This window comes from Camelina sativa, chromosome 11 (genome assembly GCF_030686135.1).
Source record: "Camelina sativa cultivar CO46 ecotype springtype chromosome 11, ASM3068613v1".
NCBI classification, from domain to species: domain Eukaryota; kingdom Viridiplantae; phylum Streptophyta; class Magnoliopsida; order Brassicales; family Brassicaceae; genus Camelina; species Camelina sativa.
This window is the reverse complement of record NC_141890.1, coordinates 878,190-1,419,520: the sequence shown is the minus strand read 5'-3', so window position 1 is coordinate 1,419,520 and position 541,331 is coordinate 878,190. Positions and strand designations below refer to the sequence as shown.

Genomic DNA, 541,331 nt, shown 5'->3' with positions numbered 1-541,331 from the left:
CCACTCCAACCAATAACGGTGAACGTCCAACATGTCAGATTTGCGGAAGGATTGGTCACACAGCAGCCAACTGCTACAATAGGTTCAACAACAACTATCAAGGTGGCGACATGGCTCAAGCTTTCAACTCCCTTTATGTGACTGATGGCAATGAGTGGGTTACAGACTCTGGAGCCACTGCTCACATCACCTCTACACCTACCAATCTTCAATCCGCCTCTTCATACGAAGGCAATGATGTTGTTTTGGTCGGTGATGGAGCCTATCTCCCAATCACTCATCTTGGCTCTGCAACCATCATTACTCCCGCAGGTATAATTCCTCTAAATGAGGTTTTAGTTTGTCCCGAAATGAAAAAGTCACTTTTATCAGTTTCCAAACTCTGTGATGATTATCCTTGTGGAGTATACTTTGATTCTACTAATGTGTATGTGATTGACATAAAAAATCAGAAAGTGGTGGTAAAGGGACCAAGAAGTGATGGTCTTTATGTGTTGAAGAATCAAGAGTTTGCAGCCTACTTCTCTAATCGTCGATGTGCAGCCTCAGAAACCGTTTGGCATCATCGTCTTGGGCATTCAAATTACCAGATTCTTCAACTACTGAGCACCTACAAGGAAATTCTAAGTCAATAAGAGCAGAACCTCTCCCATGTGTGAGCCTTGCCAGATGGGGAAGAACTCTAGATTAAAATTTTTACCTTCTGATTCTCGTGTGTTGCATCCATTAGATCGAATTCATTGTGATTTATGGGGACCTTCACCTACTGTTTTTAATCAAGAATTCAAGTTTTATGCGGTATTTGTTGATGACTACTCTCGTTTTACTTGGTTTTTCCCTTTAAAAGCCAAATCCGAGTTCTTTTCCTCCTTCAAAGCCTTTCAAAAGCAAGTTGAGAATCAATTTGATACAAAAATTAAGTGTTTTCAAAGTGACGGTGGGGGTGAATTCATGAGTACTCAACTCACAACTCACCATCGGGATAATGGGATTGCTCACCGGATATCTTGTCCCTATACCCCTCAGCAAAATGGGGTCGCCGAAAGGAAGCACAGACACATAGTGGAGCTTGGGCTCTCCATGATGTTTCACAGCCACACCCCACTCCATTATTGGGTTGAAGCTTTCTCTAGTGCAGTCTTCATCAGCAATCTCCTTCCCTCAAGCGTTCTTGACAACAAGAGTCCCTTTGAAACTTTGTTCAACAAGAAACCGAATTACTCTATGCTTCGAGTGTTTGGTTCAGCTTGCTACCCTTGCCTTTGCCCTCTAGCTCAACATAAGTTTGAACCGAGATCCCTGAAGTGTGTTTTTATCGGTTACAGTACTCAATACAAAGGTTATCGATGCTTGTTCCCACCAAATGGTCGAGTATTCATATCTAGGAACGTTGTGTTTGATGAAGAATGCCTCCCGTTTCAGCAGCAATATAAGTCCCTTGTCCCAAAATATCAGTCCACTTTCCTAAAAGCTTAGCAAACTGATGTCACAGAGCCTACCTCTCCAGCACAGTCGGCGGTTCCAACCTCTCTTCCTCTCCCTCACTATCCCTCTCCCACATTCTCCACACAAGAAGAAGACGTCATCCCTGCTAATACAAGTGGGACCAATGATGATGGAGAAACTTCCAACACAGAATCTGAGGGGGGAGACAACATTGCAACTGGAGCTGCAGACTTTGCTGTTGACGATGCTGTAGTTGCTTCTCCTACTCCAGTCCTAGAAAATAGCGACAGTGGTGAGGAACCTTACCCTGAAGTACTAGACACTGGCGACAGTGGCGAGGAGTTTCATCCTGTGATACAAGAAAACGATCACCCTATGATAACAAAAGCTAAAGCTGGCATTCACAAACCCAACCCTCGATATGTTCTACTTACCTCCATATTTGCGACTGAAGAACCAAAAACTCTTGAAGCTGCAATGGCACATCCAGGATGGAACCAAGCTGTTCTCGATGAAATAGGGAGAATTCACATGCTTCATACATGGGACTTGGTACCACCAAGTGAAGATATGAACATTCTGCAATCCAAATGGGTCTTCAAAACAAAGTTAAAACCAGATGGTTCAGTAGACAAGCTTAAAGCAAGACTGGTAGCTAAAGGCTTTGAACAAGAAGAAGGTGTTGATTACCTAGAGACTTACACTCTTGTAGTAAGAACAGCAACAATTAGAATTGTTCTAGATGTTGCTAATGCTAAAGGTTGGATCATCAAACAATTAGATGTCTCAAATGCCTTCCTTCATGGAGAACTGCAGGAACCAGTCTTCATGTATCAACCAAATGGATTCATCGATCAGGGAAGACCGACTCACGTTTGTCGTCTCACCAAGGCTCTTTATGGCCTCAAACAAGCCCCCAGAGCTTGGTTTGACACATTCAGTAACTTCTTGATTGATTTTGGTTTTTATTGCAGCAAGTCTGACCCTTCTCTGTTTACATATCGCAAAAATGGGAACTCCTTGGTGTTATTGCTATATGTTGATGACATTCTTCTTACAGGAAGTAACCAAGGCCTTCTCACTGAACTATTGACAGCATTGAACCAACGATTCTCAATGAAAGATCTAGGCCCGCCAAAATACTTCTTTGGCATTGAATTCAAGACACACTCCAATGGCATGTTCCTTCACCAGACCACATATGCTACAGACATTCTTCACCAAGCGGCCATGAGCAACTGCAACTCAATGCCGACTCCACTCCCGCAGCAACTCACACAACTCAACTCAGGATTGTTTGCAGAGCCAACATACTGCAGAAGCTACATTACCTGACCATAACTCGACCAGATATTCAGTTCGCCGTTAACTTTGTTTGTCAACCTATGCACGCTCCAACAGTGTCCGACTTTGGCCTACTCAAACGTATCCTACGGTATCTCAAGGGAACTATCAACATGGGACTACACATACGTCGAGATGCAAACCTATCTCTATCTGCTTACTGTGACAGTGATTGGGGCGGGTGCAAGAACACTAAACGATTAACCTCAGGCTTCTGCACCTTGCTCGGGCCGAATCTTATATCATGGTCAGCAAAACGCCAACAAACGGTGTCCAATTCTTCTACTGAAGCAGAGTATAGAGCCCTTACCGCTGCAGCTCAAGAACTCACCTGGCTTTTCTTTCTACTCAGAGATCTAGGAATCTACCAGTCACATCCTACACTACTGCAATGTGACAACCTGTCTGCAGTCTATCTCAGTGCCAACCCAGCTCTCCACAACCGATCAAAAAGCTTTGACATTGACTATCATTATATAAGAGAACAGGTTGCCCTCGGGTTAATTGAGACAAGACATATCCCAGCTACCTTGATGCTTGCAGATATTTTCACCAAATCATTACCAAAACGAGAGTTCAAACAGCTTCAACACAGACTCGGAGTTGGAAGGTCACCTACCTTGAGTTTGAGGGGGAATGAAAGTATTGAACCGAAGATGGGCCGAATACCAGGAAAGACCCACTACAGAAGAAGACAGAGCTCCCCGTACCTGCAAGAGACGTTAGAACAGAGCAGGCAATGATATTGCACGGAAATAGATTCCAACCACTCTTAACTTTATGTGAAGAATAGATATGCAACTAGCTGTCTGATAAGAACTACGATAGAAAAACCCTAGAGAGGTCTGGACTGTTCTCTAGACCCTATATAACACATTGTAACTATCTTATATAAATTATTGAAACAGAGATTTATAATATCAAAGTTTTCAATCCTTTGTAAGTTCCTTCACACCTGATGTTTTAGAGTCTCTGATTCCTGTTCACAGTATAAGACACGAAAATGTCATTTTCAACTTTTTGACTTCCATGCATTGCCACACACAGAGAGACGGAGACACATGTATCTCATGCATGATGCTATCCACTTGATCAAGATAAAAACAAAGTCACAGTTTTTAGAAAGAGAAGAAGTCCTAACGAGACGGTGAAATGATGCAATCTTTTTACTGTCTTTTTGTTGTGAATAGATAAGAAATCTACAAAAACCAATGAACCCTCTCTTTTCAATGAAACAAGGACTAACAAAAAAAGCAGGGAACAAGGTGTGAGATACATAGAAGAAGAGTATAGTTTTCAGTCAGCTCACCCTGCATATTGAGATGGCTCCACCGAGTCCAAGAGTAGTGGTGAAGGTGGATTTGAATAAGAAACCATGGCAACAGAATCAGCCACTGCATAATAGATGGCATCCTGAGATACCACCAGTAGCAGAGGTTAAGGCTGGTGAGTTTTTCAGGGTGGAAATGATTGATGCAATGGGAGGCGTTGTCAAAGACAATGGCTCTGCGAGCGATATCAAGAACGCAGACCTAACTACTGTAAGTGAGTTTAGTGAGAAAATATGAAAAATCAATGAATATATTATTAAAGAGAAACAACTTTTGGTGATTGTACAGAGTCATCACCTAAGTGGGCCGATTAGGGTTGTGGATGAGGAGGGTGTTGTATCTAAGCCAGGTGATCTTCTTGCTATTGAGATATGCAACTTGGGTCCTTTACCAGGAGATGAATGGGGATATACTGCTTCGTTTGATAGAGATATGCAAACGAGGCTGCCAGGACGATACCAGGAAGAGAAAACGGAGGAAACTGTGACATAAAACCTAAGCAGAGGCTCTAAAATATATCTTCCAGTGTTTGTAGAAGGGGCTAATGTAAGCACCGGTGACATACATTTCTCACAAGGGGATGGTGAGATCTCATTCTCTGGGGCAATCGAGATGAGTGGATTTCTAGAACTAAAGTATATAAATAAGTTTTCTACTATGCATTCTCAGATGTTCTGGGTTTTGTCCAGCGTATTAAACTATTCTGACCCGATACCATTTTGTAACTCGTTAATAGGTGTGAAATCATAAGGAATGGGATGAAGGAGTACCTTACACCAATAAGACCTACCCCTCTCCATGTAAACCCCATCTTTGAGATAGGGCCAGTGGAACCGAGATTCTCAGAGTGGCTGGTCTTTGAGGGTATCAGTGTCGATGAGACCGGAAGACAACATTTACCTAGATGCAACAGTTGCTTACAAACGAGCAGTTCTCAACGCCATAGACTATTACTTCAAATTTGGTTACTCAAAAGAACAGGTACTGGTCTCTGCAGCAGCACTTGTAGAATCTGATCACAAAATAAAAACTTCTAAATTAAAACTAGAACGATAGAAATGATTAAAGAGAATATGGTGTGAACAGGTGTACCTCTTGCTTTCATGTTGTCCATGCGAAGGAAGAATATCTGGGATAGTTGATTCTCCGAATGCCGTTGATACACTAGCAATACCTACGGCCATCTTCGATCAGGTATGAATTGTGTCCATCTGTACTCTACTTAAGTAAAACGCTTGAGTTTGCTCTTTCAACAATTAGTTAACAACTGAAAAATAAGACTGACAACATGATAAATGCTTTTGTATGTTCATGCAGGACATTCGACCAAAGACTCGAAATGTTCCAGTAGGACCTCAGATAGTGAGGAAACCAGACGTACTGAAGTGCACATATGATGGAAAGCTTCCAATTACAAAGAATCAAAGTTCTTCAACACAGCTTCAAGAATAAAATATACAGAGAAGCAACTATCTAGACTGTATAATCAGACATATTTTGAAATAAAGAGCTAAATCCAAACCAAGAAACTCTAGAAACCCGAAGTTAATGAATTGCGTCCTTAATCTCATATACACTATTTTCAGGGTGAATGCATTAGACTCTGTCTCAAAATATCTTACTTTGAATTACAAAAAATACGAAATTAATAAGTCAAATGTAAGACTCCTCCTTCATGAGCTCCACCTCTTTCCGGACATAACAAAGAATCTATTCATAACATAAGTCAACAAAATGTCATTTTCAACTTCTTGTCATCTATGCATTGCCACACAAAGACACAAAGAGACATACGTGTCTTATGGCATATACGAGATGGTGAGAGATGGGATCTTTTACTGTCTTTTAGTTGTGGATAAGGAATCTGCAAAAACCAATGCTTCCTTTTTTTTCATTAAAAGAAAAAACTAATAAGTATATATAAAATATAGAATGTGGGAATAGAGAGAAAATTACTGCACTTATCGGATTTTAATGTTTGATGGCTCCGGCGAGTCCAAGAGTAGTGGTGAAGGTGGATTTGAAGAAGAAACCATGGCAACAGAATCAGCCACTGCATAATAGATGGCATCCTGAGATACCATCAGTTGCTGAGGTCATGGCTGGTGAGTTCTTTAGGGTGGAAATGGTTGATTGGACGGGAGGTGCAGTGAAAGATGATGATTCTGCTGGCGATATTAAGAGCATAGACCTTTCTACTGTAAGGGAGGGGGTTTAGTGAGAAACATGATTACAAACATGAATTGCAAATAGATATAAGTTCTTTTGGTGATTATGCAGGTTCATTACCTGAGTGGACCGATCAAAGTTGTGGATGAGGAAGGTGTTGCAGCCAAGACCGGTGATCTTCTTGCTGTTGACATATGCAACTTGGGTCCTCTTCCAGGAAATGAATGGGGCTTCACTGGTTCGTTTGATAGAGAGAATGGCGGCGGGTTCTTGACTGACCATTTCCCTTGTGCAACCAAAGCTATTTGGTACTTTGAAGGGATTTATGCCTACTCTCCTCAAATTCCTGGTTAGAACATAACATCGTCCTGCTTTTTTTGTCAAGCAGATTAGTAGCAACAACCATGTAGCTTTCCTTGTTATGAGGTGTTTTGTTGACTATTCACATGCTAAATATCTTCACATCACGGCACGGCAGGAGTACGGTTTCCAGGTTTGACACATCCAGGAATCATTGGCACTGCACCATCAAAAGAACTCCTGAGAATTTGGAATGAAAGGGAAAGACATTTAGAAGAAAGTGGTCTCAAATCCCTATCACTATGCGAGGTTGTGCATCAGCGGCCACTGGCAAACCTACCAACAAGTAAAGGATGCCTCCTCGGGAATGTAAGCTACATACCAAAACGATATTTACTGAGGCCATAACAGTGTTTTTTAAGGTGTATACGATGGTACTAACCTCTGAACTCGTGAGGATCCTTACATAATGCTCTTGTAGATTGAAGAGGGAACACCAGAATGGGAAAGGATTTCAAAGGAGGCTGCAAGGACAATACCAGGAAGAGAAAACGGAGGAAACTGTGACATAAAGAACCTAAGCAGAGGCTCTAAAATATATCTTCCAGTGTTTGTAGAAGGGGCTAATCTAAGCACTGGTGACATGCATTTCTCACAAGGTGATGGTGAGATCTCATTCTGCGGAGCCATTGAGATGAGTGGATTTCTAGAACTCAAGTATGTGCATACGTTCCTAATTGTACTTTTCTACCAATTCTCTACTCCATAAGTTTTCTTAAATGTTCTCGTTTTTTTTTTGCAGTGTTTAATAAAAAATTATGACCAAAAACTATTCTGTAACTTATCAATAGGTGTGAAATCATAAGAAACGGGATGCAAGAATACCTTACACCAATGGGACCAACCCCTCTCCATGTAAACCCAATCTTTGAGATAGGGCCAGTGGAACCGAGATTCTCAGAGTGGCTGGTCTTTGAGGGTATCAGTGTCGATGAGAGCGGGAAACAACACTACCTAGATGCAACAGTTGCTTACAAACGAGCAGTTCTCAACGCTATAGATTATCTCTCCAAATTTGGTTACTCAAAAGAACAGGTATACTAATCCCTGCAACTAGAAGTTTCTCCGAGAACCAAACTGATCACAAGCATTAAAACTACCAAGAAATTATGGTTGTGAACAGGTATACCTATTACTCTCATGCTGTCCGTGCGAAGGAAGAATATCTGGGATAGTCGATGCTCCAAATGCCGTTGCTACGCTTGCAATACCCACTGCCATCTTTGATCAGGTTTGACATTACATTACAGGCCTTTGGTTACTGCTTAAGTTGAGAACCGATGCCAAACATCTAATGTTTTTTTGCTTATGTTCATGCAGGATATTCGGCCAAAGACTCGAAAAGTTCCAGCAGGACCTCGCATAGTGAAGAAGAAACCAGATGTTCTGAAGAGCACATACGATGGAAAACTTCCAATTACAAAGAATCCAACTTCTTTTTTTCATCTTAGCTTCTACAAAGAGAAATTACATCTAGAAACTAATAACTAATCTGTATTAATCAAGCATATGCTCTGAATAATAATAATTAAAAAAAAAAAAACCATAACTTTGGTATAATAAATCTACTCAAGAAACCATTAGGCACACCCAAAAGAGTTAACTTTACTTTATATCACACCCTTAGATTTCAAAACTATGATCCAATACATTCCTTGTTCTACCTATATCTTCACTAAACAGGCACTTAGAGATAATAAAGTTTCCAGATTTCCACAGAAATAGATGGAACACGCACGCTCTTAATTCTACCTCTTCTCGTCACTTCCGGAATCAAATGAAGCTTGATAGGCCTGAGCTCTACTTCAAAACACCGACCTGCTGAATCGTGGCAAGAAATATATAGTCGACGAACTGAGAAACCGAAATTTGAAGAACGAAACGTTACTTGCCCAGAATAAAACACGAAAGAGAGAAGACGATAAGGAGAACGAAGCAGCAGCAGTTTTAGGCCCATAAAGCCCAATAGTTTATCACGACACATATGTCTCTTTTCCGGGTAAATTGAATCCTCGGAAATAATTAATTGGATTACTAATTCGTTGATAAATAATACTCCCTAGACCCTAGATTTTATAAAAATTTGATTTTAAAAATACACATATCATCAACATAGTCATTTATGTACGCGTATAATAAAAGTGTAACCCATCCAACATAATCTTTGTTTGTCGATGTTGTTTGTTCAAATCATCAAATGCTTAACTCAGCTGGTTCATTAAGCAGAGACACACACGTATATAATATAGTATATATTAATTAAATGTCTTGGTAATTTGAAGACAAAGTTTATCATATAGTAATAATCAACGATGTAGGATCTAACCCTACATATCAAGATTTGATCAAATGAAGCTAAAACAGGTAATTAATGTTGATTCCGTAAATCTCTCCAACTGTTGAGCCAAGGTTTACTAAACATGGTTACGACATGTAATTTAAAAGAGGCCTAAAGAAGACAAACATTTTCACGAGACTATCGGTACTGAGGTTACTTGTGTCGTCGTCTACATTTATGTTCATGCTCACACACACACACACATGACACATCCATGCGTCGTGTGGGATGTGTATGGAAGATGATATTGATGATTGTGATGATGGAATGGGCTTTGATTTGACAAGACGAGAGTCACGAATTTGAGGAACGATGATATGATATAGAGATATATTATTACTTCAATTTCTCTATCGTCTGTACTCTCAGTAGACATCGCTCCCTGTCTTTCTCTTTTATCATCCGTAGCGGAAGACAAGTCGAAATATATAATATACTAGTATATATCTATTATTATACACAATGCATACTATTTTTTGTGTCTTGGTATTTATAGAAATGCCAGTACAGTCATTTTTCTGAACTATATTTTATAAAATGATACAGACATTTTTAGTGTTTTAGATTCACTGACACTAGAAACTCTAACAATAATTTGACATTATAGCATGATCCACAAATTTTTCATAATCATTCATGATAACTAGATCTATATGATTTCTTTTCTGGACGATATCATTTGAAAACTCCAATGATATGTATTTTTAGACATTGATGCATTTGACTTGTATTACAATTAATTACTATCGCGTTTAAGACAAAATACTATTTTGCAGTACAATAATATGATCTGTGGAATATGAAAACGAGGGAAGCTCCGAGTTAGAGCCAAGAGGCACCGAAACAATAAACCTGCAACTCCAAGCAGAAGTCCCATCTTGTTCCTTTGACTATTTTCTTCTTCTCTCAAATAAGATAAAAATCCTTAACAAAGTCCAATTCACACTTTTATTTATGCACACCTTCTTATGCAAATGTTCTTTTATTATTTTAAACCAAAATGTGCCATGGCCTGGTTGCTTATTTTAGACTAAGAGCATTTGCATTAGCGTATATTTCATCTGTCCTTCATAATAAAATGATTTAATTTAAATCAAAATGTGTGATTATGCGAAGGAACGTTCCTTTAAAGGGGACGTTTATTTGTCCGTCCTTCCTTACCCGTGGCATGCTCTCGGTTGTTTGTGTTGTTTGGGTAGGGGATAGAAAAAAATTGAACCATCGACTTCTATTTTTTATCTCCGACTCTCTCTCTCTTGTTTCTATCTCTCTCGACGGCGACTTGTTTTGCCGGCGAAAGCATCCGAATCGATCTGCGGTATCATCTAGAAGATTATTCGCCGGTATCAATTGAAAGGAGGTTAGTGTTCTACTCGTGTTCGATTTTATGGTTTGCTATATTGTTTCTGGGATTCGAAATTGTTTCTCGATTTAGGGTTCTCGATTTATTAGTCTCTGATTTGTTATTAGAGTTCGATTTAGGGTTATGGGTTTCGATTATTTATCCTGAATTTAATCTCTCGATTTAGGGTTCTGTGATTAGTTTAGGGTTTCGTCGATTTAGGGTTCTGCGATTAGTTTAGGGCTTCGTCTCTGGTTAGGGTTTCGATTATTTTTCCTCTGATTCGGTACGTCTGGTCTTTGATTGTTTAGTCTCTGGTTCGATTGTTCTCGATAATAGTTTTATCTTTGGGTTTACGGTGCAAATGTTGATGATTTTTGTTTAGATTTAGGGTTTTGGATTATGTCTCAGTTTTGGTTCGAATTAGTTTTTTAGATTATGTCTTTGGGGTTAGCTGGATGAGTGTATGAGTTTCTGGCTTTGTCTCTTTGTTATTTTGTTTGGATAATGTTAATTCTTTTATGTTAAACTGACTATACCTTGCATATTGTTTGCTGTTCATGAGTTTCCTCAGCGTCACTTAAAGATAGCAACACATCACGGGAAATCACAGAAGAAGCAGTTGACAATCATTGAGTCAGAGGTAAATTTTTTTTTTTTTAATGCTTTGGTTGTTGATTAGTTGTTCTTTGTATTGGTCTCAATAATTGATTTGGTAAACAAATTTATATGATAGGTTCTTGATCATAAATTGTTTTGGTTGGTGTAGACTTGGTCTCATTCATTGCTTTGCTTGTAATAGTGATCTATTTAAAGAAATCTGTTAAAAGTTATGAGAATATATATTATTAGTGGTGATGATCTCTGCTTATTGTAATCTAACTTAATTGTGATCAAACTTATATATTAAAACCGTAAATATTTTGTCTTAAACCATCTCCTCTATCAATTTAATGGGATACTAGAATGCTTTGTAGTTGTGTATTGGTGTAGTTGTGTACGAGTATGGTTTGTAGTTGTCATAAATTGTGATTAGACTTAGGTTGTTGTAAGTTAGGTCATTATGAATGGTAACTTATTACCTGATATCTTTTCACAATTTAAACACCAAACCCGCCTTCAATCTTTCTCCATCTTCTTCTATCTCTCTTCTTTGTTAAACCAACAACATTTCCGAGTCCTCATCATCTAAAACTCTTCTGCTATGAGTTCTTACAATCCATTCTGTCAGTCCTCTAGTTATTTAGAGCTTCTCAACAGTCAAGGAGAGTCTCTTAACCAAGAAAACTCTCCTTATGAGAGTTTTCCATCACCTGGCGACAATGTTGCTTACGAAGTACCTCCTTACTCGTCTCAAGAATCTCAAGATGTACCTCTTTCTCAAGAGACACCTGCCAGGAAGAACAGGAAGAAATGGAATCCGGCCGATGATAAAATTCTTATCAGTGCGTGGCTGAACACTTCAAAGGACCCGATTATTGCAAATCAACAGAAGGGAGGAAGCTTTTGGCAAAGGGTTAACAAATACTATGCAGAGACTCCTCATGCTCTAGCCAATGGTGAACAAGGGATGAACATAAACTGTAAGCAGAGGTGGTTTAGAATCAATGAGTGCACAAACAAGTTTTGCGGGGATTACGCAGCTGCAGAGAGACTAAACAGTAGTGGACACTCTGAGAACGATGTGGTAAAGATGGCTCATGACATCTACTTCGCTGAACAAAAGACGAAGTTTACAATGGAGCATTGCTGGTGTTTGTTAAGGTTTGAGCAGAAATGGATGAATCTTAACGCTTTTAACAACACTTCAACTTCAGTCAGAACAAAGAGAAAACCTGTTTCAAAGGCAGCTTCACAATCCGAGACAGCTTCACAATCCGAGGCAGCTTCACAATCCGAGACAGCTTCACAATCCGAGTCAACCCACAATGAGCAAGTCTTTGAGGAAAGGCCTCAAGGTATCAAGGCTGCAAAGGCCAGGAGGAACAATTCTCAGGGGAAGGCTCTTGCTGACTATAAGAGCATGTGGGAAGTAAAGAAGGTGGATATGGCTGAAAAGGAGAAGCTACAGAAGCTTGGCATACTAGACACACTTCTCGCCAAACCAGAACCACTTAGTGAAGTTGATCAACTTATCAAGGATAAGATAGTGGCTCAGTATTTCTGAGATTGTTGTTACTTTGTATGATTTTCTTAGTAGCTAAGTTCGAATTTCTGTTTTAGTTCTGATTGTGTCAAACTGTTCTTGTATGATTAATCTATTATCCTTGTGTTTCTGACTGTGTCAATCTATTCTCTATGTGTATATGTTTCATATAAATAAGATGGGCCATGACAACAGCTACTCTCAGCCTGATTCGTCAGACCAAGCTGTGGACAGTGAGATAAAAGCTTTGATTCGGATGGATGAGGCTGAGAGTAGCTTCATGAATGCTGAGGTGACTCAATACCCTCCTCAACCTGAGTTTGAGTTCGGATTCCCGAAGGTATGCTATTGTGGTGGTCAGCCCCTCTTATCTACAAGTTACAACAGATGGTATGGTCAGCCCCTCTTATTTTCATATTGCTATGTTTAACTGATTATTAAGTGATTTGCTAATTATATATGTTAATGCAGGTTCTACACATGTGGGAATGTTGATGATGGAGAGATGCATATTCACAAGTGGTGGGATGAAGCTGTTATGGAGGAGATGAGAGAGATTGGCAGACAATGTGACGTCCTGTCTCAGAAGGTAGATAACCTTCCAATCTCGACTAACTATGAGACAGCGCAGACAATCGACCGGTTAGAGAAGGAAATATTTGAGCTATGGAAGACCAGAAATAGGATTAGAAATGGTTTTGTATTGATGGTTTTGGTATTGATGATTTTTGTATTGATGGTTTTGTATTGCTGGTTTTTGTATTGATGGTTTAGTATTGATGATGGTTGTATTGATGGTTTTGTATTGCTGGTTTTTGTATTGATGGTTTAGTATTGATGATGGTTGTATTGATGGTTTTGTATTGCTTTTGTGGTATCCTTGTTATATGGTTGAAGTCACGGATCATTACTGTGGTAATCACAAGATTTTGTCACAAGCTTTTGTTTTTATTGCTTTTGTCACATTGCTTGAAGTCACGGATCATCACGGATTGAGTAACACAAAATCATTTGCTATATATATGTTTCTCTTGTAACACAAAACCAAACAAATGAGCTAGACAAGATTTCCACTTCTCTTTTTCTTTCTTTCCTCAAGAAGATAACAAGATCTACACTTCTCCTTTTTTTTCTAAATGGCATCTTCATCATACCATTATCACTACCAAAGAGATGGTATGGATGATGATTTTGATGCATATTTTGATAATTATGCTGAAAATTCTAATCTCATTCAAGAACCAACAAAGCCGCACAAACGGATTTTTATCTCAAGAAACCGAGAAGAAGGCCACAATAATCTTTGGAATGATTATTTCAGTGATACTCCAACATACCCGGACTATTTATTTCGGCGACGGTTTCGCATGCACAAGCCATTGTTCATGCGTATTGTGCAACGTCTCTCTACAGAAGTCGAGTATTTCCGTCAATCCCAGGATGCAACCGGTCGGGCTAGTCTGTCACCTATACAAAAATGTACTGCAGCAATTCGCCAATTGGCATATGGTACTGCCGCCGACACAGTAGACGAGTATGTACGAATTGGTGGTTCAACAGCTCGGAAATGTTTGCATGAGTTTACCGCCGCAATAATCCTGTTGTTTGGCGATGAATACCTAAGACGTCCCAGACCAGACGACCTAGAAAGACTACTCTATGAAAATGAAAAACGTGGATTTCCCGGGATGGTTGGGAGCATTGACTGTATGCATTGGGGGTGGAAGAATTGTCCAACAGCTTGGAAAGGGATGTATTCACGATCAACCGGAAAACCTACAATCGTGCTGGAGGCGGTAGCTTTGTACGACCTTTGGATATGGCATGCTTTTTTTGGAGCTCCAGGTACTATGAACGATCTTAATATTCTAGATCGATCAAATGTTTTTGATGACATTCTTAACAGTAAAGCTCCGGAGGTCAACTACTTTGTCAACGGAAGGGAGTACAATTTGGCGTACTATCTCACCGATGGTATTTATCCTAAATGGGCCACTTTTATACAATCTATCTGGCTTCCACAAGGTATGAAAAATTCTTTCTTCTCTAAAAAACAAGAAGCTGTGCGGAAAGATGTTGAGCGTGCATTTGGAGTCTTGCAAGCTAGATTCGCCGTTATTAAAAATCCATCTCGTTTATGGGATAAAAACAAAATAGCAAATGTTATGAGAGCATGCATAATACTCCATAATATGATTGTCGAGGATGAACGAGGAACATACAGTTACCGAAACATTGTTTCTGAATTTCAACACGGAGAAGATGTGGATCAAACATATACCGTCGGTGCCGCCAGCTTGAGTTCAAATATGAGCACAACGATTACTCGTCTTACAGAAATTCGGGATAAAAAAGTCCATGAACGGTTAAAAAAAGATTTGATTGAGCATATTTGGACTAACTTTGGACATCTTCCAGATAATGAAGATTGATTAAAAAAATTCTATGAATTGAATAAAATGTTTGTTTTTATCTTTGATGTTTGTATGGTTTATGTTTTTTATCTTTCATGTTTTAATTGTATATTTTGTTTTTTTTTCAAGTTTTTGTAACTTTTTATTTTTTTAATGTTTTTAATGTCAATGTTATATGTTTTATTTAAATTAAAACTTTAATATGTTTTTATTTATTAATTTAAATAATTAATTTTTTAATTTAATAAATCTATTATTTTCTCCAGGGGACCAACTCTGAGGGATACCAATGCTCGTACTAAACTTTAGAAACTCTCAAAATAAGATTAATATATTTGAAGGACCATAAATTGTCCTTTACCAATGCACATGCTCTAATGGGTTTCTTTTTATGATTATAGCTAGTTTTTACCCCCCTAAATAAAAAGTATAGTTCTATTTCTTATTTCCATTCATTTGAAAAAACAACATACAGAATTTGGAGTAGAAAACATTTTTTATTTGGAGAATCGACTATCCCAGCATGATTTATCCCGAATTTATTTTTAGAACATAATAGAAAGAAAAAAAACGCATATTATCGTTTGTTTTTGAATTACAATTAGCCTGGGAGGGAGCATACAATTAACGGCACAATCTTTCGAGACGCATATTCAATTTTTATTATCGTGTTAATATATTCACAAATGTGGACAATCTGAATATTTTCCAAAATAAAAAGAAATTGAGTAGATAATCACTAGGAGATATTTTAGTGTATATTGGAAAAAGGTTACACAAAGCTCTGATTTTCTTATATAGTAGATCTCTGATTGTTCCTGCCACAAACATCGTGATTCTGTATGAAACGTCATCTCAAGCACTCTTAATTATCGTCCACCATTCCCCCCTATCATAATGCATTCTTACACATACCCTTATATTTACACTTTTATATATTCGTGTGTATATATCTCTATATATATATATTTAATTATAATCCAACATTCAAGATCGTCGTGAAGTAACTCTTATCTGCTGGTAGAAATCGAATCTGGTAATCATACAAAAAAAGTATTTGATTTATCTATCGTATGCTCTTATTTTGGATTGTATTATCTATCCATATAGCCGTATAGTGACATATTTTGAGATATATATGCATGAACCTAAACGGGTATTAGAAATGATGATTCAAAGTTGTTTCAGGGATATAGGATATAGATAGGCAACATGCATATAAGTTTTGGTGATCTCCCCGAGCTTCAAGGCCCGTACCTAATATAAAATATATTATCTTATTTTAAAATTATTTCATAACACAAACAAAAATCTTAAAAGTTCATTTACGTTAGTGTGAAATTAATGTTTGAATTGACACTTCCTTAGTGTCTCTGCCCGGCCGCTTTGTGCCCGCAACATTCACAGCTGGATTTACAGTTTTCCAGCAAAGAGAAGAGATAATACACAAAAAGGACATAATCGTCAAGTAACTCGTATCCGACATAAGTCGGTAAAACAAAAAAAGTTGGTCTGACTTCTGTTGGCTTTGACTGGTCTTAGACTCTTAAGCCTCTCAACTGTTTCGTTTTTTAAACTTCCTTAATTAAGTTGATCTGTTGATGTATTGGTTCTCTCGTGTAGCTAAGCTAAAATAGCTAATTACGCAAAAGTTAAAATTGTTAAGTCTCTAATCTTGATATATGACCATCACATGGTATATTGGATCCCGATGCACTCTTGACTCTACGTACGTTTCCAAGTGGTGTTACTGGACACAAACAAACGAATCCGACGGAACGAACATAACAAGTACATAGCTAACTGAATTCATACAGACTTTACATCATACACAACGTCATACGAACTAGATTAACATGTGAATGATCGGGTAATTAGTAGCGCTAATCTCAGTAATAACCGACATTAATATAATATAAGTATTTTTAAAAAATGATCAAATGACTTGCAGAGGAGAGAGCTAGCGACTAAGCTTTTTCGCATTTTGACATTATATATTTATCAAATTGTTGTTTTAAAATAAAGATTCAGTTTCTTAGGTGAGGAAATAATAATAATCATAACTCTGGAAAGTTCGTAACAAACCGACGTCACTCCTCGAGCCACTCCATCCACTAGTTAAAGTCTAGTCTTATCAATTAGTTAGATTCTGGTTATATATATTTGTGGGTCAACTTGCATGAGAAATAGGCTCTTTTTAGTATATTTTGATTATGGATCTGATTAATAACGTAATCAAATCTGTACCGAAAAGTTGTAAATTGAAGCTATAAACTGTTACGGAATAGTGCAAAGCTATAAAAAAGAGCTGTACATGAAAGCTGTACAAAAAAAGTGAAAGTAAAGTTTTTAATAAAGTTTTTGATAAAGTTTTTATGATTGGTAAAAATTAAAAGATGTACCAGTTGTAAAGCTTTGTTTGTGTTACTAATCAAATCCTATGACTTATTTTTATATTTCCCTAACAAACATATTTTAGTTTAGTCATCAGCAATTTTGATATTTTGTTCACAAGACAAATTGGGGGAATATTATATCTTAGTTACATTGTTTCCTACTTGCAACTATTAGTTTATCGTATAACACATTCGCCCAGTAATTTTGATATTTTGTTCACAAGACAAATTGGGGGAATATTATATCTTAGTTACATTGTTTCCTACTTGCAACTATTAGTTTATCGTATCACACATTCGCCCAGTTTGTATCCGCATAGACTGTATATTGGAACGGAGTTGTGTCTCAGGAGAATTTACATGTTTCTAATAATTTTCTTTTACCAATACGTTCCGTAACAAAATCGGAGTAAACAACATTGAACCTGAAATGGTTAGTACTTAGTAAGCAAGTTTTTGTTGCATTTATGCACTGTTTAAACTCTTAGTGGGTCATGTACTTCCAAATTATATATTCAGGTCCAATTTTGTTTACTAGTGACGGTTGTATCTTAGTAACCACAATGACTAAAATAACATTAACCGCACCGCTTCAAATACTGCAATTTTCCGGACCAATTTTCATTACATATGCTAAAATCCATTATCATATCATATCATATCATATCATCAATCTTTGAGCTTTACTAAACTATAATCACGACACCAAAAGAAACCCTACAAGTACATAGTTAAATAAACAATCGTCTCGCAGAAAATGCTCACTTAAAAGGACATGCTCAATGGACCTATTCTATAAACTGTCAAACGAAACTTAACATATTATCTTGGAATGTCCAAAAACGACATGAAAATATATGTGAATGCGAAATTGTATTGCACTTGTCCTACAATAATAGATGTCCTCTGTCAAATACAAAATAAATGTGTTATAATCAATTAGGGTTAACTATGAATAAACCGTACGAAATATCGAATTAAAATATTAAATACGCAGGGATGGACCGGGTTATAACATATCAAGATCGTCTCGTTTTTGATGTCTTCGAGGAATTTGTCTTATGATTTGTTCGTGATCTTATGATAATTTGTCTAATCGTTACAGATGACCATATTTACAGAAAATATGATACGTGTTGAACTGTGGACAAGTTAATCTTGACCAAAAAGACAATAATTTGTCTGCTAATTACTCGACACTTTTAGTGATACGATGTGGTCCACGGTATATATATGTATAAACGATCCACATCGTTCCTTAAACTATAGTTTAATCATACGGACAACTTAACATAAATAAAGTCTTTCACATAACATAATAAATCATCTAGATAATGTAACCAGAGACAAAATGTATGATATATGTGTATATTCAGATATATTATTATCATATACTGTAAAGTATGGTGAGATGGAAACAAATGCCTGAGATTACGCACCGTTACAATTTGTCTAATTGCAATTATGCTTTATGATAAATGTCATAACGTAAGCACTTTTGTCAAAACCGAAAACGAAAATGATGTAACTAAGTTACCTAAACGACGTAAAGCTTAGAAAATGGTATGCTGTATGAGTAAGACTCTAAACTTCCAATATTGAAATAGAAACCCAAGACAAAAAAAATGCTCTCTTTAACAACTTTCTATAGCTCTTTGCTGAGCTTCAAATTCTATATACCAAGAGACGAATGGATATTTTAAAAAATGGTCGAAGAGACGAATGATAGTAGTCGCAAGTTATGCTGATAAATTATAAATTGCAGTGACCTTTCAAGTAATTTTATGGACTTTTCGTTTTTCAAAAACAAACCCTACTCAAGGCTCCAAATAATAATAAGAATGGAAAAAGGGTCTTATCATTGTTAGTACTTGTTAGAGACATTTATTGTTTAACCCTCTTTTAAAAATCCTCGCCTAGCACCGATTACGCCCCATAAAATTGCTAGGTCCATCTTCTTCGCCTCGATTAATAACTAATTTCCGCCTAGCATCTATTATACCGTCTAATCCGATTAATTCACGCATAATTTTGTATATACCGATTATTTTTAGAGCCAAATATAAATCAAATATATATATTTCTGTTATTTAGACATTTAAATTAAGAGTTTATGATGTTCTACAATAACTAATGTACAAACTTTTAATTAAAATCATTATTTTTTTCTTAATATTACGTTTTTATGTTTTTACCGTAACTTTAAATACAATACTATAGCTTTATATTTTATTTGATATTTTTATTTTCACATAAACATAATTATACATATATTTCGTACTATATATTTTTAATTTATTATTTATTTAATAAAATAACCCAAAAACTAGTTCCCGATTAATCCCTGTTTAATCTCCGATTTTCTTGCTAGGCACTAGGCCGACTCTGACTGTCCGACTAGCGTCTAACGATTTCTAAAACAGGGTTGTTTACTAAATATACAGACCAAATTTCGGCCTAATGCACAAGTACTTGGCAAAAGCCGAAAAAACAACAGTAATAAACCAAATTAACGAATACTCGTTAAACACGTTTATATTGAAGGGATGAAAGGCAGAACCGGAATAAAAAAAGAGTGGCCCATTTGAAGCCATCCTCTTCGTTTATACTAGTATAGTATTGTTTTAACTTTGGGATCTTAATTAAGCTTGTAAACCTTTTTTAAGTTGTTAACAAAAAGATTTCTCTTTATACTTTTAGCTTTAGTAATCTTGTTTGGCCAAACTCTTTCTGAATATATATTTATTGGTGACTATATATATATATATTGAGTATTTTATGTAGCCAACTAAACTATCATCACTATGTTGGTGTCTACTTAAGTGTTTATATGGACCACGATTTTAAAGATATAAATTTACAAAATACATGTTTCAACCAAATAATTATAATCGTTGATAGTTCAACCGATTACACTAAACAAACGTTATGTCATTTTAAGAGAAAGTGGACCAAACCCTGAATTTTTGGGTGCCGATGACGAAAAAAAAAAAAAGCATTGTGAATATGTTACACACCAAATTAAATAGAACAAAGAACAAAGACCGTAATTCGAATGCTACTTAATCCGGCTGTTCACAGTCGGGCAAGGGCAATTCAATCTTACATTCAGTTTTATTTGATACTTATAAATTGGTTTAATCAGATTGTAGGTTCCTAACTACTAGTTAGAATAATGATCCATTGTTGTTGTACACGGCTCAACTAGAGCTCTATGATAAAGCCATCATGAAATTTTTTTAATATTGATTAATTTTTGTAACATATATAATATAGTGCTCGACAATGTCATAATCAGTTCAAAATTAATCACCTACCAACCTGAACTATATGTTATATATTTTGAGGGGCCACGGCAAATGTGCCGTTTATTTTTTCTGCTTATAATTGTTTATTGTTTTGTGCGTATGGTGTTTCTTGCCTAGTTTCCACTTATACATAATCAAATACCAAGTGGAACTATTTATGAAAAATTATTCTTCGAGAAGTATGGTCACGGTATAATGTAATTTGAGGCTTACTATTTCTAAATGACGTCAGTAAAAATCTCTAATTAAATATATCATGACTTTTAAAAATTTAATTATACAGTTGACAAGTTAGAATTATTGTTACCGTCATATTGATATCGCAATGATACATAGTACTAAATTATCTATTATTATATCTAACGATTAAGTGTAATCAACTACAAATATAGCTGACGGTTGATATTTCGGCTTTTTGAGTATTAAATTGAAGTGTAACCCTCAAATTAGTGATTTATAGTGATGATTGATGTTTCACATATAATCACCTCAAAAAGTATGTATGTATATAAATGAATACGTACTTATATGATAATCATTTGTCATATATATCATCATATACTACATGACCAAACTACCCTTAAGAGGAATACGATAGACATGACCTTTAGGAATTTTGTTTTTTTCCTCTAAATGGATTCCTTGGTCTCTTTTAGCCTAATAGTGAGTGTTTTGAACATTGCGGTTATTTTAGTAAGATTTTTTTTAAGGATTCTTTTGAAGAAACTATTTTATATTTTAAAGTGAAATTTTTTTAATTAAACATATTTTAACTTTTTTTTTATAATGTTTACTCTTGTTTTAGAAATCGCTAGGCGCTAGTCGGGCAGTTGGAATGGGCCTAACACCTAGCGAAAAAATCGAAGATTAAACGGGATTAATCGGAGACTAGTTTTTGAGTTATTTTATTAAATTAATAGTAAATTAAAAATATATAGTACTAAATATATATATAATTATGTTTATGTGAAAAGAAAAATATCAAATAAAATATAAAGCTATAGTATTGTCTTTAAAATTACGGTAAAAATATAAAAACGTAATATTAAGAAAATAAATTATGATTTTAATTAAAAGTTTGTACATTAGTTATTGTAAAACATCATAAACTCTTAATTTAAATGTCTAAATAACAAATATATATATATATATACTTGATTTATATTTGGCTCCAAAAATAATCGGTATATACAAAATTATACGGGAATTAATCGGATTAGACGGTATAATCGGATAATCGATGTTAGGCGGGGATTAGTCATTAATCGAAGCGGAGAGAGTGGGTCTAGCGATTTTACGGGGCGTAATTAGTGCTAGGCGGAGATTTTTAAAACAGGGATGTTTACGGTACATTTGTTTTTTCCCTCTTGCAAAACTAGAGCTACTGTATCTATTTTACGCCGATTTAAACATCTGCTAAATTGGTACCTAGACAGTTAATGGAGGAAAAAAATAAAAATATAATTAGGTACTACTCTCTCTTTCCCTCATAGTTTGATGTTTAGGAGTTTTTACATATTTTAATAAAACAATAATTATTGATTTTAACTATATTATTTTTTCTTAGTAAAAATATATTATTTAATTTTAGACTAATAACAATTCAATAATTTAAATGTTTTCAATGATTACTTCTTGAAATTTACAAAATATTGATTTTAATTAATTAAAAATTATAGAAAATTTATCTTTAAAGGACAAAAAAAAATTTTCTAAAACATCCATGTAAGACAGAGGGAGTATTATAGATTGGGTTGAGAGCAAATGATTACTTGGGGTGGTGCAGTGCATCAAAGCTGATGATGTGGAGCTAATAAGTGTGAATTTATGGGCAAAGGAAACTAAAAAAAAAAAAAAAAAAAAAAAAAAAAAAAAAAAAAAAGGAAATCGAAAAGAGATAGAAACCATAATGAGTTAAGGCAGACATAGCCGCCAGTTTCAACTTCTCACTCCCATTTACAACTTCTCCTTTTGGGCAAGTTTTCTACTCCTACTCCATCAAAGCTCGTCTTAATCACCATTACTCTTGCTCATCATTAAGACCTTGAAGCCCACTATTTTCCAAATCTGATTTGGTGGAGGAAAATAATTAAATGCCCTTAATTGTGAGCAATTTAAGAGAATTAACGCTATTTCAGAATTTGCCTAGATAAACATACCATATGTATACACTCTGAAAATTGAAAGTATATGTGAGAAAATTCCAATTTTTAATAATTATGTGTAATTTAGTCCAATAATTAATATGATAGGATCGTGACCTTTGATTAGTACTACACTTACGAATGGACAATAAACTTAAAAGTATGGAAAGAATATTACCGATCTTTTCAACTTCCAATATAGTAAAATGAGATCTACAAGCAAAAGCGTGAGATCGTAGACAAAAAGACACACCAACGTTAATGACTCCGTTCATTTTCTATATACTGTTTGCTTAAATCAAATTTTCTTTCCTTTTTTTTGCTTGATATAATTATCATTTCTTACGAAAATTTATAAACAAAATTGGGAATCATAGGCGTTTGTAAAGGCGTTTAGTGATTTTATCATTATTGTGTATGATATTTGTTACTCTCTCTCATAAAGATTGATGTTTAGAAGTTTTTACACATTTTAAAAAAACAATGATTACTTAGTTTAAATATATTTTTTCTTTTGACTAAAGAGATATTATTTAATTTTAAACCAATAACAATTCAAACTTTTAAATATTTTCAATGATTAATTCTTGAAGTTTACAAAACATCAATCTTTGTAGAAAAAAACAATATCCCAAAACATCAATTTTTATGAAATAAAGGGAGTACCTTTTAATCCCCTCAAAATCACTTGTCAACTAGTATAAGTTAAAATCTAGTTAGATATCTACCTTACCATTGAGAACTAACTAGGAGTAATATTTATATTTTATAAAAAAAAAAGAAAAAAAAAGGGGAGCTTGGGGGAGGGGGGTACTGTAGAAACTATAAATAGGAATAGGATTGAGAAGAAGAAGTTTAAAAACTCTAGTATCAATCATGAACTACTCGCCTTCTCCAAACTTTTAAAACTCATCATAAATATAAAATAAAAACAAAAAAGTAGCCGGAAAAAAGAAGTCTATTTCTCTTTCCTTTTAAATCCAAATCCTATAAACCCTCCCATAGCTTCTCTGTTCTTTATTACTTATAACTCACGCTATATATATATATATATATAGACAGTCTCTCTATAAATGCTTCTCTTTCCTCTCGAATAATCTTTTCCTCACTTCTCTCATTTCCACACTTTTTATCTATCTATATATATATAATTGGGTTAAGCCCTATCTACTTCACTCTGCTTCTCAGTTATATCATCCTTCTCTCTCTCTCTCTCTCTGTTTGCTCTGTTTTTTATTCTCTTCCCTTTATCTTTCTCTCTGTGAAAGGCACAATTATGATGGTGGTGAGAGAGTACGACCCGAGCCGAGACTTAGCCGGCGTTGAGGACGTGGAGCGACGTTGTGAAGTTGGACCAAGCGGCAAGCTTTCTCTTTTCACCGACCTTTTGGGTGACCCGATTTGTAGGATCCGACATTCTCCTTCCTATCTCATGTTGGTAAGACATAACAAAACTTCCTTTTTTTACTTGTGTCTCTTCTTCTTCTTCTTCCTCCTCCTTGTCCGATTCTTAAGCTCAAAAAAAACCTAAAAGAAGAATAACATAGAGCTTCTTAAACTTCTCAAACCTTTGATTTATTCAAAAAAAAAAACCCCATTCCCATATTTGATTAAAGTTCGTTCCTTTTTTAAGTATCGTTTCTGACTCTTGATAAGATCAAAAGACTCACAGTTTATATTTATTACAAACTTTATTATTCAATTATTTTTAACATGATTGTAATAACCCAAAAAAAAAACAAAACATATGATAACGGAAAACAAAAATCAAATTTGTAACAGGTGGCGGAGATGGGTACGGAGAAGAAGGAGATAGTGGGGATGATTAGAGGATGCATCAAAACCGTTACATGTGGCAGAAAACTCGATTTAAAGCATAAATCCCAAAACGACGCCGTCAAGCCTCTCTACACTAAACTCGCTTACGTTTTGGGTCTTCGTGTCTCTCCTTTCCACAGGTACCGTTCCCTTCTTACTAATCACGCAACACTAATCATTATTATACTAATGTCATTAGTTTTTGGTTTATTAATATTGTTGCAGGAGACAAGGGATTGGGTTTAAGCTCGTGAAGATGATGGAGGAATGGTTCAGACAAAACGGTGCTGAGTACTCTTACATAGCTACTGAAAACGACAACCAAGCTTCGGTTAATCTATTCACTGGCAAATGTGGTTACTCCGAGTTCCGTACGCCGTCGATTTTGGTTAATCCGGTTTACGCTCATCGAGTTAATATCTCGCGAAGAGTCACGGTGATCAAATTGGACCCGGTCGATGCTGAGTCGTTGTACCGACTCCGGTTTAGTACAACCGAGTTTTTCCCGCGGGATATTGATTCGGTTCTCAATAACAAACTCTCTCTCGGGACTTTTGTTGCTGTGCCACGTGGAAGCTGTTATGGATCCGGGTCTGGATCATGGCCCGGTTCGGCTAAGTTCCTCGAGTACCCGCCAGAGTCATGGGCCGTGTTGAGCGTGTGGAACTGTAAAGACTCGTTTCGGTTAGAGGTCCGCGGCGCGTCGAGGCTGAGGCGCGTGGTGGCTAAAACGACTCGGGTGGTTGATAAAACGCTCCCGTTTTTGAAACTCCCTTCGATCCCTTGTGTTTTCGAGCCGTTTGGGCTTCACTTCATGTACGGGATCGGAGGGGAAGGCCCACGCGCGGTGAAGATGGTGAGGTCGCTGTGTGCTCACGCGCATAACCTGGCGAAGGAAGGAGGTTGTGGTGTCCTGGCCACGGAGGTAGCCGGAGAAGAGCCGTTGCGGCGAGGGATACCGCATTGGAAAGCGCTTTCGTGCGCCGAGGATCTTTGGTGTGTGAAACGGCTTGGGGAAGACTACAGTGACGGCGTTGTTGGTGACTGGACTAAATCGCCACCTGGCGTTTCTATTTTTGTAGACCCCAGAGAATTTTAAAAGTTTTTTTTTTTTTTTTTTTTTTAAACCCTACAGTTTTCTTAATGTTAAATTAGGGTCTTTAGTTCTAAGTTTGTTATTAGATCTTGATGGTTCTTTTAGTTTTTAGAATTAGTAATCTTTTTTTTTTTTTGCTTTTTGTTTTGTGGGTGTTTAAATTAGTGGTAAGAGGCAATATCTCCTACTTTTGGGTTTGTGTCTTCTTGTCTTGTAAATGGATCTAGCTTTTTAAGATACTTTTTTTCTGGCCAAAAACTAAAACGCCGACCTGATTGTTTTTATTTATTTATGAATAGAGATAATTTTCATGAACGCACTGATTCGTAGAGTGCTGTAATTTGTTCTCTAATTAAAGACTTAAGACGATGATGTGGAGGAAAAGAACTATTATGAAATAGGAGAATAACTGTATACACATTCTCTCTTAAGGGTAAATAAAATAGATATGATATATATATATATATATATATATATTAGTTTAGTTGTTTCTTTTAGGAGGGGGTTTTTGGATCTTAGTACTTTGCTAATTCGAGTTTGATCATATTGATAGAGATATTGGAGAATAGAAACACCTTTTGTGATATCGCCTAGCTAATCTTACGTGTAAATGACATGCATATCAATGTCATGGACCACACTTTTTCTCCAAATATGGTCCTAAAGATGTTCAACTGATAGATTTATATGTTTCTTTTGTTGGTTTGCGGTTGCATGATGAAACCTTTGAATCGGGGTTGAGAACGTGTCCTTGTCCGAAAGAGGTATTTTCGAGTCGAGAGCACCGATCGAGTCAGGGAAAGTTTATACTATAAGGTCCTTTGATCATCACATAATAAGACATGTGGATAACTCCAATCGAGGAGTTATACTTTGTGTGTGTGGATTAGATTTATGTTATAACGATTGGTATATTACATGTTTGTATGTTGACCGTAGGTTTGTTTTTAGTGTCGATAGTTAATTTATGATTACATTTTGTATTTCTTTGGCAATACATAAGTGAAAATGAATGTGTTACTAAACTTATATGTATGTAACAATGAGACGATATCTAGATGAAGTGAGTTCAACTAGTTTAAATGGTGTGGTTTTAATGTTATTGGATTCAACTATATGCCACATCACACATATACTATTAAAAGATATTTTTTTGTTTTAGATTTAGCTCGTAAAAGAAAATCTAATGGGAAATTAGGTTATAGTCTTCACGGAGTTCTCAAGTAGACGATCATGTGAATCTCAACTCTCAAGGATCCTAAAGCACTAGTATTAAAAAAAAGATAGAGAGAGAGAGTTATATCAAAATTTTAAGAATGGTAGTTTCTTCTCGATCAAATCAACGAGATCCGTATAATTTATATTAGACGTGACTCGTGTGAGTCCACAAAAGCACTAGGATAACAACACCTAAAGTGCAAAAACAAAAAAGCAAATGGATGATTAATTAAGTGTGTAAATGGTAACAGTGGTTGGGATGGAGAAATCCATCAGTGTATTAGATTTCTGTATTTTTAGTATGGTCAATAGATCGCAGCGGTCTAACTTTATTTTGTGAATAAAAATGGTCCGCAGTTAGTATGCTGTTGTGGTTTTGTTTCTATTTTTTCTTACCACATTACTACGAAATATAATTGATGAATGATAAATAAAAGACGGTTTAATTTACATATGAATTTGTCCATTCCAACTAATGCAACCATTCATATCCTAAATAGCGTACACATGAATATTTAAATAGCGTTATTTACAAATCTATCGCGAATGAAATAAGTTTTGGTTACGTTCAACTATATATGTTCTTTAAAAATCTACCTAAGATTTGTAACTCTTCGATTAAAGTGACAGATATTATAACACCCATTAAAATCAATCATTATGTGAAATCAGTTTGAAAGATATTCATAATTCATAGAAATGTGGGCGTGTTTCAGTGAGCAACACCCCACGCAAACATCTCATTCTCATCCATCCCCCACAAAAATCCGGGCGTGATATGTATTCGAATGGAATATTCATTATGCGAGTGCGTCCGTAAAGAAAATGATGTAACAACATTAGTGAACCTATATATAAAATATATGTATATTCTTTTTTGTTGTTTTCCAAAACAATATGTATATAGGATAAATTTTTTTAATGAAAAGAAAAGGAAACGACGAAGAAGATTTTCAGCACAATGACGGTGGTAAGTCATTTAAAGTGACATTTTTTTGTCGGTCTAGAATTATGGGTTACTTTAGCATTTTGTCATTTATCCAAATTTTTACGGGTAGCTTCCAAATAATTATAAATTTATAATGTCTGAACCAAAAAAAAAAGGTTTGCTGAATTTTTTTTCTAATGAGATTATTTTAGTTTTTGTTAAGATACTAAGATATATTTTCACCCCAAAAAGAAAAGATATTAAAATATTATTACTGCAATATAATTTTTACTTTTAACGTACTTTTCATTTATTTTATAAATTAAATATCTCGAATATATACAAATTTAATTCAAATTGATGTTAAACGACAATGGAAAAAATAGCTTCGAATGTTAAAAGGCTCGGAGATATGACATACCGACTTGGGCCTTAGTCCATAAATCTCGATACTTGGTTACTTGTCTGTACGCAAGTAACAAAATAACGTCAAAGACTTGCAAAAATTATTATGGTTTCCTAATTTGTAAAATCAACCATTTGTTGTTAATGATCTATTAACAAATTAATTTTCTGAAATTTGTAGCTCGTCACGAGTTTACTTATTAGAAGATGTTTTGTAAAGCAATTTAAAAAAAAAAAAAACTTATTCTGTTATTGTATAATCATAAAACACTATTTTTAAAAATTAAAAGAGAATTTAGATCTAATTTCTCCTTTTTATTATTATTTCAAGAACCTTTTTTTTGGTTTTAAACACTTCCATTTTAAAGTGACAACAAAGCAAAAAATAAAACCATACCTACTAAGGAAGAAAAACATCACAAAGAGAAGAAAATAGTAACATCTGAGAAATTGGATCTAGCAAAGAAAGAAATAAGTTAGTAATTTGGATGAACATTTTAGCACACCTAATTCATCTTTTTTTCTTAGCTTCTTGCTTCTTGCTCCTCCTGGGCTAATGTTTCTTGCTTGTGGAAGAAGAAGACTTAGAGTCATCATTAATAGAACCAGGACTCGAAGTCCCTGAGCTACTCATCATTTCTCCACTTCTCTCTTTACCAGACCAAAGCTTCGAGAACACTCTAGAAACTCCCAATCCTCCTCCTTTCATCAATTTTCCTTTGTTATTGTTGTTCTCCTGTTGATTCTTTGCGAGTTTTAGACTTGCTAATTCACCTCTCAAGGCTTTGATATCCTCTGTGTCCCAACACTCTGTGTCTTCTTGATCAGTAGTGTTCGTCGATCTCGAAGCCGGGATAATCTCTGGCGTGCTGTTCCCTGTAGATGATGATCCGTTGTTGTTGGCTCTTACCTGTTCAAAGAAGAGCACTTGCACCACCACACGCATTGGTAATCTCTCGTTTTGAACAGCGTGTGCGCATGCTTCTGCTGATAGCTTTCTACAGTCCATTAGCCTGCAGATTCTCTTCTTCTCGCTCTTGTTCATCTCCGGATGTTCCTGATAAGAGATCATCATTTCAAGAAAAGAAAAAAACAGAATCTTGATTAGTAACTTGATCAAATCTTGATTTTACACACTGAGTTGGTTCTTTTACCTTAAGGAACATGTCGATTGCGCGATAAACTCCATCATGAGACTGTCTAGGAAAGCTGGAGACCATATCCGCGAGTGAGAGGAACTTCTGAAGAGGCAAACTATCTGAATCCCTAGACTTTTCAGCTAAGTAAACATCGACAAGCTTTGCAACTGATGCTTTAGCGGTTAAATCATCCTCTCTCGGGTCACGTGATTTCAAGAAAACCTCAACTAAGCTGTGCATCAACTCAACATCATAGAGCAAAACATCACCCAAGTTAGCCTCATCTAACCGTTCACCAACTCTGTTCTTTAACCCGGTTACTTCATCACAAAAAAGAAAGATCGAAGCACGTAACAACTTAGTCAAGAAACTCGAAGAGACGCTGCGTTTCTCATCAGGTATCAGCTCAATGATCGAATCAGCTAAAGCTCTGTACTTGGCAAAGTCAGTGATCTGTACAGAACTGTTTTTGCTGAATCCAGGAATCCTTCTAAGCGCATACGCGTGCAACGCTTCTCCGATAACGTCTGCTGAAACGTTCCCTCTAGCTTCGATTGTTGCGACTGCTCGTTTATACAAATCGATATGAAGATCACAAAGATCCTCAACCCACCAGTCTCTAGGAACTGCCTGCGGTTTCCTCAATCCATTATCAAGATTCTTCTTCTTGCTGTAAGTATACGACCATTCGACTTTCGAAGTATCAATCGAAGCTCTTGAGGCGATCGAGTCTAGACAGCGTCCCGTTAGCTTCAACTCTTCAGAGTATGGAGACAGAGCTCTCGTGGTTTGAAGCACGATGATCGAATCTTTCCAGCTTTGGAGTATGCTCGAGTTCAAGAAAACCTCAATCTTGTAAACAAGATTCCCTTTTTCGACGGTTTCATACATTTCAAGAAACTCAGCGGCGCAGCGAGCAGCGACTACGTTGTAAGCGTTTAGAGTAACGGTCATTCCATAACAGAATTTAGCACAGATCTCGAATGAAGCAGGACCACCGGGTATATCTGCTATCTCAATCTCGTCTTCATGATGATGATGAATCTGATCGTCTTCATTTGATGACGATGATGTTGTTGTTGTTGTGATTAGCTTCTGCAACCTTGCGCTTTTCGACAGCAGCGGAAACTGAAAATATCAAAACTGTGATTAGGATACATATATAAGATACACTAAAGATTGAATCTTTTTTTTAAGTGTTGTGTACCTTGTGAAGATAGAATTTGACATCCCCAATGATGACTATAACATCTGTTGCTAAGTCACTTGCTACATACCTTTAAGAACCAGAGATTAACAAAAGTAAACTGTCAGAAAAAACAAACACAAAGATCCATATTGTTGAGATTTTAACAGATCAACTAAGCTGATTTTTTACCAAAAGAACCAAAAAAGAAAGAAAGAAGGTATAAGATTAAGAAACACAAACCTAGCATTGTCTCCTTCGGATTGAAAAGAATCAGGTTTGGATCCAAGTTTCATGAACTTCATGGTGAGAAAACTAATAGAAGAGAGGGATCTCAAGAAAGAAAAGACTTTAAAAAACTGTGTGTGTGTGTGTGTTATCACTCTCCCAAAAAGCTTTCTTGAGTCAGAGACTTAAGGAAACAAATGGTAATGGAGGAGTCTCACATCTCAAAGAGAACATTGAATAAAGAAAAAGAAAAAGATTATAGAAAAGATAAAAAAAAAACTTAGAGATGCACAAAACACCCACTCAAAGCTCGAATTTACTGACAACAGACACACACAGACAGAGATAAACTCTTTTAAAATAATCAAATTCTTTTTTTCTCAGTTTTCAAAGTGCTTCACACATTCACAAACACAGAAACACGTGAAACCCTTTTCTTATTTTTTTTAGAAGTCGACCAGACCAGACCACTGTGTGAAACTTTGTAATTCTTTAGTAGACAAACGAATCCAAAGCTTGTATCTTTTTGTGGTGGTGGTGGTGGTGATTGCAAAAGCGTCGTCGTTTAGTATAGTAGTAGTAACCCTGGCCCCTTGCAAGAATCAAGAAACAAAAAAAAAAACAGAGGAAAAATTGAAGATTGCCACTAATTCAATAGACAAGATGAATCAAATCTGTTTTGGATGTTTGCTAAAGAAAGAATCTAATGAATACAAAACTTGACATTAGTGGCAGAGGAGGTCGTTTATGGTACAAGAGGACCAAAAAAAAAAAAAAAGAGAGTTCTTTTTTTATTTACATCAAGAAGAATCGAATCATTCTTTAAACAAAACCCTAAGATCCTTCAACTGCAAGACTTCAAAATACAAAAAGAATAGCAAAATTGTCTAACCTACGAATTCGAAAAAGTTTCTATAATACCTTCGTAGTCTTCCTCAGACGCCAAGTTCAGTTCTTCTCTCAATCTGATTGAGCCACGCACCACTAGCACAAAAGTCTAATTGCTATATAACCCCTCTTCTTTCTCTCTCTCTCTCTCTCTCTCTCTCTCTCTCTCTCTCTGCGTATGAATAAAAGAAAGAGCCCCACACAAATTGAGCAAAGTATGAGCTGTTGGGTTGGTTCTTTCAACTTTTAAACCCAAGAACGCAAAATGCGCTACACACCAAAAAAACAAAACAGAGAAGCCTTTTTCCTCTCTTCTCGAGTTCAGGTTTGAATGATAAAAGATTCTTCTACCTTTAATTTTTTTTTCTTCTTAAACGATAAAACAGTGACCTTTCGTTATAAAAATCAATACTTTCTTTGAAATCGATAAAAAGAGGAGGAAGGAGCCAAACATTAAACTGAATGAAAGAGAGAGATGGAGACGAAGACGAAGAAGAAGAGAAGTCTTTTTTTTTTTTTGTGTGTGTTGTCTGTAGAAAGAAAAAAAAAAAAAAAAAAAGAAGGGCACGCGAAATCTGACAAAGCACTAACTTGGTGTGCCCCCTTCTCTTCAGACAAACTTACCTTCTTTTCAGGATATGTTTTCTCCTTTCCTTTTCATTATCTCTCTTTTTCCTTTTTTTCTACTCTCTGCTTTTTCTCATCAATCACATTATTATTTTTACTAATTATTTAGCTAAATATGTTAACAATAGTTTAAAATATTTATTTAGAATATAAATCTAACTTTTTTTTTTTTTTGAACTAAAAAATATAAATCTAACTAAAACCAATAATATCTCATATTTTGTTAATCTTACGATACTCGAGAGTAGAGAGGATCATTGTAACAATCTTATTATATTAATCGAGAATTACAAATATAAAACTAATATTAGAATGTGTAAAAAATTAGAATGAAATGCTATTAGAATTATTAAGGGTACTAAAGACAATTAGTCATCTAATTAAATATTAATTAGCATAAAACTAAAAATCAGTGCAACTAAATACCGATATATTTGCACCTGAAATATTTTCTATCATACTCTTTCTCTCCCATTTACACGAAGGTGAAGAAAACAATAAGATGAAAAGCCCCATCACAATCTACATGTAATTATGTTTCGATATTACTAACATATTATCATTAGAAAAAATTTCACATAACTAACATATTTAATTACTGCTAAAAAAGATTCTTAGCGATCAATTCAAACAAAGCATAACCATTGACAACGTACCCACCCGGTAAATAGAAGTAAAATACGGGACAATGATTTATCAGACTCTTCAAGTGGTAGATATAATTTCCACATAACTTGACTTATTTAACTAATTGTAAATGAATCACTCTGTTCATGCCATTTTTAAAATGTAGATGATTCAGAAGATTATGGTGAGCAAGTTTTCGATGATAGTAGTTAAGAAGCATGATCTAAAACAACATTATATAAATTCTGTAAAAAACATTTTTAACATACAAATTTATTATATATAAGCAAACAAAATTTATAATCACAAAAGATTATTAATAACATAAAAACAACAAAAATTATTACCAAAATTTACATCAAATAAAAAGTTTAGCCTTCGGTCTACCGCAAGTTAATACCTATCATTATGAATTTGTGAGTCAATCTAAGTATATTGATAAGCAATTAAAAAAAAGTCAAAAGAGTTTCTAAACCTATTTGGACCTAAACATATGTTTTTATTTTTTGTTGGGTCGTTGCAGAAAATCTTTTTGATTAGATTTACTTCAGTTTAATTTTGTAGATCCTCAAAGATTAATACTAGTTGAGATGCCAAAAGGGTGCGATCGATGCATGTGGCAGCCAATAAGAATCCAATGAATGCAAGCTAGCTTAAAGAAGCTAATTAAGAAGTCGATTCATTGCTCCTTCATCCTTCACATGGTTTTATACATCTCTCACGAATCTATTCACATCATCCAATAGATTTGCCTCTTCTAAGTTAATATTATTTTATTTGTTTTGTTGTCCTTTGATCAGATTCGATTCTACTACTTCTGAAACTTGCAGGCGATTGATAAAGCAAATGTCTCTACGTCATCATCATGGATAGTTGAATGATCAAATTAATTTATGGATCGATCGATCGACGTGTAGTTGTACTATTTTAAGAGTGTTATTAGGAATAAAATCTTGATGATATATTGAGTCTAAGTAAAAACTGTTTTAAGAGTTTTGTAAATAAATTCATAAGGGTTTTCTAAGAAATATTCGTGTGATTATAGCAACCCACATGGCCTAAGATTGCTAGGCAAGTGGCATACATTTCGAATTGCAAAATTAATAAACAAAAAAAATTAGGAACAAGAGCTAATGATGATTCTCTTTTGTGTATTTTTAACTTTTTAGTTGGTTTTAACATTTCTAAATATTTAGTTTTAATCAATATGAAACTCACCTTAATTTACGGCATGCAATATTTTCTAATTAATCAATGTGAACTAATATTATAATTTTATAATTGAATATAAGCGATATACAGTAATTGTTTTCCGGATGCATGTATGTATATATATTCTTACAAGCTTTGATCTCATATAGTATTATCTTCGGATGCGTTTGATATAATTTCTTATAGTAGCAACTAGCAAATGTAATGATTAGAACTAACATAAAATTTTTTATCAGAATTTTCTTTCCCAAAGTATTGAACGTTGTGAAACGATAGGGAAAGTCGAAAGCTACATGTTACCTAATTACAATATGGACGAGTACTCGTGTGATTATGGGAACCACCAAAACGTGGTCCATTCATCCCCCTTTTTAGCCAGCCTTTATCTCTTCTTCTTTTCTCCCCAAATCTCTATATTACTTCGTACCAAATTCTTTAATTCTTATTTTACAAAAGTTGTATGTGATTATCAAATTAAAGTGATCGATCATACTCATGGAATCCATGTAAATCGTTTTCGATAGTCGTCACTCGTTAGTCGTTAGCTTTGTTTTCAACCGAACGATTAAATTGGTACAAGAGCACGTTCATTCATTTGATAAGAAAAATCTATATTTCTTCTTTTATTTTTTTTATTTTTTTCTTTTGTGGTATATATCATTATCAGTATATCACACCACCTGTAATAATAAGAGATTGTAGGTTTACCCCGTTTTATTGTGTTGTCGAGTACATGTGTATCAAAAGTTTAGCTGTCAAACTCCACTTTAATTTCATGCCATGAGTCGAATTCCACGATATTGGTTTAGAGTTCTCTCTGGTCCTATTGATTAAGTTGACATTACAAGAAAAAGTTGTAATTGTATTACTATATAGCATAATTTTGTATTGGAAAGTACTTTAATTTGTTTTCTTTCGATCGTGTGACAATGACAGGATGCATGACAAACAGAGAAAAGTTATGGGATTCCAATATGCAATTTGCATGCTGATAAATAAATTGATGGGAAAGGCAAGGGTAACTACATATATATATATACTGTATAAAATCCAATCAGACCCATAATATCACCAATAACAAAATATCAAAAAAAATATAAAATTTATTGTTGCTTATTTTCAGAAAACCGAAATATGTAATGCTAAGTAAATAAATTTTATATAAAACTTTAAATTTCCTATAAAATTGAAGATTTTTTTCCCCAATACATATTATTTTTTTTTCTTGTTTTTTTTGTAGGCCTGGGCATAAAATCCGTACCCGAATATCCAACCCGGAACCCGACCCGAAAAACCGGGTTCGGGTTGGGTACGGGTTTGCCTATAAAATCCTATTGGATTCTATTTTCTAATACCCGTAGATTTGGGTTAGGATCGGGTAATACCCAGTACCCGTTTGGGTACCCATTAAACCCGAACATATAAACATATTTATAATATTTATCATTATTATAATGCAATTACCCCAAAATTATGATTATAATTTTGAATATTTCATTTAGTTTTATACCTAAATATCAAAAATAATCAAAATATCTAAAATATTTTGTTATGTAAGTCAAAATTTAACTAAATTTATTTAAATTTAACTATATTTTTTCGGGTACCCGGTAATTCGGGTACTAATCGGCTTCTAAAATTTGTAACATAAACCGACCGAACCCGATAGTACACAAACCGAACTGAACCCATATATCTAAAAATACCCAATAATTCTATTTTTCTAAACCCGTTTACCCGAACCCGAACGGGTTACCCGAATGCCCAACCTTAATTTTTTGGACAATTTTTTTTTAATAATATCATTAGATTCCTCTACGGCTCTACCCATAAATTTGCTGACATGAATATAACAGAAAATTATCTGTTTGTATATTTATTTATTTTATAATAAAAAGTAATCCTGATACTAGACGAATCTTCTGGGTGTAACAGAGGCTTAGCTCCTTGGCGGCAACAAGTGTGTGGTATGGTATAAAAAGAGGCAATTTTGAGTTTTTTCCTCAAAATCGAGAAAATTAGAAAAGTGAAATCCCCAAATCGATCTTCGTCGTGTAACTTCGCTCTCGTGAACAGAACAGAGAGATTGTTCTACGATCTACATCGATCTTTCCGTCCTGAAATCTTTTCTTTTTTTTTTTCAGGTAAGATTTGTTATTATCCAATTCCTAAGCTTTCGTATCTTTTTTTTTTTTTTTTTAATTTCGTGGATATAATTTATTAGGGTTTTGAATTCGGTCTTATAAGGGTGAAAAAAAATCTTGAATTGGGATGAATTAGGGTTTAGAGTTAGTGGGTTTGTACTGCAAAGTATTGTTTTGATATTGGTGAGGATTGTGATTGAAGAGTGTTTTTAGGTTTTGCGCACTAAGTGCTCGATGAATTGTCTAAGTCAGGTGTTCCCTTTTCCTTAGAACCGCTTTTTTTTTTTTTTTTTTTTTTTGGAAACAAAAAAACTTTAGTGTCTTGTCCTTGTTGTTTGTTCTCTAACTGTTTGGATTCTTCTCTGTCTCTCTTTAATCTTTTCCTTCTTCTGTGTTTGTTTTTTTTCGTCTTTTGAGATTCATCAAGAGATGCGTTTTTTTTTTTTATGTGTGTGTGTGTGTGTGGCAGTAAAGAGTCCCCTTTTCGAAGTTATTGTTCAACTGTTTATCTGATTCTTGTTTGTTTACACAGTTACTTTTATAGTTAAGCAGTGAGAATTCGAATCCATCTTTACATGTCCAGATTTTTGAATCTATGATCTATTTGTATGAATGATTATGCCTAAATCAGACTGTGGAATAAGACTTGTTTGGTAGAATGGTAGAATGAAACTCTTATGATTGGGGAGATTGTAGTTATAGTTTATCGTGTCGCTGATTGGATTTTACTTTCGATTTAATTCTGTAGAGAGTACCTAAACGATCACGAGATCAAGATCAACGGCATTCTCATTTTGCAAGAGAGTGAAATCATTTGTGAGGATGGACCCCCAACATACCGGTGATTTGTTGAAGTAATTATCATTTATGCAGGCTTCTTTGTTACCCATATAATCTTTGTGTATTTTAGTTACGTGTGTTGTTAACTGAATTCGTTTTTGATTGTCAAAAAGCCATTTGGAGAAGCAAAGTGAATTACTCAAAGAAGCTCATAAGACCATGTCACAAGAACTCCAAACACTCCAGGTATTATGAATTATAAAGAAACACTTTTGATGAGCTTGTTGTCTTGTAATTAAGGATCAGAGATCATTAAACCGGTGAATTTGATATTTTGTTTGCAGGTTGAACATGAGATGATGATGCGTAAACTCTATGAGCTAATGACCACTCATCGTTTAAATCAAAAGGTATGTTCTGTTTACTTTTCGCTAAAAGAGAGATTAGAGGATTGTGTGTTTGTATGCCTTTAAAATCTTGCTTTGATTTTTAGTGTCCTCCTACTGGACGTGGGATATTATTATTTGCATGCCCTCATAAGTATCCGCGTACTGCTTACTAAGCGAACTTGGTTTTGCAGAAAATGGAGGAAACTCAAACTCAAAATGTGTTGGAGGGAAGAGAAACAGTTGAAGATTCTCTATCAACACTAACGATTGGTGATGAAGAAGAACATTGAAGAACTCCACTAGTCAGAATAGACCGGGCCGGTTTGGGCCGGGCTTGAAAGGGAAGATCTTAGTAGGTTCGGAAGAGAGGTTTGTGTTCAGATACTGTATTTTTGAATCTCGGTTCTATTTTTACAAAGAATCTGTAACCTATGTCCATATATGTATAAATATGCAATTTCTGTAATCTAAAAGCGATAAAACAATGTCATAAAGTAACATCAATTGCCTGCAAAAAGAATGGAGATCCTCCTATTTTCTTAGTGCTCAAAACATTCTTCACTAAAAGTTTCCATCTTTTCTCATCTTTCCTGCTCTGTGTCTTCATCCTCTCCTTGAAATTATTGCAAAGAGGGACTTTACACTGTTCCGAGTCTACGCAAATACGGGAATGAAGCTCAAGAAGCTGCCACATTCTCTTGCAGCGGCTGCAACCACCAGGGATTGATCTTAGTTTGCATACCGCTAAATGTTTTAACAGCTGCTCTAAACCGTTGCACGCTTGAAATCCGCAAGAGACATGAGGGGTTTCGATCTTTGTTGGGCCTATTTCTCTGCATCCATCTCTACATATATGAACAAAAGCCTCCATTGCATCATACAACTGTGTGTAAGTCTGTATCTCTTTCTGTTTCCTGTTTCTTTGCTTCACACACTGCAAAAAGACATCATTTGAAACGAAAACTCATCAGAAAACTGTGGAAGTATATGTATCTTTTAGGGTGCAGGAGTTTGGTGTAATTATTACATTAAGCTCGTAAGCGACAGAGCGTAAGAGCTCTTTCTGGAGTCTAGGATGGCTCTCTTTCATTGCTAGCCATCCTTGAGAAGTAGAAACTTCTTCAAAGTTCTTGAGAATCATTCTGTGACATAGAAGACCAAGACGAGGAGCATCACAGAGAAGAGCTAGCTGAAACACATCGATCACATTCTCTTTGTTGAGCAAAAACTTTTCGAATTCTGACTCGCACACTCGTTTCAGATGCGGAACAACGTAGACATGTGACAACACAAGTAGATGCACTGCGAAATCTTCCATATCTTGTTTCTCATAGCTGCAAAAACAGAGGAAAGAGATTAAGTAATGTAATTATAATTATAACCAAAAAAATTTCCACAATTGTTTGGATTAAGGGCAAAAGGTAATTAATTAATTTACCAAGAAGAGTATAAGAATCGAATGAAAACTCGAACAGCGTCGTGTGGAACACCGAGGATTGAGATAGATTTACGATGAGGTCTTCTCTTATCTTGCTTCATCATTCCTTTGATTACATCTGAAGCCATTCCCTGATTACAAGAAATGATAAATCTTAATTAAGATTCAATTAATGATATATATAATTTTTTATAAGTATTTAAGATTAATAAAATGTTTTGTGAGGAACTTACGATGACATTAGAATGTGCGTAGACCAAACCATTATCATCCGTATGAATCAAAACATCAGCTCCATGAGCTTCGTCGAACATACGATCCCATGAATCTCTTGTAGCTTTAGAGACAAAGCTTTGACAACTTGTTCTTCGCGTAAACAGATCCGTTGACTTTAGTACTACTACCGGATAAGGCGGTGGTGATGGTGGTCCTCCTGAAACTTTTTCCGATGAGATGTTCTCCATATATATATCTCAGTTTTTAGAGATCTAAAGAGAAAATGAGGTGAGGTGTTCAGATTTTATTTTTTAAGAGAATTGTGAGTTATAATTGGTTGGAAATCGAAAAAACTGTGAACTGTGTAAAACAGAGAGGATTGTATCAAATAGATAAGTAAGTGCTGATTCATATACACGTCGGACGAACTTTCTTAATCACTCACTTTTTAATTTTATTCTCTATCCATTTTTATTTCCTAGTCTGAATACATTTATATCCAAGTATTTACACAATTAAAATAGGAAAAAGATAATCAAATATTCAAATATTGGCTTATATCCAGATCTATTATTCTTTATTTGATTTAATTATCCACTGATTAAGCTAGTGGTTGGCGACGACGTGTACTTAGAATACAAATATTTACTTTTTTTTTTTTTTAATTCGATAGTTCACATAAGATATGTGGTTGTCATAACATTAGATTGGTAATTCAAAGTTTCAAGCGGTACAAACTAAAGTATAAACGGATAGAATAAACAATAGTATATAAGTGTGGTTAGTATTAAAAACGGATGAGATAGATAGATCATTGATAAATTAATCCACATGACTCTTAAAAATGTATAAAAAATCAACCAAAACGTTAATATTCAAACCGCGTTTCAAATGCCTTGTTTTGGGTTGGTGGACGGTCCAAAGCGGTTCACAAAACAAAACATGGCAAAATTGACAAAAAAATAAATAAGAGATTAATATGTTTTATGGATAATACGTTGAAGATATCGATTTTTTTTCATATAAAAATGTTGCCTCGTTCAACTAGAATATAATTACATGTTGAAGTGAACCGTTCAAACTTCAAATATAAATATATTACGTTATATGTCAGCGCAATTAAATAATCCTAATATAAAATTCGTATAATTTTCGGTTAATATATAAACCCCAAAAAGTGTCAGCTCCTAGTCATGTATTATGTGTATAAAACACATATCCTAATCCCACTAATTACAGAAGGAGTCAGCTAAATAAATCTTGGTCTCGACTATGTTTACATTCTTGTTAGAAAATTATTATTTATTTTTTTGTTATGAAACTATAGTTATTTCATGAATTGATAATATCATCTAGTGGTTTCATTTTTTACTCTTCAGATCAGTTAAAAGTTGAAAACATTAATCCAAGTTTAAGATATATTGTATCACTTTTTCCAAGAATAAATCATTTCATTAGTTTAAAGACTTGTTCAAAGAAAATCCATCCAATTACATAAAATAAAATAATAATGCCATATGAATTTTGAACCATTTTAAAGACCGACCATCATTAGGTAAAAAGACCGTAACATTATGATAGGTAATACTCCTTTTATATTATAAATTAAGAAATAAATACTTTAAAAAAGTTTAACCAATCACAAACAAAACTGCATAATATAAAGTATTAAACTAATCTAAAAGTTATATAGAAACTTGAAAATATCCTATATTATAAAATAAAAAAACTTCTCTAAACATCTTATAAAAAGGAAGGAGTATAAGTTATAATTATATGCTTTTTTTTGTTTCATTTGATGAGATTATGTTGTGAAAAACGTCACCATTGCCTTTTTGCGACAACCGAACAATTTAACATATGATTATACGAAAAGTATGATTAAATATAAATGAAAAGCGGTAATTAAATAACGCAATTATTACTCGCTGACTCATCCCCAAAAAAGGAAAAAAAAATGATAGAGCGCTTTTGAATATAGTAGAGTATATACTTGGTCAGGAGTGTGTGTAAGTTGCTGGCACGTTGACCTCTTCGTATACTTCATGGGGCACTTTCTCTTTTACAAGTGCTGCTAATATGACAAATCAGATAAATTTTTAGTAGAATATATATCAAAATCACATTTTAAATCACTAAATAAACTAAGATAGTTTAACGTAAACAGAAAAAAATATATATATATATACTTTGACCATACAAACAAAAATTGTGAGATTGTATATAGCATGGGAATGGAACCACACAATCACTAAATTGTTTAGCTATGTATCGCTCACACATGGGCCACTCATATGTTAATGGGCCCGTTACAAACGCTTCGATAAAAACATTTGGGTCTCGCCTTACAAAAATCAAACAGAGTTGCAACGATTTAGAATGAGACTGAAGTCTAGTTTGATTAGCTTGAAATCAAAGCTTTCAAGATCAGGCAACAGACTCATCTCCTTCTTCCATTCCCATTTTGGCAATTTCAATACCACACAGTCTTCTTCTTCTAGTTTGTTGTCTTGTCTCTGTTTCCTCAATACTAATAAAGATCAGAGGATGAGCCAGATCAGACCCAGAAGTTCCCCGTGTAACAACAATTTCCTTTGTAGGCCAGTTTTGATCTTAATTTTATTATACAATGCCCAATGCAGCTAGTCTGATCGATGTTGTGAAGCTTCTGCATTCAAGGAAGATGTTTCCTTTGGCTGCGACGCAAAGGAACAAGAAAGCGAGGAAGAGTGAAAGATACATGTCAAAGGAAGATGGTGTGAAATAGGCTTGTAGAAGCGCTTCGAGAACTATGGTTGAAGACTTGATGGACATGGAAGAGCTTCTCTATTATTGGAATAATCTGAATAACCCTATCTTCCTTGATCTTGTTACTAGATTCTATGGAGAGCTCTGCACTGAATTGTTCCCAATGGATGATGAGTGTTAAAAATTGATCAAAATGGGTTTTATGTGTGTTAACTCTGATCTTCTGAATTTGTGATGCAGAGTATATTTCTCTGTGTTCTGTATTTTAGTAAGTTCTGCAACTTCTCCAAGTGACAGCAACTCTTATTTCAAAGCTCTTCCGTGGTCGTTGTCTCCACATCAACCGAATGAGTAAACTTCGCTTACAAAGCATCCACAGTCTTCCATACAGTCGCCGCCATATCTTTTATCGCCGCCATAAGCCTCTTTGATAGAATAAAAGCCCGATACGTTTTAAAAATTAACCGAGTCCCACATCGGATATATAATAAACAGATACTAACCCATAACCCCCTATAAATTAAAAAAAGCTAATCCACTTTTGCTTACAAAGCATCCACACAGTAGTGGGCCTTTCTTGAAGGGCCGACTGTTGAAAAGTACCAATATTTTTTCTAACGTTTTATCCACACAGTATTGGGCTTTCTTGAAGGCCCGACTGTTGGAAAGTACCAATATTTTTTCTAACGTTTTAGCGTTTTTTTTCTTCGGCTTTTTAAGCTTTTCTTTTTTTTTTATACGGATTTTTTACTTTTTTTTTTTTTTTTTGGTTTTGGTTAAGTGTTGAATTTTGAATTTGGGTAAGCAAACCGGATACAACATCCGGTCCATATTCTTTGTGGTCTGTAAGAGGTGTTCTAGGTCCAACATGCGTTACACATAACTTAAATTTAACATTTTTTTTTTTTGAGAATCATACTTTTTTTTTAATTTTTTAAAAAATTTTATATTTATGTTTTTTAACTTTTAAAATTTTTAAGGTTTTTTATGAATATTATTATTATAAATAAATTGTTTTGTCTTCTTTGATATTTTTGTTTAAGGTTTTGCAGATAATATTTCTCTTAAATTTGTATAGTATGATATGATTTCCGGATATATATTTTTTTAAAATAACACAATTAAACTTCTCGTGTAACGATCATCGTCGCATGTACACAAATTTATTCTATTTAAGAATTTTCGCAATTTTTCTGTATGTAATTACCAATTTTTTCGTTCCTCTAACAATTTCTTTTAAACTTTTTACAACAACTGAATAGTTTATTGAAAATTGAATACATATATGTTTTTTTTTGTCAGAAGTCACTACAATTCAAAAAATAAAACGTATGTGTGTATGCATAAGAAGGGCCAATAGAGTTTATGTGTAGGAAATAGTAATTGAGAGAAAATGTAATAAATAATAAAAATAATATGGCAAAGCCTCTTGACTCTTGTTGTTGTTTGTAACAAAATGGGAATTGCTTTCTTGTCTTCTTCATCTACCTTATTATATATTCTAATAAATAATAAATTTATACAACATAAGGGCATACATGTATATAATTCTAATTATTTTCATTTTTCTTGTTAACTGTTATAATTCGATGGCAAGTGTATGGTATGTGTAACAATTAAATGAGCAGTTTCATTATATAAGTTGGAAGGTGACTCTAAAGCGTGAACCAGAAGAGTTCACACGAGTTTCAAGACTTCTTTTATTAATTCGGATAAGCTGTGATGTATGTACATACATACTCTCTTTTTTTTTTTGTGTGTGTTTACTAGCACTTCATCTTATATATATAGTGAATCAAACATGAAAATATTGTCGATAACATTTATGGTTAGTATAATTGCAAACAGTGCACATCTAACACAACGGATATAAATCGGAAGAGTTAGGTGGCTGATAATTTTGTTGTACTCTATTCCTTCAACGAACCATTTTAGCTAGATTGCAATAATATTATGTTATGTTAACATTTTTTTTTTTTTTTGGTCAAAGAGAGAAAATGAGTTTGTGAACGTTTTGTAATATACACAAAGACTTAACCCATTTTATATACTTGTTTTAACTCCGGTCATTTCTACCTCTTTTCAGAAGGCTGGATTGTCCAATAAACACTGACTAGTAACTATACAAAGTAGTTGATTAAAATTTTGTAATTTCCATGATCTATACTTCTTCCTTTATAGAGACTTGTATATTCTCTCGCTGAAACCATGATGCTTCCCACCTAACCCAATACTTGGTAGTTGTTACACTTACACACACGAAAATAAAAATCGAAAAATCGAGAAATGAAAAAAAATTACTTATCCAAGCTGTACCTAAGTTAAGTTATACAAATCGGACACAGGTAAATAGAAATATTTGGTCAAAGTTTGACCATCTTGGAATCGTAAAAAAAAACTTCACCAGTCAAAGGTTCCACTTAGATGGGCACCAAGCCCCAAAGAAACTTAACACATGGCACAGACTATATGGTCAGGGCACAGTAATTATTTATTTTAATTTTTTTTTTTACTCTTTAAGGAAACTTATCTAAGCTAGTAGTGATACGCATGATGTCACATTTTTTATTTATAAAGAAAATGGTTATAGTAGTATATCATAAGGTTTTTGGATTGTTACGAGTTAGGCAGAGGTGGAGCGTCTTCTTCTTCTTCGTTTCTGAGGCAATCCAGCCTTTTCGCACGTGACCGACGCTCGTCCACTGTAGTTATTGTCACGTGCGCCATCATTCCACCATCAATTTTTTTTTTCATATTTCTTCTATATGTATTATCATACAATTGATATCTGATAAGTGTTATGTCTTTTTTGTCCCATAGAGAGCTTCGGGACCTTCTTGTGGAAATAGAGGGACCGAGTTCCTTTGTTTTTTTTGGTAGAGTATGAAATAGACTACTTACTACTAATTCGCCTCGAAAGGAATCATAATAAGTAGATTAGAAAACAATGTCTATAACGTGTGTTAGGTATCCTAGATTTGTTAGTGAGATCATTAAAAATGTGATCAAATTGTATTTGGTTACTAACTCTATTTTTCTTTATAAGTCTTTTTAAGTGTTCACTATGTTCAAATATGACCGTTTCTTTTCTCTCATTTCATACGTAATGTGTAATTTACTAATACTACATTTTATTTCCCACATAATGTTTTTTTTTATGAAATTTGTAAAATAGACCACAAAAGTCTTTTGATTCCTTATCAACAAGGGAATACAATCATAGAAAAGAAGAAAGCACGAGAGAGCAAAAATAACAAAAAAAAAAATTGGACATAGAAATTCGCCAAGTGAGTTGGCTTAACGACCCAAAATTGTTTTTTAAGTTATAAAAAAGAGACTACACAAATTCATCATAATCGTTACTAATTCTGGTAAATCTTTGAAATTACATCACATCTTCCAGATTCAAAGTTCTTAAAATGTATTTTCGAGTTACTGCATGATAAAAAATAATATAAAATGACAAATTAATAGCAGGTGTAAATTAATATTTATTGTTTCGTCTGTTTTGTGAAATCAGTCCCTTTGTCTTGATATACTAATATCTCAGAGATTTTTTTTAACATAATGTAATCATTGTATATATATATATAATATAGATACACATAGAAATGCACAATAATAAAAGTCAGAACTTAAGAAAAAAAAAGGAAACACAAAATAATCTAGAAAAATAAGAATATTACTTGTATCTAGGGGGATAGATCGAACAAATGCTGATACTTCTTCACTAACATACACATAAAAGTTGCAGATTTTGGATCTTGCGTCTTCTTGGTTTTATACCCTTTTCCTTACAACTCTTCTTATAAATATCAATTTAATACTAGTATGAAGAAAATTTTATAATCCTATATAAATACTGAATGTGAATGACTCGGCTCCACAGTCATGCACCAATATTTAAAGAAGTATTTTTGAAAAAAAAGAACAACGAGAGGAAGGGGAAACCTATATGTCAAATAAAGGGGCCAGAAACACATAAAGATGGGAGCCTCCGATGGTTTTGAATATTTATTTTCATTTTTAAGTTTATTTACGACTAAACTTAATTCAAACTAGATTAGTAAAGTGTTATCCGTTTTCTCTTTTTAATCCGACATCTTGTAATAGTATAATTCCACTTGATTCAAACGGGATAATCAGAATATTATGGATTAATGTAATTCTTTTTAGGTTCATAAATTTACACTTCCTAGTCAAACGAAAATAGAAGAAAACTACTTCCTTGATATTATTTTAATCGATTGGAAGGTTTCTTTAACACACAGATTATTTTTTTTTAAAATAAAATTTAGTTAAACATTATTCAACCACTGAAAAAGTAAACTGCAAAATACAAAAACTACAAAACATAAATAATTAATTAGTTTTACATTAAAAAAAAAAATATTATTTAAAATGAAATATATTATTTTTTGGCTAAAGCATCACTTATTTGGATACTGAATAAGTATTAAGGTACATGATTATAAAAAAAAAGGAATCCACAGTAGTACATAATTAAATTTTCTATGGCAAAAATATACAGTAAGTTCTACTTAAGACCATAAAGGGAGATGAAAGGATAGATAGGAACTGTTGTTGGTTTTACGATAATGATACATCGGATCCTGCTTTCAATTATCTTTGTACGCATCAAAACTCATGGTAAGTTTTTTGGAATACGCTTATGGGACCTACGGTTTTTTTTTACAATAAATATACTCATACAGTATGTCTCTCTGTATTTCTTACCTACGTTCCATATGTGTATTAGCATACGTACATCTACTCACACGTATAAATTTTTCATATACATACAAAGTTCGTGTCTCTTAACATCTATAGAGACCCAAATACATACATAGTATTTATGAAACTCTAGAGGACTTTGCAGGTTGGTCAGAGTTGCACATGAATAAGGAGAAGACACAACTCTTTCACGCAGGCTTGAGTCAATTCGAATCCAATGTTTTGTTAAGTTATGGATTCACAGATGGATCTCTGCCTATTAGATATTTGGGTCGACCCCTGATGAGTAGAAAGCTAAAAGTTGCAGAATACGCTCCTCTTATTGAGAAGATTTCAGCTCGATTCAATTCCTGGACTACCAGATCTCTATCATTTGCAGGCAGACTTCAACTGATTGCATCTGTAATTTTTGGAACTATTAACTTTTGGATATCCACCTTCATTCTCCCACTTGGTTGTATTAAGAAAATTGAATCTTTATGTTCAAGTTTTCTCTAGTCTGGTAGTATCGATAAGAGAGGAATGGTGAAAGTGGCTTGGTCTCAAGTCTGCTTGCCAAAAAATGAAGGAGGCCTGGGATTAAGGAGGTTTGCGGAGTGGAATAGAACTCTATGTTTAAGAATGATTTGGCTCATGTTTTCTAACAGTGGCTCTCTCTGGGTTGCCTGGCATAAGCATCACAACTGCAGCAATACAACAAGTTTCTGGAATTTGTCTGAAAAACCCACTGATTCATGGAACTGGAAGTGCCTGCTAAGGCTACGAGGTCTAGCTGAGAGATTTCTCAAATGTAACATTGGTAATGGCAGGCTCGCCAGCTTCTGGTTTGACAATTGGACACCTCTTGGCCCTTTGATCAAAACCATTGGCAGTCACGGCCCTAGAGACCTCATAATTGAGTTAAATGCAAAGGTTTCTGATGCATGCAATTATGAAGGTTCGAAGTTGGCAGATCCGAGATCTGAGCAGACACTGAGCCTTCATGTGCATCTAACCAGTATAGACAAGCCAAGTGATGAGAAAGGTTCAGACAGTTGAATGGATGGTAGATAACAAAGGCTGCAATGGCTTCTCTTCAGCTAAAACTTGGTATGTGCTAAGACCGAGAGCGGCTACAGTCGATTAGTACACTTCTGTTTGGTTCAAAGGGGCCACACCTAAACATGCTTTCTTTATGTCGATTGCAAACCTTGATCGCCTGCCTACAAAAATCAGACTTGAGCGCTGGGGTCTGCAGATCAATACATCATGCACTCTTTGTTTCGCTCATGCTGAAACAAGAGATCATTTGTTGTTGTCGTGTGATTATGCTCTGTTCCTATGGAATGCAGTGAGCAGGAGATTGGAACAGCCACCCATATCTTTTCTTACATGGTCTGATTTAGTCTCTTGGACGAAGGTTAAGAACAACAGGTCGCCACCTATCCTGCGTAAACTGATTGCACAATCAGTATTGTACGCCATCTGGAAACAGCGTAATAACCTGCACCACAATCAGATTCATGTGTTACCATCGATACTTTTCTCTAACACCATCACTGCCAGAATTCTCAACAAGCACTTCAAGAAGCTGATGAGCTTATGGATTTAACGAAGTTAGAACTTTTTCTAATTTGTCCTGTTGCTTTCTTGTTTTATCTTTTTGCTGAGAAACCAACTACACAGGCTGTATAATTTGTATCACCAAACTATTCATATTTATATGATATTTGCAATTTAGCAAAAAAAAAAAAAAACAACATCTACATGAGTTATGCTATTACTAGTCAGAGCCGGCCCAAAGACCAAGCCAATAAAGCAGATGCTTGTGGTCCTATAGAAAATTCTATATTTTATAACCAATTTTCGGTCTTTTTTTCAAAAAAATTGTCTAGTCTAGTGATATCAATCTTATATTGCGTGTATTCTAGCTCGGGTTCGACTCGTACAAGCGTCAAAACAGCCTTTTTATTTTTCTTTATTTGTGGCCTTTAAAATCATAGAGCCGACTCTGTTACTAGCTCATCTAACATGGAAGTCATTTACTCATTACCGCGAATATATATAACTGTAAAGAAAAGAAGAAAAAGATTTACTCAGAGAAGAAAAAATCGAGTAATAAAATTTAAAAAAACTGTAAAATGACCAAGCATTCATTAATAGTGGTAGATATGGAACTAAACTGAAAAAGTTGAGAAGATTTATTTTTAGTGGGAATGGAATGGTGTTTTCCCCACTGATTCCTAGAAAACATTATTGTTAATCACTTCTAGTTTCGGAAACAAATTTGAAGGTCTTTTTGAACTTTATTTTCGTCCATTGGATGATGAGTTTCTAGGTCGCCAATTTAAATGAACTAAACATATAAGTGGAAAATAATTAATAAAAACTAAGAATTCCTCTGTTTTTGAAGTTCACTATTCTGTTTAAATAAAAGTATATATTATATAACTCAAAACCTATTAGAAATAGATTTCCACTTTATCTTAGAAGTTACCACAAAAGCAACAAGGGGAAAGAGAGTACGTGGAATACACTAATGAGAAGTGTTAAGAAGGACGTTGTATTTGGAATGTGGTGTTACTTTCTTCACAGAATTTCAAAGGGGATCATTATTCTTTTGTTAACTAATGATTGATACAAATTCAAGGGATCCTATATAAATCTGATCTCATATATACAAAAAAAAAAAAATTGCATAAGTACAGGTTACAACAATAACAGTATAAGTGAACTGTGAACCTTGTTCATGTTAGAGGTCTAGGATTGTCTCAATAAGTTCGATGGTCAGTAAAAGCAATGATGTTATATCATGTATGAGAGTTTCTAATACACATGTAAGTCTCATTTCCCCAATAGTTCTACGCGCTTGCCATTTGCTGAATCAAATAAAAAGATATATATACCATTTATATATGATATATCATGAGCTACTAGAAAGAAAAAAAACACAATTTTGAATATGTTATCCACGTGACACGAATGGAGTTGTTTATACCTGATCCACAAAAGTTACCCTATAAATAATAACACATTCATATGAACACCTTTCGTATCCCAAACACATTCACGTAAATGCCGTTAACTTATATGTCTATACATACGTTTCTTATTATAATTCTTTAGTATTTAGTTTTATTTTATTTTCGTATTTAGTTTTATTTTTCGTATTTATTTCTATTAATAAGAATTTCCTAAATAGATTTAATTACAACATGGAAATCTCTGAAATTTTTAAACATTTGTTCTGAAAATAATATGTTTAAATAATAAAAAGTCAAACATATACACATATTTACTAACATTAAAATAGATACATCTTATTTTTCTTTTTCTAATAAATTTTTAACACAAAATCTAAAAACCATAAACCAAAATCTAAAATCTAAAAACTAGAAACTAGAATTCAAAAACTACTTAAAAACTTGTAAACATTCATGGCCTAAGATAAACAAGTGATATTAAAAATCATAATTGACTAGCATCAAAAAGTCTTCAAAGACAAGTAACACTACTGGAAAAAAAAAAAGAAAAAAAAAAGAGTAATAATTCCTTTAAAATACGTGATTTATGTGTCGACCCTAATTTTAATTTAAAATGTGATTAATTAGTTTAATACATAGGGGGTTAAATGGTTAATGAAGAAAATAAAACGCAAATACGAGAATTTTAATTTAAATGTAACCGCTAAATAACGCCCCTCTCTCTCTCTCTCTCTCTCTCCCCCACTTATTTTTGGCGGCACCAGACGCGGGAGACTCTCTCTCTCTCTCTCCTTTTCTTTGTTTTTTCGTCACTCTCTTCTAAAATCCCAAATCGAGTTATGGAAAAATCAAATACGAAGATTTAGCTCTCTCTCTCTCTCAAAAAAAAAAAAAAAAAAAAAAAAAAAAATCACTAAATTCACTGCGATAACAGAGCTCTTCTATTAAAGAAAGTTTCCATTTTTATAAATCCCTTTGATGTTGTAGTACGTACACACCACCCGAAGAAGACTAAGACTAGTTCTATCTTCCCCGCCGCCGCCGCCGCCGTCGTCGTCGTTATCATAATCGCCGCCGGCCGTTAAATGGCTGAGCCCAGTGATAGTATCGCTCTCTCTAATCTCCTTCTCTGCCACGAATCGGAGTCTTCTTTAAACTTAGACGAAGAGAGGATTGAGAGATCTGAGCAAGTACCTCACTTTCCTACTACGATCGGTGATGATGAAGATTATGTGGCGGAGCTTGTTCGTAAAGAGAATCGCCGATTCGAAACCGAACCCACTAAAACGTCGTCGTCTTCTTCTTCTTTCGATAGATTGATTGCAATCGATTGGATTCTCACTGTCCGTAATCTCTCACCCAAAACAAACAATCAACAACTTTTTTTTTAAGTGTGTGTGTGTCCTAATTACACTCTTTGTTGTCCTAATTCTCACTTGTTTTGATTTGTTTTTTTCAGACAAGAACAAGATTTGGATTCCAACATCAAACAGCTTACATTGCGATTTCATACTTGGATCTGTTTCTCCATAAAAGATTCATCGGTGTAAGTTCTGTTTTTGGTGATTGATTAATTTTCCCAATCTGATGATGATGATGATCTAAAAGATCGATTTTTTTTTTTTTTTTTTTTCAATTTTAAGTTGCAGAAAGATGAATCATGGGCGATTCGATTGTTATCAGTAGCTTGTTTATCATTAGCTGCTAAGATGGAGGAACGTACTGTTCCTGGTTTATCACAATACCCACAAGATCATGACTTCGTTTTCAAACCCGATGTGATTCGTAAAACTGAATTGTTGATCTTATCGACATTGGATTGGAAGTTGAACTTGATCACTCCTTTTCATTACTTGAACTACTTCCTTGCTACAATCTCTCCGGACAACAACCAATCTGTTTCTAAAGACTTGGTCTTGTTAAGATCCTCTGATTCCCTTCTTGCTCTAACTAAAGGTAGTAGTGTACTAGTGTTGTTATCTAAATTTACCACTCAAGATCAGTTTCCAATCAAAAGCATTTATTGATATCACATTTTTTTTTTGTTTCCATTTGTGTTTGTGATGTTAGAGGTAAGCTTTACGGAGTATCGACAGTTCGCTGTTGCTGCTGCTACTACAATGTTAGCTTCTTCTACTTCATCGGATATTATTAGATTGACGAGAGAAGAAATGGCTAACAAGTTTGGATCCATCTCTTGGTGGACGTCTAACGAGAATGTATAAAAATCTTGTGCTTATTTCCTTTGGATTCAATTGTTTAATGTAAAGATCATAGTCTTAGGGGAATGTGTGTGTGTGTTTTGCAGGAAAATGTATATTTGTGTTATCAGAGAATGCTAGAGATTGAGGACAGGAAACATATGACACCACCGCCGGAAACCTCGGTTCCCCGCGATATACAACCGCCGTCATCAGGAAGTGGCGCTAAACGCCGGTTGTCTTTTGATGATTCTGATCAAACTTCTTCAGCCAAGAGAATGCGTATGCTCTGAACTCTGAAGAGAGTTCTTCTTGGGAGTTTTTGCCTTATATTGATTTGGTTTCTCTTATTTTTTTGGCAACATATTGATTTGGTTTTTATATTCAATCATTTGATTATAGAGGAAAAAAATGGTATGAAGATACAATGGTTATTTCAATTTTTGTGAAGTAACTCATCATATAGGTTCGTTCATATGAGAAGGTCTCTTTGAAGATAGATTTTTGGGGGTAAAATGTGACTATTGAAACAGTAGGGGCTTTTCTGAGAGAATTAAGGAAATATGAGGAGTAAATGTAAATAAAGAAGAGAATTAGAAAGGGGTGAATAGTTTTAGGCCAATAGCTGCAGTGACAGTGATTTGGTTTCATGTTTTTTTTTTTTTTCCATGTGATATATTACAAATTCTTTTCATGGAAATTATCTGTTTTTTTCTTTCTTACATGAAAGTCCTTTTTTTTTTACATCCCTTAAACTTTTTAAAGGGCTCATTCATAGCAAATGACAAAAAATGAAGAAACTCATTAAAAATACATATATTACATATGGTGGTAGATTTGTTTTCTTTATCTTTTATTGACACTTTGAGTCATCTCCAAACTCCAAAGTGAATCCATCTGTATGCTACTTAAACATTTTATGTACATTCCCCAAGTCCTTTGTGATCTTTTTCAAGATATGATGAATAGCTTGTAAAATAAATACATACGAAAAATAAAGAATTATCAACTAAATAAAAACGTATTTCTTGTTTGGAAAAAACATCGTTACTTATATCGTATATAGTACTAACTACAGTTAAAAAAATAGAAACCCAATAATACCTTTTATCATTAAATAATATTAGAAACCAACAACTTGTAGTGGAAGCACTTTGAATCAAATGGTTGGATCTAAAGATAAACCCTAATTTATACAGAATATATAAAACTTTGTTCAAAAAACTGCATGTGATGTTTTTAAGTTTCCGTACTTCTCTACGCGCAAGTCAAAAGGAGCATCGTCGTACTCGTACATATAGATTTTTTTTGTGGGTTGTATAATAAATGTAAAAAATTTCAATGTAATGCAGTTGGAAAATAAAGAAATGTATATGCAAAAAGGACTTAAGAAACAAACCCAACGACGTGTTTAAGTAGGCAACAACTGTCTCATACAATACACAACTTGGGATCCAAAGTTTGGTATCATTAATTAAAAGCTAAAATTCTAAAATGATTAGTAATTACGAATTAAAAGAGTTATTACAAAAAAAAAAAATCTTGCAAATAAAGAAGCAAAATGTACTGACAGAATATAATTAAAAGATAATGTGTGTGTGGCTTTAAGACCAATGTTGTTGTTGCTCTAACTAAGAAATCTGCAACAAACTAAGTAAGCATCAAAGCTTTACTTCACCAAGAACTAGTAAATGCTTCTGAAATTTTTTGTTGCCTATCTTTTCATTGAATATTTGTAGGGTCCCTATTGTTATATTTTCTTCTTATTATCATTGAATCAAACCCATTTTGTTTCTGTTGGGTTTTGTGTAGACATGAGAGAGATTCACGGGTAACACACAATTTTAGTTTACAATTCTCACACTGGTTTGGAGATGGTATAATGATCATAATTCATAACATAAGTAAAATTAATTTTTACTCTATATATTATTACTCGTTTATTTTTTATAAACACTTCTTCACACGATCACGAATCTACCGGTCTAATGGTCACATAAAGATTAAAGTTACCTATATGCCTACATGGGACGAACCTCTTATATTTTAGGCAAATGGCTTTAGTATACTTATTACTTCATAGAGATCTTAAATTTGACGACATTAAAAATTGATTTTTCTTAAAGAAGAGTTTCTCTCCTATTTACTACGGTCTTGAGATTGACAGGCTTTTGAATTGTTTTTATGGAATCAGTTTTGACTGATGAGATATGATGTCAGGAGAAGAGGCTCCCACTAAAAGCCATGACTTCATTTTTGAGATTTTCATTTTTCTGAAGTATCAAAATTACAGTCTGGCTAGCTAACAATTCTGTACCCAAATAATCATTTTCCTTATTTTAGCTTCTTGCTTCCTCTGTTTGTTTTGTTATGTCCTTTTCTGTTTTTTTGCATTTGTCATTCAATAGAGACTTTTTAATTAGATTCCAAAATGAGGAAAAAAAGAGAAGTGTCATTTCAAAGAAAACAGAGAGTTTTTACAAAAATGGAGGAATCAGAAAATCAGATGTTTGTCCTTAATAGCTCCTAATAATAATCAAACTGAAAAGTCAACAATGAAAAAAAAAAACAGAGTAAATTGCAAAAGGCAATAACTTTGTCAAAAGACTTTTAACTTGTTCTAAAACTTGAATCACTGGTTCTACTATAGAGATCTCTTCAAAGAGAGAGAGAGATCAAACGGGAATCGTCTTCAACCCTGCAGCGATTGGCATACCCAAGAAACCTACCAAGATACTGAAGATCCATTGGACTATTGTGAGTGGTGTTGTGCTTGCAAATGTTCCCAAGAACTCAATGATTATGATCTGAAAGAAAACTGTTGCACCGATCACAACCACAAAGACGTAATTGTCCAGTATTCCCTTGAAAACATCGATCTCTTCCATCTCCCGCGAGCTTATCTCGTTGAACACCTGAAATTTTCAAGAACCAAAGACATATGTCAACATACAATCAAGAATCCATCTTTGATACCTCGAGAGTATTCTTATCGTGTTTTCGTTGTTTATTTACCTGACAGAAGACGAAGCAGTTGAAGATAAGAGTGTTTAACATGAGAGTTGAGTCAGGACCTTCGAGACCAAACATGGACTTCCCTTTAGCTTGGAGAATCCAAATGACTATGAACTGATAAACAGCTTGTCCTAAAATGTTCCTCCACATCGCATTGGTGATAAAATTCCCTCTCCTTCCAACGGGTAAACGCTTCATCAGCTCGTCATTTGGTGGCTCTGTAGCTAAAGCAAGAGCTCCAAGTGTGTCCATGATCATGTTCACCCATAGCAACTGAACAGCAGTTAAAGGAGCACTTCCTGAAGATTATTATAAAGAGATGTGTTAACTTAGAAATCAAAAACTATTCTTTTAGATAGATTTGAATTGATATTCTAACTCTCACTCACCGGTTAAGCAAGCTGAAGAGAAGTTAACAACCAGAGCAACAACATTAACCGTAAGCTGAAACTGGACGAACTTCTGGATATTTATGTAAACAGAACGTCCCCATCTAGCTACTGTGACGATCGTGCTGAAATTATCGTCGAGGATAATGACATCTGCGCTCTCTTTCGCCACCTAAAAGGTTATTAGGAAAATAGCATTTTTAGATTCTTGAGCTCTCAAATAATGACATATTACAAACTAATAATACTCACTTCAGTTCCGGCAATTCCCATTGCTAATCCGATATCAGCTTCATGAAGTGCAGGTGCATCGTTTGTTCCATCTCCAGTTACAGCAACAACTTCATCAAACGTTGTCCTTAACTGTTTCACAAGTGTATGTTTATCCATTGGCGAAGAACGAGCCATCACCTGTATAAAAAGAAAAGAAAGGTTTCGTTATATGTTCTTGAAAACTAAACAAAAAAATCATGTTTTTAGTTCAAGAAAGAGTAAGAAGTACCTGAATCTTTGGAATCAGTTCTAGTAACTCTTCTTGATTCTTCTCTCTGAACACTGGACCTTCGATTGCTATACCGTCATCAGTTAAAATGCCACATTCTCTAGCAATTGCTTTCGCGGTGTTAATGTTATCTCCTGTAACCATTCTCACAGTGATTCCAGCACGGCGACAAAGCTCAACAGACTCTTTGACTCCAGGACGAACAGGATCTTTGATTCCTACAATCCCTACGCAAGTAAATCCAGAAGACTGGATAGCTTCATCTGGCGAAAACCCGCCTTCAATATCCATATAAGCAAGGCAAAGCGTGCGGAGAGCTTCATTAGCAAACTCGTTGATTGTAGTATTCAGATACTTGATTGATTCTTCATCAAGCGGAACAACCTCACCGCTCGAGTTTACAACTTTGTCACAAGCAGCTAAAACTATCTCGGAAGCTCCTTTCGTGTGAGCACGCAGTCTTCCTCCCTCAGGAAGCTCAATCACAACTCCCATTCGCTTCTTTGTGGAGTTAAAAGGCTCAACTTTGATCACTTTGTAAGACTTCCTCTCTTCTTGGAACTTGCCTCCAAGAGATAACCCCAACTCCAATATAGCAGTCTCTGTTGGCGTCCCCAAAAGCTCGGCTTTCCCATGTTTGTTGACAACAACTTCACCTCCAGTGTTATTGAAAATGGACTGAATCAACAACTTCACAGCTGATTCCGGGATATCTGATTGCAAGCTAGAACCTTTATTAGCTACATCTTGCACATTCATGCAAATGCAAGACTTCACGACAGTCATGTGATTGGTTGTGAGTGTGCCGGTCTTGTCACTGCAAATGGTCGTTGCAGATCCCATAGTCTCACAAGCTGCTAAATGCCGGACAAGAGCTTTATCGTTCATCATTTTCTTCATCGCAAACGCAAGACTTAGAGTCACAGCTAAAGGCAATCCCTCAGGAACTGCAACCACAACAATTGTCACAGCAATAGCAAAGTATTCCAAGAGCTCCAATGCTTCATCACCAGACCAGATCCAGTGAGTTCCTGTTGAAAGCTTCCTCATAAACATCCCTTGCACCAAAACCGCGAAAGTAACAACCGCAAAGAAAAGACCGATTTTGCCAATGATGGTAGCAACCCCATTGAGTTTCACCTGCAATGGAGTTTCGTCATCCCCTCCTTCCGTCAAAGTCGCCATTAGCTTTCCCCACTGAGTCCTCATCCCAACTGTGGTAATCAGCATCTTACAAGATCCATCTTGCACTTTGGTTCCAGACATAAGGAAAGGGTTCTGTGTATTCACCATCACAGGCTCGCTTTCGCCAGTCAAACTCGATTCATCTATAACCACGGAGAATCCCGAGAGGAAAAGACCATCAGCAGGAACTTGATCTCCAATGGCCAGATGAACAATGTCACCAGGAAGCAAGTCATAGATAGACAGTTTCTGTCTAAACCCGTTCCTTGTCACCTGAACAGTGATCTTCTTCTTCTCCTTATCCAAATCACGGAACTGCAAAGACTGGCGATAATCGCTAGTGGCTGTAACAAAGACAACCAAGAGAATACTAGCCACAATGCCAAGACCATCATGTGAGCCTTTAGGCCATCCTTCAGTAGCTATCCCAACGATCAAAGACACGAAAGCACAAACACCAAGAATCATAAGAGTCATATCCTGAAGAGCTTCCCATACAAACACCCAGAAACCACGCATTTCACTCTCTGCAAACTTGTTGATTCCAAAAAGCTCTTGCCTTTGGGATAACTGAACAGCCTCAGTCGATAGCCCATCTGTGGAAGATGCCTTGAGCTTACCTGCAAGCCCCTCAACTCCACCATGAAACTTCAGCTTCTTAACATCATGACTCTCAACAATAGATCCTAATTCGTCAGCGCATATCTCATAGCCAGCTGCTTTGACTTCTTCAGGGACAGTGTAGTCACTTGGAGAAACACCTACAAAGCCGTTACAACAAAAATTTACATAAACAAACAAAATCGAAACTTTGATGGCAGAAAAAAACTCACTCACCAGAGATAAATTGGAAAGCAGCTTTTGACACGAGAACAGCGATCCTTAATTTCTCCTGTAATTAGAAAGTTTTTAAGATCCTTAATCGCTAGCTAATCTTCTACGACATATGCATCAGGAAAGTGACTTAATCCACCTAAAGTTCCAAACTTTTCAACGAAATCATCAACAAACGAGGACATAGAAGAAAGAGAGACAAAAAAAACCTGGTTGGTGCGGCGCATCGCGGCGGCTTCATAACGTTTAGAGAGATTAGCGGTGAAACGAAACCGTCGTTTAGGGTTCTTGACGACGCCGCAGAGATTACGCCATTTCTCAAGCACTTCCTCTGAAGAATGCTTAGCCTTCACATCGAAATTTTCGTTTAAGTAACTCTCCATCTTCTTCTTCTTTTTCCTCCTCCCTCTTCTTTAATTCTTCTTCCAGCTTCAATGGCTTTTTTTTTCCTTTTTTTCTCCTTTAGGCTCTGTTTTGAATTGCTCTGTTTATTTTTGGTGGAAGAAGAAGAAAAAAAAAGGAAACTTTTTAATTTTATTTTGGTGGGTGAAGAAGAGAAAGCGGAAGCCTTTTAATGGAGGAGCAAAGGTAAAGTTTTTTTAAGATCTGAGTTTTTTGTGCTTATGGATTGACCGAGTCGTTGAGTCCTTTATAACATTGGTATTTGGTAATGTGAGAAGCTGAGTTGACTCGTTTTTTAAATTCGTGTGCCCAACCAAGTTTGTCTATCATCAATCATTTAAACCAAAAAGAAAAAAAGAAAAAAAAAACATTCGATTATAATTCAGAATGTAGTAGTAATGAATAGAAAAAGAACATGCACTACTTTGCATTTATAACGAACGTTAAATCATGAATATGCTTCAAAACATTCATGCAGGCCATGAAGAGTAGTAGTAGTCCATCACAACGCGTTATGTTTATTCTTTTTCGTCAACCGTGCCGCGTTATGATATTATTGTTTTCACACATGTTGAGATTTTGAATATTATTATTATCCTTCTGAATTTGTGAAAGAATGTGGCAGATTTTTGGATCACGAAAACTAAATTACAAAAAGAAAAAAAAAGTATGGTTGATAGAATTTTTTATATATATTGAAGATGTATTTTTAGAATCAACTAGTCTAATATATCTGTGTTTTGTTTTGGAAATGTTAATATAATTTTAAAAAATAAAAGAAACGAAAATAATAAAATATGTAAGCATTAACTGTGACATATATTGCAAGATTTCTCAATGATAAGTACTACTACCTCTCAAAGGTTAATGTTTTAGGATTTTTTTCTTGTTTCACAAATGATGATTTTTTTAGTGTATTTAATGCATTTTTATTCTTAAAATCAAATAACTAATTAATGTTTTTACTTTTATACTCGATCTATATCATAATAGATGATTTTTTAGGATTTTCACCAAAATTATGAAAAATAATAAATGTTGTATTATTATTAATTACTTTTTTATATTCATTTTAATAATCATTTATTCATACTTTTCTCACACTTGTCATTCAAATGCATGTATATATTTAATTATTTATTATAAAAGTAAAAACATTAATTAGTTATTTTATTTTAAGAATAAAATGCATCTAATTCTTTTTATTCTTCCTGTTTTCAACCTCCTGTTTGGTTATCAAATACTTTGTGTAATGATTACAATCTTTCATTAATATAATTCTCTTTTGACGAAAAAAAATACACTAAAAATATTATCATTTGTGATATTAAAAAAATCCTAGAACATCACCTCTTATGATATAGAATGACTAATAAATAATTAAATATAGATATAGATTTTAGTGACAAATGTAAGAAAAATATGAGTAAATAAATATTAAAAGAAATATAAAACAAAATAATTAATAATAATATAATATTTATTATTTTTTAAATCATGGTGAAAATTCTAAAAAAACATATTTCGTAGATTTTGGTTTTTTTGTTTTTGGCTGCTAACGAACGTTGAAATCGGTTTTTTTGACCAAAAGCTGAATATCAGGGAATTTTAGTAATAATAATAAATAGGAGGGCTGTTATATAAATAATGAGAAATACGAGGACAGTTGAAGGAGATTATTGCAAAACCCCGTCCGCCACTTCGGGGGACGCCACGTTGGACCAAGCCCATTGGTTCCTTTCGGACTCAAATTGCTTTATGTCTTTTTATTATTCATTCGTTACCAACTGATTTGCTTATGTATACTTTTCAATTTCATCATCCAAGTTGAAAGAACTAGTGTTTTTGAAATATTGGACTCCAATTGAATCATGAGTTTACCTTGACTCCATTAGAAAGTGACACTTTTTTAAAAAGTTGGTATGCTGGATTTGGGCTTCGCATGGGCTTTAGAAGCATTTTACGGACAGTTTCAGTAGCTCTCGAACTGTATACTTTATTCATCGTCATCTCCATTAGTCAGTGTGACACAAAAACTTCATAGTTAAAATTGAAATTAGGGCTTCTGCGAGAATGATCTGGTATACAGCGCAAAACGGTATCGTTTTACTATGTTATAATTAAGATCATATTTGTACGGCCTATGGGCTTTTAGGGCCTAGCATACTATGGGCTTTGGTATATATTTGCTTCTCTAAAATAATTTTGAGAAAGATAAAAAAAACCTAATCAAAAATGGTGTATCATATGTTGTTATATAGAGTACCACTTATTCATTTCGTTTTAATTCGGTAGATGTTTCGGCTAATGTCATTGCTTCAGCTCTCGGTAAGAATTTGATTAGATCTAGACATCATAATGTACGTTAATGAACTCCAAATCTGTGTGAATTCATGAATAGATTTAAAGCTCACATACTCTTACGTTTAGTATATATATATTCGTGTGATTTTTACACTAAATCATCAAAATTGTGTATGTCGTACAATTTTTTAAAAAACTTTACGCGGTGTCACTTTATGTTGTTATAATGGGAATAGTCATGTCAAAATTATTGTTTTGAGTTATGTTGATTGAGTTGGTTCTAATAATGTGTGATATTTTAACATCATTTGCTCTACATTGTTCCGATGTAGATTATGTAAAATGGTACGAAATTGGTCACCTAAAAGTCTTATATTACTTTTTTTTTAAATGTGATTGATGGGAGACCTACAGGTTCTTTTTTTTTCTTTGTCTATGGCTTATCGAAGAATAATAAACAAATAATTTTAAACCATGTATGTACGAAGTACCAACCGAAAAAGAAAAATTAACGGTTCATGAATCATGAGTCATGAGTCTGGAGCTAAACCATTCTAGATGTTACAGATATATATATATATTCATTAACCATGGATATATAAGAGAAGATGTTTTCTCCAAATATATAATAGTGTAATACTCATGTATGCATAACAAATGTATATTTGATATGTACGTCGGTGTCATGAATAAAACTCAGTGGCACATAAAGCTGATATATATATATAAAAGGTGATTATCGACTATATGTAGATATATATGACAAAAAAAACTAATTCTTCAAAACATAAAAAATGGGATTTTTCCTAGAATGCAAGAACAGATTTCGAGAAATTACATAAGAAACTGATATGCAAAAAGCTCGATAGGTTTCGAAGAAAGGGACAAAGAAGCAGAGCGTGGGGTTCTTTCTAATTATTGTAGAAGCAACTGAAGAGAACGCTTGATCCACCAGAGATGGTGATGACTCATACAAGTATATATATATCTACTGCATTTTACGTCTAGCCTAGGCAATAATGTGGATTTGTTTTGGTCTATTTGATCTGTCCGAAATTACCCTAGAATTTTAGCATATGGCATAGCTAGCATATATCTAAACCTGTCCGAAATTTTGTCACATTTTAAAGTAATGGAGAGAGTTATCTACGGAATTAAAAGTCTTCACTTGATCAATTTATAACTATGCAATATAATTATTTATTTATTTATTAGATAAATTATCATAAAAAGTGAGAAAAAAATAAAATAATGAGTCCTTAAATTTATGGTGGTACGTAGCAATTAAATTATTCCGTTCGAATCCAATTTTGAGACTTTGGGATTTCAAAACGAAATTAAACAATGGCCATGATGACTGATGAGCTCGGGGGTAGACAAGAATGCTTTGTATCGAGACTAACGAGAAAATCATGATGAGCCTATGGCATTAAGTGCCGTTGGTTAATTAGGGGTTCGCATATACATAAACCAATAGACATTTGGATAAAATTGAACACAAACACACATCAAAAAAAGGAAAAGAATCTAAATAAGGGTAGAGAATAATAAGTCCTCCAGGTGGGAAATTCAAAGAGAGGACTATGAAAGGTATATATAGACTGAATACAAAAATGGTATGACTTAGTGGAGATGGTTTTAAAATGAGACAATAGGATTGACGAACAAGAAAACAAAGAAGCACGCCCTAGATTTGTGAGATTAATAATTACACCTTGCTGTATTATACTCTCTCCGTTTTATAATATAGGATGTTTAAAAAATTATTTTTGTTTCATTTGATTGGTTAAACTTTTTAAAAGTAAATATTTCTTAATCTGCATGTTTCTATTAAAACATCCTATATTTTGAAACAGATGGAGAATGGAATGGAATATGACACACTGGTTGGGTTTCTTACGGGTATATGTGAAAAAAAAAATATAGTAATTAATGAGAAAATCTAAAATAGTAAAGAGGTAGAAATGGAGAAGAAGAGAGAAAAGGGAAAATTGGTGGCAGAGAATGGAGAGAGGTTTTAGGAGGCAAAGGCAAATGTGGAGCTTTGATGATGTTGATGCACGCCGTCAGCTTTTCTTCACGCCTGCTCCCACTCACTCACACCTATAAACATTCTCTCTCTCCCCATTTTATGTAGTAGTATATTTTATATAGTTCTATTCACATCTCTCTATATGAACAAATGGACCATGTTATATATGCCATGTATACCTTGTAGTAGGTATTATCCAACTCTTTATGAATTCTTTAATAACTACATCATAGAACGTTCTTAGAAAAACGATAAGTTTGCTCCACCTACAAATTTGTAACTTAATTTCTATTACAGTAAATAAAACATTATGCAAAATATACAAAAATATAGATATTTAAAATATGATTTAAAACCATCTTCACTCAAGTTGTTAAATATTTTTATAGCCCAAAAATAAATCAATAATCTTAAAATACCGTCTATTTATCACACAATTGGTTTTTAATAAAAAATCAGAAACAACCAATAAGATACGATACGTGTCAAATTTTGGTTGGATAATGAGAAAATAGAAAACACAATTTTTTTTCCCATTTTCTTTTTATTTTCTCGCGACTCTCTCTATTTTCTCTTTCGACGGAATCGGTGATTCACACCTCAAATGCATATAAATCAGTCGATTCACTTTGAATCAATTGATTTTTCCGGCTTAAACACGAGAGTTCTTAGTCTCTGACACTAATTTTTGTTCTGACCAGCTCCAATCGATATTCTTCTGGATTTGACGATTCGGATCTCACGGCCATCGATCTCCGAGTGCGATAATGACGACGGATGTGGCTCTGAACATGAACAAGACAATGTGGTATATGCATCTCCTTTTGTCCTCTTCTTGCAAACAATTTATTCATCATATGATTTTTTTAATCTATATTTGTGTCTATGTTCTTTCTTACAATTACACTTCTTTTTTGCAGCTACGTAAAGAAGTGGAGAGGTTACGGTTTTTGATCAAATAATGCCCTCTCGTTCGTTTACTTTTACCTACTTTCTTTGTTCTACTGATTCGTTTTTTGTGTTCATATGACTTTAATTTGTTTTATCTTCATATACTCTCAGGAGATTGATGAGTAGAGATGACGATGGAGTTACATCGACCTTCAGGCACTTAAAAGTCATCTAAAGGATGTCACACACATTGCTTGGAGCAAAAGGTGAGGAGGGTTTTCAATTTTTTAGCGACTTATTCAAACATTTATTGTTTGTGAATCTTTGAGGAGCCTTACTGCTATACCCTTCCAAGTCTTATAACTTACGAAAATGTTGAGTTTTAATTCTTTTATTTCATTGTTCTTGCAATATGTATACTAAGTTCGTTTTTATTTTATTACATTTATTACATAGTTTTTTCATCTTAGTTTCCCCAACATTTAGATACTTGACATAAATCGCACCTTACGATTTTGCAGAAGAGACAAACAGAGATTGAGTGTGATGATTCGAGGAGAAGGACTTTGGTTCCCTGCAAATTCTCTACAAACAAGTACTATAAGACTCGTCAGTGAAACTTGAATCCTTTCTTTGTCAGAATGAAAGATATCAGTTGGGTTCTAAGTTGTAGCTGACTTGGTGTAAAATAGTACGTTGTAGCTTCTGCACAGAGATGTCCTTTAGGTGAAGAGAGGTGTGAATGGGCAGAGCCTTCTCTAGTTCTTACTCCAAAAGGTATGTATATGTAGATTTCAGATTTTTTTGTTTGCTTATGTTTGAATTGCAATCCTTTTCCTTGGTGATTTCATTGGTCATTCAGGTACATTCTTCTCTTTTTATGTTTGTTGTCCCATATGATAATGTACTTGATTTTTGAATTAAGGATTATCTAGTTTGTTGTCATATGTTTTGGCTTTTGGATAATCTAATTTTGTTTTGGTTGAAATTTGCTTGGTCATGTTTGAAAAACAAAATGTGCTAGTGTTTGAAAAAGTGATTTTTAATTAGTAGGTAGTCTAAAGTGACAAAATTTTCAGTTCGGTTTTGTTTTTAATAAAAGGAAAAGAAAACTCTCTCTATGATTGTATTTAACTTTAAACAATGCATTTTGAAAAACTGTATTATACACATACATCATATATGATAAGATATGATGCAACCAATAGTTTATGCTTGCAAATGATAACACAAAAAATGTTTAATTATGTTCAAATTTTAAACTATAAATATTTCAAGTTAATCACACTGTTTGAGTTGTCTACTCTTAGAGATATACTTTAAACACTCATTGCAAATGTTAAAACTGTGTTTAACTATCTTAGAGTTTTTGAGTTGTCTAATCATGAAAAATACACGTTTACAATGTATCTTTCTCGGTCTAAACAAACCTTTAGATCAATATAAACTCTGAACAAGTGTCTTATCTTAACCCTTAACTTAACCCTTTCTCTAATACAACAATAATGAGTTATAGAAACCCTTACAGTTTTCCTCCTCATACTTTTTTGGAACTGTTGAATTCTCAACAGGACTCTAACACTTCTGATAATCATCTTGTTCCTAATTTCACACAAACCTCTCAGCCTATTCAGTTTAGCAACCCATCTGTCCGTGAAGACTGTATTGAGCTTAGTTTAGATGAGAATGAAGAAGAGGGAGATAGAGGAAGTAAGAAGAGGTGGAGTTCCCAGGAGGATGTGAATCTCATAAGTGCCTGGTTAATACTATCAAAGACCCAATAGTGAATGAGCAGAGGGTAGATTGCTTCTGGAAGAGGATTGCAGACTATTTCCAAGCAAGTGAAGGAGCATCCAGTACAATACTAGAGGGGCTATGCAGTGTAAGGCTAAATGGAACAAGATAAACCACCAAGTGAACAAGTTTTTTGGGTGTTACACACAAGCAAGTGTAAGAAAGAAGAGTGGAAAATCTGAAGATGATGTGATGACTGTGGCAAATCAGCTTTACAAGAATGACATGAAGAAGCCATTTACTCTAGGCCATTGTTGGAGGGAACTCAAGCATGATCAGAAATAAAACACTAAAGATTCTAGCTTTTAGACGAGTAAGCTTGATGCAGAAGGATCATACTCATCCGGTTCAACGAATGATGGAGCTGAATAATCTAGCTCTAAGAGGAGTAAGCTTAATCACCCGAGTGTTATAGCTTCCAAGAAGAAAGATAAGAACCTGTAGTGAGTAATGATGGTGAGGATGGTTCTGCGGTTAAGCTAGATAGAAAATAGCCATGAAGGATAAGGAACAAGAGGCTAAACATAGGCAAGGAACAATGAGAGTGATAGACAGTCTCATTAACAAGATTGACCTTACATCAGCTCAAATCACACTCAGAGACAAGCTAACTGAGCAAATATTGACACATATTTAGGTTCTGATTGTATTCTTTGATATATGTTTTGTTCTGTTTAAGCCATAATGTTATAGACTGATTGGTAGGTTTACTTTATTGGTCAGGTCTTGCTGCAAACTGTATTAATTTCACATTTTCACATTGTGTAATGCCTTTGTTCAGGCTTTTGGGTCCAAGAGACATGTGAAGTTGTCTTGTTGTCTAGTGAAGGTGGAGCTACCTTTGTTCCAAGTGACATGTTGAGTCCGTGAATTGGTTGTTGTCTAGTGAAGGTAGATCTACCTTTGTTCCAAGTGACATGTTGAATCTGTGAATTGGTTGTTGTCTAGTGAAGGTGGAGCTGCCTTTGTACCAAGTGACATGTTGAGCCCGTGAATTGGTGTTGTTTTTAGTGTCAAGTAGTAGGTCTTAAATGTTAAGTTTGTATGTCCTAGAGTAAATGTCTTCTTTCCTCTCATTGAATACATATCGTATTCATTCCTCTCATTCTCATCCCTTCTTCCCCTTTTGTAAGACCATAACCTTGTTCAATCTCTCTTTCAGTTGGTAATCGTTTTTTCAGTTTGTAAAGTTGAAATAATCTTAGTAATCCAAAATAAAACTTTTAAAACCCAAAACCAAGAAGCCTTTATCCCACAATAAATTCTCAAAATTTCTATCTTAAAACCCCATAAATTTTTCATCAAGATGTCAAATTGGAGTTCTGATGAAGAAGTTGTTGAATTAGTGGAGGAGAAAGTTGACAGTATAGTGGAGGAGATTCAATACCAGTGCACTCATACGGAAGAGCCACCAACTCCAATATTCAGAAGAGTGCACGTTAATAGAGACCAAGAAGGAGACCACATTCGGTTATGGAACGATTATTTTACTGAGCATCCAACTTACACTCAGGTTATGTTCTACCATTGCTTAGAATGAACAACCCATTGTTCATGCGTATTGTTAATAGTATCGAGAATGGAGTTCCGTACTTCAAACAAAGACAAGATGCAACTGGAGGGCTCGGTCTTTCCGCACTTTAAAAATATACGACAGCTATTCATATGATGGAATACGGATGTGCAGCAGATGCGGTAGACGAATATCTACGGCTCGCTGAAACCACTGCGCACAAATGTCTTGAAGAATCTGTAGAAGAAGTTATAAAACTTTTTGGAGATGAGTACCTCAGAAGGCCTACAGTAGAAGATCTCCAACAATTACTGTATACTGGAAAACATCATGGTTTTCCCGGTGTTTTTCCGGAATGGTAGGGATCATAGATTGTATGCATTGGAAGTGGAAGAATTGTCTCACGACATGGAAAAGACAATATTCACGTGGATCTGAAAAACCGACAATCATATTAGGGGCTATAGCTTCGTAAGATTTATGGATTTGACATACATTTTTTGGATCCCTAGGTACATTAAATGATATCAATGTTTTGGACCGCCCACCATTGTTTGATGATATACTAGATGGTCGAGCTCTGAGAGTTACCTACGTTGTCAATGGACGACAATACAAAATGGCATACTACCTCACTGACGGTATCTATCCCAAATGAGAAGCTTTCTTCCAATCAATTACACTTCCACAGGGTCAAAAATCACAACTCTTCGCTCAATGTCAAGAATAATGCCGAAAAAATGTAGAGCATGCATTTGGAGTCTTGCAAGCTCGATTTGCAATCGTGAAGAATCTCACGCCTTTTTGGGATAAAGAAAAAATAGGCAAGATAATGAGAGCTTGTATCATATTGCATAACATGATAGTGGAAGACGAAAGATATGAATTTAGTTTCTACGATGCATCGGAGTTATATCAGGGATAAGAAAGCGAAACTTCTCATATGGATTTATCGTTTTTTTCATATAGGCCAACGAATCTCACTAATATGATGAGCATTCGAAATGACGTTCGTGATACGAAAATGCATGAACGTCTGAAAAAGATTTGGTTGAGCATATCTGGCAAAAATTTGGTGCCACCCAGCAATAGAACCGAATTCAATTCTTTTCTCTTACCTTGTTTTCTCTACTACAATTTATGTTTGTATTTGTTTTTCGGTTTTGTAAAATATGTTTGATATTTTGTTTTCTTTTTAATGTAGTTAAAGTAATTGAAATAATTATTTTGTTATTTTTGATTATTTAATAATTTATTAGTTGATGTTTTGATTGGTTAGTCATGGTAATAGAAAGACATTTTCTAACTTTTTTCAAGTCTGATGATTTTTAGGATATATATATAAAGAGTCTTTTTATTTTACACCAGTTGAGACAGTACTTGAATTTTTTTGATTTCATGTATTTGGCCTATATATAAACAAACAGCGTATCAAATACGGCTTTTTGAAAAAAAAAAGAAAAGAAATTACGCCAGGTAATAAGTATAGACCATGTACGTCGTTTTCAATTTCTAGGTGTCCAAACTCAAATATTCATATATCGTCGGTATATAGGCATAATGAACATAAGTACGAGAGATGCATTATAAATTTAGAAGAAGAAATAAGAAGGAAGGTTACTCGGGTGGATCGATGTGCAAAAAAGATGGAAAAGCGAAACCCACTAAGGGCATCTTTAGTCGAGCAACGATTAATGTTTCTCTAAAAACTAAAAAAAAATTATTTTTATTATAGATTTTCTTTTTTTATTTATTTTTTAGTATATGTTCCACTCAAAAAAGGACACCTATCTCATTTCTTTAAAGAACCGTTTCTCAAAGTACTATGGCAAGAATCGATTCTCCTTATTTTTCCTTCTCTCTCTTCTTTTTATTATTATTTTACTAAGAGTATTGGTGTGAGTAACCACCGATGGCCATGGTCTAAGCCATTACATGATATCGACTTGTTTATCTTTTTCTTCTTTTACTCATCTTCTTTTGTCACGACTTTTTTTCTACTTAATGAAACTTCCAAAACTATCTTAACTAATACACTCCCATGTAAATTAAAAAGGTCTTCCTTATAACTTACAATCGTTTGTTTATTAGTAGTTTATATAAGCTTCTTGTTAAATTTTGATTAAAACTTACATGTTCCGCAGAAAACAAAAACATGCATAAAGTAGGATCGTTTATGTCCAAATTTTCAGTTATGTTTATAGTAAAAACAAAAGAGAGAGAGAGGGGAAGAATATTGTTCAAAACCGGTTTCTTCTCTCTCTAATTATGGTTTCACTAAACCCAATTAGATTCAAACAGTCTATAAAGTCCAAAAGATAAACATGGGACAACAATTCGATGCAGGAAATCCTCTTTTCATGCTCTTCTTTATTCCCCACATTGTCTTTAAATTAGTAATAAAAACTCACAAATCCACCAAACCCATTTCTCTACAACTCACCTTCATCTAGATTTACCCACTCCCACCGAGAAACAAAAGAGAGAAAGAAAAAATATATATACATATATATATATATACAACACACAACACATGATGCTGATGCAATATACACAACAAAGTATTAAATCTTAGATATTGTGGGTCTCCCCCCTTCTATTCATTTTCTTATTCATTAAAGAAAAAAAAAATATGGATACTCTCTTTAGACTAGTCAGTCTCCAACAACAACAACAATCCGATAGTATCATTACAAATCAATCTTCGTTAAGCAGAACCTCCACCACCACTACCGGCTCTCCACAAACTGCTTATCACTACAACTTTCCACAAAACGACGTCGTCGAAGAATGCTTCAACTTTTTCATGGATGAAGAAGACCTTTCCTCTTCTTCTTCTCACCACAACCATCACCACACCAATCCTAATACTTACTATTCCCCTTTCACTACTCCCACCCAATACCATCCCGCCACGTCATCGACCCCTTCCTCCACCGCCGCGGCCGCAGCCTTAGCCTCGCCGTACTCCTCCTCCGGCCACCACAATGACCCTTCCGCTTTCTCCATCCCTCAGACTCCTCCTTCCTTCGACTTCTCAGCCAATGCCAAGTGGGCTGACTCCGTCCTCCTCGAAGCAGCACGTGCCTTCTCCGACAAGGACACCGCACGTGCGCAACAAATCCTATGGACGCTCAACGAGCTCTCTTCTCCGTACGGAGACACCGAGCAAAAACTTGCTTCTTACTTCCTCCAAGCTCTCTTCAACCGCATGACCGGCTCAGGCGAACGATGCTACCGAACCATGGTAACAGCTGCAGCCACAGAGAAGACTTGCTCCTTCGAGTCAACGCGAAAAACCGTGCTTAAGTTCCAAGAAGTTAGCCCCTGGGCCACGTTTGGACACGTTGCGGCCAACGGAGCAATCTTGGAAGCAGTAGACGGAGAGGCAAAGATCCACATCGTCGACATAAGCTCAACGTTTTGCACTCAATGGCCAACTCTTCTAGAAGCTTTAGCCACAAGGTCAGACGACACGCCTCACCTAAGGCTAACCACAGTAGTCGTAGCCAACAAGTTCGTGAACGATCAAACGGCGTCGCATCGGATGATGAAAGAGATCGGAAACAGAATGGAGAAATTTGCGAGGCTTATGGGAGTTCCTTTTAAATTCAACATTATTCATCACGTCGGAGACTTATCTGAGTTTGATCTCAACGAGCTCGATGTTAAAGAAGACGAGGTCTTGGCCATTAACTGTGTAGGTGCGATGCATGGGATAGCCCCACGTGGAAACCCTAGAGACGCTGTGATATCGAACTTTCGACGGTTAAGGCCGAGGATTGTGACGGTCGTCGAAGAGGAAGCTGATCTTATCGGAGAAGAAGAAGGTGGCTTTGACGATGAGTTCTTGAGAGGGTTTGGAGAATGTTTACGATGGTTTAGGGTTTGCTTCGAGTCGTGGGAAGAGAGTTTTCCGAGGACGAGCAACGAGAGGTTGATGCTAGAACGTGCAGCGGGACGTGCGGTCGTTGATCTTGTGGCTTGTGAGCTGTCGGATTCGACGGAGAGGAGAGAGACGGCGAGGAAGTGGTCGAGGAGGATGAGGAACGGTGGGTTTGGAGCGGTGGGATATAGTGACGAGGTGGCGGATGACGTCAGAGCTTTGTTGAGGAGATATAAAGAAGGTGTTTGGTCGATGGTACAGTGTTCTGATGCCTCCGGAATATTCCTTTGTTGGAGAGATCAGCCGGTGGTTTGGGCTAGTGCGTGGCGGCCAACGTAAAGGATTGTTTATTTTTAATTTTATTTTGGTTTTGATATAAAAACTCGCACGCGCGCTTTTCTTCTTGAGATGGTTTCACACGTGTGGTGATGGTTCATGATGGGTTTTGAGATTATGCATTCGTAATTTGAATTTGGCCTTTGGAATAGGACTAATGAAGTAATTATGATCATTGAGGAGGTATCAAGGTTCATACAATTCGTGATTTTTTTTTTGTTTTATTTTTGGTACTTTTTTTTTAATGTTTTGGAATTAAATTTGTGATTACTCTTGTTTATCCGAAAGAATAGGGTTTTATTTTCCTATATAGTGAATTTATTGTTCTTCGTTTGACGAGAAGCTCAAAACTATAACGTACGTGAGCATATTATGTAAAATAGTTACTGTTACATTGGTTGATCGTCGAACTGGAATTCAAAAGAATATTAGATTATGAATGAATCAGACTAGTAGCGATCACTCTCAAATTCAGCAACAGTTAACACTAATTCAGTAAATATATGATTATCTCATGTTTCTAATTAAAGCATGTTCACTACTTCACTTCATCACGGTTCTTGAATATGACAGCTACTTTGGTTGGGGAATCTCATAGTTGGAATCTCGTGAATGCACCTCTAGTGGCTTGCACGCTTTTGAAATGTATATTAGCAAATTAGACATATTTGTGATCAATTATAATCAATCTTATTAATCTATGCAAATATATAACCTTACCATAGTTTATTTACATGTGATCAAACTTAGAACATTGGAAGTTTGGAATCAATGCAAGTAATTTAGCGTCTTGGCATGGCATCACCACCGTATGTAATGGTTAACTAATTATTTGAAGAACAAAACTAGACGGTGTGATGCGTGGTACTCATTGAATCAAGCAAAAAAGAAAGAAAAAAAAAATCAACTTTTTATACACGAAGATTAACCTCATAACATTATACTTATTCATTTGTCGTTCATGTGAAGTATATACCATTTATATATTTTGCCTTTTTAATAATGCACCTTTCACCTTTTGCTTTGTAAAAGAGATAAAGGGACCAGTCTTTTATTTGATTCACATATATAATATGTAAATACATATATTATGTCTTCAATGGAATACACATGCATATACCTACGAATGTTCATGGCCCCGCTTACCCATCATGTTTTTATTTAGAAAACAGCCCATAAAAAGTAAATAGTTGAAATAAATAGTTAATCCATTGATACCAATAAACGTTTACTACATACTATATAATTGCTTTTTGAGTAATTAATAAAAATAAAAATAAGAAAAAAAGTAGTGGGAACTGCTTTTGAGATATGTGGCTGGTTTCACTACAACTCTTTCTCCCTGCATCTTTTGATGAGGCTTTTTGCCTCCCCCATGTTAATCGGTACGATCTTTAGCTTCGCTTTTTAAGCTAATCTTTTTAGAAATCTATCTTCTTTTGGTCTGTTTTCTTGTTTATAAAGTCATGCAAAAAGCAAATTAGTAAAATAAAAGTCTATTGGTTGGCCCAATTTTGCTTTAACTAGAATCAAAACCTTGTTGGGTCCCCTTGTACCATGACTTGACCATTACTACACACATCTAACTAGAATATGCATAAATTCGTAGAGAATATCTAAATTAATCCTATGAAGTATACAGATTAATAATCTGAGGGTCGTTTTAAACTACTTTGATTTGTTCATAGGAGCCAGCAATAAATTGAATTTTGTAAAAAAAAAAAAAAAAAAACATAATTTATATATAATAAAGATAAATGAGCTTTGTAAAATGATAGAAAGAAATAGCTTGTATATTTAATTTTTATGTCTCTTAATTACAATCATTTTAGGTTCACTGTTCATCACATGTTCATGACTAACAGTGCAATGCAGTGTGTTAAGATAGATACCGAAAATAATATATGTTAAATTATCAGAAATTTAATTCACATAATCTTATGGAAATACGTTAGGGTGTTTGAAGTAGAGATTAGTTTAAATAAGTCGTGTTGAATAGACAGCTACATGAATTAAATCTCTTAACTTATAAGTGGAAAATGTTAATATTATTCTATTATTATTGTTCTCATTATTCCCAACATAATAACTGTATAATAACATTAATATCGAGGGTCCTTGTGAATAATGGCATCTTGTCTACATTATACTATTACATTTGATTATTAAAAATTATCAGTTTAAACGTCAAGTTCAAACAGGAAAATTATGACTTCATTAGCTTTAAACCTTAAAGCAGTCTTTTTAGATTTATACTTTTTTCTGCTTTTACTATTTACTATTGGTTTGGTTTGGTTTGGTTTCCTCTATGGGTCTTTAGCAAATGGGCCTTACGCAGCCCATTCGATTTGACGAGCAAAAAAAAGTAACGGCAAAACGAAGTGAAATTGAACGGACGGCGAAAAACCCTAACAAAAAAACCTTCTCACCGGCGAAAATGCGAGCTCCGATCTCCGGATTTGTCTCCAGATCTCTCGGTTTGCTCCACCGTACGACGTCTCTATCCGCTGGGACTCGTTACCTATGCGCCGTAGCTTCTTCACCCGAGGCTCGGACGCAGAAGCTCGAGCGAATCGCTGACGATTTGCTAAAACTGAACAGGATTGAGCTTTACGATTACTCAATCCTCTTCAGCCATAAGCTAGGTCTAAATCGTTACGGTTCCGCCGTAGCTGTTGCCGGATCTGGTGGTGATGCCGTTGCATCTGCGGAGACCAAGACGGCGGAGAAGACAGCTTTCGATGTGAAGCTTGAGAAATTCGAAACGGCGTCCAAGATTAAAGTGATTAAGGAGATAAGATCGTTCACGGATCTGGGATTGAAAGAAGCTAAGGATTTGGTTGAGAAAGCTCCAGTGGTTTTGAAAAAAGGTATTACTAAAGAAGAAGCTGAGAAGATCATGGAGAAGCTCAAAGCGGTAGGTGCTGTAGTATCTTTGGAATGAAAAGAGCACAAAAACAAAATTATGAGATTCAAAATAAGATGTATTTGAATTGTTCGAAATCAAAACAATCTGAAAGTTTTGAGATTATGAATACTGTTTCTACAAGATGGTTCTGTGATTTGCTTTGCTTCTTGATGATGCTCACTTTGTTTATTATACCCTCAGAACTGAAATGCCACTTCTATCAGGTAGCAACTTCTTCATGTAATACTTTGAATTTCTAGAAAGATTGATTCTTTGTCTTCTGGTCTCTGGTATTATCTCGATTGAACATTCTTGAAACCCTCGTCTCACAAACCAGTCTGCTGTTCGTGTTGTGAGTAGGAATAGTCTTTCTAAAGCGAGAGACGAAGCTCTATGTAATCTGCAGAGATAGGTTGTGTTGTGGCATTGAGGTTCTTCTCTAGCTTGATTTTGCAAACATAACAGAAAATGGTATAGTTTTGAGTTTATTTACCTAACAATTTATCGCCTTGGCCTTGACCGCGACAGTCTGATGCAACTGCTATTGCAGCAACTTCTCCGCATTTGTCTTCAAAGAATGGAAACAAAGCTGCGCAAGCGATGATCTGACCTTCCCTTTCCACAACCACAAACGAATCCAAAGCTCGCAGTAACTGCACTCAAAGGTCAAAACCTTTTAACAGCGTAACCGATGAAACGACAAGACGCAAAAGATCGTAAAGCTATTTTACCTCTTCATCGGTTCTGCGAACCAAAATCCCAGATTCCTCCAAGGGTTTGATTATATGTCTAATACCTGCAAGATCATCCACTTTGGCATCTCGGGTCCCTTCGTAAACATCACTGTGCATAACGGGGAATACAGAATTGTAAGAACGCTAAACCGGGATGATATGCGTGTGAAGACAAAAATAATTCATGTACCTAGCAATCATAGTCCCCATTCCATCTCTTTTAAAAAGCTCCAACAAGAGACTTCCACTTATAGTACCATCCAACAAGTGAACTCTTTTGACTCCACCCTTCATATAAGACAAACAAAACAAAGAGTTTCAGTTTAATGGTGGCAAACAGAAGCAGGACCAAGGTTTTTCAAAAACACTCACTCTGCAGACAAACGCCGCAGCAGCCAATTCAGAAAGGTAACCGTTTAAGCGACTTAGTCTTTCCTCACCACCAATAGCAAAACCTTGCTCACCAGACCACATTCCGTTCCCATTGTCAAATCCAACACCGTTCTGAAAGATCGGAGTGTGGTTTACGTTTCCCCGAAATGCTGCTCTCCCGTTTGGAGGAGAAGTAGTTTTACCGTTGGTGTTGTTAAGAGGTTCAGTGTAAGCAATACTTCCATCTCCAACAGCCTTCACGTAATTTGCAGCAATGTCACTCTGTTGAGCACGTTTTCTAACTAACATATCTGCTTCTTGAAGTGTCAGAAAACGAATAAGATGTCCACTCTCATCAAGAATAGGACCATCCATTATGCAAATAAGCTTATCTGCTCCTATAGCTAAAGCACAAGCTGTAGCAACCTCATAGGTACTGCAGAAGTAAAAAAAAGTTGAGTGAGCAAATTCAATCTATTTAAGGTAAAATGAAGCTTTCTCTCAGAAGAAGGGCGAGCATACTTGCAATTCAATACTTCTCCGGAGCTAGAATGGCCCAAGTTCCTCAACAAAACTACGGAACCACCGTCAAGCCTCTCACAAATCCGATCAACATCTATCTTCTTCACTTCACCTGTCGCTCCAAAATCAACACCATCAACAACACCTTTTCTCTGCCACAACAAGACCCAAGATAATAGTCGGTCATACATAACGGATAAAATAAGACTCAAAGGTCAAATGAACAAGTGGAAAACCTCACTTTGGCTGCAAAGAAGTTACCGGTATCAACCCTGACACCTATATCATGTAAATGACTACGATCACCGTGCCTACGGATATTGCAAATAGAAGGTCCAGGAGATAATTTAGCCTCAAGCATCACTGATATTGCTCCTGCAGCTTCTTTGGCAGCCTGCAAAGATGCTTCATCCGTTACTCTGTAACGTCCCACATATGTAGCCTCGCGTCCTGCAATTCACACACCTTTTAGGCTCGTAGATGCCAAAACAACTAGTTAACACTAGCAATATAGTCTAGAAGAATCTAATATCGTGAGAAAAACTATACAGGCAAGATTCATTTGTTATTATTCTGACCTCTCTCAGACAGAAGGTGGTCGATTTGCTCTTGAGTTCCAGGAACTAGAACAAACCTTATTCCCAGATGATGAAGAAACGCTATGTCCTGCACACAAAATCAAATGACTTCACTTTCTATCCATAATGAGAAGTGAAAACTGAAGCACATTGCAACCAAAGCTCTAAAGCTCTATGATAATATAGAACTCCTAATTCCTAAACCTACGTACAGTACACAGTAACAGGTTATACTCAGACGGATCACAAAGAAAAGTATTGACTTAAAAATATAGAAAACAAAAAACTCTCAGTGAGACAAACAATCGAACACCTTGCGTGCTTCTTTCTCATAATTCAAATTAGAATGCGAGGACGGTACCTTCAAAATGGGATCACAGTAAGAGCCGGAGATGATCTCGCCGGAGATAATAACAACGAATGTGCAGCCACGATGAGCCCAAAGATAAGGCCAAGCTTCACGGAACCAACGCACAAACTCTTTGTCGTCCACCGGATGCTCAGCCTCCACATTCCCGCCTGCACTCACGGCGTAGTCAAACATATTGCATTTCGTCGCCGTTACAGAACTAACCGGTTTAAACAATGGACAGCTGAACCGGAATTGACTAGGGTTTAGCTTATTATTATTATATATCGGCGTGAATGAGGAGAAAAACTTGCTTGTCTGCCGAAATTGGAAAGGTATATAGCAGTTTGAAGAAGTAGACGAACCCACCAGAGCTCCTCGCTCCATCATCATCTCTAGATTTAGGCGGTTGGAGAGAATTCAAATTAATTAAACCGGCAGGTGACGGCGGTTTAAAGTCGGAGACGGCGGCGGTAGTGCCGTTGTGTGCCTTATTATTATTCTTCTTACTTAGATTTGACGGCAGTCTTTGAATGTCTCTGGTTGTGCAGAGCTGTGGAGTCAAAGTTGTTCGGTTCGGTCAATAAATCGAAAGAAAAGTTGGGTAAACCGATTCGGTCTGGGCATTCTATTCCGTACCATGAAACCAATCTCGGTCTGCAATCGTATTGGTAGTTTTTCAAAGTTGCCGACTCAACAAGTGGGCTTTTAAGGATCCCAAGCCCATCTAAGTATGTATGACCATATTAATTTGGTAAGCCTTACAAATGTGGAGAAACAACGCGTGTGTGTTACTTTTTTTTTTGGTATGTTTCACTTTTGTACATTAGTGGTTATGAGTTGTGAAGATTAGTTTCGTCGGCAAGTGAGTTAAGATAAGTGATCACTTTGATTAAAGAGTGTCAAACTACACAAGCGCCACAAGGCCCACAATTTTGGAGTAGGTGACCAAATCGACATAAAACTTGTAAAAGTGGGGGATAGAAGAAAACGAATATCTTCTGCTTATCCGAATAAATTGAAAAATAATATTCCCACAAGATACTCCATTCCTTTTGCAGTAGATTTTTTTGTTTTGTTTTTTATTTATCATGGTGTGATATTGACCGACATGAAATCATTTTTTTTTCTTCAAATATTGTGAACGTATGCATGATTATATAATTGATCTGTATAATTAAGCTTGTTTTATATTGAAAAATCAAAATTGTTTGGGCCGAGTTAAGTATTATATAATGGAAAGCTATACAGTCTTCAAACGGTAAGAAAAAAAGTGAACCAAAATGAGTATTTTGTTCGAACTACTATATTTTTTATTGGTTGGATATTACTAGTTATAGATACTTTTCTTTTTTTTGCTTGAAGACTTAATTTAAAACAGAAACAATAACTGAAATAATCATTTACTAGTCAATGTTTCCAAGTGAAAACTATGCAACAATCCGTCTTTGAAACTCTATTTGACTATAGGCAAATAGCCCAATTACAAATAATTATTTGTTTGTCAATCGAATTTGATGTGTTTTTTTCTTTTTCTTTTTGTTATAAATTTCATCGTACAACAGAAACACTATATAGATAAGGGTTGATTCCGGTATACGACCCCAACTATAGCACTTCTTCAATAAACATCATAGACTATTTACTTCTTTTCTGAATACCGTAAACTATATTTTTCTCCATTAAACATCACAAACTATATATTCTCTTCTAATTACAACATAACGACTCTAAATTATGATTAGACTTAGTAAACCGATAATCACGTTTTAAAAACCACGTTTACATTAAGTGAACCAAAAAAACATAACCCACGATCAGTTTTCTTCTTCTCCATATCAAAGTCCCAAAATCTTAGGGTTCTCTCTTCCTCTCAATTTATCACAGCAACTACTCACTTCTCTTTCTCTCGATTTGCCTGGTACGGTCTCTATCTCCTTTCATAGTTTCTCTCTCTCTCTCTCTCTCGTTAGTCTAGATTTTTTTTTGTCAAAAGCTTAGAGCTGTTACTTTTTCAGTTATCCGATGAACGAAGAAGACATGGATGCGATGCAACACGACACGGAAATGGAAAATATTGATAACAATCTTAGTGAGGAAAACGAAGATGACTGCAAATTAGAAAAAAACAAAAGAGAGGGTAAGAAAAAGAAAAACGACAATGAAGCTGAAGATGATGAAGATGGAGTAGATCGGTTTGAGTTTGAAGTAGAAGATTCAGTAGGAAATTTTGTTGATGAATTGTCTATTGGTCGAAATGAAATTCCAGATAGTTCTGATGAAGAGGAAGATCCGATTGTTTTACGAGATAGAAGAATCCGAAGGAACAGAGTTGATAAACATATATTGTCAATTGTTCTTCAATGGTGTTGAGTTCAAAGAGGTTGTAATTGAGTATGCTTTAAACTCAGGGAATAATGTGGTTCAAGGAAGATGGGAGAAGACAAGGCTTGAATTCAAGTGTGGTGTTGTTGGCAAGTGTAAGTGGAGGGTATATTGCTCTTATGATGACCCCAGAAAAATGTGGATGGTGAAAACGACATATCGAAAGCACAGTTGTACTCCGAATGGGAGATGCATGCTACTTAGAAGTCCGGTTATTGCAAGGCTTTTTATGGACAAGCTAAATTCATGCCTCTAAAAATTCAAAATCACATTAAACATCAATGGAAGTTGATGAGTTCTAGGGGTCAATGTCAGAGCGCAAGGCTGCTAGCTTTAAAGTTGATTGAGAAGGAGTATGAAGAATGATTTGCTCACATTCGTGGCTATGCCAAAGAGATTATCTCTACAAATCCTGGATCAACTGCCATTGTTGAAACTATACCTAACTCTATCAATGAAGATGTTTTCAACCGCTTTTATGTTTGTTTTGAAAGAACACGCACACTTTGGAGAGGTTCTTGTCGACCAATTATCGGGCTTGATGGTACATTCTTGAAGACTGCAGTGAAAGGAGTGTTGTTGGCTGCAATTGGTCATGACGCAAACAATCAGATTTATCCACTTGCTTGGGCTGTGGTACAATCTGAAACTGGGGATAACTGGTTATGGTTCCTCCAGCAACTCAAGGCTGATTTAAAACAAAAAGATGGTGAAGGATTTGTTTTGATTTCTGATAAATCAAGGATACATATCAAAATTTTGATTTCTCTCTCTGTTTTGTCCTTTCTTTCTAACGTAACAACCTATATGTTGTATTTTTTTTTTTTTACTTTCAGGGACTCATCAGTTCAGTGCAAACGGAATTGCCTAAAGCTGAACATAGATTTTGTGTGAAACACATCATTGAGAACTTGAAGAATAAGCATCCACAAAAAGATATGATCAAACCATTAATATGGCAACTAGCTTGGAGCTACAACAAGACTGAGTTTAAAGAGAATCTCAACAAAGTGAAAGAATATAATGTTGACGTCTACGATTCAGTGATGAAAAAGAAACCCGAGACGTGCTCAAGAGCTTTCTTTAAACTTGGAAGCAACTGTGAGGATGTTGATAACAACGCCACAGAATCATTCAACGCATCAATTACAAAAGAAAGGGATAAGGCAATGATTCCAATGTTGGAGACAGTTAGGAGGCAAGCTATGCATCAAATGGTGAAGAGGCATAATAAATCCAAGAATCACGAAGGAAGATTTACAGAGTATGTTGCCAAGATTCTCGCAGAGCAGAAGAAAGATGCAAACAAGTGTGATACAACTCCCTCAACTCATGGAGTATACGAGGTTATGCTTTATGGGAATAAAAATTCGGTGAACACGAAAAGAAGAACATGTACATGTGGTAAATGGCAAATCAGTGGGATTCCATGTGAGCATGCTTATGGAGCAATGATTGATTATGATATGAATGTTGAAGATTATGTATCAGGATTTTTCAGCACTGATTTGTGGCGAGACAATTACGAGCAGTCCATACATCCAATGAGAGGGCCAAGATTCTGGATGACATCTATGTATCGCTTGGTAACAGCACCACCTGAGCCTATACTACCCGGGAAGAAAAAACAAATAGATAGAAGACATATCAAAGGATTAAAGGAAAACACGAGTCACCGAAGAAGAAAACAATAAAAGAAACACTTGGAAGGAAGGGACGCATTATACGTTGTTCGTCTTGTGGTGAAACTGGTCATAATGTAGCTGGGTGTAAAAAATATCCAAAGGAAAAGACAAAGAGACAAAGAACTACTGAGGTATGATCCTTTTCTTTTTCTTTTGTTATTTTTCTGGTTCGTTTGATAATTGTTTGTATTTATTTTTTAGGTCGGGTCATCATCATCTCAAGTACCTGATACAATCTCTCTCACGCAACCATCGCAAACAAGCACCGACATGGTGGTTTATGAGTAAAATTTTTAACGTAGCTATGAGCGTTTCCTTTAGCTTAGTTTCGCAAACATGAATGATACCTTTTGGAGTTTTTGTTATTTTGGTGATAGTTTTTGCTTTTTTGAAACCATCGTTTTATACATCTTAACATTAGATTACTTTAATATTGAAAAAGCAACTTCAGAAATCTTGTTAGCGTTCAAGAAATTTTAATGGAAACATAAACCCTAAGATTTTGGGACTTTGATATGAAAAAGAAGGAGACTAATCTTGGATTCTGTTTTTTTGGTTCACTTAAAGTAAACGTGGTTTTCAAAACGTGATTATCGGTTTACTAAGTCTAGTCATAATTTAGAGTTGCTATGTTGTAATTAGAAGAGAATGTATTGTTTGTGATGTTTAATGGAAAAAAATATAGTTTATGGTGTTCAGAAAAGAGACAAAGAGTCTATGATATTTATCTAATAAGTAGTATAGTTGGGATAGTATACCCTATAGATAAAAATAGAAATAGATATTAAACTATTCGGCCAAAATAAAAATAAAGAAGAAATAAAAGGGTCCTACCAATAAAACAAAACAAAAGCTTCTGGTCCAAACTGTAACATTATTATATATAAAAAAGTAATATCTTCCGTCTTCGTGGCTTCAGAGCTTCCATCGTTCTATTTTTCTTTTTCTTTTTCTTTTTCTTTTCTCGATTTTCATATTACCAAAACAAAGAACTCTCTGTTTCTCACACCCAAAACAAACAAAAAAAACGAAATCTTGAGATCTATTTTGATTGACTTTTTTTTTGTTTTCTCTCTCTTCTTCGTTGTGATTTTAAAGATTTTAGAAGAGATTGAGAAAAAACATTTATTTTTTCTTTTCTCGTCGGCATTGAAGAAGAAGAAGAAGATCCAGGTAACATTAAAAGTCTCACCTTTTTCCCTTGTAGTTTCATTTCATAATTCTTACAGGGTTGGTTTGAGATCGGAAGAACACAATTTAGGTTATAGTTACAAAAACACGATGCTTTAGGTTTTATATATATGAGCTGAATCTGCGCATTAGTATTGTTTTAAAGAACCCCAAGATTTTTAGTCTATATGTGCAAACTTTGTTGAAATTCCCAACTTCTTGGAATTTTTCATCTTTTTTTGTTAAAGATTTAAGATCTGTTTGATTGATATGTTTCTATGATGGGTTTTGGTTTGGATTTGGAGTAGAGAGAACAAATGGGTAGTGAGGCAGAGATCAAGGAACATTTACAGCCCAAAGGTGGTGGCTCATCTGAAACAACGGAGAAGAAACATAATGTGAAAGGGAAGAGGTTATGGCAGAAAGTGAAGTATCAATTGGTTGAGTATCATTCATTGCCTGCTTATTTGAGAGACAATGAGTACATCATTGGTCATTACCGATGCGAATGGCCTATCAAACAGATCCTTCTCAGCATCTTTACCATCCATAACGAGACTTTGAATGTTTGGACGTAAGTGTCTTTTGAATCCCTCCCAAAGCTTCTTCTATCCTTTTTTTTTTAAGGATAAAAGAAACCTTGATTGTGTTGTATTTGCAGGCACTTGATTGGGTTTTTCCTGTTTCTAGCGCTCACCATTTACACAGCAACGAAAGTACCGAGCGTTGTGGATCTTCATTCTCTTCAACACCGTTTACCTGATGTCTTGAGGAAAACTGATCTTCACAAGCTTCACTCTGAGCTCATGTCTCGCCTTCCTTCTAGTCCTTCTAGTTGGCATGTCATGGACCTTCTTTATAACTGTTTGCCTGAACGATTCTCTCATGGCAACTACACCGACATGTGTGTTCTGGTAATAATAATATCACAATCTTTCTCTCTGTTCCCGGTTTCAAAATGTTGTCAAGTTTATATATCTTTTTTTTGTTGTTCTGTATAGCATTCGGTGAGGGAAGATCTTGCAAACATGATAGCTCCTTTGATCTTCCGGCCAATTACAAGATGGCCATTCTATGCATTTCTAGGTGGTGCAATGTTCTGTCTATTAGCAAGCAGCACGTGCCACCTCCTCTCATGTCACTCCGAGCGAGTCTCCTACATAATGCTTAGGCTTGATTACGCTGGAATCGCAGCTCTGATAGCTACTTCTTTCTACCCTCCTGTCTATTACTCCTTCATGTGTGATCCTTTCTTCTGCAACCTCTACTTAGGATTCATTACCATCTTAGGTATCGCCACAGTGCTTGTCTCTCTACTGCCTGTTTTCCAAAGCCCCGAGTTTCGAGTCGTGAGGGCATCTCTGTTTTTTGGAATGGGATTCTCTGGTGCAGCTCCGATTCTGCATAAGCTGATCATCTTTTGGGACCAACCTGAAGCGCTTCACACGACTGGTTATGAGATTTTGATGGGTTTGCTTTACGGGTTAGGAGCTTTGGTTTATGCAACTAGGATTCCAGAGAGATGGATGCCGGGGAAATTCGATATAGCTGGACATAGCCATCAGTTGTTTCATGTTCTGGTGGTTGCTGGTGCGTTCACTCACTATAGAGCTGGGCTTGTGTATCTTAAGTGGAGAGATATTGAAGGATGCTAATAAAAAAGGTGAAGGACGATTAGATTGGAATCTTTGATGTTGTGGATCTTGTTTGTAGCTCTTCATTATATAAAAGTTGGGATTATGTAAAGTCTATGTGTAATCAAATGTTATATTTTTTTTCCTTTGTTAACAAAATGATGAGACATATATATATATATATATATATATATATAGTCTATCTGATTCTAAAATCTTGATTACAAGACAAAGAAAGTAGATTTCATGAAAAAGAATGTTCAAAAAAAGTTGGGAACCGTTAAGGTTGCCAAAGGAAGAAAGAGTAACTTTTAAAGATGATTCCAATCTTGTTTGCAGCATCCTACAATCACTCCTATCGAGATTGGTAAATGTATGTGCGATCTAATAATACTGATCAGGCTAAATTTACCTTCTCTTTTTCTTTTCTAAATTACTCAGTTTCTTGCGTTCAAGTAAGTTCCTCACATGTGTTAATAATTTGATGAGATCAAAACCACAAAATCAAAATCCGAAACCACATCATCAAGTAAATCCATAATTAAAACAAAATAGAGAGAGATAGATAGAGGAGGAGGATACGAGAGTGATTCTTTGTTGCCAAACAAGTACGGAAGAGAACATCTGCGTTTTCATCTTCTTCTTCTTCTTCTTGTTCGTTTCGGATCAGATCAAACGATCTAAGAGAGGTTGTTCTTCTTCTCTTGAATCATTCGACCTCTCAGATCTTTCTTCTTCTTTGAGAGTTTGTGCGATGAATGCAAAAAAAAAAAAAAAAAAACCTAATATCTTCAGTAATAATGTGATCGAATGCTTCCTTCCGTATATCTATAAAAACCCTAATTACTGTAAAAAGGTGGTACAAAATCAATCAAAACAGAGCATTAATTCGAATCTAGGGTTTAAAGGGAGAAAAACAGAGATACGATCGAAAATACATTGATTGAAGAGGTAAGCGAGAGAGATGATCGGCCTACTTCAAATAATGTCTAGACGGATCGAGAAGCAAAGGATTGTTCACGATTGCTTATAATCACAACGGTCACATTAAACATTATTAAAAGGATATTTATTTAATTAAGAGGTATGCTTTTCTTTTGTTTATTTATTTATTTATAATTATGTATCACACAACGGTAACAAATTATTACTGTTTACTGTTTACAACACTCGTCTGTACAGTCACAAACCTACCTGTACTTCAAAAAAAAATCAAAAATATTAAAAACAGCAAAAACAGTTTGACCTGAGCTATGTGTATATAATCAACCCTAACTTTTTTTTTTTTTTTAAGTTGAATTGTGTTAAAGTCAATGTTTGAAGCTTTTTCTTCTTCTTTTTCCAACGAAGAACTAATTATTAGTATTGTTAAAACTGAATATTGTATATATCTCAGAAATTGAGAAAATAATGAAACGTAAAATAGAAATTAAACAAAAAAATGACATGTAAATCTAGAATAGAAGATAAGACCAATGTATAGGGAATATTTAGGGATCATGATTTAGGGAATATTTTCTCCAATGTCTTTTTAAGGCTCTTTTGTCTCAGCGTTTGGCTTCCAGAGCCATGGACAAAGAGAAGCCACCGGTTACGGTTACAGTTACAGAAACGTTACTTTTTCTGATGCTTCCTAATGATTTGCTTTTTAACTGCTTAGCCCGCGTCTCAAGATTGTATTACCCAACTCTTTCCCTAGTTTGCAAGAGATTCCGCTCTCTCCTTGCTTCCCTTGAGCTTTACGAAACCCGAACTCTCTTAGGTTTCACCGAGAGTTGTCTCTATGTGGGTTTACGCTTTTCTCATGAAATCCAGCCACGTTGGTTCACTCTCTCCCGTAGACCAATTCAAGTCACCACTAATCTTAAGCCTACTAGATGGTTCGCTCCATGCTTTGGACCGTTCCTTACGAACAAGGATAAAAAAAAGTCAAGTCACCAAAATCGTTTGGTTTTAGTCCAATCTCGTAATTCTCCTTGTCTGGATAACGGTCTAGCCGCAGTCAGTTGTAATTTCTACCTAGTTAGCGATTCCTCCTCAAAAGTCATGTTCATGGACTGTCGGTCTCACACTTGGCACGAGTCTTCTTCGAGTATGCGGGTGGCACGGTTGAACCCTAAGGTGACTGTTCTTGATGGGAAAATATATGTAGTTGGAGGCACCAGATGTTGCAAATCTTCGGATTGGATTGAGTGTTTCGATCCCAAAACCCATATATGGGAGCATGTGCCAAGCCCTGGAGCGGATATATGCAAGATGAATTATCTATTCAAGAGCTTAGCCCTTGATGGGAAACTTTACATATATGCGGATTTAAGTCGTTTTGTGGTTTACAAGCCCAAGGAAAATAGATGGGATAGACTAGGATTGCAAGATGTACCTTGGGGTGGTTGGGCTCTTCGTCCTTCTTGCGTGATAGATAACGTCTTGTACGGTTATGGATGGTCGAGAAAGCTTCGGTGGTACGATATGGAGGGAAAATGTTTAAGAGATATAAAGGGTTTGAGAAAACTGCCTAAATTGCCTATACCTTATTATAAAGTTAGATTGTTGAATTATGGTGGAAAGATTGCGGTTTGGTGGGAGAAGAACGTGCGTAAAGAGAAGATGATTTGGTGTGTTGAGATTGCGCTCGAAAAGCGAAATAAACATGAGATTTATGGCAAGGTTGAGTGGTGTGATGTTGTGCTTACAGTCCCCATATCATGTGATCTTTTAAATTCATTTGTTGTTACGGTTTGATTTTGATGGATCAACCAAACAATGGTGTACGTCTTATCATTTTATTTTCAATATAGTACAAGTAGTTTCTTAGTTAAATATGTTTTTGTACGTACTGCTTAATGCAGACGTTTGCTTCACGTGAAATAAGTTTCAAACATGATTGCATCTCTCCCTCTCTCTCTGCTCTGTTTAACTCTCTATTAAGTACTCTGTTTTGTTATTTTCTCAAATTTTGCTCTGGTTTCTCCCTTCTAATTAGATAACTCATGTGAGTATTTTAAATATAATTTTACATAATTGCTCTGAGTATTTTTTCCTGTTTTAGAAATCGCTAGACGCTAGTCGGGCGGTCGGTGTAGGTCTAGCGCCTAGCGAGAAAATCGGAGATTAATCAGGGACTAGTTTTAAGGTTATTTTATTAAATTAATAATAAAATACAAATATATAGTATTAAATATATGAATAATTATGTTTATGCTAAAAACAAATATCAAATAAAATATAAAACTATAGTTTCTCTTTAAAATTACAATAAGCACATAAAAACATAATTTTAAAAGAAAATTTAATGATTTTCATTAAAATTTTGTATATTAGTTATTGTAAAACATCATAAACTCTTAATTTAAATGTCTAAATAACAAAAATATATATTTGATTTATATTAGGCTCCAAAAATAATCGGTATATACAAATTAAGCGGAAAGTAATCGGATTAGACACGTTATAATCAAATTAGACGGACATAACTAGATAATCGATGCTAGGCAGAGATTAGTCATTAATTGAGGCAGAGATGGTGGATCTAGCGATTTTGCGAGGTGTAATCGGTGCTAGGCGGGGATTTTTAAAACAAGTGTATTTTTTATATTAGATATTATCAAAACTAATATAATTTAACAATATCCAGTCCCATAAAAAAAATTATATAAAGGAATTGGATGTGATAGAGTTCAACTAGATTTAGGAAATATATGCATACAATATAAAATACTAGATGTTCTGGATTTTGGATCTACGTTTTAGTTAATGTTGGCTGCCACAGCCATGAACAGAGCAAAGCCAACGGTTGCAAATACGATGACCTTTCTAATGCTTCGTGATGACATGCTTTTAAACTGCTTAACCCGTGTCTCGAGATTGTATTATCCTTCTCTTTCCTTAGTTTCCAAGAGATTCCGCTCTCTCCTTACTTCGCTTGAGCTTTACGAAACCCGAATTCTCTTAGGCTGCACCGAGAATTGTCTCTATGTGTGTTTACGGTTCCCTCATGACGAAAACAGAGCATGTTGGTTCACTCTCTGCCAGAGACCGACTCAAATCACTCCTCCTAACCCTACTCCTAGATGGTTCACGCCACTCTTAAGACCATATCAATTCCTAACAATGAAAGAGAAAAAGTGAGTGACAAGAATCTTTTGGTTTCAGTCCCAACACTTAATTCTCCTTATATTAGTCGGTGGGGTGGGGATCTAACCGCAGTTGGTTGTAATATCTACCAACTTGGCAATTATGATCCGTCTAGGGTCATGTTCATGGACTGTCGGAATCACACTTGGCACAAGGCTCCAAGCATGCGGGTGGTTCGATGGTACCCTAATGCGCGTGTTCTTGATAGGAAAATATACATAGCAGGAGGCGTTAAAGATTGTCAGTCCTCAGATTGGATAGAGTGTTTCAATACCAAAACCCAAATATGGGAGCATATGCCAAGCCCTAGTGCAAATTTTGTACAAGAGAATAATCTAATATACAATAGCTTAGCCATTGATGGAAAGCTTTACCTCTTTGGGGTTAGGAGTAATGCGGTTTACAAGACCAAGGAAAACAGATGGGATGAAATAGGATTAAAGGAGAAGGGTTTGAGTTGGGCTAGCAATCTTGATTATTGGGTCATAGATAACATATGGTTCAGTTATAGATGACTAATAAAACGGCTCCAATGGTACGATATTGATAAAGGATCTTGGAAAGATTTAAAGGGTTTGGAGGAACTGACTAAATTACTAAAAGATTGTTACAATAGTCACGTTAAATTAGAGAATTACGGTGGGAATATTGCAGTTTTGTGGGAGAAAGAGGTGCTTGAAGAGAAGATGATTTGGTGTGCTGATATTGCCCTCGAAACGCGTGCAATGAACATGAGATTTATGGTAAGGTCGAGTGGTGTAATGTCGTGCTTACCGTCCCCATAACATGTGAGCTTTTGACATCGTTTATTATTACTGTTTGATGAATCAACCATTACTGTATTGATCTATCTCTTCTCAGTTATGCTCTGTTTTTTGTTTTCTAATTTTTCTTCTAAACACTCTTTTTTGTAATTTTCTTCAAATTAGTATCGCAAATAATTATATGGTATATATCAAACGTTATTCATAATTCTAAAATTATTATATGTATGTATATATATATACATATTATTAAAGCAATTAATATCATAATTATGAGAAAATAACTTAGTATGCTAATAAATCTCAGAAACTAAAATTTCAGGATTTGATTCTATAAAAATAATGATCCAGTCCTTTCCATTGCATAACCTTACTTCAAAGTCTAATACTTTCCATATATGTGTTAAGAGTTATTCTAATTACAAATTTCTTACCATACATAAAGTTTGACTAAATCACCTCATATTTATCCTAATAAACCCTTAATCAGAAAAAGATAATTTCTCATCTTTTCAATTTTTTTTTTTTTTTTTTAATTTGTTCCCTTCATTACCTTCAATGGGAAAATACAGTGGTACAAAGAACAGTGTTATCTTCTTCGCCGGAGCTTTCACGTCTCTTACTCTCATCTGGTCTTACTTCTTATTTTTTTCAGCATCCTCCAATTTCGCGATCACCGGTTTACTTCACGACAAAGAACCGGTTAAAAAATGTTCCGGTTTAGACATGCAATTCGACCCGCCGGAGCCCGGTTTTTACGACGATCCGGATCTAAGCTACTCGATCGAGAGATCAATCACAAACTGGGACGAGAAACGGTACCAATGGATTGAATCACACCCGTCGTTCAAACCCGGTTTAGAAAACCGGATCGTTATGGTAACCGGTTCGCAATCCTCGCCGTGTAAAAACCCAATCGGAGACCATTTGCTTCTCCGGTGCTTCAAAAACAAAGTCGATTACGCTCGGATCCACGGCCACGACATCTTTTACAGCAATGCTTTGCTTCATCAGAAGATGAATTCGTACTGGGCGAAACTTCCGGTGGTTAAAGCGGCGATGCTAGTTCACCCGGAGGCGGAGTGGATTTGGTGGGTTGATTCCGACGCTATTTTCACTGACATGGAATTCAAACCGCCGCTTCACCGTTACCGTCATCATAACCTCGTCGTTCACGGCTGGCCTAATATAATCTACGATACACAGAGTTGGACGGCGTTAAACGCCGGCGTTTTCTTAATCAGAAATTGTCAATGGTCAATGGAGTTCATTGACACGTGGAAGAGTATGGGGCCGGTGAGTCCGGATTACAAAAAGTGGGGTCCGATCCAACGGTCTATTTTCAAAGATAAGTTGTTTCCCCAGTCAGATGATCAGACGGCTCTGATTTATTTGCTGTATAAACACAAAGAGTTGTATTATCCTAAGATATACCTCGAAGCAGAGTATTATTTCCAAGGGTACTGGATTGGTGTAGTCGGAGGTTTCGCTAACGTGACGGAACGGTATCTTGAGATGGAACGACAAGACGACACGTTGCGTAGACGTCACGCTGAGAAAGTGAGCGAGCGGTACGGTGCGTTTAGAGAGGAGCGGTTTTTGAAAGGCGAGTTTGGTGGAAGAGATAGTCGCAGACGCGCGTTTGTAACGCATTTCACGGGATGTCAACCTTGTAGTGGAGACCATAATCCGATTTATCATGGTGACACGTGTTGGAATGGGATGATCAGAGCCCTTAATTTTGCTGATAATCAGGTGATGCGCGTCTATGGTTACGTTCATTCTGATTTGAGTAAGACTTCTCCCCTTCAACCTCTACCGTTCGATTATCCTAATGATCCTTGGTAATTTTTTTTCTTATTATGTTGACTTTATAATATACTTACAGTTATGAACCATCACATCCATGCTCCTTCATAATTATTGATTTGGTGATGTACATATCTAGATTCTAGATATTGGTTATAATATCACAATCATATGAATATAGTATTACATTTTTTTATTATTATGCCAACTATAAGTGAGAAGACTTGGATTAAAACATTAACAATTTCCTTTTCACTTTTTTTTTTTACAACACCCATGCATGAATCATGATGACAAGTATTTTACATTTGGTTGATTCTTGTTTACATAAGAGACCCAAGCTCTCGATTCGTTAATCACACATATATGATATACAACCAAAGATTGTAAATCGAAATCCGGACGTAACCCATGATACATAAAAAAAACAAATTACTGGAGAGCATAAGTATATTTGGCAACACCATAACTCTTACTCCTTGGAAGCTTCTTGTGTTTAGTCCCAAAACTAACCAAAGGACTTGTCTCATCAATTGTCTCAATCTCATGATTGTGATTACCAACAGAGGTTCTCGAACTCTTAGCCTTTCGCAATTTCGGTGGTCCTGGTCCCTGCCATGTATCAAGATTCATATTTCTAGCTGATGCAGCTCTTACAAGCTGAGCCACACGATTATCTTCGGCTCTCGCGGAGTATTGTGAGTGGCTAGCGCTGAAACTTCGCGGAAGAGCACTTACGTGGCAGACCGGCATCCCAAAACCCATGCCGCTGCCAAGAAGATCATCATGGGAAGATAACTGATTCATGCCTCGTACGTACAAGTCCCTCGCTTTCACCAGCATGTTTATGGGAACCTTCATGTACTTGCGTAGCTTCGTCTCCTTTTTCTTGCTCATGTTTATCTTTATCACAAAGTGAGAAGTCAGAAGAGAATCTAAGTGGCTCAACAGTTAACAATGTCTTGCGATTATTTATACACCTTTGAGCTATATATATAAATGTATGTACATACACATTTGAACTATATAGTATACGAGAAAAGGATATTATACTTAAAATAGATAGTCAGATAGAGACAGAGTGAAACCAGCTAAGATTTTTTTTGCTTCATCACTTGCAATAATCAATGACTATTAGTAACGATCATTTAGTCAAACAATATTATCACTATTTGACAAAAAAAAAAAAAAAAAAAAAGATTTATGGCATTTGCGTACGGAGAGATGCATCATTGTATTTCAATGATTAACAGATGGCGAATTTTTTATTTTTTTTGGTTGATTACTATTATATAGCACGAGACGTTGAAAGTTTGGTGGAATCGCTATTAAACAAAAGATAAAAATTTGCTAAATTATGATAACAAAATAAAATTTTGATACTATTAAACGAGGAGCATATATAATTGTAAACAACCTAAATTATGAGACCCATTGCTAAAACAAATTGTAAAGCCAACAGTTGACTTCAAAACTTAAAAGTAGGGGAGGTGAACACACTATCCATGAAATTAATTAAAATACGACTAACGTTTTTTGTAAATTAGAATAAACAAAATTGCAATAAAAGAGTGGCTATTTGGCTAAATCGTGTGCATATCTTAGCAACAATCCACAGCCCAAGAATATGGATATCTAATTAAGGCCATGAATGGTTGCTGGTTTTTAACTGGTTTTTAGATTTTGGTTTTTGATTTTTTTGGTTTTTGATTTTTGATGTAGATTTTATAGTTTTTGCAAAATTTTGAATAGTGACTTCATTAATTTTTAGTTTTTATGTATAATAATTATTTTAAAAATAATAAAATAATTGGTCGTGGCACAAAAAAAAAGGTTTTAGTTTGTTTTAGAATTTAAGAAAATTAGAATAATTATATATTAGAAAAAGAAAAAAAAATCACGTTGAAAAACCCATAAAATGTGGTTTTTAGATTTTATGAACAAATTGCTAAAATCTTCCAAAATCTGGTTTTTCTAAATTCTAGGAAATCTATTTTTCTCATAATTATGAATGGCTTAATAGATTTTATAGAATCTAAAGCCAAAAACTGCGCCAAAATCAGGTACCATTCAAGGCCTAAAGCATTGAAGTTTATCTTAGATGTCTTTATAACCTAAAACTATGTTATGAATATGTATATTTTTGTGTACATATGTAGTTTTGATTGAAGCCATAAATCTTTGCATGTACCAGTGATATATTAAAACTTCATCATGCATTGATAGTGAGCCTTTAATTTTTCAAAGGTTTAATGACTGCTTGCCAAAGGTTAAAACTTAAAAGTCAAACACTAGACGAAGAAGAACCTTTAAAAAAAAAAACTATTTTTAAAAGACAATTATTTATAAATACATATATGGATTGGACCCCAGTAATTGTAATTTGAATGTTATTGAAGACGTTTGATGGGCCTCAGTATTTGTTATATGTACGTCTAGCTGCATTGTTATTAAGAGGCCCTTGTGCTATGGTCCATAATTAACCGAAGAAGTTGATACCATTTTTAATTCAGAAACAGAGCACCAAGTATGGTTGTTTACACACGTTTTCCCCCTTCTAGAAATAAAATAATAGATTACTTGTGTTAGTAAACAAAACAAAAAAAGGAAAACTAATAATAGATTCAGATTCAAATCCGAAGGCTGTTGATAATAATCTTCTCATCATTACAAATAACAAAATAGCACGTGGACGGCTTCTTAATTATAGTATTGGTTAAAGTGATCAGTTTTGTTATAGAATATTCCTTTTAATAGTTCCTACTACGATCAGAAAACTATGAAATCAATAAAATATTTATAGACCACACTCGTTGAAATTTTCCAGTTACTAAGAAATAAAAAAATGAAACAATGTTCTGAAAAGTCAAAACTTTATTCAGAGTCAAAAACCAAAGGCTTGACCCGCGTTGAAAACGTTGCATATCCATCAATATATATCAGAACACTTTTATCTCACACATCCGAAAGAAGTTTCTTGAAGCGATATCTCAATTCTCAAAGTCTCAATGGAAGCAACATCACAGCCATTTTTGTCTCAAAGTTACCTTAACGCTCAAGAAACCGCGACAAAGACAACGAAAAATTACCTAACTTCGCTTCATTCAACCCGAAAACAACCTTCAAAGCCCCTATTAAAGAGGCCTGCAACATCATCATCATCATCCCTTTTGAATCCAATGCATCCTCATGTCTACAGAGTCGAGCCAGTAAACTTCAAAGAGTTGGTTCAGAAGCTAACCGGTGCACCTGAGCACGAGGTTGTGCAGGCTAAACCGCTTAAGAGTTTGGATGATGTAACAAAGCAGAGTTCTTCATCTTCTTGGGGAGATTTTTCATTTCAAAATCCTGCAAATCTTTCCCGATGGTAGTTTATAACATTTTTATGTATTTACTCTTTCAAAATGCGCTTTCTTTGATTGAGAGAGATGCTTGACATTCTTGTACTTTCTTTTGTTTTTTAGCTTTTTAATAAACAAGGAAGATGTAATCAACAAAGAGTTAATTAATCATGTTATATTATGAATTTAACCTGTAACTTGCATAATTATGAAAGGATTCAGCGACTCTATGTTATAAATTTTCACTAATCATATAATTTTCAAACTCGCATTTTCGAATTAATTTTATTATGTTGTAAACCATTCTTCCGCAAGTCTTCCGAGATTAGCGCATCTGTAAATTAAATGAATTTATGCGATCTCACATTTTTTTTTTCCCCAGTTAATTCAACTTTTCCTCACTTATATTCCATTCTACTATATAAATTAAACGAATTATGCCATTTATATTGTGTTTGTAATATATACAAATAATATGTGCGAATAATTTGACACTTTCCGTTACAAGAATAAATTGAATTAATCAATTATCCTATATACACCTGTGTAACATGTGAGAATAATTTGTAATTCACAACAGTTGGAATACTTAACATATAGAGCTAAGGGTTATTTTTCTTCTGTGTATAGATGTAATCAAGATGAGCGGTCAATGCTCTTTTCACCAAGCAATCTTCGTCGTCTTCTTTATCGCAGCTCTCTCCCACCACATCATGTAGTTTTGATTCTATCATTTCCTGAAACACAATATATAAAACATAAATTACAAACGAAGCGCATTTCGTATGAAATTAATTTACATGTATAAGTGTATGTATATATGACTAACCAGACTAAGTGTTTCCGCTAGAGAGGTTGTGAAGGAGGCGAAGTAGGCCGGTTCAGGGCGGGAGGTACACATTTGCATGGCGGCGCAAAGGAGGAGAGCTATCGTGAGCAAAGTAGAGAGATTTTTCATTTTTGTGATTGCAGATTAATTATGGATATTGAAACATCCAATGAGCAAACCACCTTTATATAGAGTCAATATTGGTCAACTGTTTCCCTTAATCTAGTTCTTATTTTAAGAACGAAAAAATTAGAGTGTTTTGTTCTTATCTTTTTCTTTTGTCATTGTTCTTATCTATTTAAAAAAATTTAGATAATTACATAAAGTAAAAAGGAGTAAAAATAACGAGTTTTTATTATTCAAAAAAAATTTAGTGCATAGATTGTTATTTTTGCCCGTATGAATATTTTTGCCACTACTAATGTGTGAGAAAGGAGATTGTGATTGGAGCAAAACCAATTCCCCAAGAAAAATATAACAACATAATAAATAATATTTGGTATGTTTGGTTTATCAAAACCTTTGACCTGTTGACCAAAAAATGTGACAAATTAGTAAAACGTGAGGTAATGTATATAGTCACTGTTTTCTTAGTTTGGGCCAGATATACCAGTTTAAAGGCCCACTAAAAATCAGGGAACACCATTACTTTTTTTATTTTATTATCAACAAATAAGACCAAAAACATGTATAGTTTACAAGTTACAACATGTATATAGTTTACGATTCATGACATTTCAGTGCAACTGTCACATTTGCATCCCCACCACTATATATAATGTTTTAATATCACGAGAAACCAATCGACCATTTAAAGTTGCAAAGCATTTTTTCCAAACTCGTTAGCTAAAAAAGCTACACTCACGTAAACATTTGACCATATGCATGTACACATACGATACACTCCATGTATTGACATTTGTCTATTTGGAGCTACAAGGAGAACCCTAATGACGTACCAAATGACGCCACGCGATAAATCTCAACGAACACTCCACCACGAACATATATAGATTATAAAAAGATACATCTAAAAAGCCATAATTAGTGGATTTCTATCGTTACTTTAATTACATCCATTTACTCATCGTTATACACACACCACACACACAGATATGTGTCAGGACGAACGATACAAGGCGACAAAACCACGAAACATTAATTGGAAAAATATATCGATAAATACCACCAATATGAGACTAAATTATCTTAAAACATCAATCTATATTATTTGTTACAGTCCGAAGCTTTTTTTTTACATTTTTAAATGATTAAATAACATCAAATATTTGCATAGAAACGACAGATTTTGTTAAAGAAGATTTAAAGGAAAAGACTTTTGCATGTTAACATCCATTGCCAAATATAATTTAGCGAACAGTTAGGTTTTTACCAGTTTATAGATTTGTCGTTTTCTTTGAGTGATTCAATAACTTTACATGCGTCAGTTAAATTACGATTAACATAAAAGATATAAGATTTGCCCGAAACTTTTTAATAAAGTTTTCCTCATCGACTTTAACTAAATATTCAAAATTTGTGACCTATCTAAAGTTCAAAACTGTAGCCGTCGACTAAGTAATTTTCCTTTCATAATTATCTATATTTATATGCTATACTTTCCTAATATAGATGGAAAAAATCTAAATGCTGTTGGATTTTCATTAAGTATATTAACTGCATGGATGAATCATCAATTGTACAAGATCCATAATACGCATCAAAAAAACTAATATATGTTTCCTCAAGCAAAGGGAAGTTCGTTAATTAGCATAAGGGTAAAGAATATGTCGTCTTAGACTCTTTGTGATTCGCATCACCATTATTTGAGTTATATATCCAAGAAACTATATAGATGGTAAAGAAAGATTCTATGTACGTATGTCTACAAATATGAAAAGAAGAATTCATGCAATTCTAAAATTTTCAAGAAAAGTTTGATACTATATGAGAATTTTTAATTTAGTTTTTTTTTTGGTATGTACATTGGTCATTATCCGGATTCCACTTTGGTAAGATACATGTGTGAGTTACATACAAATTGTTTTTTATTATATCATTAAAATGTTATAATCTTATAGAGCAGCCGACACTTGTAGGCCAAGTCTTTCGAACTTTTAAGTTTTAACGTACCACTTTATATGTAACTAGTCTACGAAGAGAGTTTTCTTCTTATTAACAACAAAAATGTCATCAATATACTTGATTTGTAGGGAGTTCTAGGCTACGTATATATGTTGGGCAAACCTAAAAGATTTATAAAGTTTAGGAATTAATATTAATTTATATATAATATATTATAATCTGATTATATAACTACGTGTTAAGGTTCAACGAATATTCAAGCTAAAGTTGTGCCATCATTTTTCAAGTAAACTGTTGTGCTTTCCGTCTTTTAAACTTTTTTCATTTCCCATGATGTATGTATTGTATTCCGTAGCCTTTGATACAGTAATGACGTGAAAAAACTTTTTTGATTTATAGACGTTTGTAATTCCACTTTAGAAAATCATAGTATCAAAAATTTTAAAATCGAGTGACCTGTATAAAATTTTAAGCTACAGTATGTATTAATTATAACAACTTCTGCTAATTATCAAACCTTAGAAGATTATCGTAGAAACATAACTTTGTCGTCTCATTTTTGAAACGATTACCTATACTGGTCATAATATAAGTCCATGTCGAAAGCTGGTTCACCAGCCGGGCACAAGCTTGGCTCTTGACCGCTCTGCGATCTGACTTTTTCAGTGATTAACAATAGTAATATTAGGTCCCTCCACTCGAAAACTTTAGTGTACACCCGCACACTAATGTATATTAAAAACATACCATAATATAGACTTAAGATGCACAAATTTGAAATTTCACGTAAGAGTAAAGAGCATATCTATGCGATGAAATATTGATTTAATTAAGATAAAATGAAAATTGGAATCATAGAAAAAGCTAATATGTGGTTTGTCAAACAAAAAAAAAAAAAAAAAAAGCTAATATGTGAAGCTTTTCTTTGGACATTAAAGTTTGATTTCACATGATACCGAACCAAAACATGAGTCTGGATATTTATAAAGCTGCGTGTATATAATAAGTATGAAAATAATCATATATGTCTTTTGTCCTCTCTGCTTTATTTTTATTTTATACGAAATACATGTGGCCGTTGCTCCACATTTTGTTTTTCTGATCATATATAAGCTAACTAAAGGTATAAATTGTGTGATCAATTTAAGAATATTCTATTAGAAATCTATACTCGGGCTTGCATGATTAAATCATAAATGTGTCTAAGCACATATTTTTCGTTCTTATATATCCTCGATTTTTCAGTATTTTTGTTGAATCACCGTAGTCTAAATTTGCTACATATACTTAATGGAAGTAGTATTATTACTTTTTATCTTCAATGTTTCCGTGTAGCAAGCAAGTAATATACTTTATGGTCGTAGGTTAACTTATAGGGTTCTTTACAAAAAGCATTGGTCTCATCTCTCATGCAAAGCACCAGTTTGGTTCAGTTAATTGTAAAGTGTATTTGTTCCTTAGATTCTTTCTTTCTTTCTTTTTTGGTTTTAGTTAATTTACTCCATCTCTCTTCTTTCTTTTTCCCCGACTGAAATGATGATTCTAGTCCCCGTCCAGTGTGTGTCCATCCCGTGTTAAAAAGAATTAGAGAAGACAAATTAATACAATAAAGAAAGATTTTCTTTTTCTTTTTAAAAACGGATAATTAAACAGTGAACATATCTAAAGAAATCAGAAATCTTGAACAAGAACAAGGAACCAGAATCACTCTATTGTGGCTGTCAATATCATAACAAGTATATGTTCACATACCAAATTTACACACAAAAATACTAAGTTGAAGAATATATCATAAACTAAAAACAATGGTATGTTGGTTGGAGAGAATAAATATGAATGATGAATTATGATGCATGAGATCTCAAATGGTCATGGGAACGTGTTCTTAAATGTATATAATATTATGATTTTTGGTTGAATCTTCTATAACAAGCATTTCACGAGAAGATTAGATGAAGAATTCAATTTCAATACGAATGGGTGAACTTTTTCTAGGTGGATAAAGAAATATCTCATGCTTGAATTTTTTTAATATAAAAACGTTTGAAATATGGACTGTTTTCTTCATCACTAAGCTATTACAGACATTTGGTTATATTGAAATTTCAAATATGTGATTTTTTTTTAATTTTTTTTTGGAGTTATATGGACCCAAAACGAGCTATGGTGTCCCACGAAATATTTCCTGCTTTTTAAAAAGTTGGCTCTACAAAATAAAATTTTCAAGTTTTTAATTTTTAAGCCACCATAGTGCAACATGACTCAAAAGCTGTTTATACAGTATAATCTACGGTCGTACAATCGTATTTTAAAATATTACCAAATTACCCCTCTTGGTTTGTCAATAAATATCAGCCTCCAACAATGCAATTCTTCCCTTTTCCCCTCCTAATTTCTCTCATCTCTCTATTAGAAAAAATAAGCAATTATGTTGTCCACTGTACCGGCCTTTTCATTCTCTGAACCGGGTTTGGTTCATCAATTTTCGGGTTTCCAAACCGGGTTCACTCCTTGGGAATGGGACTGCTCTGATCTCTTTTCCGTGGACCAAATGTCTCTTGAACCGGCCGTACCAAGCCCTTGTTATGGTGAATCAGACACCGGTTCCGTCAGAATTAATTTCGGTTCTCATGACTTGAAAACTGGTTCTGACGAATCTTGTCTTGGTTTCGTCAAAACTAGTCCCGGTTTTGACGACACCAACCAATCAGTCGGTCTACCGTGCTCTCAAGGACACGAACCAGACTCGGACGACCCAAAACAATTGACAGCCATCACGTATTCCGGTTCGGGAGAGCAGAACCATAACGGGAAAATATTAACCCAACCGGAGATGACCGAGGAGCGGAAGAGGAAGAGGATGGAATCAAACCGGGAATCAGCGAAACGGTCGAGAATGCGTAAACAGAGCCACATCGATAATTTAAGGAACCAAGTAAACCGTCTTGATTTAGAAAACCGTGAGCTCGGGAACCGGCTCCGGTTAGTATTACACCAGCTTCAACGAGTGAACACGGACAATAACCGGCTCGTAACGGAACAAGAGATTCTCCGGTTGAGATTGTCGAAGATGCGACGGGTTTTGATCATTAGACAACTTCAACAACAGCAACAATGGGAACTTCATAACCGGAGAATGATCATGACTGAACATCATAACCGGAACTTCCTCTTACAAAGATACAACAGAACATATAAAGAAAGAGAAAATAAAAAACAGAGCTTTTTTTTTGTTTGTTGCCGCATCAAGACTAGTTTTGAGTTATCAGTTTGTTGTGTAATGAAAGTAGTCACCATTGTTTCTGTTGTTGTTCTCAGCGATGGGGCTGCTCACGGAGCTGTTGTTAGAAAGTGAACAAAACGTGGACTTTTGCAAAACCCCGGTAGGAGAAGATCCCAGCGTTGGGCTATTCGTTGTGCTGTTTAGTACTTCACCTAGAGGACCTCCTAAGGAGTTTCCCCACGAGATTGGTATCCAAGTATTCACCTTTTTGGCAGCTGGCTCCATCGTTGTTTCCTCGGTTTGGATCGAAAGATCAATCTCGCGGGATAGCCTGAGAGGCGAGAGTGTGGTTTTGTCTTGAGCATTGTTGTTGTTGTTGTTGTGTGAAGAGGAAGGAGACGATGATGATGCTATTGGAATTGACATTGAAAGCTGTGTCCAATCTGATTTCAGCTCTTGAGGCCAAGAGTTGTGATTGTGATTCCCTGAATACTTGTCTTGGTTGCTGCTGAAATCCAAGTACGATGATCCATAGGTCTTTGCGGTATCCGCATTAGGGTTGAGTAGCGAATCAGAGGATATGTGTCCAAACTCAAAAGGGTTATTGTTGTTGTTGTTGTTATTGTTTCTGTGTTTCTGATGAATAACAGGAGATTCCTTGGGTTGTAAGTTGACGGTGGAAGGATATATATGCGGATTTCGAACTCTGTTTTGCAAGAATCAGTGAGTGAGAGAGATATGATCATGAAGAATTAATATGCAATACGTATCAAAAGATATGTTTTTCTCACCTGTTGTTGTTAGGTAGAGACTCATTGATATATTGACCACCTCCAATGACGAGGCTGCAGTTACTATTTGATGCACGCCTGTTACTATTACCAGTGACCACAGGCTGTTGTTGCGGTGTTGTTGTAACCGCTTTGGACGCGGCAGTGGCAGTGGCGGTTTGGCCAGATTGGACTTCCACAGGCTTTCTTGAACGATGACGGCCTCTGTTGATGTGTCGTTCACAGTATTTCTGATCAGGAACAGCGTCTCTTGAGCACCGCCATTTCTTCCCATCTGTTCTACGGCATCTCCCTGGCTCAGGATCCATGTTCCCTCCTGCGAAACCTAGATGGAAAGTTCCCCATCCGACTGCAAACAAACCCATAGATAAACACTCTCGTTAAACCCATTGCAATCAATGTTGCAAAGACTTTTCAACAGATATGGCATTAAAAGAACACACTCATTGACAACAAATCACTAAAAGCACAAATCTTGAAAACCCTCAAGAACAATGTTATGAAGAAGTTAGCACCAAAAATGACATCAAAGACTTGGCTAAAATCTGATTCTTGGATTATGCAACCACACACCACAAAAGACTTGATCAATGATTTGGTTTAAAAAGAAAAGGAGCTTACAAGAACTAGGAGGCAAAGATCCAAAAGGATAAAAAGACTTCTTGATAGAGATGAGGAGACTACTAGGAACAGGGACATTGGCAGTGATATACTTATAGATCAACGCCTGTTGCTCTAACTCAGCCCATTGAGTCAATGTAAAAGGACCTTTAACACTTGTGAAGTTCCCTTGCATGCTCATGTTCATCATCATACCACCAGAACCATATCCTCCTCCTACATTCCACAATACAAAAATGTGTTTTTTTTCAAGAAAACAAAATAAAATTATAAAAAAACCCATTCGACCACCAAATAAAAAGACATTATTATCAGACCTGAGTTTCTAAAGTAGGAAGGTGGAGGAATCTGGTGAAGAAACGGGGAGAGAGAGCTCTTGTTACCATTATCCAAACCGACATATTTAGTGAAATCAAGAGCTTCTGGTTTGTCTGAGAAGCTAAGCATATGTTCTTGCCGGCGAGAATCAGAGGAGGAAAGAGGAGAAGCAGATCTCAACAGAGGAATGCCTTGGTGAGACGGCATCGTTTTGCAGTAAGAAGCAGCAAAAGAAGAAGAAGAAGACAAGTTATCTTCTTCTTTTTCTTCTTCCTCTCTAGTAGTTGTAGTTCGAGCTAGCTTCAAGCTTCGTTGTTGCAAGTAATCATCACCGTTGAATCCGGATCTGTCTTGTTTAGTACCTACTCTGAGTTCTTGTTTCTGACCCGGTGTTTCGTTACTAGTAACCGACCCAAGAATATGAACACCAATATCCATAATAAAGAAGTAGCTAGTGATTAGAAAAAACAAGTAACAAAAAAGTTAGATAATGACTTGAGAGATAGTTGCCATGGGAGGAAGAAAGCTAGAGCCAAAAAAAGCTCAGAAGAGAGAAGAGAGAGAGAGAGACAGAGGGAGAAGAACGAGGCGTAAGTTTTTTTTTTTTTTTTTTTTCTTTTTTTTTTTTTTTTGTTAATAAAGTAGGGATAGAGAGAGATGAAGCTTTGGGAGGAGACAAGAATGGTGTGTACCTAAAAACACAATCCGGATCTCGGACATGTTACAACATATTTATCCTATGCTTTTTCATTATTTATTTTGCTTTTTAGTTTCTTCTTCTTTTGTTTTTATAAAAGTTTCTTTTTTTGCTTTAAAGGTACTACAAACTTAGCTTCCAATTTGTTCCTCATTTTTGTTTTCATTTTAACTTAGTAGTAGTAAAAGTAAAAGTTTTAAATCTATCATTCGTTGAATCAAAGGTTTTGTAAATTATGGTCCCAAACCATTTAATTTAAGTAAGCTATTTTGTGTATTATTTGCAGTATTTGGACATATTCCCCAATTTGTATGCGATTTCTTTATCGGGGTTATTATTTTAGTATTCACTAATTTTCTTTTCTTGTGATATGTTTGCATTTAGGGAAAACTAGCTGTAACGTTGTTACAAATGGGTAGAAACTAGCTGTAAGCCTTGTAACTTTTGACTTATTAGGATTAGTTGTGGTAATGTTCGTAAGATAAATATACAGCAACACATTTATTCATTACAGTCGGTGAGTATATATATTGATACATCTAAAATCGTTGTAATTTTTGTAAAGGTTTGTGTTTTTTTTTTTACCAGAATTTGCAGAAGGAAACAAAGGGGTACACTTTAAGTGAGATTTTGCAATATGTATACGATATTCACGCTTTGAGTGAGGTTTTTAGTCTAGGAAACAAATAATAGAATTGTCCTATTCAAATAATAAATAGTGTTGAGTGGAGTACCAAATATTTATCAAGATTCACGTGGTTCCAATGATATTTTTGGACCATCTCTCTTTAGTCGTCTCCCCGAGGATTCCTTTTAAGTTATACATTGGATGGGCCATTTTTATTCTTGATGATCCTATGTCTTGAGTAAATATTACATCAACGGCTATCATATCGTAACTACAAAGTACTTTGGATGTTATTTTTGCTGGATTTTGTTTTCGTTGCTCATTAATATTGCTAGTTTTGGTGTGCTTATAGTAAGCGTTTTTAATTTATGTTCAACCATAAATTAAGTGACACTAGGATATGAGTTATGTGGAACAATTTATTTCGGATTATACGGCCTTTGGTTTTGGTACATCACCAATTTGTTCTTTAGTCATAAAATCTGACGTTAATTACAACAAAGAGTTTCAAGCAACGTAACGCTGATACGAAACTTTAAACCTTACAAAAAAATCTTTATTGTCAACTGTTTTTAAGCATATGTGTAAGTGTAACGGACCAAAAAATGAGGAATACAGAGACTATTTTAGAATATTGACGTAGCTGATGGAGAAAAAGAGAGAATATAATAACGATGGAAAGAGATAAGACTACCAATACCATCCAACACGAAACGTATATGTTAGTTAAAGCTTTGCGTAAATGTCCTAAGAGGAAACTAACTCACGAAAAGGTCACAAGTGGTGTGCATGCATCGATGATGTAAATAATTACCACTCAAACAAAATTATGTAGTAAAATAAGTCATTTAGTTACCTGATACTGTATTATGCTCCTATATCAACAACACACATACAATGGCCAAACAACGATTTCTCGGGCATTCACTAACCATCTAATTCGATGAAATTATTATCATTTTCATATTTTGCAAGTTTAACGAACTTCATCTCAATGTTTTAAACCATAATTTGAGTTTCATTTGATCATTTGACGGACTAACATGATTACGCACGCTCCAGAAGTTTTCTTTTGACACGCTCCAAATTTTGTATTTTCGTAGTGTACAATTCTGTGAAATTACTAACGAGATTCTTAATCATAGCAAGGTTCTGAAGATTTTACTGTTTGTAATATTAAATGGTTATTAGAAAAAAGTACTTAGCAAAAGTGCATTGTTTTACATAAACTTTTGCGGGCTACTTCTTTTACGTTTCGTAGTCTCCTCTTTCGCATAGGTTTCGACCTATATCCCCTGCTTACAAAACCGATGATAATAAACAAAAAAACTAAAGATGAATGAATAAAACCAATTCACTATGCAACCAAGGCATTTTTGGGAAACGGATGCAGACTTTTTTAATCATAAAATATCCGAATATTTTGATACTTCTTGACGGTCTACAACGTAACAGTGTTTCAAATAATTACACGAAAATGTATTTTATAATAGGTTTCATGGACCCAAAATATATACTTCACGGATTACATGTATTTATGTTTTTCTTTTTTATTTTATTTGAATAAACATGTATTTATATTTTACATTGTTCAAGTATGTACTCATGGATATAATTGTCTATATGACATTCTACAAGTGTCTAATTATGTTAAATATATTTTCACTTATATAATGATTGCATTACACTATACCAAACACATTTTTATTTCCTACGATTATAAAATTCAACATTACTACTACTAGTAAGATTCAAAAATAAGACCGTTATTTTGAACAGCTAATTTCTACTAATACATATCCAAGTGAGAAAATTAGGGTGTCGGTCAAACATATTTATCTCAGCTTCAAATAAACGGTTAAAAACGTGGGAATCATAAATTAAAACCATCATCTCAGTCTACCTTTCGATAACATTTTATTTAATCGCTTAAAAATTCGTTAAAAAAAAAATCGCTTGAAATTAAATTTTATCACGTCCCAATCGTACTTGTATCGCATTAACTACACTAACTACACCAATCATTCGATATAGAAAAGAAATAAGCTTTCGATATCTTTATTAATTAGTTATTGATGCAACAGCATAGTACAGTATTAGAGAGCATGAACTAGAACGACTCAAAAATATATCTTTGTCTTATGCAAATATTATACGTAGCGATATGGACGCGTTTCGTTTTCAGTGACAGTAATAGTATTTTATATCATTAAACTAATTAACTAATATCGGAAAATCATAGTGTAAGCAAGAAGGAGCGTGGTATTGTCAGAACTATATATATAAAAATGGAAATAAAATTCCCTAAGCCAACGAAAAAAAACGTGTAATATATACGAATTTAAATGCTTACAAAAATTAAGAACTGAATGTTGAAAACGTCAACCAAATAATAGCAGCCAGGAAAACCCTACATCGAACAATATGGTTTCGTTCTTCGGCTAAAACTGAAATTGGTTCTGAGTTTTGACATCTCTCAATTATTGGGTCCAGATTGACAAAAATTATATTTTGGTTTCTCTATAAAGGAATGAGAAATAATAATTAGCCAAAAAAGAAACAAAAAACATTGGGAACAAGGAAAAAAATAGTGGGTAAAAAGGTAAATTTGGGTAAGATGTGGTGGAAATTTGGGTAAGTAGTAGTAGGACATTGGGAGGCGTGTGGGAAGATGAGGGACCCATGAGGAGTGTCGACATGATAGGTGAGAGATAAGTAAGTATGATACTACTACTACTATAGGTTCTTTAACTCTTTAGGGGTTAGACTTTTGTTGTTAGATTAGTAGACACCTACCCTTACCTAAGTTGTTTTGTCGTCAAATCCGATTTTAGGACTTTGGTTTTGGTTTAAGTTTTTAGTCAAAGCCTAAAAAGCTCATGCGCTACTCTACTATACATGTGGACTCATCTTATTTAATTCCCTTCTCTTTTTGATTAGGTGTGCCGTGTGCGCATTTATGCCTAGATAAAATAAATATGATTAAATACTCTAATGATAAGATATAAGTATATATGAAGTAATGATATCCGAACTAGGGTTGGGGTATTTTAATTTGGGAGTAATGTTATCCGAATATGTTTTCATATAAGTATAAAAAGTATACATTTAAATTGTATACTGTATGATAATAAATAGAATAATATATCACATGTCATATAGAAACCAAAATCTGTTTGAGCGAAATGTAGTATTTATTAATATGTCGTTAAGTTTATGTCCTACTTTTGAATGGATGACTTGTCATTTGATCAAGTATAGGCATTATTTTTACGAATATTACAATGATGTAGTAAGTGGTTAAACAGCAAAGAAAACAAGAAAACTCTTGTGTTAAAGTTTTCAGTTTAAGACTATTTAATAGTCATATGATTAGTACATTTGGTTTCTAGTAAAATTCCATTTGAATTGTACTTTTGTTTTCGTATAACAGGAAAACAGCTCACATTTTGAGAAACTGAATTAATAAATCTTCAACAGACCATGTACTAATTTTATTTTATATTCAGTTAGTTTGTTTGTTCTGATTTAACCTTTTTATGAAATTTTATAATTAATTGATGGAGTATAAATTTGTAGTCTGACACACAATTCGATTGGAATTGACTAACAAAGTGGTTTTATCACTACACACATTATATACATTTAAAGTTGTGTTATCATCAAGATCAGCATAATGATCACGATCATGGAATCTATTTTTCCAAAATACAACTCAAAGATACTGTAATGCAGGTTTATAATTAAGACATGAAAAAAGGACACTAACGATTCTTGGCGTGGTAAAGGCGAAGCAATTTAGTTGTGTTTGTCGGTAGGAAGCATAGTAGCATAAACATACATGGGTCCAAATCATATCTTCAAAAACGATTATTAGTGTTATTTCCCTTTAAATAACAATTTTTTTTAAAGAGAATTAGACGTAGGGAGACATGGGACACAATAAGACATCAAAGCATGGGCTCCATTCCATAATATTTTTCATATTCTCTCGTTCTCTTTATTATTGTTCTATACCGAATAAACAGTATTAATATGGGTCTCCATTTCAATTTCATCCAGCGTGTCTAGGTTGCACACATTCAACGTACATTGCTCTCTCTTATCGTTCTATTTCACTTATTTTTTAATCTTTTTTTATACTCGTGGCGATAGCTTTATTCATGCACATACTCGACAAGTATCCACGACACGACGATAGGAAAGATCTATAGTGACGTCGTATTATCAAGTGTGTGCAAGAAGAGATCATCCCTTTAAGTAACCGTAAAATAAAATAAAACAATATTTGCAGAATGAATCCTGACTAAAAATCTAGGGTTATTGTCAATCAGATATTCATTGTTATATGTTTTGTTATATTTTAAACTCAAACTATATATATATTTATATTATTTTTTCCCCGCAAAATACATATATTTGTATTTTTTTTTAAATTAGTTCAATTCGAGGCTTAGAAAAAAAACAATCTGAGGTTTCGAAAAGAACAAATGTATGTACCAAATATTTCATGTAAAAGCGACTAAAAACACTAAAGACAAGAAAGGTGGGTGCGTGAGTTCTACTCGCGGCTCTCTCCTCTCTCCTCCTTTCTCTTCTTCTGATCACAACTCCGTGCACCGAGTGAAGGTTCCTCCGGCAATTCCGGCGTTGAAGAGGAACTACTGGTCCATGGCGCTTCATCCATAGTCCATTGCACCTACTGATGAGGTCACCAGATCGAAATCAAGGGAGTTTGTGGCGAGGAGAAGCTTCAGCAGGACAATTCCGGTAAGAGCTCTACTGGCGGCGTGGCTTTGCGGTTAGAAGAAGGTAGTTCTCGGCGAGGAATGAGAAAGATACGGCGGTTAGATCTGAACGGCTGGAGACGCAGGAGGTTTTGTCACGGCCGGTGGTTTGACGGGGGAGGTCTACCGCCGGAAAGGCAAGGCTAAGCCACCGTCGATGGCTGTTTAGATCTACTCCCTACTGCTCTATCTCTATCAGACTGAACCATGGCTTCCGGATTGTTAGATCGGTTTCTTCTTCCTTCTCTTCACAACTCTACGGTGGCGGGATGGTGATGGTCCTGTGTCACTTTCTCTGTTTGACTCCCGTCTTCCTGGCTCGCCGGTGGTCCTGGGCCGACGAGTATCCGCAACTTCGTGGGAAGGCGGCTGCACTAAGGTTCTCCTTTGCAGATTAGGGTTTCTGGCTCATACCGGTTAGCTACCGGTTTAGTTTGATATATTTGGGTTAATTTTGGTCTTTGTTATCTGGTTTGGTTTGTTGTAATCGGACTGGGCTCTAAGGAGATAATTGTATGGGTGTATTCCGGAAATAGCCCATTAGACATATATGTTTATAAATTGAAAGCCTTTTAACAAAAAAAATATTTCATGTAAAAGCAGCTCGCGAAACTAGATCCACTAAAGGCTGCCTTTCAAAATCAAGGCCCAATAAGTTAAATGGGTACCAAATACTTCATGACCAAATTCCAAAATGGGCTTTTAGTATGCGTCTTACAGCATTTATCAGCTTTTTAACGTTTTCTCAAAAGCCGAAATTTATATGATAGATTGCAAAACGTTCGTTGAAATTTTTTCGCAGAAGTTATTGTAAGTTTGTAACAATAACAAGTAAATAACATTGCCAAACTTGGATGCACTTGGTAAAAGATGCAACCGGTAATTTATGGATATGAAAACTATTTTTTTCTCAGAGTCGTACTGTGATTTTAATTTTCTTTAAAAATAACAATTTTATAGGAAATTCATCGTTGTAATTAATTTATTTAACCCCACACGCAAAAAACTTTCTATATATATGAACCATAAATATGGATGCAGAATTTGAAGACCAGGTCTGTTTCTGGATAGAATTTAACAAATGATCCAACCTGTCCATCATAAATCAAATTATTGACTAAAATTTTTAACTTATCAATAACGCAGAATAGAAAATAAATCAATAAAAATTTGGATGGCTGTCATATTCAGTACATTCCGATTCAAACTATTGGCTATTTTTCTTTTGTTTTTATTACAATTAAAATAAAATATAAAGGGTAAAACCAGACACAAAGCCCTCTCTTTTGTCTCATTCTTATTGCTTTTTTCATGAAAAGCCAAAGCCAATATACAGTGTAAAGAAAAACTTAAGAAAAAATATATATATATATATATATTTTGAAGACAATTCAAAGGGGATCTTGCAGAGGTCATGAGAGGCATGTATCAGTAAAAGAGGCACCTTCCTAATTTACTAGTATTTTGGAGTTTTCTTCTACACATGTATGATTCATTTTTGTTATTGTAACCATAATATCGGATATATTAACACTGGAGAACGTACGGAAACCCGAATCAAAATGTTTATACTTAGAATGGATGATTTATAATTATATACTTAATAGACGTTATAAATATAATCAAAGCTGGTTTTGAACCTAGAAAGACTATAAACTGTCTAAAATTGCATAGTTATAAAACAAAAGATTATTGCTACAGAAATTAAATCGATTATTCTATATTTATACTTATTTACCGTTGAATATATATATATATATATGAAGTATATGAAATAGTGGTCCGAGGTAGATTATTTACTAGTACTAAACAAATCTTAATCCAATTAAAACAAATTTTTGGTTAGAGGTGACTGTCTTGGTCTTAGGAGTTTTTTTTTTTTTTGGACAAAGGTCTTAGGAGTATATAGGCTCAGGATTTCAACGCTGGCTTTGAGAAAAGAAAAATATCTAAATCTTTTAAATGTGTTTCATGTGTAACTAACTAGTTATCTAAAATTAGGAAACATATGACGATGAGAGACCTAAATTTTATGGGTTATATAAGAAAAAGTCAATACTGTAGTAAAATGTTTAAATCTTGGATCTACAAAAAGAAATCTTGAAACCCGGTATAGAGTTGAAGATCATACTATATAGATTGTTGCTTTGCAGTTTGCATGGCTTTTCTCCATTAGTTGGATATTTCTTTTTTGTTATAAATGATTTGGTTACCCTTTAGACAAAGGAGAGCGACTTCGTTAGCTTTATATATCCTCAGTGCCTTTTTGTCAATTTTTGCGTAAGAATATCTAACTAGTAAATTTTATTTTTAAGAAAATAAGAATCTCTGACTAAAGAGTTCCTTTCCAACGAAGACAAAAATTTGTTAAAATAAAAAAATTTAAATTAAAATAATGAATGCTTTTCAACGGGATGGAATAGCTATGACCTTTTTGCATGTACAGTATACGTAGGTGGCTTTATAGAGAAATACTCCTGTTTTTTTCTTACTATTTTTAATAATAATAGTATTTAATGTGAATGAATCTAATAGACTGATAGGAATAAATTGGTGTGTAGTGTATAGTATACCAGTAGAGATGAGATGACGCCAAAGGATGGATCCAATCCATGGTTAATGGATATGCAGAATAAAGAGAGAATGACATAAGGATTCAGATGTGACGTGACATATTGGCCTCGATTACTTGGACTATGACATTTCAGACCTACCATTTTTTTTTTTTTTTTTTTTTTTTTTACAAATTTGATTAATTTATCCCCCAAAAAATCTGAATATAATAATAACTAAAATAAACATATAATTATATCAACATATTTTGTTTTTAGGTTAATCAAATACTATAATTTATCAACAATAGACTTAATTTTTTCTTTGTAATGAGAATGTTCCGTATTTCACGTTTGTTTAATTATGGTATCATGTTTTGTTGCCGTCATATAGGTTGTTAAGCTATTCTTTACTAGTGGTTTCACTTTCACCAGTAGTCCAGTAGTAAGTAGCCGAGCTACTAAAAAGTCTAACAAAGCATTACAGGTTTTGACATTAGTGTTGTGCAGACAGCTAGTAATCAGTTTTAGTTGAATCAATTAAATAACAATCCAGAGATTAGATTAGACCGGATATAAAAATAAAAGAGAGAGTTAAATCAATTGAATCAGTCCTTTGTAGTACAGTATTGTTTTGTAATTTTGAAAAAAGATAAAAATTATATACAATATGGGAAAAGGCCCAATGGGCTATTTATTTTTGTTCTTTAATTTTTTTTTTTTTTTTGATTCAAGCATGCGAATCGCAGCAAATTAAAGAAAAAAGAAGAAAGAAAAGAAAAAAGAGGGAGAGAGAGAGAGAGGGACATGCTCTGTTAAGTGGTCGCTGTCTTCACTCTCTAATCTTCCCCTCTGTGTTATTTTTGTTGGCAGTTGAAATTTTTGCTCTCTCTTCTCTCTGCCTCTGCCTCTCTCTGCATGCAAAATCTAATTTTAGATTTCGTGTTGGATTCTCTCTTCTTTAAATTCCCCAATCTACCCCTCTCATCAAACGTCAACGTTAGTCTCTCTCTCACGTACAAAAAAATTTATATTTATTGATATAAGATTTATTGTGAATTTTAATGATTTGTCTATTATTGTGTTTCTCCTTTCTCTTTCACCATACATGCAAAATCTCCTGCATTTCTGTCTCGTTCGGGTAATTATGTTCAATATTAGTGGTCCTAATTCCCCCCCCCCTCCAATTTCTCAAATTATATCCTTTAGTGTTGTTGAACCAAAAATATATGTACATGTGTGTGTGTGTTTTAAGTTCAATAACTACTAAGTACTCACATTTGATTTATTTCGATATTTTGAATTTGGCGTTATTCATATCAATGAATTTTAAGCATTAATATATATACGCTGACATTACCAACCAAATGTTTCTGCTTTTATGGATAGTTCTATATGTTGCACTTGCTTATAGATACTAGATAAAACTGGTTTATTATTCATTTAAAACCCCGTAACCAAAACACACACACAAAAAAAAAGTGGACCACAATTGGCAGATCCCTCGTTTTGTTTTTGCTTTTGGTTAACAACTAGATCATTAAGATTCTGATATACTAAATGTTTATAAATACGAAATCTTTACTAATTTATAAACATTTTTTAAAACTATATATAATAAGTCGAGTTTGTTCAGTGTTCACTGTTCAGGAATAATCTCGTGTAGTCCTACTTGAACAAGAGGTCGATATACATTAACACGTGAATTTTTGGACGACCGTACAATCAAAGATATGGTATTGATCTTATACAAATTCGAGCAAGAGAATAGAATCCTAGATAAGGATGAAATCTAAGATATACATGTACAACTACAAGAGTCGAATATATATATTTCACTCACATATATAAATTTCAATTAAGTTTTAATATTCAAGACAGTTTAATTCTTTATTTTTATGGTCCCCATATTTATAGATTCGCCTAAGGTGATTCAATTTTCTGATTTCGTATCATTTATGAGAAATTGATATATGTAATTATATTTATAAAAAATCATTGAGATAATGCCATTATGTGTTAATTACCAAAATAAGACTGTAACGGACCGTTATAGAATAATAACGTTGTGTTGTTAAACCTATGTTAAGCGCCATTGCAATTAAAACATTCACCGCCCATGTAAATCATCAAGAGATTATTATTATTTTGCTTTTTTTTTTTGTGAACACCTTCAAGAGATTATGTTAATCTTACAAATTTCTTCTTCATTAGGGGTTTACAGTAAATGTTTAGAACAAAAATCTTGTATACGTTGTAGGGATAGAAATGTCACGTCAGCATGAAGCCAAGGACTCGTCTCTGACCTAAAGATATCTACAGCTGCTTCGCCTGTGAGTAGAGAGAAGAAATTGAATGATGATGAGAGATCTCATCAAGGCGTTTCACGTTTGCGTTCTTGTCGCGATTTTGGCGGTTGTTGACTTTTTCTATTATGTCGTTGTTTGACTAATTGTCAAGCTTTCTAATCAAGAAAACTATATTTCAAAAAACAAAATTAAGAAAAAAAAGGAAAAAAAAAACTATTCTCGAAAAGACATAAATAAAACTGGAGATTAAAAATGGTCTATATGTTTGGTGGAATTTATAATCATTACCAAAATCAAAGGAACGAGAGAGGGACCTCTTCGTGCATATGATTTCCCTCCTAAACAACTGCTCCCACTATCCTTTTTTACTTCCAACAAAATCATTCACACGAGATAATCTGTCTCGTGATCACTTTCATGCAAAATTAAACTTAATCTTTGGTAATGTTTGTCAAAATTATTGCTGGTTTTTTGGTGATACTATATGTACACATCGACAATCTTATCAATCATTGATCTCCTATTATACTTGCACCGCATAATCTTATCAAGAAACAGTGATTTTGTATTCTTAGTTGATCGTTATATATGTACTTATGTAATATCTTATCGAGAAACATGTAAGTTTTTTCGAAGAATATATAATAATAGAACAGCCGAAAATACAAAATAGAGTTGGCACTTCAGCATTATATTACCTTCTAGTCGAAGGAAATTTTGTTATGATATGCCTCGTGGGGAAAGAAAAATAATCAAGCCTAATATGCTCATTTAAAGGATATTTTAATGCTTTAATCATCAAGATAAAAGTTTGTTGCTTTTAAAGGTTACCACCGCTTAATTCATCATTAGGAGAATATTAACTTTGATCGAAATTCCCAAATACCCTCTTTACCCAAAAAGAATTTTAAATTAAAAAAAATCGAATGGAATTTAATCGTAAAATCGGTTAACCATATAGTTTTCCTTGGTGAACAAAATAACCTAATTTACACATTTATATACCTCCTCGATAAAAATTGTTATACAAGTCTTGATTTTAGTTTAAATTTCCTCTGCTGCGTGCTTGCAGGTATTTGACCAGCGACTATACATTGAAAGCAAAATATCCAGCAGGGATGAGAGAGCATGGTTCATCCCACATTCAATATCTTTGTGTTCGTTATTTTTGAAAAGAAATTTCTAACAGAGAAAAAAACATTTCCTGCTCTAATGGGAATATAATTGCAAAATCATATATATTTTTTTGTCCTCCTGTCTTGAAAATTTACCATATTTCAAAACTAATATTGATCAATTTTACTAAAATTAGTTCCAATTAAATAACTGCAAAAAAAAAAAAAAGAAGAGATTTAAGTCAAAGTAATTAAAGATGGATGGGTGGTTTCTTCAGCAAAACGGCGCCGTAGAGATGTCTTATCCTACATTACAGCTGGTTGTGGCAGACATCATAGGGCCTACGTATATTTGAGCTTTACTGTACGTAAAGCTTTAACATATCTAGTTAGTTCTCACTGTACAAACAACAAAATCTGATTCATAACATATAATATATAAATACGAATATCATACGTTACGTATTGATAGCCTTTTCGCAAATTTCTAAACTAATCTATTAAGTATCTACCGTGAACAACAAAATAGTTTTGTAATCTTATCCCAAACCAAAATCTTTGAGTCGACTCGTGCATTGGGATCTAGTTCCTTCTTTTCACCCAAAAGAATCTCCTTACATCGACCGGTTAACGTAATTAGCACCACGTAATTATAATTTGTTGCTGAAGGTACAAACATGTCACATATATAGAGACAGCATCGTTTACACAAATAATGTGAGATGTATTTGCAAATCAAATATAAATACGAGCAGCGACCCACTTGGTTTAATATTTTTGGAAGATAACGAAATAAAAAGATGAATTCAAAGGATACAGAGCTATATATGTCGGGTCATTTAGAGCCGTGACCAAAAGTTTCGCTGTAATTTCTACGGTCGGTCATGAGAAATTTTGGACTTTTCTTATGGACTTCTGTATAGTTTTTGTCGGACTTTAGATCTGTATTCGTATCTCTCTTTCTTTTTATTCTAATAGTGAAACGTAAATTCACGATAAGAAAGACGTCTTTTATTTATATGTTTTAAATTTAATGTTATTGATTTTGGAAATGAGTCATACACAATGTTAAAGTTTAATGGTATCCAATTTAGAAAATGTTTGGAGAGTGCGTTCGAATGTCCTACCACCATATTGTACCAACTCGTATGGGTTTGTTATCTAGTAGTATATATATAGGTCTTTTTTTTCAGTGTCTTTATAATTTAACAACTCTAGCTTATTTTATAAATCTAAGATAAGTATCTCGAATTTTCTGATGTTTGAAACCCAAGATCTTTAAATGCTAAAGAATCTTGAATTAATGAGTTTATGGGTTAAATGATAGCTGAAAAAGTTATAAATGATTGCAATAGAATGGCATAACCATATCAATTACAATGAAAAAAAACAATATGTGGTAAAATCAAAACGTTAGAAGCAAACTCCTCAAGTGATAAATTTAAATATGCATAATTAATCACTAAAAGTTTCACTATATTTTTCTAGGGATAATTTGTTTCTCTTATAATCTCTTATCCCTATATAAGTAAACGAGAAGTACAAAATTGAATTCGGGTCGGGTCAAAAATATAAAAAAAATCCAAAATTAACAGTTGGATACTTGCAAATCGGATTATTTGTTGGGTATGGATATAAACCCGAAAATCAAAAACAATAACTAATTTTAAGGAATTAAATTTTAGACAATAATAATGAGCTAATATTTAGGAAAACCGTTTAATATTATTACCATAAAAATCATGTTATTAAATTCAAAATTGTATATATAATGTAAACATATTTAATTTGGTTATATTATTTGAGATATCTATGGAAACGAGATAATCGAAATTTATATTACCAAATCATCATTTATTTCAGATTTTTAGAATTTTCTAAACAAAACTGTGCTTATAAATTCAAATTACTACATATGGGAAAACACTTAATACTTAATATTACACATATATTCTAATTTTTTTTCTTAATTATAGCCGATGATAATAAATATGGCTTGCTCACAAAGATGGTTTTGATTCGAAATCAAAACTAACCTAATTATCTATGACCTCTATATATACTTCATCCGTTTCAAAATATAGGATGTTTTTTTAACTAAAACACGCAGATTAAGAAGTTTTTACTTTTAACAAGTTCAATCAATCAAAAACAATACTGCATAATATAAAATACTAAACTAATTTAAAAGTTGTATAGAAACTTGAAAACATCCTATATTATAAAACAAAAAATTTCTCTTAAACATCATATATTTTGAAACGGATGGAGTATAATTTTATTAGCAAACTATATATCACACATCTCCATTGTTTCTGATGAAAACCTTTGTACAGAACATCTCATTGTCAAGCCAAACAAATGCGTCATTGTTTATTTTCTGTTATAGGAACATTCATATTTCATGTCGTTTGTTTGTGAGTATACGAATTATGTAATCTGTTTTGTAGCTTATTCTCAAAAACGCAAACATATAATGATTGCCTGTTCAAGAAATTATGCTTTAATTTTTTGCCTAATTTTTTTTGTATGGTTTGTATTCGCATTTTAACTTTGTGCCACCATTTTATTATTTATCTTTTTTTTTTTCACATCCATTTTATTACTGATCTAAATCATATATATTTGAATAAAAAATTGGCAAACATGAATGACAACTGATATTATATTTTTCCATTCAACATCATATACAAGAGGAGATAATCAATACGTTCCATACGTATCAAAACGCTTGGCAAGCATGAATTCCAACTGATATTATATTTTTCTATAGTTTTTTTTTTCTTTAGCTTTTTTGTTTTTGTCTTTGACCATCTAAAGTCATGTATTAAACACATTCTTTATTTTTCTACATGTTTTGCCAGAAAAAAAAACAGTATTCCAATCGCAATCACTTATTAATCATAATATTTTGTATTAAAATTTGAAAACTATACGGTTTACGGAATCATTTAAAGTAAAAAAAATTACCTCATTTGGATTACATAATATATTATAGGCTTTGTAACAATACTTTAAGAACAAAGAATGACCAAATATATATAATACTACATTATTAAAAAATGATCTGAAAATATAAGTTGATATATTTTTTGGATTGAAAATTCTGTTGTATTATAATCATGTGTTATAAGGATTTACAATATCTATAATATCCTAAAAATTTACTTCACAATGTCATATTGTCAAAAAGTTAATCAGTTCTAACAATCTTATATATATACATATAGGATTTAGAATATAGGATTCTCTTTTACAAAAATGCACGGGTTGGTTTGCAAAACTCACAATAATATGGTAGAGTTTTTATTAATTGTTTACATATTTAAGTTAGGAATGATTTTTTTATGAATGCAATTTTTTACGGGTCCGTCAAAATATATTGTGAGTGTGTATCTTTTGCAAATGCTTATTTTTATGCATACAATTCTTTTAGTGGATTGGTCCATTAAAATATACATTGTGATGAGTGTGTATTTCTTACAAATATATATATACAAATCCAATATTTTACGAGTTGTTTTATAAAAAAGTATAATGTGATTATCTATTTTTTACGAATTGGTTTTGTCAAATATAAAATGTAAATGTGTATTATTATAAATGTATATTTTTATACTAATATAATTTTTTAGGGGTTGGTCCATAAAATATATGTTATGAATGTGTATTTTTACAAATGCAATATTCTATAATTTCTACTACAAATCATATTTAAATATATAAATATTTTCCCGCGCCCTTTAGGGCAGATGTAATTTGTAAAGAGATCTAGAACTGTTATATCTTACGAAAAAAGAAATTGTTCTCATTCAGATAATTTAATAATTTTATCTACTATCAAATCAACCAAAGTGTGTTTTTGCTGTCATTAGTTGTAATGTAACTCGTCACATAGCCATATAGTTTTTTAAGTTTGAAATGTTTCCAAAGACTTTACAAAAAACAATACTTATAATAAAAAAGTAATGTGGAATTTGTAGGGCTAAAAGCGAAAAATAAAAAAAATAGAAATAAAACAAAAATAAAAGTAAAGAAACGTCTTTCTCAATAAGAACACAGATCCCAACGGATTCAAACAGCAAAATTGTGCTTTGCTCTTCTTCTCTTATAATATCCTCTCTCGAAAACCCTCTCTACTACTACTATATCCTGAAGCCCACTTCCTTTGCTTTCTCTTCCGTTACAAAGAAAAAACAAAACTTTGAAAAAAAAATGGTGTGTTCGTTGTGTATCCAATGATTGGGTTTTAGCTTACTACTTCGAGAGATTATAAAAACAGAAAAAAAGAGAAAGAGAGCGAAGTTATATTATAGAAAGAAGAGAGAACATGAAGTCTTTTTTGTGATAATGATGAGAATAATCATAGCAATACGACTAATTTGTTAGGGTTCTCATTGTCTTCGAATATGATGAAAATGGGAGGAAGAGGAGGTGGAGAAGCTATCTACTCATCTACAACTTCGTCAGCTGCAACTTCTTCTTCTTCTGTTCCACCGCAGCTTGTCGTTGGTGATAACAGTAACAACTACGGTGTTTGCTATGGATCTAACTCAACTGGTGAAATTTATTCTCACATGTCTGTGATGCCACTCAGATCTGACGGTTCTCTTTGCTTAATGGAAGCTCTCAACAGATCTTCTCACTCAAGCCATCATCAAGGTTAGTAGTAATGTTCTTTTATTTTACTTAAGTGTTGATGTTTGTGTCTTGTTTGATGGGAACATGTTTGGTTTTAAGGATTTATTTATTTTTAACTAAGGACATTTCTGGTTTTTTTTTTTTTTTTTTAGATTCATCTCCAAAGATGGAGGATTTCTTTGGGACCCATCATCATAACAACACAAGTCACAAAGAAGCCATGGATCTTAGCTTAGATAGTTTATTCTACAACACCACTCATGAGCCAAACACAGCTACAAACTTTCAAGAGTTCTTTAGCTTCCCTCAAACCAGAAACCACCATGAGGGAGAAACAAGAAATTACGAAAATGACCCTGGTTTGACTCATGGAGGGTCTTTTAATGTAGGGGTATATGGGGAATTTCAACAGTCACTGAGCTTATCCATGAGTCCTGGGTCACAATCTAGTTGCATCACTGGCTCTCACCACCACCACCAGAACCAACAAAACCACCACCAGATCTCTGAAGCTCTTGTTGATACCAGTGTTGGGTTCGAGTCGACGACAATGGCGGTTGCCTCGAAGAAGAGGGGACAAGAGGAAGTTGTAGTTGTTGGTCAGAAACCCATTGTTCATAGAAAATCTATTGATACCTTTGGACAACGAACTTCTCAATACCGAGGCGTTACAAGGTCTTTTTTTAATATTTTTATAATAATAAATTTATTTGACTTTGGTTAGTAATGTTTTCATGTACTTATATTCGATGGTTTTAATCGTGTTATACAGACACAGATGGACTGGTAGATATGAAGCTCATCTATGGGACAATAGTTTCAAGAAAGAAGGTCACAGCAGAAAAGGAAGACAAGGTTTATAGTGCTTTTTTATTTTTATTATAATATAATTATTTTTAAGGTAAAGATGGAAACATTTTATAAGATTTTATTATCTAACGTATTACTGACATTTTTTTTTTTCTTTCTCTATGTGTGATTATGATTCGATGATCTTCATCTCAGTTTATCTTGGTAAGTACAACACTTCAATCTTCATGGATTCATTATTTCCCCCCTCAAATTTCTCGGGAAAATAATGATGGATTTTGACTGCTTTTTGTTTTGTTTTGTTTGATTGAATCTTTTTTTAGGAGGTTATGATATGGAGGAGAAAGCTGCTCGAGCATATGATCTTGCTGCACTCAAGTACTGGGGTCCCTCTACTCACACCAATTTCTCTGTAAATCATTTTTTTGCTCTTCCTTTTAATTCTTTTTTCCCCCTTACTTCGTGTTATCTCTTTGACTTTGATGTATTTTTAATTTTAAAATACGTTAATTTTTTTTAAAAGGTGGAGAATTATCAGAAAGAGATTGATGACATGAAGAACATGACTAGACAAGAATATGTTGCGCATTTGAGAAGGAAGAGCAGTGGTTTCTCTAGGGGTGCTTCTATCTACAGAGGAGTCACTAGGTCTTTTACATTACCTTTATTTAAACTTTATAATATATAGATTATTAAGTTCCTTGAAATAATTTTGACTTTGTGTGTCTCTTATTATAGACATCACCAGCATGGAAGGTGGCAAGCTCGGATTGGTAGAGTTGCCGGAAACAAAGATCTCTACCTCGGAACTTTTGGTAATACATACTTGCCGAAGATTTTGATTGATAACATATACTTTTTATATTGCTTGTGTCTCACGGGATCTTTTTGACTCTATTAGGAACTCAAGAAGAAGCTGCAGAAGCCTACGATGTAGCAGCAATAAAGTTCCGTGGCACAAACGCTGTGACTAACTTTGATATCACGAGGTACGATGTTGAGCGCATAATGTCTAGTAACACACTTCTGTCTGGAGAGTTGGCTCGAAGGAACAACAACAGTGTTGTCGTCTGCAACAATGATGACCAAACCGCTCTAACCGCTGTTTTGGACGGTGGTTCTAAAGCGAGCAGTCCCGAGAGAGTTTTGAGTTTTCCGGCCATATTTGCGTTGCCTCAAGTTGGTCCGAAGATGTTCGGAGCAAACGTTGTCGGGAATATGAGTCCTTGGTCTTCAAACCCTAACGCTGAGCTTAAGACCGTTGCTCTTAGTTTGCCTCAGATGCCTGTTTTCGCTGCTTGGGCTGATTCTTGATTGAATCTAAATGACTAACTCTGGTTTCCTTGGTTTAGTTTGCCAAATGTTTCGGTTTATCTCCGGTTTTACCCGGTTTGGATTAAAATTCGGTTTAGTTTCATCGGTCGGTATAAATAGTATTTGCTTAGGAGCGGTATATGTTTCTTTTGAGTAGTATTCATGTGAAACAGAATGAATCTCTCTATAACATATGATTTTAATGAAACTCCTTTGCTACTCCTTCGCCTTTCTTTACACATATTCATACGTTGGAACGACATGAAATGATTATTACTTAATATAAACTATGCGAGAACTAATATGGTTATTCAGGAAACACGAACATATTAAGTAAATGATTATGATGGCTTTGATAGTTTTGGCAATTGATTAGAATGTTAATAATCTCTATAAAGGATATGGTAAAGAAAATATATAAAGGGAATGTGCATGGAGTTGAAATGACCCATAACTAATAATTAGGTTTCTTGTCACTTTATTTTTTTTTTATGTATGCCTTTGATACATTGTTCTTTTAAGTACACGGAAATAATAATAAGATGAATGGTAAAATATGAAATGTCTCTCCAATAATGCGATTTTGCTTTATTGACCATATCGTGCCACAACAATCCAACATACCTTCACCACCTCATTTCTAAATTCTCTCCTTTTGTCTCTTTTTCACACCCCACCGTATCAGCTTTTCCCTAAAGTTTCACCATAAATTTAAAATATTCCCTCCATCCATGATATTTAGGGAACATTTAAAAAAATATATATTTTACATTTTAAACTTTGGAGAATTTATTGCTTGGAAACTTTTTTAAGAACCACTTACTATGAAATAAATTATGGGGCAGCAAAATTACTGTTACCCCATACGTGAGGTAAATGAAGTAAGTTAGAGCGAGTAGTTCAAAGTTGAAACCTTTGATTTTAATTTTCTGAACAGTGTGTCATTCGCACGTGTTTTTCCAGTTTCTCAGACGTGTGGATGCGTTTGGTGCACCAACTCGGACGCTAAGGTTATCCCCAACCCAGGGTTCTAAGAAGAGCTTTAGTGAAAAAGGAAAAAAATAAATAAATAAGAATAAAAAAAAATGTAAGAGAGATTTTAATATTGCATACTCAATTATGGTTTAAGAGCTCGTATGTGTCGAATGTTCGTTGGCTGGACAAAAAAATAGAAGAACCAAAAAAACATTTGTTTCTCCGACCAAAAAAAAAACATTTGTTCGACGATTACAATTTTTTCTCTCTCGATCTCTTTCTCTCTCGATCTCTTTCTCTCTCGATCTCTCTCTCGCTGTTTCTCTCTCAATCGAAGGCCATTCTTGACAAAAGGAAGGAGAAGGATATGTTACAGCTATGGAATCAGAGGCGAATGTGGAGAAGAAAGAGGAAGCGGAAGGGATTTAATCTCGGAGGCGAATCAGATGATATTGATTTGAGTTTGGAGTGGAGTCATTCAGATGAGGTTGAAGCAATTGGAAGCAAGGGTAAGTTTCTATGTGTAGTAGGTTGAATTCGCGAATAGTTAGTAGGGATTTGGGTTTATTCGATTTTGTTCGTAAAGTTGGGATTAGGGTTGGTTGTACTCATTTCTTTGTTTCTGAATTTGTACTTTGGTTCATTTGATTCTTACCTCTTGGAGGATGCTTTGCTGGTCGGTGATGGTTCTGATGGATCGTTTTCTTCTCTGCCCTACATCTTCAGGTAGTGTTCTTTCTCTTAACCAATTTTTTCTGTCTTTCTATATAAGTGAAATTAAATACCTTTGTCTCTTTGATGCAGGCAGTCGAGGTACAAGGATTAATGTGTGGGAGGGTTTGAAGAGAGAAACATCAGGTTACTAACTGGTCTCTTGCCCTATATCTCTGTTGCTTTCTCATGTTCCATCGTATTTGTGATGTGTTTTTCAGATTCTCTGGATGTGTTTTATTGTGTGTTCTTTTGCTTGGATAGGTTTTGGTTATTCTTTTGAATGTGTTTCTTGCAGTTTAAAACTGTTTTGGTTCACTATCATGTTGTGTTGTCTTAATCCGACAAGGTGAGACAACCTTGTTTATAAATGTTTTGGTTTAAAACTGTTTTGGTTTACTATCATGTTGCAGTAATTGGCTTCTCTTGTGTTTGTTGATCTTGTGTATGTGGTTTGGTGTTTGTAATCAGCTTCAGCTCTATTAAAGTTTGGCCATGTTTATAAAGCAAGAGAGAAATTGGCTTCTCTTGTGTTGATTTGATGTCTTTCTTCTTGTTGGGTTGTGAGAATTTTAGGTGTTGTGTTGTGTTGTGTTGTGTTGTTGTCATTGATAGTTTCGTTTGTGACACTTAAACACAAATGTTTGGTAGGTAGTTGTAATAGTTAAACACTTATTGTGAATGGTTTAGTGAATCGTTTTACAACATGATTCTGTTCTTATAACATGGTTCTGTTCTTATAACATAGTTCTGTTCTTATAACATGTTCTGTTCTGTTTTTAATTCTTATCTCATGTGTTGTTTGCTTATCCTCGGCAGGTTTACGTTCTGCTTTTCCCGTAAACCTTGTGATCTCACGTCGGCACAAGATAACGAAACTGGTTTGTGGTTCTGCTCTTCCCGTGAACCTGCAGTTGTCACGTCGGCACAAGAGAACATAAGTCTTTGTGTTTTTCCTTCCCGTGAACACGTTTTGTGTTTTTCTTTCCACAATTGTTGTTCAATATACTTGTATATATAGCAAACTAGAATCAACTACTCTTGATTGTAAGCACTCTCATATTCAGTCTGCTTTATTCTCAAGTTTCAAATATTTTCTCATCCAAACTCACTCTCAAACAAGTACAGGTTTTGTTTTTATCTCACCAAACCACAAACTTTCTTACGATTTTAAACCACAAATTTTTGGAGATACAAGTCTATAAAACGATTGTTCGGACTTACCAAACACTCACCAATTCACTCTCTATCTTATCAAACACTCTATATCTTTTATTTCACTTTTCTTCTAAAATGGCATCTTCTTCACACAATAATTTTGATGACACCATTGATGAATGCTTAAATCAAGTTTGTGACCAAATTTCCAATCAAGTTTGGCAATCTCTTCTCACGCCACCTGTTCAACATCAACAACCACCCAAACCAATTTTGTTTGGTTGAGAATATTTGGGCAAAATTTGGAGAATACGATTAAGCATTTCCTTTTTTTATGAATTTTACATCTTTTTTATTATGTTTTAATGTTTTTCTATGTTTAAAATTTTATGAAATACAATAATTTTATAAACATATATGACTTATTTAAATTTTTTATTTTTAAAAAATAATAATAAATTAAGAGACTCAAAAATAAGAACCCACCATTGAAGGAAAAACTTTTAATTAACAAACGCAAAATTCTTAATCATCTCAAACTATAAAATATATGAATAAACCATTTAAGAGCCCCTAAAATATATCTTCATTGGGGTTGCCCTAAAAAAAGTTTATTGGGCCGTGGACAAGTTTAATTACAAATTTAAAATTTGGGCCACGATTGTCTTATAAACTCCACGTAACGTTTAGCAGTTTTGGACTTTTGGACAATATGATTCGAGTTGGGATATTTTTTTGGAAGTTTGTAGGGTTCGAAACATTTTAGTCCACACAGAGTCATATTGTTGGGGGATTTTGATATATTTCGAATCGAATTAAATGGCACATTAACTGCTTCGAAAATGTGACTTTTGTTTGTTTTACGAACGAACTATATGAAGACTATATGCTTCCACGTTTGATTACTATTGTTGTCACATGGGGTCATCGATAGATTTTGACACCAAACTGTGTGAAACTGATCTTATTAGACAAAATGGTAATTAACGATTGGGATGATTCTTAAACTTCCTTAGTTTGAGAATACTATATTTTTTTTAATTAGTTCTGTTACTAAGATTTTGTTTTGTTATGTAGTTTAGCTATTTTTTTTCAGGTTAAGAGTTTTACTAATATATTTAATTAATTGGTCCTTCAACAAAACGAGAAATATGAGAACAAGACACGTTACTTGGTTTCACAACCACAATTTCTCTTATTTTTGTGTACCTTCAAAGAAAATTTATAATTCATCAAAATCGTCTCTTTAAGCCTTTAGAAACCATATCAACGCATCGTTTCGTTATATAAAAAAAAAAAAAAAAAAAAAAAAAAAACCCACACCGGCATTGGCCGCTTGAGAGCGGCGGCGGAGGAGAATGGAAGCGCCGTCGATTGTCGTCGATCACTTGTTTCTGACAACGTTGTTTGCCTCACTATTCGCGTCTCTGTTTCTTTATCTCTTCTCGCAGCAACGCCGGAGCAGAGAGAATTTGAAACGTAGCGAGAGAACTCAGAGCAGAATCGATGAAACCCTAACGGTAAAATCTGGGGATGGTGTTGGTGTTGATATCATCATTGTTGGTGCTGGTGTCGCCGGTGCTGCCCTCGCTCATACCCTCGGAAAGGTTTGATCTTTTTTTATTCGTTGGGATGATTTTGGTAATGTCTTTTAGTTCAGAAATTGTTTATTCATTATTGAATTGTTGTTTGAATCTTGTTGAATTGTTTATTAGTTTCTCGTCGTGTAGCTTAATCAAATTCTTGCAACACAAGATATTAGGTTTCCCAAAGATGTGATTTTTTTTTTCTTTTCTTCTATGAAAAAAGTTTCAAACTTTCGTGTGGCATTCACAAAATCCTCGTGATCCTTATTAATTTACGGGTGAATGGGGTTTTTGCTTGTTGCGGTTTTGGTGGTTTCTGGTTGCGTCACGGAATCGAAGTTAAGTTCTTTTTTGGCGTTTGTGTGTGTGTGTAGGAAGGAAGAAGAGTTCACGTTATAGAAAGAGACTTAACAGAACCTGATCGAATTGTCGGTGAATTGCTTCAACCTGGTGGTTACTTGAAGTTAATCGAACTCGGGCTTGAAGGTAAAAAAAAAACTGAATCTACCAATAAATAAAGATCATATCTTTTTGTTTGGATTAGTTATCTTTATCTGACTTGTGTGTGGTTGTTGTAGATTGTGTGAAGGAGATAGATGCGCAGAGAGTTCTTGGTTATGCTCTCTTCAAAGATGGGAAACACACTAAACTCTCTTACCCTTTGGATCAGTTTGATTCGGATGTTGCGGGTCGTAGCTTTCACAATGGGAGATTTGTGCAGAGGATGCGTGAGAAAGCTTCAACACTTCCCAAGTAACAATTTATTGATCTTTTTTGATGCATTTTGAAAGCACACACATCTGTTACTTTCTTATTGTTGTGAATTTGATTTGAGTTGTTGATGCTTGATCTCAGTGTTCGAATGGAGCAAGGAACTGTAACATCGTTGGTCGAAGAAAACGGAATAATCAAAGGTGTTCAATACAAAACCAAAGATGGCCAAGAGCTTAAATCTTTTGCTCCTCTCACCATTGTATGTGATGGTTGTTTCTCCAACTTGCGTCGCTCTCTCTGCAAACCTAAGGTCTGTAACATTGTTGTTTAAGTTTCGATTTCATCATTTGGTATTGGTTTCAGATTGAATAGTTTTCTCTTGATTTGCTCTGTTTTTGTGGTACTAACAACACTCTCTAATCAGGTGGAGGTGCCATCGAACTTCGTAGGTCTCGTCTTGGAGAATTGCGAACTCCCGTTTCCAAATCATGGACACGTCGTTCTTGGTGATCCCTCACCTATTTTGTTCTATCCAATCAGCAGCTCAGAAGTCCGTTGCTTGGTCGACGTACCCGGTTCAAAACTTCCTTCACTCGCAAGCGGCGAGATGGCTACTTATCTCAAAACAATGGTCGCACCGCAGGTACCGCCTCAGATCCGTGACGCTTTCATTTCCGCGGTCGAAAAAGGTAATATAAGAACAATGCCGAACCGAAGCATGCCTGCCGACCCTATTCCTACACCAGGAGCTCTACTTCTAGGTGATGCGTTCAACATGCGTCATCCTCTTACTGGAGGTGGTATGACTGTTGCTTTGTCTGATATAGTTATCCTACGCAACCTACTGCACCCGCTCACGAACTTAACCGACAAAGAATCCTTATCCAAATACATTGAATCATTCTACACGTTGCGTAAACCGGTTGCTTCGACCATCAATACGCTCGCGGGAGCTCTTTATAAAGTCTTTTTGGCATCTCCTGATGATGCTAGAAGCGAAATGCGTCGAGCTTGTTTTGATTATCTTAGCCTTGGAGGGGTGTGTTCGTCTGGACCAGTGGCTTTGCTCTCTGGTTTGAACCCTCGACCTATGAGCCTTGTTCTTCATTTCTTCGCTGTTGCGATTTTTGGGGTTGGTCGTTTGCTTGTACCTCTCCCTTCTGTTAAACGTTTATGGCTCGGAGCTAGACTAATCTCGGTACGTTCTCGTTTCTTGAAACACTAGTTTTTATATCTATGTTAAAAATGTTGAATGTTTTTGCTTGTGTTGTGAAACAGAGTGCTTCAGGAATTATATTTCCAATAATAAAAGCAGAAGGTGTGAGGCAAATGTTCTTCCCTCGAACTATTCCTGCCATTTACAGAGCTCCTCCTGCTCCTTCTTCTCCTCAATGATGGTTGAACCATAAACTCTGCTCCGAAGATTTCTCCAAGTGTAAGAATAGCTTATTTGCTGTTACGGTTTGAATGAACCGGGTGGTTTGATTTGGTCTTTACGAACTTTTGGTTTGAAATGTGTATCCATCCGCTTAAACAAAATCATCAAGTAAATAAGTATTAAGTACAGTATCTTTGTTAATTGTTATAGAAACAACGCAACGTACAAATTACATTTGATATTTTTGCATGTTGCTCTTACTCATAAAAACACAAAATAACAGTTAAGCGGCCCAAGTGTCGTATACGTTGAAGTCCATATTCAGATTTTTTTTTTTGTTATCCAACGCCAAAAAACAAGTTTGTTTGTTGGGGCCTGTAACTAACATTGATGGCCTTTGCGTTGGCATGATCGGGATCCTTCCCAAGTGAAATGATGTATTCTACTAAAAGTTTGAATTTGACAGTCCATTTTGATCTATCTTTATTTACCTATTAACAAACTAGAAAATGACATAATAGATAGATTTGTCAATCACCTTCAACTAAGAAACAAGAGGGAATGGGCGATTTATACGTTTAAGGAGTGGAGCCACAATATTAGCCCAAATCTAAATGCCACAAACCTAACATCCTCATTGTGATGTTGCATCTCTTTATTACCATCATCATATTGTAATTGTATAGCCTTCCTAGGGGCGGAGTTAGATTGTTTTCTTTTAGCTTTTTGGGTTAATGTTGTTATATATAATCTTTTTTACTGAGTGTTATTTTTTCTTTTTCGTTTTACCTTTTAGTGAGTGTTTCCAAAAATTACACGTGCAATAGTAGTCATTATTGACACAAATAAAGATATATAATTTGGGAAGACTTTGTAATTTGATTTCAGACAGAGAACGGAAGAAAAAAGTACAAATTAACTTTGGTTATTTTATGTAAGTTGATTAAAAATATGATAATGTTAGAGACATCGGTTTCAATTCTGGCACTCCCATACACAAATAAGCCCCCACGCACGCACACGCACACGCACACGCACCTACGTAACGTCTCCACTCTCCACCATAAATTAAACTCTCTTTCCCCCAACTATTTCATCACACATTGCTGTACACCATTAATATCTTTGTTGACATTTTAAACTTCATCGTCCAGTCAATTTAATTCTCTATGTCCCAATTTGATATATGTCCTCCATGGCAAAGTTTCCATTTTAGCAATACGTACAGATCATCGTAGAGAAATTAAGTTACTCAAGTTAATATTGTTCTTTTTTGAGAAACAGCTTCATAGCTAGATTTTGTTTAAGTAACAACAGATTACGAGTTTTAGTAATTTTATGTATGTATAGCCTGAATGACAAGACGTTATAATATATGCTTTTGACTTTAAAACTTGTATTAGATCATATGGATAATATACGGATAAAGTTGACGACACAATATATGTACGTACGTAACTTTCATTGACTTCGACAATATAGGTATAGTCATAGACCAAGTATGCAACTTGTTGTTAACAACACACAAGAAGGACACATCAACGCCTAATTAATCACTACACAAACATGTAAGCTTCCAAGAAATCACGGTTTTATTTGTGAATCATTATCATTCCGTGTACAATTTGCGTGTTTCATTTCCTCCAACTTGTACGGACATTAAATAACTCAACTTTAAACCCTCACATGTTTAGTTTCTTTTGGACAATACGATCACTCAATAATTCAAATCTAAAATAAATCTCGAGACCTAATTAATAGTTCAAGAATAAATATGTAATTCTCTAGGATTTGTAGTTCTGATCATATTTACAATGGGGGGAAAATAAAATGCGTCTAATAGAAATGGATTTTTGACTTCAACCAAAACAATGACCATTTTTATTCAACGTTACCAATTACTATTGTCATAAGAGTCAAATGTACGACATATATAATTGGATAACATTTGAATTTTTTGTCACAATGAAAAGATATCGAGCTGGTTTTTGTTTTTATTTAGAAAGGAGGAAGAGACAAAAGAAGTAATGTAAAGTTGAAGGTGGATGGGATGAAGAAGGGGTCCTACGATATGGAGGAGGTGAAGCAAACTGGTCCATAGAGTGTCTCTCCTAGGAATTTCTTGAGGATCGGAGCAACGTGAAACGTCACGTTAGTTGTCACTCAATTTGAATCGTACCCAGATAGATTGTTAAAATAATAATTCTTGTATACATTGGTAATACTATAAAACCCACTCCATGGAAATTCACATCGTGCCTATTAATTTTGTATAAAATTTGTAGACACAAAATGATATATGACACTGTGGGACATATATGCGTTTGGGCTTTCACGTGCTCATTCTCTTACATCCTTGATCATTCTCACTCTAAAATCAATTTCTTAAACAAGTACATTTTTGTTGCTAACAATTTCTATCAAAATCGCTACACTAATAAACTCTAGTTTGAGTACTATGAAATATGTCATTTGCACAAAAACCTATCCCCGCAGATCACTAACACATTCAAAATTTATGAGTCATTTAACTTTATATTTGTTTGTTCGTTTTCTGCTCTAAAAAAAAACATTAAAAAAAAATCTAACACAATCTTTAAATTGTGGAAAATGGAGATCATCTCAATGACTACTTTTTAATTTATAATTAATTTATAATCCTCGATCATCTGCTCTAATATATGCTTTGGGATTTGCACTCCTTTTGGAATTATACATCAGCTTGTCTTTTACTTGGCGTTGTTAAGCTTAAAGGTCACAAAGTGCATCAAAGAATCAGATCAAAGCAAGGTCGTGTCGGAAGATATACATATGGACCCATTTTTGTTGCATCTCAAGAAAATATAAGGACCCTATTATAATCCTTCGGTGTTCCTTTGTTAATTCTGGTCGAGCTTTTGTTATTTACTACTATGTCCACGCATAATAAAATATATCAAAACTGGTTAATTTAAAGAAGAAAGGAAAAAATATACATACTATAGTGATTTGGTTTGAAAAATCATACAGTGTCTCAAGCTGACGAATATTGTCTGGCAAGCTATTAATCCTGACCATGGTTTGACTGAATCGACCTATAAATCAATGAATATCACACTAAACATACATATATTTGGTAATTTCGGTCGTTCAAATCGTACAAGAGCATTGAATAACATAGTCAAAAGTTTGTCGCCAAATAACTATTAAAAATCTATAAATCATGAACGTCAAAAAGTGAGAGAACGAAGCAACTCTGAAAATTCGTATCGGAAAAGTTGAGAACAAGAGAAAAAATAAATAGAGGACTTCCACTTCCAGCTACTTGATAGATATTAGTGTTTACATTAAACAAGAAGTATTAGGCGGACAAAAATATACATACATATACATACCTCTCTCTCTATATGGTAACTAAAATAACTTCTCATACGTATTTATTACAAAGCTTTCGGAAAAGTCAGGTGACTCTGAGCTGTTTCTCACATATATTCCCTTTATCTTTATACTGTATGTATATTGTTTACTTACTTTTTCGTTCGTGTAAGGTTTTTTAATCCATGAAAATAGTAGTCTTTTTTCGGAAAAGAATAATATACTCGCTAAGAAAGAATAACCATAAGAAGTTAGCCCACTTTGATGTTTTGGTCAAAAATGAATAAAATTTTATGTTTAGTGTCAAAAATGTATTAAAACTACGACGAAAACTTTTGGAGAAAGATTTCTATAAGTTTATGAATTCTTCATATAACTGATGTTATATCGTTTTTTAATAGATTATATATGAAAATGTAATAAAATAAAATAAAGGTGCTTTTATACTATCTTGAATCGGTTCATATTTCATAAGGTGTGGTGATCACAATGAATGCTTACAATGGGACGCTCATTCATTAATCAGGGAGCTATAAACTAAGGGCGCGTTTACTGAACGGCCGGTTTAGTAAGTTGTTGAACAATAATAATTGTTGTTCATTTGTATACTATTTCTCATTATTATTTTTAACATTTTACCAGGTGGCAATCGTTGAGCCGACATGTGTTTAAAGTTTAAACTGAAAAAACATGTTGTTAGTTTATGTGATTCGGTATCATAAAATGGATACATTTTCCAAGTTTGGGAAATACAAATTGAGAATGAGAAATGAAAGAATGAGTATGAATTTCACACCTCAAAAAAAAAAAAAGTTAATTAATTATTGGTTCGATGTCAACCAGTATTTTTATTTTGCCTAAAATAGGTACTTAAGAATTAATATTTTTGAGTGAGTGGTCATCATTATGCAGAAAGAAAAAAAAACACGAATTGGACTTGGTAATGTTATGTTCCGACACGTTTCCGGCGAGAACTAACTATTTCCTTCGTTCAAAGATTTCATCTCTTCCTTGTTCCCATTAGTTTATTAAAACGTTTTATACACGTCATCAAGCATATGGTAATATAATTTGGTTAGAGATTTTTTTTTCTTCGAATAAAGTTAATGAAAATCTTATTTTGGAGTTAGCTGTTTCATTTTTTTCATACGATTATACCTTTGATAAATAAATAGATAATGTATACTGGGGCGTATTAACATGATCGCGTGCGGGGATGTGTTAAAATCCAAAATTTTGGTATATAAATCAAATTTTCTTCCAACTGATTTTTTTAAATTGAAATAATTTTTGTAAGATTTTTTTTCTAAACTCATGTTCTAAGAAGTTGACACATAGACACTCTTCTTTTTGACATTTATTATTTTTAAAATTAAATTTTATAATTATTTGTTTTTGTTAATTTCAACTATAATAAAACAAAAATCAAACTCAGATACACTATTATTTATCTTTTATTGATTTATATTAAAAATGTATATGAGTATCTTATTCCAGCATTTTGTGTTAAATATCAAATTTAAATAATTTAAAGTTCATATATTGTAAAACATTGTAATTTGGGTTGGGAAGAGTATGAGAAGAATCCTTACGACGATATCAAGAACCCAGACGGCATTATCCAAATGGATCTCGCAGAAAATCAGGTAATTATATAATTATACTAATCATTAAATAAATACATTCGATAATGTACACAGTATCAAGTAAGTATATATATCTTACGCTCTTACTTGTCTATCTTGCAGTTATCTTTCGATCTCATTGAGTCATGGCTTGCTAAGAACCCGGACGCAGCAAATTTCCAAAAAGAAGGCCAATCTATTTTTCGGGAGTTAGCTTATTTTCAAGATTATTATGGCCTTCCTCCATTCAAGAATGTAAGATTATCCGGACCCGAAATATTATTGAAAACGATCAGACAATTATTGTCATGTTTAGTGATTATTAAATTTTATAATTATTTGTTTTTGTTAACTTCAACTATAATAAAACAAAAAATCAAACTCAAATACACTATTATTCATCTTGTATTGATTTATATTAACAATGTATATGAGTGATTTTATTCCAGCATTTTGTGTTAAAAAATCAAACTTTAATAATTTAAAATTCATATATTATAAAACATTGTAATTTAAATTCATATATTGTTCTACTTATATTTTCAAACTTAATAATAACCCAAAAATTCAAACATCTAAAATGCATGATATCATAATCAATGCCAATATATTAGATTTATTGCTAAAATGATTAAAAAAAATCTAAGACAGTTTAAGAAATACATACCCTTATGGTCCAATATAACCGTTCACATTCTTACATATATATTTAATATGAAAAAATAAATTAACAAAAAAATAAGCAAAATCTATATAAAATGTAAACAAAACATAAGTAAAATATATATATATATTTTTTTTTGGGACAAAAAGTAAAATACTTTCATGTATACAAAATAGAATAGTAAATGTAACAACTCACTCAACGCCTGAGCTACCACCTAGTTTCTAATATTTCTTAGTATCGTGATTTATGTATAAACTAAACATACTACGGTAAGCAATTATTAATTTACAATCAAAAAAATTAACAACACACAAAACGATTTTTAGAACTTTTATCATGCCAACTCATCTTTTCACTATTGTCCAAAAATCGTATAAAGAAAAATGTCGAAACAGGGAAGTTAGTTCTACATGGAGTTAATTGTGTTGCTAATACTCTTACTCAGAGAATACTATTAGGTGATAGAGAAATGAAAATACAGCCGACACAGTTCTACAACATGTTTAGATGATCGAGCAGCGTGGTGGACCAACATTACAATTAACGCGATCCAAAGAGTCCCCAATTGTAACAATGACAACGATTTCACTATTCCATTTTTCCAATCTTACTTATTATTTTTGTTTTATTGCGGATATAGTTTTAGTTAGTATATATATTTTTTGGTAAACAATTAGTTAGTATTTTTTTTCTTAATTATATCTCTGTGGGTCGCATTATATCCCATTTACATGGAGATTTCCTGTCGGTATGGGCATCTCATTACTGTTCCTCCCTTTATACTACTCAATATTTTTATTTACTAACCTAAATAATAATAATAATAATATTATCAGACAGTGATAAGTAAAATAACTTTGAACTCACGTTATCCAAAACTCCTCAAGCTCGATCATAAGCTCTTGAAGTTGAGCTCATCTGAGAGTGTTTGAGGGTCGGTGTGGACGGAAACGCGTGAATTGATTAATATTCTTAATTAATTAAATACAAAATAATTGAATTAAATAATCCAATATCTGACTGGTCAAATTCCTGTCGTGGGCTAGCATGAAAACTATATAAACACCCACACATGCCTAGAGACCTCTCGATCTTAGCTTACCTACAAACATCACTCACAAACCAATCAAACACAACACCTTTTATTCTCTCTCAAAATCTTGATTTTCATATCAATTTTCTCTCTCTCTCTTGCTCGACTTTGTACACCTACTCTCATCTCTGCCTAAAGCTAAATTAAATAAAATGGGTATCTTGTCAAAGAAAGCTACTTGTAACACTCATGGCCAAGATTCTTCTTATTTTTTGGGTTGGGAAGAGTACGAGAAGAATCCTTACGACGAGATCAAGAACCCAGACGGCATTATCCAAATGGGTCTCGCAGAAAATCAGGTAATTATATATTTACACTAATCATTAAATGAATACATTCGATAATGTATATAGTATCAAGTACATATATCTTACGCTCCTACTTGTCTATCTTGCAGTTATCTTTCGATCTAATTGAGTCATGGCTTGCTAAGAACCCGGACGCAGCAAATTTCCAAAGAGAAGGCCAATCTATTTTTCGGGAGTTAGCTCTTTTTCAAGATTATCATGGCCTTCCTTCATTCAAGAATGTAAGATTATCCGGACCCCAAATATTATTGAAAACGATCAGACAATTATTATCATGTTTAGTGATAGTTTTCTAAACCGGATTGTTTTGTCTTAAATATTTCCAGGCTATGGCAGATTTCATGACGGAAAATATTTCCAGGCTAGAGGAAACCGAGTTTCTTTCGATCCAAACAAGCTTGTCCTCACCGCTGGTGCTACTCCGGCTAACGAAACACTCATGTTCTGTCTCGCTGATCGTGGAGATGCTTTTTTGATCCCTACGCCATATTATCCAGGGTTAGTTAACTTTTTTGTCAAACCTGCTTCATTGACAAGTAACAAAAAAAACTTACGCTAACTAATATATACCTTTTTCTTTTTTTTTTTGCCAAATGCAGATTTGACAGGGATTTGAAATGGAGAACCGAAGCTGAGATTGTGCCGATCCAGTGTACTAGTGCAAACGGATTCCGCATCACAAAATCTGCACTTGAAGAAGCCTACGAGCAAGCCCAAAAGCTTAACCTAAAAGTGAAAGGAGTCCTTATAACCAACCCATCTAACCCGTTGGGTACTACAACTACCCGAACCGAACTAAACCATCTTTTGGACTTCATCTCACGTAAGAAGATACATTTGATAAGTGATGAGATCTACTCGGGTACCGTTTTTGCTTCTCCCGGATTCATTAGCGTAATGGAAGTTCTCAAAGACAGAAAGCTAGAAAACACCGATGTCTTTAACCGTGTCCACATCGTGTACAGTTTGTCTAAAGATCTAGGCCTACCTGGTTTTCGCGTTGGCGTGATTTACTCCAACGATGACATTGTTGTCTCTGCAGCGACAAAAATGTCCAGTTTCGGTCTAATCTCTTCCCAAACACAATACCTCTTGTCCGCATTATTATCCGACAAAAACTTCACCAAAAACTACCTCGAAGAGAACCAGATCCGTCTCAAGAACCGACACAAGAAGCTTGTATCGGGTCTAGAGGCAGTTGGGATCGATTGTCTCAAGAGCAACGCCGGACTCTTCTGTTGGGTCGACATGAGACACCTATTGAAATCAAACACGTTCGAAGCTGAGATTGAACTATGGAAAAAGATCGTTTATGAGGTAAAGCTCAATATCTCTCCTGGTTCTTCGTGCCATTGCAACGAACCGGGTTGGTTTAGGGTTTGTTTCGCGAATATGAGCGAAGATACATTAAAGGTTGCGTTGGATAGATTGAAGGAGTTCGTTGATGGACCGTCGTCTACTACAAGAAGTCAAAGTGAACATCTAAGGCTAAAGAATTTAAGGAAGATGAAAGTCTCTAATTGGGTTTTCCGGCTATCGTTTCACGACCGTGAACCCGAGGAACGATAGTCTGGTTTTTTCTTTTTAAAAAATTTAAGTGTAATAAGTGTATGCTTTTTGTCATTATTTAAGGGTGATTGTTCGTCAAATAGAAATCTTTTCTTTTAATCAGAATTTTCTGTTTTAAGGGGGAAAAAGTTCACTCAGTCCGTACGTGAAAACGGATAATGCAGTGTAGCTTTTTAATGTAGTATAACGTATTTTCACTTTATAATGATCTTTCAAAAAAACTTGTTTGTCAATATCTTTGTTTCAAATTTACGTCAAAAAGGTGCTACGTGTGATTTGCCGGCGACATTTCTGGTTGAGAAGCCTTAATTTGGGTCCGGCCAATAAATCCGCAGCCCGCTCATTAGTTATTATGTAAAATTAATTATAACCTACTTCTTAGCACTATAGTAGTAATAGACTATGTTCACATTTGTTAATCCTTTTGAAACAACTAGGGGAATTCCTTTATTACTCTAGTTGACAAAAGAGATAAATTGGTGCATTTAATAATGATTTTCTAATTGCTTTAATTGGTTTCGAAGTGATCGATTTCGTTTAAATGACTTGTAAGTCAACGAAACCTACCATTGAAGTCAAAAGATGAACCCAACTTATACACTCACAGCCACGTTAACATATCTACACAGGCAGGTGTTGGCGATTTGTTTTTATCGTGTAAATTGGAAATTATTTCCAATAATAAACGGTCGATTCATAAAGAAATTAAGAAAGATGAATTAAATGTGAATTATCAAAATTAGGAGAGGAATAATATATTATTTGGAAGTAATCCAAAGTATAGAGCATTCACATTTTCATTTTATTAATCTTTAAACTTAAAAGTTAACATTAGCAGGTTAACTTAAAGTGTTCCAGTAAATGTTTGGTGGCACCAATAAGACCAACCTCAACTAACTACTTTCTCTAATTAATCAGAAACTAAATCTCTGCCCTGATGTTAGAGTCATATATTTTATATAATTTCAACAGTTATTTAATTGGGTCTAACGTCATTGGCGTGTACTTTACATGAGTCATGTGTGTATTGAGCTAGCGTGGGAATTAATATATTTGGTATAAAGGGGTGAAAAACTTATAAACGACTTGTGGACTAGTCTATTCTGCTGTTTTAAAAATCCCCGCTTAGCACCGATTATGTCCCGCAAAATCACTAGACTCATCCTCTTTACCTTGATTAATGACTAATTCCCGCCTAACATCGATTATCCGATTATACCGTCCAATCCGATTATTTCCCGTTTAATTTTGTATATACCAATTATTTTTGAAACCAAATATAAATCAAATATATATATTTTTGTTATTTAGATACTGAATTTAAGAATTTATGATGTTTTACAATAATTAATGTACAAATTATTAATTAAAATCATAATTTTTAAAAAAAATTATGTTTTTACCGTCATTTTAAAGATAATACTATAGTTTTATATTTTATTTGATATTTTTTTTCTTCACATAAATAGAATTATACATATATTTAGTACTATATATCTTATTTTATTATTAATTTAATAGAATAATCCTAAAACTAATCCCCGATTAATTCCATTTAATCTCTAATTTTCTCGCTAGGCGCTAGGTCTATCCCATCCGTCCGACTAGTGCCTAACGATTTCTAAAACAGGGATCTAGTCTATCTAATCAACATGGAAAATTAAAAAATAAATATTTTTTCTTTTCAATTCACATGACTGTTCCTAACTTCCTAGTTAAATAGGAAAATAATACCTGAGCAATTGGTGAATATTAGGTTATACCATATATAAGTGATCCTACAAAGGAAATTCTAAATATTAGTTTTTAACATCCCCATATTTATATAATCGTTATGACTCCAACGGTAAATAATGCAAAGAGCCAAATAAAAATGAAATTAATAAAAGTTGGATGTCTTCAAGAGGTAGTTGTCAAATGTCAAAGTGTCATGTGGGTTGCACATGGCAAAAGAAACACAGAGAACATCTGCTGAGATTTTCTGATTGGTCAGTTCGCAAATATATTCCACCATTATATAAATATTCGACGGACCAACCTTATATAAATGTTTGTCGTATACTTCTCATTGGTGTTGCTATGTTATGTTCGTGTCCATCTACGCATCCGGGGGCCACATGACCATGGGCCTTGTTTGCTGCCACGTTTCTTCAAGTTACGAATGTATACGAAATTACGAATGTTTTTTTTTTTTTTTTCTTTCTTTGTTTTTTACGAATGTTACTGTTTTTTCCAAAGAGGTTTGACGATTTTAATATTTCATCTTCCATCTTCGTATTGTATTGTATATATATTTTGGCAAACCCTTGTATACTAATGAAAACAGGCACAAGAGCTTATTCCAGGAAACTACAGACGGTTGTAAACAAAAGGCCGAAAGCAATTGTTGTCTTCAAAATTATCCAACCTCGAAAGGCCGAAAGCAATTGTTGTCTCCAACACAAAAGTTTACCTTTATTCATCTTTTCAAATAAAGATTCGATCTTCTTTCTTGGTGAATATGATGACCATCATTTTTAGGATTTTCTCGTTTTTTATTCTTTCATTCTCATCAACATCTAATAATTTGCCATATGTGATGTGGCATACAATAGTAGTATTTTCCCGTTGATCTACCCAGAGAACGTAACGCTTATACAGTTTTACTTATTTGGTAAAGCCAGCGAATGAGCCTAGCGGATGAGACTATAGTCTCTCAGTCTCAGTTTCCCACATCGTAAACAAACATTATAAAAGAAACAACGATGGGCCAATGGAGAAGTGTTAAGCCTTAAAAGCCCATGAAATATATAAATAGCCTTCACTATGACGAAGTTAGAGCCTTTTTATAAACTTCTTTTGTCTGCGATTAAACTTTACCCATTTCGTTTATAAACTTTTAAATCCAAAAGGTTTTAATGGTACATTACATATTTACATACACAGATACACAGATACACTGATACACGTAGGTCTATATTTTGTGGGTGTGACCAAGTCGATGCGCAAGTTGCTATATGCGGAAAGAAGTAAGCGAAACCAGAAGCATGTGATAGTTTAATTTGTCTTCTTTGGCGATAAAAGCAAATTGGTGGAAAAATTGTAATTGATTAGTTGGGTATACGTCCATTTCAAGCATTGCATCATCATTGTTCACACTTCATGCACTTAAATCACATGTATGTTTCATGGGAATTTATGTGTACTTTTGTAACAAAACGATATATGGACAGAAAGTATACATGGTGGAAAACATCATCTAAGAGAAATTTATATATAGCAACTGATAATAACCTGGACATAATTTATTCGTAAGTAAGATTATGTTCTTCGTTTTGGTCTTTAGTCCGGAAAAAAATTATTGGGCCAAAGCCTAAACCTTATGAGATAACCCAACAATATTCGACTTAACAAACCAATTAGCTCGAGTATTTTATTTTAATTTACTTTAATATCCAACCAAATGGTACATAAATCTGTTAAAAAAAAAAAAAAAAAAAAAATCTGTTACCGACAAAGATCATAAATTGTAGTAGCCTAGTAGGCGTTAGTGTAACGACAGTAAGTAAACATTTAACAAATTATTAAAAGTGATAAGGATTTGACTTTGGTTACAAACTACACAATATGATGACGAGCTAAACTAGCGTTCATATGAAAATTATAAAATTTACATATTTATGTTTTAGATCCAACGACTCCCCAAATAAAGTTTGAAAACTATGTGTTGACTTTGGGGATACGCATAATACATTAGTCACACTATTGTTTCACAACGAGATTTTATCAAAGTCTCCTTTTCTTTCGTTTGTGGTCAACTACTTTTTGACTTTATGGTATGTTATGATTTTCTATTGGTTTCCTGCTCACTACTACACATACGCAAAATGTTAGTATCATGATTTTTTTTTGGGGTCAAAACAAGTATTATGATTGAAGCTAACATAAGTTACATAACAACGCCAAATACTATAATTCATGGAGTTATTATTATTTAATACATCAAAACTATCAATATTAGTTATGAATGTCGTCTAACACGTCTATGATTAACTAGACTAATAATGAACATCTTTGCAAAATTATTTGTGATCCTTAATTATTAGGTCTGATTTCTGATGTTTAACTCCAAGTCCTAGGATTCCCATTCTTTCAGCATCACCTTGAGCTCTTTATTATGACTTACGAGAGCATAAAGGCACCTTTTCGCATAAATAATGACCAATTGTTAAGTGAAATTAAACATTAAAAATTAAGAAATATAATAAAACGGTCCTATCATTTATTCAAAGCAATAAACTTTCTGTAATACACTTCTAGGGTTTTGGTTCTTTTACGCCTTCAATAATTAAGAGATAACACACACACACACACAAAAAAAAAAAAAAAAAAAAACATGATCCAACCTAAGTACGTTGGCATCATACATGTATCTAATAAAGATCTAATATAATAAAAATCATCTACTCAATATCGTATAGAGGATAATCAACGAAGGAGCTAATATTATGATCCAAGCAGTTGTTGTTCAGCATCTCGGTTCCATGAAGCCCGATTGCTTGTGTGTTGTTTTTGTTGGCTATCTCATTGAATAACTCATCTTGGAGATTCTCAAACCCGGTCATAAAGAACATATCGTGTTGATCACTTTGATTGACGGAGTAGTTGGACATCTGCAAAGAGGAATTAATACCGGTGCTACTACTACTACTCATGGAGTTCAATGATGGGGATGAATGATGATGATGATATGATGAAGCAGCTGCGTCAGGATCAATATCAAACAAAACCTTGTTTGGTTCCCAAGAAAATGATTCCAATATCGGATTCTTGATCATGCTTGGTTCTTCCATGGCGAAGGATGTTATTGATGGATCAACCACCTGATCATATAATGTTTGGTTCGATTTAGTGTTCTCGTCATGAAATATTGGGATCTGGTTTTGACTCGATGATGATGATGATGTTGTTCCACGCTCGAATTTGACATTGAGTTGTTGATGAAATGCCTTTTCTTGCTTGCTCAATAGCTTCTTCTTCAGCCTCGTGTTCCAATAGTTTTTGATATCATTGTCTGTTCTTCCCGGTAGTTGTGAAGCAATAATAGACCACCTTCATCAACAAAATTTTAAAATAAAAAATTTAAAATAACATATTATAGTGATAAGAAGGAAATTTTTTAAATAATAAACCTGCTCCCAATAGTAATGTAAAGGCTGCAGATGATGTAATCTTCTTCATCGGTGAAGCCTCCATGCTTCAAGTTAGGCCTCAAGTAATTAAGCCATCTCAAACGACAACTCTTCCCGCACCTCTTAATCCCTTTCATCAATATGTAAAATTCTTAGTATTATATGTTAAAACTATATATAGAGCAATCTATATATTATATGAAAATATAAATCTAACAAATGAATTTGAAAGGATACCAATTCTCTGAGGGAGGGAAATCCAATTGTTGCCGGTGCCGTGTTTTTCGATGTAAGACTTAAGCACGGCGTCTTCCTCCGGCGACCATGGCCCTTTCTTCACCGCCGTCTTGTCGCAGCACGGTGCTCTTCCCATTATCTTTTTGATCTTTCACTTTAAATTTTTTGGTTATATTGTTTATTTCCCTTCCTCTCAATCTTGTTCTCTAGGTATTCTATCTTCTATAGTCTCTCTCTATCTATATGTTATATATAAGAAATTTAGCTTAGTGAACAATGATGATGACAAGTACGTATATGTCTGTATATCTACCATGTAGACTATATATACGGTGAGAAAAAGGCATGATATCATCAGTAGAAGAATCAGTCTCCTAACATTCAAAATAAATATGAATATGACTAAGATATATTTTAATGATGCAAATTTTACAAAAGTAATAATATTTTATAAATAGTTCGAGGGAGGAAATATAATAAAGATGACAGCAAATGGTTTTGCTGTTTTTCCGTGTGGTTCATTCAGCTTATAGGAATTTGTCCAAAACCTATTCATCTATTTTGGACCACGTTTCTTTTTTTTTCCACAAACTAAATTTTATTAATTTAGCAAATGTCTTACATAACGCTTCCAGTAACCAAATTAGTTTTTCTATCGAGTTAACATAATACACATTATCAATACATCCATGTTTAGCTAATGCATGTGCTATACTATTACATTCTCGTTTTGCAAATTGAAAAGCAATTTGTCGTAATCGTGAACCCCACATAGTAATATCTTTCAAAAGATTTCGTATCGAAGCGTTGGTCTTTTGGCCATTTACAAGATTTATTAAAACTGCACAATCTCCTTCAAAGACTATTGATTGATAGCCTCTGATCCAAGCTTGTTGTAGAGATATTAGTAGACTTTTTGTTTCTGTTTCTAGAGATGATCCTGCAAAAGAAAGTTTTGATGCACCCCAAACCAAAGGTTCTCCTTGATGGTTCCTGAATATTCAACCTCATGTTCCTTGTTTTGTCCCATCATTATATCCTGTGTCAAAGTTGCATTTAATAAACGGTTGTAGCGGTGGTGTCCATGTGTTTGCAATTGTGATATTGTTGTGTTGTGCCTCCTTCAGATGTATTGTTTTAATCCATTCATTTGTTTCTGATTTTGCCATTAGAACTGTCTTGCTTGCACTTTCACGGTAATTATTGAAAACTACATTGTTTTTTGCCTTTCATATGCGCCATAAGAGTGAGAAAGGTAGTAGAGAATCAAAATTATTTGATGTTTGAGATGATAGAGTTATGATTCCAGAGATGATCTCTTCTACAGTAGTTGGTAATTGGTTGATATTGAGGAGAGATGTGTTGGACATACGCCATATCATAACAATAAAAGGACATGAGAATAACGCATGGTGATCTGTTTCATCTGTTTTGTTGCATCTTTGGCATATAGGACTGATATCCATACGTTTTGTGCGTAAGCGTGTAGTAACAGGCAACGTTCTCGTGACAATGCGCCAAAGAAAATGTTTGATTTTTGGTAAAATATTCAACTTCCATATTTTGTTTTTAAGCTCCACCGATCCATATGGTCGAAGAATTATTTCACCAGGGTCAAAAGGATAGTGTGTGAGGAACCAGTAGCCTGTTTTAACAGTGTATTCACCTGATTGAGAATAATTCCAAATAAGTTCATCTTTGTCTTTTATTTGAGATAAATGTATGTTTTGGACTATGGCATGCTCTGTTTCTGGGATGATAGAGAATAGTTTTTGATGATCCCACATACGAATGTGACCAGTTGTGGAAATGAGATTTTCTAGGGGTAATGAGGCGTGAGGAATTAGTGTTTGAATTGGTCTAGGAGGATTAGAGTCAATAACATTGTTTACACCAAGTCGTATACTAGCTCTATCCCCTACAACATAGCGAGTGCCCTTTTTAAGAAGGTCTAATCCAATTAAAATTGATGACCATCCATATGATTGGTTTTTCCTTGCATTAGCATCCATGATAGAGTCATTTTTGTAATATCTGTTTTTCATCACTCGAGCAAAGAGAGAGTTGGGATATTGGATTAATCTCCATGCTTGTTTAGCTAGTAGGACATCATTGAATTTTGCTAGATCTTTGAACCCCAATCCTCCTTCCTTTTTTGAAATTTGTAGTTTCTTCCAAGCTATCCATGGGATTCCTCTTTGGTTTAATGATTTTTCCCACCAAAAATTCATTAAAAGTGATTCTATCTCTGAAGTGATACCTAATGGTAATTTAAAGCATGACATAGCATAAACAGGCATGGATAAAGCAACTGATTTTAGCATGATCTCTTTTCCTGTTGGTGATAATTTACTTGCAGTCCATCCACAAGTTTGTTTTTTTACTCTATCAACAATGTATTCAAACATCTCCTTCTTCTTTCAACCAAACTGTTCTGGTAAGCCGAGATACTTACCTCCTCCTCCATGATTTGGGATATCTAGAGTTGTCATTAACCGAGATTGTGTTGTCCCATAAACTCTGCTTCCAAATGTTATCATTGATTTTGAAGTATTTATTTTCTGACCAGAATAGTATTCGTAGACATCAAAAATATCTTTTAGAGCTTGGCAATTTTTCCTATTAGCTTTGCAGAAGAAAAGATAGTCATCTGCAAATTGTAAATGCGTGATGCTTGGAGCACCATTACCAATTCGTATTCCTTGAATATCACCTTCTTGTTCCCTTGATGTGATTAGGTGACTTAGAATGTCTGAACAAAGAATAAATAAATAGGGAGATAAAGGATCTCCCTGTCTAATGCCCCGCATTGGTTTAATATGCCCGTATGGTGATTCGTTAATAAGAACCGAGTAGTTAACAAAGGTGAAATCCGCCATGATCCAACCTATCCACCGATCACAGAAGCCAAAAAGCTTCAATACTGTTTCGATGAAATTCCATTCTATTCGGTCATATGCTTTTGTGACATCTGTTTTCACCGCCATGTAGGTTTGAGATACTCGTTTACGGACTTTTAATGAATGCATTATCTCATGTGCTATCATGAAATTGTCTTGGATAATTCGGCAAGGGATAAAAGCTGCCTGTGAATCTGAAACAATATCATTCAGGTGTGGTTTAAGTCGTTGGACTAAGCATTTTGATACTATCTTGTAGAGAAACATTGCATAATGCTATAGGTCGGTAGTCTGTAAGAGTTTGCGGATTTTCAATCTTTGGAATCATGCATATGTTGGTATGATTTATGCTAGGCTTCATTATAGAGTTTTCAAAGAAATTTCTAACTTCTTGAATGATTTGAGGACCAACTGTTGTCCAACAACTCTTATAGAATCTTGCTGTTAATCTATCTGGACCTGGAGCTTTGTCATCACCAATCGAACAAACAGCTTGATATATTTCCTCATTTGTAAAAACTCTTGTTAAAGTATCATTTGCATCATCCGATACTCTTGGAGCAAAACCCGCGAACTCTGTAGGTGAAACATGGTGAACAGAAGTTGTGTATATGTTTGTGAAGAAATATTCGGCATGGTCTCCTATTTCTTTTTCTCCTTGGTGAGTGATCCCTTGGTCATCATTGATAGAGTTAATCCAATTCTTAGCAAATCTTGTCTTAGCACAAGCATGGAAAAAACTGGTGTTGCGATCTCCGGAAGTCATCCACTGGTTTCTGCTTAGTTGTTTCCAATGTGTTTCCTCATCAACATAGGCTTTAGTAGAGCGTCTTGGAGGTCAGGAATTGTTTGTCGTATAGCTGGGATTAAACTCTCCATGGCATAGTTTAGTTTTTCTTGAAAAGACACAATTCTTTGTTCTGAGTTTAAACGATTTGTTCGTTTTAAACTTGTCATTGCCTGCCTGCAATTTTTAATGCGTTGGTTGATTGGTATATCCATAGAATCTGAATCCGAAAACCATCCATTCTTAACCGTTTTTTGAAAGTTTGTAACGTCAATCAATCGTTTATCAAACTGGAATGACCAATGTTTGTGTCGTGTGAGATCTTTTAGGTCCAAGAGAATCGGTTTATGATCAGAGTGGAGTTCGAGATTCCTTTCAACAATGCAGAAGCAGCAGAGGAGTTGATGGTCCTGAATCAACTTCGCACAAAGAATCAGCGAACAACTTCGGTAGGTTCGTGTTCTGTTCACAAAGGATTCGACGGAGGCGTGGGGGCCCCGGTACTCCCAATAGATCCAATATGAAGATCCTCTCATGGAATTGTCAAGGGATTGGACCACAACTAACTACTTCTCGTTTAAAAAACTATGTTTTAGTACTAAGTGTGATATCTTATTCCTATCTGAAACTCTCAATCAAACTGATGTAATAACTAAACTTAAGTGTGACTTAGGATTTTCTAACGTTATTATTTAGCCCCCTCAAGGTAGGAGTGGTGGCTTAGCCTTGTTTTGGAATGACAATGTATATGTCTCCTTGATTTCTAAAGATGAGAGACTCATTGATGTTTCAATTATCTTTAATAAAAATATATTTTATTTGTGTTGTGTGTATGGCCATCCCAATCCTAGTGAAAGACATGAGCTATGGGATCGGTTAGAACAACTGTCACATACACGACATACGCCATGGATACTAATTGGTGATTTTAATGAGATAACTTCCAACAGGAAAAAACTAGGAGGTCCATTGCGTGAAGAATGAACTTTCCAGAACTTTTGATACATGATATCTATATGTGATCTTCAAGATATACATTCTAAAGGTAATCCATTCTCATGGGTTGGAGAACGACACTCTCACACAATCCAATACTGTTTTGATAGAGCTATGGTTAATTCTGCTCGTGATGCAAGCTTTCCGAATGCAGAGAATTACTTTTTGGACTACGTTTCATTATGTAATTATAGATTATATTGGAACCATCATATATAATCTTCTAGATGGAAAAGCAAATGGCTGACAGCTGACTTGACCTGAGAAACTGAGATTCCGAGAATTAGTCCTAAAATTTTGAAAAAAAATAAAAATTACATTCTTTATTCCAGTTTACAAAAAGTAACACAAGAAGAAAATAAAATACGAGCAAATAGAGAAAAAATGTTTTAATGAAAACCCCTTTTTCAACACGCTAACGAGGAATCGGTCTTCTTGGTACGATCGACGATCGAGTACAAATATTTTAACGTCAGTTTAAATTTGTATATAAAATATGTTTGAGACTTTCAGTTATGTGTTAAACCTTTGCCCAAAAAACCAAAAAAAATTATGTGTTAAACCCACAAAAGAGTGTTCATTATTATCCTTAATACTATAATTAAATCAAGCACTCTCATACTTATAAAACTATATTCTTTTAGCAATTGTTAAAATAAAATAAAAGAGATTTCCAATTGCAAATTAACCGATTTTTGGAATCCGAAAAACGAAATTATTATCAATTTGATTATGTCTACTGTCTACATATGAAAAAAAATGAATAAGACAAAATAAGCAGGTTAAACTTTTGAATTGTTGACTTCATTATTTAAACTCTTTTTACTAGTCCACGAGACAATTTTTGGATAAGGTCTTTAAGACCATATCAATACTTTTATTTATAGATTAATTTAACGATTGATAAAGAATGTTCGTTTGGTTTTTCGAAAATTAAAAGTAGACAAGTGTTATGTGAAAGATAATATCGTTGACAAAAAGATCTCTTACAATTTTTAGCTGTCGAAAAAGCCTTTAAAGTCACGGTCTATTTAAAAGCCCAGCCCATATTAGTATACGCAGGTCCATTTATGAGCCCAAAAAGGCGATACCTTACGCGCCTAGATAAAGCAATTAATTAACAGTTGCCATACACTGTTATTTACACAAAAAGACTAAAAATATTCGTAACGAATAATTCGATAAGGCAATGTATGCCATATACGTAGAAACTTCAATGCACCGATTTAATACATATACGCAAATATATATGATGAATTATCCTCGTTTCCATATTTGTTACAATTTTAGATTCATTTTTCTTTATCTTCTTCGATTTTTATCTTGGTAGATAATTATCATTCCCTTCAAAGACAATATTTTGTAATTAATTCTCCTTCTCAATTTAATTCTCCCTTTCTCTCTCGCTCCCTTATATATAAAACGATAGTTTTGCCTTGTCTCCATATCACTTACAATCGTTTTAACTCTCTCTACAGAAACTAATCTCCTTTTTACTATTGTTTGAGATGGCCCAAATGACAATGAACGTCGAAGCTAACGTGACGGTGACCCCTGATGGTGGGAAAAGGGCTTACGTCACTTTCCTTGCCGGAAACAAAGACTACTGGATGGGTGTGGTTGGTCTAGCCAAAGGACTTCGCAAGGTGAAATCGGCTTATCCTCTTGTTGTGGCGATTCTTCCTGACGTGCCTGAAGAACACCGTCAAATCCTAGTGGCTCAAGGATGCATTATCCGTGAGATCGAACCGGTCTATCCGCCGGAAAACAAAGCCGGTTATTCCATGGCGTATTATGTTATCAACTACTCCAAGCTTCGTATTTGGGAGGTAAAAATCTTACTTATTATTACGTCTCGAATAATACTTGTAAGAAAATGTTTTTGCCATATATATATTACTAACGACTTATAAACATATATATGCTATATGCAGTTTGTTGAGTATGAGAAGATGATATATCTAGATGGGGACATACAAGTGTTCAGAAACATCGATCATCTGTTCGATACTCCTCGTGGCTACTTGTATGCTGTCAAAGATTGCTTTTGCGAGGTGTCTTGGACCAAAAGTCCTCAATACAAGATCGGTTACTGCCAACAGTCGCCTGAAAAAGTGACATGGCCTGTCGAAAGCCTCGGTGCTCCACCTCCGGTATATTTCAATGCCGGTATGTTGGTTTTTGAACCAAATCTTGTCACTTACGAAGATCTTCTTCGTGTTGTTCAACTCACTATCCCAACTTTGTTTGCTGAACAGGTCCGATTTTTTTCTTTATTTTTTTCATTATTTGATTTGAGTTTCTAATACTATACAATTCTAATATAAATTTATTTTTTTTTGGTAGGATTTTCTGAATATGTACTTCAAAGACATTTACAAACCAATCCCTTCGACCTACAACCTCGTATTGGCTATGCTTTGGCGTCATCCAGAACACGTTGACCTTGACCAAATCTGTGTTGTTCATTATTGTGCTAATGTAAGTTTTATTTTTTTTCTTTACGTATTTGTAAAAATATATTCCTAGTTATTAAATTTGTATATTTATATTCTATTTAATAGGGTTCGAAGCCTTGGAAATACGATGAGACTGAAGAACATATGGAGCGAGAGGACATCAAAATGTTGGTAAAAAAATGGTGGGAGATTTATGAAGATTCGAGTTTAGATTACAAGAACTTTGGCGAGAGTGAGTCTAAGCTGAATCAGACCGCTGCACCATTGGCTTCCAAGGACCCTGCTGGCGATGTGCTAACGAACCTTGCCCCCTCGGCCGCATAACCAAATCTTTTTATGTGGAGGCGCTATAATCTATATCTACGCAAATTCTTTTTTGTTTCTTTTTTGGTTTTTTAAGGGTTAGCTATATATAATTTTATCATAATTATATAGCAACCTCGTTTAAGTTTTTATGTTTTGAGTTTAGAGTGGTGGTCTTGTGTTTTTGTTTTGACTTTTTTTTTTGTCAATGTCGGCCTTGACCACCCTTTATCTCTCTTATTTATAATCAATAATAAGAATGCTCTTTTGGCTTTCATTCTCTTCTATTCGTTCCTTTCTTTTTTTAAAAACTGCATAATATACACATCCAGTATAAAAATAAGTTTGGTATAAGTGATAATGTGTATAAATTAACAATCGATGTAATATTGAACAAGTTTTTGACTTTTTGTTTTGGTTAAACGGAAAGAATGACTAAGAACACCAATGCATAAAAACCGCAGTAAATATGATATTTCTATTGCTTCTAGAGAATAAAGTAATGACTCTTTTCTTGATACTTATAATATTACTATTAGCAAGTTACCCGATTCATTAAAATCTCACTATTAATGAATTTGGATCAAAGTAATATATATGTTAAATAAAGAAATCGAGTTTATACGGTAGTTTGTTGCAAAAGCCTTTAAGGAATTTCCTAAAGTTCATGCGAATTTCCTAAATAACATGATCTTAACTCTTAAGGACATTTTCTTTTAATTAATTTCATTTAAGCTGGAATATTTCCGATTCTGAAACTAACCGTTCCCTACCAATATGGTAAGAAAATAATAACTAAGAGAGATTATTCATATCTTAAATTTTAAGGATCCGTCAAAAATGTAAATCTATTTATGAGTCGCGCTCCCTCCGTTATCCAATTTTAGATTTTATATGGAAACTATATATATCTCATAAGGTCATAATATCAATTAGCATATTTTGCAACCTCATACGATTCTGCCAAATATTCAAACTGCAAACTTCTCGACCAAATTTTTGACAACTAACTTTTGAAATCTCGTTATTTGATTTAATATTTACCTGGGCCGCACTTATGCCCATGGGCCTCGTAGTGCAGCCTTTAGCAAGTAAAATAATTTCCACCAATTACCCCTTTTTTAAAAAAAAACCCTGATAATAGTTGTAGATTTTCTAACAATACGGCCTTTAACTAAACTAACCATTTCACATTTAAGTCATAAAACAAATCTCCGAAACTCCTAAATCTTAACAAATGACGCCAGGAAAAAATTATTTGAGTAGCAAAATTTTTAAAAAAAGAAAGAAAAAACTGCAACAAAAATATGATAGTGACCGTTATTTCAAAAGATGAGAAAATAAATCAACGTCACGCGAGTCAGGTCAGGACCCCAGATATCTTCGAGATCTTTCACTGCGAAAAGACAAAACTGCACTATGAGTTTCTGAAGCATATGGTCCCCTGCTCACCTTGGGGGCATTTTTGTCATCTCAACGCTGCAAAGTTCCTCTTCCTCCTAATCATCATCAGATATTATTGCTTTATCTGTTGGGCTTTGTCGTTTCATTATTTTTCAATTTCTTTATAAATTTTAATAACCACACAAATGCAGATTAATGTAATTATAACCACGTATCAACCAAAAAAAGAGTAATAAAACCACGTATTTAACTAGTAACAAACATAAAAGTTTCAGAGTGTTATATACAAACAATATTTTGACTACGAGTACTTTTTATCTTAATTTCATGAAAATTATTTCCAAATAACAAATACTTTAAAAAAAATAATTAGTTTGCAAATAATAACTTTTCCTAAAACAGATTAAAACATTTAAATACATGAGGAAAAAAAAAAAAGAGTTGTTTAATCATATATGTGAGGGGACCTATGTAAGACTTGACGAACAAAAATTGTGATACCTAACTAAAATGGTAAGACCTCACAATGATGATAATAGACTATTACAAGGACGAAGACACGAAGAGACACACCGACTTTATTTGGCCGACTCGATAGCGAAAAGAAAGGTCATCGTTTCTCTTTCCTCGCCTTTTCTAACTTTCTTTTCTCACAACTTCACACACACTATATATATATACGTATCTGTTTGGATACAAAGATTGCATCATGGCTTGCGTTTACAAGTCTTAGTCCCCATAGTCACTAATCCACTAACGTGACTCACTCTTTTCCCTAAATGTATGTATGTGTGTATTTTGAACCCCAACAATTTCAAAATCTTATACGTTTAACTGAATAATTGATTTCGAACCAACTTTTAGAAGTGTAGAATATTAGTTTTTTTCTTTCTTTCTTTCTTTCGAATCAGCCTAATGTAGGAATTAGGATACCCCATTAGGTAAGAGAAAAGACAATGAATCATTGTTATGTGCAGTCAGTGTGATGTTTTATATGTGTGTAATAATATTATTGTCATCATATTGTGAGATACATATGAAATTTTGGAAATTTTCTTAAATGACGTTTCGCTGAAAATAAACCATGTAAAACCTAAAAGAATGTCGGAGTCTTAAAAAAACGAATGTAAGGAGTTTTGTATTCTGGTCACATTTCCTTGCATATATATATATTCGTAAGAGTAGACTTTTGTTGTCAAAGGCTCAATGATTCGTGTCTTTACAAAGTCAAGATCTCGATGTGATTGGAAGAATATTTACTTATATATTCCTATTAATCTTGCAGTTTTCTTTATCCTATGAATTAATGTGATTAGTCATTTAAATAATAAAATTCCCTTTCTTTTTCCCCAATATGGTTCAATTATTCGAGCCCGTTTACATTATCGGGTAATATTCGTTACGTGCTTTTTAGTTTCGAACCTGCGAATAGTTTGATAATTCAATTCCTCATAAAAAGACAAGAATAATCTGTTTTAGATGCTTTATTTTAATCAGAAATGAAAACTAAACTAATTAAGAAAAGAGTAGTTGTATGGTTTATAAAGTTCATTTAGCGTGCAAACTATGATATAATAACACGAATATAGTATGAATATGATATAGCCTTTAATTAATTAGCACACGCTTATGACATGATATACAGTTAGAATCAATTTCGTTCGATCGATGATAATCTTCTTAATATGTATAATAACAATATAATATTCTTTTTGACATCCTACAAAAATCATTATAGAAAAAAAAAATCCATCCCTAATTCCAATAATTTCGGCATATAATTCTCAAGTGTATATATTCTTGATTAACTTAGATTAAAACTAGATCGTCAATTTTGGTGGCTTTCTTAAAAACCTTAACAGACGGCTCCTTTTTTGTGTGTGTCCATTATTATTACCCGAAATTGAGTGGAAATTTGAAATGGGATTATAACAAATAAAGAAGCATCATCCATGATTTGACTTATGCATAGTTTATATATAATGAAAAAGGAAAAAAAAAAACAAAAAAGAAAAGGAACAAAATAAAAGACATGAAAAGCAACATGTCTGGTTGGCCGTAGAGCCGGAGATATGACAAAAAAAAGGATCAGACAATTCTTCTATCATTCATCCAACTTAGTCCCTCTTTTACTATACATAATTATTATTTTCCAAAATATAAAATAATTTTCTTTTTGATTAAAACTTCTCCCTTTTTTTTTCTTGGGATAAAACTTCCCACTGGCTTTTCGATATGTTTAACCAAGTCAGAAGTTTATGACATGTTTCCCACGCTTTTAACGAAATAATACGTTTATACCATATAGTTGTATTCATTTTTATATATTTATAACTCATTTCTCAGTTTTCATATTTCATTTTACTGAAAATATGGAAAGTATGCGCAAGTTTTTATAAAAACTATTCAGTGGTATATATTTAATTACTTTTCAAAAAAAAAATTGGTTTACATATCTGATCAATGTTTATTTAGTCAACAACTCTTATGAATATTTAACAAATCATGAACCTGATGGTATCATGTACTATCTTCTATGTCACATAATTTTTTAAAATATGTGAATCCTTAAATATAAAAGGTCATCGACTTAGTTTCCATCAAACAAATGGTTCTACAAAATCAGAACGATATCAATCTAACTGAACAAAACCCAAACTACTAACACATGTAGTTGACATTTTCTTAATACACAAATATTAAATTAGTTAAAAAGGATAAAAAGACAAAAAAAAAAGAACCAAATTAAACCGGATCAAACCCAATAAATAAAAATAAATGTACTAAATAATGTGTGGGGTGGGGGTGGGGGCTGAATCGGAATTAGACACTCTTATCATACCAAATCATTGAAGGGACCTACATGTCTGGAACTGACACGTGTCGGACCTAACAGACAATGATACTGTTTTGCAAGTTTCGTATAATTGGTTTCTTTCTTGTGTCGTGTGTGGATAAGTCTGTGTGTGTGTGAGAGAGATGATCGCATGATGGATGGATGGTGCCTAAGTGTTGATGACATTAGAACCACCACTTTTTTTTTCTTTTTTAATTTTCTTCCCCTAATCTTTTTTTTCCTACCATCTAATCTATATTCCAATTTTCTTATTACTACTTTTGTTCTTCACCGCACCAATTATACGACTTTTTTATTTATTTATCAATATGTATTTTGGTTGTGGATGAGGTTGTTTTGTTTTCTATCGATGGATTAGTAGTCTAAACCTAATTTTTTAATCGTCTTCCAATCATCTAAACCATCCCAAAAGGTACTACGAGTTGGGGTCACACCGTTATTTTAGATTATTTTTTTATAATATGGACATCTTTTTTACCCTTTTGTCTTTATTCTTACCCTCTTTTTCACGCATTTTTTATTGGTTTTAATTTCCCCCACCCTTTTCAGAAGTCAATGTTTATCTTTATTCCGTGTCATTTTTTTAAAAAACCGTGTTATTATGGACTTAAAATGCCGACATATTCTTTATAAGAAAAAAAAAACTGGTATCTACAAAAGTTTGGTAAGTATATTACTGTCATTGTACTACCATATTTTTTTTTTATCATCCCAAACAAAATATCTGGCTGCTACGTACCACATGTTTCAGTAACGATTATGGTAATCACACCAAGACTGCTTATTCATCAAGAAAAATCTAGTAAAATCTTGTCTTTGATTCTGACCTTCTTCCACGCTCTATCTTTTTGTCATGTAATGTGATTATTTTGATATGATTACGCGTCATGGAACACACGCTCCAGAAAACTATAAATTGTGATAATATTTAAAATTCCATAACAATAAATAACACAAACCCAAAAAATTATCATGAACGTCTCTGGTTACTGGAAGATCGCCTAAATGACTGATTATTTAAATTATCAGATCAATAATTACTAGTATTTTGTCTTCTCGTTCGTGCTTTGAGTTTGAATAGTCTAGATATCGGGTCTTTATTGAAAATAACTTGATTTAGTCATGACTCATGATTTTTCCAGTGTTGACGCTCGAGTCTTAAATACAACACTAGGACTATGCAACTATTAAATTATACTACATGAAATTGTAAATGACATGTGTCGTCTCGTCGTGTTCACACCTTTCCCCTTAGGAGACTGGTCTTGCCGTCGGGGACCAAAAAGAAATACAATATATAATTATGTATATAATAATCTAAATTATTTTCAAAGTTTGCAGTTTGTCAGATGGTTAAATGTAATCGTAGATTGGAATCACATATCTGTATCTTCGCCACACATTCTCAGAACTATGTACTGTATGTTCTAAAGTTTCAATTATTTTTGTTCCAAACGACAAAATTGACCCTTTAAATAAAGTCAGAAAGATTTTTTTTTGTAATTGGCGAATGCAATCTTTTTAGTCAAAAGACACCAGCAAAAATTATACTTCAGGAAATTGCAGTTCTAACTTCTGATGCATTGACGATTCTAGCTTGATCTAGCAAATTGTCGGATTATTCGGATATTAGTCTACACCGATCAAAGTAAACCAAACTAACTGTGTAGTAAAAGCGATTTTAACAAAATTGTGACTTTGTCCACTTCTCCTTCGCAGCCACGCTTATATTAATTTGTACAATATGGGTAACCTAACTTTGTTGGAAAGTGCCAAAGCCAATAAAACGTGCCACGTCGACCTTTCTAGTTAAGTCCCTCAACAATCTTTATTATTTCTGTTTGACGAATCATATGCCACCACCGGCATGAATGATTATCAATCTTCTTGTTCCACCCGTTTCTATTTTCATACCATTGACAATATTTGATGTAAAATAATATAACTCAATGTACAAGGATTCCGTCGTTAACAATGAATTCAGTTTTTTGTTCTAGCTATTTTCTATTTTTAAAAAATGTAAAAATAGAGACACGATATCTATCGTGTAAAAATTTTATGCGATCGCGTGAATTTTTTAGTTCATGACATTTTTGTCTGTTCGCAAGTTATCTCATACTTATGCATTTTCTACTTAAATGTTAATTAATAAAAACATATTATTAATAAAAATGCGGTGCAAATAAAATAGTTAGAAATCATTGAATGAGTAAGTCCCAACACAATCTGGCCAGATCAAGAGAACTGAACCTAAAACAAGAAAGTGGAGATCACAATCCTTAACCCAAATAATAATATATACAAGAACGCAGAATATAAAAAGAAGTTAGAAGAGATTATTTAAAAAAAAAAAAAAAAACCAATGTGTAGTGTGAGGAGGTTGAAGATTGGTAGGCAAGCTGACATGTTACCCATATCTGCCTTCCTCAAGCAAAGCATGGAGTGATAGACAATTCATGTGGTCTCTTATTTAAAGTCCCCTCTTAATCACTTCTCTAATTACTAGTACTGCCTTACTTTTTTTTCTTCTTCTCTGTCTCTTAACTATATTGACACTATGTTGGAATAGAGAGCAAATAGAGCTAAATTAAAAATTAAAATCTACCTCTTAATAAGGTCGTAAAGATATAATTTGATTATTAACTAAAACCATTTTTTTTTTGTACAAAAAAAAACTAAAACTGTTTTTTTTGAAGAAGGTCTTCAGTTCAGTTCAATTAATTATGTTTCGGGGTATATTACACGAATATCTGCACTTGAGTGAATAATTTTACAAAATATTTATCGGAGAACATATCAACTTTGAAGGTGGGCATGGGAGGATATAGAATCGTTTCATCATGTGCTGTAATTGTAACTTTTTGTTGTTGTTGTTGTAATTATAACAAATACTTAAAACAATGTATTAATGGTATTTAAAAAAAAACGTTTATGAGGAAAATGAAAAATATCAATCCGGATATAAGAGTCAAGTAACTGGCCAGTGGCCACCGAAAATCAAAAGTTTTGGAGATTCAATTTTTTATATTTTTATATTACATTTATTTTAATTATAATATATTAGTATTGCATTTTTCCGTTAAATTATATAAAGATGACCGGATTTCGCTACCTTTGATTTTTTTTTTTGGTTTACAGAAACCAATATAATTTTTAAATCACATCAATCATTTGTGACAAAATAAGTATTCTCTCCGTTTCAAAATATAAGATGTTTTAACTAAATCACACAGATTAACAAGTCTTTACTTTTAACAAGTTCAACCAATCAGAAATAATACTGCATAATATAAAATACTAAACTAATCTATAAGTTGCATAGAAACTTGAAACAAAAAACTTTTCTAAAATATCTTATATTTTGAACGGAGAAAGTATATTCTAAAAGGGAATAAATTTGAATACAATAGATAATTAGATATTATTGAAAAAAAAAGATTGAAGTGGGAAGAATAGTTGCAAGTGGGGTGCTCATTTGGTCAACCTTTGTAAGTGAGAAAATTAAAAGGAGAGAGAATTTGTGCCATCATAATTTCCCACATTCTTTTTTTTTTTCAAAAATTCTATTGAAAAAAATATAAGCAAAAATAAATCCAATCCTTTGATTAATTCTAATTATTAGCCACCCACCCACCCATCAAAAAAATAAAATATATATTTTTTAAAATGCCTCTCTTCTCCTTCTTAAGAAGAAGGCTCTTGGTTTCATTTCGTCCCATAATCTTCCAAACTTCACCAAAATAAATTCTCAAGAAAAATAAAAACTTTTTTTTTCCTCTTCATAGTAATACTTCTCAAGATCTTAAAGATTTGATTAATAAGAAGAATCAAATACGAAGATCAAATTCTTTTATCTTCAAATGGGTTTTGATGATTCATGCAACACAGGTCTTGTTCTTGGTTTAAGCCTCTCACCAGCGTCTAATAATTACAATCATGCCATCAAGAAAGCTTCCGCCACCGTGGACCACCGTTTCATCAGGCTCGATCCGTCGTTGACTCTAAGCCTATCCGGTGAGAGTTACAAGACCAAAACTGTTGCCGGCGCCGGAGACCAGATTTGCCGGCAGACTTCTTCTCACAGCGGAATCTCATCTTTCTCGAGCGGAAGGGTAAAGAGAGAGAGAGAAATCTGCGGTGGAGACGGCGAAGAAGAGGCGGAGGAGACGACGGAGAGAGTAGTGTGTTCGAGAGTGAGTGATGATCATGAAGATGAAGAAGGTGTTAGTGCTCGTAAAAAGCTTAGACTCACTAAACAACAATCTGCTCTTCTTGAAGATAGCTTCAAACTTCATAGCACCCTTAATCCCGTAAGATATTATTACTAGTTTATTATTTCCTTAATTAATCTCTTCTTATTTACGTTAAATATAATCATACCCTTATTTAATTTTCTATGAAATTCACAGAAGCAAAAACAAACCCTTGCGAGACAGCTAAATCTAAGGCCTAGACAAGTTGAAGTATGGTTTCAAAACAGGAGAGCTAGGTAAAATTTAATTTATTAATTTATTAAATTTTATAATATCATATACTGTATTTCTTTCTTTCTTTTTTTGGTTCTTAATTAATTTTGTTTTGGATAAATTTGAATTTGGACAGGACAAAACTAAAGCAAACAGAAGTGGATTGTGAGTTTTTGAAGAAATGTTGTGAGACTCTAACGGATGAGAATAGAAGGCTTCAAAAGGAGCTTCAAGATCTTAAGGCTTTAAAACTGGCTCAACCGTTTTACATGCATATGCCGGCGGCAACTTTGACGATGTGCCCTTCTTGTGAGAGACTTGGCGGTGGTGGAGGTACCGGAGGAGCCGGCGGAGGTACGGCAGCGGTTGATGGAGAAACGGGGAAAGGAGCTTTCTCCATCGTCACAAAGCCTCGTTTCTATAACCCTTTCACTAATCCTTCTGCAGCTTGTTAGTTACTTATTAATTAATTTTTTTTTTTGGGGGGTTTTTTTTTCTTAAATCAAATTACGAATTAGTTAGAAAGTAAAGTCCCGGGAAAAAATATTACGTTGAAATTGGGGGAAAAGGGGGTATATAGTCTTTATATTTAAAGACTCTTCAACGATTCCACTTTATTTTTCGGTGGGATTGTTGGTTGATGAAGAAAAAAAAATAGTTTGTAATTATAAGCTTTAAATTTGTAGCGGAAATAGAAGAAGATATTAGGACTTACTAATCCATCTTCTTTTGTTTGTTTTTCTTTCTTTCCTGCAAATATGTATTATGGTAGTATAATTTTGCCTGTAAAAACATAAATATATATATATATATATAAGTTTCGTACAACTTTGCAATGCTTTATTACGTCTCCTTAACAAATGATTGTTCATTCATGCGACTATAATATTAATTTATAAATTTCCTATCGTCAAATAATCAATATGGGTCATTTTCAGGAAAAAAAAGATATTAATAATAATTCAATATGGTTTCTAATTTCAGTTCACACTAAAAACGACGTAAACAACTAAACACTGCTTCCTTATTTTATTGATTTTTTAAATGTTCCTATGGATATTGATTCTACTAACAGGACGATTCGTGTATATATTTGTAAAAGTATCCACTAAAACTTTATAGTTTCAGAGTTTCTGCACTTTGATTAGCTAAAAATCTCCAATATTCTTCACTTATCGTTCATCTAAATGAGACACTGGTGCCAACTTGGTTTTGTTTTCAACCGTCGAACCCAAAAATGGAAATATAATTGACTGAAATATATTTCCCACCAATATAGAAAACACTTATAAGTATAACTAGATAGATGGAGAGAATCTCAAAACTTTAAGAAGGTAAAAGGGATCATCCGGTAAAGCCAAACGATCGATTTCATATTAAATCGATTTTTGAAAAAAAAAACACATTTATTATTTGGCTTCAGATAAATCGATTATTTATTAATTTGTTTTTGTGTCTAGAGGTGGAAAACCAAACAAAACTGAAAAATCATCTGATGGGTGTGAATGATTTTAAGTGAGAGAGATAAAGGGTGTGGGGCTAAGAGGTTAGCTCACGTGTATTGATACATCTCCTTAAACCATTTCAATTTTATCCAAAAAAACAATTATAATCTAAAATTAAAAAAAATCTTAAACTATACTATAACACTGCCAAATTAGAAGAGCCAATACACGTAAAGCAAAAACGTGTTCACATATGTAGTCAAATATCATCCATAAAATAACACGATAAAAAAAACAAAAATATCATCATCGAATTACAAAGCTTCATCGCAAAGAAAAGAGTTGTATTTAATGTAGATACGTTTTGTGGAATTATAACATGTAAATAAATAAATGTTCGTGAAGATTTGAAGCAGTGACCAGTGAGATGCTCTCTATCTTTAAGGGGTAAGGTGGGACATGCTTCACGTGATTTTTCTCTTCATTTTTTCTTCTCACGACCATGTAGTAGTCGAGATATATGGATTTTAATTAATTAGTGTATGACTCTTCATGTTATTTACCTAGATTTACTATACACGTATATTCAGTGTTTTAAATGAATACATGAAAACGAGACGTATTTATTAACATATTTATGAAGATGACAGCTAGAAATATTCATAAAGTAAATTACGTGATTCACGAACACACACATACACATAACTCAACCTATTCATGAATCTTGCAATTTCAACACGTACATGCACACCATATTGAGTACTGTACAATTTAATTTTAAATTATGTTATTTTTACTCGGACCGTTTTAAGTTTCAATTAAATAATTCTCGTATGTATAGTACATTTAATAGAAGCTGATATTGATCGTGACTGACATTTAATAGAATCATTGAACTTTTCTAGGCTGTGAGTTAAAAGGACGTCGAAGTCTCCAAGATATGGCGTTGAGATTGATCTCCACAAGTAATATGTATGCATGTTTTCATCTAAACTAAAAAAAAAAAAAAAAAAAAAGTGTTTGCTCGAGAAAAATAAAATAAAAATAGTGAAAATAATCGTATGAAGAATGTAATGCATGCGTGATGATGGGGGACGGGTGAGCTGACGAGAGAGTCCACAAGAAAATCATAAGATCGGTGACCCTGAAATTATGGTGGTGGACCATTTAATGATGAGATGACTTTCCGGGGAAATCGGTGACTATCTCGTAAACTCAATTCTTATTTTACGGAATCATTCCCCTTATATTTTCTTTTTTTCCTGTAATAGTTTTTTTTTTCTTTTTTCTTCCCTTTTAATAATTTGATTACTACAGTTTTGATCCAAATATAAGCTTACCACAGTAGTGAAGTGTGTTTTTTTTTTACTTATACCGCATGTGTACTTATATATGTTTTCGTCTACAATTTACATGCATAATGACGAGTAGATTTCATAATTGGATCAACTAAATAATATTATTTTACTAGTAGAAGCATTTGACGAGTAACATAAAATATTTAATGTTCACTTGTGAAAATATATATACGTGGTCATTTTGTCAAAATAATCGCTCCTTCAAGCGAGAACAGAAGAATTTATATTAGGCAGGCAAGATTCTGATGAGACGTACTAAATCGGCGGCAATCGATTAGAAAAATAATTTGTATACATTATTTATAAATATTGGTGTATACTAGTAGTAAGATTAGTACGATTCCATATCATTATTGATTATTTAATTATGTATGTGACTAATTATGTGAGGTTGTTTCCTTTAATGATTGATAGATTTGCTTTACGTGTGCACGAACATAATTAGTGTATTAAGAACAGCGAAAGACATGTGTCAGTTGCTGGTTAAATTGTCGGTTTGTCGAATTCTTGTTCCCGACTTTTCATTTTAAAATATAGGGCTATTTTTTAATCACTAACCATGAATTTGGTAGAACACTCCAAAAGCGATTTTTTTTTTATTTCTCGAATGTGTTAATTCGGTTCCTAAATTTGATTTTAAAAACAAAAACAAATTATGTCATAGCTAATCTTTATACGCGTTGTCTACCAATATCAATATAATACTAGTGTACACACCGCATTGCTTTTGTAATTTACTGTAGAGTCTGTAATCAATCACTTAATTTGGTTTAGTCTACAATCTAGTAGTATATGTAACTAGTGGTGGCCTTCTGCGATTGTACATACAGTTTTTTAAATCGGTCCAGAACTGCTTAGTGATATGCACATATCATTTGAGCGCAAGAAATTTTATATTTCTGTATTCCATATATATATATACGAGATTAGCCAATTAAAAGGTAACTTAACACCTAAATTAGGTTAATAAGAGGCATAAAGCTTTTAAGCTAACCATCATCGGTTGCTCAACACGTCTTGAGACACACCTTTGTGCGTGTTACTAATAAAAGGTTGGTAGATAAGCTTGAATATATTTTAATTAGCTCTCTTTTTACTTCCCGAAAATTAACTCTAAAAATACTACTTATCATACAAACAGCTAGAATAACCGATTATGACTTGTAGTATCATTTTTTCAAGGTGCAATTAAGGAAATATCTAAATCATGATTTTTATTTGTTGGACCATACACTACTGTTTTTTTGGCCTTCGTCATTTAGTCATCTGAGATATAGTCATGCGACGGTTTGTAAATTATTTTTGGAGTTTTGTGCTAGGTATATTCATGTTTAAAAAAAAAAAATTATTTTAGTATGTTATAAAGGTCTTTATCCCAAATTTGTAACATAACACATACTAATCTATATTTCGCACCCGCTGATTATTATTCCCAATATATGAATTTATCTGTAATTAATTATATAGTGATCCAAGGATGTTTTTTCATCTGTTGTACTAACGAGGAAAAAAGTGTGTTATAACTTATAACTATGTAAAATAGACCATATATTATCGGGTTAATCTATCAACATAGATGAGGAAAAAAAAAATTACCAGCATAGATAGAGGAACTTTTTTAACCAAACAAAAAATAGATAAAGGAACTTGTCTACGAGCGTCTTGATATATTATGTGATGTAGTGTTATTGTCGACGAAATGGGTCTAAATTTTTCAATAATAGAGGTAGAAAAATGGGACTATTGAATAATAAATGGAACATAGCAGGATTTACTAGATGCGGCTCATAGCCTTTCGGAACATGTAGTAATATCTTTAGTTACGAAAAGCAATATATAAATGGTAGTGTATGCCCATTTTCCTTCACTTGTCATGTACCATATTAAAGAACTTTGAACCCTTTCTAGTAATTGATTGATGCATATAATATGGAGAACCATGTGATTTTGCTTCCCCTCCTCCGGACTTTTTGTCAATTATATACACGTTCTGTAGCTTTTTGTTGTTTTCTTTTTTAAAAGATATACATTAATTTTGGTATACAATAAATATATATAACATATCAAAGACAATTGTTAAGTTGGACATAATTTATTTTCAAAAAAAATCATTTTGAGCCATTAGTAAGATCAAAAGTTCAAATATTAAAGTTTTTTTTTTAATAGGTTCACAAACAGATTCCAACGTCAAGTATATACAAACTTACATATCAAAGATGGATTTGTAATAGATAATTTAGATGATCGTTTCATGTGACAAAATCTCCAAATAACACGCGGGTCTCATGAGTTACATTTTGCGTCGCATCACATTGCTCTTTGTAGTCATGGTCAAAGCAATTTTTCCTTTAGTAATAATCTAATTGACACATGTGGAACATTCTCCTTTTGATTCAAGACACATGTGGATGTTCCTCTAAATAATCTTTTTTTTGTCATCTGATGTTATTAGTTAAACTTGAAAGGATAGAATACTATCTTTTCACATGCATACTTACATAGTTATAGAAGATACGTCTAAATTTTAACTAACGAAACTTGAAGTACAAAACAGCTACATATAATTAAAATATCTAAAAATCCTTTCCCGAAACAAAAGCTTTTGATGTATACCACAAAATCTCAATAATTGATAACGAAATGGATTATCGGTGTTGTTGATCTGTATCAGGAAGTTATATCATAAGTTTGTTCTTTCTTTTTTGTTTGCTATCATGCATGATGTTAGATGTAGTTGATGACGATGTTATAAGGACTGAGGATAACATTTTTTTTACATAAAATGTGACTTTTTAAGTATAAGAACCCTCTAAATTGCTTTTATTTTGTTCAATTTTACTTTCCACTTCTGTCAAATGCAAGTCAATTTTCCCAAGTGAGAAAATAATACTCAACCTAACAACCCTCACATCTGTTTTCAAAGAATAATTATAGTCACATATATAAGAATTTCAAAATTTTAAGAGTAGTTTAGTTATCACGAAAGTTTTAATATAATATATTATTTATTATAGTTTTACTACAAACATGACGATGATAGTGAAGATAAAGTAAATTTCATATCACGTTTAATTTTGCATAAATTGTTTTGTTTAGTAGCTTTTGGTGATGAGGGTAAAATTATTATAAACAAAATATTCGAAGGATTATCTTAGGATGGCTCTAGAGATTTGTTTTTGATTTGAGATAGATAATATTTAGAAGAAAAGCAAAAAAAAAAAAAAAAAAAACTTTTTGTAAAAGAAAGAAAGAAAGAGACGGTGAAGGACAAGGTTTTCACAAATTTAAATTTGTCTCGACTTTAAAAATACAGTAATGAGCTGTTGCAATATAGTAGTCTGTGCTACATCAAAATACATTCATCAGTTCATCACTTTTCATTTCCTTATCGCTATTTACTAAAGAAAATACTATTCTTTTTTGGTATAAACATATATAATAATAAAAGGTAGAAACAGCCAAACAACAGGTCAATGTGGAAGTTTCAAGTTGTATATAAAAGAAAATAAAAAGCATTTCGATTACTCATCACTCATCAATTCGTTCCCAGAAAGTTACAAATTTGGACCATTCCAATTATCTCTAATGGACCCCTGTAATCTTTTTTTTTTAAAATTTATTTATCATATTTGCTGATTTGTCCCATCCATTACTTAACCTTTTAATCAAATAAAACGCTGTTTAAAAAAAAAAAACGCTGTTTTGTAGCCACTCATGAATCCCGTGCTGGACCTCACCCTGATCATAAAACCTTTAGTTACCATCATCACACTCATCATCTTTTGCCATCTGCATCATTGGCTTTGCTTATCCCTGCCATCAATATCAACAAAAAATTAGACTTGTTTGAAACTTTACGGAATATTCCATATTTGCTCATAACTTAGATTTGGTTTTACAAATTCAGACTACGGTTAACTACAAAAATAATAACTTAAAAAAATACGTATTTTATTAACAGGTGTGACGGATCTAACCTAGTTCGATCGGTTGATCCTAATTTCAGTTGATCTGATAGGTAACGACTAACGAGTATATAAAATAAAAGCATATTATTGCCCCAAGGCCCAATACAGTACTGTGAAGAGAAGACGAGAAGACTAGGCCCATTATAATGATACTAGTTTCTAGAAGGTGTCCACAAACCCTATCAAGAAGACCGTTAGAAAGTTTTTTTTTTTACCGTTAGAAAGTTTTGTGTTAGAGGAAAAGATAACACTTATTAACAAAAATTTAATTAATTAAATTGAACAAAATCGAATCTAGACCAGTATCGAATATCGATCATCGAACTAATATAATACTGGTTTATTTTTCTTATCTGTCCAATTAAATTGCGTGTTTTCTTTAAACTGAATTGTTGCGATTTGCGAACCGAACCAAAAAAAAAAACATAATACTCCAACAAACAAACTTGGTGGTCACACGATAATAAACCAATGGAATACAAGACATGATGGAAACAAAGTAAAATTCAAAGATATAGATACATAAGAACACTTGATCACAATCAGATCGATTGTGGAACCACTTTGTCTTGCTCTTGCTTTTTAAATGTGTGTTGAATTTGGATCATATTCCAGCGGAGCATTCTGGGGGAGGAACATGAAAGCGAGACTTATCAGTGCAATAATCATAGACCATATGGTTCACTCGAACCCATCTATATCCTCGAGCTTCCGCCGGGCTCAACGTGTGGTATGCACTGCCTTCCCACCAGTTCATCGGATTAGCAGGACAATTCGCTGGTCCTGGAACCGGACATCCTTCGATATCAAAATCTTTGTAGTAAGCATAAAATGGTGCTCCCGACCAATTGATTTTCTCTATTCCTCCGCGTGTCGCCCAATCATCAGCTTCCCACAACGTGGAATATATACTCATTGGTTGGAATCTCGGGTATGGTACTTTCCTTGCCTCGTTGTTCTTATAAACCCTAATGGGCACCTTGTCTACGTAGAACCTACACACCCCCACATATTGGACGATTAGAAAATTAATATTACTTTTGCATATTTTATTGCAACAAAGAGAACCATGCATATCTTTGATATAATTTTTTTTTTCTACATAATAAGTTATGGCTAATGGATTCTAAAAATGTGGGACCTTCATATGTTCAAATGATGAATGCCTCCTCCAAAACAAATATGCTGTCTCTTTCATTCTCTTATTTCATGGTCCACGGGCCGACAAAATATTAAACCAATCATGTCTTTCGTGAAAATAATAAAAAGATAAGAATATTTAAAACGAATCGATCTTCTACAACAAAATTATTGGTTAATTTTACACACCTTCTAATAATTAGATAAAGTTAGGAGAATTTGGTTGTATATGTATCTGTACGTGTATATATATACATAATAATGTGACTTACACAATACGGAGGTGGTTCCATGAAATGGCGTATTCGTGGAAATCACGAGAAGGGTCGAACCAAAGGTTAACTCTTTGCTCTCTATCACCTTTACCATGAGCAAAGACATTGGTTTGCACGGTGTAAGGTTGCCCACTTCGGTTTCCTAGAAACTCGAAATCCAGCTCGTCTCTTACAGAATCCGTATCGGAATTCATCTGCACAATTGATCATATGCATATAGTGTGATATGTTATAACCAAAAATAATTCTTAAAATGAAACAAACATGAGAGATAGTATATATATATATATATATATATATATATATATGTGGTTACATAGAAGGCAGCGACAGTTCCGGCCGAATCACCCGGGAGGAGTTTGATTTTCATGCTCACGTGGCCGAACAAGTATTGCTTCTTGGAAGCGAATCCACATCCTATAACCATTGTTGGCCAAAATAGTAAAAAGAAGATAAAAAATCGAAAGTAAAAATCTATATTATGTTCCAATTCCAATATAATAACTATTGCATATATAATATGTAAGAACCTGAGCTAGGGTCCAATTTGAGCTGGATAGCTCTTCCTCCATCGATTTGGGTGATATGACCATCGGACCATGTAATCCTAAAGTCATCCTCAAATTTAGCCGGTCTACTCAAAACCGGCCGGTACAACAATGCTGCAAATAAGCATACGCTTATCATAAAGAAAACATATCTTGAAGAGGAGAGTGACTCAACCATTGTTGCTATGTAACTTAAGATGATGAGTTTGTTTTGAAATTAGAAAGAACGAAGTCATATTTATATACAGTCATAGAGACGCATGCAGGCAAATGTTTATGTACAATTATTGAGGAAGGTCTCATTTAGAGCTCAGCTTTTCAGTACAGCTAATCACTGATTGATCGTCTCAATATTTTTGGACCTACCACTTTTCTATTATTGTTGTTACTATTATGTTTTAAATTCACTGAATATGTCTTGTTCTCTTTCCCAAATTATACTGTTATTCCACTCTCTCTCTTTTTTTTTCTTCTAGAATTTAATTTTCGTTCTTGCACACTGTTTGGTAATAACTAATCACATTATTATCAAAGAAGAATTTACAATAACTATGAAAGAAAAGAAAAAGAAAAAACATTCCAATTTATTGTGATAAAAGTTGGTAATATTATTTCTTGACTCTCAATGCTTGAGGCAGAGCAATTACCCAATAGGAGCGTAAAACTGAGAGGAGCGGTGCGATCTAATTCGGCCACGTGTCATCATTGCACGATCGTATCTTTGGATTCTTCATTTTTTTTTTTTTTTTTTTTGTCACACGATCGTATCTTAGATTATAATTGGTGTTTTCTTTCATTTTTAATTTTCCAAAATAAATTTATTTTTTCCTATCCTCCATCAAATTGAACAGAGACACTAGTTTCATGTTACAGACTTACGGATAATTTAATTCATCGACAAGTGAAATGGCAACTTCTGCGTGTTTATTTTTATTGTGACACAAGAAAAATAATTTTGGTTGCTTGAATGATAGTGGATGTGAAGTATTTATGATTGTTTTTGTTTGTTTTTAAAGTCTTTATATGATTGTGCATGAACATTCTAATATATATATATATATATATATGAAAATACATGAAAGTTGTTAAATGTGGAGAGGCGTTAGAGTAGGGATGTGTCTATGTCGTGCTCGTTGCAATGTTGATATCCACATCTTTATTCTCATATAATTCATATAATTTCTTACTCGGTATTAATTAGCCCGAGCCATCATTAAAAAAAAAAGATTATGGCAATTGGTACTCTAGTTTCAAGAACCTCAATCCAATTCATCCGTTTGTGGGAAAAGTACATTTCGATTGGCTAGTTCAGTACTCTGAGCACACATCAACTATGTGTCTATGTTTCGAAATATTAAACCCATATACAGTATGTATAATATATTAGTATGATTTTTTGGTTATTTTGTGTTGATGCAATATTTGGTATGTTATGTATACCCTGTGAAATTTTTGCATGAAATTTTTGCATAAAATACACCCTGTGAAATTTTTGCATGAAAACGATAGTTATCAAAACAATCAAGTCTAATAAATTTAGAAGGACACACTACATTGGACAAAGCCACATGGAATTATAAGAACTTTGGATAAGAAATTGACGGACTCCATAATATTTCATGCAGCAAAACTCGATTAACTCAAAATTAATGTCATGTCTTTGAATTATTCTACTTTTTTTTGCATTATATTGATTTAATATGCTACCCAACTTTTCCCTTTACCACTCTTTTCTTTTGTCGTACTTGTTCAAAATAGTAACATAGCACGACCGACAATAAATTGATTTACGCTGTATCGTAATAAAACTACTATTCTGCATGATAACAAAAAAAAAACACTAGTAGTTCTCTAAATGTCAATATTCTGCAATGATTAGTTTTTAAAACGGCTGGAAATTTACACAAAATTGAGGATTTACGGTATAAGCCTATTTCTTGTTTACTGTAAAAATTGAATAAATTTCATTGTGTGATCGTATATAAATAACTATTATGCAACTACTGAACCTAATGGATTTATAGAAATTGAGAGTATTCCCACGATAGGTTTTCTTCGTCTTAATTATGGTCCATGATTTTTGTAACTAGTGGGTCTCTCACAAACACATCCATTGTTTGTTTCTTTCCGTGTTTATTCAGACCAAACACTCTGGATTGAGCACGCAGAGGATTTTTTGAACCCAGCGATAGGCGATTTCTACTTTAATACAATCTCTCTATACACGTTCCTTCATCACTCCCGCCATATCATGATATACAATAATAATAGTTGTATCCAAAACCTACTATATAAATTTGTTTAATTTGAACAAAAAAAACATAGTAAACGTTGCAAACAAAGACTCTCCTAAATATACATGCATATTTCGAAAATTCGAACAGAAGCTCGCATGAGTTTGAAGCTCTTACCACACTAGTCAAATCCGCGGTCATCTCAACTCTCTCTTCAAGATCCATGGGTCTGGACAAGATAGGCTTTCTCGGATCTGGGCCTTTTTAGGCATGATAGGCTTTCTTGCATCTGGGCCTTCTTCGACTTAATTAATACCACAATCATGGGCCATGTTTGGTTTGCCCAACACCAAACAGAAGCATATACAGTATTATGATGACTCGATCCTTTAATAACTAAAAAAGTATATTAACGTGAAATAATTATGTCTAGTGCGTAATCCTCGAATAATAACCAAAAGCCAATCTTCACGTATAGTAAAAGAAAGAAATATTAAACAGCGGTTATCTGGACATAGCCATTTGAGAGAGCATATAATTGTTTTAATCATTGGAAAAAGAAATTGGGAAGAGTGAGTGAGTGAGCGAAACGTGTTGACAGACAAAGTTGTAGCTAAAGAAGGAATTATAATAATAGTAGTAACACTATTTATTTATTTTATATAATAAAACTTTTTGGTTAGAAGAATACGAAAAGGCAAAGAGGCACGGTATTGGTCGGTCAGGTGATGTAGGGTCCCCCTCTTCCACTGCTCCAGTCAGTCTTATTACCACAAGAAACCGCAGAAACCACAACTCAACGAAACAAAACAAAAAAAGCAAACTCAATTTCTTTTTTTACAAAATATAATTCTTACAGACAGATAAAAGTATATATATATATATATATATATTTTACAAAACAGCTGTGAATATGATGAAAACTAAATCCCTTTATTTATTTTTTATTTTTAGTGTATTGTTACTATTGTATTATGTTTTTTTTTTAAAATAAAACTGAAAAGATTAATTAACCTATTTTCTTAGGTTTCTTTTTAATGTGGCTCTCTTATGAATTTAACATTAAACTTGTATAAAACTGTTGTATTTGCGTTAAAATTAATTACTCAATCCTGCTGTTTTGTACCTACGTAATTTCCTTTTCACCTGATTCTTGTTTTTATTCGACTCTTGTAGTCTTGTAACTTGTAAGACACATACGTATCAATCAATAGAGATACCTGACTACCTTTAATTATACATCATAGATTTATTTCCAAATACATTAATTTATGGAGGTCCCGACATATTTTTTTTGTTTCTTTCTTTTTATTCAAATACTGACCCTTTATTTTTGTAGTAGTGTTAATACATAATTACATACTGTATCTTTGATGATGTGATGATACAACAAAAACAAAATAAAGATTTATTTTTTTGGACAAGCAAACAAAATAAAGATATAACAGAAAATTTATGTCTTATCCTTAAGTTTAATTTAGTTGTCGTTTTAAATGTTTTATCCACTTGTGTTTTAATGTCTTGACCAATCAAGTATATTAATAAAGATATAACAGCAAATTTATTAATTTTGTTAATTTGTTTGAGATAATCTAAAACAACAAATAAAAAAAACGAAGTATTACATACCGAAATCGATCATAAGAGACGGTACGTGTCCCTTTTTAATTGGCCCAAGAGAATAATAGAAAAGGGAATAAAATTTTTTTTTGCCGACGAACGATTAACATCTTTCTCTCTTTCTCTCTTTCTCTTTATCTCTTTCTCTCTTTCTCTACCGATCAATTTCTCTCTTTCTCTCCCGATCAAAGGCTCGATCCGACAAAGGAAGATTTGCTTTAATCGGAGGTTATAGAATCAGTGAAGTCCATGGTCGGAGGCGATTTGAATCGGCAGAGATCTTATCGGAGGCGACTGTAGCGGTGGCGATTTGAATCGTCATGGAGATTAAACCGGTGGCGATTTGAAGGAGTAGGCGATTCAATCGGAAGAGATAGGATGAATTCGAATGAGAGGGTAAGTTTATCAGGGCATTTGTATGATTAGCTAAACTGTTAGGTTGATTTGATTTTGGTTGCTAGATATTAGGGTTGTTTGATGTTTGTTCGAGAAATTAGGGTTCTTGGTGTGTTCTTCGATCTGCTTTAAACGGATTAGGGTTTTTAGTGTTATTGTTTTTCAATTTGGTCTGTTTGTGTTTAGTTTTTGGTGGGTTTGTGTTTCTTAACCGATTGATAAGTGATGGTTTAAAGGGATTAGGGTTCTTGAGAACCATGTGATCCGATTTGCTCTGCTTGTGTTTAGTTAATGGTGTGTTTGTGTTTTTTAACCGATTGATAAGTGATGGTTTAAATAGATTAGGGTTCTTGAGAACCATGTGATCCGATTTGTTCTGCTTGTGTTTAGTTTATGGTGTGTTTGTGTTTTTTAACTGATTGATAAGTGATGGTTTAAAGAGATGTTTAGACATTATTGTTCTTGTTCTATTTTGTGTTAAAGAGATTTTGGTTGTAGTATTATCCACTCATTGTGTTTGGTTGTCTTTGTTTGATATTCATTGTAATTTACTTATTAACGAAATTGTGATATATGTCTCTCTTTTGTATTGAGGTTAAATGGGACAAAAATGAGATCGATGGATTGATGAGTGTAGAGTGTGCTTCGGCCATGGAGGAAGGTAATTATCATCCTCTTCTTTCTTCATTTATTTGATGCTAGTTAAAGTATAAGAGTGAGTCATTGATGTTAAAGGTTTTGTTTGTTGGTTGTGAGCAATGTTTTTAGTACTTGTTAGTGTAGGTATTAGTCTAGTCAGTCATTGATGTTAAAGGTTTTAATTGATATTTGTTTGTGATAAATGTGTTTAGTACTTGTTAGTGTAGGTATTAGTCTAGTCAGTCATTGATGTTATTGTTTAATGTGTGGTTGTTGTAGTTTACTAGTTTTGATTTAATTAGTTGTAAAGTAAAAAAATCACAAACCTTAAAAATTTCGGATCCTTCCTCTTCATAGTAAAAAACACCAAAACACCAACACAACCAACAAACACAATACTATATGGATTCTGATGACTACATGAATCCATATCATCCCACCTCTAGCTATTTGAATCTCTTACAAAGCCAACTTGAAACACAAAACCTCCAAGGTAGTCCTTCACTAAGTCCATGTTCTGAAACTCCATCTGAACCTGCATCACTGCAAGAAAACCGCAAAACAAGGCATGCATGGATACCAGCTGATGATATCATGCTTGTCTCTGCTTGGCTCAACACGAGCAAGGATCCGGTGACTTCGAATCAACAAAGACGTGGTGCCTTTTGGGGAAGGATTGCGGATTACCTTGCAAAGTGTCCAAATGCTGCAGGTCGGCCAAAGAGGGATGCGAGTCATTGTAAGCAGAGGTGGGGGAGGATAAATGACTTGGTGTGCAAGTTTGTTGGTTGTTATGAGACTGTGACAAGAGAGAAGAGTAGTGGACAGAATGAAGATGACGTGATGAAGTTGGCACACCAAATATACTTTGATGATCAAGGACATCGGTTTACCTTGGAGCATGCTTGGAGAGACTTAAGGTACGATCAAAAGTGGTGTGCATCCACTTGTACTAAGGACAATGGAGTGAAGAGGGGAAGGGTGTGTGTTGATGGGTCTGAACAGGATGCACATCCGGTAAATGATTTTGATGGATCATAGCCCCGTCCTCAAGGTGTTAAGGCTGCAAAGGGAAAGTTCAAAAAAACCTCTAACACCCAACCGATTGATGTCCAAGAAGATGGAAAAGCTTACTTGGAGTTTCAGCTGGATCGGGTGTCGAAGATGTAAGAGATGAAGCAGAAGGACTTCGACCTGAAAGAGAAGGAGTTTGCTATGAAAAAAGAGCATATGAAGCATGTGATGCTTGGAAACCTGATTGCCAAAAAAGATTCACTAACTGAATCAGAAAAAGCTCTTAAGGAGAAGCTAATTGATGACATGATGTCATCAGGTTGAATGAACTATGTTTAAGTTTGTTTCCTTGTGTTTTTTGTAATCGAATGAACTATGATTAAGTTTTTTTCCTTGTGTTTTTTGTAATCGAATGAACTATGTTTAAGTTTTTTTCCTTGTGTTTTTTGTAATCGAATGAACTATGATTAAGTTTTTTTCCTTGTGTTTTTTGTAATCGAATGAACTATGTTTAAGTTTTTTTCCTTGTGTTTTTTATGTAATATGAATCAGTTTCACTTTATTATTGTTGCGGTTTGTTTGTGTAATGGTCTTTATGTTAAGTTAAAATCAGTTTCACTTTATTCTTGTTTTGGTTTGTTTTTGTAATGGCCTTTATGTTAAGTTAAAATCAGTTTCACTTTATTCTTGTTTCGGTTTGTTTGTGTAATGGTCTTTATGTTAAGTTAAAATCAGTTTCACTTTATTCTTGTTTCGGTTTATTTGTGTAATGGTCTTTATGTTAAGTTAAAATCAGTTTCACTTTATTCTTGTTTGTGTTAACTTTGTTTCATTATTATACTTGTCTAGCAGGTACAAAACGATGACCCGTGACACATAACGAAGAAGGTAGATAAGATGATGTTCACATAAAGAAGAAGGTAGATTCGTATGATCTTTAGCAAAGATGACCTGTGACACATAAAAGAAGAAGGTGGCTTCGAAGATGTGGACATAATTGTAGAAGTACATTTTCACTTTTGAATATTGTTGTACTTTCACCACATTATTGTTGTACTTTCAATGTTTGTACCACATGTTTTCTTATCATTTTACAACCACATGTAATGTCCAAAATTTTCTATATAATGTCCAAAATTTTCCAAAGCCACCACAACAAATATTCACACCAAACCTCCTCCTCTAAATTGTAAACACCAAAACTCCTTTTCTCAATTTCCAAACTCTCTAAACATGGCATCTTCTTCCCATAATGATGATGTTGATGACATACTTGATGAATGTTTTAATCAAACATGCGATCAAATCACCAATCATGTATGGCAAAATCTTCTTACTCCACCAATCCAAAGTCAACCACCACCTAAACCAAGAAAAAAACGAATTCACATTGAAAGAAATCGAGAAGTCAGTCATGACCACTTGTGGAATGATTATTTCAGTGAAGATGCTACTTACACTCCAAACATTTTCCGTCGCCGTTTTAGAATGAACTAGCCATTATTCATTCGTATTTTGGATAAGCTCACAAATAAAGTTTCCTATTTTCAACAAAGAAGAGATGCTACCGGAAGGTTGGGTCTGTCTACATTGCAAAAGTGTACAGCAGCAATTCGTATGATGGCATATGGTTATGCAGCTGATGCGTGGGACGAATACCTCCGACTTTCTGAATGTGTGGCGCTAGCATGCTTGGACAATTTTATAGATTCAATCGTAAATTTATTTGGAGATGAGTACTTGAGAAGACCCACACCAGCAGATCTTCAAAGACTACTCGACATTGGCGAGTATCGCGGATTTCCTGGCATGATAGGAAGCATCGATTGCATGCATTGGGAATGGAAGAATTGTCCCACCGCATGGAAAGGTCAATACACCCGCGGATCTGGAAAGCCCACTATCGTTTTAGAGGCGGTGGCTTCATATGATCTCTGGATCTGGTATGCTTTCTTTGGACTACCAGGTACATTAAACGATATCAATGTTCTTGACCGATCTTCAGTCTTTGATGATATTTTGCATGGTCGAGCTCCTAAAGTTAAATACAGTGTCAACGGACATGATTATAAATTGGCTTACTATATGACGAATGATATATATCCAAAATGGTCTACTTTTATCCAATCTATTCCACTGCCACAAACTCCAAAAGCATCTTTATTTGAGAGACAACAAGAAGTTGTGCGTAAAGATGTAGAGCGTGCTTTTGGAGTTTTGCAGGCTCGATTTGCCATAGTCAAAAACTCGGCTCTTATTTGGGATAAAGTAAAAATTGGGAAAATAATGAGAGCGTGTATCATACTGCACAATATGATAGTAGAGGACGAACGAGATGGGTACACTCTTTTTGATAAAACTGAGTTCGCACAAATGGAGTCAAGTAGAGGTTCAGAAGTTGACTACACGCTTCCAACACCGAGGCCTTTATGTGTCGTTACTATGCTCAATAATCGAAAGGATGTCCGTGATCGAGAAAAACAACAACGCTTGGAAGATGATTTGGTTGAGAATATTTGGGCAAAATTTGGAGCAAATCACTATTAAAATTAATCCTTTTCTCCTTTTAAGAATTGCACTTCTTTTGTAATATGTATTAATGTTTTTATTATGTTTTGTATGCTTCAAAATTAATTAAAATGCAATATTTTCTAATTTTATAAAATTTTAAATGTTTATACATTTATATCACTTCTATTCTATTTTAAATTTTTAAATTTATAAAAATAAGAGACCCAAAATTAGAATCTACCAATAAATGAGAAATTTTTATCTAAGAGACTATAGGTTTTTATATTTAAAACAATACACAATTAATTCATAAAAAATTTTAATAACTCCCCGTATAAAGACTACCGATATTTAGGCACTAAGTTATATCCGTGCGTGTAGTATTCTTTTATGAAAAAAATCCATTTAGCCCTTCAGAGGGGTAGTCATTTTCCTTTTTCTTCTTTACTTACAAAACTTCCTCTACATACATCAACCACGCAGCAGAGATAGTGTGAGTGAAAGAGATAGAGAGAGAGACTAGAGGAGAGAGAAAGTCTAATTGTTTCTTCTGTAAACTGCAAGCCGATCTTGTCTCTGAAAATGGTGTTGTGGAGCAGCAACAACATGTCAAGCTTTCTACTGATTTTGCTGATTCTTAATTCGACCCATTTCAGTCTTATGGCTAATGGTAAGGATGGGGTCAATGTCACGTACGTTTCCCTATTATTAAAACTTTAAACTTCATATCATAATCTTTAATTCTTTCTTTTACTTCTTATGACAATTTTCAGGTAGACCAGAGCCTAACTCGGTCGACATCACCAAGGTACTTTTTTCTCCTACAAATTCCTCTGTTTTGTTTTTTGTTTTTTGGCTCTAATAAACAAGATTCGATTTGGGTTTTTAAAAAAGTGCTATAATTTGGAACAGAGAGAAGGAGTTCAAGATGAGAAGATGATGATGATGATGAGAGGTCTAATAGGATCAAGACCACCAAGATGTGAGAGGGTGAGATGTCGTTCTTGTGGTCATTGTGAAGCAATTCAAGTTCCTACAAATCCTCAAACAAAGCTTCACTCTCCTTTTACTTCTTCTTCTTCTTCTTCCTCTGAGATGATTCATCTTGATTACACCAGAGGAGACGATAGTACTAATTACAAACCCATGAGCTGGAAATGCAAATGTGGTAATTCTATCTACAACCCTTGATGAATTTTTCTCTATAATATATATATATATATATATATATATTTTGGGATTCAAATTCTATATTAATCTCTGTGTACATATTTATATTTTTAGTCGTTTTCTTTTTTTTTTTGGTCAAAGATATTTGAGTTGTAATCTTCTGATTTTATGATAAGTCTATGTTACTGATTATGATATTAATTGTTGTTTAGGAGTATCATAGTGTAGTTAACATTCAAATAAATTTAAAGAAAAACAGAGATGAATGAATAATTGCTTTATCCAAAACGATTTGTTATAAATTTTTACTAATCGTGAAAGTAAAAATCTTTTAGATAATGTTTTACACGCATCGTAAACAGAACGCACGGAAACCTATTTTCAAGACGATTCTGACAAATACCAATTTTATGGATGAAAGTTACATCACACACGTACGTATGCATCTACTCTTTCTTTATACACATATAAATATGAGATTTATGTAATGTATGAAAATATTATTTGCTGGTTTAATAGAGAGACAAAGATACCTTTGATACACCAATGATAAATCCATTAGCCCGATAGATAAAAAAAAAAATTCAGCCCCTTTGCTGTCGTTTCGTCGAACGTCGCCGTTTTATTTATTTATATACGATTTAATTAATTAGTGACCGCTGGTGATTTACTGTGTCCTAGTACTTGTTTCAGTAGAGTTCTCTCACTGAAATTTATTAGTTATATTTATATTTATATGTTAAAACAGCAAGAAATATCAAAACCTAAGCTGTACTACTTTGATTTGATGATCTATATTGTACCTATTTATATATACTGACATACCATATTGTATTACGTCCCAGTTCAATATAATTGTTATATTTTAAAGAAACAATTAAAACTCAGATCTGAAACTGCAACCAAGAAACTTAAAAAAATAAAACACTTTTGACTTGACTCGGGGTTAAAAGGAAAAAAACTAGTATACATTAGACTGTACATGTAGACTATATATGTTGTGTTACCCAAATAATGATAGCATAGCAATCAAGTCATCAAGATGTCTACTTAAAAAGCCAATGATCAATTTCTACTTAAAGCATGTTTAACATTTGGAATATAATTTTTTGTCGAAATTAATATGAGAGTTGACAAAGCCTATTCATAAAGAAAAATTGAAGCGTTGATGGGATTGAACATATATGGAAAAGAAAGATGAAGAAGGGAAGTGACAAAACAAAAGAGAGAAGATGTGTCTTTGTTTGTGTGGGGTTTACTAATTTCACAAATCAAGCAAAGCAAACAGTCTTGATTCTCTACACTGTTCTTCCTTTGAATGACTTTACTTCCCCTCCCCCCCCCCATTTTTTGTTTGTTTTGTTTTCATTTGTTACATAATAATAATGCAACTCCAATATATATATATAGTTGAATTTAAAGAAAATTTATACATTTGGAATTTGGTGGAGGGAGACTCAAGTGTCAATCAAAGTCGGTACACTGCCACCATGCCACTGCTTGAACCAATCTTCTGAACGCCAACCTCGCTCCATATATTTTATATAAATGTCTTCTAAATGATTCACTATATTTTTAACTATACGCATAATGCTATTATCCAAAGGTCGATGGTAAATCCTGTTATACTATGTATGAGACCCAACTCCAAAAACTTGTTATAAGTTTTTTTCTTTGGTAACATTTATGAATAAATTCTAGTTGGTAACGTGATCAAATAGTATATACCTAACACTTTGCACGTAATGATTCTCAATTAGGCTTCGTTCGATCAGCTAGAGTCGCAAAATCGTAGTTAAAAATGAGTGTTTTGTTATAAAATCGTTTTGATTTTACTATCTCATAGGTGGATAAATTAATCATGTTTAGTCCTTCACTAAAACTTCTTTAATAACCGATACTTTGGTTTTGTGATAATTTTTTTTGTGTCATTAAAATATTTTAATAAATGTGGACCGACAGATCTCAAAATGCTAACTCTCTATAAAAAGTTTTAAAACTTGGGAAAATGCATTTTGTTAGGAGACGATTGATTGCACATTGTCGCACGATGGAGAAAACCATTAAAAGCAAAGTGACAAAATGAAAAGACTCAAAATAAGAAACAACAAACAAGGAAGGAAAATGAGAGTTCCAAAGCAAGAAAAAAAAAATACCTTGGCCATTCCGAACCCTTTTTGTTTCTGCTTCTTACCGTTTTACTTAACTGTTCCCGATCTCTTCCCTGTTGCATCACTTCCTTGGAACTATGGAAGTAATTTTGAAAAGAAAAATATGTATTGGAGAGAAATCGTTAAAGCACAGAGTTGACAAGGTACAGTCACGTGGAGGCATTTTGGACATATATATGCATGATCTCTTTCTCTGTTTCAATGATCTACTTGACGTCCCCAATTGCTCCATACCTCATTCATTGTTCTTGTACGACACTGGACTTTGTTCATAATAGTATATGAGGTGGTTGATATATTCTTATATCATTTCTCAAAAAGAAATATATGTTTAATCGTCAACCATATCACATCATTACATAATAGCTAGACACATTTTCAAGTGTAGTTTTACAACAATACAAAATATAGTTTAAATATTGATATTTGTTTGAAACCAAAAAAAAAACTGATAATTTGTATTCTTATATTTAAAATAGTACAGACTACAGAGAATAGTTATTTTCAAAATAGTTGAAGACAAAACTTACGGGGACAAAAAGTGGAGGGGATTCCAATGGTCCAATAGTGGATATGAATATTCACACGCAAAAAGCTAACACATCTCAAAAGATTTTTTTTTTTTTTTTTTTTTTGTCAACATCTCAAATGCTTTATGCAACAATATTTAAATTAATTGTCAAGTCTACGTCATTAATTTAGTGGATACTTTCTACGTGGTATGTTATACATGTAACATACTCAATATACCATAAGTGACACTTGGAATTTATGGTATAACCACCAACACGACACTTGTACCATTATACCATGCTTCATGCATCAAACTGATCATGTCCTGATGTCCAACAAGATGATCATGTCTATCTACAATTATAAGTATGAGAAGTACGTGGTACTGGATTAAGTACGTACACGGGATGGGAATTTTGAAAGAGAGCTATGATGGGTTCTTAAATTCGTCGAAAGCTTACAATAGATAAAGCAAAGAAAGCCTGCATGCCTCCTCAAGTACGTACTATAATAACACTAATTAAGATATCAAAATCATTAAGGCTATATATATAGGAAATCCATTTTAAATATTTTTTTTTGGTCTAATGTTGGAGATCTGTTTTATGATTATACTAGAATTAGTCGGATAATTAATACGTATATAGCATAAAAATACAATTCGAAGGTGAAGTTAAACATAGAAGAAATAATTGAATAAAATTAATGCACCAGTATAAAAAACTGTACCTTTTGCGTGGGTGAAGGAATTAGGTCTACCGTTAGGGCACTTTCACGGGGACCATTCTTGCCTTAACCAAGAAGACTCCATTGCGACCAAACGTCAATGCGGGGTGAAAACTTGCAGTGTGTGCAATCCGGATCCGGCCGGTCTGGTCCAATAATTAATGGGTAGGGTTTAGAAGTCTATTTAATCTGTATATATTAATTAAACAAACTGTCACCACCTCACATTAAAATAAGTAGGGTAGTACTCCCGTTAGAGCAAGATTATTGCACATACTCGACCAAGGATGAGAACAAAAAATAAAATAAAAAAATGACAAAAAGGTGGAGAGAAGAGAATTCTTATAGACACTGAATCTGCCACATGTTTTCATATTTTCATATGGTTGGTTGTATAAATTAAAAAATAATAAAATAATTTAATTCAATTAAAATATTATTAATTATTTTTGTTGACACCCCAAATGGTGGTATCTGCAATAAGTATGCTCTTACGCCGTCCCAAGGAGGATTTTATGTACTTTTATTTTATTTTATTTTTTTGTATAATTTTAATGATTGTGTGTATGTTTTTTTTTTTCGTTTTATTATGTGTTGTTTTGTATGTTTGTGTTAGATTAGAAATTCATTATATATTTAGCATCTTATTTGTGAATGATTCATTTTGCGTTTTTTATTTGCTGTATTTGTTTTTTTTTTATTGATGTTTTTTTAAAATATGTCAATTAACGTATACTATGTACTTGGTTTGGAAGTGCTTTTGTTTTGTTTTTTTTTTCAGACAATGACTGTTGTTTGTGGAACAAAATTAATTATCGTTACGGGTATTTTTTTACAATAGTTGTTGTGAGAAGTTGAGATTGCCTTTTTCAGACAATATATATATATATATATATATATATTTGTTTTTTTGTTAGTATTCGTGGTAATGAAAACCAAAAAAAAAAAAAAGATTTACTGTTCTTCAGTGTCTTTTCTCAAGAGTTTACTTCAATCCCTTCACTATCTTACCAAACCAAATCAAGTTCATGACACTCAATGCAATCGGTACAACGAAAACCAGTAGATAACCGAATGTATGCATCTGTACCACCTGCCCACACACACACAAAACGGGTATAGATCATTAACTCGTAATCTCTATAATTAAACCACTACAACAACCAAAAAACACAGAGTAATGCCTATTTTTTTTCCTAAAGACTACTCTGTTTGGTTTGCAAATTGGTTCGGTCTGGAAAGAACTAAACCGAACTCTTGGTTACCTGATCATAGTGTATGTAGACATGGTAAATCATGTAGACGAACAGAAGAATTCTTGCTGTCTGCAATCAAAACATGAAGTTGAGGACTTGAATCCAAGACATTTTATGAATTTACAACGAATTGAAAAAGGGTTTTTAAAAAAAACTACTCACCAACCAAGCAAAGAAAACAGCAACTCCATTAATAAGATAAGATTTAGATCGCTTCAAACCAGCAACGTCAAGGTACCATCTAAGGTTAATCTCTGGTGTAGTCAATTCAGAGATTAAATCCATGTATGTTTAAAGCTGAGCCTCTCGAGAGAAGAGAGAATACGCTACTGCTGTTCCAGATAAACAGTGATGGAAAATCTGAAAAAGATCAAGAATTGTCAAGTAACTGAAACCAATGGAGGAACACAACACCGAAGCTTTATTAATTGTTGTCTGACTTACATATTCTGATCCTCCTAAAGAAGGGTATAACCAAAAGATCATTGCGAGATCCGCAAGAAAGTAACCAACTGATACCTATGCGCAAACACATCACAACAAAAGTATCAGATAGGTTGATCGATCAATGTTCATGAGTAGATATGAAAAAAAGATCTAAACTTACTCCTAAACTAAAGTTGGAAAGAGGAGAGCTACGAAACACCACAAGGTTAAAGTCTTGATGGCTTATTTGGTCAGAAAACATATCAGAGAAGAACACAAAGTAGAATGCCATGAGTGAGATAAAGATCGCATGGACTGTAGATATCCCCCTGCCATGTTTTACATTACAAGCCAAAGTGATAAGATACAAAGCTTAACATATAAAAAAGGCAATATATTTGTATAATCACCTGTTGTTCCATTCAATTCTCTTTATTTCTGTGAGAGCTGAGTATGATTTGATATGAATTGAGCTGAATATTTCCGTAAGATCATATACCTATTATCAAAAAAGAGCCATAAGCTAAAATGTTTATAAAAACAGAATAAAAAAAAAGAAGTGAAGTGGCGCAAAAATTACCAATTTGCAGAGAAAGATTCCGGCAAGAACAGAAAGTGTATGGAAGATATGGATATGCTAATAAATTGAAAAGAAAACATTCACATTACCAAATCAAAAAAAAAAAAAAGCTTACACGAACAGAATCACACATATGTAAAGAAAACAACATATTGTGTTTTATTGTATTGATATCAAGATACACAAAAAGATGTAACCATTAAAAATAGAAAAAATCACACATATGTAAATTTTCCGTGGCGATTTACAATTTCCATATCAGTCAATAAATATTTCAAAATTTTCGAGCCATTGGACAATGATGGGACTTAGGCCTGCGACTTCAGTTTCTTTCGGGTTTTCGGTTTCGGTTTTTCGGTTATTTTGGAAATTGAAAATTGTTCCAAATTGAACCGACTAAGATTTCGGTTCGGTTCAGTTCAGAATCGGTTATTTCGGTTCGGAGGTTCGGTTCATAATTGAGTTGTTAAAAAAAAAAACTTTTTTTCAACTGAAAAGCGGTGGATCGACATCCCGACGGCCAGTTCTGAATGGTGGAGGTCGTAAGATTGATCTGAAAGGCGAAAATGATGATGATGATGATTATAAAGATGATAAATCGAAAAAAAGAAGAAGATGATTATAGTGATAAATCGAAGAAAGAGAAAATAACAGTGATGGATTGAAGAAGATTAGAAGAAGATGATGATGAATCGAAGAGTGAAAAGAAGATAATGGTGATGAATTGAAATAGAAGGAGAAGGAAAGAACAAGAAAAATAAGAATTATTTGTTTGCCTACAAGAAAAAAAAGAATCGATAAAGATATGAAAAAGAAGGGAAGAACGACGGCTGGAGACAATATTAGATTAGGGCTTTTATTAATTCGGTTAATCGTTCGGTTCCAGCGAACCGAACCGAAAATTTCGGTTAACCGACCAAAATTAAAATCATTTTGGTCGGTTATGTCAATTAATTTAAACCAAACCGATTTGCCCAAATCTCGGTTCAGTTCGGTTCGGACAAATCGGTTCGGTTCTAATTCCCAGACCTAATGGAACTCATGCAAAAAGTGGAAAATCTTACAATATATACAAATTCTAACTAAAAAAAACCTCATATGAATAAATATTTCAAAATTGATTAGAATGTTTTATCGGCAACTAGAACCGACGTCGTTTCCAAGTCAATGGAGGAGCAAAAGAAAAAAGAAAAAAAAAAGGCCACGTACGGCGTCGTGTTGAAGTCATCATCTGAGACTTGCAACGTCGGCGTTTTGAAGTCAGCGAAAAAGTAAAAGAAGTTTCAGAACGAAGTCGTTTTGAAGTCATCTGCTCAAGTTAAAACTATTCCCAAGTCAAAGGTTTGCGTAATTTGTTTGTGATCAAAGAAAGCGTTGCACGATTTTTTTTCTTTAGTGGCAAAGTTTGCGAGATCCAAGAACTCTCTCTTCTGTGTTCACATTTCTCTTTTCTTTATCTTTCAATCTCACAAAGTTTGTATTTTTCTCATCCAACTCCTCAATCTTTTCCAGGTATTTTTTTTTTGTTTTTTAATAATTTGTACTGAATCAGCTTCTTGAGGTATTTAGGGTTTTATCGATTTCATCTGATTTCTAGTTTTGTTCTTCCGATGAATTTTGGTTTTGTTTTTAGGGAATATAAATTAGGTTGCTTTTTGGAAGTAACGAAGTTAGAAAAGAATGGTGAGAACACCAAGAAGAGGGCAGAGATCAAAGGGGATTAAAGTGAAGCACTGTATTCAATTGACTCTGTTGCTTAGTGTTGGAATATGGCTGATTTATCAGATGAAGCATTCTCATGAGAAGAAATCTGAGTTTGTTGAGAGGTCTAAGATTCTTGATGTTGTTGTTGATGATGATAACAAAGTTGTTAAGCTTGGAAGGAAAGATCTTCTTAACCCTAGAGTAGTTGATGAGACGACGAATGTGAAGGATGAAGTTGAAGAAGATGAAGAAGGGAGCAGCAAGAATGTTGATGAGATTGTAGATAGGGAGGAGGAAAGAGGCGAGGATAAAGCAGTGGTAGAAGGGAATAATAACGAGAAGGAAACCGAAGGTACCGGGAACGAGGATGATTCAAACAATGGAGATAGTGAGAAGAAGGTTGTTGTTGATGAGAGTGAAGAAGCTAGAGAGATGAATTACAAGGGAGATGATGCGTCCAGCGAGGTATTGCATGGGACGACGAGTGAGGAGAAGAGCAATGAAAAGGTTGTTGTTGAGGAAGAGGGTAAGTCTAACGCTACTGAGAGTGTTAGTTTCCATGAAGATGAGTCAGGTCCAAAGACTGGTGTGTTGGATGGTTCTGTTATTAAACAAGTTTCTTCCAACACAACTGAGAATGGGGAGACTGGTAGTGATGATGGTGAGCAGCAAGAGACAAAGAGTGAGTCTGAGTCAAAGACTGGTGAGAAGTCAGAAGGTGAGAAGGGTTTTTCTGATTCGAACGGTGAATTGCCTGATGAGACTAACCAGTCAACTTCCAATGCAACTGAGAATTCAGAAACTTCTGGGAGTGATGAGTCGGGATCAAGTGGGAATTCCACTGGTTATCAACAGACGAAGAACGAAGAAGATGACAAGGAAAAGGTAGAATCTTCTGAACACTCATATGTAGAGGAAAGCAAGATCAATGAATCCGAGAAGAAGGAGAAAGAAGAGTCTTCGTCCCAAGAGGAAGAACCCAAGAAAAGTGAGAAAGTAGAGTCTTCATCTCAAGAGGAGAATGAAACCAAAGAAGCTGTAAAACAAAAACAGGGGAAAGAAGAGTCGTCATCTCAAGAGGAAAGCAAAGAGGAACAACCTGAGAAAAAGGTGCAAGAAGAGTCTTCATCTCAAGAGGAAAGCAAAGAGGAACAACCTGAGAAAAAGGAGAAGGAAGAGTCTTTCTCTCAAGAGGAGAATGCAATCAAAGAAACAGTGAAACAGGAGAAAGAAGAGTCTTTAGAGAAGAATGAAATCAAAGAAACTGTGAAACAAGAGAAAGAAGAGTCTTCAGTATCAACGGAAAAGGAAAACACCAACAGTGAGAAGAAAACTGAACAGGTGGAATCTACTGATTCTTCAAACACACAGGAAAAGAGTGACGAACAAAAAACTGATGAAAGCAAGAGTGAATCCAGCAATGGAAGTGGCAACTCAGATTCTGATAAAAAGGAAACAGAGGATGATACTGCAAAAACAGAGTCACAGAAAGAGGAAAACAACAAGAATGCCGAAACAGAGGAAATACATAACCATCAAGAACAGACCAATGAATCCGGCAAAGGAAGTGGCAACTCAGATTCTGATAAAAAGGAAACAGAGAATGATGCTGCAAAAACAGAGTCAGAGAAAGAGGAAAACAACAAAAATGGCAAAACAGAGGAAATCCATAACCATCAAGAACAGACCAAGTCCACTTTGGATGATAGTCTGCCTCAACCTAAGTAAGGATGCTCGAACTGATCTAGAAACTCTTTCTGAAGCGAGCAACGGATAATCCAGCAACAAAGTTGCTGCTCTGTGATGATGTTTCTTAAAGAAGTGAAGTTGTTATGTATTGTATTATCCATATTCTATACTTTCCAGTTTTCACCATATGACGGGTCTTAAGTCCCAATCAGTAGTATTGAGTTTTCGATAGTTATCAATACATATCTAGTTCTGCCTCAGTCTCTCTCACTCTATTATCATCAAAAAGTTTTCTCTTTTTTTTTTTTTTTTTTTTTTTTTTATTGAGAATGAATCACAAGAGATTTGAAGGACATAAGGCTTGGATAATATACCAAGCAGAGTATAAATTCTTATTCCCAACAAAAGCAACGAGACTGAAGTAGCAAATCGTTGACAAACAAACGTTAAAGAACAAATACGGTAAATCATTTAGCCTTTCAAATAAACCAAAGAAGACGTCATTGTGTACACGCAAGACTCAGTGCCCATCATTGTGCTTCACCTCAAACAGACCATCTGGACCTGAGAATGGCAAAAATAGAAAGCATGGATTCAGAAACCAAACAGTTGCGGATTTGGAAAAAACAAAGTTACAAATAACTCATTGATGATCTCTCTTATGGTATGTGGTTTTTAGGAGAACCCATGATTAAAAAAAAAAAATAGACATTCTATGTGAGAGCTAAAACCGCATCATCAAAGCTGCAGATCACAAACATAAAACAGTAAAGAGGCACACATACCCCAAGGAAACTCCTTGTTGCGGATGTGCATATACGGATAGGCCTGCAAGAAGGAAACAACAAGAGAAAAGTTATAGCAGTAATCAGTGAAGACTTAAAAATTCTTCAAATCAGAGAAGTTAAAAGGCGTAAAATCCAAAGGAGGGGGCTTACAGGAGGGTCTTCACCGTGATGATGGCCCTGGGATAAAACATAGGCGGCTAGAGCAGTGCAACTAGCAATACCCAAATACGTTATCTTCTCCCACTTCGCTGCTTCATCTGTACCAAATTTTTTGGATAAAATCAATTGATCTACAGAATTCATTCAAAAATCAACAGAGCTGGCTAGGTATCCGAATTGGTTCCCAAACAAGAGATTTCATTCCCAAAAAAAAAAAAAAAAATCATATGAATCTTAATCAGCTCAGAGCATATCAATCAACAAAAAATCGCAATCGAGGGTGACCTAATTCTAAATCAAAACACAGAGATCCTAGATCGAATCGAAATGGTAAAAGAGGGACAGCGAGAGAGAGAGAGAGAGAGAGAGAGAGAGAGGGGAGACAAATTACAAGCATCGTCATGGCCGGCGGAAGAGGAGAAGCTTCGTTTAGGAGCGACGGATGTCTTGGGAGTTACGCGGATCGCTGCTCGGGAAAGAGCTGAACGTACAATCGCCGTAGCCATATTATTCTCCGGGATCTTCTTCTTCTTCCTTCGTGTTGCGACTTTGAGACTATTGTGGAAGAGATGTGAAAAAAAGGGTTATGTTTATGTCACTCAACTCTGAATCAGGAGGAGGACCCGTTGTTGAATCTGAAACTAAAACCCGTTATTAATGGGCCTTTTCTACATTGGGCTATTTTTAGCCCATCGATGTTTCCTTTTGTTTTTAACATCAACAATTGCTAAGAAAGTAATTTGTAAACTATATACTAAAATCCATGTTTACAAAATTTTATATGATTAATTCTAAACTGATTCCAACGTTTCAATAAATTTATATATAATTTTAAGAGAACAAAAAAGAATAGAAACAAAAATTACATTTGACGTGTTTATTTTATTTTCTCATTGCCACTTTCTGTTTCTTAATTTGAACAAATGAGTGAGAGTATATATAGCTCAAGACTTCATATAATCTTAAAAGGGAACAAAAGAAAGAAAAAAAAAACACAATCATCATCATTAGCTTTCGGTATCTTGTTGGTCGCCACCGCGGCAGGCAGCAAGGAAGAGAGATCCGGCAGCAGATCCACCGTGAGAATGTTCAATGACGACGTGATCTGATAACTCGTCACCGAGCATTTCCCAAACGCTGCTATGAAGATAGTTTCTAAAGACTCTGTAATGATCGTACAATCCTCCTTCAACTATCACAATGCTCATCTTTTTCTCTAACCTTCCCAGCTTCTTTATCATCCCAACTATTCCTGCTCCCGCCAAACGAGCAGCTCGTTCCGCTACTACATCACACACTTCAACCGCCACTTCCCTTGCCGCAAGAGTTGAATCCATTATCTATGTAAGGTTCACATACACAAGATTCAACAAGTTCTTGATTTTAACACAAACGCTTGTACTCTACTAGTTTTTGGTAAATATTGCATTAAAGAATTTGATTAAACAACTAAAATATGTTACGTTTTAGATGTAAATGCAAACGCAAAAAGATGATCAAAATTTATAACTTGAAAAGCAAATGATGAGTCTTACCCCAAAAACTTCCTTGAGCTTTCTGTTCACAATCTCTCGTTCTTCGGAAATATCTTGATGCATCGCAGCCATGTCTGGGGGCCTGATTTAAGCTCGAAAATTTTCGCCATGGGAATGAATACTTAGAAAAATGTAAGGAATAAAGAAGACAGTAAACGTACCATAAAATGTAAGGAATGGTTAGTTTTGGAGACAATGCATTTCCAAAGAGAGCAGTTTCTTCAGACATTCTTAGCAACACTCTTCTCACTATCTCCCCTAAGTATCCTCCGGACACCATCTTCTCAAACACCTTAAAACAGAGGAAAAAACCAAAATTCTCAAAAAAAACACAAAACAATGAATTTGTCCTAAAATAACCTCAGAGATATGAATTCTTACTTGGTTTCCGGGATTCAAGCTTTCCGCGTCAAGAGAAGTATCAAACTCGGTTGTAGGAAGATGACAAGATTTGAAATCTCCCCATTCTGTGCTAACAACCTACAATCTTATCATGTACAAAACCACTTGATATCATAACTTCATGAAAGCTTTATTGTAACGATATTGGATCAATGTGTCGAAAACTCTAAAGTATCTTAACATACGATTTCTTGTGGCTGGGGTATCGCAGGTTTCCACATCGAAACCTCTTGAGCTTGCTCAATGTAGGCAGCGTTAGTTCCCATACCTAATGATACTGCAGCCACAGTGTCCTTGTGATAGTACCTTCCTCCAGCCAACTCTCCTACAGTGTTATCCACCTGATCACAAAAGCAACAAGATACTCAATTAGAGATTGTTATAATTATAAAGTCTAATTAAACTTCATCTCGGATCATCTTTAGACTCCCTTACCAGCGCTGTGTTCATCCGAATATTCAGACCATGGCTCTCCAGTGATTCATTCATACCATTCACCAACTCCTTCAGAACTTTATTATCATCATCATCTGCTAAACTCTTCCTTTGTATCGCCAATATTGAACCTGATCCAATCTGGTCAACAGAGCGAGTCAATGTAAACCCGAGATTCTTCACTTCCTCTGTTTCTTCACCAGGGTTCATCGCAAGAAATTTAACAAGCTCTAATGATATGAAATCGCACAACTCCTGAATCCACAAAAAAAAAACTTAAAACTTTAAGTAAACCTAACGTGTAATCCAAGATGTGTTTCTATATAATTCATACCTTGAAAGAACCGTTTAAAACATCGTCAGGGATCGGAATCTCTTGCTTATGTACATCGGAAATAGGCTCTTCATTACCTCGTAAACTCCCACGTAACAGTAAAAGTTCCTTGCCTCTCAAGTTAACTCCATAGTGTACCCCTTTCTCATCACTACAAATCATTATATCGTTTAGTAATTGTAATCTAATGATACTCTCTGTTGCAAAACAGAGGATTCTGATGACTTACCCGGAAGGGAGAGAACCGGCGAATGAAACGAGCATGTTAAGGGAACCGCAAAAGAGAGGCGGTCATGTCAGCGACCAAGGCGTCCGCCACCACCCATAGCTTAGAGACCGGCGTGGCGCATTCTCTAGCAAATTTCCTTAAAATCCTTTGCGTTTGTTTCCGCCGTCGCTCCTTCGTCCGAATCCACCGGCTCATTAGTACAGCCGCTGCAACCCCTGTAACCGTTGCAGCCGTCACGGCCATAACCACCTCTTTTCTTGTCATTGTTTTTACAAGTTTAACTATTCCTGATCTCTGATTCAACACAGTAACAATCTCAAAAAAATAAGATGCGTTTTATGTTGTTGTTAGCTTGTTTTGCGTATCAAGTTTGAATCATTCAACCTTTTCTTTTTATTCTTTAAATCGGATAATTCGGTTTAAGGAAAATATCCTTTTTTGTTTGTCAATAACTTTAATTTCTTTTTGTTATCACTTATCAGTATTTAACTCGTATTGATTAGTTAAATACTGTAAAAAAACAAAATTTATAGTTTAATAATTTCAAATTGATTTCATTAGCCCAACTAAAAACTCTTCATAGTATAATCAAACCAGCAATATATACAATAGAGAGATGAATCAGTCGTAACCATGTGAGTGCTGTGTAACCCATATATATGTATAAATAAACCTCAAGGGAAGCGAGCTAGACTTAAGTACTTGAGGATATCTTCACTAGGTCGCCATTGTACCCATCTGAAACATATTTGCGCTAGCAATAAAAAAGCGTTTGTACAATTTGAGGTAGTTGTATACTGCTTTTGTCATTCGTATCATTAATACTAGCTGGCTTTTCCATAAACAAAGAACACACAAGTTGCCCAATCGTGTCGAGAAATTAATGAGTTAATGACTACAAATTAGGGTTAGGGGGTCTAGTGATGCACACGTGACATCACGTGAATAGCGCAGCTCACATGGTGTGCCAAGGGCGATTCCTGTGATTGGTCGTGTGCTTGTTCCTTATAATTTGGATGCTTCGAGGCGAGTGGGTCTTTTCAATTGAAAGACACTCGCTTATAAAAAAAAAGTATACTTTGAAAGACCAAAAAAAAAAAAACTATCTGTAAATTGAGACAGAGAGGAAAATAATTTTAAAATTTTACTGGAATGTGAATGTAGTGTCATAAAAACATAATTTTCAATTTTATAAAAATATTAAATAGTCTATGATTTTGACCATGCACGTTAATTATATATGGCTTCACTTGAGATTGTATTATTTTATTGTTTAAAGGTGATGCAAAGAGCAAAGTGACCCGATATCACATTTGATAATATACTGAATTTGGAAAATTCCCACGTTTTTATAGTTTCATTTTTGTATATGCCAAAAATAGAACTTCCCCAGTTTTCAACTCAATAATGGAAAAGGATCGGGTTAGCATATGTATTATATATAGAGCGAGTCGTCATCTCATATCGTGTGGATGTCGACTTTTGGATTATATATTGTGCATTTGAAAGCAACAAGAGTCACATGAAGCAGCTGATTCCTTCTTCTTTTTCTAATAGAATATTTATGTTAATCATCCAGAAGTAGCTGATTTTTCTCATTAGCTTAATTAACATCGCAACTGTTTACTCTTTTTTTTTACAGTTTATTGCAATTGATTAGCTACTAAAATTTCCGTTTTGTGACGTGAAAACAATGATGAATTAGTGGATTTTTCTTTTTGTTAATTATGATTTGTGATAACATACAAATATGTTTAGTAAACATCTAACTGCATATGTATAACTAAATTTGTGATAACCACTTCTGCAAAGACCATTATCTACCAAACCATACGCCTAAATTGGACGGCCGTATGCTAAGAGGCATTGAGAATCTCGAGATATTATAGAGAATTGATCAACCCAATCAAACTCATTACATAAATATATATATAACTATACTTTAATATTTTCTATTTATGCAACCAATATTACCACCAATAGGCATGCAAAGTAACTCTTAACAACATTGATGTTACGTAATTTTTTATATATTATGATGTGACGTAATTTCTTTCTAATACTGTTTTGTGGTATTGCGATCTAGACATGCCGTCCAAAAAAATCATATGACAATCAGGACAAATCTTGACGGTCGTCATACAATGTTCTTGTTTGTTTTTGTTATCGTATTAGCCAGAGTACTTTGTCATAATTTTACTAGTTTTTAAATGTTCACATCAGCTATTAAAAAGGTATGTTCTTACTCAAAGTCATTGCATTTGACAGATCATATAATGTATTACTTGTTCATTTAAAAAGAAAACTATAATGAGAACTGACAGAAAAATAGTTAGTTATACATATTGCCGTTGGATTATTTGGACTCAACAAAGACAAATCCGAACTCGGCAGAGTTTATAATTGGTTTTACATTGGTATTGTAATCAAAAATATACTAAACTATATTTTAACCCGTCGTACACCGCGTGCATATAATTTTTATTACTATTTATATTTTATATTGTATTTGTTTGTTAAATATTGAATGTATTTCATAAAGGAATTACTAAATTTTCCGACTGTTTGTGCGGCTAAATGCAAAGCTGGCCCTTGACACAGGTAGGTAAAGCACATGCTTGTGACCTCCAAATAAGATAGTCAATATTAGATCATTTTTCCTAAAAACTGGTAAAAAGGTAGGATATTAGTACCATCAATGGTTCAAATCTTTTCTAGTCTTCTCGGTGTTTTTCAAGTTTTTTTAAAAAAATATTGATGTATAATTGGTCCCACAAAAAAAAAATGGGCTTGTGGCCTTAATATTTTCAGAGAAAGCTCTGGTTAATGTTTATATTAATTTTTTAACCCGCAATATAGTTCATTAGACCATCTCCAATGTGTTACTCTATTTTTTCCTCTAAAATAGAGCAACTCTAAAATAAAGCATTGTTTTCCTCCCATGTATTATCTATTTTAGAGGTGAAAATAGAGTTAGTGTAAAAAAATAGAGGTGAAAATAGAGTTACTCTATAAAGAGCAATCATATCATTTTCTCTATTTTAGAGGAAAATATAGAGTAGGGTTGAAGCAAATGTTGCTCTATAATAGAGTTTTGACTCTAAAATAGAGTGGGGTTGGAGATGCCCTTACCATTTGTTTGTTATCTTTCGTTTGTTTTGTTTAGTGTTTGATATTCTATTTTGATTGTTAATTATTATAACAGAAAATAAGGGATCTAAATACATAGTAAGTCATTTATAAATGATTAAGTCACGTTTTTCTTAATGATTTAGTTATTTTACATAATCTTAGTTAAATCAACTTAATTTTTATATGTCAAATATTCTAATATTAATAGTGTTGACAAATAATAAAATGAGGATTTAACCCGTGTTGGCACAAATTTAATGATATTTTATTAATTCCAACATGTTCTCTTTATAACCCATCTACTATATAGCCATATTATATAGTATTTTAAAAAAAACTAATTTTACATATTTGTAATATTTTAATTTTTTATTAAGTTTATATATATTAATTATAATTCTTAAATAAATGTGAATCGAAGTTCTTCTTATGTTAAAAATCAAAACTCACAGGTTTTGAAAAATAATATAGAAATCAAATTATTGTTTTATTTGTTTGCAAATGATTCATAGATAGAATATCTTTAATACAAAATAGAAAATATGATTAAATATATCATAGTTTTTGTTTTTGTATTTATTCTGCTGTATTTTTTTGGTTGGAATGATTTGTAAAATATTTAGGAAACAAAATCTGAAGTAATGTTATTTTTGGAAAAATTTTAGAGATTAATGTTATAAATAAAATTTTAAATAAATAAAACTAAAAGAACATAACACAAAATATACTTTAAAAATATTAATATATATTAAAATAATAATATCCCACGTTTGTAATTAGAATTTAATAAACTTCTTTGTATGTATTTGGTAACCCGGTTCTTAAGGAACTTGCCCGTTATATATATATTTATTTTCCTTTTTCCTCTCTCATAAGACATAAATAAATTAAAATAAATGGGAAAGTTGATCAAAACTTAAATCAGGACTTATCCATCCACAAATGACGAAACAGAGAATAGGTGCGTTGTCAACGGGAAACACTTAGGTTTTGATACCCACCCAAATACCATGTAACACGTGAAGGATGAACTGAGAAGAACAGTGCCAAAGTCCTTGACCTTTTTTTTTTTTCGACTGAATGATTCCATATATTTAATAGTACTAAGAGTTTCTTACAATATACATCCTCCAAAGTTAAATCCCACCCAAAAATTAAGGATCTTAGACAATCAACAGCTAAACAAGAGAGTCCAAAAAGACATTACATATGAGTAATGAAACTCTCTTTAAGTGAAAAGCTCATGCAACCAAAAAAGATGCCCAGCTGCTACATATGATTGTAAACGAGTCTCATTAGTAATGCTTTGAGCAATCAGGAATGCTCCTTTGTTAGCGCTTCTATTCTCTTTTTGAAGTTTCCAAAAAGGTATGGACTTTAAGGACAACTGCAGTAATTTAGAGTGAAATTTGAAAGATGACCAAGCTTCAGGTCTTTGTATGGCCTGCAATAAGTCTGAAGACTCCATTGCTTGTATAACCCGCCTAATCTTTAGATTTTTGAGACTTTCAAGAACCCAAAGCCAACATTCCAATTCTGTCTTCAGTTTTGAATCCATTCTACTAAAAGCTTTCCTAGAGTGGAGCAAAACCATACCTTTGTAATTTTTGAGTACCCATGACGCTCCTCCAAGATTCTTATCTCTATCCCATGAATAGACAAAGTTGCATTTAAGCCATGATCTCTCAGGTGGTCGCCAAGGAGGTTTTGACAATAAGTCTTGAGAGACTTCTCTTTGAACTTCTTCCTCTTCAATTATCTGAGCTAGGAACCATTGTGCTGTATCCTCCTTTATCTTATCGATCATGTGAGGAATCTGAGAAGTCCAACCTTCGAAGACTAAATTGTTTTGATTTTTCCAAAGATTCCAAAGTATCCAAGGCATTGTACGCCTCACATTTCCTTCACCATTGGCCTTCTTAGCTAGCATCAAGACATAGTGAAGATTCAGATAGAGAGAGTTAATATTAAACCCCGATTCTGGAGAGGGTGTATCCGAAAGAGCCCAAATCTGTCGAGCTAAAGGACAGATGAACAACAAATGGTTTATTGATTCTCCCTCCATTCCACAAATTTGGCATCTCATGTCTAGATGGATTCCTCTTGTCTTAAGTCTTTCAGTCACAGGGAGTGCTCCACTGATTGTCTTCCACATGAAAATTTTGAGCTTGGTTGGGGTTAGAGATTCCCAGATTTTCTCTTTTATAACATTTAAGGAAGGTTGCCTATCAGCCTCAAGAATAGCCTCTGCATTACGTTCCTGAACTGCCAGCCAATAACCTGAACGGACTGAGTATTCTCCACTCTTATTGTGTTGCCAACATTTATAATCATGAGAAGAAACCACTGGATTTATCTTGCGAATTAAAGCGATGTCCCTAGGGTAAAAAAACTCATGTAGAGAAGGAAGAATCCACCTTTTTGTTAACGGATCTATTAGGCTTTCTACCGTAAGCTCCAGGTCGACTAGGATATTCTTCATAAGAGGGGCTCGCATTTGGCCATCAAGAAGCCATTGTCCTGTCCAGACATTTGTAGAAGCTCCATTCCCAATACAATGTCTTAATCCTTTGACTAACAACTCTCTACCAAAAAGAATACTCCTCCAAGCAAAAGATGGTCTGGGGCCTAAAGAAGCATTAAGAAAACCATCATCAGGAAAGTATCTACTCTTCATGAAGAGGGAGAAGAGACAATTCGGCTTGTGGAGGAGCCTCCAAGCTTGCTTTGCCGACAAAGCTTGGTTGAAAGCTTCAATATCTTTAAATCCCAAACCTCCCTGAGCCTTAGAAAGACAAAGCTTATTCCAAGAGACCCAATGAATTTTCGGCTGATTCTCCATATTATTCCACCAGAAATCAGACATAGCACTTGACAGGGTAGAGCACGTTGACTTTGGCAATCTGAAGCAGGACATAGCGTAGATTGGCATAGCCATCACCACTGATTTGATCAAAATCTCCTTCCCTCCTTGAGACAAGGATCTAGCAAACCATCCCGAAAGCGGTGCTTCATTCTTTCATGTATGTAGGCTAACATATCTGCTTTGGATCCACTGAAGCACTCCGGTAATCTTAGGTAAGTTCCTGCTCCCCCTTCATTGGAGATATTCAGCTTGATTCTTATAAGGTCCTTAACTCTCTCATCCACCTTTGCTCCGAAAGTAATAGACGACTTGGCTAGATTGATGGTTTTGGCCAGTTGCTCGACCATAACTTTGCAGAATCTATAGGAGAGCTTCACATTGATTCTCATCTGCCCGACAAACAAATAAGCTGTCATCTGCGAATAATAAGTGGTTAATCGAGGGTCCTTCCATTGTGAACTGTAGACCAGATATTCGACCTTCTAGTTCAGATTTATTCAGAAGGTGTGTTAATCTTTCAGTACATAAATCGAAAAGAAAAGGGGACAGAGGGTCCCTTTGTCGCAATCCTCGTTCTGGAGTTATCATTCCAAAAGCTTGACCATTGATTAAGACGGTGTAGGAGACTGTTGTGACACACTCCATTACCCAGCTAATCCATATCGGATGGAATCCCATCGCTACTAGCAGAGCCTTCAGATAGCTCCACTCCACTCTATCGAATGTTTTCGACATATCTGTTTTTACAGCCATATAATGCTTTGAAGTTTCCTCATCCGTTCTCAAACTGTGAACAACCTCATGCGCAATGATGATGTTTTCTGATATAAATCTCTCCGGAACAAAAGCCGATTGGTTTGGAGAGATTATATCAGGAAGCAGAGGCTTAAGCCTCACAACCATAATCTTTGAAATGATTTTGTACATCACTGAGCAGAGACTGATTGGTCTTAAATCCGACATAGAAGACGCGTTTACCTTCTTGGGGATAAGACAAAGTTGAGTAAAGTTCCATTCTTTGTCAAAAGAACCATCTTTGAAGAAACTGAGAACCTCCTTAGTAATCTGCTCACCCACCATATTCCAGTATTTTTGAAAGAACAAGCCAGTCATTCCATCTGCTCCAGGCGCCCTTGAGGGACTGATTGAAAAAACTGTTTGTCTAACTTCCTCTTTTGTAACCTCGGTTATAAGAGAATTATTCATTCTTGCATTCACTTTGGGAACAAAGTCTTGAAAGAGCTGGAGATCCGATTCCATAGGGTAAGAAGATGCAAAGAGATTCTGGAAATATTGAGTAGCCACATCTCCTTTGGATGCTTCTGATTTTCTGAGTCATTCCAGCTTCATCAATAAGTTTGACTAAAGCATTCTTTGATCTATCTGCTTTGACCGAGCTATGGAAATATTTAGTGTTCTTGTCCCCCGAATGTAACCATTGCTTCCTTGATTTCTGCGTCCAATGACTCTCCTCTTCTCTATGAGCAACTACCATATCTCTCCTTAAAGTCGCCATTCTTGAAAAAGAAGGTTGAGTGGATGCATGCTCAGCTTCAATTTCCTCTTGGATCTTGGTGATCTTTACCTGAGAGTTAGTAGTATTATCTCTTTTCCACTTACTGAGAGCCCTTCGATACCTTCTTAATCTTTCTGAGACTCGTTGTCCAAAAAAAGAGGAGGAGGCTGACCAAGCCCTCTCAATTGATTCTTTAACCATCGGTTTATGCAAAAAACGCTTACCAAAGCGAAAAGAGCCTCTATACCTTTTCTGGGAAGAGACTAAAGAGACCAAGACCGGTGAGTGATCAAAGTATTTTTTTTCTAAGAAAGCTTGATTAGCCGCTGGAAACATCTTTAGCTATTCTTTGTTTCCAAAGCATCGACCCAGCTTGCACTGAATCCAAAGATCCCCTCTTCTTCCTCCCCAAGTAAAACTATTACAGTACTAGACAGCTCCGACATTTCGCAGATTCTCAGCATTTCTGCAAAATCCACAAAAGATGCCTCACTTCTATTAGGTCCTCCTAACTTCTCTCCATTGTGGAGGATCTCATTGAAATCTCCTATCATACACCAGCTCTCCTTCCCTGGAATCCCAATCCTATTCAGTCGTTCCCAAACCCTATTTCTGAGGCTGCTATTGGGGTTTCCATAAACACATGAAAGGAAGAAAGTTGCACCACCAAAGTTTACCTTCAGGTCCAAAACATTCTTATCAACAAACAGGAAGTCGATCTCTATATTCTTCTTCCAAAATAAAGCCAGACCTCCACACTTCCCTACAGGATTCGCCGTATATACATGATCATATCCTAGCCAACATTGAATATCTACAACCACATCTCTTATGTTCATAGTCTCCATTAAAAACAAAATCTCAGGGAAATGTTTTTTACGCATTTCCAAGAGACGCTGAACTGTCAAATCTTGAGACCGCCCCAATCCTTGACAGTTCCAGCTCAGGATGCTCATTAGATATTGGACGGTCCCTCATTTAGGACCACTTCTTGTTTTTTGCGCCTTGCGACTTTTTGACCTTCCTGAGTATTTATGTCTCCTTTCCTTTTCTCCATATAACCAGTTTGTAGACCAATTTTCAGAGGGACCTCTCCCTCCACCAGTTGAGGAGCTGGAGATTTTGGCTTTCGCCTACTGACATAGGGTCTTTTCCTACCCCATCCTCTTTTAGACTGTGTCCCGGAAGGGCTGGCCTCATTGAAACCAACCGCATAAGCCGTTGGAAAAGTCTGAAGATCACTCTAGGACAAGGAGTAGTCTACTAGATGCATCCCTTCGGAAAATTTCATAGTATCCTGCCTTTGCACTCTATTCCTTTCCGCTTGAAAAGCCCCTGCCATCAACTTATCTCCTTCCGCCAAACTCGGAGTAGCTGACGAAGACATCTCAGAGGAATCAAAGCTGAAGGCAAGGCCTTTCCCTCTGTTGAAATCCAATGAGATAATGGGAGCCGGTTCCAGACGAAGAACAGTTTTCTGAGCGATCGGATCTTTTTCTACTTCAGCCACAGATTTCTTAACTTTCTCGACTTTAAGAGCTTTGTCTTCTTCTGAAGCTAGACTCAAATACTGCCGCATCCCATCTAGAACATCTGGAGCAATTCTTGGCCTTCCTAAAAGAGGGTGTATACCAACCTGGTCCTCTCTCAAAACCCCAAAAAGGGGATCATCCTCCTTGATAATCAACTCAGGTTTGGCTTTTTCAACCTTTTTCCCCATCTTCCTATTGATAATCTGATCTTGGATTTGTTTAAGAATCAAGGGACAGTTATCATCAATATGAGTGAGTCTTTGACAGTTGTAGCATCTTTTCTGAACTCTCTCATAGAAGAAAAAGACAGTGGTTGACAAACCCCAGGCAGATTAATAATCTTTGATTTTCTCAGAGGTTTTGAGACGTCGAATCTTACCTTAACCCGGACGAAATCCTTATTCTGAGGCTGAAGAGGATTGAAAACAACTTCAAGGACTTGTCCCACCAATTCACCAAGAAGGGTGATTGCTTCCTTTGTGTAGTAATTAATGGGTATATTTCTGATTTGGATCCAGAGAGTTACAAATTGAAGCGAATCAGGAGGAGGATTGGCAGACCATCTTTCCATTACTAAACCCCACTGATCGTAAGATTGGAACCCCTTCTCTAAAACTTCAATCAGGTCATGCTCATACGCGAATATGAACTGAAATCTTTCCTTCGATAAAGCCACTCCACGGACTCTTCCTACCTTTTGCCATTTCCTTGGCATGTTTAAGATCAGGCTGGACATATTCTGACATTTAGGGTTCAGAAGCCTTCCAATTAAACTCAACCTATTCTGCTCTCCGGAACTGAACTGAGGAAGATCAGGCATAACAAACGGGACCTCCGCTTCCTCCAGTGACATAGCGGTCATAGCTTTATCCATCGCTGCCGACATTCTAACTAGATCTATCTGAGATTTGGAGAACTTCAACTTTTATCAAACTCCAAGAACGAGAAGATAACTACAAGACGAAGGGCTTTGTCTTATCTATACACTACCCGCAGAAACGAAAGATCTGGGAAATCTGATAGAAATGAAGAACAAACCCTAGCCGAGCAGAGAGATTTTACCCAAATAAGATGAAAACAAGAGAAAACGGTGAGTTTCGAACAAAGGAAAAATGTTTTTTCCAGACAAAATTCTATTTCTATAAATTGAGATACTCTATCAGAAAAAGAGAGTACTAAGCCCAAATGACGGAATTCTTTTTATCTGTTCCAAATTCTTGACGTTGCCAAAGTCTTTGACTACTATTGCAACTTTGTATATATTTCCATATATATTTTGAACATCTTTTCCCCTATAGATTTATGTCCAGCAGATCAATATATTCTTCCGTATGTATTAATCAGAGTTTTTTTTTTTTTGTTGATTAGAAAGATTTGTTGTTGATTAAATATATATATATATATATAATTTCACGAAAAAAGAGTTAGAATACTATTAATCAGAGATTTTTTAAAAGATATATATATATATATATATATATATATATATATATATTCACTTAATTGGATCAATATACATTTTTTGTCAACAATCCTACTATACATTAATACATGTGCATATTTATGTGTATATATATATATAATATAATTATATTGGTATTTATAATCCACGATTTGGACGTTTTGCAACAAGATAAACAGGTATTTATGTATATATTATTCCTTTTTTAAGTTCAGGTATATAATATTTTTATTACAACTGAAAGGAGGACAAGGATAGTTATCCACTTTCTAATTCACGAATCACGATTTGTCCTAATTATACGGGAGGAAAGACTTGGTCGTCCTGTCGCATTCCACGACTTATCATGTTATTAATCAAGAATTAGTAAATTGATTTTTCTTGTATATCACTTTGATTAAATATTTTTGTTCCTTTATTTTGTATGTAATTAAGATTTACATATGTTCATTGCTAATATAATAACAGATCCTTTAACCTTTAACTAATCACAAAATAAGCGTTTTAGTTTGACATCGATGTTTCACGTAAAAATAATTAACGTAACATTGACTTACACAAACGAAAGTGCTTTACATCTTTAGAAATTCAATATATGAATACAAAAAAAGGGGGAAAAGTAAGTGAAATAGAGACGACAAATTCCATCAATCATACAACTTATCAATGTTTAAACGAACAACTTCATGGAATAAAAACACTTATGATTAATTCTTCTATATGTTCAACTAGATCTCCTAACGTATAAGCATGAAACTTTGAAACAATCACATGAACTTCGATAAAGCAGACCTCAAGCTCTTTACAACATCCGTGAGTGTCATGTCGAAATCACTCTCCTTCTGCAAATAAACATTAAGAGATGTTGATCTAGAAGTAATAACAAGTTCTTTGTTTATTTGTGCGTGTGCATAGAGACATACCGTAGCTACAATGGTGATGTCAAGAGTTGGTCCAAATGGCAATACACTTGAATTAGTTATTATTAAGGAACGAAATTTCTCAATCTCAGCCATAATCTTGGCAATATGGACTTTTTGCTTCGCGCAAAGGATCTTGATTAAAACATCTTTATCCGAGAATCTTACTTCGATCTCCGGCAGATCCAAGCCCTTAAATCCATCTTCACATGAAGAAGAAGAAGATGACTGATTATTATCGTCCAAGACCAGCTTAGACTTCTTCACAAGAACCATTGATTCCAATTTTCTCTCTTTCTTCTGTTCTTCCAACTCTCCCACTTTTTCTTGGAGATACTTTATATGTTTTAGTGCATCTCCCAACACAGAAGCCCACTACACGAAAACACGGCGTTTGGGACTACTTTTTGTGACTGAATTTATAGTCGCAAACTTTTGTGACTACTTTGTGACACTTTTGCCACGGACTAACGATGACGAATACAATGGACGTAAAACAGTCACAAATTTACGGCGATTAACTGTAGTCGCTAACTCGTTGCTATTATGCGACTACTTTGGGACATTTTATCGAGAAAAAATAGAGCGTCGCAAAATAATCGCAATTTATGACAAACTATAAACTGAAGATTAAGTCAGTAAAGTTAGTCGCAAAGCTGTCTTTAAATCACGACGTATTTGCCACTTTTGTTTTGCTTTTAATTTTATTGTCACAAATCAGTCGGTGACTATGTCGGTAAAAAACGTGGTAAATGTGGTAGTGTGGATTTGTACTGAACTTTTGTGACCCTTTTTTGAGTCTCTATTACGTGGTAAAACAGTGACAAATGCGTCGTTATTTGCGACACATCCGTTCGTTGTTGCAAAAGAGTCGCAAAGCAGTCACTTATTGATGTCGGCAAAAAACGTGATAAATGTTTCAGTTTGCGTTTGTATTGAGCTGTTTCGAGCTTTAATTTGTCTCAATTATGTAGTTTTTAGTTACAAAGGAGTCCTTATTTGCGACTGTTTTTACTGGAGTCGCAAAGTAGTCGCAAAATTTATACTATATATAACGCATCACTCTCACCATTCCATTCATATCACTCTCATTCATTTCTAAGTAGAGAGACGGAATAAAAAAAAAGTAGTGAAAAAAAGATTTTTTTTTTTTTTTAGAAGAGAAGAAAAAAAAAGAGAGAAAGAAGATTTGTTTTTTTAGAAGAAAAGAAAAAAAAAAGCTATGTGGAATTCATCTCGAGAGTGGATGTATAATCGGATCGATGGAAGAACAAATAATATCTCTAAAGAATTTTTGGCGGGAGTTGAGCAGTTCATGAATTTCGCAAACAGCCAGCCTATGGCACAAAACAGTGGAGGTAGGTTTTACTGTCCTTGCGTAAAATGTCAGAACGATGTTATTTTGCATGGTACGACAATATCTAATCATTTGCATAGTAAAGGATTTATGCCAAATTATTATGTATGGTCTGAACATGGTGAAGATTATGACGTGCTAGGGGTAGGAACTAGTAGTCATTATCCTAATACAAATTATACTAGTACTAGTAGTCAGCATGGTAGTCAACCTGGTAGTCAGCCAATAGGATTTGAGGGAAATGTATATGCTGAGATGGTGAATGATGCATTTCATGGTACCACGCCTTTTAATGAGTATCATGAGTATGAAAGTGGATATGATCATGGATATGATCATATCCATGAAGAACCCATTGAAGAGGCGAAACGGTTCTATGACATGTTAGATGCTGCAAATAGTCCACTTTATGATGGATGTCATGAAGGTCATTCGCAACTATCATTGGCGTCTAGGTTCATAAACATCAAGGTTGATAATAATTTGTCTGAGGCATGCATGGACGATTGGGCTGAATTGTTTACGGAGGTTTTACCAGAGGGTAATCAAGCTACTGGTTCATACTACGAGACAGAGAATTTAGTTCGAAAGATAGGATTGCCATACCATACAATTGATGTATGTATAGAGAATTGTATGATATTTTGGAAAGAAGATGGGAATTTGGAGCATTGCAAGTTCTGTGGGAAGCCAAGGTACAAAAGTAGTGGGGGTAGAACTAGAATACCCTTCAGTCGTATGTGGTATCTACCTATTGCAGATAGATTGAAGAGGATGTACCAATCAGAGAAGACCGCATCATCAATGAGATGGCATGCTGAGCATGATTCAGAAGATGGAGTAATGTGTCATCCATCTGATGCGCCTGAATGGAAGAATTTCCAACATTTACATCCCACATTTGCGCAAAAGCCACGAAACGTTTACCTTGGGTTATGTACAGATGGTTGTAATCCATTTGGGGTCTCCAAAAATCATACTTTGTGGCCTGTGATCTTAACTCCATACAACCTACCTCCGGATATGTGCATGAACAGCGAGTATTTATTTCTTACGATTCTGAACTCCGGACCAAACCACCCACGAGCCAGCCTTGATGTTTTCCTCCAACCATTAATCGATGAGTTAAAGGAGTTATGGTATAATGGGGTTGAGGCTTATAATATCTCACTAAATCAAAATTTCAACATGAAAGTTGTTCTTATGTGGACAATAAGCGATTTTCCAGCATACGGTATGTTGTCGGGATGGACGACACATGGAAGATTAGCATGTCCAATTTGTATGGATGACACTGGTGCTTTTCAATTACCAGCTGGGAGGAAAACATGTTGGTTTGACTGTCATAGGAGATTTCTTCCTACAAGTCATCCGATGCGGAAGAATAAAAAGGACTTTCTGAAGGGAAAAGATTCATTGAATGACGAGCCACCAGCATCTCTGAGTAGTCAAGCTATCTATGAGCGTATAAGGAAAGCCAAAGCACCTAAAACATCTATTTGCGGTGGGAATGGTCACGAAAAGAAAGTTAAAGGCTACGGAAGATGGCATAATTGGCATAAAGAAAGCATATTATGGCAGTTACCGTACTGGGTCGATCTGAATTTAAGGCACAACCTGGATTTGATGCACGTCGAGAAAAATGTCTTTGATAACTTGATGTACACCACTATGAATGTAAAAGATAGATCGAAAGACAACGTGCAGTCAAGATTGGATATTGCAAGATTTTGTTCCCGGCAAGATTTACATCTAGATGCTCAAGGGAGAGCCCCATTCCCTATTTGGAGATTGAAAACCAAAGCGAAAGAGGCTTTATTAAAATGGGTAAAAGAAGATGTTAGATTCCCAGACGGATATGTCGCAGATTTAGCTAGCTGTGCTGACATGAAAAATGGAAAGTTTTCGGGAATGAAGAGTCATGACTGCCATGTGTTTATGGAACGATTGCTTCCGTTCATATTTGCAGAGCTTTTACCGCGTAATGTCCACCTGGCGATTTCAGGTATATAAATTAAACATTTAATTTGGTTTAGTTGTTGATATTATATTTATATGTAACAACATAACATGTTATAACTTTGTAGGGATTGGAGCATTTTTCCGCGACCTATGTAGTAGAACATTGGAGCAATCCCGCCTCGAAATTCTGAAGGATAATATTGTCATGATCTTGTGTAATTTGGAGAAAATCTTCCCTCCTTCATTCTTTGATGTAATGGAGCACCTCCCTATTCACCTACCTTATGAAGCACAACTTGGTGGTCCTGTGCAATATAGGTGGATGTATCCTTTCGAAAGGTTTTTTTAACGTTTAAAAGGGAAAGCGAAGAACAAAAGATATCCAGTTGGCTCAATAGTTCAATCCTACTTGAATGATGAGATATCTTATTTCTCAGAACACTATTTCGCTTCACACATTTCTACAACAAGGAGAAGAAGGTAAAACTTCAAATATGATTATTGAATTTTTCTATCAACTTCTAAAATTGTGAAAAGGTTTTACAAAATAAACTTTAACAGGTTAATTCGGCATGAAGAAGGTGAAGTACCTGTATATCCTATACAAGTACCAGATATATTCACTCAAGTTGGTCGTCCAGGCGGAAAAAGTAGTGAATTTTGGTTAACTGAAAAAGATTATAAATGTGCACACGCATATGTTCTGCGCAATTGTGATTATTTCCAGCAACATGAGAGGTATTTTTGATTTACCAAGTATATTTATAACCATATGTTCTTAGGTAAACTTTAAAATATTTACTTTTTGTTGATAAAATACAGATTGTTGGAGGCGCAAATTCGATATGAATATCCAAAACTATCTGATGAAGATGTTAGGTCGAAAAGAGAAGAAGATTTCCATGAATGGATTAAGCAATATGTATGTTTTACTATCCACCAATTAATTATATCAACATGATAAATATTGTGATCTAAAATTTTGTATATATATTTGGCACAGGTGCGTGGTGGTTTTGAAAGTTTTCCTCCATGGGTCCATGAAATCGTGGACGGTCCTGAAAATAAAGTTAAGTCTTGGCCTATATATTTTACAAGAGGTTATCTGTTTCACACAAAAGCTCACGGTCTCACTAAAAAAACAATGAATTATGAGGTATGTGTCCGAGGACAAACTTATTCCAATTCATCTGGCGAGGACGATTTTTACGGGACCATTGAAAATATCATAGAGCTTACCTATCCAGGATTTTTGAATTTACGGGTCACACTTTTCTATTGTGAATGGTATGACTCTACAATTGACAAAGGCACTCGAATACGCGATGGAGGCATTGTTGACGTGTTGTCATCAAGGAGATACCGACATTATGAACCGTTTATATTAGGTAATGTTCTATTTTAAATATATATTTATAGATATATATATACATCTAATTGAGAACCATTTTTTATGTGTAGGTTCTCAAGCTGATCAAGTTTGTTATCTTTCATATCCTCACACTAAACGACCTCGAAAACTTTGGCTCAACGTTCTGAAAGTTAATCCAAGGCATGCTGTACAAGGGAACTTAAAACAAAAGGAGGTTGTTATATTGCAGCAAACAGTTGATGATGGAATGACAGATTCAATAGAGGAGATCATAGTTGACAGTTTCGTAGATGGTAATCAGCCTAATGAAGAACTTGATTTTGAGATCAACGATGCTGAACAAGAAGACGAATTTCGTGGCAACTACTCGTCGTCGTCTTCGTCTTCAGATGAGGATGAAGATCAAGAAGATGAAAATGAGGAATATGAATAATTTTCATGTTTATTATTTGTGTATTTGTAATTTTATTGAAATCGCAAACACTAGTGTTATTATAATTTTATTGAAATTTCGATGATGTTTTCTCTCTAATTTTATCAATATTTTATAGTCAGAAAAACGTCATAAATTGAGACTATAGTGCGACTGTTATGTTTTGTCTAATATTTTTTTGGTTAAAAAATCTTAACACAAAATTAGACTAATATTTTATTGTCACAAAGACGTCACAAATTGAGACTATATTGTGACTGAACTTATATTTTGCGACTGTTTTGTCACTAAAGTGATTGTGCATCTGTTTCTGTCAGTCGCAATAGAGTCTTAAAGTACAACGGTTTAGCGAGTATCTTACATTAATTTTAGAATTTTACAAATTTGAGTACAAAAAATGTCAACTTATACATTTCTACTTATATGTGACATCTAATATTTACTAAATTTCTATAATCACATAAATAAAACACCAAATTAGACAATTATGTTTATATCCTCCAACACATGTATTAGGGTTACATGTGTTTAATTAAGTTAGAGTAGTGAAGGTTGTATATATTTACAAAAACATATAAAAATTATTATGTTTGATATTTTATCAAAACTAAACTCTTAAATGAGAGTATACATGATCAAAGGGTCATGTCTAATATGTTTTTGGTTATAAAATCTTAACACAAAATTAGACTAATATTTTATTGTCACAAAGACGTCACAAATTGAGACTATATTGTGACTGAACTTATATTTTGCGACTGTTTTGTCACTAAAGTGATTGTGCATCTGTTTCTGTCAGTCGCAATAGAGTCTTAAAGTACAACGGTTTAGCGAGTATCTTACATTAATTTTAGAATTTTACAAATTTGAGTACAAAAAATGTCAACTTATACATTTCTACTTATATGTGACATCTAATATTTACTAAATTTCTATAATCACATAAATAAAACACCAAATTAGACAATTATGTTTATATCCTCCAACACATGTATTAGGGTTACATGTGTTTAATTAAGTTAGAGTAGTGAAGGTTGTATATATTTACAAAAACATATAAAAATTATTATGTTTGATATTTTATCAAAACTAAACTCTTAAATGAGAGTATACATGATCAAAGGGTCATGTCTAATATGTTTTTGGTTATAAAATCTTAACACAAAATTATACTAATATTTTATTGTCACAAAGACGTCACAAATTGAGACTATATTGTGACTGAACTTATATTTTGCGACTGTTTTGTCACTAAAGTGATTGTGCATCTGTTTCTGTCAGTCGCAATAGAGTCTTAAAGTACAACGGTTTAGCGAGTATCTTACATTAATTTTAGAATTTTACAAATTTGAGTACAAAAAATATCAACTTATACATTTCTACTTATATGTGACATCTAATATTTACTAAATTTCTATAATCACATAAATAAAACACCAAATTAGACAATTATGTTTATATCCTCCAACACATGTATTAGAATTACATGTGTTTAATTAAGTTAAAGTAGTGAAGGTTGTATATATTTACAAAAACATATAAAAATTATTATGTTTGATATTTTATCAAAACTAAACTCTTAAATGAGAGTATACATGATCAAAGGGTCATGTCTAATATGTTTTTGGTTATAAAATCTTAACACAAAATTATACTAATATTTTATTGTCACAAAGACGTCACAAATTGAGACTATATTGTGACTGAACTTATATTTTGCGACTGTTTTGTCACTATTTAGATTGTGCATGTCAACAAATTGAGACGTGTAGGTGTCTGGGTTTATAATTTGCGACTGTTCTGCCACTAAGTATAGTTTTTGTTTAATGTTTACGACAGTCACAAAGTAGTCTTAAAGTACCACTACTTTCTTACGGATTAAAATTTCCCCAAATTTTAGTGAAAATTATTAGCGGTAATTATTCCCCCGAGTTTAATTATTCCCCCCCCCATCAAATTGAACACTCTTAGTAACACTCTTAGTAAATATCGAAACCCTCATAATTTCCCGAAACCCTCTTTTTTCTTTTCTCTCTGTCTTTTCGTTTTCTAATCTACTGAAATTCCGACTTCTTCTCCGACTTCTTCTCCGACTTCTGTTCCGATGAAATCCGGCGGTGGTGGTCGTGGATCTGGCGGTGGTGGTCGTAGATCTGGCGGTGGTGGTCATGGATCTGGCGGCGTTGCGAGACGAAGTAGAGATGTCGCTTCGTCGTCTCACTCCTCTAACCCTTCCTCTCACAACGAAAATTCTTCACACTCCCAACAATCTCAACCGTCGCTTCCATCTCGGTATACGCAAGCATCATTTCCCCAGTATCCTCGAGAAGCTTCTCCTCAGCCACAACAACCAGGCTTTCAACAACAGCTCCACTCCCAGATGCAGCAGCCACCACCACCGCATGCTCATGTTCCGGTGTATCAACAGGTGGCTCCTCAGAATCCGGGATACAACCAGCCGCTTCACAATGGTGGATATCAACCACCGCTTCACCATCCGGCTTATCCACCGCCGCTTCAGGATCTGGGGTTTCTGCCGCCGAATCCTCAGAATCCGGTGTATCAACCGCTGGCTCCTCCGAATCAAGGATTCCAACCGCCGCCGCCTCCGAATCAGGACGGTCAAGAGCATCCACCACCGGCTCAGAATCAAGACTTCCAACAGCAACTGGATGAGTTGCTTGCACTTCCTGGTCGACACCATCTCCCGATATTGAGTCCGCATCCCATCCCCGACACTCAAAGCATATGGTAAAATATTTTTTTCTTTTATTTTATCATTTGATTATTATTTTGATAAATAAGTAAAATATTTATCATTTGATTATCATTTTATCATTTGGTAAAATATTTTTTTCTTTTATTTTATAATTTGATTATCGCATTGCTCCCATTTGAATAACGCTTTGTGTGTTGTGTTATCGTTTAGATAAAATAAGTAGATTATTGTTTGGTTCAGTTTCTTATTGTTTTCAAAGTTTGGTTCGTTTTCTTAGTTGTTTTCAAAGTTTCTAAATTGTTTTCAAAGTTTGTTGTGTTGTGTTGTATTGTGTTGTGAAGTTTAGTTCAATTTCCATTAGATTATTGTGTTGTGATCCATTCGCTTATGTTTGATGGCTTATATTTTATAACTTAACACTCTCATATTTATGTAACAGGTTTGGACGAGACAAAGGAAAGCTATCTCGTGTTATTTCTGGGATTTTAAGGAGAAAGTTCGATGGTCCATACTTCAGCTGGAAGGTTACGCCATTACACATACGGGAGAGATATTTTAGATCCTTTACGGTAATGAGTTTCTTTTTAGACACAGTTTCTTTTTTTACTAAACTAAGTCAATGAGTTTGTCTTTTGTTTACTTACTTGACACTTACTTTACATTGTTGTACTGTGTAGAGGAAATACAATTGGGATGTTGCGATTACTGAGCTTGTGAGAGAAGGATTTGTGAAGATAGCGAAAAACAGAATGAAAGGAATTGTAAGTCAAGCAAAGACGTATGATGAGCCACCGATTTGGATCAATCCTACACTTTGGAAACAAATGTGGGAGCATTGGGACACACCTGAAGCTAAGGAGAAGAGCTCTAATGCATCCCAAGCCCGTAATTCTGATCGTGACGGTCTTGGAATCCACAAACATCTATCCAGCCAGAAATCTTACTTGCGAATTCAACAAGAGTTGGTAAATGCTCTAAACTAACTCTAATTATTTCATTTAAATATTTCAGTATCCACAATTAACATTTTTCTATCCATTGTAGGAAGAAAAGTTGGGACGTCCTGTCTCGCTTGGAGAGGTGTTTGTCGCAACACATACAAAGGCAGATGGAAGTTTTTATTCAGAAGGCCAAACAAGTTGTGGAGACATATGAGAAGAACATAGAGGAGGTAATGTCTCAAATGGAGTCTGATGTTACAGACCACTCCTCGCCAGATTCTCCTCATGCAACCCTCCTCCCCATTCAAGAAAAAGATGACATTTTCTTAAAGGTAATTTCCAGTACAATTGTCTTTGTTGTGCCTATCATAATTGTCTTATTTTGCTAAGCTAAGTATCTGATTTTGATTGATGCTTAAGAATCCTTGATATTGATATACTTTTGATTGATGCTTGAGAATACTCGATGTTGATTATCTGGGTTTGTGTGATATTTCTATCTGGGTTTGTGTGATATTTCTGTTTGTTATGTTTGTTTTGTGAATGATCATCTCTTCTTTTGTCTTAGTGTACTGTAACGAATGCCAAGGGAACCCCCTTTGGACTTGGAAGTCTCTCGGAGATAATCACCAAAGGGAAAAGAAAGGCTACTTATCCAAGCTCTAGTCCAGATTCGCTGTTAGAGATTCAAGAACAACTCCAGGTTGCTCGTCGTAAGCTCGCTGATCAAGATGAAGAAAATGCTCGACGTGCCAGAGAAGATGCTAGACGTGATGAGGAGCAACGTGACGCTCAAAACCGCATTGCAACCTTGGAGATGCTCGTATCCTACTTGAAGACTAGTGATCCGGGGGTTGCAGAATTCTTGTCTACTCAACCACCAGCCAATGCGCCATTAACCACAGCAGCACCAGCAACCAACATCACTCCAGCCACTGCGACCAATGTCAACCAACCTGCAACAACCACTTCAGGAGCTAGTTCACCATCTACTTCACCTGCGACTGCACCAACCACTTCACCTTTGTCAGTATCATCCTCTCATGCTTAACAAACTAATTCTATCTCTTTTAAGCCTCTATAACTATTTTTTGGATTGTGTAGTAGTGTTTCTAGATCCTTAGCCTAAAACTATTTTCTGTATATGATCGTTGAATGATTTGTATGTTTTTTGTTAAGATCATTCAAATCAGGATTTTAATTTAAATTCAGGTTTTTTTTTTCAAAATTTATTGTATACTGTCCCAAATTACTAGGTATATTTTCACTGATTTGCGACCATTTATAATTTAAATAAACACAAACAAAGTACCAAATTTGTTGTGTATATGTCAAGATTTTGGGACTAAAAAAACTTAGTCTTCAGTCCGTCACAAACAATTCTGACTCCTTTGCGACTATCTTGTGACTAAACAGCGACTATTTTAGGACCAAAATTCAGATTTTTAAAGTTTACTGTGGTATTAAGTCAGTCTTCCAAACGTAGCTAATTTGTGACTACCATGTCGTCTGAAAGAAGTCGTCTATTACGACTGCCAAAGCGAGTCACTATACTGTCGTTAATTACGACGGTATATTCCGGTCTGTCCGTAGTCGCCAATTACGACTGCGCCAGTGAGTCACTATAGAGTCGTTCATTACGACGGTACGTTTCGGTCTGTCCGTAGTCGCTAATTAACGACCATAACCCTTGTCTCCAATGCGTCGCAAATAAGGGACTGGTTTGCGACCAAAACAATTTGCGACCAAATATTTGCGACCAAATATAACAGTCCTTCAATAGTTGCACATACCGACTTAGCGACTGATTTGAGACGATTCCAGTAGTCCCAAACGCCGTGTTTTCGTGTAGTGGCCTTGTCCATCTACACACACAAGTTACACATATGTGGATTCAAGAAAATGTTACTTTCTACGATAAATCAAAGGAGATTAGAGGTTGTATGTGTACCTTTTTAAGGCCAGGAACTAGAGCGGAAAGAGCTACAAATCTTTGAGTAAGCTTCTCTCTGCGTTTTCTTTCGGCGATTATGTGATCTTGAGCATTGGATTGGCTTCTAGGCAAAGGTTGAGTCCTCTTGGCCCCTTTTTGAATAATCGGCTCACTGTTCCGGTGTGGTGGCACTTCAGCCTCTACTTTGGGGCTAAAGATTGAGTTGGGAGAGTACTCATGATCCATAACATTTGAACCAGCATTTCCAAAAGAGAGAATTCTTGAGGAAGGCTGGTGATGAAGATGAGGCTTTGAATTAGGAGGAAGAGAAGAAGAATGTGGCGGTGGCAATTGTGGTAATATGTAAGTAGTCTTGAGGATCTTTGATGGTTTCATTTCGATCAAATCATCATCATAAGAAGGATCAATGTTAGTCGGAAAAGAGTGTGGAAGGGTGTATTGAGCTTCATGGACCTCTCCCACTATTGAGTTCATGTGAAATTGTTGAACAATGCTATTTTCTTCTATTTCCTGTATATATCATCACAAAAAAAATAAAAAAGTGAAAAAGACAGTACCAGATGAGTAGATGACAATATAGTATATGATTGAGATCGAAAAATATACACACATATAAGTTTATATGTGTATATACATACCTGGTCAGAGAACCATCTTGTGGATAACATGTTCATCGCTGTTGCTTCTTTTTTTTTTTTTTTTTTTTGTGCGCAAATGATGAAGTTGCTTCTTATAATCTGATAATGGTTAAACTAAGCAAAAGGATAGTGAATAATTTGTACAAGAAATTGTATTTAACCAAAATCAAATTAAAGAAGGTAAACGGGTAAATCTGGAGTATGTAGTAGGGTTGTTCATATACATGATTTGACATATACAACCCAAGATCAAGAAACTTTATTAGTAAGTTGTAATTTATGTTTCTTGAATTCTAAAGAAATCTTATATATTGGTGTAGCCCTAGAAAATCCAGAGAAGATTTGTACCCAAAGAAAGGAAAAAATTGGAGAAAGTTGGAACTGAACTCACCTTCTTCTTGGAAAGAGAGAGAGAGAGAGAGAGAGAGAGAGAGAGAGAGAGAGAGAGAGAGAGAGAGATTGGGATTTGTGTGTGAGAATAGTCGAATGTATATATATATATATGGACACACAAGTATGGAGTAATTTATACGTGTGAAAAGCAACAAGCCAATAACTCTACTACATATAAAATTTAGTCTCAAGAGTAATAATATTCCATTTTCTCCCAGTTTTTGGTGTCAAAACTAATAATGCATAGATATTTTTAGTATTTGTCAATATATGATATATCACGTATGCTAAGCAGGTCAATAACAACGGCATCAGTACGTAGTGATATATATACACAAAATATCGATAATTCATAATTCGTCGTCTGAGACCATTTAAGAAGAAAAAAAAATGGCTCAACTGGGTTGAATATATACAATTTTAACATAACTAATAACAAATCATCGATTTGGTTGATTTCAATTTATCTAACTAACCAATGAATGTAACCTTCTTTTTTGATAAAAACATAAAACAAAAATTATTATCTATCGGAAATAAAAATCATATATCATACTATATAGTATAGTGACGTCGTCACTATATCACCACATAAATACAAACATGGACGCAAAGTGTATGCTGTTAAAATGAATTAAAAAAAAAAAGAAGAAACTACAAAGAACGAGAGAAGGCATTAGTAAAAAAACCTTCATGATTCATTTTCCTTTTTTCAAACATGTTTTAGTTTTAGAGAAATTTTCAAAAATAGTCAAGAGGACAAGGAAACTTTCCATAATGAAATGGTGGGTCCAAGAATATAGTCTATAAGTTTATAAACCAATGTTTGTTAGTTTTATACTTTTGTTATGTATAAAACAAAAGATCTCCCGAAGATTTTATGGTATTTATTTTAATGGTATCGGTTAGGCCATTGTTAGGACATTTAAATATTTCCATTTGGTTTGTTTTTCAAAAAGAGTGAAGAAAATTTTAGACGCAATTAAGGAAGCAAGGTTAATTTTCAAGGTAATATCAATATGATTGAATTGATTGGTGTAAAGCGTTAAACTAATATTTGTATCAATATCATCACCAAGACTGTCTATGCTGCAGATAAGACGCGATGGGTGTATAAATTAAACCTCAAAACATCTATATTTAAAAATGTCATTAATATCTACGACACTCAAAATAATTCAAAATAATTTGACACTAAGGTAATTTCTTAGTTCGACACTTTCGTGGGCGGTGGTGGGACTCATGTGCCTTGTGTCTTGTGCAAACGTGCTGTTCTGAATATAGTAAAAACCTACTAAAAAGGTTAGCACTCATGTAAATGAAATTCAAGATGATCAATCAAAACTATTGAACTTCATAGAAATCCTAAAGGTAGGCAAACAAAACGCACGTGGGCTATTATAATCTAATACTAATTGAAATAAAAGCCAGTTCACTTACAGCTAATCTCTCTTTTTTCCTCCACTACTACGACGCCCCATGATAGAAGCATCTCGGCTCCTGCAAACAAAATTTAGTAGTATTTGCATAAACTTTAATATAATAATTAGTATTATTCCTTTTCAAAAGCTCCAAGTACAATAGACATGATTAGGAGGACGCAGATGAGAGCCAGGAGATTCATTTTGTGAACTAGTATACCATGAACTAGATTCAGATTCAGTTCATTGTTTTTGTTTTGTTCAATGTAAAGCCCTTTCAGCCATTACCAAACCAACTGTACTTTGGCCGATTAAGAAAATAAAAATTAATATTTACTGTTCTACATAAACAAATTTATACACTAATTTATACTATTATTCTTTTGAAAGCTCCACGTGCATTATAATAGATTAGGGTAAAATTTAAATGAATATCTCAAGATCTAAAATACTGAATACTTATATATAATTTCCTCGATCCGTATCATTGGTTAACGCGAGAGCATAATTAATTAGTTTTGAAGTCAAAACCCTAATTGAAACAAAAGAGAACAAACAGATACAAACAAATTGGTAGTATAGAATCCAACAGAGAAACCTTTATTATAAGCTGTTGGCATATGTCATGTAATTAAGAAACCTTCTAGTGACACTAATTGACATTTTTCTATTATTTTCTTTCTCTGGAGTTACATGTTGGTTGATGGATTTAAAGCATATATTGACCTTATAATTGATGGATTCGCTGTAGATTTGCTATGGATTTGATAACACTGTTTCATCCTAATCCTAACTCTTTTGACCTAATCAAACTTGAAGTCATGAACCAAACGAAGACTTGAAAACTCTGTTATAGCATTCAACAGAGTCGATAACCAGGGGGGAAATCATACCAAAGCGATTGGTTTAGAAGGCAATGCCACTGCCAAATAAAGAAAACAGAAAACTCTTTCTTGCGTAGAACTCTATATTTAATCTGATTATTAACAGCATCGGAGGAAAAAAAAAAGTAATTTTGAGCTCACTTCAATGGTGTTTCTTTAGAGGCAATGGGTTCCACTTCCATCTGAGACCTTGAGAGTTCCATACAAACCTTTCTCTGTTTTACAATGTGTTGTCTAGGATTTAGATGTCACTGTCTTTCTGAGAAAGGACCAAAGCTGCAAACAGAATTTTGGTAAAAACAGAGTCAGATTAATAAGACAAAACAAAACCAGACAATACAACTTAGTGACTATGAGGTTGGGGCAACAGTAGTGAGATTCCGCTTAGCATCTTCTTTCCTGGAAGATAACTTGTCAATTTGTCATAGCAAGTGCGTGCCTACAATTGTCAAAAGATGTTAATTCAAATAGGTGTAATTCATTAACATAATAAAAACATGGTTAAAGATACACAACAAGCAATGTCAAAAATAAATCGATCTGCTTTAGGAAAACCTACAAAATTAGGGTTTTAAATTCAACATCTTTGCTCTGTATTCCGAGTAATCTGAGTCCGTGGATATAAGCAAAGGATATTTGAAAACCAGATATGCAGAGTTTTGATATTGGTTACGTGACTTGTGTAAGAAGAAGCTTTATGAAAAGAAGGTTAGTGTAGTCTTTTGGATCTTGTTCATCAAAGAGGGTGACTTTGGTTCTTATCTTGAACCTTGGGCCTCTCTAGAATAACAGTAGAGAAGAGACAAATCATACATCCACCAAGTCTAATACAAAGGAGCTATGCAGAGCACAATGTTCGATAAACAGATTTAAGGGTTTGATAATTGCCAGATACATGAGTCATCAAATCATAACGCATTTATTTTTTATTTTTGTAGACTGTAGTAGTAGATAGATGACTTAAGTTTTGCTCTGGAATTTTTTTCCCCAAACGGAAGTGAGAAATCATGGAAACTTAAAAACCAAAGACAGTAAAAAAAAAAAAAAAAGGAAACTTTGAAACCCAAACGGTCAAAACAATTAATAAGTAAATTATATTAAAAAAGGAAACTTTGATGAAACCCTAAGTCTATAAATATATGGATTAGTCACTCGCGTCTCTTCTATTTTTCTGATCGTGTTTTTAGTAACACCTGATCACCAAACCAGAGAAATCAATCACATGCTCTGTTTTTTTTCAAGCATTCTCTTCTTCTTTGATTCCTTCTTCCTCTGCTTCTCTTTCGTCTTTGGCTCCAACGCTTTATTATTCTCTTGTGAGTTGTGTGCCGTTTTGCTCTTTCTTCGCTAACAAGAACCGATGATCCCTTCGTTTACAAAATCTCTCTTCTTCGCCAACGAGAAATCGTCGTCTACGATCACGTCGAACGGGATCATAATTACCAGCGATCTCTTCTTCTTCGGTTCGTCGTGACGTCTGTGGTGTCTAAGAAAGTCTATGAAGAATATACTGAGGAGGTGCGTCCTACATCGTCGACGGAGATGAGACTAAACAGACGCACGATTGATTGTGAAGGTGGGTGGATCTGCGAGTGTCTACGTTTGCCCATGACGGTTTAGCGATCCATGTTCAAAGCCCAACAACAACTCTCCCGGCCCATTAAAAGCAAGGTCAGTTTCTCTCTCTCTTTTTCAATTTAGAAAATTAATAAGTTTTAAAAATTTTAAAAACCTTTAACTTTTTTTCTTGCTGATTTTTAAAGTTTTTGTTTTAATTTTTTTGAAAAAATCTTTTTTACTGTTTTAATAGTAGAAACTTGAATAATAAATTTACAATATAATGTGGAAACTAACCAATATAAATTTATATTGTAGATATAATGTAAACAATATAAACAATATAATGTAGAAATTTACAATATAAATTTATATTGTAGATTTTGCATTGAAGTTTCTAATTTTTTAAAAAAAAAAATATATATATATATATATATATTTAAGTTTTTTTCATTTAAAAAAAAAGTCTTCTTTTAAATTAAATTTTCTTGCTTAAATAATAGTAAATTGTATAATGAATGTAATGAGTTATACCAACAACAAGATTGTGAAGATGGATGGATCTGCGAGTGTCTACGTTTGCCCGGTGGTGGAGACTAGCGATCCATGTTCAAAGCCCAACAACAACTTTCCCAGCCTATTAAAATCAAGGTCAGTTTCTTTCTCTCTTTTTTTAATTTAGAAAATTAATAAGTTTTTAAATTTTAAAAGCCTTTTAACTTTTTTTCTTGCTGATTTTCAAAGTTTTTGTTTTATTTTTTTTTTTAAAAAAAAAAACCTTTTTACTGTTTTAATAGTAGAAACTTGAATAATAAATTTACAATATAATGTGAGAACTAACCGGATTTTGAATCCTGTCATTTGACCTAGTCAGTTGATCGTTAGAGATTTCATAAATTCAACTTGTTTTTGCATTGTTGGGTAGATTTTGCATTTAAGTTTCTAATATCTTTTAAAATATATTCTTTCATGGATTTAAAAAAAAAAATCATTTTAAAAGCTCTTCTTTTAAAATCAATTTTTCTTGCTTTAAAATTTTCGTGATTTTAAATAATAGTAAATTGTATAATAAATAATAGTAAATTTAATGAGTTATAGTAAACAACAAGATTGTGAAGATGGAGATGAGTCGGATGACCAAAAAGACGCAAAATTGTGAAGGTGGATGGATCTGCGGGTGTCTATGTTTGCCCGTGACGCTGGTGGAAATTAGTGATCCATGTTCAAAGACCGATGATTTCTTGCGAGTTTTGATGTCCGTTTTTCTTTTATTACTTGGAGAATTAACATAATAAATGATGATAGATAATACATAACAGGGTAATCAAATTACATATATATTATGGTAAATTATATTCATATATCTCCACCACAATTTGAAATTTCTTTTTTTTCAAGACCACTTCATATCAAATTTTCTATTCTCTTTGACACAACAAAAACACAAGTTTCATTTATTCTTCATAACAATAGTTTTCTCGTTCTTTTCGATTTCTAGAAGATGGGACCAGCGGCGAGAATCTCCTCAGTGAGCTTACCATCCACACCCATCTTATGGTTAGCAAAAACCTCGAAGTTCTTCTTGAACAGACCTCCCAGTTTCACCAATGTTTCCTTGTGTGCCTTCTTATCCGACCACTGCATTTTTTCATAAATCCCAAAATCAACAAATATGTATGGTTCATCATCATGACATCATCACTTACTTGACCATTACTATTGAATATTAGAGATTTGCAGAAACTTACGGCGTTGATAGGGTCCAAGATGTCTGATGGTATACCTTCGATCTCAGTTGGGATTTCAAATCCAAAGATTTCGGTTTTCTTGTAGTTTGCCTTCAACAGGCTTCCCGAATGGATTGCATCAATGATCTTCCTAGTGTATGCCAGCTTGATTCTGTTTCCAACACCATAGCTGCAAAAAGAAAACGTAAACAGGTCATGTTTTATATCCTACAAACACGCGCAACCAGGCAGTTTTGTATTATGTCTCGGTTTCTATACCTGCCACCAGACCAACCAGTGTTCACGAGCCAAGCAGTAGCACCTTGTGACTTCATCTTCTCAGCTAACATAGCTGCATACTTTGTTGGATGCAACATTATGAAAGCTGCACCAAAGCAAGCTGAGAATGTTGCTGTTGGCTCCTTAATGCCGTCCTCTGTGCCAGCAACCTATATATATGTTGCACAACTTTGCTTTAAGGTTTCTATAAAGACTAATCCAAAGGAAAAATAGAGACTTTTCTTTGGTTCATACCAGAGCAGTGTAGCCACTGATAAAGTGGTACATGGTTTGTGCCAGATTCAGCTTGCTCACTGGTGGGAGAACACCAAAGGCATCACAAGCCAGAAGTATCACATTTTTCGGGTGTGGACCAACACAAGGTATTTTCGCATTCGGAATGAACTCAATCGGGTACGCAGCACGTGTGTTCTCTGCAACCAAGGAGAACGGACTATGAACATTCTGTTTATGGTAGGGAAGAAGAGAGACCAAAAGAAATAACAATTCTTTTTTACCTGTAACAGATTTATCAGTGTAATCCACTTCTCTCGTGTGCTCATCAAACACAACATTTTCCAAAACTGCAACGCAATGAAAACCTTAAAGTTAATATCAACTGCTTTGACTTCTTTTCTCTCAAGAAAATTCATCTTTCTACCTGTTCCAAACTTGATGGCGTTCCAGATATCAGGCTCCTTCTCCCTCGAAAGATCAACACATTTAGCATAGCATCCACCCTCAATGTTCGAAACACCAGTCTCAGTCCAACAATGCTCATCATCTCCAATCAGATACCTGTTGTGATCCGTAGACAACGTCGTCTTTCCGGTACCTAAACTCAACATATATAGAAAACACATAATAAAAAAGTCATCAATCTCAATTCACAACAAAGAGGCAAGCAGTTTTTCTAGTCAGTTCATGTCGTATCAAAAGATGGGTTTTGGTTATAACATAATCAGATAACTAATTTACTATACCTGAAAGTCCAAAGAAGAGAGCAACATCTCCATCTTTTCCCATGTTGCAACCAGAATGAAGGGAGAGAATCCGACGCTTAGGCATAAGGTAATGCATAACACTGAAAAGACCCTTCTTCATTTCCCCGGCATACTGAGTGCCAAGAATAACCATTTCCCTCCTAGCCAGATTAAGGTCCACGCTAGTAGACGAAGTCATGTAATGAGTGTAACGGTTACACGGAAACTGTCCAGCATTGTATATAGTAAAGTCCGGAGTACCAAAGCTCTCAAGCTCCTCCTGAGTTGGTCGAATACACCTGCCAGCCCACACTCAACAAGTTACCAATTTTGTTGGCTAATTTGGTACAATAATTGTGATATACAAGGACACTTTTTTACTTACATGTTGTGCATAAACAGTGAATGGTAAGCTCTAGCTGAGACAATCCTAACTTTGATTCTGTTCTCCGGATCCCAGTTCAAGTACTGATCATTTACAAAGACCTAAAATAAAACCAAAACAAAAACATCAAATTCATATTGTAACTTAGATCCAAGTTGTACACTGACTAAAGTTTTCAAATTTATACCTTATCCAAGGAGTTCAAGTAATCAACAGCTCTTTCTCTGTTCACCATGAACGTATGCTCATCCATCTCAATGTTCGGCGAACCCCTAATACAAAAATCAAAAACCAAATCAGTAAACAAATTAAAACATAGTATATAATAAACCCCAGAAACAATCGAAATCGAGATAAGGAATACTCACTTTCCCCACCAAAGCTCATCCTCAGTAGTAGCATCTCTAACAACACGCTTATCCCTTGGAGCACGACCAGTCTTAGCACCAGAAAGCGTCGCCAAAGCTCCATTAGAAGTGATAAACGAACCTTTCTCATACTTGATCGCTTGCTCGTAAAGCTCTACAAACCAAAAACAACAACAACAACAAATCAGAAACCAATCTAATCAAGTTTGGGTTTTTTTTTATTAAAAAACAAAATCACCTGCAGGGGAAAGGTTGTAGAGGACGTGTGTAAACTTCAAGGAGCTATCACTAACGGCACCAGTAGCCGGAGAGAAAATAGAATGATGTTGGCCGTGAGCGTACGCCGGAGTAGTTGAACCGTCGGCCTTCTTCTCCGCCGGATCTCCTCTCACCACCTTTGGTCCTGACTCTCTCGTTAACGACGCTAACGATGCACTGTTTTTGTTTAATCACATCCCAACATTATTATATTATTTTCCACGTGTCATTTTATTCCACGTGTTATGTCCATTTAAATTATTAATTTGTCCAAAAAATTAATGATATTGCAGAATTAAAGGAAGAAAGAAAGTGTAATTCATAATTTCCCAAGTTTAGTGTATGTCACGTTTGAAATATTTAATATATACTTAGCTAAATTACTAAAACTTGTAGCAGACATATATATTTCTATATTACGTGTGAAATAATCTTATACTATGTATGTGAATGATGATGTTATGTTATATGGAACCTGATAGATTGAAGCTGAATCTTCTGGCGCTCCTCCTCGGAAACAGCGGCGAAAGCGGCGGCGCCTCCTTGGTTGATCGGTGTGGTAGGAGCAGAACGTTTCTTTTGTAACGAATGAAGCTCATCAATGGTCGATACATTCACCGTCGGACCACTATCGTCATGGCATACTCCTCCGTTACCTCTCTTTGCTGCTCCGGTCGTTATCTTCGGCATCACTGGTCCTTTCGGGAAACTAAATCCTCCGTCACCGTTTGTAGCATTTCCGTTACCGCCTGACATCTTTTTTCACCGTTTCCTGTAATTATTACCACCACAACACGAAAACAGAGTTATACGCAAAGTTCATCGTGATCATTTCACTAGAGATATTGAAATCATCGACGACGCTTAATATTTACCGGACAGAGAGAGAGAGAGAGAGAGAGATCAAGAAACAAGAAGACTGAGAAAGAGATTAATGATCGGAGGAGAAGATCATTTAAAGGGATGCCTGATGATACAAAACAAAAACGATGCGAAGAATGTGAAGAGAAGAAGGCAGAGTTCGTGGGGTTTTTAAAGGTTAGAGATTTTTTAAACCATGGTTAGTATTTAACCGGAGAGCTTTAACCATGGTTAAGATCTATATCTATCTTTCCTAGGAGGAACCTCACTTTTTTTTATGTATTTTTTTCTCTATTAACATCATAACCGCAGGTCTGATAAAAGATGACTATACCATTTAAGATATGTCCCCACACGATAATGTAAAATAATTTATTTTGTAAATTTTTGTATTTTTGTAAGAACATATTTCTGTGTTTTTTTTTTGTTTGTTTGAAAAACTCGATAGCTCGGCTACGTACGGCTATGGTATGAAATTCAACTTTTAATTTTGAGAAATCAAGGATAAGATTTGACTTTTTTTAACTAGTATTAAAGCAAATTAATTAAATTATATAAATTAGTTCAGATGGGAAATAAATTCTTAAGAAAAATAAACGAAAGAAATCAAGTGTGTAGTGTGAGCCAACTTGCGTTTTTTTATATTCAACTTGATATCGGTGAGTTTGCAAAATGGTAAATGATTTTTACGATTTTGACCATCGACGTCTCAATCATGTACCGGTGAGTTGCATAATGGTAAAATCATTTTCGCAAGTGCCATATAAATCAAGATGTTTGACGGTGATCAAACTTTACTACAAATTTACTTTTGTTCGGTGATCAAACTTTATTACAAATTTACTTTTCCTTTTACTAATTGTTACTATGTGTTTATTATTGAAAAAAAATTTGCTGATCAAAACAGTTTTAACATTTATGGAAGATGTGTATGTACCACTTGTGAAGGAGTTTTTTTTTTTTGAAATGCGTTTGATCGTTTAGGCATATCGAAAAAGATAGACATAGAGCTCCGATTTTATTTTAGGAGATGGGCACGCATCTCAAAGCAAGTGGATTCGTGAGAGGACACGCAAGGAAGGAAGTTGAACATATATATCATACCCACAGACACGTACGTATACTAATTTATACTACTAATAATCAAGTACTACACACAACCCACCATATTACTGTATGAATCAGGAAATTACAACAATGGAACGTTACGAACATGAACATGATGATTGTTATATATATTCACACAATTACAAGTACGTACCTTCTTCACGTGTTGTTTCAGAATTAATTGTTTATGTTCATCACTTGATTTTTGTAATTGGTTTATCAATAATTAGATGGATACAAGTGACCAGCTTTCTGAGCGCAAAAGCGAGGGAGAATAATTTTATCAGAGACTCTGCAATTTGCATGCAAGCATGGGTGCAGGATAATGAAGACAACAATAACAAAACTAACGTGTAAGTGTGTAACAATAATTATAAAAAGAAAACTGAGGCAAGAATCTACGGTTCAAAATCTTGATATGATTAAGAAGGTGCACAAGTCATAAAGCACCACGTACTATATCAATCCATCATGCACAAAGTCTCACGGGATTTGCAATTTGATCACAAATTAAAGATGTGTTTATTACAACTCATTCAAACATGTATGTATATCTTATAAATTCACCGGACTCATTTTTTTGGGTTTAAATCTGAGTGTTATATTTTAGATCAAAATTCGAATTTTTTAGTATTCTGTCCTTTTTTATAATAATATTTTTTAATTAACAAGCAATTGACAATATTAGCCCTATATAAACTGAAAATTAATTTTATCTAACTTTAAAAGTCCGGACCCTATCGGCTGATTGACTTTAATTATGATTGGTTTAAGAGTTTCGAAAAATCAAAGAAGCAAAAATTAAAGTCTTTCGTTGAAGTTTAGCTTATTTTGGAATAAGAGTTTTTTTTTTTTTTTTTTTGTTGGAGAAAAAAGTCTTTACGTTGGCACATATATTATCGCGATGGAGAGAGATCACCACTCACGGGAGAGAGTACCCATGAAAATTTCATGACAATGTCAATATATTTTTGGGTTGTCGGTCTAGGCCGTGACTGATAGATGTTCACATCAATGACCCAAATTCCAAAAAGATGAATTAATTTGTGTTTATTAACTAACCAAAACAATCTCTCTATCGTTTTTTCTTAGTAGTATAAATACTAATTTCTCTGACCACGAATAAATCATATCATCGTTTCAACCATTTTTTAGATATTAAGATCATACGATTTCTATCGGATAAACCATTTTAAAACAAAACACTATCTCTTCTTAAAAATGGAAGCCAACACTGTATATTAAACATGTGCAAGGGAGTGTACTTCGAAATTTACTTTTTGAAAGTTCATTGGTTCTTACTCTTATTAATTGCGTACGTAGTTACATTCCCATTACAGATTCCAATTTTGTCTCTTTGTGGGGGAGGCCGATTCACTCTTCTCTCTTTTTCTTTTCTCGGATATCTCAATTTTCACAGTTCACTTCACAAAGATAGTTTTCTACTGACGTCATAATTGAAACGCACTATTCGTTTATGTGCGGGTTGCTCCTACTTTAGTATATATAAAAAAAACAATCACGCGAGTTTATATAGAGTCTGCGTGTGTATATATATATATACACATATATATATATATATATATATATATCAAAATATATGATTTGATAATAGCAAAAGAATAGTATATGATTTTCTAATTTTGTCTAATTATATAGATTTTAACACAAATTTTTTCCATGTTAGATTTCTAAATTATATGAAAAGTTTTGTGGTTCCTACATACTACTTTGCTATTTAAATGGTTTGATAAAACATTACTATACACACTTTTAATAAGTGTTAATAGCGATATTTATAAACTAAACGAAAATTCAAAACCAATCGGTTATTAAATACGAATTTCAAGTCCCTATCACGAAAGTTGCAATTATCATTTGAATTGGACGTTTTTGTAAATTATTATTATGTTGGTCCATCAGCTTTTGGACTTATTTGTAAACCAAAGCATTGGATCTCAGTTTTGACTATAATTGGGCCTTTAAAGTAGATAATGGGCTTTAAGTTCAGAAGACCCCAAATATCACAAAGAGCTGGAAATCGTCTGTAGTAAACTCCACACAACATTTTTACCAATCCAACGGCTGAGATTAGTTCTTTCACAATTAACACGTGATGGTTTCTCCGTGATTGGTAAGGATAATAATAATCTCTGAAAGAGTGTGTGTGATGAGAAGGAAGAAAGTAAGAAAATAAAGAACCCAAAAAAAAAAAAAAAGACAAGAAAATCACGAAATCTGTTTTTTTTTTTTTTTTCCTCTTTTGTTCATCGGTTCGTGTTTTAATTTGATTCACCTACTTCATCTTCTTCTTTACCTCTCTCTTGATTTCAGGTACGATTCACTTGTTTTGTTTGTGTATTGTAATAATAATAATAGTCTTTGTTTCATTTTCTGGATTTCGTTTTTGTTCTGTCTTTGATAGATTGAAAACTGCTCAAGATCTTTGATTTATGGAATTTGTTTTTGTCTGATCTGTTTATTCTAGAATCAATCGTAACTCTTTGGTATGATTCTTCCTTCCTTCAATTGAGTTGAATACATAAATAAAAAAACGTAACTTTGGATCCTCTGTTTTTTGAAGTTATGGATTCTTAAGATTTGATCGATCTTTTAATGTATTGGTTTGATTTTGAATCACTTTTAGAAACTTTTGAGATCTGTAGTCTTTGATGCTTTGCTTACTCACATTCATTTATATAAGAAAGTGTCTATTTTTGGTTGATACTGAGGTATTGACTTTGAGGATTTCACCAATGTCTCTCAGGTTTGTTTATTCTTATTTCGAGTGATTTGATTATCTGATAATGGAGCTAAAGAGCATTAAGGATGCGTTTGATCGTGTTGCCACCAAGCAGAAACTCTCTTATAGCAAAACCAATGAGATTGTTCACTTGCTGTCTCAAGAAATCGACAAGGCCCTGAGTGTAATAAAGGAGACACCGTCTGATGATACTGTGCTTGATCATAGATCTATTATCTCTGATGTGAAGAGAGTGTTTGTGGAGATTTCTCCAATCACTCAACTTGAAGCTGCTGAGAAAGAACTACACGTGGCTCTCACCAAGTACCCCAAGGTTCTCGAGAAGCAACTGAATCCAGACATATCAAAGGCTTACAGAAACAACGCAGAGTTCGATTCTCACATCGTAAACCAGATCATCGCCAACTTTTTCTACCGTCAAGGGATGTTCGACATCGGTGACTGTTTCGTTGCTGAAACTGGCGACGAATGTTCCACAAGACAATCTTTTGTGGAAATGTATCAGATATTAGAAGCTATGAAGAGACGAGATCTTGAACCAGCTCTTAACTGGGCATTTTTAAACTCGGACAAGCTAAAGCAGGCAAGGTCTGATCTCGAGATGAAGCTACATAGTCTACACTTTTTGGAGATAGCACAAGGGAAAAACTCCAAAGAAGCTATCAACTACGCGAGAAAACATATCGCCACATTTGCTGATAGCTGCCTACCTGAGATCCAGAAGCTCATGTGTTCTCTTTTATGGAACAGGAAACTCGATAAGTCACCCTACTCCGAGTTTCTCTCCCCAGCTCTATGGAACAACGCAGTCAAAGAGCTGACACGGCAGTACTGCAACCTAGTAGGTGAATCATCTGAAAGCGCGGTGAGTATAACTTTAGCAGCGGGTACACAAACGTTACCAGTACTATTGAAATACATGAACGTGATGGCGAACAAGAAGCTTGATTGGCAAAACATGGAACAACTTCCTGTAGATGCACAACTGTCAGAGGAGTTTCAGTTCCATTCGGTGTTTGTCTGTCCAGTATCTAAGGAACAGTCAAGTGATGAGAATCCTCCAATGATGATGTCTTGTGGACATGTGCTTTGCAAGCAGACGATCAACAAAATGTCAAAGAATGGCTCTAAGTCTTCTTTCAAGTGTCCTTATTGCCCGACTGATGTCGACATCTCAAGGTGCAGGCAGTTGCACTTTTAATACGAAAAGCTCGGGGGGTAAAAAATGTATGACCGGTAAAACAGGAACCAAAGTTCTGAATCGGTGTCAAAATGTAACCTTTTGTTATGTTTCTTTTCAGCAAGTTTTTTTTAAAGATGGGGGCTTTTGTGTACAAAGATGGGGAGGTTTTAGATGATTGGACATCCCATAAGAATGTGTTTTATTTTTTTTGTGTTGCTGTTTGTTTGTTAAAACTTTCTGAATATAGAAATTCTTTTAAATTGCAAAACTAGTTTAGAAGTTTTGTTATTATACACTTTGATCACGTTTACTACACATATGTCCAAAGTATATTTTGTAACTGGAATCACATCCAATAATAGATAAAAGCCTACATCAAACAAATCACAGAAACAGGGTCTCTTCTAATTTACACATCATCATCACACCAATTTGTTTTTTACTATTTTTTAAAAAAATTATTGATTGTAATTTTATATTTAATTTATTATTAGTCGGTTATAAAATAAGTAGTATTTATCAAAACAATTATATTTACTGGCATTGCATCCTCCGTATTTGCCTCTTTCGATTTGCAGGACTTTAGTACTTCTTCAGCTGTACGTATTAGAGAGCCTTCGACATTTTACAAATTGGAGTTTAATTATCTCAGCTTCCAGTTTTTAGAATATGTGCCTGAGGCTGAAGGGGACGGGGAGCTATTAGGAATATAGTTCAAATGTATATCATTCTTTATTGGGTTTTAGTGGAGAGAGCACATATCCAGATTAAACGTACCAAAAACAATGGAGCACTAATCTAAATATTTCCACTTCACTTTGACCAATTGACTAGAGTTGTTAATGGGGAACATAATTGTGAAATTATATAATGGGGAACATAACAGAGGCACAAAAAAGTAGCAATAAAAGAGAAAATGAACAATCATCATGAGTTTTTTATTCAATGTACAAAGTACATGAGACAAAAGCAAATCCCATTTCCGCCGTAACAAAAAAAATTAGAGTTATTATTGGCAAGTTAAATTAATTTATTTTTATATTTTGGAAACTATAATGGAGAGCTAGCACCTACCACTTTTTCTAAAAATTGACCCTACTACAGAGTTGTACATACAAAACTGATTTCCATAATACTCAAAAGAAATGGAAATTTAATTTCCATAAAATTTTCATTTATCATATACCTTTGTATTTTTTCTTTGTATCACACCATTACAAAACTTAAGTAAAAAAAAGAAGAAGAAAAAAAGGGTAGAAACAGCAAAACTACATAAACAGAAAGAAACTAAAATCTAGCATTTTCGAATCCATGGAGGTCACTAACTCTATTCATATGCTTCCTCATGATCGCCACTTTAGCCAATCTCTCAGCCGCTCTCCACGCTGACGTCGGCGTAAGCGGCTCACTCTTCTGAACCACCGGCTCTGGACTCTTCACCGCCACGTGTCTACCTCTCAATCGGTTTAATTCTGCCAGCTCAGCTTCCAAACCACGTAAGCTCGCCTCACTCGAGCTCAAACCGTATTGCACCAACAAGGTTCTTGCTGACGTCAGCATCCGCTCAGCCCCGGAGTGATCATTGACTTCGATCAGCCGCCGTGACTCGGCTAAGGCTCGTGTGCTGACGTGGAGATTTCGTAGTCTTGCGATGTTCGAGTTAGACGATGATCTGACGGCGATGGGACGTGGTATCGTAAGCACTCGATCTTCACAGTTTTTGATCTCCCGAGTCGTAGGATCGACGTGGCGAGATCGGACGGTCATGATTCTCTGTGACCTACTACTACTAGACGGATGAGATTTGAGTTCTACCAACACTTGTCTTTCTTCATCGCAGTACATGTCACCCAACCGAATCAACCCGGATCCAAGCCAAACAGGTCGACCCGTTAGTGAATAAACTGAAGTCACCTCTCCTTGACCCGACCCGGAAACTAATCCGAGGTTTAAAGTAAGATCCTGAACAGACAAACTCAACAGACTCTTAATCCGTTTAGCAAACACGTCATCATGATTACACGCGACGAGCCACAGAGTGTGCGTCGGGATTTCCAAGTGAGAGAAACGCGTGGACTTCACAAAATCTTGCTGGGCTAATTGGGCCTGATGGTGGGCTTTACGGTCCGTTAACACGAAGATGGTGGTGAAGAGATTTTTCTGCCGGCGATCTTCGATCACTTTAGCCGCTTTCTTAACCGCATCGTTAACGCTCATCCCGTCGCCGTCGCCGGAGATTTCGTCGACGATTCTTCTAGCTAATCTCCTCCCGTTAGCCGTCATTCTCCGCAACGGAGACAGTCGTTTCGAGCTCGACGAGAACGAGACCATCGACAAACGATCCGTTTCCCGTAGAGACGAGATCACGAGCCTCATCGCTCGCTTCACCGTCTCTATCCTCCCTCCGCTGACGTCTAACACCGTTACTAAATCCACCGGAGATCTACGCGCCGTCGTCGGTAACGTCGGAGATTTGATTTTCATCAGAACAGAGTAAGTCTCGTAACCTCTCCCAGCCGCCACAACTGCAGCTTCTGAAGACAGCTTAACGTCCACGTGTCCATTAACGGAATCCGTCTTCGTCGTTAACGGTGACGGCGTGTTAACGTAAAACCCTTTGAATTCTCCGTTATCTTCGTCGTCGTCGTCTTCGTTCTCGTCTGATTCCGGTATGGTGTTGAAACCACCGGTACGAGAGATTGGAGACGAAACCAGAGGCTCGTCGTCGTTGTAGACTCGTAAGGACTTGTTGGTGGTGGGTTTTGATTCTCGGATCCTGGAGTCGGATTCGGATCCTGATTTCGGGGATTTGTGAGTAGTAGCAGTAGTGTTGAGCTCGTGGAGAGGGGAAGAGAGAAACAGAGGAGGGAGAAGTGAGGTATCTCTCCAGGAGGCACCACAAACAGGGCAGTCGGAGAGTAGATTCCGATCACCGGTGCGTGAAGCTACGCAAGGGAAATGAAACGTGTGAGAACACTCCGCCGTGAAAATCGCAGTTCCTCTTCCTGCTTTAGCTGTTTGTAAGCAAATCCCACATTTGCTGCTTATGCTACTGCTCTGTTTCATTAATAACACAAGCAAACGTAAAAATGTTAACTTTTGAGTTTCAAAATAAATAAAAATCTCATTTTTGGATTCGTACTTTGGTGAAACAGAGTTTAGATTTGAGGAGAGAGAAGCTCGCCGGAGATTTAGGTGAGGAAGGTGTAGAAGAATAAGAAGAAGATACGCTGAGAAGAGAGAGAGGGCTTCTGTTTCTAGTAGGAGTAACGTCACCGGAAGTTCTGCATAGAAGCTTGGGACTAGCGGGAAGAGACGGTGAAGAAGGAGTAGTAGTGACACCGGCTGTAGCAGACCAACGAAGGCTAGAAGGAGAGGTTACTAAATCGGGACGGGTATCGGACCTTGGGGTAGACGGGTTAGAGAAAAACCCGAATCTTGAAGTTGATGTTTTTTGCCGATTAAGTGAACCTTCATCATCTTTCTTTTTATGTATGGAGCTCCAAAACGTTCTTTTCAAACCGTTGATCATCTTCTTCTTCTTCTTCTTTGTAGTGATGAGTACAACAAAATTTGTTTTCTGAGAGAAGGAAACGAAAAAGTTTTTGAGATTTTAATGTAAAGAAGACACTATAGAGATTGGGGTGGGGAGAATGATAAAGAAGAAGCAGGAGAAAATGGTGGGGTTTTGAGTTTTTATTAAATTAAAAAGTGGACTCCTTTTTGTTTATTTCACAATTAAAGTTGTCATTGTGAAGATTGATTATTGGGATTATCAAGATTTTTTTTTTTTTTTTCTGAAGAAAAAATAAAAATTAGACCAAAAATAAAAAATAACATCTAAAATAGCTGTAAAATTGTTTGGCTTTTGGTCTATAGACTGAATCGAGTAGATCATCCTACGAGTCTACGAATGGAGTAATTTTTTTTTTTTTTTTGCCTTTAATTAACTCAAGCTCCGAATCATTGGTGTAGCTTGATACAGTCATACTATTTATTATTGTTATTGAACATGAGATTTTAGATAGTAGATGTAATTAATTTTATCACGCAGTCAAAATACATAGGTGAAAATCTTTTTTTATATATGGTTGAAATTGAATGTGGTTAGTTAAAAAGATAAGGAAACATAATAAATGAACAAAAGTGAATGGAGAAGAAGATGATCTCTTTATTCAGAGAGACGCCCAAACAAAAACAGCTAGCAGCAGCCCCTATTACTGAGTATGTATGTAGTACATACACTACTGACTACTCTGCTTCAATTCTTTTAGGTGTGCTGAGTCGGTCCATTTTTATCTCTATGCTTCTCTTTTTTATTTAATGCTTCTCATTCGCTTTATCTCCCTCTCTTTCTTACACATGTTTTTATATCACAGCTTTTGAACGTACATGGCATGCACTGATTCACACATATATGTGTGTTTGGATGCTTCACGTGTATATGTTGTCGTCTCTATTATGTCAAAGTTTTCATTCAAACAGCTCTGGTTTAAAGCACCTCTACCAAGATTAATCATATTATTATTTTTCTTTTAATAAATAAGATCAATCTTTATATTTGCCAAAAATATCACTAATATTATATTATCTTGACGAGTTGAATAATGTGGTTAAAATATATATATGAGGGTTTGGAGGTATCTAAACAATTTAGGACATAACAAAAAGATACTGACATACGACTGTTAAGACGACTTAGGACTAAATTTTTATCTTAGTATTCTAATTATTGTAAGTGTACAATTAACTTCGCACATTCCCCATGTTTCAGAAGATTTTGGTTGTTTCTTTCTGCTCTTCCATGTGCCGCACCGAAAACATATATACTACAAAACTGTGTTACGAAGAAGTGACAATTTACGCGTATAATATATAGTTTTGTTTATGTTTTAGAGCTTATTAACTACAATTACTATATGGATACTGGTAATTTGTATATAGGAGAGCAGGTCTGTTTACGTGATTATAATGATTAAAATAAAACACCAAATTACTTAACATGAACCATTTTATGTAACTGTATATATAGTTTCATTTGTTGTAGGTAATTTTATTCAAAGTGTTTGAATATTAGACTTATATGTTGGTATCAAGAGACAATGAACCAGCACAACACCGTCCAAAAAACTTGAATTAAAATTAGTGGAAACATATAATAATTGAATTCACAACGACACGTATAGTTATTTTATCACAGCTACAAGTTCCAACAACTATTTTCATTATCAATCTTTTTAAAAAATTAGGGAATAATCACATTCGACAAAAGGATAAATCTCATGGAATAATAATAGACGAGGTAAATTATGATAATTAGTTTATTACAATAACCCATCTTATTACAATAAATAAATTTTTAACATATTAGTTGAGATCAACAAATCGAAGGCGTCTAGGCGAGCCGCACCAGTGGGCAGTACGCAGACATGTTTATAAATTAACTTTATCAACTCTTAGTTAGCTTAATTAAGGTCCTCTATACTAAATTCACTATACGACACCATCTCACATAAAACCAAATCGTAGGTCATTCTCGAGAAGTGTACTCATTCAGTCATTTGTGTTTAATCGTTGGCACTCGTTTTATTTATAAAATAAAAATAGAATAAAATACGAAAAATCTAAGCTAAAGGCATCGAGGTCACTTATTTGTTATCTTGGTCAAGAATTGAGATCGGACTCTATGAAAAGAGTAGCCACCTAAAATTTCACACATATACATAGTTTTATTAAAATCTTAATTATCGCGTCTCATGTGGTGTGGTTGAGTGTAAGATTTACTCATTCAGATTTTATCAAGACCCACCATACTTTGAAAATAATTTAACCTGCTGTTGAATATAACATAATGGACCACTTAAACACTAATGTTCCTGAAATAACTTGATGCCAAAAATATCGGCCTAATCCATTCTTTTGGTCGGGCTTGATTATATCTAAAAAAACTTCGATCCTAATTAACAGTGTACTTCGATTTGTAAAAGAAATAAAACAAGTGGAAGCAATGCGGCACGTGACATGCATGAGAACTTGAGAAGGGTCCAAGATACTAAATATGGGATTATGGAGACGACTCCACCTATCGACGAAACCTTCTACCTGGACCAGTTTCTTTCATTACTGTACTTAATGATCGTTTTATCACTCTTAATTCGAAACCTGAAAAGGATTGCATGCTATATCAAGTGTTCACATTACTTAGACTGCTTCATGTATAGTGTCTCAATTATAGAGAAACAACAAGTATATAATATGATTTCTCCGATTACCGTTGACCAATTCTTATATTTACTTTTATAAATTTCGTTTATATGATCATCAATTAACCAAAATACTTGGATCGAATTTTATGGTGTTTTAATTTAGAATATATTAATTATATCAGCCTTGACTAAACAAAGAAAACAAGACCACAACGATTTGGTTGATTTGTTTGTGTGATCAGTCATAACCAATTAACCATCATCTTATAAATTAATTAAGAGCTGATTTTAGATTTTTCAGTTATTAATGAGATTTTGTGAACCATTATGTAGAGACCAAGATTGAGTCGCGTGGTATTAAAAAAAATCAGATAATGGTCATCAAGTATTTAATTTGTGGATTTGAGCAAAACAATCATCGAACTATTGAATTTTTTCAAAAAGAGACTTTAAATTCGTGAATCTTACTACTAGGATCAAGCAAGATCTAATACTTAATACATACATATCATAACAAATTATATACATATATCATATCCCAATGCGTAATTTATTTATTGTTGTAGGGTTAGCCATAATTAAACACTACACATGTAACCAAGCAAAGAGCCCACCGGGGGACATGTTTGCCCTAATTTACTTGGACATTTTGTGTTTTAAAATGTAATTTTTGTTGGCTAATAAAAATATCTGATAATCGTATTTTATCTCGAAAACTCTTACTTGAATTTTTTAGTTGACACATGAAAAGTGAGGATAGAGAGTTCATCACCTTGTGGACCAAACCATTTAGCTTAAACTTAAAGTTTACATGCTCATTCTAAAACTTTCACGGTTAATATATAAGTTAAAAATTTGGTGAACATCATAATCACCATATGTTGACCTAACCAGTAACCATATATAATCATCCATATAAAATAGCCCTGGAGGTTCGGTTTATTCAGTTTTTCGGTTTGTTCGGATTTCTAAAATTCTGCCAAACTAAACCGAATAAAATTTCGGTTCGGTTCGGTTCGGTTTTTCGTTTCGGTTATAGGGTAAAAAATCAATTCCGAACTAAACCGAATTAATTCGAACCGAATTAGACCAAGATAAAGATAAAAGGCTCAATTTAACAGCTTTTACAGTTACAAAACCAATAGCTAATGGGCCGAACCCAATACAAACCCAGGTCCAAATAAAATTACAGACCCAAGTCCACTAAAAAAATTAGGGCTATGGACACTCGCCGCCGCTACTCTCTTCCAAGCGATGAGATCGGGAATGGCGATGGTGACAATTGTAGTCTTCCCCGTAAAGAAATATGAGCCAACGATCTTTCTCCTACCATCATCAAATTCACATGCAATACAAATCTATCATTTTAAACTGAGAAAATAGGAAAGAAAAAAAGTGAAAACAGATTAGATCTGAAGACTCACCAGTAAATCTAGTGGTAAGTTAGATGATAAGAAGGCTGGTAAAGGGGAATCCAGTGAAAAACGCAGACCATGGATCGATGTCGAGTGAGAAATGATGTTGCGGCGGAGGAGAAGATGATAGAAAGACGTGATGAAGAAGAAGTGAAGAAAATATATGAAGAAAGGAGAAGAAGGCGAAGGAGAAAGAAGAATTAGAGAAGAAGATAACTCTATCGTAAGACAAAAAAAACTAGGAACAAAAGTCGATTTAGGGTTTTTGTCCTTTTATATGGTGTCTCTATAAACCGAGAAAACCGATCGGTATGGTCCGCCGAACCGAACCGAACCGAACCGAACCGTAAACCGAACTACAATTATAATTTCGCCGATCGGTTCTCATCTAATAACTGGGCATGAACCGAAACCGAAAAAAACGGTTCTTTCGGTTCGGTTCTTTCAGTTTGAACCGTTTGCCCAGGGCAGATAAGAATGTATATGTTATACGTACGAATTAAAGTTAATATTATAAATTTATTTGCTGTCGGTATGCTGAAGTTGAGAGAATGATTTGTAATGAGTAATGATGAATGTATGGAGACTATTTTGTATGTATATATTTAAATACAAATTTACCAAAAGACATACCTTAAGTAAGGTTAAGAAAAGGTTTCGGGAGACATAAGCATATGATGGTTAGGACCGATACATGTTAAATCCAAGTTGACAAAATAAATACATTAATGTATTATTTAAAATCGTACGAATTAAAGTCCGTTGTAGCCTTGTTGGTATAACACATTAAATTAATAATTTTGTATTATTTAAAGTCGTAAAAATTTTAAAACAAAAAAAAAGATTAAAACAAGACTTTTTGAAATGAAAAAAAATTTTAAAATCAAAATATATTTTTTAATAAAAAATTAGAAACCAAAATCTACGTAACAATACAAAAACAAGTTGAATTTATGAAATTTACAATGATCAATTAACTAAACTAAATGATATGATTTAAAATTAGATTAGTTCTTATGTCGTATTGTAAATTTATTATCCAAATTTCTATTATTAAAACCTGTAAAAAAATTAAAATAAAAAATAAAACTAAAACTTTGAAAATCAGCAAGAAATAAGTTAAAATTTATTTATTTTATTTATTTTTTTTGTTAACAAAAAAATTAGCTCAAAAGAGCCGATTGGAAGAAAAATTGTTTACAAACAAAACATGATGCGGAGATAAGCGCGCTTGGCGTACGAAAAAATCCGCTTTAACATTTGCATTACGAGGAATATGACATAAAGAAAAAGAAGAAAACTCCTTTCAATCCGTTTTGATTCCATCCAAATATGTTGCAAAGGCCGGCCAGTCATGAGGGGAAGACACCATCTTCACCAGATCCAAGCTGTCCGTAAAGAAAACCACATCTCGAAAGTCGTGGCCAATCATACACCGCATCGCCCAGCTGAAAGCTTCCACTTCTGCATGTAACAGGGATAGACTACGCCGATAATTGGTAGCGCCTAGAAAAGGTGACGATCCTTGCATAGAAGTACAAAACCATCCTGCACATGCAAAAGCATCAATCTCTTTCCAAGAGCCATCTACAAAGCATCGATAAACGGAGTAAACCAGTGAAAGGGGATAACTACCCCCTTGTAACCGAGAGGTAGGAACTACAGAGGAGGGGATAGCCTCCTCACCCTCGTCTTCCACCTGTGCTTAGAGCCAAGAGGACGCTTCCCCTTGCGCTACTCGCACAATGTCATCCGGGCGTTCTGTCTGATTCTCAAACACACAGGCATTCTGCGCTTTCCAGATATACCACATTAGCCAAGGGAAAACCTCTATTTGGGAACCCGGATTCGTAGAACCCAAAAATGATCCACATTAGCATAAATAGATTCCGTCGGAAAGTGTTGGGACCCCACAAGTACATTGGCCAAAGCCCATGCCTGACGGGCTGGCGGACACACAAAAATAGGATGATTAACAGTCTCCACATCCGCCCCACACCTCATGCATCCGACATCACAATCTATGTCCCGTCGTCTCAAATTAACAGACACCGAAATACTACCCGTTAACACTTGCCACATGAAATGTTTAATTTTTGGTGGACAGTGAACCCGCCAAACCCGAGCAAGAAGAGGGGTAACACACCCAAGAGCCTGGAAAGTGTTAGGAATACCCAGACGTGCCGTTTCATACCCTGACTTAACCGTATATTTACCAGATTTTGTAAAGTGCCACCCTAAGGAGAGTTAAAATTTATTAAAATTTAAAAACTTATTAATTTTCTTTTTTTTTTTAAAAGAGAGTGAAAGAAACTGACCTTGATTTTTAATGGGCTGGGAAAGTTGTTGGTTGGCTTTGAACATGGATCACTAATCTCCACCACTGCCACGGGCAAACGTAGACACACGCAGATCCATCCACCTTCACAATCGTGCGTGCTCTTTGGTCATCTGACTCATCTCCGTCGACGTTGTAGCAAAAGTTGTTCAATTATACTAATGGACTCATCCCCTAGCAAAAGTTGTCAAACCAAACCCAATACGAGGATTCTTCTTGCTTCCTCGACCGCTTCTTTTCCTAGGATGAATATCACATTTCTGAACTTTCTGATGAATTCAACACTTCTTAGTTCTTATGCCTCTCTTGTCGTAGCAAGATTTTTACGCTGAGATCGTTGTTCAATTGCCTTTTCTTCTTAAGGCTCACTCAAAAATTAAATATTATCCCATGATTCATATATCCTCTACGGGAACTTCTTCGTTTAAACCCCTTCTCTTGACAGCACACGAAGTTATTTTCTGTAGGTGATTCTGAATCTCCGCGTGAAATCGATATATCGTCAACTTTTAACAAATCCCTAACACACCTTATCTTGTTTCTTCAACTTTCACATAACATGTGAATAAACCCGATCTCACTGCTCATTCTACCCTCGCCACAAATCCAGGATCATACCCGAAACAAGAACAAATCTCTATCGAGCACCGCTTTGATACCAATTGAAAACGCATATTTGTGGCTAAGTATAGTTAGGATCTACTTTGTGTTTGTATGAGCATAAAGTAAATAGCACACAAACTTTGTTAACGGGGTTTGGTTTTTCCTACATTCCCGGGATCTAGTCCAGAACAAATTCACTAGAACAAGATAGCAATTACAACTGCATATGATACAAACACTACTATGCCTATCATTCTTTTCTAGATGAATACCATCAAAAGATCTCTCTATCTTGTTGATGGGGCAACACCACACATCTTGTGTGCATCTCTCGAAACTACCTTGAAGCGCGCAAGTCTTCATGAAGCGCCTTCTCGGTATTTCTATCAATTGCCCAACCCCTAGGGTTAGCAACTTTCCTATTATACAACAAATAGGAATTGGGAGATTAACAATTGTACAACCCCTAGGATTGACAATTTTCCTATTATACAACAAATAGGAAAGTTTCTCTCCATGATCTCATCTTGAATCTTCCATTCAAGATGTTCATCCAGCTCAACAACCGCCACTTGACTTGTCCAAGTCGGCCTTAAGCTTCTGTACTCAAACTCTTCAATTCAGCTTCTTGTACTACTTCCTGTTTTAACGTCGGACTAGTACAAGAACTACTTCAGACGTTTGATACATCCTCTGATATATCTAACTGCAAGGTTCTTGATTCAACATCTTATCTTTTCTGCTTTGTGTTAATCACTGTGTCAGTACGATCACCAAGTACTACTTAAGCTCTGCTCTACTTAATCATTGTGTCTGTTCTACTTCATCTCCTGTGTTAGTTCCGTCAATTCTCTTTTTCTGAACTGTTGCACCACCATTATGACATCTATGATGTATCTCTGTATCCATGTCTCATCCATTACAGCCACTTAATAGAGATTTCACCACATGTTCTAAACCTTATAAAACTTCATTCAACACAACATTTTCAAAGACGATGAAGAGCAACGGCACAAAAGAGAAGCAGAGGAAGAAGGAATCGAAGAAGAGAATGCTTAAAAGAAGCAGAGGAAGAAGGAATCGAAGAAGAGAATGCTTAAAAGAAAAACAGAGCATGTGCTTGATTTCTCTGGTTTGTGATGATGATAATGATTGATGATCAGATTGATACTAAAACATGATTAGACAAAAGAGTAAAGACGCGAGAGACTATTCATATATTTCTAGACTTAGGGTTTCATCAAAGTTTCTTTTTTTCTTTTTTGTTTTTTTTTTGTTTACAAGTTTCCATTATTTCTCAGATAAAAGTCCAGAGCAAAACTTTGATGACTTGATGACTCATGTATTTGAAAATTATTACACCGATGGTTCTGTTTATCGAACACTGTGCTCTGCCTTGCTCCTTTGTATTATACATATTTGGTGTTTGTATGATTTGTCTCTTTTCTACTCTTATTAATTTCCTCTAAACTAAATGGCTTATTATTTTACTGTTCTTAAACACTTGAATTGCAGATGACATTGCCAAAAGAAGAGAACTTGCAGAGTAGGGACCCTTTTGCAACAACAACCTATGGTATTACTCTTTACTACTACCATCAACAGCAACAGTTTCTTATTGAATTGCCCCACAACCAATCAGAATTCTCAACAGAGCAATCTCAAGCTGGGGACTCAAGTAGTCAGTACTCACAATCTCAGCAACTAGAACAAGTCCAAATACTCATCTTCAGAGCCAAGAAGAAGAACAAAACAACATCACAATATCACCTTCTAACACAGTAGTTGCAAGGACAGTGAAGAGGCGCTCAAAACCAAACATGATCTCCTTCAGTTTTGTTACTTTTGAACCCTCTTAAGTCTTAATGAGAGAGAGACTCTTGCAGGTGCTTTACAACAAAAAGAAGAGGAATTAAGTGAATGCGAGGGTTAAAGTATGCATCTTTGCTGCTGGAGCAAAAGCAAAACGAGGTTAATATGGTTTAACGAATGTGAAACAATTAAAACTATTGGAACCAGAGAAACAACTTGATAGATGATACAAAAAACAAGAAAGGAAGAGGCAAGTTCAGAGATGCCTGAGCGAAAACGAAAATTAAAAGATAAACATTTCTACTTGAACGAGTTTAGCAATCTTGGCGAATATTTGACTGGACAAACGTGAAACAATTAAACAACTTGATAGATAAAATAAATAAATAAAAAGAAAGAGGCAAGTTTCAGAGAGTGACAGAAACAGAATACAAACTTTGTAACGATCTAAGAAATTATCTACGGTCATGACAGCGTTAGACCACTCGATATTGCCCCAAATCTCAAGATGATCTCCCTTGATGACGTCCCAGAAGAGCCCAATGTTCCCACCAAAGTTGATCAGTCTGGCCCCGGGATATATATCTTCCAACTCGTGGATTGTACCACCAAAGTTGTACATCACTCTCTCCCACCGATCAAGCAACAGCTGACCAAAGTGGACCACTCTGGAACGAAAGAGAGTCTCGTTGAGAGAGCCCAAACCCTTGACCTCTTTTGTATCCATCATAATCCCCTCTCGCCCAGGCCAATACAACTCATCCTGCTCACAGAAAAATATAGTCCCGTCGTTAGTAAGAAAGTAAATCCTATTAATCAATTCAATCATACACCAATCCCTTCGGCTTCTCGACACTTGACCACGATTGCCTCTTCCCCAATAACCTTTGCTTGGCGAGTAGAAATAGGTTCTGTGATTTCCATCAACTACGTAAATCTTTTGATCCATCACCACACTGTCGTGTATATTCTTATTGCCTCCCTTCATTAGCGGCAAGGGCAACGGCGGCAAAAAACTCCAAGTTTGAGTCTTTGGGTCGAATACCTCTCCCCACGTGTTTGGGTTAAAAACATCGCAGCCTCCTATCACGTAAATCTTCCCGTCTACGACTCTAGCAGCCGCGTTAGCTCGAGCCACCCCCATGGAATAAGGGACGTGGCTCCACGTGTGAGTCCGACAATCCAAGAGCCAGACATCAGAAGTGCGCGTCTTCTCCTTAAAAGATCCACCGATTACATATATAAACCAACCCAGCACCACCACGGAGGATGCTTCCGGAGGCTGAGAGGGGAGCGAAGGTATCGGCATCAAAACAGAGGCGTCTAGGGTTTCTCTACGGCGGAGTATAAACCAGCGTGGCTTTGGGTCAGGAGGAGGGGTTCGTAGGCATATGTAGACGTATGTTTCGGTGAGACCCATCAGCGATCGGGTCTTGTAGATCTCAGGCGAAGCCACTAGAGAGCGATAACTCTTGCACACAATAGATAACGTCGCGTGATCCAACCTCGAGACTCGAGGCTCGAGCCATGCAGCTCATAACCAAATCATCTGGCAACCACGACCACGGAGACGCCTCCTCCTCCTCTTTGCTCTTCTTATGTGGTGGCTCTTCAAATTTGAACATCGGACACTCAGGTTGACTTTTTGGATTTTTGTTTCGGTTTCAGTTTGTGTTTCTCAGAAGACAACATAAACTTTGGTTTTTTTCTTTTCTTTATATAGGCAAAAACAATCTCCTTCTTCAAATACAATTAAAAATTCTTAAAATATAACATCCAAAACCTCTTAGGGTATATAAGATTGATATTTTACTTATTAATTATATTTAATATTATTAATTAGTTATATGTTTGTAACATATTATTAATAACAAAATTTTAACTACTCCCATAATACAACATATTTGTATAAAATTAAGCATAAAAATCTAATACTTAATTACTCTAATACTAATTTAAAATAATATTAATACATACTTTTAAATAACGCATAATAGAAATTGTATTTTTATACTTGAAAATAATAATATCTGATTGTATTTTTTATCTTGGAAACTCTTAATTGAATTTTTGAGTTGACACATGAAAACTAATCTGATGATAGAGAGTTCTTCACCTTGTGGACTTGCTTTCACAAATTGCAAATGTTGTAAACCAAACCATTTAGCTTAATCTAATTGCAAGTTAAACTCTCTATTTTAAAAACTTAGGGGGATCTATTCAATTAACGATTTTAGAGGATTTGGTGTGATATTTTAAAGTATTAACGATTTGAGTGAGTTTTTAAAGTATTTTGAATGATTTGTTATATTTTTGATTTATAAAAATTGTGATTTCATGAGATTATTGTTAAAATTCGAGTGATTTGTGAGATTTTAAAATGAAAATGAAAAATTGGATTCAACATTTCTAAAAAGTTTTTTTCTCACGTACAGGAACAATTCAAATTTCTACTATTGAAAACTGTAAAGAAGATTTTTTAAAAATTAAAGCAAAAACTTTGAAAATTTGCAAGAAAAAAAAAATTAAAAACTTATTAATTTTTTTTTTTTTTTAAGAAAGTGAAGAAATTGACCTTGTTATTAATGAGCCGGGGAAAGTTGTTGTTGGGCTTTGAACATGGATCGCTAATTTCCACAACCGTCACGGTCAAACATAGACACCCATAGATCCATCCACCTTCGCAATCTTGCGTCTCTTGGGTCATCTGACTCATCTCCATCGTTACAATCTTGTTGTTGGTATAACTCATTAAATTTATTATACAATTTACTATTACTTAAAATCATTAAAAAAAAATTAAAGCAAGCAAAAATAATTTTAAAGAAGACTTTTTTAAAATGAAAAAACTTTTAAAATATATGAAACTTGAATACAAAATCTACATAGCAAGCCAAAACAAATTGAATTTATGGAATCTCTAACGATCAATTAACTAGGTCAAATGATAGAATCCAAAATCCGGTTAGTTCTTAAATCGTATTGTAAATTTATTATTCAAGTTTCTACTATTAAAATAGTAAAAAAGATTTTTTAAAAAATTAAAACAAAAAACTTTGTAATTCAGCAAGAAAAAAAAGTTAAAGGTTTTTATAATTTTAAAACTTCTTAATTTTCTAAATTGAAAAAGAGAGAGAGAGAAACTGACATTGTTTTTAATGGGCTGGGAAAGTTGTTGTTAGGCTTTGAACATGGATCGCTAATCTCCACCCACCTTCATAGGATCTATCGACGATGACCTCCTCAGTATTTTTCATAGACTTTCTTATGTAATTGTGTGAATCTCCGTGAATGGAGAGCTATGCATTCATCATATATTTATAGTGATACAAGAGATAACATCGTATCTCAGCTAAAGATATGGGATATACACAAATATAAGATACACCTATATCTACGCTAACACCCCGCGCAGCCAGAGCTGGAGGTTTCCGAACACTCAGGCTGGACCAAAAATCTTGAAATAATGTAGTAGACAGCCCTTTGGTGAAGATGCCGGCATACTGGAGGGTTGAAGGAACATGAAACACCTTAATGTAACCAAGAGCAACACGTTCGTGGACAAAATGAATGTCAATCTCCACATGCTTGGTTCGTTGATGCTGAACGGGATTATAGGCAAGGTAAACAGCACTAACATTGTCACAAAACACAAGAGAAGTTTTGGGAACCGGAACCTTCATTTCCACAAACAAGTTGCGAAGCCACCCCAGTTCAGCAACAACATTAGCCACTCCTCTGTACTCGGCCTCAGCACTGGACCGGGAGACCGTATGTTGACGTTTCGCCGACCAAGAAATAAGATTGGGACCGATAAACACGCAGTAACCAGACGTAGAACGACGGGTGGATGGACAGCCGGCCCAATCTGCATCGGAGTAAGCAACCATAGCTGTAGGAGAGGACCTGTAGAGTTGTAGTCTGTGCGAAATAGTGCCCTTTATGTAGCGTAGAATGCGTTTCAATGCATTGAAGTGAACCTCACGCGGGTCATGCATAAAGAGACACTTGCTGAACATCATACAAGATGTCCGGACGGGTGAATGTAAGATACTGCAAGACTCCGATACATAGTAGGATCCTTAACCGGAGGACTGTCGGAGTTAACTTCGGCAAGCTTTGGCTTGGTATCAACCGAAGTAAGGCAGGGGTTACACTCCGTCATGTTTGCGCGATGAAGGATATCCGCCGCATAGTTCTGTTGATGGAGGAACATACCTTTGTCATTCCGGACGATGGAAATGCCGAGAAAATGATGAAGGGGTCCTAGATCAGTCATGGAAAAAGTAGAAACAAGGCCGAAATGATCTCATTGAGAAGTGTCTGCGACGAGGCTGTGAGTCCAATATCATCAACATAGAGTAACAGGTAAGCAATGTCCTTTCCATGAGGACAAATGAACAAGGATGAATCCAAGAAACTTTGATAGAACCCAAACTTCGTAGCAAAAGCAGAGAACCAAGTGTACCAAGCTCGCGGGGATTGTTTAAGGCCGTAGAGAGAACGCCATAAGAGGCACACATGATCTGGCTTGCTACTGTCTTTAAATCTCGGCGGTTGATGCTTGTACACCTTTTCTTTGAGGTCACTATGGAGGAACTCATTCCTGACGTCGAGCTGACGGAGAGGCCAATCATATGATGTAGCCACATGGAGGACTGCATGTATGGTAGCTGGGTTGACCACCAGACTAAACCTCTCATCACAATCAAGACCGGGAAGCTGCAACTTGCCGTTAGCAACCAGTCGGGCCTTATAGCGAGACAACTGGCCATTGGAGTCAAATGTATGCCTGTATAACCACATAGAGCGAATGATATTAGTGTTCTTGGGTCGTGGTACAAGCCACCACGTCCCCGTTTTAATAAGAGCACTATATTCCTCTCCCATTGCTGGATTCCAATTTGGATCCTTAGCCGCTTGTATATGGTTTAAGGGTAAAGGAGAGACAGAAGAGGTGTGGAGACAGAGCCTATTGATCGGTTTGACAATGCCTGCTTTGCCGCGTGTTATCATCGGATGAGATGGAGCAGGTTCAGAAGGTTGTGCAACCGTAGTTGGTGGTGCAACGGGCGTAGGAGTCACTGTGGTAGGTGGTAAAGCCGGGGAAAGTGGAGGTGGTCGAGAGATAGGTGGCATTGGAACAAAGATCTCCTCTGGTGGTTTCGGAGCTGGCGTATGAGCGAAATTCTCGAAGAACACAACATGTCGTGAGAGTATAATCTTTCTGGAGTGTATGTCAAGGCAATGAAACCCTCGGTGATCAGAAGGATAACCGAGAAAGACACATGCGGTAGATCGTGGTGACAGCTTATGTGTGGTGGTAGCGAGGAGGTTGGGATAACAAAGAGAGCCAAAAACACGAAGGTGGTCATATCGCGGCTTCTTGTTGAATAGGCGTGTGAACGGGACTTCGTTGTTGACGGCAGTGGGTGGTAAGAGGTTCAGTATGCGTGCGGCTGTGTGAAGAGCCTCCACCTAATAAGTGAGTGGCAAGTGAGCCTGAACTAGGAGAGTGCGAATCAAGTTGTTGAGGTGCGCAAGATCCGCTCTGCTTTACCATTCTGTTGAGAGGTGTGCGAACAGGAGAACTTGAAGCTGGTACCGGTGGTAGCAAAGTAATCATGGAACTGTCGGTTGTCATATTTGCCGCCATTGTCACATTGTAAAAATGAGATACTGCTATGAAACTGAGTCCGGACAATGGCTGAGAAATGAAGGAACCGACTAAACACATCACTTTTCCTCTTGAGAGGATATACCTAGACAAAATGACTATAATCATCAAGAAAGATGAGATAATATTTAACACCACTAATACTTGAAACAGGGGATGTCCATAAATCTGAATGAACCAGTTCAAAAAGTGTGGAAACTGTTGAAGTTGAATTAAAAAATGGTAAACAAACGTGTTTGCCTAGTTGACACGCATGACACAAAGTTGTCAAGTCGGTCTTTGAAATAGAAATAAAACCCGAAGATGCTAAAGCCTTAAGAGTAGAGGATCCCGTATGACCGAGACGACGATGCCACAAGTCAACGGTAGGCATGTGAACTGAAAGAGCGAGAGCTGGTGGAACTGGTGGCATGATGGTGTACAATGGCCCATCACTGTTGCAGCGTAGTAGCTTGGTCCGCGTCCGCAGGTCCTTAACATAAAACCCAAAAGGATCAAACTCCACAGAGCACATATTGTCAGTAACAAACCGGCGAACAAAGATGAGGTTTTTGACAATGGTGGGGCTGACAAGAACATTGTTTAATTGGAGAGGGCGAGAGGATGAGGGTAAGGTTGTTAAGCCGGTATGGGTGACAAGGGCAGTGGAACCATTACCAACAACAAGAGAGGAAATAGGACTTCTCTTAAAAAGGGAACGTAGCATACCTGTCTGATTGGCAACATGATCAGTAGCTGATCAAATGGTCAATTAAACCCAATGTGTACTCCACCACGATCTAATGATATCGTTGTAACACTTCAGGATCGAATCCACAGAGACCAAGCGATGCACTATGAAATTGTATAGATTTGAATATAGCTAAGGCAAAAAGAAAGATTGTGTTTCAAGTAACCGATTAAAAACAGAAAATAAATAAGAGTTTTGCAATCAAGGAAGGATATTGGGCGTAGGAAATCAGTTAGGGGGATTACAATCTCGAATTTAAATGATAGATTGGAATAGCATTAGATACCGTTCTTGAAATCAAATCACGAATGTAAAACTAACCTACTGTCGCAGCGTTAGTTATCTATGCAAGAAATTGATTAAATTCTAAACCGTCGTTTGAATCTAGCAATCCTAACAAGCAATAAGTTCAAGTTTGATTTTGTTCACAAGGTGCCTTAACTTCAACTTTCGTTGGCTAAGGATCACCTTGCCCACCTATGTTCTTTTCAAGCAATTCAACAACACTTTTGATGCCTAGATGAATTAAACCTACAATCATAAACTAGGTAGCTAATCTAGTTTAAGCATTAAGCACAACTATAGATGAAGAACACAAAAGATCAATCCCAAATCTAACAACCTAAGTTTAGAGAATCATAAAACCCCTTTTAAAACCCGAAATCCAATAGATAAACTACTCAGACATGGAGATAAAAGAACAGCAAATCAAAGATGAAGAAGACATAATTGAATTGCAAAAGAAAATAAATAAAAAGGGTTCAGAAATCTTCTCCAAAGTGTTAGAGAGGATTGGAGATCTTCTCCCAAAGGTTACAAGTACTCAAAAGCTGCGTAGAATAAAAAGTTTTCTTTCTAGAGGTCGAGCCTCGTGCTTAAATAATAAAATAAAACCCTAAAGTCGGTTTGAAACATAAAAGGAAAAGTTGCTTCGGGGACGAGACTGGTCGATCTCGAGCGAGGATCAGTCGATCCGGAACGTTTTCTGCTCTCACTCCATCTGCTTGCTAGCCCGATTAGTCTTCACCAAATTGGCTTCAGATACTTGTTTTCATCCCCAAAACACTCAGATTTCTTTAAAGCAACCTAGAACCTGTACAGACTCATAAAAGACTAAAAAGACTCTAAAAGCACACTTTGACTCAATAAAAGACTCAAATTTTTTTTAAAACTATGGTTAAAACCTATAAAATACAGACACATAGCCCCAATGTCCATGACCCAAGAGTTGCCAGCCGGATCCTGCAGTGTCATCGTACTGAACGCTTGTGGCAAAGCAGTGAGCGTTGGTGTGCTAGCTATCAGCGGTGGTTGATAGGCGTGTTGAACATAGTGAGCTTCACTGTGTGGACGAGGAGGAGAGAAGGGGCCAGGGGAAACACCGGGTGCAACATATGGCGGAGGGTAAGAGTGATGCAACATTGGAGGTGCATACGAAGGTGGTCCACCATACGACTGTGGATACGACCAGGGAGGTTGGTTGTATCCCCACGGAGGAGGATAGCCATACTGATTGGTGTTCCAGTTGTTACGACCACGTCCGCGACCGGAGGTGTGGGAGTTATTGTTGTGACCGTTGTAGTGCTGCGAGTTGTTGGGTTGTTGGTGTTGATCTGGATTGGTGAACAGGACCGTTGGTGAGGAAGCATTGGTGGTATGTTGTGCGACAGGTTTAGCTTGTTTGTCAAGACGCTTGTCTTCCATAAGGAGCATTGATCGTGCCTTAGTGAATGATGGAAATGGAGTCTGATGTTGAATAACATTGATTATGTTATCAAATTTGTCAGACAGACCATTCAGCATGTGCATCACTAAGGACCGATCAGAGACTGGTGAATCGAGATTGGCCAACAAGTCGGAGAGAGACTTCAATTTGTGGTTGTAATCGGTAATACTCATATCGCCGATCTCAAGATTGCGGAGTTCATTGTCGTACTGGAGTGACCGTGCCTCCTTGTTATCACGAAACAAATCTTCAAGCGTGATCCATATGTCACACGCTTTGGACTTGACCTTGAGGATGGTGTCGAGGAGCTGTTCAGACACCGTGCCATAAATCCACATTTTTACAAGCCCATCGCTGTTTTTCATCATCAGCGGTTGGCACGGAAGAGTCATCGAGATGTCCCAAAACACCAAAACTGCTGCAATGGGTTTCGAAAAACGCGCCAGACATCATAGTTTAGCTTGTTCATGTCAAGCTGGATGGGGATGTAGCCTCGAATTTGTGCGATTCCAAAGGGCTTGTGAGTGTTGGGAGTGATGGCGGTTTGAGAGGAGCCAGTCATCTTCACCGATCACACTGTTAATTAAGACAAAAGAGAGAGAAAAAAACAAAAAGAAGGACGGAAAAAAAACGACGGAGAGATGAAGAGAGCAGAGTAGGATCGGAGAAAAAGCTTTTGAAATTAGCTTAGTTCTGATACCATGTAATTGTGTGAATCTCCGTGAATGGAGAGCTATGCATTCATCATATATTTATAGTGATACAAGAGATAACATCGTATCAGCTAAAGATATGGGATATACTCAAATATAACATACACCTATATCTACGCTAACATCTTAGACACCACAGACGTCACGACGAACCGAAGAAGAAGAGAGATCGCAAGCACATACAACTACGATCTCGCTCGGAGTGATTGTAATTTGTAAACGAAGGGCTCGTCGTCCTTTCTTATGGGCGATCGAAGAAGAGATATCACACATACATATACGATCTCGTTCGGACGTGATTGTAAACGATGTTTCTTGTTGGCGAAGAAGAGAGATCGCTGGCACATGCTTTTACGATCTAGGTCGGTGATTTTGTAAACGTAGGGATCATCGTTTCTTGTTTTCCTTTTTTTTATCATCGTTTCTTGTTAGCGAAGACGATGAAGAGAAACGGCACAAAACTCACAAGAAATCAAGCGTTGGACTTGGACTTGGAGCCAAAGGCGAAAGAGAAGCAGAGGAAGAAGGAATCGAAGAAGAGAATGCTAAAAAAAAGCAGAGCATGTGATTGATTTCTCTGGTTTGTAATGACAATGATTGATGATCAGATTGATACTAAAAACACGATCAGACAAATAGAAGAGACGCGAGAGACTAATCAATCCATATACTTATAGACTTAGGGTTTCCATCAAACTTTCCTTTTTTTTTTTTATGACCGTTTGAGTTTCAAAGTTTCCTTTTTTGTTGTTATTACCGTTTGGTTATCAAGTTTCCATTATCCATTAGACATGTGACTCAAAGGTTTTTCTTTCGCTCGTTGCTTTTCTATCTAGAGAAACAGAACAGAAGCAGAGGAACTTCTCTGTTTTATTTCTATAAACCGCTATTAACATCTCTTTTATCTATATCAAACACAGCATCTCTCATTAGTTTCATTATATTTTTAAGACCATATAATATACTTAGGTGTAAAAGATATATATCGGAATAATCAAGCAGCAACGACGTCGCTTAGAGCTTCATCATTTTCATTAGCATTATTATTGATCATATGACCACATGATCCTACTTGACATCCTCCACCGCAATTACCGCAGCCAGTGGAACCACCAGTGCAGGATCCCCCTCCCATCTTCGACATCCCACCGCACCTACCGCCACCGCACCTGCCGCCTCCGCCACATCCACCTCCGCATCCACCGCAACCTCCACAACCACCGCAATGACCACCTTCTTCTTCAACCATGTTCCCACAGTCACCGGTAGCGTTTAGCTCCTTCGAAAAGCACCTAGCACCACCATTGATCTTCTCTGTCGCTACCTCAACTGGACTAGTCGTGTCCACGTTCCCACAGCCAACGGTAGCGTTTAGCTCCTTGGAAAAGCACCTAGCACCACCATTGTTCTTCTCTGTCGCTAACACAACTGGACTAGTCGTGTCCACATTCATCATTGTTTCTTCTTCTAGCTTCACTTGACTCAAAACAACAATCTCATTGCTTTCCTCTGTTATGAAGGCTTTATTTGTGGTTGCAGTAAAGCCTTCATTCTTAAGAAGATCACTGAGTATGAAAGCAGATACAATTCCAGGCAAAACCAGCCAGTTCTCCTTTGCCTGCATTTTAAATAAACCAGAATCAGAATCAAAATGTGGATTTTGAAGTTTCAAAGTTTTGAACTTTATACCTCAATAGAACCAAACTTCAAATCGAGTAACCCTGCAGCTTTACCATAAGGATGTTGCTTTGAAAATTCAACAGCAGTCATAAAATCTTGCTCGCTCTTTAGCTTTGCGTTATGTTTTGGCTCATACTCCAGCTTTCTCCCGGAGTAAAACTTCACCATTCGAGTACCAGAGAGCTCAAACATAGGACCATCTTTGGTGGGATCGCTTGTCTGCTTAAGTGACCACTTTGAGTCAAGCAGAGACCAAAAACTGCCATCATACTCTGCTAAAACATAAGTTTCACCACACTCCTTCACACCAATCACTTGTCTTCTATCAGCTTTTGGTGTTGCGTCGTTGGAGTTCCTCATTTGGAGACTGATCACCTCTGTTTCGGTTTCATCAACAACGCGTGTAACACTCTTAGCAAGACGTACCTTTCCCATCATTGGAAAGAAACAAGAGTCTTTCAGTGACGGTCTTGCTTGAACCAATTGTAGAACTGTTGGACTTCGAGTTGGAGGGGTGAACGAGACAGCGACTCGCAGAGAGATGGGGTTCGGATCATCTGTCTTTCCTCTTTTAGTTGGTGTTAACTCCAGCCACTTCTCAACAGAGAGTTTAGTAACTGGGAAAAGAAACTCTGAAAGCGATAAAGAAGTGAAACCTAAGCTTTTAGACTTAGAAGACATAACTTGGAAACTTAGCTCTCCTGTAGGCTCACAATGGAACAAAGCAACTTGCTTTTCCCCACAAGACTCAGATAAAATGGTAAGCCTACGCTCAGCGTTAAAAAGAGAATCCGGCTGCGTTTTGCTGAACACAACAAAGACCTTTCCTTTGTGAGCGTCTGGTAAGTTCTTAATCCCAACAATCTCCAGGATAACCTCAATGGCTTTCACCTCTTGATATTGGATTACATTTTTGAACTCTTCCTCTTTCGCAGTTGATTTCTTGCCCGACCAAACATAAGGAGAAGTTATTACAGGCTTTGGGGTATTACCGCGGTTCATAGCACCGGCTTTCCAATACCTTCGACCAAATGTTTCTTCCCATTGAGCAGTAGTTCCAGAGAAACCAGTATCAACCTTCTTACCTTTGCTACGGTCAGAGTCTGTATCATCATGCTCCAACACCTTACCAATCATCTTTGTCAAATCATTGCCGTAAGAGAGAGCGTGAAGTTGATGTGTGTGCCAGATAAGATCAATATCGTAAGTCGGAACACAGAAAAGCTTAACAGAACTTTCTCTGTTTCTCTTGATCAAATAGAGAAATGCTTTGTATCTAGCCACAGCTTCTTGCAGAAAGACATCATTGTCCACATGAGCTCTTGAAACCTGCGACAACAAAGATACACAACACAAAATCCAATTACAAAACCTTTGCAATAAAGCGGGTTTGTGGACAAGAAGTTGACAATGATTTTTACCTGGTAGTAAAATGGGCATTGTCTCTTGACAGCTGAGACAAGATCATAAGTGGTGCATTTCTCAAGAGCTGAGATATCCTCTGGCTGATCTGAGATTGCCTTATCCAAAACAAGGTCATAAGGCTCCGTAGAGTACAATCTTTTCCATAGAGCTTCAGTTAGTGATTTGCTGTTTCCACTAACAGAAGATACAACACCGGAATTGTCAAGAACTCTCCCATAGAGTTGCTCACAATCAGACTTGTATCTCACCTGAAATGATTAAACAACATTTTGAGCTTCTATACTATACTATCCAACACAATAAAATTTAACCGGAGATGAAATATCGATTTAGATTTACCGGATTAAGCCTGTGGCAATGCCAAACCCATTCACAGTCAAGAGGAGGGACTAATGGTCCTTCACAGATCGAAGAAGACTCAGTGTATTTAGCAAGCAAGGGAAGCCAGTAAGCATTGTATCTGTAAAACAAAATCACTCAAATTTGAGAGTTTTTGAAAGATAAAAAAGAACCCTAACTTTAGATTCGTAAGACTAAAGTTACCTGTAGATGGCTCTTGGGAGTGCAGGGCCATCATAGAGCCAACGGTTCCGATCAACAGCACCGAGGAAGTGGAGGTGTTTCTTGGCTGCAGCAAAGAGGTCAACGCTTATCTCTATCTTCTGGGATTCGATCCACTCCAAAGTTTGCTCCTTTTCTTTCTCCATCTCTTTTTTCACCTGCAAAAATACGAATAGAAAAAGTCTATAACTGACCCAACAAACTTTTGGTCTTTTAACTTGTTAACTTGCAAGAAAAGAATACACGCTTTTGAAAAAGTATGAACAAAAAAAAAGAGAATCAAACTGTACCAATGGGGAAACTTCTTTTGATGAAGCTGACTCTTGAGTTTTGTTTGAGGGAGAAGGAAGACTTCAACAGCCGCTATTTATAGCGTTGTTCTCTTCTTTTCTTGAAATTACGATATTACCCCTGTTACCGGAAGGTCTACGAATTTTAAAATCCTTGCATACTGTTTTCCTAATGTGATTATTTAAGTAGTACATTATTAAAATTACTTATATGCCATTAGTTTTAATTTCATAATCAACAACTTATTCGAGGAACAGAGAAAGCATGTCCCATAATTTGCTGACATTTTCGCTTTTCTTTTTTTTCATTCAGTTCAATGGAACGAAGAGGTTAAGTACCACAAGCAATTGAATTTGAGCCTTAAAAACGACAACGCCTGCAACATGACCAAGTCTTTTCTTTGAGCTTCTTTGCCCACATTTTCCTAGAAATTGTTATAATTTATCAAAGAGATTTTTCAAAACAATTCAATTACCGTCTTTCTTAATCTAATCAGAGAAAGGTAAAGTGGTAAAGTACGAACAATCTTAAGTGGTTATACAGCTTTAAGACTCAATTGAAATTGACGTCCCGTTAACCGGTCAAGACAATAACCGTAAATTTCATGAAAAAAAAAAACCAATCAACTACATCCGAGACCCTTAATAGGACTCTCAATAGGTTTCAAAGATATCAAGAGTACCTTTCAGAAAAGGTTTTTAAATACACAAAACTAATCAAATTTTGTTGAGGGCGATAAGCATGTAAACTTATTTGGTAAAAAAACCTGAATTCATGTATGCAATCGGTTAGAAACCTCACTTCCTCGACCCGCTCGCCTCCTCAAACTCAGCTTCAGGCGTCTGCTGATCAGTTCCACTTGAACCCTCTCCAGAGGGTCCAGAAGAATCAGATGATCCGGATCCTTTAGACATGTGTTCTCCGATCTTTGACACTGCCTTGTTCGCAGCTTCAAGCTTAGCCTTGATGTCCTCAATATCCTCACCAGCCATAGCAGTCCTCAGATCAGACACTGCAGTTTCAATCTCAGAGGCAACCTCTGCTGGAATCTTCTCTCTGTATTCACTCAAGCTCTTCGCAACACTGTATACTGTAGTATCAGCACTGTTCCTCAGGTCGATAAGTTGCTTCTTCTCTTGATCTTTCTGTGCGTTAAGCTCAGCTTCTTTGACCATTCTGTTAATCTCATCGTCTGAGAGACCACCTGAAGATCTGATTGTGATCTGTTGCTCTTTATTTGTGGCTTTGTCTTTCGCTGAGACTGTAACGATACCATTTGCATCAATGTCGAATGTCACTTCGATCTGTGGCATTCCTCTCGGCGCAGGTGGGATCCCAACAAGGTCAAATTCTCCAAGAGTTTTGTTGTCAGACGCCATTTCACGTTCTCCCTGAAGAACTTTGATTCCTACTTGCATCTGATTGTCTGCAGCTGTGGAGAAAACCTAATAACCATATCACAATGACACAATTAGCAGTCAGCTTATAAGACATAATCTGATATTGTGCTCTGTCAAGATTCATTACCTGAGACTTCTTTGTGGGAATAGTGGTGTTTCGGTTGATTAACCTGGTGAAGATTCCTCCAAGTGTTTCAATACCCAGTGAGAGAGGAGTCACATCCAACAGAAGCAACTCCTTCACATCACCACGGAGGATACCACCTTGAATGGCTGCTCCCATGGCAACTGCTTCATCCGGGTTAACACCTTTACAAGGACTCTTCCCAAATATCTCAGCAACTATCTCTTGCACTTTGGGAACACGGGTCATTCCACCAACAAGAAGAACCTCATCAACCTCCTTAACTGAGATTCCAGCATCCTTCAGGCAGTTTTGGCACGGGCATCTTGTTCTCTCAATCAAACTGCCAACCAAAGCTTCAAACTTTGACCTTGTTAAGGTTATGTTCAAATGCTTTGCTCCTGAAGCATCCGCTGTAATGAAAGGCAGGTTGATTTCGGTCTGAGATGTCGAAGAGAGCTCAATCTTGGCCTTCTCTGCAGCTTCTCTCAGCCTCTGGAGCGCAAGCTTGTCCTTAGTCAGATCAATATTATCCGTTCTTTTGAACTCACCAACCAAGTAATCCAACAAAGTGTTGTCAAAGTCTTCTCCTCCCAAAAAGGTATCTCCATTTGTTGCTTTAACCTGATAAGAGGAAATCGTCATATACCCACAAAAGAAAGAAAAAAGAATGCAAAATCAAGAAAAAAATAACATAGCCGAAGAAGAAACAAGGCATTACCTCAAAAACACCACTTGAGATTTCCAAGATAGAAACATCAAAGGTTCCACCTCCAAGATCAAATACTGCAATGACACCTTCTTTGCTGTTCATACCATATGATAGTGCAGCAGCTGTAGGTTCGTTGATGATCCTCTGGACATCAAGACCAGCGATTTTCCCAGCATCTTTTGTAGCTTGTCTCTGCGCATCATTGAAATAAGCTGGAACAGTAACAACAGCTTTGGTGATAGATTTCCCGAGGTAAGCTTCAGCAGTTTCCTTCATCTTGGTGAGGACATTAGCTCCAATTTGACTGGGAGAAAACTTCTGTCCATTTGCTTCAACCCAAGCATCACCATTAGGTGCTTTAACAATCTTGAAAGGAACCATTTTCATCTCTTTCTGTGTCTGAGGATCACTAAAACCTCTCCCAATCAAACGTTTGGAACCAAAGATCGTGTTTGTTGGATTGGTCACGGCTTGACGTTTAGCCGGTGTTCCAACAAGAATTTCTCCCTTTTGGTTAATAGCAACCACTGATGGTGTGGTTCGAGTTCCTTCGGCATTCTCAATAACTCTAGGGGTCTGCAAAAACACGATCAAAGTCAATACCTTAAGAATCCACAAGTCAATACCTACAGAATCCAGAAGCCCATATATCAAAAATATGATATCAGAGTTGAAAGAGTTTACCTTTCCTTCCATCACAGCTACACAAGAGTTGGTAGTACCCAAATCAATACCGATAACATCATTCCCCACAGGCCTCGAGCTACATATAGAGAACAACACACATACACGAAAGGATAAGAGATAACACAAAGAAGTGATTTAGTTCTTCATTCAAATACCATAAGCTGAAAGGTTGATGTGTTACCAGAAAGGTCTCGCCAAGTAACCCAACTTCCCAAACAAAGACGTCTTTCCATTTGCGGAAGAGATCTGCAGAGTTAAGAATACAAACAGTGTAAAGCTTCAATCCATATTTGAAACCATTCAAAAGCCTCAGTCGAAGTAGATCGCTTCATAAATGAATCAGAAAGAAACATAAAGTACGGAACTTTAAGAAACCTAGATCGAAAACCCAGAGAATCGATTCTAATACAACACAGTAACCCAGATTCAACCCTGTTCGAATTTGGATAAGTACTAACGAGTTCAGATCCAGAAAACCCCAAACGTGACTTTTCTGAAGCAAAAAAAAAGGAACATCAAAGGGGAAAACACATACGGATTTAAACGCAGATACGGAAGCCGTTTGGACTTCACGGCGGCGAAGGGACCGTAAAAGCGCGACGGAGGCCATTTGATTGGGAGAGAGTCGGTGGAGATTTTTTAAGATCTCAGGGTTTTAAGGTCGGAGAAGACGAACTGAAATGTTTGGCTGCTGTGCTACGCGTAGGGTTTAAGACCTTATAATAAAGGTTGATTAAAGTCCAAAATTACTATTATAACCTTCTCGTTTTTTTAAGACAGTACTATAGGTCACGGGGTAATAAAGGAACACAAATCTAAAAATATTCGTGGGCTACAAGTATTATGTTGACTTTTCTGACTAACCTGGACCCTACATGGGCTTATTGACCTCATAGCCAGGCCCAAAACAAGATAGATTTTTTGCTAAAATATTAATTTATAAATAGACCTCATATTTAGTCGTTATTGCAGTTCTAGCTGCAAATTTTACAAAAATACTCGCTCCCCCCCTTCTCACCTAAATTGTTCATGGATTTCACAATTTCAGTTCAAAAATTCTTCAACAGAAGTATCGTCTTCCTTTTTAGGATTTTCATCAGCCACGACTGTTTTCTTGTCTAAGTACTCATCTTCGATCGTGTCCTTGAGGATGAAAAGCCGCTGAATAACGATAGGTTGGCTCATCTGTTTAGCTTCTTTAATGTCAGTTTCTTCTTTGTTGAGATGGTAAGCATCAAGCATTATCTTTATCCACTTATGCAGCTCCTTCGGCGTCCTGTGTGCTCTCATAAGCTAGTTAGCATCATTGTTGTGGTTAAAAGATGAAAACACTACAGTTTGGATATTTTTTTGAATGTTACTTACGTGTATAATGCTTTAGGGTCTTTAGCTTCATGGTCATCTCCGGGAGAGAATGCTGTTGCTAGAGCAGAGAATCGTTCTTCGGGGTCTGTTATGTTGAGTAAGTACTTTAAAAGTTTGATCTCTTTCGGTGTGATGCTTCTGAGACTGCTCTTTGTAGCTTTGTATAAATGATACATTATGTCTTTAGCCTGTTCAAATATCCAATTTTGATATGAGAAGACTGTAAAGATCAAAGCTTTTCTTTCTATAATCGTAATGCAATTACCTCGTTAGTAACAGTTTGAGACTCTTTTGCAGCAGCATATGCACTGTTGATTAATAAGATCAATGACGAGTCTAGCTCCTTTGCCTTGGCTAAACTTCTGATCTTTTCGCAAGCGGCATCGACTGATGGAGAGTTTAAAATGTCATCAAACTTGGCTTGAGCAGCATCTAGAGTCTCAACACTCTCCAGTGTATTGTCATAAGCACTCACAGCAGATAAACACCTAGTTGCAAGCCTAGCGACAGCTGCTCGAAAAAGGAAAGAAACAGTCATGATACTGTGAGAATCAACAATTTATAAGTAACATGATTAATGTTTTTTAAGTACCATCCCGGTCTTCTAAGCCATCAAGAGTTTCTGATAACAAAGCTACATAGCGGAAAAACTCTCCCGTGAAGTCTCTGCGTCTCTTGGCAGCTATTGCGTTTATGTCTGTTGGGTTTTCTTGAATCTCCTTCAAAAGGTCATTGTGCTTCTCCATTTCTTCATCTATCTGCAACATGCTCACACTCTCTCTAAGTACACAACAACAACAAAAACTAATCCTCGAAACCAGAGTTGAAAGATAAAGCACTATAACTACCTTCTTAACTTTGCTTTCCAGAGAAATAAGCTTCTGCTTTAATATAGGATCAGTTTCGGCATCAGCTCTCATTCTGCAACGCTTATAGAAATTAACACTGTACTTGTTCCATTCATCTCTTAAAACCAAATACGTTTTCCATTGTTTAACTTTAGGTTTCTCGTTCAAGAACAGATCAATAATCTTGTCACAGAACTGGGCCATAGTGTAGCCATCAGCAACCTCAACTTCCATAGGATCCTCAACAGAGACTCTTACATCAGTACCTAAACACAACAATTCTATCTTCAATCAAAAAAGCTTTGTAGCAATTATCTACAAAACCCCTTATCTAAAGGCGACTGATAATTCAAATTAGAACCTAAAGGAAAGGACTTTCTTGGTAAATAAACAGAAAAGGTGAGAGATTTAAGGTTTATGATGAGCTTACTTGTAGTGACAGTGTCGGTAGCAAAGGTGATACTAGTTGAGATTTTGCGTCTCCTTCTTCCTCCATTGATGAAAGCAGAGAAAGGGAGAAGATGGGTTCGAGAATTACTGGGCGGTAAAGATAGTAATTTATCAGCTGAGGAGAAAAAGATTGTTGTTTCTAGTATATTCGCCATCTTTTTCTTCGGAACTCTGTGTCCGTCTTGGTGGCGAAACGACGAGAAACGCCTGAGGATAAGAAGAGCAAAATTTTCTATAAAACGTGTTAACATTGATAAAATCATAACTTTTGGGGCAAAGTTGTAAAGTCTATTAAATATTTGTATCATGTTGAAGTTTTTAAAAAAGGGTAATTTTTAGGAACATGAATGAGCAAATACCAAAATGAGAGACAAAGATGCCTAGATTAGATATTACAACTATGTGAAGAAAGAATTAAATTTGGCAAAAAAGTTGTTATGCGGATTACTAATAGGATAACATTGCATAATCTAGGCATATGTTACTTTGTGATTTAAGGTTTAAAAAGCATACTATAAAACCAGTATACAATATAGTACTATTTAGATATTTTTCATTACATAATTACAAATAGAGTTGTTTTAACTATGCGTCGTCTTGAGGCTGACCATCTCCAACAACTTCAATGTTGCTGGTATTGAACTGAACACGAAGCTTTCCCATACTGAAATTAAGAACTCTTGCATCCATACTGTATTGTATTTCTCCATCAAATAACATCTTCCTTATGTAATGTTCTACGTCCGATCCTATCAATCTCAATGTGTACTCCGTTAATGGTGCTCCCTGTCCAAAACAAAACACCACTAAGTCTCTTCTCATTATCTCTTTCTTAATCTTCAAAAACAATGTTAATGACTCTTCCAAATCTAAAAAAAAAAACAAGTACACTTTATTTCATTATTATTGGTTAATCGTTATCATTACCTCGTAGTGGTCGACGAGTTCTTGGAAATAAGAATAGACCTTATTACAGCTTTCATCATCCCACACAAACTCTTCAGTAGGGTCAAGAATCAAAGTGAGTTTATCCATCTGCGACTGGTCAAACTCACAAGTCTCTGGATCAATATAAGCAGCGTAGATCCTAACGTGACGTGTGACACTGCTTAGCCACTGACCACCAAACTGGCCCATACCCTTGCTCTTCACGTTCAGCTGTTTCTCAACTGGCCTCAATGGCGTTGGCTGCTTCTTCATCTTTTCTGTTGATTGCTCTTCTTTGATTGTCTCTGTTTCTTGTACCTCGAGAGTACTGTCTTGTTCAGGATTTGTCACTGCGAACGCCTTCTGTGTTGTTCTTGGTCGGATTTGAGAAACCATAGGAGGATGTAATAGAGAAAGCTTGGTGCAGGCAGTGTAAGAGAATGATGCAACCATTTTTTTTTTTGTCTAAGAAATGGAAAAAACCAGATCAAGTTGTGAGAAGTTTTCCGGTTACAGAACCATATTCTATATAGAGATTTGATGAGATTGAGAAATGACCACAGCTTATGGATGAGCTTCTCCCAGATTTTAGGTTTTATTTGTCTCTTTTTTTTTGTTTTCTTGGTATTTTGTGGTTAAATCTGAAGTCACTTGTGATATAAAGACAATCTTCTTTAGGAATTCACTGTTTTATTGTATGTGTTACATCTTTTGGTTTTTTCTTTTTCTTTTTTTCTATTGATTTAGATTTGTATACATAACAGAGAATACTCAGATCATTATTTTTTGCATAGCGTAAAATAGACAATAACAGAGTTTTACATGTATCATCATCTATACATTCCATGGAAATTCAAAGGACAATAAAAGAAAGAGTTGTGAGATAAAACATTTTTAGTTCTTGTACTTCATGGTTTCTTTCTCAAACCCAATTGTTGGGAACTGCTTAGCGAATTCCTCGACTTCATGGCGCAGCTTCGCAATCTCTGATTGAATGGTTGAAGAAGATTCCATTGCTGACACAAAATCCTTCAGTTTGGTTCCTGTTTTTAGAACATAACAATTGAGTTCAGTCATTGTTTATATAAACAGATAGCATGCATCATGATCAGAGAAATGAAAAACCTTGAGCTTCAGATTTGACTTTGAGAGCCAACTTCACAGCTTTGTCGAAGTATTCAGCTACCTTGGCAAAGTCTTCCTCAACAAAGCCTCTGGAAGTGAGAGCAGGAGTACCTGAAAATAACAATGGCAGAGGATATAGGAAGAACTCCCACCATTCGCATATACCAAAAAGAATAAAAAAAAGCTTAAATATGATTTTTATACCCATTCTGATTCCACCAGGAACCATGGCAGAAACATCTCCAGGAACAGTGTTTTTGTTGGATGCAATGTGAACAGCTTCCAACACTTTCTCAACTCTAGATCCATCAATACCCTGCAAAAAAAAAACGATGAAAGATGTTTTAACTATGAAGATAAAAGACAATAATGTAAATGGGTACTGCAAATTGATCAAGTGACCTTGGGTTTCAGATTCACTAGAACCAGATGGTTGTCAGTTCCACCAGAAACAAGTTCATATCCTTTCTCCATCAGAGTCTGCACGAAACAACAATGTAACCATTTAGAGATATAATCAAATTAAAGTAGATACTACGCCATATGTGTTTTTTCTTTCCTACACTCAATTAGTACCTGAGCAAACCTTGTACTGTTACTCAGGACTTGCTCTTGGTATGCTTTGTACTCTGAAGTAGTTGCCTGCATTAATCAAACCATTTGAAGGTTAAAAAAACCGAAAATCCAGTAAGCAACGTTTATTCCATTTCATGACTCACTGTACCTGTTTCAAAGCAACAGCTAGTCCTGTAATAGTGTGGTTGTGTGGGCCACCTTGAAGACCAGGGAATACAGCTTGATTGATCTTGTCTTCAAAATCATACATAACCTTTCAAGACAACAAAAATGAATGACATGAAAGAGTGTACATAAATCTAAAACGTTTTGGTTCAAATTTTGGTGTTTTTTTTTTACCTCTTTTCCTTGTTTGTTAGTTTCCTTAACACCTTTTCTGAAAAATATCATGGCTCCACGGGGTCCACGAAGTGACTTGTGTGTTGTGGTGGTTACAACATCTGCATAGTCAAACGGTGAAGGGATAACACCAGCAGCAACTAGACCACTGATGTGTGCCATATCTGCTAGCATGACAGCTTTTTGCTTGTTACACACCTGGGGAAAAAGTTTGAATTAGAACTCTTGATTACAACAATTTGTTGTCATTTTCTCTGTACTTAAGGATGTGATTGAATTACCTTTCGGATGCGGGCATAGTCATACAATCGAGCATAAGCACTTGCACCAGCAACAATCAATTTTGGCCTGAAAAGAGTAGCACTTTTCTCCATCTGCATATCAAAATGATGACTTGTAATTGTAAGATAAACATACGAAGAGGGGTACTTATACCATATGAAGAAGAGTTAAGAACCTGATCGTAGTCAATGTAGCCAGTGCTCTCATCCAGTCGATAGGGCATTGTTTCAAAGAAGATAGACACAGCAGATATCTTCTTGGTGTCAGTCTGATGAGAAATAAGAGGAAAATTGTTATACAATCAGAGTTTGTAGAGTTCCAAAATGACATCAACACAGAAAGACTTGTGTACATTCATAATAAGATAGCACATTTACAAAGTTATCTTGAAGGTACCTGATAACCATGAGAAAGATGACCACCATGAGGAAGATCAAGTGCCATGATTCTCTCATGAGGCTTTAACAATGCAGTGTAGACATGGAAGTTGGCCGGAGATCCAGACAAAGGTTGCACATTCACTGTGAAGACAGGACAGGAATAAGCCATCAAAGGATTGATAAAGCAGTCACAGTCGATTGGAACTCAGATCATATTCCAGGAAAACGCATAAGAACGAATTCTACATAATTCAGATTTCTTGTTTCTCATATACTTGGAATGAGTAATTACCTCCCCACTTTTCAGGATCTAACCTGAAAGCTTCAAGAGCGCGCTTCTGGCATAAGGTTTCTGCCATGTCTATGTACCTACAAAGCAAAAACGTACTTGAAGTCATCATCTTTTTCAATTCTTATTTACAGAGATTGATCAAGCAATCATGTCATAATCTACAACTGAAAATATGGGTCAACATACTCGTTTCCTCCATAGTATCTGGCACCAGGATACCCTTCACTGTACTTGTTAGTCATCACAGACCCAACAGCTTGCATCACCGACACAGATGTGAAGTTCTCAGATGGAATAAGTTCAAGTCCCTTTGATAACATAAGTGTTATACACATCCAACTCACAATTATTAACAAGATTTAAATCTCAGATACAGAGTAGAGTAATAAACCTTCCATTGCCTAGCTTTCTCATGCTCAATAATGTCAGCAATCTCAGGATCAACCTCCTCTAAAGGTGCGTTAAGCTGTTTTGGCCACTGCAACGAACGTTTTACAGACACAAAAATAGGTTTATAAGATTCAGACCCTCAATTTAAAACAAACACAGAACTTCTAAAACAATCAAAACCATTGCTTCAACCGCAAGAAAAAACTATAAGACAACAAGAGATAAGTAAAAAAGATTGGATTTTGTAAAAGCTCACAGTGACACGAGATCTCTCCTTCTCATCAACAGCTTCACTGGGCAAAGAAGACTGCAACGAAACAACAACAACAAAAAATCAGAAACCCAAATATAAAAATCGAAACTTTTTTCAGTCCGATGATAAAAACCCCGATGAAAGGAAGAAACTTTACCATGTAGCAAGAAGTGGATCTGATAAGAGGACGAACGGGTTTGTCAATTGAAGAAGAAAGCCTCCGAAGAGCCATCGCCATGGCCATTTTTTTTCCTAAACCTCTGTCTCTCTCTGGTTTGGAACCCTAGAAACAGATTTGAGTCATAGACGAATGAAAGAAAAAAAAAACCCCCAAAAAAATTGGGTTTATCCTCAAGGATAGATGAAGAGAGATTTGTGGCCTCTGCTTTTGGCTGAGCTTTTGGTGGTTGCAGTCGATTTTTTTCGAATTTTTTCCCTCTTTTTTACGGAAAAAAAGGAATTTTTTTCTTATTTTTATTTTGTTGTTTCTTTGTCGTTATCTCTCAGGTCACTGTCTCAGCAGCACTACACCACCAACCTTTGTGAATCGTGATGATTTGGTGACGATGAATGATACGTGTGTTTCCCTTATTTAAAGACTGAACCTTTATGGTTTCTGGTTAACGCAGTCAACGATAACCGATTTTGTTATCCCTAATGTTAGTTTCCAAACCGGTTTAAAATAGCAAGTTTATGAGACACTTTAGTTAGGAACTAAACTCTCGTAAAAACATAAACATATATACAACTACTACTGTTTATGTTTTTTAATTAATGATTCTATGATTCTAAACGAAGACAATATAATACTCAAGATGAGTATTACAAACACCGGATTTTTAATTATATGCTTTTAATTATATATATATTTCAAATCGAAATGCACAAAGAAAGAAAGAGAAAAATATGATTGGTGTTAATTAGAAGAACCATCATGCTGTTTATCATCATATATGGCTTAGTTTTACCAAGCCTTTGGATTGTTCTTCAACATCATAGTATCTTCAATCTGTGACAAAGTTTAAACGAGTTACATAATATATATATATATATATATATATATATATATATATATAAATGCTTATAGGGTTTTTTTTTTCTTTTTTTGTGGAACGTCAAAAAGATCAAATAAAATTCCTACCTTAATTGATGTTATTCGTTTGCTCTTGGTGGGGTCTCGTAATCGGAATGCTCGGGTTGGCTTAGTTGCAGCCGAACCTGAGTGTGTGATTCATCATCCGTAACAGCTCCCAGTTCACGGTGTATAAACCCGTTTGTGCTTGCCGTGTAAGCCTGAAAAGTTGAAGCCATCACTTCAAAGCTCTTATTCTAAGCAAATGGAGTTTGTATTAATATACATGTTTGTCACCTTCTTGTATAGCTCCACATTTTCTTGATGAATCCGTTGTACCTTCCTAGATAAATCGAGGTTTTCCTGATGAATGAGATTCCTCTGCACCAAGATCAACGCAAATACCATAATCATTAAGAATTGTAACTTGTGTTCTTTTGAGAAATTTACGTACATATATGGGTAAAGAGATATTTGTGTGGATATATATAGTAGTGACCTTTTGGCTTAGTTCTTGGATTTCTTGAGTCAACATTAGTTCCTGTGAATCCGAAAAAGCAATCGGTTCTATTGGATTCCATTGTGTAATATTGACAATCTTTTGAGTGATACACTCCAAAGCATATATAATACAAGGTAGAGAGTATTTATATACCTTTTTCATACGAATTCCACGCAAACTTATCTCAAGTTGATTCTCGAGACTGTTTAACTCGTTAACGCTTAGACCATTTAGTTGTTCTCCCATCATTTGCCTGTTTCATAGCAAACACAATCTATAAGTACAAGTTTCTACATTTCCTTGTACGCCCTTTCAACAGATTTTTTTTATCAAACATATACATGTATATATCCTTATATATGTGTAATAAAAGTTCATACCGATGATTTTCTTGCAAAGCATGCAATTCTTGCCTTAGAACCGCAGCTTCGCGCTGCCAAAACTATAATAACACAGAACACAAATAACTTATCAAACTTAGAACTCATTTCAATATACACGATTCTAAAACCTCAATCAATAATCATATATATTTGCATATTTGTCAAGATATGTATGTATATACACCTTGACTTCTGATGCTGGGTTCAATAATTGTTGTTGCTCGATCTTGCTCTTGTTGTATCTATCAATAACTGACTTCATGCTATTCAAAAGATTTGATATTAGTACGTTGTTCATCGTATATAATTCACTCATATCATATCATCTATCACAGTGAAGAACATATAAGATATCTTCCAGAAGTTTATCCGACTCCTCCATTAATTAAAAATCTTTCATACGTAAAGGAAAAACACATAGCCTTGAAGTTTCGTACAGTATCAGTATTGTTTAATATATATAGACTATTTCAGTCATTGCAGTGGCAAAATACAAGAAATTTACACACGCTGGTATATATTCACATACATTCCACACAGAGCCGTGTTAATGATTCTAGAGGCTTGGGGCGAAATTTTGTAATGTAAAATTTTAGAAAACTTAACTAACAATATATCATCTAAAATTTGTGATAAAAAAAATTATAGAGTTTTTGAATCAAATACTAAAAAGATGATAACAAAAAAGTTAATAATAATGATGATAAAGTTTAAATTTATAGTTAAAACACTTAAACATTGAAATTAACTGAATAAATCTATAAAAAATATTTGTCAAATGTGGCCTAAAAAAATATGATCGAGGATGTGGCCTAGGGCTATTGCCCCATTTTTTATTAAGTAAGCACGGCACTGATTCCACAGAACATATTAACTTTCACTAATATGATTTTGTTACACACACATGTAAAAACTAAAGAAACTATATATAGACTAAATAGATGCTAGTTTCCATTTTCATTAAACAAAAATTGCTTAAATGTTTTCCTTTTTTGGGTGTAGATAACCAAGCAAGAGCTTTAAAGCGATATATTCAGTTCTATGAGCTACAAAGAAAGAAAAATCGAAGAAACTTATAATAAGGGTCGGTCTTAATGCATTAACATGGCACACTTACTATACTAATCAAATCCAAGAAACAATAAGGCATATCCTAGTGTCAGTAAGTTTTAAGAATCGTACTCAACTATGCTAAGTTTCATATATCTTGTGGTTCATGAACTCTCACGATACATGAGACAATGGTATCATAAGATAAATATGAAAAGTTAACAATGCTCGCAAACGTTGAGACCAATGATTAATCCCTCACATAATAGGTTTTCTACTATCCTTACTAAGAATTTATCAAATATTTGTTTCGCATTATAGAACCTTTGTATTTGGTTAGTTGAACTGATATCTTCTTTAGAATTTAGATATATATATATATATATATATAGATAGATATATATTTTTAATCTGTATATTGTATTCGGAGAATGGATAATTCGTTTTTCTTGTCTATGCATTTATATATGTCAACTAAAGTTTTATCAATGAGTAATTTACATATGAAAAATTAATAATGAAAACGAGTATACAGAGTCATTCGGCAGATATAACGTTAAATATACAGAATTATCATGTAGATATAACGTTATACATACATAGTTATCTTACCATAATGATAAGATTTTACACAAATATATCAAAAATTTATTTATGTTTTTGTGAGTATAAATAGATAATTTGTTATTTAATTAAATTATAAATACTTTTTTAGTTTATTGGTTTTGAGAAATTAATTCCCTCTCCATACAGTCATTCAATCTTGTGGTCTCTTTATACCTATGTTTTAGCTTTCCAGTACTGATGTTTGAGCATTCACTTGTTATCGATCTCATCTACCTCTGAAACATATCTAAATTCGGAAAAGCGAAACACTGAGCCTAAGCTATATGTCAATGTCCATAATACGTGTAGAAACACATAAACACATGTTAAGAAAGTACTTCAAAATATACTGTGTACACATAATCACCCAGATATGAAGTAAAGGAACTACTTCAAATCATTTTTTCCATACTCAATTTTAATATTTCTTTGTTCTTAAAAAAATAGTTTGTCGGCTATTCATACACATCTTATTGTACATACAGCAAAATGTAACATGTTCTACCGACCGCCAGATGCGAAAATTTTACCAGTACATACAAATAGATCACACAGGTACATATATTTCACTGAATACCCCCAAGCCTTGCAAACAAAACCGTAGCATAAAATCATATGAAACCCGTACACACACACTTCCGTATATCCACGAAATCAAGAAGATATGTAAAAATTTCAAAATTAATAATTTTAAAAGAAGAACCTGGAGCTTGCAAAGTCATAGAGCTTTCCAGTGCTAGAGAAGATGATGAGACCGACCTCGGCGTCACAGAGAATAGCTAGCTCTTTGGCTTTCTTGATAAGACCCTTTCTTCGTTTGGAGAAAGTGACTTGTCTACTTGTTGAATCATCGATCCTTTGGATCACAATCTTCCCTCTTCCCATCAATTTTATCCTCTAATTGATTCTCCTCTGGTTCTTCTCTTTTCTAGGGTTTTGGTTTGTAGATCTCACCAATACCAAAAGGGAAACGAAGATGAAGATGAACGAATAAGGAGAAAGAGAAAGGTACAAATAGAGAGAGAGAGGGAGAGGAAGGTTGAGCCAAGAGTCAACAATCTATTCGAGGAATAAACTAAGTATATATACGCATATATGCACACCCATAAACACACTCACCTCTTAATTTGAGACATTTTTTTTTGGTAATTTTAATACATAGTAGAGTACTATATTATAGTCCAAAAATAGTATTTCTGTGTGATTTTATCAAACCAACGAAATAGAAAGAAGTTCTTATAAAGTTCCTAGGTTAAGAGAACATATAAATATAGCATAAATGTATACAAAACTTTAATCACTGATACTTTTATATATATAACATATACTTTATTGTGAGAGAGATAGTGGAAACTTAATGGAATTGTTTGGATATATAAAAAGGAGTGAAACAATATTAAACGTATAGTGTGAGTTAGGTAAATTTTCATTATCAATAATATTTCCTTTTTTAACATGTCCGTACATATTTATAATTAAATTCTTAGTTTTTTTTTTTTTTTTTCAGATGTCATGTGGAAATAGTGAATGGGTGCATCACAGGACTGTGTTTCTCTGACAAAACTCTCTAGCTTTATATGCTGCTTTCCTTAACTAATAATCTTTTATAGATGATATAAAAACCAGTATGGACCTTAATTATGGTCATAGGAAAACAGTATATACTATATATTATATCTGTACAAAAGATATTTACCCAAAAAAGTAAGAGAATGGATCGAACAAAATACATAGTACAAATAGATCCATATGGCATTCTGTAAAATTACAAATGAATAAATTAATTTTGTGTCAATGAAACTGTATAAAACAATTTAAAGTACACGTGTCAGACAGGAACTTGGAGTTTCGGAGATTCACCATATTAATTGTTTTGTCGTAAGTTTCCAAATATGGCAAGAAATTATAATATCAGTCAAGTAACTAACGTCTGTTACTTTCGATGGCTTGATGCTTTATTTGTTATCAAAGCAACAGCTGATACAAATTCATATTTTAGAAAACAAAATTCTTAATCGTTAATACAGAAATTTTAAATATACTAGTTGACAAAATTAAATTCTAAAAATTTAACATATAATCAGTGTTGTGCGTGCTATGTAAGAAACTTGATTTTTTTTCAGATCCAGATAACATAAATTTTGAAAATTAAATCAAAGCAGAGAGAGAGTAGGTAAAGTTATACTTTATTTGCATATATATCTTTAGGTATCTCGAGTAAAAGTATTATATATTTGCAGTTTTTAAAACTCATACATATGATGACCTATTATATACATGATACATAAATGTATATATGTTCTGAAAATGCAATATGCATTTGTGACAGGCACACGTGGGAGAAGCAGGAACAGCTCCTGAGAAGTGAGAACACCAATTGATGGATGCCTTCGCACGCTCCACCGCAGAAACCGTACACCTGATATCCTTTTTCAAATTGTTTTGTATTTTACTTATTCATATCATTTTTTTGTTGGTGCAAAATTTTGATTCAGTAAATTACTTGACTCCCATGGTATTCCATTAATGTTTTCATTAAATAAAAGATAGTTTTATACGTTATAAATTTTAAAATATTGTAGATTATTAGATATTATTAATTAGTAACTGAATGTAAACCATAAATATTAAGAATTTAAGATGTTGTGTTGATAGTATCGATATCCGCACTAACCAATACACATGTTCTCGTGATCCAATCAAAAATGAAACCAGACCAAATTAAAATTGGTTTAGATGTAGCAAAATTTCTTATAAACCGAACTAACTAAACCAAATTCAAACCCTAACGAAATTCGATTTGATATCTAAGATTCACAGGTGGGACCCAGATGGATAACATGGGTAATAAAGATCACATAAGGACCACGTGGGCTGGACTGCTTCGAACCAATCACATCTCGAATCTCAAACTCAAACTCAAACTTGAGATTTTGCTCTTTTTTTCTTTCTTTTCTACTTAACAAAAAAAGAATCTTAAAGTGCTTCCAAGTGACCAAATCCCCAATTATCGTCGTCTTAAGATAAAAGATTTAGTCTCATTCACGCCAGGTGTCAATCATCAGCGAATCATTTCGATTTTACCAATAATAATCATTATTATCTTCACTTCTATGGGTTCTCTTTTACGTTTCACGTTTTCAAAAGCTTTAAGTTTTCCCAAATCTACAATTTAAGGTGAAGTATACAAAATCATTCTACAGTTAGTTACTAGTGTGTCATCTTCGTTTATTTTGGTCTTCATAAGCCCCCTTAACGATATCTTTGTATGTATGCGTTTCTTCGTTGCTGTCATATATAAGAACTAATCTTAAGAAAATGTTTCGTAATGACTAAACCATATATCTAACTTATGTACAAATAAGCTGGTTGCTAAAAAGAGTAATAGGTTTCACATGTGACCTAATTCTTTGTACCAAAAAAAATGCTTATTACAGTGTCTTATAACACACCCATACTGACTATATGGAATAGCATATATATATATATATATATATATATATATATATATTCATTAATCACAACACTGTATATTATGTTTTCTAAAAACACCTATTGTTTTATAGAATACAGTCTTTCTCAGGTGATTCTTGTAACTTTACACCAACAAAGCATGTTACGTTAGCTATTTGCCACACCACTTGAGCGTTTACAAAACCAGACTGTGTTTTTTTGAAGTATAATTAATGCTATATTTTGGATCGAACTTTTGATCATGTTATACATATAGAGATATCATCATCAACCAGTGGCGGATCCAGGATCAAAAACTATGTGGGACACTAAAGAGGATTTTTTTCTTTAGCAATAGAAAACGTTGAGATTTGAGAAAAAAGAAAACAAATGGAAAATAAGTGTTGATGAATGGGTTTGAACCCAGCTCCTCGAACACAATGTAAGGCACTTTTCTCCAAATGAGCTAGCAGATACTATATTGCAAGGGCTAGTAAAAAGATTTTTAAAAAGGAGTATGGGGCACGTGCCCCACCCCCTTTAGTTGTAGATCCGCCCCTGTCATCAACAAAGTTATAGTTTTCATTATTCTTCAAAAATTCATAATTAGTCTACCATTTGACACCATTTTTTTTTTAATGTAGTTACGTGTTGGCTATAGAAAGTGTTTTTTTTTTTGGTTGGTGCTACAAAATTCACGTGAGAGATCGAGTACTCGGAGTGGTAGTGTGAATGATAATAAACCTTATTTAGATTATATATCGATCACACCAAGAAAAGGATAAGGTGTTGTCGCTTTTGATGTTTTTAAAATTAAATCCCACATGATCTCTGGGTCCATAAAGTTTTTAATTAACCTTCTTTTTCAGATATCCGAAGATGATAATTAGTATATATATAGTTAGTAATTGCAAATGTCGAGTTTAAAAAGATAGCCTTGGAACTTGAAGACTGGTGGAAATTGTACTAAATGTTCCAAAGTTGTTGGCCATTATTTCATTTTTACTAGTAGTTTTTTAAAATAAAAATAGTACCTTTTATGAGTTAGTCCTCTGATAGTAGTAAGTAATATTTAATAATTTCAAGATTTGATACTATATCAAAGATAAATACAAATATTAAAGAGGAACTATGGTGTATTGGCTCTACAAATTGCTAATATTGAGTCTCCTTTTATTGGAGATATAAGAAACTAGCTTTCGTATAGTTTTTGGACATACATGATCCAGAAAGAGACATATATTGTTGCAGTGTTGCATAGTACTTGGTGCTCTTGAAAAGCTTATTATTTAGAGTTAAAAATTTGAATTTAAAAGTTTTAGTATTAGATTTTAGATTAACGATTTCATACTATAGTTGCATCTTAATTAGTGTTTGATATAAGACAATGGTCATTGAAAATGAAGAATGAACTGCACAAAGTTTTTTAATCAAATATCAAATTCCTTACAAAAATTCTGAAACATATTTATTTTGCCTTGAAGATAGATAAAAATAATATACAATGCTATAAATAACAATTTCAAAAAAGTTTCAAACTCTTGAACTTTTCGATATCAAATCAAAATTTTCTCCATCAATTTGTTAGTTGTCACCATAAACATGTGATGAGTGGTACTAACAAATGTTTTTGAATGCATGAATGGTACAATTTGTTTAACTCATGAGATTTCTGTTAAACAAGTTAAAAAACACAAGTTTATAAACAAAAATGAGTGGAAATTATTTGAACCAGTTAACTTATAATTTATTTCAATTTACTAATATATTCAAAATCTGAACCAGTTTTTCCTAACCAATCCAAAATTATATTTGACATCGGATTCATAATATTTGACACTTGTAGCTTTTTATGAGTTCTTTATCCACAGAAAATTTGTTGCTTTTTGTAAATAAACGCTACTAATACTCTTAACGTAGTTTGTAACTAAGCGTTGTAGATAATTGTATCAAATAGTAGCAAATAATTATATATGTGTTTGTAGCTAATTTGTAATAACTTGCTACAGATTGTTACAGGGCGTAATTCCGTTACTACCAAATAGTTAAAAATCAAATTTGTTTTAATTCAGTAACAAATTATTTTTCGCTACGAATACCTCCTTATAACTATACAAATTGTTTTTACTAGTGACATTAAAAGGTTTTTTAGTTGGAATTTTTTTTTGGATGTTTTTTTTGTTTTGAAGAAGGCTTAAAAGTGTTAGGAAAATTGAAGAATACAATCGAACTCGGACGACCAAAAGTCAGACACACTAAACCAAAGCAATTTCATTGAGATAATATATAGTATTAAAATTTTATAATACTATAATTAACAATGCAGTCGATATCAACGGTAACACTAGTTGAAAATGTCATCATAGCTCACTAGATATTAAAATTTCATATTTAAAAGATGATTCCTTACATAGTTCTTAAAGTAATCCTGAAAATAAGAGAGCATAATTTAAAGCGATAGTGTGTTGCATAATTGAGTATAGCTCAAAAAGGAATAGACAATTGATTTAACTCAGAGTGCCCAAAATGTATTTGTCATATACAAATTAAATAGTTTAAGTGATCATAAGATCCATGATTCGTCCTAACAAGAGATGCCCCCTAATTTAGTACAACTGTATAAACTTAAATATGTGATCGATTTATAACTTAAAGTTATGCAATATTTGTATGTTGGATAAATGTGGATCATGTCATAAAATAATCATCCCTCGCCCTGGACCCGGGTGATATATAGAAGCTAACAAAAATTTGAAATTGTTCCACTTAATATATTTGGAAAATCAAATACTTTTTTTTTTGAATTTGAATTCAGATAGTAAAAATAAGATATCTGGATTTTGAATATCAAGATATCTGGATTTTGATTTATTTTTTATATATGAGTTACATGATATAAGTTATACAGATAAGAACAATATAAATGTAAAATCTGGACTTAAATTATCAAGATATCTAGATTTTGAATTTAGTTTTAATTATCAAGACTAAATTCTATTAATACTGATCTTAGCTAATTGATTTTGAATGTAAAAACTGATCTAAGCTAATTGATTTAATTAAAATCCAAGCTAATTTAGTTTTAATTATCAAGACTAATATTTAGATTAGATCAGTATTGAAATTTAATATTTTGATTAGATCCATCAAAACTAAATCAAAATCCAGATATCTTATTATTTCTGAATTTAATTATGCAATTTTGTACTTATTATATGTTTTACTCAATTTTATAGATAATATATATATATATATATATAATTAACTTTTTTCTCTTTTCCTTCCTCCACATCAGCATCCACCTAAATAATGTTATTCTTTTTTTTTGCATTAAAAATATTATTTTAAGTATTCAATCATTGCATATTTATTATTTATAATTAATAATAGTATAAAATAAATTAAAAACAAATTAAGTAAAATTAATTAAATTTAAAATAGTAAAAACAATAATATATACTTGTTTTAGTAAATAATATATAAAAATAATAACTATATAAAAATGAATTAAGTAAAATAAATGAACATTTTAAAATAGTAAAAGTAATACTATGAATTTATTTCAGTAATAATGTTATTAGTCAAATTTTAACCAAAAAATATTATATTCCAAAATTTAGAATGAGTTAATTAGTTTTAGAATAAAAGTAAGATTTTAGTGCATGGTGGAGTAATTTTTTTTTATGTAATTGTATTTATAAAATTTTAAACATAAAAATAAAATTGAAGTGAAACATTAGTTTCTAAGAAACATATACTACAAAGATTTATTATGAAATTTGACTTAAAGAAAAATAAAAGATTAATTACTCAACTCAACTTAAAAGTTTTGATCTAAAGCAAAGACATTAATTGTAAGAGTCACACTTTTTTTTGTGAAAACTAATCTTAAAGAAATAATCTATCTAAAAAACAAAATCAATGTTCACAAAATATAAAAAAAATGATATGTAACCTAATATAAAAAGTGACATGTGTTTTTTTTTGTTTTGAAATGTTAAATTTATTAATCAACAAAAAAAGAAAATTAAGTACAAAGAGGGTTGAGAGAGCTTGGTTTGGTTTGAACTAGTTAGTTAATAGAATTATGTTTGGCTCTACAAGCTAAGCTAATATTAGCTAACTACTGATCTAATCTCTGTGGAGTGCCATGATTCGATGGGCAATTTGTAAGAACTATCTTTATTATTTTTTCTTATGGCCCATAAGTCCATTTTCTAATTCTCAACCATTCGATGGGCATTTTGGGTTAACGATTTCATATATATAACCAATTTCCCACCATGGTTAACTAAATGAATCGTTCGGTATTCAGGACCAATATGGATCCGATACAGATTACCCAAATTCTCAACCATTAACCACATTCCACTTGTACTTTTAGTACTTACCGCCACAATCAGCAAACATTACATTTTCTATAACGCAACAAGGTCCAATAGTGTATACTTGCTAGGCAATGGCTTCCAAGTTTGAATCTTTATGTCGAAAGCCTCATCTCCCGAGTCATGGATGATTCCTCCAATTATATATATATATATATATATATATATATATATGTATATATATATATATTTTTTGTATGAACGTAAAAATATATTCAAACAAAGCCTTGTGTTACATTTTTTTTTTCCTTAGAGAGTTTTGAGATTAAGACAAAAATTGAGGGTAAAACAGAGCATAAACAGAGCACGACATGTTGAGGGCGTCATCCAGTTTCTTCGATCGATCCTGGCTGAGAGATAAGACACAATTACAATCAAGCAGACGAACCGGCTTTGGATCGCTTGTTGCCGAAGGTTCCGCCGATTTGGTAGATTTTGTATCGGTCTAAATGGGATAAATGGAGTTATCATCTCGAGGAGGCGTGTTAAAATCCCATATGTGGTTCTTGGTTTGAAGGGGAGATTGTTGGGATACAAACCAAGTCCCACATCTGATGTTTAAAGAGACTATCATTAATATATAAAGTGTTAGGGTCAATCCACTAATTGTCAATTGGTTTTTAGTTAAAAACCCAAGATAAACCCAAATTTATTAAATTCGGGCTTTACTGTGGGCTTCCAACTCAAAACCAATTAGCAATGAATAGAGAGACTCTAACCCTTTATATATTAGTAAATCCTTTCACATCTTTCTGATGTGGAATATTATACACTAACACCCCCCCCCCCCCCCCCCGCTCACGCATGACCACCTGAAGCGTGGGCATATGTGGGAACAACATCCACGGGGTGGCCCAAGAAACAACCAGCTCTGATACCATATTGGAATTCTTACTTCTAACCTCTCTTAGGTTAGATCTCTCTTCTCTATATCTCACTAGATTTGGTTTGTTTAGTCTAGAGACAAGAGAACCTTTTTTCTTTTAGCTTCTACATTGTTAATCTTGGATATGTGTTCTCTTACAACCATACATCTCTTTTATACTAATGCAACAATCTTAACCTAATTACTATACTAACCAACCAAACCCACATATGTTATTGGACTTGTTTCACTTGAGGCCCAACAACCTTCTCATTCTTTCTTCTTCCTTCTTCTTCCTTTCACGAATGTTCTTCTCCATCGTTAACTTCTCTTTTTTTTCCTTGTAGCTTCACAACTTCTCTTATCTGTTTTGCATCTTCACTCTCTGTTTCTCCTTTGTAGGATTAAGCTATGAATCAACTTCCAACACTCCCTCTTGATTCATTTGCTTAATCCCCAAAAATAGAGTTAGGAGTTGAATCCCATGCTTGTTCTTCTCTGTGATTCGCCCATCTCTTGGATGAATTCTTCTCATGACATTAGCAAAGCTCACTGTTAAGTTTACTTGCTCCCTCATCGCTTCAATTCTTCTTAATCGAACTCGGCCCCTTCCCTTTTTGTGACCCGCTATTTGCAGTGTCATCTTTCACTTCCTTCTCGAGAATTATGTCAATTGGTACGTCTTCTTCGTTTCTTTCTCTTTGACAATCTGGGCTTGTAGCTGGCTCAATCAAGAAGCTCTTTGAGAGATTAAGTTTGTAGATTGGTTTCGACTACAAAGACTTAACCATATCTTGTTGTATCACTTGCTTTAGCTTCTTGTCTGGCATTACCATCTCCAATAGTTCCCAGATTTCATCGGTTCCCTTTCACGAAGTTGAGTAACTCATTAGTAAGTTACCTCTTTGATCTCCCTCTTAAGCTGAATCTCCATGGATCTAGTTTCTTCGATTGCGAATTTAGTTGCCACTTCTTGACAGATTTCACAATCTCTTCTCTGTTGCTTTTTCATTGTCTTTCTCTACAGAAACTTGCACATAGTCTCTGTCTCCATGCTCCCTCTTGGTGAATTTCTGTTTATCACACAACAACAATTTGCTTACCTCTTCAAGGCATTCATCTTGTTGCTTCTGCTACTCTTTCACCGTTTATTCTCTCTCGGCTGTTGTTGCCAATCTCTGAAATTGGTTTTCTTTGTTCTTTAGGCTTGGGTTTTCTTCACGCTCCCACAAGCCTTCTCCAAGCCTCCTTCGTGAGTTCATATCTCACGTATCCGCCAGTTGCTTCAACCATTTTTAGCTCCCTCTAAAGTGAGCATCCTCTTGTTCTGTTTGCGAATTTCTTTGTCACCTTTTGACATGTTTTCTTCGCTTTCTCCTCTGTTTTCTTTTTGATCAATTCCTTGACCAAATTTCCTTTCCTTGCAGGTAACACTTCAGCCTTGTGCTTAATCTCTGTCCCTGCAGTTCTCCAAGCTTTCCCGCGAGCTCTTCTCACGTTCTTGAAGTATCGTGCGTGACTCTTCTTCACGTCTTCTTCGGCGCTTTGTGCAACTGGCTCAAGCTCCCTCTGTGGTGAGCTTCTCTTATCCTTCCTTCACTGTTTGGATTCAGCTTGATATCTGCTTCTCCAACAACTTGTGCTCTTTCTCTCAACTTCAGGTATGCATTCTCCCGTTATTTACTTTGAGTGTTCTTGATCACCAAGTTGTGCATTTCCATTCTCTAAACCATCACTTTGGTTGACTTTAGTCTGTTTGGTTCTTTTCACCATCACCTAAAGCTTCTCTCTAACCTCGGTCTATTTGGTTTTTTCCAGAATCTCCAACACAACTTGAGTAATCAAAATCTTTTCCAAACTTAAGCATACCTCTCTCATTTCAACTTCAGCTACAGATTCTCCCTCTTGGTTTGATGCTTCACATAGTTTGTTCTCAGCCTCAACCTTATTTCCCAATCCATCTCTTTTGAATTTGAGTATTGTTGATCTTCGAACACTGGTTTTATGCAAACTAACCTCATGAGAATTTCTTTTCATAGCTGCAGCTTCCTTTTATTGGTGACTGAGCTTCTTCTCTGCTTCAGCCCCACTCTTCTTTAACACATCCTCCAAGAGGATTACACCTCTTCTATTCCAGCTTTACATTCTTCTTTCATGTGCAGGCTCCCTCTCTTCACCTAGGCTTTTCTCTAACCTTAGCTTTGGATGCTTGAATCATCAATCTCAGCTTTTTCCGAATTTGTTTGTTTGATTCTTTACACCTCCACTTTGGTTTTTCTCTAACCTTGGCTTCTTCTCTTCTTGTTTCAGTTGGAGAACAACATGGATCCTCAACTTCACCAAGCATCTTCAAGCTTCACCTTCACCATGTCAGAACAAGAACAGAATTCGCCCCACAACTCTGTCTTCACATCCGCACTATCTCCATAGCTTCTTCCAGAGACCTCCTCGCCTTCTTGAATGCTTTTAAAGGTACGGTGTAAAAGTGTTTGTGGTAGCTGATGGTGCTCTTGTCACCACATCCTTTTCCTTCTCTTCTTCTCTAACTTAGTCTCAGATAGCTCTTCTTTCTTCTCTTATTATTATTATTTTTTTTCAGTATAACACTTTTTCTTGTGCAGGCTTCTTCTTTTCTCACTCAACAAGCTTTGCTTTGAACAACATGTTGGTCTTTCTCTCTTTGTCGTTTCTTCTTACGGCAGCTTTCTTCTTCTCCCTCACAACCTCTCACTTGGCTGCAGGTCCTCCATTGAGCAGCTTATCTAGCCGCATCACACTTCCTCCTTTCATTCGGATCCGTTGGTCTTCAGGTCCGAACACATCCCCTCACTTTCCCTTATTCTTCAGTCTCTTCCTAGACTGCCTTTTCTCCCTCTCGGCCTCAACCCCTTCTTCTTCTTGCAGGCTCCAGGGATCTTCAGCTCTGCTACCATGTTGGAATTCTTACTTCTAACCTCTCTTAGGTTAGATCTCTCTTCTCTATATCTCACTAGATTTGGTTTGTTTAGTCTAGAGACAAGAGAACCTTTTTCTTTTAGCTTCTACATTGTTAATTTTGGATAAGTGTTCTCTTACAACCATACATCTCTTTTATACTAATGCAACAATCTTAACATAATTACTATACTAACCAACCAAACCCACATATATTATTGGGCTTGTTTCACTTGAGGCCCAACAGCCTTCTCATTCTTTCTTCTTCCTTCTTCTTCTTCCTTTCACGACTGTTCTTCTCCATCGTTAACTTCTCTTTTCTTCCTTGTAGCTTCACAGCTTCTCTTCTCTGTTTTGCATCTTCACTCTCTGTTTCTCCTTTGTAGGATTAAGCTATGAATCAACTTCCAACAGATTTCAAAACCGACAGTGACAGTGGTGGAGTTCAATCGAGCGGGAGCATATATACGGGGAAGAGAGTCTTACCGGTGCTAAACTTAACCCTAAAGTTAATGGAAGATTTATGATAGACTGATAGTGGACCAGCATGAATCTTCTTGGGCGTGAGTAACCACAGTCACAAGTAGAGGTTAGGCTCTGTGGCTCCGATTTGTGATCGAGCAGCGTATATCTCTGGAGAGAATAGTAGCTCTTGGAATTAAATGACGAGGGAGAACTATATAGGATTCTAAATTCTTCATCTCCTCAAAACGACATTTAGGGTTTCCGTTTCTTCGATAGGTTTTAACTTTAACTAGATTTTAACCTGCGGTACACCGATGGACAATTTTTAAAAAAATAATAACATTTTAATGTTTTTTTGTTTTTTTATATTTAGTTTGTTTTGTTTAATTAGATAATAATTTTGTTTGGATTGTCAATTATTAGAATAATAATAGGGGAAATAAATACATAAATATGTAATTTATAAGCTAATGTCGGATTAGGTCACAATTTTACCAATGATTTAATTGTTTTAGAAAATTTTAGTTAAATTACCCTGATTTAATATGTATTTTATTCTTATATTAGTGGTATTGACCAAATAATTAAAAGAAGATTTAACCCGTGTTTCAAAACCGAATTAATAATATTTTATATTTATACTAATGTTAATTCAAACTGTTATGTTAATAACATGTTCTGCTATATAACAACAAACCGTCATATTAGTGGTTTAACCCGTGTTTCAAAACCGTCATATTAGTGATTTTGGTTGTGTGTTGTGTTTTGTTTGTGAAGTTGATATTTATACATAGAAAATGTTCGATGAGCAAGGAGTTTACGATCCATAGCAATAAAAGAGAGATTTTAGTGTTTTTCTATTTGAGTTGATAACATTATCGCATAATAATATTCAGTTTCTTAACATGGTATATATTATATTAAATGTTTTTCTTGATGCTAAAGTTAAATATACCCGATTATTGAGTTTTTAAAGTTGGGTTCTCGTTTTTATGAACTTTATTAACGTTATAATAATTATTGCGATTGTAATCATTTGTTACTCAAACTCGGCTGTGTAATTTGAATTTAAGAGATCATACAGTCTCTAAATATCTATTAAAATAGGTTTGGAGATTTTTATGGGATTAAAAATTTAATGCGTAGAATTGTTTTTGGAAAAATCGAAATGTATAGATGTTATCAAGCTATTTATGGCAATAAATTTATCAAATTAGTTTGATTTAAATAGTTCCATTAAATGAGTTTCCAGAAATTGTTATTTTAAAAAAATAGTTAAGGTTTAATGTTGTAAATAAAACAAATTAAATAACCAAAAGTTCAAGGGCATAACACAAAATGTATTTCAAAAATAATAATATAGATATCTTCTCGGGATTTGTGTTTCTTCAACAAATATTAGGTCAACTTTCTTTATTTTTACTAGGGCTATTTGTACCTAATGACACTTTTATAACATTAATTGTCATTGGAAAACTTTATAGGTGTAGAGACACTTTTTTGGATTTTTAAAGTGTATTTTATTAAGTTACATTCATTTTATGCATAATTTATTATGATAGGTTAACTCATCGTGTTCACAAAAAAAAACAAAAAAAAAAGGTTGACTCATCGGCTAAATAAAATGTATTGTTTAAATATTAGGAGTTATGAAAAAAAAGTGTTGTTTGATTCCCCTACATATTTTATCTATTTATAAAGAGATTTTTTGAGAAATAACTTTTTTGGTGTATCCCTTTTCAAAAATACTCATTTTATCTATATATTTTCAAAATATCTTTTTTTAAATATGAAAATAGAAAGTTTTATATGGTTCACAAGGTATTTTTAGATAATAATTACTACCTCTAAACTCGATCCAAATATTTATAAAATTTTAAAACATTTTAAAAGGTTTTTACAAGGTTTTTAAAAGATTTTTAAACAGTTTTTAAAATGTATTTATATTGTATTTATAAAATATATAAACAAATTACAAACATATAAAAGTAATTTGTGTATATATTTATAAGATTACACACAAATTTTAAAAATTTACAAATTTTTAGTGGTTTTTTTTGGTAAAATTTGAAAAGGGATATTTTTGAAAAATAGTATTACAAAAAGGGTATTTTTAAAATTCTCCTATTAATAAAATATATCAGTATTATAAGCATGCATGTACCTCTATTTAATAGTATATATCACTAAACTAAATTTTTATGACTTGAATTCAGATTTGTTGGATTTGATTATTTAACAATTATGTTCCTTCTCATCTTTGATGAAAGATCTTAAAACTCTTAAATTCATTTTCAAAAGTTTTTGATTCAAAATTTAGAATTATTAGCAATGCGTTAATAGGTTCATGTCCTTTTTAACACTTTGTAATATACTCCCTCCATCTGTTCCTGTTCCTCATAGATTGATGTTTTATGATTTTTTTTATTCTTAAAAGATTGATGTTGTATATTTAAAAAACTTAAATGATTTTTTTATTTTATATTTTTTACACATGGCATATTATGTAAGGTTTATTCTTTCTCTTTCTACAAAAAAATAATAATTATATAACTTAATTTATATATAAAACTTTAACTTTTTCTTAATATATGTGAAAATGTCAAAACATCAATCTTTAAATAAAAGAAGGAGTATTATTTTCAAAATTTATAACTATTTAATCCAATATTTCCTCTCTGGAATATGTGTTTATCTGGATTATTGTCAATAAAAATCAACAAATCTTTAATTAGAAAAAATAACTTTTGTAGTAGTCTTAGTCAAAAATAAATATATATCCTTATAATAGTCTTGGTCATAAAAATATACAAATATTGATTACATAAATAATTTGACCCCCAATAAAATAAAATATTGAGTACACTTGGGCATAACCTATTACTTGAAGTTTTTTTTTAAAATGATGTCAAATTTGGAAATAAAGATATCGTGTGCATATATATAGTTTCTTAACTTACCCTCATTTCACAAAAGTAAAAGGAAACAGATTTGAGGGAGTTTATTTTTTTTAGCTTTCATGGACAAATTATAAATATACACACCTAGCAGCTCCTACGCCTTTGTATCTGCGTCGTAACAGATTGTGATCTCTGTTTTCGTTACGTAGAAATTAATAAAATGGTTAGGTGAGTAACAAATTTTACGAGAGATTTTTTTCTTTTTTTTTTGTGTGGTTATAAGGTTAAATTGGAGAGATATAACTTTTTCGGTGGAGAGAACAAATTAAGCTGCAAAGGAATGCAAAGGAATCCAAGAAAGAGAAGATAAACGGAAATTTTCCTAAGTGAAAAGTACGTGCATGTTTACATATATATTGTAGTGATATATTAAATGTCAAAGGAGTTTGGACAGTAGTCATATGATCACAGTTTATACAAGAGGTTGACCTAGTAATAGTCATGTGTCTTAAATATCATTTTAAGTTGTAAGAAATATTGTCTCATTTACTGTTCTCTTAGTCGGAGGTTTTGGTGAATCGGAGGAGATGGAATACGGAGCTCCGGAAATGAAGGCTGGTCGGTTCATGACTAAACTTTTCGTACTCATCTTCTTTCTTCAAGGTGTTCATTCTCAATCATCATCACGGTACGTATGCGCTCTTAACTTCTGTGTCTTTTAACTGAATCGGCGGGTTCTACAAAATTTTGTATATAAGATTGTTGAAATTTACTTAGATCGTTGTAAGACGACTTGTCTTTTACAAAGAAAATTTTTTTAGGAAAAATAAGAGAGAATAATTGTGTTTAATTTGTTATCTCGTAATATATGTGGTCAATGAATTATTGGTTCTATGGATCTACACATATTCAAGTGAACATTCTGATTATTATTTTTCTTTCATAATTGCAATTCTTCTTAATACAGAAACAAATTGAACATTGCAAAACTGGGCCAAACACATGCTTCTCCCCCGGTCACGCTTAAGAAAGTTGGTCGTAACCAAGTACGGTCCAAATGTCTAATTTCATCTTCTGAATCTTTGGTTTAATTAGTTATGCTATTAGAAGTCAAGAACGTTATATTCTTTTTATATATAGAGTATTTCGGTCCAAGGAAAATGGTTGTATATGAGATTTATGATGCTTAGTTTTTTGTTGACTAAGGTGATCGTTGATAACGGTATCATCGAAGTTACATTCTCAAGTCCACAAGGCTTAATAACTGGAATCAAGTACAATGGCTTTAACAATGTGTTGAACGACCAAATCGAAAATCGCGGGTAGGATACATATATATTTTAATTTTATATATAGCACGTGAGAAAGGTTACAAGAGTTTTCGTCTTATATAACTTAACCACTATATATATATAGGTATTGGGACCTAGTATGGTATGAACGAGGACAAATACCGTTAATCGATTAGTAAGTTCCGAATCTCTCTTCCTATCTTTTTGATTATATACCTTTCTCAATCGAAAACTCACAAATATATCATATAAAATCTTATGATCTAACAGTTTAGTAGGGACAAAATTCGATATTGTAAATCAAACAAGTGAGCATGTCGAAATTTCATTTTCGAGAACATGGAGCATCTCTCAACGGGGCTCAGTAGCCCCATTAAACGTAGACAAACGGTATGTCAATTTGCAAGAGAAGAAAAAAAACAGTAGTTATTAACTTTTTTTTTTCTTTCCGGGAGAAGTGAAATTATATATAAGACGATTAACTATAATCGAGAATATTTCTCTTTAAAGATATATTATTCGAAGTGGTGTATCGGGAGTACACATGTACGCTGTGTTGGAGAGGTTGAAAGGTTGGCCTGAAGTGGACATGGACCAAACCAGAATCGTCTTCAAACTTAACACAACAAAGTAACCATTAATTGTGTTTTATCATATTTAAGCTAATATTGCTACGAATGAAGAATAATAATCTTTTTTTTTTTTTTACAATGTTGCAGATTCGATTTCATGGCTGTATCGGATGATCGGCAGAAAATTATGCCTTCCGGAGTAGATCGAGATATCCGCAATGGTCGTGCTAGACCATTGGCTTACAAAGAAGCTGTTCAATTAATAAATCCACAAAATCATATGCTTAAAGGGCAGGTAGACGATAAGTACATGTACTCAATGGAAGGCAAAGACAACAAAGTACACGGTTGGATATCGTCAGACCAACGTGTTGGGTTCTGGATGATTACTCCCAGCGATGAGTTCCGTGTCTGTGGCCCCGTCAAACAAGATCTTACTTCTCATATGGGTCCCACCATTCTCTCTGTGAGTACTGACTACTGAGTACACATATCCTCTTTTAATGTATTTTTATGTTTCATTTCTTATTCGATTTTACGATTTGTGTGTGTGTTTGAAAAGATGTTCACAAGTGTACACTACGCGGGAAAAGATATGAACACAACATATAAAAGCAAGGAGCCGTGGAAGAAGGTGTTTGGTCCTGTTTTTGTTTATCTCAACTCTGCCTCTTCTCGTAATCTTCTTTGGACCGATGCGAAACGACAGGTCTCGTTACCATATCAGTGACCCATTATTTCATTCGATTTTATGTTATATCATTATGATTATCGTTATAACGGTTTTAAAAAATATTTATCTATATAGATGGTTTCCGAGGTCCAAAGCTGGCCTTATGATTTCGTGAAGTCAGTAGATTACCCTCTCCGTCACCAAAGAGGAACAGTTCAGGGTCAATTCTTTGTCAAAGACAGGTAAAATAATTATATCTCTTTGATTGTTCTTACATGCAATGATATATCTTCAAAATAATGTTTTTTCAATCTAATATGAGAAATTATTATATAAAAAAAAAAAAAAAAAAAAAAAAAAAAAAAAAAAAAAAAAACTGTAGGTACAACTATAAGAACACAAACTTATTCGGGAAATTTGCTTTTGTGGGATTAGCATTACCTGGTGAAGCTGGTTCATGGCAAACCGAAAACAAGGTACTACTACGTGACTTACTCAGTGTATCAATGTCAATCGGACGAAACTAGCGGATTTTAATTTTCCCCTTTACAACAAAATCTGGACAAAGGGATATCAATTTTGGACACGAGCAGACAATATTGGGATGTTCACAATAGCGAATGTTCGACCTGGAAATTATAGTCTCTACGCGTGGGTTTCTGGATTTATCGGTGACTATAAATACGAACGTGACATTACCATCACACCCGGTACGTACATTGTTATCTCCATTATTAAGTTTAAGATGGGCCACAGCTGAAGAATAGATGAGGTCCATTAATAGGCCCAAGTTTGGTTTGGTTTATATAGGTGAGGAGATAAACGTAGGACCCATAGTGTACGAGCCACCGACGAACGGTCCGACATTGTGGGAGATCGGAGAACCGGATCGAACCGCCGCAGAGTTCTATATCCCAGATCCGGACCCAACCCTTTTGACCAAACTCTATCTTAGTAACTCAAATTCTGAAGACAGGTAACAGAATTAAGCATTAACTCATCCATTTATTGTTTACGAAATGGTGTTTTATTTTAATATACTAATTAATGGTGTTTTATTTAATTAATTTAATGTAATAATACAGATTTAGACAATATGGTCTATGGGATCGTTACAGTGATTTGTATCCACGAAACGATCTTGTTTATATTGTTGGAGTGAGCGACTATAAAAAAGACTGGTTCTATGCACATGTCAACAGGTAATAAAAATATATTTTGATGATCGATCGATCCAAAATATGTTGTTGAGTTACACAGTAATCTCAGACATTAATACAAATAATATATTTCCTGTAATATATATAGGAAAGATGGAAACGGGAGACATCAAGCAACGACATGGCAAATTAAGTTCAACTTAAAAGCAGTGACTGAAACTGGAAGCTACACACTTCGAATAGCTTTGGCTTCAGCCACAACTGTTAATCTAATGGTTCGGGTCAACGAAGCTGATTCCGAACCTGTTTTTATCTCTGGGCTAATAGGTCGGGATAACGCGATCGCGAGGCATGGGATTCATGGGTTGTACAAATTATACAATATCGATGTCCATGGAAAGTTTCTTAGGGTTGGTAATAATACGATTTATCTTATTCACGGTCGGAACGGATTTGATTCTTTTTCAGGTGTAATGTATGATTATCTTCGTTTGGAAGGTCCTTCCGAGTCTGATATATATGGGTGTTGATGGGAGGGATTATTTTTTAGATTAGTTTGTTAGAAGTAAAATTATAATTAGATCTTTTGTTTTACACAACGGTGATGAATGGGTTAAAATTGTATCAATTCTATAGTTGACAAGAAAAAAAATTATATCAAATATTACAACTTTAATTATCATGATATTATTTAGTGTATAATATATTTAATTATGTTATGGTATGAGAGACCTAAAGTCAAACTTCTACAATGAAACGGCAGCGTTTGGATCTAATTTGTATTCTCATTCTTATTATATAAAAGATAGCTGGCTACTCCGGTCCCTTAATTAAAATTGTTCGAAAACAATAGAAATAAAAAAGAGTGAGAGCAGATGGAGAGATCTTCATCATCAGAAGAGGGCAAGAGACTCCTCAGGCCATCTCTCTCCCTTTGTCTTTTCTAGAAGGTAACGCTGCCTCTGTGATCATGATGGTGTTATTACACATGCATGTGCATGATGATGGATCGATTGTTTAATTTAGTCATAGTGATGATGTTTACGTACATGGTGACAATGTACAGGAAAACAGAAGCGGAGGAAGTGAGAGTGAAGGTGTTGTATTGTGGAATATGTCATAGTGATCTTCATTGTCTCAAGAACGAATGGCATTCCTCTATTTACCCTTTGGTTCCTGGGTACGCAACTTTTTTTTCTTTTTCACTGTTTCGTAAATTCTTCTTTAATTGTATCGTTTTTTTTTTTTAATTATGTATCGTTATATCACAGTCCTAGTGATCTTTGTTTTTTTTTTTTTTTTTTTTTAATATGTTAAGATTGATTTTGATTAGATCCACAGTTTTTGTCCAAAAAAGAAAAAAAGAGAGATTAGATCCACAGTTTCCACCACTATTGAATAATAGAATTCACAATTACGATTATAAACAATATAAACTTCGATAAATGAAGATCTAGTTAAGAACCCCGAATTTGGCTTGTATGATATGCAAGAAAATATTTGGTAGGTGAAATGATATTTTTAACATATGTTTCAGAATGTATTAAAATAGTGGATTTGGTTGGTAAATTACTTAATTATTAGAGATCAGGATTATTATTGAGTGGAACTAAATGTGGCAAATTCTAGTTTGTCCACTGTTAATAGTGGAGCACTTACTTAGCTCTTTTCTTTCGGCTAGATCGATTTTATATATAGTTGAAAAAAACATTTTGGCAGATAAATTAATTATTACACTCAAATAAGTTTTGCCAAAATGAGCACTCACCTCCATTATTACCATCATTCATTGATTCATCACTTAAAGTTGATTTCTTTATGACTTTATTATAATAAAAATCTACACGCACAGATCAAAACTGAACGTTATGAAGATATTATAAGTGCAACACAAACTAAGCGTGAGTTATATCATGTAACTAAACAACTCATCCCTTTGTTCAAAAAAAAAAAATTGATTCCTAAAACCAAATTATGACTAAACATAAAAATTGTAAATAGTATATAACTTTCACTGAAAATTATCAAAAATAATATCTTTATTCATTTTTCTCTTATTTTTTAAAAAGTCAACTGTTTGAAATCTTATGATGATATATTTAGTTTAAAATTCAAAAAGATTAACATTAATCAGTTTTTTTTTTTGTTATTAATGTTGTTACTGCAGTCATGAGATTGTTGGAGAAGTGAGTGAGATAGGGAGCAAAGTAAGAAAATTCAATCTTGGAGACAAAGTTGGTGTTGGATGCATAGTAGATTCCCGCCGCGCGTGCGAGAGTTGTCGTGAAGATCAAGAAAACTACTGCACCAAAGCAGTCGCAACCTATAACGGAGTTCACCACGACGGAACGGTTAACTACGGTGGATACTCTGACCACATCGTCGTCGATGAACGTTACGCCGTCAAAATTCCACACTCGTTGCCTCTAGCTTCGGCCGCACCTTTGCTTTGTGCAGGTAATATAAATTAAATATGGTAATATTAAATTATCGCGACATTTTCAATAATATAAAGTAACATATTATATGTAGGCATCTCGGTGTACAGTCCTATGAAGTACTTCGGATTGGCAGGACCAGATAAACACATAGGAATCGTGGGGCTAGGTGGTCTTGGACACATTGGGGTGAGATTTGCAAAAGCATTTGGGACTAGAGTCACGGTGGTTAGTTCCACCTCTGGGAAATCTAAAGATGCTCTTGAAACTCTTGGAGCTGATGGGTTCTTGGTTAGTACTGATGAAGACCAAATGAAGGTAATCTTAAACCATGCATATATATATTGTTATGCATATAAAATGTAAAAAAATGTTATCAGATTTTAAATTTATGTTAGGGCGCAATGGGAACAATGGATGGCATAATTGATACTGTTTCTGCATCGCATTCGATTTCACCTTTAATTGGACTACTCAAATCCAACGGTAAACTTGTTCTACTTGGTGCAACGAAGAAGCCATTCGATCTATCTGCATTTTCCTTAATCATAGGTATTAATCTAGAACCCTAAGTAATAAACCGTTATATAAGATTAGTTAAAATATTCAACTTTTCATACCTAGACTATTTAAGTACTTTGACGAACCCTTATGCAACAGGAAGAAAATCCGTAGCGGGAAGTGGTATTGGAGGAATGCAAGAGACACAAGAGATGATTGATTTTGCGGCGGAGCATGGCATAAAAGCAGAAATTGAGATCATATCCATGGATTATGTGAACACCGCCATGGATAGACTCACGAAAGGGGACGTTAGATATCGATTTGTCATCGACATTGCTAACACATTGGCTGCTACTAGACCTTGATTTTTTGGCAACAGTAACTCAATCTTAACTAAACTTCATGTGGTTGGATGCGTATTCAAATAAACAATAATCTGGATTTCAACCCTGGTCTGTTTTTTTTTCTTTTTATAAATAGAGTATGATCAAGTGAATGTAATCCCAGTGGTTATGATTTAGAGATGTATTGACGACATTGAAATGTATGAACCGAACGTAACGCTCAAACTCGTTTCAAATTTTAAATATGTATATATTATCCAATGGATGGGACTTAACTAATTTGAAAGCGGAAAAACTATTACATATTTATTTTTCATCTTTAGTTTGGTTGCATTACATAAATGTCATTTAATATTTTGAATGCAGATTTTCTAATTTAATTTCAGTTTTATACCTATCATCTTATTTTATTAATTGGTGAAATAAACTAATATAGAAATATATCAATAAGACTGGGTATGGAGAAAAATGGTCTCACGCATGTGGTTGAATTAAGTTCCATGTGCGTGGATCTTTAAAATTTTGCTTTGCGAAGGTATCTCTCCCTACATGCAGTAATTGTCACCTCTGGACCATATTACATGACAAAGTTGAAAAAAAAATAAGAGAACGACCATACAACCGTAGCTTTAAATCAGCAGAAAAATCAACTGCATTATTGATGAACACATCAGTATCAAATTGGTGAGTTGATATGACCCTGACTAACGACATCACACTAGTACTATTAGTACGAAATTGAGTTACCATATTAGGGACCATCTATTCTCGTGGACGTGGTGAGTATGGTCCTTGTAAATTATATTAAATCCTTTTCCTGTATAAAATCCGACGTCTTTCTTATATATCATTGTATCGAAACTTCTCAATTACTAGTGTCACTCAAAAAAAATCTCTCAGTCCCATTCTCTTATTTTTTTTTTTCAAGATGGGAAAGGTTCTTGAGAAGGAGGCGTTTGGCTTGGCCGCGAAAGACGAATCAGGAGTTCTCTCTCCTTTCAGTTTCTCTAGAAGGTTAACGAATATATTAATCTCTAACGATTTTGTATCGCATGATATCCGATAAATTGTTTTTTTTGTTCTATTGAAATTAAGTTTTGTTTGAGTTTTAAATTTTAATGTATATAGGGAGACGGCAGAAAAGGATGTAAGGTTCAAAGTGTTGTTCTGTGGAATTTGCCACACTGATTTATGTATGGCCAAAAACGAATGGGGCTTCACTACCTATCCTCTTGTCCCAGGGTAAGACAAAATTTCTGTACTCCAAAACAAATAATAGATTTTATTTTAAAACTGAATCTTTGAAATAGCTTTGATACTACTATTCAGGCATGAGATCGTGGGCGTTGTGACTGAAGTTGGAGCCAAAGTGACCAAATTCAACACTGGAGACAAAGTCGGAGTTGGCTACATGTCCCGCTCGTGCCTGTCATGTGACAGCTGCAGTGATGGCGAAGAGAATTACTGTCCGAAGATGATCCTAACATCCGGAGGCAAAGACTACGACGACACCATGACCCGTGGTGGTTACTCCGACCACATGGTGTGTGCTGAGGATTTCGTTATCCGTATTCCTGACAATCTCCCATTGGATGGTGCCGCACCACTACTCTGTGCCGGAGTTACGGTCTACTCCCCAATGAAGTATCATGGGCTCGACAAGCCCGGTATGCACATTGGTGTGGTGGGGCTAGGCGGTTTGGGTCATGTAGGAGTGAAAATTGCCAAGGCTTTGGGTAATAAAGTTACGGTTATTAGTACTTCGGAGCGTAAGAGAGAGGAAGCGATCAATAGGCTTGGTGCAGATGCCTTCTTGGTGAGCCGTGACCCAAAACAAATGGCGGACGCATTTGGGACTATGGATGGTATAATTGATACCGTATCTGCGACCCATCCGCTTCTTCCACTGCTTGGTCTGCTTAAATATAAGGGAAAACTTGTTATGGTTGGTGCACCTACCAAGCCACTTGAGCTTCCGGTGTTCCCTCTCATCTTCGGTACGAGCCTATTTGGCATTTGCCAATCATCTTTAAATGTTATCTTACATGATATGTTTTTGATTCAGTCGAAAAAAAATTGGAATATGTTTATTTCCTTTTTCTTTTGTGCATGGTCGTGTAATAGGGAGGAAGATGGTGGTAGGAAGTATGATAGGAGGTATAAAGGAGATGCAAGAGACGGTGGACTTGGCTGGAAAACACAATATCACGGCGGATATTGAGCTTATCTCTGCGGATTATGTCAACACTGCCATGGAACGACTCGCTAAGGGTGACGTTAAGTACCGATTTGTGATTGATGTTGCCAACACGTTGAAGCCTACTCATTAGACATACAGCTTAAAGTTTGAATTTCCACAAAGCATTGTTCCTCGTTTGGTTTGTTGTAATAAGTTTTGTGTATTACTATAATCTACTACTACAGCATGTGCTTTATCAAATTAGTAAACTTGAATAAGATAATCTACTACTACAGCATGTGCTTTATCAAATTTAAAGATTTTAATTGAAAATATTTTAATATTTAAAATGAAATGTAGTCGATATTTCTGTTAAATAGAACATTAAAGTGTTAGGGTGTGAATGATAGAAGCAGTGTTGTTTGACCAACCCGAGAAATTAATGAAAACAGTATGATTTAATTAAAAGGATTACTAGAAAGTACTAAGAGATTGGTCAAATTTAGTAAGACTAGTAAATTTAAACTAGTTTTTTCGAGTATTAATTAATCGAGCAAGTGCATGTATGTATATTAGTAGAAAACTTTAAATGATTCCAACCTTAGCAGTTAGCAGTGTATACACGGTTTTAGAAGAATACGATACATATGGACCACGACACACGTGAACAAAATTGCAAAATACATTGTTGAGTTTGACCAAATAATGTTCAAATTAAAAAGGTCTTATTACATATATATATATGTATATATGTATAATAGTGGTCCGTATTATTTGACAACATTATTTTCGTGGTCCTGAAAAAAAAAATCACAATGTTAGTACGGAAAACATGATTTTTTTTTTTTCTGTGCATTTGATTTCAATAATTGAAAAATAAATAATTACCAAGAAACTAAACAAGGAAGAAAAGACCGAGTCGGCAAGTCTTTATTGCACCAAATCACATCGTTTCCACAATCATCTCCTATATTAAGGCATTTTGTCTCTCCTCGTTATTATCTAAAACTTCTCAACTATAATAAGTGACATCAAAAATAAAATAAAATCAAACTAGACACTTACTTTTGAATCTAATCTGGTATTTTGTACGACTTTTAGAATTATTTCCTTTTTTGGTCACTTCTTTCGGATTTTAGACAAAAATACACTAAGAAGCATTTAGAAATAGTGGACAAAAGATCCACGATAAGCTTCGTCATCTGGCTCATATTTATCTCTACTCTGTCCTAATTCGTCGCATTTAATTCATGTTCATTGAAGTTAATCTCTCAACTATGTCCGGTTTGATTATTATTTTGATAAATCTTTCCAAGTGAATTAAATTCTTTTTTTGCTCTAACGCTGATATTAAATCCGAATGTTAAATTTTTCAGGCATGAGATCGTCGGCGTGGTGACTGAAGTTGGAGCCAACGTGACTAAATTCAAAACCGGAGACAACGTCGGAGTTGGGTGCTTGGTCGGCTCGTGCGGGTCATGTGACAACTGCACCGAAGGCATGGAAAACTACTGTCCAAAATTGATCCAAACGTACGGATTCAAGTACTACGACGGCACCATAACATGTGGTGGTTACTCCGACCACATGGTTTGCGACGAAGGTTTCGTCATTCGTATTCCCGACAATCTTCCCATGGACGCTGCCGCGCCGCTACTATGCGCCGGGATCACGGTCTATTCCCCTATGAAGTATCATGGGCTCGACAAACCCGGTATGCACATCGGTGTGGTAGGATTAGGCGGTTTGGGTCATGTAGGAGTGAAATTTGCCAAGGCTATGGGTTGTAAAGTTACGGTTATCAGCACTTCGGAGGGTAAGAGAGACGAGGCGATTAATCGGCTTGGTGCCGATACCTTCTTGGTGAGCCGTGACCCGAAGCAGGTAAAGGATGCAATGGGGACTATGGACGGTATAATTGATACTGTATCTGCGACTCATCCGCTTCTTCCATTGCTCGGTTTGCTGAAGCATAAGGGAAAGCTTGTTATGGTTGGTGCACCGGTGAAGCCACTCGAGCTACCTGTCTTGCCTCTCATCTTTGGTAACAAACTAATCCCTATATTAATTTTACATGCATGTGCTAAATTTGTAGTGTTTAGTCAATGAATCGCGAGAATGACATGGATTTTGTGTGTGTGTTGTGGTTATGTTATTTTTTATATATAGAGAGAGGAAGATGGTAGTTGGAAGTTTGATAGGAGGGATAAAAGAGACTCAGGAGATGATGGATATGGCCGCGAAACACAACATCACGGCGGATATTGAGCTTATCTCTGCGGATTATGTCAACACCGCCATGGAGCGGCTTGAGAAGGCCGACGTTAGGTACCGATTTGTGATTGATGTTGCCAACACTTTGAAGCCTTCTCCTAATTTATAAGTCACACTTAACATTAAAATTTCCCCAAAGCTGTTTTTTTATTTCCTTTGTTTGGTTTGTCGTAGTATTTAAGTTTCGTGTTGGTTCCTGGGGAGGTTGTATGACTGTGTGGTATGCTTTAATCAAATTAATGAACTTGAATATTATAGTTTCTCTATATGATAAAATTTTTAGGGTAACCCAAGTATGATCAATTAGTAAATATCTAAGATTTCTATAGATAACACTCGAGTGTGTATCGATGAGATCCTTTAGATGAAAGAATCAAAATCAATTAACTGTGTTAAAATAATCAGTTTATCATTACTCATTAGGCGAGTTCTATCAACCTGATAATAAAATTTTCAAGCTAATGTGTGACAAACTGACAATTAGTTATCTTCATATTTGATGGAAGAGCAATAGAAGTGAAAAGTCAAAGAGGATAATAAATGAATCATACGTACGACTTGTGTTGTTGTGTTGCTTCCAACAAGAGAGGGGAGACAGTGAAGTTCGACTTTGTTCCCAATGCGTAAAGCACTCCACTCCTTGATATGGCTTCCCTTTCTTTACCTCGTACCTTTTACCACTCATCTCTCCTTCACTCTCTAGCTCTTCCCTAGGTCGATCTTATCTTGTCTTGTCTGAATATTACATCATATAATAATATAAGAGCATATATATATATATATATCAAGGTTTAGAACTGGATGAATTAATTTAGATATTTAGAATTGGTGAATTTTTCAACTAGAGGAACAGCTTAAATAATTCTTAACAAATACAGAACCCAGTCAACCCACTGCAACAAAACCTGCATATGAATTGAGTGGTGCTCACTGTTAAACCCTTATTAATATATAAAATATGACTAAAACTTTAATCTATATACTGTATATGTTAATTAACCGTATTTAATACTAAAAGAAACTGGCTTGGCCAGAGATACTTCCTTGCCAGAAGATTCAATATTTGGCTATTTCACGATGACGGTCACGCTTTTTTCACCTAGCTATACGATTAATGCTAACGCCTACGTATCCATGGCGATATGCAACAACTACAAGTTGAATAACACATACTTATATAACTAGCCAGATACCAATTTGATATGATATAAAAAAAGAAGAAGAAGAAGAAGAAAAAAACATTTTATTTAGAATATGCACATTCGGTTTAATACCTAAATTAAAATATACATATGTATACAATAAGCGTGCAAGCATATATTTTATATACGTCAATGCGTTCATATATATACATATGAAGATTCATAGAAATCACAAGAACCAATCTCCCCTCTCTTGCCCCCATATTACACCATCCCTCTTGCCCCATATCATGATGACGTCATCCCATCAGAGCAACACCTCCAGCTTCAAACCACGGAGGATCAAGACTATGACGAAGCCACCACGTCAGATCAATAACAAAGAACCGTCGTCTCCGGCGACGACGCAGCCGGTCCTGAAGTGTCCGAGATGTGATTCAGTCAACACCAAATTCTGCTACTACAACAACTACAGCTTGTCTCAGCCACGTCACTACTGCAAGAACTGTCGCCGTTACTGGACACGCGGAGGCGCCCTCCGTAACGTCCCCGTCGGTGGCTCAACCCGAAACAAGAACAAGCCTTGCAGCCTCCACGTCATCTCTTCTCCTCCTCTGTTCTCGAACGTGACTACGTCATCGTCTTCTCGAGAGCTAGTAAGAAACCATCCTTCCACGACGACGATGATGATGATGAGTTCCGGTGGATTCTCCGGCTACATGTTTCCGTTGGATCCTAACTTCAACCTTGCGTCTTCTTCTTCTATCGAGTCTTTGAGTTCTTTCAACCAAGATTTGCACCTGAAGCTTCAACAACAGAGACTCATCGCTTCCATGATTCACCAAGATTCTCTCCCGGTTAACGAGAAACCGGTTATGTTTCAGAACGGAGAGTTGATCCCTCCTTCGAAGGATTGGGGTTTCGATAGATCCGCCATGGGAGGAGGAGGAGCAACAAGTGGCAGTCATGGAGATAACGGTGATGGTGAGGGAAATTTGGGGAATTGGTACCATAATGCTAATAATAATGCTATGCTCTAATTATCACTACCAATTACCATTATTAGTCTCTAATATTGTAGCAAGCATGCAGAAGCTATGGATGAAAAAACACTAGTATTAATTTTCCCTTTGTTGTAATTTTTAGCATAATAAATTGCTTAATTATTTCCAAGTTAGAAAAAAATGGAACTTTTGATTTTTTTTAATCATTCTTGAGGAAACAATAAATTATCAATCGCTGAATCAAGAATCATGTAGCATGTAAACTGCATAGATATTATAATTATAATAATATTATATACACATATAATAAGGTGAAGAAGCGAGAGGAACGTGAAGTAGAAGAGGACAAGTTCAGCTTTAGGCAGAGACATGCGAGAAACTCATGAACTCCTCTCTTATGTTTGTCAGACATTCTCATATATGATTGAATGATGATCATTGTCATACATACATACATCATCATTGTTCTATGCTATGAACTTCTCTATAGAACTTGATCCTGGAACCTTCGAGATACCTTTTACCTTCATCAACCTCCTAATTCTTGAAACATCATCCCATCTTTTATTAGCAGCAAAAATATTAGACAGAAGCACATACACACCACTATCTTCAACCTCCATCTCTAAAAAACTATCCAATATATCTTTAGGAAGCTCCATTAATGTCCCTTTACTCTTACAAGCACTAAGAATAGCTCCACATATACGCACATCTGGTTTAACCGGCATTGCTTTAACGATGTCTAGTGCTTCATCTAGCAATCCAGCTCTACAAAGTAAATCAATCAAGCATCCATAATGCTCTAACTTAGGAGATAGATTGTATTCTCTGGTTTTCATCTTATGGAAACATCTTCTACCTTCTTCGACTAAACCAGCGTGGCAACAAGCGTTTAAAACCGCAAGAAAAGTTACCTGGTTCGGCTTAAAACCGAGGTTAACCATTTCTTCGAAATATTGAAGGGATTCATGTCCATGTCCATGGAGAGCTAAACCACCTAACAGAGCATTCCAAGTAGACACATTCTTATTTCTAGTTCCCTTGAAAACCCCCAGAGCTGTTTCGATGTAACCACATTTTGCATACATATCAACAACCGCGGTTCCAATATGTGTATCCCATTTAATTCCAGCGCTTACAACATACTCATGAACACTTGTAAGTATATGCCCATCTGGCTTTATACACGAAGACGTTTGCATCCGAGAAAACAATTCAATCGCCTCGTTAGGCCTTTTGCATTGAACCAACCCACTAATCATACTATTCCAAGAAACTTTATCTTTCTTTTGCAATTCACCAAAAACTCTCATCGCATCAGACAATTGCTCACATTTCACATACATATCTATAAGAGCATTACCAGTCTCTAAGCTGATCAAAGACGCCCTTTTTAAAATCAATCCATGGATTCCTTTTCCTAAACTTAAACACCCTACCCTCCCACTCGAGACCAAAGCACAAACATAAGTAGCCAAATTAGCCTCAACATCCATCCTTAAAAACGTATCTAAAGCTTCTTTATACAACCCAGTCCTCGTGAAACCAGTTATAATACCAGTCCACGAAACTACATCTCTCACAGGCATTTCATCGAACACTTCACATGCACTCCCTGAATCTCCGCAAACTCCATATAAATGAACAAGCGAGTTTTGCACGTAGATGTCATCTGAAAAACCCATCTTCGTGACAACTCCATGAATCTGTTTCCCTTCTCCGATCCCTGAAAACTTCCCACAAGCCTTGAAAACTGGAGGAAACGTGAACATGTCCGGTGTAAACCGGTTACTCACAAACGTTCTGTAAACAAGAAACGTCACTCGTGGTTTATCACAGACCGCGTAGCTTGATAAAAGCGTGTTGTATGGAAACGAGGTCAACACAGAACGGATACTGTTGAGAATCACACAGCTGTAAGTTGCAAAATCGGAGGATTTGCCCAGAAAGGTCACGAATTTGTTGACAAATAAGTCATCGCAAAGAATATCACGAGAAATCAATTGAGTCTGTATCTGTTTGAAAACGCGAAGAGTGCTGCATCGGCTGATCAATTCCAGAAGAACTGATTTCTCCGTTAAATGCATCACAAAACTTGGCCGCAATATTAATTAGTGATCAAACAATCACGTATCGGTTTCCTCTGTTAAATCTGCATTTGTAACACGAGTTCGATTCACAAAAAGAACCAAATTTGCGGATTCATAGACGAAGAAGAAGCGAAGATAGAAACAGAGAGGATGATGACGAAGAGAGAGTACCGTTAAAAAAGCATCACTTAATGGGCTTATTATTGGGCCTAATTATTTTAATGTATTGGGCTTTTCTACAGAATCTGAAACCGTTAGGCCTTAAGTCATCTTTCTCCGCCTTGGCTTCACCGGAGAAGAAGAAGTAGAAATCGGATTAGTTGCAAACGGCAATGCATTGCGGATGTGCTTTCGTTTCACAATCTGCGTCACCGCGTCTCCCATTTGAATATAAAAGCTCAATTTTAAAGCTTCGAGCTTCATCAGCTCAATTCCCGAGAACCCAGATTCAGATAATAAACCCTTCAGATGAACTTCTTCTTATTAACAACAGTTTAGATAAGTCTCCGGAGAATAGAGTTTCGCTGCCGTCTCATGTGAATTCCATTACCAGCACTTCAAACCCTTTTGTCAAACACTGTCTGAAACTCCGCCAAAGCTCCTCTTATCGCCACGCTCATGGCTCTGTTCTTGTCGTCGGTGCTATCCCAATTAGGTAAATCATCACTGATCTTGTTACTCTCTGTTTCTTGATTACTTAAAGTAGTTTCCTTTTTGTTATTATTTCGTGTTTCCATGTGAATTTGAGTTTGATGGAGATGACTTTTTAATGCACTGTTCACAGGGAAGTGTGTATTTATCAAGAGCATAAGCTAGGTATCACAACTGAAATTGAGTGTCTACTTCTCCACGAGGAAGCTCAGGTTCCTCAAGGATTAGAGTCTCTAAGTATCCGAACTGTTCGAGTAAGTTCTTTGGTTATGAAGAAACTCTCTGGTGTGCAATCTACTGAATCTGTTGAAGCCATTGCCTTGATGAGAATCCCTAGCAGCTTCATTGATCTTAAAGATGATGAAGACATTGTCAAAGACTGCAGTAAATGGTTCCCTTGTGCTCACCGAGTTCTTGTTCTAGACAGCATACAGGACCCGGGGAACCTTGGCACGTTAATCAGATCAGCAATGGCTTTTAATTGGGTATACAAATGATCAGCAGCCTTTCTTCTCAATTCATTTTTTTATCTCTAATGAGAGAATCATCATAATAAATATGGCTAATGTTTATGATAGGATGGTGCATTTCTGCTTCCGGGTTGTTGTGATCCGTTCAATGACAAAGCACTTCGAGCAAGCCGAGGTGCTTCGTTTCAACTGCCTATAGTTTCAGGCAACTGGAACCACCTTAAGCTTCTAGAACGTGAGTTCAAGATGAAGCTATTAGCTGGTCATCCATCAACTACTACTAAGAAACCAAAACCTGTCTCCAGACTTAACCAAGAGTTTGCTCAGTCTGTAGCAGAGAAGCCTTTATGCTTGATTTTAGGTAGTGAAGGGAACGGTTTGTCTCAGCAGTCACGGAAAGTATGCGAGCTTGTGAGCATTCCCATGGCAGGTGAATTTGAATCTCTTAACGTCTCTGTTGCTGGTGGCATTTTCTTGTTCGTGCTTCAATCTTGTTCCGGTTTTTAATACCAAAATATAAAGAAAAACACTTGTGAATCTTATAGTTATGCAAATTAGCAATCATATAAAAAATCTAAATCAAATTTCACAAAAATATATTTAAAAAGAATAGATCAAATTCAGTAAATCCCAAAAACCCCTTTGATCTATATACAACTATAATCTCCTAACGATTGTGTAAAAAAAAAAAAAAAGAAAAAAAGAAAACCAAATCTTTACAACTATATGATTCTAATCTCTAGAAGGCTCTTCTAGACGAATGTAATCATACATAAGACCTTCAAATGGTCCTATTGCTTTAGCTTGTCGAAGATAAATCGTGTTGGTCCCGGTTCTTAGCAACCTTCCAGGGACACTGATGCTATAAAGCCGGTAGATTCCATGGATTCCATGTCTTGCTATAGCATTGTCTTTTCCAATAATACCTGTTGAGAAAAACGGCCACGTGTTCTGGTTATTGATCCAGACTTGTAAATTAGCCCGTGCAGCCGAGGCTAAAGCTAGCTGCAGTGTGTAGCTGCCTCGCCAATTTACGTATGGAAGCTGAAACACGATCTGCCATGTCGTTGGCACGTATGTTAAATCACCGGTTTTCCTGCAGAAGAAGTGAGTTAAAGTTAATGTCTATTCAAGAATTCACTGAAAGTTTCAAACTTTTTGTTTTTTTATGTAACTTCTAACCTTGTGACATGAGCGTAGAACCAGTCTTGGCTATAGTTACTAGCTCCAATTGTGTAGACGAGATCGTGATTTGGATACAACTCTGTGTATCGTTGCCACAATCCGTACTGCCTAAAACTGTGAAACAACCAAACCGGAACACTATCAGACCCAAAACCGGTTTAGCAACAATGTGAACAAGAGGATTTTAGAGACTTACTTGTCAGTTTGGTCTAGGTATGGGTTCATTGTATTCTTGTATGGCTCTGGTACAAAGTATTCTCTGGCGGTTCGATCTGGTACACCAATCTCCCATAACGTTGGACCGTTCCTAGGTGGCTCGTACACAACTCTATCTAGACTAATCTCTGACCCTGCAGCTACGTCAACACGGTTTTGGTATAGAAAGTCCCCGATAAAACCAGGAACCCATCCATACATATTGTATGTTCCCGGTCTGACGTTATCTATCGTGAAGTGACCGGTTTCGTTAGTCTTTGTCCAAAATTGATATCCCTGAAATAAAACGATCAACGATCAATAATACATGTAATCGATAATTCAGTAAGTTTCATTAAAGGTTAAAGAAGAGAGATCAAAGTGTAATAATAACACCAAACCTTAGTATTTGTCTGCCACGAACCAGCTTCTCCTGGCGGTGCTAAACCGACATATGCAGATCCTCCCGACGTCAAGAATCTAAAATTTATTTGTAATAAATATACATTTGTCAAAAAAAAAAGATACCATTAATAAAAAGTATCAATATAAATATTCGATCTGTTTATGCAAATAACTATACCTGTCGTTGACTAGGAGACGACCGGTGACGGTTCCTCTTTCGCGACGAGTAGGAAAGTCAGAGGATGCTACAAAATCGTACGGCCAGGCTTTGACCTCTATTTCGGTCTGAGAAATTAAAATAACTAAAATTAGCGTCTCTTCTTTGTAAATTACGTTAAAAATTAATTGATGAATTAAATAAAATAAAAATAACCTGTCGTTTGGCATCTTCCCATAATGAATCTGGATTGCTGATAGAGTCAGAGTTGACGTAGATAAAAACAGGACCCAAGACTTTTTTCCACGCTTCACCAGTTACGTAATGTGTCTTCATGTCCGCACCAACATAATGACCGCTTATAAAAGTCTGCGTATATTCAAACTGATTTAAGTAACTAGCTAAAAGAATTAATATATACTATACTAAACTTTTGCTGATTAGCTTTGGGTGGATCTCCTTACCGTGAGGGATGTCGGACCGACGTGAGACGTGAGCTCTTGTTTGATCGGTCCACCGGAGCGATATTCGCCGCTTGGTGAGAGGATCCAAAAGCCGACATGAGACTTGGTTGAGATCCAACCGTGCACCTTGTTGTCTTGGATATCACATGTGTATTGGTACTTGTCATCGACCTTAATATCATTCAATTTAACAATCAAAATTAGAGATTTCGGATGCACGAACAAATAAATATATAATACGTACGTGACTTCAAAAGTATGCAAAATACTATAAGCTAAGTACCTGGTTTTTTAACTTGGAGTTATGAGGATGAGTCAATTGTACAGCCTCTTTATAACCAAGAGCCTTGGCATGGCCACGATCGATGTCACGGTCAGCCTCCGTTGGCATTTCTCTTTGCCGGTTATCAGCCACCACCATGTAATGAAATCTACATACACATTTTGTTTGGAGTTAAGATAAACTCTCTATTTTCTATTAAAAAAAAAAAAAAGCAAATAAGAAAACATTGGAATCGTATAATTTAAGATACCTCTCTGGGTTGAGTTTGAAAACGAGTCGAATTAAACCCATGTCGAGTTCTGGCCACTCGGGAAGTCTCTCGAAGATTCCATATGTGTAGATTCCTGAAGTATTTGCACGTATGATATACCTCTTGTCTACGTTTAATGGAATATGAGGATCACCACGCTTCCATGTTCTAGAGAACGAAATCTCCACTTGTTCTTGGGTTTGACTGATGATTCTAAATTTGGTTCCTTCGATTCTGAACCCCCAAAAAAATAACGATTAGATCGATATGTATAAATTAAAAGGATTTAGTCAGTTAGCCACATTTCATATTTCTGTTTGGAAAAAAGAAAAAAAAATTATAAATAAAAAACAATCATCATGAAAACTAATTTATTAAAGAGAAATACCTTATAATAGCACTAAAATAAGTTTTATGGACAATTATAGCACACATTCCATAAATTTCCAAAAATAGCACTATTTTAACACATTAAAATATTTAAAATCAATTTTAAAAATTTTTTTTTTTAGGTTTGGGTTTTCAATTTCACATTTAGGGTATAGTTTTGAAGGGTAAGATTTAGTATTTTGAATTTAGGATTTAATTTTGAATAATTAAGTGGCGTTATTTTTGGAATTTTAGAAATATTGTGGTAAATTTGGAAAAAAAAATTATTTTGGTGCTATTTCTAAAAATCTCCCTTTATTAAACCCTTGTATAAGTTAGATACATGGTCTATAAATGTGAACGTGTGTTTGTGTGTTTGTTTTATTAAATAGTTATTAACTGACAAATCAGACAAAACATAAACTAGACTGTAGTTAATTACCGATCTAAGCCGCCCTGGCGAATGTTTTCTCCTTGCCACATGAGGTCCCAGTACCTACATTAAACCAAACTAATTAATCAGGACAATTTTATGTACTTGCATGACATAAGCTTATAATATTTGATTACTACAATATTAATTTAGTGAAAAAATAATCACCCTCGAGCTCGGAGATGGGGAGATAGAACATTATCGATCCCTTTGTATTTGATCCCAGTTACAAGTCCTTCAGGGCTTGAGAAACTGACTCTGATAATTCCATTGTCCACTACCACCTGAATTAAAAATTATTAGTTCTATATCTACAACTAATAATTCGATTATTGATTAAAAAAAATAACATTGCATATCATCAAATCCATACCTCTCGAGTCCCATGTCTTTTCTTTATCTGCTCCACTGTTAAAGCTCTTGCACTTCCATCTAAGTTCCTGTAGAATTATAATAGTTACCCATAATTAAAGTCAATGCACTGAATTGAAAGCGCTTAGTGTGCATACATATTTCTTATTAACTCTTAACGCAAAGAGGGAGAGTAGAATTTTTTTTTCTAATTTAAGAAACTGTAACCTCAAAAACAAGATCGACTCTTACAAGTTAATACACAAATTCAATAACATATATACGTACACACGTTATAGTTCTATGAAAAAACATTCTTCGAACTCACACGAGAATCACAATTGCTAGCAAACAAAAATCAACGAAATATGTATGAGAATTGAGAAGTGAGAAAACATGTGAATTTTTGTGTATACACATATGAACATATGAAACATATGTTTGACTGTATAAAACATATGAAGGAAAAATAAACTAAACTGACCTTGTCGGCTCAGAAAAGGCGATGGGAAGAAGAAACAACAGAAGGAAACAAATAATTAGGGAAGCTATCTTCTTCTGCGAAGCCATCTTCTCTTTCAAAATCTTTAAATCGAAATAATTAATGTAAGAAACTAAGAATAAGATCTTTACTTCTATGCATATTTATAAGCGTGTGTGGTTTGATTTGTTAAACAAAGTCCAAGACTAAACGGGAATAGGTGCACCAAAACCTAACTAGGAGTTACTTTGACTTCTGAGTTCTGACATTAGAAGTCTAATATGACTTGTAACTTGTTTGTAAGATTCATAGAATATTACGTATAAGATTTAGTTTCTGAAATTTCCCTTTTTTTTTTTTTTTTTCCTTTTGAAATAAGGAGGTTATAGGTTATAAAACGATGTAACAGAGCATTATAGTGGAAGTTTTCCTAGTGAAAGAATTATGAATTTTTCTACATCGTCTTATGTTGTGCATACACAAAGTTGTAACGTTACATTGATTGCATGAATTAAATAAATAATGTGAGAAACATATATACATAATTTTGCTTCAACAATAGAATATAATGGTCTAGTCGATCCGTGTTATATTTCTAAAATATGATCTAGTCCATAACACATACATGAGCTTGTTTCAAAAAATAAAAATTATAAAATAGCGTTGTCCATAACACACATTTTTGTTTTTAAAAAAACTACCTTAAAAGTATTAACAAATCCTAGACATAATATATATAACTCGTTCTAAAAACATTGGTATTTTGCCACTATAAATATTTCTAATGGCTATTTTAACTTTTCAGAACTCTCGAAAAATTAGTCCAGATTTGAATCTGAGATTTATCGCAATTATAAAGAAAAAACTAGTAAAACAAAAATAAAGGATTAAATACAAAGTATACAACGTATAAATAAGTAAATATTAATTTGATTAATTTTCATTAAAAAGTAATGATAAGCACGTGAGCTCACACAAAAGACAGCTAAAATTGCATAAAGAGGGTTTGCTTGAAATTTGCAATCCAATTAATAGAGAGAGCTTTTTTAGATCCGACCCGACGATGACGATCGTTAAACAGTCGTTGTTCCCCGGCGGCGGATCTTCGCCGTTATGTTCACTCAAAAGCTCACTCCTCACCGTCGCTGTTCTCACTTTCGTCTCCCTCTTCTACCTCTCCCTCAATTCCTTGCGCACTTCGCCGCCGTCTCCGGTCGTGGTAACGCCGATTCATGTTCCTCAGACCTTCGCGAAGGAAGACAAGACCGATAACAACGACGACGACGGAACAGCACCGACGACGGGAGAAGAAAATTATTCCGATGTTTATCACTCGCCGGAGTCTTTCCGATTGAATTACGCCGAGATGGAGAAGAGATTCAAGGTTTATATTTATCCCGACGGAGATCCGAACACGTTTTATCAGACGCCGAGGAAAGTGACTGGTAAATATGCTAGTGAGGGTTACTTCTTCCAGAACATTAGAGAGAGTCGATTTCGAACCCTAGATCCAGAAGAGGCTGATCTCTTCTTCATTCCAGTCTCTTGTCACAAGATGCGAGGCAAAGTAAGAGTTTCGTGAAATTAGGATTTAGAAAGATGAAATTTGGGAATTAGCTTCGATTTTGGTGTTTGTTTTTTGCAGGGAACGTCGTATGAAAACATGACTGTGATTGTTCAAGATTATGTTGATGGATTGATAGCTAAGTATCCTTATTGGAATAGAACCTTGGGAGCTGATCACTTCTTTGTCACCTGTCACGATGTTGGTGTGAGAGCATTCGAGGGATCTCGGCTTCTGATTAAGAATACAATTAGGGTTGTGTGCTCACCGAGCTACAATGTTGGTTTTATTCCTCACAAAGATGTTGCTTTGCCTCAAGTTCTTCAGCCTTTTGCTCTCCCTGCCGGTGGGAATGATGTTGAGAATCGGTAAACTAAGCCTCCTTAGTCTTTTTTTTTTTGCATTCAGCTGTCAGGAGATAAGTATTGCTGATTCCGAAGTTTTTTTCTGCCTGTGTTTGTTAGATACATCCAGTAATTAACCATAAGTCCTCTCTCTTCGATTAGGTAGCTCTGTAAATGTTCAAAGTTTATATAGCTTTGCTGTTTACTTCCCCTCGGATACAAGTAATTTAGATTGGCTGGATCTTGTGATCGGCCAGAGGCTTTTCAAGGTTCTTAAACTAGTTAGATCGTGGAGTTGTATTTGTTGGCTCGTTTTCTTATCATTCTTTTATGTCAATCTGGAGCTTGATTTTAACAGTTGCATCCTAAATATTACTAATACTGTTGAACGGTGGTGTTACAGGACAACCCTTGGTTTTTGGGCTGGTCATCGGAATTCTAAGATACGGGTAATACTTGCCCGTGTGTGGGAAAACGACACAGAGCTTGATATTTCAAACAACAGAATTAACAGGGCGACAGGGCATTTAGTGTATCAGAAGAGATTTTACAGGACTAAATTCTGCATATGCCCTGGCGGTTCTCAAGTCAACAGCGCTCGTATAACTGACTCGATCCATTATGGATGTATCCCTGGTACATGTTCTTATACTCTTTCTGCACTCATCAGAACACTATACCTTTAAAGAACCTGAAATAATAATGCATCTTGTTATTTCTGTCGGCGTTTTATCTTTGGACAGTCATATTATCAGACTACTACGACCTCCCTTTCAACGACATCCTGGATTGGCGAAAATTTGCGGTTGTACTCAGAGAGCGAGATGTCTATAACCTTAAGCAGATCCTCAAGAACATACCTCAATCTGAGTTTGTTACGTTACATAACAACTTGGTGAAGGTAAAATTCTCACCCTTTTCTTCAATTTTGTATACAAAGTGAGCTCATGAAGACAGCTAATTAGTCTTGTTAAAGTGAGATCATCAAGACAACTGATTAGTCTTGTTGTTGTGCAGGTGCAGAAGCATTTTCAGTGGAACACACCTCCTGTCAAATTTGACGCATTTCACATGATCATGTATGAACTATGGTTACGCCACCATGTCATCAAGTACTGATGGAAGACTTTTTTTTTTTTTTTGTTCTTTTTCTTTCTTTTCTTCAACCGCATAGGTACAGTTCAAAGCAAAAAAAAAAAAAGCTAGCATGTACACCTCTTGTAAGTTTTAATATCATAGCTTATAACAGTAACACGGAACAACAACATTTCATTCTTTGAGAAAAAAATTCATTATTTTTGTGTATGTATACTCTCTGTTCCATCCTGTGGGTTAGTCAGTTTCTTTATTCTGAACATACGCAAAAACACTGGAGGGGCTATCACTATGACGTGACGTTGCTAGAGAAAAATGATTTTCACCCACAAACCTGCAATAAGCTATTGAACAACTGATATTAGTGCTGAAACATCTCTACTTAACAACATCTGCAACCAAAAATCTGAGCAAATTTTCTTGGCAATGAGTAATCAGCTTGCATCTCAGGGTCCATCTTCATGTCCTCGACTCTTGTCCACGCATAAACACCTCGCTCTTCCTTACTACCCGGTACAGTGTTGTCCAGTATGAAAGCGACTAGAAAGGTTACAACCATATTCAGAGATAGCACCGCGTTCATGGCAAAATCAAGCTGCAGTTTGCATACGAAGAGAGTTGGTCGTCCATTGTCCAAGAAAATGCTAATCAAGGCAACGAAAGGAATGTGGCTTACTTGCTCGATACCCGTTTGGAATGGTCCGCTTGACGCGGCTCCAAAAGGCAGGTAATAGCTTGGTAGTATTAGACTGGATAGCGGCTGGTACTGCTGGAAGTAAGCAGGTATGGATAACCCAAGAAACAGTGAGACTCCAACTATTGTTATGTTCCTAAAGCTTGCTGTTTGTGTATACCGTAGATTCGATAGACCTAGAGCCACTGTAAGTGCCCACATAAAGCATAATACAGAAGCAGCCAAAGCCTGTGGTATTGAAGCAAGAATCGCGCCTATTTTTCCTGTCAAATTTAAAGAAAATTACACAAAATGGAGTAAAAGGTGTGACAAAGATTTTACACTTTGGATCATTCATTGGATGATGCTTACCTAAAAATGACAATACTATCAAGAACATAGCTCCGATCGTCAAAGCTCTTCGACTAGCCACCTTGGTGATGTTGATGGTATGAATATTTTCAGTTAAAGTGGTTGATCCGGTTCCTGAACCCCAGATCCCAGCCAATAAACTGCAAAAACCTTCTAATGCAATACCTCTACTGACAATTCCCCGGGTTGGACGCTTAGCATTCACTAACATAGACGCAGAATGATATGTTCCAACCTACACAAGTGCACCATCTCCAACATTTTAGAAGCAAGATCACACCTTTAAGGGAAAAAAAACAGGAATGGCAACAAGGAAAGAGTACCTACCGAATCCACAGATGCAACCAAAGACACAAAGATCATAATGATAGAAGTTCTCATGTGAAAATTTGGGAATCCCCATTGAAATGGATAAGGGATTCTGAGCCAAGAAGCAGTTCTCCAAGCATTTGAAGCATCTGTTCTGCAATGCTTCATAGTATATGCATGCTTCTTACACTCATTTATCAATATGTTAGAGCTCGGTATGTCAGCGTTGCAGCCTCTGTAGTCATATGCCCCACCAACAGTTAAAAAGAATGCATATGTCCATATGATCAGAGCACTCAGTGGCACCTGACAACATATGATAGCAAAAACAAAGGCCTGATTCCTCGAAAAAAGGTTTACTATTTGAAACTTCAAGTTAACAAAGGACAAACTACATACCGCGTAAATCCGGAATAAGCGATGCCCGAAGAGTGAAACTCCACGGAGATACTGAAACGTAGTTAAGATTAAAATCAGTGCTTTACCAAAGAGATTGAGACATGCGTCTACTATTCAAGCTGAGACAGTTTCTTACCAATGTGAAAATGAGAAGCAAAAGTATCAATGGAACGCTGATCTCAACACAAGTACCGGCTTGTGGAAATCCATAGCTAAAGAATGCTAATCCCACTGCAGCTACAGTTGGAGCTACTACGACAGGATTAATACATCTGAAAAAATAGAGTTTTAAGAAGAAAATGTTGTATCTGTTAAGGTCTATATAACTAAACCAAGAAACTTCGGTGTTTCTTGAGTTACCTAAGAAGAAGAGACATGAGACCACCGAATCCCAATATGCATTGGAATAATGAACCAACAATTATAGCCCCCTGTAGTTCTCTCATTGTGTCCCGAAATTTCTGCGCGAAATAAAAAAAAAAAAACACCAGTTTCATCGCAAAAAGTTCCCAAGAACTCAAAACGCTCCTATCTGATTTATATTTTGTAAACTTACATGCTCTGTGAGGTTCCTAAACTCCTCAGAGTTAATGACAACTAAAACCGGGGCCAAGTAAACAAAGGAGCTTCCTTGAACCAACGGAAGCCGAGTACCGAAATAAGAGTGAAGTATAGTTGTCACTCCAGTGAGAAGCAGCATCGTTGAAATCACTGCGGCAGTATCTTTCTATCATCATAAAAAAAAAGTCAAATACTAATCAAGAACAAAACAAAGAAGCTTCTCAAGTACGTATCCATGGAAGAAGAAGAAGTAGCTTACATTAGAACCATCCATGGCTGGTACAATGACCAGAGGAATAAACACAAGTGAACCAACAAGTGAGAGATAGTGTTGCAGACCGTAGTAGATAAGTGGAACTGCAGTTCAAATTCAAGAAAATAGAATCTTCCTTTTATTTGATTGACCACAAGTAACACAAAATGTAACCGTTAAAGAAGCTGAGATTGAAAAACTAACCAAATCCAGGATTGTCTCTAAGACCAAACTTGATCAGAATGGGTTTAGGCCATTGTCCATCTTCTGATGATTCTCCACCGCCTGGATAATAAAACCCATTTTCCAAATCCTTATTGAGTTTCCCGCCTTCACACTCCGTCTCCGACGTTGCCTCATTCCGGTTCAGTCTCCTCTCTTCTTCCTCCTCCCTAGAACCGGGTGCAGATCCGGTTACGTGCTCGATTTCGGGTCTACTTCGTCCCAAAATCGGGTCGACCTCGGTTTTATGAGACGACGACCCAGGGAGTGTTTGATTTTGATCTCTACCTTTTTGCAAACCAAAAGCAGAGCTTTCAGTACGAGTACTCGTGCTGGTTTCACCGGAGTAATCGGAGACAAAACCAGATTTTTTGGCCCACGATCTTAAGTCTCTCGGATTCAAATCCTTTCTAGGTAAAAAAGGTTCTACTCTCTTCAAGAATACACCGAACTTTCTCTCGCCACCACTTCCTTTACCCTTGTTACCAGTATCCGGATCCAAACCCGACCCGGAATCCATTGTTTCGAAAAAAATACTCAAAGATTAAGAGAGACTAGAAGAAAAGCTTGTGAAGTAAGCTGAGCTTTTTAAATTCATTCTCCAGCTTCTTCCTCTCCTTCTTCTTCTTCTTCTTCTTCTCTTACTTCCTTTTTTTTTGCCAACTTTTTTGGCTCTCAAGCGAGAAACAGAGAGCGTAACGTTACTTCTCTCTCTTTCTCACTCCTGTCGACATCAGCGGTTTTGTCTCTCTCTACCTCTAATTAATATGACTAAAGTACCCTCATTATGTATTATATTCATGATTAGAGCTCTAATAAAAAAGCTTTGCTTTAAGATTAAGTATTCAACATTAGCAGCTTAATGATAATTTACTACTTATGACGGTGGGGATGCTTGATAACATGGACCCCCTTGCCTGAATCCTCTCAGTCGGTCAGTCCATATTGATGTGTACAAAAACAGAAATTATTGTTCTTACATCAATTGTTCTTCCTATGTTTCTTGACATCATGAATCGATCCAAAGCAAAGCATAATAATGTCTCTTACTGATTAGTCGATTACTAAAAGAATCTGAACATACAAAATTTAGAGAAACTCTTCCTGTATCCCCGATTCCAATATTTATTATACAGAGAATTACAATGGCTTGTCTTATATACAAAAAAGAACAGTCATAGTTAATATTACATACAATCTCCAATCACCTCTATCTCAGTCTTCAGGAGGTTATGATACAGGACAAGATAGATTACAAGAGTATATACATCACTCTTTTTTTATTTTTTTTATTTTTGTATTTACAAGACTTTACAGGAATTTCCCATCTCAATTCAATAAATCCCATTCACACCATCAAATTTGTTCGATCATCTTGATATGATGAACCCCTAGCACTGTCTGTTACTTCCACCAATCCTTTCTTTCCAGGATCTATGTAATTTGCTCTCCACCCTCTTTTTCTTGGATTTTGATCTGTTTTCTGAATGTAACCAATCAATCTTAATATGGTGAACCCTCAAGGCTAAAGCTGCTTCTTCTTCTCCATAGCTTTTCCAATCCCACATCAATGTATGCAAATACCCATCATCTTAAATCTAAACCATAAAACTACTTGTGTTTTTTTTTTTTTCGTTCTCTCTTTTTCTTTTCCCTTTTTTCTCCTTTTTTTTTTTTTGAGTTTTCAGGATTAATGTAGACACTAAAATGAGAGCGAAATAGAGAAACTAAAACTAGTACTAACTAAACTACAAGGGAAAGGGACCTGGTCAAAGGTTCTGCAGAGATGAAAGCCATTGTTCCATGTAATTCTTCCCATCTGCACATTTTGATAAGCAGCAGAAAATCAAACTGAATCAGAAAAGTTTGACCTTTGGATTATAGAATAAAAAATATTGAAACATCAAACTACAAAGACTGTGGATCATTCATGGCTTTTGGGGGATCACAAATATCAACAGCAAGCAAGATCAAACACCAAAGCATAAGCATTATCTAATCTATCAAATCCTAGGAGAGTAGTAGCAATGGTAAAACCAAACAAAGAGCACAAATCGGGGGGGGGGGGGGGGGGGGGGGGGTGATCAAACATACCAGGAGGCAAACCGCTGGGGAGATTCTTGACAGCACTGAGGAGCTGGTTATTAGTATTACTAGAGGCTTCGACAAGAGCTCTGTAACAAGGAACCAGCACTAAGAAGCCACCATCATCTGCTTCATCATCACTTTGGAAATCAGGTCCATGAGGCTCAGTCCATCCAACAGACCATTCAGGTCCATCACCAGCAAGAGCAACAGATTCAGAGCCAGACGAACCAAAGCTCTCAACTTCTTGAAGATCCTTTCTTTTATTATTATTAATATTAGCAGCTCGAGTTATCATCTTTGTAGAAGGAGGAGGAGGAGGAAACTTAAGAGCTTCAGGTTCTTTGTCTTTTCTACCTCCTCTTAATATCCACCATGGCCAACTACTTGGGATCGGTCTCTTCATCATTTCAAGAATCGGATTGTTTTCTCCACCATTTAAATCTGGTGAAACGATCCCAGAAACCAAACAATATTGAATACCTTTTTTATTATTATTTATAAATCAACCTAATTCAGTTCTAAAAAATCAATTAAACAGTTTAAAGAATGAACAAAATCTTTAAAAAAAATCCTCACAATTAGAATGAAATTTGATAAAAGAAAAAAAAAAAAAGATTAAATTTTGTTAAATCTCTTAGCTAAAGATTTAAGCTTTCACCACCATTGAAACCCCGGAGAAACAAAGAATGTTTCACCCGGATTTGGAAAGATTATGTATATGAAGAAGATGAAGAAGAAGAAGAACCCTAGAATTTGTAGATTTTTAAAACCCAAAAAAAAAAAAAAAAAGTGTTAATGGATCAGAAAGCAGAGAAACCCTAAAATTATCTATCGTCTCCTTCCATCATCTCTCTTATCCCCCACCTTTCTTCTACTCAAGTCGTCTTCGTCTGCTTCAATTTATATAAATCTCTTCAATCTTTTGGATTTAGTTTAGATCCAACGGCCACAAATTCTCTACCCAATCATTATTAAACTACAATTTTTTTTTTTTTTTTTAAATATACTATTTTGATTGATTGATTGATAGTAAAAAGATTTGTTCTATTAAATTTTAAAGTAGAGAAGAAGAAGGAGACGAGTTCTTATCCAACCGTTGATTTAATGACAAGTGGCTCCTTACAACCGTACAAAAATTGATGATGAATGATGATGTTTGTCTTTCTTTTTATATTATCCAATCGTTTTTGCGTGTGTAGGAGGCTTTAGTTACCGACAAGTGGCGTACTCATCTCTGCCTTTTGCTTCTTCTTTCTAACTTAAACTCGCGGAGATTACGAGGATTAATATATCAAATCTTCTTATATGAGTTAAGAGATAAGAAGAAGATGACTTTATAGTTTATATATAGTACTGCTTGTTTTGATGAACGTTCTAGAAATATTGCTGTGATTGATTATGCCTTTGACCACACAATTTGATTTCGCTTTCGCTTCTTTGTAATTATATAACGTGGGAACTAATCTTATCAAAACTGGAATCTCTCTAGATTAGTTTAACTGGTCCAGGAGAATCTTCCATATTTCAATACAAAACAAATATTAATTAAGATATATTCATAATTCGTTGACAAATGATATGTAGTATATAATTCATGGGCTGGGGATGATCTCATAATTAGTAAAAAAAAAACGCGATTGTGTGAAATTGTGTTCACGTACGTACGGGTCAACTTTGTAAGGAAAATGAAATCCAAAAAATTGTCATCGTCGTTTAACTGATTTGGTTTTTGTATAAAACGTTACACTATATATATATATATATATATATAATATACAAGAAAACAAAAATAGGTCAAAATCTCTCAATACATAACGTTGACGTATGTATATAGGAATAAAATACATGTGCACGTAAACGTAACGGATCCTTGACAAGTTTTATCAATAATAACGTGGAAATTGCAGTAAACATCATCCTCTTTACTACTTGCTCACGAATTGTTCGCAATGACGTTGTTTATTTAGGCTAGTAAGGAATGGGCCAAAGACAAAAGAAATTATAAATGGGCCAGGGGATTTATAAAAGCCCATAATATTGAACGGAAGTTAACTAACGGCGTTAAAACTTCGATCTCGGTTTTTTAAATTTTTTTTTAAAAAAAAAAGGAGTTTTCCCCTTTTCTTCTCCAACGGCTCCTTCATTCCTTTGGATCGTCTCTCAGTTCGTTTCTTCTCTTTTTTTTTTTTGTCTCCTTCCCATTTTCTCGCAGATCGATCGATTCATTGATGAAATCTCTGTTTTGAAGATTCAATAGTTTCCGAGATTCAGGTACTTTTATTTTTTTTTTAGATTTGTTTCCCTAATTTTTGAGTTGAGTGTGTCATCAAATTAGGGTTTGATATATCCTTCTTCGGAAATTCGAGAGATTAGCTGATATATAAAGGAATCCTTCTTTAGGTTCTAAGATGTCGCGATTTTAGTCGCAGCGTTTTCGAGGATCTGACTATTTTTCTTGTTTTCCCTCTAGATCTGTAGATTTGACTGTTTGTTGTTTATTTGGTTTTAAACTGTGTGTTGTATGTAGTAAAGATGGAGAAGAAGGTTTGTGAAGAGCTTGATGAAGTGAAAGCCGCGAATGAGAAGCTTAGTATTGACTATAGAAACAAAACGGAGCTTCTTGAAAATCTAAACAAGGTCCACAAGGAACAATTAGCTGAGATTCGAGAGGCGAGATTGGTTAACGAGAAGCAGTGTTTTGAAATCGAGGAGAAGACAAGACTTGTTTCTGAGTTGGAGCGAGCAAAAGAGGATCTGCAACGTTGTTTGAGAGAGAAAGACTCTGTTCTCAAGCTTGTGAATGTTGCTAATGATAAGCTTAGAGCTAAAGGGCAAGATAAGTACCGGGAGTTCCAAGAGGAGAAGCGGAGTATGATGTCTGCTTTGGATGAAGCTACTGAGAAGAACATTGATCTGGAGCAGAGAAACAATGTCTACAGGGCTGAGATTGAGGGGCTCAAAGGGCTTTTAGGTGCAGCCGAGAAGAAAAGGATTCAAGTTGAGAAAACTGTTGAAGCTATGAAAGAAACTAGAGGGAGAGATGATGTGGTGATTAAAGTGGAAGAAGAGAAGACTCAAGTAGAAGAGAAGCTCAAGTGGAAGAAGGAGCAGTTCAAGCATCTTGAGGAAGCATATGAGAAGCTTCAAAATCTGTTCAGGGATAGCAAGAAAGAGTGGGAGGAAGATAAATCAACGCTTCTGGAAGATATCTACTCTCTTCAGACCAAACTAGATTCAGTAACTAGAATCTCAGAGGATCTTCAGAAGAAGTTGCAGATGTGTAACTCTGCGCTGACACAAGAAGAGACCAGAAGAAAACATCTTGAAATCCAAGTTTCAGAATTCAAAACCAGATACGAAGATGCTTTTGCAGAGTACCAAGACGCTAGAACACAACTTGATCATTTGGCTGGCAAAAGAGATGAGGAAGTTGCAGAGTTGAGACAATCCTTGAGCATGAAGGAGACGTATCTTAAAGAGATGAAGTATGAGAATGGAAAACTGGAACAAGAAAACCACGAGTTGCTTGGTTCATTGAAAGAACTCCAGGAAGCTACTATTCAGGGATCAGGAAGTTCTGCATTATCGAAACTGAAAAACAAGTTTCGGAACTTGGAAAACATTCATAAGACCTGTTCAGCTAACTTGAGAAGCAAAGAAGCTGAATGGAGTTCTCGACTGGAGAAGATGGCAGAAGACAAAAATGATCTTCAGTTGCGGTTGCAAAGCAAGGAGGCAGCACTGAAAGATGTCGAGTTGGAACTTGAAAACTGTCACTCTTCTGCAGCTAAAATGAGACTACAGCATGAAGAGGTCTCGGTTATGTATCTAGTACTAAGTAGAACAGTCTCCGAGGCTCAGTCAAGGCTTGCAAATGTTGAGGATGAACAAATCAAGGATGAGAAAAGAGAAGAAAAGAGCTATTCCCTATTGATGGAGCAGCTAGATCAAAAGAATGCTGCGCTGGCCAAGGCGCATCTAGAGATTGAAGAAGAATGGGAAAGGGTCGCATGCTTACTGAAAAGAATAGACATGCTGGATCTTTTTGAAGATCAGAATATTCAGATGGAAAAAGAAGTAGAGAGGTACAAAGCAATGGTTGAGGAATCCTCTAGATTCCAAACACAGATGAAACAAAAACTAAAAGAGGCTGAAAATGATTATGAAGAGAAACTTCTACAAGTCTGTGATGCACTGGACAACACAAACTCAGATCTCGTTGCAGAACGTGAGAAAGTGGGGGCTTTAACAAGGCAGATTGAGTCCTTTGGTTTTGTCAAAGAGAAGAATTTAGTGTTGGAAAAAGAAATTCAGAAGTATAAGGAGATGCTTGAGGAATCACACAAGTGTCGGGTGCTTTTAGAGGAGCAGATTTCGCAGCTTGAAAGTGATTCTAAGGAGAATATTAGAGAACTCTGCAGCAAGGTGGACATTGCCTATGCCAAGTTGGCAGAAGAGGTTGAGAAGACTGCCTCATTGGTTAAAAAAAGTGAGGCCATTGATCTAAACGAAGAGCATAGGCAACAAGAGCTTGATAAATACAAGGAGAGGCTCGAGAAGTCTACCAAAAGTCAACTTCTCTTGCAAGAGAAAGTCGTAGAGGTGGAGAACGACTCGAAACGGAAACTTGCTGACGTTTCTGAGGCCCTAGAAACAGCAAATTCTGAATTATCTGATAAAACCTCTGAAGTGTACCAGATTGAATTCCAATTGTGGATCTGGAAATCTATTGCTAAAAGGCTGAAAGCTGAACTAGAGCAAAACCAGAACCTACGCAAAAGAGTAGAGGCTTCTCTTCTTGAACAGGTTGGAGTTGGAGAAGCCATAATGCGAGAGAGGAATGAGCTTATGCATAAGCTAAAGGCTATCAGCTCTGCAAGATCGTCTGACTCGGAGATAGAAACACTTATGAGGGATAAGGACGATATGTTGGAAAACCTACAAAGAGAGGTAGAGTTGTTGGAACAAGAATCACTTAGAAGGGAGCTTGAGGATGTCGTTATTGCGCATATAGTTACTGAAAGGGAACTGCAGAAAGAGAGAGAGATTTTTGCAGGTGCTTTACAACAGAAAGACCAGGACTTGCGGGAGGTGAAGCATATATTGGAGGGTTCATTCAAGTCTGTATCTTTGCAACTGGAGGAGGAGCAAAACGAGGTTAACATGCTCCACAAAGCATGGGAGAAACTCGCTGCTACGCAGATTCTTACCGCGGTAGAAACTGAATCAAAAAAGATGATGATCATAGAGCTTGAAGGGGAAATCTTTAGTCTCAGCCAGAAAATCAAAACATCAGGTGAATATGCTTCTTGTTTCAGACAAGAAGCAACCAAGTTAGGAGCTGAACTGGAAACTAAGCAGAGAGAGTTGGAAGAAGTAACCACACAAATGCAGGCGATGCTAAAAACCTCAGAAGCGGAAAAGACAGAGCTATTAAAGGAAGTTGCGAGTTTGTCATCAGAAAAACGAAATCTTTTGAGTTTTATCAGCGAAGTAGAGGATGGAATGTTGAAGCTGTGTGATGGAGACACGAAGCTGATGAAAACTTTGGAGAGAGTTACACAATGTTGTGATGAATTTGGTAAAGAGAACAACAATGGCGAAACTATTGGTTCTCCAAGATTGGCAATGAAGCATGACGATGCTGTAATTGAAGAAGAAAGGTCACCTTTTAGACAGCTTAACCATTAGTTTGATTGATTCCACAGAAGAGATAGGGAGGATTTTTTTCTCTCTTAGAAAACTTTGTTTTTAGTGTTGATGTATCTTGAAGCTTTTTAACGAAACCCTTTACGCTGGACAGAGGTTTCGCTCGTGTAATAAACAAACGTGTTAGCTTTTTTTGTTTGCTAATAATGATTCACAAATCCAAAACAACGTTAAATTAAAACTCAATTTTCGATTCATGAAAACCCATCTTTCGTTTTCCTTTGCTAATCTCAGTCATTATATTTGTTAATGTTATCTCCTCTTGAGTTATATTATATACTTAAAAGATTACTAGAGTTATTACAGTATATTCTCGTGTTTATTTCTCATTAATCCCCAATTTATTAGTTATTATTACCCTTTTGGGTATCTTGTCCATATCTTTCTTCTTATAAAACATACAACAAAAAACATTCCCTCCATTGTTCTACTACGCACGTCTCCTTCTCTCTGTGTCGCCATCCATGGTTTTATTTCACCATGTAAGCCTCTCTGTTACTTCCTTCTCTCATCGTCAATCGAAAAATTATTCATCTTTTGTATGTTTTCTTCCTCCTCTGAATCAATCCTTTTCTGTGTTGTGTGTTTAATGCAGTTAGAGCAAGGGATGATGCCTCCGATTTCACGGTGTTCCAAACCAACAGCGTATTCAACAACAATGGGAAGAAATGTTTTCTTCGCAGGTGCAGCCGCAGCCACAAGCAGCAAGCTGTTCTCCAGAGGTTTCTCAGCCACAACAAAGCCAAAATCGAAAACCGAATCAAAAGAAGCTGCTGCAAAGAAACATAGTGATGCAGAGAGAAGAAGACGGCTTAGAATTAACTGCCAATTTGCAACTCTCCGCACTATTCTTCCAAACTTGGTCAAAGTAAGTTTATAGCTCTGCATCCAATTACACAAAAAAAGACATATAAAGCCACAGAAATTAACACTTTTCATTATTATTATGTTTAATGAAACTAAACAGCACGATAAAGCATCTGTGCTTGGAGAGACTGTCAGGTACTTCAATGAATTGAAAAAGATGGTTCAGGACATACCAACCACACCATCTTTAGAAGACAGCTTGAGATTGGGTCACTGTAATAACAACAGAGACTTGGCAAGAGTGGTGTTCAGTTGTAGCGACAGAGAAGGGCTAATGTCGGAGGTTGCAGAGTCGCTGAAGGCAGCCAAAACAAAGGCGGTGAGAGCTGAGATCATGACAGTAGGTGGCAGAACCAAGTGTGCCTTGTTTGTTCAAGGTGTAAATGGGAATGAAGGATTGGTTAAGCTCAAGAAATCGTTGAAACCTGTAGTGAACTTCATCAGAGGCTAAAAAACAACAACAATAAAGGATCGTTGTTGACGCAACAGCAATGAGTATTTTGTTTTTTATATACTTGTACATCTCTGTTTCGCCTAGTCCATTAGAGAAGGTAGATGTAAAATGTCTATATATGAATCAAAGTGCTGCAACTTTTTTCTTGGGATTGCATCACATATCTGCAAAATAAACCATAATTATCTTCAAAGATGGTGTGAATGATAAATCAAAATATGAATCAGCCGAAGATTGTTGCCATCATTTTCTTACCCAATTGTTCCTTTTTGATATCAAGTCCCATGGTTGCTTCTAGTAGATAGCTTTCGTCTGGGAAACAAATAAGTTGAACCAACATATAACTCTTCAAACTTTTTCCACCTACTTCTCACCAAAATCTGATGAAAACCGTTTTTTATTTTATAAATAGAGGTTTCCAGCACAAGTCTCTTCCTCACTTAAAACCAACAAGAACTAGTCAAAGCACACACAATACAGCAGTAGTAGTATTAGCACCATGGCTCCTCTGAAGAACTCCTTTGTAACATCTCTAGTCATTGCACTTGCATTCACAAGCTTCTTCACAGGCCTATCTGCTCATCGTCACCTTCTCCAGTCAACACCAGCGACTCAGCCTCCAGCTTTAACAGTCCCACCTCTGCCCAAAACAACTATGCCGCCGTTTCCTTCTCTACCAACTCCAGCACAACAAACCCTACCACAGCCACAACCAACTCTACCACAGCCCACCGGGTTGCCACCAATGCCGAGCACACAGATACCTTCATTGCCCAACCCAGTGCAGCCCACAATCCCAAACATTCCACAGGTCAGCTTCCCTATTATTCCCAGCAACATTCCCTTTAACTTTCCTTTCAACATTCCTTTCCTCACTCCACCACCTTCAAAGTAAAAAGAAAAAAAAGTGACAAGCTAGCTCTTTTAGCTGTCACAGATTTATTATCCTTGTCTCTTTGCGTGGGGTTTGTATACACATATATATATGTACTGTTTCTTATTCTTTTATGTTGTTTTTGATGTCGTGGTCCTCTGTGTTGTTGCTTCCATGAGCCAGCTCCTTGTGTAATATACAGCTTTCTCCCTTGTGTTAATTTATTTTTGGCTCGACCTCTGCTCTGCAACTCAAAAGACTGAAACTAGTAGGCTATATATAATATATAATATCATCATAAGTAAAATATTTTGAAACAGCTCATACATATCGCACAAGGCACTCTCATTCTGTCGCTTAAAAAAAAGAAGAATCTGCTTCATCTTTCACAACATTCTGTAGAGATCATTATTATTACATAAAAATGCTTCAACTTAACTACAATTTTTGTAAAAGACAAGGTCTCGTCTACAGTTTGATTTGATAGCATCCTCTAATTTATCAACCTGGTCAAATTCAACCTTGAAAGAAACCATGGCAGTACCATCTTTACCAGTATCATAGTCTTCCTTAATTTCCTCAGCCTGACACGCTTGCAGCTACGACACCATAGAAAGATCAATGAGCATAGATCTCAAAAAGTTTGAAATTCACAGAGAGAAAAATAAAAAAAAAGCTCACCTGATTGTAAAGAACACCTAAAAGATCAAATGCCACCTCGACTCCCATTTGAACCTGGCAGAGAAGAAACAAACAGGAAATGTCAACGATGAAACAAGACCAACAACAACAACAACACAGAAGAGTATATAATTATTATACTTTGGACTTGACAAGGCAAGTAGGAGCAGCTTTCAAGCAATCAGATGTAACACCACCATATGCTCTAACAAGACCTCCAGTTCCAAGTTTGATTCCCCCAAAATACCTAATGAGAACAAACAAACAAAGAGATATTAATTAATTAATTTAAGCTTCCAAGAAAAAATGATTTTGTCAGAAAAGGTCGTCATGGCAACTACCTACCTAATGACAACAACCATAACTCTGTCTAAACCAGAAGACAAAATTGCAGATTGAATCGGTTTCCCTGCGGTGCCTGAAGGTTCACCATCATCGCTACATCGATGGTGTTGATCACCGATCTTATAAGCCCAGCAATTGTGAGAAGCGCGAGGATCACGGACCTGAGATAGGAACAATTGAGCGGATTGCTCGGTGGAGATAGGACCAGCGATGGCGATGAACTTGCTCTTCTTTATCTCTCTCTCCACTGTTACCATTTCTTTTATGCTCGTGAATGTGAATGCTCCCACGGAACTCGAACCCATCCTCCCGGATGCTGAGGCAACTATCGCCGGGATTCGCCCTCGGAGAACGACGCCCCCCACGGTGGTTGCTGCTGCTGCTGCTACCGGTACGCCCACCCACATCTGATTCTTGCCTCTTCGTTTTTTTTCCTTCGATCGGTCCCTCTTATAAAGGCCCAAGCCCAGGACCAAGCCCAGGCCCAATACCCTTAGAACTGAATAAGTTATCGAAAAAACTATTTAACTTTTTCTTTCCAAGGATAACCAAATTATTTATTTATCTTTTCAAAAATCTTTTGTTTCCAAGGACTATATTACATCATAGTTAACAATTTATTTGATAAAATATTGTGACAAATATGGCATCTGCAGTATGTTTTATCTGCACTACATTTTCCGTAAGGATAAGCGTTCATAAATGGACCCCAGCAAACTTTTTGGCACAATCTGTCTCCATTTGGTTATCACATGTCCCAGGCGGCGGTCTCATTCGTGCTGTACCACACGTTGGTGGTGGCGGCACCCCAGATTTTTTTGGATTCAAAGGAGGTATTGGTTCCACTGAAATAATTAATAGTAATCATTTCAAACGAAATTTTGTAAAATGCCAAATATGCAATTCTTTTTGAGTAACACAAAGGTAAAACCCAACACAAATATCATAATGTCTACCTGTTGAAACCAATATGGTGAAAACAATCACAAAAGTAATGAAATTAACAAATCTCACGTTTTTGGCCATTTTTATTATCTTTTTCATCTCTTTTTTTTCTTTTTTTTTTGTAAAATACTTAATTATGTATGTAATCATGGTACTGTTTTTTAATTAAAAAAAAAACTAAAATTGTAGTCCCCGTAAAAAATGCCTAAGGAGAGAATTGTGAATACATTTAATTTTAATTGGAAGATAACAATTCTTTTTTATAAAAAATAAAAGATTTTTCAAAATATCTATAGTTAATTATTGTTTGGCTTAGATTGTTTAATCAACACTCAAAACAAAAATGGAGACAAACAATTAAAAAAAAAATGAGATTCATTCGTTATAATGTTTATTACCTGTTGAAATCAATATGGTGATGATCATCACAAACGTGATGAACCTTACATGTCTTACTTGGGTCATTTTTATCGTCTTTTTACTATCTTTCGTTTTTTTTTATTTTTCTTTTGAACGATTTGATCATATATAGAAAATTTTACATTTCTCTTTTAAGATATAAGCAAATATACTAGTTTTTGTGAAAAAATGTTATAAGGAGGGAGAACAAATTTAGGACCATATCTTGCTCTCAGTCACTCATATAGTTATATTCCATGTATCTGAAGATTCTCTCAACATTGTCAAAATTTGTTTTCTTAAAAAAAGACAGTGTAGTGGGAGAAATAACCTGTGGGAAACATTTGGTTTTTGTACACACAAGTAAACAAAAAACCAACCACTCATCCCCGGCCCACTAATCTTCGTCTTGAGTTACCTCTGTTTCTCAGAATAACAAAGAACTGATCAGGCTGACAAATTTATTTTTTTATACCTTAAATAGCATGCATGTAACGGGTACGTAGCGCAGATGAAAATGAAATGCTTGACTTTGCTCACTATATATATTCCCTCAAGAAAATCACAAAAGCAAGACTAAAAAAAAAAGAGAGAGAGAAGACAAGAAAGTTAATAATATCCTTCAACGAACCTTTAGAGCATAATTATCGCTGGGTTATTAGAAGGGGAGTTCTTAATTTTTTTATGAATTAATTGTGTACTGTTTGGAATATAAGAACTTATGATCTCTTATATAAATTTTTTTCTTTTATTGGTAGGTTCTTATTTTGGGTCTCTTATTTTTGAAAAAATTGTTTTTTAAAATTTTAAAATTTTAAATAGAATAGAAGTGGTATAAATGTGTAAACATTTAAGATTTTATAAAATTAGAAAATATTACATTTAAATTAATTTTCAAACATACAAAACATAATAAAAACATTAATACATATTACAACACAAGAAACCATTCGATTACACATACTTAAACAGACTTACACATAAACAGACAAAAAACACAAGAACCATCCAAATATCAAACAACCGAATACTTAAAACACTAAAAACACAAACAGTTAAAAAACTACATTCTTTAACATTCAAGCTTAAGACATCATGTCTTGAATTAGCTTCTCCTTAAGAGCTTTTTCAGATTCAGTTAGTGAATCTTTTTTAGCAATCAGATTTTTCAAGCATCACATGCTTGATATGCTCATTCTTCAATGCAAACTCCTTCTCTTTCAATGCAAAGTCCTTCTCCTTCATCTCATACATCCTCGACACACGCTCCAACTGACACTCCAAGTAAGTTTTACCATCTTCCTCCACATCTGGTTCGGCCTTGGAGCTTTTTTTTGACTTCCCCTTCGCAGCCTTAACACCAGGAGGCCGGGGCATTGGTTCATCGACATCAATCGCAGCTTCAACACTCGCTCTTCCCCTTTTCACTCCATTAGCTTTAATAGATGTGGAGGCACACCATTTTTGATCGTACCTTAAGACAAGCCATGCATGCTCCAATGTAAACCTATGTCCATGATCATTAAAGTATATCTCATGTGCTAACTTCATCACATCATCTTCATTCTGTCCACTAGACTTCTCCCTACTCGCAGCCTCATAACATCCAGCAAACTTGCACACCAAGTCGTTTATCCTCCCCCACCTCTGCTTACAGTGACTCGCCTCTCTTTTTGGCCGACCAACAGCATTCGGACAGGATGCAAAGTATTTCGCAATCCTCCCCCAAAAGGATGCAAGTCTTTGCTGGTTGGAAGTAATCGGATCCTTGCTAGTGTTGAGCCAAGCGCTGACCAACATGGTATCATCTATTGGTAACCATGCTTGCCTTGACTTGCGGTTTTCTTGTGGGGATGCAGGTGAAGATGGAGCTTCAGAACATGGACTTAGAGAAGGAGAGTAATCGAGGTTTTGGGTATCAAGTTAACTTTGTAACAGATTCAAATAGCTAGAGGTGGGACGATAAGGATTCATGTAATCGTTTGGATCCATATTGCTAAAGGGAGAAGGAGATGTGTTTGTTAAATGAGAAACAAGAGATTGCTAAAGGGAGAAGGACTTGTGTTTTGTTAAATGAGAAACAAGAGATTCATAAAGCAAGAAGGGGTTGTGTTTGGATCCATATTGCTAAAGGGAGAAGGAGATGTGTTTGTTAAATGAGAAACAAGAGATTGCTAAAGGGAGAAGGACTTGTGTTTTGTTAAATGAGAAACAAGAGATTCATGTTTTGTTAAAGAAGGATTTGTGTTTTGTTTGTGTTTGAATTTATAAGGTTTAGTTTATATTTATGTTGGTTTAATTTTTGAAATAAAGTGTTTACCTAAACTACAACAACCACACATTAAACACATCAATGACTGACTAGACTAATACCAACAATAGCAATTACTAAACCTATTTATCACAACCAACAAACAAAAGCTATAACATCAAAGACTACACTAATACCTACACTAGCAAATACTAAATCTATTTATCACAACCAACAAACAAAAGCTTTAACTAACACCAAATAAATGCAAAAAAGTTGAGGATGATGATTACCTTCCTTCATGGCCGAAGAGATCCATGTTTGTCCATACTCAATAGATCCTTCACACTCTATATTCATCAATACATCAATCCATGTTTGTCCATTTAACCTCAAAACAAAAGACAGATCCGCGGTTAATGAAGCCCAAATTCAAAATAAAATTAATCATTCATGAACAAGCTAAATCGAACAAGAACAATGTACTCTAAAATTATACAATCATGTGTCAAGAACAAAAACATTTACTAAATCATCATTAGCTACCACAAATAACAACATCAAAAACAACTAATAACAACACAAAAAAACAATCATGTGTCAAGAACCGAAACAATTACATATCCAACTCCACACATTATCTAAACTTAACCAAAACGGATCATCATTAGCTTACACAAATAACAACACCAAAAACAACAAATAGCTTCTGTTGAATCAAGTTAGTAACTTTAATCAGCATATTGTGATACATTCATGGCCAAATCTTTTCAAATTCATCATAACCGGAGTTAAAAAGTACTCATCTGCTAAAGTAAGGATCAAAACGGAACACATGAACACCAAGAATCCTAATTTTCTAAGAAACATCAAAAAACCTTAATTTTCGATCCAAAATCAAAAAAACCCTAATCATCAAACACTAATCGAGATTGATTCAATCAGTGATTAAATTGAGAAACTTACCCTCTGCTTCCAATTGATTCAATCTCTTCCGATTGAGTGGACTCCCAATTCACGAAACCCTAATTTCCAAATCGCCTCTCCTACATGCAATCAGAGCCGATTCACGATTCAATCAAAATATCGCGATGGGACACGGCAATCTCCTCTTCCTCCGACAGAAATCTCCTCTTCTCCGACAGAAACCTCCTCTTCCTCCACACCCAGACGATTCCAAAAACAATTCTTCGTTTTCTCGCAATCGCGAGAGAGAGAGAGAGAGAGAAAACGAAAGAAATGGGAAGCAAAAAAAAAAATTCCACGTTTTCTATTTTTTCGTCAAGCCAATAGCACGCTGACATGTAGCATCTCTTACAACACATATGGGGATACTATATAACAACTCCCCTTACATTTTTTCTTTTGTTTTGCTTTATTTTTTTGCATCAAAAAACTAAGAAACAGGGGTTGAACCCCTCGATAAACAAGGTCTTAGAGCTTGACTTTGCTCATCTAGCTAGCCTCTCCATGTGGATTGTGGACTGTGGAAATTAGACGATATCTTAACATGTGTAATGTGTTGTAGGAATTGATCAACAAAGGAAATAGTAATAAAGTCCGTCGCCGAAATGATGCATATTTAATTTTTGGTCGGCTATTTTAATTTAGATTTGAATTTAACCAAATAAAAAGAAAGAAGGAGGAGAAGAAGAAGAATATGTGATTTGAAGAGAGAAAACTAGCAAAGCAGAACAAACGATGAGTTTAACTCATTACACATTCCTCTTCTTCACTACCTTACCCTTTTTTCTTTTTGGTACTACTTTTGTCTTACACGGTGGTGAGGCTCGGAGACGGAGAAGATAATATAGTATCCCCTGGTGAGATATTTGAACTCGGTCTCTTCAAAGCCGCAACAAGTGTTCCGGATATAGATGGTTGGTATCTCGGAATCTGGTACAAGAGATCCCCCGAGATAGTTCTATGGCTAGCTGGCTAACAGACAACATCATCCTCTATACAATTCAACCGCAACCCTCAGATTCTTGTCCTCTTCCCCAACCTTTGTCCTGGTCGATCAATCTGGTGGGGTTGTCTGGAAGTCATCGAAACTGAAAAACCGGATCAATAACCAACGCATTGTCCCAGAGCTTCTCGATAACGGCAATTTCGTGTTCCGACAACAACTCGCAGCTGGATTTCTGTGGCAGAGCTTCGATTTCCCGACTGACACGTTACTCCCGGGAATGAAATTAGGCTGGGACCGCAGAACGAGTCTAACGTCCTGGAAGAATCAACGTCACATTCCAAGTTGAAATTCGGGAGCTCTCGCAAGGCTTTATAACATGGAAGAATGAAAATATTGACCTAAGAAGTCTTCTTTTGTTTGGATTTTAATAAATTCATTATAATTAATATATTTCAAAGAAAAACTATACATTTTACAAAACATCGCTAGTTAATTGTTTGGTAAATTGTTTAATCAAAATTCAAAACACAAATGCAGACAAACAATTAAAAAAATCGAAACTCATATGTTATTATAATGTTTAGTACCTGTTAATATCAATATGGTGATGATCATCACAAAAGTGTTTTACTTTATTGGCCATTTTCCGTCTTTTTACTGTCCTTTTCGTTTGTTTCTTTTGTTTTATGGAATATTTATGTATGTGGTATTGTTTATAAACAATTTACATTTCTATTTTAAGACATAAGCAAAAATAGGATCATTCGTAAAAAAAATGTCTCAAGGATAGAATATGCATGATACTAGAACCACATAGTGCTCTTAATCACTTCTTTGCTACTTTGTGGGGGACCTTCGTGGTTCGATTTGATGTTGGGAGTTTTGCTTCATTGGTTTGTTTTGAAACATGGACGTTTTGAAGGAAACACATCAGTGCACGGGTGGATTTACATGGGAATTGGGTAGGGTGCCCATGCTACTTATGTGTTGTCTGCGTCTAGTTGCATTATCAAAACTATAGAGCATCAATTGCTTATTATCAGGTTTGTGATGCCGTGTAAATTGTTGTGTGAGAGATATATTTACCATGCAATAATTAATGAAAAAGAAGCTAGAAACCGATATTATTCCAAGAGCATATCTGTGAAATGTCGTCAGACTACAACTTTTACCCAACATTTTCAAAATTACACCAATGTAACCAAACCAGCGATATTGCATCATCGATTCTTATTAAATAATCAATATAATTAAATTAAACCATAGATTTTGAAAGCATGCAATTTTAACTATGAAGACGCATCAAGAGCAGGGTTCAGTAAAAGCATTCGCGGCATTCACAGTATCTTTCTTTGGCAGTAACTTTACACTTTCCATATTTATAGCCATTTTGATCTTCACCCTGGCAAATTCGTAGGCACAGTTGATCCTTACATGTCCCACGCGGCGCCTTCATTCGTACAGGAACACACCGCGGATCTAGTTTACCCTCTATCTTTGGTATTCCTGAAATATTGACACCCTTTTGGTAAAATTAATAGTTCTTTTTTAGTCAGGTCTTAACTACTAAAATACTCCATGCTATTTGAACAGAACCACAAATGAATTGGGGTTGGATTGTTTAAGTCGATTGTGTTTGGCCGCACTTGCATTAAAACTTAAAAGTGATAGAAAAATAATAATAATAACAAAAACAAAAAACAAACGAGTATTAAAATTTTGAAAAATAAAACATCTTGTAGTAAGCTTCATATATAATATCTCATGATGCAAGTTACCTGTCGAAATTAACAAAAAGATCATCACGACCATAGTGATGAAGAGGCTACCAAGTTTCACAGTCTTAGCCATTATATTTTGTCTATCTTAAAAAAAAAAAATTGTCTTTCTTAATATCTCTTCTTTTTTTTCGTTTTTATGTATGTAGACTGTTAATATATATATATATATATATATAGTTTATCATTTCTACTTTTAGAATAGAGACTAGAAAAGTAGTCGGGAAAAACGTACGTCCCATTGAACAGTTCCAACAAAAGAATACAAATCTGAAGAGTGATAGACCTCGTATATATATCCACCATTCTTTTGCTATTTTTAGTATGAAAACATATTAATTTGCAAAAATATAATCTTCTTTTTTATTACAAAAAAGATATAATCTTCTTCAATACTCTACTTTATGATTTGTTTCTCAAAGGAAAAAGAAAATTTTATTTTAATTGATTACGTATAGATAATTATATAATTGCTTTATTTTAAAATTCTTCCTTAAAACCGACTATGGCTGGAGCCTGGAGTTTTTTACTTTCCATTTTTTACTTCGGACTTTACGTCCCATTTAAAAGTAGAGGATGACCAACTTGATAATGTGTATAGCCGATAAACACTACAAGAAAACAGTCGATTTGCGATGGAAGAATCCATCGCAATTCCCTCGCAAATCGGCAGTCGCAAGGGATTTGCGAGACACAACTATTCTTCGCAAATCGCTTCTCGCAAATAAGCTGACATCGCAATTCCCTCGCAAATTTTGCGAGCGATATATTCCCTCGCAAATCTAACGTAATTTGCGAGGGATATATTCCTCGCAAATCCCACACACATTGCGAGAGACGGTTGTACTCGCAATTGTCAAGCAAATTACGAGAACTTTTTTCCATCGCAATGTTCGATCCGTCGCAAATTTTGCGACTACTTTGCGACGTCCATCTGCCTAGTATTGTTGATATTCGCTAATTTTGTAGCAATTCTTCATTTTTAATTTTTTTTTCTTTTACCATTTTTATGTTTGATTTTTTTTTTTGTGAATAATGTTTTAGATGTTAAAAAAAAAAAAAAATAAGAAGAACAGAATTGAAAATTCAAAATAGAGTAAAACATAAATATTACAAAACAAAAGTCATGTTTTCGTTTCTGGTCAGAACAAAGTGAGAAGAGTTTACAAAACAAAGATGGTCATGTTTACAAAACAAAAATCAGAACAAAGTGAGAAGAGTTCTTAAAAGGATTGAGAGAGAGAGGTCACGTTTCTGGTCCCAGTTTGGCTACCAGCTGCTCCCGTTTCACCTGTGTTGCCCTCTGGGTTGGTGCCTTCCTGGTTGGTGCCTTCTGGGATGGTGCCTTCTGGGTTGCTCCCTTGTTGGTTGGTCGGGTATCGAAACTTGGCAGCAAACTCAGGATCCTTTTCCGCGAGATAGTCAAAGTATGCATCATAGCTATGCATTCTTTGACTACTTTCATGGATTTGACTCGCCTGGGTTTGGATATGAGTCGCCTGGGTTTGAATGCATTCCTCAGCGGCAGCAAGCTTCTGAGCCAAGATAACCGGATCATTAGCTGGAGACAGAGGTTGCGGACAGCTAGTGGTAGAGGACGCTTCAAACTGCAGAGAACCAACCCCAAAAATTCTGCTTTTCTTCTTCGGAGCAACCTAAAAACAAAACAACAAACGACAAGTTACAAACATACAAAAGAAAACAATGGATCACATACTAAACAATTGCAAGTTATCACAAACTAAACAATCCCAAGTTATCACAAACTAAACAAGGAAGTTATCACAAACTAAACAATCGCATGTTATCACATACAAAACAATCCTAAGTTATCACATACAAAACAATCGTAAGTTATCATATACAAAACAATCCTAAGATATCACAAAATCATTAACAAGACAATCGATAGCAATATACGATTGGCAACTGAACACACCAGAAGCACTAAAAACTAACTTAACCACACAGTTCAACCATTGAGTATTTTTTTTAAAAAGAACTAAGAACGTTTATCTTACCTCAGTGTAAATTTTGTTTTTGATATGAATGGGCACCCTACCAGAAGCAGAACTCTCTCCATTCTCCCCTGTGCAAAGCTCAGATTCTAACTCTTGAATCTTGGACGACACCTCATTGAACACGGACTCGGACTTGCCATCCGTAAATGAGCCATCTGGTTTTCGATGAGTGTCTTCTAAGATTCGTAGGAAATCCGGAGTTAATTCCCCAGTGATCTCAGACTTGAAAGAAACAAAAAAGAGGTTGATTAGTTAACAAATAAAAGAGTGTCTGAAGGCCTAATCTTAAGAAAAAAAAACTTAAGGAACTTACATGCTTTCGAGCACGGGCTTTAAACGAAGTTTGGCCTGAACAATGCTTGTATATTCCAGTGCCATCCGGATCATGATAGCGAGCATTCCGACTGTTGATGCTCTTGATTTCTGATTTTGGATCAAGCCAATACCGAACAAGACCCTCCCATACTTGAGGATCAATCCACATTGGCTTTGCCTCATCGCCTTTAAGTTTCCACTTTAACTTCCACCTTGACACTTGATCACACATCCTGTCCTTCAACTTGTCTTCAAACTCTTTCCTCACTCTATCGTTTATGCAACGGTCCCAATTGTAAATTTGCTTCCAAAAAAAGAAAGGATTAGTCTATATTTAACTAAGGCAAAAAAACATATTGTAAAATAGCAAACAAAGAAATTTCACTGACCGCAAACGTTTCATACCAACGGTCTACCACTTTAGTTGGCGTCTGTGTCCAATTGGCATGGGGCTCTTTGAAATCTCTTTCAAAGATGCTTCGAACAGTAGCCGCAACACAGGAGTCTTGGTCAAACCTTCAAAATAAATTCAACTTTCAGAATCCATGCAAACACAACTTTGTAATTATATTATCAAATTAAAAACTTAAAAGAAATTTCTTACCACAAAGTTCCTGGAGGTCGGCGCGGATCTAGTTTAGTTAAACTAGATCGACCAGGACTATCGAGTAACTCCTCCAAAGTCAGGTTGTTGAGACGTTGGGACATGACTGTAGACGAGGAAAGCGCGGGTTGAGACGCAGGAATTTCAGGATCCGCCGCAGAGCCACCATGCACGGGAGATGGTGAAGGCGTATTATATGGAGGCGTGACAGGCAGGTGCTGCGAGGTTGGACGGCGGCTATTCTGAGAACCGGAGTTTGGGTTGTGAGAACTGGAGGCACCGGAGGTTAGACGGCGACGATTATAAGCAGTGGGAGAGGGATTTGAAGTAGTGGGAGTGGCTAAACCTTGATCCGACAGGAATCTTGTGTAATCGTTGCCTCCAAACATCTAGAAACAAATAAAATGGACATCTAAATCAAAACGAAAGGATAGATCGAAAGCAAAATGAAATCGAAACAAGAACGAAATCGAAATAAAATCAAATCAAAAGTAGAGAAGAAGAAATCATATGCGAGAAGATTTACCTTTCAGATCTAGAAAGGATAACGGAGAGGACGAGGTCGGAAGAAGAACACTGAAAGAAGAATACCGGAGAGTACGAGGTCGGAAGAAGAACACCAGAGAGGACGAGGTCGGAGGAGAAACACCGGAAGAAGAACACCGGAAGAAGAAGATGGGAAGAAGAATATCGGAAGAAGAAGATCGGAAAAGGATTAGGGTTCGATCGAAAGAGAAAGAGAATTAGCGTTTAGGGTTTGACGGCGAGTGTTTTGGGTTTGAGCAAGCTCAAACCACGATTGGTCTTGTATATATAAACTTTTTAAAGCGTAGCAAAGCCCTAGCAATATTTGCGAGGGATTACCTAGGATACCTCGCAATTTCCTCGCAATAAACTTAAATTGCGAGGGATTAGCTAGGATTCCTCGTAATTACCTCGCAACATTTGAGTGTCTAGGGTTTACAATTTTGCGAGGGATTAACAAGAAATACTCGCAAATCCCTCGCAATGTTTAAAATTGCGAGGGATTAGTTAGGAACACTCATATTCCTCGTAATTCCCTCGCAACCTTTGAGTATCTAGGGTTTTTAATTTTGCGAAGGATTAACAAGGACACCTCGCAAATCCCTCGCAATGTTTAAACTTGCGAGGGATTAGCTAGGAACACTCATATTTCCCTCGCAACCTTTGCGTGTCTAGGGTTTACGATTTTGCGAGGGATCAGCTAGGATTCCTCGTAAATCACTCGCAAATCCATCGCAATATTTAAGTGTTTAGGGTGTTCCTCGCAAATCCCTTGCTTATAATATTTAGGGTATTGAGTATTGCTAGGGATTAACGACCATTTTGCGAGGCTTATGCGAGGGTTTCCTCGCAAGTACAACGCAAATCCATCGCAAAACTATAAATATGTTTTATAAAAAAAAAACATGAAAATATACAATTGTGCTCATTCGGATTTATTTTCTAAACTATTAGAAATTACATTATCATCATTAGAATCTTCTCCAATATCAGACACTTTGAATTCTTATAATTCACCTCTTCTACTTTAGGGTTTAGTAGATCATCATGTTAGTTGATGATCAAGTTGTGGTGCAACAACAATATTTGCGAAATTTCCATTCCAAACATATCAATAGAAGATGTACATCCACATTGATACACAAAAATCCATTGCAATGTGTAAAAGCTTAGGGTTCAAGCATTTAGAATTTGCGAGAGATTAACGACCATTTTGCGAGGGCAAGCCAACAATCCCTTGCAAGTCAGTCTCAAATCCCTTGCTAATATTTTTATTTGTTATTCCCTCGCAATTTGCAAGGGATTAACGACCATTTTGCGAGGGCAAGCCAACAATCCCTTGCAAGTCAGTCTCAAATCCCTCGCTAATATTTTTATTCGTTATTCCCTCGCAATTTGCAAGGGATTAACGACCATTTTGCGAGGGAGTGCTAGAACTCCCTCGCAATTCCAACGCAAATCCATCGCAAATTGATAAATATTTTTTTTTAAAAAAACAACAAAAAGTACAATTGCTCAATCAGATTCATTTTCTGAACTACTAGAAATTACATTATCATCATTAGAATCTTCTCCATCATCGGACTCTTCAAATTCGTCTAATTCACCCTCTTCTTCGGAAACATCATCAACATCTTCAACTTGCCTGTTTTGTGGATCAATGTGGATAACATCTTCTGTTGACATGTTTGGAATGGAAATTTCACCGACTCTTTCTTGTTGCAACACGACTTGATCATCAACTAACCCGATTATACGGCCTCGAGGATTAACTTTAATGACTGATAACCACATTTCACGTCTTGGCCTTAAACGAGGATAGGGCAGAAAGCTCACTTGTTGTGCTTGTGATGCTAGGATGAAAGGATCAAATTTGGAGTACGATCTGTTCGCCTTCACATCAACAACTCCCCAATTATTTACTCGCACGCCCCGGGCCGATGGATCGTACCAGTTACACTTAAAAAGTACGCATCTCAGATTCAGAAGGCCTGGATAATCAACTTCCAATATTTGTTGCAAAACGCCATAGAAATCGATATCACCAGCTTGTACATAGATTCCATAATTTGCTGTAGCTTTGCGACTTCCGTGTGCGTACGTATGAAAAGTATAACCGCGAGTAAAGTACATCGGAGCAGTGGTGATCTTCGCTCTTGGTTCCTGAACAAGCTCATGCAACCAAAGAGGCAAGGGTTCATTTCCACATCCATTCTGAACCTATATAAACGAATAAGATATTAGACCATAAGTTTATTTAACTTAAAAATTCTAATACATATAGTTAATTTAAACTTATTTCATACATATACTTACATAGTATTTTAACCAATTAGCGAAATCCCGCTCTTTGTAGGCCTCATAGTCAGATTCTTCTAAATTAGGATATGCTTCACGAATCTGCATTTCAAAAAGTCTAAAAAAATAGAGATTTGTTAGTTCGTTATCTTATAAAATATAATTAGTTTTAGTTTTTAAACAAGAATACCTTTCAAAAGGTTGAACGTAATCTAGATTCCTCAATATGTAATTGTGAGCTGCTCGACAATAGCTATGATCTTCCCACCAAACTTCCTTTATCTTTCCAGCAAGTCTTCCTATTTGAGTAAAGATATCTGGAACATCAGGAACATTATATGTAGGTGCAACGCCTCCGTCATCATATCGTCGAGTACGTGTTTTTTTGGTTCTCACGGTGGGGCTAAAGTAGTATGATGTGAAGTGAGACGTTTCCTCTGTTAAACTCCCGGCGACTATTGATCCCTCAACTTTGGCAAGATTTTTGGCCTTTCCTTTAAGAGCTTTCATAAACCGCTCAAAAGGATACATCCAGCGAAATTGCACTGGGCCACCAAGATCAGGTTCATGTGGTAGATGGACTGGAAGATGTTCCATCACGTCAAAAAAAGCAGGGGGAAAGATTTTCTCCAAGTTACAAATTAACACTGGAATATTATCTCGTAACTGTTGTATGACTTCACTGGTCAATGTTCTAGTGCATAAGTCCCGGAAAAAACTCCGATACCTATTCTTTGTAAATAACTTCTTGTTCCTCCGGTACGGATGATGCAAGGGAAGAAACCGACGATGACAATCAAACCAACAAGATTTTCGCTCATACTTTAACTGAAATGCCTCTGTACGTTCCATACAATAAGGACATAATAATCTTCCATGTGTTGTCCACCCAGATAACATTCCGTACGCAGGGAAGTCACTAATCGTCCACATTAGCACTGCCCGCATATTGAAATTCTGTTTTCTCGACGAATCGAACGTCTGAACACCTTCATACCACAATTGCTTCAGCTCATGAATTAGAGGCTGTAAGAAGATATCTAGAGATCGCTTTGGATGCTTTGGACCTGGTACCAAAATACTCAAGAACAGAAATTCGCTTTGCATACACATATCTGGAGGAAGATTGTATGGCGTCAATATAATAGGCCATAAAGAATACTGCCTCCCTGACATACCAAATGGACTAAAACCATCTGTACACAACCCAAGATAAACATTCCTACACTCTTGAGCAAAGTCAGGATATACCGATTGAAAATGTTTCCACGCCTTTGCATCAGATGGGTGTGTAATTTCTCCTTCTTCAGTAGAATGTTCTGCATGCCATCTCATTGCCGCTGCAGTCCGTTTTGATTGGTATAGGCGTTTCAATCTATCAGCAACAGGAAAGTACCACATACGTTTAGATGGCACTCGCGTCCTTCCTTGTGTAGGTTGATATCTCGGCTTCCCGCAAAACCGACATTCCTGCAGCTTAGCATCATCTTTCCAAAAAATCATGCAATAGTCAACGCACACATCAATCATTTCAGATGGTAATCCAAGACTCGCAACCAACTTCTGTATTTCATAGTAGTTCTCAGCCGATACATTATCAGGTGGCAAATACTCTTTAATGAGTTCAGCCTAAGAATCCATGCAATTCTCACTTAAGTTATTATCAGCTTTAATTGTCATCATCCTAGATGCCAATGATAACTTAGAATGCCCTTCTCTACATCCATCGTAGATAGGTTGATTTGCAGCATCTAACATAGTATAAAAACGTTGTGCATCTACGTTGGATTCTTCCGTATTATTCTCAGGAAATGCAGCAGTAGTTTCATGAAATGCATCATTAACCATATCATGAAATCTATTTTCCTCATTATACCCATAAAAACCAAATTGATCAGATTCTTGATGCCCATAATTACTAGGTTGATCAACAGCATAATTCATACTACTACTTCCAACGTTACTGCTACAACTCTCTCCATGACGAAACCATACATAGTAATTTGGCATAAATCCTCTATTATAAAGATGCTTCTTCACTAGATTAAATTCCAAATACTTATCGTTGAAGCACTTAGGACATGGACAAAATATTGTACCGTTTTGACGAGCAAAGTCTTGGTTTGTCGCCTGGTACATGAAAGCGCGCAACCCATCACAAAACTCTCTCGTCACATCACCGGTCTCCGGATCTTTGTGATTGTACATCCACCGTCGCAATGTGTATACCTCATGCTGCCCGCCTCCAAACATTATTATATAATTTAAAAGTGTTTAGGTTTTTTTTTTAGCCTTTTTTTCTTTCACAATATTTTTTTTCGTATTCAAAGTGTGTTTGTTGGAAGTGTTTTGTGTTGTGGTTTCCATGGATCATAAACTTGCTATTTATAGGCCTACTAAAAATAGTTGCTATGGATTTGCTAGGAAAATTTGCAAGGGATTTGCGAGGGATATTTTAAAATATTATTTTTTTGCAAGGGATTTGCGAGGCTTTTACTGTTTTGCCGACAAAACAGTTACACTCGGGAAAAACGTGGCTGCCGACATCATCGGCCCTTGCAACTCCCTCGCAAATTTGCTACGGAAAATGTCATCGCTAATCCGTCGCAATATGCGAGGGAGTTGCGATGTTTTTGCGAGGATGTTTTGCGGAGTCGCAAATCTGTCGTAAATCCGTCGCAAATTTGCGAGGGATTTCGCCGTCGCAAATTTTGCGAGGGAATTGCAAGTACCCTCGCTAAACTAGCAAACTACTCGCAAATCCATCGCAAATTTGCGAGGGCATTTTGCCATCGCAGATTTCCCTCACAAATCGACTGTTTTCTTGTAGTGAAAAAAGGTTTGTAAGCATAATACATATTTGTTCCAGTTTTACATCCATCTGTTCTTAAATATATATTATAGTAATGATTAATGACTTAATGAGACTAATTAACATGTAAAATATAACTAAAATGTCTTTAAAAGTTAAAAGGGATTTTGAGATTTAATTTGACATTATTGTGACCAATCACGAAAACATATCAATATTATATATAGATGATTTGGTTTTCTAAAATTTGATTTTTTCGTCTTTTTTTTCTATATGGAAGGATGGAGGCATGGTGCACAAGAATAGCATAAGTGTGGTAAAAATTAAAGGGTGAATTAAGGAACCTTGCATTAAGAATTAAAGTCTGAACGAACTAAAACATATTGTGTCTGAGATATTAAATTCACACGTAGAGATTTTATTTAAAATAATAAAAGAACATATGTTATGTCTGAGATATTTAAATTAACATATGTTATGTCTGAGATGTTAAATTCACAAGTAAATATTTTATAAAAGTGTATCGGCCAAGTGACGAAAAGTCAACCTCAACCACGTATATGGACCCATTCTTCTTTTGTCTGCTACTTAAAGTTATTTAACAGAGAGTTTTTCTTCTTCGTATGAGTTTAAATTAGCATGATCAACAAATATCCGAAAATAAAATGGAAGCAAAGAAAAACAAATAAAAAAATTTTGCGACGATGATGAAGAGGAGGAGTGTACCTCACGGCAACGCATTCTTGTATTTCATACAACTTTTTTCGTTGATCCCTTCCATTGCAAGCTACGATTCTACATTGTCACAAGCTAGAGTACTACTACCTATGAGGATCACAGAGAAAGAGACCATAGTGTCCCCTGGAGATGTATTCGAGCTTGGTTTCTTCAAACCTGCAAAGAGATTTCAAGAAAGAGATCGTTGGTATCTCGGAATATGGTATAAGAGATTCGAGAGGACAGTCGTCGTATGGGTTGCCAACAGAGACAATCCTCTCTCCAGTTCCATCGGAACCCTCAAAGTCGCGAATAGTACGATTGTCCTCGTCGATCAATCAGGCGAGGTTGCGTGGACGACGAATCTGACAAATAATCTGACCGAAGACCAACCCTTGTATGCAGAGCTTCTCAACAATGGTAACTTCGTGCTGAGATACTCCTCAAACAGTTATCCATATCCGTGGCAGAGCTTTGATTTCCCGACGGATACTCTACTCCCTGGAATGAAGTTAGGTTGGGACCGCAGAACGAACATCACCAGAACACTACGGTCCTGGAAGAGCGCAGATGATCCTTCAAATGGAGACTTTATCTATAAGATTGAAATTCGAAAGCTTCCAGAGAGTTTCATATTCAAAAAAAATTCGCCAGTCTACCGAAGTGGCCCGTGGAATAAAGTCAGTCTGAGTGGGTCATCGACAGCTACCCAAGTATCGCCTTATGCTACAATCAATCTTACAGAGACTAGCGAAGAGGTTACATATTCGTTCGACATCATTAATAATAGCTTCTACTCTGTACTGAGAATGAGCCACGTCGGATCCTTGCGACGTTGGGTGTGGACGCCAACAGCGCAAAAATGGACGGTGCAATGGGAGGCACCAGAAGACCAATGTGATAGCTACAGTAAATGTGGGCCTAACAGTTATTGTGACATCACCACAATGTCGAAATGTAACTGTATCCAAGGGTTTCGGCCTAGAGACCAAGAGGCATGGGAGTTTAAAGATGTGACAGGTGGGTGCGTGAGGATGTCAAACCTGAGCTGCGTTGAAGATAGTACTTTTCTCCCGCTTATAAAAATGAAGTTGCCAGATACTAAGACCACTGTTGTGGACACTATAATTGGGATAGAAGAATGTAGGGAGAGGTGTCTTACGACTTGTAATTGCACGGCGTTTGCTAATACCGACATGCGCAATGGTGGGTGGGGTTGCGTGACTTGGACAGGTGACTTGGTTGATCTTCGGAGTTACAGCCGGGAGGGTCAAGATTTGTATGTCAAGCTAGCAGCTGTTGCTGATCTCGGTTAGTTCGGATCCAAAATCTCTATATAAGTTTTGTTATTATCCTATTATCTTGGGATAAAATTTTGACAAGACTTGTTTGTTCAGGGGAAAAGAGAAAAGCGAATAAGAAAACGATCATTGGATTAACGGTAGGAGGATGTTTGTTACTTGTTTTAAGTTTCATCATTCTTTGTTTCTGGATGAGAAGAAAGAACCTTGCAGCTGCTAATGGTATTCTTATACATTAATTCTTTACTCTTTTTTTTTTTTTTTTCAATCTATTTATCTCTCTCTAACTATCTTTGATATAACAATTAATGATGCCTTGATAATGGTTTTGTCAGAACTGAAACAAGTGTCACAAGAGACAAACCAAGATCTGATTATCAACACAGCCGAGGATTGGGGATCCAAACTCATGGATTTTGACGTTATTGCCGCGGCAACCAACAACTTTTCGGATGATAACAAGCTTGGAAAAGGTGGTTTCGGTATCGTTTACAAGGTAAGTTAAAATAATAATTAAAAGAGCACCCTGAATATAAATATATATATTGGCACTCAGGTCTACTAAATAATGTTTTTACTTATAAATTAATTACGTGGTAACAGGGACATTTAAGCCAGGGGCAAGAGATCGCGGTGAAACGATTGACCAAAATGACACCAAAAGGAGTAGAGAGCTTCAACACTGAGATGAAGCTGATAGCAATGCTACAACACACAAACCTCATAAGACTTGTGGGGTTTTGCTCTAACAAAGACGAGAAAATCGTAGTATATGAGTATCTTCAAAACTCAAGCCTCGACACGTATCTCTTCGGTAAAGGGCCTTTGCTTTTTTACAAAAAATTTAGAGTTGATCTCAATAATGTCACTGAAATATGATTTGATTGTGATTCTTTGGCAGATACAACCCGAGGCTCCGTTCTGAATTGGGAGCAGAGATTCGACATCACCGTTGGTATTGTCCGAGGGCTTGTTTATCTCCACCAAGATTCTCGGTTTAGGATCATTCACTTAGATCTAAAACCGGGAAATATATTGCTGGACAAAGACATGACTCCAAAGATCTCGGACTTCGGAACGGCAAGGATGCTTGGAGGAGGAGATGAGACTGAAGCTCATGTGACGAGTTTGAGTGGAACATAGTGAGAAATGATAATTTTTGAAAAAACAAAGATCGATTGGTGAGTGAGATATATATATATATATATATATATATATATATATATATATTTAATTAACTAACAACGGTTTACTAAATTTGTCAAGCAGCGGTTACGTTGCCCCAGAATTCAGAAACTACGGGACAATATCAGTGAAATCGGATGTTTTCAGCTTCGGGGTCATGCTTCTTGAGATGATCAGTGGCAAGAAGAATCTCGATTTCTTTAATCTGAACGACGGAAACACTCTTCTCAACCACGTACGTATGTAATAAGTTTTCTTATATTTGTTTTCTTTCTTTCTTTTAAGATTTAAACTTTTTAAATTATATATAAATGGCAGATATGGTATCACTGGAACGAAGGGAACGGGCTAGAGATCGTTGATCCGACAATCAAAGACTCATCATCGTCGTCCGTATTTCGATCACAACAAGTTTTGCGATGCATCCAGGTCGGCTTGCTTTGTGTTCAATACCTACCAGAGGACAGGCCAACGATGTCTACGGTGGGTCTGATGCTCGCAAGGGAAACAGAGGCAATACCTCAGCCTAAATCACCGGTGGAGATTGGGTCTTCGTCCAGAGGAGGACTACAAGAGAGCATATCCGGAACAGTTCCTGAAACGACCATGACCATTGAGGGTCGCTAAATGGTAAAAGATGTATGAAATCCACTTATATTAAATTAGTTTCTGCTTTGTTCGTTTAAATATTTACACGTATCAGTTATCACACACAACACTTATTATTACTTTCTAATTGAATTTCTATGGATTGTGTCCACTTTTATGACTTTCTTGAAAATAAATATATGTATATATATTCTTAATGCTCTATTTTGGTTTTTTCATCTAATGCTCTGTTTTGGATTTCCGGTGATGATATAAAAAATGGTTTTGGTTCATTGGTTTGTTTTGAAACATGGTATTGAATGAAACGCAACAGTGGGAGCCTCCTTTGTTAATTTTTTATTCAAAGTGTGGGGTTTTGATAATGCGCACTTTGCCATAGCCAGAGATGTTTGGTTTTAAATAATGCAGGTTTTGTGTTTGACTGACAAAAATGCCTGAGCGAGACGTTGTTGCTTGTCCTGCGGGAAATGTTGCAAAACGGAAAGAGCGAGAGAGAGAGGTTCTCTCATGTTTAAAAGTCGAAACCCAGAACATTGAAAGCTACACAAACATAACATCGAATTTAAGTTACTTGGAACCATCCTAAAATTCTAATTATCAAAAGCTTTAAGTTACTTGGAACCATCCTAAAATTCTAATCATCAAAAGCTTCTCTCTCAACACTCAGAAAAATAAAATAAAAAACCCAAAAGAGGTACAATTATTCCTTATTGTTTCCATAAAAACGAGTGGGAAAACGAAAAAAAAACTGTGAGGAACAATTTCTACTACAAGCCAAAAAAAGTAGCGACTACTCTCACTCACAATCAGACCCAAGAACCTGCTTTTTTATTTCACTAACCTTGGTCTTGAGTTCGTCTCTGTTCCTCTGCAAAATAAAAGTGAATGTTTTTAACGAAAACACCCTGAATTTTTTAAGTTTTACACTCAGTTGATTTATCAAGCTTGCTTACCTTAAATAGCAGGTAACGGGTAGTGAACCAGAGTGTGTATCCTAGACCAACCACTTCCATTAGTTTAGGAAACTGTAACATTCAATATGAAAGGGTTAGTAATACAAAAATATATTAAATACCATTTCCTCCCGGGCTAGAGAGTAAGTAGTACTAACCAGAGGGATTGATTCGAGTGAACTGACGATTGCAGATGTTAAGTAGAGAGCAACGACTGCACCACTCCCATAAAGCAAGATTGAATATGTTTTGTCTGAGTCCACCAGCTAAATTGACAAATCACAACATCAGTCACTTGTAACGTTTCAGATATTCATGTTGATGAATAAAAACTTCTATAGGAATAAATGTTCTTTTAAGCATTTACATAATCATATACATTAAAATAACATTCCTGGTAAAGAAAGATACCTTAATGTCGTTGAAGAACTCTAGGGCTTGAGTTTGGTGCTCGTCTTCAGCTTGAGCTTCACTAGTCGAGTTTATCTCTTCTACAGCTACATCATCACCAAACTCATTGACTCCTCCTCCTCCTCCTCCTCCAGTTGATGTTTCTTCAGAGACTGTTTCTCCTGGAAACTTTCTACTACAACGCATCAACGTGCCTAGCCAGTGGAAACACAAGATAACATCAGCGCAAAACCAAATTTAACAAATCCAATTCAAAAAAAAAAAAATCGAAATGATGATAATGTTAATTGCTTATCAAATTGGGGGGTTTTTGAACAATCCAATAACGCAATACAAGAGACATGGAAGAGAGAAAGAGGGAGAGAGAGAGAGCCAATGAGTGAATCATACAGCAAACAAAAAAAAAAAAAAAAACAGGAACCTAGGAGGGTTTCACAGTTGTCGTACGGGTACGGGACTGGAGAAGGACAGAGGCAACGTTTCGCCGGAGAGGAAGAGAGATTCCATGAACAGCGAGATATCCATGGCGGTTGATGCTCGAAGTCGAAGGGAGACGAGTGATGATGGTAGATGACGAGCTGGTACAGACCTCCATCTTCGTACGGAAAGAGAAGCGTCACTTCGGCTTCTCAAATCTGTCCTGTGATGTGTTTTTTTCTAGGGTTTCTCTATTGGGCCATGATTTTTACATGGGTTGGGTCGGCCCAAATATATTTAAATTAAAAAAAAAAAAAAAAAAAAAAAATACTTCACAAAAGGTTTTCGTTATAAAGAAGTAGTACTGTATAATTTGATTTACTTTTCTTTTTTATCGTCAATTTCTTTTCTTTTGCGGACAAAAAAATAACAACAAGATACAGATGAATCTTCTTCTTCTTATTCTTCTTAATATCCCCAGTCCAGGGAGAGAGATAGTATAGATCCTACTTTAAAGCAATCCATAGATAGAGCAGCCTTATAAGTAAAGCACTACTTTACTATTCTCACCAACAACTATTACAAGGACATCAAACTAATGCTAAATTACCGGACTTGCAATTAGATTGATATTTGGCGCGTAAAAATGCTTCAGAGGTTGTTTTAGTTAACGGTCACTTAAAACCCCTACAAGTCTACTGCAATTAATTTGGACCACCAAACTATATAATACAGCAGAGGGACCCCATCAATGACAATGTCCATGTCACAACGATCTTGTTTTATAACCCCCATTTGCGAATCTGGTGTTAAGAAAGAAACATAGACGACATAAAGAGGCGACTGTAAAGCCATGGACCACCACCAAGACTATAGCCGACAGAACGTAAGTGAATTATATATAATTACATGTAGACAAATTAAATGCTTGTAATGTAGTAACCATTCATCATCATGGAAAGAAAAGCCGTTAGCTACTGATCGTTTTACAAGTATTTATTGTAGGAGGAGAGGAGACTCTTATTGTCCAAAGAAGAAGAGAGGATTCGGGATGAGCTTGAGACGGAAATCGAAAGAAATTTGGAAGGGGAATTCAAGGATGGGATCTATAACCTAGCACTTAAGCTGCGCCGACTGTATGAACAAAGACGGGAAAGAGAAACGTCCCTCCATGTTTCAGCGAGGAAGAGCAAGCGAGTATTGGAGGTGAACATAAGTATAAAGATGGAAGGAGGTACCAAGATAGAGATCACTGAGAGGAAGAAGGAAGTAGACAACGAAAAGACAAAGAAAACAGAGAATTTGGACAAGAGAAAGAAGTTTGCAGCAACTGGTGAAGATAAAACAGGAAAGGACAAGATGACGAATCGAACCAGGGCACATGAACTCAGATGGAAATGGTAAAGAGATTGATTGGCCCTGCCTATTTGCTGGTATTTATGTTTTTTTTTTTTTTTTGGAACTTTGTTTCTTCTGCAAATCCTATTTAATATACGATTGAAATAAGAGTGATGCTTGCTATCCCATAGAGCAGTGCAATGGAGATAGGAAGAGTAACAACAAAATCATCTTTTTTATTACAACCATATACTAAAATCTAACAAAATTATCAAAACATAATAAACTTTATCTCCTAGAATCCAATTAGTTTTTTTTATTAGCAATAATATGATTAGGAGAACATTTAGCAAAGGAATGATATTTGGTAATATTAAGACATGGTAACTGATTGAGAATGAGAGAATCAAATAATTTAGTTTGCAACAAAAAAAAAAAAAAAGGCTACTGTGATCAAGAATGCACCAGGGTATATATCACACCGACTGTAAGGCACCGGCTTGCAATGTATCTTGTAGAGATGTAACAGCGCCTTCATAGTTCAAGAAACCCATGAACCAAAACTCATGGTCGTCGACCGAGATTACCTGGATGTACTTTTCTGCGGGATTGACTATGCTTGTCGACGGGTTAACCGATTTAAGCTGATGTAATGGGATCACTACCTGTTTAACAAGAAGAAGATATAAGTAACAATAATAATAAGTGTTATCATAGTCTGCACAAGAAAGTAATCACAGAATCTAACGTTATTCAGCTTAAGTTGCTGCTATCATCTATGAGGTCTCATTCTAGTCGCTCTTAATCTTGATGGATCATAATGAGGTAGCGTGAATGCCACATAGGCTATGGAACACACACACACACACACAAAAAAAAGACACTTTCATAACTAGAATATTCTGAAAATTACCTTATAATAGCTCCATTCAGTTTGGCCAGAATTTTTATAAGAGAGAGGGTTATCGCTACAGTAGGCAAGTTTAGCAGTAGAAATATAAAGAACACCCATGACTGGACCAGCTGAGGTAGACAAGTAGCAAGCATATGAGTTTTGCAGCTGCTCCTCTGGAACTGTTTCAAAGGTTTGCCTGAAGATCTTCTCATACCCTCCTTCGGCCAGAACCTTTGTACTCTGTGCAATTCTTCCCATTGCAGCATCAGCAAAACTCGGAGCAGTTTTCACTGATTTATTATAGTGGACACCAATGATTTAGTAGTTAGACAGACCAACCATACATCATCAAATCACACAGAAGATACATAAACAAGAGAAACTAAAACTCATACTACAACAACTACAATGTAGCATGAAAATCATCCAGCTGATAATTCAATCGAACCCTATAAAAATGTCTCAGGGCTAACGAACGAACGAACAATGCAAACCATATAGATAAGAAGGGAAACTCACGGTGTTGCCACGTGTTTCCGGCAAGGCTCTCGGCCTTCATAGCTGCTTCTCCAACCTTCCTTCCCCATCTCCCAAGCACACCTTTCACAGATTCCATAGTTTCTGATCCGGTTTCCAAAAAACAGTTACACATCTCTCATAGGCAAAAAGGCACAGAACAAAATTTGAGATACAGATACCGTTTCTAAAACACCTTTCAACGAGGCATCCGAAGTTTCAGCGGGAGCACGAGCGACGTAAGGATTAGATCCCGCTGACGAGACGGTCTTCTGATCCGGTGCAGGAGATTCAGAAACCAAATCTGGATTCCAATGAACCGATTTCCTCGATCCGGAAGCTGTTCGTGTCGGCGGTACGGCTTGATCGGCGCCTTTCGTCTCGATTTTTTCAACATGTAGCGTTGATTCATCAGATAAAGAAATCACAGAACTCGCATCCTCGGCTCCTTTATCATCCACTGGCTTCAGATCAGCACTATGCGGTGGCTTTGGATTCTGATCATTCATTGGAACCTCCGATTTCACTGTCGTCTCTTTCGTCGGTTGCTCCATTCCCCTTCGATTTCCAAAGTTTTTTTTTTTTTTTTATGATCTTTTTTATTTGGGATGTGTGTGGGGTAGACTTTTTTTTATTTATCAATTAATTATAGTATTTTCGCTATAAGAACTTTAAAACAACAAAAAAAAAAGGTTTTATTATTGGACTTATAGATGAATAAAGGTCATTTATAGTGGTTGTGAATGTTTTTAGGAAGACTTGTAAAATTAAGAATCATTGGATGAATTTTGATTTTTAAAAACTTAAAAAATAAGTTTCTTCTTAAAGAAAATAAACTTTTATAAAAGAAATAGAACTTATGGAGAGAACATATGTCATGAACAAATAAATTTTCTTCTATTTAATTTTATTGTTTGTTCATAATATTTAATTATATATATATTTTTAAAAATCTTATGCTATTTAATTTTATTTTCAAATTTTCAAATAAATCTATTTAAATATATTGAGGATATTTTATATATAAATAAATTTCATTTGAAAAAAAAATAATCAAAGCTATAGGAATTTTAAAATCTAAATTTAAAAATTCTAAATACTATACTAAAATGAAGTGTTTGGTTAGTGGTTGAAAGAGTATGATACTAAGAAAATATCTGTTTGGCAAATATGATATATGATAGTAAAACTTTAAGAAAAAAAATAAGAAAATTTGTAGGCTTGTAAAAAAAAAAAAAAAAAAAAAATCAAATGAAGCTAAATTTTGAATCATGCGGGTCATTCAAAACGTACAATTCCCACATAAACTTTAAATATAGATTTGGACCTTGTATACGGGTATCAAATCCAAAGCCCATACCATATTTAACGCAATGTTAATTAGGATGAATTATCTAGAACTCGGTTTGGTTTTGGGTGGTTATATAGGTTGGCTTTATAATTTCGGTTTATAATGAAGATGGGATCCAACCAAACTTCCCCCAAATTTTAAAAAACTATTACTAGAAGTATGATTGAAAAATATTATAAGAGTTGGTATCTTATATAATATAAATGTCATAATCATTCACAGATAATATAGGTTGCTTGTTGTCTGCCTCGTCGTTAACCTTAGTGGGAACCAAGTATGGCGCGTGGTCTTGACTCTTGACGAAACAAAATAGTCTGTGATTTAAGATATCTCAAGTAATTTTTTTTTGATGTGTTAACTGCATTGCTACATAATATACCGTAAACCAAGATTGTTCCTTATTCTAATTAACACGACATGTCTTAACCCAATTAGAACTGCAATGTCTAGTCTCTTGTCAATCAACGTTGTGACATTGGCTCGATGAAAATATTACATTTTTACAATTCAATAGATCCGTACGTCAGATTTATATAAGCTTGATTTGTAGACGACTTAATTGAAGAAAACTTCAAATTCAAGAGACTTTTTTTTTTTTTTTTTTTTTGGCAAACCAAATTCAAGAGACTTGGTACTTGGTAGAGACTACTTATTCTGATACACTAATTCAAGAAATATCTATTAGCTATGTGTGCTTTGCATGATTTAAAGAGACCAAAGTATCAAATAATTAAATATAAATGCTTCTTAATTAGCTATGGGAGTATGGGTATATATTAAGAAGCCATTTAGCCTTAATGTCTCCACCACCAAGCAAAGACAAAGAGATCTTTCTCAGGTTTTCTATCTCTCTCGTCAAAACAAACGAAAGAAATTGAAAACAGAGAGAGATATATAAATGGCTCATAAGACATTGCAAGCTCTGATCTTTCTTGGTTTATTTGCCACCTCATGTCTCGCTCAAGCTCCGGCTCCGGCTCCAGCACCCATCACGCTTCTCCCGCCAGTAGAGTCTCCTTCTCCTGTTATTACACCAACTGCGCAGCCACCGTCTCCAGTTGCTTCACCACCGGTTCCAGTTGCTTCACCTCCGGTTCCAGTCAATGAACCCACTCCGGTTCCAACAACTCCACCCACCGTCTCACCACCGACCATATCTCCCACAACACCCCCTATGGCTTCTCCCCCGAAACCAGACGGTATGGCTCCAGGCCCATCAGGTCCAACACCAGCTCCTGCTCCAGGACCAGACGCACCGGAAGCTGACTCAGCATTGACTAACAAAGCTTTCCTTGTGAGCACGATCATTGCGGGAGCCTTGTATGCCGTCGTATTGGCTTAGAAACTGAGCTGCCTTGGGCATTACTCTATCTCTATCTCCCTCACCTTTTGGTTTTTCTTATTATGATTTTGTTTGAGAGATCTCCCCGTCTGTGTTTTCCTAAATTGATACATTTCTCTTCGTATTATCTTCCTCTTTGTTGTTGTTTTTCTTCCTTTGGGGTCTTCTTGAAATTTGTATTACTCTGATTGGGCCATGGGATTAACCTGAGGGGCAAAGCTTCTGATTGTAATTTTCTTCATTAACTTTTTATTTATTAATAAAATATCTTGTTTAATAATATAGTTGTTAATTTAGTATTTCTATATAAGTTAAGAGAATTGACTTTAAAACAAAAACAAAACAAAACATAAAACGAAATAAGGCTATATAGTACTGTAATAATGATAGTGATACTATAGGCATTAACGACCAAAAATAAAGCTCAAGTTTAACATTATCTATTGAAGCAGTGTTGCCCAAGAGAGTGAAGGCTATTTCATAACTGAATTTGCAGGGCCTTCATCCCTGTGTAACTTAGCCATGTGGGACAAATTTAAATTTGACATGTTATTTATGTTTCCATTTTTCATTTGGCGTTAATGTTTTTCTCTTCTTTTTTTTTCAACAACTTGTAGTATTATTGAAAAGGTTCAGTTAACGTTTTCCTTTTTTATTTTTGATAAAGACAGAAACATAACCATTCTCTTCTTAATAATACAAACAACATCCAGAGATAATGAAAATGAACATCTATGTTGTTGTTTTCTTGTGTTTTGGTGTGGCTAAATAGAGACTTTTTTCCTCGTTTTTTTGTTGTCGTTTTAACATTTACAAGACAATATGACCAAAAATTAAATTAAAAAATTAACAAGAAGATCAAAGTCGTCCACTCAACAAAAAATTCTTTGACTAGAAGAAACCAGCAGGTACACTAAACCGATCGACATTCGAAAATCTACCCGAAGAAAACCGAACAGCATCGCCGTAACCAATAACTAACCGATCGGTAAACCGAGCCGATTCGTATCTTTTTTCTCTCTTCCCAAACCCAACAATCGATTTCTCAATCTGCCCATAATTAGCATCTTCTAAATTACCAATGATACCCTTAACATCAAGAACCAAACCCCAGAACCCATCGATCCAACCTCTCTTCCAATTCCCATGACAGATTTCAGACAACCTCTCTTTACAACTCTCGAGCCGCTTCAAAGCACAGACAAACTCGATCGTAGCTCCGAAGCTCAAACTGTTGGACCGCTCTTTAAACTCGTTTAACCTCGTGTAAAGCTCGTTGATCGAAGACACGTAGTCTTCTCCGACCAAGTGAGTGATTTTGTCGGCTAGAGATTTGCCACCGGAGAAGGGTAGATCCGGGATTTTACATAATTCTTCTAGTAGACCAACGAGCGCATCCATCTCACGAAGCAAATCAGAGTTGGTGAGAGACGAAACCATTTCTTCGTATTCGTCTTTGTGAATTGTGCTCGATGTCGAAGATATGAAAAATCCCATGATTCTTGAAGTTGATAATAGATGCTCAAGATATAAAGCATACCTACAGACAAAAAAAAAACATAAAAATCCAAACTTTATGATAAAAATCGAATTTTTATTTATTTATAACTTTACCATCGGACCCAAGAAGAAAGCTCCCACATCAAAGGAGATTTCTCATCTCTAAAACCGGAAAGTTTCAGATAATTACGGCCACCGGAAGAAGGAAAAACAGAGAGCTGATCCTGGAGGATGAAGCGGCCGTGTTTGACGATGTGGTGGACGATGATCAAAGATTTGAGGGCTACGCAAGCATCTCCGGTAGTGTGAAGACGGTCCATGATGGATTCGACTGCGGAAGCAGCGGTGGCTCGTGAGCCAGTACCGGCGGAGAGTAGAACGGCGAGGTGACGATTTCCCGGCGGCGTTGAAGGGTCGTGAGTAGTGGCACGGAGGACAGAGAGATGGAAAGAGAGAGTTTTGCTTCTAGTGTTTGATGAGACGAAAGCAGCTTTGCTTTGGGATGCTTTGTCTTTGATTTTACCTATGAGATCTGCAAAACTTGTGATTCTTCCCATCGAATAAAAGCTTTGATGATGATGAATGATGACTTCTTTTGTGTTCTTCTTTTCAATTTGATGATGATGAGATAATATATAAATATAATGGTATACTATATGGTTTTGTAGGTCAAGAAAAGGAAACTATTTTTATTCTATGTAACCAACATGGGTCAAATAATCAATATAATGTTTATATATGGAGTGAACAGCGAATCACGCAAATTCAATCGTCGATGGTCTTTTTTTTTTTTTTTTTTTAAATGGAATATTATCGCTCGAATCTGATGATTTCCTCTTCGTATTCATTCACTCAGGTACCAGCGGCTACGTATATCAAATTATTGTAAAGGACAGATGATTATTATTACGAACACAATTCATATTCTTTCTCACCTGCGATTAAGAACATTAATACAATTAGTCAATTACTATAAGATACGTGACATATACAGAAGAAAGTTTCCGAAAACATCAATGCCTGTTGCGCAAAACCCTCTCGTTACGACTAAGTACTAACCCAATAAAAATGACATAAAGACTCAAATAATAATATCTTCGTTACTAACATTTGAATAGAAACAACACTCATTTGAGAAAATTAAATACTACTGCTTGTTTAGCGAGCTGCTAAACAAGCTTTTGGACTTTTCCTGTATAACAAAAGTAACTTTTCAGTTTTTACCACTCCAAACCCAACACACAAGGCTGACGACAAAACATAACGTCGACTCATTTCAACGGTTCGCCGTTAGATTGCTGTGATCTAACGGAACTCGAGTTTGACTTCGAAACGAACAAAGTCAAACCCGAACGATCCAACATCCCACCCGACCCGACCGTGTAACTGCTTTCCTCACCGCTCCCTCCCTTCCGCCGTCAAATCAACGTCGAAGCTTCTCGTTCGTTTCAGCCTACGTCCTTTCACCTCCATTATTCGCCTCTTCACATCATCCGGCAACCGCAGAGTAAACCTCTCAGCGCCGTCACCGAGTTGACCTATTGAATGACCCGTCGAATTCGATCTCGGAAACTTACCGACGAGGTGGTGACTCTTCGTTGCCTCAAGGGTCTCAACGTCAATCACGACATGGTCTCTCAATATCACCGCGCCACCGGAGTTATCCGACTTCGCCGTGAGATTAGATCTGCAAACAGGGCAAGTTGCGTGGGAGTAAAGCCAAGCGTCGATGCAATCGATGTGGAAGAGATGATTACAAATCGGAAGCAATCGCACCGTTTCACGATCTTCTAATTCGTTGAGGCAAATCGCACATTCCAATTCGTTGGATCCAAGTTTTGATTCTTTGACGGAGGAGTAAGCGAATACAGGGAAGCTTTCGACGACGGCGTCGTCAAGTCCGCCTCGCCGTGAACAGGTGTCGTTAGCGCGGCGGCGAGAATATCTGGTGGAGTATTCGGAGTTAGGGCGAGTGCAATGGCGGATATAGACGGAGAGTAATCCGATGAAGAAGAAGAGGGTGACGAGAACGGCGAAGACGGTGGTCTTCGACGGAGTTTGACCCGGTTGCTGCAACTCAGGCGGACTCGGTGAGAATGATTGAGCATTGGCTTTGCTCTGTAGGATGAATGCCACGTGGAATATAATCCAACGGTGAGGACTAAAACTGTTGACACGTATCATCGTTCATTCGAAACGACGTCGCGAGTAAGAATGTTTAGAAGGATACTAACGGCTGAGATTTGTCCACGTGAAATTTGATTTTCTGCTTGTAAATAAAATGAAAAAAATGTCTTTAGTAAGCTTTGTTATGTTTTAAGGTTATAAACGAAGATTGGGTTTATATATATACTTAGAGAGGATAAGCAAATAGTAATATTTTTGACTTTTAGATTAGCTTAAGAAAGGTTTATTAAAAAGGACAATTATGCAAAAAATCGTCAAATTGCTTGGGGTAGAGAGATATACATGTTAGTTGGTTACAATAAAAATACTAATATTGTAATTAGTCCATTTAGCTCCACTTGATTAAATGAAAAAGTCTAAATCAGATCAGCTAAACTGTGTGCTTGGATTATATATGTGTCAATCATGTTTATCCACATGTTCGTTGCATATACACAAATTCTTTGTCTCTTCGATAGGGTCAAATTAATCAATTCTTAAGAGGTCAGAATGTTTCGTCGTACAAATTTGCCTTTTCCTTGATGTCAGACAAGAAATTAACAAAAACAACAGACGCAGAATTAAAACAACAACACAAAGCGGGATAAGTGGTGTGTAATCCCCCTGGCAACAAAAGAAAAGATAGATATATTTATGGCCACACCAACAATACGAGTGATCGATCATAACAATTGCAGCTAGTAGTTTTGGTTGTTCCACCGTCTAGTCACATGTTATTTCTTTTTTTTTATCCACTACATTTCAAATTAATTTTAAATGTTTTCAATTAACTCAACACTCACTCTATTAGAATTAGTTGGCCGATACACACAACATTTTCTGTAAAACATAAATTTATATGCTAAAAAGTCTTAGTGCGAGTACGATAGACACAAGACTTGATAGGATAAATACGAATTGCACAATCTCGAGACTTGAACTTAATTATTATAATCCAAAGAGTTAAGAGACATATATATATATAGTATATATGACAATTTTAAAAATCTCTGAATTCTTTTTCATCAATATATTTTCAATGTGTTTGAGACTTTTGAGTATATCTTCAAAATGCATGTAGATGTACTCGAGCAAGGTAATTCATGATCCAAATTATATTTATACTAATAATATTTTTCAAGCTGATCCAGTAGCTGTGCAACAGTATATGTATTAAATGTCAAATACTCAAATGTAGGAAGCGTGTACGGGAGCGTCGAATTCCACATGTTCTTTTTAGTTTAACATATATCATACTAACAACTAAACAAGTAACAACTAATTTAACAAGACCAAACAAAAAAAACGAACATACAATTTAATAAAATATAAGAATAAATGGAGTAGGCAAAAAAAAAAAATAATAATAATAAATGGAGTAGGCCTATGATAACAAACTAGAGATTTTGTGGTCCATTATCTAAGACTGGTATCATAATGTAGTGTAGAGGCCCATCTCTTTATTCCCAAGTTGAGTTCTAATAACATCACTTTCTCCCATTTAGATAACGTTTCTTGAAATTGACCTCAAATGATATGAGTCTAAAGACGTTTCTTGAAAATTGAATATGTGATGGACCCAAAACCCTTTTTATATTGTTCTAGAAACATCAGTAATCACTATGGGATTGTCTGTTTGCGTCTGTATTTTCACTTAGAAGTTAGAATATTTTCCATGTAAAAACGCAAATGCATAATTATAAGGATTATTATAAAATACATATATCTATATCAAATCTATTGAGCCTTTCTATAACAGGCTTAACAGCTTCATTTTGACATATGTCTATATTTTTCGACTCTTTGTTTTTGATTTTATTTTTATTACTAGTTGTTTCAAACATAAAAAAAGAAAAAAAAAAAATCGTAGTCACAAGATTGATACGTAAATGTTATCCCGCTGTATTAATTCATTTTGTCATTTTGACGGTGCCGCTTGAGCCTATAGTTTTGGATGATTCAGTGAACCAAAACCCAAATTGTCAGTCTTTGTTCCCTCACCCGCAAAAGCCTTTTAATCCCACTCTTTCTGCATTGACAACACAATAACATATTAAATACTAATGTTTTAATATAAAGTATATATATATATATATATATATATATCAAAATTCAGATATGTGGGATTAAATTATGACATCTGTATAATTTTATATCTGATCCCATCGAATTTTCTTTTGATAAGGAAAACTACATTTGATTTAATTCATTAATAAACAAATCATGGTTTGTCATTATGTCATCAAATCTTCTGTGACGTATCTTATGACGTTTTACAGAGGATGTTGTAATTTAAAAATCTTCCTTTTAAAAGCCTCTTTCTTACGTATAATACTTTTCGCTGTTTAATAATTTCTCTGAATTGAAAATAAAATAAAATAAAAACACCCTACATAAATAAAATAAATTAGGTTCTGCATGCATAACCAAATTATATTATAAATAAACACATACGACGTCGTATCACAGATTCCGCTACAGAGCCGAGCTGAGCTATATGTAGCTCTGGTTCAAAACTTAACCTTAGTTACATTTTAACCACTTTAATCGTAACCCAAGTTTGGTTTATTTAAAGAAAGGGAAAGTGTGAAACCAACTTGTTCATATTGAAAACAAAGAACAAACCATTGCTCTCTCTCCCTCTCTCTGCTTCCTCTGTAAATAGATAACTAAAAGCTTTCACTCTGTTGGACTTTCTCAGTCCATATCTTCTCTGTTTCTCTAATTTGTTCCTCTAAAGTCCCTTCTTTCTTGTTTATGTGTTCAAGTAAAGAAGCTCAATCCATATCCATTTTTGTAAAGATTTGGACTTTTTTTTATTTTGGCTGTCACCATGAAGAGGCTAAGCAGCTCAGATTCAATGTGTGGTCTCATCTCCACTTCTACAGGTTCTTTACCATTTTGTTTCATTTCAGACAAACCTCATGTGATCCCTTTCTACTACTGTTTCTAATTTTATTTGGTTTTTCCAAAAAAAAAAAAAAAACAGATGAACAGAGTCCAAGAGGTTACGGAAGTAATTACCAATCTATGCTTGAAGGTTACGAGGAAGATGCTACACTAATCGAGGAATACTCCGGCAACCACAACCACCACATGGGTCTATCGGAAAAGAAGAGAAGACTGAGAGTTGACCAAGTCAAAGCTCTTGAGAAAAATTTCGAACTTGAGAACAAACTCGAACCTGAGAGGAAAACGAAACTAGCACAAGAGCTTGGACTCCAACCTCGTCAAGTAGCGGTTTGGTTTCAAAACCGTCGTGCACGGTGGAAAACAAAACAACTTGAGAAAGATTACGGCATTCTTAAGAGCCAATACGACTCTCTCCGCCACAATTTTGATTCTCTCCGCCGTGACAACGATTCTCTTCTCCAAGAGGTAAAAACCTAAAATCTTAAAAATTGAAACTTTAACAGTCCAAAAATTCAAAAAGGTTTGATTTTTTTTGAATTTTGTGATCGCAGATTAGTAAAATCAAAGCTACGATCAACGGAGAAGAAGATAACAACAAAGCTACGACTGAGAGTGTTAAGAGAGAAGAAGTAGTTTCATTGCCGGAGAGTTTTCACAAGACGGATTCGACTCCATCGTCTCCTCCGCAGTTTCTTGAACATTCAACCGGGTTTAACTACCGGCGAAGCTTCACCGACGACCTCCGTGACCTTTTACCGAATTCTACCGCAGTTGTTGGAGACGCTGGATACTCCGATAGCTGCGACTCAAGCGCAGTTCTAAACGAAGAAACAAGTTCGGACAACGGAAGATTAACGCCGCCGTCTACGGTTGCCGGCGGGAGTTTCTTACAGTTTGTGAAAACGGAACAAAGAGAGGATCACGACGATTTTCTAAGCGGTGAAGAAGCTTGTGGATTCTTCTCCGATGAACAACCACCGTCACTTCATTGGTACTCTGCTTCTGATCATTGGACTTAAGGAGAATCATTTGGGATGATCGAATCGAATCGTGCTCCGTGGGAACAGAGGGGGGCAAAAGTGAAAATAATCGATAAATAAAGGATTAAGGAGGAAGGGTTATTAAAATTAACTAACTCCGCGGGATTAAGGAGAAAGATAATTATTGCGCTTAAGATTGTAAATTTATTTTTATCTTTTACCTCTCGTTTCCATGGCTCTTCGTGTAATTTTAACGATGTTGAAAGGTGTTTTTATTTTTATTTTTACAGTAATAGGAATCAACTAGGGACACTCTCTGTCTCTGATATGAAAGCAATATAACTCTTAATACGTTTTTTTACTCCTCAAGTCCGAATTGTGTGTTTTTATTCCAAATAAACACATCAATTGACTCACACATCAATTGACTCATACATAAGTAATTTTGAAAAATTAGCTTCTTTTTTTTTGGTTTAACTGTTTCTGAAATGGGTGAAATGGTAACATCTATTCTTTCCTAATCCCACGACCACGACAACTCTAATTAATGTTACAAACTCGTCGATATACGTGAAAAGCTTTTGACGTCTATGAATTTTGCTTTTGGTAAAGAAAGTCAATAAAGGTGTTTTTTTTTCTAATACTAGTAAGGAAAAGGCGATAAATTAAGATATCATCATCATCATAGGCTTAAAAACATAGGATTGGCTTGTGAGATAAAAATGCTACTAGTAGTAGTAGTATATCATCATCAATCATCAAGGTGCTTTTGTTACCATGATTGTGCGTACACGTTTTGTTATTAAAGTGGGAAAGCATGGGGACATCGTTTTTAGTGAATGATGTAAAAAATTCATTCATTCTGACACTGTCAGAAACAGAAGCTTTTACCATTGTCACGGATCGTATCTGAAATTGAGGGGCATTCATATCACAATATGTCACCCAGTACCCTTTTTTTCTTTTTTATAATTTCCTTTGATCAAACTTATAATCATAATATTAATACTTGCTCCAATTGTTTAAAAATTATTTCTTCTTATATTTAAGGGTAAAATTATGCAAATTCATAGGCATTCAAAAAATAGAAAAATAGCAAATCACTTTTAATGTAGTTCTCTTATCACTAAGTTATCATTCAAGAATTTTGTTACTTTTAAAAATTAATGCAGATGAATTGTGTACAGTTCATATTTTTTTGTGTTTTTATAATAAATGCAATAGAAATATATGTAGATTTGGTCTGCAGCTTTTTTGATGTTGTTCACCTTTAATCTGCACTTGAACAGCCAAATATTTGATCTACTTTTATTCTGCTTGATCTGTTTGAACTACCTGGTCTGCTATTGCTATGTTTATTATGCTTACTTGAGGATCATAATAAAAAGTAAATAAAAAATATTATATTTTATTCTTTATATTGCCAACTCAGAAAATAAGGGAACTGCATTGTAATTTCCTTTCGTTACAGTAGGACCTACACACCCATGTGCTTGTGGGCCAATCAGAGAAGATGTCGTTTTCATCATTTGCCATTTGTCACTATTGCCAAAAATTATACAATAAAATAAATATGTTTTATAATATATAATATTCGACGGAGGAAGATAGACACGTGTACAGTGCTTTTCAATTTCTTAGCCCTCCGATTCGCGACATTTCACGGCTTCACAGCCGTCTATTTCCAACCCACCTCATCTGTATCTTCCACACGTTGCATGATGTGAGAGACTCGGTTTGGTCGGTTTAGATTTTGTCGGTTTACTTTTAAACTTAAGTGTGCGACTTTAGATGTTGCACATTAGCATACTTGCACATTAGTTTGATTAGTAGATTGTTTTAATTTTCTTGAATTTTATGTCTTCTATAACCTAGTTGTAGTAATCTACTACTAATGTACTACTACAGTTTTAATATTCCATTTGATTCCGGGCGGCGAACATTTCTGTTGTGTGCTTCACTTTCTCTTAGCAAATATCACAATTGTTTCTTTTTTAGAATCTTTGCAAATCCTTCAAATTATATAGTACTACTACTATTTTACACGTAAATTAAACAACTAAAACATCCCAATTAACTTTATTGTATACTTTTGAAATCATTAATGCTTTTTGTTGGTGGTTCGTGTCGTAGTATCCCTATATTAGTATAATATGAGCAAAGAAATATCATTTTCAAGTACATATATGTATTCAGCGAAGACAAAATCGTCGATGAAAAAATTGGTTTGTTGTACAATCAATACGAAGTTTATTATATATACGGTAGTTCAAAATTTGTTTAAAACATTTTCTTCAACATGTGTAGTATAAATGTATAATCATGAAAGTTATTTGATATTGGGATTAACTGGACTTAAACCAAAAGCATATATATGTTTCTTTATTGGTTGATCATGTTAGCTACAAGCCTACAAAGACTTTTAGTGTCCCTCTCTTTTAAACCCTAGACTACTTTTTTTGTGTATAATTCTATAGCGTAAGAATACAAATCGAGTTTTATTTTATAGCGAGAATATAACAAAATAATGTTTTTATTAGAATCTAGCTATTGTTAAATTAAGAAAGCATATACAGTATAATCATCTTTGTTAATCTCTCGATAGGTTATGTTTTTCAACACCCCGGGGCCCTCCTTGTAGAAGAAACTCATATATATGCTTTCTGATTGTGAAAGGCAGTTTTATTTTACGCAAATGGGGTTAACTTGTCATTAAACAACTACAAGGTGTGGTCATTTTTTAGAAACGTCCCTCTCAAGTCTTTATTCCTGGAAATTTTTATAATACTCTAAATTTGGAAATATTTAATTAGTTGATGTGATCATCAAAATAATTAGGATGTTTTATAAAATTTCACACTATATATAACAAAAATTGGTGAAAATATCACGTCAATGACATTGTTTCGATTTTTGGATTCTATTGAAAGTAAAAAATAGAAAAGGAGATTGTTAGTTAACATTTAAAACTTTTGTTAGGCTTCAAACGTATTAGGGATAGAACAACATGTCATTTGAAAACATGTCAAATTGAAGATATGAAAACTTCCATGTGTCTTATTTCTATAGTTCCTCATATATAAGCCATAACTTTATTTGTTAAGAAAGATGGTCACTCAAGCATTATAAATCACACACACTCTTAAGTCTTAACTAGTAGTTATTAACATTACGAAGCTATGCTCGGGGAAACTCGAATGACTCGACTAAAATACTCGCGATAAGTTTTGTAGGAAAATATGGATGATACAACAGAGAGGTAACTAAACTTAACAATATTAGACTAATGATACTACAGACTTGTGATAAATTACAAATGATATGGTAATTAGAAGAAAAAAAAGATTCGAATACGATTACTAAAAGGTATAAAACCCATTCATAGGAGACAGCTTATATATACGGCTCTCGCCGGCTTAAGCGAGCGACAGAGACAGAGAGAGCAATATGGCTTTTATCAAAACGACGACACTTTTGTTTTGTCTAAAGATGGTTTGACACGCGGCTATTAAACAGTGGTCCGAACTCCTAAACAATAGTTTGAGTCAGCAGCGGTGGAGCCTACTTTTTTTTCCCGCAGCTAATAAAAGTCAAATTATTCGGCGCCAATATGTTAAAAAAAAAATATTTTTTTCCCAGAAGAGAAAAAAAAAACACAAAACATTACTAATCGAGTCTTGACCGAACCTTTTGTTTTGTTATTTTCGTCTTTCTCCGACTCTGCTGTTGCTGGGACAGACAAAACAAAACGTAGAGAGTTATTGCAAGCTCGCTAAGTCAATGGCTATTAGCAAAAGAACACTCGTGTGTCTATATTTGAGTTGTTTGTAAAGCTTATTATCAAAAATTATAACCAAATAAAAATTGGGCGAATGTGATGTGTAAGAAATCCAAAACCTTGGCTACAAAATTAAAAGGAAATAAAATTATTAGAATGGGTGTTGTTATTTGTTAAATATGTTTGGCATATAATAAAGCGGCCCAATTGTTATATTTATTATTACTAGGCTGTTCAGCCCAAAGAAAGACCCATATGTAAGCAAAGCACATTACTACTTTTTCTTTTACATCCATATTAAACTGTATTAGGCTAATAATATAGGTGTATAAGATATTTTTGACTGTAAGAAAAAAAAGACTTTAGTAATGATAACAAACCTTTTACTTTTTCTCTCTTCATCACTAAGTACCTTCTTTTTATCTGGTAATGCAAAAGCTTTCCCAATCCACTTTGTGCCCAACACACACACACAAATCTGTTGACATTACAAAAGAACAATATCTACTTTGACACTACTAATAGGTTCTGCACTGATTTGGAGTCACACATTTTCCTTTTGCTCTTTATGTTTTTCTTTTCTCTATCTTTTCTTGGAAAATTCATTTTAATTGTTTAGTATTTTGTTGTCACAAGATTCAGATAAATTGGCCACAATTCTGCCACTAGTCAGTCAATCGAGTTGAATTTTCGAATATTCATAAGAAACAAACATATAAAAGCTTTAATATTCTCTCAGTTATTCGTGAGACGGGGATGTTGAAACGTTCCAACATATAAGACAAATAATCCATAGTTTTATATGGATACTCAAAAAATGAATTACTCATCTTTTTATGATTTTTTTTTTTTTTGGTTACTTGTGAGTTTATGTTTGTTTTTTAGCCCAACGGAATGTATTCATGTGATAGGTCACATAAAGAAAAAATAAAACTAAACATGTCCAAAATAGAGAGGTACATTTTGTAGCTAGCAAATAACGTTTCCTACCTAATAAAGCTTTTTAGCTAAAAATAAGGGCGACGTACCAATTGATCTACGAAAGCAAATGATACTATTAATTTAGACTTTTATATTTTTATTTTTATATATGCCATGTATCAAACAGGAACAAGACCGATTTAAATATATGAATATCGATACAGAATATAAAATAAATGTAAAATAGAGTTCAGACAACTAACATCTAACTACTACTATAATAAGTTAATGGAAATGTGCCCCACTCGTATTTTAAATTTGCAGATATGTAAAAGACAAAATATGTATATGACATTTTTCATTTATTCATCTTGGTTTAATATCTTTAGTTTTCTCATCGTTTTCATATCTAAGGTTTTTTACTTGTGTCAAAAACAATCAAAAGATTCGCTCATCTGAGTCGATAGATAATCACATAATAACTGTTATAGTTAAAGATTAAAACATAATAGCACCTAAAAATGCTATCAAGTTCAAGTATTGTTGTTACATGTCAAACTCGAGCACAAAAAAGATCGATTTCGTTATCATATTAATGTCCGCAACAAGACCCGAATAACACAATGAGCATGTCGCGTCGGTCCACCTCTAAAGTAAATTGTAGTACTAGATGTGATGATTACAACATTAGACCAATTTAGAACAAAATCCGAAAAAGCAAAAAAGACCACTATTAACCAGGGAGAAAGTCAACTATGAATATTGAATAACAACATAACATAAAAATTACACAGTTGTAAAATTTATTTCCGTATTTAAAAGTCGAAAGCAACATAACGAAAACAACCTTTTTTTCTTTTAACATCACAATTAGTCAATTACTATAGTCTTAATAACACCTTTTTTCCCCCTAGGATTCCTCTAAATAATTAAATTATAGATGTTGCTGCCGATTACCGACTCATCATCCTTGTGCTTCGACAGATACATTCACATATAACATAATCATAGTTAAAAAAAGAGGAATCATATACATATGAAAAAGGTTCTTAGACAAATAATCATGTGCTAATTAAGTTGCTTATTGCTGCCATCATTAATTTCTTCTACCAAACTTCATAATTTAAATGCACAAAACTAACCAAAAGAAACAAGCATTGAATTGTTCTATATTTAGAATTTGTATACATATATGGATGAGGAGAGACTAAATACAAGCAAACAATAATATTTCGTTCAAGTATGTACGTACGTACGTTACGGACCATGTGCTAAAACGACTATACATGTACACCTATTAATCAGTGTGTAAAGATATAGTAGATGATACCATTGCCAGCTCGTCTCACGATGATTACACAACACAAAACGAGATTACTTAGTACTATTATATGATTCTGCAAAATTCTTTTGTGGGTTCGTGCTCACATGCGTTTTTGCTAATACCCAAGCATCTTCTATATTTTTTTTAATACAATTTAGACAGCTAAAAATAACAATGTTTTACATTGCTTATAATGTCAATTTCTTTTTTTTTTCCCTCAAAATTAAACAATAATCAAAATTATTAATAATCCCAAGAATACATTTTTATTCTTTTCTTCAACTACTTTTAGAAAGGTGATCAACAACTAAAAGAGGAACACATAATAAAATAATCTTTGAAGTTGGAAAAAAACTCTCATAAAAAATAAGATGGTATAAATTAAATCAGCTGTTAAAAAAAAAAGAAAGATATAAATTGTGACAAACACAAAAATAAATAAAATAAAACGAGAAAAAAAAAATCATATTTATCTCTCTCTCTCTCTCTCTCTCTCTCTCTCTCTCTCTCCACCGTTGTTCCCATTGATTGATTAGTCTTCTTCTCTCTCTTGAGAGCCGATGATAAACGACGGCGGTTATCACCGGAAGTGAGGGCAAAGTAGTCTTGCAGATGGCGGGTGAAGATGTTTCGAGAAATTTCCGAGCTTTGGTGGAGAACGCAGACCGTAAATTCGCGAGAGTTCGCGATCTCCCGGCGTTTGGAAGAGCACAGAGTCACTACTTCCACAAGGTCTTCAAAGCTTATATGAAGCTATGGAATTATCAGCAATCCCACAGGTCGAAGCTGGTCGATTCCGGTTTAAACCGGTGGGAAATCGGCGAGATCGCGAGCCGGATTGGTCAGCTTTACTTTAGTCAGTACATGAGGACTAGTGAAGCTAGGTTCCTTCTTGAGGCTTATGTCTTCTACGAAGCGATTCTTAGGAGGAGGTACTTTGAAGGAGAAGCTCACGGGAAAGATCTTGGTGCTCGATTCAAGGAGTTACGTTTCTACGCGAGGTTTTTGCTTGTTTCTTTGATTGTGGATCGCAAAGATATGGTTTTGCACTTAGCTGACAAGCTTAGGGTTTTGGTTGATGACAGCAAATCTAATTTCAGGGTATTTATTTCCGATCTGCCCTTTTGTGAAAGTCTCTATTTTTATCTGTGTGTGTGTGTTTTTTTCTCTTGAGGATGTTCTTGTGTGTGTGTGTAGGAGACAAACTTTAAGGAGTGGAGGCTAGTTGTGCAAGAGATCACTAGGTTTATACAATCTGATACAGACTTAACTTATGTCAGGCCTCTACGTTACTGTGCAATGCTTGATTCGTATCCAGCTTCTCAAACATATCTAGCTCGGTTTCACGCTAAGAAATTGTTCAAGTTTCGTGATGCTCTCTTGGCAAGCTATCATCGTAATGAGGTGACCAAAGTTTATTTTTATTTTTAAATGGAATCTTGATTTTCAACTCTGTTGCATTCATAATAATAGTATTCATTATATTGATTTGGATTCTCAGGTGAAATATGCTGAAGTCACGTTGGATACTTATAGAATGATGCAATGTTTAGAATGGGAACCTAGTGGATCTTTTTACCAAAAAAAGCCTGTTGAAACGAAGGAGAATGGTTTTGTAATTGATCACACTTTAACCTCTGGGCTTATAGATATGAAGTTAGCTGCTGATATGGCTGATCCAACATTACCTCCTAATCCTAGGAAAGCAATTCTTTATCGCCCTTCAGTATCCCACTTGCTAGCGGTGAGTTTTATGTGTACCACATAGAAAATCTGCAGGACTTCTTGATATATCGATAGACAGGAGTGTGTCCTTCCATTATGTTTAACTTTTTACTCGCGTGATATATCTACAGGTCTTGGCAATGATTTGTGATGAGCTCTCTCCAGAGTGCGTGATGCTTATATATTTGTCAGCTTCAGGTTAGTTTTCTTCTTGGTTGTCACTGGAACTTTGAAGGTTGGTAATTTGTTTTTATCATGCTGCGACGTCAATGATATTGGTTATTAATATCCAGGTGGTCCTGCTCGCGAAAATGTTGCGCAAGCAGAGAACTCTGTTGGTTCTAGCAGAACATCAAAAAGTAAGCTGCTTGCTCGAGGCTCCCAAGAACAGAAAAGTTACAAGTCAGAACCACATAGTAATGGAAAAATGTTGTCTAGTGATTATTATGAGGATCATCTTTGGTTAGGTCCTAGAGGAGGCTCTGGTAAGTCTTTTTCTTTTGGAATAATAATAACATTTTAGTATGTCTCGAAAGAGCAGACTTTTCTAATTCACGGTCTCGTTTTTGGTTCAGGTTCAAACAACCTTTACCCTGGTGACCTAATCCCTTTTACACGAAAACCGCTTTTCTTGATCATTGATAGCGACACTAGCCGTGCATTCAAGGCAGGTTTGTCATAACTTAGTGCATCATATTATCTGGAGAGTCTAATAGTTTCTCTCAAGTCACTTTGCGATATTTGCTGATGGATTGTTATTAAAATAAAATAAAAAAAACTCCAGGTTTTGAGTGGAGCAGAGAGAGGCGAGCCTGTTGCTATGCTTCTTTCACCTCTGAAGCCATCATTCGAGAACCCATCTACTGATGATACGGACGCACTAAACGGAAGTCAGTTTACCTTTTTCTTAACAGCTCCTTTACAAGCATTCAGTCAAATGCTGGGCCTCTCAAACTCAAACCCCGACCCGGTTAGCACTTGTTGTTTGATTTACCATAAATGAACCAAACATTTTAATGCGGCGTGCCTCTTTACAATTTTCTTATCACAATCTTCAGGAAGTTTATGATGAAGCAGAGAGTATGCTTTCTGCTTCCTTCTCAGAGTGGGAAACGATTCTGTTGACTTCCAAAGTCTTGAATCTCGTCTGGGCACAAGTCTTGCCTGATCCATTCTTGAGACGGCTGATTCTAAGGTGAGTATATTCTCAAAAAGTTTTCGGAATTGAAACCACACAAAGCATGGACTCACGTCCTTCAGCCTTTATATTATTGTGTAGATTCATATTCTGCCGGTCTGTACTCACGTCCTTCAGCCGCACAGAGGATGATGACCCGTATTTACCTCAGTGCCACCCGAACCTCCCAGAGCTGCTCTCACCGGTATCAAAACCGGTGCAGTCCTCAGTACAACGACTAGCTGATCACTTGGGTGTAGCCAAATCTTTCCACTTCAACAAGACGTAAAATTAGAAAAAAAACCCCATGAGCCTAGGTTGTTTGTTCGTTTTTTTTTTTTTTTTTTTTTAATATATAGAAAAAGTCTGTATTTTTTTTAGGGTATAAAGAAAAGAGAATTGTAATTTGGGAAGTTTAATTTCTTTTTATTTTATTTTGATTTGATGATTCTTTTTAGTTTTTGGTCCTTTTGTAAAAGAAGATTAGAGAACAAGGTAATAATCATTATTAGTCTCTTCTTTAGGATGGTTTGCTGCTGCTTTGTGTACGAGGAGAGACTTAACAATATTTGTGCATTGCGTAAAAGAAAGTGTGGTGACATTTGTTCTTTCGCATTTTCATAATCAATCTATTTTGAATTTTGTGATAATGATTTGACTCACTAAGAACCAAGTAAAAAAGATCGAAGCTTTACCCAACAGATGAAAGATGCCAGATTGAATCCTAGCCGTCAAATACTAAAACGCAAAGGCTAAATATTTACAGATTGAATCCTATTGGGTTATGTAAATATGCTATTCGGTTAAGATAGTTGGTTTAGCATATGGTTTAGATACTTGTATATAACAATGCTATCATTGTATTGAAAGACAAGTGCTTCATTGTTACTATAGGAAGCCGTAAAGGTGATGCTCGACAAGGTTGAGACACCGTATTACTCTTCCCTCAACTTTTATGTAGACAACAACTCAACCTACTGGTTGAAGCCATCCATTGATTTGTTTTGATTGGTTCTCGATGAACTATCGCATAGTAAACATAAGAGAAGGGGTCATTGGATCTGAGCTCAGGGTAAAAAATACATAAGCTGTGTTCTGTTGGAAGTGGAAGTAAAAAAAAAAAAAAAGATTGAAGAAGCTTTTTTTACCCAAAATATGAAAGATATACCAGATTGAATCGTAGCCGTCAAATACTAAAACGCAAAGGCTAAAAAGAAAAGGTGTCTCCATGAGATTTGATCGTAGCCATTGAGTCCAAATTTTGTCCGTAGTGGAGAGAGAGAGAGGAGGAAGAAACCTGGAGATTTCGAGGTGAGTTTGCAGAGAATTGGATAATTCGATAGGGTTGGGTTTTAGTTCTTCGATTAGAGGATTAGGGTTGTAATTTGCCTCTCATCATCGTCGTCAACAACAATTTCAATTCGACTGTGATTGGATTTTTGATTTTGAGCTCCAGTTATTAGTTTGATAGATTTTTAAATCTTGATTTCAAATTTTTCAATTGCAGATAGGAAGTTAAAATCTCGAGAAACTCAGATAGACATCCTTGGTTTTTGAAGACCCTAGTTTCTACCATGTTGTTAACATTGAGAGCTTCTTTTGTGCCTATAACGACGTTAAAGCCTCGTTTTTTATACAACATTCCGCACAATCACCATATCGATTTATGCAAGTCCCCATTATTCAAGTTTAGAAGAACATATGCTCAAAATGACGAGTCTTCTTCTACTGGTGGTGGAAACAGACCGGTTAGTAGCGATGATTCGACAAAGAAAGACCAATTTGGTGGTTTCAGTTTCAAGTGGAGGGAGCTGTTGAATCCGGATCAAGATAACTTTGTTGCTGTTGCGTTAGCCGGGGTATTGACTTGGGCTAGCCTTCAAGTCTTGTCTCAGCTTTTCTTAATCTCTTTCGCTATCCTTGTCGCTGCTCTCAAGTATTCATTTATCGCTGCTCTACTCATTTTCATTCTCGTCACTCTCCTCTAGCTTTCTCTATTTGTTTGATGAATTTGGTACCAAGTTGGTATAGTATGAAGTTGTTGCATCACACACAGGTTTGAATTCCAACTGTGGTTTCATACATTTGGCGTTTGTACTCGCTTCTTGAAAACAATGAAGAATGTCTCAAAAGAAACAGTTCCAAAAATCTCAAAGTTTATATGATCCAAACTCGAAGAAACACATTAACGAGAATCAAAATCAATCAAAGTTATTTCATTTAGACTTTTATTAATCTTATTATGATCCCCTAAAGAAGATAAGATTGAAAAAAAAAAAAAAAAAAAAAAGACTACTTTTTAGAAGATTTCTTCTTCGAGCTAACAGCAACAACTTCAGGTTTAGGATACTTCTCAGCTTCACTTGGATCTAACCACTTGAGAGGATGGCGATTAAAGCAAGGCCAATTTGGTATAGTGATCAGAGTCGTGAGAACTACACCTCCAGCGTAGATCAACATCATCGTCCTAAACGACGCCGTTGCGTAACCAACAACGAACGCCATAACCGCGGCGATCAGAAGCAAGATCTGCATTAACTGCTCCGCCAATTTCTGCCCTTGCCAATCCATATCTGAAAAAAAAAACAAAAAAAACCAAAATTACAATCAAATTGAATAGTACAGATCTATGACGTCGGAGAATCTATACCTGGAAAATGAAGACGATTTCGAAATCTCTGTTTCTTCTCGACGGAAGTTGGATTTGGGGAAGAAGAAGAAGAAGACGACGACGACTACGAAATTTCGGTTTAATTCTAAACCGAAAAGTTTGACTGATGCAACCAAATTTAATGTACCGTATGTAGCGCAACCAATCGGATTTTCGTAATGAATGGGCCTTATCTTTAAGCCCATTAATTTAACTGTCGGACTAAATTGAAATCGGAACGGTTCATTGACCACGATCCGCGACGTTTCGTATTCAACCAATAGGAATCGAGTAATGTAGCCGAGGCGATCCTCGTCAAACATGTAAAGCTAAATCTGGACCGTTGATTGCGTTCAAGAAAGCACATGTTGTGGTATTTTAACCCGCACGATTAGAAAACATAAGAAACACATTGATGAGCAATACTAACTGTCCGATTATTATTAAATCTGCTTCTGCCAAATCGTTTGCCTATAAATTAATATCAAGAGTCATACACGCGTGAAGACTGACATTGTTAAAAAATAAAACTTTTTTTCGAGATCGAAAGCGAAAGCTCTTCTTTGAAAATTTGGAGAAGCTAGAGAGGTTTCTAAGGTACGATTATCTTTTTGATTTTCCCAGAAAATTTATTTCGTTTGATCTTTAAATTGCTGTAATCGTTCAGTATCTCGTATGAAATTAGGTGAGATTAGTTTCTATTCGTAGCAATGGGACGAATAGTAAATAAAATTATACAAAAAAAAAAATATTAAAAAAAACAAAATTATATATTTTAATAGTAAAATAAATAGTGTATATGTAAATGGATGAGAAACACATTGATGAGCAATACTAACCGTCCGATTAGAAAACATGAGAAACACATTGATGAGCAATACTAACCGTCCGATTATTATTAAATCTGCTTTTGCCAAATCATTTGCCTATAAATTAATATCAAGAGCCATACACGCGTGAAGACTGACATTGTTAAAAAATAAAACTTTTTTTCGAGATCGAAAGCGAAAGCTCTTCTTTGAAAATTTGGAGAAGCTAGAGAGGTTTCTAAGGTACGATTATCTTTTTGATTTTCCCGGAAAATTTATTTCGTTTGATCTTTAAATTGCTGTAATCGTTCAGTATCTCGTATGAAATTAGGTGAGATTAGTTTCTATTCGTAGCAATGGGACGAATAGTAAATAAAATTATACAAAAAAAAGAAATATTTAAAAAAACAAAATTATATATTTTAATAGTAAAATAAATAGTGTATATGTAAATGGATGAGAAACACATTGATGAGCAATACTAACCGTCCGATTAGAAAACATGAGAAACACATTGATGAGCAATACTAACCGTCCGATTATTATTAAATCTGCTTTTGCCAAATCGTTTGCCTATAAATTAATATCAAGAGCCATACACGCGTGAAGACTGACATTGTTAAAAAATAAAACTTTTTTTCGAGATCGAAAGCGAAAGCTCTTCTTTGAAAATTTGGCGAAGCTATAGAGGTTTCTAAGGTACGATTATCTTTTTGATTTTCCCGGAAAATTTATTTCGTTTGATCTTTAAATTGCTGTAATCGTTCAGTATCTCGTATGAAATTAGGTGAGATTAGTTTCTATTCGTAGCAATGGGACGAATAGTAAATAAAATTATACAAAAAAAGAAATATTAAAAAATACAAAATTATATATTTTAATAGTAAAATAAATAGTGTATATGTAAATGGATGAGAAACACATTGATGAGCAATACTAACCGTCCGATTAGAAAACATGAGAAACACATTGATGAGCAATACTAACCGTCCGATTATTATTAAATCTGCTTTTGCCAAATCGTTTGCCTATAAATTAATATCAAGAGTCATACACGCGTGAAGACTGACATTGTTAAAAAATAAAACTTTTTTTCGAGATCGAAAGCGAAAGCTCTTCTTTGAAAATTTGGAGAAGCTAGAGAGGTTTCTAAGGTACGATTATCTTTTTGATTTTCCCGGAAAATTTATTTCGTTTGATATTTAAATTGCTGTAATCGTTCAGTATCTCGTATGAAATTAGGTGAGATTAGTTTCTATTCGTAGCAATGGGACGAATAGTAAATCAAATTATACAAAAAAAAGAAATATTAAAAAATACAAAATTATATATTTTAATAGTAAAATAAATAGTGTATATGTAAATGGATGAGAAACACATTGATGAGCAATACTAACCGTCCGATTAGAAAACATGAGAAACACATTGATGAGCAATACTAACCGTCCGATTATTATTAAATCTGCTTTTGCCAAATCGTTTGCCTATAAATTAATATCAAAAGCCATACACGCGTGAAGACTGACATTGTTAAAAATAAACTTTTTTTCGAGATCGAAAGCGAAAGCTCTTCTTTGAAAATTTGGAGAAGCTAGAGAGGTTTCTAAGGTACGATTATCTTTTTGATTTTCCCGGAAAATTTATTTCGTTTGATCTTTAAATTGCTGTAATCGTTCAGTATCTCGTATGAAATTAGGTGAGATTAGTTTTTATTCGTAGCAATGAGACGAATAGTAAATAAAATTATACAAAAAAAAAATATTAAAAAAAACAAAATTATATATTTTAATAGTAAAATAAATAGTGTATATGTAAATGGATGTAAATCAGATGATTGATTGTTTGCGTATAAATCAGATTTGTACATTTGAATTGAAAAGAAAATATGAAATTTTTATAAAAAAAAAACATATATATAGATTTTTTAAGATTTGAACATTTGAACCATATAACTTTTTGTCAAAAAATAAATAACGAAAAGATAGTACTGTTATTCGTATTAATTCAGACTGCTATTTTATATAGATGAACTAAAATTTTTATTTTTAGACAAAAAAGTTAATTGTCATGTCTGTAATTTCATTTTAATTATGTTTTGTAAATTTTTATTTTATTTTATTTGCTAATGATTAAATCCGCAAACAAATTAAAAAAAAAAAAAAGAAGGAAAATCGCACGAGAGGCGCAACAGCGCACCGGTCAATCAAGTCGGTAATTAGGGTTTAACCCAATCTTGACCATTTTTCGCAACCACAACTAGCTCATCATCATGTTGTCGGCTCTCCGATCTCGTTGCTCCTCTCTTCTTCAAGATCAATCATGGAAACTATGTTTATCTTCTGCTCCGAATCGCATCTTAGCCTGCTCTCCATTTTTTTCTTCAACCTCCGGAGCCAAAGACGTCTCAGAGATTCTCATGCTTCCCGAAGTGGAGAAAATACTCACTGACGTGAAAGCTGATAACGTTACGTTGGTTCCAACTCACAATCACTGTTTCTGGGCCGATTACATGGTCGTCGCCACCGGACGATCCGATTGGCACTTAAAAAACATCGCTCAAGCATTAGTCTATAAGGTACACACATTTTTTCTTTTTTTTTTTCAATTTAAGGCTGCACGTAAGTCTGCACCAACCACTGGAGGAGTCAAGAAGCCCCATCGTTACCGTCCTGGAACTGTTGCTCTTCGGTATGCATTCTGTTTTCTCACGAAAATAATTTCGTTTTACTTGGTTGGTATCGTAGTTGACCTAATATTGTTTTCTTGTTATTGATTAACAGTGAAATCCGTAAGTACCAGAAGAGTACTGAGTTGCTGATCAGGAAGCTCCCTTTCCAGAGGCTTGTTCGTGAGATTGCCCAGGACTTCAAGGTAATGAATGTGGTGCTTATTAGTCTATTGAATCTGAAAAATATGTGTTTTGGATATATCATATGACCTTCTTTATGTTCATTGTTATAACCTTGTGTGCTTTTTTTCTCTATGAATGCAGACTGATCTGCGTTTCCAAAGCCATGCTGTGCTTGCACTCCAGGAGGCTGCAGAAGCATACCTTGTTGGTCTCTTTGAGGATACTAACCTCTGCGCCATTCATGCCAAGCGTGTCACCATAATGCCAAAAGACATTCAACTTGCACGCAGGATCAGAGGAGAGCGTGCTTAAGTGTGATGGGGAGAAGGTGGTCGGATTATGTGAATGTGGAGGGTTTTTTCTAAATAGATAGTTGGAATTAGATAATATGGCTTTAAAAGCTTTCGGTTGTAGGAGACTTGAAAACAATGGTGGTTGGCTTTTCTTTTTTCTTGTCTACTCGTACTTATGATTTCCGTGTGTTCTTACTTTTAGCCTACGTTTTGTGGTGTGTTTATTGCTTTCTTTTTTGGCATTATCAAACGCCGAAAAGACATATTGATATGTCAAAGTTTCTGACTTTTGTTTGATCTGCTTGTGTTTATTAAAAATATCTTTGTTTTTTTTTTTTTTTTTAAAATTAATTAGCTTTGTGTTGCGAAGTTTGATTCATTATTAACAACTTTCACATTCACGAAATTGGTAATCCGCGTGACGCATAAAAACATTCAATCGTAGCCGTTGGGAAGAGTTGAGAAAACACAATATGCAAATGTTTTAGCCGTCGGATTAAGAATGTAAGAAAGTACAAAAGGAGCGTATCGTGAGAACATACTTTTGGTAGCACAACCCTTATAAATAACCGCATTGTGGCCACAACCACTACTTCAATCATCTGCTATTACTGCTTTTGCGACGAAAGACAAAAAAAAAAAAAAAAAAAAAAAAAAAAAAAGAAACATAACAAAACAGAAGTCAGCTCAAGCGACGAAGAGGTATGATTTGGGATTAGGGTACTAGTTTCAAGCTCGTTTCTTAAAATTTTCCTGTTATTGTCTCTGCGATCTGATCGTCACGACAGTTGAGTTTTGGGTTTTGTCCCGTTCCTGTTTGAAAAAACAAATCTCCGTCTATCTAATTTTGCTGCCTAGATATATACATGTTAAGATCAAAAATGGTCGCTTTGTTGTCTCATGTCTGATCAACATTTAATAATAGTTCGTTTGTTTTCTTACTTGGTGGCTCTGTCTGTGTTAGTGATCTGTCTTGTGTGCGATTGTCATTGCGTAGTTGTGTTTTGAAAAATTAGGGTTTGTGAATCGAATTTTTTTCCCCTTTGGCAATATCCGGCTTGGTAAAAGAGATTCATCATTGTTAGGGTTTTCGGTTTCCCCCAATTTCTTCATCAAATTAGGGTTTTTATAATCTTCAATTGACTGTTTAGTTTCTTGTGAATACGCTCTCGCAGAGATGGCTCGTACCAAGCAAACCGGTAATTAGGATTTAATCCAATCTTGGCCATTTTTCGCAACCGCAAAAAGATCATCATCATGTTGACGGCCCTCCGATCTCGTTGTTCTTCTCTTCTTCAAGATCAATCATGGAAACTAGGTTTATCTTCTGCTCCGAATCGCATCTTAGTCTCCTCTCCATTTTTTTCTTCAACCTCCGGAAACAAAGACGTCTCAAAGATTCTCACGCTTCCCGAAGTGGAGAAAATACTCGCTGACGTGAAAGCTGATAACGTTACGGTGGTTCCAACTCACAATCACTGTTTTTGGGCCGATTACATGGTCGTCGCCACCGGACGATCCGATTGGCACTTAAAAAATATCGCTCAAGCATTAGTCTATAAGGTACACACGTCTTCCATCTTCCCCTATCGTTGAGATTGTTGATTTGGGTATAGCCAATTTTGTGAATTCGGTATATGAAAATTGAATTTGACCTTTGATGGATAATGATTAGCTCTGTTTTGTGAACACGTTTTGATATGATAAAGAGTGATCCAATGGTTTTCTTGTATTGCTCTTCACAGACCAAGCAAAAACAGAAAGACGCCAAACATATAATGCTGCCTTCTGTGCAAGGGTACGATAGCAAGTGGATTGTTATAGACTACGGTTCGTGTGTTCATGTTTCTATCTACACAATGTTCATTTTTATATTTCGTTGGAGTACTGTGTTGGATGTAATTCTCCGGATACCCTGTAGGAAAGTTTGTAGTCCATGCACTTGATGAGAAGGCCAGAGTTTATTTCAATTTGGAAAACCTTTGGACTGCTGAAACATATGGTACTGATTCTTCTGATCTTCAGGTAAACAAGTCGCTTAATTTTGTGTGATCAATAAATAAAAAAAGCTGAAATTTTGATCTTGGGGTTGTGTCTTTTTACATTATCTGAACACGGGGGTGGAGATTGTATTAGGAAGTATGTCCTTTTATTTTAAATTGTTATATTTCCTTGATGCTACCTTGGTATGAGGATATGGGGAAGGACCGTCTCTTGTTTGAGTAGTTAATTGTATTGATTTGAACCTAAGCCAGTTATTAGATAGCATCCCCCATATGTGATTTCATGCTTCTTTTGCTATTATAGAATCTATTTTAGGATTGATTTACATATAGCTTCTGATTTGTTGAAGCTCTTTAGAATTGAGGTATTATTCTATTTTTGTTTATCTGCTCATAACAAAACAATTGAGTAGTTTATAATGCTTTGATTTATCGTCTTTATTGATTATATTGAAGCTTTTTTTCCTTTTTTGGGTTGTTATTGTTGTTGTAGGATCTTCAAAACGCTTTTGTAAAGGTTAGACCAATAAACAATTCGAAAAGGAAACCGACGAAAATAAATTCTTGATTCTGTTTGATGGACATACAATCTTCTCTAAGTCTATCGTGTTTTAAAATCTTAGACGGGTTGAGGATATGATTTTAATAAGCCTATTATCAATATCTTTCCCTTTTTTTAAGCCACTTGTCTATTTTTTTCCTTTTATAATTTGGAAAAGGAATAATTTGTCTCTCCTAATCAAAAAAAGAAAACGAATTAAGCCCTCTCTCTATATGGTCACGGTCGGGTTGTCTCACACAATTTGATTTTAATAAGCCTATTATCAAGAATACTGTTTCCAATTTGGCGAATTCCCTTTCTTATTGTCATATATATATAGAGACATAAATGAATAAAAGCTGAAACTACATGGTCACACGCAGGGACATGGAAACATAATATGTGCACATAGATACAGACTTATAACATCTGCTGTGTCAATCATGACGTCCACCATTACAGACTTCTAACTCACCTGCTAAGTCAAATCTGCCACAAGCTTGGCTGCAATAGATTCATGTCCTCGAGTCTGCAAAAAAAATTGAAAAGTCTGTTAGCAATCAAGGAGAAAGTAAATAGGGCCACCGGAATGAAACACAAGTGACAGACTCAAATCACATCACCTTGCACTCTCTTGCAGCTGAAGATAGATGTCACCATCAGCAAAACCTTTGATATTGATTATCCCAAGCTCCAGGTCCAAATAGCAAGAGTAAAAAAAACATCCAATGGAACAACAAGGACAATATCACAAATCAGTTTTTTCCTAATCGCTTCAAACTACGGAAGAAGTACGAAGGTAAGAAAGAACCTGAGCTAAGGCAGGATTAGCAATGCCAGAAGTACAAACGGTGTGGTGTTCTTACAAACTTGCGAGAACGGTGACGCCTGTAAGCAGATGGAAACGGTGTCGAACTTGTACAGGATCTCGCTAGAGAAACATAGCATTAGCTGGCATGATTCCTTCAACCGCAACAGCCTGAAAAAGAAAAGAGAATATGAAACTATATATGACAATTAACATGCAATTTCAAGAACAAATTAGCTTTAGAAATTCAAAATATGCAGTTATTAAATGGCACAAAACAGAGTGTACCAACCTACCTTGGAAAGTGCCTGACTGCTCACAATTTTCCCACAGCCATAAGCACAAGGAATGGCACAGGTTCCGCCACGAATAGAAGGGGAGAGGGCATCAAGGACACGCTGCCAACAGGAAAAGAAAGCAATCAACAATACACATCTTCAATTGACTATCACCGTTGTCAAAAAAAGTTAATTGAGTAGTTACCTGCTCAGTGAGTAGAGGAGGAGTATCAACAGAAAGCTTTAATGCAACTGGCCTAGGCGTACACAAGCCAGCTCTGACATATTATCAACCAACAAATTTAATAAGTGAACCAAAAGAAGTAGCGATAAGAAAATACGTTGCAAACCTGAAACATGGCGAAAGATTATGGCAGGAGCCCTTGCAACGCCACCAACATAAGATGAAACTACCACCAATTCATCAGAGGATATGGCCTTACTTGCTAGGTAATCAAGTATCCGAGGTTGTTCATGAATATCAAGTAGAAAAAAAATCAGCCATAAGAAAATCCATTGTGACAATTGAGAAAAGGGGAACTCAATGCTTTGAGGAATAATTTAAACATGATCGAATGAAATTTCAAAGTAGCCCATAGACTGTGTCCGGGTTGAAGATGACAAGCAAGCACACGGTCTGAACGAGATTGTGCTGTTATCAAATTTTCCACAAGCTTGGTTGCAATAGATTCACGTCCTTGAGTCTGCAAACAAAAATTATAAAACAAGAAAGTCACATGAAAAGTCTGTTAGCCACCAACATTACATCAGGTGAAACTAAAAAACTGTAATAGTTGACCTCTGTGGTTGATTCGGTAGGAGTAACTTGATATATCCTGAGGCTTGCTTTTTATCCTGCAATAACAAGAATCGGTTAAAACAAAGTAGCTGAACTCAAATAATTAGTCATTAGTGAAGGATGATTGAAACAATACCTCAAGGTCAAGGGGTTCTTCTTCTTACCTGAGTGTAGATTAGCAAATCTCTGAAAGTCACTAGGGGAAAAAAGAAGAGGATGTAACACGAGATATCTGAAGAAACCTTACCTAAACAGATAATTCTAGACGAGAAGATAAGAGAAAACGCTTGACAACGATCAATCAAAGCCATCACCGATCAATCGTAAGAAGGATCCTCCACAAAACTAAATTAACAATAACAAAACGACAAGTAATTAGTAACATGTAACAAAAAGAAAAAACAAAAGTAAAAATTCAGAAGCGAGAACAAATCAATGAGCGAGTTATTAATGGCATAGGTTCTGCCACGAAGGGGAAAATTCTAGCAGATGTGGTGTACTTCTTTGTGGTGCAGGCAAAGCTGGAGATGTCAAGATCTGCATCAAATCACAGAAAGCATTGGTTAAAACTTTAGTTTTCTATTTATGAAGTACATTACCTTGATGAAACTCGATGCATTGCCTTCTTGTTCTCTACTTTTTCACAGGTTGAGCTTAAAACTTCGAAGTGAGCAAGACCTCGTTTTGCCCTGTGGAGCAGCAGAGTTGCTGGTTATGGATTGAGAATCCATATATGATGAGGAGGCGGAAAGAGTTTCAGTCATGGAGTGAATCAATCTAATTTTATAACAATTCGGCTCACCTGTCTCGATTTTCCATCAGTTTGGTAGTGCTAGCTAAGTTTTTAGTTTCCCTGTAATGAGGCAATCAACACACACACAAAAAAAAAAGATTACAAGAGGAACGTTAGACCAGAGTTGGTATCAGAATGGTTATTAAGAATGTTACTTACCCTTTCACATTATGCTGATGACTGCATTCGGCTTCAGACTACTGTGTCTGGTTTTTGAGTTTTTGGCCGAGTGCAGTATAGATTCCTCAGACGAAGTAAGGATTTCAATACATGCTCAGGGCCATATGCTGAGTTTAGTGAATAAAGGTCCTGCGGAAGATAACCTGGAATTACAATAACATGAACAACAAAAATCATTTATGCAGTTAGTGATGGTTATTTGATCAAAAACTTAAAATATACAAACGCTTAATAAGTCTTGGAAATCAATTTATTTTTACCTTCTGGTGCAAGAGACTGAGCTGGTGGTGACAACCATGCAGAAGTAAAGCCAGATTTTGCGATGTCGGGAACTTTTCCGTCCAAGTTTCTCCACCAATCATGTTTATGAGAATCCCAGTTAGAAGTCTGATATAGAATTCCAAATTCCTCTTAGGGTCTATAAGACTAAGGTCAAACCAAGATTGTACAGCTATAAGTGTTAGACTATATTATATAAAGATGGGCTTACTTGGAGAATGACTTCCCTTCCAACAGTTAGAACTATACCTGATATAAGAAAAGCAATAGACATAATATCAGCAGATATGAAACTAAGAACCTGGAACCTCATGAACCTAAACTAAATCCTTTGTAATTACCCATATCAGTTTGGTCGTTCCGTTCATCAAAGACCTGCAAAAGTATGCTTAAAAAACACAGAGAGATGGAACAACAATTTTTAACATAAAGTGGTAGAGCTAAGAAGAAAAACAAAAGATACTTACATTGCTATAGTAGCCCATGTCGACACAAGGTTCTGTAAAACCCAAAACTCAAACACTGATCGACGAAAAAAGGGTTGGATTTAACAATTACCTGCACTTCAGATAGATCAAACAATAAGTGATATGGCGTAATGAGACACAAACCAGTAAAATTTCAAGCAGGTAGCAACCTAATAAGTACATATCCTAAATTCAAAATATTTCTACCAAGATAACAAAACTAGTGAAGAGTACCATTTGCTTCAGGACGGATAAATGAAACAGAAGCAAAAATTATCCAATATCCCTAATTCTGAAGAATAAAAGAAAGATCAAATACCTCGGAAGAGAAGAAACTACTGTGTCTTCATGCGATGTTTCTACCAAGTCCCTAATCAAACAATCCTGCATATATGGATACGAGAAGAGGGAAACGTTGACACATTAAACAGCCTCTGATCCCAAACGAATCAAATCAAATGTCAAACAACTTTCAGCCACACAAAACAAACATTTTATAAATGTGATAATGAAGAGGAGTATACCCACAAAACCCAGAGTGACAAAAACTGGAGTATACCCACAAAACCCAGAGTGACAATTCGATTCTATGCTTTGAGAGATTAGCCAATCATTATTCTGTGTGCGAGTAAAACAGAGGCATAACAGATGGCATGAAATCAAGTATTTTATAAACCCAAACAACTTTCTAGAGGTGTAAGTGAAACGAAGCTTCATACCTGATTAGAGACTTACGAAGCTATTGAAGATGTTTATGCATGCTGGTTAGCTCTTGCCATTGTTTGAAGATGAATTTCCTGCAACAGTAAGAAATGAAATCCTTGCAGATTAACTAAACAGTTCCATTAAGCTATGAGTTTGTTATATAGTGATGACACTCTTTGATAAAGGGTATTGACCTGAAAATTTTAGCAGATATTGTGTACTTGTTTCTGGTGAAAACAAAGCTGGAGCTGTCAAGATCTGCATCAAATCACAGAACGCATTGGTTAAAACTTTAGTTTTCTATTTATGAAGTACAAATATAACTTGATGAAACTTGAAGCATTGCCTTCTTGTTCTCTGCTTTTTCACAAGTTAAGCTTAACACTTCGGAGTGAGCAAGACCTTGTTTTGCCCTGTGGAGCAGCAGAGTTGCTGGTTTTGGATTGAGAATCTACATAAATAAATGATGAGGAGGAAAGAGTTTCAGTAATGGAGTGAATCAGTCTGATTTTGTAACAATTTGGCTTACCTATCTTGAATTTCCTTCATCTAGCTTTTGCTTTTTGATGGCTTGACTTTCCATAATCAGTTAGGTAGTACTAGCTATGTTTTTAACACTCGTTTCCCTGTAGAGGCAATCAACACACACAAAAAAATAAGATTACAAGAGGAACGTGATACCAGAGTTGGTATCAGAATGGGTTGTTAAGAATGTTACTTACCCTTTTACATTTTGCTGATGACCCGCATTCGGCTTCAGACAACTGTGACTGGTTTTTGTTTTTTTGTTCAGAGTGCAGTATGGATTCCTCAGAAGACTAGCTATCTTTCTAGCAGTTAGATGTTTTTCTTAAAGTCCATCGACTGGTCTCTACCCTTGAATGATGATCTCCTTGACCTGATTCACAAATAATTAACCCTAAATTGTAATTGTAACCATAAAAGACAACAACTGCAACTTAAAAAGAAAATTCGACTTGAGTCAAAGACCATCATCGATCAAATCACTAGAACCAGTTTATGTTGTTACCTTAAGCTCGCTGGCGACGTTTTTGTTCTGAGTCACCGAGAGAGAGTAAATAAATCAATTAACGCCCACCTGTTTCATAGAATCAAAAAGAAACAAACCTGTCAACGATGCAAAACTATGTTAAAGCAGCCTTATTATTAAAAGAAGACGAACAAGGAGGAGGTAATTCTTATCAATACCAAAGCTCGGATCAGTCCTCACTCCTCTGAATGTGCGGAAACATCAGTTCCGTTTTGATTTCAGACAAGGGGAAGGAGACGATGCTCCAAATACACTCAGACCTGCAACCAAAAACCATCATTGGTATCAATAAATAAATAAACAGTCAAGAGTTGTATTAAAAGTGACGATAAAGAATCTTAGCTACTGGTTACTAGTTTATCCCTGAGGCTTACTCTGTGCTGTAGTAGCTACTGGTTCCTAACGGCTCTTGATCCTGAAAATAACAAGAATGTTAGCAAAAAAAATGTAGTTGACCTTAAACAAACGTGATGGATGATTAAAACAAAACCTGAAGGTGTTCTTTCTTCTTGGACGTGGGCGGATCATGGTGGCATTCATGGAATTAGTTGCAGATGGTCTCTACCCTAGAATGATGATCTCCTTGACCTGATTCACAAGTAATTAAAACCCTCAATTGTAATTGTAACCAAAAAACAAAACAACTACAACTTAAAAAGCAAATTCAACTTGAGTCAAAGACAATCATTGATCAAATAACAAGAACCAGTTTATGTTGTCACCTTAAGCTCGCTGGCGACGTTTGTGTTATGATTCACCGAGAGAGAGTCAAATAAATCAATCAACGCCCACCTGTTACATAGAATCAAAAAGAAACAAACCCGTCAAAGATACAGAACTATATTAAAGCGAACCATAATATTAGAAGAAGAAGAACAAGGAGGAGGTACCTATTATCAAATACCAAAGCTCAGATCAGTCCTCACTCCTCTGAAAGTACGTAAACATCTGTTCCGTTTTGATTTCAGACAAGGGGAAAAAGACGATGCTCCAAATTCACCCAGACGACCTGCAACCAAAACCATCAACGGTATCAATGAATAAATAAACAGTCATAAAAGACACGATAAAGAATCTTAGCTACTGGTTACTGGTTTTTCCCTGAGACTTACTCTATGTTGTAGCTACTGGTTCTAAACGGCTCTTTATCCTGAAAATAACAAGAATTGTTAAAAAAAAATGTAGTTGACCTTAAACAAAAGTGATGGATAGCTGAGTTAGCACAGACGTGTAGCTCAGCTAATTCTCCTCCATCCCAGCCATCATAATTTCACTAGCTCGTCAATCATGAATGTACAATCTGCAACATAGCCATAATAAGAAGACACAACATGATAAAGAGTAAGAACCAAAATGAATATGTTAGCAAAACCGCCAAGTGAATCTGAGCTCAAGGCTAAAACAAAAAAGAAAGAACAGAACTGGAATAAACATCTCGGCTCCTCGAGTCTTTGAGTTTGAGTTTGAGATCTGCAATAAGCAGCCTCCTCGAGTCCACCAAGTCAAGTGAACAAACATCTCGGCTCTTCGCTTGGCTCCTTCTGTAATGTTATCCTCTCCATGGCCAAGAAGCACCTACGAGAAAGGGACATGTAATTACAAAGCTGGGTAGGTACATTGTCGGATCCATACCATAAGAAAAGAAAAAAACAGATGAAAGATTCAGAGAAAAATAACAGACCTAGTTAGTTTTCAATGTAGCAACTATCATATCATATAATGGAGAGGCGAATCCTACTTCTTGGCTGGGCAAGAGAGATCAGCGGCAGCTTTGTTAAGTGGAATCTCATCAAACACATCCATAGAAATATATATCATCAACATAAATCCATGGCCAAGAACAGTCTTCGATTTCACCCAACTCCATAGCTCCTCTCGTCTTGCTACATACACAACAACAACACATAGCATGACAACAACAAAAAAAAAAAAAAACAAAATAACCAAAGAACCTATCCAAACAAAATAACCAAATAACCAAAAAAAAAAGAACCCATCCATAAACAAAATAACACAATGAATTGAAATCAAAAATTTTGGTGGTTCTCTTAAAGAGTCTAAGAAGAAGTGACTTACAGGTTTTGGAGCTCCAGAAACTGACAGAGGAACCCATCCATACTCTATCTCTCTCTCCAGAAACTGACAGAGCTCTAACTCCTGTTGAGACTCTTAACTCCAACGACTAATTTGATAACCTTCACAGCAAAACCAAAGAAGTAAAGACTAATTAGAGGCATAACTCTTCAGAAAACTCAATACTAGTTCTGCTTAAACATAAAATTCGATTACCTTTAGAGCTTCAGCTAGTACGATATGAAATTTGCAGGGGTGAGTTGTCTCAGGACCTTCTCCAAGCATATGTAAAACAACCTGCAAAACGAAGAAGAAACTTACTTACTTAAGGACACATTATTAAGAAGTATAACAGAGCAAAGAGGTATGAACATAATAAAAAGCAACTGAGAGAGAGACCAAACCCTAGATGAAGAATTCCTCAAGTATGAATTCAGAGGCCGGGGGAGCGATGATCAGATAACAAACTTGCTTTCAAAACACATTTTTGGCAATTGTGACAACTGATCTGATCCACAGCAGCAGAACTTCCTACAACAAGACCATGCAAAAGGAAAAAGGAAAACAGACTATTCAAAATTTCGTAAGTTGTAATCTGAAGCAACGGAGCTGGCAAAAATTGATACATTATCAAAGAGTAGCAGAAACCTGTATATTGTCATTAACTTGCGTATCCAAGAAGAACTTGGATCTGAGTTGTAGCCTCCAGGTATAGAGGGATGGAACAAATATTGAGAAAATGCCATCACGACCCTGCAAAAGAACATATATATTATCATTTTCAGAATGTTTCGAATCTTATTGACAAATGTAAAATACAAACAGTGTACCTGCATGCAGCTTCTCGTCCAGTCAGTCAGTCATGGCATCAACAACTAGTCAACTTCTGTGGGATTTCAGAAAGTTCGTCACGTCGTTTAGTTCGTCCATCATGGCTTTATCTATCTGTCAAAAAGAGTCAATTTAATCATATGACTAACAACGAAGAAAGATTACCTGAAGCCCCCCTGCAGTATGCATAAGAACTATATCGACAATATTCTTTATTAGCAATATCTACAGGTTTCACATCAGTACCTGCTGTATAAAGCGGCACAGGCACACCAACCTGAAACAAAGAGGACATCAGGGAATATTTATTTACAGAATGGAATATCATCACATGCTCACACAGAGGTTCTCTTAAGACATATCTAAAAATGCACACGATGATTCAGGAGTAAAAAAATTCAATACCTGTTCAGCTAAAATGACAAGTTGATCGATGGCAGCAGGTCGGTAGACATGTCGACCAATAAGCATGCATAGCGTACTCAGCTAATTCACCTCCAGCCATCATAATCTTACCTCCAGCTCATGATCATGTATTTACAATCTGCAACATAACCATAATAAGAAGACACACTGATCAGTAGTATTGAAACCAACATGATAAGAGTGAAACAAGAATGAGAACCAAAACGATCATCTGTTAGCAAAACTGCCAAGTGAATCCTAATTTGAGCTCAAGGGTAAACAGAAGTGGAACCTTGCCTTTGGGTTTGAGATCTGCAAGCAGCCTCCTGGAGTCCACGAAGTCAACTGAACAAACATCTCGGCTCTTCGCTTGGCTCCTTCTGTAATGTTATCCTCTCCATGGCCAAAAAGCCCCTACGGGAAAGAGACATGTTATTACAAAGGGTAGGTACATTGTCGGATCCATAAGAAAAGAAGAAAAAAAAAACAGATGAAAGATTCAGAGAAAAAAAAAAAACAGACCTAGTTAGTTTTCAATGTATAGCAACTATAATGGAAAGGCAAATCCTACTTCTTGGCTGGCTAAGAGAGATCAGCGGCAGCTTTGTTAAGTGTAGTCAAAGGCTCATCTCATCAAACACATCCATGGAAATATCATCAACATAAATCTATGGCCAAGAACAGTCTTCGATTTCACCCAACTCTATAGCATCTCTCGTCTTGCTACATACACAAAAACACATAACAATCAGAAAGAAGCTACAAAATTCTCAGAAAAAAAAAACTTACAAAACCACTCAGAGAGTACAGGCTGACTTTATTTGACTGCCTTCATTGCATAAGATTTAGTTATATAAAGCAATCATCCAAGCTATGAGTATTCAAGTCATATAATTAGAAATACATGAAACACGTACCTCTCCCGTGAAGAGAATAGGCTGACTTTTTATGACTGTCTTCATTGCATGAAATTGGAATTCAGTTTTTGTGACCAACTTGATGAAGCACCCTGAAAATGTTTCGAATTAAGAGAATAGGACAACAACTAGAGAAGCAAATTATGAAACAAGGAAGACGTAAAGGAATTTGAAGAAGGAAAGATAAAAAACCTATAGCTCACACTCACAGTATATGGCGTCATGGAGAAGGGCACTGGTGACTGCATCTCTGAGTACAAGGAACTCTCGCTATTCACAAGCCTGAAATTGCAGGAAAATTGCGTGCATGAGAGAGGAAAAATGAAAACATGTAAGATAGAAAACAGAGAATAAAAAATGGAAACTTGGCCCTTTGAGTTTGGCTCTACCTGGAGTCCACCAGTCAACTGAACAAACATCTGGGCTCCTTGTGTATCCTCCATGGCAACCATGCACCTACGAGAAAGAGACATGTTATTACAAAGGGTACATTGTCGGATCCATAAGAAACCAAAACGAAAGAAAAGAAAAGATAAACAAGAAATCAGAAGAAAAGAACTCTAAAGTATAGAATGACTAATAGACATTAGACAATACAGAGACAAACTACCTGACCCAAAATAGTCCAAGGATGGGCATTAGGAACAAGACGAACACTAATAAACTCAGCATCTTTAACTATCTTATCAGCTCGAAACCAACTCCATAGTCAGTTGCAACATAGACAACAATTCACAACGAAGAAATAAAATAAGCATTGAGATCAAAATTTTTGCTGGTTCTCTTAAAAGAGTCTAAGAAGAAGTGACTTACAGGTTCTGGAGCTCCAGAAACTGACAGAGGAACCCATCCATACTCTATCTCTCTATCTCTCTCTCCAACCTACACGAAGAAGATGAGATGATGATTATAACACAGAAACCAGACATACATAGTTTTTAAATACACAAATTCAGCAAAATAGCAAACAAAAATTACACCATCTCCTTAGTTTTGGCTTTCCATACACACACACGTCGGTCGGTCGGTCGGATGGTTTTGCAAGCTTCTCCGGTTGATTGTATCCATCTCTCAGATGATTCCCGCTGATTTACTTCTCCTCCGGCCAAGACAAGTAGAGAGACCTAACTAACTGTGTAACTAAGACAAAAAGAAATAACCGGATAAAACCGGCTGGTTATTAACCTGTGTGGTCTGATCTGATGGATTGTTGTTGGTGTGTGGTAGAAAAGCCCATTGTTTTCCGAAGCCCATCTCGTGTCTGATGGATTTTGTTTCTCTTGCCGTCTTGAGAAACGTTTCGGTGACGATTCTTTTTCCCCGATTGATCTGAAACCCGACACGAGATGCTAAGAGCATGTCCAGTGGTGTTCTTTTAGGGTTGCTCATACAATTTCTCAACCTAAAAAAAAATAAAAACTAAAAAATTGGCCCTCAAAAAACTGAGAACCGTTGTTTTGAGAAGTATCGGAAGAACCCTTGAAGAAACGGTACGTGGTGACTTATGATTGGATGTTATCAAAATATAAAACACAATATTTTTTTTTTCCTTATTTTCTTTGTTTCTTTTCCCGACTCTCTCTCTCTTTCCTCCCTCGACGAACCAAAGAATCCGGATTTCACCCACCGTCTCCCTCTTTCTCGCATCACAGCGACTGCTTCCGAGATGTTCAATTGATCATCTTCTTCTTTGGTTTCTCTTATCGTAATGAGAAAGCTATTTAAATAGTTTTTGATAGCTTTGTTGTAGGATTTTGCTTTGTCTCTTATGTTTTTTTTTTTGGTTTGGTTGAAATTAAGAGTTAGATTGTGGAATTGGTATGATGTGGTATGTGTTAGGCTTAAAGAGTGGAAAGCTAGAATTTTTTGGGTTGGATCTGGTTGATGCAATTAGGTTCTGTTGCTTGTTGATTGGAACTTGGTCTCTGTTAATGTTTAAAATTAGGTTTTCTGGTTTTTGTTACTTGAGATTATGTCCAAAATCCCGATCTTCTCATGTATATGTATTATAGATGGTGCTGCCCTTCTACTCTGACTTCTTATCAAAGCTAGAAGTCCTTTAGATTTTCTGGATTTCTGTATAGTGTTGCTTAGAGCTGATTTGTGTAAGTTGCTCTGATAACCAAGGAAGAAAGGTTATAGGGAAATCCACTCTCACTGATTCCTCGCTGCTGCTGGTATCATTGCCCAATAGGGAAATAGCTCCGATACTGCTCCTTGTGTTGTGGTGGGGAAGAGATCGATGATATTGCTCTCTTCGCTGTTAAAGAACACAACAAACGAGAGGTTTGGTTTCCTCCAACCTAATATGTATATAATCTGTAATTTGTGTGTAGGATTTTTATTCTCTTAGATGATGTTTTCAAGTGATTTGGATTCTAAATTTATAATTTTTATAGCGTATACCCAAGTGATTTGCGTGTGTGAAGATTGAAGAGTAAAGTTCTTATGATTTCTCTGTTTACATCCTTTATATACCTAATCAGGTTGTGTTTTGATGTTTTATATTAGAATGTGTTTGTTGAGCTTGCTAGAGTGTTAAAGGCAACAGTTTCAAGAGTTCAAGAATGTTATCCCCTCCTTTACTATTTCCGACCTTGGCTTGAAACCAGGTAAACAACTGTGAAATGAACATCATCACACCGTGTCTGGTTTGTTGATTGAATGGTGTGTTGTTCGGTAACCTTTTCTTCTCTCTAACTCCATTGTATTGTGTTCTAACATTTAGGTCGCACATTTTATTGGATTAGCCGTGGTATCGCGTACTAAGCCCAATGCTTTGACTGCTATTTTGCCTAAGCTGAGGGACAGACCCATGTATCAAGGCCAGGACAAGCTTCCCCTTATTGTTTGGATGATGGCTCAGGTCCTTGTTCATCGTAGACAAGTTCTGCAACGGTCCTTGTTCAGCGGAGACAGAACTTGTGCTTACATGCATCAATAGTGTCATGTCTGATTTCGTTTTTTACAATCGGGCTAACTCATCTTTCACACGAGATTGTTAACCAGAAAATACTCCTAACTTAACATCCTACACATAACTATGAAACATGAACTTGACTTGAGTTTGGATATATAGGAAACTTCAATGTGAAGCAGCATTCCCTTTGTTTTGGTCCTAGTGACATGTGACTTGGTGTTGTTTTTTAGTGTCAAGTTGTTGTTGTTCTATATATTTGTATGATTGAGAAACCTTCATAGGTTTCTCTAGTGGAAGGATGAATTTTGACAAGTACTTAGTGGATTACTTTGATTAGATTAATTATAATTATATGATTAATTTATTTATGAGTAATCCATATGGGTTACTCCACTGCCCATGGTCTAATCCCTCCGACTCCGATCAATCTTATTGTATCGTAACAGGATTATTAGGGTTTCTTCACCAGGAACGATGGTGAATGATCGCTCATCGGCTTCATCATCACAATCTCGAAACCGGCGATGAACGCTCATCAAACCTTAGCAGAGAGAGAGACCTTGCTTGTTCGGCAGAGAAACATCATCATCATCATGTCATATATTTATTTAGAGAAAACAAAAAAATCAAAGAGAAGAAAGATGAACTACTTTTTTTTTATTTTATTTTTTTTTTTTCCCGAGAGTTATGATTTCTCTTGAGAAGTTGACATGAGTGACAGTATATATAAGGTTAGACTGACTTTGTTGCTGTTGCGTTAGCCGGGGTATTGACTTGGGCTAGCCTTCAAGTCTTGTCTCAGCTTTTCTTAATCTCTTTCGCTATCCTTGTCGCTGCTCTCAAGTATTCATTTATCGCTGCTCTACTCATTTTCATTCTCGTCACTCTCCTCTAGCTTTCTCTATTTGTTTGATGAATTTGGTACCAAGTTGGTATAGTATGAAGTTGTTGCATCACACACAGGTTTGAATTCCAACTGTGGTTTCATACATTTGGCGTTTGTACTCGCTTCTTGAAAACAATGAAGAATGTCTCAAAAGAAACAGTTCCAAAAATCTCAAAGTTTATATGATCCAAACTCGAAGAAACACATTAACGAGAATCAAAATCAATCAAAGTTATTTCATTTAGACTTTTATTAATCTTATTATGATCCCCTAAAGAAGATAAGATTGAAAAAAAAAAAAAAAAAAAAAAGACTACTTTTTAGAAGATTTCTTCTTCGAGCTAACAGCAACAACTTCAGGTTTAGGATACTTCTCAGCTTCACTTGGATCTAACCACTTGAGAGGATGGCGATTAAAGCAAGGCCAATTTGGTATAGTGATCAGAGTCGTGAGAACTACACCTCCAGCGTAGATCAACATCATCGTCCTAAACGACGCCGTTGCGTAACCAACAACGAACGCCATAACCGCGGCGATCAGAAGCAAGATCTGCATTAACTGCTCCGCCAATTTCTGCCCTTGCCAATCCATATCTGAAAAAAAAAACAAAAAAAACCAAAATTACAATCAAATTGAATAGTACAGATCTATGACGTCGGAGAATCTATACCTGGAAAATGAAGACGATTTCGAAATCTCTGTTTCTTCTCGACGGAAGTTGGATTTGGGGAAGAAGAAGAAGAAGACGACGACGACTACGAAATTTCGGTTTAATTCTAAACCGAAAAGTTTGACTGATGCAACCAAATTTAATGTACCGTATGTAGCGCAACCAATCGGATTTTCGTAATGAATGGGCCTTATCTTTAAGCCCATTAATTTAACTGTCGGACTAAATTGAAATCGGAACGGTTCATTTACCACGCTCCGCGACGTTTCGTATTCAACCAATAGGAATCGAGTAATGTAGCCGAGGCGATCCTCGTCAAACATGTAAAGCTAAATCTGGACCGTTGATTGCGTTCAAGAAAGCACATGTTGTGGTATTTTAACCCGCACGATTAGAAAACATAAGAAACACATTGATGAGCAATACTAACTGTCCGATTATTATTAAATCTGCTTCTGCCAAATCGTTTGCCTATAAATTAATATCAAGAGTCATACACGCGTGAAGACTGACATTGTTAAAAAATAAAACTTTTTTTCGAGATCGAAAGCGAAAGCTCTTCTTTGAAAATTTGGAGAAGCTAGAGAGGTTTCTAAGGTACGATTATCTTTTTGATTTTCCCAGAAAATTTATTTCGTTTGATCTTTAAATTGCTGTAATCGTTCAGTATCTCGTATGAAATTAGGTGAGATTAGTTTCTATTCGTAGCAATGGGACGAATAGTAAATAAAATTATACAAAAAAAAAAATATTAAAAAAAACAAAATTATATATTTTAATAGTAAAATAAATAGTGTATATGTAAATGGATGAGAAACACATTGATGAGCAATACTAACCGTCCGATTAGAAAACATGAGAAACACATTGATGAGCAATACTAACCGTCCGATTATTATTAAATCTGCTTTTGCCAAATCATTTGCCTATAAATTAATATCAAGAGCCATACACGCGTGAAGACTGACATTGTTAAAAAATAAAACTTTTTTTCGAGATCGAAAGCGAAAGCTCTTCTTTGAAAATTTGGAGAAGCTAGAGAGGTTTCTAAGGTACGATTATCTTTTTGATTTTCCCGGAAAATTTATTTCGTTTGATCTTTAAATTGCTGTAATCGTTCAGTATCTCGTATGAAATTAGGTGAGATTAGTTTCTATTCGTAGCAATGGGACGAATAGTAAATAAAATTATACAAAAAAAAGAAATATTTAAAAAAACAAAATTATATATTTTAATAGTAAAATAAATAGTGTATATGTAAATGGATGTAAATTAGATGATTGATAGTTTGCGTATAAATCAGATTTGTACATTTGAATTGAAAAGAAAATATGAAATTTTTATAAAAAAAAAACATATATATAGATTTTTTAAGATTTGAACATTTGAACCATATAACTTTTTGTCAAAAAATAAATAACGAAAAGATAGTACTGTTATTCGTATTAATTCAGACTGCTATTTTATATAGATGAACTAAAATTTTTATTTTTTAGACAAAACAGTTAATTGTCATGTCTGTAATTTCATTTTAATTATGTTTTGTAAATTTTTATTTTATTTTATTTGCTAATGATTAAATCCGCAAACAAATTAAAAAAAAAAACAAGAAGGAAAATCGTACGAGAGGCGCATCAGCGCACCGGTCAATCAAGTCGGTAATTAGGGTTTAACCCAATCTTGACCATTTTTCGCAACCGCAACTAGCTCATCATCATGTTGTCGGCTCTCCGATCTCGTTGTTTCTCTCTTCTTCAAGATCAATCATGGAAACTATGTTTATCTTCTGCTCTGAATCGCATCTTAGCCTGCTCTCCATTTTTTTCTTCAACCTCCGGAGCCAAAGACGTCTCAGAGATTCTCACGCTTCCCGAAGTGGAGAAAATACTCGCTGACGTGAAAGCTGATAACGTTACGGTGGTTCCAACTCACAATCACTGTTTCTGGGCCGATTACATGGTCGTCGCCACCGGACGATCCGATTGGCACTTAAAAACATCGCTCAAACATTAGTCTATAAGGTACACACGTCTTCCATCTTCCTCTATCGTTGAGATTGTTGATTTGGGTATAGCCAATTTTGTGAATTCGATATATGAAAATTGAATTTGACCTTTGATGGATAAATGATTAGCTCTGTTTTGTGAACACGTTTTGATATGATAAAGAGTGATCCAATGGTTTTCTTGTATTGCTCTTCACAGACCAAGCAAAAGCAGAAAGACGCCAAACATATAATGCTGCCTTATGTGCAAGGGTACGATAGCATGTGGGTTGTCATAGACTACGGTTCGTGTGTTCATGTTTCTATCTACACAAATTGTTCATTTTTATATTTCGTTGGAGTACTGTGTTGGATGTAATTCTCTGGATACCCTTTAGTCCATGAACTTGATGAGAAAGCCAGGGTTTATTTCAATTTGGATAGCCTTTGGACTGCTGAAACATCTGGTACTGATTCTTCAGGTAAACAAGTCGCTTAATTTAGTGTGTTCAGTGAATAAAAAAAGCTGAAACTTTGATCTTGGGTTTGTGTCTTTTTACATCATCTGAACACGGAGGTGGAGATTGTATTAGGAAGTATGTCCTTTTATATTAAATTGTTATGTCTCCTTGATGCTACCTTGGTATGAGGATATGGGGAAGTACTGTCTCTTGCTTGAGTAGTTAATTATATTGATTTGAACCTAAACCAGTTATTAGATAGCATCCTCCATATGTGACTTCATGCTTCTCTTGCTGTTATAAAATCTATTTTAGGATTGATTTACATATAGCTTCTGATTTGTTGAAGCTTTTAGAATTGAGGTATTATTCTATTTTTGTTTATCTGCTCATAACAAAACAATTGAGTAGTTTATAACACTTTGATTTATCGTCTTTATTGATTATATTGATTACAACAACAACCCAAAAAAGAAAAAAAAAGCTTCAATAAAATCAATAAAGATGATAAACCAAAGCGTTATAAACTACTCAATTGTTTTGTCATGAGCAGATAAACAAAAATAGAATAATACTTCAATTCTAAAGAGCTTCAACAAATCAGAAGCTATATGCAAATCAATCCTAAAATAGATTCTATAATAGCAAGAGAAGTATGAAATCACATATGGAGGATGCTATCTAATAACTGGTTTAGGTTCAAATAAATACAATTAACTACTCAAGCAAGAGACAGTCCTTCCCCATATCCTCATACCAAGGTAGCATCAAGGAGACATAACAATTTAATATAAAAGGACATACTTCCTAATACAATCTCCACCTTTGTGTTCAGATGATGTAAAAAGACACAAACCCAAGATCAAAGTTTCAGCTTTTTTTATTCACTGATCACACAAAATTAAGCGACTTGTTTACCTGAAGAATCAGTACCAGATGTTTCAGCAGTCCAAAGGCTATCCAAATTGAAATAAACCCTGGCCTTCTCATCAAGTTCATGGACTACAGGGTATCCGGAGAATTACATCCAACACAGTACTCCAACGAAATATAAAAATGAACAATTTGTGTAGATAGAAACATGAACACACGAACGTAGTCTATGACAACCCACATGCTATCGTACCCTTGCACATAAGGCAGCATTATATGTTTGGCATCTTTCTGCTTTTGCTTGGTCTGTGAAGAGCAATACAAGAAAACCATTGGATCACTCTTTATCATATCAAAACATGTTCACAAAACAGAGCTAATCATTATCCATCAAAGGTCAAATTCAATTTTCATATATCGAATTCACAAAATTGGCTATACCCAAATCAACAATCTCAACGAAAGGGGAAGATGGAAGACGTGTGTACCTTATAGACTAATGCTTGAGCGATGTTTTTTAAGTGCCAATCAGATCGTCCGGTGGCGACGACCATGTAATCGGTCCAGAAACAGTGATTGTGAGTTGGAACCACCGTAACGTTATCAGCTTTCACGTCAGCGAGTATTTTCTCCACTTCGGGAAGCGTGAGAATCTCTGAGACGTCTTTGGCTCCGGAGGTTGAAGAAAAAAATGGAGAGGAGGCTAAGATGCGATTCGGAGCAGAAGATAAACATAGTTTCCATGATTGATCTTGAAGAAGAGAGGAGCAACGAGATCGGAGAGCCGACAACATGATATGAGCTAGTTGCGGTTGCGAAAAATGGTCAAGATTGGGTTAAACCCTAATTACCGACTTGATTGACCGGTGCGCTGTTGCGCCTCTCGTGCGATTTTCCTTCTTGTTTTTTTTTTTAATTTATTTGCGGATTTAATCATTAGCAAATAAAATAAAAGAAAAATTTACAAAACATAATTAAAATGAAATTACAGACGTGGCAATTAACTGTTTTGTCTAAAAAAATAAAATTTTAATTAATCCATATAAAATAGCAGTCTGAATTAATACGAATAACAATATTATATTTTTGTTATATTTTATTTATTTATTTTTTGACAAAAAATTATATGGTTCAAATGTTCAAAGCTTAAAAAATCTATATATGTGTTCTTTTTTTATAAAAATTTCATACTTCCTTTTCAATTCAAATGTACAAATCTAATTTATACGAAGACTATCAATCATCTAATTTACATCCATTTACATATACACTATTTATTTTATTATTAAAATATATAATTTTATTTAATTTAATATATATTTTTATTTTTATATAATTTTATTTAATATATATTTTTATCTTGTTTCTTCGCCCGTCGAATCGTATGGATTTAGGTTTTAGGTTAGGGAGATGAATCGATCCGCTAGATTTGAGTATTAGATTGTTTCTTTAGGTGGAATCGTCTTCTTGCTTTTTCACCGGTGTAATTAGATTATTCATATTGTAGATTAGGGTTTCGGTTTTCCTTATTATGCGATTTACAATTGGGGATTTGCTTTGGTTTTGTGTTGATCTTACGATACATTTTTGCAATTGAAATACTTTGGTTCTAAATTTTGTTATCTTGTTGAACAGATAGTGGCTCGTACTAAGCAAACAGCTCGGAAAGGCTCCTAGGAAGCAGCTTGCTACAAAGGTAAGCTCTCACATGTGATCTGAGTTTTCGCTTTGATTGACACATCTCTGGATTTGTTCTAATTGTTTTTTTTTGTTTTCTTACAATTTAAGGCTGCACGTAAGTCTGCACCAACCACTGGAGGAGTCAAGAAGCCCCATCGTTACCGTCCTATAACTGTTGCTCTTCGGTATGCATTCTGTTTTTTTTAACTTTATTTTATTATCTTATTAACTTTTAAAACATTATTTTATTCAAAAAGAAATGTTGATGAAAAGGGTTCGAACCGGCGACCTCTCGATCTGCAGTTGAATGCTCTACCACTGAGCTATGGACCCAATTGTATTATTTTCAATATTTATAACTTATAACTCAAAAACCTGATTGCTTAAAAGTTAAAACCCCTAGTTGCAGCGCTTCTTCTTCTTCGTTTCTCACAGCTTGCAGCCGCCTATGGCAGTCAGTTATTCTACTTTTTGATAATATAATTTCTCTGTTTCCGTCGCCGGTAAAGGATGGGCAAACGAGGAGCTAAGAAGCTTACAAACACTCAAGGAGGAGGACCTAATCTCAAATCCGTACTAAGACATGATCACCTGAAAAATCTCGCCCTCTGGTCTTCCGCCGGAGATACTCCCATCCCCTCTCTTGCTTCCTTGTTTGGTCGACGTCTCGCTGCCGACATCGATTCCACAGGAATCGCTACTGATCCTGATCTCGTCTCTTGCCAAAGGTACCTCTTTTAGGGTTTTCTTATCATGACTACAATTTTGGAATGTGAAACCGCCGATTAGTTAGGTTTTTTTTGGTTTAGAATCTTGAAATGTCATTGTTCTGTGTTTAGATTCCTTAATGTTTTACAAAGAGAGGATCTTTATGAATTTAAATGTTATGTAATGATGATTCCAAGTAGGTGTGAGATCATACTTAAGCCAGGCTTCAATTGCAATGTCAGAATCGAGAAGGTTTCTTCTAAGCAGAACCAGGTGCAAGAAGTCTAACATCTGTTTGCCTCAGAACAATGTTGTTTACCATTGCAATTTCTGTTCTCACCGGAACCTTAAGAGACGTACTGCGAAAGGTCAGATGAAAGAGATTTACCCTTTCAAGCCGAAAGCTCCTCGTCCTAAGATCAATCAAGAGATGACAGTGATGCCTCAAAGTAACATGCTTTCTTCACCTGTGAGAAGTGAGAAAGATCAGGTGGAGGAGGTGAATACACCGAAGCCGATGATGCTTACTCTGGATAGGGATAAGAGGATACGAAAATCCAAGAGTAAGAAACCGATTGAGTCTCAAAGTGTTGCGGATTGACTAGTATAACATTGAGAGCTTCTTTTGTGCCTATAACGACGTTAAAGCCTCGTTTTTTATTCAACATTCCGCACAATCACCATATCGATTTCTGCAAGTCCCCATTATTCAAGTTTAGAAGAACATATGCTCAAAATGACGAGTCTTCTTCTACTGGTGGTGGAAACAGACCGGTTAGTAGCGATGATTCGACCAAGAAAGACCAATTTGGTGGTTTCAGTTTTAAGTGGAGGGAGCTGTTGAATCCGGATCAGGACAACTTTGTGGCTGTTGCGTTGGCCGGGGTATTGACTTGGGCTAGCCTTCAAGTCTTGTCGCAGCTTTTCTTCAAGTATTCATTTATCGCTGCTCTACTCATTTTCATTCTCGTCACTCTCCTCTAGCTTCTGTTTTCTTTGTACCACCAGTACAGAGACATGAATGTACACTTGAGTCTTGGTATAAAACAAAAGTATGAAGTTGTTGCATCACAGGTTTGAATTCTAACTGTGGTTTCATACATTTAACGTTTGTACTCGCTTCTTGAAAACAATGAAGAATGTCTCAAAGAAACAGTTCCAAAAATCTCAAAGTTAACACCTTTATATGATCCAAACTCGAAGAAACACATTAACGAGAATCAATCAATCAAAGTTATTTTATTTAGACTTTTATTAAGCTTATTCCGATCAAGAACAATAATAATAGAACCGTATCTTTTATATCATCAAAACCTTAGACCCCCTAAAGAAGATAAGATTGAAAAAAAAAAAAAAAAAAAAAGTGATGGATAGCTGAGTTAGCACAGACGTGTAGCCCATTAATTTAACTGTCGGACTAAATTGAAATCGGAACGGTTCATTGACCACGATCCGCGACGTTTCGTATTCAACCAATAGGAATCGAGTAATGTAGCCGAGGCGATCCTCGTCAAACATGTAAAGCTAAATCTGGACCGTTGATTGCGTTCAAGAAAGCACATGTTGTGGTATTTTAACCCGCACGATTAGAAAACATGAGAAACACATTGATGAGCAATATTAACCGTCCGATTATTAAATCTGCTTTTGCCAATCGTTGCCTATAAATTAATATCAAGAGCCTTACACGCGTGAAGACTGATATTGTTGAAAAAAAAAACTTTTTGCGAGATCGAAAGCGAAAGCTCTTATTTGAAAATTCGGAGAAGCCTGAGAGGTTTCTAAGGTACGATTCTCTTTTGATTTTCCCGGAAAATTTATTTCGTTTGATCTTTAAACTGCTGTAATCGTTCGGTATATCGTATGAAATTAGGTGAGATTAGTTTCTATTCGTAACCATTGTCTTGTTTCTTCGCCGTCGAATCTTATGGATTTAGGTTTTAGGTTAGGGAGATGAATCGATTCGCTAGATTTGAGTATTAGATTGTTTCTTTGGGTGGAATCGTCTGCTTCCTCTGTGAATTTTCGGTAGTTTTCACCCATGTAATTAGATGATTATTCGTATTCGTTTCCTGTAAATTAGGGTTTCGGTTTTCTTGATTATGCGATTTACAATTGGGGATTTGTTTTGGTTTTGTGTTGATCTTTACGATACATTCTTGCAATTGAAATACTTCTAAATTTTGTTATCTTGATGAATAGATGGCTCGTACTAAGCAAACAGCTCGTAAGTCTACTGGAGGAAAGGCTCCTAGGAAGCAGCTTGCTACAAAGGTAAGCTCTCATATGTGTGATCTGAGTTTGCTTTGATTGACACAGTTCTGGATTTGTTCTAATTGTTTTTTTTTTTTTTTCAATTTAAGGCTGCACGTAAGTCTGCACCAACCACTGGAGGAGTCAAGAAGCCCCATCGTTACCGTCCTGGAACTGTTGCTCTTCGGTATGCATTCTGTTTTCTCACGAAAATAATTTCGTTTTACTTGGTTGGTATCGTAGTTGACCTAATATTGTTTTCTTGTTATTGATTAACAGTGAAATCCGTAAGTACCAGAAGAGTACTGAGTTGCTGATCAGGAAGCTCCCTTTCCAGAGGCTTGTTCGTGAGATTGCCCAGGACTTCAAGGTAATGAATGTGGTGCTTATTAGTCTATTGAATCTGAAAAATATGTGTTTTGGATATATCATATGACCTTCTTTATGTTCATTGTTATAACCTTGTGTGCTTTTTTTCTCTATGAATGCAGACTGATCTGCGTTTCCAAAGCCATGCTGTGCTTGCACTCCAGGAGGCTGCAGAAGCATACCTTGTTGGTCTCTTTGAGGATACTAACCTCTGCGCCATTCATGCCAAGCGTGTCACCATAATGCCAAAAGACATTCAACTTGCACGCAGGATCAGAGGAGAGCGTGCTTAAGTGTGATGGGGAGAAGGTGGTCGGATTATGTGAATGTGGAGGGTTTTTTCTAAATAGATAGTTGGAATTAGATAATATGGCTTTAAAAGCTTTCGGTTGTAGGAGACTTGAAAACAATGGTGGTTGGCTTTTCTTTTTTCTTGTCTACTCGTACTTATGATTTCCGTGTGTTCTTACTTTTAGCCTACGTTTTGTGGTGTGTTTATTGCTTTCTTTTTTGGCATTATCAAACGCCGAAAAGACATATTGATATGTCAAAGTTTCTGACTTTTGTTTGATCTGCTTGTGTTTATTAAAAATATCTTTGTTTTTTTTTTTTTTTTTAAAATTAATTAGCTTTGTGTTGCGAAGTTTGATTCATTATTAACAACTTTCACATTCACGAAATTGGTAATCCGCGTGACGCATAAAAACATTCAATCGTAGCCGTTGGGAAGAGTTGAGAAAACACAATATGCAAATGTTTTAGCCGTCGGATTAAGAATGTAAGAAAGTACAAAAGGAGCGTATCGTGAGAACATACTTTTGGTAGCACAACCCTTATAAATAACCGCATTGTGGCCACAACCACTACTTCAATCATCTGCTATTACTGCTTTTGCGACGAAAGACAAAAAAAAAAAAAAAAAAAAAAAAAAAAAAAAGAAACATAACAAAACAGAAGTCAGCTCAAGCGACGAAGAGGTATGATTTGGGATTAGGGTACTAGTTTCAAGCTCGTTTCTTAAAATTTTCCTGTTATTGTCTCTGCGATCTGATCGTCACGACAGTTGAGTTTTGGGTTTTGTCCCGTTCCTGTTTGAAAAAACAAATCTCCGTCTATCTAATTTTGCTGCCTAGATATATACATGTTAAGATCAAAAATGGTCGCTTTGTTGTCTCATGTCTGATCAACATTTAATAATAGTTCGTTTGTTTTCTTACTTGGTGGCTCTGTCTGTGTTAGTGATCTGTCTTGTGTGCGATTGTCATTGCGTAGTTGTGTTTTGAAAAATTAGGGTTTGTGAATCGAATTTTTTTCCCCTTTGGCAATATCCGGCTTGGTAAAAGAGATTCATCATTGTTAGGGTTTTCGGTTTCCCCCAATTTCTTCATCAAATTAGGGTTTTTATAATCTTCAATTGACTGTTTAGTTTCTTGTGAATACGCTCTCGCAGAGATGGCTCGTACCAAGCAAACCGCTCGTAAGTCCACCGGAGGAAAAGCTCCAAGGAAGCAACTTGCTACTAAGGTTCTTGTTCCTTCTTTGTCTCTCTTTGCGCTCAAATTTTGTGCCTTTACGTTTTCAAAATCGAGTTTTGATCTTCTATATTCAACACAGGCTGCTCGTAAATCTGCACCAACCACTGGTGGAGTCAAGAAACCACATCGTTACCGTCCTGGAACTGTTGCTCTCCGGTTTGTCCCTTGTTCGATTCTTCAGTCTTTAAAGTTATCTGACAGCAATTATTGTGTGGTTAATTAATATTCTCCTAATCTTTTTGGTGTTCAGTGAAATCCGTAAGTACCAGAAGAGTACTGAGTTGCTGATCAGGAAGCTCCCATTTCAGAGGCTAGTCCGTGAGATTGCTCAAGATTTCAAAACTGATTTGCGTTTCCAGAGCCATGCTGTCTTAGCTCTCCAGGAAGCTGCTGAAGCATACCTTGTTGGTCTCTTTGAAGACACTAACCTCTGCGCCATTCACGCCAAGCGTGTCACCATTATGCCTAAGGATATTCAGTTGGCTCGTCGTATCAGAGGTGAACGCGCTTAAGAGCCTCCTACCAAGAAAACCGATCAAGGTTTAACTTCGCTCTGCGGATTTTATTCAAGATTGATTGGTCTACTAGTTTTTTTTTCTTTCTTTTATGGAAAGTAAGCTCTCTCTCAATTGCTGTGTTCTTTTTCTTAATTTCGGGTATGTAGTAGGGAAAATCGAATTAGTAGCAACAAGTCTACAATCTTGTGTTCTTTATGCTTCTGTGTATTGCTTTTAACTCTTTGTTAAATTATTATGTTTTCTTAACGCAGTTTGTCACCATTACTTTCTCTTCAAAGGTCTTAATGGTTGATCTTTTTTTTGTGGATTTGCTGAATCTTTCTAAAACAATTGGATTGTGGACGATAAATTGGACGGTCCTCAACAAAACAACCCCTTAAAAAAAGGAAGATACGTTCCTAAACCATTGAGAACCAAATTTTCTTTATTTTGACCAATAGATTTTGTTTTCCTTTTTTTGCAACCTCTTAAATATATTCTTAGTCAATCAAAACCCATTACCCCAAAACGTCCTCTTTTCTTTTTTCTTTGTTCTGCATTTCTCACAAACTCTGAAATCAATCATCCATCAAATGGGAGAAGTAGATGAGAAACCGTCGTCCATTGATGTAGCTTCTCCGAGGTATTATTCATCGACCAAAGTTGCGGATATCGATACAGAGCTTTTCAAGATGAAAGCTTCCCTTGAGAACGAAGTCGTTTCTTTAAAAGCCGAGTTATTGAAGAAAGACACGTTGATGAAGAATCTTGAAGCTGAGGTGGAGAAAAGTAAAGAATTAGAGAAGCAACTTCTTGATTCCTTTGAAGAGAAATCAAGAGAGTTAGAGGAAACAAAAGCTTTGGTAGAAGAATCCAAGGTAGAGATCGCTTCTTTGAAAGAGAGGATAGATACATCTTACAATAGCCAAGATTCTAGCGAGGACGAAGACGAAGATGATAGTTCTGTTCAGGATTTTGATATCGAGTCTATAAAGATTGAGATGGAATCAACCAAGGAGAGTCTCGCAAAGGCTCATGAGTCTGCAGAAGCTTCCTCGTTGAGGGTATCTGATTTGTTAGAAGAGATGAAATCGGTTAAGAACGAGCTTCAATCAGCGACTGATGCAGAGATGACGAGCAAGAAAGCAATGGATGATTTGGCATTGGCTTTGAAAGAGGTGGCTACTGATTGTAGCCAAGCCAAGGAGAAGCTTGTGACTGCGGAAACAGAGCTCGAGGCTTCGAGGTTGGAGTCTCAGCAATGGAAAGAGAAACACGATGAAGTTAGGAAAGAAGCGGAACTGCTCAAGAACACGAGCGAGAGACTTAGGATTGAAGCAGAGGAATCACTTTTGGCTTGGAATGGGAAAGAGTCTGTGTTTGTGAGTTGCATAAAGAGAGGAGAAGACGAGAAGAACTCACTTCTTGATGAGAACAATAGATTGCTTGAAGCTCTTGTTGCTGCTGAGAATCTGAGCAAGAAGGCTAAAGATGAGAATCATAAGGTTAGAGATATACTTAAACAGGCCATTAACGAAGCTAATGTAGCGAAAGAAGCAGCCGGGATCGCCAGAGCTGAGAATTCGAATTTGAAAGATGCCTTGTTGGATAAGGAAGATGAACTTGAATTCGCTTTGAAGGAGATCGAGAGGGTGAAGGTTAACGAAGCTTTGGCTAATGACAATGTAAAGAAGTTGAAGAAGCTGTTGTCTGAAATAGAGGTAGCTATGGAGGAAGAGAAACACAGAAGCCTGAGCAGACAAGAGTCGTTGCACAAGGATGTTGAAGTTGTTGTTGAGAAGAAGATTGAGGAGAAGGAGAAGAAGGAAGAGAAGAAAGAGAACAAGAAGGAGAAGAAAGAGAGCAAGAAGGAGAAGAAAGAACATAGCGAGAAGAAGGAAGAGAAGGAGAAGAAAGAGCAGACACATCAGAACATAGATAAGAAGATGATTGGGAAAACTTGTAGTTTCAGTATCATGAAGCTCGGTCATCACAACTACAACCATAGCAAGCACAACAAAGAAACAGCACTAGTAGAGGAAGAGATCACAAAAGCTTCAAACGGTGGGAATCATCAACAAGAGAACAGTGATGGAAGTGGCGAAGGAAGCTCTCCAAGTTCAGATTCTTACCTATTCAAAGGTTCAATCTTTGACGTAGCGGAGACGCCACATGCGCAGACGCATCACAAGAGGAGATCATCGTGTACGTTTTTGGAAGAAGTAGAGACGATGAATCCAGAGGATCTTGAGAATTTGGATGGGAATCATTTAGAAGAAGGAGAGTTGAACGACAAAGGAGCAGTAGCAAGGAAGAAGAAGGCATTTATACGTAGGTTTGGTGATCTTCTCGTTAGGAGGAAGAGCTTAAGTTTCTCACACAAGAAAGAGTCTTCCACTGATTCACAAGATAAGCAGCAGAACCCACAGACTCCTCCGTCTCCGTCTCCGCCACTACTACCGCCCATGTCTCCGGAGCCCTGAAGAGCATTGTTTTTTGTATATATTTTTTTTGTGATATGCGCCATTGTTGTGTTTTCTTCTACTACATACAGCTTTTGAGGTTTGCAGGAATTTTATTGTGTACATAGACCAAAACGTTTTAATATTTTCTTTGTAACAAAGATTGTTTTGATCATTTTGATCATTGCAGTGTTTTGTGTCTTCATTCAATTGTTGACACTCTGGTCGAACCGGTTTGGTTATTTAGAAATTCCCGGATTGCGGTCGAGACGCTAATTTCGAATTATTTAATTTCTCGTTAGAAGGCCTTAGAGCATGTACAACGGTGGTTGTTAAAAGATTTTTAAGAGATGCTTAAGCTTAAAAATAAATAAAAAAGCATTATAAATGTTGGCATCGATTGGTTCCTCAAATTAAGGATCGTATATGTGTCAGTATGTGATTGGTTCCTCAAATTAACAAAAAAACAAAAAATGCTCTTTTCTTTTCTTTCGAGCCGATCTCAAAATCGCTGAGAAATTCTTCTGAAGTCTGAGATATGCGATATCTGGTTCCTCAAACTCAAACACCAAATCGAAAATTATTGAAAGCTCTGAGTTTGGTTCAAGGACGCTCCAATGTTTTCCCATGGGTACACATATCTGTAGATCTTTGATATCGTCTGAATTGAGAAGAGATATTAGAAAAATTAGAGTTTTCTGATTTGGGAAGTGATTAGTAAAATTAGGGTTCTTTCAATTGGGTATTGATGTTAGGAAAATTAGTGTTTACCGTTGTTAGCAGCTTGAGAATTTGATGAGTTGATGGTTCAATGATTTAGCTTTGATGTGTGTCTTCTTAATTAAAGTTTTGAAATTTAGCTTTGATGTGTTGTGTCTTATCGCTTTCTATGCTGGCAAGCGTTTACTTAAAGTAAGATCATGAGATAGATTCTCTTTTCATTTTCTATTTTCCATTATTGCTGCTATGAGTCGAAGTGTTTCTTGAAATTTATGAAAGGCGGGTCTTCCTCCTCCTGGTGTGCTTCCCTCGTAAGTCACTTGGATGTAGACAAGACTGGTAGAGATATCAGTTTTCTTGCTCTTAACTTCTATAAGAAACTAAACTTATGTTATAGTGATCTTTTTCCTGCAGCTTGCTTTCACAGGATTCGACTGATACATGCAAAGTTATACTTGGTTTGGCTGCTAACAGCAATCTCAAACCGGTAACTCTGGAACTTGGTGGGAAATCGCGGTTCATTAATTTCGAAGATGCTGATATCGATAAAGCTGTAGAGCTTTATACTATAAGACATACCTTGAGCTTTGCACACTTTTCCCTCTTCGTTAAACTGTTTTTGTTATAGTGATCTTTTTCCTGCAGCTTGCTTTCACAGGATACGACTGATACAGGCAAAATTATATTTGGTTTGGCTGCTAACAGCAATCTCAAACCGGTAACTCTGGAATTTGGTGGGAAATCGCCGTTCATTAATTTCGAAGATGCTGATATCGATAAAGCTGTAGAACTTTATACTATAAGACATACCTTAAGCTTTGCACACTTTGCCCTCTTCGTTAAACTGTTTCTGTTTTTTTCAATAGTAGAATATAGTATATACACCTTGAGCTTAGCTGACTCAAATTTCCTAGCTAGTTCTTGAGATAATGTTGAGTAATGTTTTGTAGGAGCAATGTTGATGTGCGGGATCTCAGACATATTTTCATGAGAAAGTGTACGATGAGGTTGTTGAGAAATCAAAGCCACACACATTGAAATGTGTGGTCGGTGATCCTTTCAAGAAAGGCATTGAACAGAACAGGGTCCTGAGGTAACACATACACATTTCGTATAGTGTCGAACGCAATGCTACTCTTGAATGTGGTGATGGCGGTCAAATTGGAGACAAAGGTTACAAAAGTTATTAATCTATTTTGTATTTTATTTTTAACATGTTTTAATGTCATATATTTTAAAAATTTTATGGAATGCAATAGTTTTTAAAAAAATTTAAGAACCCAAAATTAGGACGTACAGTTGGAAGCATACAATTTTACAGTTCCTTAAAAAAGTTTTTGACTTAACTATTTTCAAATTTATAATTATAATAAACCTAAATATCTTTTTTGATACCCACCGTTGAACATGCTCTTATAATACAAAGGCTTATTAATTTTATTTAGATTTCCTTAACTCTTTTCACTATTATAATGGGCCGTATCTGTAAGAGAACTTTTTCGAATTTTTCTTTAAACTTTTTATATAAACCAAAAAAAAAAAGCTGAGCAAGGTCAAACAATGTGGTAAAGGACTAAAGGTGTCATAGGTGCAACTTTACAAGTACAAGAATACAACATAAAGATTTTAATACACAAGAAAAGAGTTCCACTTTATTCGAATATTGAAAGTGTGAAGTTTAATTCCGTTCTTAATTTATATTGTTATACAAAGTAGAAATTATATATATATATATATATATATATATTTTTTTTTTTTTCCAAATTTACTCTCAAGTGCTCTAGTGCGAGTTCTTTTATTGCTTTTTAACCAACCATTGTGTAAAGGATTTGCCCTTATGTTTTGTGGTTCCCTAGCTTTATATGTCTATTTATGCTTATAAAATTGACATCCTTTTACTCGCATTTAACCAAATTACAAACGCGAGATGTAATGCATATTGTGGGGAAAAAGGTATGCAAGATTCCAACAAATCAAGAAAAAAGTAATAATAATAAAGAAAATATTGATGGGAAAAATCATAATGGTTTGAAATGCATAATACTCTTTCTAATAATAGCAACCAAAATGTGGGGACACTAATGTTATCACCCAACCACTCAACGGTGATGGGCTTTTACATCACGGCCCAATCTTCAGCATCCACGTAACCCTCACGCATGACGCACGGACACCACTTCCACTTGGCATGTAGGTTTGTCACTTGCTTTCTATTTCCCACGTGTACGGTTATTACGCGGCCACGTACATCATTGCTGTGTTTTTGTGTTTTTCTTAAAGAAATTGGAGTATATTTAATTCAATTAGCTTTTTCAAAGTATTGACTTCTTGACCTATTGTTGTTATATGTGTCTTCCATAAGTTGGTGATGTAATTTCATCTGAAAGATATATATTAGCTAAGAAATTTAGAATAACATATCTCAAGTCTTAACACCATAATAATTTAGAATAACATATGAAGGATATATATTTTTCCCTTGAGTATCGAAAGAGATCATTGAGAGAGGATTTGTTTAAGCGTATTTGAAAAAGAGATTTGTTTGAATCATCATGATTCATAAAATATAGTATCCGACTATACTATATACGCATTCTATATCTACACAACAACGATAAAATCAACTAAGGAAAACATTATGGGGTGCGACTATAAACGGATTTTGTTATTATCTATTTAGTTAAAAGTTATTGCTTAATTAATCTGAGAAATGTAAGTAAGACGCTTAAGCAATGAACCGATTACACACAACAGAAAATAAAAGAAAAAGAAAAAGACACAAAGATCAGATAATGATTAACGCACACGTAAGAATTTTGGAGTCCTACATTTTCTAATAGTTTGTTTAAGCAACATTTTAATTTTATTTTTTTGGCTTTTAGCTTATGATTATTTAGCCGTTGACCTGTTATTCCGGTCGACATCTAATTTTTAATACTATAATAAGAAGCTCATTTATTAATTTATGTATAATAGTAGTATTTTAAATTGTTATATATATAAACGGTATGAGTTTGTTTTTTATTGGGTTGCGGAAAAGGATTACAAATCTAAAATGTGGGCCATCCTTTCTTTCTTTTTTTTTCGTCGCTAGGAAAAATTAGGTATTGTTTATTTAATTGTTATTTAAAACAGGTAAGTTTGGTAGAATACTTCATTTTAAAAGAGAGAATATATACTAAAAATGGGTAATCGCATTTACTCAGTGAGGTATTAACTTTTCATTCCCTGTGATAAAGATTAGTGATGGAATTATTTTATTGTGAATATGTGTTTGACAATAAGTACATTTTTGCTTGGAAGAACGTACAAACAATAAAATAGCGACGAAGAGAGACAACATGAATTGAAACTGGCTTTGCTTTGCGAGTTACACAACACAACTTCACCTCGTTCCTGTCCTTGTTGTTCATGTGTGTTTTATTTTTAGAGAGAGATACCACGTGTCAAATGGGCCTATTTCGACAATATTATTGACGGCCCAATAGTCTCGTGGACCCATAAAGGTAGTTAGTTGGTGCTGACTGTATATGTATGTATGTGTGTATAAATATGGTATAAGCGTAGACTGAACCATAAGAAAAGAAAAAAAAAGAAGCTTAAATTCGCTCTCGCATCTCTCGCTTTTAATAAACCTCGAAAGAATAATAAAAAGAGAGGAACGACATAGTTTTGTTAGAGACATAGAACCAACCCCACAAACAAAATATTCTCTTTTTGCTCTGTTCTGTGATCCGAGTCCGACCATCCATCAATGGAGAGATACGACATCTTAAGAGATCTTGGCTCCGGTAACTTTGGAGTTGCCAAGCTTGTCAGAGACAAATCCAACGGAGAGTTTTACGCCGTTAAATACATCGAGAGAGGCCTTAAGGTTTTTTTTCTTTTCTTTTTTTGTCTATCACACGAGTTTGTTGATATGAAACTGGTCTCTTCCTTTCTCATCTGGATTTTTGTTCTGTTTTTAGAAATCAATTTTAATTATATCAAAATGGGTTTTGTACAGATTGATGAACATGTTCAGAGAGAGATCATAAACCACAGAGACTTGAAGCATCGTAATATCATCCGATTTAAAGAGGTATGTTATGTATATGATAAAGATGTTTGAATAAAAACCAACAAAACAAAAGAAAATATATATATATATATATATATATATATATATATATATATATCAAATTCATCTGCCGAAAATATTGTTCGAAACTTGGTTACTGATATATTTTTGTTTTCCCCGCTACAAAAGAAGAACTGGCGAGTAGATTTTGGATCATCTAATTAAGTTCCGACACATGGTTAAAATAAAATTAGATATTTTCTGGTCATGTAATTTATGCCGTATCATGGTTAGACTTTGGACCTCTTCTAAGGGAATGTATTATATTCGCTTTTAATAGTATGTCCCATTCTCCAACGGTCCAAATTCGAGTTTCATTATATGACACCGTATGTTTCTATATATATATAAATATAGCCACGGCGTTGAAAATTATTCAATTACAAATTGTACAAATAGAAGCAATCGGTAGGTCGTCTAGATCTTGAGGAAAAAAAATATATTTTTTTAAAAGAATAAAACAATTATGATGTATGTGTTGGCTTCTAATGTCTAATTTTTGTTTTGTTTTGTTTTGTTTTGCAGGTTTTTGTGACACCAACACATCTTGCAATAGTAATGGAGTATGCAGCAGGCGGTGAACTTTTCGAAAGAATTTGCAATGCCGGTCGATTCAGCGAAGACGAAGTATATAACTTAATTCATCATTAACGATGATTTAAAACTGTTATCGTGGTTAATTATAGTATTATTGATTGATTACGTACTTTTTTGCTCATTATTATTTTAGGCAAGATATTATTTCAAACAACTGATCTCGGGAGTTAGCTATTGTCACGCTATGGTACGTGAAATCTTATCTGAGTGAAATCTCCAGTGGTTATATAATATTAAGTAACTGGAACTGTTTATTTTTATTGCAGCAAATATGTCATAGAGACCTTAAGCTTGAGAATACACTCTTAGATGGGAGCCCGTCGTCGCAGCTCAAAATTTGCGATTTTGGGTACTCGAAGGTAAAAATAATAATAATATTGTACACATTTAGTTTAAGTAATATTTATTGCTACAAAATAAAATAAAAAACGCTAATGATTTTAACAGTTTTTTTTAACTCTTTGTTTCTTAAACGTAGTCATCAGTTTTACACTCTCAGCCAAAATCGACCGTGGGAACGCCGGCTTACGTTGCCCCGGAGGTCTTGTCCCGGAAAGAATATAATGGAAAGGTACATATTAAATTGTTTAACCCTTAAAATAATAGACTGATTAAACAAATTAACAACATCAACTTGTTTGATAAAGAAGTCATAAAATTTGATTTAAAATAATATGTAGATTGCAGATGTGTGGTCGTGTGGGGTGACCTTGTATGTAATGTTAGTTGGTGCTTATCCTTTTGAAGATCCCGAAGATCCAAGAAACATTAGAAAAACCATTCAGGTACTGAAAGATTACAATTTAAATCAAACGTTCTTTCCACTAATTAAAAAAAAAAAACTTTTTGGTAATCTTTTTTTTGGTCAATAACAATTTTTTTACTATATTGTCATATATACAAATATAAGAATAATAATAGTTAAATGTTAACAATTAATGTAATTGCAGAGGATATTAAGTGTACATTACGCCATACCGGATTACGTCAGGATTTCAGCCGAGTGCAAGCATCTCTTATCTCGTATCTTCGTGGCTGACCCCGATAAGGTAATTAAACAACACCCTAACCAAATACAAATGTAAATTACCACACCGGACTACTGCATGCTTTTGGACACTGGAAAACCAAAAAAATCAAACCGAAATCCGGATTGATGAATACCATGTTAATATCTACATATTTTGCAATTTGAAACCATGATAGAGAATAACTGTACCGGAAATCGAAAAGCACCCGTGGTTTTTGAAGGGTCCTGTAGTTGTGCCGTTGGAGGAGAACTGTGATAATGGAGTGGAAGATGATGAAGAAGAAGAAGAAGAAAAGTGTCGACAGAGTGTTGAAGAGATAGTGAAGATAATAGAGGAAGCAAGAAAGGGAGTGAATGGTATGAATACTAATGGTGGATTAGGTTTGATAGATGGGAGCATGGATCTTGATGAAATCGATGATGCTGATATTTATGACGATGTTGATGATGATGACGAGAGAAATGGTGATTTCGTATGTGCTCTATGATTTCATATACATTCATGCATTTGTGTGTATGGGCATGCATTTATATTATATCTATGCTGCTTGAGAATATCGGATGATCTTGTGTTGCATGTTTGTATAATTAAGTGGAAATAATTCACCCCCCAATCAAGTAAAATAAAAAGTATAAGCTTTGTGTGGGTCATTTGATTTATGTATATTTCCATCACTTCACTTTTCTTTTTAACAGTTATTTTTTGTTTTATTATGGCCCCTACCTTTTCTTTAGTTATAGAATCCAAAGAGATATAACAAAACAAAAGAGGAAAGGAACGAAGACATTCATCAACAGAATAAAAAATTACACAAGCGTAATGCATTTCTCATTTTCGAATAAATTCTGTAACCAAAAAGGATAGCCTAAAGCTATATATGATTGAGTTCGTTTCTCCCTTGTGTCACTTCTGGCAATCAGAGAGGCACCAAGATTAGATTCTCTACCTTCCACGACTACTCTCCACGCGAGAAGGGAGGACATAGCCAGTCCCAGTTTTTCTGACAGAGACTTAAAATTTGGCCACGCATCAGGGCGAGTAATAGTCCCCACCAAAAGCTTAGATTCCAAAGCAAACATTACCTTCCATACCTTTAAGCTTCGCATGCTTTCAATTGCCCAGAGGAAACCTTGTATTTCTGCATCATCCTTAGAAGCTATCGAGGCAAAGGAGCTTCTGCCATGGATTAAAACTGTTCCTTCTGAGTTTTTTAGAACCCATGACGCTCCCAAGAGGAAGCCTTGTCCCAAGAGGAAGCCACATTGCATTTAAGCCAAGGTTTCTCTAGAGGTCTCCACTGATTTACTGGTACGACAGTTTGAATGTTGGCTTCTTCAACTTGATCCAGTTCTTGTGCCTGGAACCATTCATCTGAATTGTCCCTGATTTTAACCATCAAATCCCTTGCCAAATAGATCATACCATCGAAGGTGAGGTTGTTCCTATTTTTCCATAAAAACCACAAGATCCAGGGGAAAGTTCTTCTAACCTCTGAGTCCAGTCTTGTGTTTTTCCCCATCAATAAAACTGAGTGCATGTTTTGGTAAATCGAATTCTGGTCGAAACCTCCTTCTGGACAAGGGAAGCCCGATAACGCCCAAATTTGTCTAGCGATCGTGCAAGAGAATAATACATGGTTAATAGACTTTCCATTCAGTCCACATGCTTGACAGCGCATATCTAGTTTAATTCCTCTAGAAGCCAACCTATCTGCAACTGGGATTGCTCCGCTGACCGCTTTCCACAAGAAGATCTTTATTTTTGAGGGAGCCTTGACCTTCCAGATACGTTCCTTAATTCCATTTAAAGAAGGGAGCATGGTAGCAAACCGGAGTTCCTCCTCTTTATTAGACTGAGCTGCTAACCAGTAGCCGGATTTCACACTATAGTCCCACTCTTGTTATATTTCCAGCACATGAAGTCAGGAGAAGAGACCAGCGGTTTAGATTTTCGGATCAGAAGAACATCAGAGGGGAAAAAATGTTCTTCGAGAGACTCTATACACCAAACCTTGGTCTCCTGGTCAATAAGAACAGCTACAGATAGATCTATGTCCACCAAGATGTTTTTCATTAATGGGGCTCTCATTCGGTTCTCATCATCAAGCCATGGAGAAGTCCAAACTTTTAATTACTGACCATCACCTACCTTCTGCTTCAAACCTTTAAGAAGTAAAGATCTTTTACAATATGCTTCTCCAAGCATAGGAGGGCCTTACACCAAGATCAGCTTCCAGGAAAGGCGACTCACTATAATAGCGACTCTTAATGAACTTTGAAAACAGACAATCTGGCCGGTTTAGTAGTCGCCAAGCTTGTTTGGCCAAGAGCGCTTGATTAAAAAGTTCAATATCTTTAAAACCCAATCCTCCTTGATTCTTTGGCAAACACAATCTTTCCCAAGCTATCTAGCTGATCTTCTTATGGTTCTCCATTGAACTCCACCAGAAGGAGGACATTGCTCCCGACAAGGCTTCACAAGTTCCTTTAGGCAACTTGAAACAGGACATGGCATACACCAACATCGCCATGCCACCGTTTTTAGCAGGATCTCTTTGCCACCTTGAGAAAGTGTTCTAGCAAACCAGCCTGACAACCGATTCTTCAGCTTGATGTTGATGTAGGCTAGCATTTCTTCTTTTGACCCGCTGAAACATTCCGGTAACCCTAGATAGGTGCTTGCACCGCCTTCCGCAAATATACCTAGCTTATTCTTTACTGCGACTTTGATAGGATCGGGAACCTTTGCTCCAAATGTGATATATGTATAATTTTTATTTTGCACTTTAAAATATAATCCAAAGATATATATGTTCATGGATCTTCTGATTCCGAGACTAATCTGCATATCCTTCAAAATATTTAATGAAGTGTGTATATCAGTTAAAAAAAACAATTTCATAATTATTCTATTACAACGAAACTAATTAAGCCACCATACTATATAGCTTCAACAGTTTATTGTAATTCGATCTTTTGCTCATTTATTGGTAGGGCTACATATAATTAGTAGAGGCTACTAGGCCACGAACATATTTTCACTTTTCTACATTTTATTTGTATAATCACGTGAGACAAAACACTCTAACCTACATCCAGTTGTTTAGAATATTTAGTTTTATAGGGTCAAATAGAGCAATTAAATTTATAATTGCTATATGAAGAAAATATAATTTTTTTTAACATGCATGCACATCCTTAAAACGTTACAATTAATATACATATAGTGGGATAGTGCCATAGTGGCTAACAAATCCAATTGATATATATATGGTAGTTGAAATTTGAGTGGCTCAATACTAATGATTCCATGACATAATGTAAATCGCCCATACTAACGACCAAACATTACGTTCATGACGATACTCTCTTGCATTTTAATATAATACAAAATACAATTATACCTCATTATATTATAAACTATAAGACAAGTATTCTATAAAAAAAAATTATAAGATCAAATTAAACTTGTATGCTAAGATTTACACAATTTAATTTATGAAATTTCTAAAGATCAAATGCTAAATGTCAAGTGATAGAAGAAATTTCTACCAAAAAGAAGTGATAAAAGAAACTGTCCATGTTTGATGGGCTGAAATTGTTTTTGTTGGGCTATGTGTAGGTTAACTAATAATCTAATATAGATCTCTTCCCAATCTAATACTGTGGCCGTAAACGAAACTCCCCGATCCGTATGAATGGTAAACAACAAAAGAACACGTGTCGCCCAAAGAGAAGATAGACTTTGGATTTTTTGAAAAAGGAGATATACAAAATTAAAAAATAATTATACAAAATTTAAGCAGATAAATTGAAAAATAATAATAATAATTCAAGAAATAAAAAAATACAAAAATATAAGTAAAGGTAACTCATCAAATTCTAAAAAAAGATTATATGTTTTTCAATGTAATTATGTTTTCATTGCATAAAAATTGGTTTAGACTCTAGAGTTCATTTACCGAGGAGAGATATCAAAACACTTGCAGACAGTTTACTTTTTGGTTTACTACTATGTAAGAAAGATACAAACGGCTAAAGAACCTTGCATAAAGAGATTGCATTGTATGAAAACGTGAATAATAAAAAGTTAGGGTCGGACTGTCGTCTCGTATAAATTAAAATTAAGAAACAACACAACAATAAGCCCAACAAGAAAAGTCGAAATTGAGCCCAATAGGCAACCCAATAAGAATGCCAACTAACAAAAGAACACGTGTCGTCTTCTTAGAGTAAGGAAATTTTGGAAAAAAGAAACTAGAGAGATGAACCGTTGTGAGTCTATAATGAATTTCCTTCTTGTTTTGTTATTATTTTCAGCATAAATCGCAGAAAAGGAAATTTGGTAAATAAAAAAAAAAAAAGGGAAAAGGAAAATTTCCTAATCCTAATCCTAATCTTAATCCTATTTTTATGTGTTGATGTTAGCGTTCTTATAATTATATTTAGTATATAAAGAGACTCTCACACACTCATCTGTTCTTCTTAACCTGAGAAACCAAAAATCGAAATAATCTCTTCTTCTTCTGCGAAGACGATGATGATCCATCTCCGACGAGTGAACCACTCTCTATCTCTCTCTCTCAGCCCTCCATCATCACTCAGGAGAAACCCTAATCCGCAAGATTGATCGGAGCGAAGCATCTCACGGTTTCTCAAAACTCTAAAATCTCTCTACGGACCCTAATTCTCGAACATGGCGCGTCTCTTATTCAGCCACCGCCTACTCCGCCCTTCTTCCCCGGTTCGGCCCCCTTCTTCTTCTTCGTTTTCGATTTCGATTTCCTCTCTCTCTCTCTCTCTCTCGTAGTAAGTCAAGTCTCCTCTGTTTCTCTCTCACACTCCAGTACAGTACTCTTTTCTTCTGCAGGTCTTCTAGGGTTCCGAGCCAAGGAGATGGCCTTGTTTTTCAATCGGGCTCTTAATTAATCTCTAACAGAGGTTTGCTCTTTTGTACATCTTCGCATAATTTAGTCTCATTCCTCACTTCACACCATCGTTGTTGCTTATTGTTGTTAGCAATTAAGCCATAGAAAACCCTAGATTCTGGTCTCACTTATCTCTTGTGTTTTAGGATCTCTCCGGTGTTCTTTGCTGTGGGATCTTGTCTCGTCCAAAGCGTGGGTGCGGATCACACACAGGTTATGCTTTTAAATTTTTTTCTTGTTGTTTTGTTTACAATTACAGTTTAGTGTTTAATTACTTGTTAACCATGTTGCTTCTTATTCTTATTTTGTGCAGCAGGAGTAGCTCCGATCGAGATGGTTTTGAAGAATGGACAAGTTTCATAACCAAAATTTGTCATCTCATCAAGCCAACCACAGGAGAAGGTGATCTTGTTTGCGCATTGCCAAACAGTTGAGCAGGTGAGTACTCTTATTCGTTTTCCACCACTCATTAATCAGTTTGCTTTTTCTGTATACTTGTAGCTACTAATTATGTCTCTGGATTTTATGGTTTCGAGTTGTGCGAATCTTCAAGGGATGTTGCAGGACAACAGTTGGCTCTTGCTCGCTGCTGGTGCCGAGGTAAAGAGAAGTCTTTCTTGCAATCACCGCTCTTTTTTCTTTTAAGTGACAGATGTTAATCTGATTTGATGCAATCATTTCTTTTTTTTTTATTTGCAGGACAACAGTTGGCTCTCTCGTTCAATCTGTGTGCTCGCTGCAGGTGCAGAGGTAAACAGGTAAGAAGAAGAAGAACCCCTTGAGGTATTGTTTCAATCATCCTTCACTAGTTATTTGAGTTCAACATACTTTTATTTTTTTAACCAATTCTTTTGTTATTGCCTCAGGATTAAAAGGAAGCCTCAGGGTATTAATCAAGTTACTCCTCCTTCTACCGAATCAACCACAGAGGTTAACAATTACAGTTTTGTTGGGTTTAATTACAGTTGCAGTTTTTTTTTTAAGTTTCACCTGATGTGATATGTTGGTGGCTAACAGATGGTGGTATTTTTTTAGCAGGTTTTTCAAGGACACGTTTGGAAGACCTCTATTTACAAGAACATCACACAGCCTCCGTATCTTTCTAATCCTGCCTTTTAGCTCAGGTTCTTTCTTAATTTGTACTTGTTCAGATTCATTTGCAACAATTACTAGTGTGCTCGCTAATCCTGATGATTTTGATTTTGTAAAATCTCTCTCTCAGGTTCCGAGCCAGCCAAGCAATGGCCAAGGAGATGGCCTTGTTAGCCTTCAATCGGGGGCTCCTAAGCTCTCTAAACATACACAGAGGTTTGCTTTTTACATCTTTGCATATATAATTTGGTCTCTCGCACCATCGTCGTTTCTTGTTGTTAGCAATTAATAGATAGAAGAAAATCATGGATTGGTCTAACTTACTTTTTCTTGTGTTTTAGGATCTCTCCGGTTCTTTGTTTGCCAACTTCTCTCGTCCAAAGCGTGGGTGGGGAATCACAGGTGGTTATGTAATCTGATTCACGAGTATCATCAAGTCAATTACAGGACAAGGTGATCTTGTTTGCGCATTGCCAAACAGTTGAGCAGGTGAGTTATCCTATACATTTTCCACTACTCGTTAATCAGTTTGCATTCCCTCTATACGATTTCCACTTGCATGTTTCTAATTACTTGTCGTTTTGTTATTGTTAATTTAGATTTGTGGAGGATCCTTCCTACGATTGATCGGTGATGGCTTTGATTGATCGTTGTCAAGCGTTTTCTCTTATCTTCTCGTCTAGAATCATCTGTTTAGGTATGCATGTTTCTAATTACTTGTCGTTTTGTTATTGTTAATTTAGATTTGTGGAGGATCCTTCCTACGATTGATCGGTGATGGCTTTGATTGATCGTTGTCAAGCGTTTTCTCTTATCTTCTCGTCTAGAATCATCTGTTTAGGTAAGGTTTCTTCAGATATCTCGTGCTACATCCTCGTATTAGCCTTTTTTATGTTTTTCTTTTCTTCTGCAGGTCTTGTGGGGTTAGAGGACAAAAAGGTTGGCCAGATAAAACATTTCCCCTCTTTCAGTTGGGTGATTTCCTAAGTATTTAACGGTATGCTTACATATTCTCAGTTTAAACCTAACCTGTCTTGGTTTGCTGACTCGAATTCTTGTATATAAAAAGTTGCTTTTGTATTTCTTCTTCAGGCATTGGAATCTTTCTATGAGAAGTTGGATCCAGATTTTATCAACATCAGGACAAAGGCCAGAGAGGTGTTGCAGAGGGAGGACGATCTTGATGAAATTGTCTAGGTACGTGTCACTTAAGATGAAACTGATTTGTGATATTGTCTTTTGTTCATTTAAGTGCAAAAATTTAGTAGTTTGAAAATGATTAGGATGAAGCTGATTTGTGATATTGTGATTTGTTAGTTGGATGTTTTTTGTGATAATGATACAGCCTCTAATATGCCTCTCTTTCCTCGCACGCAGAATAATTATTGGAGGACTCACTTTACTGTACCAAGGAGTCATGTAGCCCTGTGGTCCTAAAAAAATACTGTGGAATTTGAGTAAGAGGAACTCGAGAAGGCACCAAAATTCAAAGCAAAACCTTTGAACAAAAAGGTAATACTGAAGTGGTGTACTATTTACTTCAGTTATCTCTCTCTCAATCTAACTTGGAATCACATTAAATCACCTAGATAGATGGGCATCTTTGGCAACACCAAAATATCTTGATACCTTTTTTCTGAAATAACAATATTTATTGCGTCTTTCAGTTCAACTCTCGAGTGATTTTTCTTGATACCATTGATGGTTTTGATTGTAGGTCTGAATGATGAGTTAAGATATGAGTACTAAAGAATCGTTTTTTTGTTGGAGCTTCGTCGATTTGAGATTGATTAAAAGTTGTCTGATGATGAATCCATTGCACTTTGGCCAGAAAATGTGTCAAAATTATCTCAAGCCAAAGGGAATCATCAGAAAAGTGTGAAAAGGTAGGTCATAGGTGACATTCTTAACAACCATTCTGATACGCAAATGTGGTCGCACATTTCTCTCTTGTTATAGGTGTTTTTCATGTGTTGATTGTCTCATTATCCTCAGGGAAACGAGTATTTTGCTGACCTGCTTTATGATCCTTCATTTGAATTCACTCACGACTCCCGCCAATGGCTTGATTGAGTAACGTCCCTCGAATCACTTTCATTTGTAATTTGAATCAGAATCATTGATCATTTCGTTTCTGCTGATTTGGTGCCTCTCTTTGCAGATGCTTGACTAAAATGTATGCGGTTCATCCAAACTGATTAACTCATATCAAACACTTGTGTGTTCTGTTTTTTTTTTTTTTTTTTTTTTCTGCAGGGAAGCTCAATCGTGGTCTCTCCATGGTTGATCCTTGATAGCTACAAGCTGAAGCAATGCCAAGACTTGACCGATAAAGAGACTTTCATTTTGTGTGCTCTGAGGTTGTGCATTTTTTTGTCTATTATCTAGGTAGCGTGTGATAGTTTTATCATTTATGGTACAATGATAAGTTGGTGGGAACAAATTCTTACTGTCTTATTTGTCTTGTTGCAACAGGAAGTTTTGCTTTGGATCAAATCAGTTGTGAAGGAAAATGGAGAAAAACATATCGAAAGAGCAGTTGAAAGAATATGTTTGGAAGACGTTGAACAGTGACAAGGTAAAAAAACACACAATTCCTCTACCTTGTCATTCTTTGCTTTATGGTCTTGTACATGACTGATAAAAGTTTCAAAAAAATGGAGCATGCGAAAATGAATTGAAAAATCATGTTATGAGTCCTTTGGTCTACCAGTTCCATAGCTTCTAGTAACTAATACAGCCCTAAGAGATTTCGATAACTAATTTACCTTTTTTCCTTCGCCTGACAGTCTACTAAATATCTCTGTTGACCTCGTCATGATTTTGTCTGCAGGTTGTTCCAGGATATGGACACCATGTTCTGCGCAAAACTGATCCAAGATATGTATGGCAGAGAGAGTTTGCGTTGAAGCATTTAACTGATGATCCTCTTTTCCAGCTGGTATTTTTTTGTTTTTTCCTTCTAATCTGTTGTGCTCTCAAAATTCTATCAATTTCCAGTGACTTACAAATTCTTCCTACTCTGTAAATGTCAAAGCTTTACGAAGTTGTACCACCTGTTCTCACGGAGCTTGGAAAGGTAGTATCTCTATCATCTCTAGTTTAGCAGGGGGATCGTTTCATGTAAGAGATTACGTTGAAAGTTTGACACGCCTGAGAAAATAGGATCTTAAATGTTCCACCAACAACACCTATATACAAGGCTATCGAACTCCGTTGCCAATCTTTTCGAATTTTGAATATACTTACAAATGCTATGATGGCTTGTTATAGGTGAAGAACCTTTGGCCAAATGGTGATGCTCATAGTGGGGTCTTGCTGAACCACTATGGTCTAACCGAAGCAAGGTAAGAAACATACATATATCTATGCATCTTTTAAAGTATCATTGTGTCATAGGATAGTACTCACAAATACATAATGTTTTGCGTTTTATATAGGTACTACACCGGCGTGCTCTTTGGTGTTTTCAAGGAGTCTTGGTATCTGCTCTCAGGTATCTCTATATCTACACAATGAGTAAATAAGGAAATAAAAGTCATCAGGAGGCACAAAAACATAGTAAAGAAATGATTGAAAGACAATTAATTTTACTGTCCAACTATCAAAAAGAACCAAAAATCCCGAATTAAGGTGACCGATCCTGACCAAACCTGTATATAAAACCATCACAAAAGAAACAAACTTACAAGGGCAACTATTAGCGATGAGAAAAGTTTGTTAGGATTCAAAAAATATCTTATTTCTCATTAAGGAAAAGTTAACTGTACAAAGTGTATTTATACAACAACTATACACGGTTAAGTAAATAAATACCAATGGCTTAATTTAACCAAAGTATCAAACCAAACCAACTAATAATAGCAACTGCGTCACGAGAAGCCATGATGATAATGTCAGTACAAGAGACAGTGGCAGGACAAGCCTTTTCTAATGCAATTTTGATGTTGTCTACTACATTAAACGATCTCAAAGAGCCTATGTTGGCAAGAGCGAGTTTCTCTCCCAACAATGTCGGTGTGTCATCGAGCAATATAGAGCCATCACATCCCTACAAGTCTACAACACACACAAGACAATAGGTTATATGATGATTTCATAAATGAATTGATCTTTATTAAAACGTGGTTGTAATATTAATTTTACATTAACAAAGCAATCATGAAACTGCAAACGCATAATGGAGGCAACACTTCGAGCTTCTTTCAACATATCTTTTCTCATCTCTTCCCTGACGATGGATTCAGCTTTTGGGCATGTCTTCCCGAATGCTGGCTGGAGAGTTTCTCCGGCCACCACCGTCAAAAGAAGCAGGCACAAAAAAACATTTAGAACTAAATTCATATATATTTTTAATTTGAAACGAAATGTATTATCTTGTTAAATCTCTATATGTTTATGTCCTTTGCATTTGCTGGATTTTATTATTCCATTAGTAACTATTTGTTTCTTGATTACTCAAAACACATTTGGACTCTTCTAAAGCAATTAATTTCTTTCCGTATTTATTCTCAAATCTCATCTTACATGGCATAACAACAAAAATATTATTATCTTCTATAGTTTACCAAAAGAAAAAGAAACAAAAAAATAGTCAATAATATCAAATTTGACTCACAGTAATCATCTCATAGAAAAGGAAAGCTCAAGTCTAAAATTTTAAGTTTTGTTTTAATAAACCTAATGTAACAAATACATTGAATTATACAAATAGCCAATGATTATATAGAAAAAAAAAGAAAGAGATAAAACCATCTTTTTAATGGTCGCATCTAATTGACGTTCAAAATGAGAAGATGCGTTTGTCGCAGCATCACGTTGCAGATAAAACCATCTTTTTAATTCTGTAATACAATTTTTTTTTAAGAAAACGACTGGAAAAAATATGATGGAGGCGACGACGAATCTAGGTTTTTGAATGTTCTCCAGTGTAATCGTGTCGGATTGGTTTCGGGTTCGTGCGGTCCTCGGGATATCTGACTCGTCTTCTCTATCTTGTCTTTTTTGGCATGTAAGGATACGAATCAATGGTTTTAACGGAGACGATTTAATCTTCGTTTGGAACTATGGTGTTAATTTGGTATTTTGGATCGCTTTGGATAAGCGGATTCGGGATCGAGGTATTCGATCGACTTTAGTGAGCCTCGTGATTGAGATATTCCAAATCTCTCACTCCATGCGATCTGTTTGGTCTGCCAGATCTACTATTAACGGCGATGGCGGAGGCTTGATTTGGGTCAGAATTGTGAAATCATATGGTGTTAATTCGGTTATTTGGTTCTCTTGGGATAAGCGGATTCGGGGTTGAGGGATTCGATCGACTTTAATGGGCCTCGTGATTGAGGTATTCCAAATCTCTCATTCCTTGCGATCTATCTGGTTTGCCCGATCTGCTATTAACGGTGATGGCGGAGGCTGGATTTGGGTAAGATTTTTGAACTCAATTCGAACCAAAATTGAGGATTGATTTGCAAGGGAGAATATCAAGGGTTCGCTCCTTTTATTTGACAGGATTAATGATGATATCGGATTCTCTTTTGATTCTGGTGTATCACAAGAATTTCGTTAGCTTTTTCTGCTTCGAAAACAAACAGAGGATACGATTGGAATATACTAACGCAAGGGGGATTTTGGATATTATTCTGGTGCTGGCATATCAAGTGGCTACCATTTGCCATTTATGTTTCAAATCGGTAGGATTAATAGCTTATTTGACTTGGAATGTTTGGGACTATATAAAGGACCGTGTTGTAGCCATTAGTACTCATCACAACTTTCTCTATTTCCTTGTTTCAGTTCTCGGTTTCCTTGCTATATTTTCTGAGAGTTCTCTTTCCTTGTCCGGTTGGTGTTTTCGAGTCTGGATGGTGAGTTTCATCATGTCTCAGAGTGCTTTACTGGGGAAGAATGTGGAGAACAAGAATGATGAGGGTATCGCTCCTAAGCGTAGAATCAAAATCCCATATTTTGATAACTCAGCTTTGATAGCGGGATACAAAACAATGGTGGGTCGCTGTATGAATCCCAGGGTGCAAGATATGAAATCTCTGCTGATCATGCTTCCCAAGTTTTGGCATGTGGAAGGAAGAGTTGTGGGAGCTGACTTAGGGCTTGGGAAGTTTCAGTTTGATTTTGACAATGAAGAGGATATCTTGGAGGTACTACAAATGGGTCCATTTCATTTCGATGGCTTGATGGTGTCCATGGTGCGTTGGAGTCCAACAGTGGATCCTGCCTACCCTTCGGACTTAACCTTTTGGGTCAGCGTTTTGGATGTCCCATTTCAGTTCTGGGCTGAACCAACCTTCCGCAGCATTGGTTCAGAGCTTGGTCGGGTGGAGATGGTGGATATTGATGGCGGGAGAGTGAAAGTAACAGTAATTGGTTTTAAGCCCTTGTGCTTTGATACGGTGATCGAGTTTTATAACGGGGAAGAGACCATTGTCAACCTTCATTATGAGCGTCTTCATGGCTGCTGTAAGAAGTGCTCCAGCCTATGTCACGATGTGGATCATTGCCCATTGTGGGCTACCAACAAGATTACTCCGGCTTTGCATGATCCAGTGGAGGATGTTTCAGTTCGTCCGCTACAGAGTTACAAAGGAGCTGTTGAATGACAGGAATAAGGGAAAAGATAAGGAGGTGGAGAGTCGAGGATCATCTCAGCCCAGACAGCGTCCACCTAAAGGAAAACCGGATGGAGGGGCAACGGGTGAACCTTCATCTAAACCTCGCCGGTCCAACAACTCTGTGCAGTTTAATGATCACCACCACAGAGCTAGACCTACAACGACCGTTGCACCGCCCTTGGCTTTTGTGACAAATGGATTTCTTGGATCATGTGGTGCGTGACATTAGTTGAATATAGTGTCCTATTAAATGGTTAATCACAGGGATCCATAATTCCATCTAGAGGGCTCCGTGAGGGAGACCCCTTTTCACCTTATCTTTTTATCATTTGTACTGTGGTCCTTATTGCAAATCTACGAAAAGCAGAAATGTCTAACCTTATTACGGGTATTAAGGTCTCCACTGCGTGTCCGGCGATCTCTCTTTTATTGTTTGCAGATGACAAACTGTTTTTCTGTCGGGCTACGAAGGAGCAGTGTGAAGTTATTTTGGGGATTCTCAGACAATATGAACGGATTTCTGGACAGCGGACATACAGTAGATGCGGATGTACGTGAGGATTCAAAAGGCATTTTGGGTATTACCACTTTGGGTGGTATGAGCTTATTCTTGGGAATCCTGGAAAGTCTTGGTGGGTCGAAAACCAAAATATTTTCCTTTGTCCAGGATCGGTTGCAAAAACGAGCTGGTGGATGGCCGGTTAGGTAACTGTCTCGGGGAGGGAAAGAGGTCATGATCAAATCGGTTGCGACCGCTGTTCCTACCTTTGTTATGTCCTGTTTTCGAATCCCGAAAACAGTTACACGGAAACTTACTAGTGCAATCTCCAACTTCTGGTGGAGTTCTTGAGGGGAAACACGAGGTTTACATTAAATCGCTTGGGACAGTTTGTGTGTTGATAAAAGGGAGGGAGGCTTGGGCTTTAGGTGTCTGGATGATTTAAAACCACATTGCTGGCTAAGCAACTATGGCGGTTGATTTCTGTCCCAGATTCTTTATTTGCAAAGGTTTTCAAAGGACGATATTATAAGCATTCTGATCCATTGGATCCAATTAAATCTTATTCTCCATCTTATGGATGGCGAAGTATGATTTATGCTCGCTCTCTGGTGAACAAAAAACTCATTAAACGGGTCGGATCTGGGGCTTCCATTTCAGTATGGTCTGACCCCTGGATTCCTGCTCAATCCCCGAGACCAGCATTGCGTTCAAGATCGCCAATCAATCCAACGCTTAGAGTTGAAACTTTCATTGACAAGACTTCACATTCCTAGAACTTGGCGTTGCTTTCGGCTTTTTTCGAGCCAGAGGATGTAGCCCTTATATATGCTTTACCCCTTGGCAATCTTACTACTCCGGATAGCTTGGGTTGGCATTTGACAAAAACCGGTGTTTATACTGTTAAATCAGGATATCAAGCTTTGCGCCAGAAACCGGAGAGTGATTCCCCTGTTTCCGGTCCTACTATTATTCCTCTACAGGCATTTGTCTGGCAGATTCGGTGTCCACCGAAGCTCAGACACTTTTTGTGGCAAGCTATTACGGGTTGTATGGCGACAACAGCTAATCTACGACGTCGTGGACTAAGTTGTGACATGGAATGTGCGATTTGTGGAGCGGGGAGGAGACAGTCAACCATGCTCTCTTCTTATGTCCTCCAGCTCGGCAGGTTTGGGGTTTGTCCCACTTCCCGACATCTTCGGGTTGCTTTCCCTCGAACTCTGTCTATGATAATATGGACTCATTATTTTGGATGTATGATTGGTGCGGATAATGAGAAAGTAGTTTTTCTCACAGACTGTTCTGATTTGGTGAAGATGGTTTCTTCACCTTCCGAGTGGCCTGCTTTCAAGACATATCTGGACACGATTGAAGATGATAAGGATAAATTCCTTTCATTTTCTGTTGTTCAGATTCCCAGATCACAAAATGGTAGAGCGGACAAGCTGGCGCGTAGAGCTAGATTGGAGTCGCTTCTAATTATCTATGTGAACAATTTTTCATTTAATTGGCTCGTTTGAGCTAATTTCTGTATTTGGCTGACAAAAAAAAAAAATTATGAACACTACTAAGCAGATTTAGATTTTTATTTCGTAAATTTTGTAAAATCTATAAACATGCATCTTCTTAGACAAGAGTTAATTAAAAATAATAATTATAAGCACGCATGACGCGCCTATTATATGCGCGTATGATTGATTTCAAACGTATATTTTTTTTCCATTAAAATGTTTTTTTCTAAAAAAAATCTATTAAACCTCTAAAAAGTAAAAACCCATCCATCGTTGCGACCTCGCCGGCGAAAGAACAAAAAACTCGGCGACGGAAACAAACAAAGATGGGAAGAAGAGGGAGACGACACAGAGGTACGTCGAATAGAAATCAAATCGAGAAGAGTAGAGAGGATGTTCAAAAACCACTTAAATCCGATGCTTCCAACTTCCAAAAGCCAATCTGGTCAAATCTTGATTTCGAAGACTATTACAAGGTAAGGTACTACTACTTTATACTACCAGAATCCAATGGGCTTCTAGAAATCTTGCTCCCTAAACAACAACATTGTGTATTGTTCTTTCTTGTTGTGGTGTCTTTTAAGGAGCAAAGGATAGTGAAAGCACAAGAGTGGGATTTGTTTATGGAGATTCTTCGTAAGCCATTGCCTGCTGCTTTCAGAGTTAATTCCAAGTACGTATCACTGTATATGCTTTGTCTATCTCCATCCCTGAAACGTTTAACAGTTTCATCATTCATGGTTTTAAGTTTTTTACTTCTTTAGTGGCCAATTTTGCGATGATCTTCGACTCAAGTTGGAGAATGATTTCATGAAATCTCTTCAGGCTGAGGTAAAAAAATTCATTGGCTCTTGTTTTTGTTTTTGTATTATTTTGTTCAATTCTCAAATGTTGGATGGATTCTTTGCCTTTTTTACTTAGGCTGTAGAGAGTGGTGAATTGGAGGCTATCAAGCCTTTGCCTTGGTACCCTAATAATCTTGCTTGGCATTCTAATTTTTCACGCAAAGAGATTAGGAAAAACCAGACACTTGAGAGGTACAACTTTGTTTCTCATGCCAGTTGCTTATATTCAATTCCATTGCCTTACTTGTTTTGAGTTCAATGCTCTCTTCTTCCAGTTACTTAGCCATTTTTTTTAATTGGGGTCTTATTCAGGTTCCATGAGTTTCTAAAGTTAGAAACTGAAGTTGGCAACATGACCAGGCAAGAGTCAGTTAGCATGGTATGGTCGTGTGTAACATTCTTTTAATCGCACTCAGCGGTACATTTTTATAGTTTTCGTGGTTGATTTTATGATCATGCAGGTTCCTCCTCTCTTCCTTGATGTACATCCAGATCATTTTATACTCGACAGTGAGTGTTTCTTATTCGACATTGTTTGATTTTGCTATGAAAAGGAGTAACCATTAACTGATTCACTCGTCTTTCTCTTTTTTTTTTCTTTCTGAATAGTGTGTGCTGCACCTGGTTCCAAGACATTTCAGCTGCTTGAAATAATACATGAGTCATCAGAACCAGGATCTCTACCTAAGGGAATGGTTTGTTATATACTCTATCATCTCCAGTCATTTTGGTTGATAGATATTTTTTTCTTGTTTCTAATTGTTTTGGTTGAATCAGGTGGTGGCGAATGATGTTGACTATAAAAGATCTAACCTTTTTATTCACCAAACGAAAAGAACTTGTACGACCAACTTGATGGTCACTAACAATGAAGGTCAACATTTCCCTAACTGCAACACCAAGGGAACCTTGTCCAAAGAAGCATCTGAGATTAATCATCATACCAGTAACCATCTTCTCTTTGATCGTGTCCTATGTGATGTCCCATGTAGCGGTGATGGTACTCTGCGCAAGGCTCCAGACATATGGCGAAGATGGTTTGTTCACATTTCTGAGCTTCCAAATTGACATTTGTTGATTTCCAGTTGCTTCAACATTCTTACTTGTTTTCCTCGGTTTCTTCACAGGAACTCTGGATCTGGAAATGGACTTCATAGTCTACAGGTTGTGCTTGCAATGAGAGGTAAGCTTTTTTCCTAACAAGGTTCCATTAGCAGAATCTTATTATTTGATTTTCATCTGCATTGTCTCGTGGCTTCAGGTTTATCTCTGTTAAAAGTTGGTGGGAGAATGATATACTCAACCTGCTCAATGAACCCAATCGAAGATGAAGCTGTTGTTGCTGAGGTAATCTATTAGTTTCTTTCTTCTTTCGCCATAAACCCATTCTTTTGGATTTTGATATATTATTGTTAGTATTTTGCAGATTCTGAGGAGGTGTGGATGCTCTGTTGAGCTTGTAGATGTCTCAGATAGGCTTCCTGAACTTATTAGAAGACCAGGTCTTAAGAAATGGAAGGTACAAATATACCTATTACTTTGAAGTAAGACAAAGAGTAGTGAAGTTTTAATGCTGTTTTGTATCTGTGTGGATTTAGGTGCATGATAGAGGTGGCTGGTATAGATCTTACAAAGAAGTTCCAAAGTCACAGAGAGACGGAGTTCTTAAGAGCATGTTTCCTTCTGGTAAAAGTGATAAAGACTCAACGGGTGGCGGAAACATTTACGAAGAAATTACTTCTCTCTCTTCTGATGAATCAGCTGAGGAAGTCTGTGATCTTCCCCTTGAACGTTGTATGAGGATACTGCCTCATGATCAAAACACTGGAGGATTTTTCATTGCAGTCCTTCACAAAGTTTCACCTCTACCAGGTGAATTTGAAGAGCTTCTGCTGCATAACCTCTCTAGTTGATTCTTCAATACGAATCACGGATCATTTTCTTGCAGAATTTCAGGAGAAAATAAATCAGAGAAGGAATTTTTCTACAAGAAAGACCATCAACTCGTATGAAGCAGTATCTGACACTGTGGTTACTAAACCTGAAGAGGGTGTAGAGGGAGTAGTTTTAGAAGTAGCAGTTTCAGAGAAAGAAAACACCAGCGAAGAAGGCATAGTAGAATTGGCTAAAAAACTTGATGATATGGGAGGCAAGAGAGAAGTACCATTAATACAAGGGAAGTGGAAAGGCCTTTACCCTGTTGTTTTCTTGAGAGATGAAACAGTGATCAAGGGGATCAAGACATTTTACGGCATCAAAGATGAATTGTTTCCGCTGTATGGTCATCTCGTGACTAGAAACAGCGACATAAGCAGCCACGGAAACGTGAAAAGGATATACTATGTTTCGAAAGCAGTTAAGGATATTCTTGAGCTTAATTTTGCAGTTGGGAAGCCGCTCAAGATCTCATCAGTTGGCCTCCAGATGTTTGTAAGTAACAATATAATTTCATCTCTCTATCTCTCGGTCAAATACGAAATAGCAGAGGCGGGATTTACTAACTTTTAAAACAAACCAACCAAAAACGCAGGAGAAACAATCGTCAAAAGAATGCGAAGCCAACTGTTGCTCATTCCGAATAACCTCTGAGGGATTGCCTGTGATCCTTCCGTACATGACCAAGCAAATACTTTATGCAACAATGGCGGATTTCAAGAATCTCCTGCAACACAAATCAATCAAGTTCCTAGATTTTATCCATCCACAGATTGGTGAGAAAGCAGCAGAACTAGCCTTGGGATCTTGCGTTATGGTTCTCGTTGATGGTGTGTATCAATACCCTAAGTTTTATATAAGATAATACTTTGGTTGGTCATGTGGGATATGCATTTAACGGTTTTTTACTTCCTACAGATACTCAGCTCGGGTCAGAACCAGTCAAAGTGAATTCATCAACAATAGCCATTGGTTGCTGGAAGGGCAAAGCTAGCTTAACCGTTATGGTCACAACACTCGCTTGTCACCAACTTATCCAGAGACTTTCTGATAGAAGAAGTAAAGAACTAGAAAATGCTGAGAATTGATTGTTTGAAAACTGCTGAGACAGCTTGATGATAACATAACTCTCAAAGACTATTGTTTCACATTTCAATCAAAAGCTATTGTTCCGATACTTTTTTTTTTTTCCTCCTATGGGTGTCCAATTCCACACCATTAATGTTTAATGAACCAGCAAACAAGCCAGATCCCGAAAGAAGAATATACAATGAAAATAGCATTCTCTATCACCAGAATTCATGAGGGAAAAAAAAAAATGAATCTTGCTTTGTAACGAGACAGATCAAGAAGAAGTACAACACGTGCTGGTCTTAGCGGGAATGTCCTGTCCAGAACCTGGGATGACAATCTTCTTACCAGCCAAGGAACCGGGGTTATTTGAGTCGCCTTGATTCTCGACAGATGCAAGATTCTTCTTGTTGACCGTATTGTATATCTCTGTCATTAGAGTGTTGAAGGAGTTTTCCACATTGGTTGCGTTTAGTGCTGAGGTCTCAAGGAAAAAGAGTCCTTCCTTCTCAGCAAACTCTTTAGCGTCTTCTGTGGGAACAGCTCTTTGATCTTCAAGATCAGACTTGTTTCCAATAAGGATGATGACAATGTTCTTATCGGCGTGTGCCCTCAGTTCTTCAAGCCAACGAGGGATATGCTCAAAGGTTTCGCGTTTAGTCATGTCATAAACCAGCATTGCACCAACTGCTCCCCTGTAGTAGGCGCTTGTAACGGCTCTGTATCTGCGCTTAGTGCAACAAAACCAAAGTCACTACATCACAAACCAAAGATCAATCCCCAAAAATAGAAATAAGCCAAGGAATTATAAACAGTTAACTCTTAACATAACAACTTCCTTAAAATGTAGAATCCAAACAAGTAAAGCTGATCAGATAACCTAATCTAATTGTTCGATCGGATCAAAGTCTCTATAGTATACGTTCCATGATACAAATTCAGGATCTGGCCAAGACGGATCCATGAGTTTGTTCTCTAAACTAGCATACAAAATTCATGACAAGTAACAAAATCTAAACACAACTTTTCTAGTCAAACCAAGTCTCGCTTTCAGGGGGAAATTTTTTTTTTACAGATCCGTTGTAAATTCAATTCAGATTCGCGGAGAAACTAAGTAATCGTACCTTTCTTGACCAGCGGTGTCCCAGATCTGAGCCTTAATACTCTTTTGTTCAATGACGAGCGTACGAGTTTGGAACTCGACGCCTATGGTGGCTTTAGAATCCATACTGAATTCGTCTCTAGCGAATCGAGCAAGTAGCTGTGATTTACCTACAGCCGAATCTCCGATTAGAACGACTTTGAACACGTAATCCACTTTTCCCGATGCGCCGCCGTATCCGCCTCCTCCGGCCATCTCGACGGGCGAACTGTTGAAACACTTAGTTTCTATCTCAGGTATGAGAGATCGAGAATAGTTTTGTTTTGTGCTGTAGCTGTTAACTGGTGAGAGCGACGGAAGAATGAATCGTAGAGAGAATTTTTTTAAAAATACAAAGCTATTGATATGATTATTGATATGATTAATCTAAATCGTTGGGTTAAAACTTAAAAGAGTGATCTAATGTTTTCGAGTCTTTTAGTAAACTGAGAGTGAGACGAAGTCCGATCATGACATGTGGAATTTAGAGAGGTGAGGGACACGTGTTTGAGATCGAGAAGAAGTCTAGGGCTTATGGTTGGTGGGGATCACCGGAATAGAGTAAAGAGGTATGTAGGAGATTAGATTTGGATTAAGTGAGCGGGACACGATATTGATTAAATATTAATGAATGGGTCCCGAAAGCGTCGGCGTCGGATTGTTTGTTTACCTCTCTCCGCTCGTATCTAAATTAAAAATAAAATAAAAAACGTTTGAAACGAAACACAGAGAAAAAAGAAGGAAAAAATTGAAATGGCCCATGCAGGTTTCGAACCTGCGACCTTCGCGTTATTAGCACGACGCTCTAACCAACTGAGCTAATGGGCCTTTGTGATACTTAATATTTATTCCATATATTTTTTAAATATTTGTCTGACACCTTAGCGAGTTTTCATGTTTCTGTACGATATATATATGTAAAGAGAACATTACACTAGTAAGTCACACGGTTTACCATTAAGTTAACATAAAATAACACAGCAGAAAGGAATAGGGTTCGAACAGGTTTACTCCTAGAGAGGCTTTTGGGCTTTTAACTTAAGTCACCAGCTCACAGTACAAAGAGGAAAGTGTTCTTGGAATCAAAAAGTGTTATATAAAAGGAAAGAAAAAAATAGCACTCAAGAGACACGCTAGCTACTCGTTCTTCTCTTCCTGAGCCGTTCAGCAACAATGAAGGCCAGTTCAAGAGACTGTGACGCGTTGAGCCTTGGGTCACAGTGTGTGTGGTAGCGAGAACTGAGGTCATCGTAGGTCACAGTGCGGGACCCTCCAATGCATTCTGTCACGTTCTGACCTGTCATCTCGAGGTGGATACCACCCGCGTGGCTTCCTTCTTGCTCGTGCACATCAAGGAATGCTCGGACTTCAGCCTGTAGAAAAAGACAGGACGTTTTAATCACTGTTATATATGGCAAATATATTTGTTATGCTGATGAGAGGTTTTAGCTTATATAAAGTGTGTACCAGGATTGAGTCAAAGGCACGTGTTTTAAGACCGCAAGGTGCTTTGATGGTGTTTCCATGCATGGGATCGCAGACCCATGTCACAATCTGGCCTGATCTGCGGACTGCTCTGATCAGGTGGGGAAGCTTAACTCTCATGTTCTCGGCACCCATTCTCACAATTACAGTGATTCTTCCAGGCTTGTTGTTAGGATTCAGGATTTCTACTAGCTTGACCAGCTCATTGGGATCCATTTTGTTGCTCACCTGCATCATGTGTTTTGGATATTTAGTCAATTCAGCTTAAAATCCAAGCCAATAATAGCTTTGATTAAGTGGCAAGATAACAGGAATTAATACGAGACCAAGCATAAACCTCAAATGCTACTCTGTTTTGCTTTTATCATAACCAAAAATGATATCTACCTAATCCTTAGTTTTAGTATTTCAGTATTCTTTGAAAAAAAAAAAAGATAAAGTACCTTAATGCCCAGAGGATTAGCAATCCCCCTGAGAAACTCGACATGAGCACCATCCAATTGTCTGGTACGCTCCCCGCACCAAACCATGTGTGCAGAGCAATCATAGTAGAGACCAGAAGTAGAGTCCAACCTTGTGAGCGATTGCTCGTAAGGGAGAAGCAAGCACTCATGGGATGTGTAGAAATCAGTTGTAGTCATGAGTGGATGATCCTTGCCAAGTCCACATGCAGACATGAACCCCAAGGCCTCATCAACCCTGTTACCTAACTCCTGGTACCTGTACAAGAAAACAGAGGTAACCAAACAGAAAACCTTTAGCGCCTTGCCGAGTTACAATAGTTGCTAGCTATCACCATCACCAATTCATCCAGAGAAGTTTGCTTTCACATTCTATTCAAAGTAATATGCTTTCTTAAGATTAACAACATCTACCAAGTAAAAAAAACGAATTGATGACTAGAGCAAATATTGGGGGTGGGGGGTTACCTGTCAGCTTGCTCACTATGTTCAACAAAATCAAGGTTCCACTGAGTAACTCTTTGCATAGCAGCATAGCCTCCAGTGGCAAAGGCTCGAAGAAGGTTCAAAGTAGCAGCAGACTGAGTGTAAGCCCGAATCATCCTATTAGGATCAGGGATCCTAGATTTCTCATCAAAAGTGTCACCATTGATGTTGTCTCCCTTGTAGCTAGGTAATTTCACTCCATCAATCTCCTCAAACGGATCAGATCTAGGCTTAGCAAATTGACCAGCCATTCTCCCTACCTAAACCCCCACATAATAAAGATTCCGGTCAAAAACAAATCTGAAGCTAATACTCATCTGAGGATGGATGGATGGATCTGACCTTAATAACCGGAACTTGGCCGCCAAAAGTAAGAACAATACTCATCTGAAGCAAAACCCTAAAGGTATCTCTGATATTAGTAGCATTGAACTCCTTGAAACTCTCAGCACAATCACCTCCTTGGAGAAGAAAAGCTTTACCAACAGCAGCCTCAGCCAATCTCTCTTCGAGATTCCTAGCTTCTCCGGCGAAGACAATAGGAGGGAAAGCCTCAATCGTCTTAAGCACAGACTCAAGCTCGTTAGCGTCAGGGTAATCGGGAAGCTGCAGAGCCTTCTTAAGTTTCCAGCTCTCTGGAGTCCATTTCAATGCACCAGAAGAGGATGGTGACGCAACGGATTCCTTAACGGAAACAGAGTTTCTAGAAGGCTCAGCGGCGTGAACGGCCGTGACGAGTTTAACGGAGTTAGGCTTGGAGTTGACGGCGGCGGGGTGAAATGTGAAGAAGGAAGATTGACGGTGAGAGAGACGAGCGTCGCCGCCGGTAACGTAGATAGATCTGGAGGCGGCGTTTGAAAGAGCCATGAATTTAATTCCTTCTTCTCTCTCTGTTTCTGACTCTCTCTCTCTCTCTCTCTCTCTTGGGTTTGATTTGGTTTGGTATGAAGAGAGAGAATGAGAATGGGGGAGGGGCGGGTTGATGTGAGGAGAGAGAGAAGAAGAAACTGTGAATTTTATATATTTGTAGGGGGAGGGTTGGTTTTGACTTTTCATAGTTTCTTTCTTTTGCAGACAAAAAAAAAAAAAAAAAAAGGGTTGTTGGGGAATTTTGGAATTTGAAGCCGTCGAAGGGTATTTACGTAAATTGCTTTCCTTTGAGATTTTTTTTTTTTTTTTGGTTGAAGACGTGGAAGAAGCTTTCTCTCTCTTTGGCCACCGCTAAACAAACGTTTTCCTTGAAATGTGTCCCAAAAAATAAAACCAATTTATAAATTATGAATGGGTTCTCTATTTGCTGTATATTTCCAAATAAGCAAGAATTTTGCAATTAGTTGAACTGATCAATAAAATTGGGTAGATTTTTTACAATTTTATTTTATTGTTTTGTCACAAAACTTTTGTGCAATTGAAAACCACATTATGAAATAAGGGAATAAAAAGATATTTCTATACATATAAATTTTTTTCGTTAGGTAGCTCAATAAAATATTTTTAAAATTAAGAAGGGGGAAGACTGGGAATTGGGGTTAATGACATAAATAGGGCTTCACCAACCAAATCAAGTTGCATATGATCTAAAGATTAATTTTGGTGTATCACCTAACACACACCCAATCCTTTTGTAAGATTACGATTTGAATTCATGATGGACCACGACGACGCCCCTTTCTATATTTGTCACCATCTTATACTAACTTCCTTTTATATCTATATAACAGAAGAATTAAAGAAAAAAACAAAAAAAAAATGGATAATTATAAACCATGCCATAATTATTACAATAAATTAAATGGATCATAGATTTGTATTCCTTTTAAAATCTGTTTTTATTGGATATAAAAAAGTTTAAGGGGAAAGTATTGTTTAGGATTTAGAAAGAATTTTAATGACTTTAAAAGTTAGGTAAAATATGTTGTTATTCAATCAAGACTTTTAAAAACTCTTTAAAAATTTTGTGTTATTGGTTGTGGATTTGTAAAAAGTTATCTAAAATCTTGATAAATCTAGTGTTATTGGATTAAGAGTTTTATAAAGTCATTAAAAGTTTTATGTTATTCAAGTAAAACAAAAGAATCTTGGATTGTTAATGAATTCAAATTTTATGTTATTGGTTTAAGATTTTATATCATTTCCTTCATAACAAAAGTCATGAAAACTCTTTCATCAAATAGAAAGATTTCACAAGATTAGAAAAAACAAATCATCAAGATTTTAAAAAATTTCCTAAACAATCTCTTAAAATCTTTTATTTTTAACTTTCAATTTTCTATGATTCTAACAATTAGCAAGAACATAAATTCATTAAAATTCTTTATAAATCCTAAACCAATACCTCCCCTAAGGCTATGGTGGTGAATATACTCATATATGGAACAAAAAAAATAAAAATAAATAAAGAGCGGTAAAAGTTAAGTTGATGACCGTTAAATTGCAAAGAAGAAGATTAGCCCATACAGAAACGGTTAGGAGCCACAGATTTATTTTTGCCTATGTATTTTATTTTATCTCACAAGAAGAAGTCGTCACAAAGTCCTTCTCTGTAACCACACACTCACAGAGTAAGTAAGACTCATCATCATCATCATCATCATCAATGGCGGTTGTTTATTGCAACCACTCGGCGGTTCTCCTCTCTCCATCCACCGCCGTTTCGTCCTCCCTTTCTTCTTCCTCCTCCTCCTCCTCGTCGCTGCTCCAAACGCTGCGTTTCAAATCCAGAAGCGTTTACTCGAAATCCAGAGTTTCTCCTGTCTCTGCATTATCATCGTCTCCTCCGCCTCCTTCACGGTCTCTCGAAGCTCTGATTTTCGACTGCGACGGTGTGATCCTCGAGTCGGAGAATCTGCACCGTCAAGCTTACAACGACGCCTTCTCGCATTTCGATGTTCGTTGCCCTCCTTCTTCCTCTGAGTCTCTCGACTGGAGCCTCGAGTTCTACGATAAGTTTCAGAACCTGGTCGGTGGTGGAAAACCCAAAATGCGTTGGTATTTCAAAGAAAACGGATGGCCAACTTCCACCATTTTCGATTCACCTCCTCAGAGTGACGATGATCGAGCCAAGTTAATCGATACTCTTCAGGTCACTCACTCGCTTTATCTCTAAATAATTTTTAACTGCAAAACTAAAAGATTTGATTATTATTTAAAAAATCTTTTGCAGGATTGGAAAACTGAGAGGTATAAAGAAATCATAAAATCAGGAAGTGTAAGTTTGCGAGATTTTTGATATCTTAGTTTTTGATTTATTCTGAGGAGAGAAACTAATAAGAAAAATCTATCTGCTTTTTTTTTTTTTTTTGGCTTTTCAGGTAGAACCAAGACCTGGTGTAATAAGACTAATGGATGAAGCAAAAGCTGCTGTAATGAGATCTTTGCAAATGTCTAGATTGGATTTTTCTGTTAGCTCTTTATGAATTAGGTTCTTGAAATACTCTTCTTACTACAGGGGAAAAAACTAGCTGTTTGTTCTGCAGCTACAAAGAGTTCGGTTATAATGTGTCTCGAGAATCTCATCGACATCGTGAGTTGTTTTCTTTTCGCCACTCTCTTATCATTTGACCGTGCTTCTTTCGAGTTTTTTTTTCTTTTCTTTATCAGTTATATTTATGTCATCTTAGGAGCGGTTCCAAGGACTCGATTGCTTCCTTGCAGGTGATTTCATCACTTTCTCTCTTAAGAGTTACTTACTCGGCATGTCACTTTTTCCAAGTTTGAATCCGTTTGGTTGTATATTTTGCTTTGCAGGGGATGATGTGAAGGAGAAGAAACCCGATCCTTCTATATATATTACAGCTGCCGAGGTAGTATCAAGTAACTCAAAAAAAATTATGTAACTTAACAAGATTTAGCCCAAGTTTCATAAATTCTGGATTTTGTTGATTGCAGAAGCTAGGTGTTTCAGTGAAAGACTGTTTGGTCATAGAGGACAGTGTGATTGGCCTGCAGGTAGAATATCATATCTTTGCTCGTTCGTCGCTGTTCTTACACCTCCAAACATCCTAAACTGGCTTTTGAGTTTTCAATCTATAGGCTGCTACAAAAGCAGGGATGTCATGTGTGATCACATACACTTCTTCAACCTCTGATCAGGTCTGGTCAACAACATCTTCATTTCTTCTTCTTCTTCCCTCTTCTCCTATTCTCTTTTACAATACTTGGTTTTAATAAAAGTTAAAAACTTGTGTTTCAGGATTTCAAAGATGCTATCTCTGTATACCCTGACCTCAGTAATGTGAAGTAAGTAGGATCATACATCATCACAAGAATTTTGCCAAAACGTTCACTCTTTTCCTCGTACCCATTATTAGCTAACATATGGTGTTTCCTTGTTGTCGTTTGTAGATTGAAAGACCTAGAAACTCTGCTTGAAACCGTCGTTACTGCCGCTTGAGTCCTTTTCATTTTTGTCTGTTCTTCTGCAACTGTACATTTGTCTTTGTTTAATAACTTTTCATTTAATAATAAAACAAAAAGAAGTTCAAATGTATAAATAACAGTACAAACAATCAAGACCTAGCCTGAATCCTGATAAATCCAGTAAAATACAAAAATTGAAGAGGAAAAAACCAAAGAAAGAGTTCTTCAATTTTCCTCTCACCTAGTAAGTCTTTCTTCTCCCTCTATGCTTATCTTCTCCATCATTAGAAAGAAGACAAGCAGCTAGAGGAGGATGATGATGAACCTATATATAACACCACATTTTTTCATAATCTGTGTGTTTGGTTTATCTCCTGCTATTAGCTACCTTGTTCTTGCTCATATCAGCAAGCTCCTCAACAAGTTTCTTCTCTTCTTTACTCAATCTCTTAGGAATCTCAACTTGCACTCTCACTAACTGATCACCTCTCATCTTACTCTTATTCAAAACCGGAACTCCTTTTTTCGCCATCACCAGCGTCGTGCTCGGTTGTGTCCCTGCTGGTACTTTCAAATCCACCTCTCCATCCACTGTCGGAACCTTCAAAGTCGTTCCCAATATGGCATCTACATACGAAATCTTACACGTATAAAGTATATTCGTATCATCACGCTTCAGAATCGGATCCGGAATCACCTCAATAACAGCAAAGAGATCTCCTGATGATCCGCCTCTCTTTCCCGCGTTTCCTTCTCCCCTTACTCTTAACCTACTTCCAGAATCCACACCAGCAGGAACTTTAAGACTAATCCGCTTTGTCCTTCTCAAACGTCCATCTCCTGAGCATGCGCCACATGGTTTTGAAATCTCTCCAGTTCCGTTACACGGGGAGCAAGTCATGACTTGTTGGAATACACCGAGTGGTGTTCTTGTCGATGCTACCACCTGTCCTTGCCCGCCACATGTTTTGCATTTGGTCGGTTTGGTTCCTGCCTTTGCTCCAGAACCATTGCAAGTCCCACAGCTCTCTAACCGAGATATCTCAATTTCTTTCTCGATACCGAAAACGGCTTCTTTGAAATTCAAGATTAGTGAGTAATACTCGTCTTCACCGTCGATAGCTCTGCTCCTTGAACCTCTACTACCCATTCCACCGCCCATTCCTCCCATCCCACCCATTCCTTCGAATAATGACTCGAATAGATCAAATGGATTACTATAATCCTGCAATATTACATTAAAAGAACAGCAATTTCAGATCAGATTCTGATCATCAGAGTGCTGATTCAAATGTCATAGAAAAGAATATATATATATACCCCCATGCCTCCCATTCCAGCGCCTTTAACTCCTGCCTCGCCATATCTGTCGTATAGAGATCTTTTTTCATCATCTGATAAGATCTGCAGGAAAATAAAACAATGGTTAGGCTCTTTCAAGTATCAGCACAATCATTAAAGCTAAACGCATCTAAAGAAGAATATGGACTTCACCTCATATGCATTACTTATTTCTTTAAATTTATCTTCTGCCCCAGCATCCCTGTAATCAAAGTGTAAACAAAACGGTGACGACTAAAACCTTCAGAAGCAGTTTCAATTCTCTTTCTATAGCGTTTCTCAAAAATTTGTAATTGAGCTCTATCAAAAAACACACCAATTTTGATGGAGGAAGGTAACAACTCATATTTGCACCTTATACTGGATTAAGTAATACTTACTTGTTCACATCCGGATGGTAACTCCTGGCGAGCTTCCGATAAGCTGAAAATAGGTGCAGAGAGCAAAATAATTTCCTTGTCAAACTATCGAAGATCACAACTCAAAAAGCTGAACACATGAAGCTCAGAGAGAATCATCAACGAGAGCTACACATCAGTGTTGCATTTTTCTGACTAGGGAACTCGGTGAAATGAAATCACATACCACTTTTAATCTCAGCTTTGGTTGAACTTTTCGAGACTCCAAGGACAGAATAGAAATCCTGGAAATTGAACACACACGCACACTCGTTAGCAAAAACTGCAAAGTAAAAGGTATATAAGAAATGAAGAGAATCATCTCTGAATAAGTAAAGAAAAGGGAATGAAAACATACAGTATCGGCTCTAACAGTGAAACGAGCTCCTCTACGAGAATGTGTATTTCGGGATAGTCCTTTCAACGACAAGAAGGGCAAGGAGCCCTGTGAGAACATACTCGACCTTGAAGCTTCCAAACAATTTATTTGGCTGATGCAACTGCAAAAGGTTATCAAAAAGCAAAACAACTCGAATTAGCCTTTCAGATATATATAACTCTACAAAGCCTTACTAAGTTATACTATACTCTTAAGACAGACAATAACAAGGGATGGGTCAATCGAAATTAAGGCATGATAAAAAGTAAATAAGTACTTGTCATGGTGAGATTCGAATTTGGTAGGATAATAAGCTTTAACAGCAAACTGAGGACGAAGAATCCCCCAATGAGCAACACATGAACTTCCAAATTGTATAAGAGCCATTAAAACACTCCCCTGCAACACAGCACCAAGTAGATTTCAGCTAACATAAAAAAAAAAACCTAGCCAACTTAAACAAACAAACCAAAAGATGAAAGCTTTTTTAATACCTAAGAAGATATTAATACAATTTTCATGAAATTTTTCCGACCAGCGAACAGATGCAAGACAAAAAAAAAAGAGTTTCACTTTCACCGCACCCATTACAAAACACACGAGTTCTTCAACCACTGAGCAAAAAAAGACACAGTTCGAGGAAATAATCTTATTAAAAACACGAAATTTTGTGTCACCCAACCAACCCCTGCCGCAAAAAAAAATTAAATCTTTGCGGATGAAAAATAAGAATCAGCACAAGTGAAAGGAAACCGTGGAAGAAATAAATAATCATAGTTTGAATGATTCTAATCGAAGAAGAGGAAGCTGAATCATTACCGTAATCGAATGAGTGACGACGGGAGAGTTGTTGTGCGCTCTCTCTCGATAGATAAGAAAAAAACGAGTAGACTCAAATGAAACGAGAGACAAACAAGACAACTCTCACTCTCCCAACTTTAGCCCTTCAACTTCATTATTATTACCAAAACAAATTATATTAATTTATTAATATTTTACTTAATTATAATAATTCATTAATATTTAATAGTCTACTACATAAATAAAACCCACCGGAGAGGTAGGTCACCGGCGTGCAATTGGAGAAAGTGAGAAATCGTATTAATACGAGATTTTCAACTTGATCGGTTTAAATTACGAAATCACAAATCTTATTGATAACCTTATTAAAGAAAAAGAAAAAGGTAAAAAAAAAAAAAACACATACTATTACTTTCTTGAGATAAAAGTATACTTAAATTCCAACTTGAAGCAATGTCTTTTCACCAGTAAATAATAATATAAATGACACATCAGTAATCAATCACACACACTGTGGGAAGTGGGAACAAGCTGAACAATGATTTAATTATGCCTAACTAATAAACAGTTTAACACTACTTGGCAAGTACTAAGTACGCATCACTTGTTCATCTGCTGATGATCTGGGGATATCAGGTTAGCTAACATGACTCTTTCTTATTAGCACTGTCATCTGGAGAAGGAATCATCATAGCTAGAGCGTCAGTGCAAAGAAAAGATTTCATGTGTTTGTACATCTCTTTTGGTTTCTCTTCATTTATCGCATGTCCTGTCTTCTTTAGTAACACCAGTTGTGCTCTGTCTTCCCCTAAATATCTATAAACAAAAGAAACTCACATTAATTAACTCTTACTACTATAATTGAGAACATGAATCGGAAACCAAAAAAAAAAATACAAACCTTTGCAATCGATGAGCTAATTCCACTGGAAAAACTTGATCTTCCACTCCCCATATAATCAACGTCGGCTGCAGCATATTTCAATGTTTACGTATTAGAAGAATTCAAACAATGATAAACTCCTTGAGTTATATATCTTTATGAACTCAGATAGAGAGAGAGACCTCAGACCTGTGTTATCTTTGCAAGGTTGGAGAATCTTCTACCCTTATGCAGAGCTTCCACAAGTTCTTTCCTTTCTTGAAGATAATCTTTACACATTACCTTTGCAATTGCAAGCAACAATTCCTCAACAACATCAGACTACAAAACCCTCTCGCATCAATTTGACTGTACTAATTAGTCTTGCCAACATCAAACCTTGGTGCTTTTTATAACTAAACTAAGAAACTCGAGACTCTGAAAAAAAAGGACTAAAACTTTTTTTCTCAACGAACATTAATTGATACTATAGCTTGCTTCATTGTGAAAGAATAGAGAGCTAACTAATTATAACCACAATGATTGGAAAATCGCAGAAGAAGAAGACTTACATGAATGTAGTCCATGGCAAAGCAAGAAGGTATCCAAATCGGCGGTTTATAGAAAGATAACTGGAGAAGCCGCCGGAGCATGGAAGGAGACTGAGGGAACAAAAGAGTAGCCGCCTCCTCCGGGTTCTTCACTTTAAACATCCCGTCCTCCACGTCTTTCTCCTCCAGAGCAACCCCGGCGCATATTAGCACAACCCGATCTATCCTCTCCTTAAACTGCGCCGCCAACGAGTAGGCCACGAAGCCTCCGTAGCTGAGCCCAGCAACGGTCACCGTCCCAACACCGTAACCATCCATCGCCTTCATGACGCAACTCGCCTGGAAAGACTCTGACCGGTCTGGCCTAGTGGTGTACGAGTCGCCAAAGAAGATGAGGTCCGGTACGTAGACGTTGAACCGGGGGATAAACCGGTCGATGAAGCGGTCCCACTGCCACATAGCGTTAGCTCCGATCCCGTGGAGAAGGAGGAGCGTGGGCTTGGTGTCGATGTGAGTCTGTGGGATCCAACAGTGGAGAACGGTGCCGTCGCCAAGATCGGAGGTAGATGATCGCAGACCAGCGCGAGAGAAGCTGTATTGGTAACATTTGTTACGAGAAGACACGTAGCTGAAGCAACTCGCCATTGATTCTCTTCTTCTTCTTCTTCTTTGTGTGAGAGACTTTGCAGAAACAGAGAGACCAAGTGTGACCTTTAAAATAAGAAAAAGAACCAACACAAAAATAAAATAAAAAATAAAATTAATAAAAGTTAGATTTTTAAAAAATAAATAAAATCGACAGTGATTACGTGACCCGTTTTGATTCGTTAAAAAAATTAACAATATTTTGGTGAACTTCCCGTTTCTGCCTTTGAAATTTTATATCCACAATATGAATGAACAAAATAATAGAGTTATCAGACAGAGACAAAAAAAAAAAAAAAAAAAAAATATATATATGTAATGCAAATCTACGAGGCATAATTTTATTTTTCTTACGTAATTGTTTTTTTGGGTGTAACAAAAAACCAAAAAATAAAGTGGTCGTAATCGACTCGTAATTTTATTTTATTGGTTACCCACAAAGTTAATTGCTAATAAAAGTCCAAAAACTACATGTCATGAATTTTTTCTTATTTTATTTTTTAAAAACTGCATGACGTTTTTGGTCATCGAAATCAAACTTCGGAGTATTGTTCAACAGCTATTAACCATTAGTTATTTTAGTTGTTGATAATAAACCAATAGAAATTTTTATACTAAGGTTATTCGGTTTTCTCCTAACTAATTAATAATAGTATACTTTTCAAAAAATTCCGATATTATTCGAATTTCCAAATATTCTTTTGGTGTTATGATTGTTATTGTTTTAAGTCAATTCAAAAGTGCATACTAATTCGTACTTTAAAGTGGTGGAATTTATACTAACTGGGATTGTACGTACTTTTGTCGAGGATCGAATCTAACTAGTGGTGGAACCAATTTCCAAAATATATTATAGTAGTATATAAAAAAGAGGGTATGGAAGACGACAATATGATGATGGGATTGTACGTTTGTACTTTTGTCTAGGAACGAATCTAGACTAGCTTCATTGCTTCGAAATGTTACTTTATCAAGAAAAAATATAGCTTCAAGATGTATATATGTATGTGACTTCCATATGTAAAAAAGACCACAGTCACAGCATGCATAATAGATACATGTGTCTCATTCCTCATCTCATAAGACATGATGATAACTAATTTTCCCATCTCAAAAATAAATTTATAAATACGAGTGGGATTTGAGATGGTGGACGAATGCCACATTGTTATTAACACATTGAAGATGTTTTAAACATGCTTTTAAATGACGTTGCAGTAATGTGGCTAATTCCATTCACTTCAAGTCTTCAAGTCTCTCATAGCCAAGACACTTCTAGTCATACAAACTTTAATGTTACAGAGCTAAATGTGATTTTATTACCATGGTTGGGATACGTTACGCTTATTATCCAATTAGAAAAAAATCAAAGATTGTACTATTAGACTACACTATGTCCAGCTCTCTTCCCAACTCCGCTTTCCCTCATCATCTCTCGTGCTCGTTCTGCTTGTTCCCACTTACCCGCAGCACTGTACATGTTTGCTAGCATTATATAATAACCATCGTTCTGCGGATCACTAGCAACCGCGCGTTCTGCCATTCGAACTCCCATCTCAAACTCCCCATAAGTCATGCATGAGCTCAACAATGTTCCCCATATGACCCCGTCTGGGGAGAATGGCATAGACATGACTGTGGTTTCAGCTTCCTGCAAATTACCAGACCGGGAAAGAAGATCCACGAGGCAAGAGTAATGCTTTAAGTTTGGTTTCACATCGTACTGATGCATCTTGAGAAGTAGATTTCTGCCTTTTTCAACTAAACCAGCGTGCGTGCAAGCTGATAGAAGGGCAAGAAATGTAGGTCCGGTTGGTTTAACATCAGACTCTTCCATTTGTTCAAAGAGTTCTATGGCCGATTCAACCTGTCCGTGCATTCCATAACCTGAGATCATCACATTCCAACAAACTGCATCCTTCTGATTTGCAGCATCAAACAATTCTCGTGACTTTTCAAGGTGGCCACATTTAGCGTACATGTCAATCAGAGCAGTTGAAAGAGAAAGATTCATCTCGTGCTCTGTTTCAGTGATGTACCGATGAATCACTTGCCCTCTCTCCAGAGATCCAGTATTGGCACAAGCCATAAGCAGAGTCACCAAAGTTACTGAGCTGGGTTTGACATTCTCAGAAATCATTCTATCGAACAACGCAATGGCTTTGTCGGGTTGCTCACAATGAACATAAGACGCAATCATTGCGTTCCAAGTGACAATGTCGGTATCTGCTTCACAAAACATCCTCCAAGCAACAGTCAAGTCTCCCATCTTTCCATACAAATCAATGAGGGAATTGACCACTGAAATAGTAAGATCCAAGCTAGTTTTGACAGCATAGCAATGCAACGACTTCCCTAGTAGCACCGCTCCCATGTGGGAACATGTTGATATGACAGAGGCTGCGCTAGCAGAGTCAATTTCAATACCCAGATTCTGAATGTTTTTAAATAACTCGATACACTTTACGTAACATTTCATTTTACCATAGCCTTTAAGCATTGTATTCCAAGCTTCTTTGTTCCCTCCTCCTTGAGGTATCCTACAGAAAACCTTCTCAGCCGCTGACAGAAGCTCGAATCTGCAGTACATGGACAACAACGAATTGCAAACTGTACCGTCAAAAGAAAAACAACGCCTGATGACGAACCCGTGAAAGGCTTTACCTTGAGCTACAAGCATCATCTTACCTAGCTCGTTAATCAAACAACTAAGGACAACACCATCCGGGTGTATTCCCGTGTTCTGCATTTCCCAGAACATTTCAAAACTTTGCTTAATGTTGTTACCTGATCTCCCCAGTGAAGCAATAACCGAAGTCCATGAAAAGATATCTTCATCATCCCCACCAAGTTCTCGGAAAGAAAGATAAGCCTCAGCTGGAACCCCACCAGATTTCGAGTAGAATGAAAAAATCGAAGACTTGACAGTTTTAGAAGAAGAAGCTAAACCATTCTTCACCGTGAACCCATGTAGACACCTCCCTTCCTTTAAAGCTCCCAAATTCACACAAGCTTGGAACCCACATTCAAATGTTCTGGGATTGGGCTTCTCATGATCATCAGAACCGACACTAAGCATCTTGCAAAGATAACACAAACCTCGCTCGCTCTCTCCGTTCTGAACATGGCCAGATATAATCGCAGTCCAAGCAACGACATCTCTCTCAGGCATTTCGTCGAACACGTTACACGCATCATCTAAAAACCCACACTTTGAATAGAAATAAACAAAGGAGGCTCCCACAAGGTGAAAAAATCCAAGTTTGAGAAACAACCCATGAAGGAAACTCCCAACATCAAACCAAATAAGCTCCGCAGAAGCAGAAACAACCATGGGAGCAGTGAAATGATCAGGAGGGCCAGACGAAGAGAGCATAGAGATGAAGAAACCCAAGGATCGAGTATAATACTTATTGGAGAAATGTGCTTTGATGATAGAATTCCAAAGAAACACATCTCTTCTCCCACTAGAAACCAAATCGAAGACTCTGGAAGACAAATTGGGTTTACCGTGAGAAGCGTAAGATGAGATTAGCTTCGACGCGACGAAGATATTATCCGAGTATCCTCCGGTGATGATAAGAGCGTTGAGTTTACGCAGAGACTCTAAGCTCAAGCTATGATCGCAGAGAATCACACTAATATGACGATCGATGTAGCTTGTGGAAGAAGAACAACAAGTCCCTAGGGCTCGTTTCAACATTAGGATTGTTTTTTTTTTTCTGCAATTTTTCTAATTCTAATGGGCCTTTTTGGAAATATAATTAGTGGTGAAAATTTGCAAGAATAAGCTGTGAATATATTAGTAGGGTCTAAAGCTCCCAACATCAAACCATAAACTCCCTACAAAGTAGCAAATAAGTGATTGACAGCAATAAGTCGTCTTACTACTACTATTAATTCTCTCCTTACATATTTTTTTCTACGGTAACAATTATTTTTGCTTATATCTTAAAATAGAATAGTAATTTTTTTATAAATATTTCACAAAACAAAATATTCCACAAAACAAAAACAAAAATAAAAAACAATACGATCAAAATGGCAAAAGAAGCCAAACATGTTAGTTTTATCATGTTGTGATGATCATCATCCTATTGATTTCAACAGGTAATAAACATTTTAAGATATAAATCTCGGATTTTGATCATTTTATTTTATTTTAATTGTTTGTCTACACTTCGGTTTTGAATTTTGATTAAACAATCTAAACCAAACAATTAACTAACGATCTTTTTTTTAAATGGATGGTTTTTGTTTTGAAATTTATTCAGCAACTAGCTTCGAACCCAACCTAAAAAGAATTCTTAACTCAGACACTCGTTTCAAGCCCGATCTAAGAAAACATCCATATTGTAAAATAAGACGAGCCAAGAGACAAGACCCTACGACATGCAGTGCAAAAAATAGTGACACAGTTTGCACAAGAGTTTATGTAGCTGAACATTTAGCGGACGGAAAATGTTATGGAAAAACCGCAACAAAGATATGTGCGTGCAGTCATTGTGAAGGCGTATTACCACCTAATATTTAAAATATGTTTTCAAAAATTATTGAATAATTAATAATACTATTTGATTATTGAATGAATGATAAAATAATTGCTACGTTGATTACTCACTACTGTTTGTTGGATTCTATGGCCAATCATTTTCTTCACATATTATTTATCTATGTGTCATATATATATATATATCTTACTTTATACTGTATGATTAATTTACATTTTTGCAATATTTCTAATTAATTAAGATTGGCATTTTTGGAGAATAATAACCATTTTTTATGTCATCACCGGAAACCCAAAACAGAGCATTAGATGAAAGAACCAAAATAGGGCATTAAGCATATATATATATATATATATATATATATATATATATATATATATATATTTATTTATTTATTTATTTATTTATTTTCAAGAAAGTCATAAAAGTAGACACAATCCATAAAAAATCAATTAGAAAGTAATTAATGTTGTGTGTGATAACTGATATGTAAATATTTAAACGAACAAAACAGAAACTAATTTAACATAAGTGGATTTCATACATTTTTTCAAGCAATTAAGATCAGATCTAGAACTCTAAACTCTATTGTAAAATAAATCAGTTCTCATTGCAAATATTATCTAAATTTAAAATCAGAAAATCCAAATCTCTTTGCAAAATTCTAGGTAATAAATCAGTTTTAAAAACAAGTTTAGATTGTTCACAAAACCACTAAATCAAATCTCTTTGTAGAAAGTAATTTTGCTCATCAAAAGGTTTTATCAGGAAAATCAATTATTTCTCATATCAATTTATTTTTCTAGGTATTAATTCTAGGTGATCAATCAAGAATTAATATGAAGAACAATCTAAGATGAAGATCTAGAAAGATAAAGAATCCTAAAAATAACAGATCTAATAAATCATAAAAAAACCTATGAAAAATCCTAAACCTAACAAGCAAACTACTCAAACATGTTTAATGAAGAACAAAACATCTTTTCTGAATAATAAGCAATTTAAATTAAGAAGTAGGAAGGAAGTTTAAGAATCTTCTCTCTACAGATGAAATCAGATCCGTCTCTCCCAAAGCTATCAATAAGGTTGCAGAATAAAACTCTCTAGAGAAAAACTTAGGTCTTAACAATGACCATAAAAATCCTAAATATACTCTAAAATACGTCTTGGGCCTTAATTGCAAATAAAGAAAACTTGGGCAAATTTTGTAAATATTCTAAAGCTTGTGGAGAAAACTTCTGATTCGGCTTTTGGGCACTGCATCGATCGATGAATACTCTTCAACTCGTCTCTGATCAGCATTAATGCTTTGATTATGCTCCAAATCACCATTTTTAGCTCCTTTGCGTTCCATCCGTGCCAATGAGTACCTAAACCTATGAAGACTCAAAAACAACCTAGAAAACAAATCAAAAGACTCAAAAAGCACACTTATACCATGGTTAAAAACCACAAAAACCATGATATATCAAGAATTTTTAAAAGTAAGAATTTATATCTCAGTATCCAAATTGTTATTTTAATAACTATATTTGGAAAATTTTGTTAAGATTTTAAATTGTGATTCTCCTATCATTTTTTATTTTATTTCATTTACAAATTGTTTTGAATTATCATATAATATATATGATCAATAAATATGTAGATTTTTTCCTGCATATGTTTTGATATAAATTTTTAAAAACAAAGATATATTACCCAATCTATGAAGTTTATGTTTTAATGTTCCACATCGGCGGATTGGTAAAATAAAATTTATGTGGTTGATAAATGAATCAATTTTATTTGCTCACAATTAAAATAGAATAATTAATACTTTAATATATTTTACCAAAAAATGATGCAAATACAACAAACAAACAATATAAAATTATAATATACATCAAACAAATTAAAATACTATGATATTCTAAAATAATTAATATTTAAAAAGATATATGTAAATTTACCAAACAATTACAATATTAAAAGTAAATATTGATTCAAACAAAATAACTTTTTAAAACAAAACAACAATAACTTTTATTATTATATTATAATTTTTGGAAAAAATGTTGATTCGTGCTTTATAGAAATATTTCTTTCTTTGAATAGAAATAAACAAAGGAAGCTCCCACAAGGTGAAAAAATCCAAGTTTGAGAAACAACCCATGAAGGAAACTCCCAACATCAAACCAAAGAAGCTCCGCAGAAGCAGAAACAACCATGGGAGCAGTGAAATGATCAGGAGGGCCAGAAGAAGAGAGCATAGAGAAGAAGAAACCCAAGGATCGAGTATAATCCTTATTGGAGAAATGTCCTTTGATGATAGAATTCCAAAGAAACACATCTCTTCTCCCACTAGTAACCAAATCGAAGACTCTGGAAGACAAATTGGGTTTACCGTGAGAAGCGTAAGATGATATTAGCTTCGACGCGACGAAGATATTATCCGAGTATCCTCCAGTGATGATGAGAGCGTTGAGTTTACGCAGAGACTCTAAGCTTAAGCTCTGATCGCAGAGAATCACACTAATATGACGATCGATGTAGCTTGTGGAAGAAGAAGAACAAGTCCCTAGGGCTTGTTTCAACATTAGCATTATTTTTTGGATTTGCAATTTTTCTAATTCTAACGGGCCTTTTTGGAAATATAATTAGTGGTGAAAATTTGCAAGAATAAGCTGTTAATATATTAGCCAACCCGAAAGCTTGGATTTTAATCTATCTTTGAGGTAATCAAGCTTTTGTACCTTGGAGCCACTGAAGCATTCAGGAAGACCAAGATAAGTGTCAGCTCCTCCCTCGTTCTGGATCATCAGAATATCCTGGATTTCTTTTTTCTGGTTTTCCTGTACTCGGGTTGGTATGCTAGATCTTTATCTCAAGGAGGAAAGGAGATCTTACTGAAATCAGTGGACTTAGCCATGCATGTCTTTGCCATGTCTTGTTTCAAGTTGCCTAAAACGACTTGTGCAAATCTCTCTAGCGCAATGGCTCAATTCTGGTGGAGCTCCTTTGAACACAACCGGAAAATTCATTGGATAAGTTGGGAAAGAATGAGTTTAACAAAAGAGCAGGGAGGATTAGGCTTCAGAGATATTCAGCTCTTCAATCAAGCCCTATTAGCTAAATAAGCCTGGAGACTCATTCAATTTCCAAATTGCTATTTCTCAAAGGTCTTAAAGTCTAGATACTTTCCTGATTGTCACTTTCTTGAAGCTGTTCTAGGACAGAAACCGTCTTTTGGGTGGAGAAGTATAATACATGGGAGAGATCTTCTCCAAAGAGGATTGTTCAAGAAAGTTGGGAATGGTGTTTCTCTAAAATTTTGGACAGATCGATGGATTGAAGATGAAGTAGAAGGGTTCCGAGCTCCATGGATTAAAAATGATTTCATCAACCCTGATATGAATGTCCAAGAATTAATTAATGTCTCTACCAGAGACTGGGATTTGGAAAAGCTAGAGGAACATTTCTTCCCTGCAGACATTGAGATAATAAGAACCACCAAACCGGTGGTATCATCAGTGGATTTTTGGATTTGGAAACATAATAAGAGTGGTGACTTCACCGTGAAATCGGCTTATTGGTTGGCAGTGCAGACAAACATAAATCCAATTCGCCTCGAAGCTTCTTTTCAACCATCGATTAATCCTCTTAAAGAACAGGTATGGAAACTCTCTACAGATCAAAATTAAGGTGTTCTTATGGAAAATCCTTAGTGGAGCCATCCCAATAGCTGATTTATTATCCCACAGAGGATTGAAAGTTGATAGCCGCTGCCAAACCTGTGGTTTAGAAGGAGAATCAATTGCACACGCCATCTTCAGCTGTACCTTATCAAGACAGATATGGGCATTATCAGACTATCCTTTGCCTGATGGTGGTATGATTGATGCATCGGTTTTTTCCATCATTCATCATTTCTTGATCAATAAGGACAATTTATCTTGGCCTAGCTCAGTTAGAAAAAGCTTCCCTTGGATCATTTAGAGAATTTGGAAAAACAGAAATCTCTTATTCTTTGAAGGTAAAACTTTCTCCCCACTGGAATCGGTCTAGAAGATCAAACAAGATGTAGAGGAGTGGTTTTTGGCCCAGGTTGTTCTAAATGAAGTACCAAACACTGCGATTGACCACACGGTTTCAATATCCTCGATGACACCCCAAATTCCCGCTTCTCCAGAAGTTTGGAAGCCCCCGCCTCGGGGTTGGACAAAATGCAATGTGGGTGTCTCGTGGTCAAAGAGGAATAGATTTGTTGGAGGTGCTTGGGTGTTAAGAGATGATAAAGGGAATGTGTTACTCCACAACAGGAGAGCTTTTAAGGCTTTTAAGTCCAAAGAGGAGGCAAATTTGTGTGTTACTATCTGCGCTATGGAAAGTATGATCAGCCATAGGATGAATCATGTCATTTTTGCCTTACAAGATGCCCAACTGATTGGAGCGGTTCTCAGACCAAAAGCGTGGCCTTCCTTCCGTTATCAGGCGACAGAGTTATGGAGAGTTCTGGGTAATATAACGTTTTGGAGACTCGCTCATGAAGAAACGCAAGCGAACAAAGGAGCCTCTCTCATTGCTAAAAATGTTACTGAAGAATGTCGGTTACAATCTTATGTAGCGGTTGGACATCCTCTTTGGTTAGGTAGTACTTTTGATTCTGAGAGGGTTTAATCCTCTTTCTGGCTTTGTAAGGTTTCTTGGGTCGTTATTTTTTGTTTTTTTGGTATAGGCCTGATCTCATATGGACATTAACGGTTAGAGCTATTTAGAAGGTAGGGTCTAAGATTTGTTTCTTATTGTAAAGCATTGAAACCTTCCCACTAATATATATACTTTCAGATGTCAAAAAAAAAAGCTGTTAATATATTAGTAATTTAGTATAGTGTTATATTCTGAAGTACTTTATCAAAACAGAGCCTTTTTTTTTCATCTGGTTTTATATTATAACTAAACAAATTACAATCTGTTGAATACAAAAAGGTGAAAACAAAGAGATCACCTAAGACTAAGCCCAAACAAGGGAAGCATAAGCTCGCAAGTTACAAATTTCCAGAAACATAAGCCGATAAGTTACACACTTCCGGGAACAAAGATACAAAGACTAAACAACCTAGAAAAACAGGTCACTAAGGAATAAACAAAAACTAAAGTACTAAAACTGCCCAATTGAATCAGAAAGAAACTCACAAGCTTTTCCATAGAACCTGTAAATGCCGGAGAGTACCAATTATACCGGAGATGCTATAAATCATGAAAGCACACCGTCGACAAACCATCATCAGCACAAGCAGGAACGAAAGCAAGCTCGAACGATACCAGAGAAACAGAAGCCACAACCATCCAGTCGCAGAAAACCAGTCGAAAGAAGGCGAGCCAAACTAGGGACAAAGAAGAAACCTTGAGATTCGACCTGAGATAAGCCAAAGAGGACTAACAGCTCTTACACGCGGACCCTCGTCAACCCAGCCTTAACCATCTACAGAAGCAAAACTGGTGACCTCTTGACAAGAGAACAGCTGAAAGACGATTCCACTACAAAGCCTAAAACCCAAAACCACAACTCAAAAGAGCCACCGAAGAGAGCTAGTAGATGGCTAGCAACAAAATACCATTCGGTTGACAAGCAGAAAGAACGAAACCTAGCATATAGCACAAACACTGACTAGCCAGGAGACCTAATAGAGTAGAAGAACTAAGGATTGAGTTCCAACCAACAGAGAAGGCAAGTTTGAGAGAAGACACAAACCACAAACTTCTCTTTGCAACTTGAAACCATCGGTTGAAGCCAAACTAACACCAACAACATAACCTAATTGAAAAACCCGCAGTCCAAAGAAGAGAGGAACGAAAGATATACCATACCAGATCAGGAAACGAGTGATCGTCTCCTTAAAACCACCAGCCGCGAGAGAACCACCCGAACCAAGCCACAACCAAGACTAACCCGTTAAAAACGGATTCGTCACTATCACAACCAGATCTCGCCGCCGATGGCTTCTCCTTCTTCAATCGATTTTCGCTTCAAATGGAATTTTGTCAACAGCTACAACCCCAATAACACCGAAAAAAACAGAAATAAACCAAAGAGAACAAAAACTAGTAAGCAAGACGAAGAACTACACCCTCCCACAGCTCCGGCATGGAGCCCGGCAGCCAGAAAGGGCAAATCGAGGAAATCTACTTTTCTCGGCGGCCGCTGTACTCTAGAGAGAAAATAGGGCGAATCCTTTTTGATCAGCTTCTCTTCTCAAAACAGAGCATATATTAGAATGAAACACAATAGTGGGAGCCTCCTTTGTTTATTTTTTTTATTCAAAGTGTGGGGTTTTGATAATACGCACTTTGCCTGAGAAAAATGTCGTTGCTTGGATTGGAATGATACGATTATATCTAGGCTTTGCAAAACAGAAAGAGCATATATTAGAAGAACAAACAAACAAAATACAGCAATAGAATATATTATATATATATATATATATATATATATTTGTTTACCTTCAACCAAGTCATAAAAGAAAAGACGCAATCCATAGAAATTCAATTAAAAAGTAATGAATTTAGTGTGTGTGTGTGTCAAATGACGGTTGCTGTGATGATTATGTAAATGCTAGGACTACGTAGGGTACTCAAGCGACAAGACCTGTATTATCTAAAACCAAACATCTCTGGCTCTTTCTGTTTTGCAAAGCCTAGATATAATCGTGTCATTCCAATCCAAGCAACGACATTTTTCTTAGGCAAAGTGCGCATTATCAAAACCCCACACTTTGAATAAAAAAAAATAAACAAAGGAGGCTCCCACTATTGTGTTTCATTCAATACCATGTTTCAAAACAAACCAATGAACTAAAACTCCCAACATCAAACCATAAACTCACCAATAAACTAAAACTCCCAACATCAAACCATTAAGCTCCCTACAGAGTAGCAAACAAGTGATTGGCGGAGCAATATGTGGTCTTACTACTATTCTTTCTCTCCTTACACATTTTTTTCTACGGGAACAACTATTTTTGCTTATATCTTAAAATAGAAAAGTAAAATTTTTATAAATATTTCACAAAACAAATAATTCCATAAAACAAAAAAAAATAAAAGAAATAACAATACGATCAAAATGGCAAAAGAAGTCAGACATGTTAGTTTCATCATGTTTGTGATGATCATCATCATCGTATTGATTTCAACAGGTAATAAACATTTTAACATAATGAATCTCGGATTTCCATCTTTTTATTTTATTTTAATTGTTTGTCTACACTTGGTTTTGAATTTTGATGAAACAATCTAAACCATTTTTTTTTAATGAATGGTTCTTTTTGAAATTTATTCACCAACTAGTTTAGAGCCCAACACAAAAAAAATTCTTAACTCAGCAGCTAGCTCGAGGTCTAACCCAAAAAGAATGCCAAAACAATGTGACGTAAGACGAAGCAAGACTCAAACTTCTAAGACATGCAGTGCACAAAATGGCTGACTCTTTATGCACAAGAATTTGTATAAAAGAAGGTTTTGCGGTCGGAAGATGTTATGGAAAAACCGCATCAAAGATATGCGCTTGCACTGTTTGTGAAAGCATGTTACCACCTAAAATTTAAAATATGTTTTCGAAAATTATTGAATAACTAAAAATACTATTTGATTATTGAATGAATGATGAAATAATTGCTACGTTGATTATATCATCACCGGAAACCCAAAACATAGCATTAGATGAAAAAACCAAAATATTGAGCATGAAATATCATTTCTCACAGTGTACCACTCAAGCTCGTCACATGAGCTTCAGTCTCATCCCCTCCAAGCATCTTTTCCATCTTTGGAGTCATGTCTTTTTCCAGCAATATATTGCCCGGTTTTAGATCTAAGTGAATGATCCTAAACCGAGAATCTTGGTGGAGATATACAAGCCCTCGGACAATATCGATGGTTATGTCGAATCTCTGCTCCCAATTCAGAACGTATCCTCGGGTTGAGGTTGACTTTTCGTCACTTGGCTTATACACTTTTATAAAATATCTACGTGTGAATTTAACATCTCAGACATAACATATGTTCTTTTCTTTAACAAAAAAAAAAAAAAAAAAAAAACATAAATTCTTTTATTATTTTAAATAAAATCTATACGTGGGAATTTAATCATCTCAGACACAACATATTTTAGTTCGTTCAGACTTTAATTCTTAATGCAAGGTTCTTTAGTTCACCCTTTAATTTTTAACACACTTGCTACTGCTCCATGCCTGGCCATCCTTCCATGTAGAGAAAAAGAAAAAAAATCAATTTTTAGAAAATCAAATCATCTATATAAGATTGATATGTTTTCTTGATTGATCACAATGTCAAATTAAAACTCAAAATCCCTTTTAACTTTTAAAGACATTTTAGTTATATTTTACATGTTAATTATGTTAATTAGTCTCATTAAGTCAATAATCATTACTATAATATATATTTAAGAACAGATGGATGTAAAACTGGAACAAATATGTATTATGCTTACAAATTTTTTTTTATCGGCTATACACATTATCAAGTTGGCCATCCTCTACTTTTAAATGGGACATAAAGTCGGAAGAAAAAAATGGAAAAAATTGATTATTTAAAAAAACATTTGATTAGCCTTAGAAAAAATCGTTGGAAAAAAAAAAGAAATAGTTCTCAATAAATTGGTTGTAATTTCAAGATATTATTTTAAAACCAATCCTTTTAATAGTTCCACTATCCGTTCGACAAAAATTACTGGTTTAGAGCTATGAATAAACAGTTTTGTATGTGCTCGATAATATGAAACATAAGAAAAAAAAAAAAAAATTGAAACCGTTTTAGACCTTTCATTTTTTTTGTAGTACAAAGTTTACTTAATATTCTTATTTAAATCTATACTAATAAAAAGTATGAGCTATAAGCTCCTAAGACCATCCACATAGGATTTTAAACAGCCAATATAAATTTCACATATCACTTATTAACATTTTATACAATTTCCAGAATTTTCTATATTAAGAATTATTTTAAACAACCTATCATGATTTGCCATGTCATTCATTAACATTTTTTAAATTTATAGAATTTTTTAGAAAAAGGAAAATTTTAAATTTATTTATAGAAATCAAAGAACTAAGCACAATATCACACATCGGCTAGAAATTTTTTAGAAAATGGTTCAGAACCAGTATAAATAAGATTAATATGCTTCCAACAATGAATGAGCAGGAAAACTTGATTTATCAGGCGTCCAAGTTTAAAAGTTTTATTTGGTTTGATCTGGTTTTTTATTTGATCAAATTAAAACTTTAAACCGTTTCAAAAAATATTATAATATTTAAAATTTTTAAAAGTTTAAATATTATAAATATTAAAACTTTTAAAAGTTCTTAGCTTTTAAAAAGTTTTTAAATATTATAAGTTTTAAATTTTAAAAGTTTAAAATATTATAAATATTGAAATTTTTTAAAAAGTTCAATTTTATATTTCGAAACCTTTTAAAAGTTTAAAATATTATAAATATTATAAATATTAAAGCTTATTTATCTACATTTGTGCTTTTTATTTCTTATGAGCTGTAAAACATATTTTTATGTATGATTTTATAGTTGAGTTGATATTATTTCATTAATTTTTATATTTGGGTCTAAGGAAGAAGGATTGACATCGCAAGACCTTAATTTGATGTTTGAGTCAAATTTTGAGGTTTAAAGAAGAAAGATGGACGACAAACACACATGTTTTATTAGCTATATGTAGGCATGACCAGGGTTACGGTAGTCACAGTTAAGGTTTATTAACCATCGGTTATGGTTAGAAATTTTTGTAACCTTAACCAGAACCATTTAACAAACGGTTAAACGGTTACGTTTAAATACGGTTACGGTTATTTGATAATATGATACAGTTGATATTATTTGATGATATAATATAATTGATATTATTTATTTATAATTAATATGTTCTTATAGTGTACTCATATTTCTATATATCATATGAATCATATTAAATAAATAATTATTAGTATATTTTATTATGTTTTTAAAATATTATAAACCAAGTAAGGATTTTGGTTTGAGAAGTTTCTAAACGCATGGATCTAAAACCAAATAAGTATATGGATAAAATTGTCAATAATTGGGTGCATGTGTTGACTATGCTGGTAATCATGAATTTCACAAATTTTATGAAAAAAAAATAATTTTTTCTTGGAGTTTGATGGGTTAACAAGTTGTGTGATAGTCTAAAAAAGGTTTTTCCGTAGAAGAATGTGAAAGAAGTTGACGAAGAAGAAGAAGAAAAAGAGTATAACGAAGAACCAAACGGTAAAAGTTACGATGACAATTAACACAAAATTTGACAATGAAAATGACAAGAAAGAATATGAAGAATAAGAAAACATTGAATAAAAAAACACGAAAACATAGGTGGTAGTGATCAATTAAATATGAAAACGAGTTAAATTCATGATTATAAAATTGTTTCGTTTTTCTGGTGGTCAAAGAAAATGGTTTAGGATATGTGAGGTCATCAGTTTGATTTGCCTCGCCTTGACGTCAAGTGAAATTTATGATTTTTTTTATCAGATTTGATTTTATAACACAACTGATTTTTATATTTTTTAAAATTGTGTATCTAAAATTTAATTTTTTTCCTTAGTACTAATTTTAATTTTTTTTTATGAGATAATATTTTATTACCGTAATCAATCATATATAATTTTTATTAAAATATATCAAATAATATAATGCGTGGGTTCAAAACCTAGCAGTAATAAAAAAAATATATTTTATTTATTAAAAATAACAAAAGAAGAGAATAGGAGACACAGATTCAAGTGTTCCCAAAAGAACCAAGACCAGCACACAAGTTTGTTCACAAATTACCCCATTATCTTTTGGTAACCGGGATTTTGACCAAACTTGGGTTGGCCGTTATACGATACAAGAGATTATATAAAAATTTCATGAAAAACAAAAAAATATATATATATATATATATATGTATATATATATACGGCGGCGTTCTCATCTCACTTGACCGTCGGGTAGAGATGCTCCGGCAATCTCGGCTGACCGACCATAACCAACGGTTTAGCCAGAAACATATCATGACTAGACTCCATCAGCTCGACACGCGTCTCATTCTTCGGTAGCTTCCATGTGAAACCTTGAAGAAGCCTCGCGAGCATCATCGTGGTCAACGCCGTACCTAGCGCAGGAGCAGCGCAACCTCTTTTTCCGGTACTAAACGAGATAAACCGAAGATCGTTCTCAGTCAAAGTGACTTCGGAGCATTCGTTGAGATGTCTCTCCGGTTTAAAGCTAAGTGGGTCGGCCCAAACTTTCGGGTTACGGCCTAGCCCATATCGGCTTAGAAGGACTTGGCTTCCTTTAGGGATGTGATATCCGGCGACGGTTGTGTCGGCAAGTGCCACGTGTGGGAGGTTAAAGGCCGCGACGGGATGGAGACGGAATGCTTCACGGAGGATAGCTTTGACGTAGTTTAGTTTTGGGATGTCGGATTCTTGAACGAGTCTTTCTTTTCCGACCACTCTGTCGATCTCTTCCATTGCTTTACGGAGAATCTCCGGTTTGTTTACCATCTCCGCCATGGCCCATTCCACAGCGTTTGATGGATTGTCTGGCGCCGCCATTACAAGTTCCTATTCATCATAAACAAATTTTTAAAAATTTATTAATTTGGGATGTTTTATAGTATATTTTTTTCATATCATCAATTACTAATACCAATCATCCATAAACAAAAGAAATCACAAGTTGCATGTATCTAAAAAAGAAAAGAAAAAAAAAAGTAGCAAATATTTAACATACAATCAACTTTTACTACAAGATGTATTAAACTTTGGTTTTCTTCTATAATTTGTTAGTTTACAAAACTCTATAAATTTATCTTAATATATGTATGAACAAATGGGTAAATTTGATAAATGTATGTTTTCTCAATTTAACAAAAATTGTTCTTTGGGTATTTTTTACGATTGAAACCTTATCTAGTTATGAAAGCATGCATGTAAGGAGGGTAATTAATAGTTACCTTAATGGTGGGTTTGATTTCATCGGCGGTAAGCAATGGGTTGCCTTGTTCGTCCTTGATAGAGATGAAAATATCAAGAAAATCTTCGATCTGAGTTCTCTTTCCTTCTCTCCACATCTTGATCCTCTCGTCGATGATTGGGTCATGATACTTGTCCATAATCGCACTCGACTCTCTCATAATCTTCTCGTGACCGTTAAGATCAAGTCCAGTGAGCATGGGTAGGTAATCAGAGATGCAAAAAGCAAACGTAAACCCTAATGCTTCAAACATAGCTTCCATGTGCTCTACATCTTCCACGGTCGGCCCGCCGTCAGGTGCAGTGTTCTTAGAGAAGGTTCTTGTCCCGAACATAAGCTTCTTGATTGCGTTTCCACAGTAATGCCTAGTCATGAACCGGAAGTCGACAGAGCCCGAGTTCTTAACCATGTTGTATACCCAAGCGGTCAAATGATCGTTTTCTTCTGATCTCTTCTGATGGAGCCACCTGTGTCTCGCTGGGCAAACGAGTTCCGTCATCACAACTTTCCTCATTTTCTTGAACTGGTCACCGAAGGGAGTGATCACGCAGGTTTTGTAGCCGTTGGAGAGGATCTTCTGAGCGTAAGTTAAAGGCCTCGAGGCGAAGAGAGCGTCTTGTTGCTTGAGCATCTCACGTGCTATCTTAGGGCACGTGACGGTGATCACGTGAGTGTTTCCCAACCTCACGCATGCTATCTCGGTATTGAGCTGCTTCATGATGCTGTGGAGCCACCGGAAAACGGGACGGCTCTTTAGCATCGCAGGAATCATTCCGATGATCGGCCATCCGGTTGGACCCGGCGGGAGAGACGGTTTCTTTTTGCTGGGGTCCGTCGTCAATTTCTTGAGTAGCATCACTAAGATGATAGCCACAAAGGCTTGAAGTGTTGTGAGGAGATACAAGGTGCTAAACGACGATGTCTCGGTTGTAGTGGGAATGATGAGATCCGAAGAGTTTGAGGTAAAAGTGTTCATGTTTAATTGTGTGTAGAGAAGAGAGAGCGAGAGAAGACCAAATGTTTGTTGTATTGCTTGTTTATCTCTGCATGGATTGAGAGAGGAACTTCACCTTCCTATTTATATATATTTAATGAAGTGGTCGTTGGTTTATGTGAAATGACCATACTATCCTCATGCGTGGAAAGGACTAAAAGGAAGGAGTGAGGAAAGTGTCGGAGGGTGTGTTTGGGTCGGGTCCATCTTGAGTACCACCACCATTGTTGAACATTTTTTTCATTACTATTCTAATGTTTCAAAGTATCTATCCCTATTATCATTATTAGATATTTTTTTTTATTAATTTCTATTTGGGATGGGAGTTTTAAAATGTTTTGTTGGTGACCTGCCAAAATTCCTCGTGTTATATATGCACTTCAGAACCAGCCGAACAAACAGTCTTAACGAGAGTTTAATTACATACTGGTGAATTATTGTGATATAAAAATATATATGAAAAATTTAACATTCATCTTTGCTGAGAAAACGACCATACATGTACAAGTGTAACGAAATAATCTTAACCTTTTACCAAAAAAAAAGAAAAAACAAAGTGTAATGAAATATGCAAAATTGTGGAGAAATATTGTTTATTCCCTATCCTTGGAAAAAAAGAAAAAAAAAAGAGTGTTACCCTTTGTAAGTGTATTCTAATATTTCGATTATACCACTTAATATACATATATGTGATAACATTTGATGTCTAATTTATCGTAGCTAGTGACAGGATCATTTAGGATAAACAAATTAAAGCCTCCCGTCTAAAAATGTTTTGAAAAAGTTAATCTTGTAGCGGTCGGAACCTATTTTTAACAATCTTTACGTACGTCAAAACATGTATTAAATTTTTAACAATCTAAAATCGAGTTGTTTTACACAACAACGGAATGAGCTAGACACTGGCTAATATATATATATACGACCTTAATTATAGTTTGATCCTAGAATTAGAAGTACTGCATGATGCATTCATTTTGTTAATGTATGCTAGTCATGTAAATATATGAAAATCTGATTAAATTCTTAGATGTATACATTTTCTGAACCGAAACCAAGTGTCGTCATGTTTTTTAGCTTGTTTAATTTCCTTTTCAGGGAAATGACTTGCATATATAGTTCTATAACCTCTTGATGTATATATGCACTGATAAATAAGAAGGAAGAATAATCAATAAAATAATATATTGAAATTGTAAAGAAGTTGATTATTAAGAAGGAAGAATAATCAATAAAAATAATATCTAGGGAATATGTTTATTTTCCTGGGTAAGAGTTCACCTGCCAAAAACCCTCGTGGAAATTGAAACCCGGTTGAGAGGGAAGAGTCAAAGTTACTGACTACTACTTATAGTCAATACTCAATATATACAAATCAAGGCTTGGGTTTCTATATTGCGACGCCGTTTCAGATCTGCCGTTGCCGATATGACCGAGACGAAGTCTTCAGTCAATTCTTTTTTTTTTTTTTTTTTCTAAATTTAAAGCAATTAATGAGAACACATAATTGGCGTTATTTTATTTTACACTAGCAAAAAAAAAATGAAGTTCACCAAGAAAATAGACTAATGATTAATGTAAAAGTCTTTGATTTAATATTTGCTTGTCTTTTTTTTTTCTTTTTTTTTGTTTTCTTATGTGCTCAAAATTTAACCATGTTTTCGCATTCTTCTTCGTTTTAGCAAATCAAACATTTGTGGTTTATATATTATTTACACACGCATCAGCATGCATGAAATCATGGTAGTTTCATATTTTGTAAAGAGATCGGTCTCTCAACGCAAAGTTTAAAATCTCAAGTTGGTACGTATACGTTTAACGGTTTAAGCTTTAACAAAAAAAAAACGTTTAACGGTTTAAGATCAAGATAATAATTCGAGACAGTACACGTGGTCTATAATAATATCTGCTTCTTTCATAGGTTACCTTAAAAAATAGAGGAGTAATTGAAGCAAATTAATTTCCGAGTACGTAGTCAATCGCTAAATAAATTATCGCAAAATAAAATTATGTGCATGTTCAGCTGAATTTGTTTCTTTATGTCTCTGACACGTACGTAAGACCTTAAAACTATGACTATTTACTCATTCAGAAAATACTCTTTCTCTCCATCGTATCGATCGATGATCTTTTAGATCTTGTTTTAAAATAGATAATATTGTTACAAATTTATGCAAAAAGTTGCATCAAATAACCTTTTTAGCTCTTATATTTATTGATATAATTTTTCAGTCAAAATTTCCAAATTCAAATTGTTTTACCACAAATACATGTGAGAAGCGTCACAATAGGTATTATAAAATCTTTCTTATAATATCCTATTAATTAGTCATTAGTGTGTATTTGTTTAAACGATCATATAAAAAGACCAAGAGATGAAGAGAGTATATACGTTCATAATGACAATTAGTGAAAACCGTAATCTTTAGATTTGAGATAATAGGAACATGACGAAAAAAAAGTAATTAAAATAACAATTTATAATGGACCCGTTATCATGCATTAATTTGAAGATGTTGAAATTTTCAGTTAATAGTTGTTAGCAAGACTAGTGCAATAAAATTCAATAATGACGTTGTAGGTCATGTTGAATATATTGAATCATCTATTATCTAATATTACTTTTATATTGTATAGAATATTTTTTCTTAAAATTACAAATATTTTGGTATTTTAACAGGTCAAGTTTGGTACTCAGAGCTAAAGTATTGACTATTCAGATTATACTGTGAATCATATTATGGAAAAGAAAAATAGTTTAATACTCTCGAGTCTCTACCATGACCACTTGACGAAATATTTGGTTGTCTTCCACGACTTTGAATGAAAGTCTAACTTCATCGGGATTTTTTTTTTTATCAAAGAAAATAAAACTGCAAGAGGAATTATTATAGTGTACTTGGAAATACTTTAGATCCGAGCACGATTATTCTAGGGATTGCAATTATATTAAATACTTTATCCTGCAATATTTTTTGGGTGTGGAAAGTCTTACGGTGAAACCAAACTAACACTCGGAGAGTGCCACCATACCCACTTTGATGAGCATAGCTAATTTAAATTATCAGTTTAGTTAATTAATTTTTTTTTTCATGTCATATTGTCATGCCAACCAAGGTAGTTATATTGTTGTATATGTATGCATGAAATAAATAAAACGTGCTCCATCCGCCAATTCTCACCTGTCAAATTTTACAAATGACATAATATATACTTTTAGAAGATTTTTTTTATTTTATTTAAAGTTAAATTTTAAAAGCTGTACGTAGTTTGGTTCATTATATGTGATTATTAGATATAGTTGTAATTTTATTTATATAATTAAACCTATCAACTATTTTAACAAAAAAAAAGATAGCTTTTTGCATTATTTTACAGAATTTTTTGCATTAACAACTAGATGAGATCGTGCAAGACCATTTTTTTGTGTGGGTAAATTAGAACAAAGATGATTGGTTTTCAGAAAACCTAAGTTTTCAAACAGATTCACTCAGTATATACCTTCTCTACAAAACCACCGCGGAATCCATAAATCATATGTTTTTTTAACTGTACAGTAGTTTCAGAAGTATCGATCAAGCGATAAATTAATCTTCTTCTGTGTTCATCTATATCTTGAGTGAATGCTTGTCGCCTCTTTAACTTTGGATTTTCACTTCACAATTTTGAGAGATGGGTTTCTGATTTTTTTGCTGGGTGGTAGGGCTTTTCAGTTCTGGCTGGCTTAATTATGATTCATCTATGTTATTATACCTTATTATATATATATAGTATTACGCGTTTCCAATTGATCATATATATTCACTAATAAATTGTACGTGGTTTTTCACGAATATTTAGATCTATGAAATATTATAAATTAAATACAACGAAATGCATTATGTTGATACACATTATATAACTCAGTCGATATCATTAGAGCAAATTAAACTCTTAAATCTTAATGATAAGTAGAAGAGGAAATATAATTAAACTCTGAATGATAATAAGAAGAAAAATATATCTTATTAAATATTCCCGTCGTTTGGCTAATTCCGAGGTACAATTCGGGAACAAATGATAGTGTGACGAAGCGAGACGACATCGTATCACGTCTCAAGCTTCTGATATATCGAACCAGGGAGAGCTAGCAATCCTTCAGCTTCAGCCTCATATATATAATATATCTAATTAGATTCGACAAATTGGGTTCTTTATTTTGATATTCTTTTCCGACTTTTGACTTATCCCTCAAGGTAACCTTTGTTTTGCAGGTAAGAGATGATGTTCTCAGCCATTTGACGTGGCAAACACGAACTGTCGTCTCCTGTGTGTTTCAGTAATACCTGTAAGAAATTACAGAAACATACATAAATACTTTATAATACAAATTTACGTTCCAAAATCTTCAGTTACATTAATTGTATATTGAATACATTATACATGACGAACCTCGCAATTCAGTGGTGCCTCGTAAGGGTCATCGATTCCAGTGAAGCCTGGTTAAAGAAAACTCCACAATTACATATCTTTTAAATACTAACTTTTTGTATCTTTTATATGCAAGCGTTTTTAACCTAAATTAATTAAGGTACAAACAAATAAGATACAAAAGACTAAAATGTCTAAACACAATGTTATCTTCTTCTTTTTTTTTCCGCCAAAAAAACCCATATTATGAAGTAAACGGTTTTAAGTCTTAACACAATGTTATTGTTATCAACGTGTTACACAAACTGTGTCCAACATATACCTTTGATTTTTCCGGCACGTGCAAGCTTGTACAACCCCTTTGGGTCTCTTGACTCGCATACATGAAGAGGAACGTCCATGAACACCTAGAACAATTTCAAGTTTTAGTAATTAATAATTATCAATATGCATACTTACAGAAGTAAAATCATCGGATCGGACTATATAAAGTAGCTAGTAAAACGGTATATAGCGTACCTCGACGAAATCGCCCTCAGGTAACAAGGACCGGCACGCGTCTCTGTCTCTCCGATACGGAGAAATCAAACTTGCTATACAAATGACGCCAACGTCAGCAAACAACTTAGCCACCTCACCTGATATACACATTATAACCATATTGAGTTTGAATAAAAGTTTCCACAATTTATAAACCATAAATATATATAACGTTAAAAATCGGTTTAATATACAACGTATCGTGTACCGATTCGTCTTATGTTTTCAGTACGGTGCTCAGATTTGAAAGTGAGGTCCCGGTTAAGGCCGTGACGGACATTGTCGCCGTCGAGTGTGTAAGTGAGTTTGCCTCTTTCAAACAAGGCTTTACTTAGTGCACAAGCAATAGTGCTTTTCCCTGAACCGCTGAGACCAGTGATCCAAATGACACAGCCCTTTTGTTGAAGAAGTTGTTGTCGGTCGCATCTGCAGATCGAACTCTCGTGCCATATGATGTTCTCTGCCTTCTCTTTTCCGTTAACTCTCCTCTCTTTAAGATTCGTTTCTGCCCAAACACATATAGTAGAAAAAAAGTGGTCAGCCTTTTTATATATATATAATTGTTTAAAAAAACTGAACTATCTGTTATCACGAAACAGAGAGAGAGAGAGAAAGGAAGATGGAGAACCTGAAAGGGCGGGAAAATCGGCGGTGAGGGAAGCTTGAGCAGAGACGTTAACGGCGGAGATTGAATGAAAAGAAGCAGAGTTCGCTACTATCTTTCGGTTCTCCGCCGGAAGCTTGAGGAAAACGTCACTTGGAGGTCGTCTTCGCTGAGAATTGCCGCCGAGACCTGGAAGAGAACAGAAAACTGATGGTCTCGATGCTCTGATAGCTAATTTTTCCATTTGAATCCGACGATCAAGAAATTTGCAGACGAAGGTGGTGGCTGTGTTTTCACGTCAATTCACAACAACAACAAAAAAGAAAAAAAAAAAAACTATGTAGATATAAATTTATGTGTAAGAAAGAAAGAAAGAAGGATTTATATGGAAGTATATAGAGAGAGTAAGGGAGTGAGTAAGAAAACAGGTGAGAAGTAGAGAGTCATATGTTCTTCCACAAGAAACACATGACCATATTCCATCATTGAAACCCTTAGTTTTATATATGTATAATAATACTTAAGATTTACTAATCAGAACTAAGTTAATTACTATTATTGGAAAAAAAAATTACTAGCTAGCTACTAGAGTGTTTTAATTTTTAAATTTGAAATATTTTTAGTTAAGAAAATATAGTGGTTTTGGTATGTGTGCATGGGGTCACTGTTGGAGGCCAATCTTTTGGGAAAACGATTGTATGTCTTTTTCCATCTACCAACCTAGCAACATATGCCCCCATTCCGAGTCCCATGTGATTTATAAGCCATATACTATTTTTTATCATCTTACTTGCATCATATTTATGGTTTTTATTTGTTTGTTTTAAATACTTATGCTTGACTGTATTATATACGAAGAGAACGATGTCACTCAAGTAATACATTCAATATCAGATTCAACACTACACACTTTCCTACTGCAGTACTTATTTGATTTTTTGTGTTTTTTTTTTGTCTCAATTCTCCTAATTGCAACTTGTTCTGAACAGTCAGACAGTCAAAGCAGGCGGTTATGGGTCTTACACCTATATTGGGCCTTTTAGCCCAACTGTACTAGGCTTTGAGGCAAACTCATCTCAACTATGGCTGTATCACAAATTCAGAAGACTATCAAATTAGTCTTAGTTTAGTATTGGGTTTTCTCTACACACAAGATCAAAACCAAAAACTTTTTTATCTTCATGTTTTACATGAAAACCAACTACAAGATCACAGATTAAAAACAAATATGTAAAGCTGTCTCGTTTGGTTCTTCATCAGACTCATTCACCATGATGGAAATGGAAATGGAAATGGAACACACAATCAATCATATTCGAAAACAAAAAGAGACTTGTCTAACAGAGAGTGCTTCTTTGGTATAAAATGACCAAATCTTTAAGAATGTAATTTGGTACTCAAGAACCTGCATCACCGGGATATGGAAACCGAAGAAACCCTTTCTTCTTCCGGCAAAACTGACCAATTCGGCGACTGTACAGCTCTAAGCCACCGGAAATCATCCACATTGGACCAGTTCTTAGTCTCCTCATCCAAACCAGCCGTCTTCAAATCTTCTTCAATCCCTTGGTAATCCAAACAGTAAGGAGCAAATCTGACACCATTACTGTCTTCAATAATGGGACGACTCCTCACTCTCAAGTAGAAATCACTCTTCCTAGCGCTATGGATTCTGATCTGATGCGAGGCCAACACAAGAACACAATCTTGTACGTCGTCGATCAGAATCGAACCAACCACTGGACCTGTGTAGACGTTACAGTTCTTCAACCTGTGAAGAAACAGAGCGTTCACAGTTCCTGTTAACTGTACTTGGCATGAATCGAGATCCGACAATGTGAATTCTCCGATCGACGAGCCTTTGAAACTTTTCACCAGAGTCTCTCCGTGCTTGTTCCTCAATCCCGGAGAATCGCGTACGGGTACGGCGACATTCGGAGGTGAAACGACGCCGGGTTTTTGAGTCTCCGGGAGCTTTTTGGTCGTCGATTTGCTCTTGAACGAGAACTTCTTCTTCGGGATTAACTCGGCGGAGAGGCTCTCGAGGCTCTGCTTGAGATCTGATACTATTTTCAGAGACGATCGGACCTCGTAAGAAGGAAGGAAATACGAGTTCTCAGCGAGAAGCTTCTCGAGATTGTTGATCGCTAAGGAGATATCAGCAAGATCCGATTTAAGCTTTGAAGAATCCGTCGCGGAGGAGGAGGAGGAAACGAGTCGTGACTCAGCGATTCGAGACTCGATGGATCGCTTGGCGTCGGAGAATTTGGCGAGAAACGAGGAAGTCGATTCGAGAGTGGAGGAGGAGGAAGTGTCAGGTGAATCGGATTTACGAGCTTGGTGACGAGCAGAGAGGCGTTCGAGCATGTCATGGTGCTTCTTCTGCAATGCCGGATCTAGGGTTTCGGGATCGTCGTCTTCCATAACCGTTTTACCTCAATTGTGACGGCGTTTTTACAAATCGAAGCTAAGGACCAAGGATAACATAAACGTCACCGTTTCAATCATCCCAATGAAATAAGTTTGTATGTGTGTTATAGTGGATAAGGTCAACTTCAATGTTTGACCTATGAGAATGAAAAAAATATATGGTTTTGGTTTGTTGTTATTACTTTATAAATCAAAAGATTCATCTAATACACGATAGTTTATTTTTTTTCCTTACTTTTTGTTACTTCGAATAATAAACATAACATGCACCATATTAAGTAAAAAAAAAAAAAAGATGATTCGTTTTCTTTAGATTATTCTTTTTGTATTTGAAATTCATATTTAGTGATCATACAAATTAATAGACGGTACTAAAACAGTTTAGTTGTTCAATTGAGTAGCTTGTTTAAAGATTTGTTTCTTTTTTGGTTTGCAGCAACACCCCGTCCCACTTCTAAAAGTTGCACAAGTCCAATCTTTATAACCTTTTGATATGCAAAACTGTTGACAATTGTTAGTGCATGGTCCAAAACAATCAGCGTCAACGGTGAATGCGTTTGCTTGTTCTACATTAAAAAAAAAATCTAATTAGAAATAAATAAAATACAATGTGTACTACAAAAAAAAAAATATTGTAAAATAATTAGAAATAAGCTTTAACATAGCTAAGAAAACATTTCAAATGAATTTGTTTATAGAAAATGAATATATATGTAAATTTTAATTTAGCTTATAGAAAATTTGTTTTAAAATGCTTATAATGATATAAGACTTTGACAAATCTATAAGGAAATATATTACAAAATATTCAAACATGTCTTGGTCAAAATAATAACTTGATTATATAAGTAAAAAAGAAAAAAAAAATTGAAATATTGTTAAAAAGTTTTGTTTTTTTTGAAGTATTAGTTAAGGCATATTTATAATCAACAATAGCTAACTGGTTTTTAGTTAATACTAGGTGCTTCCCCACGCAACGCGTGGGTTGTGGTGTAGTTGGCACTTTCTTGTTTTTTTGGTCTATTTCTTTTTCTCTTTTGTATTATTTCGTTTTAATTAGGCATAAATGGGCTTCGCAGTCACTTGTATTAATACACTATATGTTTATATCATTTCGTTTATATGTGTACAATTGTTGCGTTTATTTTTTATGAATTATGAGGATGTTGTTTCTTGCTTTTGAAGATCCAATCTTATCATTGACTGATATTGTTCCCAATACATTTATTGTATTTTAGATTTCTGATTAACTGCTTATGTAAACCCTTCATATGTTGATGTTGCAATAATAAGTTATTTTTTAAAAGTAATTATTTTCCGTGTAAGTGATTATGTTTGTATGTCCATGTTTTGGTCTAATATCAATAAGATCGTTTATGTTTTTCTTTAGTTGGCTTTGAAACCAATTTTGAGTTAAGCAAATAATGGGTCGAATTATGGTGTTAATAAGTAATATAGATTCTTATGTATATATATTGTATATATGTGACTATAAGTTTAGCTAACTAAAAAATTCTTTGATATTTAAATATAATATTGAACATATATATATATATATATATTATTTGTGGGAGGAATGTGTGGAATTATTGGATAGAAGTTATTTTTGACCTCTTATGCCTTTAAAGTGATTAATGCATAATTTATTTTATTTTCAGTTATAATTTTATTTTAATGTGTGAGTTAAATGTTTTGGGTTTATTGGGTCTTAAATATTGTTTAAAGCAATTAGAAAGCAAAAAAAAAAAAAAATAGAAAACATTAAATAAAAATCAACCATAAGGAGAGACCAAAGCCTTACTTTTATATATATGATATATTGCTTTAAACTTTGAAATGAGAAATATATTATAAACAATAATTTTACGTGAGAAATATATTAATTTAGCCAACCAAAATATGAATATAAGTTTAGCCAACCAAAATAATTAAAAAATATTAAAATTTAACCAAAAATAATTTCTCTTGAAAGATAATAAGTTAGTAGGAGGAATGAATTAATGTACAATTATTGGATAGGAGTTACATTTGAGTTAAATGGAGTTACATGTCTTTAATTATAAATAAATATTTTAATTTTTTATAACCTAAAATAAAAGTTATACCAAGTGGCTGAATCAAAATTCACATGATTTGGTTGTTTGTTGATATAAACTCAACACTTACACATAATAATTCAAAATAAAAATATTACTTTTTAAGTGACAAACTAAATTAATTTTCTTATAAAGTTATATGAATTCTTCAATCTCAATAATTTTAAAAATCCCAAGGATAACTTATATTTTTTTTGGTTTTTATTCATCAATTTAATTTTATAGTGCTAGATTTCATACTAATGGTTTCATCTTTAGAGAATTTAGTGAAATGATATTTTTAAAATTATATTTTATTTTTATATTTAAGTTCCAGTTGAATATGATTTGTTTTTTGGATCATTTTTTATTTTGATTAAAGACACAAAAAACTAATTGTTTAATTATGTTCTTTTTGTTTTCAAAAACCTCAAATCATAAAAAAATATATATATATATATATATATATATATATATATATATATATTAATCTCTGCAAATTTATCAATTGGATCACAAAACAAAATAGTCTTTATAAATGGATAAATGGATAATTATATTGATCTTTAAATATTATATTGATCTTTATAAATTATTAAAAATGATACATGAATATGTGAGATAACCAGGGACATAATAAATAATTACATATGGATCATTTCAACTTTATGATCTTATTGTGTGGTGAATATTGTAAGGAAGTATGAAAATAATGACTTATAAGTGTTAATATAAAATAGAAAATGGTGATAAACATTTTTAAAGATTAAAATAAATATATAAGAAATACATATCATACAAACTCTAAAACTAAGCTTTTACAATGATATTTGATTTGATTTTTTATAACCCATACAACAACAATAACAAAAAAAATACAAAACAAAACAAAACAAAAAAGAGATTTGAGAGTAGTGGAAGAAGATGAGAGAATGAAAGAGTGATAGACTAAGAGAATAAGATAATGAGTATTTATAGGAAGAGAAATGATGAAAAATTACATTTAGAAAAATGAGAGTTACAATTCTAATTTATTGTTTTGTTTTAATACAATTGACTAATTGATTTATTGGCGGCGGGGTATCGCGTGTGATTTGGGCTGCTCCCGGTGTGGTGCGGAGGAGGAAACCGTCAATCATGTTCTGTTTCTTTGTCCACCAGCACGTCAGGTGTGGGCCCTATCTCAGATACCGGTAGGCTCACATTGTTTTCCGGTGGGCTCTGTTTACGCTAATATGGATCATTTCTTGGACCCTAAAAGCCAGGGATCCCATGTGTCTGCCTACCCGTGGATTCTTTGGTATTTATGGAAAGCGCGTAATGCAAAGGTTTTTGAAAATATTACGGAAAGACCGGAGGAGGTGATTCGGATAGCTGAAGGAGAGGCTTTATCCTGGCAGCAGGCTCAGGAGGAGGGTGATGATGCGGATTCGATTGGCCAGCCATTGGTTGTTGAGCCTAGTTTTCGGAGGACACCCTTTTCTCTTCCAATGGTTTTTACAGGCGTTCGTTGTTTTGTCGATGGCTCTTGGAAGTCAGGTGACCGTTTTGCAGGAGCTGGCTGGGTTTGTACCAAGCCGCAGGATCCGATGCCAAGTATGGGAGCTACTAACTTTCGAAGGAGTCTCTCCCCCCTACACGCTGAAGTCGAGGCTTTCATTTGGGCAATGCGCTGCATGATCGGACATGATTACCATGACGTGGCGTTTTACTCAGACTGCGCTGACTTGGTGAAGATGGTGTCTTCGCCAAAAGACTGGCCGGCGTTCTCCACTTATCTTGAGGACATCACGATGGACAGGGAGGAATTTTCTTCTTTTTCCTTATCTTTTATTCCTAGGACTGCAAATGTAAAAGCGGATCTCTTGGCACGCTGTGCGCGCACATCTCCGCATAATGTTCTGTATGTAAACAATTTCCCTCCGCATTGGCTCATCTGAGCTAATCTTTTGTTGACAAAAAAAAAAAAGATTAATTCAACTTAGTGGAGAAATAAAGTTAATACATAATTTATAGGGGAACAATACTTGGGTTCACCCCTAGGGGTGAACCTCTCCACTCACCCCCTTATAAAATAAGAAAATAAAATCTGTATATATTATTATAAAATTAAAAATCTTAAACCGCTCTTTAATAAACCCAAACCGACATATATAAAATCTAAATCCTAACCATCTCATTTGTGAACCCAAACCGATATATAATTTCGTTCTACTTGTAAAATCTAAACTCTAACCATCTCATTTGTGAACCCAAACCGACATATAATTTCGTTTGAATTGTGAAATCTAAACCCTAACATCTCATTTGTGAACCCAAACCGACATATAATTTTGTTCTACTTGTAAAATCTAAACCCTAACCATCTCATTTGTGAACCCAAACCGACATATAAGTTCGTTTGAATTGTGAAATCTAAACCCTAACATCTCATTTGTGAACCCAAACCGACATATAATTTTGTTCTACTTGTAAAATCTAAACCCTAACCATCTCATTTGTGAACCCAAACCGACATATAATTTCGTTACAATTGTAAAATCTAAACCCTAACCAGCTCATTTGTAAATCCAAACCGACATATAATTACGTTTGAATTGTAAAATCTAAACTCTAACCACTTCATTTGTAAACCCAAACCAATAAATAATTTTATTCTAATTTTAAAAATCTAAACCAAGCCAATATTTATCTTTCCTTAATTAAAAGTATGCAGAATTTGTTTCCTTATTTAGTTTGCTTTTTAATTTAGTTTTGATTTATTTTTTAAATAAAATATTAGATGGAAGATTCTGATTGGCTGAGAGAAGAGGGGGTGAATGGAAAAGTTCACCCCTAGGGGTGAACCTAAGTATTTTACTTTATAGGGAGAAGCTATAAAGATTTCAGTTTTATATTATGTGAGTTAAATGTGAAATTAATTGTTTTTAAATTTGTGTTTTAATATAATTTTTTTTTTGTTAAAATTGCATTGCCAAGTGGACCAATAAGGAGAGACTGAAACTCTATAAATTATTAAAAATGATACATGAATATGTGAGATAACCAGAGACATAATAGATAATTACATATGGATCATTTCAACTTTATGATCTTATTGTGTGGTGAATATTCTAAGGAAGTATGAAAATAATGACTTATAAGATGTTAATATAAAATAGAAAATGGAGATAAACATTTTAAAAGATTAAAATAAATATATAAGATATACATATCATACAAACTCTAAAACTAAGCTTTTACAATGATATTTGATTTGATTTTTTATAACCCATACAATAACAATAACAAAACAAAATAAAACAAAAAAGAGATTTAAGAGTAGTGGAAGAAGATGAGAGAATGAAAGAGTGATAGACTAAGGGGGGTGTATTGAAACCATGATTTTGGAAGATTTGATGGGATTTAGAAAATTTGGAATTTTGAAAGATTTTAGGGAAGTTGGTATGATTTATTGTAAAATTCTTTCAAATCCCACATAAAACCATGAGATTTGGATTTCTCTATTTTTAACTAAACAAATCCCACCTAAATCCTCCAAAATCTCAAAAATCATTAAAATCCAAATCCACAAACTATTTTGAATAACATTGGATTTTAAAGTAGATTTTTAAATCATCAGTTCAATAACAGTGGATTTTAATAGACTTTTTTAAATACATGATTGAATAACATAGGATTTGTAAGTTTCACACAAATCACTTAAAATGTCAAGTTGAATACACCCCCCTAAGAGAATAAGATAATGAGTATTTATAGGAAGAGAAATGATGAAAAATTATATTTAGAAAAATGAGAGTTACAATTCTAATTTATTGTTTTGTTTTGATACAATTGATTAATTCAACTTAGTGGAGAAATAAAGTTAATGCATAATTTATAGGGAGAAGCTATAAAGATTTTAGTTTTATATTATATGAGTTAAATGTGAAAATTAAGTGTTTTTAAATTTGTGTTTTAATATAAATTTTTTTTGTTAAAATTGCATTGCCAAGTGGACCAATAAGGAGAGACTAAAACTCTACTTTTATATATATGATATTGCTTTAAACTTTGAAATGAGAAATATATTATAAACAATAATTTTACATGAGAAATATATTAATTTAGCCAACCAAAATATGAATATAAGTTTAGCCAACCAAAATAAATAAAAAATATTAAAATTTAACCAAAAATAATTTCTCTTGAAAGATAATAAGTTAGTAGGAGGAATGAATTAATGTACAATTATTGGATAGGAGTTACATTTGAGTTAAATGGAGTTACATGTCTTTAATTATAAATAAATATTTTAATTTTTTATAACCTAAAATAAAAGGAATACCAAGTGGCTGAATCAAAATTCACATGATTTGGTTGTTTGTTGATATAAACTCAACACTTACACATAATATTTCAAAATAAAAAATATTACTTTTTAAGTGACAAACTAAATTAGTTTTCTTATAAAATTATATGAATTCTTCAATCTCAATAAATTTTAAAATCCCAAGGATAACTTATATTTTTTTTGGTTTTTTCTCATCAATTTAATTTATAGTGCTAGATTTCATACTAATGGTTTCATCTTTAGAGAATTTAGTGAAATGATATTTTTAAAATTATATTTTATTTTTATATTTAAGTTCTAGTTGAATATGTTTTGTTTTTTGGATCATTTTTAATTTTGATTAAAGACACAAAAAAACCAATTGTTTAATTATGTTCTTTTTGTTTTCAAAAACCTCAAATCATAAAAAAAATATATATATTATATTGATATCTGCAGATTTAACAATTGGATCACAAAACAAAATAGTCTTTATAAATGGATAAATGGATAATTATATTGATATTTAAATATTGTATTGATCTTTATAAATTATTTAAAATGATACATGAATGTGTGAGATAACCAGAGACATAATAGATAATTACATATGGATCATTTCAACTTTATGATCTTATTGTGTGGTGAATATTGAAGTATGAAAATAATGACTTATAAGATGTTAATATAAAATAGAAAATGGAGATAAACATTTTAAAAGATTAAAATAAATATATAAGATATACATATCATACAAACTCTAAAACTAAGCTTTTACAATGATATTTGATTTGATTTTTTATAACCCATACAACAACAATAACAAAAAAAAATACAAAACAAAACAAAACAAAACGAAAAAGAGATTTGAGAGTAGTGGAAGAAGATGAGAGAATGAATGAGTGATAGACTAAGAGAATAAGATAATGAGTATTTATAGGAAGAGAAATGATGAAAAATTATATTTAGAAAAATGAGAGTTACAATTCTAATTTATTGTTTTGTTTTAATACAATTGATTAATACAACTTAGTGGAGAAATAAAGTGTTTTGTTTTAATACAATTGATTAATACAACTTAGTGGAGAAATAAAGTTAATGCATAATTTATAGGGAGAAGCTATAAAGATTTCAGTTTTATATTATGTGAGTTAAATGTGAAAATTAATTGTTTTAAATTTGTGTTTTAATATAATTTTTTTTTGTTAAAATTGCATTGCCAAGTGGACCAATAAGGAGAGACTGAAACTCTACTTTTATATATATGATTGTGGGTATTTCATATATAATTATATATTCTAAATAAATAGTTCAAATACATATTAGAAGTATTAGCTTTTCTTAACTGAATTGTAGTTAGTTTGGTTCGGTTTTACATACTGGGTTATATATATTATACAGGTTTGGTTCGGTCGGATTCGAGAATTTTGATCCTACTACTAATACTTTAGAAATTGGAGTTCATTTTTCGTAAAGATAACAAATTTGGAGGAGTAATATGCAATATTTGACATCAAACTCTTTTTTTTTTTTACATCTTCCTTCGTTGCTTCGCTTTTTTTATTAATTAAAAATAAAATAAAAGAGAGAATAAAATTAAATATTTATCGTCGTCGATCCTCTTCTCTTCGCACTAAGAGAGAAGAAATCTGAAATTATCGGATCGATTCGAATCGAATCGGACAATCGCAAAGAGAGAGAGAGAGAGAGGCTAATAAGCGTAAAAGAGAGAATAATACTCCGTGGGGGCTTAGACAGAGAGAGAGAGAGAGAGAGAGAGAATCGGACGAGTCAAGGAGGGATCAGAAAAAACGGTGATACGGAAGCTAGTTTTAGGGCTAATGGGCGCCGCGGGCTCCAAACTCGAGAAAGCTCTCGGCGACCAGTTCCCCGAAGGTGAACGCTACTTCGGATTCGAGAATTTCGGCAACACTTGCTACTGCAACAGCGTTTTGCAGGTACCCACGATTTTAGATAATCGTATCCTATGTTGGTTTGACCTTTTACTTTTTCCAATTCGTTTCAAAAGGTTCAAATTAGGGTGTGTAGTGAAAACATTTATCAGAGCTTTGTTGTATAAGTAGTCGTGTGTAATTTGCAACTGATGTGTACCCTCTCTATTAGATATGTGTGTGTGCTATGTACATGAATGAGTTAAAGGCTACTAGAATCCTTGATGTGCTGAATCTACTCTCTATCCCTTTTGTGCAGGCTCTTTATTTCTGTGTTCCCTTTCGTGAACAATTGCTCGAATACTATACCAGTAATAAAAGCGTAGCCGATGCTGAAGAGAATCTTATGACCTGCCTGGCAGACTTATTTTCGCAGGTATTTTATTTATATTCATACTTCAAATGGTCTTAACTCAAGTGACCGTCTTGATTCTCTCACTTGACATTATAAATAGATCAAGTCACTTATTAGAAAGGCACACAAGTAAAAAATGTCGTAGGGATAACATGAACTCGATACTGTGTCTTTTGTTAGGTATCTTCGTTAATCTAAAAAAGTGCTTGATGTAGGGCTTATCCTGTCATCATCATCTATTTGATTGTCCTGTGCCTATTCAAAGTGTTATCATAAGTTTAGTCATTGTAATTCATTTTGTAGATAAGTTCCCAGAAGAAGAAAACTGGTGTTATTGCGCCTAAGCGATTTGTACAGAGGTTGAAGAAACAGAATGAGCTGTTCCGGAGTTATATGCACCAGGTGATCTTTGCAATTTTCTTCATCTTTTCTAGCATTTTTTTTACTGTACATGTGAGAAAAGCAATATACTAATACTATGCATATTTGATTGAACTGGCCATTTTACTCTCATGTAGGATGCACATGAATTCCTGAATTATTTGCTGAATGAAGTTGTTGACATACTGGAGAAAGAGGCAAAAGCGTCAAAACCCGAACATGAAACCTCATCATCATCATCTCCAGAAAAGATTGCAAACGGACTGAAAGTTCCTCAGGCAAATGGTGTTGTGCACAAAGAGCCTATTGTTACTTGGGTGCACAATATTTTCCAGGTCAGTTATTTTCAATGACAAGGCTCATCATGTTTCCTTTTAAGGTTTGACTGTGTAGTACATTTTTTGGCTAAATATAACTTATTCCGGATAATGTACACAGGGCATACTTACCAACGAGACAAGGTGTCTGCGATGTGAAACAGTGACAGCAAGAGACGAAACATTCCTAGACCTTAGCCTTGATATCGAACAGAACAGTTCGATAACTAGCTGTTTGAAAAACTTCAGCTCCACAGAGACTCTTCACGCTGAAGACAAATTCTTCTGTGACAAATGCTGCAGGTAAGATGTTGGTTCTTAGTCTCACCCCACTGCTTTTCAAAGTTAAATTCTTCAGCTTTGCTTTAAATTGCTGCAACTAAATATTACTCTTTGAGCTCCCGTTTTCCTTTCAATGGCTGCTCTGTATGATCTGTTACGTGCAATGGCAATTTCTTAGCGCTGGCCAAATCCCGATTCTTTTATGTTTGTTATTGCAGCTTACAAGAAGCACAAAAGAGGATGAAGATCAAGAAGCCGCCACACATCTTAGTCATCCATCTAAAACGATTCAAATACATCGAACAGCTAGGCCGCTACAAGAAGCTCTCATATCGAGTCGTCTTCCCTCTGGAGCTAAAACTGAGCAACACGGTGGAACCGTATGCAGATGTGGAGTACTCTCTGTTTGCAGTGGTGGTTCATGTCGGAAGTGGACCAAACCATGGTCATTACGTGAGCCTTGTGAAAAGCCATAACCATTGGCTATTCTTTGATGATGAGAATGTTGAGATGATTGAAGAATCAGCCGTTCAAACATTCTTTGGATCGTCTCAGGAGTATTCGAGCAATACTGATCATGGTTACATCTTGTTCTATGAGAGCCTTGGACCGACCAAGTAAAAAAAGCTGAGAAAGCAGCAAAAAGGGACTTTCTTCGTTTTTATTTCCTTAACTATATTAGTAATGGTATATGCTTGTCTTAAAAAGTCAACTCAATTGACAGTAATTTTTTTTTGTTTATTTTGGGTTTTCTTTCTGTCTTCTCTCTCCCAAAGATACTTTACTTGGTGAGTTTAAAAATTGGAAAAGTTTTTACTGAAATTTGTATACTTCGAAAGGCCATGTACAGTTTATGGCAAATAACTCCTTGTCTTTTGCATCTTTTTCACTCAAAGGAAAAAGCAAGTAAGAAGGTTACAATATGTTGAATTGGTTACTATTATTTTTATGGTCTCAAAGTTGTCTAAAGTTTTGTACTCCCTCCGTTAGCTAAAGCACACAGATTAATAAGTCTTTATTTTTAATAAGTTCAACCGATCAGAAACAATACTACTTAATATAAAATATTAAACTAATCTAAAAATTGCATAGAAACTTGAAAACATCTATATTATGAAACAAAAAACTTTTCTAAAACATCTTATATTTTGAAACAGAGGGAGTATTAGTTTCGTCTTTTTAATTCACAACAAAGCAAAACGCAATACCACCAAACTGTTGTTATATAGTAGTAGTATATATATATATTGCGAGTACGATGGAACATGTTGATAGTTTTTTTATACGGCCCATTAAGAACAATTGGGCTAATAAAGAAATTAGGACCCGGCTATAATCACTTTTGTCGTGAGAATAATAAAGCTATATAAACAAACAAACAAGTAAATAAAAATATTCCAACAAGAAAAAGAAAAAAAGAAAAAAAAGAGAAACAAAACAAAACAGAAAAGAAAGTTCACGGGAGAAGTTGACGAAGAAGATACAGACAGAAAGGCTTGGATCACCCGTGAGCTATGTGCTTTTTTTCTTCTCAAAACATAAATGTTTTCATTTTTCTGATTCAACAAAACAAGTTATTTAAGAATACTACCTCCCAAACCTATGACATACTTCTTTAAAACCACAAATAAATTGTAAAACTGATAAATATATAATTTTAAAATTAATAATAACAAGAGTAAATAATATATTTAAAGCCTGGCAAAATGGCAAGAGGAATTAAATGCATATGACATTTTGAGTTTCAGCAAGAAAAAAGAAGAAGAAGAAGTGTATGGGTGGATGGTTGGGTTATATAATGTCACTTGATTCTTACTATAATTTATCATATACAAAAAAAAAAAGAAAAAGAAATGATTGTATAGAATAGAGCATAACAAAAAGGTAGGAGACAGCTCATAAATAGTAAATTGTAATTATGACTGATGGTAGTAGACTAGTAGTAGTAGTAGCAGCATCAAACAACAGAAGAAAAAAAAAAGAGAGTACAGAAGTACAGACATGCATTTATTTGTCAGTAAATGTCATTATGTTGTTGATGATCCCATCCCATCCATATGGTGGTGATTATGAAATCTCTCTTAAGTAGTTAGTACTAATCCAACAAGTTTAGTGAATAAACAAAACAATAGCAAGATCCAGGAGGAGAGGAATGAAAAGGTAAAAGGGTAATTTGGGAATTTAAAGTAAAAAAAGGGGAGGGCGAAGAATTAGGATTTGTCGTTATCCTCTCTCTCTCTCGCTGCTGAATAGGGTGTGGGTATGTCGCAATCAGAGATGGATTGAAGAAAAGCCATTCACAGGCGAATCGCGCCGGGCCCGGAGAAGAGCGTCTTCCTCTTCAATCTCTCTCTCTCTGAATCTGCCCGTTACTCACTCTCTCTACATGCATTTGTTGTTTTTTACACTTTACAAGTCTCTTCAAGCTTCGTCTTCCCCTTGGCTCACCTTCTTTCTTGAAGCATCACTTCTAATTTCCCTCCGTCGGTTCACCATTCTCTCTCTCTCTCTCTCTCTCTCTCTCTCTCTTTCTGCGATGGGTGATTTCTTCGGTGAGGTTTGTTTCGATTACTCCTTCTACTTGTTTTGATTCTTCCTCCTATCGATTTGGTTTCTTTTTTTTTTTTTTTTTTGTTGAAATCGAATCTTCGATTTGGAATACTGAAAAGAAGATAAGACTTATGGCTCTTCAGATTCGATTCTGGATGTGTGTGTGGCCATTATCGTCCTCTTAGGATGGGTCATGATGACAGAAGACTATTTTAGGAATTTTGCTAATCTTGTTGCAACTGTTTTAGTGTAGTCGTCACTTACTTAGGTGAAGAGAAGTAGTGAAAATGATCAAATTAAGAGAAGTCTCTTACGTTTTACAAATTATGCCGAGCTCCCTCTTAATCCAAGTGACTGACTGACTAATCAAGTTGCTGTTACACTGTTACTGTTTTGTTATCTTTTGGTCAAAGTCTATGTGATCGTTTTTTGTTCTAGCTTTCCATTGGTGTGATCTGAAAATATATATATCTACAGGGGAAGCAGCAATTCGTAACTGTTGCAGATGGGAATGCACCACTACCTGTCAAGTATCCAAGTTTCAAGCCACCTAATTCGAGTTTTAGTGATGGTGGCAAACATTGTCCCATTGGTAAATGTCTAAAAGATTACGCTTTTAAATTCAGTATCATAGATAGTTTTTCCAAGCTTGCTAATGAGTAAAATGACCATTTTTTTTTTTTTTTTTTTTTTTTGCGTTGCAGATGTTTTCCCACTTCTTGTCAAGGAGGCTGCTGCTTTCCCTTTGAAAGAAGACCCTGGCATCGATACTCCATTGGTGAGTTCTTTTTTTTTTTTTTAAGGTAACAAGTCCTTAATTGAATTGACTCTTGCTCTGAAACTAGGATTCCCTTGGAGTAGAACATGATGATTGTATCTGGTTGCATTTGATCTTGACTCAATTCCATTACACTTTAAATGAGGGTTGATATGTTAATCAGTAGATCATTGATACATCTGAGAACTAGATAGATGTTCAGAAGTAACATTGTGGACCTTCTGTGATAAGGTGTGGTGCTAAGTCCTCCAAACTCTTGCCATTTTTGTATAGGTCCAAGACGTGTGTACTATCTCTGTCTTACCTGATGAAGGAAGCACAATCCCGCAATGTACCTCGCAGTTTACTCTCCTGAGCTTCGTCAAGGCCCTGCTTCCATCTAAAAATCAGATGTTGATCGATGCTCAGCTGAACTGTCAGAAAACGCAGAACCGTATCAATGTGCTACTGGGAGGCACCGATTCTTACCAATCATGCGTTGTGGACATTAACGTCGAGAAAGGGAATGGCGGTGAGACAGTGACATCCCATGACGGAGTTGTTGCAAGTATGAAATCTGAGAGTGTAGTAAGTTCTTTCTATTTGTACTACTTTGGATATCGTCAAGATGATATCCAAATGTCTGACTGTTATGTGGTTGATATATTTTCGCAGCACATGCAAAAGGTATTACAGAGACAAGCAAGCTTGAGCACTGGTAAGATAACGACATTTCATTGAAGTTGCATAATTTAAGATTTTGTTTGTTTTGTTTACGCACTTGGAAAATTTTCAGTTGCAGATAAAGCTATCTCTGAGCGATGCCATGATGCACCAACTAACAGATGGAGAAGATACAAGCGTGCCGCTTCATTTGATTCAAGAAAAATCGTTATCTTATTCTCAATCTTGTAAGTAAATACCTCTACTTCCTTAATACGTATACGATATTACCTTTGATGAAGCATTTCACTGTTAACTTTAAATCTCTTGGATTGCAGATCAAGTGTGGGAACATTGATATTGATCTACTTGACATTGAGAGTGAAGCAAAACGGAGACAACAACAGCTTCAATCACATGTAAACTGTAACATCTCTTTTGGCCTTTTGCTCTCCTTGGTCGTCCTCTGTTTTGAATCTCTCTTTTCTAAAACTCGTCTTTTGTTCCAAGTTTCATAATGTCGATAATAACAATTCCTCTGTGCATATCACTTGCAAATGCGTAAGGCCTGATTAACGTGTAACTAAACAAGAGGTTAAAAAGGTAAAAACAAGAGAAAAATCAACGGTGCGTAGCATCGTGATCGTCGTAAGTATACAATTTATACCAGAACAACAGCAGGTTTTTGTAATCCGTCAGAGATCATGTACAATAATCGCAAGTAGATTCTACTATAGTTTTTGGATTTTGTTTTTCAAAAACCAATTTTTTCTCCATTCAAGATTTTACATTAAATAGATTTCCTAAAAAATAGGAAAACTAGTTTTTAGCTTTTCTTTACAAATATTAACAAAAACTAGAATCCACATAATTACAGATTTTAGGGAAAACTTACGATTTTTTTTTTTTTTTTTTATGTTTCTTTATTTAATTATTTTAAAAATAACTTTCTTACAAAAAACTAAAATCTCAAAAATCAAAAACCAAAAACTAAAAACCAAAATCTATAATCTAAAAACCATTTAAAAATCATTTCCCATTCATGGCCAAAATCTTCAAACGAACCAAGTAAAATGATTAACAGATAAATGTATGCAAATAAGCAATGAATAATATGTTAATGGTAACGTCTAAGAGATGAAAGGCACACAAACTTCTCGCATTGTGTTAAAAGTTTGATTGGTGTCTATACTGATCAACTGCAGAACAAGGCAAAGACTCACATGTATAAAATAGTTCCCACTGATGTAGAAGAAGGTTTACTTCCGTGATACTATCATCACACTTAATCCGTTTTTCTCTTTAATGTTTTTATATTCTGCGTCTGTTAATGTCTGATAAGATGGAAAATCACAAAACTATCTTGATCCCTTTTGTTTGCTTCTCAAATTTCTTTAATGGAGTATGATGCTGAATCAACAAGAACAGCCTCCTCCTCCTCCTCCTTCTTGCTCACCTTGTGATAAATTTGAAGTGGTCCTAAGATTCACGTCAACCATGTCCTCTGATTTTGTCGCTGATGAATATGAGTCCACCCCCGGTAAAGCTGCAGCAATCTTCCGAAACAAAGCCTGCAATAAGTAAAAAATATTCGTGTTTGTGAGAGAAATCAGACAACCATACAAAAGAACACTCACTCGGGTCCCTAATTCAAGTTGCTCTATACCTTAATGTTGAAATTTTCTTTTGCGCTGGTCTCGATGAACATCACTCCATACTCTTTAGCCTTATCTTCCCCTTCACTGATTGATACTTGCCTGTTTTCATAATATCATAAACGACACATATAAAGACAACCTTATAGAATCGAAGCTGATTCTGCTAATTTATACCTTTTATCAACAAGATCAGTTTTGTTTCCAACAAGAACAATAATAACATCGCCTTGACCTCTTTCTCTGTGTACATCCTCTATCCATTTCGAGGTATTCAGAAACGTTTGCCTATCTGCCAGACACACGTACTTGAACTCATAAGACACAAATGGGGAAAACCAAAGAATCAAGGACAGAAAAAAAAAAAGAGAAGCAGGACTCACTGGCAACATCATATACAACAATGGCAACAGAAGAATCTCTGATGTAACTTGGGATAAGACTCCTGAATCTTTCTTGTCCAGCTGTATCCCTGTAGTAATCAACAAAAAAAACCCATTTGTGTCATCGTTTGAAGCACATAATAACACCTTCTTTGTTCTTCCAAATTAACAGGTTAAGTTTAAAGAAAAAAAAGAAGAAGGGAGTTTCTTAGTTCCCTCACCAAAGCTGCAAACGAACTGTTCGATCTTCAAGGTACATTGTTTTCGAAAGAAAATCGATCCCAATGGTAGGCTGCAGAGATAGAGAGAGAGAGAGAGAAAGCACAATTAAAAGGCTTAAATGACTAATCAACACGTTAATTAACAACAATAGATTACACCCAAAGCAGAGTCCATAGCATGGATGAGTCTATTGTGATCATAATATCCATAAGTAAGGAGATAATTAATTAAAGAACACAACAACAACAACAAAACAGATTAAAGTTGATGTCGGAGAATTGACGAATTAAGTAGAGATGAGAAATTACAAACCTAACCACAGGTGAAGGTTATCGAATAAAGCAATCTTGTGTACAAACCTGGTAAATGGTGTCGAATTTGTCATACATGAAACGAGTGATGATGCTGGTTTTTCCGACAGATTGATCACCTAAGAACACCAACTTAAACTTGGCCAAAGGTGAGACAGCCGCCATGTTTGTTCGTTGTTCAGAAGAAAGAAAGGCAAAATCCGACGATTGGGAGTTTCTTCTTTGCTTAGGAGGTCTCGAAGAAGAAAAAGAAAGAGAAGGAGAGCACGACGACCAAGAAGAAGACTCGGTCGCACACAAAGCCTTCGGAAAATATATTCAACGATTTCCGCGGTGACTTGTAAATATAATAACGAGCGTGTGGATATTACTCGCCTCACCCTGCCGTGCGGTTTGTGTATATCTTTAATACGCTTTTGTTAATTTCCATTGGGATTTTCGTAAAAGAAAAAATATATGCTAAAGATATGTTTTCTAAAACTTCAAGATATGATCAAATTTGAAAGACGAGATTCCTAAAAGTTACTAAACACCAAGCTGCTACTACTACTAGTCCACAAATTTGGTCGGATGATCGGAGAGATTGACAAAAACGACCAAAGAGGGGGGAGCCCACGATTATTACAATTTTATCATAACACGTTTTTGCTATCTGTTAATGCGATTGATTAACATTAACACACACCCAAATCCACAGAGACAGTAATAAGAGAGGTTTCCTCAAGAACTCCATCACAAGAAAAAGCTTGAATCGATCAGCAAATATCATCATATGGCTTATATATTTGTGTTCGTTCCATTAAACCTCAAACCAACTTAAAACAAAATCGATAAGTCCGATTCAGAAACACAAAACCCACCCAAATTCTTAAACCCTAAAATTGGGATTATTTAATTTTATCATTAAGAAACAAAAAAAACCCTACTTACCAACAAATCTCATGTTGCTCCATGGAAACTTAGCCGTACCCGCCGCCGCCGCAGCACCAGCCCTCGTCGGAGAATTAGCCCTTTCACCGCCACCACGACGACCTTTACCTTTACCATTACCGTAACCACCGATCTCCCTCTTCTCCTTCCGATCAAGCCAATGACTCTTCTTATCGTCTTCCTCCTCAACAAAGCTAGATCCTTTCACTTTACTCTTCCTATCTTCCTCGATGTACTTCACCGGAAACAAATCCCTAGAAATCGACAGAGGGCTACGGAGCGTGACGTAAGCCTTCTTGTAATCAGCTTTCGCTATCAGCAAACCTCCACGCTTCTTCTTCTTCCCGTCCATGTTCAGCGTGTTCACCTTCTCCACATCGAATCCGTAGAGTGATTCAAGGACTCGCTTGATCTCGATCTTCGTCGCCGATGGGATCGTTTTCAACGCGAACTCGTGTATGTTCGTCAGCTTCGCCGGCATCAGAAGCTTTATCGGAAGATTCGCGAAATGAACCACTCTTCCTCCCAATCTACTCCCCATTTTTCTTAGGTCAGAGAAATGAAACTGAGGGTTTTTGCTGCTTTCTTCTTCTTCTTCTTCCCCCTCTCACTCTCTCTCTCTCTCACTCATATGCTTTAATGGGCCTTTAATGGGCCGAATGAGCCTTTAATGGGCCGAATGAGCCTAATATTTTGTTATTTTTTTGAGTCTCAAAATCCTCGTTTAATAAGAGAGAGATGATCTTTTTAGGCAGTTACAAGGTAAGAAGGACAACAACATTCATCATCACTTTTACTACACATTTTTACAAATAGCGAATCTTCTTCACTTGAATCTCTTTTTTTTTGTTTCTTTCAAAATCTTCATCAGGATCATGACCACCTGCAGATACCAGGCTCCGTTGTTTTGCTGAGAGCTAGAATCTCATCATACTTTGAGCCATATACAAATCCCCATAGCTGCAAAAGTATCAATATCAATGGTGTGTTTCTTTATTTCAGTAAAAAGGTTGAATCAATATAGAAAATGAATCCTTTTTTCCATTTAGGGATAAAGTGAACTACCTCCACTTCCTTCACATCAAAGTCCTGAGAGTTTGCGAGACAAGAGTTCCCATATGTCTCTGAGTAAGCACTTGATCCGCTTAGCCTATATAACAACACAAATGAATCAAATTGGATTTGAGGAAACAATGGTTTGTTGTCCGTTGCAATGGTAAGAGTTCTGGTAGGAAAAATCTTACAGCTCACTGTCTAGATAGAGAGCAAACCGTCCACCACCTCCCAGAGCTAGAAATTCCTTGGAGCATAAAGTGTAGAACCGATTTGCGCCTGTACCATAATTACAATAATTACAAGTGAATAATGGAAACAACTCCAAGAAGTTCTATGTATCTAATAAGCAATGCATAATAAGTACCTGTGGGACGGTATATTGTGGGTTGTCCTGACTTATTTGTGAAAACAAATGTACTGTTGGTTCCCTGACCAACAACAAAAAATAACCAACACAAAGAATGTGAATTAATAGTGAAATGATTGAAAACTTGATAGATGGAATCAATATAAAAATTGGATCTTTAGCACCACACCTGATATTTTTTATCAGTTGGAATCAAAGGTGCCTCGACAAGACCACCAAAAACCGAACCTTTTCTGTCTCCGACAACCTGAAACAGAGGCGGTTTCCACAGAGCTCCATAAAAAAATTCACACTTTTTACCAAGGGAAACCAATATTTTGAAATAGAAACTGAATTTCATATACCAGTAAACTGAGACCAGGCCAGAGGAGGCTTTTCCTGTACAGTGTGGACAGTGATATACCATGCCTCCATGTACTAGAAGATTGCAACGAAAATGATCACACACAGCCATAAAATATTATATGAAATATAATCCATTCTTAAGATCAGCTCCAAATGAATTGAATGAGTTCTCTCACCTGTAAAGCAATATCCATTTCCTCCCTTGAACAAGCGCAGGAAGTGAAGTATATAAGGAACGTCTTGACTGGTCCGATAAAAGCAAAGAGGGCTCTGAAACTTCAGGTAGAATTACTTGCACTATCTTTGCTTCCTCTTTGACATTATTATTCTGCATCGGCTTCATCTCCAAGCCATCATATTCAGTCTCTTCATCGTCTGGTATCACATCAGAATTTACCTTTCTTTCCTTGCCCCCCGGAAACTTAACAGCCTGGTAAAAATTCTTCAAATGCTGTTTATACTTAGACAACAAGCTCTTCTTTGCACCACCACTAGTAGCCTCCTTCATTTTTCCAATATGATTCACCGAAGATGATGATGTATCACTTGTTTCTGCCTCAGAGTATTCTTCTTCTTCTTCTTCTGATTCTTCGTCTTGATCCTGATCGTTCTTTTTGTCTTTGGGGTCCGAAGACAATAATGAACCAAGGAATGCAGAGAAAGAAGAAGTATCTGGCTCGTCTACCAAATCCTTCTTAGGCTGCTGCTGCTGCTCCTCAGTGATAGACTCTAGTTGATTTCTCTTATTAGACTCATCTTCCTCACCCTAATTAAGAAAAAAAAAATGAGAAAACTAAACTGAGCTCATTAAATGATCACACAAATTTATAGTCCTACCTAGAAGCACTCATCAATCCATCAAAATACTCATGATACAATAATATTCAAAGCAACTAAGCATTAACGCAGAGACCCATTACAGCAAATTCCCAGAAGCAATGGTCAAGATTGATGATGGGGTCAACACAAACAAAAACAGAAAAAGATGAAAACTTTACCGGAAGAGGAGGAGAAGAAGAGGAGGGGGGTTTATCAGAGATGGGATTAAGAAGAAGACCAGCGGTGAGATCGGTGACAAAGTGCACTGCTTTGCTTCTGAAAGATTTGTGTTTCCCCATTTTTTCTAGTGTCGTCGTCCTCCCCTTTTTTAACTGAAATCTATTTTTAGTCCAAAATTAAAAACTTGCAGATTCCAATCTACACCACAAAATTGAGTCAGCTTTCTCCCACCAATCTGTTATTAAGCTGTGATCGTTTACCTAATACGCCATTCTTAGAAAATTTTGGAAAGATCATCTGCTAAAGAAGAAGACCATCTCTCTCTCTCTCTCTCTCTCTCTCTCTCTCTCTCCTTTAGTCTTCTTGGGGTCTAATCTTATCCGATTTGCTAGCTTTTAATTTTCTTTCTTCAGAGCTCTGAATTGGTTAAGGAACAAGGGTTTTGGTTTTGGATATGAATTGTTTTTGAGACAGCTTAACTAAAAAAATAAAAAGACGACCAACATATTCGGTGAGAGAAAGGTGACGGCGAGCTTACGAGAAAAGTAGTCTTCAAAGCTTTTTAGTTCGTTCGTTGGTATAAAATGATATATAGTTTGTAGAAGATCATTGTACAAGAAAGACTCCATGGCCCAATGGATAAGGCGCTGGTCTACGAAACCAGAGATTCTGGGTTCGATCCCCAGTGGAGTCGATTTCTTTTTGTTCTACTTTTGTTTGTCCAATCAAACGATGACGTATCGAGCCATACTCTGTTTTTTTTTCATAAGACTAAAATTGTCACAACAAGGATCAAATATATAAAGTTATGAACTTCAATGTAGCTACTAGAAACAACAACACCAAGAGTTTTTATTAACGATCCGTACAAATAGATGAAGATCTCTTACGTAACTAAATTCTAAAGAACCTGAAACGTGATAGCTGAGGTAACTTAACTCTAAAGAACCTGAAACGTGATAGTCTCCCAGTCCTTAGACCAACGAAATGCTGCTTTCACCGCCGGGAGGCTTCCTCACACCACCAAAGTAGTCTCGGGACTCTGACTTCCCGTCTGCGAAAATATTGTTTCCGCTCATTTCCCTTAGTTTAGCTGAGCTTAACTGCTTATCTGCAGTACCAGGTGATTCGTCGCCTTTGAAAATACCGTTTCCCGTGAGTTCCTGAAACTTCTGGTTATGTATCTTCTTTGATGTCTTCACAACAGGTTCTTCACTGAATAGTATGTTGCTTTGTCCTCCTGCAGGCTGTTTGCAAAATCATGAAAAAAAACAATCTTACATCGAAGAGAAAGCAAATCTTCTTTTGGGCACCAAGTCTCAGTTTCTTTTCAAAGATAAATATAACTTACATTGGAAACTTTAACAGAAGTACGTAAGTTCCTTGGTGCAGGCTCTCCCATGTCTCTGTTACCTCTAGCTTCTTGTTGAGCAGCAGCCAAAGATCGAGGCTGAATCTCAGGTGGAGGTCCAAAGATGTTATGACCGCTGATCTCTTCGATCTTAGCACTTGATATCTGCTTGTTGCTCTTTAAGTCAGCCTCGGTGAGCAAGTTTCCGCTAAGCTCTCTTTGCTTTGCAACCTCGGTTAAAGTGGTAGGTTTCTTCGGGGAAACATTCCCGTCAGCGCTGAAAGATATCTGACTCATCCCATTCAGAGTTTGCTGCAAATTTCAGAATACATTATTACCTAACTACCATTTCTGAAACAAACATAAAAAGAGTCACAAGACAAAGTAAGTTACCTGATAGTAACGGAGTCCAGTCTTTGGATCAGTAGCATCGGATTCCGACCCAACTTTTGCCTTATCAGTAAATATGCCACTACCAGTCATCTCTTTCATCTTGTACCCTGAACAATTCTTCCTGTAAAGACCAGTAAAGGTTCAACCTTTTAACACTTGCAGATCATGGAAAGTATAATAAAATTAGGTAAAGCAAAATTAAAAACATCAACAAAGAAGAGACAAAGAACTCCTCAATAGAGATAATGAAACAGTAGTAGATTGACATGTAAAATGGTGGGGCTTGATGAGAACAATGAATGTAATAAAATATATAGAACTAAAAAAATCCTCAGATAAGCCAAAAAAGCATTTGACCAATCTCTTTTCATAAGTTCATCATTCCTTCAAAATGATCTGATCTTACAAAATAAAAAGAACTGACTTCATTCATACAAAGGAACCATTTTTTTGTGAATAAAAAAAAAAAAAAAAAAAGGCAAACACTTTCAAGAACCAATTCTGTTTCAGTTGTAATACTTAGATCTGGTAATGAAATGGTTAAATAAAAAGATTTGCATGAGAGATGAGATTTAAAATAGATTTTCTTACAGCTTATTGAGAGACTGAGCTTCCTCATCTGTGATCTGACCTCCGCCGAGAATCTTGCTGATTCCATCGGAAGGCTGAAAAATAAATTAAAGAAGAAATGGTTCAGCTTTCTCAATAGAAAAAAAGAAAGTGAGAAACATATTTAATGAAGAAACAAACGGACCTGGTGAGAACGAGAGGCGGAAGGGGTTGTAGAATGCTGAGGAGGAGGGGTTTCCGACCAGGAAAGCAGATCGGCGGTGGAAGTGTGAGGGTTTCTCACCGGCGTGTTTCTCTCCATTTCTTTTTTTCTTCTCTTTCTTCTTCTGATTCAAAGGGAAAAAAAAGGTTTTTTTTTCTTGAAACACTTCAATGGTTCAAAGATATCTTTTTTCTTCTCTTTTTTTTTTTTTTTAACTTTAAAATCAGAAAAGGAAAATAGAAATAGATTAGTGTTAGTTTTTAAAGAGCAGAAATAGAATTGTTATTTAATGTCTCTCATGACAGAAATAGAGTTTTAATTTAATAATCTTCGCTAAACTGAACATTACAGTCCGAATTGAATGAAGAAAGCTACTACTGAAAGCATTCAATTTAAATCGATTACCAAAAAAAAATACTTACATATGATACATATGATAGTACACCAAAAACTTTATTAAAAGCTAAATGTAGTCTTTTTCCCATTCTCATAAATGATTTGTTATCATCATCATTTCATATAGGATTCTTCTTAGTAGTTGAAAATAACTTTTTTTTTTTACTATTTTACCGCATTTTGTGTATTATTTTCCAAATTTTCAGCTAATAAAGGTTTTGTTTTGTTATATTTTTTTTATTTTACATTTTACCAACGGTAAAGTATGGATATATCGAACTTCAAATTTCAAATTCAATTCAAAACCAAAATCTTGAACTTCATATTGTAAAAATTATAAACTTATGAAGAAAAAGTTTAAAACTATTTTTTTTGTCCAAAAAAATAATTTATTTATTTAAAACAAAATAAAATATAACTAAAAATTGTAAACAAAACATTTAAATCTTTAAGAGAAAATTTAAACTATTTTGTTCAGAATTTTTTAAAAAATAGAATGTGAATGAAAGTTTTAAATCTTTTAAAATCAGTAAAGAAAAAAATCCTTTTAAAAATTAATTAGAAAATTGAATGTTAAATCTACATAACGATGCGATAAACAAGTTCGATCTGTAGAATCTCTAACGATCAAGTGACTATATCAAATGATTGGATCCAAAATCTGATTAGCTTTCACATCATATTGTAAACTTGTTATCCAATTTTCATTAATTAAAATCAGAAAAGTTTTTTTAAAATCAATTAAAAAAAACCTTTTAAAAATTAATTGAAAAATTGAATGCTAAATCTACATAATGACGTGATAAACAAGTTCAATTTGTGGAATCTCTAACGATCAAATGACTGGATTCAAAATCTGGTTAGTTTTCACATCATATTGTAAACTTATTATCTAATCTTCGTTAACTAAATTAGAAAAATCAATTTAAAAAAAAATTGAATGAAAAAAAAAAAACAGTAAGAAAACTTTTTACCTAAAGAGAGAAGGGATGAAATTGACCTAGTTTTTTGTTGGGGTTTTATGGGATCACCGGCAAACGAAGCACCGTCGCCCTCTCCGTAGAGTAGCATCTTCATACTTTGCGATGGTGAGAATAGAAGCAAAGCAAGCGCAGGGATCGAATAAGAGAAAAGAGAACCCTAAAAAATCAGAGCATGTTGTTGCAATCTTAATCTCACTCTCTGTTTCTATGTCACCGGCAAACGAATCACCGTCGCCGTCTTCGTGGAGTAGCATCCACCTCTGCAGTAGTATTGTCTTCGTAGAGTTTCTTCAATTTTTGTGGCGGTGAGAGAGAGAGAGAGAGAGAAACTGCGATGTCGACACCACTACCACAGACCAGCCATCACGACGAACCGACGGAGAAGAGATCTCGCACATATATACATCTCTACGGAACTCCCTCAGACGAAGGAGTGATTGTAAACGAAGATAAATCAGCTTCCATCACTCTCGCTTCTCGTCGGCGAAGAGAAACACCAAACCCCACAACAAAAGATAAAGATGAAATAGAAAAGCAAAGCAAGCGCAGGGATCAAAGAAGAGAAGAGAACCCTAAAAAATCAGAGCATGTAATTGCAAGAATCATTAAACAAACAGATAGGGAGAAAGAGTAAGGGCGAGACCTATATTTATAGACACATCTTATGTGTGTGTGTCTTGGGATCAAAGTTTCCTTTTTTTTTTTACACATCTCTGTTACGTCTTTCCTTTATTTGACCTTATGACCGACTTGATGACTCAAGTTTCCTCTTTTTTTTCTTTTTTTGTTACTCCTATGTTTTTTCCTTTTCACTGTGATCTGATTGAAATAAACATTAAAAAAAAAACACTTATTGCCAACAAAATATCCAAGTAAAAATTCAATCACTTCGATTTCTATTTCATTAAAAGATTGATAAAACGAAATGATTTAGTAAACTGTAAATCCCAAAAAGGATTTTGAAAGGAACTGTACATTATTTGAGTTATCACTATATTGTTCTTTGTTTCTTCAAGCTACTCAACACCATACTCCATAGGAGAACTCAAAATGCTCCACCAATTCAATCACCTACATTTATATTATCTCTAAAATAAAATCAATCCTCCAGATCTATCAAAAGCAGTAGCATCGACGCATTTTCTCCCACTCCCTCCTTGCCATCAAGGAGGAAGAATCCAGAAACTACAGACCATATATATAGCTTGTGGTAAAGATTGCTTGCATTGTCTAATGGCTTTAACTTTTATTACTTCTTCTTTTTCTTTTTAACTATATAGACCTTCCTTAAATGTTCTGCTGAGTTTACTCTGTTGTTTGTTCGATCGAACGGAGCTCCCAGTTTCCTTCTCCATCAATTAGCCTCAATTCCAAGGAGTGGAACGGGATTAGAGCGGGCCGCTGAGGTTTGTGTGAACAGAGATGAAATTAGTAAGAGTGAAATAATTTTATGGGATATCGTGTACGGGGAAACAAAACAAAAACTTACTTGTGACGAGGTTATGAAAGTGACTCCCATATCTCTTGCAACCCTATAGAGCTGTTCCTCAACGTCAACACTTGTCGCACTGCAAAATAAAGAGCAGATATATAAAGAGAAGGGAAGATGATGGTAAAAAGTACGGGGTAATTGCAGGAGAAGACTGATCATTTACTTGGTGCATTCATCAAGGACTCCAAACTTCGGTCTGTGAAAGAATAAACGTGCCTACAATACGAAACAACTCAAGATTATTCACGTAAAAAACAAAAGAATGTGTCTGTTGTTGCTTTACAAAGTGACTTACCATGCCTAGTCTCTGTTGCTCTCCAAGAGATAATATGTCTTCCCAATTGGTAGTAGCATCCCAACCACCTACATCTCTTTCCAAAAGATAAACTAACCGAACATTCTCCAAAATGGTTTTCAAATGAGCATCCAGAACGCTTCCAGCTTCTGTTGAGCTTTCTCCTGTTAGTTACACCAATATTCGGCACATATGAGATATAGATCATTCGATTTGAAAATGAAATAACCTTTTGAAGTAGATAAATTTTTGGACTTACCATTGGTGTATAACTTTACTGCCCTTTTCTCTGCTTCTTCTTTAGATAGAGGATATATAATTTGATCTCTCAGTGTCCCTAAACATGTATAAGGTCGCTGCGGTACAAAAAACATGCCATTCCCTGACCCAAGTTCTTTGATATCCAATGATGGCTTGGCAAGTCTTCCGCATACAGTGGGCCAGATATCTCTAAGGACTCTAAATATAGAAGTCTTTCCACTACCATTTGGACCTGAAATTTTTGCTAGTATTAGCTCTGGGCTAATGCAGTAACTTCAATGACGGAGATTAATTCACCAACCTGTGACAAGCAGGCTTTTCCCTGAAACTATTTCGCATGACAACTTGCTAGCCATCAATTTCTGAGCAGGGGTAATGATATCCACCTCCGAAAAGGAAAGTAGATCTTGAGATTCCAAACGACTTGTGTGATTTTCTGAGGTAACGCCTGAAAATAGTTGGACAAAATGAACATTATTAACTCAAGTTCAGATATTGTCTATAAGCCTAATAACTCCTAAGAATATGTGAACACATCCAACGGGAAAAAGTTCACAAAATCATGACTATGTATATGTACATAAAGCACCAAGATTTTGTAGCAGCTTGCCAAAGTGTAAACCTATATATGCCGTAGTACCTGACTGAGAAGCATCCAAAAACTCATCAAGCTCAAAAATTCTGTTAATACCACCAGAGAGCTCAAGGAACTTCTTGTTTAGTTCAAGAATATCGCCAAAAGCCATAAAGCTTTGGGAGACAACAGAAGCTAAATACCGCAATGCATGTGCCAATTCACCTGGTATCAAAAGAACCATGCAAGAAAGCGTTACAGAGATGACATGTACATACTTCATTGTCTCACGTTTATCAATGAAGTGATTAATTAGACAAGTACTGTTGAGAGGGAAAAAGTGGTGACTGATGTTTGTACTACAATAAAGTGTGACAGATCTTCACCTTGAGTGGAGACAAGTGCTCTGTCTCCCTTGTGTTCTAGGGCATACAATAAACTCAATCCCCAAGTCACATTATTGGGAAGTTGCTTTGTCACAAAATCATCAAGTATGCCATACACCCATTTCTTCCTCAAGAGCATTAGAGAGTGGTCCAGCAGGGCCCTGAATTTTGTGTCCACCATCTGCCCCATGAAAAAAGAAAAATAAGCGCACATTCACCTATAAGACATGTTAAAGCTCCAAGCACAGAAGTGAAGCCGCATTTGACATGAAAAAACCATCATTAAATAAATTGATAAAACATTTCCAAGTTCACTTCTTGTAACCCTGCTTCACAAATAACTATAGCTAGGGAAGTTAAGACACTTACAGCTTTTTCTCGAGCTCCACCTCCAAAGAATGCAATAGATTCAGCATGAGTGTTCAGCCTTTCGTGCATAAACCTACATAACAGGAACAAGTTGGTCCTGATAGTTTCTATAACACAATCATCTGCAATTTGGACGAAGCACAAAAAACTTACCTAAACTTCCCCTCAAGCTGCTGTTCTTCACCAGCTAGATCACCGAAATCGGGAGCAACACGTCTCAGAAAACCCAAACCAAGTAACATATATGTGTATAATATGGCAACTCCCCTCTGACCAGTCAATAGCTTCATCCTCCAGGTGAACCTTCAATTTTTTTTTTTTTTTTGCATAATTATAATTCAAACCAAGAACCTTGAAACAACTATTAGAAAAACAATCCAACAAAGTGTACGTACCAGAGAATGTCAACTGATGGCTTTACCATTCCAGTAAGAAGTCCAGACAAGTCACTGGTTAGCTTTTCCAGGTCACGAGTGAGTCTCTGGTCCGCATCAATACTATTGCCTGACATGTGGAAAACCTGAATATATATATACCCAATGAGATATTTAGTGTCTCTAACTTTGCGACATCAACTTGTAAGAACAGAACAAATAAACAGCCACTGCGAAGCATAGAAATTTAGGTCAAGTTGCACTGAATAACACAAGCTTATCCACAATGCATGAATAGGGCATAGTTGCATAATATCTTTGAGCCTTATAGAATTGAATTGACCTTGTAAAACGCATTGTTTCTCAAGTAATTCCGTAGCAGATGTTGAGTCAAACGAATCCTCCACCCTAACGCTAGCCTTTGCGTCAGATGCCTGAAGAATGTAACAAAAAGAGTTAGGTGAAAACTTATCAGCGAAAGGTTTTATAAATATAACTAATAACTTAACGTAAATAAATTTCATAACTTGCTTTCTTTATAACGAACACATTCATCGAGCAATTTAGTAAGTCGTGACAAGGGGATAATAGCTGGTGGACTTTGAACATTCATATATGCATTAAAAAATAAGGATTACCTTAATGAAGGAGCAATGATAGAAGATGCACCACTTTGGAGAACACTCAAACCAATTAAACGAACAAAGGCTGTTTTATCTTGCTCCAAGACATACTTCACAGTGGTCCCTGCAAAAACCATGGTTGGTTGTTAGAACCGGGGCCCTATTAATACAACTGACCAGGTAAACACGGAGTATGTTACCATTCAAAGAGGCTATTCGGTCAGAGATCAGTGTTCTTGAGACGACAAGGCAAGCAACAGCGAGCAGTTGTGCTCCTTGTTTGTCAAATATAGTGGGTATCTGAAATGTAACAATGAAATGGTCAGCTAATTTGAGAAGTATAATACCAATATTAGCATTGATGCGGGATAAATAAGTTAGCCAAGTGGAAATTGCAGAATGAAAGGTTGGCCATCCAAGGAAGCTAAAGAAATGCACTGAGATGCAAGGGAGAATGAAAGATAATGCCTATTTATTGTTTTCTAGGTTCACAAGAATTCACTTTAATAGTAACTGAAGCTCACCAATACGTTTAACATTGCAGCTACTCTTGATGGTAAAGCCCTTTGGGATGTTTGAGGTTGAGGAAAACGAGGCAGCATTACACTTTTATCAACAACAGGTGACTTTGTAATTAACTGTGTCAGATACGACTGACCCTTTGAATTAGTGGTAGCAGATTCCTACATAACACCAAGTAACAAGGTTATATAATCACCTCAACGAAAACTAACATAAACCAAAATATCTACACAAGCTTCTGAGACCTTTCTAGCTGCAGCAAACGCTCGTTGAACAACCATAGCATCATTTTGCCGATCTGTATCTGAAATTTTCGCTGAATCTGAATCAATTTCAGCATCCGTCAGAAGGGCAGAGTCATCCCTGAATATTTAGTAGTCATTTTTAGTAAGTAAATACAAAAACAAAAAAAAACTTTGATAATCCTCACAAACATGATTAAGAAACAATCCCAACCTCTTGTAGTGAACACTCCATCCCCCTTCGCCGTCTAGTGACAAAACAACATCATGGAATGCAACAAGGGCTGGACGATGGGAGATTGTTATGCAAGAAGTTCCCATAGCTCGAACCTTAGCGGCAAAGCGTTCTTCCATATCAGTTGTCACAGCACTTGTGCATTCATCAAGAATTGCAAATTTGGGTTTGTGGTAGAATAATCTGGCCATCCCCAATCTCTGTTGCTCTCCAAGAGATAACTCATCACCCCAGTTAACCTCTTTTTCCGGTTGGTAGCGATCCAATAAATATTCTAGATCAACCTACAAGCAAAAGTCCACAATAATAAGCAAAACATACAAATTTGACAAAAACAAACTCAAACCACCCAAACCATCCTACTATAGAATAAAGAAACTAGGATACCAACATTTTTCAATAGCTCCACCATTCCCGTCTCAGTGAGTGGTTCAGTCTCTTGATCAGAAGTAAGAGGATATATTAACTGGTCACGAAGTGTTCCTACTGCCATATAGGGTCGTTGCGGCACGTAGAAAATCTCCTTGTTAAGATCAGAACCAACTCCTGGCTTCACAATATGCCCAGACACCAGGGGCCATAGACCTCCTAATACTCGGAAAAGGGAACTCTTGCCACTTCCATTAGGACCTACGATACATATGGTTGAACAGATAATGAAATGGGAATAATGATGAAATCAGGCAAATGGAAATCAGCATGTTATTGCATTAATTAAATAACAAAAAAAACGAAAACCAGGAACCTAAAAACAGTCCAGTAAATGGATCACAGAAGATGATGTTGTTGCCACCATTCCACTCACACCCTAGTCGTTGAACAGGATATGAATGATTCGTCTATAACTAGGCATATCAAATCTACTTTTGACAAGGGTGGTATTGCTATCCATTCCAGAATACAAAAATTACTTCGTTCAGAATAGTACTTCAAATATACTCAAGTCAAGGATCAGAGGAAAATATAGCAGCAGATATGCTACTCTATCTATCATTTTTGCTTCAGTGGCTGAGATATTTCTAGATGATGAAGAAAGCGCGAAAGATAGTCATTGTTACTGTTAAAGAAAAAGTAATCGAAAGGGAAATTGATAGTCATACACTCATACTATGAGTTACCTGTAATCAGAAGATTAGACCCTTGCTCAACTCGAAGGGTGAGATCCTCCACCAAAACATTTCCCGTTGGAGTAACAACCTGAAGTGTGTTTAGTAACTTTAAGAACACAACATTATGGAAAAAAATTACAGTAACATAAATCTGTGTTCCAACTACCTTGACACCGGAAAACTCAACATAGTTAGCTTCACTTAGGTAATTTCTGCTTCTATTTCTCTGGAAAGAGGATTTCTCATCACCACTGAGTTCTCTCGAGACAGCCATCAACTCATGGATTCGGTCAGCATAACCACTGTAGGAAACAACAACATTTCAATAATTAGAAAGTATAGCCACCATGACTTATAGGTGTAAAATTTAGTCTAATTAGTCATATCTCTCCCACATGATTTCACAAATAGTGCAAAATTATTAGCCCAGAAAAAATGTTTCTTGAATCAGAATATTTCTTCACCCAGTGCCATTTTTCTTCAGGGACCACCAACTGAACTGTATTCTCATGCTTATGGTAAATTCTTCTTAGAAAGCAAATAAAAGCATACGTCTACAGATTTTCAGAGTACAACTACATAATGTCTACCCTTTAAGTGTCTGGCGTGAGATCCAACATAAAGCATTACCTGAGTCGGTTGAGCCGTCTGGAGCTTATAGAAAGTGTTCCTAGCGCCTGAAAGAGAGATATAATGACACTGGTGTGATATCTTATATTGCTTAGCATCTCAGCTCTTCCTAGGGTCGAGTCGTCAGGTCTTAGATGCCCAGAGAAGAATGGTTCGATAATCAGAATAACTGCAACTGTGGCACCAAGATACTTCAGCAGGAAATCTTGGATCATGCCAAACCACCAGTGATCATGAAGCACATGACTCATATGGCTAACAAGAGTCTTGAACTTTTGTTGTATATGCGATTCTTCCCTGGATTCCCCACCATAGAATGCTATGCTTTCCGAATGAGTCCTTAAGCGTGAATGAAGTTGCCGGTACTCCCCTTCCAACTGCTGTTCTTTGGACATCAATTTCCCAAACGAAGGAGAAAAGTTCCTTATTGCCGTCCCGGCACCCAGTACATAGGCCTACAAAAAATAGCAGATGGAAAGAACTGTACTGTGAACGGACACAAGGCAAAGCAAGCATAAACGGCCCAGCATAAGCTCAATCTTGCAAAGATAGAAGATTAAACACGACTCACCAATATCCAGAAGATGTATTTTGGACTAGCATATGAACACAGGCGCCATGCATACACAATTCCATCAGTAACCGCCGTCAAATCATCCTGTATAAGTTCGCTCAACTCTGAGGAGAATCTTGGTACATCGCTGGCAATCCGTTGCTCCGGGTGCGTAATCCGACCATCCACATGTGATATTTTGTAATACACCATATTCTGAAATAATAATAAAGGATAGTTAATGTGTTACCCGGCCAGAAGTGTGAAGTATACTCAATATGCACACTAGTCACAAAAATACTCGCATATAGAAATGGTAAATAATTGATTTGCCACAATTCAGAACAGAAGACAGCGGCTACCTCAAAATAATGTGAATGAATTAGCTTCGTCAATATTTTTCTGAATCGCAAACTCAAGGCCCCAGTTATGTACTTTGAAGTAGAGTGCATCGTCGATAGCATGAAACACAACATAATATTCTCGGAGATAAGACGTAGAAACAGTGGCGCACGCCTTAAGAAAGCAGCACGGAAAAGGAAACCTTGTACTTTCGCCAATCTATTGCTTAAAGCAGTTCTGAAAACCTGCAATATGTAAAATAAACAGATTTAGAAATGAGGAGCTAGATTTCCATAACACGAAGAAACCGTTCGCAGTTGGGGCGTTCCCATGGATATCTATCTACAGGAGTTTGCAACAGCACGAGATCAAAAACATAAAAACAAAAGCATAAAGTTACAATGCCTATTAAAAGGAAAGGCGTACCACTGTGGCAACTAGTGCCAAAAGGTCCCTGGCACCCATTTTTCCCATCTGAGACAGAAGAATAGCAGTCAGAACCTGAAGAGACTTTAATCCTCCCACTTTCTTCTTTTTCGTGGTTATCTTTGCATTTTTATCATTCCCTGTCAGCTTTTCCAATGCCTCATCATCATCACTCTGACCATTACAATGACGCGAAGAATCAGGCTTTCGAGAGCTGACCCTTGATTTCAGGTAAACAGCAGCTCCACCAGCAGCAACAATCCCAGCCGCAAGCAGTATAGATTTCCTACAGAATTTTCGACAACACAGGACAAGAGAAGAAACAAATGAAATGATATGCAGACGAAGAAGAAGAAGAAGAAGAAGAAGAAGAAGTTAAAAGACAAATAAAGAGCAGAGAAAACCAATTACCGTCTTGACGCTACAAGACCCCGACCGCGCTCAGTTAACTGCAATAGTTGGAGTGAAGGCATGGCTGAAAGTGAATTTGTATCCAACCAACAACGATGATCAGAACCAAAACTGGGTTCTTCTTGATAACAAGTGTACAAAACACCTGAAAATGATACCAAACTCCAATGTTATGAATGTTAATTACGCCCAAAGTTAGATTTTCACACATTCGGAACAGTATAGCCAAAACCAAGGATCAAGAAGAAGAATGAATCATGTATAGAATAGTACTAGTAAACAAACACGCGTAACTAGAAATCCCAAACAAAGACCAAAAAAAAAAAAATATGGATTCGCGAATCATTCCCAGATATTTCTATCGAACCACAAAACAAAAACAAAGATTCTTCATCCTCAGATAATTTCAAATAAGCTGAAGAAAAAATTCAAAACAAAAACAAGTAACGATCGATCGAGATCAATGATTATATATACAAATTAAAATAAAAAGCTGAAGACTAATTTTATTACCTCAGCATGAGAGAAGATTCAACCAAATTCGAATATCTCCACGGAGTATATAAAAGAAATCGAAGCTAAATCGATCTCTCTCTCTCTCTCCTTCGTAACTTTGCAAAATTCAAGAAAGAAGAAAAACTGGAAAAAAATCGGAAAGCGTAACAACAACAGCCACTAGCTCAAAATCAACACCACCATGTGAATCTCAACAACACCCGAAAGGGAGAGAGAGAGAGAGTTAATTCCGACTCCGTTCACCAACGGCGACGAGAACGTACTACTGGTGTCCACCGTAACGGAACTACTTCCCCCAAATCGAGAGATGATAGATAGATAGATAGATAGATAGATAGAGCGAGAGAGCCGAAACTTGGGAAGAGGAGAAGATGATGACGCTGATTTTACACGTGCGAAGATGACTTAACTCGTGCCACTTTTTTTAATTTTTAATTTTTTGGTTTTTTTTTTATATAGAAATATTTGATTTTCGTTACAAACTTAATTCTTCTAGCCAGCCACACAATTTCTCATTCTCATTTAAAACTTTTATTCGAAGCAAAAATATGTATTCAGAAAAAAAAAAGTATAAATAGGGTTATTGATTTGAGATTTTAATAGAATTTTAAAGATTTTAAATGTTATGTAAAATATGTTGTTTTAGATCAAAATTTTGTTAAAGTTTAGTGTTATTAGTTTGTGATTTGTAAAAAGTGACTTTTGAATCTTAATAAATTTGGGTTATTAGATTCAGATTTTTATAAAGCCAATAAAAGTTTTGTGTTATTCAATTAAAACAAAAGAATCTAGAATTGTTAATAAATTCAATTATTATGTTATTGGTTCATGATTTTACATACTTTTTTTACAAAATAAAGTCATGGAAAATATCACAAAAATATAGAAATTGTTTGGATTATTTTACAAGATTTGAGAAAACTAATCAACAAAACTATAAAAAAAAATACTAGAAAAAAAATTTACTTATTCTTTATAAATCTACAAAATTCTTTATAAATTAGAATCCAATAACATCCTCTAAGTATAACTTAAATATCAAATTCTAAATGACTAACAATGTGGATAGAGCTGTCGAATCCTATGGACCTACACGGCTATCCTTTACATTGGTAAGTTTGTCCTTTCTAATTATGGGAAATTGTTGATTTTGGGTGTTAAAACTTATATAGTATATGATTAATTATATTAAGAAGAAAATCCCGATTCCTTATTTCATGTTTGGAAAAAAATAATTGAAATTCATTGATAATAAATATAGAAGGACATCTGAAATTTGCACGAATCATCAAATTTGTGAAATAAAATGGTTGTAATAAAGTTTGTGTAATTAATTTGAAGACAGATTTTATGATATAAAAAAAAAAAAAAAAAACAAGAAATGAATTTTGTGGAAGGTGGGTAAAAGTTGCAAATTGTACACCGCATGATTGAAGCACACAAATCAATGTGTGATGTCTTCCTTTCTTATTTGGTTTTTCAGATAAATGTTTACATCATCACCACCTTGCATCTTCTTTTTTGGCAAAAACATACACAAATGTGAACGGATGAGATTGATTTACAAACCAAAACAAGATGGGCCTTAAATTGTTATGTAACCCAATCCATAAATGTTGTGGGCACTTCTTTTTTTTTTTAATCTCACGTGTCTGTTAACTGGTTAATTTGGTGAATCACCATCATCCTACGATAAACCTTCGAATTCACAATTGCATGATGATCAAAACGTTTTATACAAGTGCAGATTCTATCTATGAGTGACGCTAATTTTAAACCGCTAAACCAATCGTTCAAAATACTTAATAACGCTTGAAACCACAATCGTCTGTTTCCGCAATTTTCCGTAACCGCAACCGCAACCGCAGCGTTTGAACGAGTCAGGCCCTAAGTAGACTGATGTCCAAGTAAAAGCAAGAAATTGAGAAGATATTTATAATGTCAATAACAAAATGTATTTTTTTTATCTTGGTTGTTCTGTATGTTACTTCATCATAAAGAAGAATAAAAAAAAAAACACGTAAACTTAGAAAATAAATAGATTCAAAGCTGGAACATTATAACACGTCATGAAGTTGAAACATACCATTCCGGGACAAAAATGAGGCGAGGTGATGGGCTTGAGAAATGAGTGGCCCAGAAAACAACACGATTAGACACAAAAGTCCCTTTTCTCTCACCACATGTCCACCGACACAAGTCATAAACACAGCACCCAGGTTCCGTCGGTAACTCTATGAATTTACCAGAGTACCCCTTTTCACGAAAGTCGTCGACTCTACGATTCCGTGGAGACCCACCTTATTTAATGTTGACTTCTGATGCTTTACAAGAAACATTTAATTTTTTTCCGGTTATCCATACACAAACATTTAATTCTTCTCGCCGTCCGGAACATATTTACAGATTGTGTTTGTAACTTTATATAATCAGTTTGTTATATTTAGTGGAGTATTACACAAATCTTTAAGGTTAAGTTGTGTCATTCTAAAGTTCAGTCAGTATTAGGGTTAAATTTCAGGTTATCAATGACACTATTTTCAAAACAGAGGTGTAATAAGGATAAGAAAAACAAGTTTAATGAAATTTTATTCCATATTTATTAATTTATTATAAATACAATTGAAGTTTTTTATATATATATAAAAAAAAGTTTCCAACCATCCACCAGTAATTGTCTTTCTATTGCATTTTCTCAGCTAAAATTTGCCGGAATTTAAAATATAAAGATACAAAAAAAAAAGCGAGAAAAATAAAAATTAAATAAAAATATAAGAAAATTTCAGTTTTTCTTCCCTTCGTCACCGCCTTCTTCCAAGTACTCTTTCTTCCTCCTCTCGGCACTAGATAACAGACAAATCAGAAGAAAACACGTGGCATAAACACCGTGGATCTTCCAGTTAGTCTTCGGAGGCTGACGAAGCACCACCCTATGAAACACCGCCACGTAATAATGCAAACCAACAGCAAAGCCCACGAATGTCTGAGCCAAGCCCAACACTTTGAGGCCCAAACCACAGTCCGTGGAGAAGACGAGAACGAGGTACATGAGAAGAAGCAGGAGGTAGAAGACGTAGCCTAGGGTTTGCAGGATCTGCAAGCAAACGTAGGTGGAGCTCGACGTTGCGTAGAGGAACTTGAGCGGTTCGATTCCAGTGACGAGCGATGAGATGCATAGGATTGAGAAGTAGATCGATAGGTAGATTTGGATGAAGATTAGGATCTTCTGGAGTGAGAAGTAGGCTTTGAATCTGTTGAAAATGAGGGAGACTAGGAGTAGTGGGACGAGGATGAAGATGAATGAGACTACGGAAGCTATGGTTGGTGCGTATTTGTTGCCGAAGTAGGGTTTGAAGTTTCTGGTGATCTCTTTGTTGGCTTTGTTGATGTAGTTCTTGGATGTGGTTGAGAAACGTTCTAGGTCTGGGATTAAGGATCTTTGGAATTTAGTTGGTAGATCTCTGAATTCGCTGACGAAATCTTCGTCTTCTTCGTCGTCGAGCCAGAATGGTTTGATTTCTTTCTCGATTGGTTTCGATTTGGTCACTGGTTTATTTGAGGATGGTGATTTCTTCTCTGAAGGAGGTGAAGAAGAAAGCTTGGAATTTGGGGGTTTTGTGGTGGTTTTGTTTTTGGATGAGGTTGATTTGGATAGATCTGCTGATTTCTTGATCGAAGAAGTGACTGGTTTTGTGGAATTTGTGGGTTTTGTTCCGGAATTGAGCTTCTTGAGCTCGGAGCCGGTCTTGGTTGTGTTAGAAGAAGATTTGGTGGTTTGAGACGTACCCATGGAGGAGGTCTTGGCGAGTTTAGTTTGGTTCTTGGTGGAGGAAGTAGAAGAGATGGGTTTAATTAGCTTAGTGGAAGAAGAAGATGAGATGGGTTTAATTAGCTTGGTTTGATTCTTCTTAGTGCCAGATGTTGATGATGATGATGATGAAACAGAACCATTAAGCTTCTTCTTCTTAGGAGGAGGAGGAAGATTGGTTTCATCATCTTCACCACTTGAATCCAGATCTTTCACCAACAATCTCCTCACTCGAAAATGAGGATCCAATGGTTTTGTTTGTTGTATCTCATCGTGAACAGAGGTTTCGGATGAGGCAAAGAAAGAAGAAGAAGAGAAGAGGAAAAGAAAGAAATAGAGAAACAAGAGTACCTTTCTAAAACACAAGTACTTGAGTAAAGACATTTTTACTTTGCTCTGGAAACCTAGGAAACCCCCTCACTGTTTCAGACAGATCTTGCGAAGAGAGATCGCAAGCTTGTCAATATATAGGAAAATAAAAAGAGAGGAGAGAGGAAAGAGATTGAGAGAGAGAGAGAGGCATTAGTGACAGTGTGCATATGTGTTTATATACGAGTGTTTGGGTGTGTGTGAATAAGAGAGAAGACGGAGACCAGAGAATTCACTAATTCAGTGCCCTTTGATAATATCAATGTACATTACTGTTTAACCTCACCGTCATGTTGCAGATTCTCTCTGCTACTTGTCTAGTTCCTAAATGATTCTTTCATTATTTTAATTTTTTGTATATATGTGTTTGTTCATATTTGGTAATAAGTAAAAAAAATTAATTAATTTTTATTGTACATGAGTAAAAACAAGAGCAATCATTTGCGAGATCTCATATTAGAATAGTCGCTTTCTTGTAAATAAATTTACAAGGGACATTTTTTGGTATATATGTATAACCAAAATATTCATACACTTTTTATATAAACACAAAAGGAAATTAATCATAACTACTCCCACAACTCCTATCTGATTTGGTTTAATGGGTGATGATTCCACTGTCAAGAGACTATTTTTCCACTAACGAAAAAATAAATTTAGCTATCATATAAATTATATACGTATCCAGTCCAAATTGATTACGATTGGAGTGGGACTTTATCAGTTTTTTATCAAACAAAATTTTTAGTTATGAATTAGTTATTTGTAAACCTACTTATAATAATTTAAACTACTTATAAATTTATAAATACAAATCTGAACCCCCAATGAAAAAAATAAATAACTAAATAAATAGAAACATGAAAAGGAAATAAAGAAAAATAAGGATGAGAAATTAATGCAAAAGTGAGAAAGTTGAGAGAGATCAATCACAGTCACATGGAGGAAAAAAAAACGACACTTTTTAATCTTTTCTTTTTCAAACGCGCTTGCATTTTATTTTTCTTGCTCATGTGCTTAGCCAAAATAAATAAATTATATCCTAGTGTAGTTTAATAATTAAAATTTTATTATTAACCAACTAGTTGCAAATTAGTTAATAATTTGACTAAATGTTTGTAAACTATAGTCTAGACTCCTTCGTTGTTTAATATAATACGTATAATTTATGTGTTTAACGATTAACAATAACTTGGGTGTGAAGATTCACATGACACATATTTATTATAAGGTTGATTTTAAAAAACTTGAAATTTGAGGAATGTGTCAAAGAATGATATCTTTTGATTTATCCTCGAAGTAATGGAGTTATATATATAGCAAATTCAACATCTACCTGAGGGGTCTTGAGTCAAGACATATAGAATTATACGAGTACTAACTATTAACATAAGTACAATCAAAATGGCATTATACTAAAACCCCAAATTTCATGATATGAAAACACGCTTTCGAGAAAACAGTTAAATATATGTAGTGAATCGCTGTTTAATTTGTTTGTGTACTTAAAAAACACTAACTCGCCCATTTTGTTCTCAAGTCATCGATCAACGACTTTTTGACTCCACCACTTTTTTGACTTATGAGTTTAGTAAAATAGTGAAAGTCATGACACAAAAAGTGCTCCATATAATAAAGCTAGTGGGATAGAAACTGACAAAAATTTATCAGGAATTGATATAGATTTCAAAGTCGAATCAATAATTACGTGAGATACAGTAATTAATCAATGAGTAAACTAGTTTTTATTGAAAAAGCTAAAACAGTTGTATTAGGAAATGTATTTTGAGTATTTGACCAAGGTCTTTGATCTATAAAATACAGTGTGTAAACCAAATCCCCAATATGTGAATGTGGACTTTGGACTTGAGAGGGTTTGATAATATTTGACTTTCTCTTGGCATATTCTATTTAATGCGACCTATAATTTACGTACCGGCGAATATATATTTTATTTTTGTACCACTTTTATATAATTTAAAAATTATATCCATGACATTTTAAATAACTGGTACTCTGCATGACATTAATTTATTTGTCCGCTAAATCGCTGGATCCTATGTAAATAACTGGCAAATATATCTATTCTCGTTTCTACTTTCTAAAAATTAATTTTTTTTTTTTTTTTAATTTTCAATTTACTAAAATTAAAATTAATTTTTTTTTTTTTTTCAATTTTCAATTTTCAATTTAATAAATACAGTGTATTGTAAAATGACTGTTGTTGAAAGGCTAAAAGATACTATAGTTTTATTTATAATAAAAAATCATTTGCTCAAGTAAATGAGAATGAGTGAGTGACCATGTGCGAACTGCTAAGCATGTGCCTAAAATTGGAATGGGCTTACATTGGGCCCATTAGTATCTTTTTTTGAGCAACAAATTGGGTTCATTAGTAAAATCACATTAATAACCCCTTTCAAACTGTCCCCAGTCTAATAATGATCACAAGAAGTTTTTTAATAACGTAGGTAGTACCATTGCTAAAATTGCGACACATAAATTACCCTTACATCAAAATATCCACATTGTTTTTCAAAAAATAAATAAAATATTTTTTTCTTCAATGATTAAACAATGAATGTGTTCTATATGAATATGATTAAATATATACAATCAGCGTTCAGCCTGACCACATCCCATTATAGAAGAAGGTAAAGTAGAAGAAACTCTATCAATCCCAGACTCGAACACAATTCCCATTCCCATGAAAAAATGCGACTCAATGTGGCAGTGAAACGACCAAACGCCAGGATTATCCGCTCTGAAACGCAACGCCGTCCATCCAAACGGTTGAACCGCAACCGTGTTTTTCATTATCGGGTCGACCCGGTTATACTGTTTCGGATCCTCCGACTCATTGAACTTCCCTTCTCCGTATCCAAGAACCCAAAAATCGTGACCGTGTAAATGCCACGGGTGCGTTTCGCTATTTTTCGCGTTCATTGTATTCGCGTTTTGTAAAATCACGTCCACGGTTGAATTGAATCTTAACCGGTAGATCCCGTCGCTCGTCGTCGCGTTAGCGTTTTGAGGTGTTGCGAATATGTCGTAGTTCCGAGAATCGTAATTATCCGGCGGCGTGAAACGCCAGTCAAACGCGTCGGTGAGATTCTGCTTTAACGCGATTAGGTACGGCGTCTTAGGGTGGTGGTACGAAACGTTGTTGACCGACCAACGTCTGTATCCGTTGACTTCGTTTTGTGTGTTGAGAAGAACGATGACTCTGTCAGAGTTCTCAGGCGGCGTGTGAACGAATCCTCGACGCGCCTTGATCGCTAGGCTTTGTGCAAGGCGGGAGCGCGTGTCGTTCCATTCTGGTCGGAGATTGGAGGATTCCGGCGTGGGAGGACGCCGTCGTGGGTGATTAGGGTAGTAGTTGAGTACCGCGGTTCCCTGCGAAGTGTTCGCTGGACGGCTGACTATGCTTGAGGTGATCCAATAGTTTCGTCTAGGGTTTTGATCTGCCTTGAGAAGTACGGAATAGGTTTCGCCGGAGTATATAAAAAGATTCTTCACCGTGAATGGTTCTACGTAGTGTCCATCAGTTTCAACCACCGTCAAGTTATGTCCCTGTTGATTCAAATTCAGTCAATCTTCCGTAAAAGAAAGTAGGAGAAACAAAAAAAAAATGGTTGCTTGTGTCTAAAGCAAGTACCTCAATTTGGAAACTTAGGGCTGAAAGAGACGTCAAGCTACCGAGTCGAAGACGGTAAGTCTTCCCGGGGATTACCGTGAGGACAAAACGCGAACAATCGCTGTTTGAAGCGTTACAGACTCTAGGAGTGGTTAGGTCGTTTGAGCAGTTGAATCTCCCTCTTCCTTGTATTAGAAGCGACTGATAAATTATCCAAAGCAGAAACATCAAATAAAATAATTAAAGATTGGTCAACCATTCAATAAAAAATAATCAAGAATCTGACTCTGAGTTATCAAAAAAAGAACATACCTCTGGCTCACCGACCCACTTGAAGGGTTTTGTGGCTAAACCAGTGGTACTCTCCAACATGCTTTTGTGATACCAATCTGTTAACAAAACGTTCCGGTCATAATCGTATGTAAACGGTTCGGGCTCTGTGACCGGAGGAGAAACTTGAATCATTCCTATTAATCCAGATTCTCTCTGCATCCCATAGTGTGAATGATACATGTATGTACCAGGCTACAAACAGAACACAAAGATTAACATACACATACAATGATACAAATAGAAAGATTTGAAACTTTAATGTGAGTTAATATTTTTTTACCCTATCAACGACGAATTGGTAAGTGAAGACTTCTCCAGGAAGAATTGGACACTGAGTAACACCTTCTACTCCGTCGAACCATGGTGTCCCAATCTGTCGGATTCCATGCCAATGGACAGCGACGTTTTCAGTCATGAGACTGTTCTTGAGCTCAACAACAATGGTGTCACCTTGTTGAGCTTTAATGGTGGGACCTGGAAACTTACCATTGATTGTGATTACTAGCTTTTGGACACAATCCGGTGACCTGAACTCGTACTTCACTTCCCAGTTGAATCGCCGGATCTTTCCCTGACCGAGTACGGAAGAAGAAAACAGAGCAATGAAACAGAAGACCATAAGATTGAAGGCATGAACTGTGTCTAATGATCTCTTCGGTCTCATCATTTTTTAAAACCGTGTTCCCAAGAATCAGAGAAGATAAATAAATAAACTGTTATATTAGTGGAACTTTTTTCAGGAATGATTTTTAAAAGATGGAACAAAGAGTACATATCATATATATATAGGTCACTGTATGTCATGTGTTTTACAGATAAATGATTTGCCTTTTGGAGGAAAATTGGAAAGAAAACGCGTTTTACTTTTATTTGATGCTAATTTCAAAGAATAATACATCCGACTGTTTATTAGCAAAGTAACTTGTATAATTATGATTCTTCAGTCGGAACCTTCATGTGAAATATCCTTTTTTCTCTTTATGTACGATATTTAGAAGTTCGAACCTTTGATTGTTTGAACTTTAAAAGACTAAACTATTGATATAAAAAGATACGTAAACATTGCTGGACGAAATCACGCTTTATACTAGTCGGTCACTCATTTGTTATAAAAAACATGTTCATATCTTATCCAAGAAAATTATGGGTTTAGGTCTGACGTTCTTGAGTTAATCAAAAAGACTTACTAATTGCACTACTACATTCCACATGGTCTTTCACCTTTGGTCAAAGTCTTATAGCTTAGGGTCAATTGTTAGAATCAAGGAAAAATATCTTGGACCAAGTCAGAGCTTAAATCAATGTCGTAACAACTTGATTATATCCGAAGAAAAGTCCACATTGACAAATAAATCCGAGACAAATTTGTTGTATACATGGCGGATCATCAGTACAGTAGGACGAGACAATATTTTTCAAAGTTTGAAAATGTAACTAGTGACAGATGCATTTGTTTAGCAAAATCATAGCAATTCAGTAGCAGAAATGTTGAAAGCATTATAAAATCCATATAACAACTTTTGTTTTCTAACTGAAAATGTCAAATTGCTTAACCTAATATTGACACCTATCGATTGTTTAGCACCTTGTGTGAATAATCAAACCAATAAAGGGAGAATTTCAAAAATACATTTTTTCCTATTTTTTTGGGGAGATATATATTTTAAAAAAAGAAATATAAAATAAAATTAATTATTACAAACTACCTCTATTTAAACACATTTAGGATATAACCATCTTCACAAGTTTCTCACTATAAAACCACATAAAATGTACAAAACTCATTTACACAGCGATCCACCAACTCATGGCTACAAACGCGAATGCTGACATCAGTTACCGTCCACTCAACGGCCACGCAGATAGTGGCGAGAAACAAGAACAAGTTTTTTTTTACTATGCACAATAAACAACTACCATCTCTTCCCTTAGATACCACCAAAGAACCCATCAATGCACCAAACTCCAATAAATTTAACGAAGATGCAAGCTTATTTTCTCTAATGAGTTTAGTTAAAAACAAAAATTAATGTGGTTTAAATATATATATATATATATATATATCAATTTATTCTTTGCTTACATTTTTCTATCTATTTCATATATATATATATATATATATATTACAACTAACGTTATATAAAACAAATTTTTTCTATTTTACATTAATATATATATATATATATCGTTAGAATAATAATATTACATCTAACGTTAGTCAGTGATTGTGATTAAGGATCTATCTTACATTTTTCTATAGGTTTTCTTTTTTTTTGTCTGGAGATTACACCAATCTGAACAAGAAGGTGAATTATTAATTCTTTGCTTTATAAAAAAGATATGAATAAAGGTACAACTAAACTAAGAAAAGAAGAAAAATGTTTAAAACCTTTGTAGGGGTGAAGTAAATAAAGTATAATAAAAAATTATTTGACATATAAAAGTAAAATACATATTTATAATTCATATAATCGCGACATGTGTCAAGTATATCGATAATATTTTGACATGTGTGAAAAGAAAATTTATTTAATAATTATAGAAAAAATAAAAAATATATATATATATATATATAAAAGGATTACAACTAATATTTTTGAAAATATATAAAACCAAAAGTAATATATTATATCACTAATTATAATAGGAAAGTTATCTATTAAATTATTAATTTTAATAGGAAAATATGTGTAGTTAATAAGGAAAATATTTGCAAATTAATTGCAATTATTATTTATTACTATATGATTGTTTAATGCTTTAAAATTAGTGATTAACAAAATATAAAAAAATTAAGATAATCAAAATAAAAAATTAATGTAATTTTCTTAAGTTTTTTAATCGGTGAATGATTTGATAGCGTATTCAATATTATGTTATTATATAAATCTTGGTTTTCAAAGTTAGTAACTCATGTGATCGCGACAAATGTTAATTTTAATAATTAGAGATTTTGTTCTTTGTTATACAAAAACTTTGTTTAACAAATTTTAAAATTATAAGAAATTAAAAATGTAAACATTTTAATAAATTATAAAAAGATAGTTCATATATGTATATAAAAAAAACTAATTTTACTCTAATGTAAAATTCTGAAATCCTGATTTCTTGTTTATACAATATTAATCAGATCATATTTTGCTTTAATACACTAAAACCGTTTTCATTAAGGCAATCATACACTAAAAGATTCTGGAATCATATAATTTGTATGCAAACATATATTATCATAAAATCAATATCGAAATTAAAAAAAAAAAATCTAAATTTTGTAACAAATTTTAATCAGATACCAAAAATAACTTATTAGCTTTAATGTTGTAAAGACCAAACCAAATTGCTTAATTTTTTCGAAAGCTCTCCAATGGGGACGTTCATGATTGTCTTCTCCAATATACTGTTGGCTCGAATTTACCCCAGAGTCGCCTACGTTGTGGAGCGATCTGGTGTGGCGTTGGTCTTCGGAAGTTTGTTCTACGCCAGTGCACCCTTGATCGGAAGTGTCACATTGGGCGTTCTTTCAATTTGCACTTACTTTGGGTGCTGGGCTTATTACTATTTTAATTAAGTCCCAAGCTTCACAGCCGTAAAAAATGATACTTAATCATAAGTTTTACCTTACATATGATTATATATGGATGAAAATTAATTACTACTAGTAAAAATAATCCATTATGTTAATACTTGACGCCTTTATTACAAGGGTATACTATTGTAATAAAACATCACTCGTATAATTAATGACACTTATCTATAAACCTGATATTTATTCATCTTTCTTTATTTATTTATTTTTGTTTTTGCAATGAATTTTCTTAATTTCTTTTACCCTAGTTTTGACAAACTACTAGTCGACGATTTCCATTGAAGATCTGGATCAGAGGTTAGAATTACTTGGGATGAGTATGTGGAATGCGGGTCGGAATATAAATTAATAAATATGAGCTCTATAGAATGTCACAACTCACAAATCTGCTAAATGATACATGTTGCATTTTTGAATTTCCACGTGGTTAATAATATATAAGTAGTATTGGAATTAATGCTGATGAATTCAAATATACGGGCGATCATGGATGTCGCACATACTATGATTTAATCTCTATAAATTCATATAAAATTTAATATCTTTTAGCACATACTGTAATCATATCAACATAACATACTATACTATATTACATAAAATCGAACTTTGAAAAATTTGTGACCAGTTTCGGTGTACCAAAAATAATCTTATTATTAGCTTTCTAATGTTGTAGAAAGACCAAACGCAAATAGACCAAACCAGGTTTGCTTAATTTTTTTTCGAAAGCTCTCTCTTCCACAATGTTCACGGAGTCATCATCTCCAGCGAAGGATCCGGATTCACCCGAATCCGAAACCCGACCCGACTTCAATCCCTCCTCCACTGATTCCACCGCCACTACCAATCCCAACACCGTTCAAACCGCCATAGACTCAGACTCCCTCGAACCTAGACCCGAAGCGACGACATTCGAATCAGCCTCATCAGATCTACCACCGGAACGATTCAATTCGCTCGACGAATTAACCCACGATCTCGGCTCTCTCCACGAGCTTTCAACCCGTGGCTCATGGCAAGCGATCCTCGAGAAGATATCTCAAGCGAGAGCTCTCTTCCTCCTCACAAAGCCTCACGAGCATCTCACTTATCTCACTTACCAAGTTATGGCTCTCGTCAAGCTCCGTCGCTCCGATGAAGCAGCGCATGAGCTTAACTCGTTGCACGATTTCGACGGGACGCATTACAGGTACGAATCGTTCCCTGAGATCTACCCTAATCGGAAAGGATCCATGGTTCCTTTCTCTTTACGGTGGCTCTACGCTTTGATCCCTACTAAGCTTGGTAATCGTCAGGAAGGGTTAGATCGGTTATACGTTTTGCTTGACTTTGTTAGAGATCGAATCAGAGACAAAGAATCTCAGAATTTAGATGATTCTGTGGAGTTGTGGAAGAAGAGAGAGACCTTTGTGATGAGTTGCTTGTTAGGGTTTCATTTAGGTCACAAGGAGTTTGGGGTATCTTTGGATTTGATCAAGGGATTGATAAGTCGTGATCCGTTAGACCCTGTTTTGATTTCGAAACTAGGCTCTGTTCAACTGCAGTTTGGTGATATAGAAGGAGCTAAAGCCACGTTTGATCGTGTTGAGAAGATGTTGAATGAAGGAAAGAGCAATGGTTTGTTGAATGAGTTACAGTTCAAGAATCTTGTTGGTAGGAATAAGGCTTTGGTTTATGTTGTGGCAAAGGACTATGTTTCTGCTGTGAGAGTGTATGACGAATGCATTGAAAGAGATAACTCGGATGCTATCGCCGTCAATAACAAGGCTCTTTGTTTGATGTACTTGAGAGATCTTTCGGATGCGATTAAGGTGATGGAGAGTGCTTTGGAGAGAGTACCGACTGCTGCTTTGAACGAGAGCTTGGTGGTTAACTTGTGTAGTATGTATGAGTTGGCTTATGTTAATCATACTGATGTCAAGCGGACATTGAACAATTGGATTGCACGTGTTGCTCCTGATGATTATGATTCATCTAGTACCAGAGTTTGAGGTATTGTATCTGGTCTTCCTTTGTCTAGGATTTTTAAGTGTCAAAGAACTGATTTGGTAATGTTATGATTAGTTTGATAAATGGAGAAGGTGTAAGAATCATGAAGATATCTGGTTAGGTAGTTAATAGAGATGATTTTTTCTCATGTGAATCACCTAAACTGCTATGTTCAAAGGATTGGTTTTATATATTTCCATTGGATAAACTAAAGATTCCTTGGAATTTTTTGATACCATATTCTTCTTTGTCGGTGAAACAATATATGGAGGTATCCAAATTGATCATCTATCATTCAAAATTGCAGGTTTTGAGCTAAGCAAAAAGGTAATTTAGCCAAAGAGTTTATGTCTTCAATGATGAAACAAATCGAGGATGTAGTTCTTGCTGGGTTTTTACCTCATCTGGAGACTCTGTTGTTGATGCAATTACCGGCTTCACATTCGTTGTAGTTTTGTGTTGTGAAAGCTAGCTAATGGTTTGTTGCCCCCAAAGACTTGGTAACCTTCCTGCATTCGTTTTTGTCATATTCGTCTTCTTACAACAATTTCTGTAATACTTGCTGTTAATCACTAATGACGAATGTTTGTTCTTTCAACTCTCCCCATGCACAGAGGTTTTGGGTTATCGAGTATTTAAAGCAATCTATTTTGAGAATTTCTAGTTCAGAGATCATATCAGGACTGGATCAATACTTCGGATATGATTTATGGGGGTGGGGACATTGTATATGTATCTTCATCACAAATTAACAATATCAAAGGAATCAATTCTCTTACAATATGAATCTACCAACGAACTCTTTCATATAACAACCCATTTATTATTGGTTTGGATAAAGGAAAAAGTAAAGATTCTTACTTACCTTACAAAGCAAAATTTTCTCCACGAAGCTAAATAATCCCCATAGTAACCCTCCTCAAACATACGCTTAACTTGTATCACACGTAAACTCAAACTCCAAATCCACAATATATACACATACCCACTCATAGGATTAACAAATCGAACATAAACCAAAAGCTGCTATGGAGGTGCAAACATTTCCCAACGAAATCGTCTTCTTCGATCTAGAGACAACCGTACCGAACAAAGTGGGACAACATTTTCACATCCTAGAGTTCGGTGCGATCATCGTATGTCCAAGGAAACTCGAGGAGCTGGAGAGCTTCACAACGCTTATACAACCTAAAGACTTGTCTGTGGTTTCAATAAGGTCGTCTAGGTCAGATGGTATCACGAGGGCTAAGGTTACGAACGCACCAAGTTTTGAAGATGTGGCTGAGAAGCTCTATTGTTTGTTGAACGGTCGGATTTGGGCAGGTCATAACATCAGAAGATTCGATTGCGTTAGGATCAGAGAAGCTTACGCTGAGATCGGTAAAGCTGCGCCTGAACCCTCAGGAATCATTGATTCGTTGGGGTTATTAAGTGACAAGTTTGGCAAAAGAGCTGGTAACATGAAGGTACCATTATCCAAGATTCTTTGTATATCTTATGGCATGTTTAGAAATTGATTAGAAATCTAAGGTTCTATTATAAGACATATAGTAGAATATCAATTTTGTATAAAAAGTGAATTTACATCTCTTGACTAAATTCATTAAATTAGAATAACCTCTGATTAGACTAAATATTATAATACTTTTCCCTATCATCTGTTTGTCTACAACTTCAAATTTTGAAAATATTTTTTCTCATATATTAAAATAAATAATGCAAATTTCATAACACATAAGTATATAAAACATTAACAGAAAATGGAATTTAGATATGATACGTATAGTGAAGGTCTTTGTGAGATTTAAATCTGTACTTAACATTTTTTTTTGTTGTAGATGGCAAGTTTGGCTGCCTATTTTGGTCTTGGAGTCCAAAAGCACAGGTACTTAATCATATATTTTTGTGTGGTGTTATTAATATTACATTTTTCTTAAGATAAAATAACACACACATATGTCAATAATTACAGGAGTCTTAATGATGTTCGAATGAATCTAGAGGTCCTCAAGCACTGTGCAACAGTGCTTTTCTTGGTATGTCGTATCCTCATTTTTTCTTCTTCTTAAATTTCTTATTTTCATAAATATAAAGAAATAAATTAACTCAGTTATATATATGTGTGTATATATATCCCATAAATGTACAGGAATCTACACTTCCCAATCAGTTGGAAGGAAAATGGCAAAGTTCTTCAAAGATCATGACAAGAAGTCGAAGTAATTACCAAATAGCGCAAAGGGCAATGCCTTACTCGAAGGGTAGTAGTAGTCTCGTGAAGGTATAATAGTGTTTTTTCTCATTTAAAAAGTTAAAACTATATATCGAATTTAAATGTTCTTGTTTGAATCAATACAGATGACACAAAATGTGAAGAATCTGTTAAGCAAAGCTCAAGGCAATCAAACTCTCCAAAGCTTGATCAATCATTCTCATTCTTTGCTTAGATGATTATTGCGTCCCTCCTAAATCTTAAATTTTTAATGTATATATTGCAAAAATGTATACCTTCATTGACTATACTACCAAATATTCAATAGAAATTAATTATATTTGTAATTACTGACAACATATATTTAATTTTTACCTGAAATTTTAACGAGTACATAATATTGGTATTATTATTTAGTTATTACGATATGAACTGGATAAATATTTCCATGTTATTAGAAACAAAACAAAAAGTTATTCAGAGTTGCATTTAAATTATGTATTTTAATACAATTGTAATAACTAAATATAATATATGCCACATCATAATAATACAAATAAAAATAAAACTATAATAACTGTTAGATATGTTTACATTTTTGTCGTATTATCTACGATTTCTCTATATTTTAAGGTAATATGTTTTTTAAACATTTTATCATATGTAATCATTTGTTTAAAATTTAAATTTTGAATAGACTCTTTATCGTAATTTAAAAATAATATGTCAACGTGAAAATTTGCCCAACTTTAACTTTAGATAAGCTCATGATTAAAATTTAATTTTAATCCTTGCTCCGTTTAAATTGGAACCGTTTATCCGTTATCAACATGAATACAAAATAAATTATATCTATGTCGATAAGAACATAAAAATGCACATGATTGCAATTAAATTATTTGTTTTTGTTGTTTTAATTAAATATACTAAATACCAAAACAGAACGCAAATAGAATAACTAAAAATATATTCGTAGTAACAACTGAATATGTCTACTTTTTGTCTATGATTGATTTCATCGTAATAGGTTTAATTATCTTTGTCGTATTTAATCATATTTTAGGATTTAATTTTGGATAAGATCTTTATCATTACTTAAAATTGATTCAGCTTGAATATTTGTCCAATATGAAATTATTTTTATTTGTTTGTGAATATAGTTTTACATAAGCTCCGATCAAAACTTAAATTTCAATTCTTACTCCGCTTAAATTGGAAACAATTTATAAGTTGTTAGTAATGAAACAAAATGAAATATGTCTATGTTATTATTTACAAAATAAATAGTATATAATTGTAACTAAATTTTATATTTGGTTCACACAGTTGTATTTCGAAAAGAAAAAAAAATAATAACCGGTAGATATGTCTGTTTTATATCGTCTCTACGGTTTTTTTTTGGTTAAAAATTACATTTCTTTGATTGAGAATTAATTATGGATAAGCTTCGTTTCATGAAATAGTTGGACATAATTAAGCGTACCAGAAATTTCCTAGACATCAACATCATGTATACCACAAATGATAAAAAGGGTGAAAATAAAAATTGAAAGTGAAATAAAGAGAAGTATGTGGCGTGGAGGAATATAACCAAAGAGTTCACAAAGGGGAACAAATTATTAATCTACAAACGTACGTATGGCCACAACCATGCCTATCAAACTTTTTCAAAGCCATTCCAAGATATATACGTCCAAGAACCTTTTTCTATATCTTTTTTTTCGTACTCCATAAATTGAAACTAGTTTTTGGATTCAGTTTTTGAGAATCTTCTTATGTCGACTAGAGCTTTTAATATCTTTATGTAGTTGTTTCAAAAAATCAGCATATGTAGAAAATACAAGAGCAAATCACATTAGTAGAGGCATGTCATGTATATTTAACAATGATTAATCATTTTTTTTTGTGAAAATCCGTAAATAGAAATTTAATGGTAGTTTACATCTCGTTTCGTATGATATCGCTCACACACTTACGTTGTTAGTCAATCCAAAACCTCAAATTTGGCTTTAATTTGTTCTAAGGACAACCCACGTTCGTTCCTCTGTTGCCTAGTTATATTTATCAGGGGTTATTATGCAAAGTTGTTTACTACTCCCTCCGTTTCAAAATATAAAATATTTTAGAAAAGTTTTATGTTTTATAATATATGATGTTTTCAAGTTTCCATGCAATTTTTAGATTAATTTAGTATTTTATATTATGCAATATTGTTTCTGATTGGTTGAACTTGTTAAAAGTAAAGACTTTTTAATATACGTGCTTTAGTTAATATATCCTATATTTTGAAACAGAGAGAGTAATATCTTATTTAAGTGAAACTGAAATGATTTGGTGACTTGAGGACATGAAACACACGTGAACAGTCAAACAAAACTAGTAGAAAAAGTGTGAAAGTAATTTTATAGTACTATATAATCAATGTTTTCAGACTAATTAACCTTGAAATCATCGGCATTTTGACTACATTAATAATCTTATGCATAGTGCCAAATTAATAATCATTATAAAACGTCTCTAGTTACATTCAAAATAAAATAGAAACGTCTCTAATTACAAAGGAGGGTGATGAAGTAAAATTAACGTGTCAAAACCCAGTCAACAAAAGATTCCATTGGAAGTTGGAACCCACTTTAACGGCGACAAAAAAGTCTTTTAACGGTCCTACTCTTTTTGTTGTTCCAAACGAACGTTAACTACGATGTTAACTATCTCACGCGCCAATCACTGCACGTAATTCCTACAATGACCTCGTGACAGCTAAAATAGTTGTTCGTGTTGTTCACTCTCTGGCCTCCATAACTGACGAAGCGCACTAACTGTAACGGACCTTAATGGTCCCATCGCTTGACGAAACTGAGAGAGTTAAACAGAAGTAACTAACGGTTGTTCGAATACTTTGAAAACCATCATCAGCAAAAACAACGCCACGTGTATGGACCAAATATCTGACGTGTCATTGTTTTCTCCTCCTCGACTCTCACGTGTGAGACCCCACCCCACACGTGTGGCTCACTATTATAAACCAGAAGCAAGCATCAGAAGCTCACATGCATTGGAGAAATAGGGACCATAACCACTGATATGACGACACGTGTCTCTATCTCCCTCACTGTCTCGTCTATATAAACTCCCACATCCTCCGCTGATTAGAGAAGCACTAAAACAAAGCAATATTACAAAATAAAGAAGCAATTTTTTTATTTCGAAAATGTTCATTGAGAGCTTTAAGGTTGAGAGCCCGAACGTGAAGTACACTGAAAATGAGATTCACTCTGTGTACGATTACGAGACGACCGAGGTTGTGCATGAGAACGTCAATGGCACTTTCCAATGGATTGTCAAGCCAAAGACTGTCAAATACGATTTCGTTACCGATACTCGTGTCCCCAAATTAGGGTAATTAATTACGTAACTCTCTTTCTTTCTTTTTTTCTTACCAAAGTTTCGATCTTTTTATATATTCCTTGATTTCTCCGTCGTTCAATTTTGATTTCTTTTTCGTTAAAGGGTTATGCTTGTGGGTTTGGGAGGAAACAATGGATCAACTCTCACCGCTGGTGTTATTGCCAACAAAGAGTGAGTCTTTTTTTTTTTTTTTTTTTTGGATAGAATCCTTGTAGCGATTTATATATTGACGACATATATTTGATTTTGTTTTTTCTTGTCGGAAAATATAATTTGTTTAAATAAACAGAGGAATCTCGTGGGCTACGAAGGACAAAGTGCAACAAGCGAATTACTTCGGCTCACTAACTCAAGCATCATCCATTCGTGTTGGATCCTTTAACGGTGAAGAGATTTATGCTCCTTTCAAGAGTCTTCTTCCTATGGTCCGTTTTTTAAAACAAACATGATTGATTACATTAATCCTGAGATAGTTTCTGTAATAGTGTTTTTAAGTTGGGGGTTGTTGTTGTTGACAAAATAGGTGAATCCGGATGATGTTGTGTTTGGAGGATGGGACATAAGTGATATGAACTTAGCAGATGCCATGGCTAGAGCCAAGGTTCTTGATATCGACTTGCAGAAACAGCTTAGGCCTTTCATGGAGAACATTGTGCCACTCCCTGGGATCTTCGATCCTGATTTCATTGCTGCCAATCAAGGTTCACGTGCTAACCACGTGATCAAAGGTACCAAGAAGGAACAAATCGACCATATCATCAAGGACATGAGGTAACTGTGTAATAGTGTGATTAAAACAGAGTTTTTCTTGCTTGTTGAATCAAATCTCCTCTGTTTCTTGATTTTTATTCTTGTGATGTTGAATCTTTAGGGAGTTTAAGGAGAAGAATAAGGTGGATAGGGTTGTGGTTCTCTGGACGGCTAACACAGAGCGTTACAGCAATGTGGTCGTTGGGTTAAACGACACAATGGAGAACCTCATGCAGTCTGTGGAAAAGGATGAGGCCGAGATCTCTCCTTCGACACTTTATGCTATTGCTTGTGTTCTTGAAGGCATCCCGTTCATCAATGGAAGCCCTCAGAACACCTTTGTTCCAGGTTTCATATACTTGAAGTTTATTGTCATCGATCAATCAAAAAACTGGGAGTCGTGACTGTTTTTTGACTGATTTTCTTGCGAGATTTGTTGTAGGTCTTATTGATTTGGCGATCAAAAACAATGTTTTGATCGGTGGAGATGATTTCAAGAGTGGTCAAACCAAGATGAAATCTGTCTTGGTTGATTTCCTCGTTGGTGCAGGAATTAAGGTTTGTTTTAACTTGTGTATCAAGTCACTCTTTCTTGTTAGTGAAGAAATTTGTCAAAAGATGTGTGTTTTTGTTTTATAGCCTACTTCAATTGTGAGCTACAATCACTTGGGGAACAACGATGGAATGAACCTCTCAGCTCCACAAACATTCCGATCTAAGGAGATCTCCAAAAGCAATGTCGTGGACGATATGGTTGCTAGCAACGGTATCCTCTTTGAGCCTGGGGAACACCCGGACCACGTTGTGGTCATCAAGGTATATAGCTAGAAAACCATAGAGACAATCAAAACCTGTTTCCGTTACGAGATCTTCCAATACCCATTGATCCTATTTGTGTCTTTTGTTTTGCAGTATGTACCGTATGTTGCTGATAGTAAGCGAGCGATGGACGAGTATACATCAGAGATTTTCATGGGAGGGAAGAACACAATCGTGATGCACAATACCTGTGAGGACTCTCTCTTAGCTGCTCCAATCATCTTGGATCTTGTTCTCCTTGCGGAGCTCAGCACCAGGATCCAGTTCAAATTCGAGGGAGAGGTTTGTGAATTAACAATACATTTACGTTCGGTCTTCAATTGTTGTTAAGCAGGATTTAATTTGATGTTTTAATTCGTCTGCTGGCAGGGGAAGTTTCATTCTTTCCATCCTGTTGCCACCATACTCAGCTACCTCACCAAGGCACCGCTGGTTCCGTCAGGAACGCCGGTGGTTAACGCGCTGTCGAAGCAGCGGGCTATGCTGGAGAACATTCTTAGGGCGTGCGTTGGACTGGCCCCGGAGAATAACATGATCTTGGAATACAAGTGAAGAAGAAGAAGAAGGGATTAAAACAATCCCCTTAAATAGCCCATAATTTAAGTTATTAATTTGGGTCTTTGTATTGTGTTTTATTTTATGTTTAAAATTTATGAAAGCATGTGTATCTGATTTATGAAAGCATAAAAGCATGGGTCTTTGATCTCTGTAGGGTGTGAAGTAACTTGTATTTTTAGTAATCCGAATGGGTTGGTATATTTTACAAGTGTTTCTTCTAGGTTGGAGACCATAATTTCAGTATCGCTTATATGTGTAACCAGCTTTTATATATTGAGATATTTAATCATGGTTTCGGTCCAATATTGATGATCTACGAGAGAGTGTGTATGGACAACTTTTTTTTTTATGTTTATCCGACTGGCGATCTCTTTTCTCTATCAATTTTTTTTATGTAACACATAATTACATTTTAAACAACTCTTTAACAATTAGTTTAAATGTTAATAATTATACAGTAATTTTTTTATAAATTTATAATACCATGACCGATAAAACTATTAATTTATAGAGGTATTAAAAAGTAGAGAAATACCCTAAAAACTTGTTTTTGTGCTATTTTTGAGAATCTCCCTAAAAAGTATACATTTAAAAATAAAATTTAATCATTATAGTTACGTTATAATACATACATAAGAAAATTTCGATATAGTACAATATTAAAAAGTAAGTTCTAACAAAAACTAATCTAAATAAGAAAAAAAAACACCAAGAATATTTCTTTTACATGTACATATTATTACATATTGATAATATTATATAATTACTAATTTATTACATAGAGTTTTAAAACTATTATTTTATCACTTTATAAAAATTTGAACAACCAGAAAGTGTTTTTAAAAACTTATTCTTGGTGTTTTTTTTTACAAAAACTTTAGTGTAAGTGTTAAATCTGTATTACTTGAAAACTTGTTTAAGAAAAAAAGTATGTTAAACTTATAACACCAAACTGAAGGACAAGAGGAAAAATCCTTAGGATTTGATGGATGTTTAAGCTCGGTTTGTTCTCAACGTGTTTAAATTTAATACTAAGACTAATTTAATTTGTTAAAAAAAAGTTCAGAATTAAAATGATTTTTGGTTTATTAATTTTATTAGTATTTTGGAAAAACACTCTTTTAAAGTGAAAACATGTTGAAAACAAAAAGTTGAACTTAAAATATGTTGAAAATTAGTCTAACTGTTAAATTTCTATTAAGTGAAAACATATTGAATTTATAACACAAGGGAAAATTTAAATTTTTATTAAGTGAAAACATGTTGAACTTATAATAACACAAGGGAAAATTTAACACTTAGACTAATTTATAAATAAAATTGAAATAAAATTATTTTAAGTTTAATAAAAAGATATTTTAGAAAAAGAAAACTCTTTTCAAAAATCATTGTAAATGTTAAATCTATATTACGTGAAAACATATTGAATTTATAACACTAAACTGACGGACCAGAGGAAAATTCCTTAGGACTGGATGCCTAAGCTCGGTTTGTTCTCAACGTGATTAAATTTAACACTTAAACTAATTTTTAAAAAGAAAACCATTTACATTTTTTAAATATTAGTGAATTAAATTATTATTCGAAAAAAGTATTTTGGAACAAGAAAACTCTCTTTTTAAAAAATTGGTGTAAATGTTATATTACGTGAATACATGTTGAACTTATAACACCAAACTGACGGACCAGAGGAAAATTCCTTAGGACTGGATGCCTAAGCTCGGTTTGTTCTCAACGTGATTAAATTTAACACTTAAACTAAATTTTAAAAAGAAAACCATTTACATTTTCCTTTTTTTAAATATTTGTTAATTAAATTATTTTATGTTTATTAGAAAAAAGTATTTTGGAAAAAGAAACTCTCTTTTTAAAAATTAGTGTAAATGTTAAATCTATATTACGTGAATACATGTTGAACTTATAACATCAAACTGACGGACCAGAGGAAAATTCCTTAGGACTGGATGCCTAAGCTCGGTTTGTTCTCAACGTGATTAAATTTAACACTTAAACTAATTTAACATTTTACATTTTTCAAATATTTGTGAATTAAATTATTTTATGTTTATTAGAAAAAAGTATTTTGGAAAAAAAAACTCTCTTTTTAAAAATTAGTGTATATGTTAAATCTATATTACGTGAATACATGTTGAACTTATAACACCAAACTGACGGACCAGAGGAAAATTCCTTAGGACTGGATGCCTAAGCTCGGTTTGTTCTCAACGTGATTAAATTTAACACTTATACTAATTTTTAAAAAGAAAACCATTTACATTTTCCTTTTTTTAAATATTTGTGAATTAAATTATTTTATGTTTATTAGAAAAAAGTATTTTGGAAAAAAAAACTCTCTTTTTAAAAATTAGTGTAAATGTTAAATCTATATTACGTGAATACATGTTGAACTTATAACATCAAACTGACGGACCAGAGGAATATTCCTTAGGACTGGATGTCTAAGCTCGGTTTGTTCTCAACGTGATTAAATTTAACACTTAAAATAACTTTTTAAAAGAAAAAAGTTTAATTTTTATTTAATTCTGTTTTATCAATTAAAATTACTAGTTTTATTTTATTTTAGAAGTATTTTTGGAAACGTAAAAAAGAGAAAACAAAAGAATACCTGGTTGAAGTTGGGTAGCAAAGAGAAAGAGAGAGCCTGCCCACACTATGATGTCCACACTATGACCCAACGCAACATTCCGTAGTTCCCCCTCATGATATCCACCGGTTTTAACAAACGACGACGCTCTGATTTTTTTCCTGGAAAAAGGAAAAATTGATGAAGAAACTTAAAAAAAAAAAATCATTATTATTTAATAAAAAAATAAAGAAAGGAACAAATCCTAGCTTTGTGAATTGCTGTTATCGATCGGCGGCGAAGCACTCCCACTCTGATTTAGTGATCTTCTTCTTCATCATCATCCTCTCAGTCTCAGGCAAGCTATCTTGTATGGAACTGAACTGATATGATCGATCGATCGTCGAAACACGATTGGCTAAGACAGAGGAGATCACGGAAAACTGCTGAGAGGCTCCCATCAAAAAAGCTTACGGGTGAGAAACTTGTTGTTGAAGTGGCAGTGATCATTCATTCAACCACGAAACGTAGATGCTACTACTAAACTCTCTCATGGCTTTACTTCAATCAATGTCGGATCTCTGTATGATCCTCTCTGTTTCGAAAGAAGATTAAAAAAAAAAAAGAATATAGATGAAAAGAATTAGATTTTGTGATTTCGTTCTCTCGTTTCTCGAAGAAGAAGAAAGTAGAGTCAAAAAAGGTTTGGTTTCAAGAGAGAATATGAGAATTCTTATTTTATAAGCAAAAAGGGTTTGGGTTTTTTTTTTTCAGAAGAACGGAAAAAGGAAATTGTCGATTTGATTTGTTTTTTGTTTCTTTTTTATTACAACGGTTACTTTTATTATTTTACTGCTAACGGTCATCATATCTTTTTTTTTAAATGGTTTTGGACCGTTAACTATTCTCACTGTAGTGTAGAGCTTCGTATTTGTGTAATAGACCAGCTTTTTATATTTTTGAGATATTCATAATCCAATATATTTTCATCTACGAGTTCATTCATAGTAAAAAAAATTGATCTAGTCATCTAGTTTTAGTAGAAGGTAGCAAAGCACTGCACAGATTTTAAAACCTAATTGTCGTTTATAATTCTATTATTTTGAAAAATTAAGTGTACAATTTAAATTTGGAGGAATAAATAACAAAATATGGACCGATTCTTTGATTCAGAAACCATTGAAAAGAATTTTAAATAGTACTATTACCATAGCATCATCAGTGACCTCAATGATTTTTTATTATTATTAATGAAATATATGGGAGGACTAATTTGATTAAAGAATAAAGATTACCCTGATACCAAATGAATCTAGTTATTTTCCCTCAAATTATATTTTTATCGATGATTAAGCAATAAATAATTTTATTAGTAATGAAGACAAAATATGATGACTCCGGAAACTCCAACAACTAAGCCTTGAAGTTTGGAGTTCAGAAGACTAGCTAGTGAAGAAAAAAACTAATTATATAAATAATCCATAGACTAATTATAAACCTAATCCTATCTACTGATCCTTTTCCATAAACCATTAATATACATAGAATCTTTCAATTATTGAGCATCATGACATACAGTGCTTTCTTTATTCAAATTTTTCAAAAATCCAATATCAGTTTTAGATATAGAAAATAATAAATTTTAAAACTTTTACTTAATTTTGCGACATGCATGGAAAAAATAATTTTCTAGCACATAGTATTCCATATAGATATTATATAGCGTATGTTTTTACATCATGCATATGGTTTTTACAGCATGCATGCATTTATAAACTTTTATACGACATGCTTAAACTTTTCAGTATGTATAAATATTTGTTATTACATCTTTTGAATTTCTTCTGTTATAAGTATATTAGTAAAATAGCAAGTGGTTATTAATATTAGGTCATCACTAAGCTTTGATCGTGTGTGTGACGAGTGTTCGCATTAGTTTACTCTACACCTCATTATTAATCATCAGACGCTTTCGTCGTCACGAGACAGTGACCTCCATTTTAAAAATCAATTATTTAAACCTTTTTTGTCGAAATTTCCACCAATTATTTCTTGACAAAACTATTATATATCACAAGAAAGTTCATAATGTCTCATTGGAATTTTTCACACTGTCACTATTCATGTACTAGCTATAGAACACGGCAAAGGATGTGACTTTTATAACATAATTTATAGTAGTACTTTTTATCAATTAATTTCTTAATTACCGTGAGCTGCATATGGTGTTGAGATTTATTGGCTTATAAAGTAATTATTAAAACGAGGTTTGTGGTGCGCTTACTTCAACCTTCACTAGCTCGTAAAGTTTGCTGTTTTAGTATAAATTACTCGTTCTTTTAGCGAAATTAGTTAATGTTTCAAAAATAGTAATAAAATAGCATATCCTCAAAATCAACCCGAATTTATAGAAAAGAGACAAGGAAGTGTGGAACTTAAACAATATGCAGGACCTGAAAGATAGTTTCATTTCAATGAGGATTAATATTATATTTTACATAATATGGAGACTAATTAATGATTAAAGACATCTGTCTTAAGTTAAAAAACACACAAATTTAAGAGTAATAGCAAACTTGAGCCATGCATATTTTTCATTTTGATGATGATCGCACGGCGCGGTTTCTTGTTTTGCCTTCGTCGTGCTCCATTTGTTGTTCTCTGCATTCTACGCTACAAAACGCTGCGTCCCCTCTACAATTTATTTACGTATATAAATATAAATATAACTTCATGATGCATTAGAGAAAGAGAAATACATAATTTTTTGATTCGTACTATTAGATAAAATAAATAATTTTAATAATTTGGTGGTACGCGATAGCTAGTAGTCAAAGGATAAAAAATGAAAACTAACTAAGGAAAAGGCAAAATAATAAATATGTAAACATACTTGTACATGTAAATATCACGACCGGGAGCTAAATGGCGTTTGCACAAGCCACAGTTTCCAAGAAAAGACGACGACGAGGAGGAGGACGGTGATGATCTCCTACCGTCTTGTCTCTCGTTCCTCCGGTGATTTGTGGGCGACAACATCCCCAAGAACCGCTGGTCGTAATTGTTTCCGCCGTCTACGACCGTCATAGCTACGTCAGAGTCTTGACCGGCGGTCTGATCATCGTCAACCTCGACGTTGATCCTCGTTATGCTTGTGGTTCTCTGCATTTGAGGCCGTGGACGATTCCCTATCAGCATATTATTGTTTCTAGAAAAGAAAAAAAAAAGAAGAGTTTTGTTTTCTCTATATAAATTTAGATTGTTGCTTGGAGAGGGGAATTGTGTGTAACCATGCCACTCAGTTTAAATATACACGCAATCATATGGTGTATTGATTATTATAATTCATGCCTACGTATTTACTTGATTATTATAATTCATGCCTACGTATTTACTCGTAATGCCTTAATATGATATGATTAATTAAAGATTCAATTATTATTCCTTAGGGTCTTTATTGGTAGGCCAATAATTTCAGATATTTGGTCTGTGGACGCCAAACATCCCTCCGATCCCAGTTATATTTAATTTTCGACAAGAAGAAAAGAAACCATAATTTGTTTTCAAATTTAATTTTATACGTTTTTACATTTTTAAATTGATATCCTCTAGGCTCTAGATTTCGTATATAGAAAGGATTCTTTTTGTTTGTTTTGTTCGTATCCTTTATTGAAAATTCTTTGAATTTTGAGTGTTGATTCCATATACAATCATTTAGAGCAGTTTCCCCTAAAAATAACAGTGTCAACATTATATGATGTTAATGAACATATTGGGTGTGGTTGGGTCTTGGGTGGGTCTTTACTCTTTAGGAGGCATACGTACGAAAGTCAAGGCTTGCAAGATTGCTTCAATTACTACATGTATGATGTATCGTAAGGATTATAACATTACACGTACTAAAAAGTCTAAATTTATAGTAGAACTTTGAGACAGTTACATGATTAGATTTTGGGCCTAGAAAACGGGAATAGTTGTAACCAGTAATTAAACCCAACACATATGATTAAGGTCACGTCGTTAAATGATTGTGAAATTATTCTTCAAAGTTGCTCTCGAGTACTCTTCCAATATAAAACCTCTCGTGTATCGGATGTAGAGACTCCAAAAACCGCTTCATACTTTATTTCTATAGCTCACAGTTTAAAAGTTTTGAACTTTTGATAGATAATTGGATCAAAATACTATATTATACTCCATACCATCATCATCTTACAATATGCAAAATTTTCTCCCATATCTCACTTCCAAGAAGTAAGAAAATAAGGAAATTATATCCCTTTTAATTTTAATATACTTGAGTGTGTTGACAATTTGGTTTTGACACGACTCATACACAGACTAAAAGCCCAGGTTTCAAGGAGCCGTTAGGGAGACTCGAAATTTTTAAAAAAGGGCAATTTGCTCAAACCCAAAAACAAATACACGATTCTCCATACAAAAGAGTTCCTCCCTTAGGTGGCCCAATTAGGTTTAAACCGAACGATTAAGTAACTAAGCGTTTTTTTTCTTTTTGTCTTCTCAATCCACCACTGGTCATAGACCGAATTAAATCAATCTTTGGAAGATTCAACGATTATCAAATCACAAAAAACAAAAGATTATGGAATAGATACGTTAGCTTTGACTTGGTTTTCCCTCATTCTCTTTACCTGCTCGGTCCATTCACACAACTAGTATAACCAAATAAATAAATAAAAGTAACGAGCTTCACATAACTCTCGTTCTCGTAAGTAACTCCTAATCCAATCACCGAAGTTAATTAAATAAATAATAAAATAAAAAACCAAAATATTCAAAGTGTGTAGCTTTCACGTTCATATTCAATAAAAAAAGATTTTGTAGTAGTATCTAGAGAGAGAGAATCTGAAATATTTTGGGCTAGGATTTTCTCACTGCTTAAAATTTTTTTTTTTTGCTAGCTCAGCTTTTGGAGTAATGATACTGATATGTATTGGAATGAACTAAAATCTCTGCAATTTCTTTACGACTAATAGTAATATTTTAATTTCTTCACGTAAAACGATACAAATCAAGAAGACAAAAATGTCTTCACACCTCTCTCTCTCTCACTCTCTCTCTCTCTGTTTCCTCTTAAGATTTGTCTGAACGAAGCTCCTTTATCAGGTTTTCTCCTTCAATAAGCAATTTTGGATTCTTCCTTATAAGTGATTCCCCCAACCAACTACCTTTCCTTTTCGCGTGGTGAAAGCTACTGCTCACTCTGTTTCTTCTTAATTCTCACAAACCTCTCCATTAAAGGATAAAAAAAAAAACAAAAAACCTCAAGACTTGTCATTTTTTTGTTTCTTTCGTCTAAATCAATATCCTTTTTTGTCTTTTCAAAATGGGTTCTTTTAGTTTGTTCTGTTTTGTAACCACTGTAAGAGAGATTTCAGGGTAGAGAACAAATCCAAAAGTTTCGATTTTTATTATTTGTTTCGTCGCTTTTGAAGTAATGAGTCATTCGATTCTGGAGAAAATGGGATGTTCAAACTCGAAAACATCGATGATGAACATGAAGAAGAAGAAGAATGAGCCGCTTCAGCTATGTAAAGAAAGGAAGAGATTTGTCAAACAAGCTATGGATTCGAGATGTGCTTTAGCAGCCGCACACGTGTCATACATCCGTTCACTCCGGAACATCGGAGCTTGTCTCCGTCAATACGCTGAGACGGAGTCGGCTGAGGAATCATCTCCACCGTCAACCGCTACCGAGCCTGAGAATGAGAAATCCCCTTCTCATAACTCCTCTTACCCTGACGACTCGCCACTGAGTCATATCTCGAATCCAAACCCTAACCCTAAACCCATTGTGAATCTAAGCTACATGAAGACCGATACGGCTAACTCTGCTGTCACTTACACGATTATCCCTCTGAGCGACGGCGACGAAGACGATCTAGAGGAGACAGTGCCGGCGTTTTCTCCTCCTCCGCCCCGTCCTCGCCGGCCGGAGACGTCTTCTTGGGACTATTTTGACACTTGTGACGATTTTGATAACTTGAGATTTGTGGAACAACCCGAGATTGATTGTGATGCAGCAGTTGTAGGATTAGGAAAGTTTAGTCAAGGGAATGTACCAAAATGTGGCACTCAGCAAGACTCGAATTTTAAAGCAGAGCAGAGGAAACAGAGCTGTGAAGATGATGATGATGATGATGAAGGTGGAAACGGTGAAAGAGAAGATCCATCAGAGTTTATCACACATAGAGCTAAAGACTTTGTGTCGAGTATGAAAGATATAGAGCATAAGTTCTTTAGAGCTTCTGAATCTGGCAAACAAGTTTCAAGAATGCTTGAAGCTAACAAGATCAGAGTCAGATTTGCTGATATGACAGGTCTGAGTTCTGTTTTCATTATGTGACAGGTTTGATTTTGAAACTGAATCTTGATTCTTGAGTGTGTTTGTTTTTGTTAACTAGGAAAGGGGAACTCAATAGCGTTTCTTGCAGCATTGAAGCGAGCTTGTTGTAGAGGGAAGAGTTCTTCACCAGTTTCTCAAGGTCTGCTTTTTTTCTTGGTTCGATTTATCAATTATCTTCTGTCTTTGTTTTATGAGTTGTAGTGTCTAAATTAAGCTTTATTTAATGTAGAGCCATTGAGTCATCAAGTTAGTAAAGTCATTGTGTGGAAGAGAACATTGTCTTCAAGATCCTCTACTTCTAGACATCCGTTGATCCAAACATCAAAAGAAGATCATGACGATGAAAGTGGAAGTGATTTCATTGAAGAGTTTTGTATGATCTCAGGGAGTCACTCCTCTTCGCTTGATCGGTTATACGCGTGGGAGAGAAAACTATATGATGAAGTCAAGGTAAAACATATCTGAGGTCATGACTCTTATGTGCTCAATGAAGTTCACATCTCTCATTTGTTTTGCTTCCTGTTTTTTTAACTGCAGGCGAGTGAGGTGATTAGAAAAGAGTATGATCGAAAATGCGAGCAGTTAAGAAACCAATTCGCAAAAGATCACAGCGCTAAATCAATGGATAAAACAAGAGCAGCTGCTAAAGATCTTCATTCAAGAATCAGAGTTGCGATTCAGGCTGTTGATTCGATTTCAAAGCGGATTGAGAGAATCAGAGACGACGAGCTCCAGCCACAGCTTTTAGAGTTTCTTCAAGGGTATAGTATAGAAACTAATAACAAAATGTCTCTTATTTAACTTTTGGATTTAGACTCTCGTTGATTGGTCTTTGTCTTCTCTTTTAGGTTGATAAGAATGTGGAAAGCGATGCTTGAATGTCATCATTCACAGTACATTACCATTTCACTGGCTTACCATTGTCGAAACTCCTCCAAGACAACAGCGTCCGAGAACTTGCTGAAGAGACGGATTTTGTCAGAACTTCTAGAAGAAACAGAGTGTTTTGGTCTAAGCTTTGTAGATTTGGTAAACAGTATGGTTTCTTATGTGGAAGCTCTAAACGGTTGGCTTCACAACTGTGTCATGCTCCCTCAAGAACGGTCTTTAAGAAACCGAAGACCATGGTCCCCTCGCCGTGTCCTGGCTCCACCTATATTCGTGCTGTGTCGAGACTGGTTGGCTGGGATCACATCTTTGCCGTCCGATGAACTCAGCGGGTCAATCAAGGGGTTCTCATTGGATATGGAGATGTTGGAAGAAGAAAAAGGTGGTGGTTCGGTGTTGGTTTCGGATTTGTCCAATGTGCATTCGAGTTTGGCGAAGCTTCTAGAGAGATTGAAAAAGTTTTCGGAAGCTTCTTTGAAAATGTATGAAGATGTAAAGGTGAAATGTGAAGCAGCTAGAGTTGCTTACACTACTAATAATTCTAACCGCAATGGGACAGTGAGGACTGAGGAATTCAGAAGAGAGGTATTGATGTAATTATGATTAAACATTCTCTAGTCACTTTACCTCTAATCGACGTACGATGATAGTATCTTATTTATTCGAAAGAGTACTTAAAAATGTAAAATACTGTATACAAGTACGCAAAAGTTATCCGTGATAACCATGAATCCTAATCGTGTATATGGTTCGGAACACTTTATATAGAAAGCTCATACCGACAAGATTTATATGAACTAATACAAAGAATTTCGTTTATCTTATAAAATAAATTAAATGGGAAACTAGGAGGAGAGCTTTTGTGTGCTGGAGAATATAAGGTGCTCTTATGTGCACAAAAAATGTTCATGGTATGAAATAAGCTCAAAAGATTGGAAACCACATTGATTTCTTTAACAAACCTCTAATATGGTCTTTGAGAAATAAGACCTTTTTCTTTTTTTTTTTTTTTTTTTTTTTTTTTTTTTTTTTTTTCTGCTCAATTTCTTTCTAGTTAGTTTTCGATTTTTTCCACAAAAAAAAATCATATGTTTATTACTTGTAGAATGAATTTTACAAGTAATGAGAAAAGGGTTAATCCTATGTTTAAAACACGTCAAGTACTGTCTTCCGGACCCTAGATGTTCCTATGTATGTCACCAAGGTTTTGGGAAACATAGTATTTTGCTTGGACTGGGAAGTGAGGATCAAAATTATTGAAATTGATCCAACAGAGTATGTTGTCAAGGTTTCACTACTGAGAAAGAACTACCACCATGTAGGAGATATTGAATCTCGAGTTAAGATACTAGAGGATGTTGTCTTCCTTACCTGAAGGTAAAACCTCTTCCCTTCTTAAAGGTTAGTGTGAACTATATTTCACAAGCAACGAAATTTAAGGGGATGATAAACCACATAAAACTCTAAAAACTGACTAAAATACTAAAACCTTGAGTGTTTTGTAGATTTTGAAAGACATCTTAGTTTTTTGTTTTTGTTTTCTAAAAACTCATTTTTATACCAATCAAGATTTTAAAATTTTAGTTTTCCTAAAATTTAGGAAAACTATTTCGTTGTAGTCTTCCATTCACGATTCTAGATTTTTAATTGTCCTATAATTTAGGAAATCTAGTTTTTGATTCTTTACCATAATTTTTCTCAAAAATCAAAAACCATTTTTTTTTTGAGATTTTTCATTTAAAAAACTAATACCAAAATCAAAAAACTAAAAATTAAATCTAAAAACTGATTTAAAAAATAATATCCATTCATGACCTAAATATTCATGTTTTTTCTTTCAATAATTAGCTTACACTACTAATAATAATTCTAATTGCAATGGAAAAGTGAGGTATTGAAAATTCAGAAGAGGGGTATTAATGTAATTATGATTAAACATTATCCGCTCATTTTTTTCCCTAATCGGCGTACGATAATAGTTATGAGAGTTAATTAAAAAAAGAGCATCGACAAACTGATAATCTTCGGGTTTAGGCACTCCTCAAACGTTAGAAGACATTTCTGTTCTTATTGGGCCTGACAAATGGAGAAGAAGATTAGAAGCCCAAGTATTCTTATTCAAGCCCAAGAATCTATCAAATAAATAATCAACAAAACAATTCTTATCTCTAATCTCTTCTCTTATCTCCTCTCCGCCATTAACGGCATAAAGCTCTTAGCCTTACGACGTTTTGCTTGGATTTGAGATGTTTGCTTAAAATCTTCTTCATGCTTTGTGACTGTTTTCTAATAATATTCGTTTGCTTTCTTTTCCAATTTATATGGTTCTGTTTTGAAGATTGAGGATGATGAGTTTTGGTACATATAGCCCACGAAAGTTTTGGTACATATCAAAATTCGGAGAGATAAGGTTTGTTCCTTCGGACTCTATAGGCTCTCTAGCTAGTGTGAGTTTTTTTATGTAGCAATCTTAAGAGCTATTATATTTTAATTCGGCTTGAACATTGTACTTCCTTGTTTCATTATAAGAATCTCGAGTAGAGTACTAAGCTAACATATCCTTTTGTTTTGGCACTCAGCAAGACTCGAATTTTAAAGCAGAGCAGAGGAAACAGAGTTGTGAAGATGATGATGATGATGATGATGAAGCTGCAAACGGTGAAAGAGAAGACCCATCGGAGTTTATCACTCATAGAGCTAAAGACTTTGTGTCGAGTATGAAAGATATAGAGCATAAGTTCTTTAGAGCTTCTGAATCTGTGGCAAACAAGTTTCAAAAATACTTGAAGCTAACAAGATCAGAGTCAGATTTGCTGATATGACAGGTCTGATGTTGTCTGTTTTCATTATGTGAAAGGGTTTTGATTTGGAAACTGAAATTGAAGGCTGTTTTTTTTTTCTTGGTTCGATTTATTATTTATCTTCTGTCTTTGTTTTATGAGTTGTAGTGTCTAAATTAAGCTTTATTTAATGGTAGAGCCATTGAGTCATCAAGTTAGTAAAGTCAATTTGTGGAAGAAGAACATTGTCTTCAAGATCCTCTAATTCTAGACATCCGTTGATCCAAACATCAAAGGAAGATCATGATGATGAAAGTGGAAGTGATTTCATCGAAGAGTTTTGTATGATCTCAGGGAGTCACTCCTCTTCCCTTGATCGGTTATACGCGTGGGAGAGAAAACTATATGATGAAGTCAAGGTAAAGAAAACTCTAATTCGGTTGGTGTTGTGCTGCTCAATGGAGTTCACATAATGCTTTTGATTTGACACATAATAGTAATATAGCATTGTGTTTTTAGTAAGAAGTGATGATTTTTTCTTCCATCTGAATGATATATTGATTAAGATTTGAAGCAGTAATATTCAAAGGTTTCGGCTAAAAGCTACAACAAATGCAACAATACAAAAAACTAGCCATAGCACCACACATGTGTAAATTGAGATAAAAAAAAATTGAAATATTATTAGTTATACAATGTATCATAGGTAATGGGGAAATAAGAAGGAAAAGGGTTTTACCTTCAGGTATATTGATTGTCTCCCAACTTACTTGTGAGTCGCTTAGCAACATCGCATAATCAACTGAAGTAAGTGCTCAACATTCTCAAGTAACAGTAGTTCAATATCTCCTTAATCTGTAATAATAATTCTAATTACGATCGACCAATGAGGTATTGACACTTGGCAAAGGGGTATTAATATGGTCACGATGAAAATACATATCCTTTGATTTTCTATGGCATGTGTACTGTTTTAAAAAATATATTTTGTATTTTCTTTTATATTATTACATTCCATTATATTTGGATTACTGTTGTGGTTATACTACTCTGTACTTCTTGATAGAATCATAATCAAAAGCAATCAAGTCAAGAGCCATATGACATTAATTAAAACTTGGCCAATTGGGTTCATATGTTAAATATATACATATTATTATTGACAATTATTATTTTTTACTTAAGTTTATCATAATAGGTGGTTTATCAATCTTGTTTGCAAATTTTGTGTGATATTTCATATTTATGTATTAGTTCTAATTTTATTAATTACAAATAAAAAGATAGATATGAGATTTCTTGCAGTTTCTTCATTTATTTCATTCCTATAATTTCTTGCCGGTTTTCATTTGATTTATGATCAGTTTTATGGATCAATTTTTCTTTGTCACGTTGTTATTTAGTCAGTATTTAGAAGATATTAAAGCTCATAGCCAGGTTGAATAGGGTGTTTCCGTCAGCTCTCATGGTACTTCCCTATACATGAATGCTTCTACTTCCGGTGGTAGAGACAATTGTGGAAGAACTTGGGTGAACATGACACTTGTGACATTGGTATAAGGGTCATTCAATGTCCGTATCTCCAATGTTGTTTCTGCAATGATAGTAAAAAAAAATGCATCATTACTCTAAGACTACATCGTTTGATCATATTATTCATGTAGTCAGCCCAGAACCATCTATCCTCATGTTGTAAATCTTTCTAAACAATATTATACTAAATTATTAAATAATATGAAAAATATATTAGATTTTTGGATCCTATTATTGATTAATTCACAAACTTAACTTGTTTTCTCATCCTTGTGTAATTATAACATTCATTTTAAGAAAAAAAATTTGCAGTCAAGTTTTGTTTTGAAAATTTCACAAATCCAGCTTATTTTCACATTGTTATGTAATCTTAACATTCAAATTTTTAAAAATTGCAATTCAAAATTTTATTTTCATGTTTTTCCTATTTTTAGTTTTTTAAGAATAAAAAAATATAGACATGAAATTTCTCCCGGTCCCTTTCCTTCTCTTTATTTCATTCCAAAAAAATCCTTGCCGCTTTTTATTTGATTTATGAACAACAGTTTATGGATCAATTTTCCTTGGGTGCATCTTTATTTAGTCACTATAAAATTTTCGAATGCACTAATTTGTTTTAGTAATTGGAAAAAGTCTAGTTTAGACCAGATAATATCTTTGTTTGAAAAGAATGTAGTCACAAATTTAGGTCACGGTCAGCGAGTATATTATAGCTTTATTTTGATCTTATCTTCACCTCCAATTGTGGAGGAAGAGTTGACATTTGTTAAAGTCAACTAGCTTCGATTAATTGAAAATAATATCCAAAGCTATATAATTATAATTACTTAATGTGTCGTGTATGCTAAGTGACCACTAAATCACCATGATCTTGTCGATATATATAATCAATCACTAAGTACAAAAACTAATTTATATGCACTTCGTGGGTTGACTTGGAGATTAAATATTTTCCAAGAGAAAGTTAGGTTGTCCAGCGGTGGGAATAGTTGATAATATGATTTCTTCGAATTGTTATATGAGTATGAGTATGAGTATAGTAATGATAATCATATACATATTTTTAACGTGTAAAGATCCGAATAGAACAAACTTCAGTTGTCAATGAGGAGGACCCAATAAAAATCCATGTCATAAACCTCATTTTACATAGAGAATCTTCAAATTAACTACTTGCATGAGTGTTTAATATTTTTTGGCTGTTTTATACGCACAAATACGATAGTTAAGGTCTAGGAGCAGGAGCTGCCTATGGCTATGGGTTTGGTCGAAAAGCATGCATAATATATAAACAACATGTGAAAACTATGAAATACACATTTAGATGACTATTACTATTATTATGAGGAAATTTCGTTTCGCCCATAGATTCAACGATCAGCATGCACTTTTTACAAAAAAAAAAAAAAAAAAAAAAAAAAAAAAAGTAGAAAGTTAAGGAATGTAACGAATATTTTATATGACGTGTAATCAAGTTTATCTAAAAAAAACTTTAGAATTATTCCTAATCTACGTTACGATTTTATTCACCAATAAAAGAGTAACGATGCGATCAAAAGTAGTTTATATGTCTAAAGATGATATGTTCTTCACTTTAGCTTCTTCTTCTTCTGTCAGCTGTCAGATCCTACGTGTGAACACGCCAGCGTGGATCCCACATATTGTATGTATATTTTTCTCTTGTTCTCCTCTAATCTAATATGGCTTTTTACGCGTAATATGGTTTGAAGGAATCTTGAGAGAGTACTACTTACTAAATACGTGAATAAAATTACGTGGAAGGCTTATTTCATATAACCATTTTGAATTTCACCAGTAAATGCCTAAATTTGGAATATAATGGCTCTTTTTTTGGGAGTAAACGTGGAGGGTGAACGATCTTACAAGTAAGCAAGTGGTTCTTTATCCGTGTAAAGCTTTCTGCATCACCTAACTTTCCCAATTAATAATCTTTGAATTTTGTAAAAAAAAACAGGTTAATATTATAATATGTTAAATTGAAGTGTGTTTTTTGTTCATTTGGATCCCCATGGAACAAAAATATGTTTACACATCTCAATGGTTTACGACCATGAATTAAATTTATCCAAAATATGTCTAAATTATATACATTTGCTCTGCAATATAGCTTTCTCTCTTTTCTACGACATTCAAACAAAGATGTAACTAAGAATATTAAATTCATAAATCGTCACAAAATCGAAAAAATGAACATAAAAAAAGGTGAAGAAAGATCCACTAAGCTTCCTTGTGACGCAAACTTAAACCGCCCTTGAGTTCTCACCTCTTTCCATTCTTCTCCAATAGCTTTCTTGACTTTCTCACTCTATTTTTCTTTCTTGCCTACAAAATAATCCCTCAAGTTTATTAATTTTACATATTCCCCATTTTTTTTACATCTAATCTATACATACCACAAATAGTTGACGACTTCTACTTCTATGCGATATCGTCTTATTAAATTTTCTGAAATGGACCACACAAGGAATTTGGAATATTTTAGTATGACCACCAATATTCTCATGTTTGATATCTCTACAATTTCTTCCTTTTGTTTGCATGAATATATAGAGTACTTCAAGTAGTAATGATTCCATGCCTTTTTCCCCGTCGTTATTCACATGAGTAAAAATATAAAAAAGTTTTTATAAGAAAATAAAGTTATATTTTGGCACAAGAAAATAAGTGGTAGTAAGGCAAACTGGCCTTTCAACTTGCCGTAGAATCAACAAATATCGAGTCTGATTGGTAACGTAGTTAAAACTGTACAGGAAAACTGTAAGCTTTTACGAAATAGTGAAAAGCTGTAAGAAAAAATTGTATATGAAAGTTGTACAAAAAAACTGAGAGTAAAACTTTTAATAAAGTTGTTGGTAAAGTTTTAGTGATTGGTAAAAATCAAAACTGTACTATTTGTAAAGCTTTGTTTGTCTTTAACAATCAGACACATCACTTTTGGCTCTTACGATTTTTGAAATTATTGCTGAAAAATATTCTATGTCGTCGATTTTATCGAAGTAGCTCCAAAACTAGAGTCAAAAAGATCATATGGGAAGTTAATAAAAAAAAAAAATGTCTTTGTAAACGTAATTAATATATAATATGATATTTAAATACATTTCAAAATGTATCATTTGATTGTTCGAACACAATTAGGAAAAAAGTAAAATAGAAATCTAAACGGTTGCAATCTAATATAATTTTTCTTTTTAAGGGTTCAATTTACTTACAAATTGTTTTATAACCATGATTGATGATTCTTTTTTTTTATCATACATACACACCATAAAGTCGTACTATATCCAAAATATTCCCTGGGAACGGCTTAGATCCAAAGAATATGTGAACGTCGTTTTCCTATTGTCTAAGCCTCCATGGAATAAATAAAAGTTTTTTATCAAGCTGATGACGAGAAACAAAATTGTGAAATAGAAAACAAAAGCATCTAACGAAAAAATATACGACTAATTAAATTAACTTTGCTGGTGAACTAATTAATTTATATAATTAAGAATTTATTAAGAATTCAATGGGCGGCTTAACTTTTCGAGTTATATATATAAGCGAAGAACTTCGCATCAAGCGAAACCCAAGAGCGACAAAAATTCAGAGAGAGAGAGAGACAAAAAAAAAAAAAAAACTTTACAAAACTCCTGATTCAACCCCCGAAGTTTTTGTTTTGATCTATTTCACCCACTTCTCAGTACAATCTCTTCCTTTTTCTTCTTCTTTCTTATACTATTTTGATTTGATTCAGTCAACTAAGAGGGTGTGTTTTTAATCCCTATCTGTTACTTTTTTTTCTTCGTTAGATCTCTCACAAAAACCTATCCTTTTTAAGATCCATGGCAGCCATAGATATGTTCAATAGCAACACAGATCTTTCAGATCCTTTTAAAGAAGAACTCATGAAAGCACTTCAACCTTTCACCAACAACACTGTTTCTTCTTCTTCTTTTTCTTCTCCTTGTCCGTATTCAAACACAATCTTCGGTTTCAATCAAACCACACCTCTCGGTCTAAACCAGCTCACACCATACCAAATCCACCAGATCCAAAACCAGCTTAACCAGAGACGTAACACCATCATCTCCCCAAACCTCGCCCCAAGGCCCGTCCCAATGAAGAGCATGGCCACTCAGAAACTCTACAGAGGAGTTAGACAAAGGCACTGGGGAAAATGGGTAGCTGAGATCCGTTTGCCCAAGAACCGGACCCGACTCTGGCTTGGAACTTTCGACACAGCTGAAGAAGCAGCCATGGCTTATGACCTAGCCGCTTACAAGTTACGAGGCGAGTTCGCGAGGCTTAACTTCCCACAATTCAGACACGAGGATGGATACTACGGAGGAGACAGCTTCTTCAATCCTCTCCATTCCTCTGTTGACGCGAAGCTCCAAGCGATTTGTCAGAGCTTGAGAAAAACAGAGGATGATGATCATCATCGAATTCATCTCCCCTGTTCTGAAACAGAGCTGTTCCCGCCAAAAACAGAGTATCAAGAAAGTGACGAGTATGGGTTCTTGAGATCCGTTGAGAATTCGTTTTCTGATGAGTCTCAGGTGGAATCTTCTTCGCCGGAATCGTGTGTTACTACTAATACTACGTTCTTGGACTTCTCGGAGTCTGGGTTTGATGAGATTGGGAGTTTCGGGCTGGAGAAGTTTCCTTCTGTCGAGATTGATTGGGATGCCATTAGCAAATTGTCCGAATCTTGAAAGAAAAAAAAACACAAGTCTTTCTCTTTTTCTTCTTTAGGATATTGTCTTTCAATTTAAGTGTCTCATGATGATGTTGTCTCATATTATGTTAGTTTATCTCCCTACAACTGAAAATTTTTACACAGTTGTCGAGAGAATCGTCCTCTAGGATTTGTTTCTGTGTCTCCTCCTCCATGGTTTTGGTCTGACTGGTTTATGTTTCTTTTTTAACTTTCAAAAACCTTTTGTCATTGACCAATGGGAGAAGTTTCTATGTATTGTATTATCTCGTCTTTACATTTTCTAATGAAGAATGTAAATTATTAGTCTCTTTTAATTTTTCTATTTTATTATTTTATTTGAACATTAGAAAAGTATAAGATTTGCATGCTGATAAAGTATATAATAATTTACTAAAACTTTTCTTTTAAATAACATAAAAAAAAAAAACGAATACGTTTCATATTTATGGTTTCAAACAACTAAGCAAAATAATGAAAATATTAAAGGAAGAAATTTGAGATTCTATTTCTAAATTCCAGAAAACAAAAAGACAAAACTAAATATGAATAAAGTTATAGAGATGTTTATTCCGGCGATGATTTTAGTTATGTTGTATTTGTGTCTATTGTGGACGATATAGGGCCAGAGAGGGGTCCGTTGTTGACAATTTGGAACACATAAGCCACAAAGTTCGATGCTTTAAGGTAAAAAATCTTTACAATAACCAACAAATGTGGCAAAGATTTAAAACTTGTGAATATATATAGTGTTATAACACCTACTTTAAAGAATATTGTAAAATATATATTCAGAAAATTAGAGAAAGCAGCCTTATCCAATATTCTGATCCTTTTCTTTCAGCACGTAAAGACAGTGTTCATACTTCCAAAAATTTGAAATGGATGTTTATGGAATTATTTAAAGGAATATTTTTTTGGAACGTTTCATTATTAAAATTTTCATAACTGTTTATTTTTTGAAATAAACTAATCGGTGCCTAAACGTTGATCTATCTTTTTGGGAATTTCAGTGAATACATTAAATCATTTGCTTACGGTATGTATTTTGTTAATGAAATAAAGTATTTTAGTTGAATTGAAACAATAGACAAGATATAGAAGTCTCTATAGTTCAGGATTATATCTAATCTAACTCGATTGGTTATTGTGTGCAGACTAGTGATATGGTTTATATAGATTTTAACCGCCATATTTAGCAGGTTTAGTTATATAAGAACTTTGATTTTTGGTTTTCCAAACTTGAAAAGAACCAGATCTATGTGCAAAAAAATGATATACCGACTGAAGTCATAAATGTTCTGTACGTCTGGACCTAATGGTCCTAATTCTGTTGATTACAGGCCTTTTAAGTCCATATTGGGCCGTAAGGAATTGGCACTTCACAGTTGCGTAAGCACTCCGAATCGGAGTTGATGCTGCGTTGGTTGTGCACACATGCAAATTATATTAGTCGGATGACATATGCTCTCTTCTGATCTGATTTAAAAACCAAGCCCGATAAGCTTTCCGAGAATCGTAACCGAAGAAATATATCTTAAAAAAGGAGTTCGATCCGCCCATGAGAATATTTGCGAATTTGCGATTAGTATGGTAATTCCTTTTTCAAATTTAGCACCATCTTTTATTGGTCTTCTCTAAATCGTAAATTAAGATATGGGATTGGCAAACCAAATGTGTAAGAGAAACCTATTTACAAAATAGCATAGAATTACATCTTGAGTTTTGGCATTACGGAGTCAAACAAAAACTTGAAAACGAAAACAAAGTATAACAAACAAAAATATAACAAAACGAAAACAAAGTATAATTCTTCCTAAATATTCATCAAGTAAAGTGGGGAATAAATGTCATTCGGATGGCTGCAAATTTTTTAACAAAGACTTTTCAGAATTGATCAATTTTTTTCTCCATAGCGAGTAGGTAATGGAAGTCTTTGGAAGATAATTTAGATAGTATACAGCTTAGACACAAAAAAAATGATACTATAAATAACATATTTTTCAATTTTGTTTGTAACTTTGTATATAATAATATAAGTGTTTCTGATGTAGATATCAGAGAGGTATATACACTAATATACACGTCAAACTTTAAACATAAGTGTTGATAATATGTGTATACAAGAATATTATATAGTGATGGAGAAGGGCACGTGCTTGGTCGAATAAAAAGAGAAAATTAGAGGATACATCCCTCAACTTTATGTATCGAATTAGATAAAGATTAATATTTTTTCCTTATATATTTAATCACAAAAGAACAAAAGATGTGAGGGCTTAGGGTTAATATTAATGCAAGACACGTCGAAAGTGAAAAACTCCAACGCGAAGCTTACTATGATCCATTCTAATTCTTTACAAATGTCATAATCGTTCCAACTAGTTTCCGTTCAGATCCGTCGAGCGATATTCCAATTTATACACACGATCTAGAAAAGTTTATCTTTTCATCATACTAGTATAGTTTAATTAATGATCATTTTCTATAGCAAAAATATCTACATCACTACGTGCACTCAGTGCACTCAGTGTAATAGTTGAATATACACTACTCATTATACTATACTGAGTACTGAGAAGACTTGAAGTCAATATATCACCACGACGTACGTGTTTTCAAGTTGTTTTCGTTACGCGTTTCAAGTTTAAGGAATCAATGTCGCATCTCTAGCTAGACATATAACTTACAAAAACTTCGACAATTCAACTAGATACATGCATGTGACTGGACTCACAGCAGTTATCACCTGGTTATTTCATTTACTGTTTTTTTTTTAAAATAATTAACAGTATATTGAACTTGTTGGCTTAAGCTTGAAAGACAAGAAAAGTTCAATAAAGAGATAAGGCTAATCCTACCAAGTTATGGAAATATGATTAGCTCTAGGTTATTTAGGAGTTATCTAAGTAACTTGTCCTAATACAATTAGGATTTGGTGTTAAGCTACTCTGTCTATATAAGGAGGTGTCAAAGCTGTGACACAACTTATGAGAGATTAGAGAGTTTGAAGAGCTTTAATTTTTGAGTTAGTTTTCTAAACAATAAAGGTTTCCAAAGAGAGCTATTCTTTAAATTTTCAATATTTGGTATCAGAACTTCTATTGAATTATTCAATCTAGTATTCTTTGAATTAAAGAGAGGATCCTTATTCTTCGAACAAAAGTTTTCTTTCAACACGTTTACAAGAGAAGTTGCTCTTGATTGTTTTTTTGAAATCTAAAACATGAGTGATACAAAGAAGAATGCAGGAGCTATTGTCGCTGTACCAAGTACGGTACGAGAAAGTGGTTCCTCCTCTATCCAATGTCCAATGCTTAACACCACAAATTACACTGTCTGGTCTATGAAGATGGAAATCTTGTTACGAATCCATAAGGTTTGGGAAGTCATTGATTCAGGATCCGAGAATGAAGACAAGAACGACATGGCTAAAGGACTTTTATTCCAATCCATACCCGAGGCTTTACTCTTGCAAGTAGAAAAACTTTTAACTCCAAAAGTTGTATGGGAAGCGGTGAAAACAAGACATGTTGGTGCAGATAGGGTTCGAGAAGCACGATTGCAGACCTTAATGGCCAATTTTGATCGTCTGAAGATGAAGGAGAACGATAAAATAGATGATTTTGTGGGAAGATTGTCTGAGATATCTACAAAGTCTACAGCCTTAGGGGAAGAAATAGAAGAAGCGAAGCTTGTAAAGAAATTTCTCAAAAGCTTACCAAGGAGACGCTATATACATATCATCGCAACTTTAGAACAAGTACTTGATCTTAAACAGGACGAGACAATGAGAAGGTACTGATAAGGATCGACAATAAGTCTACTATAGCTCTCACGAAGAATCCTGTCTTCCATGGGAGAAGTAAGCATATACACCGTCGATATCATTTTATTCGTGAGTGCGTCGAAAATGGGCTAGTAGAGGTGGAGCATGTACTTGGGAGTAAGCAGAAAGCTGATATACTCACAAAAGCACTAGGAAGGATTAAGTTCTTTGAGATGAGAGAACTTGTTGGTGTTAAGGACACAACCAAAGAAGAGATCAAACTTAAGGGAGAGATTGTTGGCTTAAGCTTGAAAGACAAGCAAAGTTAAATAAAGATATAAGGTTAATCTTACCAAGTTATGGAAATAAGATTAGCTCTAGGTTATTTAGGAGTTATCTAAATAACTTGTCCTAATACAATTAGGCTTTGGTGTTAAGCTCCTCTGTTTATATAAGGAGGTGTCAAAGCTGTGACACAACTTATGAAGGATTAGAGAGTTTGAAGAGCTTTAGTTTTTGAGTTAGTTTTCTAAAGCAATAAAGGTTTGGAAAGAGAGTTATTCTTTAACTACTGTTTTGTTGATTTCAATAGAACTTTAATATTTTTTGGGGGTTAATATATATATATATATATATATATATATATATTATATATATTGAACTTCAAGTCGCATGAAAACAAGCTGCGATGATTAATATATATCTTTGCATTTCAGATACGTTAAAAAGAGGATCATATCAATCTCATAGCTTTAATTATCGAAAAAGTGTCGGTCCATTAAAGGCTTGAAGGCCTTGAAGATATAAAGAGAAGCCACCCACATTTTAGATTGGCGACTCTTGGAGATTATAAAGAGTAACCTAAGACATTCTACTTTTAACACACTCATATAGATATTGATGATTTTAAAGTTAGAACGTGCTTCTTTTCTTCTTTTTAAAGATGAATTTTCTGTACTCCAAAATTAATAGCCTCCAAATATTTCCGAAATGTTATAAAAAAAAATTATTTTAAAACTTATATATTGTAGGAATGAAAATGTGACATGAGGAATAACCTATATCATGTTGTAATCGCATATATGTAGATATTGATACTTATCTATGGAACATCTGCAAATGGATCATTGTTTAGATATATATGAGCTACCTAAATTTAAAAAGTAATCAAACATTTTCATGTAGTTTAATTATCATAGCTTCTGCTTTATTATATTTCTAAATCGTGGAAAAGTTCTCAATGATTGGGCGCATTTTGGCCTGAAATCATATCATTACACTAAGATTAAAACCTAACATCTAGTTAGTCGTGACATATGGTATCTATGTCATTTTAATATTCGTTATATCACCATTATAAATTAGGACTATTGTTTATTTTAGATTGATGTAGTAATAATTAGGCGTGGATCAACTCTAGAACGATTGAAAAAGGTATCACTGAGATCAGTATCAAGTTCGAGGATGGTTGGTTGGGATGGGATAAATTTATATCTACACTGAAGATATATAGAGAGAGAGAGCCTAGCTAGCTACAAGGTTAATTTAATTTATTTATCAGGAAATGAGGAGCAACTTGATCGAATAGTGAAAAGTTTTAACAATAAGAATCATTACCTTTTTCTTCTTTCATAGACGACGTCCATATATCGATCGATTAATATTCTTAAAAGTAAAGGCTACCAACTTTTTATTTTATTTGTTTCCTTTGAAAATAAAAGAAACCAGAATCTGCATCTAATACATGGCCGTGTCTAGATTATTAAATATCTAAAGCATGATAAAATAATTTGTAAAAAAATCTTATCATACGATATATCTCTTTATTAAGCTTTTTAACCCAAAAAAAAAAAACATAATGACTCGAACGATTTAATTAAATAAAAAGATTTGCAATTTTAAATAGAAAATAAAAAGACGCCTTTTTTTTGTCGAGTTAACTGAAAATCAAGTAATGGATGACGTGGAAAAACTCTGGTCGAGGTTAGGCACGCTTAAGGAGGGACCCACCAACCATTTATATGCCGAAGAGTTTGGAGAAACGGTTAGCAGTTTAGTCAAAGCCATTGACTCTGCAAGCGACTATGATTTTTTTTTTTTTTTTTTTTTTCTTTTTAAGTTTGGGCAACAACAAAAAGAAATATAAATATTTTTCTTTTCCTCAAAACCCCATACACTAAATTATCAAAAAAATGACAGAGAGGAAAAAAAAAATCGGGTCTTTTATAATTAATTATAACACTCTGTTTTCCTTTTTTCTTTCATAAAGTGCACAGTCCTCGAATTTACTTGTTTGGTGGTTTACACGAAGAGTTCGTCGATCGCATCCAAATTATCATGTGAATGTGACATATGGTCAAAGAATATTAACTTGTCTAATGCATACGGAATTATGCTTCAAACTTCTCACTTGATCAAAAAGGAATTGATGGTAACTGAGGGTGTTTTCAATCGTTAGCATGATGAAACTTATTTCTTACATATCGATCCATGATTAGTTTTCGTTAGACTTTTCTAGCTTTACCAAGAACTATCTCGAGTAGAAATGTGACTTTCAGATTATACAAACTTTGCTTAATCGTAATTTTGCCCATCAGCCAGCTTAACATAAGTATGTAACGTACGACTCGATAGACGAGATTAACATGATGCGGACAATTATCTGCATATGATACTTTTATGCCTCGTAGGGATCCACATGTTAGGTAGAGACACTCTTGATTCGTTACACGTGAGGTGTCGGTTCCGAATTTTGCTTTGAACCTTGCCTTAGTGACATTTCCATTGACGCATATATATATATATATATATATATATATTATATTTGTAACTTCATGCAAATTAACGCATATATATATTATGTGTAATTGTGTATGAGTGTATATGTCTTTTGCTATCGATTGGTACATTATTGTTCAAGTTAATATCTATGTATGCTTTATAGGAGGAAGCGTACCCAATTTCGTCTGTTTCTTGATGCATGCTATATATTTTGTTATGAATATGAAGAGATGATTGATTGAGAAATCAGAAAGATATGAAACTAAAAGTTACAAATATATATCTATATATAGATAGTGTGGTTTGTTTTGATCGTATATGAATATTATTTCAGTGTTACTGGACTTGAATAAGAGTTTTAAATGCTACGTTCCGGGCGCGGGAATAACGATTTTAGGTTCCGTGGACTAGCTACAAGTAAACAAGAGATGATATTTTAAAATTATATTTTTGGTTATCCAAAAAATAATAATAAATATATATACGCTTCAATCAGATGTAAATCGAACTATCTGAAATAGTGGTCATAAGAATATTTCAGACTATTTTAGTCCCAAAAAATCACGTTTTATATTTGAATAAGTTTTCCTTCTCCTAGAAGTTACTAAGAATCCTATTCAAATTCTTCTAAATTCCGCAATTAAATCATAATAATAATGCATGCATGCGCGCGTTAAACTATATATACATCGATGTTTCCTATATCATCATTACAAAGCTTCTATGAGTTTTTGAGCATCTGAGATTCTGGAGTATGAAGAGAATAAAATCCCACCGACGATATATTTCTTTTTTTGGGGGAAAAATGTGAATTATATTACCAAAAGGAATTGCAAAAACTTTACAGGCAAATAGCTTCTATGGCCAAAAGATTAAAAAGGTAAGAGAATACTAAAAGAGGCAACAATGAGCAAAAGAGTAAAGAGAAATTTAGCTTGGAGCGAGCAAACTATTGTGAAAAGCAGTCTTCTACAACCTTTTACGTTCTATATATAGCATGCGAGCGAGCGAGCAACGTGTCTCGTGTACTTCAATCAACTTGCCCAAAGACAGAGGAAGAGGTGAAAGAGTGAAAACGGTTGTTCCTTTCCCGCCAGGAAAAGTAGACTGTAGCTTCAGCTTATACATTTGTGGAAAAATTCACATAAAACGAAGATGACAAGTACATGAACATTTTCACATACTGAACTTATTGGAGGGAGCTAGTCTCTAAATCCTTAGCTGAGCTAGGATAATGGAAGGTGAGAGATGCCCAAATATAAAAGATCCTCATTACCTAGCTAAGTTTTCAAGTTACCAAATGGAACCAATTATCAGACCAAAAGCAGCAAAGTTTTCCCATTCCCATAAAGTTAACCGGACCATAATTATAATAGCCAGCCAATCATTCTTCAATAAAGCTCCCAATAAAGTTAAGCAGTTATGTGTATAGCTAATTATAACTTTAT

At 35.2% G+C, this 541,331-nt stretch overlaps 91 protein-coding genes, 12 long non-coding RNA genes, 3 other non-coding genes and 23 pseudogenes across 264 annotated transcripts in view; 67 read left to right on the top strand and 62 right to left on the bottom strand.

The window, feature by feature from the left end:
* LOC147933526 (uncharacterized) overlaps positions 1-3,729 on the bottom strand; it is a 5,250-nt gene extending 1,521 nt beyond the window's left edge. The window contains exon 1 of the long non-coding RNA XR_015570911.1: positions 3,410-3,729. This is a non-coding gene — a long non-coding RNA (uncharacterized LOC147933526). The remainder of the gene's footprint in view (positions 1-3,409) is intronic.
* Positions 3,730-3,982: 253 nt separating this feature from the next.
* On the top strand, positions 3,983-5,650 carry LOC104727525 (uncharacterized; annotated as a pseudogene). Its single transcript, XR_015570910.1, has 5 exons — positions 3,983-4,331; positions 4,410-4,756; positions 4,858-5,102; positions 5,208-5,315; positions 5,439-5,650. The product of XR_015570910.1 is annotated as an uncharacterized LOC104727525 (transcript).
* A 298-nt stretch (positions 5,651-5,948) lies between these two features.
* LOC104721007 (uncharacterized) lies at positions 5,949-8,158 on the top strand. 3 transcript variants are annotated; one of them, XR_015570909.1, is made up of 7 exons: positions 5,949-6,321; positions 6,402-6,639; positions 6,769-6,959; positions 7,072-7,307; positions 7,393-7,685; positions 7,774-7,881; positions 7,971-8,158. XR_015570909.1 is itself a non-coding variant. In XM_010438910.3 (7 exons), exons 1-7 carry the CDS (start codon positions 6,103-6,105, stop codon positions 8,139-8,141), a joined length of 1,407 nt encoding a protein of 468 aa, XP_010437212.1. In that variant the 5' UTR covers positions 5,949-6,102; the 3' UTR covers positions 8,142-8,158. The 3 variants fall into 3 exon arrangements, 2 of the variants coding, with proteins under 2 accessions (XP_010437212.1, XP_087327730.1); XM_010438910.3 differs by having other exon boundaries at positions 7,442-7,685; XM_087471604.1 differs by having other exon boundaries at positions 7,442-7,685; positions 7,774-8,138.
* A 3,376-nt stretch (positions 8,159-11,534) lies between these two features.
* Positions 11,535-12,497, top strand: LOC104727524 (uncharacterized). The gene has a single exon (XM_010446622.2). The coding sequence runs from the start codon at positions 11,535-11,537 to the stop codon at positions 12,495-12,497; it is 963 nt and encodes a 320-aa protein (XP_010444924.2).
* An 11,098-nt stretch (positions 12,498-23,595) lies between these two features.
* Positions 23,596-25,910, top strand: LOC104721003 (putative N-acetyltransferase HLS1). Its single transcript, XM_010438906.3, has 3 exons — positions 23,596-24,176; positions 24,521-24,696; positions 24,782-25,910. The coding sequence occupies exons 1-3, from the start codon at positions 24,015-24,017 to the stop codon at positions 25,653-25,655; spliced, it is 1,212 nt and encodes a 403-aa protein (XP_010437208.1). The 5' UTR covers positions 23,596-24,014; the 3' UTR covers positions 25,656-25,910.
* A 2,587-nt stretch (positions 25,911-28,497) lies between these two features.
* On the bottom strand, positions 28,498-32,248 carry LOC104721002 (phototropic-responsive NPH3 family protein NPY5). 3 transcript variants are annotated; one of them, XM_019233057.2, is made up of 5 exons: positions 31,678-32,248; positions 30,772-31,348; positions 30,550-30,619; positions 29,358-30,470; positions 28,498-29,260 (listed from the first exon to the last, which is right to left on the bottom strand). In XM_019233057.2, exons 2-5 carry the CDS (start codon positions 30,831-30,833, stop codon positions 28,757-28,759), a joined length of 1,749 nt encoding a protein of 582 aa, XP_019088602.2. In that variant the 5' UTR covers positions 30,834-31,348; positions 31,678-32,248; the 3' UTR covers positions 28,498-28,756. The 3 variants fall into 3 exon arrangements, with proteins under 3 accessions (XP_019088602.2, XP_019088603.2, XP_087327729.1); XM_019233058.2 differs by having other exon boundaries at positions 30,772-31,341; XM_087471603.1 differs by having other exon boundaries at positions 30,772-32,248.
* A 3,691-nt stretch (positions 32,249-35,939) lies between these two features.
* On the top strand, positions 35,940-37,975 carry LOC104720999 (uncharacterized). 3 transcript variants are annotated; one of them, XM_087471602.1, is made up of 5 exons: positions 35,940-36,254; positions 37,003-37,108; positions 37,208-37,280; positions 37,379-37,444; positions 37,615-37,975. In XM_087471602.1, exons 2-5 carry the CDS (start codon positions 37,077-37,079, stop codon positions 37,711-37,713), a joined length of 270 nt encoding a protein of 89 aa, XP_087327728.1. In that variant the 5' UTR covers positions 35,940-36,254; positions 37,003-37,076; the 3' UTR covers positions 37,714-37,975. The 3 variants fall into 3 exon arrangements, with proteins under 3 accessions (XP_087327728.1, XP_010437203.1, XP_010437202.1); XM_010438901.3 differs by lacking the exon at positions 35,940-36,254 and adding an exon at positions 36,629-36,805; XM_010438900.3 differs by lacking the exon at positions 35,940-36,254 and adding an exon at positions 36,662-36,915.
* LOC104721000 (BTB/POZ and TAZ domain-containing protein 5-like) lies at positions 37,794-39,545 on the bottom strand. Its single transcript, XM_010438903.3, has 4 exons — positions 39,095-39,545; positions 38,862-38,992; positions 38,451-38,757; positions 37,794-38,357 (listed from the first exon to the last, which is right to left on the bottom strand). Exons 1-4 carry the CDS (start codon positions 39,323-39,325, stop codon positions 37,911-37,913), a joined length of 1,116 nt encoding a protein of 371 aa, XP_010437205.1. The 5' UTR covers positions 39,326-39,545; the 3' UTR covers positions 37,794-37,910.
* A 10,713-nt stretch (positions 39,546-50,258) lies between these two features.
* LOC104727521 (cyclin-D5-1-like) lies at positions 50,259-52,198 on the top strand. Of its 3 annotated transcripts, none has more exons than XM_087471600.1 (5): positions 50,259-50,865; positions 50,982-51,068; positions 51,172-51,478; positions 51,593-51,741; positions 51,831-52,198. In XM_087471600.1, exons 1-5 carry the CDS (start codon positions 50,608-50,610, stop codon positions 52,014-52,016), a joined length of 987 nt encoding a protein of 328 aa, XP_087327726.1. In that variant the 5' UTR covers positions 50,259-50,607; the 3' UTR covers positions 52,017-52,198. The 3 variants fall into 3 exon arrangements, with proteins under 3 accessions (XP_087327726.1, XP_087327725.1, XP_087327727.1); XM_087471599.1 differs by having other exon boundaries at positions 51,166-51,478; XM_087471601.1 differs by lacking the exon at positions 51,831-52,198 and having other exon boundaries at positions 51,593-51,747.
* A 1,957-nt stretch (positions 52,199-54,155) lies between these two features.
* Positions 54,156-58,533, bottom strand: LOC104720998 (calcium-transporting ATPase 2, plasma membrane-type). The gene is made up of 7 exons (XM_010438898.3): positions 57,858-58,533; positions 57,652-57,706; positions 55,630-57,575; positions 55,380-55,538; positions 55,128-55,299; positions 54,739-55,037; positions 54,156-54,638 (listed from the first exon to the last, which is right to left on the bottom strand). Exons 1-7 carry the CDS (start codon positions 58,029-58,031, stop codon positions 54,399-54,401), a joined length of 3,045 nt encoding a protein of 1,014 aa, XP_010437200.2. The 5' UTR covers positions 58,032-58,533; the 3' UTR covers positions 54,156-54,398.
* Positions 58,534-66,739: 8,206 nt separating this feature from the next.
* On the top strand, positions 66,740-67,509 carry LOC147933525 (uncharacterized). Its single transcript, XM_087476666.1, has 3 exons — positions 66,740-66,917; positions 67,097-67,225; positions 67,331-67,509. Exons 1-3 carry the CDS (start codon positions 66,740-66,742, stop codon positions 67,507-67,509), a joined length of 486 nt encoding a protein of 161 aa, XP_087332792.1.
* Positions 67,510-69,093: 1,584 nt separating this feature from the next.
* LOC104720997 (protein SHORT-ROOT pseudogene) lies at positions 69,094-71,007 on the top strand (annotated as a pseudogene).
* Positions 71,008-73,195: 2,188 nt separating this feature from the next.
* LOC104720996 (putative amino-acid acetyltransferase NAGS2, chloroplastic) lies at positions 73,196-76,911 on the bottom strand. 3 transcript variants are annotated; one of them, XM_010438893.3, is made up of 9 exons: positions 76,282-76,911; positions 75,921-76,008; positions 75,584-75,792; positions 75,343-75,494; positions 74,821-75,256; positions 74,639-74,736; positions 74,446-74,557; positions 74,208-74,367; positions 73,196-74,114 (listed from the first exon to the last, which is right to left on the bottom strand). In XM_010438893.3, exons 1-9 carry the CDS (start codon positions 76,660-76,662, stop codon positions 74,086-74,088), a joined length of 1,665 nt encoding a protein of 554 aa, XP_010437195.1. In that variant the 5' UTR covers positions 76,663-76,911; the 3' UTR covers positions 73,196-74,085. The 3 variants fall into 3 exon arrangements, with proteins under 3 accessions (XP_010437195.1, XP_010437198.1, XP_010437196.1); XM_010438896.3 differs by having other exon boundaries at positions 74,213-74,367; positions 76,282-76,827; XM_010438894.3 differs by lacking the exon at positions 73,196-74,114 and having other exon boundaries at positions 74,200-74,367; positions 76,282-76,827.
* LOC104720995 (uncharacterized) lies at positions 73,244-73,855 on the top strand. The gene has a single exon (XM_010438892.3). It carries the CDS (start codon positions 73,244-73,246, stop codon positions 73,748-73,750), a length of 507 nt encoding a protein of 168 aa, XP_010437194.1. The 3' UTR covers positions 73,751-73,855.
* Positions 76,912-78,294: 1,383 nt separating the features above from the next.
* Positions 78,295-80,627, top strand: LOC104727518 (uncharacterized; annotated as a pseudogene).
* A 586-nt stretch (positions 80,628-81,213) lies between these two features.
* Positions 81,214-83,358, top strand: LOC104720993 (heptahelical transmembrane protein 4). The gene is made up of 4 exons (XM_087471598.1): positions 81,214-81,512; positions 81,818-82,083; positions 82,171-82,423; positions 82,511-83,358. The coding sequence occupies exons 2-4, from the start codon at positions 81,827-81,829 to the stop codon at positions 83,162-83,164; spliced, it is 1,164 nt and encodes a 387-aa protein (XP_087327724.1). The 5' UTR covers positions 81,214-81,512; positions 81,818-81,826; the 3' UTR covers positions 83,165-83,358.
* Positions 83,359-83,367: 9 nt separating this feature from the next.
* Positions 83,368-84,192, bottom strand: LOC147933524 (uncharacterized). The gene is made up of 2 exons (XR_015570907.1): positions 84,082-84,192; positions 83,368-83,880 (listed from the first exon to the last, which is right to left on the bottom strand). It is a non-coding gene; the product is annotated as an uncharacterized LOC147933524 (long non-coding RNA).
* A 460-nt stretch (positions 84,193-84,652) lies between these two features.
* Positions 84,653-85,885, top strand: LOC104727516 (putative F-box/kelch-repeat protein At4g11750 pseudogene; annotated as a pseudogene). The gene has a single exon (XR_015570354.1). The product of XR_015570354.1 is annotated as a putative F-box/kelch-repeat protein At4g11750 pseudogene (transcript).
* A 1,328-nt stretch (positions 85,886-87,213) lies between these two features.
* Positions 87,214-87,792, top strand: LOC104727515 (putative F-box/kelch-repeat protein At4g11770). The gene has a single exon (XM_010446614.1). It carries the CDS (start codon positions 87,214-87,216, stop codon positions 87,790-87,792), a length of 579 nt encoding a protein of 192 aa, XP_010444916.1.
* Positions 87,793-88,406: 614 nt separating this feature from the next.
* LOC104720992 (glycosyltransferase 6 pseudogene) lies at positions 88,407-90,796 on the top strand (annotated as a pseudogene). Its single transcript, XR_015570906.1, has one exon. The product of XR_015570906.1 is annotated as a glycosyltransferase 6 pseudogene (transcript).
* Positions 90,080-90,747, bottom strand: LOC104720991 (uncharacterized). Its single transcript, XM_010438889.3, has one exon. The coding sequence runs from the start codon at positions 90,745-90,747 to the stop codon at positions 90,283-90,285; it is 465 nt and encodes a 154-aa protein (XP_010437191.2). The 3' UTR covers positions 90,080-90,282.
* A 2,029-nt stretch (positions 90,797-92,825) lies between the features above and the next one.
* Positions 92,826-93,430, top strand: LOC104720989 (VQ motif-containing protein 29 pseudogene; annotated as a pseudogene).
* A 183-nt stretch (positions 93,431-93,613) lies between these two features.
* Positions 93,614-94,157, bottom strand: LOC104720990 (putative phytosulfokines 4). The gene is made up of 2 exons (XM_019232386.2): positions 94,021-94,157; positions 93,614-93,928 (listed from the first exon to the last, which is right to left on the bottom strand). The coding sequence occupies exons 1-2, from the start codon at positions 94,147-94,149 to the stop codon at positions 93,794-93,796; spliced, it is 264 nt and encodes an 87-aa protein (XP_019087931.1). The 5' UTR covers positions 94,150-94,157; the 3' UTR covers positions 93,614-93,793.
* Positions 94,158-99,209: 5,052 nt separating this feature from the next.
* Positions 99,210-101,917, bottom strand: LOC104727514 (growth-regulating factor 2-like). The gene is made up of 4 exons (XM_087476526.1): positions 101,058-101,917; positions 100,741-100,956; positions 100,120-100,468; positions 99,210-100,034 (listed from the first exon to the last, which is right to left on the bottom strand). The coding sequence occupies exons 1-4, from the start codon at positions 101,494-101,496 to the stop codon at positions 99,371-99,373; spliced, it is 1,668 nt and encodes a 555-aa protein (XP_087332652.1). The 5' UTR covers positions 101,497-101,917; the 3' UTR covers positions 99,210-99,370.
* Positions 101,918-117,198: 15,281 nt separating this feature from the next.
* On the top strand, positions 117,199-120,133 carry LOC104720987 (AP2-like ethylene-responsive transcription factor ANT). 2 transcript variants are annotated; one of them, XM_010438887.3, is made up of 8 exons: positions 117,199-117,808; positions 117,940-118,462; positions 118,560-118,642; positions 118,793-118,801; positions 118,921-119,009; positions 119,121-119,245; positions 119,336-119,412; positions 119,499-120,133. In XM_010438887.3, exons 1-8 carry the CDS (start codon positions 117,556-117,558, stop codon positions 119,909-119,911), a joined length of 1,572 nt encoding a protein of 523 aa, XP_010437189.1. In that variant the 5' UTR covers positions 117,199-117,555; the 3' UTR covers positions 119,912-120,133. The 2 variants fall into 2 exon arrangements, with proteins under 2 accessions (XP_010437189.1, XP_087332793.1); XM_087476667.1 differs by lacking the exon at positions 118,793-118,801 and having other exon boundaries at positions 117,205-117,808; positions 118,560-118,649.
* A 3,886-nt stretch (positions 120,134-124,019) lies between these two features.
* LOC104720986 (squalene epoxidase 3) lies at positions 124,020-126,621 on the top strand. The gene is made up of 6 exons (XM_010438886.3): positions 124,020-124,362; positions 124,716-124,827; positions 124,920-125,094; positions 125,197-125,365; positions 125,480-126,253; positions 126,334-126,621. The coding sequence occupies exons 1-6, from the start codon at positions 124,114-124,116 to the stop codon at positions 126,448-126,450; spliced, it is 1,596 nt and encodes a 531-aa protein (XP_010437188.1). The 5' UTR covers positions 124,020-124,113; the 3' UTR covers positions 126,451-126,621.
* A 4,687-nt stretch (positions 126,622-131,308) lies between these two features.
* Positions 131,309-131,858, top strand: LOC147933523 (uncharacterized). The gene is made up of 2 exons (XR_015571494.1): positions 131,309-131,433; positions 131,536-131,858. It is a non-coding gene; the product is annotated as an uncharacterized LOC147933523 (long non-coding RNA).
* A 1,329-nt stretch (positions 131,859-133,187) lies between these two features.
* Positions 133,188-135,129, top strand: LOC104720985 (1-aminocyclopropane-1-carboxylate synthase 8-like; annotated as a pseudogene). The gene is made up of 4 exons (XR_015570905.1): positions 133,188-133,471; positions 133,570-133,701; positions 133,807-133,978; positions 134,080-135,129. The product of XR_015570905.1 is annotated as a 1-aminocyclopropane-1-carboxylate synthase 8-like (transcript).
* A 3,658-nt stretch (positions 135,130-138,787) lies between these two features.
* LOC104720983 (galactinol synthase 6-like) lies at positions 138,788-147,923 on the top strand. Its single transcript, XM_010438883.2, has 5 exons — positions 138,788-138,838; positions 146,619-146,969; positions 147,075-147,398; positions 147,487-147,621; positions 147,705-147,923. Exons 2-5 carry the CDS (start codon positions 146,649-146,651, stop codon positions 147,921-147,923), a joined length of 999 nt encoding a protein of 332 aa, XP_010437185.1. The 5' UTR covers positions 138,788-138,838; positions 146,619-146,648.
* LOC104720984 (transcription factor MYB87-like) lies at positions 139,289-140,756 on the bottom strand. Its single transcript, XM_010438884.3, has 3 exons — positions 140,458-140,756; positions 140,221-140,350; positions 139,289-140,140 (listed from the first exon to the last, which is right to left on the bottom strand). Exons 1-3 carry the CDS (start codon positions 140,591-140,593, stop codon positions 139,492-139,494), a joined length of 915 nt encoding a protein of 304 aa, XP_010437186.1. The 5' UTR covers positions 140,594-140,756; the 3' UTR covers positions 139,289-139,491.
* A 7,760-nt stretch (positions 147,924-155,683) lies between the features above and the next one.
* Positions 155,684-157,457, top strand: LOC104720981 (homeobox-leucine zipper protein HAT22). Its single transcript, XM_087471597.1, has 3 exons — positions 155,684-156,473; positions 156,573-156,652; positions 156,766-157,457. Exons 1-3 carry the CDS (start codon positions 156,024-156,026, stop codon positions 157,082-157,084), a joined length of 849 nt encoding a protein of 282 aa, XP_087327723.1. The 5' UTR covers positions 155,684-156,023; the 3' UTR covers positions 157,085-157,457.
* Positions 157,458-163,773: 6,316 nt separating this feature from the next.
* On the bottom strand, positions 163,774-165,675 carry LOC104720980 (putative xyloglucan endotransglucosylase/hydrolase protein 7). The gene is made up of 4 exons (XM_010438881.3): positions 165,346-165,675; positions 165,132-165,232; positions 164,813-165,009; positions 163,774-164,395 (listed from the first exon to the last, which is right to left on the bottom strand). Exons 1-4 carry the CDS (start codon positions 165,539-165,541, stop codon positions 164,005-164,007), a joined length of 885 nt encoding a protein of 294 aa, XP_010437183.1. The 5' UTR covers positions 165,542-165,675; the 3' UTR covers positions 163,774-164,004.
* Positions 165,676-170,136: 4,461 nt separating this feature from the next.
* Positions 170,137-172,355, top strand: LOC109127528 (uncharacterized). The gene is made up of 2 exons (XR_002034097.2): positions 170,137-170,274; positions 172,119-172,355. It is a non-coding gene; the product is annotated as an uncharacterized LOC109127528 (long non-coding RNA).
* A 1,804-nt stretch (positions 172,356-174,159) lies between these two features.
* LOC104720979 (EPIDERMAL PATTERNING FACTOR-like protein 2) lies at positions 174,160-175,148 on the top strand. The gene is made up of 3 exons (XM_010438880.3): positions 174,160-174,447; positions 174,551-174,585; positions 174,690-175,148. Exons 1-3 carry the CDS (start codon positions 174,360-174,362, stop codon positions 174,966-174,968), a joined length of 402 nt encoding a protein of 133 aa, XP_010437182.1. The 5' UTR covers positions 174,160-174,359; the 3' UTR covers positions 174,969-175,148.
* A 4,138-nt stretch (positions 175,149-179,286) lies between these two features.
* Positions 179,287-180,680, bottom strand: LOC104727512 (uncharacterized; annotated as a pseudogene). The gene is made up of 7 exons (XR_015573202.1): positions 180,620-180,680; positions 180,450-180,538; positions 180,221-180,368; positions 180,058-180,132; positions 179,776-179,973; positions 179,623-179,682; positions 179,287-179,450 (listed from the first exon to the last, which is right to left on the bottom strand). The product of XR_015573202.1 is annotated as an uncharacterized LOC104727512 (transcript).
* Positions 180,681-181,951: 1,271 nt separating this feature from the next.
* Positions 181,952-184,272, top strand: LOC104720978 (uncharacterized). Its single transcript, XM_019233290.2, has 2 exons — positions 181,952-182,131; positions 182,253-184,272. The coding sequence occupies exon 2, from the start codon at positions 182,300-182,302 to the stop codon at positions 184,049-184,051; it is 1,752 nt and encodes a 583-aa protein (XP_019088835.1). The 5' UTR covers positions 181,952-182,131; positions 182,253-182,299; the 3' UTR covers positions 184,052-184,272.
* Positions 184,273-184,287: 15 nt separating this feature from the next.
* On the bottom strand, positions 184,288-185,594 carry LOC104720977 (cytochrome c oxidase subunit 6a, mitochondrial). Its single transcript, XM_010438878.3, has 4 exons — positions 185,351-185,594; positions 184,951-185,057; positions 184,798-184,840; positions 184,288-184,576 (listed from the first exon to the last, which is right to left on the bottom strand). Exons 1-4 carry the CDS (start codon positions 185,463-185,465, stop codon positions 184,533-184,535), a joined length of 309 nt encoding a protein of 102 aa, XP_010437180.1. The 5' UTR covers positions 185,466-185,594; the 3' UTR covers positions 184,288-184,532.
* Positions 185,595-185,850: 256 nt separating this feature from the next.
* On the bottom strand, positions 185,851-188,168 carry LOC104720976 (putative hexokinase-like 2 protein; annotated as a pseudogene). Its single transcript, XR_015573140.1, has 8 exons — positions 187,895-188,168; positions 187,666-187,816; positions 187,332-187,586; positions 187,082-187,237; positions 186,876-186,974; positions 186,656-186,786; positions 186,495-186,576; positions 185,851-186,299 (listed from the first exon to the last, which is right to left on the bottom strand). The product of XR_015573140.1 is annotated as a putative hexokinase-like 2 protein (transcript).
* Positions 188,169-196,651: 8,483 nt separating this feature from the next.
* On the bottom strand, positions 196,652-197,826 carry LOC147933522 (uncharacterized; annotated as a pseudogene).
* A 1,343-nt stretch (positions 197,827-199,169) lies between these two features.
* LOC104720975 (transcription factor bHLH25 pseudogene) lies at positions 199,170-199,598 on the bottom strand (annotated as a pseudogene).
* A 105-nt stretch (positions 199,599-199,703) lies between these two features.
* Positions 199,704-203,373, top strand: LOC147933521 (uncharacterized; annotated as a pseudogene). Its single transcript, XR_015572648.1, has 2 exons — positions 199,704-202,684; positions 202,767-203,373. The product of XR_015572648.1 is annotated as an uncharacterized LOC147933521 (transcript).
* A 3,043-nt stretch (positions 203,374-206,416) lies between these two features.
* LOC147933520 (uncharacterized) lies at positions 206,417-209,094 on the top strand (annotated as a pseudogene). The gene is made up of 5 exons (XR_015573178.1): positions 206,417-207,197; positions 207,605-207,734; positions 207,843-208,130; positions 208,210-208,438; positions 208,675-209,094. The product of XR_015573178.1 is annotated as an uncharacterized LOC147933520 (transcript).
* LOC147933519 (transcription factor bHLH25-like) lies at positions 208,515-211,157 on the bottom strand. Of its 2 annotated transcripts, XM_087475680.1 has the most exons (4): positions 210,699-211,157; positions 210,058-210,570; positions 209,900-209,971; positions 208,515-209,110 (listed from the first exon to the last, which is right to left on the bottom strand). In XM_087475680.1, the coding sequence occupies exons 1-4, from the start codon at positions 210,732-210,734 to the stop codon at positions 209,096-209,098; spliced, it is 636 nt and encodes a 211-aa protein (XP_087331806.1). In that variant the 5' UTR covers positions 210,735-211,157; the 3' UTR covers positions 208,515-209,095. The 2 variants fall into 2 exon arrangements, with proteins under 2 accessions (XP_087331806.1, XP_087331805.1); XM_087475679.1 differs by lacking the exon at positions 208,515-209,110 and having other exon boundaries at positions 209,416-209,971.
* A 5,178-nt stretch (positions 211,158-216,335) lies between these two features.
* On the bottom strand, positions 216,336-220,129 carry LOC104720971 (phosphoenolpyruvate carboxykinase (ATP) 1-like). Of its 2 annotated transcripts, none has more exons than XM_010438871.3 (13): positions 219,829-220,129; positions 219,429-219,725; positions 218,934-219,130; positions 218,696-218,849; positions 218,515-218,599; positions 218,328-218,428; positions 217,943-218,241; positions 217,621-217,794; positions 217,478-217,543; positions 217,215-217,393; positions 216,960-217,129; positions 216,702-216,870; positions 216,336-216,591 (listed from the first exon to the last, which is right to left on the bottom strand). In XM_010438871.3, exons 2-13 carry the CDS (start codon positions 219,707-219,709, stop codon positions 216,448-216,450), a joined length of 2,019 nt encoding a protein of 672 aa, XP_010437173.1. In that variant the 5' UTR covers positions 219,710-219,725; positions 219,829-220,129; the 3' UTR covers positions 216,336-216,447. The 2 variants fall into 2 exon arrangements, with proteins under 2 accessions (XP_010437173.1, XP_010437174.1); XM_010438872.3 differs by having other exon boundaries at positions 216,737-216,870; positions 219,829-219,964.
* Positions 220,130-223,044: 2,915 nt separating this feature from the next.
* LOC104720970 (protein RMD5 homolog) lies at positions 223,045-225,136 on the top strand. Of its 2 annotated transcripts, none has more exons than XM_010438870.3 (2): positions 223,045-223,255; positions 223,689-225,136. In XM_010438870.3, exon 2 carries the CDS (start codon positions 223,729-223,731, stop codon positions 224,884-224,886), a length of 1,158 nt encoding a protein of 385 aa, XP_010437172.1. In that variant the 5' UTR covers positions 223,045-223,255; positions 223,689-223,728; the 3' UTR covers positions 224,887-225,136. The 2 variants fall into 2 exon arrangements, with proteins under 2 accessions (XP_010437172.1, XP_087327722.1); XM_087471596.1 differs by lacking the exon at positions 223,045-223,255 and adding an exon at positions 223,258-223,428.
* An 865-nt stretch (positions 225,137-226,001) lies between these two features.
* Positions 226,002-228,715, bottom strand: LOC104720969 (putative E3 ubiquitin-protein ligase EDA40). The gene is made up of 2 exons (XM_010438869.3): positions 228,011-228,715; positions 226,002-227,925 (listed from the first exon to the last, which is right to left on the bottom strand). The coding sequence occupies exons 1-2, from the start codon at positions 228,398-228,400 to the stop codon at positions 226,156-226,158; spliced, it is 2,160 nt and encodes a 719-aa protein (XP_010437171.2). The 5' UTR covers positions 228,401-228,715; the 3' UTR covers positions 226,002-226,155.
* Positions 228,716-232,171: 3,456 nt separating this feature from the next.
* Positions 232,172-232,747, bottom strand: LOC104720968 (uncharacterized). The gene is made up of 2 exons (XR_756882.3): positions 232,499-232,747; positions 232,172-232,400 (listed from the first exon to the last, which is right to left on the bottom strand). It is a non-coding gene; the product is annotated as an uncharacterized LOC104720968 (long non-coding RNA).
* Positions 232,748-237,509: 4,762 nt separating this feature from the next.
* LOC104727511 (putative F-box/kelch-repeat protein At3g24610) lies at positions 237,510-238,961 on the bottom strand (annotated as a pseudogene).
* Positions 238,962-244,725: 5,764 nt separating this feature from the next.
* LOC104727509 (uncharacterized) lies at positions 244,726-245,767 on the bottom strand. The gene is made up of 2 exons (XM_010446610.2): positions 244,849-245,767; positions 244,726-244,742 (listed from the first exon to the last, which is right to left on the bottom strand). The coding sequence occupies exons 1-2, from the start codon at positions 245,765-245,767 to the stop codon at positions 244,726-244,728; spliced, it is 936 nt and encodes a 311-aa protein (XP_010444912.2).
* Positions 245,768-246,938: 1,171 nt separating this feature from the next.
* On the bottom strand, positions 246,939-250,227 carry LOC104720967 (glycine-rich domain-containing protein 2-like). Its single transcript, XM_019232738.2, has 6 exons — positions 250,045-250,227; positions 249,737-249,912; positions 249,533-249,653; positions 249,190-249,441; positions 247,778-249,097; positions 246,939-247,706 (listed from the first exon to the last, which is right to left on the bottom strand). The coding sequence occupies exons 2-6, from the start codon at positions 249,898-249,900 to the stop codon at positions 247,083-247,085; spliced, it is 2,481 nt and encodes an 826-aa protein (XP_019088283.1). The 5' UTR covers positions 249,901-249,912; positions 250,045-250,227; the 3' UTR covers positions 246,939-247,082.
* A 380-nt stretch (positions 250,228-250,607) lies between these two features.
* On the bottom strand, positions 250,608-253,737 carry LOC104720966 (heat shock 70 kDa protein 9, mitochondrial). The gene is made up of 6 exons (XM_010438866.3): positions 253,504-253,737; positions 253,150-253,214; positions 252,966-253,044; positions 252,291-252,857; positions 251,573-252,193; positions 250,608-251,490 (listed from the first exon to the last, which is right to left on the bottom strand). The coding sequence occupies exons 1-6, from the start codon at positions 253,576-253,578 to the stop codon at positions 250,843-250,845; spliced, it is 2,055 nt and encodes a 684-aa protein (XP_010437168.1). The 5' UTR covers positions 253,579-253,737; the 3' UTR covers positions 250,608-250,842.
* Positions 253,738-253,753: 16 nt separating this feature from the next.
* LOC104720965 (uncharacterized protein At4g37920) lies at positions 253,754-255,892 on the bottom strand. Its single transcript, XM_010438864.2, has 6 exons — positions 255,612-255,892; positions 255,182-255,447; positions 254,926-255,091; positions 254,599-254,843; positions 254,334-254,521; positions 253,754-254,244 (listed from the first exon to the last, which is right to left on the bottom strand). The coding sequence occupies exons 1-6, from the start codon at positions 255,880-255,882 to the stop codon at positions 254,013-254,015; spliced, it is 1,368 nt and encodes a 455-aa protein (XP_010437166.2). The 5' UTR covers positions 255,883-255,892; the 3' UTR covers positions 253,754-254,012.
* A 231-nt stretch (positions 255,893-256,123) lies between these two features.
* LOC104720964 (NAD(P)H-quinone oxidoreductase subunit M, chloroplastic) lies at positions 256,124-257,218 on the bottom strand. Its single transcript, XM_010438863.3, has 2 exons — positions 256,559-257,218; positions 256,124-256,417 (listed from the first exon to the last, which is right to left on the bottom strand). The coding sequence occupies exons 1-2, from the start codon at positions 257,009-257,011 to the stop codon at positions 256,217-256,219; spliced, it is 654 nt and encodes a 217-aa protein (XP_010437165.2). The 5' UTR covers positions 257,012-257,218; the 3' UTR covers positions 256,124-256,216.
* A 108-nt stretch (positions 257,219-257,326) lies between these two features.
* Positions 257,327-260,910, bottom strand: LOC104720962 (serine hydroxymethyltransferase 1, mitochondrial). The gene is made up of 15 exons (XM_010438861.2): positions 260,353-260,910; positions 260,199-260,249; positions 259,944-260,030; positions 259,739-259,860; positions 259,553-259,629; positions 259,277-259,401; positions 259,056-259,148; positions 258,880-258,972; positions 258,599-258,796; positions 258,408-258,512; positions 258,260-258,325; positions 258,086-258,163; positions 257,888-257,999; positions 257,684-257,794; positions 257,327-257,601 (listed from the first exon to the last, which is right to left on the bottom strand). The coding sequence occupies exons 1-15, from the start codon at positions 260,437-260,439 to the stop codon at positions 257,453-257,455; spliced, it is 1,554 nt and encodes a 517-aa protein (XP_010437163.1). The 5' UTR covers positions 260,440-260,910; the 3' UTR covers positions 257,327-257,452.
* Positions 260,911-261,015: 105 nt separating this feature from the next.
* Positions 261,016-265,093, bottom strand: LOC104720963 (agamous-like MADS-box protein AGL21). The gene is made up of 8 exons (XM_010438862.2): positions 264,512-265,093; positions 262,337-262,415; positions 262,150-262,211; positions 261,923-262,022; positions 261,767-261,808; positions 261,565-261,648; positions 261,337-261,488; positions 261,016-261,204 (listed from the first exon to the last, which is right to left on the bottom strand). Exons 1-7 carry the CDS (start codon positions 264,691-264,693, stop codon positions 261,348-261,350), a joined length of 690 nt encoding a protein of 229 aa, XP_010437164.1. The 5' UTR covers positions 264,694-265,093; the 3' UTR covers positions 261,016-261,204; positions 261,337-261,347.
* A 9,775-nt stretch (positions 265,094-274,868) lies between these two features.
* On the top strand, positions 274,869-275,964 carry LOC147933518 (uncharacterized). Its single transcript, XR_015570904.1, has 5 exons — positions 274,869-274,983; positions 275,133-275,175; positions 275,253-275,321; positions 275,416-275,474; positions 275,832-275,964. It is a non-coding gene; the product is annotated as an uncharacterized LOC147933518 (long non-coding RNA).
* A 2,558-nt stretch (positions 275,965-278,522) lies between these two features.
* Positions 278,523-283,186, top strand: LOC104727508 (uncharacterized). 2 transcript variants are annotated; one of them, XM_087471593.1, is made up of 15 exons: positions 278,523-279,203; positions 279,372-279,498; positions 279,778-279,856; positions 280,017-280,132; positions 280,227-280,277; positions 280,373-280,492; positions 280,613-280,732; positions 280,822-281,140; positions 281,237-281,383; positions 281,483-281,589; positions 281,730-281,823; positions 281,916-282,057; positions 282,158-282,323; positions 282,433-282,549; positions 282,656-283,186. In XM_087471593.1, exons 2-15 carry the CDS (start codon positions 279,398-279,400, stop codon positions 283,035-283,037), a joined length of 2,061 nt encoding a protein of 686 aa, XP_087327719.1. In that variant the 5' UTR covers positions 278,523-279,203; positions 279,372-279,397; the 3' UTR covers positions 283,038-283,186. The 2 variants fall into 2 exon arrangements, with proteins under 2 accessions (XP_087327719.1, XP_087327720.1); XM_087471594.1 differs by lacking the exon at positions 282,656-283,186 and having other exon boundaries at positions 278,718-279,203; positions 282,433-282,553.
* A 155-nt stretch (positions 283,187-283,341) lies between these two features.
* Positions 283,342-285,517, top strand: LOC147933517 (putative cinnamyl alcohol dehydrogenase 6; the record flags this gene model as incomplete). Its single annotated transcript, XM_087471595.1, has 5 exons — positions 283,342-283,457; positions 283,574-283,687; positions 284,675-284,964; positions 285,040-285,263; positions 285,344-285,517. Coding segments are annotated over 5 exons (918 nt in total), but the record flags the coding sequence as incomplete, so codon positions are not given.
* A 1,030-nt stretch (positions 285,518-286,547) lies between these two features.
* Positions 286,548-288,265, top strand: LOC104720961 (cinnamyl alcohol dehydrogenase 7-like). The gene is made up of 4 exons (XM_010438860.3): positions 286,548-286,807; positions 286,922-287,035; positions 287,123-287,790; positions 287,918-288,265. Exons 1-4 carry the CDS (start codon positions 286,722-286,724, stop codon positions 288,121-288,123), a joined length of 1,074 nt encoding a protein of 357 aa, XP_010437162.2. The 5' UTR covers positions 286,548-286,721; the 3' UTR covers positions 288,124-288,265.
* Positions 288,266-288,969: 704 nt separating this feature from the next.
* Positions 288,970-290,512, top strand: LOC104720960 (cinnamyl alcohol dehydrogenase 8-like). Of its 3 annotated transcripts, none has more exons than XM_087471592.1 (3): positions 288,970-289,234; positions 289,349-290,016; positions 290,144-290,512. In XM_087471592.1, the coding sequence occupies exons 2-3, from the start codon at positions 289,473-289,475 to the stop codon at positions 290,353-290,355; spliced, it is 756 nt and encodes a 251-aa protein (XP_087327718.1). In that variant the 5' UTR covers positions 288,970-289,234; positions 289,349-289,472; the 3' UTR covers positions 290,356-290,512. The 3 variants fall into 3 exon arrangements, with proteins under 3 accessions (XP_087327718.1, XP_087327717.1, XP_019087269.2); XM_087471591.1 differs by having other exon boundaries at positions 289,121-289,256; XM_019231724.2 differs by having other exon boundaries at positions 289,131-289,251.
* A 966-nt stretch (positions 290,513-291,478) lies between these two features.
* LOC104720959 (dof zinc finger protein DOF4.7 pseudogene) lies at positions 291,479-292,573 on the top strand (annotated as a pseudogene). Its single transcript, XR_015570903.1, has one exon. The product of XR_015570903.1 is annotated as a dof zinc finger protein DOF4.7 pseudogene (transcript).
* Positions 292,574-292,644: 71 nt separating this feature from the next.
* Positions 292,645-294,637, bottom strand: LOC104720958 (pentatricopeptide repeat-containing protein At4g38010 pseudogene; annotated as a pseudogene). The gene has a single exon (XR_015570901.1). The product of XR_015570901.1 is annotated as a pentatricopeptide repeat-containing protein At4g38010 pseudogene (transcript).
* A 125-nt stretch (positions 294,638-294,762) lies between these two features.
* LOC104720955 (uncharacterized) lies at positions 294,763-296,201 on the top strand. Its single transcript, XM_010438853.3, has 3 exons — positions 294,763-295,140; positions 295,270-295,621; positions 295,715-296,201. Exons 1-3 carry the CDS (start codon positions 294,818-294,820, stop codon positions 296,111-296,113), a joined length of 1,074 nt encoding a protein of 357 aa, XP_010437155.1. The 5' UTR covers positions 294,763-294,817; the 3' UTR covers positions 296,114-296,201.
* Positions 296,182-300,307, bottom strand: LOC104720957 (uncharacterized). Its single transcript, XM_010438854.2, has 13 exons — positions 300,183-300,307; positions 299,721-299,787; positions 299,516-299,631; positions 299,357-299,410; positions 298,546-298,779; positions 298,296-298,443; positions 298,013-298,183; positions 297,765-297,917; positions 297,570-297,676; positions 297,388-297,466; positions 296,988-297,283; positions 296,789-296,905; positions 296,182-296,702 (listed from the first exon to the last, which is right to left on the bottom strand). The coding sequence occupies exons 1-13, from the start codon at positions 300,266-300,268 to the stop codon at positions 296,339-296,341; spliced, it is 1,992 nt and encodes a 663-aa protein (XP_010437156.2). The 5' UTR covers positions 300,269-300,307; the 3' UTR covers positions 296,182-296,338.
* An 852-nt stretch (positions 300,308-301,159) lies between these two features.
* On the top strand, positions 301,160-303,394 carry LOC104720953 (putative glycosyltransferase At5g03795). The gene is made up of 5 exons (XM_010438851.2): positions 301,160-301,746; positions 301,825-302,111; positions 302,491-302,723; positions 302,831-302,988; positions 303,105-303,394. The coding sequence occupies exons 1-5, from the start codon at positions 301,243-301,245 to the stop codon at positions 303,204-303,206; spliced, it is 1,284 nt and encodes a 427-aa protein (XP_010437153.2). The 5' UTR covers positions 301,160-301,242; the 3' UTR covers positions 303,207-303,394.
* On the bottom strand, positions 303,360-306,804 carry LOC104720954 (nucleobase-ascorbate transporter 11). The gene is made up of 10 exons (XM_010438852.3): positions 305,954-306,804; positions 305,756-305,853; positions 305,492-305,662; positions 305,296-305,396; positions 305,072-305,207; positions 304,936-304,986; positions 304,555-304,842; positions 304,228-304,462; positions 303,859-304,139; positions 303,360-303,777 (listed from the first exon to the last, which is right to left on the bottom strand). The coding sequence occupies exons 1-10, from the start codon at positions 306,489-306,491 to the stop codon at positions 303,565-303,567; spliced, it is 2,112 nt and encodes a 703-aa protein (XP_010437154.1). The 5' UTR covers positions 306,492-306,804; the 3' UTR covers positions 303,360-303,564.
* Positions 306,805-307,059: 255 nt separating this feature from the next.
* LOC104720952 (uncharacterized) lies at positions 307,060-309,378 on the bottom strand. 3 transcript variants are annotated; one of them, XM_087471590.1, is made up of 3 exons: positions 309,154-309,378; positions 308,066-308,500; positions 307,060-307,790 (listed from the first exon to the last, which is right to left on the bottom strand). In XM_087471590.1, exons 2-3 carry the CDS (start codon positions 308,463-308,465, stop codon positions 307,741-307,743), a joined length of 450 nt encoding a protein of 149 aa, XP_087327716.1. In that variant the 5' UTR covers positions 308,466-308,500; positions 309,154-309,378; the 3' UTR covers positions 307,060-307,740. The 3 variants fall into 3 exon arrangements, with proteins under 3 accessions (XP_087327716.1, XP_087327715.1, XP_087327714.1); XM_087471589.1 differs by having other exon boundaries at positions 308,924-309,200; XM_087471588.1 differs by lacking the exon at positions 309,154-309,378 and having other exon boundaries at positions 308,066-309,081.
* A 712-nt stretch (positions 309,379-310,090) lies between these two features.
* Positions 310,091-313,933, top strand: LOC104727507 (uncharacterized protein At4g38062 pseudogene; annotated as a pseudogene). 2 transcript variants are annotated; one of them, XR_015570898.1, is made up of 2 exons: positions 310,091-310,330; positions 310,587-313,933. The product of XR_015570898.1 is annotated as an uncharacterized protein At4g38062 pseudogene, transcript variant X1 (transcript). The 2 variants fall into 2 exon arrangements; XR_015570899.1 differs by having other exon boundaries at positions 310,170-310,330; positions 310,592-313,933.
* Positions 313,934-314,232: 299 nt separating this feature from the next.
* Positions 314,233-315,282, top strand: LOC104729352 (transcription factor bHLH131-like; annotated as a pseudogene). The gene is made up of 2 exons (XR_015570900.1): positions 314,233-314,636; positions 314,736-315,282. The product of XR_015570900.1 is annotated as a transcription factor bHLH131-like (transcript).
* Positions 315,283-315,474: 192 nt separating this feature from the next.
* Positions 315,475-316,183, top strand: LOC104729353 (uncharacterized). Its single transcript, XM_010448291.3, has one exon. It carries the CDS (start codon positions 315,589-315,591, stop codon positions 315,982-315,984), a length of 396 nt encoding a protein of 131 aa, XP_010446593.2. The 5' UTR covers positions 315,475-315,588; the 3' UTR covers positions 315,985-316,183.
* Positions 316,184-316,243: 60 nt separating this feature from the next.
* On the bottom strand, positions 316,244-317,713 carry LOC104720951 (uncharacterized). Its single transcript, XM_087471587.1, has 4 exons — positions 316,990-317,713; positions 316,786-316,891; positions 316,645-316,698; positions 316,244-316,562 (listed from the first exon to the last, which is right to left on the bottom strand). Exons 1-4 carry the CDS (start codon positions 317,394-317,396, stop codon positions 316,398-316,400), a joined length of 732 nt encoding a protein of 243 aa, XP_087327713.1. The 5' UTR covers positions 317,397-317,713; the 3' UTR covers positions 316,244-316,397.
* Positions 317,714-319,485: 1,772 nt separating this feature from the next.
* LOC104727506 (glutathione S-transferase T3 pseudogene) lies at positions 319,486-320,133 on the bottom strand (annotated as a pseudogene).
* Positions 320,134-323,596: 3,463 nt separating this feature from the next.
* On the bottom strand, positions 323,597-324,429 carry LOC147933516 (uncharacterized). The gene is made up of 2 exons (XR_015573109.1): positions 324,275-324,429; positions 323,597-324,002 (listed from the first exon to the last, which is right to left on the bottom strand). It is a non-coding gene; the product is annotated as an uncharacterized LOC147933516 (long non-coding RNA).
* Positions 324,430-329,209: 4,780 nt separating this feature from the next.
* Positions 329,210-332,395, bottom strand: LOC147933515 (uncharacterized). Its single transcript, XM_087470794.1, has 3 exons — positions 330,228-332,395; positions 330,056-330,155; positions 329,210-329,959 (listed from the first exon to the last, which is right to left on the bottom strand). The coding sequence occupies exons 1-3, from the start codon at positions 331,565-331,567 to the stop codon at positions 329,255-329,257; spliced, it is 2,145 nt and encodes a 714-aa protein (XP_087326920.1). The 5' UTR covers positions 331,568-332,395; the 3' UTR covers positions 329,210-329,254.
* A 1,158-nt stretch (positions 332,396-333,553) lies between these two features.
* On the top strand, positions 333,554-336,837 carry LOC104727504 (receptor-like serine/threonine-protein kinase SD1-8). Its single transcript, XM_087476547.1, has 7 exons — positions 333,554-334,877; positions 334,964-335,089; positions 335,203-335,363; positions 335,471-335,681; positions 335,769-336,009; positions 336,137-336,287; positions 336,371-336,837. Exons 1-7 carry the CDS (start codon positions 333,554-333,556, stop codon positions 336,677-336,679), a joined length of 2,523 nt encoding a protein of 840 aa, XP_087332673.1. The 3' UTR covers positions 336,680-336,837.
* Positions 336,838-337,171: 334 nt separating this feature from the next.
* On the bottom strand, positions 337,172-338,679 carry LOC104720949 (protein CURVATURE THYLAKOID 1D, chloroplastic). Its single transcript, XM_010438844.3, has 5 exons — positions 338,473-338,679; positions 338,026-338,219; positions 337,773-337,880; positions 337,615-337,686; positions 337,172-337,529 (listed from the first exon to the last, which is right to left on the bottom strand). Exons 1-5 carry the CDS (start codon positions 338,618-338,620, stop codon positions 337,458-337,460), a joined length of 594 nt encoding a protein of 197 aa, XP_010437146.1. The 5' UTR covers positions 338,621-338,679; the 3' UTR covers positions 337,172-337,457.
* A 522-nt stretch (positions 338,680-339,201) lies between these two features.
* On the top strand, positions 339,202-339,968 carry LOC104720947 (uncharacterized). The gene is made up of 2 exons (XM_010438842.2): positions 339,202-339,328; positions 339,448-339,968. Exons 1-2 carry the CDS (start codon positions 339,296-339,298, stop codon positions 339,844-339,846), a joined length of 432 nt encoding a protein of 143 aa, XP_010437144.1. The 5' UTR covers positions 339,202-339,295; the 3' UTR covers positions 339,847-339,968.
* A 105-nt stretch (positions 339,969-340,073) lies between these two features.
* Positions 340,074-341,954, bottom strand: LOC104720948 (GLABRA2 expression modulator). Its single transcript, XM_010438843.2, has 4 exons — positions 341,388-341,954; positions 341,195-341,296; positions 340,694-340,965; positions 340,074-340,445 (listed from the first exon to the last, which is right to left on the bottom strand). Exons 1-4 carry the CDS (start codon positions 341,743-341,745, stop codon positions 340,257-340,259), a joined length of 921 nt encoding a protein of 306 aa, XP_010437145.1. The 5' UTR covers positions 341,746-341,954; the 3' UTR covers positions 340,074-340,256.
* Positions 341,955-343,334: 1,380 nt separating this feature from the next.
* On the top strand, positions 343,335-344,164 carry LOC104720945 (classical arabinogalactan protein 3 pseudogene; annotated as a pseudogene). The gene has a single exon (XR_015570897.1). The product of XR_015570897.1 is annotated as a classical arabinogalactan protein 3 pseudogene (transcript).
* A 543-nt stretch (positions 344,165-344,707) lies between these two features.
* Positions 344,708-346,193, bottom strand: LOC109127209 (putative clathrin assembly protein At4g40080). The gene is made up of 2 exons (XM_087471586.1): positions 345,499-346,193; positions 344,708-345,424 (listed from the first exon to the last, which is right to left on the bottom strand). Exons 1-2 carry the CDS (start codon positions 345,939-345,941, stop codon positions 344,776-344,778), a joined length of 1,092 nt encoding a protein of 363 aa, XP_087327712.1. The 5' UTR covers positions 345,942-346,193; the 3' UTR covers positions 344,708-344,775.
* A 246-nt stretch (positions 346,194-346,439) lies between these two features.
* On the bottom strand, positions 346,440-347,702 carry LOC104720944 (RING-H2 finger protein ATL32 pseudogene; annotated as a pseudogene).
* A 2,373-nt stretch (positions 347,703-350,075) lies between these two features.
* On the top strand, positions 350,076-351,804 carry LOC104720943 (homeobox-leucine zipper protein ATHB-16). Its single transcript, XM_010438838.3, has 3 exons — positions 350,076-350,438; positions 350,540-350,928; positions 351,015-351,804. Exons 1-3 carry the CDS (start codon positions 350,384-350,386, stop codon positions 351,480-351,482), a joined length of 912 nt encoding a protein of 303 aa, XP_010437140.1. The 5' UTR covers positions 350,076-350,383; the 3' UTR covers positions 351,483-351,804.
* A 6,069-nt stretch (positions 351,805-357,873) lies between these two features.
* On the top strand, positions 357,874-361,018 carry LOC104729332 (uncharacterized). Of its 2 annotated transcripts, none has more exons than XM_010438837.2 (9): positions 357,874-358,567; positions 358,664-358,870; positions 358,968-359,210; positions 359,323-359,389; positions 359,485-359,676; positions 359,767-359,858; positions 359,976-360,161; positions 360,250-360,386; positions 360,471-361,018. In XM_010438837.2, the coding sequence occupies exons 1-9, from the start codon at positions 358,079-358,081 to the stop codon at positions 360,655-360,657; spliced, it is 1,800 nt and encodes a 599-aa protein (XP_010437139.1). In that variant the 5' UTR covers positions 357,874-358,078; the 3' UTR covers positions 360,658-361,018. The 2 variants fall into 2 exon arrangements, 1 of the variants encoding a protein (XP_010437139.1); XR_756881.3 differs by having other exon boundaries at positions 357,877-358,567; positions 359,767-359,862.
* Positions 361,019-361,540: 522 nt separating this feature from the next.
* On the top strand, positions 361,541-362,516 carry LOC147933514 (uncharacterized). The gene is made up of 2 exons (XM_087471584.1): positions 361,541-361,679; positions 361,876-362,516. Exon 2 carries the CDS (start codon positions 361,943-361,945, stop codon positions 362,354-362,356), a length of 414 nt encoding a protein of 137 aa, XP_087327710.1. The 5' UTR covers positions 361,541-361,679; positions 361,876-361,942; the 3' UTR covers positions 362,357-362,516.
* On the bottom strand, positions 362,508-363,158 carry LOC147933513 (signal peptidase complex subunit 1 pseudogene; annotated as a pseudogene). Its single transcript, XR_015570892.1, has 2 exons — positions 363,019-363,158; positions 362,508-362,941 (listed from the first exon to the last, which is right to left on the bottom strand). The product of XR_015570892.1 is annotated as a signal peptidase complex subunit 1 pseudogene (transcript).
* A 325-nt stretch (positions 363,159-363,483) lies between these two features.
* On the top strand, positions 363,484-367,268 carry LOC147933512 (histone H3.3-like). 15 transcript variants are annotated; one of them, XM_087471569.1, is made up of 8 exons: positions 363,484-363,615; positions 364,016-364,070; positions 364,472-364,526; positions 364,927-364,981; positions 365,381-365,435; positions 365,991-366,515; positions 366,608-366,698; positions 366,820-367,268. In XM_087471569.1, exons 6-8 carry the CDS (start codon positions 366,097-366,099, stop codon positions 366,988-366,990), a joined length of 681 nt encoding a protein of 226 aa, XP_087327695.1. In that variant the 5' UTR covers positions 363,484-363,615; positions 364,016-364,070; positions 364,472-364,526; positions 364,927-364,981; positions 365,381-365,435; positions 365,991-366,096; the 3' UTR covers positions 366,991-367,268. The 15 variants fall into 15 exon arrangements, with proteins under 15 accessions (XP_087327695.1, XP_087327700.1, XP_087327698.1 ...); XM_087471574.1 differs by having other exon boundaries at positions 363,492-363,615; positions 365,994-366,515; XM_087471572.1 differs by having other exon boundaries at positions 363,527-363,615; positions 364,480-364,526.
* A 45-nt stretch (positions 367,269-367,313) lies between these two features.
* On the top strand, positions 367,314-370,569 carry LOC104720935 (protein Iojap-related, mitochondrial). Of its 4 annotated transcripts, none has more exons than XM_010438832.3 (5): positions 367,314-367,673; positions 368,147-368,534; positions 368,717-368,801; positions 368,893-368,996; positions 369,468-369,739. In XM_010438832.3, the coding sequence occupies exons 2-5, from the start codon at positions 368,229-368,231 to the stop codon at positions 369,540-369,542; spliced, it is 570 nt and encodes a 189-aa protein (XP_010437134.1). In that variant the 5' UTR covers positions 367,314-367,673; positions 368,147-368,228; the 3' UTR covers positions 369,543-369,739. The 4 variants fall into 4 exon arrangements, with proteins under 4 accessions (XP_010437134.1, XP_010437132.1, XP_087327709.1 ...); XM_010438830.3 differs by lacking the exon at positions 369,468-369,739 and adding an exon at positions 369,899-370,569 and having other exon boundaries at positions 367,497-367,673; XM_087471583.1 differs by having other exon boundaries at positions 367,568-367,758.
* On the bottom strand, positions 369,818-380,449 carry LOC147933511 (uncharacterized). Of its 50 annotated transcripts, none has more exons than XR_015570874.1 (47): positions 380,080-380,248; positions 379,915-379,983; positions 379,491-379,557; positions 379,311-379,383; positions 379,102-379,193; positions 378,756-378,907; positions 378,482-378,598; positions 378,185-378,323; positions 378,026-378,056; positions 377,779-377,889; positions 377,597-377,701; positions 377,353-377,479; positions 377,165-377,245; positions 376,952-377,070; positions 376,557-376,758; positions 376,298-376,450; positions 376,104-376,175; positions 375,988-376,025; positions 375,766-375,884; positions 375,598-375,667; positions 375,366-375,463; positions 375,250-375,290; positions 375,034-375,135; positions 374,855-374,923; positions 374,547-374,722; positions 374,354-374,450; positions 374,171-374,275; positions 374,019-374,082; positions 373,839-373,916; positions 373,439-373,503; positions 373,120-373,210; positions 372,994-373,027; positions 372,864-372,901; positions 372,634-372,760; positions 372,353-372,516; positions 372,203-372,253; positions 372,023-372,089; positions 371,901-371,937; positions 371,648-371,745; positions 371,537-371,564; positions 371,401-371,456; positions 370,952-371,305; positions 370,807-370,879; positions 370,620-370,721; positions 370,327-370,494; positions 370,139-370,206; positions 369,818-370,044 (listed from the first exon to the last, which is right to left on the bottom strand). It is a non-coding gene; the product is annotated as an uncharacterized LOC147933511 (long non-coding RNA). The 50 variants fall into 50 exon arrangements; XR_015570862.1 differs by having other exon boundaries at positions 377,779-377,893; positions 378,477-378,598; positions 380,082-380,248; XR_015570869.1 differs by having other exon boundaries at positions 377,353-377,517; positions 377,779-377,893; positions 380,082-380,248.
* On the top strand, positions 380,428-382,336 carry LOC147933510 (uncharacterized). Its single transcript, XR_015570894.1, has 3 exons — positions 380,428-381,387; positions 381,613-381,713; positions 381,830-382,336. It is a non-coding gene; the product is annotated as an uncharacterized LOC147933510 (long non-coding RNA).
* A 731-nt stretch (positions 382,337-383,067) lies between these two features.
* On the bottom strand, positions 383,068-383,718 carry LOC147933509 (signal peptidase complex subunit 1 pseudogene; annotated as a pseudogene). Its single transcript, XR_015570893.1, has 2 exons — positions 383,579-383,718; positions 383,068-383,501 (listed from the first exon to the last, which is right to left on the bottom strand). The product of XR_015570893.1 is annotated as a signal peptidase complex subunit 1 pseudogene (transcript).
* Positions 383,719-384,058: 340 nt separating this feature from the next.
* On the top strand, positions 384,059-385,599 carry LOC104774218 (uncharacterized). Of its 2 annotated transcripts, none has more exons than XR_015570896.1 (3): positions 384,059-384,175; positions 384,576-384,630; positions 385,192-385,599. It is a non-coding gene; the product is annotated as an uncharacterized LOC104774218 (long non-coding RNA). The 2 variants fall into 2 exon arrangements; XR_015570895.1 differs by having other exon boundaries at positions 385,189-385,320.
* Positions 385,600-388,972: 3,373 nt separating this feature from the next.
* On the top strand, positions 388,973-390,449 carry LOC104720941 (uncharacterized). The gene is made up of 2 exons (XR_015570841.1): positions 388,973-389,304; positions 389,485-390,449. It is a non-coding gene; the product is annotated as an uncharacterized LOC104720941 (transcript).
* A 528-nt stretch (positions 390,450-390,977) lies between these two features.
* Positions 390,978-392,510, top strand: LOC104727503 (histone H3.3). Its single transcript, XM_087471566.1, has 5 exons — positions 390,978-391,070; positions 391,487-391,558; positions 391,648-391,724; positions 391,817-391,907; positions 392,029-392,510. Exons 2-5 carry the CDS (start codon positions 391,487-391,489, stop codon positions 392,197-392,199), a joined length of 411 nt encoding a protein of 136 aa, XP_087327692.1. The 5' UTR covers positions 390,978-391,070; the 3' UTR covers positions 392,200-392,510.
* A 96-nt stretch (positions 392,511-392,606) lies between these two features.
* On the top strand, positions 392,607-394,205 carry LOC104720933 (histone H3.3). 2 transcript variants are annotated; one of them, XM_010438827.2, is made up of 4 exons: positions 392,607-392,883; positions 393,357-393,430; positions 393,521-393,597; positions 393,692-394,205. In XM_010438827.2, the coding sequence occupies exons 2-4, from the start codon at positions 393,359-393,361 to the stop codon at positions 393,951-393,953; spliced, it is 411 nt and encodes a 136-aa protein (XP_010437129.1). In that variant the 5' UTR covers positions 392,607-392,883; positions 393,357-393,358; the 3' UTR covers positions 393,954-394,205. The 2 variants fall into 2 exon arrangements, with proteins under 2 accessions (XP_010437129.1, XP_087327693.1); XM_087471567.1 differs by having other exon boundaries at positions 392,776-392,968.
* A 326-nt stretch (positions 394,206-394,531) lies between these two features.
* Positions 394,532-396,575, top strand: LOC104720934 (uncharacterized). Its single transcript, XM_087471565.1, has one exon. It carries the CDS (start codon positions 394,532-394,534, stop codon positions 396,419-396,421), a length of 1,890 nt encoding a protein of 629 aa, XP_087327691.1. The 3' UTR covers positions 396,422-396,575.
* A 4,098-nt stretch (positions 396,576-400,673) lies between these two features.
* Positions 400,674-403,518, top strand: LOC104720932 (serine/threonine-protein kinase SRK2F). Its single transcript, XM_010438826.2, has 9 exons — positions 400,674-400,994; positions 401,127-401,201; positions 401,766-401,867; positions 401,971-402,024; positions 402,104-402,196; positions 402,316-402,408; positions 402,518-402,622; positions 402,788-402,886; positions 403,044-403,518. The coding sequence occupies exons 1-9, from the start codon at positions 400,875-400,877 to the stop codon at positions 403,353-403,355; spliced, it is 1,053 nt and encodes a 350-aa protein (XP_010437128.1). The 5' UTR covers positions 400,674-400,874; the 3' UTR covers positions 403,356-403,518.
* A 156-nt stretch (positions 403,519-403,674) lies between these two features.
* On the bottom strand, positions 403,675-404,941 carry LOC147933508 (uncharacterized). The gene is made up of 3 exons (XM_087476533.1): positions 404,879-404,941; positions 404,086-404,762; positions 403,675-404,044 (listed from the first exon to the last, which is right to left on the bottom strand). Exons 1-3 carry the CDS (start codon positions 404,939-404,941, stop codon positions 403,675-403,677), a joined length of 1,110 nt encoding a protein of 369 aa, XP_087332659.1.
* A 2,373-nt stretch (positions 404,942-407,314) lies between these two features.
* LOC104720931 (citrate synthase 4, mitochondrial-like) lies at positions 407,315-412,508 on the top strand. 50 transcript variants are annotated; one of them, XM_087471529.1, is made up of 23 exons: positions 407,315-407,611; positions 407,720-407,808; positions 407,942-408,008; positions 408,112-408,233; positions 408,332-408,395; positions 408,495-408,553; positions 408,662-408,725; positions 408,834-408,919; positions 409,018-409,103; positions 409,229-409,376; positions 409,487-409,517; positions 409,631-409,728; positions 409,801-409,884; positions 409,980-410,084; positions 410,265-410,399; positions 410,605-410,773; positions 410,883-410,960; positions 411,144-411,247; positions 411,363-411,465; positions 411,721-411,828; positions 411,925-411,966; positions 412,161-412,234; positions 412,328-412,508. In XM_087471529.1, exons 19-23 carry the CDS (start codon positions 411,400-411,402, stop codon positions 412,404-412,406), a joined length of 369 nt encoding a protein of 122 aa, XP_087327655.1. In that variant the 5' UTR covers positions 407,315-407,611; positions 407,720-407,808; positions 407,942-408,008; positions 408,112-408,233; positions 408,332-408,395; positions 408,495-408,553; positions 408,662-408,725; positions 408,834-408,919; positions 409,018-409,103; positions 409,229-409,376; positions 409,487-409,517; positions 409,631-409,728; positions 409,801-409,884; positions 409,980-410,084; positions 410,265-410,399; positions 410,605-410,773; positions 410,883-410,960; positions 411,144-411,247; positions 411,363-411,399; the 3' UTR covers positions 412,407-412,508. The 50 variants fall into 50 exon arrangements, 45 of the variants coding, with proteins under 45 accessions (XP_087327655.1, XP_087327675.1, XP_087327650.1 ...); XM_087471549.1 differs by having other exon boundaries at positions 409,487-409,536; positions 411,144-411,275; XM_087471532.1 differs by having other exon boundaries at positions 407,334-407,611; positions 407,738-407,808; positions 408,109-408,233; positions 409,487-409,536.
* Positions 412,337-421,486, top strand: LOC104720928 (uncharacterized). Its single transcript, XM_010438823.3, is given in 17 exon segments — positions 412,337-412,383; positions 417,786-418,005; positions 418,114-418,202; positions 418,294-418,360; positions 418,451-418,566; positions 418,687-418,753; positions 418,836-418,884; positions 418,984-419,069; positions 419,152-419,411; positions 419,502-419,557; positions 419,636-419,721; positions 419,801-419,893; positions 419,973-420,246; positions 420,323-420,804; positions 420,905-421,139; positions 421,228-421,397; positions 421,399-421,486. Coding segments are annotated over 16 exon segments (2,307 nt in total). The 5' UTR covers positions 412,337-412,383; positions 417,786-417,855; the 3' UTR covers positions 421,426-421,486.
* LOC104720929 (ras-related protein RABA4b) lies at positions 421,398-422,969 on the bottom strand. Its single transcript, XM_010438824.2, has 2 exons — positions 422,505-422,969; positions 421,398-422,105 (listed from the first exon to the last, which is right to left on the bottom strand). The coding sequence occupies exons 1-2, from the start codon at positions 422,735-422,737 to the stop codon at positions 421,655-421,657; spliced, it is 684 nt and encodes a 227-aa protein (XP_010437126.1). The 5' UTR covers positions 422,738-422,969; the 3' UTR covers positions 421,398-421,654.
* Positions 422,970-423,275: 306 nt separating this feature from the next.
* TRNAI-AAU (transfer RNA isoleucine (anticodon AAU)) lies at positions 423,276-423,349 on the bottom strand. Its single transcript has one exon. It is a non-coding gene; the product is annotated as a tRNA-Ile (tRNA).
* A 101-nt stretch (positions 423,350-423,450) lies between these two features.
* On the bottom strand, positions 423,451-426,023 carry LOC104720927 (phospho-2-dehydro-3-deoxyheptonate aldolase 1, chloroplastic). The gene is made up of 5 exons (XM_010438822.3): positions 425,296-426,023; positions 424,936-425,213; positions 424,450-424,726; positions 423,989-424,234; positions 423,451-423,894 (listed from the first exon to the last, which is right to left on the bottom strand). The coding sequence occupies exons 1-5, from the start codon at positions 426,007-426,009 to the stop codon at positions 423,655-423,657; spliced, it is 1,755 nt and encodes a 584-aa protein (XP_010437124.3). The 5' UTR covers positions 426,010-426,023; the 3' UTR covers positions 423,451-423,654.
* Positions 426,024-427,301: 1,278 nt separating this feature from the next.
* LOC104716286 (haloacid dehalogenase-like hydrolase domain-containing protein At4g39970) lies at positions 427,302-429,446 on the top strand. 2 transcript variants are annotated; one of them, XM_087471516.1, is made up of 10 exons: positions 427,302-428,035; positions 428,117-428,161; positions 428,265-428,315; positions 428,402-428,476; positions 428,574-428,607; positions 428,701-428,756; positions 428,842-428,901; positions 428,986-429,045; positions 429,146-429,192; positions 429,298-429,446. In XM_087471516.1, the coding sequence occupies exons 1-10, from the start codon at positions 427,550-427,552 to the stop codon at positions 429,344-429,346; spliced, it is 963 nt and encodes a 320-aa protein (XP_087327642.1). In that variant the 5' UTR covers positions 427,302-427,549; the 3' UTR covers positions 429,347-429,446. The 2 variants fall into 2 exon arrangements, 1 of the variants encoding a protein (XP_087327642.1); XR_015570834.1 differs by having other exon boundaries at positions 427,407-428,035; positions 428,554-428,607.
* Positions 429,391-432,393, bottom strand: LOC104720925 (chaperone protein dnaJ A6, chloroplastic). The gene is made up of 8 exons (XM_010438821.3): positions 432,250-432,393; positions 431,708-431,829; positions 431,410-431,551; positions 431,239-431,296; positions 431,034-431,076; positions 430,807-430,855; positions 430,633-430,716; positions 429,391-430,537 (listed from the first exon to the last, which is right to left on the bottom strand). Exons 2-8 carry the CDS (start codon positions 431,815-431,817, stop codon positions 429,680-429,682), a joined length of 1,344 nt encoding a protein of 447 aa, XP_010437123.1. The 5' UTR covers positions 431,818-431,829; positions 432,250-432,393; the 3' UTR covers positions 429,391-429,679.
* A 250-nt stretch (positions 432,394-432,643) lies between these two features.
* Positions 432,644-434,363, bottom strand: LOC104727502 (uncharacterized). The gene is given in 5 exon segments (XM_010446605.3): positions 432,644-432,885; positions 432,888-433,047; positions 433,133-433,200; positions 433,304-433,396; positions 433,666-434,363. Coding segments are annotated over 5 exon segments (999 nt in total). The 5' UTR covers positions 434,290-434,363; the 3' UTR covers positions 432,644-432,831.
* A 1,138-nt stretch (positions 434,364-435,501) lies between these two features.
* Positions 435,502-438,130, bottom strand: LOC104720923 (pentatricopeptide repeat-containing protein At4g39952, mitochondrial). Of its 2 annotated transcripts, XM_087471515.1 has the most exons (2): positions 436,954-438,061; positions 435,502-436,868 (listed from the first exon to the last, which is right to left on the bottom strand). In XM_087471515.1, exon 2 carries the CDS (start codon positions 436,787-436,789, stop codon positions 435,671-435,673), a length of 1,119 nt encoding a protein of 372 aa, XP_087327641.1. In that variant the 5' UTR covers positions 436,790-436,868; positions 436,954-438,061; the 3' UTR covers positions 435,502-435,670. The 2 variants fall into 2 exon arrangements, with proteins under 2 accessions (XP_087327641.1, XP_087327640.1); XM_087471514.1 differs by having other exon boundaries at positions 435,502-438,130.
* Positions 438,131-441,772: 3,642 nt separating this feature from the next.
* LOC147933507 (uncharacterized) lies at positions 441,773-443,456 on the top strand. Its single transcript, XM_087476528.1, has 3 exons — positions 441,773-441,827; positions 442,002-442,450; positions 442,845-443,456. Exons 1-3 carry the CDS (start codon positions 441,773-441,775, stop codon positions 443,454-443,456), a joined length of 1,116 nt encoding a protein of 371 aa, XP_087332654.1.
* Positions 443,457-449,544: 6,088 nt separating this feature from the next.
* On the bottom strand, positions 449,545-451,893 carry LOC104720922 (tryptophan N-monooxygenase 1). The gene is made up of 2 exons (XM_010438818.2): positions 450,831-451,893; positions 449,545-450,438 (listed from the first exon to the last, which is right to left on the bottom strand). The coding sequence occupies exons 1-2, from the start codon at positions 451,824-451,826 to the stop codon at positions 449,806-449,808; spliced, it is 1,629 nt and encodes a 542-aa protein (XP_010437120.2). The 5' UTR covers positions 451,827-451,893; the 3' UTR covers positions 449,545-449,805.
* A 3,934-nt stretch (positions 451,894-455,827) lies between these two features.
* On the bottom strand, positions 455,828-458,013 carry LOC104720921 (adenylyl-sulfate kinase 2, chloroplastic-like). Its single transcript, XM_010438817.2, has 6 exons — positions 457,423-458,013; positions 457,003-457,299; positions 456,774-456,892; positions 456,577-456,661; positions 456,276-456,322; positions 455,828-456,169 (listed from the first exon to the last, which is right to left on the bottom strand). Exons 1-6 carry the CDS (start codon positions 457,640-457,642, stop codon positions 456,068-456,070), a joined length of 870 nt encoding a protein of 289 aa, XP_010437119.1. The 5' UTR covers positions 457,643-458,013; the 3' UTR covers positions 455,828-456,067.
* A 542-nt stretch (positions 458,014-458,555) lies between these two features.
* Positions 458,556-460,047, bottom strand: LOC104720920 (tubulin-folding cofactor C). Its single transcript, XM_010438816.3, has one exon. The coding sequence runs from the start codon at positions 459,820-459,822 to the stop codon at positions 458,809-458,811; it is 1,014 nt and encodes a 337-aa protein (XP_010437118.1). The 5' UTR covers positions 459,823-460,047; the 3' UTR covers positions 458,556-458,808.
* Positions 460,048-463,138: 3,091 nt separating this feature from the next.
* LOC147933506 (uncharacterized) lies at positions 463,139-463,843 on the top strand. The gene has a single exon (XM_087476524.1). The coding sequence runs from the start codon at positions 463,139-463,141 to the stop codon at positions 463,841-463,843; it is 705 nt and encodes a 234-aa protein (XP_087332650.1).
* A 3,850-nt stretch (positions 463,844-467,693) lies between these two features.
* On the top strand, positions 467,694-470,324 carry LOC104720919 (ubiquitin carboxyl-terminal hydrolase 3). Its single transcript, XM_087474599.1, has 6 exons — positions 467,694-468,173; positions 468,427-468,543; positions 468,826-468,924; positions 469,041-469,238; positions 469,342-469,523; positions 469,721-470,324. Exons 1-6 carry the CDS (start codon positions 468,057-468,059, stop codon positions 470,121-470,123), a joined length of 1,116 nt encoding a protein of 371 aa, XP_087330725.1. The 5' UTR covers positions 467,694-468,056; the 3' UTR covers positions 470,124-470,324.
* Positions 470,325-471,341: 1,017 nt separating this feature from the next.
* On the top strand, positions 471,342-474,017 carry LOC104727501 (uncharacterized). 4 transcript variants are annotated; one of them, XR_015570833.1, is made up of 7 exons: positions 471,342-472,059; positions 472,530-472,644; positions 472,757-472,830; positions 473,104-473,377; positions 473,485-473,527; positions 473,612-473,720; positions 473,811-474,017. XR_015570833.1 is itself a non-coding variant. In XM_087471512.1 (7 exons), exons 1-7 carry the CDS (start codon positions 471,889-471,891, stop codon positions 473,893-473,895), a joined length of 891 nt encoding a protein of 296 aa, XP_087327638.1. In that variant the 5' UTR covers positions 471,342-471,888; the 3' UTR covers positions 473,896-474,017. The 4 variants fall into 4 exon arrangements, 2 of the variants coding, with proteins under 2 accessions (XP_087327638.1, XP_087327637.1); XR_015570832.1 differs by having other exon boundaries at positions 473,606-473,720; XM_087471512.1 differs by having other exon boundaries at positions 473,104-473,397.
* Positions 474,018-474,696: 679 nt separating this feature from the next.
* On the bottom strand, positions 474,697-477,526 carry LOC104720918 (ras-related protein RABH1c). Its single transcript, XM_010438813.3, has 6 exons — positions 476,092-477,526; positions 475,732-475,802; positions 475,511-475,599; positions 475,305-475,419; positions 475,139-475,229; positions 474,697-475,043 (listed from the first exon to the last, which is right to left on the bottom strand). The coding sequence occupies exons 1-6, from the start codon at positions 476,206-476,208 to the stop codon at positions 474,888-474,890; spliced, it is 639 nt and encodes a 212-aa protein (XP_010437115.1). The 5' UTR covers positions 476,209-477,526; the 3' UTR covers positions 474,697-474,887.
* Positions 476,797-477,514, bottom strand: LOC104720917 (uncharacterized). The gene has a single exon (XM_010438812.3). It carries the CDS (start codon positions 477,512-477,514, stop codon positions 476,966-476,968), a length of 549 nt encoding a protein of 182 aa, XP_010437114.1. The 3' UTR covers positions 476,797-476,965.
* On the bottom strand, positions 476,797-480,294 carry LOC104720915 (uncharacterized). Its single transcript, XM_010438811.3, has 9 exons — positions 480,001-480,294; positions 479,740-479,899; positions 478,918-479,507; positions 478,741-478,813; positions 478,566-478,643; positions 478,394-478,457; positions 478,218-478,305; positions 478,039-478,123; positions 476,797-477,933 (listed from the first exon to the last, which is right to left on the bottom strand). Exons 2-9 carry the CDS (start codon positions 479,857-479,859, stop codon positions 477,847-477,849), a joined length of 1,185 nt encoding a protein of 394 aa, XP_010437113.1. The 5' UTR covers positions 479,860-479,899; positions 480,001-480,294; the 3' UTR covers positions 476,797-477,846.
* A 67-nt stretch (positions 480,295-480,361) lies between these two features.
* Positions 480,362-480,434, top strand: TRNAR-ACG (transfer RNA arginine (anticodon ACG)). Its single transcript has one exon. It is a non-coding gene; the product is annotated as a tRNA-Arg (tRNA).
* Positions 480,435-480,517: 83 nt separating this feature from the next.
* Positions 480,518-484,254, bottom strand: LOC104720914 (uncharacterized). Its single transcript, XM_010438809.3, has 5 exons — positions 482,239-484,254; positions 482,076-482,149; positions 481,485-481,605; positions 481,092-481,403; positions 480,518-480,987 (listed from the first exon to the last, which is right to left on the bottom strand). Exons 1-5 carry the CDS (start codon positions 482,353-482,355, stop codon positions 480,715-480,717), a joined length of 897 nt encoding a protein of 298 aa, XP_010437111.1. The 5' UTR covers positions 482,356-484,254; the 3' UTR covers positions 480,518-480,714.
* Positions 484,255-484,547: 293 nt separating this feature from the next.
* LOC104720913 (ABC transporter D family member 1) lies at positions 484,548-493,611 on the bottom strand. The gene is made up of 26 exons (XM_010438808.2): positions 492,993-493,611; positions 492,480-492,624; positions 492,069-492,354; positions 491,663-491,887; positions 491,319-491,516; positions 490,748-491,202; positions 490,284-490,419; positions 490,127-490,205; positions 489,400-489,638; positions 488,988-489,292; positions 488,777-488,894; positions 488,534-488,692; positions 488,210-488,309; positions 488,025-488,133; positions 487,730-487,820; positions 487,408-487,532; positions 487,166-487,315; positions 487,013-487,085; positions 486,644-486,824; positions 486,324-486,482; positions 485,985-486,131; positions 485,682-485,915; positions 485,423-485,586; positions 485,291-485,343; positions 485,125-485,203; positions 484,548-485,036 (listed from the first exon to the last, which is right to left on the bottom strand). The coding sequence occupies exons 2-26, from the start codon at positions 492,539-492,541 to the stop codon at positions 484,941-484,943; spliced, it is 4,023 nt and encodes a 1,340-aa protein (XP_010437110.2). The 5' UTR covers positions 492,542-492,624; positions 492,993-493,611; the 3' UTR covers positions 484,548-484,940.
* A 1,960-nt stretch (positions 493,612-495,571) lies between these two features.
* Positions 495,572-497,613, bottom strand: LOC104720911 (uncharacterized). The gene has a single exon (XM_010438806.3). The coding sequence runs from the start codon at positions 497,185-497,187 to the stop codon at positions 495,778-495,780; it is 1,410 nt and encodes a 469-aa protein (XP_010437108.1). The 5' UTR covers positions 497,188-497,613; the 3' UTR covers positions 495,572-495,777.
* Positions 497,614-499,703: 2,090 nt separating this feature from the next.
* On the bottom strand, positions 499,704-502,199 carry LOC104720910 (L-ascorbate oxidase). Its single transcript, XM_010438805.2, has 4 exons — positions 501,423-502,199; positions 501,122-501,334; positions 500,831-501,010; positions 499,704-500,745 (listed from the first exon to the last, which is right to left on the bottom strand). Exons 1-4 carry the CDS (start codon positions 501,807-501,809, stop codon positions 499,789-499,791), a joined length of 1,737 nt encoding a protein of 578 aa, XP_010437107.1. The 5' UTR covers positions 501,810-502,199; the 3' UTR covers positions 499,704-499,788.
* Positions 502,200-505,275: 3,076 nt separating this feature from the next.
* Positions 505,276-507,312, top strand: LOC104720909 (uncharacterized). The gene is made up of 2 exons (XM_010438804.3): positions 505,276-506,717; positions 507,022-507,312. The coding sequence occupies exon 1, from the start codon at positions 505,469-505,471 to the stop codon at positions 506,714-506,716; it is 1,248 nt and encodes a 415-aa protein (XP_010437106.1). The 5' UTR covers positions 505,276-505,468; the 3' UTR covers position 506,717; positions 507,022-507,312.
* A 316-nt stretch (positions 507,313-507,628) lies between these two features.
* Positions 507,629-509,276, top strand: LOC104720907 (protein NEN4-like). Its single transcript, XM_010438802.3, has 5 exons — positions 507,629-508,180; positions 508,553-508,599; positions 508,687-508,750; positions 508,864-508,995; positions 509,073-509,276. The coding sequence occupies exons 1-5, from the start codon at positions 507,743-507,745 to the stop codon at positions 509,163-509,165; spliced, it is 774 nt and encodes a 257-aa protein (XP_010437104.1). The 5' UTR covers positions 507,629-507,742; the 3' UTR covers positions 509,166-509,276.
* A 2,189-nt stretch (positions 509,277-511,465) lies between these two features.
* LOC104720906 (inositol-3-phosphate synthase isozyme 1) lies at positions 511,466-514,764 on the top strand. The gene is made up of 9 exons (XM_010438801.3): positions 511,466-512,325; positions 512,437-512,505; positions 512,624-512,759; positions 512,858-513,105; positions 513,206-513,432; positions 513,527-513,642; positions 513,724-513,900; positions 513,997-514,185; positions 514,273-514,764. Exons 1-9 carry the CDS (start codon positions 512,138-512,140, stop codon positions 514,453-514,455), a joined length of 1,533 nt encoding a protein of 510 aa, XP_010437103.1. The 5' UTR covers positions 511,466-512,137; the 3' UTR covers positions 514,456-514,764.
* Positions 514,765-515,031: 267 nt separating this feature from the next.
* On the bottom strand, positions 515,032-517,768 carry LOC147933505 (uncharacterized). The gene is made up of 2 exons (XR_015570831.1): positions 517,316-517,768; positions 515,032-517,227 (listed from the first exon to the last, which is right to left on the bottom strand). It is a non-coding gene; the product is annotated as an uncharacterized LOC147933505 (long non-coding RNA).
* A 1,727-nt stretch (positions 517,769-519,495) lies between these two features.
* Positions 519,496-520,355, bottom strand: LOC104720905 (FCS-Like Zinc finger 7-like). The gene is made up of 2 exons (XM_010438800.3): positions 519,939-520,355; positions 519,496-519,739 (listed from the first exon to the last, which is right to left on the bottom strand). The coding sequence occupies exons 1-2, from the start codon at positions 520,241-520,243 to the stop codon at positions 519,640-519,642; spliced, it is 405 nt and encodes a 134-aa protein (XP_010437102.1). The 5' UTR covers positions 520,244-520,355; the 3' UTR covers positions 519,496-519,639.
* Positions 520,356-521,870: 1,515 nt separating this feature from the next.
* LOC104720902 (uncharacterized) lies at positions 521,871-525,034 on the top strand. Its single transcript, XM_010438799.3, has 5 exons — positions 521,871-523,386; positions 523,471-523,551; positions 523,642-523,862; positions 523,950-524,173; positions 524,261-525,034. Exons 1-5 carry the CDS (start codon positions 522,504-522,506, stop codon positions 524,895-524,897), a joined length of 2,046 nt encoding a protein of 681 aa, XP_010437101.1. The 5' UTR covers positions 521,871-522,503; the 3' UTR covers positions 524,898-525,034.
* A 1,436-nt stretch (positions 525,035-526,470) lies between these two features.
* Positions 526,471-527,682, top strand: LOC104720904 (uncharacterized). Its single transcript, XR_002034033.2, has 3 exons — positions 526,471-526,710; positions 526,880-527,125; positions 527,278-527,682. It is a non-coding gene; the product is annotated as an uncharacterized LOC104720904 (long non-coding RNA).
* A 4,433-nt stretch (positions 527,683-532,115) lies between these two features.
* LOC104720901 (ethylene-responsive transcription factor ERF060) lies at positions 532,116-533,644 on the top strand. Its single transcript, XM_010438798.3, has one exon. It carries the CDS (start codon positions 532,459-532,461, stop codon positions 533,329-533,331), a length of 873 nt encoding a protein of 290 aa, XP_010437100.1. The 5' UTR covers positions 532,116-532,458; the 3' UTR covers positions 533,332-533,644.
* The last annotated feature ends 7,687 nt before the right edge of the window (positions 533,645-541,331 follow it).

What these genes read in the sequence shown, in the direction of transcription:
- LOC104720931 (XM_087471529.1), top strand. Translation starts at nt 411,400, where the DNA reads ATGGAGAAAAACATATCGAAAGAGCAGTTGAAAGAATATGTTTGGAAG. An exon ending in AGACGTTGAACAGTGACAAG is followed by an intron (nt 411,466 to 411,720) that starts GTAAAAAAACAC and finishes TTTTGTCTGCAG; the next exon opens with GTTGTTCCAGGATATGGACA. An exon ending in ATGATCCTCTTTTCCAGCTG is followed by an intron (nt 411,829 to 411,924) that starts GTATTTTTTTGT and finishes TAAATGTCAAAG; the next exon opens with CTTTACGAAGTTGTACCACC.
- LOC104720951 (XM_087471587.1), bottom strand. Translation starts at nt 317,396, where the DNA reads ATGTGGGTGGGCGTACCGGTAGCAGCAGCAGCAGCAACCACCGTGGGG. An exon ending in GTTATGGTTGTTGTCATTAG is followed by an intron (nt 316,892 to 316,989) that starts GTAGGTAGTTGC and finishes TGTTCTCATTAG; the next exon opens with GTATTTTGGGGGAATCAAAC. An exon ending in TAGGTGTTCTTTACAATCAG is followed by an intron (nt 316,563 to 316,644) that starts GTGAGCTTTTTT and finishes ATGGTGTCGTAG; the next exon opens with CTGCAAGCGTGTCAGGCTGA.
- LOC104720906 (XM_010438801.3), top strand. Translation starts at nt 512,138, where the DNA reads ATGTTCATTGAGAGCTTTAAGGTTGAGAGCCCGAACGTGAAGTACACT. An exon ending in ACTCGTGTCCCCAAATTAGG is followed by an intron (nt 512,326 to 512,436) that starts GTAATTAATTAC and finishes TTTTCGTTAAAG; the next exon opens with GGTTATGCTTGTGGGTTTGG. An exon ending in TCAAGAGTCTTCTTCCTATG is followed by an intron (nt 512,760 to 512,857) that starts GTCCGTTTTTTA and finishes TTGACAAAATAG; the next exon opens with GTGAATCCGGATGATGTTGT.
- LOC104720914 (XM_010438809.3), bottom strand. Translation starts at nt 482,355, where the DNA reads ATGGAGAGAAACACGCCGGTGAGAAACCCTCACACTTCCACCGCCGAT. An exon ending in GCTCAGTCTCTCAATAAGCT is followed by an intron (nt 481,606 to 482,075) that starts GTAAGAAAATCT and finishes TGGTCTTTACAG; the next exon opens with GAAGAATTGTTCAGGGTACA. An exon ending in CTTCTGTTAAAGTTTCCAAT is followed by an intron (nt 480,988 to 481,091) that starts GTAAGTTATATT and finishes TTTTGCAAACAG; the next exon opens with CCTGCAGGAGGACAAAGCAA.
- LOC104720915 (XM_010438811.3), bottom strand. Translation starts at nt 479,859, where the DNA reads ATGGGGAAACACAAATCTTTCAGAAGCAAAGCAGTGCACTTTGTCACC. An exon ending in CAACTGATAAAAAATATCAG is followed by an intron (nt 478,458 to 478,565) that starts GTGTGGTGCTAA and finishes GTTGTTGGTCAG; the next exon opens with GGAACCAACAGTACATTTGT. An exon ending in CTCTATCTAGACAGTGAGCT is followed by an intron (nt 478,124 to 478,217) that starts GTAAGATTTTTC and finishes GTTGTTATATAG; the next exon opens with GCTAAGCGGATCAAGTGCTT.
- LOC104721002 (XM_087471603.1), bottom strand. Translation starts at nt 30,833, where the DNA reads ATGAAGTTCATGAAACTTGGATCCAAACCTGATTCTTTTCAATCCGAA. An exon ending in TCCGAAGGAGACAATGCTAG is followed by an intron (nt 30,620 to 30,771) that starts GTTTGTGTTTCT and finishes TGGTTCTTAAAG; the next exon opens with GTATGTAGCAAGTGACTTAG. An exon ending in CAATCGACATGTTCCTTAAG is followed by an intron (nt 29,261 to 29,357) that starts GTAAAAGAACCA and finishes ATCTCTTATCAG; the next exon opens with GAACATCCGGAGATGAACAA.
- LOC104720995 (XM_010438892.3), top strand. Translation starts at nt 73,244, where the DNA reads ATGCGAGCTCCGATCTCCGGATTTGTCTCCAGATCTCTCGGTTTGCTC.
- LOC104720932 (XM_010438826.2), top strand. Translation starts at nt 400,875, where the DNA reads ATGGAGAGATACGACATCTTAAGAGATCTTGGCTCCGGTAACTTTGGA. An exon ending in ATATCATCCGATTTAAAGAG is followed by an intron (nt 401,202 to 401,765) that starts GTATGTTATGTA and finishes TTTGTTTTGCAG; the next exon opens with GTTTTTGTGACACCAACACA. An exon ending in GCGATTTTGGGTACTCGAAG is followed by an intron (nt 402,197 to 402,315) that starts GTAAAAATAATA and finishes TCTTAAACGTAG; the next exon opens with TCATCAGTTTTACACTCTCA.
- LOC104727503 (XM_087471566.1), top strand. Translation starts at nt 391,487, where the DNA reads ATGGCTCGTACTAAGCAAACAGCTCGTAAGTCTACTGGAGGAAAGGCT. An exon ending in GGAAGCAGCTTGCTACAAAG is followed by an intron (nt 391,559 to 391,647) that starts GTAAGCTCTCAT and finishes TTTCAATTTAAG; the next exon opens with GCTGCACGTAAGTCTGCACC. An exon ending in AGATTGCCCAGGACTTCAAG is followed by an intron (nt 391,908 to 392,028) that starts GTAATGAATGTG and finishes CTATGAATGCAG; the next exon opens with ACTGATCTGCGTTTCCAAAG.
- LOC104720925 (XM_010438821.3), bottom strand. Translation starts at nt 431,817, where the DNA reads ATGGCTCTTATACAATTTGGAAGTTCATGTGTTGCTCATTGGGGGATT. An exon ending in CAAAGCTGAGATTAAAAGTG is followed by an intron (nt 431,077 to 431,238) that starts GTATGTGATTTC and finishes ACCTATTTTCAG; the next exon opens with CTTATCGGAAGCTCGCCAGG. An exon ending in TACCATCCGGATGTGAACAA is followed by an intron (nt 430,856 to 431,033) that starts GTAAGTATTACT and finishes CTTTGATTACAG; the next exon opens with GGATGCTGGGGCAGAAGATA.
- LOC147933508 (XM_087476533.1), bottom strand. Translation starts at nt 404,941, where the DNA reads ATGAAAAACATCTTGGTGGACATAGATCTATCTGTAGCTGTTCTTATT. An exon ending in TTATTGACCAGGAGACCAAG is followed by an intron (nt 404,763 to 404,878) that starts GTTTGGTGTATA and finishes ATATAACAAGAG; the next exon opens with TGGGACTATAGTGTGAAATC. An exon ending in TCCTCTTGGGAGCGTCATGG is followed by an intron (nt 404,045 to 404,085) that starts GTTCTAAAAAAC and finishes AATCCATGGCAG; the next exon opens with AAGCTCCTTTGCCTCGATAG.
- LOC104727508 (XM_087471593.1), top strand. Translation starts at nt 279,398, where the DNA reads ATGGAATACGGAGCTCCGGAAATGAAGGCTGGTCGGTTCATGACTAAA. An exon ending in TGGGTCCCACCATTCTCTCT is followed by an intron (nt 281,141 to 281,236) that starts GTGAGTACTGAC and finishes GTGTTTGAAAAG; the next exon opens with ATGTTCACAAGTGTACACTA. An exon ending in CATGGCAAACCGAAAACAAG is followed by an intron (nt 281,824 to 281,915) that starts GTACTACTACGT and finishes ATCTGGACAAAG; the next exon opens with GGATATCAATTTTGGACACG.
- LOC104720966 (XM_010438866.3), bottom strand. Translation starts at nt 253,578, where the DNA reads ATGGCCTCCGTCGCGCTTTTACGGTCCCTTCGCCGCCGTGAAGTCCAA. An exon ending in TACTTGGCGAGACCTTTCTG is followed by an intron (nt 253,045 to 253,149) that starts GTAACACATCAA and finishes CTCTATATGTAG; the next exon opens with CTCGAGGCCTGTGGGGAATG. An exon ending in TCTCAAGTGGTGTTTTTGAG is followed by an intron (nt 252,194 to 252,290) that starts GTAATGCCTTGT and finishes TCCTCTTATCAG; the next exon opens with GTTAAAGCAACAAATGGAGA.
- LOC104720901 (XM_010438798.3), top strand. Translation starts at nt 532,459, where the DNA reads ATGGCAGCCATAGATATGTTCAATAGCAACACAGATCTTTCAGATCCT.
- LOC104720905 (XM_010438800.3), bottom strand. Translation starts at nt 520,243, where the DNA reads ATGCTGATAGGGAATCGTCCACGGCCTCAAATGCAGAGAACCACAAGC. An exon ending in CGTGATATTTACATGTACAA is followed by an intron (nt 519,740 to 519,938) that starts GTATGTTTACAT and finishes AATAAATTGTAG; the next exon opens with AGGGGACGCAGCGTTTTGTA.
- LOC104720971 (XM_010438871.3), bottom strand. Translation starts at nt 219,709, where the DNA reads ATGTCAGGCGGTAACGGAAATGCTACAAACGGTGACGGAGGATTTAGT. An exon ending in CGCCATCAAGTTTGGAACAG is followed by an intron (nt 217,544 to 217,620) that starts GTAGAAAGATGA and finishes ATTGCGTTGCAG; the next exon opens with TTTTGGAAAATGTTGTGTTT. An exon ending in ACTGGTTGGTCTGGTGGCAG is followed by an intron (nt 216,871 to 216,959) that starts GTATAGAAACCG and finishes TTCTTTTTGCAG; the next exon opens with CTATGGTGTTGGAAACAGAA.
- LOC104720917 (XM_010438812.3), bottom strand. Translation starts at nt 477,514, where the DNA reads ATGGGGAGTAGATTGGGAGGAAGAGTGGTTCATTTCGCGAATCTTCCG.
- LOC104727509 (XM_010446610.2), bottom strand. Translation starts at nt 245,767, where the DNA reads ATGACTCTTCCGTGCCAACCGCTGATGATGAAAAACAGCGATGGGCTT.
- LOC147933507 (XM_087476528.1), top strand. Translation starts at nt 441,773, where the DNA reads ATGGCTCAATTCTGGTGGAGCTCCTTTGAACACAACCGGAAAATTCAT. An exon ending in CCGGAAAATTCATTGGATAA is followed by an intron (nt 441,828 to 442,001) that starts GTTGGGAAAGAA and finishes ACTTTCTTGAAG; the next exon opens with CTGTTCTAGGACAGAAACCG. An exon ending in TTAATCCTCTTAAAGAACAG is followed by an intron (nt 442,451 to 442,844) that starts GTATGGAAACTC and finishes GAATCGGTCTAG; the next exon opens with AAGATCAAACAAGATGTAGA.
- LOC104720962 (XM_010438861.2), bottom strand. Translation starts at nt 260,439, where the DNA reads ATGGCCATGGCGATGGCTCTTCGGAGGCTTTCTTCTTCAATTGACAAA. An exon ending in TAGCTGTTGCTTTGAAACAG is followed by an intron (nt 258,326 to 258,407) that starts GTACAGTGAGTC and finishes TGATTAATGCAG; the next exon opens with GCAACTACTTCAGAGTACAA. An exon ending in TCCTGGTGGAATCAGAATGG is followed by an intron (nt 257,795 to 257,887) that starts GTATAAAAATCA and finishes TGTTATTTTCAG; the next exon opens with GTACTCCTGCTCTCACTTCC.
- LOC104720947 (XM_010438842.2), top strand. Translation starts at nt 339,296, where the DNA reads ATGGACCACCACCAAGACTATAGCCGACAGAAC. An exon ending in AAGACTATAGCCGACAGAAC is followed by an intron (nt 339,329 to 339,447) that starts GTAAGTGAATTA and finishes TATTTATTGTAG; the next exon opens with GAGGAGAGGAGACTCTTATT.
- LOC104720902 (XM_010438799.3), top strand. Translation starts at nt 522,504, where the DNA reads ATGAGTCATTCGATTCTGGAGAAAATGGGATGTTCAAACTCGAAAACA. An exon ending in TTCTTCACCAGTTTCTCAAG is followed by an intron (nt 523,552 to 523,641) that starts GTCTGCTTTTTT and finishes TATTTAATGTAG; the next exon opens with AGCCATTGAGTCATCAAGTT. An exon ending in AACTATATGATGAAGTCAAG is followed by an intron (nt 523,863 to 523,949) that starts GTAAAACATATC and finishes TTTTAACTGCAG; the next exon opens with GCGAGTGAGGTGATTAGAAA.
- LOC104720911 (XM_010438806.3), bottom strand. Translation starts at nt 497,187, where the DNA reads ATGTCTTTACTCAAGTACTTGTGTTTTAGAAAGGTACTCTTGTTTCTC.
- LOC104720957 (XM_010438854.2), bottom strand. Translation starts at nt 300,268, where the DNA reads ATGGCTTCGCAGAAGAAGATAGCTTCCCTAATTATTTGTTTCCTTCTG. An exon ending in AAAGACATGGGACTCGAGAG is followed by an intron (nt 299,632 to 299,720) that starts GTATGGATTTGA and finishes TTTTTAATTCAG; the next exon opens with GTGGTAGTGGACAATGGAAT. An exon ending in CCCCATCTCCGAGCTCGAGG is followed by an intron (nt 299,411 to 299,515) that starts GTGATTATTTTT and finishes GGTTTAATGTAG; the next exon opens with GTACTGGGACCTCATGTGGC.
- LOC104720969 (XM_010438869.3), bottom strand. Translation starts at nt 228,400, where the DNA reads ATGATCAACGGTTTGAAAAGAACGTTTTGGAGCTCCATACATAAAAAG. An exon ending in CTAAACTCTGTTTCACCAAA is followed by an intron (nt 227,926 to 228,010) that starts GTACGAATCCAA and finishes TTAATGAAACAG; the next exon opens with AGCAGTAGCATAAGCAGCAA.
- LOC104720910 (XM_010438805.2), bottom strand. Translation starts at nt 501,809, where the DNA reads ATGATGAGACCGAAGAGATCATTAGACACAGTTCATGCCTTCAATCTT. An exon ending in ACCAATTCGTCGTTGATAGG is followed by an intron (nt 501,335 to 501,422) that starts GTAAAAAAATAT and finishes TTCTGTTTGTAG; the next exon opens with CCTGGTACATACATGTATCA. An exon ending in CCCTAAGTTTCCAAATTGAG is followed by an intron (nt 500,746 to 500,830) that starts GTACTTGCTTTA and finishes TTGAATCAACAG; the next exon opens with GGACATAACTTGACGGTGGT.
- LOC104720986 (XM_010438886.3), top strand. Translation starts at nt 124,114, where the DNA reads ATGGAAGCGCCGTCGATTGTCGTCGATCACTTGTTTCTGACAACGTTG. An exon ending in AAAGCTTCAACACTTCCCAA is followed by an intron (nt 125,095 to 125,196) that starts GTAACAATTTAT and finishes GCTTGATCTCAG; the next exon opens with TGTTCGAATGGAGCAAGGAA. An exon ending in TCGGAGCTAGACTAATCTCG is followed by an intron (nt 126,254 to 126,333) that starts GTACGTTCTCGT and finishes GTTGTGAAACAG; the next exon opens with AGTGCTTCAGGAATTATATT.
- LOC104720943 (XM_010438838.3), top strand. Translation starts at nt 350,384, where the DNA reads ATGAAGAGGCTAAGCAGCTCAGATTCAATGTGTGGTCTCATCTCCACT. An exon ending in TCTCATCTCCACTTCTACAG is followed by an intron (nt 350,439 to 350,539) that starts GTTCTTTACCAT and finishes AAAAAAAAACAG; the next exon opens with ATGAACAGAGTCCAAGAGGT. An exon ending in ACGATTCTCTTCTCCAAGAG is followed by an intron (nt 350,929 to 351,014) that starts GTAAAAACCTAA and finishes TTGTGATCGCAG; the next exon opens with ATTAGTAAAATCAAAGCTAC.
- LOC104720909 (XM_010438804.3), top strand. Translation starts at nt 505,469, where the DNA reads ATGTTCACGGAGTCATCATCTCCAGCGAAGGATCCGGATTCACCCGAA.
- LOC104720983 (XM_010438883.2), top strand. Translation starts at nt 146,649, where the DNA reads ATGGCCCAAATGACAATGAACGTCGAAGCTAACGTGACGGTGACCCCT. An exon ending in CCAAGCTTCGTATTTGGGAG is followed by an intron (nt 146,970 to 147,074) that starts GTAAAAATCTTA and finishes TGCTATATGCAG; the next exon opens with TTTGTTGAGTATGAGAAGAT. An exon ending in CAACTTTGTTTGCTGAACAG is followed by an intron (nt 147,399 to 147,486) that starts GTCCGATTTTTT and finishes TTTTTTTGGTAG; the next exon opens with GATTTTCTGAATATGTACTT.
- LOC104720913 (XM_010438808.2), bottom strand. Translation starts at nt 492,541, where the DNA reads ATGCCTTCACTCCAACTATTGCAGTTAACTGAGCGCGGTCGGGGTCTT. An exon ending in TGGTGGAGCTATTGAAAAAT is followed by an intron (nt 489,293 to 489,399) that starts GTTGGTATCCTA and finishes TTTTGCTTGTAG; the next exon opens with GTTGATCTAGAATATTTATT. An exon ending in CTTTCATAACCTCGTCACAA is followed by an intron (nt 485,037 to 485,124) that starts GTAAGTTTTTGT and finishes CACAAACCTCAG; the next exon opens with CGGCCCGCTCTAATCCCGTT.
- LOC104720979 (XM_010438880.3), top strand. Translation starts at nt 174,360, where the DNA reads ATGGTGTTGTGGAGCAGCAACAACATGTCAAGCTTTCTACTGATTTTG. An exon ending in TTTCAGTCTTATGGCTAATG is followed by an intron (nt 174,448 to 174,550) that starts GTAAGGATGGGG and finishes GACAATTTTCAG; the next exon opens with GTAGACCAGAGCCTAACTCG. An exon ending in ACTCGGTCGACATCACCAAG is followed by an intron (nt 174,586 to 174,689) that starts GTACTTTTTTCT and finishes AATTTGGAACAG; the next exon opens with AGAGAAGGAGTTCAAGATGA.
- LOC104720978 (XM_019233290.2), top strand. Translation starts at nt 182,300, where the DNA reads ATGGTGAGAACACCAAGAAGAGGGCAGAGATCAAAGGGGATTAAAGTG.
- LOC104720998 (XM_010438898.3), bottom strand. Translation starts at nt 58,031, where the DNA reads ATGGAGAGTTACTTAAACGAAAATTTCGATGTGAAGGCTAAGCATTCT. An exon ending in AACTGATTCCAAAGATTCAG is followed by an intron (nt 55,539 to 55,629) that starts GTACTTCTTACT and finishes CTTTTTATACAG; the next exon opens with GTGATGGCTCGTTCTTCGCC. An exon ending in ACTGCTTCGTCTTCTGTCAG is followed by an intron (nt 54,639 to 54,738) that starts GTAAATAAACAA and finishes TGAAAATTTCAG; the next exon opens with GTGTTCAACGAGATAAGCTC.
- LOC109127209 (XM_087471586.1), bottom strand. Translation starts at nt 345,941, where the DNA reads ATGGGAAGAATCACAAGTTTTGCAGATCTCATAGGTAAAATCAAAGAC. An exon ending in CTTTCTTCTTGGGTCCGATG is followed by an intron (nt 345,425 to 345,498) that starts GTAAAGTTATAA and finishes TTTTGTCTGTAG; the next exon opens with GTATGCTTTATATCTTGAGC.
- LOC104727514 (XM_087476526.1), bottom strand. Translation starts at nt 101,496, where the DNA reads ATGGATATTGGTGTTCATATTCTTGGGTCGGTTACTAGTAACGAAACA. An exon ending in TTCCTACTTTAGAAACTCAG is followed by an intron (nt 100,957 to 101,057) that starts GTCTGATAATAA and finishes TGTGGAATGTAG; the next exon opens with GAGGAGGATATGGTTCTGGT. An exon ending in ATCTTTGCCTCCTAGTTCTT is followed by an intron (nt 100,469 to 100,740) that starts GTAAGCTCCTTT and finishes GTTTGTTTGCAG; the next exon opens with TCGGATGGGGAACTTTCCAT.
- LOC104727521 (XM_087471599.1), top strand. Translation starts at nt 50,608, where the DNA reads ATGGCTGAGCCCAGTGATAGTATCGCTCTCTCTAATCTCCTTCTCTGC. An exon ending in TCCATAAAAGATTCATCGGT is followed by an intron (nt 51,069 to 51,165) that starts GTAAGTTCTGTT and finishes TTCAATTTTAAG; the next exon opens with TTGCAGAAAGATGAATCATG. An exon ending in CCTTCTTGCTCTAACTAAAG is followed by an intron (nt 51,479 to 51,592) that starts GTAGTAGTGTAC and finishes TTGTGATGTTAG; the next exon opens with AGGTAAGCTTTACGGAGTAT.
- LOC104727524 (XM_010446622.2), top strand. Translation starts at nt 11,535, where the DNA reads ATGAGTTCTTACAATCCATTCTGTCAGTCCTCTAGTTATTTAGAGCTT.
- LOC104720920 (XM_010438816.3), bottom strand. Translation starts at nt 459,822, where the DNA reads ATGGAAGACGACGATCCCGAAACCCTAGATCCGGCATTGCAGAAGAAG.
- LOC147933512 (XM_087471569.1), top strand. Translation starts at nt 366,097, where the DNA reads ATGTTGTCGGCTCTCCGATCTCGTTGCTCCTCTCTTCTTCAAGATCAA. An exon ending in CCTGGAACTGTTGCTCTTCG is followed by an intron (nt 366,516 to 366,607) that starts GTATGCATTCTG and finishes ATTGATTAACAG; the next exon opens with TGAAATCCGTAAGTACCAGA. An exon ending in AGATTGCCCAGGACTTCAAG is followed by an intron (nt 366,699 to 366,819) that starts GTAATGAATGTG and finishes CTATGAATGCAG; the next exon opens with ACTGATCTGCGTTTCCAAAG.
- LOC104720999 (XM_087471602.1), top strand. Translation starts at nt 37,077, where the DNA reads ATGGACCCCCAACATACCGGTGATTTGTTGAA. An exon ending in AAGAACTCCAAACACTCCAG is followed by an intron (nt 37,281 to 37,378) that starts GTATTATGAATT and finishes TTTTGTTTGCAG; the next exon opens with GTTGAACATGAGATGATGAT. An exon ending in CTCATCGTTTAAATCAAAAG is followed by an intron (nt 37,445 to 37,614) that starts GTATGTTCTGTT and finishes TTGGTTTTGCAG; the next exon opens with AAAATGGAGGAAACTCAAAC.
- LOC104720927 (XM_010438822.3), bottom strand. Translation starts at nt 426,009, where the DNA reads ATGAAAAGTCAAAACCAACCCTCCCCCTACAAATATATAAAATTCACA. An exon ending in GCCAAGTTCCGGTTATTAAG is followed by an intron (nt 425,214 to 425,295) that starts GTCAGATCCATC and finishes GTGGGGGTTTAG; the next exon opens with GTAGGGAGAATGGCTGGTCA. An exon ending in GTGCCTTTGACTCAATCCTG is followed by an intron (nt 423,895 to 423,988) that starts GTACACACTTTA and finishes CTTTTTCTACAG; the next exon opens with GCTGAAGTCCGAGCATTCCT.
- LOC104720953 (XM_010438851.2), top strand. Translation starts at nt 301,243, where the DNA reads ATGACGATCGTTAAACAGTCGTTGTTCCCCGGCGGCGGATCTTCGCCG. An exon ending in GTCACAAGATGCGAGGCAAA is followed by an intron (nt 301,747 to 301,824) that starts GTAAGAGTTTCG and finishes TGTTTTTTGCAG; the next exon opens with GGAACGTCGTATGAAAACAT. An exon ending in TACATAACAACTTGGTGAAG is followed by an intron (nt 302,989 to 303,104) that starts GTAAAATTCTCA and finishes GTTGTTGTGCAG; the next exon opens with GTGCAGAAGCATTTTCAGTG.
- LOC104720954 (XM_010438852.3), bottom strand. Translation starts at nt 306,491, where the DNA reads ATGGATTCCGGGTCGGGTTTGGATCCGGATACTGGTAACAAGGGTAAA. An exon ending in CTCATGTCTCTTCTTCTTAG is followed by an intron (nt 305,208 to 305,295) that starts GTAACTCAAGAA and finishes CTATTTTTTCAG; the next exon opens with ATGTATTAATCCTGTCGTAG. An exon ending in TGCTTCTCATTTTCACATTG is followed by an intron (nt 304,987 to 305,071) that starts GTAAGAAACTGT and finishes ACTACGTTTCAG; the next exon opens with TATCTCCGTGGAGTTTCACT.
- LOC147933514 (XM_087471584.1), top strand. Translation starts at nt 361,943, where the DNA reads ATGTTGTTAACATTGAGAGCTTCTTTTGTGCCTATAACGACGTTAAAG.
- LOC104720964 (XM_010438863.3), bottom strand. Translation starts at nt 257,011, where the DNA reads ATGGTTGCATCATTCTCTTACACTGCCTGCACCAAGCTTTCTCTATTA. An exon ending in AACTCGTCGACCACTACGAG is followed by an intron (nt 256,418 to 256,558) that starts GTAATGATAACG and finishes TGTTTTGGACAG; the next exon opens with GGAGCACCATTAACGGAGTA.
- LOC147933519 (XM_087475679.1), bottom strand. Translation starts at nt 210,734, where the DNA reads ATGAACATGTTATCCACAAGATGGTTCTCTGACCAG. An exon ending in CAAGATGGTTCTCTGACCAG is followed by an intron (nt 210,571 to 210,698) that starts GTATGTATATAC and finishes TGATATATACAG; the next exon opens with GAAATAGAAGAAAATAGCAT. An exon ending in TAGTTCCTGGCCTTAAAAAG is followed by an intron (nt 209,972 to 210,057) that starts GTACACATACAA and finishes TTGTGTGTGTAG; the next exon opens with ATGGACAAGGCCACTACACG.
- LOC104720952 (XM_087471590.1), bottom strand. Translation starts at nt 308,465, where the DNA reads ATGATGAAGAGACCGATCCCAAGTAGTTGGCCATGGTGGATATTAAGA. An exon ending in CCCCAGCGGTTTGCCTCCTG is followed by an intron (nt 307,791 to 308,065) that starts GTATGTTTGATC and finishes CAAAATGTGCAG; the next exon opens with ATGGGAAGAATTACATGGAA.
- LOC147933525 (XM_087476666.1), top strand. Translation starts at nt 66,740, where the DNA reads ATGGAATACGGATGTGCAGCAGATGCGGTAGACGAATATCTACGGCTC. An exon ending in GTATACTGGAAAACATCATG is followed by an intron (nt 66,918 to 67,096) that starts GTTTTCCCGGTG and finishes TTGGATCCCTAG; the next exon opens with GTACATTAAATGATATCAAT. An exon ending in GGCATACTACCTCACTGACG is followed by an intron (nt 67,226 to 67,330) that starts GTATCTATCCCA and finishes GAAAAAATGTAG; the next exon opens with AGCATGCATTTGGAGTCTTG.
- LOC104720967 (XM_019232738.2), bottom strand. Translation starts at nt 249,900, where the DNA reads ATGGAGAAAGAAAAGGAGCAAACTTTGGAGTGGATCGAATCCCAGAAG. An exon ending in CTCCCAAGAGCCATCTACAG is followed by an intron (nt 249,654 to 249,736) that starts GTAACTTTAGTC and finishes TTTGTTTTACAG; the next exon opens with ATACAATGCTTACTGGCTTC. An exon ending in TGAAGTTTGGTTCTATTGAG is followed by an intron (nt 247,707 to 247,777) that starts GTATAAAGTTCA and finishes TTTAAAATGCAG; the next exon opens with GCAAAGGAGAACTGGCTGGT.
- LOC104721007 (XM_010438910.3), top strand. Translation starts at nt 6,103, where the DNA reads ATGGCTCCGGCGAGTCCAAGAGTAGTGGTGAAGGTGGATTTGAAGAAG. An exon ending in CTACTCTCCTCAAATTCCTG is followed by an intron (nt 6,640 to 6,768) that starts GTTAGAACATAA and finishes ACGGCACGGCAG; the next exon opens with GAGTACGGTTTCCAGGTTTG. An exon ending in AAGGATGCCTCCTCGGGAAT is followed by an intron (nt 6,960 to 7,071) that starts GTAAGCTACATA and finishes ATGCTCTTGTAG; the next exon opens with ATTGAAGAGGGAACACCAGA.
- LOC104727515 (XM_010446614.1), top strand. Translation starts at nt 87,214, where the DNA reads ATGGTTCACGCCACTCTTAAGACCATATCAATTCCTAACAATGAAAGA.
- LOC104720933 (XM_010438827.2), top strand. Translation starts at nt 393,359, where the DNA reads ATGGCTCGTACCAAGCAAACCGCTCGTAAGTCCACCGGAGGAAAAGCT. An exon ending in GGAAGCAACTTGCTACTAAG is followed by an intron (nt 393,431 to 393,520) that starts GTTCTTGTTCCT and finishes TATTCAACACAG; the next exon opens with GCTGCTCGTAAATCTGCACC. An exon ending in CCTGGAACTGTTGCTCTCCG is followed by an intron (nt 393,598 to 393,691) that starts GTTTGTCCCTTG and finishes TTTGGTGTTCAG; the next exon opens with TGAAATCCGTAAGTACCAGA.
- LOC104720949 (XM_010438844.3), bottom strand. Translation starts at nt 338,620, where the DNA reads ATGGAGGTCTGTACCAGCTCGTCATCTACCATCATCACTCGTCTCCCT. An exon ending in AGTTCTTCAACGACATTAAG is followed by an intron (nt 337,881 to 338,025) that starts GTATCTTTCTTT and finishes TTGTCAATTTAG; the next exon opens with CTGGTGGACTCAGACAAAAC. An exon ending in CACTCGAATCAATCCCTCTG is followed by an intron (nt 337,687 to 337,772) that starts GTTAGTACTACT and finishes TGAATGTTACAG; the next exon opens with TTTCCTAAACTAATGGAAGT.
- LOC104720987 (XM_010438887.3), top strand. Translation starts at nt 117,556, where the DNA reads ATGATGAAAATGGGAGGAAGAGGAGGTGGAGAAGCTATCTACTCATCT. An exon ending in CAATACCGAGGCGTTACAAG is followed by an intron (nt 118,463 to 118,559) that starts GTCTTTTTTTAA and finishes CGTGTTATACAG; the next exon opens with ACACAGATGGACTGGTAGAT. An exon ending in ATCTACAGAGGAGTCACTAG is followed by an intron (nt 119,246 to 119,335) that starts GTCTTTTACATT and finishes CTCTTATTATAG; the next exon opens with ACATCACCAGCATGGAAGGT.
- LOC104720918 (XM_010438813.3), bottom strand. Translation starts at nt 476,208, where the DNA reads ATGGCGGCTGTCTCACCTTTGGCCAAGTTTAAGTTGGTGTTCTTAGGT. An exon ending in ACAGTTCGTTTGCAGCTTTG is followed by an intron (nt 475,600 to 475,731) that starts GTGAGGGAACTA and finishes TGATTACTACAG; the next exon opens with GGATACAGCTGGACAAGAAA. An exon ending in TGTTGTATATGATGTTGCCA is followed by an intron (nt 475,420 to 475,510) that starts GTGAGTCCTGCT and finishes TGTGTCTGGCAG; the next exon opens with ATAGGCAAACGTTTCTGAAT.
- LOC104727504 (XM_087476547.1), top strand. Translation starts at nt 333,554, where the DNA reads ATGATGAAGAGGAGGAGTGTACCTCACGGCAACGCATTCTTGTATTTC. An exon ending in GTTTCGGTATCGTTTACAAG is followed by an intron (nt 335,364 to 335,470) that starts GTAAGTTAAAAT and finishes ACGTGGTAACAG; the next exon opens with GGACATTTAAGCCAGGGGCA. An exon ending in GAAACACTCTTCTCAACCAC is followed by an intron (nt 336,288 to 336,370) that starts GTACGTATGTAA and finishes TATAAATGGCAG; the next exon opens with ATATGGTATCACTGGAACGA.
- LOC104720934 (XM_087471565.1), top strand. Translation starts at nt 394,532, where the DNA reads ATGGGAGAAGTAGATGAGAAACCGTCGTCCATTGATGTAGCTTCTCCG.
- LOC104729353 (XM_010448291.3), top strand. Translation starts at nt 315,589, where the DNA reads ATGGCTCCTCTGAAGAACTCCTTTGTAACATCTCTAGTCATTGCACTT.
- LOC104716286 (XM_087471516.1), top strand. Translation starts at nt 427,550, where the DNA reads ATGGCGGTTGTTTATTGCAACCACTCGGCGGTTCTCCTCTCTCCATCC. An exon ending in AGTTAATCGATACTCTTCAG is followed by an intron (nt 428,036 to 428,116) that starts GTCACTCACTCG and finishes AATCTTTTGCAG; the next exon opens with GATTGGAAAACTGAGAGGTA. An exon ending in ACTCGATTGCTTCCTTGCAG is followed by an intron (nt 428,608 to 428,700) that starts GTGATTTCATCA and finishes TTTGCTTTGCAG; the next exon opens with GGGATGATGTGAAGGAGAAG.
- LOC104720993 (XM_087471598.1), top strand. Translation starts at nt 81,827, where the DNA reads ATGGGTAGTGAGGCAGAGATCAAGGAACATTTACAGCCCAAAGGTGGT. An exon ending in GAGACTTTGAATGTTTGGAC is followed by an intron (nt 82,084 to 82,170) that starts GTAAGTGTCTTT and finishes TTGTATTTGCAG; the next exon opens with GCACTTGATTGGGTTTTTCC. An exon ending in ACACCGACATGTGTGTTCTG is followed by an intron (nt 82,424 to 82,510) that starts GTAATAATAATA and finishes TGTTCTGTATAG; the next exon opens with CATTCGGTGAGGGAAGATCT.
- LOC104721003 (XM_010438906.3), top strand. Translation starts at nt 24,015, where the DNA reads ATGATGGTGGTGAGAGAGTACGACCCGAGCCGAGACTTAGCCGGCGTT. An exon ending in CTCCTTCCTATCTCATGTTG is followed by an intron (nt 24,177 to 24,520) that starts GTAAGACATAAC and finishes AATTTGTAACAG; the next exon opens with GTGGCGGAGATGGGTACGGA. An exon ending in CGTGTCTCTCCTTTCCACAG is followed by an intron (nt 24,697 to 24,781) that starts GTACCGTTCCCT and finishes ATATTGTTGCAG; the next exon opens with GAGACAAGGGATTGGGTTTA.
- LOC104720907 (XM_010438802.3), top strand. Translation starts at nt 507,743, where the DNA reads ATGGAGGTGCAAACATTTCCCAACGAAATCGTCTTCTTCGATCTAGAG. An exon ending in CTTGGAGTCCAAAAGCACAG is followed by an intron (nt 508,600 to 508,686) that starts GTACTTAATCAT and finishes CAATAATTACAG; the next exon opens with GAGTCTTAATGATGTTCGAA. An exon ending in GTAGTAGTAGTCTCGTGAAG is followed by an intron (nt 508,996 to 509,072) that starts GTATAATAGTGT and finishes GAATCAATACAG; the next exon opens with ATGACACAAAATGTGAAGAA.
- LOC104720977 (XM_010438878.3), bottom strand. Translation starts at nt 185,465, where the DNA reads ATGGCTACGGCGATTGTACGTTCAGCTCTTTCCCGAGCAGCGATCCGC. An exon ending in ATCACGGTGAAGACCCTCCT is followed by an intron (nt 184,841 to 184,950) that starts GTAAGCCCCCTC and finishes TCCTTCTTGCAG; the next exon opens with GCCTATCCGTATATGCACAT. An exon ending in CAACAAGGAGTTTCCTTGGG is followed by an intron (nt 184,577 to 184,797) that starts GTATGTGTGCCT and finishes TGCCATTCTCAG; the next exon opens with GTCCAGATGGTCTGTTTGAG.
- LOC104720996 (XM_010438896.3), bottom strand. Translation starts at nt 76,662, where the DNA reads ATGATGATGGAGCGAGGAGCTCTGGTGGGTTCGTCTACTTCTTCAAAC. An exon ending in GTAACTTCTTTGCAGCCAAA is followed by an intron (nt 75,495 to 75,583) that starts GTGAGGTTTTCC and finishes TTGTTGTGGCAG; the next exon opens with AGAAAAGGTGTTGTTGATGG. An exon ending in TTCGCAGAACCGATGAAGAG is followed by an intron (nt 74,368 to 74,445) that starts GTAAAATAGCTT and finishes CTTTGAGTGCAG; the next exon opens with TTACTGCGAGCTTTGGATTC.
- LOC104720955 (XM_010438853.3), top strand. Translation starts at nt 294,818, where the DNA reads ATGCATTGCGGATGTGCTTTCGTTTCACAATCTGCGTCACCGCGTCTC. An exon ending in GTCGGTGCTATCCCAATTAG is followed by an intron (nt 295,141 to 295,269) that starts GTAAATCATCAC and finishes CACTGTTCACAG; the next exon opens with GGAAGTGTGTATTTATCAAG. An exon ending in CAGCAATGGCTTTTAATTGG is followed by an intron (nt 295,622 to 295,714) that starts GTATACAAATGA and finishes TGTTTATGATAG; the next exon opens with GATGGTGCATTTCTGCTTCC.
- LOC104720961 (XM_010438860.3), top strand. Translation starts at nt 286,722, where the DNA reads ATGGGAAAGGTTCTTGAGAAGGAGGCGTTTGGCTTGGCCGCGAAAGAC. An exon ending in CCTTTCAGTTTCTCTAGAAG is followed by an intron (nt 286,808 to 286,921) that starts GTTAACGAATAT and finishes TAATGTATATAG; the next exon opens with GGAGACGGCAGAAAAGGATG. An exon ending in ACCTATCCTCTTGTCCCAGG is followed by an intron (nt 287,036 to 287,122) that starts GTAAGACAAAAT and finishes ACTACTATTCAG; the next exon opens with GCATGAGATCGTGGGCGTTG.
- LOC104729332 (XM_010438837.2), top strand. Translation starts at nt 358,079, where the DNA reads ATGGCGGGTGAAGATGTTTCGAGAAATTTCCGAGCTTTGGTGGAGAAC. An exon ending in CAGTATCCCACTTGCTAGCG is followed by an intron (nt 359,211 to 359,322) that starts GTGAGTTTTATG and finishes ATATATCTACAG; the next exon opens with GTCTTGGCAATGATTTGTGA. An exon ending in TTGAGACGGCTGATTCTAAG is followed by an intron (nt 360,387 to 360,470) that starts GTGAGTATATTC and finishes ATTATTGTGTAG; the next exon opens with ATTCATATTCTGCCGGTCTG.
- LOC104720960 (XM_019231724.2), top strand. Translation starts at nt 289,223, where the DNA reads ATGTTCATTGAAGTTAATCTCTCAACTAT. An exon ending in GAAGTTAATCTCTCAACTAT is followed by an intron (nt 289,252 to 289,348) that starts GTCCGGTTTGAT and finishes TAAATTTTTCAG; the next exon opens with GCATGAGATCGTCGGCGTGG. An exon ending in TGTCTTGCCTCTCATCTTTG is followed by an intron (nt 290,017 to 290,143) that starts GTAACAAACTAA and finishes TTATATATAGAG; the next exon opens with AGAGGAAGATGGTAGTTGGA.
- LOC104720935 (XM_010438830.3), top strand. Translation starts at nt 368,229, where the DNA reads ATGTTGACGGCCCTCCGATCTCGTTGTTCTTCTCTTCTTCAAGATCAA. An exon ending in GTGGATTGTTATAGACTACG is followed by an intron (nt 368,802 to 368,892) that starts GTTCGTGTGTTC and finishes GATACCCTGTAG; the next exon opens with GAAAGTTTGTAGTCCATGCA. An exon ending in CTGATTCTTCTGATCTTCAG is followed by an intron (nt 368,997 to 369,898) that starts GTAAACAAGTCG and finishes GGTCACACGCAG; the next exon opens with GGACATGGAAACATAATATG.
- LOC104720919 (XM_087474599.1), top strand. Translation starts at nt 468,057, where the DNA reads ATGGGCGCCGCGGGCTCCAAACTCGAGAAAGCTCTCGGCGACCAGTTC. An exon ending in ACTGCAACAGCGTTTTGCAG is followed by an intron (nt 468,174 to 468,426) that starts GTACCCACGATT and finishes CCTTTTGTGCAG; the next exon opens with GCTCTTTATTTCTGTGTTCC. An exon ending in GGGTGCACAATATTTTCCAG is followed by an intron (nt 469,239 to 469,341) that starts GTCAGTTATTTT and finishes TAATGTACACAG; the next exon opens with GGCATACTTACCAACGAGAC.
- LOC104720990 (XM_019232386.2), bottom strand. Translation starts at nt 94,149, where the DNA reads ATGAAAAATCTCTCTACTTTGCTCACGATAGCTCTCCTCCTTTGCGCC. An exon ending in TAGCGGAAACACTTAGTCTG is followed by an intron (nt 93,929 to 94,020) that starts GTTAGTCATATA and finishes ATTGTGTTTCAG; the next exon opens with GAAATGATAGAATCAAAACT.
- LOC104720991 (XM_010438889.3), bottom strand. Translation starts at nt 90,747, where the DNA reads ATGAGCAAGAAAAAGGAGACGAAGCTACGCAAGTACATGAAGGTTCCC.
- LOC104720981 (XM_087471597.1), top strand. Translation starts at nt 156,024, where the DNA reads ATGGGTTTTGATGATTCATGCAACACAGGTCTTGTTCTTGGTTTAAGC. An exon ending in TTCATAGCACCCTTAATCCC is followed by an intron (nt 156,474 to 156,572) that starts GTAAGATATTAT and finishes TGAAATTCACAG; the next exon opens with AAGCAAAAACAAACCCTTGC. An exon ending in TTTCAAAACAGGAGAGCTAG is followed by an intron (nt 156,653 to 156,765) that starts GTAAAATTTAAT and finishes GAATTTGGACAG; the next exon opens with GACAAAACTAAAGCAAACAG.
- LOC104720929 (XM_010438824.2), bottom strand. Translation starts at nt 422,737, where the DNA reads ATGGCCGGAGGAGGCGGATACGGCGGCGCATCGGGAAAAGTGGATTAC. An exon ending in GACACCGCTGGTCAAGAAAG is followed by an intron (nt 422,106 to 422,504) that starts GTACGATTACTT and finishes CACTAAGCGCAG; the next exon opens with ATACAGAGCCGTTACAAGCG.
- LOC104721000 (XM_010438903.3), bottom strand. Translation starts at nt 39,325, where the DNA reads ATGGAGAACATCTCATCGGAAAAAGTTTCAGGAGGACCACCATCACCA. An exon ending in ACGCACATTCTAATGTCATC is followed by an intron (nt 38,993 to 39,094) that starts GTAAGTTCCTCA and finishes TCTTGTAATCAG; the next exon opens with GGAATGGCTTCAGATGTAAT. An exon ending in CTGTCGCTTACGAGCTTAAT is followed by an intron (nt 38,358 to 38,450) that starts GTAATAATTACA and finishes GTCTTTTTGCAG; the next exon opens with TGTGTGAAGCAAAGAAACAG.
- LOC104720984 (XM_010438884.3), bottom strand. Translation starts at nt 140,593, where the DNA reads ATGGGAAGAGCACCGTGCTGCGACAAGACGGCGGTGAAGAAAGGGCCA. An exon ending in TTCCCTCCCTCAGAGAATTG is followed by an intron (nt 140,351 to 140,457) that starts GTATCCTTTCAA and finishes TATTGATGAAAG; the next exon opens with GGATTAAGAGGTGCGGGAAG. An exon ending in TACATTACTATTGGGAGCAG is followed by an intron (nt 140,141 to 140,220) that starts GTTTATTATTTA and finishes TTGTTGATGAAG; the next exon opens with GTGGTCTATTATTGCTTCAC.
- LOC104720921 (XM_010438817.2), bottom strand. Translation starts at nt 457,642, where the DNA reads ATGGAAAAATTAGCTATCAGAGCATCGAGACCATCAGTTTTCTGTTCT. An exon ending in TGAAAACATAAGACGAATCG is followed by an intron (nt 456,893 to 457,002) that starts GTACACGATACG and finishes TGTGTATATCAG; the next exon opens with GTGAGGTGGCTAAGTTGTTT. An exon ending in AGGCACCACTGAATTGCGAG is followed by an intron (nt 456,170 to 456,275) that starts GTTCGTCATGTA and finishes AATTTCTTACAG; the next exon opens with GTATTACTGAAACACACAGG.
- LOC104720922 (XM_010438818.2), bottom strand. Translation starts at nt 451,826, where the DNA reads ATGAACACTTTTACCTCAAACTCTTCGGATCTCATCATTCCCACTACA. An exon ending in AAATCAAACCCACCATTAAG is followed by an intron (nt 450,439 to 450,830) that starts GTAACTATTAAT and finishes TATGATGAATAG; the next exon opens with GAACTTGTAATGGCGGCGCC.
- LOC104720963 (XM_010438862.2), bottom strand. Translation starts at nt 264,693, where the DNA reads ATGGGAAGAGGGAAGATTGTGATCCAAAGGATCGATGATTCAACAAGT. An exon ending in ACCCAGCATCAGAAGTCAAG is followed by an intron (nt 262,212 to 262,336) that starts GTGTATATACAT and finishes GTGTTATTATAG; the next exon opens with TTTTGGCAGCGCGAAGCTGC. An exon ending in GCTTTGCAAGAAAATCATCG is followed by an intron (nt 262,023 to 262,149) that starts GTATGAACTTTT and finishes GCTATGAAACAG; the next exon opens with GCAAATGATGGGAGAACAAC.
- LOC147933515 (XM_087470794.1), bottom strand. Translation starts at nt 331,567, where the DNA reads ATGATTGATGTGTGCGTTGACTATTGCATGATTTTTTGGAAAGATGAT. An exon ending in TACGTTCAACCTTTTGAAAG is followed by an intron (nt 330,156 to 330,227) that starts GTATTCTTGTTT and finishes CTATTTTTTTAG; the next exon opens with ACTTTTTGAAATGCAGATTC. An exon ending in CTAATTGGTTAAAATACTAT is followed by an intron (nt 329,960 to 330,055) that starts GTAAGTATATGT and finishes TCGTTTATATAG; the next exon opens with GTTCAGAATGGATGTGGAAA.
- LOC104727501 (XM_087471511.1), top strand. Translation starts at nt 471,889, where the DNA reads ATGCATTTGTTGTTTTTTACACTTTACAAGTCTCTTCAAGCTTCGTCT. An exon ending in GTATGAAATCTGAGAGTGTA is followed by an intron (nt 473,398 to 473,484) that starts GTAAGTTCTTTC and finishes ATATTTTCGCAG; the next exon opens with CACATGCAAAAGGTATTACA. An exon ending in ACAAGCAAGCTTGAGCACTG is followed by an intron (nt 473,528 to 473,605) that starts GTAAGATAACGA and finishes GAAAATTTTCAG; the next exon opens with TTGCAGATAAAGCTATCTCT.
- LOC104720923 (XM_087471514.1), bottom strand. Translation starts at nt 437,992, where the DNA reads ATGTTGAAACGAGCCCTAGGGACTTGTTGTTCTTCTTCCACAAGCTAC.
- LOC104720980 (XM_010438881.3), bottom strand. Translation starts at nt 165,541, where the DNA reads ATGGTTGAGTCACTCTCCTCTTCAAGATATGTTTTCTTTATGATAAGC. An exon ending in CAAATTGGACCCTAGCTCAG is followed by an intron (nt 165,233 to 165,345) that starts GTTCTTACATAT and finishes CAATGGTTATAG; the next exon opens with GATGTGGATTCGCTTCCAAG. An exon ending in TGGAACCACCTCCGTATTGT is followed by an intron (nt 164,396 to 164,812) that starts GTAAGTCACATT and finishes GGGGGTGTGTAG; the next exon opens with GTTCTACGTAGACAAGGTGC.
- LOC104720970 (XM_010438870.3), top strand. Translation starts at nt 223,729, where the DNA reads ATGGAGCTAAAGAGCATTAAGGATGCGTTTGATCGTGTTGCCACCAAG.
- LOC147933506 (XM_087476524.1), top strand. Translation starts at nt 463,139, where the DNA reads ATGGATCATTTCTTGGACCCTAAAAGCCAGGGATCCCATGTGTCTGCC.
- LOC104720948 (XM_010438843.2), bottom strand. Translation starts at nt 341,745, where the DNA reads ATGGAGCAACCGACGAAAGAGACGACAGTGAAATCGGAGGTTCCAATG. An exon ending in TTCGGATGCCTCGTTGAAAG is followed by an intron (nt 341,297 to 341,387) that starts GTGTTTTAGAAA and finishes AAACCGGATCAG; the next exon opens with AAACTATGGAATCTGTGAAA. An exon ending in CGGAAACACGTGGCAACACC is followed by an intron (nt 340,966 to 341,194) that starts GTGAGTTTCCCT and finishes ATAATAAATCAG; the next exon opens with TGAAAACTGCTCCGAGTTTT.
- LOC104720965 (XM_010438864.2), bottom strand. Translation starts at nt 255,882, where the DNA reads ATGTTAACACGTTTTATAGAAAATTTTGCTCTTCTTATCCTCAGGCGT. An exon ending in TGGAAAGCAAAGTTAAGAAG is followed by an intron (nt 255,092 to 255,181) that starts GTAGTTATAGTG and finishes AGCATGTTGCAG; the next exon opens with ATAGATGAAGAAATGGAGAA. An exon ending in CTCAAACTGTTACTAACGAG is followed by an intron (nt 254,522 to 254,598) that starts GTAATTGCATTA and finishes ATATTTGAACAG; the next exon opens with GCTAAAGACATAATGTATCA.